Source organism: Staurois parvus, unplaced genomic scaffold, assembly GCF_062004578.1.
Source record: "Staurois parvus isolate SC_StPar_1 unplaced genomic scaffold, SC_StPar_1.0 ptg000634l, whole genome shotgun sequence".
NCBI classification, from domain to species: domain Eukaryota; kingdom Metazoa; phylum Chordata; class Amphibia; order Anura; family Ranidae; genus Staurois; species Staurois parvus.
The window spans coordinates 9,519,090-9,976,487 of NW_028318430.1; the positions used below are offsets into that span (position 1 = coordinate 9,519,090).

The window sequence follows — 457,398 nt, forward strand, 5'->3', positions numbered from 1 at the left end:
CAAATGGTCAGTCCGCCCCTGGTCAGGATCGATCCAGAGCCTGGACTACTGAGAAACAAACTGCACTCTTGTGATCCATAAGAAAAGTAGGGTCAAAAGAGCTTTGGCTCGCTTTTTTTAAAGTAAAACTGTGCATTGCTTATTCAGGGCAAATAAATAGGTTCACTATAATCCCCCCCATCCACCGGCAGCAAATATTTACCTTCTTTGTGATCCCCATCACTCCAATCAGTCCTCTGTAAGTTCAAGTCAGAATTCCAGTTGACGTTTGTTGGAAAGCTACAGCAGATATGATTCTTATCAGTCAAGATGTTGCTGGACACATGGCTGAGACTTCTTATTTTATTGACAGGAAATTACATTATACCCATGAAGTTCCAAGAGAGAGAAGTATTAAACCAATAGTGTTTATTAGAGGAGGAGGAGGGAGGAGCAGGCAAGTGCTTTGGCATCCTAGGCCATGTATTTCTACTGATGAGTACAGTGTAGAGAGACATAACTCTAGCTCCTGCATGCAAGAGTGACTCCACAGAACACTGCAAGAGGAAGGAGACACTCTGAAACAGGAAACTTAGGGCAGCGGTCATGGCTCTGGCTTAAACTGGTTTGAACTGGAATAAGCAAGGATTAAAACATGAAGATGCTGCATAATCAGTGATTGTTTAAACCGGCAACGGAAAGTGCTTAAAAAAATGAGGATTTAATATCACTTTAAACTATTTTAGTGGACAGTACCACCTAGTGGCTGATCTAATGATGAACAGTATAGTATGTGAGAATATTTGTTGCACCTATGTCCATATAAACAGCATGGTAACATAGTGTACACAGAGCTGATTGCCTCCCTGTCCACATGTGACATGTAACAAGGGATGAGTCACATGCATCTTCATACTCAGAAGTAATAGGTATTTCCATCTTTCCTCATGGCTGAATGAAGTGGTGGGAGGAGCAAAGGGAAGGAGCTTATAAATATATAGACCAAATTTAGCTGCAGCAAACAGCATTGGTTAACCTGACAACAACTCCATGGCTAATTTAACTACGAAAATATTGTTATAATATTTTGTAAGTGCATATAATACTTTAGTTTGATACATGGTTTTAAAAAATACTCTGCTCAAAAATTTTTATTAAAGGCTGATAATGGATGAAAATGTAACTGAAAGTATATTTTTTAGTTTTTTTAAATTACTTTTTATAAAAATGAGGTGTACGTTGTATCTTTTTAACACGTTACTGCCCTAACACAGCTGTAATCCAGAGAACCCAGTTGTCATAGTGCATTCCTTTGTGGGAGGCAAACAAACCCATGTGATTATGGAATGACTCTGTTCTGTGTGTAGATTGGTGCCCAATCATTAGAGGAGACTCACAACTGTCATTTACGTGCACATTCATAGTTCTTACCTGGAATGGTTCTCACTTCATGGGGTATCATTCTATAAACATAGCCAAATTGTAGATGCCATCTGGTCAAATTCTCAAAATTCATTATGCTATTTCTTATGAAACTGACTTCATAAGCTGCAGCTTCAAAATTGTTATGTTGCTGCTAGTTGTGAACTGCATTTTATGTGTGTGAAGCCACTGGTAAAGGAATATTTTAGGATGAGTGCCAGCATCTCCTCTTTCCTAGTTTGGTTGGAAACCAAGTTTCCCAGACATGTTCTAAAGTACTTGTGTCAAATACAAGGTCCGCGGGCAGAATTTGCCCCCCCCAGGTCATTTCATGTGGCCCTCGCACCTCTTCTGCAGCTGTGGCAACCCCCTCATCTCCGCCTCCACCTTGCCTCAGCAGTCAGCATCAGACAGTCAAAGAGGAGGATAGAACTCCTCAGGGATATCCTGTACTTCTCCATGCAGCCACAGAGAGGCTCTCGTCTGCCCTCCCCCCTCCATCTCAGCAGTTGGCAGCAAAGAGGAGGACACAACTCCTTCTACAAATCCTGCACCTCTCTGTGCAGCCTCAGCACCCCCTCATCTCAGCCTCCCCTGGTCTCAGCATTCAGCAGACTGTTGAAGCTGATTCCAGCCTTCCTCTGATCTTCCTCCAGACCCCCCACTTTCTGCTTCCCAGCTCCATCCCCAACTTCTTCCTTGCAGCAGCACAAGGCAAGGGGGTGCATTGTGATGTAAAAGGGGGTGGGGGTCTCTTGACATCTGATTTAAGGATGGCGGGGTGCTCTGGACATCTAGTTTTACACATACAAATGGCAGTTTGAGGACAACCATCTTGCTGATGTGGCCTGCGATGAACTTGAGTTTGACACACCTGTTCTTAAGCCTTTGCTAAGGTACAACAAGTACTGCTGATAAAAAAGCAATACACCGATGTCAGCACAACCAAAGGCACTACATCAAGATTACTTAAAACATCTACAACATTTATACAGGTATTCGGACTAATGTTTGCATAGGATCACAGTGTCAATACGGTATAGTAATTATTTTCAGCGAATAAAAATAGTAAAAATAATACATGCTGTAATAGATGGGTAGCTAGGTAGTAGTAAAAATCCAAAATGGCCACCGGCTGTCCACAGGGGCCGTGTAGTGTGACGTCACAGGGTATATAGGGCACCTCTCTAACGCGTTTCGTGCGCTTGCACGTTGTCAAAGGGATTTTTACTACTACCTAGCTACCTACCTACTACAGCATGTGAGTAGCATATCTGATGTTGTATCTATTATATCTTGGTGGATAATAAAAATACCACACTATCAGTATTTTTTGTTGTTCTGGCTCGTTACTCCTGAGCCCCCCCTCCAAGGCATATTTGGGATGATCTGGTGGCCACACAGTGATCGAGGAATCTCCCACTGCTGGTGAGACGAGTAGATATCCCCTGGTACCTGGAGACCTAGAGGTTGTGATTTCTGCCCAGCTGTTGCAGGCCAGATGACCTTTCCCAGTGATCCAGTTTCAATAGGCAGATGACCAGGAGTTGGTTAACACTCAAATGCGCATTACCATTGTGCTTTCTTGTTAGTGCAATCTACACTCATCTCTGTGGGAACAAACAAGGTCACAAAAGTCACCAATTTCTTCACTATTGTTTCACTGAGATTTGACACGATGCACTGCAAGGACACTCTTGTTGAAGATTCATAGTCACCATTCTCATAATTTTTGGACGGTTTAGATATTACCATAATCACCTTATGATTAAGTGGTGTTCACAATACCATTTTTTGTCTAGACACTCTATATAATTATATCATGGAATTATAGTAGCGCTGCATGTTCTTGTTTGATATATTGGACCAAACATGGCCATTACAGTACATTTTCAAAAACAAGTACTGTTTTTTTCTGAACTGCAGTTGTTTAACCTACTTATCTGGCTTTGTAAAGGTGTCCTTACCTTAGTTGATCCAATATGTACGAACAGTCTGTGAACTCTACATGTGAGGCAATACTCCTGTCATGGTATTTGCACTATTCTATGTTATTTAGTATTCCAAAGTCTATTTTGACCTAGAGACTTGATCTGGCTGGCTTGGTGGGATTAGAAATATTTTTTCCCTCCTATTTGGTAAAATGTTTAGCAGTTCTAGGGGTGTTGTTGTTGCCTTCTTCTGGACCAGAACTTCTGGAGTTTGTGAGAGCTGTAACCCAATGCTTTTAAACCTATTTAAAGTGTAATTCAAGGTTACAACTTCTGCTATGTTTTTATTTTCTTTATCCCCCCAGTGAAGAGATTTCCCCTTTCTTCCTGGTGTAACTGTTATTAGGACATCTCTGAGGACACAGGCAGAAATAAAAACAGAAACCCTTTCCCATAATATCTTCACTGTCAATGTGGTAGATATTTCTCTTCATGTTTTGCCTTGGTGACCACTGTCTCAGGTGGAAAACGTTAGTAGAAATTTTCCAAATGTGAAACTCCTATCCTAAATGATGTTTAAAAAATGTTGCTGTACCATTTTAACTATGAACAAAAGTTGTATGTACAAAAACAAGCCATTTGAAAAGGTTTCTCAATAAGAAGTACATTTTTCTTGCTTCCATATGCGTTGAAAGATAAAACTGGGACAATTCATCCCTTGATGGCCAGTTCTGTGGCAAACATCATTTTTTGATTGGTTCTCTTACCTGCCTTTCAGCCATGAGTAAACAATAAAGAAGGGAAGAATTCCCATAGCTGTACCATGGAGAAGACTGTCAAAGAATGTCTTACATCTATGTGCAGAAATAACTACTACTGCTTTTCATTTTTCTACTGTGATGATAGGAATGTTGGACAGAGTCAATTAAAACATAATACCCAAACTCTCTAAATTAAAAATTAGGACACATAAGGAACCACCTACAGTATATTTGCCCAAACTACTTTAACCTTTCACCAAGCCCAGTACTCTAGGAACCCAGTGAATTGTGACATTCCTGCTGCAACTGGAATAGTTTGGGATGTATATAAATGTTGAAAATCTCCCTTTACTGTCATTTATGATGCAATAGAGTTAGTTATCTAGAGTATTCAGTTCAGTATAGCTGTAGTTGCAGATATACAAGATTTTGTTTTAATATCAGTAATTTAATATACTAGTTTGCAAACAAAGCACACACATTTTCTACTATATACTATATGTATCAATCCACATTTTTGAAAACTGTCCCTTTATTGAAACACTTAATTTACATAAGTGCAAGATGTTATATTTTTCGTGAAAGCACTATTTTTTTTATTAAATATGTATATGAATGTATTACATAAGAATGTTGGCTTAAAAAATAGGTAAACCGGTAGTAACCAACTACAAATATGCATACAAGTATGAGCAAACATATAAAATGATACATGTTTTGCAACTTGTATTAAAATATTCCAAAGTAGTTTAGCAGCCAGCAGTTCCTGAACATAGGCATTCTTTATCTGTTACTTGTCGGTTGATATAATTTCAGCAGGTTAGCGTCAGTGAATTATTGTCTTATTCAAACATATCATTACAGTATATAATAATCCATAAAATGAACATGTGCAGTCACAGATGTTTTGCATGCTTACTATTAAAATGTAACTCCAGACAAGACTTTTTTTTTTATTAGAGTTTTGGATATCATTGGTAACATTTAGAACTTCCACTAGGTTGTCATTGTTTTCTGGGCCCCCATTTGTTGGAGCTCCCACACTTCTTGCTGCAGTGTTATTATTTGTTCTGCTGGGCATATGCAGTTTACTTTAATTTACATTCAGCCTGCAATTCCTACCAGACTGAAATACTTCTGTGCTCATTCATAGGTGCAAAGGTCTCACAGAGGTTCTATCCCTTCTCCACTCTTTTTTTTATTATGTTTGTATCTCAACTCTAAATAGGCTTCTAAATAGCTAATACTCTAGTTCATTGTTACGTCTCTGTGTTTTTTAGTGTTGGTGTTTATTGTAAAAGGAGTGGACGTTAGATGGTCACTAAGCTGAAACACAGTTTTTGTATATACACTTAATTGATTTATTGCTCTTTCAGAAATTCATGTAAATAATACAGGAGGTTATTAGAATTTATAGCCCCAATGAAGGACATAAAAGTCAACTTTTTTCACTGAAATATTTGCTTCTCCAGGGCTTAACTTCATGGGGTACAGTAGGGGCCATGGGTCCATGAGGCTATACGTAATACACAAGCATAACTCCTACCTTATTTATGTTATTGCATTACATTCAATTCACAATAAAGCCACATTTATTTGTCCTTCATATCCCATACCCATTCTTTTATCTTCTGTTTTTTTTAAATTATTATTATTACTACAGTAACATACAGAAGCCAATCAGAATGCACTCTATGCAGTCAAATCATGGCAGGATTGATTCTGATTGGTTGCTGTGGTTTAGTACTCTTAAGAATAATAACTCTTTATGCCTATGCCATTCTGTAAAATTGTTAACAAAAGGTCTGCACCAGCCTTTCTCAACCTTTTCAACACAGAGGAACCCTTGAAATAACTTTCCAGTTTCAGGGAACCCATTGCTAAAAATTACTATATCTATTCATGATACATTAGTGAGATGGCCAGTGGGAGCAATGCTCCATACACTTGTAGTCATTGGGAAGAATTACTCCCTTACAAATAGCTACAATGATCAGAGGTGTCAGTGAAAACTTATATGAGGGACAGATATTGCTCATTGCTCAAGGAATCCCTAGCAACCTTTGGAGAAACCCTGGTGTACACAGTGGTTTATAAAAGATAAGAGAAGCAAAAAACGTAGCACCAAAGCCCAGAGGAATTTCATTAGTCCATGCTGATAACATAAGATAGTATGATGGAATAAACAGCAAAAGTTGGATCATCTTCGATTATGTGCAGTTCTAACAAGGTTTAAGAACCTGTATGTGCATTTATGTGTATGTTAATGAATGACTTTTTACATAAATCAGTTTTTCTTTTATGACCTTTTGATGGAACAACAGACTTTGACTTACACTACTGGTGCCTTTTCATTACCCCTTTAAGCCATTTATGTAATCTGGATACTTTGGTGTAAACACCATACTTGCCTTGCTGTGCACAGCCCTCTCCCCAGCTAACGATCCCAGTCACAAAGTACGTGTCTTTGTATGGGGTGACGTGTGGGCCCCCACTGTCTCCCTGGCAAGCATCTTTTACCTCCTTGTCGTAGCCAGCACAGAACATGTTTTCTGTGATTTTAAACTTACTAGACTCTTTGCAAGTCTGTCTGTCAACGTAGGGAACATTAAGCATCTGAAGCTTTGTAGCTTGAACCCCTCGCTCAAAAAGACGTCCAAATCCGCTCACCATGGCCTGTCTCTCATTCATCAGTACTTCATCTGCAAAGTCAGGATCAGGAAGGCAAGCCGGAATAACATTATCAGTGTAGTTAATGGCTTCTTTTAGCTTCACTACAGCAATATCAAAATCATAGGTGGCTCTGACGAACTTCGGATGAACAATTATTTTCTCAACCTTGTGTGTAGATTCAGTGCCGTCATTCTTTACTGTGTTTACCTCTCCTGCAAAATTACACAAAGTAGAATTCTTAAGAAATGGGGGGAAAGAATGTTATTCTAATGGAATTACAAAAATTAAGGAATGACACATTATTATATAAATAAACTTTTTACGAACATCTCCATCCAAATCCCATATATAACTGTATTGGCACTGATGGATTTACCCATTAAAGCAGAATGCCAGGCAGGAAAATAAATACACAGATAAAATACATATAAGACGGCTGCCAAATTATTTCTGTTTATTCCTGAGAATTAATATACACTCTTCAAAAATGAAAAAAAAATATGAAAGGAACACTTTGAAAACACATCAGATTTCAATGGGGAAAAATATCATGCTGGATATCTATACTGAACTGGGTAATGTGTTAGGAATGTAAGGATGCTCCATTGTTTGATGGAAATGAAAATTATCAACCTACAGAGGACTGAATTCAAAGATTTCTAAAAATCAAAGTGAAAAAATGATGTAGAAGGCTAGTCCATTTTGCTGAAATTTCATTGCAGCAACTCAAAATGGTACTCAGTAGTTTGTATGGCCCTCACGTGTGTGTATGCATGCCTGATAATGTCGGGGCATGTTCCTAATGAAAGGACAGATGGTATCCTGGGGTATTTCCTTTCAGATCTGCACCAGGGCATCACTGAGCTCCTGGACATTCTGAGGTGCAACCTGGCAGTGTTGGATGGAGAGAAACATGATATGCCAGAGGTGTTCTGTTGGATTTGGGTCAGGCAAGCATGGGGGCCATTCAATGGTATCAATTCCTTCATCCTCCAAGAACTGTCTGCATACTCTCGCCACATAAGGCTGGGCATTGTCGTGCACCAGGAGGAACCCAGGAAACCCCTGCACCTGCGTAGGGTGGGACAATGGGTCCAAGGATTTCATCCAGATACCTAATGGCAGTCAGGGTGCCATTATTTAGCCTGTAGAGGTTTGTGTGTCCCTGCATGGATATTCCTCCCTAGACCATCACTGACCCACCAGCAAAATGGTCATGCTGAACGATGTTACACATAGCATTACATTCCCCACAGCTTCTCCAGACCCTTTCACGTCTGTCACATGTGCTCAGGGTGAACCTGTTTTGATTTGTGAAAAACACGGGGTGCCAGTGCTGGACCTGCCAATTCTGGTGTTCAATGGCAAATGCCAATCAAGCTCTGTTGTGCTGGGCAGTGAGCACAGGGCCCCACTAGAGGATGTCTGGCCCTCAGGGCACCCTCATGAAGTCTGTTTCTGCTTGTTTGGTCAGAGACATTCACACCAGTGGCCTGTTGGAGGTCATAATGTAGGGTTCTACCAGTGCTCATCCTGGCCGGCTCTACTAGAGTAACTGCATGTCTCCTGGAATCTCCTCCATGCTCTTGAGACTGTGCTGGGAGACACAGCAAACCTTCTAGCAATGGCGCATATTGATGTGGCATCCTGGAGTAGTTAGACTGCCTGTGCAACCTCTGTAGGGGCAATGAATCGCCTCATACTACCAGCAGTAACTTTCACCCCAGCCAAATGCAAAACTAGTGAAAAACAGTAAGAAAAGATGTGTAGGGAAAAAAAAAATTTCAGTGGCCTCCACCTGTAAAACCATTCCTGTTTGTTGCCCATCTAGTGCACCTGTTGTTAATTTTATTAACATCAAAGCAGCTGAAACTGATTAACAACCCCTCTGCTACTTAACTGACCAGCTCAAAATCCCAGGAGTTTAATTGACCTGATGCTATACTCTGATTAAGAAGCGTTCCTTTAATTTTTTTGAGCAGTGTATGTATGGGGGGGGGGGTATTACTCCTGGGTTATACCATTGGAGGGTGTAATCCCCATCAAGGACATTGCAAAAAAAAAAAAGATAGTGGGACTTTAAATAGCCCTCCAATGGTCAAATATACACGACACAAATGTTAAAAGATATTTTACATGTCGTTATTACACTGATTTTAAAAAAAGCATTTGTTTAATTAAAAACACATTTAAAACTGGATGTTCGTTTTACCACTTGGCTTCCACATAGATTGATGGAAGAACTGTAGCCTAGAAGTCCTCAGAGATCTTTGAATGTAGGACAACACATTTTGCGGGATTATTTCAGAAGTATAGGTACAGTAATCACTTCCACAGTCAGAATTCAATTTCACTTATAAATAAGCATTTTGTTGGTGAGTCAGTGGGGAACTCTGTCCTGGCATGTCTTACTGGCCAATGGGAAGACTACCACTAGGGAGATGTGATCAACTTAATCAAGAATGAGTTACTAATTGCATAATGATGGTGCTGATCCTCTACATCATCAACTGTCATTCCCTATAAGGGGCCATGGAAATAATATCAATCCCATATAGATGCTTGTTTGTTGGTACCATGCGGTGTGTTTCACTCATCTTCCTGCCCATATGAGATTGATATTTCTTTCCATGGCCCCTTATTGGGAATGACAGTTGATGATGAATAGGATCAGCACCATCCTTATGCAATTAGTAAATCATTCTTTTTTTAAGTTGATCACATCTCCCTAGTGGTGGTCCTCCCATGGGCCAGCAAGGTATGACAGGACAGAGTTTCCCACTGACTCACCAACAAAACACTTATTTATAAGTGAAATTGAATTCTGACTGTGGAAGTGATTACTGTACCTATACTTCTGAGTTCTAGATCAATGGTCATATCACGAAACACGGACGGACCTACATTCAAAGATTATTCTTAAATCAGTGTAATAAAGACATGTAAAATTTATTTTAACATTGTGTCATGTGTATATTTGAAAATTGGAGAAGAGGAATAGTGACTAGATTGTGTGGATTGCAGCTGCTGTTAGAGAATACGGGTGCCGGGCATGTTGATCAAAGGACAAAGATGGTGGCCCAGGATTTAGGGAAATGTCTCCAGATGTTAGGAGAAGCAGAAGGGTGAAAGAGGTAATACAGAGTAGACCAAGTGTTAAAAGTGGACCCGGTGCACTATGGCAATACTATGATGAAAAAATGAACAAATGAGCAAGCAGGGTATGTTACCATTCACTTCTCTGGGTTAAACATGGTCTTCTCTAATACTTACCAACAACAACTTTGAAGAATTTGGTCTGATTCATGCAGTGAGCTGCAGTGAGGATAAACTGATTGGACAGGATCGTTCCACCACAAAAAGGCTCATTTTCATCACTTATCAAGAGAGCCTGTGAAGATGCACAGAGACAACTTTAGAAAGAATATTTTACTTTTTTTATACTGTTTAAGTTTCATTGGCACAGACTAATGTCTTTAACAAAACTCTGTCCAGAACTATGAACTATTTAGATGGGGCCCTCTGACAGAGCTAACTTTGTAGAGCTAATTTATACATGAAATGTCTTTTTTACAGTTTTGTGCATTTTTTTATTAAAAACTATTAAAAATTTAAAAATTCTATCAAACAAGCCAAAAGAAAAAAAAAACTTTAAATAATAAAAATTAGAACTTACACAAATATCAGAAAAACATTAGCTAAGAGGAGTAATGAAGGAAGAAATAACTAGGACTGATTAGGATTAAAGAGAAATTAGGTATGAATACATTTTGTTTAAATTGTTTTTTACTTGTTTGTTTGCATTTGCCCTCTTGAGGATTTACCCCCCTTCCTGACCAGGCCATTTTTTGCATTACGACATTGTGTTATTTTAACTGACAATTGCGCGGTCATGGAACGCTGCACCCAAATGAAATTTACGTCCTTTTTTCCCACAAATAGAGCTTTCTTTAGTTTTTTTTAATTTCCTCTGCGGTTTTAATTTTTTGTGCTATAAAAAAGAGACCGACAATATTGAGAAAGAAAAACAATATTTTTGACTTTTTGCTATTAAACATACCCAGTAAAAAAAACAAACAAATTTCATCACAAATATAGGCCAAAATGTATTCTACTACACGTCTTTGCTAAAAAAAAATCCCAGTACATGTAAATTAATTGGTTTACGTGAAAGTTATAGCATTTACAAATGGCAGAATATACTGGAATTATCTCTTCTTTATTTTTACTAGTAATGGCAGTGATCAGCGACTTATAGCGGGACTACGGAGGGTATTCTGACATGGGGGGAACTGACTTGGTGTCACTGATATCCCCAGAGACACCAATACAGTGATCAGTGGTAAACAAAAGCACTGACACTGTACTAATGGCACTGGGCAGGAAGGGGTTATTATGAGGGGCGATCAAAGGGTTAACTGTGTGCTGTTTTACTATGTGCTGTGTGTTGGTGTTTCACTTTGGATGGCTGTGTTGTGCACAGCCATTCAAAGCAGTGTGCACGAGCTGACAGGGAGAACTGTATTGTTTACATGCAGTTCTCCTCCCCGTCGGAGATCCTTGTCAATCACCAGCTGGGACCCGGTGATTGACAGCCGCGGCCGCAAATAGTGGCATGGGTAGCATGTGTGCATACCTTGCGTGCACCTCCTACACAGCAATGAAAAATCATGTATATATACATGATTGTGCACATCTGTGCTGCCCTGTAGCAGTACATCTGCTATAAGGCAGTCAGGAAGCGGTTAAAGGATAAGTTCAACTTTGCACAAAAATAATAAATGCACATTTTTTGCAGGTAAAAAATGTGCATTTATTATTTTTGGCTACAGGAGTCTGTAAAGCATTGCAGATCTGTCAGTATATCTGCTTGCTCATACGGGATGTACAAGCAAACAGATATACTGACATGGGGATTCAATGAACTACCACGAAACTACCACGGCTCTCCAAAGCACTGTGGTAGTTTATTGAGAACCGCTAAGATGCTAGGCTGTCGGGACTTGTAGTGCATTCAATCACAGGACTCTGTAAATTAATGACATGGCCATGTGACAGATAGTATGGGGAACTTCTCCCTGTACTTCTGGTAGATTGAGGAGGGAGCAGCGGGCGGCAGCTGCAGCATTGGGAACATGTTACAAACAGGGTTACAAACGTGTTCTTAAAGGTAAATTTATCCGTTAAAGTAGAACTATAGGCAAAACTTTTTTTTTTCATTTTGGATAGAATAAGGGAGAGTTATAATGCCTATAAGGTTTATTTTTGCCCTCTATGTCCCATCAGGGAAATTTACAGTTGTGTTCAAAATAATAGTGTGTTGAAAAAAGTGAATAAAGCTCAAAATCCTTCTAAAAGCTTTTATTTCAATACACACAAATGCATTGGGAACACTACACATTCTATTCCAAATCAAAACTTGAAGAAAAATATATCAAATTTGTGTTGTTCCTCTAAAAAATTTTAAGAAAAGTAAATATTAGACTAAATATTAGAAAAATAGCAGTGTTTGTATTCTTCTTTACAAACTCAAACATTCACTATATAAACTGAAAAATGTTTGAAGAGAACTGCTGTACATCTGTGTTGCATGGAGTCAACCAACTCCTGGCACCTGTGAACAGGTATTCCAGCCCAGGATGATTGGACTACATTCCACAGTTCTTCTCTATTTCTTGGTTTTGCCTCAGAAACTGTTGCACATTTACTGGTGTGTTTGGAGTCGTTGTCTTGTTGGAACACCCATTTCAGGGGCATTTCCTCTTCAGCATAAGGCAGCATGACCTCTTCAAGTATCCTGATGTATTCAAACTCATCCATGATCCGTGGTATGCAATAAATAGGCCCAACACCGTAGTATGAGAAACATCCCCATATCATGATGCTTGCACAACCATGCTTCACTGTCTTCACAGTGTACTGTGGCTTGAATTCAGTGTTTGGGGGTCGTCTGACAAACTGTCTCCGGCCACTAGACCCAAAAAGAACAATCGTACTTTTATCAGTCCACAAAATGTTGCACCATTTCTCCTTAGGCCAGTCAATGTGCTCTTTAGCAAATTGTAACCTCTTCAGCACGTCTTTTTTTCAACAGTGGGACTTTGCGGGGGCTTCTTGCAGATAGCTTGGCTTCACATAGGCGTCTTCTAATTGTAACAGTACTCACAGGTAACGTTAGACCTTCTTTGATCTTCCTGGAGCTGATTGTTGGCTGAGTCCTTGCCATTTTGGCTATTCTTCTATCCATTCGAATGGTAGTTTTTTGCTTTCTTCCATGTCTTTCAGGTTTTGGTTGCCATTTTAAAGCATTTGCGATCATTTTAGCTGAGCAGCCTATCATTTTCTGCACTTCTTTATGTGTTTTCCCCTCTCCAATCAACTTTTTAATCAAGGTACGCTGTCTGGAACGACCCATTTTCCTCAGAATTTCAGAGAGAAATGCACTGTAACCAGCATGTACAACATTTGCTGCCCTCCTTCCTTAAATAAGGGCAATAATTGCCACCTGCTTTTCAAAGAATGAATGACCTCACTAATAGAACTCCACACTGCTATTATTTTGAACATGCCCCTTTCAATTAGTGATTCAATTACACAGAATCAGCAGCATGCATGTCATGGCTGTTGGGTCTGTTGGATTTCTATTACTCTACTACACCTGCTAGTAAATTATTTGCCATGTAGAAATATAATTTCTACCAAAAACAGTGATTGATCAGGTTAGTGATGTCTGACTGCTATTATTTTGAACACAACTGTACCTTCATTTCCTGTCTCATGGCCAAACAAGAAGTGAGAGGAGATCCCTGCAAATTAAGGTAATTTCTTGGGGGCCCCCATGTCACCAGAACTAGTATCCCCATATAACGATTTCCCCTCTATTACTTTTCTGGGAACAACCCAAAATTTGGGATTTTCTTTTTCTTTCACATTCAATGATAATGGTAAACATGACAAACAGAGACAAATTCTCCCTAATGGGGGCACAGGCAACAATAAAAACTGACAAGTGTTTTAATCCCTCTCCGCTCTAACCAAAACTAAAAAAATGTTTTGCCTTTATTAATACTTTAACTGATGACATATGAAGATCAAAAGTAAACCTATTGTTCTAAATATGAGTGAAACTGAATAAATACAATGTAACAATACATTGCTACATCATATTCTTTGATGATCTATTACAAGTGTCATTTTACACAAACAGCTGGGATTTGCTCATAACAGCAACGGGAGCCATGGCAAGGAACACAAGGCATAGGAGATTTGCTCTAGGAACTGTTGTTTTAGGGTCTATCACCTACATCTAACATCCTGAAGTGGTTAATAGCCACTCAAATGTTTATTGTCTGTATTAATATTTGAGAGATTTTTCCTAATTTTTTGTCAATTTGATGGGCATCAGACAAAACTGGAATGAAATCAAATTACCCAAGAGTGACACAGTCAGCAATAAAAACATATTCTAGTAGAGTGACACCCAGGCTGCATTTCAAACTTACCAGAGTTGCTAAACTGCCATCTCCATTTAAAACAAAAATATTTCCTAGAGTTGGGAATTCTATGATAATACACACTGCTCAAATAAATTAAAGGAACACTTTGAAAACACATCAGATCTCGATGGGGAAAAATATCATGCTGGATATCTATACTGATATGGACTGGGTAATGTGTTAGGAATGTAAGGATGCCCCATCATTTCATGGAAATGAAAATTATCAACCTACAGAGGACTGAATTCAATGACACCCCGAAAATCAAAGTGAAAAAATTATGCAGCAGGCTAGTCCATTTTGCTGAAATTTCTTTGCAGCAATTCAAAATGGTACTCAGTAGTTTGTATGGCCCCCACATGCTTGCTTGCATGCATGCCTGATAATGTCGGGGCATGCTCATAGTAAGATGACAGATGGTGTCCTGGGGTTTTTCCTCCCAGATCTGGACCAGGACATTCTGAGGTACAACCTGGCAGCATCATATGGACCGAAACATAATATCCCAGAGGTGTTCTATTGGATTTAGGTCAGGCGAGTGTGGGGGCCATTCAATGGTATCAATTCCTTCATCCTTAAGGAACTGCCTGCATACTCTCGCCACATGTGGCCGGGCATTGTCATGCACCAGGAGGAACCCGGGACCCAGAGTAGGGTATGACAATGGGTCCAAGGATTTCATCCCAATACCTAATGGCAGTCACGGTGCCATTGTCTAGCCTGTAGAGGTCTGTGCGTCCCTCCAACGGTCATGCTAAACGATGTTACAGACAGCATAATGTTCTCCATGGCTTCTCCAGACCCTTTCATGTCTGTCACATGTGCTCAGGGTGAGCCTGCTCTCATTTGTGAAAGGCAAAGGGAGCCAATTCTGGTGTTAGATGGCAAATGCCAATCGAGCCCTGTGGTGCCGGGCGGTGAGCACAAGGCCCACTAGAGGACAACGGGCCCTCAGGCCACCCTCATACAGTCTGTTCCTGATTGTTTGGTCAGAGAAATTTACACCAGTGCCCTGCTGGAGGTCATTTTGTGGGGCTCTGGTAGTGCTCTTCCTGTTCCTCCTTGCACAAAGGAGCAGATGCTGGTCCTGCTGATGGGTTAATGACCTTCTACTGCCCTGTCCAGCTCTCCTAGAGGAACTGCATGTCTCCTGGAATCTCGTCCATGCTCTTGAGACTGTGTTGGGAGACGCAGCACACCTTCTGGCAATGGCACGTATTGATGTGCCATCCTGGAGGAGTTTACCTGCCTGTGCAACCTCTGACACTGACCTTATCCAAATGCAAAACTAGTGAAAAACTGTCAGAAAAGACAAGTAGGGGAAAAAAATGGCACTGGCCTCCACCTGTAAAACCATTCCTGTATTGGGGGTCGTCTCTTTGTTGCCCATCTAGTGCACCTGTTGTTAATTTCATTAACACCAAAGCAGCTGAAACTGATTAACAACCCCCTCTGTTACTTAACTGACCAGATCAATATCCCAGGACTTGAGGCTACTAAAGGCTAAAGTTTTTTTTTTGCATTCTTGCAGCCATTGAGAAATACTGTGAGAGCTGTGATTAATCACAAGCCTTGTACCATGTGACTTCTGTGATCATTCACAGATTTCACTAGTAGTAAGCAATGATGTCAGAAGTGACATCTTGCTTACTACTATTCATGTGATCACTGATTGACCAATCAGTGATCACATGATCGGGACCTCCAGACACAGCGGGCACCGGATCGCAGTGCTGCACGCTCCCAGGGAGCGTGCACAGGCTGTAAATGCGGGCGCTGTTTATGAATGGCAACATACTTCTGCACTGCTCCCGTCCGGTTGTTTATGTACATGGGCCGGACGGGAATATAACTAAAAGCTAAAGGTTTTTTTTCAGTTTTGGATGGAGTAAAGTGAGATTAAAATACTTGTCAGTTTTTTATTGCTGTTTGTGTCCCCATTAGGGAGATTCACCATCTCCTAGAGGTAGTAAAATTTAGAACTCTTTCAAATGACAGTAAAAGTAAAAAAAAAAATAATAGAGACAATGATATTGATAGTATAAATGATATGTTTTGCATATACAGTATTCTGATAATTTACATAAAGATTTAATATGCTGAACATTTTACCTGCCATGGACATTCACCAAGTTTACAATCTCTTCCACCCACAATTCTTCCTGATGTATCGAAGTCTAGATTATAATCTGGAGAGGCTGTTGATACAACTTCTTTTTGGTCACTGCTGCTTGGTGTTGCAGAGTCAGCAGGACTCATGCTATTGTTTGCCTTATGTGAGGCATCCTTTTCCACTTCCTCAGAGACTGACCTTTTGGATCTTGACATTGCTGCTCTTTTTCCACAGGGATAGCTCTCTAAATCACACAAACAAAGTCTATAATCGCTATGAAATGTAAATTAAGAAAAGAGGAAATAGCCACCCAAAATAATCATAATAAAAACCTGTACATTGTCTTCCTTATCTTTTTTGTCATTGCTGCTTAAAGTGGTTCTAAAGGCTAAAGGTTTTTTACCTTCATGCATTCTGTGCATGAAGGTAAATAACCTTCTGTGTGCAGCGCCCCCCCTAGCCCCCTCCAATCCTTACCTGAGTCCCCTCCGGTCCAGCGATGTTCTCGGCAGCCTCGGCTGAGAAAGCAGCGGGGGGACCATTGGCTTCCGCTGCTGTCAATCATAGCCAGTAGGCCAATGAGGAGAGAGCAGGGGGTAGGGCCAAGCTGTGGCTCTGTGTGTTTTATGGACGCAGTGGCTCAGGGATGAACATGTTCTGTAAACACAGAACATGGAAATGCAATTATTTTAGTAAATATAAACTACTAAATACCTTTTCTCATCCTCAGTTAGAGCAGTCTTGTGACTTCTATCAGTGTCCAGCCCTTGGTAATCTTGTAGGAGGAGTTTTCATTCTCCTCTGACCTTCCTATGAGGCTGTATAACTCCTGAACCTCTGTGTGGACAGCGCTGAGTGGACTTGTGCCAATCACATACACCCTCCCAAAAAGAAAAATAAAATCCTCTAGCAATACACACCAAAGAGAGCATGTGCAGACTTGCCACTACTGCTCTAACTATGGCAGATGGATTGGGGACAGAGAAAGTAGGGGAGGATCAGAGAAGACAAGATCAAGCATCCTTTTTACACAATGCAGAGGATTAACCCCTCAGGTTCCACAGTGAGTATAACAAGCATGCTTTCCTGCATATACAGTCTGATTTTACTGTTGTGGGTTTAGTAACACTTTAACAGCCAACTCAGTTCCTCCTGCCACCAATCATAGGTGACAACTGTAAGCCATTGGTCCACAGGGTCATGGCTATGACCTATCTCTTGGTGGAGGTTTGGTTGAGGGTTGCTACTCAGGGGTCTGGGACTGGGTCAATTTCAGGCTGTAAATGGCTTGGAAAGCTTTATATTAAAGTGTTACTAGACCCATGACCCTGCATTCGCTATATCTGGTCTTCCACAGTACACAGAACATGGAACTGCTAAATACCTTTTCCCATCAGCAGTTAGAGAAGTCTTGTGACTTCTATCAGTGTCCAGCAGAGTACTAGTTAAAGCTTGCATTAGTTTTCATTCTCCCCTGATTGTCCTATGAGGCTGCAGGACCCTGACACTCTGTCTGGACAGTGCTGATTGGCCTTGTGCTGATCACATGCACTCTCCCAGAAAAAAAAGAAGGAAGAAGGGGATGATCGGAGAAGAGAGGATCAAGCATCCTTTTTAAACAATACAGAGCATTTATCCCTTAGGTTCAATAGTGAGTATAACAGGCACGCTTTACTACATATACAGACTGATTTTACTGTTGTGGGCTTAGTAACACTTTAACAGCCAACTCAGCTCCTCCTGCCACTAGTCATAGATGACATTGGTCTACAGGGTCATGGCTATGACCTATCTCTGATGGGCCATAGCTACTTTTATAAAATATTGACAGTCATATGACATAGTCATAGCCAGTACACACATATTGTTCCTGTCTGATATTCATCCAAAACTCATCATTAGCAAACCACAACCAAAACATATTTTTGATTGGGAGGGGAAAGATTAGAATCTCTGTCAGGTCTTAATAGATTTGTATTGCTGTTGGTAGCTCCATTGAGGAGCAAGCCCCTCACTACTTTTACTAATAACAATGTTGCCACTAGGACAAGAACTGAAGGAAAATTCCTCCAACAGAGATTGAAAAAAAACCCCACTTTATAGTAGAATGGGAGGAAGGTTAGAATCCCCTTGTTATTGATACTGTATATGTGTCCATGTATAAGATGTCCCCTTACTTCATGTTCCTGTGACAAAGAATCAAACCTATGGATACATAAAAAGTCTTGACTGGACTTGCACTTGAATTCCAAAAGGGACTTTTGGTCTATATACAGTAAGACATTGTAGGAAGCAATAAGAATGTGCTGAGTGCTCTGACCTAGGGCATCCAGATAAGATTTCAGTTCATTGAATTCAGAAAATCTAAGACAGCCTTTCTGAACCAGGGTTTCATTAAGCCTCAGGTATGTTCCACAGGTTGCTAGGGATTCCATGAGCAATGAACAATTTGAGACTCTCAGATAAGTAACTGCTGACATCAATGATCTTTTCATTATTTGTAAGGAAAGCATTCTTCCCAATGACTGCAAGTGAAAGGAGAATTGTTCCCAGTGACCATCACATAAATATTAGCAGGGGTTTCCTGAGACCGGAAAGTTATTTCCGGGGTTCCTCCATATTAAAAAGGTTGAGAAAGGCTGACCTAAGAGAGTTATGCTAATAGTTTGACATGCACCACAACATTACTTCACCCATCATTTCACTGTCTACATTTTTTATTGAGCAAAAAAATAAATAAATAATAATTTAAAGTGATATTAAACCTTTTGTTTTTTTAAATAACAAACATGTTATACTTACCTGCTCTGTGCAATGGTTTTGCACAGAGCAGTTCTGATCCTCCTTTTCTGGGGTTCCCCGCTGGAGCTCCTGTTTTCTCCACCCTTCTAAATACTCTCCCAGCAAGCCACTTGCTATGGGGGGGGGTACTTGTTCAGGTTCGCTTCCAAGCCCATTGACACAGACACTGGGGCTTTGCCTTGCCCCGCTCCTTCCTCAAAGGATTTGATTGGCAGCAGCAGGAGCCAATGGCTCTCTCTGCAATCAATCTGCACTGTGAGGAGGAAGAGAGCAGAAAGCTACTGCTCTTATGCTTACAGTATCAATGGATCGAGATCAGGGTCAAGTAAATGTAAGGGGGGAAACCTGCAACACAGAAGGTTTTCTACCTTAATGCAGAGAATCTATTAAAGTAAAACCTTAAACCTTGAGGCTTTAGAACCACTTTAATTATACTCTGTGTTTAAATCTGAATGTGGTAATGGGCTTGGTTGAGTGGCAACAGTAACAGCAATTCCAGGTAAATGTGACTAATTACTGCTAGCTGTATATGAATTCAATTATGGGGTAGTTTGTTAAACAACATTGGACACTGCCCTGGGGGACATGTACTAAAGCAAAAGAAGTTTGGAAGGGAGCAGGAATTTCATTAATGCTTGAAGTGAAACATAAAAATGCAAAATTTCTTAAAACAACATTGCCAGTGGATTCCCAATGGTATGGGGACCTCCGTAATTACCAGCCCTAGCAGGAAGCTGTTGCATTTAGCAATACTAGTAATAGGGTTACCATCCCTACTTCTAGTTTTACCATCACCTGGATAAATGAGAACGTTCACATACATGCTGGATGGCGTGAAATCACCATCCAGGAAATTTATGTGCTGGAGCTATAGAACACTGTGATATGTCTGTGTTGGGAAGGCTCTGGCTACAAAACGAGCACACAAGTATATGAATTGACATGTTGTAACCCATCATTTTTAACAATTTGTAATGAAGCTTTCTTACCACTTGAAACACAGGATTTGCCATCATCTGCCAGGGTATAGCCAGCGGTACATGAACAGACTACCTCTCTGCCCTCCACTTTGCAATACTGTTCACAGCCACCATTGTTTAGGCTGCACATTTTTAGGATAACTGAAACATAAAGCACCATACACATTAGTGTGGACTTTAGTAACATCTGCAGTAGAATTCAAATACAGGCCTGGTCTGGGGGGTGGGGGGGATTTAACAAAATGCTTTGACTATGGTCTGCCCACTTAGTAGTGCCCACTACATGGTTTATAGGCGTGATATTGCAGTAGATGAGAAATGGGGGAATGTTAGTGCTGGACTGTTCTAGCTCACAGGGATTTGTGCACACAGTGACCATAGACATGCGCTTTTGCTCTACAAGGGCTGTCAGGTCAATTCAAAGCCATGGGATTCATAGTTAATACATTTTAACCCTTTGAGGACCAAGGGACGTATTTGTCCCATGTTTTTAATTGCGTGTATCATCTGATTAAGAACTTAAAACTCTTTTTTTTTTTTGATTTGAGTCAAAATATTAGTTCTTATCAACAAACAACAAATGGATGTAGCTTTTTGCCAATTATTTCATGAAATGGCTTAGTTACAGCAACTGAAGTGTACAAACTTTAAAAACAAAAAAATGTATTCTTTTGGTGTTCCAAAACCTTACGGTCCTCAAAGGGCTAAAACATGAATGGGCATTATAAATAAGGAATGGGGGGGGGGGTTACAGGCCAGCTTTAAGTATTATAAACATGGCCGACCATTCTGTTTATAGTATTATAAGTAGGAGCTGCTTTCAGCTAGTTGAATGGAGTTCATCAGCTAACTGAATGCAGTCCTTACTGGGACAACCATAAATCACACAGGTGTATCGTTTCTTCCAGAGAGCAGTGTATATAACACAATTTAACCACAGATTGGAAAATGTCATTAGATACCACTAAGGTTTCTGCATGGCCAACACAGGTTGTAGCCTAGGGCAGCAAGGCTTCTGGAGGCAGTACACACTCGTCAAGGCATCCTGTTCATGACGAGGTCCATTTAGAAGCAATTTGCTAACAGAACAGTAAAATATATCCAAAGCATAAACAAGTAGATGGGACTTTGAAGGTGTAATTCTGATTATATATATATATACAAAAAATAAAGCAAATCTTTGTGATAAGTCATTACATACATTACCAGATACAGATGTCCTTATATCACCATTGTTCCCTTGCATTGTCATTCAAACTCTCTTATAATATTATAGTAAATATACTATTCTATCCATCAGCCATATTTTACAATGGGAAAAGGAACAATTGCTTGATGCATTATGCAAAATTATGCTTCCTCAGGTAATATGGACTGAACACGAGAAGTAATAGTCTAGATGTTTGAAAGAAAAAAATGCTGTAGTCACCAAGAAGGAAGAAATCATTGTGAGATCATAGGGAATATGTAATCATGGCAATCCAGGAACACCTATTAACTGTCATATGCAAAAGCATAATTCTTCCTTCATTGATCAATAGAATTTTTGGATCCTCATACTAAGAGAAAAATGGTGTCCTGGATGCCAGACTAGGAGGGGACAAACTTCTGCATTAAAGCAAGCCGTGTGTTGCTACAATATGAAAGTCAACTGGGTTTTGAACAGGGAGGGGGTTGGTTAGAGCAAAACAGTTGGACTTTGAGGGACGGAAAATATATAACTAGATCTGGACACCAGAGATGTATTTCAGTAAACATTAACAACCGTAAACGCATATGGTAGTTACCAGTTGCTTTTTTGCTAAGGACTTAATAAGGACTTACCAGCTTCACATTTTTTGCCCTCAAAGCCTGCATTACAGAGACAAGTAAATCCACCAATGCCATCTTTGCATGATCCACCATAAAAACAAGGATTAGGATTACACTGGTCTCCATCTAGAGTATACAAATAGAAATGAGTTCTGAAACCCAGCCAGACAGGTAAAGAGACAGTTGAAATCCATACATGTGAACTTATTTTCCTGACAAAATGGGGTTGATTTACTAAAACTGGAGAGTGCAACATCTGGTGCAGCTCTGCATAGAAACCAATCCGCTTCCAGAATTTTTGTTAATTGAACAAGCTAAAGTTAGAAGCTGATTGGCTACCATGCACAGCTGCACAAGATTATGCACTCTCCAGTTTTAGTAAATCAATCCCAAAGTGTTTATTCACTTTTGTGATTTGCAGACATACATGCCTGTGTTCAACCAGTGGAGTGACCTTACCTTTTTTTTTACTGTAGATTAATTGTGACCTCCCTAAACAAAGCCACACCCATTCTATTGGTCACAACCACTTTATTTCCCCCTGTCCCCAATACACTCGACACGCTTTACACGCCACCATTTTGTTTTTTGCTTTATAGATGTCCCTTCTAATTTTCCAATATTGGCAACTATGCTAATATGTTTTAATACAGAAAAACCCTATAGGTTGTATAGTATATCTAATCAATATAACCATATGCCATCATTGGATTGCATCCAGCCAACAATTCTAGATATGAAGGACTATCAGGGTGTCAAAATTTATTTATATCAGTCAGAAAAAACTGGCAAAAAGTATAGAATCACCACTCTTGGAAAATGTTCATTCAATTGTCTAAGTTTGTGGGGAAAAAAAAAACAATCACAGACATGCCTCAAAACTATTTTCATTTAACATTCCAACCTTCTGACTAAGAAACACTTAAAAAAAATAAAAAAGAAAGAAAACTCTAGTCATTTGCAACTGTTTTTGTAGATCAAAAAAAGGAAAAAAATATGGAATCAATCAATTCTGAGGAAAATATTATGAAAAAAAACCACTACAGTATACCACACTAGTACTTTGATGCACCACCTCTGGCTTTTTTTAACAGCTTGAATTGTCTGAGGCATGGATTTAACTATTGACAAACTGTATTCTTCATCAATCCGGCTCCAACTTTCTCTTATTGCAGTTGCAAGATCAGCTTTGCAGGTTGGAGCCTTGTAATGGACCATTCTCTTTAATTTCCACCATAGATTTTTAATTGTATTGCGGTTCGGATTTGGCACAGGAAAGGAGATGGCGGAACATGGGATTGTGCTGAACCAATCCTAACTGTGGCAGGAAAGTTGTGGGGGTACTTGGCAGAGGTTTGGTTGAGGTTTGCTACTCAGAGATCTGGGACTGGGTCAATTCCAAGTTGTAAATGGCTTGGAAGGTTTTATATTAAAGTGTTACTAACACCAGGACCCTGCATTCACTATATCTGGTCTTTCACAGTACACAGAACATGGAAATGCAATTATTTTAGTAAATATAAACTGCTAAATACTTTTTCTCATCAACAGCATATAGCAGTCTTGTGACTTCTATCAGTGTCCAGCAGAGCACTGGTTAAAGTTTGTAGGAGGAGTTTTCATTCTCCTCTCACTGCTCTATGAGGGTGCATGATCCCGACCCTCTGTCTGGATAGCTCCGATTCTCCTTGTGCTGATCACATGCATGCTCCCAAGAAAAAAAAAACTCTCTAGCAATACAAACCAAACTGAGCACGTGCAGCTTGCCCCAAGGCTCTGTTCAATCAGCAGATGGATTGGGGACTGTGGAAGAAGGAGAGGATCACAGAAGACAGGATCAAACATCCTTTTTACACAATGCAGAGGATTAACCCCTTAGGTTCAATAGTGTGTATAATAAGCATGCTTTACTGCATATACAGACTGACTTTACTGTTGTGGGTTTAGTAACACTTCAATAGTAGGTGATAGGGTGAAAACCAATGTGTGAAAAAAAAAACTGCTTGTGAGGAAAACATACTAAAAATAATTGGAGGATTAATGCTAAAAAGTAAATAGGGTACTGACTGAGTGAGACAATACTATTTTACCCACTTATTTCATATTCCGTTGACTGACAAAATATAATACATTACAGAGATTTCTGTTGTGGAGCAATATATACACACACCCCAGCTGTCTCAGATTAAAATCCGGCATCTCGTAAATCCAGGCTGTGGCACGGTTGTAGACAGACTGGGGCAGGGGCGGACTGACAACTCATGGGGCCCCCGGGCAATAGGGGATCACGGGGCCCCTGTGTCCCTGCCCAAACTCAAAAAGCCTATGAAAAAGGTACCAGGGGCACCTCATGGGGCCCCCTACTGACCCCGGGCCCTCGGGCAGAGCCCGAGTTTCCAAATGGTCAGTCCGCCCCTGGACTGGGGGGTATGTGTACAGTGTGTAATGCAAGTGGGTTCAGATTTTACTTAACCACAGCCTTTTAAGCCATGCACAGCAGTGAACACAACTCAAGCACATCCACTATTCTCTGCATTTTTTCTCTACACCCAAGTGTCCCTCTTTCCTAAAATGTAAAGTTGGGAGGTATGTATAATGTGCTGACTTTGGAAGCAGTGAATCTGTTGTGGCAGTTTGTTAAGTTCTTACTGACTAATAGAATTGTCAATATGGCATGGTATGCTTGCTGGGTAATATAACTGTTGTTGCAGCTTGATATAATTTGCTATGATGACCTTTTTGTACAACATGTAATAGTATCATAATATAATGTACGATGGTGGCACCATATAATATGAAGGCCTGTTACCCTCATACTATGTCCCTACTTCACACCCACTCACAATATTCTACACCCAATATTCACAGCTGAGTCACCACTATAAAGTTGTCCCATATTGTCATTTCCTTCCTCTAGTAGGCCCCAGGTATCCCAATCCAACACTGTTGATCTGGTTCTCTAGAGGTTCCTCCAGTAGATATAATAACAAACTAGCCGACACTGAATGCAGACCTAGAGACCTTGATCCAATGACCATTCTTTTAGGACGATCTTTGTTTTCAGTTACTTCCCCAAACTTTCAATAATGGTCTTACCAAGATATATGTTCCAGAATTCTTGCTGTTAAGGAAAAATGAAACACATGTAATGTTAATAAAACAAATCGAAAAAGATTTTAATCAAGCCAATTTATTCACTAGAAAAACATTTAAAAATTCATGGGTTCATTAATGAAAACTGGAGAAATCAAATCGAAGGAAGAAAAAAAGAAATCGTAATAGCAATTCAAATGTACAAAGGCGAAAAAGAAAATACGTAAAAAGACAAAAAAACTTGACAATTCAAACTGAGAGCAAAAATGCATTAGCAGCAATTTTACCTCCTGTGAAAAACAAATGTCAAATGGTCAATAAATTGAGAGATGGGAACAGCTTAAAATGTTAGGAAAGTCTGTAAAAGTTGACCTTGGACCTGCCCACTTGACCACCCAAGTCTTTCTATTGGCCATTGATAAAGGATAAGAGGTTTTATGGGTATAGGTCACGCAACTTTTAAAGCAGTATTAAACCCAAAACATAAATTAAATACATTGCAGCTTACCAATATTTAAATGTGGTAGCTGCATTAGTTTTCTTCTTTAGGCTTCTGTTTTCACCTAGTGATCTAGGCTATAACACACCTGTATTAGAGTGTCCTCACTCTGGATGAAAGAGCACAGGGGAACCTTTGGACAGCAGCATTGTCAGTCTGAGGGGCGTGGAGTGTTAGTGTATTTAAATCTGCTAGTACATCTAACCATTGAAGCCAAACTCCAGCTCACACTGTAGTTACACAAGCAGTCACAGCAGTTTTTTCTTTTTGGATAAGGGTTTTACATGAATAAATAAAAGCTGATCATTGCAAGCACCCTTGTCAATGGTAAATGGTTTGTCTCAATGCTCTAACTGCTACATTTGCAGTAGAGCTTGTTCTGTTGAAAAACATCAGACGAACTGGCAGGATCACCTGGTGAAAATAAAATAAAAAAAATAATATAGCCTCCACATCTAAGAATTGGTAAGCTGCAATATAATATAGGTTTGCTTTTGGGTTCAATAATGCTTTAAAGCCCGCCACACGTTACAGTCTTTCTGAACAATCTACCAACATATACTCTATGTAGTGCAAGGGTCTACTTGACTGAATATGGATTAATTTAATTGCTTTAGACAAAATGTTGCCCCTGTGGGGCAGCACAGTGGCTAAATGGTTAGCACTTCCGCCTGGCCGTACTAGGGTCGTTGGTTTGAATCCCAGCCACGGCACCACCTGCCTGGAGTTTGCATGTTCTCCCTGTGACTGCATGGGTTTACTCCGGGTACTCCGCTTTCCTCCCACACTCCACGCTCCTGTCTAAATTGTCCCTAGTATGTGTATGTATGAATGTAAGTTAGGGACTTTAGATTGTACACCCCTTGAGGGTTAGGGACTGATGTGAATGTACAATATATATGTAAAGCGCTGCGTAAATTGACGGCGCTATATAAGTAACTGAAATAAATATCAGATTTTTTTGTCCATTCTAGTGAAATGGCAGTCCATTCATTTGAATGGGCTTCCTTAACACAAAGCATGCTAACACTTGTGCATTAACACAATGCTTCGGAACAGGCAGATGTAAGAGCATTCCAGTCAAGTCCACCTGTCATCTTCTCAGGTGATCTGATGGGAAACTCTATGCAGCCCTATGGACTGGCAGATGTAAACAGACTTGTGTCCATTTTGACTTCTTTCACATAGAAAGATCGATCGTTTTTTCAGGCAGACCCGATCAGACCATCCATAGTTCTCTATGAAGTGGCAGATGTCAGCGAACCTGTGTACACTGACACCCACCCGCATCCAATCCAATCCCGTCCGCTAAAAACAGACGGATAGGGATCGATTCCCCACCTCTCCGGCAGATTGGATCAGACGATAGTCGGATGAAAACGGACAGGCGGTCCATTTCCATATGACTGCCCTAAAGAGAACAGCGGGCTGTGTCCGTGTCTGCTTTGCATAGTGGAGCGGACACAGATCTGTCATCTGCCTTCTCAGCAGGGATCAGCGGAGAGATCCTCCGCTGAGCAGGAGGATCTGCTTGATAGAGTCTGCCCCATCTGAAAGGGGCCTTACACCTGTCTACCTCTGAGTCCATCCAGGCATGGAAAGAAATGGAAAAAGACTGTTGTTTTTTCGAGACCTAAACGTGAAAGATCGAAGGTAGCCTGATGTAAACAATCAGCGCAATCCATTTACATCCAGCTGCCCATAAAGTTGTCATGGGTCTGACTGTGTCCGCCAGGCATAAACTGAATGGACACAAATGTAAAAAAAATGACATCCATCCTGTTCAGCAGAGGTTCTGCTCACAGGTCTCCTGCTGATCAGACCAGACTTCACTCTGTGTGAAAAGAGTGTGATAAAAAAAAAAGAACTTGTTGGCATATTACTACAGCTCCAGGTTTACATTAAGACAGACGAGTTGCCAATTTGCAGAGGAAAGGCAGACAGGATAGGAAGATTTGAGAACAATAGTGACATGGGACCAGGGGCGGACTGGCAACTCATGGGGCCCCCGGGCAATAGGGGATCATGGGGCCCCTGTGTCTTTGCCCACACTCAAACCACACCCAAAACAGCCTATGGGAGGTACCAGGGGCATCTCATGGGGCCCCCTATTGACCCCGGGACCTCGGGCAGTGGCCCATTGCCGCAATGGTCAGTCCGCCCCTGCATGAGACTCAGAAACTAATGGAGATCACTGTAGTAGAAGACCAGCCAGATACAGTATATACATAGTTCCATCGGTCCAAGCTGGGCCAATGTAACTGAAAATATATCCATACCTGGAATTCAAGTGCATTATTGGCACAGCGTGCACCTTGTATTTTTACCTCTTGGCAAAGAGGGATAAAGCAGAATTGGGCCCTAGGCCGGATGGTAGGTTTGATTCCTAAATGCCACCCTATTTGCATTGTCTGTATTGCCATGGTCTTCAGGAGCATGAATGTTGTAGCTGGCCCCCCTGGACATTCACCGGGCCATAGGCTCCTGTCTAGGTTGCCCTGTGAGTGATCGGGTTCTACCTCTTTGCATAACATGCCTGGAAAAGTGGAAATACACAAGGAAATCTGCAGAAATTATCAGACTGTAAGAAGATTCTTTTATCCATGAAAAGTAACTGTTTTGTGCAAACAGGACAACCTGTTAACAAAGTGTAACACATTTACAAGAGTATATCAACTGAATCTTCAACAAAAAATAATGGGGTTTTTTGGACAAAACAATTTCCACTGGACTTTCTAGAGATGCTCCAGAATCTTTAAGGAAGGGCTTTAACAAAATATCAGACATGCAAGCAATCCTTACAGTTTTCACATCATCCTCAAATATCTCCCGAGCTTCCTCGTAGCTGCAGGTTTCCTCACGACACTCTCTTTCCAGATTTCCCTTCTTAAATTCTTCAAAAGCTGAATTTGCACGCTTGAACCTCCCCAAAATGCTGTGTGCCATGTCATGATTCACAAAAACTGCAATTCAAGAATGACTGTTACATCCAGAGTCATGTCAATTAACAGAGCTTTACTCGAACAGATTCAAGCATACTTTTGGCAGACATTGAACTATCCTGTAAGGTCTGTAGAGAGGACCGTATACAAAAACCACACTGTTCTACAGTTCAAGCGAGGTGGTGCCACTGAACAAATCTTCATCTTAATGTAAGACATCCTCTACTAAAAAAAAGAAATATGAAGGCTAAAATTCCTGACCTCTGCTTCTCTGCTAAAAATACTAATTACTTGGCTGTCATACTGATCCAGGGGCTTCAGTACTTCCTAATAGAGATGACCTTGGGTGTGTTCAGATCCTAGTCCAAATCCACATGAACTGAGCTGCCAAGAAGCTGTCACCTCTACTGTGCCAATCATAAGAGGCCAAGGCAGTCCCCAGCCACCACAAGGGGCATGTATACGTGCATCTGCAGGGTGGGGAATGCCTCGGCTGCTTACCCCTGGCACAGTAGAGATGACATCTTCCTAACATGCTCACTCACATGGGTTCAAACTAGGATCCGCACATGCCCAAGCTCATCCCCAATTCCAAAATCTCCAACCTGGAATAAACTCAGGTGTTCTGTCTTCACTTTTTTTCTCTAAGGACCAGTGCCATTTTCGGGCTTGCATCAATGGTATCTATTTGAAGTCAGTTTGAGATGCTTTGGCGATCCTTCAGAAGTCATTGACAGGTGCATTTGACCTGCAGATTACATATTTCTGACCTGTGTTTTGACTCGTTTCAGGTGGGTTTTGCTTTCCTATACAAAAGCCAAGCAACACAGGCCCTAATCTGTATGCTTCTTCCAGGTCAGAGGCTCAGAAAGCACTAAAGACAAAGAAAGCCAGGCAGCCTTTATTTTAAGAAGAAGTCCAGTAAAAACATACTCTGAATGTCCCTTAAGACAAATTACAGTCAGGTCCATAAATATTGGGACATCCACACAATTCGAACATTTTTGGCTTTATACAGCACCGCAATGGATTTGAAATGAAACAAACAAGATGTGCTTTAATTTGAGGGTATTTACATCCAAATCAGGTGAACGGTGTAGGAATTACAACAGTTTGCATATGTGCCTCCCACTTGTTAAGGGACCAAAAGTAATGGGACAGAATAATAATCATAAATCAAACTTTCACTTTTTAATACTTGGTTGCAAATCCTTTGCAGTCAATTACAGCCTGAAGTCTGGAACTCATAGACATCACCAGACGCTGGGTTTCATCCCTGGTGATGCTCTGCCAGGCCTCTACTGCAACTGTCTTCAGTTCCTGCTTGTTCTTGGGGCATTTTCCCTTCAGTTTTCTCTTCAGCAAGTGAAATGCATGCTCAATCGGATTCAGGTCAGGTGATTGACTTGGCCATTGCATAACATTCCACTTCTTTCCCTAAAAAAACTCTTTGGTTGCTTTTGCAGTATGCTTTGGGTCATTGTCCATCTGCACTGTGAAGCGGCGTCCAATGAGTTCTGAAGCATTTGGCTGAATATGAGCAGATAATATTGCCCGAAACACTTCAGAATTCATCCTGCTGCTTTTGTCAGCAGTCACATCATCAATAAATACAAGAGAACCAGTTCCATTGGCAGCCATACATGCCCACGCCATGACACTACCACCACCATGCTTCACGGATGAGGTGGTATGCTTAGGATCATGAGCAGTTCCTTTCCTTCTCCATACTCTTCTCTTCCCATCACTCTGGTACAAGTTGATCTTGGTCTCATCTGTCCATAGGATGTTGTTCCAGAACTGTGAAGGCTTTTTTAGATGTCGTATGGCAAACTCTAATCTGGCCTTCCTGTTTTTGAGGCTCACCAATGGTTTACATCTTGTGGTGAACCCTCTGTATTCACTCTGGTGAAGTCTTCTCTTGATTGTTGACTTTGACACACATACACCTACCTCCTGGAGAGTGTTCTTGATCTGGCCAACTGTTGTGAAGGGTGTTTTCTTCACCAGGGAAAGAATTCTTTGGTCATCCACCACAGTTGTTTTCCGTGGTCTTCCGGGTCTTTTTGTGTTGCTGAGCTCACCGGTGCGTTCCTTCTTTTTAAGAATGTTCCAAACAGTTGTTTTGGCCACGCCTAATGTTTTTGCTATCTCTCTGATGGGTTTGTTTTGTTTTTTCAGCCTAATGATGGCTTGCTTCACTGATAGTGACAGCTCTTTGGATCTCATCTTGAGAGTTGACAGCAACAGATTCCAAATGCAAATAGCACACTTGAAATGAACTCTGGACCTTTTATCTGCTCATTGTAATTGGGATAATGAGGGAATAACACACACCTGACCATGGAACAGCTGAGAAGCCAATTGTCCCATTACTTTTGGTCCCTTAACAAGCGGGTGGCACATATGCAAACTGTTGTAATTCCTACACTGTTCACCTGATTTGGATGTAAACACCCTCAAATTAAAGCTGACAGTCTGCAGTTAAAGCACATCTTGTTCATTTCATTTCAAATCCATTGTGGTGGTGTATAGAGCCAAAAATGTTAGAATTGTGTGGATGTCCCAATATTTATGGACCTGACTGTATATGTATAAAACTGTGTAAAATAGGGTATGGTTTGCATGCGTCTGTGCTTTCAGACATACCATTAATTGGAAATTGTACTCTGAATCTAATGTAACACAGTGATTGTAAACCCTGCATATACCAAGTGAAGTGAGTGGCTTCTGGTGATACGCACAGATAAAACAAATCCTCCCACATAAGTTGTACCTGTTTATCTGCAGTATTCTCTTCTCTACATCCGTTCAAAGTACTGAGCTTACAAAGCTTGTCTGACAGTTCAGTAAAAAGGGGCGGAGAGCTGAAGTTACACTCTGCAGAGCTCTGTTAGGGGAGCTCTGAGAGTTGATTGGAGGGAAGAGACACCCCCCCCCCTTCACACAGCTCACAGGAACAGAGCTGAGGTTGTCAATCTGTTGAAGGTCCATTCCCTGTCACCATTTTTCTCTTGGTGTCAGGAAAACTTGTTAAAAGTGACTCATGCTGATAGCAGAGGAATGAAGCAGCAGAGATAAATGACACTTAGTGCGTGATTGAGACAAGTACACACTATAGAAGGATATGCTTTGTTCGTAATTCGTGTCGGAGGTTTACAACTACAAGATACTTTGGATGGAAGTTAAACTCTGTTTAAAAAAAAAACATCTTCTTAAGGGCATGCTGAACTTCAAACCTCTGATGTCTTTTGTCCATTTCGATGATCCCTAAAGGAAACTAGTGAGGACAAAATATGGTAGCTGTCATTGCTGCCTTGTTTTCAAGGGTGCTGAGTCTACAGATGTCATTCTGACCCTGCTTCACTGAGTCACTGTCCAGAAACAAGCATGCAGGACAGGAGTTCAGGATTTTCAGATTTTGCTGTGTTTATTCTTCTCCCAGGCCCACTTGGTTAATGAAGTCATAATGATGATGACAGCTCTGGAACCTGCACATTTACAAATAAGCAAACAATGGCACATCCCATATTTCCATCCTCACAGGTTAACATTAACTGACATACATGTAATGACGTCATAATGCATGCCAGTGATAACATACTCTTCCATTCACACTGGTCCAAAACTCCAACCTCCTGAATTTCTTAACAATAGGAGGAGTTCATGGATCAGGGATAAAAGCAAATATTATGTGGACTTGGAGATGCAATTTTTTTTACTACCCAATACATTTTCACCTTCTGAGAGGCTGGAAAAGGTTCTATGAGAAAATATATTTCTGTGCATATCTCTTCATTTATAAAAGATACACTTAAGTGGAGCAATTAAAGTGTTAATAAACCCACAAAAGTACAATCAGTCTGTAAATTCAGTAAAGCATGCTTGGTATACTCACTGTGGAACTTAAGTGGTTAATCCCCTGCATTATGCAAAAAGGATGTTTGATCCTCTCTTCGCTGATCCTCCCCTTCTTCTACTGTCCCTAATCTAACTGCTGATAGAACAGAACCTTGGGGGCAAGCTGCATATGCTCAGTTTGGTGTGTATTGCTAGAGAGCTTTAATTTCTTTGTAGAGTGCATGTGATCAGCACAGGGCCAGTCAGCACTGTACAGACAGAGGGTTAGGGGTCCTGCAGCCTCATAGGACAATCAGGGGAGAATGAAAACTCCTCCTACAAGCTTTAACCAGTGTTCTGCTGGAAACTGATAGAAGTCACAAGACTGCTCTAACTGCTGATGAAAAAAGGTATTTAGCAGTTTAAAGTTACTAAAATAATTGCATTTCCATATTCTATGTACTGTGGGAGACCAGACAGAGTGAATGCAGGGTCCTGGGTTTATTAACAGTTTAATTACAATTTAAAGTAGCATTAAATCCTCAGCGTTTTATTGCTGAACACAGTAAAATAAACATTTCCCAGTAAACCATGTGTTAGCATACTTACCCCAGTACTTGCAGTTTACAATTTTAAGTGCTACTAGCTCTTGATCTCACAGTGCTGCTTCCCTGAACTTCCAGCCTTCACAGGAAAGACTTGACAGTGGACAGTGCACTCTCCAGCCAGTCTGTTAGCTTAGAAAAAGGAGGAGGAGGAATAGGGGGAGCAGATAGTGCCCCATGGCTATGTTCTTCTATTGATGTACAAAGGGTAGGAAGACACAACTCTAGTCTCTGCATGCAAGGATGGCTCCATAGGATGCAGCAAATTAAAGGAGCAACCCTGAAACAGGAAATCTGGGGCAGTGCTCATGGTAGCAGCTTAAACTGGTATATAAGCAAAGATTAAAAGATAAACAAGATACATGCTTAGTAAATTAATAAATCAGGTGCTAAAATTGCTAGAGAGTTTAATATTAGGCTGAGTTTGTACTTGTACAAGTATCTTGGAACTAGTTTAGCAAAAGTAAACCTATCGAGACAAATCTATTCTAAATGGAAAGGATTTTCAATTTTAGAACTAATTATCAGGCATTGCACATGGCCTTGTCCAATTACAGAAAACATACTGTATTACAGCAAATTTCAAATATCTGTAAGGTCCCTTATCTATTGAAATATGTACTGAAGCCTTTATTATATTTTAATATTGACATTATTGGTAATTTATGTATATGTCAAGCATTAGAATTACACATGAATTTTAATATATTTTGCTGACGCACTGCAGAAATAGCATTGGATAATTAAACATATTCCTATGCTATTCAAACATTAAATATACATAACAGTACTATAACATGATAGAGAATTCTCTTCTGACTTACGTTCTCTGATTTGTGGAAGTAGAACACTATGCGGCTGTGACCAGACCCTCAGACAATTATTTATTCATCTGACATTCATGAATATGCAATGGTTGGTGCTGCTGCGCAGTAGGCTGCAATCCTATCGTTATTTAATCAGGCGCAAGTCCATTTTCAAATATCTTAATGGCTCTGCTGCAATTGTGTGTATATACAGTATATATATATATATATATCACAGATTGGAAAATCATTTAGATTATGCGAACATTTACGCATACCATTACCTCTTATATAGCTAATATACGTATACTAGTGGTCTCCAAACTACGGCCCAGGGGCCGGATGTGGCTCTTTGCTTGCCCTTATCTGGCCCTTGGGGCCCCACTGATACAAGATACTATTCCTCTCACTGACAACAACAAGGGGGCATAATTCCTGCTATTGACATCAGCAACAGGCACTATTCCTCCCATTGACACCTACGATGGGACACTATTCCTCCCATTTACACCAACAATTTGGCACTATTCCTCTCACTGAAACAAACCATGAGGCACTATTCCCACTGTCACTAGCAACAAGGCACCATACTTCCCACTGACACCAACAAAGGGGCATTATTTTTCCAACTTTCACCAAGAATAGGGCACTATTCCTCCCATTGACACCTACGATGGGGCACTATTCCTCCCATTTACACAAACAACTGGGCACTATTCCTCTCTGAAACAAATCATGAGGCACTATTGCTCCCACTGTCACTAACAACGGACACCATACTTCCCACTGACACCAACATTGGGGCACTATTTCTCCAACTTCCACCAAGAGTAGGGCACTATTCCTCCCCTAATGCCAAAGATGCACTGTTTACTCCCAATGACATAGGACAATTTCTACTCCCAATGGCCACAGTCTGGCCCCCCTAAAATCTGAAAGCCAGTAAACTGGCCCTTTGTTTAGAAAGTTTGGAGATCCCTGATGTATACCATCAGAAGACTTTCCACACAATAAAGTGTCACCCAAGGCACCCAACACATTTAAATAAGAGATATTCTTACCATTTTGTGGCTGTTCCAGGAGAACGACAGGTAGAAATGTTAGAATGATCAGGTATGTCTTTCCAGCCATGCTGTGATCTTATTTAAGGAAATCTCTCAATTCCCTTTGTGTAGCTGATGTGACAATGAGAGTCACGAGTTCAAGCTGCAGCTTGCTAAGGGAAATTAGGAAATTCCTGCCCCGAAAACAAAATACTGAAAAGAAAGCGGACAGTCCTCTCTGTTAAAGCCACATCTCATTAGAAGCCATTGACAACCTAAATGTTATGTTTAGAATATACCCAATGCAATGGAAAGAAAGGGACTACATAGAGACGGCAATTTCTGAAAATATGTTTGTTTGTATTATATTATGCAACTTGTCCCTCTGCATTCAGATACCTTGTATTTGTTCAGTTCACATATTCAAAGGGCAAAGAACAGACTGAGCACTGACATATCGAATGGCTCATAACCAGATTACATTCAAAGTCCTGCATGGGGATCAGACCTAACCGGGTTGGAAAATCTTTGTTAAGTGAACATTCAATGCAGTGATGATATATAAACAATGATTGCATTCATTGAATTCACCACCTTTACTTACATTATATAACACACACAAATCCACGATTGATAAACAAATCTGTATGACTGAAGAGTTCTGGAAAATACTGCATGCAAAAGATCAGCACTATAGGAAAATAAAACATGGTGATGCTTTGAAGGGATGATCCACCTAATAGGAATATGTTCATTATAGGTGGAGCCTGGTGGGCTCAGTCAGTTCCTGGCCTCTTGGATACTCTGACAGTGAGATTCCAGTGTCATTAATCCTGACTCCTGTCCTCCAGAGTGTTATGGGGATTTTCTCACCCTTTGTGTGTTTCAGCTCCTCCTATTGCATTCTCTGCAGGGGCGGACTAACAACTCATGGGGCCCCCGGGCAATAGGGGATCATGGGGCCCCTGTGTCCTCGCCCACACTCAAACCACACCAAAAAAAAGCCTCTGAAAGGTACCAGGGGCATCTCATGGGGCCCCCTACTGACCTTGGGCCCTCGGGCAGTGCCCGAGTGCTCAAATGGTCAGTCTGCCCCTGATTCTCTATAATAGAAAATAAACAAAATTCCAACAAGAAGAGCAGGAACCCCTAATGATGGTCACAGATACTTCATTCATGTCTACCAATACCAGCCTGGTGCCTTGTGCTGCAGTGCAGCGACGTGTGCGGTCATCCAGTGTGCCAAGAAAAATGTGGACATGCTGCATTTTTCTGTGCTGCACTGTGCCACACATTATACCAGTGGTGTGGTGTAAATTGGACACATATATGGGGGTTAGAAAAAAAAGAAGGAAACACTACATGATTTGAAGGTTTGAAAGTGACATGTTTCTTGATGAAAGCAAAAGTGATGTAACATTATTTTGCTTCCGCTGTGTGATGAGACACCTAGCTAACAGGTGGGAAGCCTCACTTATGTCATTCATAATGTGTGCTGCTAGTAACATGGAGCTTACTGAGCTCCACAGTGGGCAAACTGTTGGTGTCCGCTTAGCTGGCCCGGAATAAGAAAATATGTGCTGCAAAAGTGACTGCATTCTTATGCTTCCGCTGTGTGATGAGACACCTAGCTAACAGGTCGGAAGCCTCACTTTCGTCATTCACTGCGTGTGCTGCTAGTAACATGGAGCTTACTGAGCTCCACAGTGGGCAAACTGTTGGTGTCCGCTTAGCTGGCCCGGAATAAGAAAATATGTGCTGCAAAAGTGACTGCATTCTTATGCTTCCGCTGTGTGATGAGACACCTAGCTAACAGGTCGGAAGCCTCACTTTCGTCATTCACTGCATGTGCTGCTAGTTACATGGAGCTTACTGAGCTCCACAGTGGGCAAATTTTCGGTGTCCGCTTAGCATGCCTGGAATAAGAAAATATGTGCTGCAAAAGTGACTGCATTCTTTTGCTTCCGCTGTGTGATGAGACACCTAGCTAACAGGTGGGAAGCCTCACTTTCGTCATTCACTGTATGCACTGCTAGTAACATGGAGCTTACTGAGCTCCACAGTGGGCAAATTGTCAGTGTCCGCTTAGCTGGCCCAGAATAAGAACATACAGTGAAGTATTTGAACACCCGTGGATTTTTCAAGTTCTCCCACTTAGAAATCATGGAGGGGTCTGAAATTCACATTGTAGGTGCATTCCCACTCTGAGAGACAGAATTAAAAAAAAAATTCAGGAAATCACATTGTATGATTTTTAAAGAATTTATTTGTCTTGCACTGCTGAACATAAGTATTTGAACACCTGAGAAAATCAGTGTTAATATTTGGTACAAAAGCCTTTATTTGCAATTACAGAGGTCAAACATTTCCTGTAGTTCTTGACCAGGTTTGCACACACTGCAACAGGGATTTTGGCCCACTCCTCCACACAGATCTCCTCTAGATCTGTCAGGTTTCGGGGCTGTCGCTGAGCAACACGGAGTTTCAGCTCCCTCCAAAGATGTTCTATTGGATTTAGGTCTGGAGACTGGCTAGGCCACTCCAGAACCTTGATATGCTTCTTACGGAGCCACTCCCTGGTTATCCTGGCTGTGTGCTTCGGGTCGTTGTCATGTTGGAAGACCCAGCCACGACCCATCTTCAATGCTCTGACTGAGGGAAGGATGTTGTTGCTCAAAATCTCACAATAAATGCCCCATTCATTCTCTCCTTAATACAGTACAGTCGTCCTGTCCCCTTTGCAGAAAAGCACCCCCAAAGCATAATGTTACCACCCCCATGCTTCACAGTTGGGATGGTGTTCTTGGGATGCAACTCATCCTTCTTTTTCCGCCAAACATGACGAGTGAAGTTTAGACCAAAAAGTTCTACTTTGGTCTCATCTGACCACATGACTTTCTCCCATGCCTCCTCTGGATCATCCAGATGGTCATTGACAAACTTCAGACAGGCCTGGACATGTGATGACTTGAGGAGGGGAACCTTCCGTGCAATGGATGATTTGAAACCATGACGGCGTAGTGTTCTACCGACAGTGACCTTTGAAACTGTGGTCCCAGCTCTCTTCATGTCATTGACCAGCTCCTCCCTTGTAGTTCTGGACTGATTCCTCACCTTTCTTATCATCAGTGATACCCCACGAGGTGAAATCTTGCATGGAACCCCAGTCCGAGGGAGACTGACGGTCATCTTTAGCCTCTTCCATTTTCTAACAATTGCTCCAACAGTTGATCTATTTTCACCAAGCTGCTTGGCAATTGCCCCGTAGCCCTTTCTAGCCTTGTGGAGGTCCACAATTTTGTCTCTGGTGTCTTTTGACAGCTCTCTGGTCTTGCCCATGGTAGTAGTTGGTGTCTGACTGACTGTGGGGTGGACAGGTGTCTTTAAAGAGCTCAGACAGTTGCTACTAAGTTAGATTAATGAGCGGAGTAGAGGTGGACTTTTTAAAGGCACAGTAACAGGTCTTTGAGAGCCAGAATTCTTGCTGTTTCTTAGGTGTTCAAATATTTATGTTCAGCAGTGCAAGACAAATAAATTCTTTAAAAATCATACAATGTGATTTCCTGAATTTTTTTCTTTAATTCTGTCTCTCAGAGTGGGAATGCACCTACAATGTGAATTTCAGACCCCTCCATGATTTCTAAGTGGGAGAACTTGCAAAATCGCAGGGTGTTCAAATACTTCTGTTCCTCACTATATGTGCTGCAAAAGTGACTGCATTCTTATACTTCCGCTGTGTGACGAGACACCTAGCTAACAGGTCGGAAGCCTCACTTTCATCATTCACTGTGTGCACTGCTAGTAACAGGGAGCTTACTGAGATCCACAGTGGGCAAATTGTTGGTGCCCGCTTAGCTGGCCTGGAATAAGAAAACGTGCTGCAAAAGTGACTGCATTCTTTTGCTTATGCTGTGCGATGAGACACCTAGCTAACAAGTGAAAAGCCTCACTTTTGTCATTCACAGCGTATGCACTGTGTACACTAGTAACATGGAGCTTACTGAGCTCCACAGTGGGCAAATTGTTGGTGCCCACTTAGCTAGCCCGGAATAAGAAAACGTGCTGCAAAAGTGACTGCAGAGCTTAAAGTGTTACTAAACCCACAACAGTAAAAATCAGTCTGTATATGCAGTAAAGCATGCTTGATATACTCACTGTGGAACCTAAGGGGTTAATCCTCTGCATTGTGTAAAAATGCTGTTTGATCCCAACTTCTCTGATCCTCCTCTTCTATCGGTGTCCCCCTCTTATCTCCTGATAAGGCATATTGTGTGGAGACACTCTACACATGCTCAATTTGGTGTGTATTGCTAGAGAGGTTTTTTTCTCCTTTCTTGGGAGAGTGCATGTGATCAGCACAGGGCCAATCAGCACTGTCCAGACAGAGGTCAGAGGTTCTGAATCCTTCTAGAGCAAAAAGAAAACTCCTCCTACAAGCTTTAACCAGTGCTCTGCTGAAGCCACAAGACTGCTCTACTGATGAGAAAAGGTATTTAGCAGTTTATATTTACTAAAATAACTGCATTTCCATGTTGTGTGTACTGTGGGAGACCAGATATAGTGAATGCAGGGTCCTGGGTTTAGTATCACTTTAATCTCAGCCCCATGAAGACGGAGATTGAGCTCTGCAGTCACTTTTGCAGCAGATGTTTTCTTATACCGGGTCACAATCCTGCGCAATGTCCTTTTGTCTCTTTTGATCAGTTGACCATGCTGACTGCGCTTATGCTCATCAGATAACGTTTTCCCAAAAACTGTGTACGCCGTCATAACCTTTGATACTGTACCTTGCGACACGGCAAATAAATTGCCAACTTCAGTCACAGAGGTACCATCTAAGCGGCACTATTTTCCCTCTCTGAAACTCAGTAAGCTCCATGTTACTCTATGTTACTAGTAGTAACATGGTACTCTGTGTTAGTACTTCACGTTACTAGCAGCGCACACAGTGAATGATGAAAGTAAGGCTTCCCAACTGAGAGCTAGGTGTCTCATCACACAGTGGATGCAAAATAATGTTATATCACTTCTGTTTTCAATGCAAAATATGTTGTCACTTTCACACCTGCAAGAAATGTAGTGTTTATATATTTTTGTACAGTAGCGTTACAAACTTTTGTTAGGTTAGTGGACGCCCTGAAATGTATCCCCATTTTAAAAGCCTTACTGACTTACTGTAAATTGATCATACTGTGTGCTGTAAAATAGTGATGATAATTCATTGTTTATATACTGTGCCCTTATTATTTTTATGATGGGAACATACACTTCTGTTCACCATTCTCAGAATTGCATGGCCATAACGTCCAGGAAAAAGAAGTGTGTGCAGGGAAATGAGATAAGCCTGAGCTGACATTTCCTGAGAACCCATGTTATTCCGTATGCTCTTACAGAACAGCAAGGCTACAGCCAGGCAGTATGAAACAGTTTCTGTATTTCATCTGAGGACCTGTCCTAAGAGTCCACTGCTATTCTACAGGTATAATAGGAACTTCTCTGTATAACTTGTGAACACACTGTTTGTTTAAAGAATACTGAAACCCCTGATGTGTCCTGAAATATTTCATTTTTCTCCTGTAGATGTAGACACCATTAGAATGGTGAGAGGCTGAAAATGTGCCGTACATAAAATTCAAGATTCCCTTACCTGGGGTGCCGCAGCTGCCCTGTACAACCTGAATGGGAAACCGGTCAGAATTTTATGCCTGGCATAATGTCAGCCGATCACCGCCGTGTGTCTTACACAAAATATCAGCTTTAATAATTATTTCACAGGATTATTATTATAAAGGATTTCTATAGTTTCAACAGTTTACGCAGCGCTTTACAATATATATATATATTGTACTCTAAAGGAGTGATAATTGCATTTTAGTACAGCCTTCTCTCAAGCGGGCCACTTCCGAATAGCAACTTTGTAGTAGCTAAAAACTTCTTTGTCTGGTGTCTTGGGTCATTTGTAATCAGCTAGAGTTGCTACCGTAACTGACTACAATGCTTATCTATGTAGCTACAAATCACTGGTATGTCATGGTCAGCTGAATTGAATATATTTCTTTACACCTTCCCGCCTATAGCAGATTGATGGGCAGGTGGGACACTCCCCGTTGTGACTGGGCGTCATATGACATCCTGTCAAAACGAGACGCTCATGTGGCTGCGCAGCGGCGCGATCTGTGTCCACAGAACACAACCGATGACCTATCACTGCACCGGCCCAGTGTCATGTGACCGCTGTGACCAATCACATGTCAATTGTATACAATGAATGGCTTCCTGTCATGCCATCTATTGTATACAATTATGTTGTTAGCCCTGATTGATCAAAGCAGTCACATGATACAGACAGGGCCAATCACAGCCCATCTGTATCATGTGATGAGCTTTGCCCAATCACAGCTAATCACAACAAAAAGTTTCATTCAGTAACAAAGATTGCAAATATCAATGAAATACATGGGTATTAGCAATCATAATGTATAAAAAAAAATGCTGATTATTTGCCCAGAGTAGTTCAATGTTACTATGTTAACATTGTATTGCTTTGGTCACAGTGTGCTGAAAAATAAAATAGTGAAAAAATGTAATAAAAAATAATAGAAACGTTTGAAAAAAAATACAAATTCAATTATTATTATTATTATTTTCACCAAATAAATGCAGCACAATGCATGTTGACCTAAATTTATGAAGAAATGTTATTTATTTGCAAAATTTTATAATAGAAACGAAGAGCAAAGCTTTTTGTTTTATTTAGCAAACAATAAAAAACTCAGTGGTAATTAAATACCACCATAAGAAAGCTCTATTTGTGTGGAAAAAATGATAAAAATTTCATATGGGTACAGTGTTGCATGACTGCGCAACTGTCATTCAAAGTGCAAAAGTGCTGAAAGCTGAAAATTGGCCTGGGCAGGAAGGGGGTAAAAGGGGTATTGAAGTGGTTAAATAGCAATGTGGTGCCGTGCTCCACTATCAATTAATAAACAACTTAAATCATCCAACAAATGAACTATTGTATAAGTGTCCATGCAAAATCCGTGGTTATCTTGCACCCACTGTCATGTAGAAATGGAATGCTCCTCAGGTCACCTTGTGTAATATATCCAAAAACAATATGTGTACACCTCCACTGGTTGTGCTCTCACCTTCTGCATATGACCAAACCGCTAAGTCAGGTCATATATAGCATGTGTCCCTTATTTGGACTGTGGTGAGATGGTAGTGCTGTCCAGTGGGTCTGGGTTTCCTTCACTGTCCTAGTAATCCTCCTCCATCAGATCAAATGCCAAAAAAGATAACCAAAACATAGTGCTTTATCCTGTGTCCTGTCCGTACAGTGCTGCTGTATTAAACCTCCTCTCAGCAAAGTGTTGCTGAGAGGAGGTTTCATACAGCAGCACTGTATGGACAAAGCAATGTGCTTACAGTGTAAAGCACACATAGTAAAACAGCACACAGTTAACCCTAACCCTTTGATGGCCCCAGATGTTAACCCCTTCCTGCCCAGTGTCACTAGAACAGTGTCAGTGTCACTGATCACTGTATTGCTGTCACTTGGGATGTCAGTGAAAGTCAGTTCCCCACCAGTGGCAGAATGCCGCAGTCCCGCTATAAGTCGCTGATCGCCGCCATTACTAGTAACAAAATAAAAATAAAAAAATCCTGTATCTATATATATATACTTGTAGAGATGTGCTGGTTGCTTTAAATCTTAAAGAGCAGTTGCAAAGGGTTTTTTTTTCTTTTCTCTCTTTGTGAGTGACAGACAGGAAAAGCAGGACTGTGCTCTAATTGGTTGGTGCTACAGCTGAGAAGGATCCACCAATAGCAGCACTGTTGGAGCTGAACTTATGATGGGCTGTGGGGGAAAGGAGAGAGGAAAAAAGGAAGAAGAAGCACATGTGGGGAAGCAGACATTTTCAGGGGACCGCATGGAGCAAGGGCTCCTGGTGTAAAGTCTCACTCTCTGTGCTGCTAGAGCCCCTGGGGTGGGAGTGTGTAGCAGAGGAATTGTTGCAGGAGGACAGTGTGGAAATCAAGGATTGTCCTGCCTGACACTCAGGATTACAGCCACTCAAGCGCATGTCTCTCTCAAAGTCTGGAGCTGCTGAAAGAGACATTATTTCTACTACTGTCTAATACTATCTAGAGGACAATCCAGAAACAGTGAGTACTCTGTGATAAAAGGGGATTTTGATATTGCTGCACTTTCTGTTCATCTCTGGAGAATGGTCATGAGAAAGCCTGCTCTCTAATTCTCAGAGTGACACAGATCTTGGAAAGCCCAAGCTGCTCAGAATTAGCTATTCCTGCTGCTGATTGATGAGAGAACTATGTCTCTGTATATTACTGGTTTTCTCCTCAAGACTTGTGCTGTGGCTGAAGAGTGTGTTTAGTTTCAAGTCCGCACAGAAGCTTGGTGTTCTGAATATACTGAGCAAGTGTCAGTATATCAGGATTTCACCTGTATGGTAAAGATTTGTTGAAGTGTTGTTTTTCTTCTATTGCAATGTTCACTGGAAGATTCTGCTTAAAGGAGACTGTGCTATCCTGCTACCCCTGGATTACAAATACTCTCCCATGCAGAGAGTGAGCGCTCTTCCATTGATTAAAGGGCCCCAACGTTGAGAGACTTTAAGTTTCATCCCACTGGCCAGTGGTTAGGTAGGACATTTCTGCTCTAGATAGTATTGCTCTAGCAAGTGTCAATAAACTGCTAAATCTCAGTAACAGTTATTGTTTCATGTGTCAATGTCACTCTCATATGTCACCCTAGTCAGTGTGATACTAGTCAGTTTTTGGAGAATTTGGCGAGTGAGTTGTGACTTCTTATTAACTGTGTTATGCAAAGTGGTATCTGTGTTTTAAGTACATTACCTGTGTTAAATCAGCTAGTTCTTTTTCAGGGTTTGTCTTCTTCAATAAAATCCATCAAAAATATTCTCAGAGTGTCGAAGTGTTCTGGGTATAATCGGAGGTGTCACCAGATTCAGGTGGGAGCTGAACCTATATATCTAGCCAAGCATCACCCAAGGGTGTGCTACATACTGCCATTTGTAAATGGTATAACTTTATACGTATACTAATTAATTTACATGTATTTACATGTATTGGGGATTTTTTTTTAGCAGAGACATGTAGCGGAATACATTTTGGCCTAAATTTATGACAAAATTAGATTTAAAAAAAAAATTTTTTACTGGACATGTTTAATAGCAAAGTGTCAAAAATATTAGGTTTTTTTTCCAAATGTTTTCTTTATAGTACAAAAAATAAAAAATGCAGAGGCAATCAAATACCACCAAAAGAAAGCTCTATTTGGGAAAAAAAGGATGTAAATTTAATTTGGGTGCAGCATTGCATGACAGCGCAATTGTCCGGTAAAATAGCACAGCACCGTATTGCAAAAAATGGCCTGGTGTGGAAGGGGGGCAAAGGGGTTAAAGGAACATTTTGAAAATCAGATCTCAATGGGGAAAAATATCACGAAGGATATCTATACTGATATGGATTGCGTAATGTGTTAGGAACATAACGATGCCCCATCGTTTGTTGGAAATGAAAATTACCAATATACAGAGGACTGAATTCAAAGACACCCTGAAATTCAAAGTGAAAAAATGATGCAGCAGGCTAGTCCATTTTGCAGAAATTTCATTACAGCAACTCAAAATGGTACTCAGTAGTTTGTATGGCCCCCCTGGACCAGGGCATCACTGAGCTCATGGACAGTCTAAGGTGCAACCTGGTGGCATCTGATGGACCGAAACATGATATCCCAGAGGTGTTCTATTGGATTTAGGTCAGGCAAGCATAGGGTCCATTCAATGGTATCAATTCCTTCATCCTCCAGGAACTGCCTGCATACTCTCGCCACATGAGGACGGCATTGTCGTGCACCAGGAGGAACCCAGGATCCACAGCACCAGCGTAGGGTCTGACAATGGGTCTAAGGAATTCATCCCAATACCTAATGGCAGTCAGGGTGCCATTGTCTAGCCTGTAGAGGTCTGTGCGTCCCTCCATGGAAATGCCTTCCCAGACCATCACTGACCCACCACCAAAACGGTCATGCTGAACGATGTTACAGGCAGCATAATGTTCTCCACGGCTTCTCCAATCGAGCTCTATGGTGTCGGGCCATGAGCACTAGAGGATGTCGGGCTCTCAGGCCACCCTCAAAGTCTGTTTCTGATTGTTTGGTCAGAGACATTCACAAGTACCAGTGTCCTGAGGGGGTAATTTTGTGGGGCTCTGCCAGTGCTCATCCTGTTTCTCCTTGCACAAAGGAGCAGATACCGGTCCTGCTGATGGGTTAAGGACCTTCTACAGCCCTGTCCACTCTCCTCGTGCATTACCGTGGCAGCTCTGAGGAAGGGAGCTCGACTCCTGAAATGCGTTAGCACTTTCCACTATAGTATCCCCACTGTCTGGGACCTGCATCTGTAAGCAGCTCTGAGGAAGGGAGCTTGACTCCCGAAACGTGTTAGACTTTCCACTATAGGATCCCCGCTGTCTGGGACCTTCATCTGTGGCTCTTTCTCTATTCTTATCACTTATTGGTTTGTGAGTATCCATTTGTTTTATTACAATAAATTTCCTTTTATCACAGTTTTTTGTTAGCATCAAGATTCCCTAATCTTTAGAGAGCTGCACCTCAGCGAGTGACAAATTCCATGATCCTATGCAGCATGAAGATCTGAGCGCTGGTTTTTGGATTATATTGGAGATCTCTCCTACAGTAACTGCCTGTCTCCTGGAATCTCCTATATGCTCTTGAGACTGTGCTAGGAGACACAGCAGTCTTCTGGCAATGGCACGTATTGATGTGCCATCCTGGAGGAGTTGTTCTGCCTGTGCAACCTCTGTAGGATCTAGGTATTGCCTCATGCTCAGTGGTGTATTTGGGTTTTGTGCTGTCCTAGGCAACATAAGATGGCTCAGGAGTGGCAGCTGCAGAGAAGAGGATTTTGTCAGGACATCGCTGGATAGGTTGCATGTACTGATGTGAATGTACAACATATAAAGTGCTGCATAAATTGTCAGCACTGCATAAATATGTAAATTTATTGCATCTATTTAGAGTCAGTCACACTGCAACATTTGGTGCCTGATCAAGGATCACTGAAGCATGTCAGGATCATGGATCAAGGATCAGGATCAGGGATCACTGAAGCACGGCCAGCATGATTTGACACTGTATGCAAGCCGCAGACTCTGTTATTCTATATACATACATATGATGATTGCAAATGTGTGCACACATGAAAAAAGGGAGTATACAATAAATCACATTTAGCTGTATGCTGTGTTTATTAAGACATTCATTTATTGCTCTGCTTTGTGTAGGTTATAGGTTAGCCTTAAATGACAGTATGAGGACGTACTCATTTTATGTAACAAAGATCAACAGACACTTTATTTCGAATATTTAAATAGATGTAGATTATGCCAGGTAACAAGCACATTCAAGTAGTAGTATGATTCATGTGCTTGTTTATCCACGTTGTATATCGGGACACTCTTGTATAAACACCATACTTGTCTACTTTAGCACAGCCCAGGCCCCAGCTGACAATACCAGTGAGGTAATATGTTCCTTTATACTTTGTGATATATGGGCCACCACTGTCACCTTTACATGCATCTTTGGAGCCATCGGTGTAGCCAGCACAAAACATATTTTCTGTAATATTCAACCCTGTTTGTTCTCTACACTGCTGACTCTTAACTCGAGGCAGTTTTACCCTCATCAAGATGTCAGGAGTTGCCCCACCTTCCAACAGGCGACCCCAGCCGCTGACTGTGGATGAGCTGCTGAGGTGCAAGAGAACTCTTACAGAAAACTGTGTCTCCGGCAGGCACATGGGAACCACATAGTCTGTGTAATTGACGGAAGCATTCAATCTAAGAAGCGCAATGTCATGGTCATAGTTTGCTGTAACCTTACGATAATTTTCATGAATAATTATTTGAACTACTCTGCGCTCTTGTTCTGTTCCTTCAAGGACGCTGATTTTATGGTCACCTGCAAAGGAAGAAGATAATTTAATAATAGGAGTAATAATAATAATAATCGCACTGCAGTGATGATAAATATTGATATTAGAATAGAACTATGCCCCCATATCTTAACTTACAGTGTTCTCTTAGTCCCCATGCAAGGTCTCAAGGATATCTGTTAAATCTACCAGTAAATTTCACCTAATTTCATTATTTAGAGATTTGGATGTATCTGAATTCTGAATTACAATAGGAGCAAATTTAAATGAATCCAAAATTACGTTTGAAATAGCAAATTACACTGTTCAACAAATTTTTATTTTTTGCCAGTTTTGGAAACAAAAGGATCCATTTCTTAATGAATTTCACATTCTGAGTTCAAATTTAACAATGAAATTTGTCAATTGGCTCTAGTTTTTCTGTAAACGGAAAGTTTTCTACTATAGGCGTAATGACTACATAATGCACAATAATTATATAGATAGATGTCTTTCCACAAATATAAAGCAAGTGATATTGACTACATAACAAAGCCTAAATGGCATAATATATTGCATAGGATTACCAAGAAAAATTATAGCCATAAGCTAAGTTGAATTATTTTAATACTTAGGATTCTCACTAGTTTTGTCTTCAGTTTGTGGCGGTTTTGCTTCTTTTGGCTTTTCTCTTGCATTCGAGGAAAGGGCTATCTCTTACAACTGCACGTGACTACACGCTTCAGGTTCTTCCTCACTTGACTCAACCACGAAGGATTCTGGTGCTTTAGGAATTGGTAGCCCCTCTCCATGAGGAACTGGACGTATTGCCGATGGAATATTTGGATAGTGCACAGATATAACTTTTTCTTCTTATTTAGCCCTTTTACAATTACTAACATGATCTGTTGGCTCTCTCCAAATCATTGGCACAGCGAAAGGCATAGATGCCTTTTTTCCATTCAACCATTGCTCCAGTGCCGTCCCACAAGAATTGCAGCATATATGTGGTGCCCAGCTCTTGTCCTGGTCTCCTATCTTGCAGCCAAAATACAAGTTGTAGGCTTTCTTAATAATTCCTGTTATCCTCCTTTTTTGTGAGCTAAAAGTTATTTCACCGCAGATATAGCAGAAATTATCTGCTTTATTCACACAAGTTCGAGGCATTACTGAGTAGCCTATATAAGCATAAAACAAAATGTAAAGACGCTGTCGAACTACAATCAGCTACAGATACTGCAGATTTTATGCAGTGAAGTGATGCAATTAAAGGCTAATATTGCATCATCTCAGTATACATGCAATTTTCTATTGGTCACCAGTATCAATTGCGCAATATGCAGCTGAAGTTGCATCATAATTTTGAATGGCTTACGTCATTAGATGGGTGAATATATCATGGAAACTAGAGCCAATCAACATTTTTTAGGGTCATTTTCGTTTTCAGCACCCCAAAATTATGTAAGATTAGCTAATTTTATGCCCAAAACTTTTTACCTGTTGAACAGTGTTATCCAAACTTGAATCGAATTCGAAAATGAATACGAAATGTAAACATATTGCTGATTTCCTTCAAAGACTGTGCTTATTAGTGTACCTTAGCAACTTGTCCTCCGGAAGATTTACTGACCAGGCCCTGTTTTGCTATTCGGCATTGCACAATTTCAACTGGTAATTGCGCAGCCATGTAACGCTGTACCCAAACAAAATGTATGTCCTTTTTCCACACTTAGAGCTTTCTTTTGGTGGTATTTGGTCACCACTGGGTTTTTTATTTTTTGTGATATAAATGAAAAAAAGACTGAAAATTTTGAAAATAAAAAGTTTTCTACTTTCGGTTATAAAAAATATCCAGTAAACTCAAAGTTAGTAAAAAATTTAAGCAAAAATGTATTCTGCTACATGTCTTTGGTAACAAAAAAAAGTTATAGCGTCTACAAACTATGTTATATACTGTATATTGAAATTTACGCAGCTTTCTGACTGCCTAACACATTTCTAAAGTGCTAAAATGCCAGTACAAAACCCCCCTAAATTACCCATTTTTGGAAGGTAGACACCCAAAGGAATTTGCTGAGAGGTATTTTGAGTCCATGCAAGAATTTATTTTTTGTCACAAATTTTTGGAAAATGACAACAGAGCTTAAATGACATATTGCTCATGCATGCCATGGGCATATGTGTAATAACACCCCAAAACTCGTTCTGCTACTTCTCCCAAGTATGGGAATACCACTAGTGAGTGACGTTTTGGCAGTCTAGTTACATACAGGCCCCAAAAATCCAATGACCACCTTCAGGCTTTCAAAGGGTATACAGTATTTCCTCGTGTCAATTCCTCACTACCTATCACAATTTTGGAGGCCCTAAAATGCCAGGATAGTACAAACACCCCCCTCCCCCCCAATGACCCTTTTTTGGACCGCAGGCAACTCAAGGAATTTGATAAGAGTCATGGTGAGTATTTTACAGATATCATTTTTTATCACAGGGTTTTGAAAAAGAAAAAAAGAAAATAAAAAATACATTATTTTCATGTCCTTTCTTCGTTTTCCAAACAAATGAGATTTGAAAAATACTCACCATGCCCCTTAGCAAATACCTTGGAGTGTCTACTTTCCAAAAAGGGGTCATTTGGGGGGGGGGGGGGGGGGGGAGTGCTTCTACTATCCTGGCATTTCAAGGCCAACATTAGAAGCTTATGCCACACATCACCAACTCTTCTAACCACTTGAAGAACAAGCCTTTTCTGACACTTGAAAAACATGAAAAAAATGTTTTTTTTTGCTAGAAAATTACTTTGAATCCCCAAACATTATATGTTTTTTAAAGCAGAGGCCCTAGAGAATAAAACAGTGGGTGTTGAAATTTTTTACGTCACAGTATTTGCGCAGCGATTTTTCAAATGCAATTTTTTTTCGAAAAAAATGCACTTTTTAGAATTTTAAAGCACAAAAACACAATATATTGCCCAATTGTTTGATAAACTATAAAAGATGTTACGCCACTTGAATGGATACAAAACATGACATGCTTTAAAATTGTGCACGCCTATGCAACGGCAACAAACTACATACATTTTTAATATCCATAGGCGATGCTTTAAAAGCCTTTACAGATTACCACTTTAGATTTACACAGGAGGTCTAGTGCTAGAATTACTGCCCTCAATTTGACGTTTGTGGTGATATTTCACATGCATGGTGCAATCTCTGTTTACATGCCGACACGGGAACTCCGCTTGCGTTTGCTTTTGCGCGTGAGCACGGAGGGGATGTTTTTTTTTAAATTATTTAATTATTTGTTTTGCTTATTTTTTACACTATCCCTTTCACTTTTATTGTTATCACAGGGAATGCAAATATCTCCTGTGAAAGCAATAGGCAGTGACAGGTACTCTTTTCTAAGAAATCTGGGGTCTATTAGACTCCAGATCTCTCCTCCGCCCTTAAAGCATATGATCACAGCAAGATCAGTTTTGACAGATGCTTTCCCAATTTTAATATGGCGCTGCTTATATCTGGTGAAACCGAAATGATGAAATGCTCGTAGCTTTCGGTCACTTAGATCAGTGACCCGGGGGCCAGATCTGACCCTTTGCTTGCTTTTATTCAGCCCTTAGTGCAATATTACTCCCACTTATATATGGAACTATTCCTCCCACTGACACCAGCAATTGGCCATAACTACTACCACTGACACCAATGATGGACCATTCACTATTCCATCCTCTGACACCAGCGATGTGGTACTATTCTTCCTACTGACACCAACAATTGGGCACTATTCCTCCCACTGACATCAATGATTGTGCGCTATTTCCCCCACTTATCCAAGGCACCATTTTCCAACTGACACCAACAATTGGACATAATTGCTGCCACTGACACCAACAATACAAGGAACTATTCCTCCCACTGACACCAAATGATGGGGCATTATTCCATTCACTATTCCATACACTAACACTAACGATTGGGGTACTATTCCTCCCATTGACACCAACAATGAGGCATAATTCCTGCCACTGACACCAAGGATGGGGCACTATTCCTTACACCATGGGTTGCAGGAAAGAAATATCGCTAGATTCCCCCATGAACAGCTAGTATTGATGGGGGAATCCCTCCTGTGGAGCTCTTGTGTTCTCTTGATGGGGGGTGGATGTGGGGGGCTCAGTGTCTCTGCTGGGAGAACAACCTGTCACTATTGCTAGTGGCTATAGCTGCTGACAATAATTGAATGGAAAATCCGACATGTTGGTTGTACCCAAGTAGATCGATCCCCTCCAACCCTATTCTTGTGCCAGTGGATGGTGTGCATAAGTGAAGGCATAACATGCTTTTAATGACTATATTCGACATAATTGTTATGCATGTAAGGTATACAAACAGATAGTAGCTTTGATCATGTGAGTTTTATGTTAGTTCATTTAATTAATTTTGTATACATCACATAACATTTCCACCATAATTTCCTATAGAAACATTTAGTGGTATTTCATGCATAGCATCAAGGTATTTGGGGTCCAGCACATATTGATACTCCTGTAGTCCCACAATTTGTATATGTGATAATGATGATAACTTACCTATAATTTTATGTAACATATTCTGTGGGGCCCATAATGGAGGCTTTTATGTTGTGAAAATTGGTATTATCTGATAAAATCACATATATGTAAACAGTATATGAACAAGCAATACCTAACTAAATTTTGATATTCAGTATTTCCGATTTGATTCTAATACTTTTGAAAATTCTAATCCATTCAAAAAACTAAACAGATTACAAAAACAAATTATTTTAATTTATCAAATGCAGCAAAATGAAACTGTTAACGGATCCAACAAATGTTTTCATTCTGTTCATGTCCCTATGACATATAGGGGCTTTTAAAGCCCCTGAAACATCAACAACAATTGATGATTGACAGATTGTCATTATTTATTTTTTGTTTGTCTCATTTATACTTACCAAGCACAGCGGATAATTTGTTTACAAAATTTGGCTTTACACAGTGTGCAGCAGTGATAACCCAGTTTGGTGCAATTAAGGTCCCTCCACAAATAGTTTCAGGTCTTTTGTCCAAGACCAGCCTAGCCTGCAAACATACAAAATGGTTATATTCTGCCTTGTAACAATGCTTCATATACATTGCAAAACAAAAGCAATACTTGAGAAATATCTAACACAGTTGATGAGCAGTGTGGGTATTGTTATTGCAGCGCCAGTATCTTGGGTCCAGTTCTCACTAGTCTAGAACACTATCCGAAGGAAGTTTGTACTTCCTTCCTGTGTAATTGTTTTTTTTGTTTTTTTTTTACTAACCTTAGACAATTATGTACGTACAGTTTGTATGCTCTCTGTAAAATGCAATATACTAGGATAGAGCTATAATAATAAGGCAATAAATACATTTAGTTGTGTGTTTAAATAATCATACTAGTAATACTACAGTAGATAGACAACCAATATGATAATTTTTGATGTGCAAATCATAGACATGGATTATGGCCTGTGCAGCCAATGCAGGAAAACAATGGCCTTTGAGGTCCTGTAGCCCATTACAGGTAGGGAATGCTCTTGTTTCTAAGGAGCATCAGGCTCTCAAAGGCTGGAGAACAGCCAAGGTACATGAATGATAGTACTTCAGCTGGGTGAATGTATGGATTGATTTTCACCTTATGGTACCTGCATAGTTCCCGTGACATCAGTAAGAAAAGCCAGCAGTGTAGATCCAATGGGGATTCAGGTACTTCAGGTATTTATTTTATTTATTTATTTCACGTACTTATATAGCGCCGTCAATTTACACAGCGCTTTACACATATATATTGTACATACACATCAGTCCCTAACCCTCAAGGGGCATTCAATCTAAGGTCCCTAACTTACATTCATACATACACATACTAGGGCCAATTTTTACAGGATCCAATTAACCTAACAGCATGTCTATGGAGTGTGGAAGGAAACCGGAGTATCCAGAGGAAACCCACGCAGGCACAGAGAGAACATGAAAACTCCAGGCAGGTGATGCTGTGGCTGGGATTTGAGCCAACGACCCTAGTACTGCAAGGCGGAAGTGCTAACCATTTAGCCACTGTGCTGCCCCATAGGTAAGTAATCAATGTGCACAAAAAGAGGGCCTTTTTCCCACTGACACCAAGAATAGTGGGCTCTTCACCCACTGACACCATTGATAGGGGCATTACAGTGATCAATATACTATGACCTTTCTCCGAAATTAAGCGTAAGGGGGGCAATTAAACTGACCAACAATATAGCAGGGGAATTTACACCATTATATTAGGGTCACTGGTCACTGATGTTAATGCTCTACTCCCATTACACTGGTGCTTAGGGCAAATGACCCTGTTAGATTGGTGCTCAATGCTCATATCAGCATTATATTGGTGGACAGCGTAAATGCCTCCCTTACATTGGTGCTTAGTGTAAACACCTGCATTACTTTGATGGTCAGTGTGAATACCCCATTACATTGGTGCTCTGTGTGAATGACCCTATTACATAGGCAGTCAGTATGAATGCCCCAGTTACATTGGTGTTCAGTGTAATTGGAGAGGGTCCCCTTTACATTGGTGGCCAGAGGGAGCAGGGACCCCTAAAATTCATAGACATTGGGAGAAGGGCCTCGTTTACATTGATGGTCAGTGTAGTGACCCATTACTTTAATAGTCAGTAGGAAGAATTCTGCATATATTGGTCATCAGAAGAAAGAAGAGAGGATAGGCTCTATTAGACTCATGCGGCTGGCACCGGAAAGTGACATTAATGCTGGAATTCAGCGGGAATCATTAGGGGGGAGATCAAAATGCTATTGCTACTAGGATATGTAGGCTCACCTGCCAGGGACACTCCCCCTTTGGACACTGTTCACCGCCAACAATCCGAAGAAGTGCTTTCTTTTTCTTCAACACAGGTATTTGTCCACATGGATAGGTTACTGAAAAATATTGAGGCTAGTTATAGCGTAGTACCCTCCTCTAGGCTAAATTTAGTTTGTGGCTTCACTGCACTCAGTGAAGCAGTACTCTTGTTTTTAGCTGGTCAGGGTTTCCTAAACTGGGTGTTTGACTTTTCTCACCTGCTTCTGGGAAAGGTTCCAGACTATAGAGCAGGGAGAGTGAAATGTCCAGTATAAATATTTATTATTCCCCAGCCAATCCCTGGAAGGAGGCATCCACAAGTTGGCTGGGGATGTAATAAATATTTGAGAGGATTCTAGAGTTTCCTTTCCTCTCCAGGGACGGTTTCTGTTCTCCTGGAGATGCTGCACCTGGGAGATAGCTACTGAGAAAGGAAACAGCAGTCCAGGCCTCAGCAGGTGCTTGGCTGATGGCCTGGAGATGATTGTTAAATGATTATTTGCTGGAGGCCACTGTCCTAAAGTGTTGGTGAAGGATCTTTTATCTCTCTCATTGAGGATCTACCTATGGATTCTGGGTAGCAGACTGCTCCTGGAACATTATGAGTAAGACTTGACTTGGGACTGCAGTGTGTGCCTGCTCCTGTGAAGATCTACTAAGAAGTCTGTCCTCCCATTTATTGCTATTTTTGTTTTGGAGTATCCTGCTCCCTGAACCTATCTCCTGTTCAAGTTATTCAGCAATAAATTCTAAAAAAGACATCCCCTAGACTGAGCCTGTATTGTCAGTGTGTATGGAACTGTGCTTGTGACTGGCTGCCTCTGTGCTAATGAGGGTGACCTTGGTTATTCTCAGTGGCCCTTCCAGGGGTGAGTGCTGCAATAGCATAGAACACAAACATGCTGCAATGAACAGGCAACATGTTTAGAGGGAAACTATAATAGTTTGGGGTACATTTTTATAAGTTTAAAAGATTTTATTCAATAGTGTTTACATATAAAATTAGCACACATGACGAAGGATATCCAGAGCACTATGGGTTAGCTACAGAGATGGGACAGCAAAAGTAGCTATCTCTGTCACTGAAGCATCCACTGAGTGCCAAGAAAAGGAATGAGGTAATCCTCTGACTCATCCACTCATATACTGTATGTAAACATCACCCTGAGCTAATTACCTCTGCAAACAGCAGACTTTTTAAAACACAAGTAAGGAGTAGCAATAAACTGAAGTTTTAGTCTGTACACTAGTTCAAACCGAATCTTGGCTGTTCAGGCTTTTAGATGAATGCCTGAACATTTACCCATTCAGCAGGAGCTGAACATCATGTACAAGAGCGGTATTACTTCCGCTATTATACATGAGATTTTCCTGCAGTCAGTAGATTTAAAGTGGAGATCCAGTGAAAAGGTGAAAAAATATGATTCAGTTGCTACAAAAACTGCAGCTGCTGACTTTTAAAAAACAGCCACTCATCTGTCCCACGATCCCGCGGTGTCCTCCCCAAAGCCCATTTCACCAGCCCTCCTGTGTTCACGGCACTGGCATCTTTAGTGCGGCTTCACAGTCAGGTACCCATTGAACATGTGCGAGTAGTGCGGCACTTTCTGAACGGTCCCATAGTTTTCTGGGATCTGTCACATGTCCCAGAAGACTACGGGGAAGGGAGGGACAACAACTACTCCAGCTTCCTATCACCTAGGCGATTGCAGCAGAAGCGGGAGAGGGTACCTGTCAATTTTGGGTACCTGCTCCCCAAAGGCACCAATCCTTAATAGGGAGCAAGGGACCAGTCCTTAAAGTGGAACTTCCCCTTTTGGGTGGAGCTCCGCTTTAAGTATGCAAACACCCTGAGTCTCTAACAGCCAGTGACACCACTGGCCCATTCTTTTCCATGTCCGGGAAAACCTGGCCATGTAAGCAAAGGGATGGGACAGTTAAAAATAAAAATAGCTTTGGGTTCCCCCAAAATTGATAGCAGACCCTTAAGGCTCTCAGCCAAAAGGAATTCTTTAAAAAACATTTTTGCTTTCATACATGTCCCCCAGGGCAGTGCTCAGCCCCCATGTCATTAGTTTGACCATCCCTTGCCTATTATGCTAGAAAATTGCCATAACTGATATTTAACATTCATCTGCTATTAAGTTCAGTGGGGTTTGATTATCTACACTCACTCCTCAATTGTATGTATCGAGGCAGCTATAGTTGTCACCAGGCTGGAATACAAAAAATGTTTGCATTTGTTTATCATCAGCACATGAGGGGTGGGGAGATTAGCCGCTTCCTGCCTGCCCTATAGCAGAAATACTGCTACAGGGTGGCACTGGTTCACAAAATCACGTATATATACATGATTTTGCATTTCTGGGTAGGGGGGCGTGCGCCAGGCACGCACGATCCCCTACCCGTTCACAGCACAGCCATCCAGAGCAGTGTACTTACAGTGAAGCACACAGACACCGACCCATAGTAAAACACACACAGCACACAGTTAACCCTTTGATCACCCCTCATGTTAACCCCTTCCTGCCCAGTGTCATTAGTACAGTGTTCGTGCTTTTTTTTTTTTAGCACTGATCACTGTATTGGGGTCACTGGGGATGTCAGGGACACCAAGGCAGCTCCCCCCAGTATCAGAATGTCTGCTGCAGTCCCACTATAAGTCGCTATTTGCCGCCATTATTAGTTAAAAAAAAACAAAAAATCCCAGTATATACAGTATATCTCCATTTGTAAACGCTAGAACTTTCACATAAACCAATTAATTTACACGTACTGGGATTTTTTTTTAGCAAAGACATGTAGCAGAATACATTTTGGCCTAAATTTATGATGAAATTTGATTTTTTTAAGTTTTTTTACTAGACGTGTTTAATAGCAAAAAGTCAATAATATAGTTTTTTTTCCTCAAAATTTTCCGACTTTTTTTTTTATAGTGCAAAAAATAAAAAACATACAATTGAAAAAATACCACTGAAAGATGGCTAAATTCATGGGAAAATAAGGGCGTAAATTTCATTTAGGTGCAGTGTTGCATGACCGCAAAATTGTCAAAGTAAAGCAGCGCCGTAACACAAAAAATGGCCTGGTCAGGAAGGGGGTTAAATCCTCAGGAGGGCAAGTGGTTAGTAGTTGACAAAAAAGTATATCTTTGTGTTTTTTCTCAGTCTGATTGTATCCTAGAGCATGTCAGGATCTATCTGGTGTATTTTCACTCTGGCTCCCTCTATATCAGTGGTTCTCAACCTTCCTAATGCCGCGACCCTTTAATACAGTTCCTCATGTTGTGGTGACCCCCAACCATAAAATTATTTACCCAGTAATTATAATTCATGAGTGTCCTTTTACCTCCAATACTGCTGCTTTCAACACAGTAGCTGCTTTTAACAGAGTAGCTGCTTTCAACACAGCAGCTGCTCTTTACACATCGGAAATATGTGTTTTCTGATGGTCTTAGGGGACCCCTGTGAAACGGTCGTTCGACCCCCAAAGGGGTCGCGACCCACAGGTTGAGAACCACTGCTCTATATGTAGGTGAGAATTTGAATGTTTCCTAGAGATTCTTTAAAAATGGCTGTGCTATATCACTCACCTGTAGGAATGCATGATATTCCATCTTCACCCAGAGCATAGCCTTCCATACACACACACTGTCGGCGCTCTTCCACAGAGCTATGACAGAACTGATCACATTGTCCATTATCATTTTCACACGTCATTAACTCCTCCACATCTGAGGAAATAAACATATTATCATACTTTGTTTATTGCTTTAAAGTTTCAATGACTCAAACATCCTATGCCAGGGACTGCTAGCAGAAGATACCAATTATTAGACATTAAACCCAAAAATGAATCTATCAGGTCAGTACTTACCTTACATGGCTAACACTTTGGAATGAGTTTCCACTTTGCTACAAAATATGTTGTGACCCTTAGAAGTACATGTTATCATGTCCCAATTCTTTATTTGGACCTTAAAGTGACACTAAATTTTAAATGTTAATGCATTTTCTGAAAGTAGGACCACATTTTTTCATCTTATTCTGCGCAATAATTTCCCATCAATTCTACAAATTCTTAAGGCATATTTTCACTTTTGCAGTTACGTTTGAGAAACCACTATACAAGGTGACAAATTAATTCCTGGAATGCTCACGGCATAGCACTATGGTGGTGAGTCACACAGCCATTCACATGCAAGTATGTTCTGACATGTTCTAACTTGCACTCACCTGGGTATCAGACCACTTGACTCAGTCTTTATGGAGTAGTAAAAGAAATAACACATATATGCGTTGCATTGTTGGAGGAAAATGAGTGGCAGGAATCTGGAGCAGCAGATAAACATCAAATTTTGTGTGAAAATTGCACAAAAGTGTGAGAGAAACTTTAGCTCTGTTACAACAGGTTTATGGTAAACATTCTATAAAGAAATCAAATGTTTTTGAAAGGCATAGGCAGTTTAAGGAGGGGTTGGAAGATGTCCACAATGACACAGTGGGTAGCCAAAACCACAAAGGATGGATGCAAAAGTAGACAGAGTGCAAACCCACGTACACTCAGATCGAAGATTGAATGTGCGAATGATGGCAGAAGAACTGAACATGAACTGGGAAACAGTGCGGCAGATTTTAAGGAAGGATTAGGGAATGAGAAAGATTTCCACAAATATGGAGCCTTGAATCTGGACAGAGGATTAGAAAGAATGTTGTCTTCAAATTTCATCTTATCTTTTTAAAAATGCATAGATGTTTTATATGGTTATTACTGGTCCATTCCAAGAATTAAATAGTCCCATCTCGTACAGTATGTTTGTTATGTGTTTCCCCATTTACACTGCATGCTTAAAAATAATAATAATATCAAAAAAGCCTTACCTTTCTAGGTGTTTTTTTGAGCAGACATGGGGGCAGACTGTAAGTTACTCTGAACAATTTGAAAGTGAAAGTAGAGGGCACATACAACACAGAACCCAAGCCCTGAGATCTTCAAAGCTTTATTTGGACAGATCATGTTCCAATATAGTGTGATGGACATGGTAAAATGCCTATTTGGTTTCTTGTTGAATATATACATATTTCTATACATTTTATACATATCTACTTTTATATTTTTATATTTCTAAATGTTTTGTATGAATATACAGTATATATGTGTTGTGTGTATATTTTTTTTTTATTGCTGGGCTTTTTGGTACTTTAAGAAATCCTTGCTCAAGAAATGTCTGCTCAGCAACCCCTCCCATCGAGTGAACTTGAGAACAATGGAATATTTCTTTTCAGAGATAAGAAGTAGAAGATTACTCCTATATTCTGAAAGGAGATTGTTTTCGTGTAAAGTGACCACTCAAAGACTAATATAAAACTTATGCGGCTCTCACGTGATGTTTGCATCATCTTGCATATATAAGCTCACTTTCTCATTATAATAAACTAGAAGTGTTCATAGACTGAACTTATGTGTGTCAGCGTGAGTCTCTTCCAGTGTGCACACATTCCAAAGCTAGCAAGATTAATTAGGACAGGAGCAGATAATCACCGGACTCTTAGTCCACACTAAATCAATAGTTTACAATTAATAATGAGATCTGCCAGCAAATTACAGACAGAATTACTAGTGGCAAATATTAAAGTGGTTGTAAATTCTCCACAGTAAACACCCATGATAGGTTCACTTATGGGGCAATAGTAATGGCAGCAATAATCTCTAAATACCTTTACCCAGCAGTGCTTCTGTGCAGTCACATGGTTTTCTCTGATCTTACTCAAAAGCAGAGGGACTCCAGTGGGAGGGGCTTACATTCCTCTGCTGGTTTAGTTTCAGTTTCAGAAGGGGAGGCGCAGGGATAGGAGGGGTTTCACACAGACCACGGAAATGACAGGAAGGGAGGGGGAAAGAGGGAGATACAGATGGTGCAGTGAGAGCAGGAAGACAGCAAGTCCTTTCCTGCGTGCCTTATGCCTGGGCGGCATCCGTACCTTCGTGCCTGATGCCTGGGCGGCATCCTTTCCTGCGTGTTTGATGCCTGGGTGGCATCCATTCCAATGTGCCTGATGCCTGGGCGGCATCCGTTCCTGCGTGCCTGATGCCTGGGCGGCATCCGTACCTGCATGCCTGATGCCTGGGTCACATCCATGCATGCGTGCTTGATGCGTGGGCCACATCCGTACATGCGTGCCTGTTGCCTGGGCCGCATTTGTACATGCATACTGAAATGCATACTAACATAAACTGCATACCTACGCTTGCATAAACTGCATAAATTGTGTACTTACATGCATACTTGTGTGAACTGGGTAATGGTATAATTTGCATACTTACGCCTGTGTACCTGCATAGCTGCATGCTTGCTTGCCTATGTGATCACATAACTGTAGACTAAGATGGCTATGGGTATTCAGTTGTGTTCAAAATAACAGCAGTCAGACATCACTAACCTGATCAATCACTGTTTTTGGTAGAAATGATATATCTACATGGCAAATAATTTACAAGCAGGTGTAGTAGAGTAATAGAAATCCAACAGACCCAACAGTCATGACATGCATGCTGCTGATTCTGTGTAATTGAATCACTAATTGAAAGGGGCATGTTCAAAATAATAGCAGTGTGGAGTTCTATTAGTGAGGTCATTCATTCTTTGAAAAACAGGTTGCAATTATTGCCCTTATTTAAGGAAGGAAGGCAGAAAATGTTGTACATGCTGGTTACAGTGCATTTCTCTCTGAAATTTTGAGGAAAATGGGTCATTCCAGACATTGTTCAGAAGAACAGCGTACCTTGATTAAAAAGTTGATTGGAGAGGGGAAAACATATAAAGAAGTACAGAAAATGATAGGCTGCTCAGCTAAAATGATCGCAAATGCTTTAAAATGGCAACCAAAACCTGAAAAACGTGGAAGAAAGCGAACAAATACCATTCGAATGGATAGAAGAATAGCCAAAATGGCAAGGACTCAGCCAACAATCAGCTCCAGGAAGATCAAACAAGGTGTAAAGTTACCTGTGAGTACTGTTACAATTAGAAGATGCCTATGTGAAGCCAAGCTATCTGCAAGAAGCCCCTGCAAAGTCCCACTGTTGAAAAAAAGACATGTGCTGAAGAGGTTACAATTTGCCAAAGAGCACATTGACTGGCCTAAAGAGAAATGGTGCAACATTTTGTGGACTGATGAAAGTAAGATTGTTCTTTTTGGGTCTAGTGGCCGGAGACAGTTTGTCAGACGACCCCCAAACACTGAATTCAAGCCACAGTACACTGTGAAGACAGTGAAGCATGGTGGTGCAAGCATCATGATATGGGGATGTTTCTCATACTACGGTGTTGGGCCTATTTATCGCATACCAGGGATCATGGATGAGTTTGAATACATCAGAATACTTGAAGAGGTCATGCTGCCTTATGCTGAAGAGGAAATGCCATTGAAATGGGTGTTCCAACAAGACAACGACCCCAAACACACCAGTAAACGTTCAACATCTTGGTTCCAGACCAACAAGACTGACGTTATGGAGTGGCCAGCCCAATCCCCGGATCTTAATCCAATAGAAAACTTGTGGGGTGACATCAAAAATGCAGTTTCTGAGGAAAAACCAAGAAATAGAGAAGAATTGTGGAATGTAGTCCAATCATCCTGGGCTGGAATACCTGTTCACAGGTGCCAGAAGTTGGTTGACTCCATGCAACACAGATGTACAGCAGTTCTCAGAAACTTATAAAACTAAATACTAATTAAGTGATTCAAAGGAAAGCAAAATCTTCAAACATTTTTCAGTTTATATAGTGAATGTTTGAGTTTGTAAAGAAGAATACAAACACTGCTATTTTTTTGAACAGTCTAATATTCACTTTTCTTCAATTGTTTTAGAAGAACAACACAAATTTGATATATTTTCCTTCATGTTTTGATTTGGAATAGAATGTGTAGTATTCCCAATGCATTTGTGTGTATGGAAATAAAAGCTGTTAGAAGGATTTTGAGCTTTATTCACTTTTTTCAACACACTATTATTTTGAACACAACTGTATATCCATGCGGGACTGCATAGGTAGGTGACAATATAGTTGCTGTCCTTTTTTACTTAAAGGGTCCCCAAAGAGGTAGCCAGCAGAGAGGCAGGTACACTGCCCTCAGGTCCATTGGACTCAAGGGGAGGGGGTAATCTGGCGGTGTTTGCATTTCACAATAAACCAGTGAGATTTTTGTGGGGTACAGATTAGAATTTTGGGTCTTCCCCCTTCCCTGGTTTCTAAAATCAAATGTACCGATGAATCCAGAGAAGAGAAGAACTTTGTTACAGGCAGCCGATTGCCTATTGTCTCAGGGGGCGATCGCAAAGGTTCCAGTGGACAAAAGGTGTTCAGGGGTTTTATTCAAACCTGTTCACAGTCCCAAAGCCAAATGGGGATGGAAGACCCATTTTGGACATTAAGGGGCTGAATAAGTTTCTAAATGTCAATTCTTTTCGTATGCAATTGGTTTGTTCCTCTTTACAGGAAGATTTTTTTTAGCGTCTATAGACATCAAAGACGCATACCTACATGTGCTGATATTCATTCCAGTCCATAGCACTACCATGTGGGCTGGCCATGGCTCCCAGGAGTTTACACAAAAATTCTTGCGCGGACATAGTGAGAGGGCAGTAGACGAGCTGTGGCCCCTGCCGTGTTGGGCAGGCGGTCTCAAGGTCCTATATTGCACCTATCTTTACGGTCGCTAAATTTGATTGCATTGCTATTGAAACCCAGATCTTAAAAGATAGGGGAGTATCAAATTCTGTCATCCCTATCATGTTGGGGGCTAGAAAGGTAGTCTCTAGGAACATTTATTACAGAACTTGGAAGGCTTACATTTCCTGGTCTGAGGTCCGGAAATGGCACCCACGAAAGTATGGTAGGATTCTGTTGTTTCTTCAAACAGGACTGGAGAAGAAATTGGCTGTTGGTAACATTAAGGGCCAGCTTTCAGCATTAGCCATTTTTTCCAAAGGTCCATTGCGTCTCACTCTTCGGTTTGCACTTTTTTACAGGGAGTAATGCATATTGCTCCTCCTCTAAGGTTAACTTTGTGTCCTTGGGACCTGAACTTGGTTTTGGAGGTTTTGCAAAAACCACCATTTGAACCTATTAGAGAGATTCCATTGGTCCTGTGGACTTATAAGGTTTTATTTCTAGTGGCAATCACTTCTGCAAGAAGAGTGTGAAAACTGGCAGATTTTTCTTGCAAAGAACCATTGCTGGTTTTGCATCATAAGGTGGTGTTGCAACCTCAACCGACTTTTTTTTTACCAAAGCTGGTTTTTAGTTTTCATCACAATCAGGACATCGTTCTGCCTTCATTCTTTCATTCTTCATTTCTTTCAGTCAGCAAGAGAAAGATCTGTGCATACCTTGGATGTGGTACTGTAAGGGTCTTCTTGAAGGGGTCGGCACAGGTCAGGAGGTCAGATGCTCTGTTTGGGCTGCCAGAGGGGCCTAGGAAGGGGCAGGTAGCATCCAAGGCAACTATTTCACATTGGATCAGCCAATTGATCATTCAAGCCTAGGGTTTGAAAGGTAAGGTCCCACCCTTTTGGGTGAAGGCACACTTTACCAGGAGTGTGGGGGCATCTTGGGCAATCCGCCATCAGGTATCAGTGGCTCAGGTTTGCAAGACTACTACATGGTCTTCGGTTCACACATTCTGAGACGGTCTTGAGGGATTATTGATGGTGGTTATCATGGTTTCATCCTTCACTCAAATTTCTTTATTGCTTTGGGACTTCCCACATAGTAATGGATAGCCTGTTCAGTGTCCTGTGATGTACAATATAGAAAACTGGATTTTTTCTACATACTTACTTGTAAAATCCATTTCTTGGAGTACATTACAGGATACGAGGTCCCTCCCCTCTTTCTGGAATTTCATTGCTTGCTACAAAAACTGAAGTACTTCCTGTGTAGGAGGGGTTATATAAGGGAGGACTTCCTCTCTGATTGGTTGGCCAGTGTCCACTCACCTATAGGTGGCATATAGCCTGCTCTGCGTCCCGTGATGTACTCCAAGAAATGTATTTTACACTTAAGTATGTAGAAAAAATCCAGTTTTCGTTTATAATGCAAAAAATAAAAACCCAGTGGTGATTAAATACCACCAAAAGAAAGTTATATTTGTGTGAAATAAAAATGATAAAAATTTCATATGGGCACAGTATTGCATGACCGCTCAATTCTCATTCAAAGTGCAACAGCACTGAAAGCTGAAAATTGGCCTGGGCAGGAAGTGGGCAAACGTGCCCAGTAGGCAAGTGTTTAACAAAGAGGAGCAGGGATGTAAAAGTGACCATGCTATAATGCATCAGCAGTCATGATAAACGTGGTCAGTGTAAATAGGAGGAGGAACACAGGAACAGGCAGAATCAACTAGGTATTGTACAACATAGAAAGAGACAATTGACATGGCAAAAGCACTGTGCTATACCTTGTGTCTTAAGGGATAGGAACAGTAATTTTTTTTTTGTAGGGTTACAACCACTACCCTGACCCTCCATAACACGATATAGCAGGGGAAAACTGTTATGTTATCTCAATTAGGCTGCAAAAGTGAAAATACACTTTAAGCATTCAGTGTGTGGTTACACTTGTTGTGTAAATATATAATGATTGCCCAACGGATCAAATTCAAAATGCTTACACTGATGTACAAAGCTGTCCATAATACTGCCCCAAACTACATCACCGACCTAATATCCAAATACCACCCAAAACGCACTCTCCGCTACTCACAAGACCTCCTTCTCTCTAGTTCCCTGGTCTCCTCCTCCCATGCCCGCCTCCAGGACTTCTCCAGGGCATCACTCATCCTCTGGAACTCCCTACCCCAATCCATCAGACTATCACCTACTCTCCTCTCCTCTCCTTTAGGCACACCCTGAAAACCCACCTCTTCAGGGAAGCCTACCCCGCCCCCTGCTAATTGCCGATCTCCTTCACTCTTCCTACCACTCCATCCCCCACAGCTTTTCCTCCTGTACCACTATCCCCCCCCTCCTAGATTGTAAGCTCCAAGGAGCAGGGTCCTTGAACCCCTCGTGTATTGCATTGTATTGTTATTGTACTGTCTCATGTATTGTCTCTCATTGTAATGTACAGCGCTGAGCGAACTATTTGCGCTTTATAAATACTGTATAATAATGATACAATGCATAGTCATGGTTAATGTTCATATTACTGTGAATTGAGAATTTCTATAGTTAATTTACTTAAGCCATTGTTTATTAGTTTTCAGTATAGTTGGTTTAGATACTGCCATGCTGTGGTCATTTTGGTTATTGCACCATGTTTTTCTGTCTTCCATCCTGTGTCACTTGTGATGTATTTTCTTTTCACTCTGTCTTTAACCACTTGCCATCCTGAGGATTTACTATTTCAACTGATAATTGTGAGGTCATGCAATGCTGTACCCAAACAAAACTTACATCCTTTTTTCACACAAATAGAGCTTTCTTTCTGTGGTATTTGATCACCTGTGCGCTTTTTATTTTTCACGCTATAAACAAAAAAAGACCAAATATTTTGAAGAAAAACAATATTTTTTACTTTTGGCTATAAAAAATATATAGTAAACTCAAAGTTAGTCATACATTTAGGCCAAAATAAAAAATAAATTAACAATAATTAAAAACGTGTGCGAACGTTGACCCTGTGTCGGTATGCAAACAGCAGTTGCACCATGCATGTGAGGTATCACCTCACCACAAACGTCAGATCAAGGGCAGTGATTCTAGCACTAGACCTCTGTAAATCTAAAATGGTAGCTTGTAAAGGCTTTTAAAGTGTTGCCTATGGATATTAAAAATGTATGCAGATTGTCGCCATTGCACAGGGCATGCGCAGTTTTAAAGCATGTCATGTTTGTTATCTATTTACTCGGCATACCATCATCTTTTATATCTTACCAAATAATTGGCCAATATATTGTGTTTTTGTGCATTAAAAGTAAAAAAAGTGTATTTTTTAAAATTTGCATTTCAAAAATCGCTGTGCGAGTACTCTGTGACATAAAAAGTTGTAGCACCCACCATTTTATTCACTAGGGCGTCTGCTTTAAAAAATATATATAATGTTTGGGGGTTCAAAGTAATTTCCTAGCAAAAATACTGATTTTTTTTTTATTTTTTTGAGTGATGCGTGGCATAAACTTCTGATGCTGGGCATAAAATGCCCCCACCCCCCAAAACGACCCCTTTTTTGAAAGTAGTCACCCCAAACTATTTTCTGAGAGGCATATTGAATCAGATGCTCTGTTTTTTTTACTACAAGTTTTTGGAAAATGACAAAAAAAAAGAAATTTTTTTTTTGTTACACAAAATTGTCACTTAAATGATTTAATGCTCACACATGCCATGGGTATATGTGGAATTACTCCCCAAAATACATTCCGCTACTTCTCCCGAGTATGGGGGTACCACATGTGAGAGACTTTTTGGCAGTATAGCCAAGTACAGGACCCCAAAATCCAATAAGCACCTTCAGGTTTTTAAAGGGCTTTATTCCTCATTACACTTCCTGACTACTTATCACAGCTTCGGAGGCCCTGAAATGCCAGGATAGCACCAACCCCCACCAAATGACCTATTTTTGGAAAGTAGACACCCCAAGGAATTTGATAAGAAGCATTGTTAGTATTTTGCAGATCTCGTTTGTTGCCACAAGTTATTGGAAAATAAAGAAAGGAAACAAAAACATATATTTTTTTCTTTTTTTATATTTCAAAACCTTGTGAGAAAAAATGAGATCTGCAAAATACTCACCATGCCTCTTTTTAAATTCCTTGGGGTGTCTACTTTCCAAAAAGGGGTCATGGGGGGGGGGGGGGGTTGGTGCTATCCTGGCATTTCAGGGCCTCCGAAGCTGAGAGAGGAAGTGAGGAAGTGAAATGAGGAAGTTACGCACCTTCAGGCTTTCAAAGTAGTCATTGGATTTCAGGCTCCTGTTTGTGGCTAGGCTCCCAAAAAGTCTCACACATGTGATATCCCCATACTCGGTAAACATAGCAGAATGTATTTTGGGGTGTAAATCCACTTATACCCATGGCGTGTGTGAGAAATATATCATTTAAATGACAACTTTGTGTAAAAAAAATATGTTTTTGTCATTTTCAAAAAACTTGTGGAAAAAAAATAAATCTTCAATGGACTCGATATGCCTCTCAGCAGATAGCTTAGGGTGTCTACTTTTCGAAAAGGGGTCATTTGGGGGTGTTTGTACTGTCCTGGTATTTTAGCACCTCAAGAAATGGGCAATCAGAAAGTAAAAGCTGTGTAAATTCTATTATCTATACCAGGGGTGGGCAACTGTGGCCCTCCAGCTGTTGTAGAACTATCCCATGAGGCATTGCAAAACTGACAGTTACAAGCATGACTCCCAAAGGCAGAGGCATGATGGGACTTGTAGTTCACCAACAGCTGGAGGGCCACAGTTGCCCACCCCTGATCTATACCATAGTTTGTAGATGCTATAACTTTCACACAAAGCAATCAATGTACACTTAATAAATCAAATTTTAATTGATTACTGTTGGTTTGTTACCTTGCCTTTTGTGCTAGTGGCTACCATATTATCTGTGCTCGCTTCATTTGTAATATATACTTATTGGGATTTTTTTAACCAAAGACATGTAGCAGAATACATTTTTGCCTAAATTTATGATGAAATTTGAGGTTTTTTATACTTTTTATGACAGAAATGAGAAAATATCGGGTTTTTAAAATTTTGTTTTCAAAAAATTTTGTTTATAGCACCAAAAATAAAAAGTGCACAGGTGATCAAATACCACTGAAAGAAAGCTCTATTTGTGTGAAAAAAAGGATGTAAATGTGATTTATTTACCATATTGCATGACCGTGCAATTGTCAGTTAAACTAGTGCAGCTCTGTATAGCAAAAAATGGAGTAAATTGCAGTATCTATACCATAGCTTGTAGACGATATAACTTTCACACAAAGCAAACAATATACATTTATTGGGATTTTTTTTACTAAAAACATGCAGCAGAATACATTTTGGCCTAAATGTATGACTAAATTTGAGTTTCCTATATAATTTTTATAGCCAAAAGTAAAAAATATAGTTTTTCTTCAAACTTTTGGTCTTTTTTTTGTTTATAGCAAGAAAACTAAAAAGAGCACAGGTGATCAAATACCACTGAAAGAAAGCTCTACTTGTGTGAAAAAAACCCCATAAATTTCGTTTGGGTACAGCATTGCATGACTGCGCAATTTCAGTTGAAAAAGTGCAGCGTCGAATAGCAAAAAGAGGCCTGGTCATTAAGGGGGGTAAATCCTCTGGAGGGCAAGTGGTTAATGTAACTTGTGCTTTGCCATCTTGTGGTCATTTTGGTTATTGCACCATCTTTTCTGTTTTCCATCCCGTGTTCCTCCTACTTGGGATGTATTTCCTTTTCACTCTGTCTTTATTGGACTGAATGTGGCTGCTAGTGTCTAAGCCACATATAATCTGCTCACATGTGTGAACACATTACCATGTTTTGAGTTGCAAATACTGTCTTTTCAATCATCTGCCACATCTTGTTGTCTGCTGTAACTTCTGCATGCAATAAAAATTTCCTTAGATGAGAAAAGGGTGTTGGTGAGTTCAGCTATACGATAAAGACTGTCTGCAGTGATTGTATCTGCTTATACAGGCCAGGCATAGAGGTCTCAGTATGGGATAAATCACTAATACAACAGTACACCAGTCAGAATATTCAGCATTAGCTATGGCCAGCATGTATAAAGAAAAGCTTACTTGTTTCACAGTTTCTACCCTCATAACCTTCTGGACAGGTGCAGACATATAACTGAAAATGGTCACTGCAGATACCTCCATTCAAGCAGGGGTTGGAGAGGCAGTCATCGGCATCTGTAAACAAACAATATATAATATTTGTCTATAATGACCCCTCCCCAACTTCCTATTAGAATGCTTTGTTTTAGCATACCTGTGTATGTCCTCCAAAATTCTCTCTAGCAGAAGAAAAAATAGTAACAAAATGTAACAATTATTTACTGGTCTAAACATATGAACAATTATTATAATTCAATTGAGCCCCACATTTATATCAACTAAATATATTCCAGTGGTATCAAAACATATACAGTGCACTATTCTTCCCACTAGTACCAATGATGGGACACTATTCTTCCAACTGACACCAACAACAGGACATCATTTTTCCCACTGGCACCAAAGATGGGGCACTATTGCTCTGACCAATAATGATGGACCACTATTCCTCCCACTGACACCAACAACAGGGCATCATTTTTCCCACTGGCACCAAAGATGGGGCACTATTTCTCCCATCAATACCAACTATTCCTACCACTGACACCAACAATGGTGCACTATCCTTCACACCAATTCAAATGATTGGGCACTATTCCTCCCACTGATACCAATGATGGGACTATTTTCTTCTTGCTAACATGAATGACGGGGCACTATTCCTCCTACTGGCACCAACAATAAGGCATTATTTGTCATACCAATACCAAGGATGGGGAACTATTCCTCCCACCAATACAAACTGGAAGGATTTGCACATCTTTTGTTTCAACACACCTGGAATGTATTTGGCTCAAAGCACACTAGGAGCAGACAAAAACACCAGAAAAACACTGGATAAAAAGCAATCATATGAGAGTTTTTTTTCCAGTATTTTTCCATTTTTCGGCTGACAATTTGCTGACATTTAGCAATGTATATCTGATTGTTAAGGAGCAGGTGACAAGCTGGTCAGCCGCATCCTTAACAACCAATTACTAATCAAGAATTGCCTGTGATTAAAATTTAAATACAAAAACAGTCTGGGGTTCCCCCCCCCCCCCAATCCATACCAAGCCCTTCAAGTCTTGCATGGATTTTAAGGGGAACCACACACCAAAATTTAAAAAAAAAAACTCATGGGATCCCTCCACAAGTAAGGGTCTGGTATGGGATTTGAGAGAACCCCCACACCAACATTTAAAAAAATGGCATGGGGGTCCCCCTCAAAATCCATACCAGACCCTTATCTGAGCATGCAGCCTGGCAGCCATTGTTCCCCTCCTGAACCATTCCAGGCCACATGCCCTCAAAATGGGGGGTGCTTTGGGGTAGGGCCCCCCAAAGCACCTTGTCCCCATGTTGATGGGGACAAGGGCCTCTATCCCACATCCCTGGGTAGTGGTTATGGGGGTTTGCAGGCAGGGGGCTTATGGGTATCTGGAAGACCCCTATAACAAGGGGGCCCACAGATCCCACCCTCCCCCATCTGAATGATTCATTCACCAAAAAAAGTGTCAAAAATAAATAAAAACACAGAGACAGTTTTGAGAAGTTGTTTATTGAAAAAAAAAACAATGTCCCCTGAAGTAGATCCAACATCAATCACGATAAACTCCACCACCGCCGACCTGGAAAAAAAAAAGCTCTGCACTTGTCGCTGGCTCCCACCGTCTGACAGCTCTTCTGCCTCCTGCCACAATAAAAAAAAAACTAAGGGGCAGGATCACCCATCAACATCACCTGGTGACCCTGCCTCCCTGTGGTGTGATTGACTGGGGCATGCTGGACCCCCACAACCATCGCCTAGGATTGTGGGGAAGAGGCCCTTGTCTTCACCAGTCCTCCATGTTGAGGGCACATGGCTGGGTATAATTCAGGAAGGGGGGGCTCACTTGTCCCCCCCTTTCCTGGCCTGCCAGGCTGCATGCTCGGATGTGGGTCTGGTAAGGATTGAGGGGGGGACCCCACACTTTTTTTTTTTTATTTTAGCCAGGGGTTTTACTTAAAATCCATACTAGACCCGGTGGATCTAGTATGGATTGGAGGGGAACTCCTGTGCCATTTTTTTAAATCAAATTTTAATTGCCAGCAATTCTTTTGTTTACATTTAGGTGTCAGCAGGGAAGCCTGCTGACAGCTGATGAGTCAACCATTGTTAAGGACATAGCGGATGGCTTGCCGGCCCAGTCCTTAGAAAAAGAAACACGCTGGAAACTGGCTCTTAGCAGAAATTAGCAACATTTAGGAGCATTCTGCATTTTTTCTGCCAGCAAATCGCTCCCAAAAATGCAAAAAAAGATTTTTTTCCGCTCCTAGAAGCTGAAGCTTCAAAAATGCTTCTGAACTGAAATACTGTAGTGTGCATGGGTACATAGGATAACACTATTTGCTTGCAGAAAAAAAAGTTAAAGTGTTACTAAACACACAACAGTAAAATCAGTCTGTATATGCAGTAAAGTGTTATACTCACTGTGGAACCTAAGGGGGTTAATTTTCTGCAAAAAGGATGTTTGATCCTGTAATGCCTATGAAATATGATGACCTTGGAACTTTTGTTTCTTGGGTAATTTTTACAATACAGCATCGTTTCCCAGATGCCAGGAGCATGAGAAATGACTGATGTCATTTCTCTAGGTCCAAGGAACAGAGTCACAACATATTACACTGCTTAAAGCAGATAAGAACTTGTTTGTGGGATTAAACATGTTCATGACATCTAGAAATGTTACATTAGATAAGAAAGTTTAGGGTAGATAAGAAGCTGCTTTGAAGCAAAAGAGTGATATTCTTAGATAACGCAGTGTAGTGGCTGGGCGTGACTCTGTTGTCTTCACGGAACCTTTCTGCTAGCTCCTCCTAGAGTGGGTGTGGTGCCTGCCTGCCTACTTTGGGGAAGCTGCCAGAAAAAGGGTTTAAAAACGTGGAGTTTAAGTGTAATCAATGGGAGCCTTCCTATGCAGACAAGGACGCTCTGATGCTGGGACTCTTGCCAAGGCTATATGGGCTCATCGTTTGGTCGCGTTTACGGCTTCCCCGTGACCCCCTGTGTATTATGGTTCCGAAGGGGTCTGTTGCTTCCCGTCTTCCCATAGCTTTGATAATGTATTAATTCTAATGCTGTCAAAAGATGCATCTATTTCATTCTGTAATGCTCACATTATTATTGGTGTTATTATGCAGATTGTAATGACTATAAGATATATCCTCCTGTGTGTCATGTGATATTAAAAGTGAAGGTTTTGACAGTGCAAGAATATTGCAGTTGGATGCTGTTATTTCTTGGAGTGCTGAGTGAATGTTATGATGTGCCAGGGCAGGTTTCATTTGGTAGAGGGTCTTTCATGTGATTAGAATAATTAATGGTGTAAATACTGGTTAAATGTACCTGTGTGTATATGACTTGCTTTTAGTTATTGCATCCAGCATTGCATTACAGATCCTGACTGCTCTGATCCTCCCCTTCTACTGTCCCCAATAAATCTCTCGATAGAACAGAGGCTTGGAGACAAACTGCACTTGCTTATTTTGGTGTGTATTGCTAGAGAATTTTTCTTTTCTTGGGAGAGTGCATGTGATCAGCACAGGGCCAATCAATGCTGTCCAGACAGAAGTCAGGGGTTCTGCATCCTCCTACAGCAGAATGAAAAACCTCCTACAAGCTTTAGCAAGTTCTCTGCCAGACACTGATATAAGTCACAAGACTGCTCTAACTGCTGATGAGAAAAGGTATTTAGCAGTTTATATTTACTAAAATAATTGCATTTCCATGTTCTGTGTACTGCAGGAGAACAGATATATTGAATGTAGGGTCCTGGGTTTAGTAACACTTTAAAATTAAGCCAGTGTGCATGGAGCCTTACACAGATTTAGAACCAGTTCACACTATTTAAATGCAGTCCAGATGCGTTCCGGATGCGTTTTTGCATTTGCGTTCTTGGTGCATTTTTGATGCATTTTTGACACATTCCAGTGCGTTTTGTATGCATTTGAGTTCATTTTTCCCCTTTTTTCTTCAATCTAAATAGAGGCGTGTGCTTTCCAGTGCGTTTTTAGTGCGTTCCGGTGCAGTTTTGATGCATTTTCCTGCGTTCCAGTACAGTTCTGTGCAGAAAATATGCAGCATGTTCTACTTTTGTTTCTGCAACTGGAACGCACTGGAACTACAAGCACTGATGTGAACTATGACGTTGACAACCATATAACCTACTTTCTGTGCGTTTTGGATACAGAAAAAAAGCAACTGAAGCACATGTAGTGTGAACTGGCTCTTAAACTGATAGTTCAATTGGGCTTTAAACAGACATCTCATTGTATAAAATTCTAATAAAAATAAATATAGCATTTCTTCTCTGTGGGCAGACCACAACCACCAATTCTTACAGCCTCCCATTTTTTTTGTTAATGGTACTTGTGTAATGTCATGAAATCTATGACCTAACATTATGGTCTCTTATTAGAGAAATGTATGTGATTACCAAACGTCGCTCATCCTTGAAAATTTCCCTGGCCTCTTCATATGAGCAGGTTTCTTCAATGCATTCCCGCTCCAAAGAGGGTGCCTTCCACTCCTCAAAAAAGGAGTTGGCTCTCCTCGTCCTACTCTTCAACACACTGGCCGCCTCTTTATTGTTTAGAAAAACTGCAAAGCAAATCGCATAAAACAACCAAAGAGATGGGTAAATATATATTGGTTCGAATACACTATAAGTGTTGCAAAAACAAGCATTTGCAAAACGCATCACTTTATACATTCAGAAATAATGCATTTGTTACGGGAATAATTAAAGGAAAACTAAAGGCAAAACTTTTTTCCATTAAAGTAAGTGAGGGAGGGTTTAACCTCTGTGTCCCAATGGGGAGGTTTCCCTTCACTTCCTGTCACATATCCAGAACAGGAAGTGAGCACAAATCCATGGTTGATACCAGAACTAGTGTCCCCATTGGAAGATTTCTACTCAATTCCTGTTCTGGTGACAACCCAAAATTTGTGATTTTCTTGTAAATTTCACTCTCAGTAATAACAGTAAACAGGACAGATAGAGAAGATGAATCTCTCTAATGGGGGCATAGACAGCAATAACAATCTGACAGGTGTTCACATCTGGAGGTGCTCTCCAATCTGTGAAAAACAAAAATTGTGCATTTAAATGTACTTTAAAGCTTGATTTTAGTCCCATCCCCAACCACCCACTGAGCTTTCCTATTGGTCATTTAATGTGATGGATAGCTTATTTGTCCAATAGAATGATTGGGAAGCAGAAGGTGCAGGACCAGACTTGGTATATTGTCACAACAGACTGATGGACAGACATTGATGAATTCATAGATAAGATTAGGCACTGTAGGTGATACAATCAATCTTAGCCACTCATGTATGAGCTCAGTATAGAAAAGGTAGCTTTATTGGTCTCCTTTGGCACTGATATGGATTAATTCAAGGCAAAAGTCACATGGCGAACCCTATGGTTAGCTCTGATGAAGAAGGGTCTCCCTTCAAAATGCGTCAACCTCACTTTGAGAGTCTACCCTCGTGGCATGACTCACACTGGCTCTACATTCCCTAGTTCCTTTGAGGATCTCTACTGCTTGTTTTACATCCTTGTTTGGGAGTATATACAGTTGCAAGAAAAAGTATGTGAACCCCTTGGGATTACGTGGAGTTTTGCATGAATTGGGCATAAAATGTGCTCTGAACGTCATCTAAGTCACAACAATAGAAGAACACAGTCTGCTGAACATAATGCTACACAAACATTAGATGTTGCCATGGTTTAATTGCACATAACATGTAAACATTCACAGTGCAGGGAGGAAAAAGTATGTGAACCTTTGGACTTAATAACTGGTTGACCCTCCTTTGGCAGCAATAACCTCAACCAAACGGTTCCCGTAGTTGCAGATCAGACCTGCACAACGATCTGGAGTAATTTTGGACCACTCCTCTTCACAAAACTGTTTCAGTGTAGCAATATTCTTGGGATGTCTGGTGTGAATCGCTCTCTTAAGGTCATGCCACAGCATTTCAATCGGGTTGAGGTCAGGACTCTGACTGGGCCACTCCAGAAGGCGTATTCTGTGCTGTTGCAGCCATTGTTTTGTTTAATTACTTGTATGCTTTGGGTCATTGTCCTGTTGCATCACCCATCCTCTGCGGAGCTTCAGTTGGCGGACAGATGGTCTTACGTTTTCCTGCAAAATGTCTTGATAAACTCTGGAATTCATTTTCCCATCAATGACAACAATCCGTCCAGGCCCTGAGGCAACAAAGCAGCCCCAAACCATGATGCTCCCTCCGCCATGTTTCACAGTGGGGATGAGGTTTTGATGTTGGTGTGCTGTGCCTTTTTTTCTCCACACATAGTGTTGTGTGTTCTTCCCAAACAACTCAATCTTGGTTTCATCTGTCCACAGTATATTTTGCCAGTAGTGCTGTGGAACATCCAGGTGCTCTTTTGCAAACTTCAAACGTGCTGCAATATTCTTTTTGGACGGGAATGGCTTCCTCCGTGGTGTCCTCCCATGTACTCCATTCTTGTTTAATGTTTTCTTTATTGTAGATGTGTCAACAAAAATGTTAGCATGTGCCAGAGATTTCTGTAGGTCTTTAGCTGACACTCTGGGATTCTTCTTTGCCTCATGCAGCATTCTGCGCTGTGCTCTTGCAGTCATTTTTACAGGATGATCACGCCTAGGGAGAGTAGCAACAGTGCTAAACTTTCTCCATTTGTAGACAGTCTGTCTTACCGTGGACACATGAACATCAAGGCTTTTGGAGATACTTTTGTAACCCTTTCCAGCTTCATGCAAGTCAACAATTCTTAATGGTAGGTCTTCTGAGAGCTCTTTTCTGCGAGGCATGGTTCACATCAGACAGTGCTTCTTGAAACCAGTAAACCCAAAACAGGTGTGTGTTTTTTAAGGGCAGGACAGCTGTCAGCAACACATCCAATATCATCACACTGATTGGAGTCAAGGTTGGCTCACTCCTGGCTCCAATTAGCTCTGGGAGAAGTCATTAAGCTAGGGCCTCACATACTTTTTCCTCCCTGCACTGTGAATGTTTACATGTTATGTGCAATTAAACCATGGCAACATCTAATGTTTGTGTAGTATTATGTTCAGCAGACTGTGTTCTTCTATTGTTGTGACTTTGATGACGTTCAGAGCACATTTTATGCCCAATTCATGCAAAACGCCACGTAATCCCAAGGGGTTCACATACTTTTTCTTGCAACTGTATATTTTGTTTATTAAAATCACAGAATTACTGAGATAATGTGCAAGGTTGGTGTGCTCTTTTTGCTTCACTTCACAGTATAGAAAAGAATCACCCCTTTTTATAATAATCACATTTTGTTCCTTTGCAGCCTGGAATGAAGACAGACACAGTTTTTGTTTTATCCAGTTATATTTACTGCAACATATAACATCCAAGTGAAAGATATAACACCAACATGTCAGAAAAAAAAATCAAAAACATCACTGAGTTGGAAAAAAGGATCACTTGTAAACTCAATCAAGTGTAACGTAGCTAATCACCTTCTCAATGGCAAACAAAGCCACCTGATTTTCAGCTGTGATCATTTTGATTAGCTCAGTATAAAAGAGCTTTCCTGGAGCATTTCAGTCCCTGATACTGCAACTGAAGCAAACAATCAACTATGGGTGGCAAGATCACTGGGATAAAGTTTTGGACAGGCACGAGTCAGGAGATGGATACAAAAACATTTCAAAGGCTTTATAAATGCCTAGAAGCACAGTGAAGTCTATTACTAAGAAGTGGAAGGTATTTGATACAACACAGACCCTCCCTGGATCAGGACATTGCTCCAAACTGGATGAAAGAGCCAGGAGGAAACTGGCTACTGAGACGCCTACAGCAACTCTTAAGCAGTTGCAGGAATGTATGACAAAGAGTGATTATTGTATTCATGTGGCAAAAATATCACAAATTCTCCACAAATGTGGCTTGTATGGGAGGGTTGCAAGAAAAATGCCAAATGCAGTCACCACTGAGCTTTGCCAAAACACACCATGAAGATTCTGAGGCCACAGGGAAAAAAGGTGTTATGGTCTGATGAGACTAAAATGGAATTATTTGGCCTCAACACTAAACGATATGTCTGGCAGAAATCCAATACAGCTCATCATCCAAATAACAGCATTTCTGCAGTAAAGCATGGAGGTGCTAATATCCTGTTATTGGAGTGTTTCCCTGCAGCTGGGACTGAGCACTTGTCAGGATAGAAGGAAAAATGGATGGGGCAAAATAGCGTCAATTACTTGAGGAAAATCTGCTGCCCTCAGAAAGTTAGCAATGTGAAGAATGTTTACCTTCCAACATGACAATGACCCAAAGCACAGTAGAAATGACCACACAGTGGTTGAAGGACGAAAAGGTAAATATCCTTGCATGGCCTAGTCAGAGCCCAGACTTAAACCTCATTGAAAATCTGTGGAATGGCTTGAAGACTGCAGTCCACAAATGGTCAAGTTTAACTGACCCTGAGTAGTTCAGTAAAGAAGAGTGGGCAAATATTGCAAAGTCTAGATGTGCAAAGTTAGTAGAGACATATCCCAAACAGACTAAAGGCTGGAATTAACTGCTTTCCCTGCACCCTATAGCAGATATACTGCTACAGAGCAGCTGGGGTGCGCAAAATCACATATACAGTATAGATGTGATTTTGCATTCTGGGTAGGGGGCGCCGTGAGCCGCGCACACGCCCTACCCCGCCATCATTGGCCGCCTCACCTGTCGATCACCGGGTGATTCCCCACAGGCACCCGGCAATCACCATGTGTCACAGACAGGGGAGAGACCTGTATGTAAACAATACAGATCTCTCCCTTGTCAGCTCCAGCACACTGCTTTGTATGGCTCTGCATAGCAGACAAAGCAGTGTACTTAAGTGTCAAGCACGCACACAGTTAACCCTTTGATTGCCCCAGATGTTATCCCCATCCTGCCCAGTATCATTGGTACAGTGTCAGTGCTTTTTATTAGCACTGATCATGTCTGGGGATGTCAGTGACAGTCAGTTCCCCCCAGTGTCAGAATGCCAACCACAGTCCCTCTATAAGTTGCTGATCGCCGCCATTACTAGTAAACAAAAAAAAAAATTCCAGTATCTATACTGCCATTTGTAGATGCTATAACTTTCACGTAAACCAATTAATTTACACGTATTGGGATTTTTGTTTTTAGCAAAGACATGTAGCAGAATACATTTTGGACTAAATTTATGACAAAATGTGCTTTTTTTAAATTTTTTTTACTGAACATGTTTAATAGCAAAAAGTCAAAAATATTGTTTTTATTTCAAAATTGGCATTTTTTATTTTATAGCGCAAAAAATGAAAAGCACACAGGCGATCAAATATCACAGAAAGAAAGCTCTATTTGTGGGGAAAAAAAAGAACATAAATTTAATTTGGGTGCAGTGTTGCATGACCGCGCAATTGTCCGTTAAAATAACGCAGTGCTGTATTGCAAAAAATGGCCTGGTCAGGAAGGGGGGTAAATCCAAGCGGTTAAAGCAAAAGGTGGTTCAACAAAATACTGACACAAGGGGGTGATCCTTTTTCCAACTCGGTGATTCTGTTTTTGAATTTGTTTACATTCTTTTTCTGACATGTTAGTGTTATATCTTTCACTTGGATGTCATAAGTTATAAATACAGCGGGATAAAACAAAAACTATGAGTCTTCATTTCAGGCTGTAAAGCAACAAAATGTGATTTAAGGGGGGGGGGGGGATTTGTTTCTGTACCCACTGTATTCGAGAAGCGGCAGTGACTCATGAAGCTTTTCACTGAATACCACCGAAATTCATAGTTTTCTTTAATCGAGTGACTGTTCACAGGTAAACAATGATGGGCAATGGAAGATTTGTATCCTGTTAGATGCAGCACTCATTCTTTTGTCTCCTTGAATTTCAGGGACCTAGTTACTGAAACACAGGGCTATAGGACAAAATGGTTGAAAAAGAGTTGCACAGACCTTCACCAACATCTTCCAAGGCTGCAAGTTAGGTGAACAAATATATTACATTGTTAGATGGCACAGTAGTGTCATGTCACAAAGTGGGGCAGAATCTGCAGCTGTTCATGTTTTAAAAGCCTTGATTGTGAACATAGTTTGACATTATACTGCATATGTTTGTGGGGAATCCTACTTTTTACACACAGTATGCATTCTTTGCTTTCAGTTTTGTAGTTCTGCACAATGGTTGTGCCCAACTGACCCTTTCACCTTAGTATTATTCTTAGATTAAAAAACCAAAGTGACTTATCGCGTAAAAGGTAGTTTGCACTGTCTAACAAAGGTAGCCAAAGAAGGCAGGAACCTGCATAGTTGTGTATTAAGTACTATCAAGAAAATATACTTCACCAAGCAATACAATAGTAGCTCAAAATATGTAGTAAACAGATTTCTTGGAAAATCTAGCTTTCCCATAAGTTGTGTTTCTGCTAAAAAAAAAAACACCATTTTTAAATTAGAAAGGTTGCAACACTCTTGCCATCTTTAAAGGTCCTCGGTCAGGGACAATAGCTGAAACTGAATGACTTGACTATCAGATGAGATACTATAAATATTTTTACATTTAAACTGTACATATATTTCATTTATAAAGAACTGTTTTGATGCTGGAGGTCAGGTTTGACTTTTTCAATTGGTTTTATTTCTCTGAAATTATTTGTACTGTAATAAATAGGTTTTTTTTCCCCCAACTACATATGCCACCATATACCACTATGTAGAATACTATATTAAATGTAGCAACTTTTTTTTTTTTATCAAATACAATACTAACATTCCTGTATTTAATTGACTAAATATCATTTACCACATTTTATTGCTTACCTGCAAATGTTAGAAGAGGAGTAAAGATGAAAATAAAGCAGAACAACAGGGTTTCCCTCTGCCCTAGCCCCATGATGGGGAAGGTTTTCCTCTCCTGGAGCTCTGTTTTCAGGAGAACATTGCTAGTACAAAGTCCATTGTTCAAAATTAGGAAATAGATGGAGGAGGGGATAGAATAACAAGGACAGCTGTTGGTATGTTCTGCCCTGCAGGTCCTGACTTGCTACACTGCTTTGATCTTTCCAATTGCACCACATTGGTTTGTGGTGGACTATCCTATCTCTAGTTTTTGTGCCTGTATTCTCCTTGGAATCTAGTGGATTTTGTGTAGATAGATAGAATACAACCATTGCACAGAAATTTCCACTTTATATTTGTCCAAGCATTTCTGTATTTTGTCAGCTGGATATACTATGTCAAGAGGGCCCATTTACACAGCATTTTTGACCAAGAAAAAATGTATACAGTTATAGTTACTTTTTAAAAATAATTTTGTCCCTTTTCACAGTTCCTGAGTTTGTGGTTTCTATTTGGCACCATCCAGTTTTTTCAGATTATACTTTCCAGTTCGATGCCATATGGGTCTGTGTTAGCAGTGTCCAAACTGCAGCTCACAGGCCGAAACATAGCCCTTTGTTTGACCCTATCCAGAATTTGGGGCACCATTCCTCCCAATGACACCAACGACGGGGCATTATTTCTCCCAATGACACCAACAATGGGGCACAATTTCTCCCAGTGACACCAACCATAAGGCACTATTCCTCCAATACCAATGATGGGACACTATTCTCACTCCTGCTCACTAGAGGTGCTATGTCTTTTTTTTTTTTTTTTTTACTCTCATTGATCACATAGTCAGAGGCATTGTCTATTACCAGGGGCCCACAGTCCACCTCCTAATATCTGAAGTACAATAAACTGTCCCTTTGTTTAGAAGGTTTGGACCAGGGGCGGACTGACCATTTGGAAACTCGGGCACTGCCCGAGGGCCCAGGGTCAGTAGGGGGGCCCATGAGATGCCCCTGGTACCTTTATCATAAGCTTTTTTGAGTTTAGGCAAGGACACAGGGGCCCCATGATCCCCTATTGCCCGGGGGCCCCATGAGTTGTCAGTCCACCCCTGGTTTGGACTCCCCTGGTCTATTTAAACAGACAAAATGATTGCTGGAATCACCATGTATGTAAGCCATATTTGCCAGTAGCATACTGGAATGCAGGTCACATAACCTCTAGGAAGCAGTGCATCTAAGTGGTAAGCCTACAAATATGTAACAGAAATTATCAAATGTATTGGTAGAGTAGACCTGAGCAAACAGTGGCCCCAGGGCCACATCTGGCCTTTAGGCTGTCACTCTCTGGCCCTTGATGCTCCCACTGTCAGCATGCTTCTCTGAGCCTGTCAACTTCCTCTTCCCCAATATCCATGTGGAGAGGAACTGATCAGTACAGCAGGGAGGCTGAGTTCTGGTGGGAGAACGATTCCTAAGAGACGTCGCGACTTCCTTCTGCCACCTGGCTAAGTTCTTCCTACGTAAGCACCTGCCCACTGCAAACTCCAGGAGACGTGCACCTGTTCTTCACTCCAGATCAGAATCTGCAGAAATACCCACTTTACTGATCTCAGGCTCTCTCCTTCTAGTCACAGGACTGTTCAGAGAGCATTGGACAAGCAGTGAGGAGGCATTACATTGCCTTGATTTCATCCTACACTACTGTGCTACATTTAAATGCATCGAATGTGGCAATGCCCCATTGAACTCAATAGGCTTGTCAAACTCCACTCCAATGCTGTGGCCGCAGCATGTGAACAGTCCCATCCAGCTGTTATTTTATAGTTCAGGTAGGTGTCCAAGGGGGGGGTAAAACCACATCTTAGTTGCCTGTCTTTACTACATTCTCGAGCACCTGTCTGAAAGGGACTTATTTCATCTATTTTGTACCTATTATGCCTAGCACCAGATATATGTTCTCTATATGTGTACACACTTACAACCCTTCCCGGGTCCAAGATTAATATTGAGCAGAAGTTCGGACCTTCACACCAGTCCCAGTTTCTCATGTGTCCCCTTGGAAAAATGAATTGTTTACCTTGGTGCTAGAGGAAGCCATTTCCACAGAGCCCAATGTAATAAAAATGAAATGGGACAGTAGACAGCCAGAGGTGAACAATACAAAGAAAAAGGAGGCTTCTACTCTGTTGCAGGTTCATGCATTCAGCTAAGAAGGCTCAATGCTGGCCCACCTCATTTAACAGACGCAGCCATTTCATACCTACCCATACAACTGGAGGAGAATAGAGGCAGTTCTTATTTCACCTCAAAAAGATTATATAAACCAAGAATGTGTAGTGCGCTAACTCCTCATCCAGACATATAAATTAAAGAATCCTCCAGTAATCCCACGCAAGATAAATCCACACTCCAATGAAAGTCCAACTCCCTAATCACAGAATGTCCAAATTAGTGCATTTAATAATCACTTTCCAGAAGACGTACTTGTGCTCAAGATACTCTCCCTGCTCACCTTTAAGTCTGACCTACAAATTATCATGTGGTGATGATTCCAACATTTCTTTAATCATGATTCCAAAAACATAGGTCATAAGCATGTTTGGTTTTTGTATACATATGACATATGGGTCAAGGAAGAAGGTGAGTGCGTGGCACACTCATTGGTGATGGGAAGCACTTTTGTATGTGTTGAAGGGAACACTTTACAACACAGTGTGTTTTGCTCTAATGTGAGCGTATAGGTTTTGTGCACTCAACCATTAGTTTTAATGTACCGTATTTTTCGCTGTATAAGACGCACCTGACCATAAGACGCACCTAGGTTTTAGAAGCAGAAAACAGGAAAAAAAAATTCTGAACTAATGGACTGCAGACACAGTACAGGAGATGACCAGAGACTGCGGACAGCACAGGGATGACCAGAGACTGCGGACAGCACAGGGATGACCAGAGACTGCGGACAGCACAGGGATGACCAGAGACTGTGGACAGTACAGAGGACTGCTGACCTTTGGGGAGGTGGGGAGCGGGTACCTGAATTTGACAGGTACCCGCTCTTACTTCCGCAGAGTTTTTGTTTGATCTTACCTGTTCCTCGATCCAGCCGCGCACTGTCTTCCCGGCTTCTGTAATGGCGCTCAGCATGACAGCCGGGTGCCCAGTGCGCATGAGCGAGAAGCACTTGCGCTTTGTGATTGGTCCGGTGGCTTCTGGGATCTATCATGTGTACCAGGTACCGCCTTACCATTCACAAAAAGCACCGCTTCTTGCACATGCGCACTTGGCACCCGGCTGTCATGCCCAGTGCCCACACTACAGAAGATGGGAAGACAGCACACCACTGGATAGAGGAACAGGTAAGGTCCCGCTGCAGAGCTGAGCGGCCGGCCCAGTATTCTGACACGGCTGCGATGGAAATACCGGACCAGCCGCTCCATATTCGCCCCATAAGACGCACTGACATTTCCCCCCCAGTTTTGGGGAAGAAAAAGTGTGTCTTATACGGCGAAAAATACGGTAAATGGTGTTGCACTACAATATAGATATATATATGTATCTTGAGCAGAAGCACGTCTTCTGGAAAGTGATTATAAAACGCTCTGATTTGGACATTCTGTGATTTGGGAGTTGGACTTTTATTGAAGTGTGGATTTATTTTGCATGGGATTACTGGAGGATTTTTTTAAATTTCATTTATGTCTGGCTGAGGAGTTAGCGCACTACACATTGGTTTATATAAATTTTAAGTGGGATTACACTTAGCCCCGGTTCACATATATGCGGCCGTGTGGGCCGCGTTTTGCATGGGCACGAGAGCCCATTCATTTGAATGGACTCCCTTGCCCGTGACACGCAGGGAAGAAGTCCCTGCACTTCTTTGGAAAATGCAGCCCACATGGGAACCTCGGTTCCCAGTACGGTTGCGTTTTCCAGTGCAGGCAGCATGCAATTAGAACTAATGGTACCTGCCCGTGGGTCTGCATTTCTCTGTGCAGGTCGTGCGGCTGCACGGAGTTCCGTGCGGATCCACAGCAGCACCACCTGCACAGATGTGAACCTAGCCTTAGTGAGTGGATGCAGCAATCTTCCTTTGTTTATTTTTATTCAGGGTGTAGCAGCGCACGAGTGTGAGTCTTTTCACATTTTGACCATCTCAAAATGATTACTATTAGATAGGAAACTCTAGCAAAAACATGTGTTTCTAATTTTGTGTGAAATGGGGGAAGTGAAAGACCCAATGGTCATTTACTGCTCTCTGTATTCTGGTTGGCAATATTGCATGAAGCATAATGGCATATGTGGTCTAGCTCCTAGGGCAGTTGGGTTAGAGGGGTATCAGCAAACCTCAAAAGTCACAAAAAAAAAATGTTCCCCATCTTTTCTCCATCATCTCTGCTCTTTTGTAGTGAAATCCAGCAACAGAACTGTAAGGGGTGCAGCAGGTGATGAAAGAAGTCAAAAGACCCATGCACACCGGGTGTATAGTCTGAGGTCATGGGACTTTGGTGTTTAGCTGTGGCCGGAGGGCACAGGAGCACCATCCAGCCCGACTGCGGTCAGCCCAGGGGCGGACTGACCAATTGGGAACTCTGGCACTGCCCAAGGGCCCGGGGTCAGTAGGGGCCCCATGAGATGCCCCTGGTACCTTTAATAGGCTTTTTTGGGTGTGGTTTGAGTGTGGGCAAGGACACAGGCCCCATTATCCCTTATTGGGTGGGGGCCCCATGAGTTGCTAGTCCACCCTTGTGTCAGCCTATCAGACTCTATAGAGTTGATTTACTAAAGGCAACTTGGCTGCTCATTTTGCAAAGCAAGTTGCACCTTGCAAGGGCATTTGCCCTGGAGCTTAGTGAATGTGGTGGGTTTACTTTGCAAAGAAAACGCAATCACGTGCAAGGAAAATGAAAAAATAGCATTTTTGTATGCACATGATTTGATGATCATAGTCCAGCAGTATTTTACTTTCTAAGGTAGTAGCGTCCATGCACACAGTACCTGCAGATTTAAAGGGTATAACCCCTAATGAAAGCAGATGGTGCCACCAGAGTGGATCCCAAAATTGTGTAAATTAACCATACTGCTTCCTGAAATCTAGACTAATTCAAATGTTTATACTGCTTAGATTTTAATTATCAGCAATTTTTAATAAATACATTTTATATCGGTTTCAGGTTTCAATTTTAACCATTTGCCCTCCAAGGGATTTACCCACCTTCCTGGCCAGGCCATTTTTTTGCATTACGACCCTGCGCTACTTTGACAATTGCACAGTCATGCAATGCTGCACCCAAATTAAATTTATGTCCTTATTTTCCCCCAAAAAATTGAGCTTCCGGTGGTATTTGATCACCTGTGCGGTTTTTATTTTTTGCACAGTAAAAAAAAAAAACAAAATCAAATGCCATCAGAAATTTAGGGTAAAATGTATTTGCTAAAAAAAAAAAAAAAAAAATCCCAATACGTATAAATTAATTGGTTTACATAAAAGTTATAGCATCTACAAATGGCGGTTTAGATACTAGAATTTTTTTTATTTTATTTATTTTTACTAGTAATGGTGATCAGCGACTGATAGCGGGTCTGTGGGACTGCCATGGGCATTCTGACACTGGGGGGAACTGTCTTGGTGTCACTGACATCTCTAGGGACACCAATACAGTGATCAGTGCTAAAAAAAATAAAATAAAAAAGCACTGATACTGTACTAATGGCACTGAGCTGGAAAAGGTTAACATGAGGGGTAATCAAAGGGTTAACTGTGCGCTGTTTCATAGTAAGCGCTGTGTGTGTGGTTCGCTGTAATCTCACTGGTTTGGATGGATGTGCCATTTACATACAGTTCTCCTCCCTATCGGAGATCCTTGGCAATCACTGGGCACCAGCGAGTAATCGCCAGCCGGGATCTGGTGGGACAGCCATGCCAGTGAATGGCGGCACGGGTAGGGCACATGCTCCCTACCCAGAAATGCAAAGTCACGTATATATACACATGTGATTTTGCACACCCGTGCTGCCCTGTAGCACTAGTGTAGCCAGAAGTTAGAAAAATATTAAGGCTATGGCTGAAAATACTAGGCGGTAGCTGTCACTGACAAAGTCACTGGAGTCAGAGAGAACTTAGAACTCCTGATCTATGTGGTGTACAATTATTGAAACAGCTGGATCAGAATGACACCCAAGCAAGCAGCATATTTGGACAGCTATTGCAGCCTGTATATTCCTCTTAGGTTTTCTCTATGCTGGCTATATCACACATTGTCAATCATGCATCTAGAGCAGCAGAAGGAATATTATAGCTAAGCACACGCATGGGATAGATTAGACATTTTAAAAATGTACAGTACCTAGTAGTATTAACAGTCCCATCCAACAGTTCTGGATGTAAGATTGCAAGATACAGAAACTAATTATTCCCTTTGTTTCATAATTCTTGCAATCTGCTCATCTAAATTCATTTTGCTTGAAACATCATGTGTATACAGAAAAATGGTAATTGCTTTTACCATCCTCTGTGACTGCAATTAAAGTACAAGGCTGTGATTTTCCCCATCTTAAGACATACTATGGAGGAAGGGTTGGAGGTCACATCCTGTCTCTATGACAATCCATTTAAGAAAGGGAGAGAAAATCTTCAAGGACACAGACAGTAATAAAAAGCTAAAAGGGATTCTAGCTTTCCCCTATTCCCTTCACTGGAAACTTTGCCTCCGAAACAGGAAGTGAAGGGGAATTTCCCCAATTAAGCTTCCCTATTCTATTGGCTGAAGACTCGATTTACAGTAGAATTCCAAGTTTCACGTCACTTTAAAGATTAACTCCACTTTTGCTGAGAAAAAAAAAACTATTCCCCTCTGTTAAAATCCTTGCAATGTGCATTGCTCACCCAAACTTTGTTGTAGAGTCCTACCTTTTGTTATTCTAAAGAAATGGCTGTTTGTCTGTGTCCATGTGCACAGTGAATCTCTATGGGAGCAATTTCATAACTATCGATCAGCTGCTGCACCTGCAGGGCTTTAGATTAGTTTTTTTTTTGGAAATATCTCAAAGGATATTTTTGTTGCAGGGGATGCCAAAAATCTGATTTGTATCTTTGTGCAGACTTCTGGGAGAAACTGTGAGCCAATCACTCAAACAGGAAATAGCCTTTCTGGGGGGTGTTCTGTACACCATCTGTGCACAGAACACCTCCAGGTAGCCATATTGAACTACATTTTACAGAAAATGAGAGTGCTGCAGAGCGAAAGGGAAAGTAATTTTTAATAACATTCAATTACCATATGACTTGTGTTTCAATTGTGTATACTTTTTTTTAATTTTCTATTTTTTTCCCACAAAAGTGGAGTTACTTTTTAAATAGTTTGTTAGGACCAAGCTTCCATTCCAGAACAATGTGGTCGCTGTGTGTGGTATAATGTACTGTAGCAGCATTCGCTACATGCAGTAAGTGGGGTGGTGTGCCAGCAGCAATATGGGCCAATTTACCATCTTCTGCCAGAATTAAAAATAGTTGGCCTGTGTGCTTTTCCACCATTCAGGAGAAGCCTTGTATTTTTATAAAATACAAAGGTTATTCTGATTGGCCAAAGTGGAAATCTTGACACCATCTGTCCACCTCTTCACCCTAACCAATCACAGGAAGACATGTTTCAGTGCTAACAATACAAGGCTTCTCCCGAATGACACGAAACACTTAGGCTGACTCTTTTATTCCAGTAACAGACTGAAAATCGGCCGTACTGCTACTGGAACACAGCACCACTTAGTGTAGCTAAGGCCGGCCATACATGGGTCGATTTCCAAACTATTTTTCATTTGAAAAACGGACCTAAGAATAATCGGCTGATTGTTAGTCAGGCAATGGCACTGACCGACTTTCAGGGTTCCTCCCCATTTCGTTTATCGGGCATGCTGGAAAATGTGTGAGAAATGACTAATTTTCGAAATCGTTGGTGGCACCATCGGATTTACAGAATGAACAATGTTTTCGATTTGTGATCAAAAAAATTGTTCGGAATTCGACCCATGTATGGCCTGAATAACACTACTACAGTACATTATAGCACACACAGCAGCTGCATCGTCTAGTAATGGAAATGGTTTGTTTGAGCCAGCTTGGCTCAAACTATTTCAAGTGACACGAAATCTGGAATTTGACTTTAAAGCAACTCAGTCATTAGGTATCAAAATTGAAAATGGTCATACTATTCAAAATAGTCAATAGAAAAAAAGCAAGTGAACACTAACCTTTCCGTTGCCACCAGAAAGCCACTATATTCCCGAGAAATCCTTGACTAAAGTCTAAAATGAAATGAACAATTTTGAGTGTGCCGGTCTTCATAGATCCCCTGCCATGTTTATTGGTTTGCTATTTATGACCTGGAAGTCAGTGAATAATGAGGGGGACACAAGGATCATCAGCAGTCCTGGAAGTGTTGGTTTCCCTATGGACTTCAGCCAGAGATAGCTTGCAAATGGAGCAGTGGTTCTGGGGTCACCGGAATAGCAGGTGTTTAATTTTCAATTTTGCTACTTAATGTCTTGCCACCCACATAACGCATATGTGCAGAGGCAAAAAGGGTCGGCTGTAATGACCACTTGCCACACATCTATGGGCAGCAGGGGCGGACTGGCCATTTGGAAACTCGGGCACTGCCGAGGGCCTGGGGTCAGTAGGGGGCCCCATGAGATGCCCCTGGTACCTTTTTCATAGGCTTTTTTGAGTTTGAGCAAGGACACAGGGGCCCCATGATCCCCTATTGCCCGGGGTCCCCATGAGCTGTCAGTCCACCCTGAAGGGCAGCATAGATTTCTGTGCTGAAAGCGCGTTCACTGTGTGCTCCCAGCACAGAGACTGAGCTGTCAAAGACAGCTGTTGGTCTGTACCAATGATTGGAAACAGACAGGAACCCCCCTTCTAATCTTATGACCACTGTAACAGCCAATCATAGTGATCACATGATTAGGAAGTCCTTCCTGCCCCCTGGGCATAATGGCCTGGTAAAAGGGATGCTGGGGCAGATGGGATGGGTTAAAGTATAAAGACAAAACATTTTTTTAATGAAGGTTTGGATAGTGTAGATATGGATTAGAACACCTATTAGATTTTTATTGCTGTTTGTGACCCTGTTAGGGAGACTCACGCCCTCTACTTAGTGATAATGGTAAAAAGAACGAGCGCAAAAGTGAAAAAAAATTCCAAATAATGGGTTGTCACTAGAACAGGAATAGAGGGTAAATCTTCTAATAGAGACACTAGGGCCGGTGACAACCGGGGATTCCCCTGCAAAAGAGAATTTCCTCTCACAGGAAGTGAAAGAAAATCTCCCCAATGGAACACAGATAGTAAAAAAAAACAAAACAAAACAAAAAACTGACAGTGGCTATAAACCTCCCTTATTCTATCCAAACTGAAAAATTAGAGCAGAGTATTGTGCACACCTTTATGAACTGAGAATACACGGGTGTTTGGAATGAAACTCCTGTAGAAAAAAAAACATATTTCTATCCATCAGCTGTCTTTGCAATTTTTTTCTTAAGAGACCACAAAACACAATTTAAAATTAGTATTTTTTTTATAAAGACATACAGTAGGGAAATACAATAAGTGTTGCTGAAATGTTTCCAGGAAATCTTCATACATACAGTATTTCACATTCTGTACTAAAATTTACATCAATGGCTGAAAAATAAAGACATGAGATGTTTCCTGTAAAGTGCAGTGACAAGTACTTATAAATCACAGGCAAATATCGACAAAGTCCCATGAAAAAAATAAGGTTTACCACAAATGTCTACACATTATTCTTCAATAACAGTCAAATATTGTACAAAGTATTTACAAATAACTTACAATATAGTAGAGAAGCCCACGTCTGTGCAAATTGCTGTATCACCATTGAATATACATCTCTATACAACACAGTCACCCTAGTAATGGTGTTTTGTGTCTGAGGGGTAACAGATTGTCACTTGATCCGGATTCCCTTTTGTATGTATCATGCTTTAGCATTTATTACCAATGAAACAGCATACTAACTGAAACAGTGAAAGGCTTCAACTTCAAGAGAATATATTTTGCAACACAGAAAAAAAAAAAAAAAAGCGTGGTCCTTTAAGAGATTACATTTGAATCTATCTTTGCTGAATTACGCACATTTTCTTTCGAACAAAGAACTTTTAAAAAAAATTTGATCCAGGATAATAAGGCTAATGGGGAAAATGTACAAACTTTGTCCTTAACGCAGAACACATTTTAAAAGTCATTGTGCCAAGTGACCTTTTCATGAAATGGGGACGTAGCTGCACAGTTTGAGATATCTTCCATCTTCCTGCTTAGGCTAAGCATGTTTAGCCAAAAAGACTAGAATAACATCACGCCAGCCAAAATAAGCATTAGCCCACAACTGTATGTCCAGCATAATTAGAAAAAAAAAAGCTAATGAGCTGCTATACAATGGAAGGACATTGCTCTCCAACTATGCAGCTGGGACACAATGGCGGTATGCATGCAGTGATCGCTGTACAGCAAGCTTATTCCTAATGTTCGCACTATCACAAGGCAATTTTTTTTTATTTAAATAAAATATATACAGAAATATTGCAAATTCTTCATTTGGAAAAGTTTGAGCTAACTAGTTTGGTACTAGCTAACACATCTATTGGCATAGAGGCAGGCTTGAAAAAAATTCAGAAATGGCAGCCTGCTCTTAATATTTAACAAGTGTCACAAACTGTAGCACCTATGAGTTCTTGGATTGCTCCAATCTAAAAAAAAAATTGGTCCCAATAAAAAATGTTTTTGATATATCAAAGAGAAAAACTTTTTGGTGCAACTTTTGACTGGTAAGAATTATTAATTCTGGGGGAATATAATGAAGTGCATGCATTTTTAGGGTCCATGCACATTGGGCTTCAAAAAAAAAAAGCTAATTTAGACAGGTGTTTAGTGTTTTATTTTACCAGAAAACTGCTCTCAAAAACGCAAGACAGAAGGATTTTCTTTTTCTGCCTCTAAAGTTTTAAACACTAAACAGGTTAGGTTTTGTGCTGCCCTAGGCAACACAAAAAAAACAAAATCTAAGTACACCACTGCACATAGGATAACATTGAGCTGCTTCTACAGGCAAAACGTTAAACTCCTCCCAGGAGCGGACTGACAACTCATGGGGCCCCCGGGCAATAGGGGATCATGGGGCCCCTATGTCCTTGCCCAAACTCAAGCCTATGGGGGAAAAAAAAAAAAAAAAAAAAAAGGTACCAGGGGCATCTCATGGTGCCCCCTACTGACCCCGGGCAGTGCCCGAGTTTCCAAATGGTCAGTCCGACCCTGAGTCTCCTCTAGAAGCAGCGGTTTGTTTAAGCCTGTGTGCATGGACCCTTAGGGCTTGTTCATACTCGACTTCTTCGCAAACGCCCCTATAGTGCTAGACAGGCGTTTTACAAGCATTAAAACCACACCACAAACACCTTATGCATGGTTTTGAGGCGTTTTACAAGAATTAAAAGTGCACCACAAATGCCTATAATGAACTTAATGGTATTAACACCCTGCAAACACCTGCCAGGCGTTTGAGGAGCGTCACCATAGACTTGAATGGGAGGCATTGAAAGGCTTAAACTTCTCCTGACTCCACGAGGCGTCAATTTTGATGCAACGCTAATGCTTCAGTGTGAACAGCACTGTGTGCTGCCATGTGCATCATTTTCATAGGCGTTTGAGCAGCATTAAAAACATCCCTCAAATGCCTACTTTCAATGCTATTGTGAACTGAGCCTTAATGTTGTCTTTTATTTAATGTGCAACCCTGTGTTATGTGAAGGGTTTTTGAACATATATTTATTCATGTCTGCATTGATTCAATCAATCACTTAACAGATCCATCAACTCTTTTTATGGATTCGGTGCATTCTTTTATAGAAAAACTGTCATCATGCATGCTCTTCCATACTTTTTATAAAAATAGAATTCACAATTACAAATAAAATTGGGCTGATTTAGTATAGGAGTTGTGGATGTTCAAACAATAAATTGTGTGAATTTTCGCTTCACTCATTCGCAGATTTATTCCATACATAAATTAGCTTTTTGCATGATTGGATAACTGAAGTGAATGTTCATAGTTTATTGTGTGAAGATTCTCAATTCTTTTAGTAATCCAGCCTCAATATTTTCTGCTTTTAGAATATAAGCATATACATCTATGTCGGTAAATTCAGCAATTCATTTTCTCTAGTATTTGGTCAAACCTATTTGGAATATATTTTTGTCAGTGAAAAGTCTTCAGAATGAAAGGCATATATAATGGCTGGCTTCTCTGCTGGATACCCCGCTAAATTTCACAGACTGTTGCTATTTAGTAAACCTCCTTACCTTGTAGTTTTATACAAGAAAATGAAATGTTTAGATTCAAGGTCCACAGATTACTGAAGTGCATTTAAAAATAAATTATGCTCAAATGGGAGGGGACAAACATTGAAATACTAAATGTATACACAGTACCCGAAGCATGTACCCAGTTACATGGAATTGTTGGAAAATGCTCTAGAACTTAACTTGAGGAAACCTAAAAGCTTTCATAGGCAACATATGGCAGTAAAACTTCACAAACAATCTGATCACTGAAAAAAAAAACGTTTTTTTCCTCAAATCAACAGAGATCTGCGACCCTATTTCCTGTAAGTGCATGGGCCTCTCTATACAAACATCATATTGTTCCCACCTCTGTCCAAAGTTCCGTGCTGGCCAGTGGCCTAGTCACCCAAGATCAGTTTTTAACGTGTTAATGCCTAGATCTGCAACACTGCAAAAACATCTCAATAATTAGTTGATCCTTCTATCATTAAGGGGACCTAAAGGAATACTAAAGGCTCAGCTTTTTTTAAAAACATGTCATACTTACCTGCTCTGTGCAATGGTTTTGCACAGAGCAGCCCTGATTCTCTTCTTCTTGGTTCCTCCCACTCTTCCCCCCTGCTAAGTGCCCCCAGAGCAAGCTGCTTACTCTGGGGCCACTTGTGCATGCTCATTAATGAGCCTGCTCTGTGTGTCCATAAGACACACAGAGCGCGGTACGGCCCCACCTCTGCTCCCTCTCTACTGGCTGTGATTAACAGCAATGGGAGCCAATGAGGAGGGAGAGAACCAGATGAGCCTCAGCTCTTGTGCACAACTCTGGATCGGGATTGGGCTTAGGTAAGTATTAGGGGGGCTGAGGGGGGAGCTTCATAATGAAGGTTTTTTACCTTCATACAAAGAATGCAACAATCAATTCAGCCTTTATAATCGCGTTACTGATATACACAAGCTTACATTTAATAGAAACTTGTTCAACCCATTTTTTAAAATGTTTTATATCACAATGTTCCAAGAAACCTAATATAGAGAATATTTTACATAAAACCACTGTTATAATCTAAATACCAAAAAGAAAATAGTATTAAAGGCTGAGATTGGGCAGTATTGTTACAGAGCTGCTCATGTGAGGTCAGTTGCTTTCTTTTAACATCAATTTCCTTTTAGCATCCCAAACATTGATATTTTGAAAGAGTTACTAAACCTATAACCCTGAATTCACTCTACCCATAACCCTGCATTAACTATCTGGTCTCCCACAGTACACAGAACATGGAAGTGCAATTATTTTAGTAAATATAAACTGCTAAATACCTTTTCTCATCAGCAGTTACAGCAGTCTTGTGACTTCTATCAGTGTCCAGCAGAGCACTGATTAAAGCTTGTAGGATGAGTTTTTTCTGCTCTAGAATGCAGACCCCATGACCTCTGTCTGGACAGTGCGGATTGACCCTGTGCTGATCACACTCTTGGACGAAAAACAAAAACCTCCCTAATAGTAATACACACTAAACTGAGCATATGCAGAGTGACTCCACATTGTCTTATGTCTTATCAGGAGATAAGAGGGATACACTGGAAGAAAAGGAGTCTCAGAGAAGTCAGGATCAAAGGATTAACCCCTTAGGGTCCACAGTGAGTATAACCAGCATGCTTTACTGCATATACAGACTGATTTTACGGTTGTGGGTTTAGTAACACTTTAAGGGTACATCGCAGTTGATGTCTCTAAATGGAAACCCTCCCCAAAATCAACACATCATGAATAGGCTTTTCAGTAATAAAAAAAAAATATATAAGTATTCAGTCTACTCTGGGAAATTAGTTCTGTGCATCAGGTCTAGCGCAAAATTATTCTACACAGCAGCGCTGGAATTATTATAACCACTAATGTTATCAGAAATTAGATGATTGTAGAAGCAAAAGTAATAGTCACATCATGACTGCTTTTTCCTGGCAGTTACTTTAAGACCACATCATCAATTTACCCTTTCAATATCAAACTATTTCCTATTTGGTACTCTTGCTTACTGCACAATCATTGGCAACTTATGTTTAAGCTGGCCAAAACTGCCACTTTAATGCAATTGCTTGTGAACAACTTTAACAAGACCATGAAAGCATCTTTGCACAGTATTTCAGGTTAAGTAGAGCTGACCATAGAAGTTCGTGAGTAGTCTATCCCACAATGTTTTCTGGGCCATTTTCCCTTTAAAGCAAGATTCTCATTATTCAAAAAAAGTTAATACTTACCTTGTCTTGCTGTCCATGCCACAGGTCTTCACTATGTTGCTGAGCTATAGTGGCTGAAGAATATTTAGAATCCAGCACACTTTAACACTAAACTCAATAATTCCAAAAGATCAAGGATACCATGGTTCTGATTTTTTTTTGTTTAAAAGTCTCTTACCATTGTTTTCAGGCTTCTTTTTTGTCATGTGTTTACTGCCTATTCTCCACTGATGCATCTCACCGCTACTACTGTAGAGTGAGTAGTGCCATTATTTCTGGTCCCATGCACCACTCTGTGTACTACAACTCCAATACAGCTTAATGTGTCTGCAGGTTGATGTGTGGTCCATCTTGAGGCCAAGCAGGGAAGGGTGGTTACATTCACATACACAAGGAGAACAAATGTAGCCACCTTTGAACAGGAAGTCTAAGAAGAGTAGTAAAAAGCTTGCATTTGAGAGATGAAACAAAAGGAAAATAGAGATAGGAGGTACATTCTACTTAAATTTAGAAATATTCCATTTATTTCATTATAAAAAAGATGTAAATTTAGTGTGTTGGAAACATTGTCCCTCTCAGAAACCTGTGGTTCCTTTCCTCCGCCCCCTACCTCATTACCATGTCTTGTAGTGACAGAAAAATCCGTAGAATGAGCAGTGGGATAGGCAATTCATTAACTCTCTTTTTAAGGGGAAAGTCCTTTTATTAACTTTTTATTTGCTGACCGAGCACTCTAGCGCTCCTATTTAGGATGAAGCTGGGAAGAAGCACTGTATGCTCAGAGTTTTTGAAAGTGATCAGGGCTGGAAGGAGAGAAACGTGGGAAGACACCTTTCAGGCCATAATTTTAACAGGGAAACCAGCAATTTAATATGTCTTGTCAAAATGATCCAGATTTAATCATCCATTGCTATGACCAAATAACATTTTGCCTCTATGAGAAAGAATGCATATAACCAAGGCCAGATAAGCAAAACAGTGATCTGAAAATAATGAAAAAAGAAACACTTATAAACCATCTATTTCAATTCTAAAAACCAGCCCAGCTGGCAATAAGAGATTAGGAGCTACATGTATGCTCAATGAAACAAGGAGTTAAGTATTAAGTAATGATACCCATACATGAAGTTTTTGACCCTCCACAAGAAATGTATAGGGATGATTCCGCTTTTACTCATGGTAAACACACAGCGAACATATGACAACCTCCCTTGGAAGTTCCACACACAGTACCAGCATAAAATCATTAAAAAAGCTTTCCAACCAATGTACAAGGTGTTGATCAATATCATGATCAACACCCTGACAATTTGAGATGAAATGGTTTAGCTTTCATGGCAAGTTTACTCCATGTACAGGTACCTTACAGCAAGAAATATAATATGGGTAGTACAGTGTTGAAGAAAACATCTGCTGAGCCCAGAACGTTATTCTCCCTCATATTCCTTCTGATAATAAAGATAAAAGTGCTCTATAGAATTTTATTTTTACTAGTGTGTTTAAAATGCTGGTTCACACTGGTGTGATTTCTGATGCGACCAAAATCTCACGTTTGATGGTGCCCGTTCTCATCAATGCAACTCGGCACGGAGCGATTTTGGAAAGGATTCTTGTACTACTTTGGTGTGATTTATAATTTCCCATAAAATATGCAAAACGGCAACCAAGTCACATCAAAGTCACTACATAATCACACTAAAAAGTGTGACAAATTGTCATGGCAGTAGTGTGAACCAAGCCTTCGTGTATGCTATGGTTTATGTTTTCCCAAAGGCATCCTGGAAATGCCTAATCAAATCAGTGTTTTGGATTAACTATTTTCCACAAATGACAATGCAAGTTAAACTGAAACTTCACTCTAGAGTGTTCTATACGGTTACAAAGGCTTGCTTCTGAAGTATGGAAAAAAATAATCTTGTATCAAATTCTTGCGCCATGTAAAACTGACAGTGTTTTCTTTCTTTTAAAAATTGAGTCACAAAACATTGAGCTGGTCTAAACAACACAGTGTAAAAAAAAAAAAAAAAAAAAAAAAAAAAGGTACAAAGTATAATAGTCTTTATAGATTCATTTTGCACCTGCATGTGAAGAACTGGATGCACTTGCAGAAGGTGCACGGTCTTGGAATGTGGAGCTACAGCACCATCCATATTTGATGTCGTGCTGAGACACGTAGTCCTGCAGTGGTGATGGTATTCACCACTGGAAGGTGAAATGTAGATGGTGTAAACACTGGTTTTAGTTGTGTAAACTGAACTTCAAATATAGAAAGTGCAGAGTTCAAATATGGTTCACTCTGGCACATGGCATCATTCCTCCTTGAATACCCTAGTCATTGGCTTAGATTGCTAGCATGCAACTGATCAGGGTAGGGAGAGCTTTAAAGGCACTTTGTGCCTATTTGGTGGAACAGGTATTCATCTTCATTCTTGGACCTCTACCAGCCATTTTTCTTCCCTGTTCTTCCCATTCATTTTTCAGTCTTGACTTAGCCAACCGGGTCATTCCTGCATTCATACTTTGTTGAAGTTCAGCCCTTGATATCTGAAAAGCTGGTGCTGCTGGCATTACAGCTTTCACTGCAACTTGACGAGGTGCTTAAAGTGCTGGAAGCTGTTCCTGATTCTGTACAATGATTAAAACAGAGATGTATTACCATCACCAGTGAAAAAAAAAATCCAAAGTCCAGCTATACAGGAGCTCACCTGAACTGCTTAGAGAATGCACTGACTTGGAAGTCCCAACGAGAGTCATTAGGTTGCTGGCAGGCACTATTCCTTCTTTGTTGGTACTTAGATTCTTCACAAACCTGTAGCATTTTTAGTAACAGAAAAAGCACCTTTATTCACTGCACACACAAATCATACATAAAATGTTCTTCTATACTGGAATCATTCCTGATGGCATAACTCATCTGAAAACTATACAAGCTTTCCCTTAATGTCCTGCTAGGTGCCAAAAGCTATGGATGGCACCATCAAATGTTAAGCATGCAATAAATCTTATAAATAAATAAAAACAATCTTTACCAGCACCTAATCATAACAAATTGGGGTCTTGTATTAAAACCACAAAACAGGTAATTATCAAACAATAACATGCAGGATTCCTTTGCTAGGCAGTCACTTTGGGCTGGAAACAATGGTTTGCCATGATTACCTTTTTTGATATTTGAATGAAAGATCTAATTTTCACATGAAAATAATTACATGAGTACAGTCCCTGATAAAACTGCAAATTCAAACTGAACTCTCTGCTGTGACCAATTCTACATACATTGTGCAACTTGCCCGAACAGCAAGGTATAGGGCTATTCAACACTAGGCACTCACATCCTAACCACAGCTGTTATAAAATAAATGTGTGAGATACTTCGTATACAACAAATATCAACTAGGGGGGAGTAAAGGTGACATTCCGTTTAAATAGCAGTGGCTAACCCTCTTTTGATCATACAAGTATTCCAAGAATAGATATGTAGCACCCTCCTAGATAGATGCTAGGATTAGTTAGGTTTAGTGCTGGCTCACTGTGTTTAGTGGAGCGTTGTGTATTTTTGTCAGGTAAATTTAGCTTGCCTTGCTGTAATTAGTGTGGCTGCAACTCATTAGTTAAGTCTGTTCAGTGTTCTCCGTTGCTGTCAGTCTGATAACTCCCTCTGCTTTCCAGAAATCAGTAGAACCTTCTGGATTATAGATGTGGGGCTAGGCAGATAGCAACCCTGAATATTTATACAGCCCTGGCCAATCCTGGGTAAATGTATATATTCTCTGAGCACACTGAGCTCTGGGCCTTTTCCAGTAGGAGAGGAGCACATCCTAAGGGGGTGCGGTTTGCACCCCTGGGCTATCCTGCCATATGCTTGCTGTTCAAGAGGCCTCAGGTGGGTGACCTGAGGGCCTGGATGCTGAAGTTACTGAGAGCTGACTGAGGGGCTGACTGTTGAAGATCTAGTCTGGAGAAAAGTGTTGCTTGGAAGTTGGAAGGAGGCAACCCGCTGTCCCTGGACCATTCGTGAGTACAGACAGCTGAGAGATCTTAGAGACTTTTCGAGCTGCTGCCACCCCACTCCTTGTGGGGTAAAGAGTCAGCTGTGTGTGTTTGTTTGCTACAGGAGACGTCGGCTAATATCCCGAAGAGCTTAGTCTCTCCCTAGTTCTCTGTACAGAATCTGGCTTCTTTCTTTAGAGCAAACAAAAGCAGTGTGCTTTACTGATCTTGTTGCTCTAAAGAAGGAAGCCTGAGTGCTTTTACTGTTCTACTACAAGCCAAGTCCACAGTTTGCTATATGCAAGGTCCGCATCAGCCTTACAGAAATATATGTACATAGTTTCTGTTTTTGGAGTATCCCACTCAATTCCCTCATCCCTATCCAAGTTCTCCAAAAATAAAACCACCACCCCTAGATTTGTTATTGAGGAAGCGAGTGACTGTGTACCTAAGCTAATTTCCAGTGGCTCCTATGGGTGTAGCACTACAGATACATCTGGAGATTTTTTTGTTCATGCATATTCCACACATTAAAAAGCATACATATTTTTATATTTGATCTTTCTCTGACTCAGTAGTCACTATAGAGTTATGCCGAAAATTGGTCACTATAGCAAATGTTGAAATTGGATTAAATTATAGAATATGACATAAAGTACTAGGTCTTATCAGCATTCACAGTATATACTGTATTGTGAAATCAACAAGACACTATGCACTCCTTACCACATTCCCTCCTCCTCTTCACGTATAAGCTGAACTGTATCTCCACTTTTCACTAGAAGTTCCTCTGAACCACTCTTTCCATAATCCGCCATTACTGTATATTTCCCAGGGCACTGAAAAAACAAAAAGGACATTACACTTACAAGTAGCTCATAATTTCATTACACAAAAGCTTGAGATACAATAGTGTGCATTTCTTCCTAGGGAAGTCAATTGTATCTGTACTGGTGAGAATCACATGGGATTTCCATACTCTCAAGAATTGCTTGAAGACATTTTTCACTATCAATAGATAGGAGTTGTTTAAGGTAGATTTAGAAACAGTTGTTTACTATTACTGCATAGTATAAATTTGCTTTTCCGCAATTTTCATAGAGGGAATATGCAGTAAATTTAGGTAGGCCATATATTATGAAAAAAACCTGACAGGTTGGCTGTACTGCAGCTGATTGTGGACTTAAGTACAACTAGCCTGCCCAGAGGTGGATTGAAATTCAGTCTGTTCCTGACGAGTTTCGATCTATCTATGGCTGACTTTAATATTGGGCTATCCTAATCAAGTCTTTGTTGGTTATTGGAATATACTTTCATGATGTGACTTTATAGGTTTACCTACATTACTTTCTAATGTCTGCTATTATTGCATTTTACATTGTGACCTCGGCAGACAACCACTAACTGGCTACATTCAGTGGGCAGAAAAACTGATAATTTGGTATGAATTTTCCCAAACAATTGCTAGGGTCTTCCTTTGAGTTCAGCCAAAAAGATTGTGCATGGTTATGGAAAAAGCTGTAGCTGCAAAATACTTCAGCAGTGGGATCTTCCAATAGCCATCTCATGTCTATAACTTGCTTTGGGTATATCCTAGAGCGAATGCCAGTAAATTTGAACAATTTTGGATTGATTGGTTGATAATTGCTAACACTATGGAAACCATACCTCAGCTATTACTTTACATAAATTCATACTACTAGATGGAGAATACTAGATCATACTGGATGAGCTCAATTCTAATGCAATGTATAATTTCCTAAAGTCATAATATTGAATAAAAATAAAAAATAGTACATAAAACACTATTAAAGTGTTTGTTAAGTTTATGCAGAACATTTATGGTACTTGATAAACATGAATATCAAATTCATAATTTGGCACTTATATTATATTGATGGCAAGCTTGCAAAATATTTGGTTTTTATGATTAATCATAATTAATAATACAATGTGTGAATGGCCTTGAACCAGTGTTCGTGTTAATTTCTTCAGTTATAGCTGAGCCAGAAGTTAGCAGCGTTATCCATTTGAGAGCTGAGTATTCTATAAAAAGGCATGGCTGGTTAAAAGGACTTTAGTGTAGAATGTCATGAGAGTCACTAAAATAGAATTAGTATGCAATAATATATTCTAATAGTATCTGAGTGTATTTAGCCTGTTTTAGAAGTTGGTAATATTGTTATATACGTAGATTTTTGTTTATACAACATTGTTGAGATACATTCTTCGTTTATATTATCATTTAAATATGAGCAGGCTGATGCAACATCATCCGCTTATGGTCATTACATATGGGCCTGTCAATCAAAAGACCATATATGTAGTGTCCCCTCCCTTCAATGAAATTGCTCTGCTAAGCAGTATTGTTTGTCATACAAGGTTCTAAGATCACAAATTATGATGCTTACAAGCATCATAAAAAGGCATCCTAGAAGATGCGGGAGGTCACTCACACGACGCGTGCGCACACACAAACACGTCTGTCCATTGAAACAGACACGCACAAGCAAAGCATGGAGACACTGTCGTTCTTCACATTCTGAGAAGCTGGAACAGGTGCATTCTCCAAGACAAGAACTCGTCACTTCCGTCGTGCTAAAAGCTCAGAAGGACAAGCACAAGACAAGAGCACATGAAGGACAATCGGCCATGAAAACAATGGTGACACATCTTTATAACTTCAATTTTGACATTTCTGTTTTACCTACATGGAACTGTTCAGGATACACTTTACATTGTTATTTTAAGCCATTTTGTGATAAAATAAAATCACTTCATTTTTTACTTCACTGGCTCTTTAATTATTCACAAAATCGCCTATAGACACTAAAGAAGTATTATATGTGGCTCAGAAAATTCTACAGTACTTACCAACTTTTTATCCCCTGTTTCTCCACCTTCTTCCTCCGCATCAGAAGAATTAATTGGATCTTCCCCACTGGACCATCCATCATTATTTTCTTCCGAGACATCCAGTGACTGGGATGTTCTGTTCCAACCTAATAATGATATATGCATATGAGTGTGATATCGTTATCGGTGATAAGACTAATTGCTACGTTGCCCATTTTAGGTTTTTCCTCAGTAGACTCTCTCTCCAAATCCCATCCCAGTCCTTCAAGACTTTGCCAAACGCACTCAAAACAAAATTAGTTGTCTTTCAAAACATAACATGCCTCTGTCATCCTCTAAATGCCTGTTTTTATTTGTTTTAGATCAGTCAGCCTCCAAACCAACACTTGGATTACTGTACTCCATATATAGATGTGCTGTCAGGCAAATAATCATAAGCAATCAGTTGTGCTCCTTCTTCCTCAAAACATAATTGTCCTCAAATGGAGAGGACAACTGTCGTTAAAAAGGAAAGGACAACTTTAAAGTACAGTTATTATGTCTGCTCTCCCTAAAAAGAATTCCTCTTAAAATTTCTGCTCAGTTGATCCCCTCACGTCATCTTCACTGGGAAACCTCCCCATCGAAGTCTTTGGATATTGACTGGGTTCATAATGTTTTGTGTTTCTGGATATTAAAGGCTGCCTAAGTACTTTCCAGACTGTTAATAAATTAAAATGTAAAAAAATAGGTAGCCTCGGCCTTGTTCAAGTAAAAACAATTCTTATTGCAATACTCTTCCCCTCTTTGGCGCTGTCACCTGAAGTCTCACTGTTCTGAAAATCAAAACTGGTCCTTTTCTGGTTTGAATGACATCATTCCATCCACTTCCTGTGTGCCCCTGGGTATCAAAGATATGCTCCTTAGGGGTAAGCCACTAAGGCAGCCTGAGCTCAAAGGCAAATTCCACCTATTCTTGTCAGACTAAGTGGTGAAAAAGGAGCTGGATATTAAAGCAATACTAAAAGTTTTTCTTTTTTTATTGAAGGTACATGTTACAAATTTTTCTGTCAATCAGCAGCTGCAGTCTCTGAGCAGTGAATGCAAAATATGTCTTGGGTGGAGGTAGTCCTCTGTTCATTACGCTTTTGTGAATAGAGGAATCTGCTGGTTAATTTTCTTTCAGCCTTCTTCCTGAGCCAAAAAACTAAACAAAAATCTGTATAACAAAACAGTGTATGGCTTTAATCTGATATTTATGCCTGTTTGCTTGGATGAGGATTGATGGAAATTTGGAGGAAAACTGAGGTTTAAGATGAGTACAGATGTAGGTCTGTGGGATAATGAAGGATGACAACTGATGAACCCATGTGTGCAAGCCCAGAAAGAAGTTGTCACCTATACGGACCAATTATCTGTGGTAGGGGCAATCCCTGTGCCACAGATATACAAGTGGCATGTGTAAGTGAGTCTGTAAGGTGGGGAATGCCTCTGCCATTGATGGTTGGCATGTACAGGTGTCAGCTTCATGGTAGGCTCGCACATGTGGGTTTGAATTCAAGTCTTAACACACTGAAGCTTATCACTGGTGAGGAGTATGTAAAGGATTATCTTTAAATGGGCACCATATATAGCATCAAGGATGTAAAAAAAACAAAAATAAAAAACTTCTCATAAGTGTATGCTTCTGGTTAACAAGAGCTTTTTTTTTTCTTACATCCCTGGTGCTATACAGCTCATACAGGTATAGATGATATCCCTGGAAGCACAGAGTTACTTTGTTTACATGCAGTTATTGAGGATATTTATGGGCTATTTCTACCACAATGCAACATACAAACACAATGGTTAATATACTACTTTACAATCAGACCCAGAAACATAGATAAACTCTTTTAGCCCCAATTCAAAAAGGAACAGCCCCATGATATCCAACAAGGTCACCTACCATACACACAATGGCCTCAAACAAAATAAGGCATTTAAGAATTTGAAAGCCTTCTAAAGCCATTGAAGATGTGGTGAAAATAATGCTTCAACTGGTATAGTTTGGAGGAGAGAGACAAGTATTTTTGATTCAGGGTCACAGATGAGTCCCCCAAGGCAATAGGCCCTTTGCAGGTTCTACATTGTGCTCCCATGCCACTTGTTAAATCTATGTGTTTTGTTTCTTAGCTAAAAATTAGCACCTTCAGAATGTATCTATCTAAATACGTATATTAGGAAAATAGTATGTATTAAAAAATCATACAAGTCTTTTTCGTGAATTTTAACCACATTATGTGCACCGCAAACAAAGCCAAATGCATGCCAGAACAAGAAGCTCTCTTTATGCACTTCAAAAACAAGCACGCATTTTTTTGCCCAGTACCTATTCGACGTCTGTCTGCTGAGGTCAGGTGAGATGTACTAAGCCATTTGGACTTCGTCAGTGTGAGAACGGAACATTTATCTGTGAAAGAGCTGATTGTAAGTTCTATCATTCTAATATTTCTTATATGGATGGGAGATTGATAAATACTGATTGTAACAAAGCAATATCACTGCAAATGAAAACATAGTTCCAACTCAAGTGCACCAGTTGCTTTTGGGTTCATAAGTTCTAAAGATACCCGGTAATATGTAGGAGAAATTCAGAAATGGATGTTCTTGAAATGACAGAGTAACATGAGTTGTGTACAGATTCCGGATACTTGCACATACAAACACAGAATGTTTTATTTAGGGCTCATTTACACTACTGTACTTTAAAGCACAATATTCTCAGGCATTCTGTATATTTTGTGTGGTTCCAGATATGTGCATTTTTGGAAAACCCCTCCCTCTAGTCTAAACAAAATCACCCCGTAGCATACCATGGTGTTCACCCCACTTCTCTTAAAGTGTTACCAGGGGCGGACTGACAACTCCTGGGGCCCCGGGAAACAAGGGAACATGGGGCCCGTGTCCTTACCCAAACTCAAAAAAGCCTATTAAAAAGGTACCAGGGGCATCTCATGGGGCCTCCTACTGACCCCGGGCCCTCGGGCAGTGCCCAGGTTTCCAAATGGTCAGTCCGCCCCAGAGTGTTACTAATCCCAGGACCCTGCATTCACTTTATCTGTTCTACCACAGTACACCGAACATGGAAATGCAATTATTTTAGTAAATATAAACTGCTAAATACCTTTTCTCCTCAGCAGTTAGAACAGTATTGTGACCTCTAACAAGGTCCAGCAGAGCACTGGTTAAAGCTTGTAGGATGTGTTTTCATTCTCCACGGGTTGTCCTATGGGGCTGTATGACCCCTAACCCTCTGTGCTGATCACATGCACTCTCCCAAGAAAAAAAAAAACCCGTCTAGCAATGCACACCAAACTAAGCATGTGCAGCTTGCCCCCAAGGCTCTGTTCTATCAGCAGATGGATTGGGGACAATAGAAGAAGGGGAAGATCAGAGAAGAAAGGATCAAACATCCTTTTTACACAGTGCGAAGGATTAACACCTTAGGTTCCACAGTGAGTATAACAAGCATGCATTACTGCATACACAGACTAATTTTAATATTGTGGGTTTAGTAACACTTTAAATCTTGAGCACGCAGCCCAGGCATGCACTAAGGTGACAGCAAACTACCATAAGTGGCTGTCCACACCTGCAACTTTACACAAGTGATAGCGGTCTATTCTGATTTTCTAAGGTTGTCATTATTTCCAAACATGTGACTGGCTGTGAGCATCTGGGGGGGCTTAGGAGATGTGCACTTATTTTTTAAAATGCATTTCAAACATGGTTCAATTCATCCCTCTCTCAAAATGTGTTTTCAGGAAACTGCACCAAAAATTAGTAATCACACAACCCACTAAGGAAGCCCATTTATCATTTCCTCATACACACACACTCGATGTGGATAGGGGAATCCCTCCTATTGTGTTATTGTATTCTGATAGCAGGGAAAGCTTTCCCACAGGTTGATTGATAGATCAACTTGTGCACAACCAGCATGCCCATACATGGAATGGAATTCAGCCAATCTCTGCTCAATCGACCATGTTTGGATCCATATATAGCGGACTTTAAAAATAAAGATCAGAACTGTGTCACTGAAAATAAAAAGGCTAAAACTCTTTAAGCACTTTATGTAAAAATTAAGGTAAGTGCACCTTAAGCACAAAGGTGTGAATAAGCCCTCTTTTAAATCAGTTACGGTACCTTTAAAGTGAATCTAAAGCCAAAAATTTAAGATGAGGTAGAAAATGATTAACACACTTTTTTTTGCTATCTGTGTGCCATTTGGGAGATTTTCCTATTTACCTCCTGCCTTGCAAACAGGAAGGTAATCTCTCTAAAGTGAGAGGAAAATACCATTTGACAGACATCACCAGATGTCCCCATTAAAAAAATTTCCATCTATTCCTGTTCTGGAAGAGAAAAAAATAGACAGAATCTCCCAAGTGGAGACAGAGAACAGTATAAACTCGATTTAACTTTAGATACACTATAAAACATTCATCTAGGAACAAATCACAAAGCTGAACATGTCCAATTTCAATATTAAGGTTCAAGTTTGACTGATCCATTTGTAGCATTAAAATTCATCTATGTACTTTATAAGTGATCAATTGTAAAAATAACATATGCTCGGATATAAACAGTAATGGTTTGTATTACACATACACAATCACATTTTCAAACACTGAATTAATCATTATTTCTTCTACTCGTGATTTCATGTGCTGCATTCATGCAATGTGCAGTAATAATCTGAAGGATGAAACAATTGAATCACTCTACCTCTTAAACCAAATGGAGTTGGGTCACTCTTTACTTCATGGCGTTTAGTTTTTTTGTCAGGGCTGGTAGGGGAAGCTGCAGGAGGATGAAGAGGAAAAAAACAGAGAAATACAGGTATTGAAGGTCTGGAGAGGATAGGGTGATCAATGTCAAAAGTTACCTTTGAGTTTATTGTGGGATGATGGATGGGCTCCAGTTTAAAATTTGAGTAGAATTTGAGCAGAGTGGTCTTCCACAGTACAGTCTCTATTTGCTCTATAATATTTCTCTATTATATGGCAGAAACAATTGAGTAATGTCCGTAATACTCTAATTTGCACTAACATACAATTTTTCAGGACAAGCTTTTGGGGTGTACCCCCTTCAAGGTCCAAGCACTACTGCTCGGACCTTGAAGAAGGGGGTACCCCCCCCCCCCCCCGAAAGCTTGTCTTGAAAAACTGTATGTTAGTGCAAATAAAAAAGGTATCACAGACCGTACTCAGTTGTTTCTGTCACAAGTGCACTAATATGGCTACAATCATCTCAACCTATTATATGGGAAACTCTGAAAAGCACACATTAGAATGGCATGTAAAGAAAATTAGCAGGCAAAGGCCATCAAACATTTTATCTAATGATCTGTGGAACTAGACAGCTAGGATTCTTAGAACTTGCTCAAAATTGTATTTAGATCATTAACTTTTAGGATATAAGAAATGTCATCTTAAAAGTGTTTGTATCCTAAGGACGAACACCAAATTACCAAATCAGATCACAACCTATTGCATTGGTCTGCTATTGCAGTAATTTTGATGCAGCTATCAAATATGGTGGTAAATGCAGATCACGGTGCATGTATGGTACTGGTCTGTGTGTCTGTCAGTGATTATCCCGCTTCTTTTCAAATTAATTGTTATCCAGGTTAGTACAGATCTATGGGATCTCAGCCACTCATTTGGAAATCATCACTAAACATCCAGTAAGTGAGTATTTGTGTAAAGTGGCACATCCAGCTAATATAAGGCATGGTTTAAATAGCTGAGCAAAGGTCAACATGTTGAACCCTGCAAAGGGTTATTTTTTTCTAAACTGAAGTTTCACATTATGTACAGTACTGTGGAGTTTTGGGATAAAAGTTACATTTGTTTTAGCAGATGTATTATACACAATGTCACACTATTTTAATGTATGGAAATAGAACATGCTATGGTAAATACTTAGTAGCAAACTTGACCATTCCACATTTTGTGTTTATATTATATGTTATTATGTTTATATTATTTTGTGTTTGACTTAATGTAATGGCGAAGTGATTAAAAAAGTGCAAATGTTGCACAAGCAGTTCAGATAATGAATGTATATTTGTTGATACATTGTAACCTAGTCTACCCTCAACCCTCCTACTTCATAAAAGCGCAGAATTGAGAGGCTTAATGAAAAGAAGTTATTTAGAGCAGTGATTGTTGCTACAATACTGATACGGCCTAGACTTTTATTGACAATGAGTAAAAGCACAAGCAGGAAACTGGTCAAACACTAAAATCTTTACTGGATTTCAGTAACCTATTATAACTGAATGATTCTGATGGGGACTGAAAACTGGTGTTCTTATTGCTTTCTGCTAAAATCAACACAGCAGAATATCATTCCAAAAAAAACTCAAAGGCAGCAAGTTAGAACACAATTTTTAATGGTGAAGTTGTTAGCGGAAGAAACATAATTCATATTAGTGGATTACTGATACAGTTACAAAGAATGGTTAGAAGACAGACATTTTTCCACAGAATCAGTATTAGTAGAAACAGAAGTAACTGGTCTTTCTCCAGAAGTAACTGGTCTTTCTCCATTTCCATACTATGAACCTATATGCATGCTTGCTGTGGTCAGACAATATGGACCGACTGTTGACATAAAATATGTCAGTGTTGTACATAGCAACAAACCAGGTATACTTCCAACGCATTTTAATAAATTAAAACTGGCTTGCTATATACTGCACTGACTGTTCACTTCTTTGCCTTTAATCCACAATAGAATGACCTAGGAGGTGAATAAACCTGACTTATGGACTTAAATTTTGTAAAAAGTGGAGTCACAATGGAAAACTCCAGCACGTTGTCCATCACACACTAGATAACTGGCCAAACATTACATGGCCTATTCACAGTTTGTTTTGCCCAAAGCAAATAAGTTTCCTCTTTCCACGCTGGAATTGGATTTTTTGCTTTGGGCAACTATTGTTTACTTCATATAACAGTGTTCTGTATGTGCAAACTGTACATTGAGTGACAAGTAACAAAGACTGAAATATCATAACAGGGTTATTGCTTTGGTATCAATTGCAAGGGTGGTTGTCATAGCAAACCTGACTATTCATGTAGGAGCATTACTGGAGATAGTTCCCTATCATGTTGAAAAATCTCTGATTACAGTATATTATCTTTCCCTGTCTTCCAAAGAAAAGGGAATTGCTTTTTATTTCAATATCTATAGGTCACCCGAATCTGGTAAAAAAAGATTATGAGAGTCCAGCAAAAAGCACAGGATAAGATCAGAGAAGTTATATCTCTCAACTCTTCTCCACCGGTCTATGGCCACCCATATTTTCACCATAGCTGAAAACACACTTATGCATACTCCATGAAGTGCTATATACACTTTTGGCCAATCTTGTGTATGCTATGTATTGATGTCTGAAGTTAAAGAAAACGCAGAGGAGAGAAAGTGGAAGAGAGTACGGTTAGTGCAAAGTATCTGGCAGGTGTTAGGTTACCTTTCTGAGTTTTGAGGTTAGGAAAACCCTGCAAAGTGAAGCGCTTTTTTGAAACTGCAGAAGATTCTGAGGTAGGGCTAGTAACTGTGCCATCTAGAAACAAGAAAGACACAGAAGACAAAAGAAATAGACCTGTGTGGAACACATACATGCATACAGCAAAGAAGGAAGAATACAAGAAGCACCAGCACAGCTAGGAAGATAGCAGGTCCATTTGTATATGCAGTGACATACTGGCACTTTCCACCTAAAAACTGTCACTTCCCTACTTTTCCTAAATGGTAGGATCCTCAAAGCACAGATTATAAAATATTCAACTTACCTTTACTTTTCTCAAGGTACTTTGGTAATGTCACTAGAGTAGATTCAGGACTTAATAAGGGTTCAGTTTTTCTTTCTTCCAGCTTTTTAGCCTTTCCCGATTTACTTCTCAGAGGACTGAAATCAAAGATTAGTGAGAAAAACTTGCCTCAGACCTCATGTCAAAATATAATCTGTAAAACACATACCAACAAATAATTATATAGATGATTGACACAATATGCTCAGTTACCATACCAATAGGCAACATAGGAGGAGGCCACATAGCTGTAAACATTTTTTTTCCCCTGATACCTTTTTATGCAGAAGCATGTCTACCATAAGGGATAAGCTCTACTTTTGTCACAGTAATGAGTTGGTGCGATATGATGCCATGTATTTTAAATGGCACCCAGTGGCATATCATCCAGTGTGCAGGTGTAGGGAAGGACTCACTGTGCTCTGTCACACACTGCATATTGATCCCCCAAAAGCACGGCCGATAACCCCATTAATCCTCTGTAACTCCCCTGCATCTGCTGTCTTTTCCTCCTCTTTCTGCTAGCTTCAGGTGCTGAAGGGGAGCCACAGGGGCATTTAACTCTGCAAATAGTTCCTCCCAACACGCCGACCCCCCATGCAATGACCCCGTTCCTCACCGATCCTCTGGGTCCCCTTCATGCAGAGCTGCTGGCTGTTAGCAGCTGATGCTGAGGCAGGAGATCTGTGCAGTGTTCAGGATAGAGGGGAGGTCCCCTTCATGCAGAGCTGCTGGCTGTTAGCAGCTGATGCTGAGGCAAGAGATCTGTGCAGTGTTCAGGATAGAGGGGAGGTGGGGCTGGTAAACCTGTCACATTTACCGGTCCATTTCTGAATGAACACAGTGAGTGATCGGTACTGGTACCTCATGTGTTAATTCATCTCTGAAACCAAGTAAATATGCTTCAGTTTGAGGATAAATGAGACCTCTGTGCAAAGACTTCTATTCATTCATCTGCAGTGAAAGGGAATTAGGATTCTATGCAAGGCCGTATTTACCTACAAGGCACTGTACATCATCGTGCACGCAATCCCACTGAAGTCAATAGGGAAGCAGCATCTGCATGGACACAGATGCTGCTCTCAATTTGACATCTGTGTGGGTACGGGCGCATGTCCCTGAACTCATACCAGCTGCATTTGGGGCTGTGTACCCACACCCATATGAATGTCAGATTGGGAGCAGCAACTGTGTCCATGCAACTGCTGAGTCTCAATTGATATTAATGGGACTGCCTGCACAGGGATGTATGTAACACCTGTGCACCCGTGTGCATAAGCATGGCCTTCACACGAGTGTACACTTTAGTATGCCTGATGTGAACTAGGCCTTAGTAGGCATTTAAAAGGAATTTGTAGGTTATGTTGTGTTTATGTGTGCTAATAAAGATTTTATTGTATTTTTAGTAAAAGAGTGATTTGATAAACATTTGCACAACCATTGCAAAGCTGAAAAGTCAACTATTGTAGGGATTGTACTGGGGGTCAACCTGCCCTCCAGTATATTCCACCTAGGTCACTCTGACTCACTTGGGGGGATTGTACTGGGGGACAGACTTAATCATGTCCCTAGGCCCCTCCCACTGTTAAATGAAATTTAGCCACACCCACTGCATTATTCTTCTACTTGGTATGCCCAAAGTTGACCCAGGTGTTTAACAATTCTAGCAAAACTCCTGGCACAATGATTACCATACCCACTCTTCACTGAGGAGCACTAAGCACACTGCATTGTTCAATCAATGGAGCCCAACTTATGATCTTGCACACAGACCCATTGTTTTAATAAAATGCCCCTGATGGCACCCCAATGCACCTGTGTCATTGCACTCTACAATGCAGGGCAACGCATAGGATATGGTCTTGTGTTGCATTACAAAAAAGGGACATGTCTGATTCTGTATGGACACACTGGAGTGTGTTGGCGTCCATTTAAAATGAATAGAATTAATGCAAAAAGAATGTGTGTGTTTTAATGCACTGCCAAATTGGGCCCTTAAATAGTCATGCCTGTTCCAAATTAGCTATATTTTAACTTGCTTTACTTTTGCTACAATTTACCAAAGATGCTGTCAAATGAGGGAGTTGGGAGATTACATTCAGCATAAGTTGATGTAGCATCATGCCAAACTAAATAGAATTCAAAGGTGTTGTCTTATCATACACATAAAAGGTACACATACCTTCTTGAAAGGTGCACTGGGAAACTTAAGCATTGATTTTTTCAGTTGTCACATGCTTAATAGTATTCATCTAACATTAGCATTTTTTTGATTCCCAGGCATCTATTTAGCTTGAAAAGATGCAAAATATTTAGCAGTATAAATACCTAATCGCCTCCAAAAGGCTCAACAAATTGGAATGAAGTGCCCTAGCTGTGGTAAAAGGAGTATGGACATTGTTGATGATGTGTTCCTTGCTCACCTGGTGCTAGACTGAGTTGGTAGTGGAGAACTCTTGGTCTGCTCAACTGATTTGTGCTGGCTGGCTTCTGAAAACACACCAAACACACCTTTATATCAACCAAGTAAAATATGCTTTATGTAATAAAAGCTAGACTAAAGTAAATGCAATTAACATTAGATTGGAGATCTTAATAAAATATATCTGAGCTATATGAAGCAAACAAGTTGGAAAAGGCAAGCAGAAAAAAAAGGAGGAATTTACCTATGCATGCTTGTAGCTGGCTGGTCAACACCTTTCTAATTTCATTTACCCAGGTAGCTTTAATTTCAGGTGTTTGAGCCTGTCGGAGATATTGACATATGGTAGAATTAGAAGACAGACTCACTTAAATGCACCTTCCAAAGAGCGTTCTCTAAAGTCTTGCACATGGCATATGGTAACTTATTAAACCTAGACTAAATATACTGTATACATAAAGTTATATAACAATCCTTGGTACACAAACTCCTGCCCAATAACATTAGCACTTATTGCATACTTCCATACTAAATGCAATATGGTCTCAAACTTAAAGCAAGTTGAGGAAAGTGGAAAGATAGCTCTGGACCCACTGGGTTATCTTACTGGAATTGTTAACTTAAAGTATTTATGTTGGTGTAAATGATCGGGTTTCTGGGCAGGCACCCCAGAGTCTCTTTGGCTTGTAGTGTAATGTAACGATAATTGAAACTGAAGTGCCACATGACTGCTAAGAGGTCCAGATACAACAATGTTCCATTAAAAGTCAGGGGTACAGTCCAAAATGTACCCCTGACCTTCAATAGAATTAATTTGCATCTGGACCTCTTAGTGGTGTGGCGCCTCAATTTTAATTCTCAAAAATTAAGAGGGCTACAGTCTTTGTCAAATTGTTATTGCCATCTCTCTATAAAGAATTCCATCATCACCTGTTAGGACAGAAAGTGATGAGAAAGTTCTCCAACCGTGACAAAGACATAAATAAAAATATAGTTTTAATTTGCATGGGTAAGGATTCAAACTTTCAAAAATTGTTTTTATTGCTGTCTGTTCTTTCCTATCCAGGTGATTATTTTATACACAACAGTTTATAAAACAACATATTTTTTCTACACAGTAATTCTAAACAGTATAACTGTGTATCTCTTTAACCAGTGCAATTTGCAGGCATATGTTTGTAAACAATATGCTAGCGATCACCATGATTGGCTGTCATGGTGGTCCACATGTTTGAGAAGCATGCTGATTGATTCCATATCTTTAGCCTGAGAACTGTGCCTGTCATTGACAGCTTAGTATCAGGACTAGGAGCATGCACAGGTGCACACCACTTATTCACAGCTGTACTATAGTGTCATTTCCCAACAGTGTGGGGAGCTGTGCCTGAGAACACTCATTTACAGATTGCAGATGTAAAGCAGTTAAAAGCACAATGATTTTAGGAATCTACTAAATCAATATTTAGTGCTGAAGCAGCTCATATAGTCTACATTATCTTCCTTAACACAACAGGTTGAACAAATCATCACGTTTTTCACCAGCATCAAATTCAATACTTAAAAAGTACTTTTTACTTATTTATTTCAGGTACTTCTATAGAGCCATTCATTTATGCAGTGCTTTACAAACATATTGTACATTCACATCAGTCCCTAACCCTCAAGGGGCGTACAATCTAAGGTCTCTAATTCACATTCATACATACATATTCTAGGGCCAATTTAGACAGGAGCCAATTAACCTACCAGCATGTCTTTGGAGTGGGGAAGGAACCCGGAGTACCCGGAGGAAACCCATGCAGGCACAGGGAGAACATGCAAACTCCAGGCAGGGGGTGCTATGGCTGGGATTTGAACCACCGACGCTACTACTGCCAGGCGGAAGTGCTAACCATTTAGCCACTGTGCTTAAGCTACCTATATGGTAGAAATTGAATCAGTACTCCATATTCCAATCACTTTACATTAGCCTCTCTCTCCTGGTTGTTGTATATTTACATTTGCATAGATACCAAAGATTCCCCAGTGAATTTTATGGGTCTGATATAGAGACAAAGAACTACAAATTTATTGTATGGAACGTCATACTTCTGGATCATGATCACTGAGTGCAGTTCATCTTTAATGTTCATAATGAGGCATTAGCAGCAGAAAGCAAAATAACCTTACCTGAACAATGTAAACTTCTTCTCTTAAATTGTAAGAGATTTCAAATTTTTTGCTGTCCCCTTTTACATACTCAGTTATTCCAACATTTGCCATCTAGCAAACAAGAAAAAAAATGTTTTAGTAACTAGACAGATAGATGCAGAGATTTGTTATGGTTTCCAAAAAAATTATTAAAGAAGATCTTTGGCATTATAAAGAACAATAAACCTCAATTTAGTATTTATTTGACTTGTTTGCCATTTAAACAATGTCTTTTTGGCAAACGTGAACAAGATTTTTGTTAAGAATCTTTTGCAATTCAGTGTGTTTAAACATATTCATCCTTTAAAGTTCATAGCTAAATCCAGACTACAATAAAGAACTAAAGCTACACTGATAGGCTACAGTCTAAGCGTTAGCACTCTTTCAATCGCCCATGACCAGACCAAGTTCTGTCCAATTAAAAAGTTGTGGATGCTCGCTTGCAGTCAACCTGGTAACAAATTTTCAATTTACTTTAATTGCCTTTAAACATTCACTACCTGTATTACTGATCTCCTAGAGAAATATTTTCCACACTGTTCCTTATGTTCCCCTCTGACCTACTTAGGGGGTTGATTTACTAAAGGCAAATAGACTGCGCTTTGCAAGTGCAGTTGCACTCTGCAAGAGCATTTGCTCCAGAGCTTAGTAAATGAGGTGCAGCTTCACTTTGCAAATATCCAGTCACATGTAAGGAAAATAATACAGCATTTTTGCCGACACAGGATTGGATGATGGAAGTCAGCAGAGCTTTTCCTCATTTACTAAGCTCTGGAGCCAAAGCCCTAGCACAGTGCACAGTCTATTTCCTTTAGTAAATCAACCCTTTAATGTATTTATTGCTTGTAATCTCATGCATGACTAAGATTTCTCTAGAGCATCCGCCATGTTCTAGAACAGCCTCTCTCAACCAGGGTGCCCCGGCACCCTGGGGTGCCTCCAGGCCTTTTTAGGAGTGCCTTGGTAATATGCTTAAAAACTGCCCATTAATTGTATACAAGACAGCAGGTGGATCAAGCCTACCTTTTAGTTACACAAAGCCATAGGTTTTCATTGCGCACTTTTACAACCTGCCGGTATCCTAACAACCAAGTACAACATTAGTTGATAAGGAGGACATCATGGTCACATGGTCACGTGGGGTCACATTAGCTGAGTGAGGGAGAGAAACTAAAGGAGAAAAACACTGGTATACTAGTCAGTACCAGTTTGCCAAGGAAAATTTGCTTTGGAAGAATAAATCACCTCTTTGGGTGTCCTATGCATATGGATGTTGCTGCATTATGTAAAACTATTAGAATAGTTTTTTTACATTTTAGAATGGGGTGCCTTGAGATTGTGCAGAATGTTAAAGGGTGCCTTGAGATTGTTCATAATTTTAAAGGGTGCCTTGAGTGAAAAAAGATTGAGAAACACTGCTCTAGAATTCTATTGTTGGCCCTATTAGATTATCATCCTACTCTATACACCAACTGCTCTTCACCTGTTAACTAATCTGCTTCCCCTAAGCCACAGCCATTTCCTTGCCTGTGGTGTCTAATGTTTCTGTACATTTTCTCCTGTGTCTTCTCTCCTGGGTCAGTAAGTCACATCTTTATTTAGATCACTATGTCACTATTATGTTAGCACTTTGAAAAGAATAAGAATATTGCTACTCTAAAAATCTGGGTGCACCCCTTAGAAGAACAATTTTTCAGGCTACTTAATTAAATATTTGCCAATGACATACAAGCATTTATTAATACTTATATTTTAAAACAGTTCTATACTAAGATAGCCTGGTACTCTTTTTAATCACCACTATTAACATGCTCATCTGAAGTGTTGTAGCTTTACAGGGTCATAATGGTGTGGTGAAAACATACTTACATTTAAGGAATGTTTGAAGCTGTAAGAGGGGGCCTTCTCATAGCCCTCCCCATTCTCTTCCCTCTTCTTGCAGAACAGCACGGCCTTCTCATGGAGAAACAAGTGTCTCTGCATTGGTTTAAACCTTGCTAGGTCCTTTACCTTGGAATGACCTTTTTTATGCTCAGTCCACACATTGAAAGAACCTTGCATCAATAGTTTCCCAAGATCATTCAAGTTACCCTGGAATAAACATTGAGTATTGATGATTATTTACCAAGGAAAGCATACATGTGTAACCTTTTAAATTAATACGATTGTAAATTAACAAAATTGACTAAAATGAAGATTGAAAGAAGAGACTCAATCCTGCCCCACATGTGACTATTTTCTATGACAGATGACAAAAACATGTAAATCAAACACAACTTAACATTTTTCCAAAAACCTTAAATTGCCAAGTATCATTCACTACTGAGCTTTTCTCTTTCTCCCCAGCATCAACCCCAAATCCTAAGGATTAGCTGCAGAAGTATTGCTGCTCTCCGTGCAGGAGCAGCTGTGTCCATAAATTAATCCAACATGACAGCACTACCATGCACCAATCAGAAAGGCTTGCTCTCCCTTGAAAGTGTTGCTGATTGGTGCACTGTTGTGCTGACATGTTGGATTGTTATACAAATAAATCAATTTTCTTTTACAGAAAAATAATAAACACAAATATATTTGCAGAAAAAGAATGTGCATTTATTATTATTCCGAACCTGCAAAGCATTGCAACTGATCTCCGGTACAATCCCAGGCTCATGCAGCCTATTCCTCCAGCTCTATGTCCCTACTTAGGTATAGGCTTTCAGTTAAGCTGACCATAGATGGATCAAATCTTGGCTGGTTCAGCAGGGACTGGCTGAGATTCAATCCATCTATGGGTAGGCTGGTTGTACTGAAATCGATGCATCGATCAACTTCGGTACAACCAGCCTGTCAGATATTGTGCATGCAATTACTGCACTGCCATAGTCGACAACATTAATCATTGTGTTCTGCCAGTAGAGAAAGCTCCCCACCAGCAGAACACAATAGCACTGTAGGAGGAATTCCCTCATCAACACGGATTTTGTTGATGAGGGAATTGAATGATTTTCTTTTCTGCAACCTGTGGTTGCAGGAAAGAAAATTGAATCATATATATGTTGTTTTAGAGACCTGGCAGAAGTGTCAATGGACTCTGAATGGGGTGATCAATGCATCTGTGTTCCATTGAGAACTACAAGTCCGTCTTCTATGGTGGCAGACAGGACTCTTAACAAATGGCAAGGCTGTCTGGGCAGAGCCATGCACAGCTGTTCCAATTTAAAATCTGACAGCTGTTTGGTGCCATGGTACATCCTAAATGATGATGTAACAGTCTTAAAGGTTGAGTTGGCCATCAAATCTCCTTGCAGCTGAGAGTTTAATCTGATTGTTGACAGCTATCTCATTGGATTCAGATAAACCTCAGTATTCTGCACATGTAGAGACTTCCAACAAGTAGTTAAAACTCTCCATAGCACAGAGATTTAATTAGCTGTGTACACCTAGCCTAAAGTTGGCCATATAAGTTGCAATTTGGTGGAGTAATCAAACTTATAATTCCATTTTTTTTCTTTTGAAACTGCAAAGAAACAAAAATGTTAGTTTAGATTTCCCTAATCTAATTTAGCAAAAAAATTCTGGTCACTTTTGAAGACTTTTTTCCAGTTTTGGATTAGTCTTTTAATAAACTGTATTAAAGCTCCCAATTTACTGTCCTGTTAATCCTGACTGAATTCTGGTGGTATATCATACTTGTGCATGGTAAATTGCTTAGCGTCTGATGATTATATTTGCAATACCGATTTGATGAAAATGGTGAATTGCCAGCTTTACGTCCATGGCCAGTGCTCTTACTACAACACGTATACTGATCAGGTGGTAATGAAGACAGACCATCCCATTCTCACTCACAGAAATGATATGATGATGATCAGGCAGAAATCTGCAATAAAGTTTGCTGAAATCCTCACAATGTATATAGGTTACCAGGTGGGAATTGCTTCACTTTACCTATGCCTAAATTACAGAAGGCTGCAGTGAAACGTTAAAGGCTACGTTCACCTTTTATAACATGCTACATCTGTATTCAGGGTTACTGCTGAAGCCAAACACCCCCCCCCCCCCCCCCCCCAAGTCCAAGCTACATAGTTACATAGCCTGGCTGAAAAAAAAAGACAAAAGTCCATTCAGTTCAGCCATTTAAAAAAAAAATTGTTGTAATCCTATGCTCACAGTTGATCCAGAGGAAGGCAGAAGAAACCCAGCAAAGCATGGTCCAATTTGCTCCTGCTTGAAAAAAACTTCCTTCCTGATCCCGGAAAGGCAATCGGATATTCCCTGGATCAACTTTACCTATAAATGTTAGTATCCAGTTATATTCTGTGTATCTAATAAAGAATCCAGACCTTTTTTGAAGAAATCCACTGAGCTGGCCAGAACCAGCTCTTGAGGGAGTCTATTCCACATTTTCACAGCTCTTACTGTGAAGAAACCTTTCTGTATCTGGAGATTAAATTTCTTTTCCTCCAGACGTAAAGAGTGCACCTTGTCCTCTGTGATGACCTCAGGGTGAATAACTCTACACAGAGTTCACTATATGAACCACTGATGTATTTATACATGTTGATCATGTCTCCCCTTAATCTCCTCTTCTCAAGAGAGAATAAATTCAGTTCCTCTAATCTCTCCTCATAGTTGAGCTCCTATATGTCTCTTATCAGTTTGGTTGCCCTTCTCTGTACTTTCGCCAGTTCCCCAGTGTTCTTTTTGTGAATTGGTGCCCAAAATGGAACTGCATATTCCAGATGAGGTATTACTAATGATTTGTACAGGGGTAAAATGAGATCTCTCTCTCTGGAAGAGAGGATTTTGTTCACTTTAGAAACCACAGCTTGGCATTGCATGCCATTATTAAGCTTGTGATCTACCAGAACTCCCAGATCCTTCTCCACCATTGCTTCCCCCAGTTGTACCCCCCTAGTATGTATGATGTATGCATATTCTTAGCCCCCAAGTGCATAACCTTACATTTATCAACATTAAACCTCATTTCCCCCATAGTTGCCCAATTACACAGTGCATTGAGGTCAGCTTGAAGACATCCTGTAAGAATGTTATTCTACTGCACAGCTGTGACATTGTGACATCAAGAAGGGATTTTCACCCCACACCTGCTGTCACAATTTAGAAAAAAAAAAAAAAAAAAAAAAAAAAAAAAAAGGACTCCTTGTGGGGCTCAGACTAACCAGATGCTTCATTTATTCGCAGAGTTCTGTGAATAGGAAACTACTGTTGGCTTTTGCGTCTGACAGCTTGTAGTTATTAATAAACTTCTAGAGCGCTGCTGAGCGCTCTAGGTAGTTTACGGATGCTTCCAGTCAGTGTGTAAATGCCTGCCTGTACAAGATATGAGCAGACAGATTACGCAACAGCCCTGCATTGTATCCATGATCTGCTGATCACTAGTGCAATGCTTCACAGGCTCCCAATAAAAAAAAAAAAATTAAAAAAAAAATGCACATTTTATCTGCAAAAAGATGTGCATTCAATTAATTTTTTTTCAAAAGGTGAACTTATCCTTTAACGTTATAAAGTTTATGTACCAAATGAGTAATAAGTAATCACTTGCCTCATAACCAGTGATGGCTATCTGGTGCATTGAGTCATTGACAGCCTTGAGTATACCAAGAATAGAAGCCAAAGCTTCCTGCAGATCTTCAGCCCCTTCACAGTTCTTACTGTACTTCAGCATCTCCTGAATAAGAAAAAAAGGTTTATATTGAGAATATATATCACATCATAGAAAATTATTTTAGTGCAAATCTCTCATCTCATCAGGTTGGCATTTTTGCTGTAATATAGTGCTTGGTGCACTTCTGCACCTTCATTCCTGTCCTTGTAAACAAGTCACCCAATTTGCAAGACGGTATAAGACAGAATATTTTCTAACAAACCTCTTGTGCTGGACTTTTTGCTTAGAAGAATGAGCATGCAATCTGTTTTTGAAATACACTTTAAAAATGGTTGTTAACCTTTCATTTCAGAAACATGTTACAATTTAATACTTAAAGTAGAACTTCACTCTCTCAATCAACATGAACTATTTCTAATACTTAAGCTGCTAGTATTATTAAATAGATAGGAAAGTATATCATATATGCTTGTTTTAACTTTTTTTTTTTTGGCATTCCTTCATTCACTGCCTGGTTTCCATGGCTAGGCAAATTATGTCATACATCCCAGGAGTCTTCAGGAGGGGAGGGTTCTCAGCTCAGCCAATGTCTGAGCTGAGGACAGATGGATTCCAGGAAGTAGCTGCTACATAAATTAACTGCCCTTACTCAAGATGGCCACTGCCAGAAATGCCAGGAGATATTTTTCAAAATGATTTCTCAGCAAAATAAAGCACAGAGACATGGATGGATGGAAAAGTTTGTTTTAAATATTAGAAATTAATTCTATTGCATTTTTGGCTTGTGGTACTCAGATGCAGTAGAGTTCCACTTTAAAGTGTTATTAACCCACAACAGTAAAATCAGTCTGTATATGCAGTAAAGCATGCTTGTTATACTCACTGTGGAACCTAAGGGGTTAATCCTAGACATTGTTTAAAAAGGCTGTTTGATCCTGTCTTCTCTGATCCTCCCCTTTCACTGTCCCTAATCCATCTGCTGATCGTACAGAGCTCTAGGAGTCACTCTGCACATGCACAGTTTAGCATGTATGGCTAGAGTGTTTTGTTTTCTTTGGGAAGGTGCATGTGATCAGCACAGGGCCAATCAGCACTGTCCAGACAGAGGGTCAGGGGTCAGCCTTATAGGACAGTCAGAGGAGAATGAAAACTCCTCTTAAAAGATTAACCAGTGCTCAGGTGGACACTGATAGAGCTCACAAGACTGCTGTATACTGCTGATGAGAAAAGGTATTTAGTAGTTTATATTTATTAAATTTCCATGTTCTGTGTACCATGGGAGACCAGATATAGTGACTGCAGGGTCCTGGATTTAGTATCACTTTTAAACTAAAAAAGTAATAAATTGTTACATATTGTTTCTTACAAATATGACAGACAAATTGTTACTGCAGGTCGCTCCCCACCAGGGGTGGACTGACAACTCATGGCGCCCCCGGGCAATAGGAAATCATGGGGCCCTTGTGTCCTCGCCAACATTCAAACCACACCCAAAAAAGCCTATGAAAAGGTATCAGGGGCATCTCATGGGGCCCCCTACTGACCCCGGGCCGTGCCCAAGTGCTGGAATGGTCAGTCTGTCCCTGCCCCCCACGCATAATACATAACACTTAGGTGTTTTCATCAGTAATATCTACCTTCAGTAAAAGCTGGTACTTCGTTATCCTCTGTACAGGCTTTAGTAAATAAGAGTCCAGACTAAGCTTATGATCAAGCTTCCTCTGACATTCCTGCAACCACAAAAATTAATGTTAGGTTTTGCCATCAGTTTAAATATGATTTAAAAGGCTAATGTACTTAATGGTAACCTGGAAAAAAGCTGCATCTGAGCACTGGCGCCACAGACTCTCTGACCTGGGCTTGTTCTGGCAGTACTTCTCATATATCTGGAAATCTTCCATCTGCATTGGGGAAAACAGTGTATTATTGGTAAAATTAAATATTTTAGTAGTTTACACAATTCCATACTTCTATTCACTGTGTAACCTCTGTATAATGTCACCTGTTGGTTTTCATCACACTAGAAATGTTCTTTAAATGATGCCTCTCTGTGTTCAAGTAAAACTGAAGCATATGGTATTTTACCTGTAATGTTATGTAGTATTTACACCATGTTATCAATGGTGCTAATTTAGACTGATTTTACATAAAAACCATAGACTCCATGCTCTGCTGCTGTGACAGAAACAGGGCATTCACATCAAATAATTATAGCCACTATAGTGCCTCAAAGATATATTCATTTTCTCTCTCTCACACACATACATACACACAGACATACACATATATATATCAAGCTCTTTGGCATCAACTCAACTTGCTGTCTTTGGAGGAGGAGGAATTCTGCCTATGACCCCAAGAACACCATCCCAACTGTCAAACATGGTGGTGGAAACATTCTGCTTTGGGGGTGTTTAATGCAGTGCAGTTGTCCTGTCCCCTTAGCAGAAAAAGGGACGATGGACAGGGCAATGTACCATCAAATCTTGGGTGAGAACCTTCTTCCCTCAGCCAGGGCATTGAAAACGGGTCGTGGATGGGTGTCCCAGCATGACAATGACCCAAAACACACGGCCAAGGCAACAAAGGAGTGGCTCAAGAAGAAGCACATTAAGGTCCTGGAATGGCCTAGCCCAGGGGTGGGCAAACTTTTTGACTTGAGGGCCGCAATGGGTTCATATATTGGACCCGGGGGCCGGACCAAGAGTAGATGAATGATGTGTATGTGTCATCCATAGTAAGTATAGTAATATTCCCCCATAGTAAGCATAGTAATTCATCCCCCATATAGTAATTCATCCCCATATAGTCATTCATCCCCCATATAGTCATTCAACCCCCATAGTAATTCATCCCCCATATAGTAATTCATCCCCCCTATAGTAATTCATCCCCCATATTAAGTCCCCAAGTCCCCCCTGTGTCAATTCACTTACCTTTGCTCCACGCGTTCCTCTCGCCGTGTTCTAGCGCCGTTCCGGTGTAGCATGAAAATCTGTCTCCTATGAGGATCTGTCCCCCTCGACGTATCTGCGCATGTGCCAGTTTCAGGCATTAGCAGCCGATCGGCAATCTCCGGCACATGCGCAGATACGTCGAGGGGGAAAGATCCTCATAGGAGACAGATTTTCATGCTACACCGGTCTTCAGGGCGGACTGCGAGAGGAGCCTAGAGGGAGCCTAGCTCCGCGGGCCGGATTAAAAGGTCCACCGGGCCGTATACGGCCCGCGGGCCGTAGTTTGCCCATTGCTGGCCTAGCCAGTCTCCAGACCTTAATCAGATTGAAAATCTGTGGAGGGAGCTGAAAGTTTGAGTTGCCAAACATCATCCACCAAACCTTAAAGACTTGGAGAGGATCTGCCAAGAGGAGCGGGCCAAAATCCCTCCTGAGATGTGTGCAAACCTGGTGGCCAACTACAGGAAACGTCTGACCTCTGATTGCCAACAAGGGATTTGCCACCAAGTACTAAGTCATGTTTTGTGAAGGGGATCAAATACTTATTTCCCTCATGAACATGCAAATCAGTGCATCATTTGTTAGACATGCATTTCTTTTGAATTTTTTGTTGCTATTCTGTCTCTCAGTGTTACAATACACCTCCCATTCAAATTTTAGACTGATCATTTCTTTGTGAGTGGGCAAACATTCAAAATCAGCAAGGGATCAAATACTTATTTCCTTCACTATATATATATATATATTTTCTCTGTCTCCATGTTCCATGTCCTAAAGATGCTGCAAAAGTTAAACGAGTTGACATTGCTATATTAGGGCTGTTTAGCCATGTAGTGGTTTTAAAATACACTTTTATGGCTTGCCTAATAGAATTTGTATTTTTATGAAGGTGAGTCTGTCCTATACTATACCAGTAAAGTCCCATAGTATTTTTGGGGTTTTTCTACACCTCCAGAGCTGGCTCATCTTGGGAAAAGCAGTAACATATAGAAAACCGTATATTAGCCCATCCAATTGTTATTTCCCCAGACACCTCCATTTATGGGTATACTAAATGGAAACACTTATGAGAGAATAATGGAGGCTGCCATTGCTAACCTTTGTTTTTGAGAATGCTTTTTCTTCATTGGCTGCCTTGCTAAAGTTTTGGTATCAGTGCTGTCCGAGTTTGTAACCTGTTCTGGCAGTTTTCGTCATTTACAGCATACTACATCTGGGTATGCGACTGAAAAGTACTGACGTTAGACACAGCTAGTCATCTATTATTTTTTGAATGAGGCTAATAATGGCAGGCCCCATACAGCTTTCATTACAGTCATTTTAAAACACACAACCTCATTTCTTTAATTTTTCCTGCAGTAAATTAAATTTTTCACTTTGTCCTCAATGTAGATTTATTCCCTATTAATTTGTGATTAAATCGTGATTTGCAAGTGCCCATATTAAAGTTGCAAGTCTATCTGCTTACCCTTTCCAGAAAACATCTTCCTACTAGCTCCGGATAGTCAGTGTAATTTTCCAGTTCTCTCAAAAATATCCTAACCAGAAAAAGCAAAGTCAATACTGGATTAACAAACGGTTCATACATCCCTCTTTTGCTAAGAAATAGATAATGCTCAAAATAATCATGGTTAAAATCTGGTATTTATTTAGGGAAAAAATGTAATACATTTCTAGACAAATGAAAATCAGAAATGGTAAAATGCAATATTTTTTGAAACAAAGTGGAAAACATACATAATTCACATGTATTTGCAGTAGGGTTGCCGCCTCATCACTTTAAAACCAAACACATTAATTACACAGGTTCTGAGGCTAATTTAATGCAGATAAGGCACTAAGTGAGTTTAATTAACCACAGAAGCCACTGGACCTGTGTAATAATGTGTGGTCAGCTTAAAAGGGATGAGGTGGCAACCCTAATTTGCAATGCCAAAAATTACTCAAATTCTGGGTTCATATTTATGTTTAAAATAATTCCTATTGGTAGCATTTCACATTCTTATATGCTTCCACTTCCTTACTTATGGTATTGTGATAAATATAGAGATTTGTACTCTAGCAACCTTCAGGAGCTCACAGTGGCTCAGTGCATCTATTTTGTCTGTAAACTGTTGAAATATCCGCCACATAGGGAGTGTATTGTTTTAAAATGAGGTGGCCAGTTCAGTGATTTACATTTTGAGGAGGCTCAACAAACCACAAAGCAGGAAGCATATGTAACCAGCAAATATGGCTCCTCCTTTGTACATTCAGCACATAAATCCTAAATTATACATGTAGCACCCTCCTAGTCTGGTGCTAAGATGTGTATAGTTGGGTAAATCCAGTGTGGTATTCTGCGTAACAGAGTGCTGTGATTGGTCAGTTAGGTCTACTCATGCTGCTCTGGTGCTGTTGGAGATTGTCCGGGTTCTACCTGCCTTCAGGAAGCTAAGAGCCTTCCAGAACATGGGTAGGGGCTAAGCAAATGCACAGCATGAATATGGATACAGCCCAGGCCAACTGCAGGGGAGGGTGGCCCCACTGAATGCTGGGAATGGCATTTATATTCTGAGAGCACATAGGTTCAGTGTCTTTCCCAGGGGTGGATTGCACCAAGCCAGGCTGGAGGCAGGCTGCCTCACCTGGCACTTGCTGCCATGTGATCTCAGGTGGGTTGACCTGAGGGCCTGAAGTTAGAGAGACCCTGGTTCTTCAGTGAGGAGCGCTGTCTGCCAAAGATCTGTTTGGTATCACTGGAGAGCTACTACTTCAAAAAAAGACTTTGAGCACTCCCCTTTTACTTTGTATCAACAAGTAGTTTAGAAGTCTGCTATCTGCTTCAGCTAAGACTTCAAAAGTGTTCAACTAAGATCAGCTAGATGTCCTCAGTATGAATAGTTCTGATTTTGGAGTATCCTACTACAATTGCCCATCTCTATCCCTAGTTCTTCAATAAACTCCAAAAATAAAGCATCCCCTAGACTGGTCATTGAAGACAACAAGCATAAATATGTGTGAGTGTATTTGGCTGCAGAAATACACTCTGCCTGGCTGCAACTCGAAGCAAGGGGAGCCCGTGGAAAACATACAAGCGGCTCCTTCGGGGGTAGTGCTACATACATATAAAAACAGTTTTTCAAACATTACCACATCTACCACATAAGATTATTAACGAGAGCTGACGTATTTTATTTATTAAACCTCTGAAGACACTATAACCCTGGTGCAGCTGTGCGTGATAGCCAATTAGATTCTTACTTCAGCTTGTTCAATTAAGCTTTGACATAAAGAAAAAAAAAAACCACTGGAAGCTGATTGGTTTCTATGCAAAACTGCACTTTCTAGTTTTAGTAAATCAACCCTATACTTTTTCTTCAACAAGATGTAGAGTGTGTAAAACACACTTGTGACGGATTTCTGTTTGTTACTTACAATGCACTAGCTATAGTTACATAGTCTGGCTGAAAAAAAGACAAAAGTCCATCCAGTTCAACCATTAAAAAAAACAAAAGTTATAATCCTATGCTCACAGTTGATCCAGAGGAAGGCAAAAAACCCCCCAGCAAAGCATGATCCAAATTGTTCCTACAGGGAAAAAAAATTACTTCCTGATCCCCTGAGAGGCAATCAGACATTCTCTGGATCAACTTTACCTATAAATGTTAGTATCCAGTTATATTCTGTGTATCTAAGAAATAATCCAGGCCTTTTTTAAAGCAATCCACTGAGCTGGCCAGAACAAATTCTTGAGGGAGTCTATTCCAAATTTTCACAGCTCTCACTGTGAAGAAACCTTTCCATGTTTGGAGATTAAATTGCTTTTCCTCCAGACGTAAAGAGTGCCCCCTTGTCCCCTGTGATGACCTCAGGGTGAATAGCTCTATACCGAGTTCACTATATGAACCACTGATGTATTTATACATGTTGATCATATCCCCCCTTAATCTCCTCTTCTCAAGAGAGAATACATTCAGTTCCTCTAATCTTTCCTCATAGCTGAGCTCCTCCATGCCTCTTATCAGTTTGGTTGCCCTTCTCTGTACTTTCTCCAGTTCCCCAATGTTCTTTTTGTGAATTGGTGCCCAAAACTGAACTGCATATTCCAGATAAGGTGTATCACAATACAAGGTCAGGGTAATGTCAAGAAAGTGTAGTAAAAGGCTGACCTGTTATGAAAGTGGTAGATCTCTTCCATATTGCCAAACAAGACATCCTTCTTATTGTGAAGCATTGGAGAAAGCAGGTGCATTACTAAGGGACTCTCCATTTCAGCAGCATAACCCTTAAGAAAAAAAAAAACCACAAATGATCCCTGTGATACATAGTTATTTTATGTGATGGTCTAAAATGGACAAAGTAAACCTTCACAGCAAATAAGAGAAGACCATGATTCCCAAACGTGTAGAAGTCAGATAAAAGGATAGTAGAATGTAACAGCAATGGATCTTTCCTGTTTTAAAGTAATTTACATAAAAAAAGGTAGTCTTGTAGTAGCGTCTATTTGCCAGGTCCCCCCTCTTTAATGTACTTACTAATGTGGACAATGATTGGGTTCTTTGGTATTTGTGGTTGCTATGTCTACCTCTTGTTTATAGCTAATGGTTTGCAACCCCCTGTTGCATGATTTATATGATGTTTTGGTATGCACTTTATTTGCTGGACTTTAACCACTTGCCCTCCAGAAGATTCACCGCCCTTCCTGACCAGGCCATTTTTTTGCGTTACGTCACTGCGTTACTTTGACTGACAATTGTGCGGTCATGCAACACTGCAACCGAATGAAATTTATGTCCTTTTTTTGCCATGAATGGAGCTTTCTTTCGGTGGTATTTGATCGCCTGTGTGTTTTTTATTTTTTGCGCTATAAAAAAAAACAAACAATATTTTTGACTTTTTGCTATTAAAGATATCCAGTAAAACTACTTTTTACAAAAATCTAAATTTCAGCATAAAATTTAAGCCAAAATGTATTCTGCGACATGTCTTTGCTTTAAAAAAATCCCAATATGTGTAAATTAACTGGTTTACATGAAAGTTATAGCGTTTACAAATGGCGGTATATATACTGGGATTTTTATTTTTACTAGTAATGGTGGCGATCAGCGACTTATAGCCGGACCGCGGCAGGCATTTTGACACTGGGGAGAACTGACTTGGTGTCACTGACACCAATACAGTGATCAGTGCTAAAAAAAAAAAAAAAAAAAGCACTGACACTGTACTAATGGCAATGTGCAGGAAGGGGTTAACATGAGGGATGATCAAAGGGTTAACTGTGCGCTGTTTTACTATGTGTTGTGTGTTTGTGCTTCACTGTAAGTACACTGCTTTGCATGGCTGTGCACAGCCATCCTAAGCAGTGTGCACGAGATGGCAGGGAGGAGAACTGTTTTGTTTACAAACAGTTCACCTCCCCATCGGAGATACTCGGCAATCACCAGACACAGGCGAGTAATCACCGGTCGGGACCCGGTGATTGACAGCTGCAGCCGCGAATGGCGGTGTGGATGGCGATGCGCACCTCGCATGCACCCCCCTACCCGGAGATTTCTGCTATAGGGTGGTTGGGAAGCGGTTCACACTACATTGCTAATGTTCTGTTTGTTATTGGTATTTTCTTTGTTAATAAAGAGATTTATGAACAAAAAAAAAAATGTAATATTTGCTTTAAAGGCAGCCTGTATGTGCATGCAGCAAGATATCACAGAAGATGGGAGGGATCCAGCAGGGCTTGCACGTCATTTCCCTAAGACATGCAATCTTCTGCAAAATCTTCATATCCCGTTTGCCAAGCTTCTATTAGAACGTATTTGAGGTTGAAGCTAGGTGTGGCTGTCCAAAGACAGTATGATGGCACAAAAACAGCAGTGACAAATCTGTTAGCCACACAACTCTTGCATCCTCATATACTGCTGCAACGGCTGCGGAGTTGACAATACTAATGTAAATTTCAATAGGAAAGACAAAATGTTGTTACACTCTCCAAGGAAGTGGCTATTCAGCAGATCTCCCAATATAATCAACAAGTGTTTGCAGCATGTTATCAGGAAATTTAAAAAGGGTAGATTTATAGATATTGGCAGCCTACATCAAATTTGCTTTTTTTGAACATACTTCTACATTATTTCTAAAACTGTGATATTGTTGGATTAACAAGTTTAGCTTTATTAATGTTAAAAAGCAAACTCTGTACCTCAAGAACAGACAGAAGTTCTTCAACGTATACTCTTTCTGTCTCAATTAGTTCATTCATGACATGCCTGGAAACAAAATACGCAGATCAGCATCTAGACCAAGGATGATCACAAAGCATCATTATGATACATGCCTTCCAGGAAAAAAGCTTTCAATCTATGTGTAAAATATGAGAATTCTACCCTTACACTTTCATCATTAAAGTGGAACACCAAGCATTTATACAAAATATCCGGCAAAAATATGGATTCATACATATTCACCTCAATGCGCTTTCTAATATTTACTTCCTCTAATCTCCAACATGGCTGAGACTGGGCGTGCCAGTGCAATGCCCCTATCCTAGCATTTGTCAGGTGCTGATTGTTGAAGAGGAGGTAGAGCACAGGTACGTGTTCACCAGTGTGGCGATGCTCATTTATAGACCAATTAGCAAGCTGCGGGTGAGATAAGAAGCTACAGATTTGCAGAATTTCAATAGTGATGTCCCCCTTCTATCTTTATAGGGTGAGAGTGGTTTGTGACTCAGAAGAATAAATATATCACATTACAAAGACTTTTGTAGCGTTTTCTCCATTCTGTCTCAGTAAATGCCCAATTGCGTGCATCATTCATTAACACTGTCAAGTGTCTGTGCTTACCAAAGGCAACCTATAGATGATTCTACTTTCTTTACTTCCACTACATGCAGAAGGAAAGAATCGCTCAATTTCCCCATTAACAGTCATTGTTGATGAGGGAATGCCTACTGCAGTGTTCTGCTGGAGGGGGACACAGGGAACCTTCCCAGCCGGTGGAACACAATTATTACTGCTAGTAGCTATAGCTACTGACATTGATTGCATGTAGAAAAATCTGACAGGTTGTTTGTGTTTTCCCCCTTCTTCCTTTGCAATATAATATAAAATATACATTTGTAATTGGACTAAAGTTCTATTCTCTATGTGGTGTAGAAATAATCAGGGAACAAATAAATGATACACATAAGCAGCAGCTTTTAACATGAGGCTTATTTTTTAGTTGCAGATGGAGAAACTAATATGTAGAAATCAATATTCTCAAATGCTTGAATGCATTATCACAACAGTTACTATCAGAATAATATGGCTATGCCAGAGCTCTAACAATCCAATGAAAACTCAAAAAAGCTGTAGCCTCGATCAGGGGCGGACTGACCATTCGAGCACTCGGGCACTGCCCGAGGGCCTGGGGTCAATAGGGGGCCCCATGAAATGCTCCTGGTACCTTATTTATAGGCTTTTTTGGGTGTGCTTTGAGTGTGGGCAAGGACACAGGGGCCCCCTATTTCCCAGGGGCCCCATGAGTTGTCAGTCCGCCCCTGGCCTCGATGAGTAATTGCCATCAATCCATATTATTTTCATCATACTAGAACACTCAGTATAATGTACCTTCTTAGTACAGCCAGATTTTCTTCATCTTCCATCACTGAACAACTCCTGACTGGACCATCCACCTCACTCTACAAATAAAATGAAACATTGACATGCTGAAAATGTGAATTTAGCTACTTGCAGTGTGTGTTCATACACTGTCAACACAAAATGTTTCAATATAAAAGGGGTATAAAGTATAAAATATTGCTTACCTTTGTTCTCCGGTAGTTCATCCTTCTTTGAAGAACATTTTCAGGACTACCTCTGAGCTCTGCGGCCCTTTGGAGAACTAGATGTTGATACAAAACACTGTTGTTAAGAAAATATTTACATTGCTTATTGCTGGTATTGACATATTACTAGTAAAGTTTGGTGTATTAAATCTTACAAAAGTGTGCCGGTGCTTAATGGGAAAGGTTGAGGATATAAAAACAAAAAGGTAAAGCACTCAGTATGTGCAGAAGAGAAGTGTGGAGGGTAAGACGGAGGGTGGTTAGTGCAGGGGAGGAGGGTGAGCGGTATGATGGCAGGCATTGTGGAGTGCTTGACTTATAACTCCATATACATAGGAACTTGAAGGCTGTTGAATCCATGTGTACATATATCATCGTGGAACAGCCTTAACAGTAGGCCCTCTAGCTCCCATCTTTTCTCTGGTCTTAGAAATGATGGGTGTTGGGGACACACTGACACAGCTGAAATTTGTGTGTCCACAGTACCAAAAATGACCCCAGATATATCAATAAGTATACTGAAATGTTTAATGAGATTGGTGTTTTATTACCTGGAGAGGAATTGGGGGATTTGGCAAAGGCTTCTGGTCTAGGTGCTACAGGCTGCACAGGCCGGGTCTGTTTAGCGGCTAGTTTTCTAAGGCTTCCTTTCCGCTTCTCAAACATTTCTTGCGTACTTTGCTGTTTTTGGAACACTTTATTGACATGCTCCTGTGGTGCAAAATTCAATTATTGATCCTAAATTTTAGGAGCAAACAACAGAATCTGCTAAAATCCATAATTTTTTGCCATCTACCTGTAACTCTGCTGTGAGAATTGCTTCATACTGTGCCAAAACTATAGGCAAGTCCTTTATGATGTTTTCAGTACCACTTTCAAGGAACCTTTCTATCTCTTGCAGTGCTGATTCTGCCCCATCCTGAGTCTGGAACTTATCCACTGGTTGAGAAGCCAGTAGATAAATGCCTTCATCACACCATTCCATTGTCTGAAAGAAAGAAAGGCTGGTGGTTAGAAATAACACAGGATATTCTGTTATACCTTCCCAAGTACAGCAAGACACCACTTAATAATACAGCAAGAAATTTGTAGTAGCTACAGTGGGGATCGAAAGTTTGGGCACCCCAGCTAAAAATTTGTATTAATGTGCATAAAGAAGCCAAGGAAAGATGGAAAAATCTCCAAAAGGCATCAAATTACAGATTAGACGTTCTTATAATATGTCAACAAAAGTTAGATTTTATTTCCATCATTTACACTTTCAAAATAACAGAAAACAAAAAAATGGCGTCTGCAAAAGTTTGAGCACCCTGCAGAGTTAATATCTTGTACTGCTCCCTTTGGCAAGTATCACAGCTTGTAAACGCTTTTTGTAGCCAGCCAAGAGTCTTTCAATTCTTGTCTGAGGTATCTTTGCCCATTCTTCCTTACAAAAGTCTTCCAGTTCTTTGAGATTTCTGGGCTGTCTGTCACGCACTGCTCTTTTAAGGTCTATCCATAGATTTTCAATTATGTTGAGGTCAGGAGATTGTGAAGGCCATGGCAAAACCTTCAGTTTACGCCTCTTGATGTAATCCCCCGTGGATTTCGAGGTGTGTTTAGGATCATTATCCATTTGTAGAAGCCATCCTCTTTAACTTCAGCTTTTTCACAGATGGCATCAAGTTACCATCCAAAATTTGCTGAAATTTTATTGAATCCATTTTTCCTTCTACTCGTGAGATGTTCCCTGTGCCACTGGCTGCAACACAACCCCAAAGCATGATTGATCCAACCCCATGCTTAACAGTTGGACAGAGGTTCTTTTCATTCAATTCTGTGCCCCTTCTTCTCCAAACGTACCTTTGCTCATTCCGGCCAAAAAGTTCAATTTTAACCTCATCGGTCCACAGAACTTGTTTCCAAAATGCAACAGGCTTGTCTATATGTTCATTTGCAAAGTTCAAACGATGATTTTTGGGGTGAGGACGTAGAAGAGGTTTTCTTCTGATGACTCTTCCATGAAGACCATATTTGTACAAGTATCTCTTTATAGTGGAATAGTGTACCACAACTCCAGTGTCTGCCAGATCTTTCTGGAGGGATCGTGCAGTCAAACGTGGGTTTTGAATTGTTTTTCTCACAATCCTGCGAGCTGTTCTGTCTGATATTTTTTTTGGTCTTCCAGATCTTGCTTTAACTTCCACTGTTCCTGATGACTGCCATTTCTTAATTACATTCCGAACAGAGGATATGGACATCTGAAAACGCTTTGCTATCTTCTTATAGCCTTCTCCAGCTTTGTGAGCGTCAACTATTTTCAGTTTCAGTTTTCTAGACAACTGCTTAGAAGAAGCCATGGTGCTGATTGTTGGGGCAAGGTCAGATGAGTCTGGGCATTTAAAACCTTTGAGAATGACATCACCTGGTCTTCCCAGACGATGATTGAGAACAATCCATGACACTGGCAGGTCTCAGCTTTGCAAAGGGGGCAGTGCATGCTATAAATTCTGCAGGGTGCCCAAACTTTTGCAGACGCCATGTTTTTGTTTTCTATTATTTTGAAAGTGTAAATGATGGAAATAAAATCTAACTTTTGTTGACATATTATAAGAATGTCTAATCTGTAATTTGATGCCTTGGAGATTTTTCCATCTTTCCTTGGCTTCTTTATGCACATTAATACACATTTTTAGCTGGGGTGCCCAAACTTTCGATCCACACTGTATAAATTATATAACTATTATGCATCTGCAGTCAATGGCAAAAACACACTGGTGAGCAAACTGCTATCCTATTTGTGTAGAGAACAACAAACTGAAAAGGTTTCATGAGCACAGTGCATATGTTCTGTTCAAATAAATGGATAACAAGCATTCTTAAATCTGAACTCCAGCCCTACATTACCCTGATTTCACTACACACTCTGAGCTTCTCACAGTGTGCATTAGAAGCTGCAGCAAGTCAGAAAGAGTTAATTTCCTGGCTGGGTGATGTCCAATGTTATGCCTTTTCCTCTGTAGCCTGACTGTTTCTGGCCCACCCTTGATTTATTGAAATGTACTTCTTTCAGTCATGGAGGTAATGCCCCGTACACATAAGAATATCGGACGAATGATCATCCGGTTTTTTTTTTTTTTTTGCATGCCAGTCTCCTTATTGGAAATTAAAAGGGTACTAAACTTCTGAAATTTTTCTTCTTTCGTATGAGAATTTTCATAAGTAATGTATTGCACTGTATTTGTATTAGTCGGACGACTACTGTACTGATTAAATTAAAAAACGATCTGGTATCGTACGAGAAACATTGTCGCTCTTGTTCCTTCGGATATTGTTGCATTAATTGTCATGATCGGTCCTCATATGAAAAAATTTTCATACGATTTTCTTATTTGTATGCGTCATTACGATCACACGTGGGTGCTACCTATGCCCACACTTCTTCAGACTGACATTTACCCTTCAAGGCATTTTGATATTCATAATGTCCCCATGAACTGGCCTACTACTTGCATCAGGACTGAGGGCTCTTGATAGGAGTACTGAGACAGGGTGTAGTAATGTTTTCTGGAAGCCATGTACAGCACCCTTCTGGCCTCTTCCACCAGCCATGATCTGCCTGCACTGCTTAGTGAAGCACAAAGACCCAGTGATGATATCAGTGGGTCTAAAATAAGGATAACATAAAAGGTGGTATTTAAAATAAATTAATTTGCAACATTTTTATCTACATGCAAATATATTTGTGGACCTTATGTATGCTCTAGCTGCACAAACTTGCAAAACAATAACTTAATATTTTATGTAACAAAGTTTTTAAAAGAGAACAGATATGCACAAGAGACGGCCATTCACACGAACATGCACTTCTAGTATGAGAATATTTTTTTTACAGTAACAAATGATCACTGACCTTCTCTAGGCGTCGATGTAGCTCTAAAGACTTGTAAAGATATTCCCTTCTCTGCTGGATGTGACTGCTGATGCTCCCACACAAGTGATGAAGCTCATTACATTTTGGAAGGATAGAGTCAACTGCATAGTGATTGCTTAGAATAAGATGGTCACCTTCTCTTGCTAACGCTTGTGCAGTCTGTATCTCTTCCTAGGAAAAAGCACACTGGTTTTCAGAAGGACATAAATTATTAAATGCTTAGTGGTCAAAAATAGCTCAATGTAAAGTGGCTTGTTTCAGATGATTGCACAGCTCAAATTGTTTTTTTTTTCAGTGGATAGAATGAAACAAATTACTTATGAAACATGTAGAACTAAAAAAGTTCAGCAGGTCCAAAACAAAATGAAAGACCATTCTTACCTGGGACTTTTCCTCAAAACTGCAAAGATCCTTCAGGATGTGTTCTACATGTGAGCAGCTGTTCCCCACATCTCTGTATGTTGTTGCCCTCTCAGAGATACTGTCCAGAGCAGCCTTAATCTAAATTGAAATGTAAATGACATAGCATGTATGTTTGAAACTCATATTTTTCCAGATTAGTTAATCTGTGGTTAAAAAAAAACAAACAAAATTCATAAAGCCACCAATACTTAACATGTCCTTTTTCAGATTAAATTGGATTTAATGGCTAGCCTAATAAAGGTAACATTTTGTAAAGTATAAACCATTTGTATTACCAAAAATAAAATTGCAGGCGAGTACTTGTAAAGTGTGAACTACATTTATTTTAGTGGCAGACCCCCTATATTAATTAATTATCTTAGTTGCATAACAAATAGGCACAAATGTTGTGATCCCAGTTACTTCTGGGCAAAAAAATTAATATTTGGCCTGATTGACCTCTTACATTGGTTTATTTCGTAAAGTAAAGAGTGAGTGAATGTGTGTGGATAAGTTAACAAACAGTTTTTCAAATTGAACACAGGCCAGTAACTGTTAGAGTAATTAACCAAATATTATGGGGGGGTTATGGCATACTTTAACTTTCAAGCTTTGTTTTAGAAATAACAGAATTAATTTTGAATAAGAAAACTGGAACACCTCTTGTTATTTGCAAAGATAGGCCCTTACCACAGGATTTTGGAATTAAGATAGCAAATTCAAAGTCTCAATTATTCTTTTCAGTATAAGTCCTCATGTACACTGGGTGTTTTTACAGTGGCTGTTTTTGGCTTTTGACTTTTTTTTCTACAACCAGTAAACTCCCCAGCATGTTATCCTATGTGTCCATGCACACAGACTGAAATCAGCTTTTTTTGGTAGGGACGTTTTTTGGCTGGAAAAAAAAACCCCAGGACTAGTGGGTTTCTAGAAGAGTTTTTTCAGCTGTAAAATGCTCTAATGCTGAAAAACGCAGTAAAACACCGCAAACAGATGTTTTTGGACTTTTTTTTTTTTTTGACCCCAAAAAAATTTTGGGGGGTGAAAAACTACAAAAAAAAAAACGAACAACAAAAAACCCCACAAAACATGGAAAAATGGCGCTAAACACTAATGCAAAAGCGCTAAAACAAAGCTGAAAATTTCACGTTTTTAACGTGACTTTACACAGCTAACGTTACCAGAGTTATCAAAACGTCCAGTGTGCATGGAGCCTAAAGGCGTTAAAAAATAATATTAAAACTCACCTCTCGAAATTTCAGCTCAAAGTGCCGAAGTTGCAGGCACTGTTCAAGCTTTAGTTGGTGTTTAGACCAAAATTCATCAAAAGCGGTTTCTGTTTCATTAAGCTGTACAATAAGCCTGCATGAAAATAAAAAAGGATTAATTTTCTACATGTAGCACTACCCCCTTAGGAATCGCTAGAGATTTAGGTCCCCCTATAGTCCTGCACAGCCAGGCAACACGCATCTTCACACAGCTTGCATCAAGAATCAGAGATCAGTCCTTGAGCATTGGTTTTGTATTTTTTTTTTTAGGGGATCTGAACTGGATAGGGTTAGGGCTGTACATGATGTCTAAGGGAAACGGATGAACTGAGGACAAGTTCCTGCAACGATCTACAAGCCTTCACTGCAGCACAGTCTTTGTTGGAGAGCTAGCCAGCATCTCCTTAATGTACCACCCCAGACCCTAGATGAACTCCTCTTCTTCACCCAGTAATTTGGAGGTATCTGTGAACAGGTGACCTGGTGCCTGTTACTTTAAAAGTGGACAATCCCAAATACAGCAGGTAGCAAATCACAGGGGTGCAGGGGTATGCACTCAGATTCTCTCCTGTACCACTATTAGCTTGCTGGCTACTACCAGACTTTTTAGCTGGGTCGTTACTTCCCTGCCATACAGGTGGTCCTTGCTCAGGGGGCCAGTGCAGTTCTAAACTTTCTTCCTTTCCAGCTCCAGGCCTGCAGGTAGGCTCCATCCCATTGGGTCTCCTGGCAGCCTCCTGCCTTCAGCCTCACATCTTCCTCACTGTCTTCCACCTGAACTCTCCTGTAATTGAGCAGGCTTCAACACTTAAGGGTGCCCCAGCCCTTTGCCAAGCCTTCTGTTGGAGATTGGCTAGGATCCCTCAAGAGTGCAAGCCAACCACTCCTCAGATCCACCCACTGCCTCCTGGCTTTCCTCCAAAGCCCTAGAGCAGGGAGAAATTCCAGAGGGGCTACAGAGCCTCTCAGCTCCTGACCACAATTTTACCTTCTGCCTATTATACCTAGGCTGCTACTCAGCCCTCCTCTCTATCAATCAGGGCTCTAGCTCCCCCTAGATAACAAGGAGGGCACTACATACACATTACAGATGCACAGGCAGAGGGTTTTCAATACTTTTAACATAAGGAAAATGAGAACTGCTTTGCCTCTCTGGAGCCATGTCTCTATCCATATCTGAAATCTGTTGCCTTCTCACAATCTGCTTTTGAAAAGCCACGAACCTGCAGCATTCGTACATGCAACACTACAAAATGCATTTCTAAGGCCATGAAACAGCTGCAACATTACAGAAGAACCTAGAGCCCTGGAGTCCAATCTGCGGCCCTTTCATATGTAGCACCTTCCTAGATGGTTGCTAGGATTAGTTAGATTTAGTACTAGATCACTGTGCTCAGTGGAGATGTCCGTGTTTTGTTAGGTAAATTTAGCTCACTGTAACCAGTGTGGCTGCAATTAGTGTGTTAGGCAAATCTAGGTGTGCTCACTGTAGATGATTAATCAGGTCAGTTCAGTGTTCTCAGCTGCTGCTAGTCTGATAGCTCTCTCTGCTTTTCAGACAAATGTAGAATTCTCTGGCACACAGATGTGGAGCTATGCAGATGGCAGTATGAATATTTATGCAGTCCCGACCAATCCCAGGGAGCAAGGCCCTGAAATCTTCTGGGTAACTGCATAAATACTCTGAAAGACTGGGCTTCTGGGTTTTTTCCTGCAGATGATCAGTCCATCTTGGAGGGCTACTGCCCTCCAGGGCAACACTGGCATGTACTTGCTGTTTGTGAGGCCTAAGGTGGGGGACCTGAGGGCCTGGATGCTGAAGCTAGAGAGCTGACTGAGGGTCTGTCTGCTAAAGATCTAGTCTGGCATCACTGGAGAAAAGGTGTCACTTGGAAGTTGGAAGGAAGCAACCAACTGCCCCTGTATAATCTGAGTACAGATGGATGTGAGAGATCTTAGAGAGTTTTTTGGACTTTTGACACTCCTCTTGTGCTAGAGAGTCAGCAGTGTGTTTTCTAAAGGGAAAAGTTCCAAAGAGCTCAGTCTATCTACATCTCTGTAAAGGGACACTGCTCTTCTTGCTCTGAAAGATGCTGCTTGTGTATTTTTACTACTTTTATTACAAAGCCAAGTTCACAGTTTGCTGTATGCAAGGACTTCTGCTTCAGCTGCATAGAAAGGAGATTACGGTCTACAACTTGTACATAGTTTCTGTTTTTGGAGTATCCCACTGAATTCCCTCAACCCATCCAAGTTCTCCAAAAATAAAGGCAAAAAGAACACCCCTAGACTGCTTGAGGACTGTGCGTGCTCATGTACCTGGCTAGGGAAAAACTTGGGAAATTTATAGCAGCTCCTACGTGAGTAAACGCTACACATAAATGATGTGCAGCTCTTGGACCTCAGCGTCTGTAGTGGGAACATTGATTAGTGTAAATGCATTGATGTCTACTAGCCTCACGTAACATGTTCTCAGTTTCCCATGGTCTTCCAGAGCATATCACTAGCCAAAAATGTAGCATGTTCACACTTTCAGACCTTCATTTCCTCTACTAGGAGTGCAGTTTCTGACAATTCTCTCAAGTACTACATATACTGAACATTACATGCAGCTCCGCGTTTGTGGCCCCTTTAGCTCATAAGTTGACATCTAAGGATGCTATATGGTAAGAGAGCGCACCATGCTACAGAAAGCTGCAAGATATAACTGATTGTCATAAAGCAGACTGCTAAGCTTATGAACGACTTGTTGGTAAGAGATATGCTTAAAAGAAACTGATGATAGAGATTTAAAGTTCTAATAGTAGATATTACAAACACAAATGCCTCACACTGCACAAAATAGGGGAAAAAAAATGCACTAACATGTTTAAAAAGAGTAATGTACTTTTACGTACACTTGCCAGATCTTGCTCCTATCCCCCACACATGGCAGCAAATTGAATTATGTAATATTCTCTGCTGCTCAGAATGCTTTTCTGTGATCTGTACAGTTACTGGGAAGTATCAAAGTGTATTATAGCAGCCATGAGCCCATATGGTTTTGGACACTAGAGGTTTGCACGGTGCCTTCCAACCCCCTGCAAAGATTGTGAAGCACTGCCCAGAGAGAGACAGAGGCAGAGGTGCAAATATAAGGAATCAGACAAACTACAAAGTTCTTAAAACAGCTAATTCTTTATAAAATACAGGGGGGAAAACAACATGGTTTCTCATTTGTGCTTTTCATTAAAAAAAAAAAAAAAAAAGTAACTCTTAGAAAAAGTAGTGGAAGACTAATATTACAGAAAAAGAACAAATTTCACAAACATATTTACATCTATGAAGCTCACACGTATAAAACATTTGTTAAAGTTCCAAAAAGTAAACCATTATATTGGTTTCTCTTGTTATATAGTCTCTTATAAAAGCCCAACCTCATGTACACTAGGCATAATTCTAGATACAGTATACTGATCCTGGAATATCTTTTACAAGAGGCAGCAACAATAAATCATTAAATCTTGAGTTCACATTTTCCCTTTTTGAAAGGATTTCTCTTACCTCTTACCACCTGCTTTACTCAACTGTTCTCACCTCTCCACAGTTGTCTGGTTGTCCATTTGGTCTTGATTCATCTTGTATTCTGGGGTTTCTTTCACAGGTTGCTTAATTTGCTCCAAGATGTCACTACCCTGCTTCAAAGCCAGCTTCAGGTCATCCTGCAATACCAATGAAAGACATATATAAAAAGGAATTGCCATGAACTATAGCATCAAGGTTATACATATGTGGTTTGAATAACGGTCCCTTTGCTATTAGAGTGGATAGTGCTATAAATAATGTTAATCTCTCTTCAGTGAATGGTACACTGAACATGTAGTAGTGAAGCAGATCCAGTGTACAGAATACTGCAAAGTTTTTTCCTCCACTATCCAAGCCATTCTTATGGCAATTTTAAACATTTGCAATTACAGAAAGAATTAAGACAACCTACTAACAGTTTCTATGGAATCTATGATGCAATTAAAACTGTTGCTGGTAAGCTGACAGAACAAGATCGGTTTTGCCAAGAATGGACATGGTGGTAGAGACAAGCAGATATAATTGCAGCAAGAGGTATTTTTTTTTTTTTTTTTTTTTTTTTAGGGGGATATATACTTATGCAACAATCAAATGTCTGTTTTCATGATTATATATATATATATAAACTTCTATGTAAAAACAATTGCAGCAGAGCCATTAAGATATTTGAAAATGGACTTGCGCCTGATTAAACGGCAGGATTGCAGCCTACTGCGCAGCAGCACCGTCCATTGCATATTCAATGAATGTCAGATGAATAAATAATTGTCGGAGGGTCTGGTCACAGCCGCATAGGTTCTGCTTTCAATTTACTACTGTGTAAATCTGCCTCTTTCTGGTCCTACCTGAATAAGATCTCATGACCAAAGCACACAAATTGTTCTTTCCCCTGTATCCCTCCCCCATCACACTCTCCAGGTTTCTCCTGCAGGCACTGCTCAGTCTGCAGACACATTCTCCTAAGGGTCCTTTTACACGGGCATTCCGTTTTTCTTTCTATCAGTTCAGTCACGTTTTTTCAAAGAAAAAAAACGGGTGAGTTTACATCAGTTTTTCTTCTGTATACTCATTCGTTTTTAGTCATCAGCTGTCAGCAGGGTTCCCCACTGACAGCTGAATGTAGTTAAAAAAAAAAAAAAAGCCAGCAATTTAAAAAAATGGCTTGGGGTCCCCCCCTCCATCCATACCAGACCCTTATCCGAGCATGCAGCCCGGCGGGTCAGGAAAGGGGGGGACGAGCAAGCGCCCCCTCCTGAACCATACCAGGCCACATGCCCTCAAAATGGGGGGTGCTTTGGGGTAGGACCCCCCCAAAGCACCTTGTCCCCATGTTGATGGGGACAAGGGCCTCTTCCCCACAACCCTAAGTTGTGGGGGTCTTCAGGCAGGGGGCTTCTTGGAATCTAGAAGCCCCTTTAGCAAAGGGGCCCCCAGATCCTGGCCCCTCCCCCATGTGAATGAGTATGGGGTACATGGTACAACGCTACTAATTCACAGAAAAAAAAAAAAAAGTGTAGTGTGAGAAAAGACAGGAGACAGTCTTTGACAAGTCCTTTATTAAAAGAAGGAAAATAAAAGAATGTACTCCGAAGTAGATCCAATGTCAATTATGATGCCTGCCGCCGTCCCCAAGAAAAAAAAAAAAAAAAAGGCTCCGCCCCAAAGCACCACCCCATGTTGAGGGCATGTGGCCTGGTATGGTTCAGGAAGGGGGGGGGGCGCTCGTTCCCCCCCCCCTCTTTCTGACCTTCTGGGCTGCATACGATCCGTTGACATACGTTTTTCGTCCGTTCTGGGTTTTTTTGCAGAAGAAAAATAGGGTTTTCTTCCATTCAAAAAAAAAAAAAAAAACACAGATGTTAACGGATGTGGACATTAACGGATGTAAAAAGATGTTCATCTGTTTCCACCCACAAGTCCATAGAAATACGTGGGGGTCAGTTTTTCATTTGTAAACTGACAGATGAAAAACGGACATACGGAACACCCGTGTGAAAGGGGCCTCACGCACAAATTGCATGTTGTGCACTTTCTATATCCACTCTACCAAACGTACCTAGCAGGGCCTTCAAAGAACTGCTAATGAGGCTTTGTTATAAATTGCACGGTCATAAAAAAATCTGGAAAGCAGCAATACACATCTAGGAGTCAAACTGAATTTTTATACAGCGGGTAAAATAAGTATTGAACATGTCGCCATTTTTAATTTATGTGTAATAAAATGGAATGACACAGGGAAAAACTATTGACCACATGAAGAAAGGGAAATGCAAAAAGATATGGAAAGCCAAGACACCAGCTGAAATCTATCAGTAATTAGAAAGCAGTCCTGCCACTTGTCAGTGCAAATTAATATCACCTGGTTTAGTCTCAACTGATGGCCTGAAAAAAGGTGTCTCATTACCAAGGTGTCACACAAAAAACATCTCATGATGGGTAAAAGCAAAGAGCTCTCTCAAGACCTTCGCATCCTTATTGTTGCATAACATACTAATGACATTGGTTACAGAAGGATTTCTAAACTTCTGAAATGTTCCAGTGAGCACTCATTGGGCCATAATCCAGAAGTAAAAAGAATATAATTTCACCATAAACTGTACACAACCAGGTGTCCTTAGCAAGATTTCTGAGAGAGGAGTGAAAAGAATTATCAGACGCATTGTCCAAGTGCCAAGGACCACTTCTGGAGAGCTTCACAAAGACCTGGAATTAACAGGTACAATTCTTTTAAAGAAAACATTAAGTAATGCACTCAAGAGCCATGGCCTGTATGCACGCTCACCACGCAAGACCCCATTGCTGAAGAAAAAATGATGAAGCTCGTTTAAAGTTTGCTGCAGAACATTTAGAAAAGTCTGTGAAATACTTGGAGAATATAGTCTGGTCATATGAGACCAAAATACACACCATGTTTGGAGGCCAATTGGCACTGCACATCACCCCAAAAACACCATACCAATTGAAGTTTGGAGGTGGGAACATCATGGTGTGGGGTGTTTTTTTTAGCATACAGTACTGGCAAACTTCATGTCATTGAAGGAAGGGTGAATGGAAAAATGTACCAAGACATTTTTGATAAAAATCAGGATGATTAAGATGAAATGAGGGTGGACATTTCAGCAAGACAATGAACCCAAACACAAAGCCAAGGAAGCTCTCAATTGGTTTCAAGGAAATAAAAAAAATAAAGCTGCTAGAATGGCCCAGACAATCAACTGACTTGAATCCAGTAGGAAATCTATGAAAAGAACTAAAAAGGTCAGAGTTCATAGAAGAGGCCAAAAGAACCTTCTAAATTTGAAGACTGTGTGGAAGAATGGGCCACCTGAGCAATGCATGCAACCAGTTTCTCCATACTGGAGCCATCTTAAAGTGGTCATTACCAACAAAATATTTTGTACGAAGTATTAAATAAATTTCAGTTAGCGTGTTAAAAACTTTTTTCCTGTGTCTTTCCATTTTATTACACATAAACATGTTTTGGTTTCTTTGCATGTATGGATTGCATGGGTTGTTACCGACATGTGGTGAACATTTCATGTCAGTAGCAAATATATTTACTGAGAAAAACAACAATGTATTCAATACTTATTTTACCCACTGTACATATCAAACTCTCAGTTCTAATTCATATTCCATGATTTCTAAAGGTAATATATCTTTATAAAAAAAAACTAGACTTATGTATAAGATACCAATAGTTTAAACACAAAACACAAACATTGGACCTCCTAAAAGAAATAAGAGAGCTATATAATATTTGGTATATAACAAATCTCAATTACATTCTGCAATATAAAATGCTGGCCTTTAGATTGTGAAACTTTGTCATATGGGAATAAATATGTAGCCAGGATTGGTAGCAAGGGTGTGCCGATTGTAGCATAAGACATTCCAACCCCCTATCCAACAGACCCTCCACACCTTTTTGATTGGGTGGAAGTTAACCCAGAGACACCCTTTAGAGGATCAATAAAAGGTTGGGCCCTTTTTTGACATCAATACAACCGAGGATAACGAGAGTCACGTTATAAAAAAAACAAATTCTATTTAGTCCTTCAACAGTCTTGCATATGTGTCTCTTTCCTTATGCGAGAGAAATAACTGTTCTGAAAGTCCTGCACACTGTGAACACACTCCGTCAGAAATTGTTTAGATCTCCACTTCACCATACACAATGCAATCCAGCCACCTTCATTCAGATGCTCTCACCTGATCACTAGACCTAACAAAATTTGTTCTCATATGTCTTCCTCTTTAAGTAGGGTGACCATTGCCATGACTGGTCTTCCCTTCCAAGGATACCCAGAACATCTCAATCCATTTCTATTTAGGCTAATCCATTGGCTAATCCATTGGCATATCCATTGGCATATTTACAATAGAAGCTTCAAATGGGAGGCCAGTTGGAAGCTATGTTCAAGCTAATAAGGCCATGTTTTCATTTTATCCTATAAATGTCTCTGAGCCTACCATGTCTACACACAGAAGGTGGGTGAGCGCTCTCCTAACACACCGCAATGAGATGTTAGTCCTCTCCCAGTGTTCTCTGCAGGTATTCAGTATCATATACAGCAAGTGAGAATGTCACCAGCACACCAATGATCACCAATATAGGTCCAAAACTTTTAATAAACAATTATAATTACAGCAAGGCAACGTTTTGGAGTCTTGCAGGACCCCTTCATCAGGCATTTGACACATTTCACATGCCTGATGAAGGGGTCCTGCGAGACTCCAAAATGTTGCTTTGCTGTAACTATGCGATCATTCATTAAAACTTTTGGACCCTTATTGGTGACCCTTGGTGTGCTGGTGACATTCTCCCTTGCTGATTCTGTTCCGTTCCAGCCGACGGTAGCTGCAGCACCCAATTATACACACAGCCATTTTTAAATGCAGGAATGTGTGCATTTGGATTAACTACTTGCAGTATCACTATACGTCTTAGTCCCCTAACATCAATGGAGCTTAGCAACCCTTCTCTCCGGTGCTCTCCGATCAGCAGCCAGTGAATTCCAGCTTCACAGGGCATTGGTCAGATATGGTATATACATAGTTACATTGGTCCAAGCTGGTCCAAAACCTGGAATTTCTTTAAGTATGCTAGGTAAATTTCATGGTAAAAATTTCAATTAAATAAGTTTTAATTTCAGGTTGTAACACTACAAAATGTGAAAGACAAAAGGGTGTGTGTGAATATGTATGCAAAGCGCTGTAATAATGTGTGGGAAAAATTGATAAAATGTGTTATTTTAAATCAACCTTTACACATCAACAGCAATCCTCCATCACTGTTTATAAGTACTATTCCAAGGCAGTACTAGTAAGAGGGCCTTTGGCCAACCCTGTAGACACAAGTTTAGATGGTTGTGTATTATTCACCTTCATCTTGTCTTTCTTCTCAGTGTGCACAGCTAGAAGAGCACTGGTTGTAGACACATCATTGGGGAGCTCTGTCTCGGCCAACTCTGTTCCAAAAACTTGCAGTGTCTGTGCAGTCTGCTTCACCATTAGAGCAAAACTTTCTATAGCCTAGGAAAACAAAATGTCACAGTAATAGGTTTATAACATATTGATGAGCAACTTTCTATATTTCTATAGCCTAGGAAAACAAAATGTCACAGTAATAGGTTTATAACATATTGATGAGCAACTTTCTATATTTCTATAGCCTAGGAAAACAAAGCGTCACAGTAAAAAGTTTATAACGTATTCAATTTTAGCAGAAATGTATGTTACAATTACAAGTTCAAGCACAAAAGACAAGCTCATAGTGCTGTCTACTGGGGCAATAGTAAGTATCTGAAATGTGCTCGTGGTACTAATAATTCTTAAATTATTGCATCATCTACAACCAATATCATAATAACTGCTATTCCCTTTCTGGTCGTAGGCTCTCACCTCACTTTCCTAATCACTCTAACAAAATTAAGTAAGCGAAGAGTTAAAAAGTGGTCATGCCAGAAGTGCTGCAGCAAGTTAGGAAAGTAGCCAGTTGACCACCAATGCTATAGAATAATCTATACTATAGTATAAAAAGGGAAGGCACAAGACGGAAGGAAAAACAAACCAGTGGAACACAATGTAACTGCTGTTTATACAGTCTATTTTTTTAAATAAAAATTGTACATTTACGTGAAGTTTTTCTTAAAGGGTCAGTCAATTTAGAACTAGCACTCCATTTCGATAGATGCAAAAGTGCTAAACCACCTGACAGATTCTTCTATTCCTCAAGGACTCTGTTAAGATATCTGCAGTTTAGTTCTGGCCTGCGCACATACTGTGGCCATTATGAGGGGCTACAAAATGATCCCTTTAGATTTTTTATTTACCATGGAGAATGCAAAAGGAGAAGCTGGAACATAAAAGGGTAAAATGGGAAAACCCCAAACTATTTTTTTTAGGAGTCAAAGATTTCACTGTCAAAGTAGCAAAAAAATTAGGAAGCCAGGGACTGACTCAGCTCATATGTCCCTAGCTATAATTAAAAGATCATATTTGAGTGAATATAGTGGAAAAACCCTCTTAGCAATGGGACTTTTAAAGCACAAATGAAACCAAAAATGTTATAAGGAATAATAGTTTAAAAAAAATATTTATACAGTATTGTAAAAGGCATAAAGTTACAAAATATGGCGGTATCACCGAATGTGATGCAGCCATGGTGTCTAATCAGACCTGGCTTATAACACCATAAGGTTTTCCGTTTTTGGGATTTGGATGCCAAGTCATCACTTACCCATATTAAGTGTCTCCTGCCACTTATGCACCCTTATACTACCTAGACCAATACTGGGGATTAGGTATCCCACTTGGTCGCCCCTTGGTGGCTTTAGAGGGGCCCCTCCAGGAGACGAATAGAGCGACGGTTGTCCTTTTCTTTCTTCACTCCCACTATGAGAGGATTGTGGAGTCACCGGCTACACTCACCTGACTAATGATTTTAATCTTGGCAGTTTTCTCACATCTTCTGCCCCCACCTGAGGCTGTGTGTCATGCTTTTGGAGCACTTCTGAAGAAGAGATTATGATTGGTCTCGAAACGTGTCATGTGCAAATACATATACAAAAGAAATGCAGCGCTCTAAAATTAATATTGGAATTAGTAGACACAGTCCAGTAAAACAGCAGTGCTCCTTGTTTCCAAGTGTAAATGGTAGAATTTTGCACTAACCAGAACGCGCATGGGTAATGCGCATATATGTGTAAATCCTGAAGATCCTTTTCTCCACTTAAGGCTGGTCAGGTATATGGCTTGGAAGAATGGAGATCCTACGCCCTCATGTGGTGGGAAATAATCCAGCAGGTCAAAGCTATGACGATCCAGATGAACCTCCACAGGAACTGGCACAGGAATCCCAAGGGCTACAAGGATGGAAAAGCTCCTCACAGGAGACACAGGGGAGCACTCATAGTGTAGTAATTTAAAACTTTATTTGAAAGCAGCACAGGTGCAGAATACAGGAGAATAGCCAAGTATGGGCAAACACACTGACCCTATTAGATGTCAAAATGGCCGCCGGGCCTCCTCGTGGCACCGGCGGCTTAATGTCAACGGCGTCCTAGGGTCCCACCTGACGCGTTTCGTGCGCACGCACTTCCTCAGAGGTGGAACATAGGGCTGCCGTGACCGTTCGATCGTACTTAAATACCGTAATGCCGTATTCCGCGCATGCGCACTGATGCGGCGCCATCTTGCCGAAGTCCGTGCGTCCGCGATACTCAAGTGCGCATGCGCGGGTGCCATTTCACCGTGGGCCAGGAGAGAACGGGAATCACTGAAGAGCGGCTCCATATAAGCGGAGCTCGGCTGTCCGAGATAGGCTCACAGCGCATGCGCGAATGCCAACATCCCGTGTATACACAGTGCAGTCCCCCTGGCGCAGAGAAAAATGAGTCTCTGATGGTAAATGGCAGCAGAACACAGAGCAATAATAAATGTGTTCTTCCACTGACAGTTACATGAAACCAATGTCAGTTTGAGAAGGCCCTTTATCAGGGGCATCCCATACAGAATGATGCATATAAAAGAAGAATAATATAAAAACCAGATCAAAATAAACAGAGAGCTGGTAACAGTGCTGCTATAATAAAAGGCCATTAACTCCATATGCCCCAAACAAATGAAGCGGGGTTAATGGTAAATATAAAACCGATTGTAAATCAATCATAATGTCATGCCCCCACCGTAGGGAGAATTACCTATGGATAAAATTAGGGACACCACGGTGGAATGGCAAAATAGTAGTAGAATAACGCATGGGAATTGGTCAACAGAGATTCGATCAAGACCCATACATGGCATCATAACATATATAAAACGTGCAAGGTAAAATTCCAAAATTATGGAATAAAGATAAATAAAAAATAGAAAGAATTAAATAAAAAACAAAATGCAGTTGGCACCAGCACAATAGAAAGAACTGGTAAGGGTCAGAATGCAAATTGTACAAGCGCATGTAAAAGATGACAGAATTAATGAATGATCCTATATCAATACGCAATAAGGGCCTAAAACATGGTATAAACTGGTCCACTTAATTGACCTGAATATGTGAGTTGGTAATGGAAAATGGATAGTAATATGTCTAATACCAAAGGTGATGGACAAATCCACAAACTGTTGGTCAAGCACCGTAAAATTAACTGTTGTCAATGAAACAATTGACATCCAGTTCGATATTCAAACCTGCAGGATACAAAGTATCTAATTCAAAGATGTGTTTAGTCTCTAATTGTGAGACGGCCCTAGTTTTACAAGTACCTCTCCAATGTGGAGTCACAATGTCAATGCCCACAAATCTCAAGCTGGTAGGGTCTCTGTGGTGATGTTTCCTATAGTGGAGGGACAATGAGTGTTCCTTAAATCCCTTCTTGATGTTGTTAACATGTTCTCGGAGGCGGTCCCTAAGGCGCCTAGTAGTCCTGCCAATGTATTGCTTGAGACAGGGGCATTCCAGTAAATACACCACAAATCTGCTATTACAGCAGATAAATTTATCGATGTTATACGATCTCTTGGTTTGGTTGGAGGTATAGGTGTTTATCTTTCTTTTCCTCATACCATTACATTTACAGGCGATGCAATTGTTGCATGGGTGGAAACCCGTATAGTTAAACAGAATGGGAGGTGATTTAGGCATGGTAACAACATTAGGGGCTATTTTATCCCGCAAAGTGGACGATTTACGAAAGATAACCTCGGGTTTCTCCGGAAGTATCTTAGCAAGGGTGGTATCAGCCCTCAAAATCCCCCAGTTCTTAGTAACTATATGTTTAATGGATCTATATTGGGCAGAGAATGTTGTAATAAATGGGCATACCAAATTTTTCGGTGGTTTCGTCTGGGTATTTAGTAAATCATGCCTATCCATGTTGGTTATTGATTCCATAGTATCATTCAAAACCTTCCCGTCATATCCTTTCTCGAGGAATCGTTCTTTAAGGATATTGGCTTGCATATGGTAAGTGTCGATGTTAGTGCAGTTTCTTCTCAACCTAAGGAATTGTCCCTTTGGTATACCCGCCAACCAACTGGGGTGATGACAACTCCCTAGTGGGATGAAACTATTTCGATCGGTGGTTTTGAAAAAAGATTGGGTAGTGATGTGTCCACCTGTATTGATTAGAGTGAGATCTAGGAAATCAATTTCAGTGTTGCTAAACTTGTATGATAATTTAATATTCACAGAATTATTATTGAGGGTAGTGAAAAAATTTTTAAGTGATTGTTCCGTGCCATTCCAAAACAGGAGCACGTCATCAATATACCGCTTATAATACAGCAATTCAGGCCAGTCCATAGCATAGATGTTATCCTCCTCCCAATAGGACATGAACAAATTTGCCAGGCTGGGGGCAAACTTTGCCCCCATGGCAACCCCCTTGACTTGCAGATAGTAATTACTGTCAAACCACATGTAGTTCTTTGACATTGCAAAATTCAGAAGCTCCAGTATGAAATCGATATGTGGAGGGAGTAATGAGCTCTCATGTGTGAGGTAATACTTAGCGACTGTCATCCCATCTTTATGGTCAATATTGCTGTACAACGCCTCAACATCCGCTGTTACCAAAAAAGAGGATGGAGGAATAGAAATGTCTTTGATGGAATTCAGGACATGTTTCGTGTCCCTAAGATAGGAAGGGGTATGTAGTACTAGCGGTTGAAGATGGTGATCAATATAGGCCCCTATCCTAGAGCAGAGTGAATCGATCCCGCTCACTATTGGTCTGCCCGGGGGTTTTAGTGGATTTTTATGTACTTTGGGCAGTATGTACAAGACCGGTAAGCGAGGGGCCTTGGGACACAGAAATGCCTTCTCTTTTTTGTTAACAATAGATTTATCGTAGCCATTTTTAATAATAGTTTTGAGAGTGCGTTTATACTCTGATAAGGGGTCTTTATGAAGTGGTTGGTATGTAGACGTATCTCCAAGGATATTATATACCTCTGCTATGTAATCACTCTTATTTAAAATGACTACCCCTCCCCCCTTATCCGCAGGTCTTACTACGAGATCTTTCTGCTCTAGAAGGGATTTGATTGCTGTGTCTATTTTGGGATCTTTGTATATTTTCTTAATGGGAAGATTTTTTAGATCTTTCAATACTTGATCTCTAAATAGACTAACAGCTGAATTACTTTGTGGTGGGGGATTGAAAGTAGAAGCATTAGAAAGAGAAGTATATTGGCATGAGGGATGTTTAGTGATAGGGTTATTCATGAAGTATCTTTTGATCGATAACCTTCTTGCAAATTTCTGAATATCAATAAAGGCCTGGAACTTATTCATGGGCCTAGTTGGGGCAAATTTTAACCCTTTATCCAATAGACTTAATTCGTTATCAGAAAGCGAGGATGCACTAAGGTTGAAGATACCCTTCCCAATCATGTTCTCCTTCGCTTTGTTGGATCTATTGATTCTCCTCCCTCCCCTCTTGCCTCTATATTGTCGCTTCTTTTTCGTACCCTGCCCCTCTCTAAAAAATGATGACTATTATTAGAACGAATATCAGGGGTTCTAGGAGTAGGGGGTGCATAATAATCATCATATGGTGGTCTCCAATATTGATTTTGATAATCATTTGAATATTGATCCCTATAGTACCCCTGTTGTGGAGGGTAATGATGGTAATAATCTCTCGGATTATGAGAAGGATGTCTTTGGGTATGTATGGGGCCCGAGTTGTTGTTATTATGATGAGCCTTACGTTTATTTGGCTTTTTTTTGGAATGAGTGTTATGCGAATTGGGGTTTCCAGGTTTAGGATGGACATTTGGGTGCCATCTGTTATCCCTAGAGCCGATATTACTATCCGTTAATTCCGATAATGGATGGAATTGGTTATGAGTGGTGATGTTATATCTGGTTTGATTGGAGGTAGAAGGCCTAGCTCTACCCTGGGAGTTCATGGGAAGTTGCTGACCCATTTTATGGGCTGGGGTAGAAGGTGGAAAAGGTCCATTGCTACCTGCTACATTGTTGGTGTCCAAAGCTTGCCATTTGAATACCTGTTGTGTTTGATAATCAGTAAGATCCCTCATATATTTTTTCCGTTTTTTGTTTTTTTGCTCTAAATCAACATTTTCCAAATGTTTTTTTAGCTTATTAGATTCCATGATATAATCTTCATTAGTTTTATAAGGGGTGAGTTTCTCTTTCACCGAGTTGATCTCTTTATCTAAATACGTGAGTTTTTTCTTTTTCCTGGCAATTATAAATTTGATCATATCAATGCCAACTGTATTGAAATAGTGATACCATTCCAATAATGATGAAGTGTCATCAGTGTCAGGAGAAATGTCCCATCTCAGCGATCTAGGAACCATTTGTTCTTTAACATATTTCTCCAAAAAGGAAATATCCCAGATGGTTTTAATTTCAGAAGTGGTGAGATTGTGCAAATGAATGAACAATCCCCTAACATCTTCCATTTCATTAATTTGTGTAAATACATCATCTGGTATTAGAGACCTTGAAGCTCTAATGTCAAAGATGTCTCCCATGATGAGAGAAATGTTATAGAGCTGCTATACTAATAAATATGGTTAAGCAGAAATGGGAATGATAGTAATAAATAGTAAGCGCTCATAAATAGTGCAAGCAGCTGAACATATAGGAAAACACATAAAAAGTCCCAAAATACATATACAAAAGAAATGCAGCGCTCTAAAATTAATATTGGAATTAGTAGACACAGTCCAGTAAAACAGCAGTGCTCCTTGTTTCCAAGTGTAAATGGTAGAATTTTGCACTAACCAGAACGCGCATGGGTAATGCGCATATATGTGTAAATCCTGAAGATCCTTTTCTCCACTTAAGGCTGGTCAGGTATATGGCTTGGAAGAATGGAGATCCTACGCCCTCATGTGGTGGGAAATAATCCAGCAGGTCAAAGCTATGACGATCCAGATGAACCTCCACAGGAACTGGCACAGGAATCCCAAGGGCTACAAGGATGGAAAAGCTCCTCACAGGAGACACAGGGGAGCACTCATAGTGTAGTAATTTAAAACTTTATTTGAAAGCAGCACAGGTGCAGAATACAGGAGAATAGCCAAGTATGGGCAAACACACTGACCCTATTAGATGTCAAAATGGCCGCCGGGCCTCCTCGTGGCACCGGCGGCTTAATGTCAACGGCGTCCTAGGGTCCCACCTGACGCGTTTCGTGCGCACGCACTTCCTCAGAGGTGGAACATAGGGCTGCCGTGACCGTTCGATCGTACTTAAATACCGTAATGCCGTATTCCGCGCATGCGCACTGATGCGGCGCCATCTTGCCGAAGTCCGTGCGTCCGCGATACTCAAGTGCGCATGCGCGGGTGCCATTTCACCGTGGGCCAGGAGAGAACGGGAATCACTGAAGAGCGGCTCCATATAAGCGGAGCTCGGCTGTCCGAGATAGGCTCACAGCGCATGCGCGAATGCCAACATCCCGTGTATACACAGTGCAGTCCCCCTGGCGCAGAGAAAAATGAGTCTCTGATGGTAAATGGCAGCAGAACACAGAGCAATAATAAATGTGTTCTTCCACTGACAGTTACATGAAACCAATGTCAGTTTGAGAAGGCCCTTTATCAGGGGCATCCCATACAGAATGATGCATATAAAAGAAGAATAATATAAAAACCAGATCAAAATAAACAGAGAGCTGGTAACAGTGCTGCTATAATAAAAGGCCATTAACTCCATATGCCCCAAACAAATGAAGCGGGGTTAATGGTAAATATAAAACCGATTGTAAATCAATCATAATGTCATGCCCCCACCGTAGGGAGAATTACCTATGGATAAAATTAGGGACACCACGGTGGAATGGCAAAATAGTAGTAGAATAACGCATGGGAATTGGTCAACAGAGATTCGATCAAGACCCATACATGGCATCATAACATATATAAAACGTGCAAGGTAAAATTCCAAAATTATGGAATAAAGATAAATAAAAAATAGAAAGAATTAAATAAAAAACAAAATGCAGTTGGCACCAGCACAATAGAAAGAACTGGTAAGGGTCAGAATGCAAATTGTACAAGCGCATGTAAAAGATGACAGAATTAATGAATGATCCTATATCAATACGCAATAAGGGCCTAAAACATGGTATAAACTGGTCCACTTAATTGACCTGAATATGTGAGTTGGTAATGGAAAATGGATAGTAATATGTCTAATACCAAAGGTGATGGACAAATCCACAAACTGTTGGTCAAGCACCGTAAAATTAACTGTTGTCAATGAAACAATTGACATCCAGTTCGATATTCAAACCTGCAGGATACAAAGTATCTAATTCAAAGATGTGTTTAGTCTCTAATTGTGAGACGGCCCTAGTTTTACAAGTACCTCTCCAATGTGGAGTCACAATGTCAATGCCCACAAATCTCAAGCTGGTAGGGTCTCTGTGGTGATGTTTCCTATAGTGGAGGGACAATGAGTGTTCCTTAAATCCCTTCTTGATGTTGTTAACATGTTCTCGGAGGCGGTCCCTAAGGCGCCTAGTAGTCCTGCCAATGTATTGCTTGAGACAGGGGCATTCCAGTAAATACACCACAAATCTGCTATTACAGCAGATAAATTTATCGATGTTATACGATCTCTTGGTTTGGTTGGAGGTATAGGTGTTTATCTTTCTTTTCCTCATACCATTACATTTACAGGCGATGCAATTGTTGCATGGGTGGAAACCCGTATAGTTAAACAGAATGGGAGGTGATTTAGGCATGGTAACAACATTAGGGGCTATTTTATCCCGCAAAGTGGACGATTTACGAAAGATAACCTCGGGTTTCTCCGGAAGTATCTTAGCAAGGGTGGTATCAGCCCTCAAAATCCCCCAGTTCTTAGTAACTATATGTTTAATGGATCTATATTGGGCAGAGAATGTTGTAATAAATGGGCATACCAAATTTTTCGGTGGTTTCGTCTGGGTATTTAGTAAATCATGCCTATCCATGTTGGTTATTGATTCCATAGTATCATTCAAAACCTTCCCGTCATATCCTTTCTCGAGGAATCGTTCTTTAAGGATATTGGCTTGCATATGGTAAGTGTCGATGTTAGTGCAGTTTCTTCTCAACCTAAGGAATTGTCCCTTTGGTATACCCGCCAACCAACTGGGGTGATGACAACTCCCTAGTGGGATGAAACTATTTCGATCGGTGGTTTTGAAAAAAGATTGGGTAGTGATGTGTCCACCTGTATTGATTAGAGTGAGATCTAGGAAATCAATTTCAGTGTTGCTAAACTTGTATGATAATTTAATATTCACAGAATTATTATTGAGGGTAGTGAAAAAATTTTTAAGTGATTGTTCCGTGCCATTCCAAAACAGGAGCACGTCATCAATATACCGCTTATAATACAGCAATTCAGGCCAGTCCATAGCATAGATGTTATCCTCCTCCCAATAGGACATGAACAAATTTGCCAGGCTGGGGGCAAACTTTGCCCCCATGGCAACCCCCTTGACTTGCAGATAGTAATTACTGTCAAACCACATGTAGTTCTTTGACATTGCAAAATTCAGAAGCTCCAGTATGAAATCGATATGTGGAGGGAGTAATGAGCTCTCATGTGTGAGGTAATACTTAGCGACTGTCATCCCATCTTTATGGTCAATATTGCTGTACAACGCCTCAACATCCGCTGTTACCAAAAAAGAGGATGGAGGAATAGAAATGTCTTTGATGGAATTCAGGACATGTTTCGTGTCCCTAAGATAGGAAGGGGTATGTAGTACTAGCGGTTGAAGATGGTGATCAATATAGGCCCCTATCCTAGAGCAGAGTGAATCGATCCCGCTCACTATTGGTCTGCCCGGGGGTTTTAGTGGATTTTTATGTACTTTGGGCAGTATGTACAAGACCGGTAAGCGAGGGGCCTTGGGACACAGAAATGCCTTCTCTTTTTTGTTAACAATAGATTTATCGTAGCCATTTTTAATAATAGTTTTGAGAGTGCGTTTATACTCTGATAAGGGGTCTTTATGAAGTGGTTGGTATGTAGACGTATCTCCAAGGATATTATATACCTCTGCTATGTAATCACTCTTATTTAAAATGACTACCCCTCCCCCCTTATCCGCAGGTCTTACTACGAGATCTTTCTGCTCTAGAAGGGATTTGATTGCTGTGTCTATTTTGGGATCTTTGTATATTTTCTTAATGGGAAGATTTTTTAGATCTTTCATCACCCCAGTTGGTTGGCGGGTATACCAAAGGGACAATTCCTTAGGTTGAGAAGAAACTGCACTAACATCGACACTTACCATATGCAAGCCAATATCCTTAAAGAACGATTCCTCGAGAAAGGATATGACGGGAAGGTTTTGAATGATACTATGGAATCAATAACCAACATGGATAGGCATGATTTACTAAATACCCAGACGAAACCACCGAAAAATTTGGTATGCCCATTTATTACAACATTCTCTGCCCAATATAGATCCATTAAACATATAGTTACTAAGAACTGGGGGATTTTGAGGGCTGATACCACCCTTGCTAAGATACTTCCGGAGAAACCCGAGGTTATCTTTCGTAAATCGTCCACTTTGCGGGATAAAATAGCCCCTAATGTTGTTACCATGCCTAAATCACCTCCCATTCTGTTTAACTATACGGGTTTCCACCCATGCAACAATTGCATCGCCTGTAAATGTAATGGTATGAGGAAAAGAAAGATAAACACCTATACCTCCAACCAAACCAAGAGATCGTATAACATCGATAAATTTATCTGCTGTAATAGCAGATTTGTGGTGTATTTACTGGAATGCCCCTGTCTCAAGCAATACATTGGCAGGACTACTAGGCGCCTTAGGGACCGCCTCCGAGAACATGTTAACAACATCAAGAAGGGATTTAAGGAACACTCATTGTCCCTCCACTATAGGAAACATCACCACAGAGACCCTACCAGCTTGAGATTTGTGGGCATTGACATTGTGACTCCACATTGGAGAGGTACTTGTAAAACTAGGGCCGTCTCACAATTAGAGACTAAACACATCTTTGAATTAGATACTTTGTATCCTGCAGGTTTGAATATCGAACTGGATGTCAATTGTTTCATTGACAACAGTTAATTTTACGGTGCTTGACCAACAGTTTGTGGATTTGTCCATCACCTTTGGTATTAGACATATTACTATCCATTTTCCATTACCAACTCACATATTCAGGTCAATTAAGTGGACCAGTTTATACCATGTTTTAGGCCCTTATTGCGTATTGATATAGGATCATTCATTAATTCTGTCATCTTTTACATGCGCTTGTACAATTTGCATTCTGACCCTTACCAGTTCTTTCTATTGTGCTGGTGCCAACTGCATTTTGTTTTTTATTTAATTCTTTCTATTTTTTATTTATCTTTATTCCATAATTTTGGAATTTTACCTTGCACGTTTTATATATGTTATGATGCCATGTATGGGTCTTGATCGAATCTCTGTTGACCAATTCCCATGCGTTATTCTACTACTATTTTGCCATTCCACCGTGGTGTCCCTAATTTTATCCATAGGTAATTCTCCCTACGGTGGGGGCATGACATTATGATTGATTTACAATCGGTTTTATATTTACCATTAACCCCGCTTCATTTGTTTGGGGCATATGGAGTTAATGGCCTTTTATTATAGCAGCACTGTTACCAGCTCTCTGTTTATTTTGATCTGGTTTTTATATTATTCTTCTTTTATATGCATCATTCTGTATGGGATGCCCCTGATAAAGGGCCTTCTCAAACTGACATTGGTTTCATGTAACTGTCAGTGGAAGAACACATTTATTATTGCTCTGTGTTCTGCTGCCATTTACCATCAGAGACTCATTTTTCTCTGCGCCAGGGGGACTGCACTGTGTATACACGGGATGTTGGCATTCGCGCATGCGCTGTGAGCCTATCTCGGACAGCCGAGCTCCGCTTATATGGAGCCGCTCTTCAGTGATTCCCGTTCTCTCCTGGCCCACGGTGAAATGGCACCCGCGCATGCGCACTTGAGTATCGCGGACGCACGGACTTCGGCAAGATGGCGCCGCATCAGTGCGCATGCGCGGAATACGGCATTACGGTATTTAAGTACGATCGAACGGTCACGGCAGCCCTATGTTCCACCTCTGAGGAAGTGCGTGCGCACGAAACGCGTCAGGTGGGACCCTAGGACGCCGTTGACATTAAGCCGCCGGTGCCACGAGGAGGCCCGGCGGCCATTTTGACATCTAATAGGGTCAGTGTGTTTGCCCATACTTGGCTATTCTCCTGTATTCTGCACCTGTGCTGCTTTCAAATAAAGTTTTAAATTACTACACTATGAGTGCTCCCCTGTGTCTCCTGTGAGGAGCTTTTCCATCCTTGTAGCCCTTGGGATTCCTGTGCCAGTTCCTGTGGAGGTTCATCTGGATCGTCATAGCTTTGACCTGCTGGATTATTTCCCACCACATGAGGGCGTAGGATCTCCATTCTTCCAAGCCATATACCTGACCAGCCTTAAGTGGAGAAAAGGATCTTCAGGATTTACACATATATGCGCATTACCCATGCGCGTTCTGGTTAGTGCAAAATTCTACCATTTACACTTGGAAACAAGGAGCACTGCTGTTTTACTGGACTGTGTCTACTAATTCCAATATTAATTTTAGAGCGCTGCATTTCTTTTGTATATGTATTTTGGGACTTTTTATGTGTTTTCCTATATGTTCAGCTGCTTGCACTATTTATGAGCGCTTACTATTTATTACTATCATTCCCATTTCTGCTTAACCATATTTATTAGTATAGCAGCTCTATAACATTTCTCTCATCATGGGAGACATCTTTGACATTAGAGCTTCAAGGTCTCTAATACCAGATGATGTATTTACACAAATTAATGAAATGGAAGATGTTAGGGGATTGTTCATTCATTTGCACAATCTCACCACTTCTGAAATTAAAACCATCTGGGATATTTCCTTTTTGGAGAAATATGTTAAAGAACAAATGGTTCCTAGATCGCTGAGATGGGACATTTCTCCTGACACTGATGACACTTCATCATTATTGGAATGGTATCACTATTTCAATACAGTTGGCATTGATATGATCAAATTTATAATTGCCAGGAAAAAGAAAAAACTCACGTATTTAGATAAAGAGATCAACTCGGTGAAAGAGAAACTCACCCCTTATAAAACTAATGAAGATTATATCATGGAATCTAATAAGCTAAAAAAACATTTGGAAAATGTTGATTTAGAGCAAAAAAACAAAAAACGGAAAAAATATATGAGGGATCTTACTGATTATCAAACACAACAGGTATTCAAATGGCAAGCTTTGGACACCAACAATGTAGCAGGTAGCAATGGACCTTTTCCACCTTCTACCCCAGCCCATAAAATGGGTCAGCAACTTCCCATGAACTCCCAGGGTAGAGCTAGGCCTTCTACCTCCAATCAAACCAGATATAACATCACCACTCATAACCAATTCCATCCATTATCGGAATTAACGGATAGTAATATCGGCTCTAGGGATAACAGATGGCACCCAAATGTCCATCCTAAACCTGGAAACCCCAATTCGCATAACACTCATTCCAAAAAAAAGCCAAATAAACGTAAGGCTCATCATAATAACAACAACTCGGGCCCCATACATACCCAAAGACATCCTTCTCATAATCCGAGAGATTATTACCATCATTACCCTCCACAACAGGGGTACTATAGGGATCAATATTCAAATGATTATCAAAATCAATATTGGAGACCACCATATGATGATTATTATGCACCCCCTACTCCTAGAACCCCTGATATTCGTTCTAATAATAGTCATCATTTTTTAGAGAGGGGCAGGGTACGAAAAAGAAGCGACAATATAGAGGCAAGAGGGGAGGGAGGAGAATCAATAGATCCAACAAAGCGAAGGAGAACATGATTGGGAAGGGTATCTTCAACCTTAGTGCATCCTCGCTTTCTGATAACGAATTAAGTCTATTGGATAAAGGGTTAAAATTTGCCCCAACTAGGCCCATGAATAAGTTCCAGGCCTTTATTGATATTCAGAAATTTGCAAGAAGGTTATCGATCAAAAGATACTTCATGAATAACCCTATCACTAAACATCCCTCATGCCAATATACTTCTCTTTCTAATGCTTCTACTTTCAATCCCCCACCACAAAGTAATTCAGCTGTTAGTCTATTTAGAGATCAAGTATTGAAAGATCTAAAAAATCTTCCCATTAAGAAAATATACAAAGATCCCAAAATAGACACAGCAATCAAATCCCTTCTAGAGCAGAAAGATCTCGTAGTAAGACCTGCGGATAAGGGGGGAGGGGTAGTCATTTTAAATAAGAGTGATTACATAGCAGAGGTATATAATATCCTTGGAGATACGTCTACATACCAACCACTTCATAAAGACCCCTTATCAGAGTATAAACGCACTCTCAAAACTATTATTAAAAATGGCTACGATAAATCTATTGTTAACAAAAAAGAGAAGGCATTTCTGTGTCCCAAGGCCCCTCGCTTACCGGTCTTGTACATACTGCCCAAAGTACATAAAAATCCACTAAAACCCCCGGGCAGACCAATAGTGAGCGGGATCGATTCACTCTGCTCTAGGATAGGGGCCTATATTGATCACCATCTTCAACCGCTAGTACTACATACCCCTTCCTATCTTAGGGACACGAAACATGTCCTGAATTCCATCAAAGACATTTCTATTCCTCCATCCTCTTTTTTGGTAACAGCGGATGTTGAGGCGTTGTACAGCAATATTGACCATAAAGATGGGATGACAGTCGCTAAGTATTACCTCACACATGAGAGCTCATTACTCCCTCCACATATCGATTTCATACTGGAGCTTCTGAATTTTGCAATGTCAAAGAACTACATGTGGTTTGACAGTAATTACTATCTGCAAGTCAAGGGGGTTGCCATGGGGGCAAAGTTTGCCCCCAGCCTGGCAAATTTGTTCATGTCCTATTGGGAGGAGGATAACATCTATGCTATGGACTGGCCTGAATTGCTGTATTATAAGCGGTATATTGATGACGTGCTCCTGTTTTGGAATGGCACGGAACAATCACTTAAAAATTTTTTCACTACCCTCAATAATAATTCTGTGAATATTAAATTATCATACAAGTTTAGCAACACTGAAATTGATTTCCTAGATCTCACTCTAATCAATACAGGTGGACACATCACTACCCAATCTTTTTTCAAAACCACCGATCGAAATAGTTTCATCCCACTAGGGAGTTGTCATCACCCCAGTTGGTTGGCGGGTATACCAAAGGGACAATTCCTTAGGTTGAGAAGAAACTGCACTAACATCGACACTTACCATATGCAAGCCAATATCCTTAAAGAACGATTCCTCGAGAAAGGATATGACGGGAAGGTTTTGAATGATACTATGGAATCAATAACCAACATGGATAGGCATGATTTACTAAATACCCAGACGAAACCACCGAAAAATTTGGTATGCCCATTTATTACAACATTCTCTGCCCAATATAGATCCATTAAACATATAGTTACTAAGAACTGGGGGATTTTGAGGGCTGATACCACCCTTGCTAAGATACTTCCGGAGAAACCCGAGGTTATCTTTCGTAAATCGTCCACTTTGCGGGATAAAATAGCCCCTAATGTTGTTACCATGCCTAAATCACCTCCCATTCTGTTTAACTATACGGGTTTCCACCCATGCAACAATTGCATCGCCTGTAAATGTAATGGTATGAGGAAAAGAAAGATAAACACCTATACCTCCAACCAAACCAAGAGATCGTATAACATCGATAAATTTATCTGCTGTAATAGCAGATTTGTGGTGTATTTACTGGAATGCCCCTGTCTCAAGCAATACATTGGCAGGACTACTAGGCGCCTTAGGGACCGCCTCCGAGAACATGTTAACAACATCAAGAAGGGATTTAAGGAACACTCATTGTCCCTCCACTATAGGAAACATCACCACAGAGACCCTACCAGCTTGAGATTTGTGGGCATTGACATTGTGACTCCACATTGGAGAGGTACTTGTAAAACTAGGGCCGTCTCACAATTAGAGACTAAACACATCTTTGAATTAGATACTTTGTATCCTGCAGGTTTGAATATCGAACTGGATGTCAATTGTTTCATTGACAACAGTTAATTTTACGGTGCTTGACCAACAGTTTGTGGATTTGTCCATCACCTTTGGTATTAGACATATTACTATCCATTTTCCATTACCAACTCACATATTCAGGTCAATTAAGTGGACCAGTTTATACCATGTTTTAGGCCCTTATTGCGTATTGATATAGGATCATTCATTAATTCTGTCATCTTTTACATGCGCTTGTACAATTTGCATTCTGACCCTTACCAGTTCTTTCTATTGTGCTGGTGCCAACTGCATTTTGTTTTTTATTTAATTCTTTCTATTTTTTATTTATCTTTATTCCATAATTTTGGAATTTTACCTTGCACGTTTTATATATGTTATGATGCCATGTATGGGTCTTGATCGAATCTCTGTTGACCAATTCCCATGCGTTATTCTACTACTATTTTGCCATTCCACCGTGGTGTCCCTAATTTTATCCATAGGTAATTCTCCCTACGGTGGGGGCATGACATTATGATTGATTTACAATCGGTTTTATATTTACCATTAACCCCGCTTCATTTGTTTGGGGCATATGGAGTTAATGGCCTTTTATTATAGCAGCACTGTTACCAGCTCTCTGTTTATTTTGATCTGGTTTTTATATTATTCTTCTTTTATATGCATCATTCTGTATGGGATGCCCCTGATAAAGGGCCTTCTCAAACTGACATTGGTTTCATGTAACTGTCAGTGGAAGAACACATTTATTATTGCTCTGTGTTCTGCTGCCATTTACCATCAGAGACTCATTTTTCTCTGCGCCAGGGGGACTGCACTGTGTATACACGGGATGTTGGCATTCGCGCATGCGCTGTGAGCCTATCTCGGACAGCCGAGCTCCGCTTATATGGAGCCGCTCTTCAGTGATTCCCGTTCTCTCCTGGCCCACGGTGAAATGGCACCCGCGCATGCGCACTTGAGTATCGCGGACGCACGGACTTCGGCAAGATGGCGCCGCATCAGTGCGCATGCGCGGAATACGGCATTACGGTATTTAAGTACGATCGAACGGTCACGGCAGCCCTATGTTCCACCTCTGAGGAAGTGCGCGCGCACGAAACGCGTCAGGTGGGACCCTAGGACGCCGTTGACATTAAGCCGCCGGTGCCACGAGGAGGCCCGGCGGCCATTTTGACATCTAATAGGGTCAGTGTGTTTGCCCATACTTGGCTATTCTCCTGTATTCTGCACCTGTGCTGCTTTCAAATAAAGTTTTAAATTACTACACTATGAGTGCTCCCCTGTGTCTCCTGTGAGGAGCTTTTCCATCCTTGTAGCCCTTGGGATTCCTGTGCCAGTTCCTGTGGAGGTTCATCTGGATCGTCATAGCTTTGACCTGCTGGATTATTTCCCACCACATGAGGGCGTAGGATCTCCATTCTTCCAAGCCATATACCTGACCAGCCTTAAGTGGAGAAAAGGATCTTCAGGATTTACACATATATGCGCATTACCCATGCGCGTTCTGGTTAGTGCAAAATTCTACCATTTACACTTGGAAACAAGGAGCACTGCTGTTTTACTGGACTGTGTCTACTAATTCCAATATTAATTTTAGAGCGCTGCATTTCTTTTGTATATGTATTTTGGGACTTTTTATGTGTTTTCCTATATGTTCAGCTGCTTGCACTATTTATGAGCGCTTACTATTTATTACTATCATTCCCATGTGCAAATACATGCATGACTCATTTTCCATCATCTACTGTAAAACCACGTTTGTTGATACCACCATATTTTGTAACTTTATGCCATTTACAATACTGTATGAATAAAACATTTTTTTAAACTATTCTTTATAATATTTTTGGTTTAATTTGTGCCTTAAAAGTCCCATTGCCAAGAGGGTTTTCCACTGTATTCTTATAGGGATGATGGCATTTCTTGTATCACGCCCATTTCTCTTTTCACTATTTGGGTGAAGTGACCCTTTAACACTAATGGGCCCAAAGTGACTAATCACAGCATTTGTAGAATGCATAACAATCACAAAGACAGCTCTCAATCTGATACAGGCTGTTCACATGCCAAATATCAGTCCAAACCCCATGATAAAATACAAAAAGGTCTTACCGTCCGATTTAAAAGCCAGTTTTTATGGCAATAATCCAGTGTGCCACCTAGGTCTCTTGTGAGCTGTGTCTTCTCAATGTAGTTTTGTAATTCTGCGGCTGAATTCAGCATTATGATCTGTGCAATAGGCAATGGTAAAAAGCATGAACTATCTGTATATCAGTTGTGAAATTTCTTCTATGCATAACATAGCTACAAGCTAGAATTATTGCCCTGAAATAAGGAAACCCTGGGCTCAGCTAAAACCAGGAGAACCATCTACATCAGAGTTTTTATTTTCTCCTAATGCTTGTGTGGGGTTCATAATTCTTGCCACATTCTCATTCCACAATCAAAAAATCAAGTTAATTGGCTTCTGCTTCTTTTACCTTAACAGGCATAGTAATGTGTAACCTTAATTGCAGCGAGTACTAAAGTCACAGGTAGAACATGTAATGTATGATATATATTAATAAAGGAAAACAAATTATAGATAATGTAAACAAAATAATAATAATAAAAACAGATCCACTTTGTTCCACTTCAACATAAGCTGTAATAAAAAACTAAAATAAATTAGAGAAATTAGTTGGCTAATGTACAGTAAAAGAGCAGCAGTAAAAGAGCAGTAATGCAAAAATGCTGTGCCAAGGACAATGTGCAAACCCTCATACACTGCCAAGTTATGTAGAAATTAGAGCCTTTATTACAGTGCACAGTTTCAAAGTGGGAAATCGGTACACATGGTACTATAGAAAACCATAATATGAATTATTAAAATAAAGCAACAACTTTGAAGTGGTTTAAAAGCCTAAACATTTTTTACCTTAATGCAGTCTTTGCATTAAAGTAAAAAAGGATTAGGTTAACATGTCGCCCCCTAGCCTCCCCCTAATACTTGAGTTCTCACACAGTCCAGTACACTGCCCATCTTCAGTGGATCTCTCTTGTCTCCGCTCTTGCAGGATTTGCTGAGATCAACATGAGCCATTGATTCCTCTGCTGTCAATCAAATCCTGTGACGGGGGAGCGGAGGGGGGGGGGGGGGCTAGTGCTGAGCCCTAGTCCTGTGTCAGTGGACAGAGGCAGCGTGGCTAGGGATTGATCACCCAGGTGTGCCACAATAGGAAGTAGCTTCCTATGGGGGCACACCCAGAAGAGGAGGAACATAGAGTACTGGCTAGGGACCCCGGAAGAGGAGGACTGGGGCTGCTCTGTACATTACCATTACAGAGCAGGAAAGTATAAGCCGGTTATTTTAAAAAATACAATTTAAGACTTTACAATCACTTTAACAACTCTTCTAAAAAAAAGTAACTGTTTAAAATGGATTGTGATCACTCTATCCAAAATTACATGACTATTGAAACTCATACTATATAGTGTGTTTTTAACTTGAATTTACACATTAAAATCAAATGTAGCCAACTTATTCAAAAAGGACCATGCACTTGAATAGCAAAGTCCTCTGATTTATTGTGGTCCTCTAATTTTTTTTTGCAGTTTATTGGAGCATTTTAGTTAAAATATTTAAAAAAAAAAAAAAAAGCGTGGGGGGGGGAAATATTTTAGAATATTATACTTATGTTGCCCCTGGAGCCCAGTCAAGAATGATGTCATGATCGCTTCAGTGAGATCCTCAGAAATATTGCAAACTGCAAATCTCACAAGAAGAGGATTCTGCACTTTGCTGCAATGTCATCTCATGAGATCTGGAGTTGTCAGTATACCCAGGATCTTGTCGCACAAATGGTGATGTCACCCCTGTACTCTGAGCAGCAGGGAATGGAGTATATTATTTTACTTTTTTGCCCGCATAGGTTTTTTTTCAAAGTTAAATGCATTGTTTTGGCAAGGGTCTGGGTGGTGGTGGGGGAGGGGTTGCATGCTAAACAAGTGGACCTTGCTTGGAGTGCAAGGTCGGCTTTAAATTAAATCTATAGGATAAGTTCATCTTTTCAAAAAAATTATAAATGAACATCTTTTTGCAGGTATAAATGTGCATTTATTATTTTTTTATTGGAAGCTGAATACAGATGAAACATGTTAGAAAAGATGAACTTATCCTTTAAGCTTATCAAATTTTCAAAATGAAATCCAGGAACATTTTACTAACCATGCCCACTTTTAACCACACCCACAAAAATATCAAACCTCCATTTTTAACCCCACTCACAAATTCATCCCTATTTTTAACAATCCCTCAAAACAAATGTCACAGACTTTTGAACAAGAGTTAGACATTTAAGGTATAAAAGACAAATGAAACAGATTTCAAATAAGAGCCAATAAGATATGCATGCATACTTAAGAGGGACACCTTGAAGGTGTGAGGTATACAAATGTGGCAGGCTACCTACCTAGGGGCAACAAAGCAAACAGGTGCTTTTAGTAAAAAAAATGATATCAAATATTCCAGATAGCTGAAAAATGTTAAAGATCTGCCCAAAGAAAGTATCTTACCTAGCAGAAACAGTCTGCCCTTTTAGCACCCTATTTATGCTCCTGCTAACTTTTTTTGGCCTCCTTCTATGCCTATTTTCTCTTCCAAGCAGAGTTTGCCCCATCCCTTCTTCAGTGGATACTGCTGCTGGTCCACTTCAGGCTGATGTGAAATCTGGAATTTGCTAGGCTTGTGCTGCTGTTTGTTGTCCCTTGTGGCACTGCCTCTTCTATTCTGTAGCAGCAGCAACAGCTAATCTGGACTGTCCCTTCTTGGTTTTCACAGCTGTCCTCAGTGTGGCTGCCCATGGCTGAGCTCAGAGAGACTGCTGCTTTAGTCCTGAGTCAGCAGAATAGAAGATGTCCCTGTCTGATGCCAGTCTCCATGCTGCATAGGCAGTGACATATCTAAGGGCTGCATTGCATTTGAGGTTATGCTTCTCTGAACTTCCCGTGTTGTAAGCTCCATCTGGACATGCCCCCTCCCTGACAGGTGTGGGGTATTCCGCACGTTGCAGTTATACGGGGGCTACCTGTGGATTGGAGGAGGGAAGACTCTGTTCTGCCCATCTATGTATGCCATTCCCTTGGGGATCACAATATTGAATAAGGGTGTTTGCTCAATTTGTGTAAATTCACAAAACAAACCCAATGGAACCATAACAAGAAAATATTTGTTATAGTCCAAAATGTGTATAACCCAATACTACAGGTTAAACTGAAAGTCCATTAGAAGAAAGCCAGTGAATGCCAAACTCCCAGGGATTCCTCTTCCCCACTAGTGCTTACTGTATATGCGAGTTGTACACTCACCAGAAAATGCTGACCCCCTTTTAAGGATGGTCAAACAGAGCTGTATCCCCCAGACATGATGGTCTCCAGGCTTTCCTCCATTCCAATATGTGCTTCAAATGAGCAGGAAATTGAGACCCCCTGTTAAAGATGGTCAAGCAGCACTATTTTCCCCAGACATGGTTGTTCTCCAGACTCTCCTGCATTCTAATACATTCCTCATATAAGTTGTATATACTCCATGTCTTCACTGGAGACAGGTTTTCTCCTGTACTTCTGAGGAAATGATTTCAATAAGTTATTAGTGTCTGGGGATGTCACTACTCAGTGAACAGATGCAGAATTAGAAATTCCTGGAGGATTTTCACTCATAGCTAGTTGTGCTGTGACCAAGGGGGTAGTGAATGGATAAATCAGACTTCAAAGTTTCATGCACATTAGGTTTTGGACTGTTCTTTCTGTCTAGGAATCAAATTGCTGGAACATGTGGCTTAATGACACCTGAATGAGCCAATTCCCTTGGGGATGCCTGTTTCCCGGGGACAGACCCCTCAAAAGAGGGAAAGTCCCCAGGAAACAGGTGAATGGTAACCATACTATATACATACATGCATGGATATTTAGAGAATACAGACACAATTTATGCAGTAAAGATTTTCAACCCTGTTATCCCAGCTTTGGCAGAGGTCAAGGATTGCTTATTAATGTTAAACTCTATGCCTTTTTTATTTATACTCAGATAATTATTCAAGTAGATTTGAAAAGTTCCAGATCGAGTCCAATTTAATATTATTATTACACTTTTTCATTGACTTCCCACACCTTATCTAAGGATTTTTGCAGCAACAAAGTTTATCCCAACACCATATCTTTCCATTAACTTAAACAACAAACTTGCTACAGGTGACTTACCGGTACCTTCATTTTAAAGTCATCTTTGTTGAATCTCAAGGCAATATCTGCCAGGGCGCGATGGAAGATTCCTGAAGGACGCAAAACAATGACAAGCTGCAGGTTCCCTGGGAATGATGCCTATAAGTGAAACCATAGACAAAGCATACATATGTATTACTCACAGTGTTGAGCAAGTTTTGAAAAGATTTTCACTGCTGTAAATTATGCGGTTTCCGTTGAGCTTTACATTACTGGCGCTTTAGATTTGGAGAATTCTACAGCACAAAACCAAAATAGTTTTTTCAAGTCAAGGTCAATTCTTATATTCCAGAAGACACAGCAGTCATAGGTGAAATTAAATACAGCTCTAGTTCTGGTTTGCCGATTTGAATACAACAGGTTAAAATGTTACTAAACCCAGGACCCTGCATTCGCTATATCTGCTCTCCCATAGTACACACAACATGGAAATGAAATTATTTTAGTAAATATAAACTGCTAAATATGTCCTCATTAGCAGTATATAGCAGTCTTGTGGCTTCTATCATTGTCCAGCTAAGCACTGGTTAAAGCTTGTAGGAGGAGTTTTTATTCTGCTTTGACTGTCCTTTGAGGCTGCATAACCCCAAATCCTGTCTGGACAGTGCTGATTGGCCCTGTGCTGATCACATGCACCCTCCCAATGAAAAAAAAACCCTCTAGCAATGGATTCCAAAATCAGTATAATTAATTGCACCAAATAACTAATAAATATAAGAAAAAAGGAAAGTATAGTCTGATCAACATTCACAGTGGAACGATGTAAGGTCACCAAGGGCACTATGTCACTTCAAGAAAGGGATCCTCGTGACCCCAAAACATCAGCTTACTTTACTGATGTGACATTGCACTAATACAAAGTGTACATGAATGCCACGGAGTGCTGGTGACGTCTCATCCTTTTCACGGTGTTTCTTGCAGCGCCATCTGCTAATGTCACTACGATCAGCCATCCGTCAACAAGGTCAACACTATAAGAAGTGCAGTCCTTGTCCTGAAATTTATGATCACCAGTCACAACCAGGGGCGGACTGATAACTCATGGATCCCCCGGGCAATAGGGGATCATGGGGCCCTTGTGTCCTTGCCCAAACTCAAAAAATCCTATGAAAAAGGTACATCTCATGGGGCCCCCTACTGATGTCAGGCCCTCGGGCAGTGCCCGAGTTTCCAAATGGCCAGTCCGCCCCTGGTCACAACACATAGTCCAACCAGCTGGAATTGAAATGGTAAACAGAAAACCAGTGGGGTTCAGGATAAGATCAGAAAAAAAAAAAGAAGATGCATATAAAGTCAGATTATTTTAATGCCATTTTTGCTTTATGTTCCTTGACTCTCACTTGACAGGCATATTGAAGAACAACAATGGTACAAAGCCACACTGATTATCACATTGACTGTTTAGTAAATTAACCCCTATGTATTTTCCAGCTCTCTTTACTGAAGGAGTTGAAGTTATTCATTTTGAAAAGCTAATCTTTTGTTACTTGTGTTCACTTTGAATACCCAGCCATAAGCAAGAGCCCACTGATATCTGTGCAGGGCGGTAAGGTGTGTTATGTCATGCGTAAACTTAGCTAAATTACAGTAGACCTCACCCTCAAATCACCAGCATTTAATAACAGGCACATCTGGAAAAAAAAAAAAAAAGGCACTTACGTTTACACTCCTCCTCCCCTGCTCTCCTAGTCTGTCCTACCCATGCTCCAAGGCCAGTGTCACTACTCAAAAAAACAAAACAAAAAAAAAACAAAAAAAAAACAAAAAAAAAAAACACATCCTCCACTTTTGTTTTCCTTGTGCCACCCCACTAATGAGGTCTGCACCAGATTCCGCACATGTGCACTGCTGATGTAGCCTTCCCAGGGAGCATCTGGAAGGCACTGGCTACATCACCAGTGTCTCAGAAAAACCCGGATGTTGAAAAAACATTTTTGTTTTTAATTCTTTTAACATAGGGTGCAAAGGTGTTTTCTTTGCAGCACACAGAGCAATATGCACATTTTTTTTGTAAAGGGGAGGGGAGGTCCACTCTTGGACAGCAAGTGTGTTTGTAAACCCCTATTCAATCAGTGCAACACAGCCTAAAATAATATGATAGTGCTCTAAATAGTTGCTGCTAAAACACGGTTAGTGACTTCACAACACCTGTGCCAAAATAATTAACAATATAATAAACTAATATCTCATATAAAAATAAATATTAAACAATAATTAAAGTTCCATGAAAAAGTCTCTTATAAACACTACTCTGCAATGTGTAAAAGATAAATCTTTTCTCTTCTTCAGTGCCAACCGTGCCACCACCATTAGGTGAAAAACCTGCTCACCTCACTTTTTTTAAATTATTGTTCAATATTTATTTTTATATGAGAGATTAGTCTGTTGCGCTTCCCTTTATTGTTATTCATTCCAGCAGGTGTGTTTGGATTCCATTCGGCATGAACGGCACCACAACACTCCAGCACACAAAGTGCATTACTGCACAATGCGGTAGTGCGCAATACAATAGTGTGGAAGTCTAAAAAAATAAAAACAACAGATGTTTCCTATGATCTTCATCTTACCTATGAAGTTTAGTGAATATACACTTTTCTATGTGAACAGCCTCTACTCCTTTAGTAAATCTACCCCAATGTATAAGTGGTTTAAGACCGACTTTTTCGGTTGCTGTACTGGCTATATGCAAGTTGTAGCTGATCTAATTAGTAAATCCTTACAATGATCTAAATACAAAGCAATGACTTAGACCTCTAGCAATAATATTGCAGATATCATGACAGAGAAATACACAGAAAGTCACTAGTTGCGGGGTTATACATTAGATTCACAGATCACATTACCACAACTGTTGCAGACAGCCAAGAAGTGGTACTCTACCTACTCTATTGGAGGGAAGAGAAGAGCAGCCCATAGCTTTTCTTGATATCAGACATCAATTTTTGGTTTTGGTCCCTCTTTTATAGGAAAGAAACTCACCTGGCCAGTGGAGCCATTGCTAAGACTGTGAAAAACCTGGGGGCAACCCAGGGCACAAACAGTGGAGTTTATTTATGAAAGCTGGTTCATGCAGAACCTCGTGCACTTGTGCATGGTAGCCAATCAGCTTCTAACCTCAGCTTGTTCAATTAAGCTTTAGCAATACAATCTGGAATCTCATTGGTTTCCATGCAGAAGTACACGAGATACTGATGGAACCAGCTTTAGTAAACAAACCCTAGTATGCAAGGGCACACAGTGGGAATGGTCAAGTCACAACTTACAGTGGGAGTGACTTAAAATGGCACTGAATAATATTCTTATTCTTTGGAAGAGGATTTGGAGAAGGATGAGAGCAATAGAAGGAACCTTGAGTTAAGAATGCATACTTAAATTGAAAATTTTAAACCTATATTTAGGCTCGGTTCATACTGTCGCAACCTGGGATCCGACTTGTGAGACCCCAAGTCGCACGACATGTGAAATCCCATGTTAGTCAATGAGGGGCAATTTCTGTTACCAAGTAATTGAACAGGTGTACCTAATAAAGTGACATGTGTTGTGTGTGTATATATACACACACACAGAATTTGACTTAATCAGACCAGGTCACCTTTTTCCATTGCTCTATGGTCCAGTTCTAATGCTCACATGCCCATTGCAAGTGCCTTTGGCTGTGGACACAGGTCAGCATGGCCACCCTGACCAGTCCGTGGCTATGCAGAACCATATATAACAGACTGCGATGCACTGTGTGTTCTGACAAATTGTCAGAACCAACATTAACTTTTTTATCAACTTGAGCTACAGTAGCTCTTCTATTGGAATGGACTACATGGGCCTTGTCTGCCCATGGCCCTGTTGCTGGTTCACTAGTTTTTCCCCTTCTGTGGACCACTTTTGGTAGGACCTGACCACTGCAGGCTGGGAACTACCTACATGACCTGAAGTCTTGGAGATGCTCTCTGTGACAAACCCAACTGGGACAGGGGCTTTTGGAGGGGACTAGGGGTTAGCCATCTACCCACTGATTATGGCCCATGGAGAGAGCCGAATATTCTCTAATGATGGACAACGTGATGACTGCTGAGAGTGAGGCTTGGTTTAATTTGTTTAATACAGCTTCCTTTCTGGGGTGGATAGAAAGGTGTAATCTTCATCTTGTACAGGTTAATGGTCAGAGGAAATATGGGATCCTCCTGCATACTGGGTTGGAGAAGCTCCTCCACTTGGGCCAGAAATATTTATCACCAATCTCCCTTAAGAAGTCTGTGAATTCCACTTTTTCAGACTGTTGGAATATTGTATGAGTTTTGTCTTATGGTGGGCATATTATACAAGTGAAAGCAAACATCTGAAAGACAGCATGTGTAATGTACTGTCAGGGAGCAAGGAGCCAGACACACAAGGAGGTGCAATAAAAGGTAGGTTTATTGTACAAAAACAAGAGACAGAGTCTATGCAAGTACAACAGCGGATGACTGGGTAGGACAGTAGCCAGGAAAGATGGTCGCCAGAGCCGGGGTCAGAAGCCAGGAAGGATGGTCGCCAGAGCCGGGGTCAGAAGCCAGGAAGGATGGTCGCCAGAGCCGGGGTCAGAAGCCAGGAAGGATGGAGCCAGAGCCGGGGTCAGAAGCCAGGAAGGATGGAGCCAGAGCCGGGGTCAGAAGCCAGGAAGGAGTCTTGCCAAAACCGAGTCGATATCCAGGAGACCACTGAGACACTAACAGGAGCTTGTTGCAATTCAACAGACAGGACACAAATGCAAAGAGCAGCTGAAGACAGCAGGCTTAAATGTGATAAGCCACACCCTCCAGGAGGAGGAGCCGCAGAGGCTTGAAAGCAGAAGGAACCCACAATGCTTTGCAGAAACCTAAGATGGTTGGGGACGGATGGATGCCAGCACATGGAGCAGCACAAGCTCTGAGGAAAGGTAGAACCTTGACATGTACTTTGTGTATTCAGGGGTGGGCTTGTTGCCAAGTTGTCTGCAGTGGACTCCCTGATTAATAAAATCAATATCTGCGTGCTTGGCTGTTGATTAGCTTACTGTTAATTATATCACGGTTAACGGTTGGCTGTACTGTTTACCATTTGCACCATTTACGATAATGCTATTCCCTTTGCCTGTAAGTTTTCATAAAGTTATGGCTGATCAGTTATGGCCTCCTCTGAGGCCTGCGGAGGTGCTGCTGGAGAGAGCTCCATGTAAGGCCCAGAAGCCTGTCTGGGCCTACCTGCTTTGAAGTGGTTCTGAGGCTGTCCTGCCTGAGGTGGAGGAAGCTGAGCCAAGGTGAGAAGATCCAGGGGAGGCCCCTTACTGGAGAGAGCCAGGGTAAAGGCCGGTCTCCCAGAAGGACCTGGTGACTTGCTTGGAGGACACACTAGACTGTGAAAATGTGCTTGCAGTGTTGCTGGGTCGGCTTAAAAGGTTCTGTCACTATGAAGCTGGATTTTGTTCTGGACCCATGGAGTCTAAGTGATCTGTGTGGCATCTGAAACCCCTAACACTCTTCTTCCACTTTCTTTCAAGTTCAGCCTTAAAGCTTTGAAAAAGACAAAGCGGCTGGCGCCCAGTTTATGCTCTAATCTTCGTTTTCTAGCCATGGTAAATGGTAGACCTTTGGAGGTACTATCCAGTCTTCAGGAGAGTCAGGGGGGTGCTACAAGAATAATTGCAGAGAGAACACTGTGTACGAGACTTCCTTCTCATAGAACTTTCTTTAAAATAGTTGGAGACAATTTAGCAACTGACAACTTTCTAGACAGTTATTTTGGCTAGCACTCTAATGCACAACCCAAGGCACAGAGTGCAGGGTTCAGAAGAACGTAACGTACAGAGAAAAGGAGTCATGTATTTGTAACTTTAGGCCACTATTTTACTGGACGAGCCAGTAAAAATGTAACTTGTTGCCAATGTTAATTGAAAAAAAGCCCATAAGGCTGGTATTTTTCCAAGAAGAGGTGGCAACCATAAAGGGGTCTAAAGCCTGGACATTTTTTCACCTTAATGCATTTCATGGATTAAGGTAAAAAATACTGCAGTGTTTGTATCGCTCCTCTACCCACTTTAAAAAAAAAAAAAACTTACCTGAGCCTCATCTTCATCTTGCGATGTGCCCATCTGCAATAGCTGGAGCCATTGGTTCCTGCTGCTGTCAATAAAATCACATGGGGGGGGCGCCGAGCCACACTGTGTGTCTATACATGGACACAACCTAACTCGGGAGCGGACTTGAAGGTGCGTCTCCATAGAATGGTGGTGCATGGATAAGAGGAGGAGCATAGCGCACTAGCAGAGAACCCCAGAAGAGATGGTTCAGAGCCATTCTGTGCAATATCATTACAAGCATGTTTGTTTTTTGGAAAAAAAAAATGTTAAGATTTACAACAGCTTTAAAAACACACAGAGTGCAGGGGTTAGGTATATACACTATATTGCCAAAAGTATTGGGCTAGTGCCCCAAATCATTGGATTCAGGCATTACAATTACCTCCATGGTGTATAAAATTAAGCACCTATGTATGCAGACTGCTACTACAAATTTGTGAAAGAATGGGTCGCTCTCAGGAGCTTAGTGAATTCAGGCATGGTACTGTGATAGGTTGCCACCTGTGCATCCAAGTCCATTTGTGAAATTTCCTTGCTACTAAATATTCCACGGTCAACTGTTAGTGGTATAACAAAGTGGAAGCATCTGGGAACAACAGCAACTCCCAACGGCCACGTAAAAGGACAGAGCGGGGTCAGAGCATGCTGAAGTGCACAGTACGTAGAAGTCCCCAACTGTCTGCAGAGTCCATAGCTAAAGACCTCCAAACTTTGTATGGCCTTCACATTAGCACAACAGTGAGTAGAGAGCTTCATGGAATGGGTTTCCATGGCCGAGCAGCTGCATCCAAGCCTTACATCACCAAGTGCAGGGAAAAGCGTTTGATGCAGTGGTGTAAAGCACGCCACCACTGGACTCTAGAGCAGTGGAGATATGTTCTCTGAAGTGACAAATCACACTTCTCTGTCTGGCAATCCAATGGACGTGTCTGGGTTTGGCAGTTGCCAGGAGGATGATACATGCCTGACTGCATTGTGCCAAGTGTAAAGTTTAGTGGAGGAGGGGATTATGGTGTGGGGTTGTATTTCAGGAGTTGGGCTTGGCCCCTTAGTTCCAGTGAGGGGAACTCTTATGCCGTCAGCATACTAAGACATTTGAGACAATTTCATGCTCCCAACTTTGTGGGAACAGTTTGGGGATGGCCAACTCAATCTTAAATCCTATTGACTAAGACTGGGATGCCATTAAAGTTCATGTGCGTGCAAATGCAGGCGTCCCAATACTTTTGGCAATATAGTGTATAAGTAACCGTTTACCCACTGTAGAAACCGTAAACATATACTACTGGGTCAGGCATGTGCAACATACAGAGAGCAGGTGTCAGATGTAATATATATTATATATATACACACACAAAATCATGGCTGACTGGCCCTCTAGCCTTTTCAAATCCCCATGTCCATGCTACAGCTGGCAGCAAAGTGTGGTGGTGGTGGGAAGCAGCAGCATGATGTGCTGTGTCCTGTTTTATGCCACCCTCCTCCCATTTGTTTACAACAAATGTGGCTGCCCTGTAGAAACATATTAGGCAGCCACAGGAAGCAGAGAACAGACTGGATGGCAGCCTAGAGCATCAGGCAAGAGATGTGGGGCATGTGGTCTGGGTGTCTGGTGCTAGTGACTCCCATGCAGGCTGGACCTATGGCCTGGGCTTCCCCATAAGGAGGGTTGTAATCATATGGGCCTAATGCCATTGTAGTACTACCCCCTTAGGGGCCACTGGATTTTAATTTGGTCCTCCTTAGCTATGCAAGGCTAGGCAACACGCATTTTTCCACATTTGCACTCTGGAGTAGTAAACAGTCTTTGAACTTGGTTTTATGGTTTTTATTAGGGGTTAAGAACTTGGATGGGGTCTAGGGGTATATGGGATGCCCAAAGAACTGCTGAACGTGAGGACTACTTTATGTACAAAAATGTGAGTTAGCCACAGTCTCTATTGAGGAGCACCTACGCCCCTTCAGTGTACCTCCTCAGACCCTGTATAATTCCTCCTCTTCACCCAGCTGCACTGAGGGTATCCCTGGGCAAGGGGGCCCAAGAGCTGCCAAAAGAACAGTCCCGGATGAGAAACTAGTTGGGTCTTGCACCAGACCACCCTTCTCCCCTTATCCGGCCGAGGGGGTGTAAGAGTACACACACTGTCCTCTCCTGTTAACCTAGTAGGTTGGTGGCTGCCTTCAGGCCTTATGCTGGGCTGGCTCCTTCCCTACTACACAGGTTGTCCTCCCCAGGAGACACTGAGGCAGTAGAGATTCTCTTCTCCAACATCCTGCCTGTACGTAGGATCCCCTCCCTGGCTCCACACTCCAGCCTTCCTCAATCTATCTACCACCCGACTCTGCACACTTCTCCCCACTTCTTCCACACTTCTGCCCAGCCACCTGCCAGAGGATTGGCCAAGGTCCCTCAAACATGCAGATCTGGGTCTCATCCCCTCTTCCAGAAAATTTTCTGAGTTTCTGGAAGGACTCCAGATTCTCTGACCTGTAGAACCTCCCTAGCTTGTCCTGAAGTGAACTCCAGTGAAAGAAAAAACAAAAAAAACCCAAACAGCCCATCTAGCTAACCTGGAGGGTGTTACACCATGTTGATAACAGCATGTATACCCTTTAGTGGGTGCTTGAACATGAGAGCATCAAAACAGAAAAATAGGAAATTGCACATTCATGCTGCTCTTGAAAATGGTGGCCATTATGCCTATCATTGTCCACTGGTATTTTTAGGGTAAAGCACTTGTGTTTTTAATTTGGAAAAATAAAAGTCAAGGAAAAAAAAAATAATTTGGCTGTGAATAAACCCCAACCTGCTGCACTGCTTGAACTCTCCTAACAAGACAAATAACTTTGCACAAGAAGATCTACATAGTTCCGTAGTCCTGCTTCATAAGAGACAGATTTGCAGTAATTAACACCTTTATCCTCTATTTTGCTGCATTGCCGGCTCATCCTGTACCAGCAGCCTCTATGTCTAAAGTAGACCATTGACATTTGGAGCAGGAAGATTACTATTACACTGTGGGGTTGATTTACTAGCTTGTTCAATTAAGCTTTGACAAAAAAAAACAAAAAACAAAAAAAAAACCTGTAAGCGGATTGGTTTCTATGAGATACACATACATACGTGCACACGCACACACTCTTCAAAATCAACCTACCAACAGTCTCAAAGTAATATATAAAAAGTATCCCAACTGAAAAAGTAGCGAACTAGGAGTAGATGACTTAAGGAGTCCTGCTCTTGGACTCACAGTACCCTACTGGACTCATTCTGTATGCAGAAAATCCAGCATATTAAATAGGTTATTAAAGAGACCTGAACATCCAGTTACACAAAAATGTCCCAAAATTGTCTAGAACGGTGGTCACAACAAGTAGATTGCGATCTACCAGTAGATCGGGATCTAGGCTTACTGACCTTCCACCCCAGAGCATCAGAGTGCAATGCAGGGGGACTACTTGTAAAGCTGGAGCTGTAGTAGGAAGCAAGAGCCACATAGTTCCATGCCTCCACTGTAGTGCTCACTCTAGAGTTAGCCAACTGCACTCCACCTCTTATCCCGGCTAGCAGTCTCCAGAGTGGTGCCAGCAGCAGGAAAGAAATCTTCAGGTCAGTGTGAAGCAATACATTGGGCATAATAGAATAGGGCTACTATCACACTGATGCGCTTCGGTTTGCCCATACCACGGGTCCAGTACAGTGTACCTGCAGCTTTCCGATGGGTTTGCTGTGCTTAGCCATATACTTCTATTATATCCTGCGGGTTTGGTGCACTTTCTGAAAGCGCACCAAAACTCCTAAAGGCAGGAAATTTGGTGTACTTTCAGAAAGTGCACCAAACCCGCAGGATATAATAGAAACCTATGGCAAAGCGCACCTAACCCAGGAAAGTCACAGATGCACTGCGCTGCACCCACAGTGCAGGTAAACCACACATCAGCGTGAAAGCAGCCTTATAGGGGCTCAGAACAGCAAGACGTAATTTACATTTGTAGTTTGGGGGGTGGTAAAACCCCATAGTTAAGATGGTTTTTTACCACCAGTTACACCAAAACCCCATAGTCAAGACGTGTTTTTAACCACCCTTGCCCCAACCGCACACCCTTTAGCTGCAGTGGCCAGGGTTGTACATGTAGCAGCCGCTGCAGGAGTTGTACACCTTGTCATGGTCGGTAGGTGTAGCACCTGCCAAGCATGACCCATTCAAGTGAAAGAGGCTGTTCTGCAAGTGCCCTGCAACCCCAGAAGGGGTTATAGCAGGCAGAGTTGTGTTGCTTTCTCACCACCTGCTTTAACTCCCTGGACCCTGCAGAAGCATGCAGTTGCGGGGCGCTTGCAAAGTGGCCCCATTTACTTGAATGGGCTGCTACTGGCAGGCAGTAGCAGCCACCAAAAGCAACAGGCGGTCTAATTCCTGCTGTGACACGTGTACACTTTTGGCTGATGCCTCAGCACCTAAAGGGGGTAGGGATTGAGGGTGGTAAATGTGACTGGTTTTTAACCCCCCCAACTGTACATGTGAACAAGCCCGAAAAAGTGTCACTGAGCAGACACAACTGCTCCTCTGAAAAAAGATCGGAGTGTGGTATGTTGCCTACCCACCACCTGATTTAAACCCATGATTGCCCTACAATGCATAGAATTGCAACATGGTCGTAGGGCAATTAGAGGTTTAAATCAGGTGTGAGTTGTTGACACTGTGCCTGGTGATCTTTGACTTCTCCTATGTTGTTCAGGTAGATCTCCACCTCTTTAGGGTTGGCTACTCCTGGTCTAGAATAACCGTGACAATGCTTAGCATACTTATATAGGGATAATGAATAAAATGCTTTACCTACAAAGTAGCTTATCTGCATTACAACAGAATTAGATCAGCAGCTGTAGTGAGATCCCTACAAGTGCTATGAAGGTAAAACGAATAGCAGCAAGCAGGCCTGAATATTTTACACGTCAGCATGGCATAGTGATGTCAATGACCAAAGTCACTGGCAAAGCCGCAGATACAAATACACAGAACTACACTTATTTATCTGAACAACGGTATTCGAATTCCAAATGATGCCATGACCTTGAAAAACTATTTTCCAGATATTAGATTTGCATACCAAGGTTTGACCAGGTATGCACTCTGATTTTCGAATAATAGATTTAAAAGGCTGCGTACAATTCAGTTTTAGGATGATGGAAAACGTGTATGACTGATGCTATGTCTGTGTAGATGACTGACTGTTGCAGAATAATGGTGAATAATGTATATGAAAACATGGCTTTTTTTACTTTATAAATGGCCAAACATACACATCAAGGGCCCTGTTAATAAAACTGTTGATTTAGCATGACCGAAAGGAAAGGACTTACCGCAATCCTTAGTATCGAGGCTTTCACAGATGTCCATTTGTCCAGTCTTCGGTCAATGACTAAGATAAATCCAATTCCCGCATCTTGTAAACTAGACGTAGAATTAGAAAGAAGGAGAGAGAGAGGCTGCAGTTATTATTCCACGTGTGGATGCTGCTTCCTCACTATGGTGCAGCTTTTTTAACTCTCTCCCTACTGAGCAAACCTAAGTACAGAAGCTGAAATAAAATTACAAGGCTTTACACAGGCTCAATGCCACCTTTCCGTGTGGGGTCCATGGAGCTGGTTTTACATGACCCGTGCAATGTCATTTATTCCATTTTTGTTCAATCTGCAGCAGCCTGCATCCCCTTGATTTTCCTCCCCATCACCACCATTCTTGCAAATGGTCTTCCCATACAGAATTGTCTCATCCTCAAAAGCAAATGATGCATGTCCACACAGATGCATTAATTACACAGCTGTTACGACCCAGTATTTAGCCTTCATCTTCCACCTTGTTACAGCATCCGTTGATGCTGCACCAGCACCATCAGTCTATTTGTACTAAGGGTTGTGGATCCACCTTAATCACAGCAACATTATATGGCTGGTTACGGAGAAGGAGGTACGAGCCAGATGCAAAGCTGCCTTCACTGCTGACTGAAGAAATGACCTTTGTTTTTTCTCCTTTCTGCTCTGTTTAGCTGCATATGCTGTAGACATGGTGCATGACTAGCCCTATATCAGCTTCTAGTCGAAGAAGCAGGGAAATAGTGCAGTGCCAGCATCTGACTGGGGGTGGGGGCCAATCACAGCAGCCTGGAAGAAGGAAAACGCTGAAAGGCTGACAAGAATAGCGAATAGTAAATACATTGCGGGAGATAAAGATTGGAGCATAGGAAAGGCTTCTCCGACTAAAATAAGCAACAGTGCTGAGAAGAGCCATTGCTGATGACTGTTGCTGAAAGATTAGGATAACTCAATACAACCTATTTTATTTCAATACGTAATAAAAATACGGCAAGGAAGGAAAATGGTAAAATAGAACTGCCATGCAGTTTATGACTAGAATTCAGATATCCATCTGTGCATAAAAAAAAAACACCAAAAAACAAAAACTACTAAACAAAATATATACTATAAAACCAAAACTGCTCTTAGGCTCCATTCACACTAGGGCGCTTCAAATCATGTGCAGAACAAGCGAGATTCTACCCGCGATTTGAAACATGCTGTGAAAACGTGCATTCATGTGTTCAGGTGCCATTCATTTCAATGGCACCTGAAAACGCAGAGTGTTTTTTTGCCACGATCACGGCGCAATTTTCCATGCGACAAATGTGGTGCAATCGTGCAAACAAAATCGCAGGACGCACAACACCGAAAAAAGGTTCTGGTACCGTTTTTGGGCATAGTGTGTTCCACGGTTTAGTTTCAGTTGTAGTATCAGGGAAGGAAATGCTCCAGAGTAGCTCTTTTCAAGCTGAGCTAATCAAAATGAATACAGCTGAAAGTCAAACAGCTTTTTGTGCCATTGAGAAGGTACAACTACAACTGACGGAGTTTACAAGCCATTGCTGGTGGGGGGGGTTGATCCTTTTTACAACTCAGTGATTGCATTTATTAATTTTTTAAAAAGTTTTCTGATATGTTGGTGTTCTATCTTTTAAATGCAGCTGGATAAAACGAAGACTGTGCCTATTCTCATTGCAGGCTGCAAAGCAAAACAATTTGAGTTTTTAGTTATTCTAAAAGATTGTACAATCAGAAAGCAACAAAGTTTGCCTATAGCTGAACTAAAGCCGGCCATAGATGAGTAAAAAACCGAACAAAATTTATGTTGATCATCGAATTGTTCGCTTTTTTGCATTGTTAGCGTGCTAGTTGTGACACGATTTTTGTGCTGCAATTGAAACTGCCCAAAACCAACATGCTGGATTTTTTTTTTTTTTTTTAGAGAAAGAATCTGGTGCAGCTGTACATAGTAATCAATCAGCTTCCAGGTTTTATTGCCAAAGCTTAAGGGTGGCCATAGACTAATCGAAAACCAAATGTTCGGTCAATCAAAAAATTAAAATGGCTCATATGGTTGCGCCATCATTTAATTTTTCTAAAAAACAAAAAAAAAAAAAAACTAGTATGTTGGATCAGGCACTTTCGATCGTGGCTCACATCTCTGCTGTTCTTGCAATGTAAAGTAACTACTGGGATAACTGAAAGGATTTATACTGTATATGTCAATCACCTGGGTTTCTGTAAAAAGTTAAAAGGCTTTCATTGTGTGGACTCTTTCCCCTAACCTCAAGATGGGGTTGTCTTCTGGAATAGAACAGGTGCTTGGCAAGGCTGCTACTGGGGTTGACTGTCACAAGGTCTGAGAAACGTATGGAAAGGATAGGGCTACTGGGTGGTGCTGGTTAGGCCAGGCTGGGGCTATCCTTTTTTGTATTGGTGCTCAGGTGAGAACCCTGTGCCCATAGCACCGCAGAGAGTCTAAGGCACAGGTGTCATAGTTTGGCAACAGCTGGAGGGCCGTCAGTTTAAGTCCCATGAGGCATTGCAAGATTGACAGTTACAAGCATGACTCCCAAAGGTAGAGGTATGATGGGACCTGTAGTTTCGCAACAGCTGGAATGTCGCCAGTTTGACATCCCTGGTCTAAGTGGACAAACCTCTGTTGGGCACAGTCAAAGAGAACATGTCTTTCCCACCACATGGCAGTACATGTGGAGGACATGCAGACCAGCATGTGGCTAGGCTGCAACACAACAGTCACAGGGGATACACCATGCCATTTACTTGAACAGAAAACCTATTCATATATGAAATGCTTTTATTCTCACTGCCAAAAAAATTAAAACTGCGTTCAAAGTGGCATAATAAAGCCATTATCAAAAACACAGCTGGACCATATCATGCACTCCGAGGTGAGAATATTCATACAGGAGCCATCAGCCGATGTTGGGGAAATGGTGAAACCCAATGAAAGATTTTTCAGCCAGCTTCTATTCTCACCAGTGTTGCACCAGTACTGGTATAAAAATGCACACCACATTTGATACCTTTAACCAGCTTCAGTATTCCAAAGGAAACGGTCAATAAAGCTACAAACACTTGTACGGTGCTTATGGCTCGTTCTTTGTTTGTTTTCAAAATGCGTGTATGTTAGCCCCGGAAAATACTGTACAATCAGGAACCAGCATAAGGAAAAATCTAAGCTCTGCCAACACAGACATTGCACAGTATGGTGTCATAGCATCAAAATGTAAAGACATTATTGTCAGACTTATTAAAACCAGCAATGCTCAGCACACAAGCCAAGGCCAGCACACACGCACCAGCCTGTGCTTTGGAAGGAAATTCAGCTGGGGGTGATTTATGAAAAAAAGGATTAAAAAGTGAACTTTTGTTATACACTGATCTCCATGAAAATGAAACATCAGTTCTGCTTTACTTTTGTATCAACTGACCCTTGTTCTTCCACCGAAGAGCTTCAACTTCAGTTTCTGGCAACCCACAGCTCCAGTGTTCATCAACAGTTCTATGAAGCTGGCAGCACTGTTAATCAAAGGCTTTCACTGTGTATAAGTATATACACTGAAGGCAAAACCAAGATGTATTATGAAACATATAGAGCATTTTTACATTACTCCAACAAAACTGGCTCTGTTGTCATAGGGTCCTGCAAAAAGCCCAGGACAAAACCGCTGCTGTCTGGTCCCTTCAGGCTAATGTTTCTATTAAAGGCTTGCCTCTAGGAAAAACTGGGGATATTCTCTATCTGCGCACGAGCTGTCACATACAATCTCTGCAAAAGCAAAACTGGAACGCCTGCAGTGCACTTTCACAGTGACATACTTATATGTTTCGACACTCTGCAGTACCCTGAAACACAGCTCGTTTTTGTGCTTTGCATTTTAATTTTATATTTTGCACAACTGTGTCTAATTCAATATAGAATCTATTTTAAAATGTATATCTCAGTTACATGTAATCAACACAATGTACACAAAATTCAACTATATAGAATTGGTAGGTTGGAGTTAGTTGTACAAAGATTGCGACAAGGATTGCCCTAATATAGGAAACGTATGCCATGCAAATTAGTCCATGTTATATAACAGGCTCCTGCAAGCTCTTAGGACACCTTTTACATGCATGGCTTGAATTTTTACATGTGCATTTAAGAACTATGGCCACTCATTAAAAATTATGTTCTACAGCAGCACTTAAGTGCATTTTCCCTTACAATTTTCTCTTAGTCCCCCTATGAAGCCCCACAAATGTATGTTGAACTTACCAGTGAAGTCCACCTGATGCAGCTTCCTGTGATTGGGTGGAAAGCATGCTTCACTGATATTTAGTTCAGAGCAGAGTTGCCTTTCTTATGTAGGCTGTGCCTACTTGCACTACAGTGGGAAGAAAACGGTTGCAAGGGGTATAACTATTAGTGCTGTCACTGCTGATTCATAGTAGCTGGTCAATCAGGTCCTGGTCACACTTAGTCCTTCCCACTGCTTCCTGGATTGACAATACTGCCCCTGTTGTTGAAACCTTCCCACTGTAAGGTGCAATGTCTGAGAGGATATGAGACACAATGGAGGATTCAACTTAATCAGGGAAGGTTAAAGCCAGCCATGGATGGATCAAATCTCGTCCAGCTGAGCAGAGACTGGCTGAAAGTCAATCCTTCTATGGGCAGGCTGGTCATACCCAAGTCAATCCACCAATCGTCTTGGGTACACAGCCGGTTGGATTTTTTACGTGCAATTACTGCTGGCGGCTATAGCAGTAATTGTGTTCTGCTGGCTAGGAAGGTTCCCTGCTGGCAGAACACAATAGCGCTGCGGGAGGGATTCTCCCATCAACACTGACTGTGTTGATTGGGGAAACAAGCGATCCTTCCTTTCTTCCATCTGTGGTGGAAGGAAAGAAAATCAAATCATCTTTGGCTTACCTAAGGAAGTATTTATTTGTTTACTTTTTGAGTATTGTGCATCATAAACTAGATTTGGTACCTGTATAGACCTGTCATGCTGGAGCTTTTAGGCTGGCCATACATTATACAATTTTCTTGTTCAATTTCCTTAGATTTACCTTCAACTATGTAGTGCAAGGACCTGGCTGATTGCATATAAATGGAAAGTGTTTAGGTTTGACCTCATATTATATGTTTTTGGTAAATCTAAAGGAAAATTGTACAAGAAAACTGTATAATGTATGGCCAACATTAGTTGTACTTTAACCCCCCACACCCCTACGAAAAAACAGTTTACATTTGATGTCCTTGTCTGTTCATAATCTACTGATTGTGATGTAGTTACAGTCTGTTGTATATGTTCTAAGCACCCAAGCTTTACATAGAAATTATAACTATTCAAATTTCGGAGTGGCTGTGGTATTCTGTTGGAATCATTTGGAATACCTGTCCTGAGGACACATATTTGTGGTTTGTTTTCATCATTAAAACATCACCTACTGTCAGTGCAACCGTTTAAGAAATTATCAGCTGAAGAATCTTCCAAAACTGACATTTCCAGGATGGTCGATCTCCCGGTTTCCTGCTGCACTCAGTGGTTCCTCCCTCTGACCAATACATCACAAAAACACAGTAGTGACATAGTGGATCCACGGGATGAACCAAAAGGACACATTAGGAGACCAGAAATCCTATATTTGCTAAAGTTTGGGTTAGGGTTTGAGTTTCTGGGTTTTCTGTTTGGCAGGCTTCTTAGGTCGGACTCACTGAACCTGGGGTTATAAAAAGGGACAGTATTCCAGGGCCTAAGGCTCTTGCCGTGAATCCTTGGCCTGAAAGAGAATGGCGTTACATCTTTCTTCCATCTTGGGATCTGCAGTAATGTAGGAAGCTACTGAAGTCTGGGGTTCTCCCCGAAGACATCAGCTGCTGCACTGTGCCGATGCCAATGGACTGACCACTGATGGACTTTACCTTTTGCAGGTATTCTGGGGTAGCACAAAAGCCTGAGTTAGGCTTTAGGGATGTAGGGAAGAGCTGTTCTTGTGCATGGGGACTTTTTTGCACTTTCTAAATAAAGCATTGAAAACATGGTTTTCTGCCTGGCCAGACGTGTAATGCAAGTAACTGGCACAATTTACACTTTGCTCACAGCTTTGGGTCACTAGGCACATTGGGGTATGAAAACAGTACTTAAAGAGTTATCCTGGTGTAGCACAGCAAGTGATTACCAAGGGTAACATAAGTTAACAGTCAGTCAAGCACCCTGTCGTTGGTGTGTGCCTGTTGCAGGTGGGATGGCCTGCAGCAGCGAAGAATACAGTTGCAAAAAAAAGTATGTGAACCCCTTGGGATTACGTGGAGTTTTGCATGAATTGGGCATAAAATGTGCTCTGAACGTCATCTATGTCACAATAGAAGAACATAATATACACAAACATTAGATGTTGCCATGGTTTAATTGCACATACCATGTTAACATTCACAGTGCAGGGAGGAAAAAGTATGTGAACCTTTGGACTTAATAACTGGTTGACCCTCCTTTGGCAGCAATAACCTCAACCAAACGTTTCCTGTAGTTGCAGATCAGACCTGCACAACGATCTGGAGTAATTTTGGACGTATAGTGTAGCGCTCATAACAAATAATAAATACTAAATCTCTTGATACTAAATCGCCTGATCTCCCTTATCCACAACTTGCAGAATCACCGAACGCCTTCTCTGCTTCTAACGGTAGATGGGGATTCATGTGTGAAGTCTTACAAAAATGGGTATTGTGGGATGGCTACAAACAGCCATTATGACATTATACTCATCCCCATCAGCTAGAGTACTCACAGAAGGTATACTATCAAGACCATTCGACATCACGAATGGTATCCGACAAGGCTGTCCACTATGGACTTGTAAATCACTAATCTCATTTTGGAACAACATATTCAAAGTAATATCCAAAATAATAGGCAATACAATTAAACCTGACCCAGCACTAGCCTTATTTCACATTGGTCTAGACAAGTACCCCCCAGAGGTACGCACAATTATCATACACTTACTATATGCAGAAAAAAACATTACCAAACTATGGAAATCAACAGTGATACCATCCTTATCCAAAGTAATCAAAGATCTGAACACTCAATGCAAGATGGAGAAGAGATTTTCATTAAATCACTTCTCCATCTCCATATTCTGAAAGTCTTGGGCTTCATGGTCAAACAACCCCAGATGTAAAAGAACAATTCTGACAAATGTATTACCTCTTGTAAAATTTGAGGTACGTTGACTGGCTTAACTTGTTCATCTTATCCTTCTTGTCACCTCCCCCCCTCCCCCAATTTCCCTAGGCTCCCAGTGTACAAAACTGAATAACCCTACCTCCTCTAAGTACAGGTCCAGCTACCAGACTATTATTGCATAATCACAACAAATATACTGCTTCATAAGACTGTACAATTATGAAACTGTTTGTTCCTCCTTGTTATAACCTGTAAAATCTAATAAAAACAAATTTAATATAAAATGTAAAAAAAAAAAAAAAAAATGTAGGCGTTATCCCAATATGGCTGCAAAAGGAGCAAATATAAGTAAAGCAATTTTTAGTTTTAATATCTGTAAATGGACTGTTCTGATACAGATAATGAAAATTGTATGACCTATCTTTACTTACATGATTAAATAGGATTTATCTTTAAATTATTTTTTGTCTCAGTACTACAATTAATTTCCCAAGTTTCCTATGTAGGAATCTATCCATATGCAATCTAGTTGAAATCTTTCTATGGCAATTATTTTCCCCAGTATGATTGTATTTAGAAGATTAAACTAATAATTAAATTGACATTGGAGGAAGCAGCTGTATCTTTGCATGTAGGGAGACGTGCTGCCCCTACATCATTGATTGTATGGCCCAGGGAAAGTACATATAAAGCACATTCACTGCTGGTCTGTGCTGAGCTTAGCCTATTATAGTCTGACCAGAGCCACCTGTCTACCTCCCTAAAGGTGTACAGTATTCTATTCAACTGATTTCATCTGTCACAATACACCAAGGATGCAGCAGTCTTACTCTAATAGCGTGGGGAAAATAATTTTTTGATCCCGTGTAGATTTTGTAAGTTGCCCACTTACAAAGAAATGAAGGGTCTATAATTTTTATCATAGGTGTATTTTAAATGGTAGAGACAGACTATCAACCAAAATTTTAGAAAAAACACGATACAAATGTTATAAATGGAGTTGCAGTTCAGTGAGTAAATAAGTATTTGATCCCCTACCAACCAACAGTAATTCTGGCTCCCACAGACTGGCCATCAGCAAGAAGCTTGGTGAGAAGGAGATAACAGAGAGCGATTATTCGCAAATGGAAGAAATGCAAAATAACCAATAACAACCCTTGGTCTGGAGCTCCATGCAAAAATTTGCCTTGGGGGGTAAGAATGATCATGAGAAAAGAGAGGGGTGAGCCCAGAAGCAAATGGGAGGAGATTGTGAATGATCGCAAGGCAGTTGGAACTACATTCACCAAACAAACCATTGGTAACAAAATATGCTGCCAAGGATTGAAATCCTTCAGCGCCCGCATGGTCCCCCTCCTCAAGAAGGCACATGTACAGGCCCGTCTGAAGTTTGTCAATGAAGATCTAAATGATTCGGAAACAAACTAGAGGGAAAACCCTCAAAGAAAATGGGACTTTAAAGGCACTGTACTCGTACAGGTCATAGTAGAAAAAACAATAACATTGGTTCACATAAAAATGGTAGGAAATTCCATATCCATTGTATACAAAACTTTCTTAAAAGCATAAAAGAGCTTAAAAAATGATAGTGTCCCACAGGTAATTTCCGATGTGTTTAGCAGTTTACATCTGCTTCATCATCAGGGACCTTTCGGGACTGTTCAAGAGAATTGTTTTCAAAGTTATTACATGACCATAAAATCATTCAAGTAAATAAACATTACATTTCTAATTTACAAAAGCTTACCACCACATCTATTTGAATCACAGTTATCACTACTTCCTGAGAGGCCCTATATCTGTAGTTGGAACGTAATGTAACGTTGGATGTAAATGTAGTGATGTGATAATTTCTTTGCCCATTTTCCAGTGTATACTTCTATTATGCAGTGTTTGTTTTGCCCTTTTCCAATATGGCTGCTATGTTCTCTGGGCACAGAGGATGAGGTCATCAGAGAGCGCACTTGTGAAAAAAGAAGGAAGTGTGGATTTCCTGAGAGAGAGCTCAGACTAAGTGTTGCAGCCTCCCCTCACTGAGAAGCGCAGAAAAGACTGTTAATGCTTTAATGTTCCTGTTTGGAAGATACTTTATGTTGGATGGTTCACTGAATGTTATTTCTTCAATACATGGACTTTCATATACAATGCTGTGTGGATTACGGTCTATGTGGATTATGCATTTCTCAGTTGGGATTTCATTTGTTATCTACAAGCCCCAATTGAGTGGAGGCACTAGCACTTGTTAGAGATCTTGTCCTGATCACACAGATTATAAGGGCTCTGCTCCTAAATACTGTACAGGTGACGCATTTATACCCCAGTAGCCGCAAAGAGTGTACAAATAGTGCTACATAATAAATCTAACAGAAGGAATAAAAAAAAAAAAAAAAAAAAGTTTGGCCGACTATGACCTTAAGAACACCATCCCTACAGTCAAGCACAGGAGGTGAAAACCTTATGCTTTGGGGCTGTTTCTTTGCTAAAAAGGTACAGGCTAACTTTGCCACATTGAGGGGTCAATGGACGGGCCATGTATTCTAAAATCTTGGATGAAAACCTTCCCTCAGCCAGAACACTGAAGATGGGTCTTCCAGCATGACAATGACCCAAAACATTCCAAGGCAACAAACGAGTGATTCAAGAAGAACATTAAGGTCATGGAGTGGCCTAGCCAGTCTTCAGACCTTAACCCTATAGAAAATTTATAGAGGGAGTCAAAACTTCGAGTTGCCAAGTGACAGCCAAGAGACCTTAAGGATTTAGAGAAGATCTGTAAAGAAGAGTGAACCAAATTCCCACCTGAGATGTGTGCAAAGCTGGTAACCAACTACAAGAAAGGTCTTACCTCTGTGCTTGCCAGCAAGGGTTTCTCCACCAAGTACGAAGTCATGTGTTGCTTGGGGATCAAATACTTACATTTTACTCACTGAACTGCAACTCAACATATAACATTTGTATCATGTGTTTTGTCTGGATTTTTGGCTGATATTCTGTCTCTATCATTTAAAATACACATATGATAAAAACTATAGTATATTACACTAAGCACTATACTTCCCACATCACACCACCGCAGTGCCATAGATTTCCTACCAAGCAACACTGAGTGCCCATTGCATAGTCCCTAATGAAAAATTACACTAAATGTACTTCAACTGGGTATCATTTAGTGACTATAGACATCAAGGCCCCATCCACACCATTAAAAAAGCACATGCTGTAAAGCAGAATAGAACTGTGTTCTATGAAGTAATGTTGTGCAACCAGGCAGTTTAGATCTCTACAGTGCTTTGCGCATCGGTGTGACAAACAAGCCATGTCTGTTTTTCTGTGAGTTTATTTGCTGTGATTCCCAATAAGAAAAATGAAATACTAGTAAATGCACTACAACACACAAAAAAAAAAAAAAAAAAAAAAAATGGACAAAAGTGGACATGGATAGTTGTGAATCTGGCCAAATTAAGACATCAGATGGACAGTTGAGTCGCAAGACTTTGCACGGCCTTCGGGACCTGGCAAAGCCCTGTGGTGCATGTGCGTATGCACCAAGGTTCACATGCATGCACAGAAAATAGGAGGTCCTTGACCTCGTCTGTACAGTCCCTGCATGCATTTGCAGGGAAACCCACACAAGCGCAACAGTACTGAAGCCCAGTTGAACCCTTCAGCACATATGCGTATTTGTGTGCAACGTCATTCTCGCTTAGACTATAGAGAAAGTGCTGCCTCGCAGCACAAAAAAAAATTAATAATAAAGCAGTCAAAAAATCCAGCTGAAGAGAGGAAAGGGGCTGAAGCCAGGTGCACACACTGTCTTTTGAAGGTCCGTTTTAATTAAATTAACAATGTCGTGGGATTGTTTTCGGGGGATTTAAAGTGCAACCACCAATGATTGGGAAGGGGGGGGGGGGTGCTGAAAGATTACTTTGGAGGGTTTGAAATACCACTGACCACTAATGTTGTGGGACTGATAGGATGGGGGGTTAAAGTGCTGCTGACCACCAATGATGGGGGTGGGGTCATAAAATGCCACTGGCCATCAATAAATGTAGGAATGTTTTGGGGGATTTTTATTCATGATCTAGGTTTTACTAAGTGATCAGTGTGAAAGCCAACCACAACCTTTCACAGTGATCATGCGATCAAGAGTCATTCTTCCATCTCCCAGTCATAAGTACAAGACCAGGAGTGGTCAGTGACAGTTTGATATCCATTCTGGAAGTGTTATGGAGCATGCACAAATGCCAGTGCACATATAAAATGGTACCTCCGAATAAGGCCTACCTTTGTGACGCGCAAATATGCGTTATACCAGCGTAAATGGGTTAGAGGCCAAGTGCACCTTTTTTTTTTTTAACCACTTCAATACCAGTATGACTCCTCGTTTCCAATAAATTGTGGCAAAAATTAGATCTTGGGATGTCCACTTTCCAAAAAGGGGTAATTTGGGGAGTGCTTGTACTGTCTTGACATTTTTATTTGATATGTTTTATACTGGATAGTAAAGGGAAACCTTTTTTTTCCCCAGAAATGTCTCTTTTTTTTTTTCATTTGTAGATCAAAGGAAAAAAAACAGTTGTTAATAAATACCACCAAAAGAAGGTTCGATAGGTCTTAAAAAATATATTAAATATATTAATTTTATTTGGGTACAGTGTTGCATGACTGGGTAGTTGTCAGTGTAACTATGACCACACTGAAAACTGAAAAATGGCCTGAACAGGAAGGGGATGAAACAATCCAGTCCTTAAAATGTCTAACATGCTTACAAGTGGGACTTGCTTAGTAAAATGTGCCTTTGGATCACTATATCTAACAACTAGATTCAATACCATTTTAATGGAACTACATTAACCTCTTTTTACCTGTTGGGTGGTAGAAAAGCCAAATTTAATTGGTGCACAGAGGGTTGTGGGCATTTCTTGGACAGGGTCAAGCCATTTACTATGAATATGCATTAACCAACTCTGTTCCAAATTCTTCAGAAAAAAGAAACCTACAGTATGTCTAAATGAGCAACAAGCTAAACATTTCTGTACACGATGCCTTACCTACATATCGCTGTAGTAGTCCATGTACTTTATGACTTATCTATATTATTGCTGTAGTAGTTCCTGTACTTTATGACATCTATATATTGTTATAGTAACTCGTGTAAATAATTTTTTATCCATAAACTTTTACTATGATCAACAGGTTTTACTGACTACCAGTTTTTTATATATATGGTACAGGAAAGTAAAACCGGTTAGCTACCCTACTCACAAGTTCCAGGTATTTCTCCAATGGTGAGCATCTTTTCTAGCATGTACTGTAAAAACCAAATTAGAGATTCTGTCCTATTCAATCGAATTTTAAAAATGTGTGAATCGTGAATGTAAGTAGTTTGAGTCTTGAGGGAAATAATTTATAAATAGACAGTTCAGATGCCATGCATTTTTTGGAACAGAACTATATGTAGATATTATAAAATTACATGCAATATTAGTGATGTGTGAAGTTAAAGGGCATGTCCACATTATATTAAAAGCTGCAATAAAAAGAAACTCCAGGTGTAACAGCAGACAATGCCTAGATAATGTAAAATTCACAAAGAAAAAAAAAGAAGAGGTAATGACAGAAGACATTATTTGACCTGTATTTATGCCAGCTATTGTAAGTGAATTGAAGGTGTACGTTTTGTTTTTGTTTTTTTTTTGCTTATATGAAATGCTGATATGAGCTGAGAGCTTAGCTAACGTTAGCTGCTGTTTTTGGCTTTTGGGTTTTTTTTCTCTACAGTCATTAAACTCCCCAGCATGTTATCCTATGTGTCCATGTACACATAGACTAATCAGTGTTTTTTTGGCAGGGGCATTTTCTGGCTGGAAAAAAAAACCCAAATGTAGTGGGTTTCTAGAGGAGTTTTTTAGCTGTAAAAATGCTCGAACGCTGAAAAACGCGGCAAAACGCCACAAACTGTTTTTGGACTTTTTTTGGTAAAAGAATAAATGCTAAAAAAACAAAACAAAATAAAACAAAACAAAAAAAAACAAAAAAAAAAACAAAAAAAAACGCCAAAACAACGTTAACCGCTAATGCAAAAACTCTGAAAAACTCAGGGTTTTTTTAACGTGGCTTTACACAGCTACGTTACCAGCGTTATTAAAACGCCCAGTGTGCATGGAGCCTTGTAGGTGACTTTCTCCCATTGTTGGAAACACAGATTTAGATGTCAAATCTCAAATTAATGAAATCCATGGCTTCTTCACATTCAGCCCTGGTTCACACTGATGCAGTGCGGAATTTGCAGCGTTTTCAGTGCGAATTCCACACTGCATCAGAATCATACCCCGTTCATGCGAACCGCTGCGGGTGTGTACGTCAACACCTCGAAAGTGGTCCGCAAAAAGCAGCGCGATTTGCAGAATCGGATCGCATAGGTGTTATTACCTATGCAATCCAATTCTAGTGCGGACCCAAAAAAAGGTCCTGCACATTTTTGGTGCGGGTACAGTGCGAATACAGCCATACAAAATGTATGGCTCCAATCGCACCGCACACAATTCACATGTGATTTGCACAGGAATGCGGTACGGTTCCTGTGCAAATCACATGCAATATACTGCACCACACATATGTGAACCCAGGCTCAGCTCTAATTTTTGGACAAAACCCTCCCCCCCTAAAAAAAACAAAAACTAGGTTATAAATAAATGCATTGTCAAAAATCTTGATTTAGAGCTGGTTCACAGCAGATGATGTCCTCCAGAGTAATTTTTTCTGCATCAAAAATGCATGCACATGTTTTCCAATAAACCTAGTTTCTGGTGCACAAATAAAAAAAATAAAAAAAAGTAGAATATACTGCATTTTTTCTGCACGGAACTGTACACAGCAAAATGCATCAAAGAGGCACAGGAACGGAATGTGGTGTGAACTGTAAACAAAAATGAAATCCGGAACACATCCGGAGTGCATTTTTGTGGCATGAAATGGCCCCGAGCCTATAAAGCAGTTTAAAATGTAAAGGAAATTGCAAAATAACTCAGTAAAAATACCCTCCTTGCCTATCTTGCCACTATGAGGTGTATAAAAGTACAAATGAGTGTTTGTAAGCTTTAGGCTTGGCTTCTGGCAGCATCTTTCACTTTATAGTAGGAAATGGGTTTCATAGTTATGTGGACACACCAGTAGCAGCCATCAGAAGAACAAACCTCCTATAGTTCCACCGACCCAGTCCATTATACTCTATGGCAACAAGCAGGACATGCACATTACTCCATGACTCTCGGTCTACTACATAATGAAATATGCTGATGGTACTCTGCACAGAGGTGTCTGATATGCAATTGTGCATATCAAGGTTGTAAGGAGAGAAAGGGGGAATATTTCAAGCTACTCATTTTACAGTTCCACTATGGTAAACCCATCATAACAGAAAGATGGGAGATGGCATGACCTTCGGATTATGCTAGTTGCCTGGCTAGAATGTGGTCTCTCTGGCTAAGCTCTTTTAGGCTCCGTTCACAACAAAACTTTTTTAGTGCTTTTTGCAGAAACGCACTATAGTCCATTTAACATGGTTTCCTATGGCACATGCTCACATCTATGCTTTTGTTGAGGTGCTGCATTTTTGGAAAGGGTCAGGGATTTTTTTAAAAGCAAAAAGCAGAGTTTTTGCTACAATGGAGTTCAATGGAGAATCTGCTGAAATGCATGGTAGTGTGTTTTTGCCACGATTTTGCCGCGTTTTGCATTTTTATTCTACCCAGAAAAAAAAAAAATTACACTTTACAAAAAAAGCTGCATAAAATGCAAATCGTGGCAAACATCGCGTGTAGAAAAAAATGCAAAGTGCGAAAAGCACTGCAAAATGGACATAAAGCAAACTGCATAGGTGTGAACCTGTGAGCCTTAAAGTAAAGCTGGTCATAGATTCATGCACTTCAGCTGGGACTGGCTGCATTTTGTACAGTGTGTGGCTGTCGTTTGATGGACTTCTGTTGAAGGGACATGTTGGAAAATGTGTTTTCAATCAGCTGCAGCAGCTGATCAGCGTATTCTACCAGCTGTGGGTGCCACTGTCAGAATACAATGTCCTGGCAGGGGCATTTCTCAATCTACCCACTGAAAGTTTATGCCCATCTTAAAGCTGTAGCAAAGTCTGCTTTTCCAACTTTTACCTACAGGTATGCTTATAATAAAGCTTGTCTGTAGGTAAAATGAAGATCCCTGAAACGTGCACCATGTAGGAGATATTCCAGTGAGCAGTAGCTGGTGATGTCACCGGCGCATGCGCTCTGCAGAGACAGCACACTTCTGCCGTCCCTTCAGAGCTCCCAGCGGAGGCCGTGATTCCATGCATATGTGCGGGAAGGACGTCATCACGGCTGAGCCAAACAAATGGCTGGAGCAGACGAACTTGGAAGGAAGACCAGGTGAAGATGAAATCAGTATCTGTTCTATAGATAAGTCTGACACAATGTGCTAGTATGCGATGCATATTATAGCTTAAACCTGCAGGCGGACCCTTTATTTTTGTGTGTATGCTCGTGTTAAGATTACTACCGCTTTATGGATGAATTCCAGGTATAGATATTTTTACATAGTTACATTGACCCAGCTTGGACCAATGTAGTGATGTATATACCACACCTGGCCAATACCCCTGGAAGTTGGAAATCACTGTAGTACACACCACTACTCCAGCGATCTCTGTTTTCGGGTCTTGTCCTGATCAACTGGTATGCTGCATTGTGAGAAGGTTGATCGCTGAATGAATGCAAAGCGTTCTTTTGACGAGGTGGAGAGTGTGAAATCACTACCCCGCCTCTCCACCTCATCCAATCAATCAGAGAATGCTTTGCATTCATTCAGAAAAGGTAAAAGCATTTGCTGAATGGCACCAATGCTGAGTGGCCAAACTCCTGTATTCACAATGCATTAGGTCAGCCGCTCAGAGTGGTACCCAGAAGCAAGTGGAGATCACTGGAGTAGTGGTGTCTACTTCACCAATTTCCATTTTTCAGGAGCATTGGCCAAGTATGGTACTGTATATACATAGTTACAATGGTCCAAGCTGGATCAATGTAACTATGTAAAAATATACCATACCTAGAATTCTTTATTTTTTTATGAAAAAATGTCAGGTTTCTGTGATGTAAAAATATGAGACAAAGATAAATCATTTCAGAACTTTTTCCACCTTTAATGTAACTTATAAACTGTACAGCTCAGTTGAACAACAAATTGAAATCTTTTAGGCGGAGGGAAGTAAAAATAAAAAACTAAAATATGGCTGCATAAGTGTGCACCCCCTTAAACTAATACTTTGAGTGCTGTAATTAAATCAAAAGGTGTTTCAACAGTCTTTTTGGGTATGAGTCTATCAGCATGGCACATCTTGGCTTTGCAATATTTGACAGATTTGGAGTGTTTTTGCAAGGAAGAATAGGCAGATTGTGAGGGCATCTCCTTTGCACAGCCCTCTTCAGATCACCCCACAGATTTTCGATCAGATTCAGGTCTGGGCCATTCCCAAAAAAAAAAAAAAAAAAAAAAAACACAAACAACTTTCATCATCTGCTGGTGAAGTTATTCCTTTGTCGATTTGGATGTAGGCTTTGGGTTGTTGTCATGCTGAAAGATGAAGTTACTCTTCCTGTTCCGCTTTCTAGCAGAAGCCTGAAGGTTTTGTGCCAATATTGACTGGTACTTGGAACTGTTCATAATTCCCTCTACCTTGACTCAGGTCCCAGTTCCAGCTGAAGAAAAACAGCCCCAAAGCATGATGCTGCCACCACCATGCTTCACTGTGGGTATGGTGTTCTTTTGGTGATGTACAGTGTTCTTGCACCAAACATATCTTTTGGACTTATGGCCAAAAAGTTCAACCTTGGTTTTATCAGACCAGAACACATTTTCCTACATGGGAGACTTCAGATGTGTTTTTGCAAAATTTAGCCGGGCTTGGATGTTTTTCTTTGTAAGAAAAGGCTTCTGTCTTGCCAGTCTACCCCATAGCCGAGACATATGAAGAATATGGGAGATTGTTGTCACATGTACCACACACAGTACTTGCCAGATATTCCTGAAGCTCCTTTAATGTTGCTGTAGGCCTCTTGGCAGCCTCCCAGACCAGTTTTCTTCTCATCCTTTCATCAATTTCGGAGGGACATCCACTTCTTGGTAATGTCACTGTTGCACCATATTTTCTCCACTTGATAATGACTGTGCTCCATGGTACATCTAATGCCTTGGAAATTCTTTTGTACCCTTCTCCTGACTGATAACTTTTAACAATGAGATCCCTCTGATGCTTTGGAAGCTCTCTGCGGACCATGGCTTTTGCTGTAGGATGGGACTACGAAAATGTCAGAAAAGACCTACTAGAACAGCTGAACTGTATTTGGGATTAATCAGAGGCACTTTAAATGATGGCAGGTGTGTACTGACTGCTATTTAACATGATTTTGAATGTGATTGCTTAATTCTAAACACAGCTACATCCCCATTTATAAAAGAGGGTGTGCACACTTATGCAACTACATTATATTAGTTTTTATGTTTACTTCCCCCTCCCCCCCTAAAAGATTTCAGTTTGTTGCTCAACTGAGTTGTACAGTTTATAGGTCACATTGAAGGTGGAAAAAGTTCTGAAATAATTTATCTTTGTCTAATTTTTTTACATCACAGAAACCTGACATTTTAACAGGGGTGTGTAGACTTTTTCTATCCACTGTAATCCAGAGCAAGTGTGTAGATCAGGAAAGTTAGGAAAAGGTAATAAGGCAATATCTGCATACTGGTTTGGGGTTAGTGATAAAACTGCTGAAACTGGATTCTGACTATGAAAGCCATGCAATGTGGCCAGCAACAGCAGTCTCCATGCTCCCCTCCTGACAGCTTACTGTAAATAAAAAACTGATTGGAGACCCCCTCTTTGTAGAAAGCTACCCATGAGCAGAATATCTACAGAGCTGGTTTATTTTAGACTTGCTCTGCCAATATTTAACAGCTTATGATTGTTCTCTTCAATATAGATTTTCGTGGAATACAAATGTGGCATTGTACAAGGGCCAGTGTCGCTTAAGGGTATAGATCTAAACAAATCTACCTTGACAACTACATTAAAACAGATTTAGCCAACACCAGTACTGTACAGAACTTATGCAGGCTCTGTCACTCAATATTCAGGAGGGATGGGTGCCCATACAGTGTTAAATTGTTAAATAATTATACTATCAAAATGAGTGTGTGCTGCAAGTTGCCTCCAACATTGTTCTTGTTGCTTTTTGCTGGAGGCAGCTATTTTACTGAAGCCCAAAGCCCCGGAGCAGCAGTAAATCCTTAAGCTGTCAACAGATCAGCCTCTACGCTTTTTGCACATTGCCTAAAAATAGAGAGCAACTGAACATGTGCAGAGCAGGGTGAGGCAGTGTATTACTGGCTTTTAAACAGTATGGACATGCATTTAACGTTTTACATCGTTATACCTGTAAAAGGGGCCAGCATGAAGTGATCTAGCAGGACATAATTTTCTGATTAAAGTTCCACTTTAAGGCAGAACTCTAGACAAGCAGCTATCCACAAGTGGAAAGTACACCTACTGTACATATATAGTAACTGAGCTGAAGGTAAACAGCTAAATATACTGTTTAAAGTGTTATTCCACTTTTCAGCCAGACTGGGATAACACCAACTTAATATTTGTTACATGTACCCATTCACATAGCACAACTCTTCTCTGGAAACTTGAGCTAGAAAAATCCTACTTAGTCCTTTTTGTTTATGATGGGGCCAAGGAGCTGTGTTTGCTATAATTATTCCTGTTTGTACTGTGCTGGCAGATCTCATCAGTTGTAATTTGATTTGAACACTATCTTTTCTAAGAAGGTGTTAAAGTGGTTGTAAAGGCTCAAGGTTTTTTTTATGTTCATGCATTCATGTGGTCCTAAAATGGCCAATCCTTACGCTTCTAGGATTAACAGAAACGTATATCATATTTACTTGTTTTAAACATTTTTCAGATTTCTTCAGTTACTTCTTGGTTTCCAGATCTAGACAAATTATGTCATAAATCCCAGGTATTTTTAGGAGGGGTTTTCTCTGCCAAGCACACCCTCCTGCCTGCATGCCTGAGCTAAGGACAGATGAATTATAGGAAGTAAATGCTACATAATCTGCCCTTACGCAAGATGGTCATGATCAGTAATACTAGGGGGGTGTTTTTCAAAGTGATTTCTTAGCAAAATTAAGCATGGGGACATAAGTGGATGAACGAGCTTGCTTTGAATATTATAAGCAAATTAAATATTTTGGGTTTGTGGTGCTCAGATACAGTGTGTAGTTTGTCTAGTTGTAGGCTTATGGCTTTTAAAGCACAGAATTTTTGCTAAATCAGGGTCAGAGATGGTGTCAGTATTTTAACAAACTTTAAAAATAAATGACTGTATACATATTATTCATGTGTTACTGGCAAGAACACCAGGTGAAAAAGTTGAAAAAAAAAAACCTGAAAAAGAAAAAACTAATACAGCTTCCAAAGGAATGGTAATCTGCAATATATTGCATTTTGTTCTGGCGTTAAAGCGGAGCTCCACACAAAACGGGGAAGCTCCGCTTGTCTGCCTCCTTCCCCCCTCCATTGCTACATTTGCCTTTTGGGAGGTGGTTTTGAAAGTGAGGAACTAAGCTGGAAGCCAGGCCCCTCCTCCTTCACCCAGAAGCCTTCTGGGACACGCCACAGGTCCCATAAGACTACAGGACCAATCTCAAGGCGCAGCGTGACTCACGCACAGTATTTGTAGCTGCTGACTATTAATTTTGGGGGGGAACCTGGACCTCCTCTTTGAGTTATGCTTTTTGTGCATCTCCAAATAAATATGATGAAAAAAAAAAAACAGAATATCAAATACAGTGCTTGTGTGCCATCAAAAATTCAACAGGCCATAGAAACAATACTTAAATAAGGAAGACAGCAATGTTGGATATCTAGATGTTTTGTTACTAGTATTGTATTGTCCAACAGTAAGGACTATAGGGGTTAAATCCCCAAACGGCACTCTAGAGTGTAGTGGGGGGTACGGTATACCAGAAATACAAGTCGGAGCAGATCAAGGGTTCATCATATTCAAACGCTACAAGCCATGGTAATGTGCATCCAAGTTTTTAATTATGGAAGAATAAGTAAAAAAAGGGGGGGGGGGGGGGGGGGAGACATTAGTGGAGGTAGAGGGGACGGATACTTAAGGTAGGTGGGGGAGGAATAAGCAGTAGCGTGTGTACGTGGCTCCGCCCTAAGCTGGTGGTGCCCCTGATGACGTTACCTGTGACGAAACGCTCAGGGTGGAGCCCGTACATGCCTACTGCACATGCGCGACCAGACGGTGGCCATTTTGGAAACTGGAAAATTGGATTTTTTTTCCCATCAATGCCTAAGGTTGGTAGCTTTCATGTGAGTGCAACCGTACTTTAAATAAATGTTGATTTAATGGTTATACACTATGTGGATCACGCTTTTACATGTTTCCTACTACGACTTTTGAATCTTATTCTGAGTGGTTCAGCTACCCTAAGTAAGATCCATTGTTTGGAAGATCCTTATCTGCTCTTTTGGTGATCTGGAGGAGGATTCGAGTGACCGGCTTTCTGGGTTGTTAAAGCGTGATTGACCACTCTTAACAGGGGGTCATGCCTTTCTGGTAAGCCTTTTTGAATGGTTGGTGACACAACTGTCCTTGGATTTCCTTTGTTTCATCATAGCCTCTGGGACTTTCTTCATTTTGGATGGACTATTTTTTGACACATTTATTTTTTTTTTACAAACTATATCTGTCACTTTAAGCGCTGCACTTTTATGCAATGATTGGTGGACTGCACGATTATTATTGCATATCACAGCACTAGAAGTGTCAAAGTCACAGACTTAATAAGGACATGTTTGCAGCAATAATATAATTGCAGTGATATTGATATATATTCTTTTGATGCTGGACTATTAATTTATTTCATATTTATTTATTCACAATTTTATTATTACAATTGGTAGTGAAGCGCAACACCATTTCTGATTGTATTCTCTATGACACAATGGTATGAATATGTGTAGAGCAGGGGCGGACTGACCATTTGGAAACTCGGGCACTGCCCGAGGGCCCGGGGTCAGTAGGGGGCCCCATGAGATGCCCCTGGTACCTTTTTCATAGGCTTTTTTGAGTTTGGGCAAGGACACAGGGGCCCCATGATCCCCTATTGCCCGGGGGTCCCATGAGTGGTCAGTCCGCCCCTGGTGTAGAGTGTAAGCAAACCACTTTTTTTTTCCACAGTTTTTACACATAATTTTATTTTCATTTTCACTATTGTATTGGTTTTACAGCAATTTTAGTATCATTTATAATATTTAATTTAATTCTTTATTAGCACTCTGTATACACCATAGTAGCTCACAAGACCCCACACTTTAGGCTAAAACCTGGTTGTTTTAGGGACAATGGTTCCCTTTTCCTTGTAAATGAGCTGTGCCTGTCCAATTAAAAAAAGAAAAAAAAAAAAAACGTCCTCTAACACTGGTGAATTCTGGTACATTTTAACAAAACAAATCCTTGTCCTAGATCAGTATGGAAGAATGCATGTACAGTGATAATTAACCAGAAGAGCAACAGGATGAGACATCCCTGTGGAGGACAGGGCCAGGTTACAATCACTCCTGAAAAAGGTGAAGGGTGTAGTGTTACAGGACTCTGATCACAGCAGGACTATTGTATTTACTATAGCCTGTCTCTTAATCAAATGTCAACAGTTTGCTTATTGTCTGGCTTGGAGGCCCTGCCCAAAAAAATCACATTGCTTCCAGGATAAAAACATGTCTAGTATGCCTCCTATATTCAACTGTATTGTAACTGTACTGTTCACCCTCACGCTATAAAGTGCTACGCAAACTGTTGGCAATATATAAATCCTGTATAATAATAATAGTATGCCTGTGCTCATAACAAAAAACAATGTAGGATGTGCCCGGGGTGCATAGTACTCTCATTCTCAGTTTATGTTTCACATCAGCTGCATTAAACACAATCCTACCTGGGAACACTTGTTAGATATGTCAGTACATTCTGAAACTCCGTCTCCGGGATCTCGCTGAATTCGGGGTATTCTGGGAAAGTGATGACAGGACACCCATTATCTCCCCTTCCACCTAGAACAACAACACATTTCATTTTAGAATTAAAAACGCTGCTTTCTTCTACAAAGGATACAGAGACCTTGTCGCCATATCATTAATTTCAACAACAGTCTTCCCATAGGATTATATGTGAATTTAGTCCTATGGGAAGGGTAGCACCCAGATATGGCAGAGTTCCCCTTTAAATACTTCTAGCAGCCTGTGTTTGTAAAAGCAAAGTTTTCACTCTCCCACTCCCTTATTTCCTGTGAGTGATTTGTACCAGCTTGTAGCTGGGATTCCTATCTGCAGCTGCTGTCCAAGGTTATTCTGCAGAGTTTAGAAAGCCTGTTGAAAGTAATAGAACGTGAAAGAAGAAATGTATGCCTTGTGACGTAATCAATATATACGCTTGTAAGAAGTTTTCTATAACTCACTTAGTAGATGAGAGCATGAGCCATCTGTTGAGTCAAAACAGCGCTATTTTTAATAAATCATTTGTTTTCCTTTAGTCCGTGTCCGGAGTTCTCTGGTTTGCCAAAATTGCTACTACAGTATGCGTGTTTACCTGTAAAAACCTCCCTTTTATAGACATCCAAAAGGCCTGAGACTGCTGCTGGGTGCTGCCATCTTGGATGTAATGTCAGCAGCCCCAGAAACGTCACTCAAGTGATCCTCTATAGAAGGCTTTCTCAACCCTTTGCTACCCAGGGGAACCCTTAAAATAATTTTCAGGTCTCAGGGAACCCATAGGCCTTGTTCACACCATACTTGCAACAAAAATTGATGGAAACAGATGTGCAGATTTCACTTGCAGACACATCTGTTTACACCAGTTTTCACATCCGCTTCAAAAAATCTGCATGTGACACTAGTGTTGTGGTGTGAACAGGACACAGAGAACAATTGATTTTGTTGTGCCCTTGCAGAACACGTAAAGAAAAACTGATGTCTCTGCACTATGGTATGAATAAGCTTATAAAGTATAACTAAAAGGCAAAGCTTTTTTTTAGTTTTGGATAGAGTGGAGATGGATTAGAACCCGTCAGTTTTTCCTGCTGTCTGTGCCCCTGTAAAGGAGAGTCACCCTCTCTATGTATTCTGTTTACTATTATCATTGAAAGTAAAGGAAAATCCCACATTTTGGGTTGTCCCCAGAAAAGTAATAGGGGGGGGAATCTTCCAATGGTTACACTAGTTCTGGTGACTTGGGGGTCCCAAGGAACTCCTTTAAAGTGCAGGTGCTTCCTCTCACTTCCTGTTTTGGGTATGGGACAGGGATTGAAGGGAAATCTCCAAAATAAGAAACAGATGGTGACAAAAAATAATTTTTTCAAAATTTTTTACACGATGCGGAATATTAACTCTTTAGGCTCCCAGGTGAGTATAACAAGCATGTTTTACTGCATAGACAGACTGATTTTACTCTTGTGCAAGCGTCACTAAATGGCGGACCGCGGTCCGAATATGGACCGAGTCACAGTCCTGTTTGGACCACAGCCACACAACTTAGCAGCTTGAGTGGACTCCTCTCATCCCGCCAATGCAGCTGTTAGAAATCGTGAGGAATGGCAGGGTGAACTCTTGTTCTGTATATAGTCGCCTGCCACCGCCATAGTCGCTACTGCTGTTGAAGTCATAGCAGGGAAGAGGGCAGGAGGAATAGAAGGAAGGACTCCACCACCACCTCTGAACTTAGAACTGGGAAGAGGGTGAGAGACATTGCAGGTCTACATGTGGAGTGGGTAGAGGGGAACCAACCTTTCATATTTACAAGCCACTCACTTTTCAACAAGAAGAGTTGGACAGCTCCCATCCACTGAGTTCAGCGGCAGCAAGCTGGTACATTCAGAAGGAGTCCTTCCGTCCATTCCTCCCACCCTCTTCCCTGCTGTGACTTCAACAGCATCAGTGGCAGGCAAGTACATGCAGGAGTCCACAATGCCATTCCTCCTGCCCTCCACAATGCGGAGTTAAGGTAGGGGGAATCTGTGATATGGAGGGGGCTGTGATGTGGGGGGGCTGTGAAATAGGGGTGCGTGAGAGGAGAGCTGTGATATGGGGGACTGTTAAGTGAGAGGGTGGGAGCTGTGAAATGGGGAGCGGGAGCTGCAATATGGGGGGCTATGAAATGAGGGGGGAGCTGCGAAATATAGGGGGATGTGAAGTGAGAGCGGGTGGAGCTGTGAAATGGGGGCTGTGATGGGGGGGTTGTGATGTGAGAGGGGGGAGCTGTAATACTGGGAGGCTGTAATGTGCGGAGAGCTGTGGAGTTGTGATATGGGTGGACTGTGATGTTAGAGGGGGAGCTATGATATGAAGGGTCTGTGATGTCAGGAGGGGGAGAGCTGTGATTGCAAGGGGAACTGTAATGTAAGCGGGGCTATAATGTTGGGGGGGGTTCTGATGTGAAAGGGAGTTGTGATGTACGGGGGGCTGTGGTGGGAAAGGGTGGGCTGAGGATATTAATTAGGGGCTGTGATGTGAAAGACCTGAGTAATTAGAAGAAAAATGAGATTTGGAACTCTGCAGAAAGAAAATGTTACTAAACCCACAACAGCAGGGGTACTGAATTAAAATTCACAGAGGTCCAGTTGGTAACACTTTAATGTAGGGATCCACCCAGATGCCTGACTGGCAGCTGGCTCAGTCTCTCAGCATGCCACTGGGCCAGCCTCTCAAGTGAGCATTGGAGGGGCAGAGCAAAGTCACCACCCTGGGCTTAGTGTGTACCTAGAACTGGACAATCAGCAATCTCTGTTCTCAGGGCAGAGGCGGTGGAGGACAGTGATTCAATGCTGCATCCTCCTAGGTGACTTTGAAAGGTTTTTATTTTTTAAATCCCAGCACTTCTCTTTTAATTTACGTTTGTCATTAACTGTCCTCTTTTCCCTAAAAAAAAAGGAGCAGACACCTCAGTGGCAGTTAGCAAAAAACAAATGTCATAAATCAAGGACAAAAAGCTAGAGAACTCCAGAGCAGATCAATGGAAAGATGCTGAAATATTAGAGCCAGATACATTACAAATGCACATAGACTGCAACAATTGATTTTTTTTTACATTTTATATAAATATCAGCAAATACTTTGATGCACATTTATTCTTTCTACAACTGAAAAGACAACAAAACTGCATTGCTGATAAGGGCTCAAGAAATAAAACATGCTATTCTTACTAACAGACACTAGAGGGAGCTAAAAGACTCAAAGTGAAATGCCTAAATAAAGGTTTCAGTTGATGTCTACAGAGTGTATGTATGTATGTATGTATGTATGTATGTATGTATGTATGTATGTATGTATGTATGTATGTATGTATGTATGTATGTACACATCTATACATACACACACTTCTATATAGTAAGTAGGAGCTTTCATTTCTGAATTGTACACAGAGGTACAGGGTGAGGGGCTATTGACCTAATTCTGGCTTCACTATTAGGGGATTTGCGGACCAAGAACAAGCATTACTAGTCAGCAGGGGCGGACTGACCATTTGGAAACTCGGGCACTGCCCGAGGGCCCGGGGTCAGTAGGGGGCCCCATGAGATGCCCCTGGTACCTTTTTCATAGGCTTTTTTGAGTTTGGGCAAGGACACAGGGGCCCCATGATCCCCTATTGCCCAGGGGCCCCATGAGTTGTCAGTCCGTCCCTGCTAGTCAGGTCCTAAAAGCATGATATCCTAGTCTGTTTGTTTCTTCTAAGTTAGAGACTCACTAGATGGTGATGACAGCACTGAAGACTGCACCTTAAAAATCAGTGACAGCACCCATATTTCTCTCCCCAAAGATTCCACGTTACTTTTTTTGTAAAAGTAATTAAGACATTAAAATAATTACACCACAGGGAAGTCATAATAAGTAATTCTATTTCTATCCAGCACCTACATTAGAGAAGCTGTCTGCCCACTATTTTGCAGACCCGACTGGCAGCAGTAGGGTCATCGGTTCGAATCCCAACCACGGCACCACCTGCCTTGAGTATGCATGTTCTCCCTGTGGCTGCATGGGTTTCCTCCCACACTCCAAAGACTTGCTGGTAAGTTAACTGGCTCACATCTAAAATCTTGATCTTGTCAGTGGTAGGTGAAATGGATCCTGTCTAAATTGGCCCTAGTGTGTGTATGTATGAATGGGAGTTAGGGACCTTAGATTGCAAGCTCCTTGAGGGTTATCCACATCGTCTTGAAAGGTCAGCCAATATGACAGCTATCCGACTACAATATGTTCTATAACACTGACTAATGTAGAAGCAATCAGAATGCAACAGAACAATCTACAATTAGGGCTATTAATCATGGTACTATATCACATTGGATGATTTTGTACAGTTAAGTAGCTCTAGAGCTGATTTATAAAATGCATGTTGTAGAAATCAAATTCCTCCACTCCAGAAATGACAGTTCATCTGTACTCTATGCAAAGAGTGCTGCTAGAAGCTATCAACTCTTATTTCTAGTTAGTCTGGCTGAAAAAAAAAAAAAAAAAAAAAAAAAAAAAAAAAAAAAAACTCCATCCAGTTCAAACATAGAAAAAAAAAAAAAAAAGTTATAATTCTATACCCACAGTTGATCCAGAGGAAGGCAAAAAAAAAAAACCAGCAAAGCATACTCCAATTTGCTTCTGCTGGGAAAAAATTTCCTTCCTGATCCCCCGAGATGCAATCAGATATTCCCTGGATCAACTTTACCTATAAATGTTAGTATCCAGTTATATTCTGTGTATGTAAGAAAGAATCCAGGCCTTTTTTGAAGCAATCCACTGAGCTGGCCAGAACAAACTCTTGAGGGAGTCTATTTCACATTTTCACAGCTCTTACTGTGAAGAAACCTTTCCGTGTTTGGAGATTAAATTTCTTTTCCTCCAGAAGTAAAGAATAAAATCACACACAAAATTTATTAAAACTATACATAGTACGGTGGACCCTGTGAACCAACACAAAAAGAACCACTTTTTTTCCTAATTTGACTGTGCTTAGTTTATTTGGTAATAATTATATTCTATTTATAAAGGTACCGGTATAATACACTGCTCTGCCCAGTGATTGGGCAGACATTCCAATACAAGGACCACATACAGCCCTGGTGCCCAACCTGAAGCCCTTTGGTATATGATGTGCGGCCCTTGGACCTCATCTGTCTGTAGCGGGAACATGAATTAGGGTAATAGCAATGATCTCTATTAGCCTCCTCTAATGTGTTCCCAGTTTTGTTTGGTCTTCTGCAGCATATCCCCAGCCACATTTGTAGCATGCCCACACTCTCTGACCTTCATTTCGCCTATTAGGTCTGCAGTTTCTGACAGTCATCTCAAACATAGGCCTTGGGTGATGTCAGGGGCCACATTTGTGACCCCCTTTAGCTCATAAGTTGACAATCACTGACATACAGTATAGGGGAAATACAGAGAAAGAAATAACTAACTTGTTTTTCCTTTTTAACTCTTTTTAGGAATCACTTTCAAAATGTCTTCACATTTCAGACTATGCATTAATAGCGTATTCAATAGACTGACAAAAACACATGGCTCAGTGATCTTTCGCTGGAAAGAATACGACTACAAAAAGGTTAAGGTGTGTACACTTCGTTACACAATGACAAATATCCTGCATGCTAAACGTCACCTTTAGTGTTAAGTGCACAGCCACGTATTCATAAACCAATAGATTTTACCACACCTTAACAATATCCTAGATGTTGGTATAGCTGATCTAGAAATTGTCACCAGTGTCTAAAATGCTAAACAAAATGAAAATCTACATTTCTCTAGAAAGTATTATGATGCCTAAAGGGAATCAGTCACTAGCGATGGAGCACTTTGACAGGGAGCAGGTCACTATTAGACAAAGGAACATGCTTGTGTCAAATTTGGCAGTGCACTGACTAATGTTACTGTGAATTTGCCAAACTCTCTCTGGGAACGGTCATTTCTTGGCACAAAGCACCACCAAAGTTTGACTATGCAGCTTTTTTCTACAGACTCACTGAATGCCTTTCTAATCATCCATACAGGTTAGCATGAGCTAGCAGAAAGGCAGTGGTGTGTGCCCATCCTCTAACTTCAATTATTCCACCCGTGGATTGGCCCTGGCCACCGGGGAGATTGTATCCCATTCAATTCACTATGGAGCTTTTTGTTGGGGATCTGGCTGGGGGACCTGAAGAGTAGAGAGAGTCCACAGTTGAATGCCTGAACATTGAGAGGAGAACCTTATTGTGACAATGTGAACTGTATGTGACATTATAGGGATGTTTTAGAAAGTCACTTTTTTCCCCAGATAAAGCAGATACTGCTCCACAAAACACCTGCAATGCCAGTACCATTACAATAATCACGAATTATAGCACATGGTAATGTTGTAACAATAAATAATGATGTTGTAGCAAGAATGAACTATAATGTAAAAGAGTAGTATGAGCATGCTCACAATATGTTTTTAAAAAGTTGATATACTGTATATTTTAACCACTTGACCTCGAAGATTTAACCCCCTTCATGACCAGGTCATTTTCTACTTTTTGGCACTGCGTTGTTTTAACTGACAATTGTGCGGTCATGCAACGATGTACGCAAATAAGATTTATACAATTTTTTTCACATAAATGGAGCTTTTTTTTGGTGGTATTTGATCCCAACTGGTTTTTTTATTGTTTGCGCCATAAATTAACAAAAAAAAAAATTAAAAAAAAAATTAAAAAAACAAAAAAAAAAAAAACAAAAAAAAAAAAAAACAATATTTTGTACTTTCTGCTGAAAAAAAAATTCCCAGTAAAAAAAAAAATTTAAAAATCTACTTTCTTCATAAAATTTAGGCCAATATGTATTCTGCTACATATTTTAGGCAAATATATCCCAATAAGTGTAATATTGATTGGTTTGCGCAAAAGTTATAGCGTCTACAAACTATGCTATATATACTTTTTTATTTTTAATACTAGTAATGGCAACGATCAGTGATTTATAGCGAGGCTGTGATACTAAGCTGACACTTTTTGGGAACCAGTGACACTAATACAGTGATTATAAACTGTCACTGTACCAAGGACACTGGCTGGGAAGGGGTTAAACATCTAGGGCGATCAAAGGGTTAAATGTGTGCCTAACCAGTGTTTGTGTATGTACTGAGGTGCTTTCACTAAGGTGCTGTTTTGCAGGGAAACAAAAACCAGCACATCCCCACTGACAGGAAAGAGCTCTGTATTGTATACATTGACACAGCTCTGCCCTGTCTTCCTCCTCAATGATCAGTGGTGCTAGCAGTCAATAGGCCAGAACCCACTGATCAGCTTGTAATGTGAAACCACAGCACAGCCAGCATGCTAGCCACACGCACGCCCACTACCCAGAAGTGCTGGATCATGTACTAGATATGTGATCTGTCACAGTGGAGCCTCTCTGCCTCCATACTCCTACAAGAGCCAGTCGGCAAGCGGTTAAACAAATACATTTTTGAATTTTTTTTACATGGTCGGCTGAATAGTCTGCCTCACTTTTTGGTTCTCAAATACTGATTGCGTCTCTGAAAACACAGTTGTGGTTGTGTCAGTACAGTACAGATTGTACCTCCACAGACATATTTCTGGTTGTCAGTACAGTATTGATTATGTCTCTACAGACATGTTTCTGGTTGTGTCAGTACAATACCCATCATGTCTCTACCGAAATAACCAGAAACAAGTCTGTAAAGTACGGATTGTGTTTCTATGGAGATTTCTAATTGTATCAGTATAGATCTTATATTGTTTGAGGATATGTTACTGATTGTGATTAAATGTGTTATTTTTTTAACTCCACTTCTGTTTAAATGATCATGATCTTGCCATTGTTATATTATTGAATGGTAAATTAGTTTAGGCACCGTTTACAGTTTGTTTGAGAGAAAGGAAGATGTAAGGTAGCTGGTCTATAAAGAAAGCCGTATAAATCTGGCCTTGCTTCCTGCAGGTTTATAATTATTATTTAGCCCTAGCAAGTGGTCCATAATACAGGCATAATTCTGTTTAGTTAGGGCCATTACTCAAACATGAACGCCAGAGTGTTTTGGTCTAGAAGAAAAAAAAAAAAAAAAAAAAAAAAAAAAAAGGAAGGATTGATGTAGATCCTCTGCCCCTGCCCACAGCTCCTTCTCCATCACACTCTAGCAGTCAAGAGACCAGATGTCAAGGCCAAAGCAGGGTCCATAGCCCTACATTGGACATGATGATGCCAAGGGACAGTCCACCATTGATACTGGAAGGAGGGGTATTGGTTTGAGCTCTATCTGGTGAGGGAGTGGAGGATCAGGTAAGTAAAAGGATTTCTATTCTCATCTAGGCAAAATGAGATATTAACCCTTGCAGTTTAAGCTCAGACCGACTGCAAAGGATAATTTGCAGTGGGTCTACTTTCTACTTTACTACATTCTACTTTACTAAGCCAAGAGAGCCAAGTATACAAAGTACAGTAATCTCAGCAACCAATCAAAAATCACTTATTTTTCTGGTTGCATTAAACATATGCAGATTGAAGTCTGCTTGGCTGCTATGGGCAACTACACTTAAGTGCTTTTCTGGCGGTCCTGTTTAAAAATTGATGTCTTTCAGCTGAGTCTATAAAATATTTAGTAAAGGCAACTTATACTTGAGGGTGTTTTTATTAAGAAACGTTAATGTCACTAACTTAACTTTTTCTAAATATTTGGTAATTAAAAGTATATTTCCATTTTCCTGTATTTAGACAACGTACCTGACAAGTAGGCAAACTGCTTCTTCAGCTGATCCTCAATATCTGCAGCACACATTGGGAAGGTGTCCTGATGCATGATGTCATCTGAAAAACAGAAAACAGTTATTTATTTCACAGTGACAAAAATATTTGTTTGGTTTAGAGGCTGATTAGGTAAATCAATATTGGTGAACAGCATCAATCTCTGTAAAATATCCCCATACATTGACGTGACTTTGGGATTTTTATCATTGCATTGCTGTGTAGCTAATAGCATCCTTTAATGTTAGCAGCTCTCTTACGCAGGCCAAAGGAAAAGATTCACTGTAACGGCAGCCCCACCAGCTGCTTAGATTTACCTTCCTTAGATTTGTTTTGTTACACCAAACAGCCTCCAGTACACCCTCCCTGATACCATGTGACAGCACAGACCCAAGTAGAAAGTACAAGTGCCATCAAGTGGAAATATAGAAAGGGAGTCCCATGACCCCCTGACTCAATCCAGGGATTTTTTTTTTTTTGCATTCCTGGCGGCCAAATGGAGCAGCAGGTGAGTGAAGGGAAACACAAGATGAAGGACACCATTAAAAAGATAACTTGTTAGCTTTTCCCCAATTGGAAGAGGCTAAATGCAGTGCTTTTTCAATGGCAATCATGGTGAACCTTTTTTACGGAGATAAGCTCTGGTGTGGTTTACATAACGAACAACCAGGGCAGTAAAAAAAAAAAAAAAAAAAGAAAAAAGGGAGGGGATTCCAGTGGGGAGAGTTCTGGCAGTCCAGATATACAAGAAACTAATGTCTAATTTAACCCTTCCACTCAACACTGTAGCATCAGTAACAGCAGTGTCATTATAATAAACACATCAACTTTATGCAGTGTATACACTGTGTGTTAGGACAAATGTGTAATTAGTTAGTAGTTTGTCACTGCATCTAATAGAATGTATCTGTAATGAAGCTGCATCCATTACCAGTCTTCTAATGGCAATGGATCTTACAGAAGGCTTTCTAATGGCCTTCTATATAACAGAGCAGTACATCCAAGAGCAGTCCTTCTATTGGCAATGCGACTAACATCACAGCATATCCAACAGCAGTCTTTTCAATGCAACGAGTTTAACATAGTAGTGCACCGTTGAGAAGATCCCCCAATGTAGCAGTACATCTAACAGCAGTCACTTTAATGGGGGCAGTGGATCATTACAGTATGTACACCGATACTGCCAACTGCCATGAAGAGAGAGATTGTTCCATCAAAATTTTGCCAATGGGTCCCTGTGATTTGTAGGTTTACCTTTGTGTAAAAGTTTTAGGTTGTAATACATAGTAAATAAATAGGCTATTTCTTCTTTATGTTTTATGAACACCCACATATTTTGTTAACTCATGTATAGCAGTTACCTCCTAACTATGAGGGTAGTCTGAAAAGTGCATGGCCTGACATGGAAGGGGTGACCACACAGACATGAAACTTTATCACTGCACCAAGCCACTCTTCCAAATGTTCAGCATGGAAAATGGTACATTCATGCTATAAGGTTTTCATGCACTCTTTGCAAACAGTTGGAAATCCCCCCCATAGTCAAGTTGAACATGGAGAAAGTGGAAGAAGGCGGCTCAAAGTATTTCAGCAGCAGACAAAAGTGATGGCAACAATATTCTGCACTGCTGCTGCATGCCTTTGAAATCCCAGAAGACTACCGCCATCACTTTCACTACTGCAATGAGCGAATTAAAATCGTACAAAGCTCCATCGTACAATGCACCACTTTCAGCGCTGAACATCTAGAAGAGTGGCTTGGTGCAGGGATGAAGTTTCAGGTCACTCCTCCCATTTCAGGCCATGAACTTTTCAGACTACCCTCGTAACTTGTGATCTAAATGACATGTAGTACAAAGTGTACTTGTGTACCATATCTGCCTTATTATTCCCCTGTCCCGTCTAGGAGGGAGAACTGTAAAACATAGTAAGCCGTTGTGTGGCCAAGTCTCAGATGCATGTACACAGTGAGGTATTATAGACCCCATGTGGGCCATAAAAAGACCTCACGCTTCTATACTGTATAGTGGATGTGCCCTGTGTGTGTTCCATGTTGATACCCTGTAAATTTCATACAAAAATACATACTACTCAAGAAAAATCTAATTTGCAGGTTAAAATATGAAGAATTGCTTGCTTTAGGCAAAACAAACTTTTGTTTCAGACTTGCTATGGGAGTCCAACTGTCTCTTCTTCTATGTCTAGAATGGATGTTAAAGAGGGAATAAGGCCTGCTTCACACCTATGTGTTTTTCAGTGCGTTTTCAGTTTTGCCTAAATGCACTACAGTTCATTTAACAGATTCCTATATGTCACGTTCACATCATTGCCTTTTCTATTGGAGAGTTTTTTGGAAAGGTTCAGAGACTCTTTCCCGTAGTAGATTGTGTTTTTGTTTCATAGACTTCAATGGAAATGCAGTGGAAACGCATCAAAAATACAGTGCTTGCATTTTTTGTGTTTCTGCTGTGTGTTTGCGGGTTTCTCCCACATGACAATAGATACCTCCTAAAAATGTAAAACTAATCAAAAACACATAAAAAAATGTCAAAAAACACGTGTGAGAAAAACACATCAACTGCAACCCGCATAGGCGAGAACCAGTCTCTAATATTTGAGCCAAACAAAGATTCAAATACAAAATGCACATGCAGTTTTTGTGTTGCTACAAAGCCACTTCTGTTTTAATTGCTGCATAAGAAGGTAATGTCAGCACACACCACAAAAATCCCAGAGAACTGTGCTGGCTTGGTGCTTACATTATAGGTTATGTAACATGACCCGGAGCCACCACAGCTGCCTATCTTTAGAAATAAGCTGCAGGAAATAAAGCGTCCGATGAAAAATGTGAGAAGACAAACATTAGCGTCATCATTAGTGCTGAAAATAAATATTAACTGCCTTTCAATATGTGAACAACATCTTCCTCATCCGCTTCAGTAAGTGGGTACATCATTTTGCTTGTTTGTTATAATTTTACAGTTAACGGTTTTATTCTGGTCTTATTCAGCAAGGTGATGTGTAAAATGCAGTAAACCCAAATATATTCACTGGTACCTGGACATATCCATTAAACTTTGCTCTGACTTAAAGCTGATTTGAACTTTCAGTTTAAATAATTCAGAGGTATTAAAAGTACACCAAAAACAAAAAAAAGGCATCCAAAGTCTTATGGCTAATTTTCTTTAGAAAACAGCCACAGCATGTATTTCTGGTGACCATGCACCTCGCTCGGATGATTGATTGATGTTCGGAGAGCGGACCGCGGCTCCTTCTTCACCCCGATGCTGCAGAGAGCCTTCACCCGCAGAACCTGCTTCCTAAAGGGACCTTCCAACGTGTTACGCATCTGAGTGCCATTCCTGAGACGTGACCAGAAAGCGCAGAGGATCCTTACCCTTGAACGTTTACTGATGACCCCGTGTACACCTGGTGAGACAGGCATATCTCAAAGGCGTAATATTTATGCACTTCTGGTGAGTGCGCAATTCATTAATTCACTCTACTTGTTTCTACCACTATGAATCAAGTCACCCACGGATTTATATGATCACATTTGACCCTCACGTGGGTTTTTACGTATTTTGTGACTATTATATATCCAACTAGTCACATTTAGTGACAGGAATTTCATAGTATATTTAATTCATATACACTACATTTGTTTCACCCAGTTTGTCACTTTGTTTTTAGCGCTGCACTTCTTGTCTTATATGTTATATTTAAGGTGTCGTTTGGTTACCTTTTGTGTCCTAGCCGCTACATTCAATTTCTGATAGCGCTCATATTTCCGCTTTTGACATGAGTAGAAAAGCCTGCCCTTTGTCAGCGTGATGCGGAGAAGGCCCTTGCTCTCTGTGTGAAAGCAGTCATCTCTGCAGAGGTCCAACATGAGCTCAGTTGAGAGCGTAAGTTTTGTGGACTTCAGAGCTATAGGCCTAAATGAGCAGGAAGGGGAGTTAGACCTTTGTGGAGAGAGCAGGAGTCCTTCTATATGGCATGCTGCAGGAACCATGCTTTTATATACCGGCTGTGGTTGCTTTCTAGTAAAAAACAAACTGCAAGACTTTAAATATATTCCAGGTACATCAAAACAAAAATTGTTTAGTTAATTTAACTAGTTCTGCATTCTGGACGTATCTGACTGAACAACAGCAATGAGCTTGTTTCAACCTGCTCACATTTTGGACCAAAGGTTTGAGAATGACACGAATATTAAAATTTACCTGCAAGGGAACACATGCAGTCATCATTGCTTTATACCAGTGGTCTCCAAACTGTGGCCCGAGGGTCGGCTGTGGCCCTTTGCTTGCCTTTATGCGGCCCTTGGGCACTATTCCTCTCATTGATACAAGGTATTATTTTCTCCTACTGACATCATTGATGAGGCATCATACTTTCCACAAACACCAACAGTGGGGCATAATTCCTCTCACTGACATCAACAGTGGGGCCATATTGCTTCCACTGGCACCAGTGATGGGCCATACTTCCTTCCACATCTGAACATTATTCCTCACACTGACATCAAAGATGGAGCACTATTACACCCACTAATACCAACAATGTTGCATTATTCCTCCTACTGACACCAAGGATAGGACACTATTCCTGCCACTGACACAAAAGATGGGGTTCTATTCTTTCCACTGATACCAACAATGGGCCACTATTCCTCCTCCTGACCACAGGCACCATGTAATTTTTTTGCTCCCACTGACCAACAAGCCCGAGGCATTTTCTACACTCACTGGCCATAGTGGGCTACTGGCCCTCCTAAAGTCTGAAGGAGAGTACACTGGTCTTTTGTTTAAAAAGTTTGGAGACCCCTGCTTTATACAAAAAGGGATTCACAGGCAAAGATATTTCTGCTACTAAGATTGCAACCAAATGACCCTTTTATCGGAAGAAGAGAGGTTCAATTGTTGTGAAGAAGGCTTCCGGGTGTCCAAGAAAGTCCAGCAAGCGCAAGGACCATCTCCTAAAGTTGATTCAGCTGTGGGATCGGGGTACCAACAGTGCAGAGCTTTCTCAGGAATGGCAGCAGGCAGGTGTGAGGGCATGTGCTCGCAAAGACGTTTGGAGGATGGCCTGGTGTCAAGAAAGGCAGCAAAGAAGCCACTTATTTCCAGGAAAAACATCAGGGTCAGTCTGATATTCTGCAAAAGGTACAGGGATTGGACTGCTGAGGACTGAGGTAAAGTATTTTTTTCTGATGAATCCCTTTTCCAATTGCTTGGGGCATCCGGAAAAAACCTTTTCCGGAGAAGAAAAGGTGAACACTACCATCAGTCCTGTGTCATGCCAACAGTAAAGCATCCAGAGACCATTCATATGAGGGGTTGTTTTTAGGCAAAATTGTGAGTGAGCCCACTCCCTTTTCTGAAAAACATAGCTATGAACAAAGAATGGTACAAAAACATCCTCAGAGAGAAACTTCTTCCAACCATCTAAGAACAGTTTGGTGACGAACAATGTATTTTCCAGCATTATGGAGCACCTTGCCATAAGGCAAAAGTGATAACCAAGTGGCTTGGGGAACAAAGCATCAAAATTTTGGGTCCATCGCCAGGAAACTCCTCAGACCTTAATCCCACTGAGAGGGAGTGGTCAATTCTCAAGAGGCGGGTGAACAAAAAAATAATCCACAAATTCTGACAAACGCCAAGCATTGATTATATAAGAATGGGCTGCCATCAGTCAGGATGTGGCCCAGAATTTGATTGACAGTATGCCATGGCAAATTGCAGAGGTCTTAAAAAAAAAAAAAAAAAAAAAAAAAAAGAAAGAAGGGTCAACACTGCAAATATTGACTCTTTGTATAAACGTAATGTAATTGTCAATAAAAGCCTTTGGCACTTATGAAATGCGTGTAATTATACTTCAGTATACCATAGGAACATCTGACAAAGATCTAAAAACACTGAAGCAGTAGACTTTGTGAAAATTTATATTTGGGTCATTCTCAAAACGTTTGGCCAGGGCTGTAGAAGTGATCTGGCTATACCAGCAATGGGCAAACTACGGCGCGCGGGCCGTATACGGCCCGGCAGATCTTTTAATCCGGCCCGCGGAGCTAGGCTCCCGCTAGGCTCCTCTCACAGTCCGCCCTGAAGACCGGTGTAGCGTGAAAATCTGTCTCCTATGAGGATCTGTCCCCCTCGACGTATCTGCGCATGTGCCGGAGATCGCCGATCGGACACAGATTTTCATGCTACACCGGAAGGGCGCGGGAACACGGCGAAAGGAACGCACGGAGCAAAGGTAAGTGAATTGACACAGGGGGGACTTGGAGACTTAATATAATGCCAGATCAAGAAAAATAATTAAAATGTCTTTCATTTATAGTTAACTCTAAACTGTTGTGCTGAGCCATGTGCATTATGGGTTCACTTACCTTACTAGGTTATAGCATTATGTTCTGACCCATTTGCCTATAATCTTAGGTATTTTGTACCCACGTCTTTAGACATTGGTCACATTTTAGAGACTGTTAGACATCATAAATCTTGGAAATATGAAGATTTTATTTTCACTCCACTGTACAATGTCTACAGGTTCTGTACGTCTTTGCACTATTGACATCATGGTTGTTTTTTCTCTTTCCTTTTTACTTTATTTTTTCCTAACTTTGGCAAACATTTGAAAATTGCAATAAACAAAGATTATACATAAAATATTGGGCAGAAAAAGCATTTAAAAGCATCACCTGATTGATTGTTTTATGTACTATCATTTCCCTCCATTTCATTGGCATGTTCCGTTTTGAGGCTTGACATATTTGGTATCTGTTTACTCGACACTACCCTATCTTCAATTTTGCACAAAAAATGGGGAATAATAATGTGTTTGTATGCAATAAAATTAATTTGAGTGTTTTTTTTTTCCCCTGAAAATATAAACAGTTACGCAATTATCACGTAACAAGCAACATAAAAAATTGCAATTACTTTTTTTTTTTTTTACAAGCCCTCTGCATTTACAAAATATATATTGTTTTGGGTGTTAAAATTAAAAAATGCTGATTTTTAAAAAAAAACTTCTTGTGGGAAAGTGGCTAAACTAAAAGTTCAAACACGGCTTTAAGTCACAGCAAAGAGTAGTGATTATGTACTGTAGCCACAGTAGGAGGATATTTCTGATTGGTTGCAGTGAGTTACGGCATTTTACACATCATCCTAGGGCCCATTCACACTTAAACAATTAGTTCCAGTTTGTTAACATGTGGTACAGCATGCCTTAATGTGTGTTGCATTAAAGCAACCCATTCATTATGAAAGGCCTGCCAAAGTACCAGAACAGATAAAAGAGCACGACACTTTTTAGCAACAGCGCACCACAACGCACATTGTGGTGCACTGCAGGGTGTTGTGCATTGCACTCTACTGTACATGACAATGAATGGCCCTGCAACCTACCGTAGATAGAGCAGGTGTGTTGCCATTTATTGCGCTAACAGGCAGGTAGTGTGAATGGGCCCTCACTAAATACGACCAGCTATTGAGTTATAAAACAGTTAACTTTGAAATGCTAGCATAGAAGAAAAATGATATGCCCATTTACTGAGGCAGATGAGGAAGAAGAACACGCTTTGTCACAAATACACAAAGACAGCTGTCCCCTATAATTACACAAGTGTCTGCAACAGTGAAGGTGCTGCAAAGATGCCGGATTTTCTCATTCTGCAGCTCCATCCTTACTAATTTATGAATTTTTATTGCATCACTGTCTTATCATACTTTTTCTGTATGATGTCTAATGTATCAACAAATGACTCTTCATATCCGATATCCAAATCATTTACAGATTTCATTGCAAAAAAGCCAAACTCATGAGTCCAATGTTACAGTCACTGAAAAATATTCAGTGACAGCCAGGGCATGTCAAGGTACATTTATGTTACTTTAGCAAAGTCAGACTCCTGTCCACAAATAGTGGTTTGTTATCAATTACAAAAGATAAAATCTGTAACTTTTTGGTCTTCAAATTAGTGGCAGGCACATTCAGTGAGAGTGACTTCACATGCTGACCTTTCTGAGTAATAGTTTTCCAACATCATTCCTGAACGAAAGAAAAAACAAACTTCCCAGGACACTAGAAGATGTCTGCAACTGTCATTAAAGAATGGCGCTCACGCTATATCATGAAAGAGTAAATGTATTTTATTGGGATTTTCTGTAATAGACAAACACAAAGTGGCACATAATTGTGAAGTGGAAGGAAAATGATAAAATGGTTTTCAAATTTTTTTTTTTTTTTTTTACACAAATATCTGAAAAGTGTGGCGTGCATTTGTATTCAGCCCCCTTTAGTCTGATACCCCTACCTAAAATCTTCTGCTTTCAGAAGTCACCTAATTAGTAAATAGAGTCCATTTGTGTGTAATTTAATCTCAGTATAAATACAGCTGGTCTGTGAAGCCCTCAGGAGGTTTGCTAGAGAGCATTAGTGAATAACCAACATCATGAAGCTCAAGGAACACACCAGCAAGGTCAGGGATAAAGTTGTGGAGAGGTTTAAAGCAGGGTTAGGATATAAAAAAATATCCCAAGCTTTAAACATCTCACGTCTCACGAGCACTGTTCAAGCCATCATCCGAAAATGGAAAGAGTATTGCACAACTGCAAACTTACCAATACATGTACGTCGACTTAAACTGACAGGCCAGGCAAGGAGAGCATTAATCAAAGAAGCAGCCAGGAGGCCCATGGTAACTGTGGAGGAGAATCTGTCCACAGGACAACTATTAGTTGTGCACTCTACAAATCTGGCCTTTATGAAAGGGTAGCAAGAAGAAAGCCATTGTTGAAAGAAAGCCATGAGATGTCCCATTTGCAGCTTGCGAGAAGCCATGTGGGGGACACAGCAATCATGTGGAAGAAGGTGCTCTGGTCAGATGAGACCAAAATGGAACTTTCTGCAATAAAAAGCAAAATGCTATGTGTGGCAAAAAACGAACAAACCCTGAACACGCCTTCCCCACTGTGAAACATGGTGGTGGCAGCATCATGTTGTGGGGATGCTTTTCTTCAGCAGGGACAGGGAATCTGGTCAGAGTTGGTGGGAAGATGGATGGAGCCTAATACAGGGCAATCTTAGAAGAAAACCTGTTAGAGTCTGCAAAAGATCTGAGAATGGGGTGGAGGTTCACCTTCCAGCAGGATAACGACCCTAAACATACAGCCAGAGTTACAATGATACAATGGATCAAATCATATTCATGTGTTAGAATGGCTCAGTAAAAGTCCAGACCTAAATCCAATGGAGAATCTGTGGCAAGACTTTAAAAATTGCTGTTCACAGACGCTCTCCATCCAATCTGACAGAGCTTGAGCTATTTTGCAAAGAAGAATGGGACAAAAATATATCACTCTAGATGTGCAAAGCTGGTAGAGACTTCCCCCAAAGAGACTTGCAGCTGTAATTGCAGTGAAAGGTGGTTCTACAAAGTACTGACTCCGGGGGGCTGAATACAAATGCACGCCACACTTCACATATTTGTAAAACATTTTGAAAACCATTTATCATTTTCCTTCCACTTCACAATTATGTGCCACTTTGTGTTGGTCTATCACAGAAAATCCCAATAAAATACATTTACGTTTTTGGTTGTAACATGACAAAATGTGGAAAATTTAAAGAGGTATGAATACTTTTTCAAGGCACTGTAGTAAAGAAATTAAAAAATAAAAAGAAATGTGCCAACATCCCACACCAATACACTCTTTCCTGTGCCAAAACTTCTTCTTAAAAAGTGCTTCACCACTTGTGCCACTTCAATGCACTCACCTAAAATCCATATCAAACCTTAATTAAAAGAAAGGTCACAGAACACTTGGTATCCCAGAAATTCTGATGCAGCTCACTGCTCTGCTTTCTTCAATGTATCAACTCTTCACAAAGCCCAGCCACTCTTAATGTGAAACCATGGATTATGAAAAATATGTGTTTCTCATGGATACCAGAGGAATATAATCATCACGTTTTGGAGATGGGACTGGTTTGTCTTTTTATTCACATGAACTATCTTTCCATATATGTTAATATATATGTTTATTATATATATATATATATATATATATATATATATACACACATACACACACACACACACACACACACACATACATACATACATACACACTGCACATATTGACTGGATATTTGATTTTATAATTCACTTTCAGGGGATAATATCTGGTTTTGCAACTTGTTACATGATCTGTTTTGTGTACAACACAGAGTGTACAGAGATATTATTTGGTTTTGTAAGGTTATATCTGGCTTTGCAATTAAATACACAATTTATTTTGGGCACAATACTCACTGCATAGGAGTATTAAGTGATATAAATAGCACTCTACCTTGGAAGGGTATTATTTTGATTACATAGTTACATAACAAAAAGGACAACCCAGGGATTCCTTTCATTTCCTGTTTTGGCTATGAGAGAGTAAGGGCTCGTTCACACTTGGCTGTTTTACCGTTTGCCAAACGCCCCTTTAGCATTTGGCAAGCGTTGGTCTGGCGTTTGCGAAGCGTTTAACGCTTGGCAAACGCTCCGCAAACGTCGCATGCGCGGTTTAGTGGCGGTTGCCGAGCATTAAAAATGCCCCACAAACGCCTATAATGCAGTTTGAATGGTGTTACCGCTCCGCAAACGCTGGCCGGGCGTTTGCGGAGTGGCACCATAGACTAGAATAGGAGGCTTCCACGCCTCCTGACTCTACCAGAGGCGTCCGTTTTGCCGCAAAGCAAACGCTTCCGTTAGAACAGCACCATGTGCTGTAATGTGCAGATTTGGCAGAGGCGTTTGGGAAGCGGTAAAAACGCTTCCCAAACGCCTCTCTGCCGCCTGCACACAACGCTAGTGTGAACGTAGCCTAAGTGAAGGGAGATCTCCCCAATGGGACTTAAATGGGAAAAAACAGTTATAACCCTTCCTCACTCTATTCAAAACAAATTCAAATGTTTATGCCACTCTCTTCCCCCCCCTTCTTCAGTGTGTTGACGACTAATTTTGGGAAGCGGGTTGTGCTAAACTGGGACAGAGCAGCTGGTTTGTGATTGTAGAACTGCTGGCTGCAGGCCTACCTTCTAACTCTGCTGCTGCACATAGTTTAGAGTCAATGTGTGTGGTCTCCTCCTCCAATCCCCCCACCCCTGCCAGATATTTTCTGTAATAGAGAACTTGTGGATATAGCCAGAAAGGATCTTGGGACATGTGGCTAAAAACTGCCACACCCAGATGTTCATGGGTATGGAGAAGGATGAGAGGGGAAGGTTCCTGGGCTTTTAGAGGGAGAGAGGTCTTGGACTGGCTGCTGAGGATATACAGCCCTGTCTCTGGGTGCTGATAGACTCCAAGGACAGACTGAGGACTGGACATGCTAGGGGTCTTGCCAGAGAGACCTGGGTGCTGATGTGCAAGGACCAGGGAGCGTAGACCTGCTGTGTGTGATGTCTGTCTAGCATCAGTGTAGACAGAGCCTGTACAGAGACTGAGGTGCCAGAGAGAGACGGTGAGAGTAACACTGAGATAGAGCCTTGCAAGGACAAGATCTTGAGGACAGAAATTGCTGGAACAACTGACTGAGCTAGTGGAACTACCAAGCTGAATCCCTTGCTGCACACAGTTAAACGCAATAAAGACTGCTCCTTACTTAGCATCCCATCACCCATCCATTACAAACTCTCAGAGACAGCTTAACATGCACCACCTTGCAGAAGGGCCCCAACATTAAACCAGATAATACTGACAATTAGGCACTAGGTACTTTATAGCCACCTTCAGGGGTACCCCTTTGTCAGGAATGTATACACCCACCTGCTTTATACATAGTGTGCATACGGGAACCTTTATCGCAGGTCAATTGCTGATACTTTTAACCCTGTATGCACCAGTTGTAATTTGGTATAACATCACTACAATTCAGTTAAATGCCATCTTATAGGTTTGTGTTCATATTACCTTGTACTGCACCTTTAAACATGTTAAACGCCTGCTTATGGATTCATGCCTTGTTTTACTGCCTTACCACAAAACACTTAAAGTGTCATTAAACCCATATCATTAAAAACTATCAGTAAATGCTGTATTACATGGTGTTTATACTCAGTCACTATGGGATTACTTTTCTGTATTCTGCAAAAAAAAAAAAAAAACCTGGTTGATCTTGCTGTTCTCCCCCCCCCCCCCCCCCTCCTGTTTATATCCCAAATACAGTTATGGATTTTGCAGATAAGTGTAGTGTAGACAGCTAGTGCACATGCTCAGTTTTCAGTATATTTCTACCCTAAGCATTTCTCTCCATCACATCTGAGCAGCCCATGTGACTAAAGAGTCAAAATTGTGGGCGTATACATAGTGGTAAATGACAGCCCGCTACCTACCTTCCCCCTCAAGAGAACCCCTCATATCCAGTGGCTCCTGTGGGGATAAGCTCTACCCAAGTGAAAGTGTTGTGGAACTGGCCTACAATACAAGCCAGTAAGCCAGAAGGTGGCAATACTACATATAAACAAATTGTTTGATGCATTATCTTATTTACAGCAAGCCCAGGGCTGACTAGATATCTTGATGCCCTAAACACACCTGAATAATTATGCTCAGTAGAACAACGTCTGCCCCTTGTGTCCTGCGATTATTTTACTAAACATTACTATTTGATTTTGCTATTGAAAGCAACGTACATCTGTTTAAACATATAGCACTAGCATTCAACTATTCAGAGCATGAACAAAAGTGAAGAAATGTATTATTTCCCTAAACTATAAAAAGAGTCGACTCCTCTAACCATTTTCTACCTTCACTCTACAGTTTTCTTGTTAAATATAGCTCCACTTGTCCAGAAGATGGGAAAAAAAGGAAAGCCTTCCACATGACCTCTATAGCGAGTTGAAAGATGACATGGTGTACATGCTTCAGAGTGAATTCTTGTGATTTATGAACGACAGAATTAGGGAACGGAATTAAAAAATACAAAATATATTAATCAGGGGATTTGTGCAATCAATTGGATTATAAACCATTATCCTAATGACATTAAAAAAAACACAGTAATCAGGGAAAGTGTTAAATTGTATTATCCTAGTCTATTAAATTAGGGTTTGGATATAGTCAGCTAGACCAAGTATATTGTATTATGAAAATGCAAACCGAAAAGGTTTAAAGCAACATTAAACCCAAAAATGTATTATGTTGCAGTTTACCAATCCTAACCGCATTAGTTTTTGTCTTTTAATCTTTACCTCCTTTATTTTCACCTGGTGATCCAGCCAACAATTCTGTTAGTTTGTCTCAACCCTCTACCACTTGAAATGGACAACTTCGGTTGTTAAAGTTGAAAAAGATTACAATGATCAGCTTTTATACATTTATGTAAAACCGTTAGCCAAGTCCATCTAAATCTGCATCTAAACACTACCCTGTCCCCACACGGACAATGCTGCTGTTCAAAGGTGTTGCTCCTTACTTCAAAAGTGGAAACATCCTAAGACAGGAAGGGTGTTACTGGCCATATCACCGGGTGAAATATAGTAAAAAAGCCTTAAAAAAAGAAAATTGAATGCAGCCGCCATAGTTAGGAATTGATGAGTTACGTTACAATTTTGTTTTTGGATTTACAGTGCATCCAGAAAATATTCACAGCGCTCAACTTTGCCACATTTTGTTATGTTACAGCCTTATTCCAAAATGGATTAAATTAAATTTTTTTCTACAAACAATACCCCATAATGACAACGTGAAAGAAGTTCATTTTGAAATCTTTGCAATTTATTAAAAATAAAAAAACGAAAATAACCACATGTACATAAGTATTCACAGCCTATGACACTCAAAATTAAACTCTGGTGCACCCTGTTCCCACTGATCATCCTTGAGCTGTTTCCACAACTTGATTGGAGTCCACCTGTGGGAAATCCAGTTGATTGGACATGATTAGTAAAGGCATAAACCAGTCTATATAAGGTCCCACAGTTAACAGTGCATGTCAGAGCACAAACCAAGCCATGAAGTCCACGGAATTGTCCGTAGACCTTCAAGACAGGATTGTATCAAGGCACAGATCTGGGGAAGGGTACAGAAACATTTCTGCAGCATTGAAGGTCCCAATGAGCACAGTGGCCCCCATCATCCTGTAAATAGACGTTTGGAACCACCAGGAATTTTCCTAGAGCGGGCCACCTGGCCAAAATGAGTGATCGAGAGAGAAGGGCCTTAGCCAGGGAGGTAACCAAGCACCCAATGGTCACTCTGACAGACCTTCAGCATTTCTCTGTGGAGAGAGGAGAACCTTTCAGAAGAAGAACAACCATCTCTGCAGTACTCCACCAATCAGGGCTGTATGGTACAGTGGCCAGACGGAAGCCACTCCTCAGTAAAAGGTAGCCTGCCTGGAGTTTGCCAAAAGGCACCTGAGGGACTCTCAGACCATGAGAAACAAAACTCTTTGGTCTGATGAAACAAAGATTGAACTCTTTGGCCTGAATCCCAAGCGTCAAGTTTGGAGGAAACCAGGCACCGCTCACCACCTGGCAAATACCATCCCTACAGTGAAGCATAGTAGTGGCAGCATCATGCTGTGGGGATGTTTTTCAGCAGCAGGATCGAAGGAAAGATGAATGCAGCAATGTACAGAGACATCCTTGATGAAAACCTGTTCCAGAGTACTCTGGACCTTAGACTGGGATGATGGTTCATCTTTCAACAGGACAATGACCCTAAGCACACAGCGTACATAACAAAGGAGTGGCTACGGGCCAACTCTGTGAATGTCCTGGAGTGACCTAGCCAGAGCCCAGACTTGAACCCGATTGAACATCTCTGGAGAGATCTTAAAATGGCTGTGCACCGGGGCTCCCCATCCAACCTGATGGAGCTTGAGAGGTACTGCAAAGAAGAATGGGAAAAATTGCCCAAACATAGGTGTGCCAAGCTTGTAGCATCATACTCAAAACGACTTGAGGCTGTAATTGGTGCTAAAGGGGCTTTTATTTTTAATAAATTCCAAAGATTTCAAAACGAACTTCTTTCACGTTGTCATTATGGGGTATTGTTTGTAGAATGTTGAGGAAAAAAATTAATTAAATCAATTTTGGAATAAGGCTGTAACATAACAAAATGTGGCAAAAGTTAAGCGCTGTGAATACTTTCTGGATGCACTGTAAATATTACTCTAGATATTCAGCTGCCTTGCATTTGTAAGATTTAAAACGTGTGTAAAAACCGGAACGATGAACTTCTCTTAGCTCTTGCAGTGCTCAATTACTTTTATCTGTTCTAGGTTCTGCTGATGCCGGCTCAGCTACTTCCCCATATATTTCCAGCCAGTGCTGGGGAAAGTGAGCAGTAGGGTGCTGAGAGGTATATAAATGGTCTGGGGCCTAGAGCAACAGGGTTTACTCCTTTGGGAGAAAACCCAGCCTGAAGGCTGAGGACCTCTGGACCGTTAGCTATAGAACAGAAGAAATCCTTTTTGGATCCTAGGTCCAGATAGAGCCCAGGGACCCATGTTCCGAGGCCCCTGAAGCAGTGCAGGAAAATTTTGCAGAGGATCCAAGCTGGAGGCATCCAGTACAAAGGTTGATTGGTACTACAAGCATGACAGTTCCCAGGGCACAGTGAAGACTAGCCTTAAGGATCCGAGAGATTGTCCTTACCACTTTGGGAGAGCTCATTACAGTTCTGACTCGGGTTATACCTCTGCCAAGGGGTCTCCTGTGTTGTAGTTCTATGAATTCGAGTGGTTGCACCCTGAAGAGACAGAATAGTTGTGGATGTCCTCCTTTGCGTTTCTGCTAGCTTTGGAGTATCCAAAAGCTCACTCCACCCTACCCTAGTTAAACCAGCATATAAACTGCAAAAATACATGTACGGCTGTTTTTCTGACTTGCGTGACTGAACTACTGTGTGCCTGGTTAAGAACACAATAAGTTGGTGATTTCCTAAGAAGAGCATCTGATTAATATTACTATATACAGGCGTACCTCGGTTTACGAACGCCTCGGTTAACTTCATTTTCTGTTTACGAATGAAAATAATGCCTTGGTTTACAAATTTTTTTTCGCAATACAAAGCAAGTTTCCCCAGGATGCACTGCACCTGGGAGGTTTATAGCGCCGGCCCCGTGCATCTAAAGTGCATTTCATAAAGAGTTTGGAACAGATAAGACTGACTTTTTTCTGACCTCAGGAACGGATTAATTCGTTTTCAATGCATTTACCAATACATTTTTAATCATGTCCCTGTACAGTATGTATGCCTTTAAAGTGCACTTTATAAAGAGTTTTGAACAGATAAAAACACTTTTTTTACGTTTTTCGGACCTCCGGAACACATTAATTGGTTTTCAGTGCATTGCTATAGGAAACCGCATTTCGGTTTACAAATTTTTCACAATACAAAATGTCCCAGAGAACGCATTAAACTTGTAAACTCAGGTACGCCTGAATATTTTTTTAAGACATTGGTGCACAGTGTGTGCTTGGATTGATGGACTTCTCACAGTAATAAGCATATGTTTCATTATTTTTAGGCACCTATTGATTATCATGGACCACACTCCATACGTTGGACTTTTTTTTGTAATTAGGTGTGTACAATTATTAAGTAATTCATATTTTGTGTATAAATTATCCACTTGGGAGTATTTGTGTACATGGTGGAACACTGCACTGTTTAATGTTTTTGATAAATGTATTGCTGCAAACAGATTCAGTCTTCGTACTTTTCACTGAATACATTGAATAAACTGTATCAAATTACATCAAAGTGTGACAGTTTAACATAGGTGCAACAAATGAATATTTTACATTTGTTCAATATCCACACTTATCTTTATAGATGTGATAATATAATGACCCCCTGTATAATGCATTTCCCTTTAATCAGATTGGCAGTGACAATCACACACCAGATTGAACACATTTCCATATTGGGACTGGCAGCTCTAGGACAAGAACAGCCATCTGGTAAAACAGTGCACAGACTGCAGCTTCCGTCAGTAATTTCTCCTAATATGTGCCTTCCACTGACACTGCACAGTATGCCCTCAGTTTCCTGTATGTATGTAAATACTAAATACAATACATAGCTATAGCAGATGCAAATACCAGGCAAGCATCAAAGCACACATCTACCATTTAACCCTGCTAAATACCTTTGTTTTCCTAAAAAGGCTAGGTAAAACAGACACACACTGGTTCCTTACACAACAGCTGAGAAGAATTAAAGCAAAAATGATATGCTAAACTTCACTGAGACCTAGAATTAAAAGGGTATGTACAGGGGCGGACTGACAACTCATGGGGCCCCCGGGCAATAGGGGATCATGGGACCCCTGTATCCTCGCTCACACTCAAACCACACCCAAATAAGCCTATGAAAAGGTGCCAGGGGCATCTCATGGGGCTCCCTACTGACCCCGGGCCCTCGGGCGGTGCCCGAGTTCCCAAATGATCAGTCCGCCCCTGGGTATGTATTAATACTTAAAGTATATCCGCATGCATAAAATGCAAAGGCCACATTACAGGACAAGGATATATTGAACCCTATGTATTGGCCCAGCTTCATTAAATTACTTCTCAATGCACAGGACATCACCCAGAAATTATGCAGACGACAGCAGGAACTGTCCTTCTTAAGAGTGACAGCTAACATTTTATTTTATTTATATATTACAGGTACTTTTATAGCGCTGTCAATTTACTCAACACTTTACATATGTATTTTGTATATTCACATCAGTCTCTAACCTTCAAAAGGAGCATACAATCTAAGGTCCCCAACTCACGTTCATACATAAACAATGGCAAATTTAGACAGGATTCAATTAACCTACCAGCATGTCTGTGGAGTGTGGGAGGAAACCAGAGTACCTGGAGTAAACCCATTCAGGCAGAACATGCAAACTCCAGGCAGGTGGTGCCGTGGCTGGGATTTGAACCAAAGACCCTAGTGCTGCCAGGCGGAAGTGCTAACCATTTAGCCACTGTACTGCCCACAGGAAAAGGAACAAACTTTTAAAAGCATGGATGACCAACATTCTGTTATAAAGTGCATATGATGCTAGTGCAGCATTTCCATTAGAAAGCATTACTAAATTGAACATCTAATGAACTCGCAATTTAAAAAAGTTAAAAACAATGAATTACTTCAATTAATCATGAGCATCAGGTTCACTTTAATGTTGGTCCCTTAAAGTGTTACTAAACCCACAACAGTAAAATCAGTCTGTATATGTAATAAAGCATGCTCATTATACTCATTGTGGAACCTAAGGGGTTAATCCTCTGCATTACGTAAAGACCATTTGATCCTGTCTTTTCTGCTTCTCCTCTTGTTCAAATGTCCACGTCTTATCTCCTGTTAAGACAGACTGAACCCGTAGCCATTCTGCACATGCTCAGTTTAATGTGCATTGCTAGAGAGTTTTTTTTTTTGTCTTGGGAGAGTGCATGTAATCAGCATAGGGCCAATCAGCACTGTCCAGACAGAGGTCAGGGGTTTTGCATCCTCCTAGAGCAGAAAGAAAACTCCTCTTACAAGCTTTAACATGTGCTCTGCTGGACACTGATAGTAACAAGACTGCTCTAACTGCTGATGAGAAAAGGTATTTAGCAGTTTATATTTACTAAAACAATTGCATTTCCACATTCTGTGTACTGTGGGAGACCAGATAGAGTGAATGCAGGGTCCTGGGTTTAGTGACACTTTAAGGGGCTCATACTGATCTTCATGTTGCTATTAGGATTGAAGAAAATACCTGGTACTTCCATGGTATAAGGGACCATATGACTTCCTTCCTTCCATGTGACTGTGGTAGTGCTTGGCAATTGAGTAACTCTGTGTAAGCTCCAACTGGGATCAACTTGAAAGCTACACAAAGCTTCTCCTACTTGCTGCAAGTAACGACTAGACCAGCAGGGGATATATATATTCATATTAAAAAGAAGGGAAGGAGACCCATATAAATTGTGGTCTCTACCTTGTCACTGGACAACGTTAAGCAAACTTCACCACACAGCTTGCGAAAGAACAAGCCCAATTTGAAAAGTCCCTCAGGGGGACACACCAACCTCAGTCTGTTTTTTGATAGCAAGTTTCTACCATGTACTGCATAAAGAAACAAGCAACACTTAAAGATTTTGTGGATTTTTAAGTTGGATTGGTTGTCAAGGACATTCCTAACCAAAGATCAGAGAGCCCTTCTACTGGAAGACATAGTAGGCATCCAAGGATGTGTGAATGGCTCTGATTTGTTGAACTTGTTGTCCTGGAATGCACCCACCACCCACTATCAAACTAGAGCTTCTGTATTATTGGTCAAATAAATTAACCAGATAGAAGAACCTGATTTGTTTGCTTGCCCTCAGAGTTTTCTATGTCTTCCTGGAATAGACCATCTAGTTGTCAGGCAGAAGAATTTTTAGTAACCACCCTGACTTTAGAAACCATAGGCATCAAATGTCAAGGCCAATGACAGGAGCACACTGAAGGGTGCCATTTTGTCATTTGACAAAAGGTTTTCTAGTTCTACAAATCTTTTCTAAAACTATATTTTGGTGTGGGAAACCTGTATGGCGGGTTTCTCTACCAAGGTTTCATGGAACTCTAGGATTCCTACAGAGGTTGTCAGGGGTTCCTGGAGCAATTTCTCCTCTCAGATAAGTCCCCACTGACACCATTGATCTTTTGCCTATCTGTAAGGGGGTAATTCTTCCCAATGACCCCAAGAGTAATGTGCATTCTTCCCAATGACCATCACACCAATGTATCAAGAGTTGTAGATATACTTATTTTTAGCAGGGGTTCCCCGAGACAGGAAAAATATTTCAAGGGTTTCTCTGTGTTGAAAAGGTTGAGAAAGGCGACTAAGGCTCCGTTCACACTTGTGGGATGCTGGCACTCAAGTCGCATCAAAGTTGCAGCACCCTTTTCTAAGTAAAACAAAACAATGTGCAGCAACTTTTCATGCAAAGTTATGTTTTCAAAGTTGCATGACAAGTCGCCCAAGTGTGAACAGTGCCTAAGGCATGGGTAAATAAAGAGAACAATAGATTAAAGTAAAACATAAATATACTTATGAAACAGAAGCTATACAAATATGAGTGAATTCATGAACTGTAAAGATGTACATTGCTATTTTCCATTTTCATATCTCCTGCTTTAAAGTCCTTAGGATTTAGGCAGCAGAATCAAGTTACCCTGGGAAATGAATCATAGCCCAGTAGATGTCAAAAACATAGTGGGTTAAATTATCTTTTTTTGTGCCTTATGAGAACATTTTCCTTTACAGTCAACATCTCAGCACAGTCACAGGCGCCAACCATACATCTGTTCCTATGAATCACACCTTTCAGACAATAAACCAGCAGGCAAATCCCATCACTTTTTTTTTTTATGCTCAACAAAACAAGCTACCAAAAAGGTACAGTGCAGAGTTTCTTTTAAAATGCTTATGATAATGTCAATTCCTCCACCCACACAAAGTAACAATAATTTAATACAATGTGTACAAAGCTGGTATAAGCCATCTGTTGAACTCAAGATACGATTGGCTCCTATTGTGGTTTATTGCTTGGGCAAATAGGATGTTAGAATTAGGATCTGCCTTTTATAAATTAACACCACATTGGCATATTTAATGACCTACAAGACTCTAGGAACATGGAGCCTTACTCATTTCACAATTTGACAAGCAGTCATGGGTGTAACTAAAATGAGACCATGCAACTGCTATGGGGCTTAGAGCCATCTGGCTACACATTGAAAAAGGCATGAAGTAAAAGCATTTGGCAAATAAACTTGGATGAAATGCATGTATATGAAGTTTAGGAACCTATTATGAAAACAATTAATATTTTTTATCAGAGTTTTCAAGATGGAGCTTAGAGAGACAGAGGGTCCCTAATAGTTTTGAATGATTTCCCATACATAGCTATGGCCCGCAATATCCTCTTTTCAGTTTGTTTGCATCAGCCCCCACAGAAAAATGAAACACTAAAGTAACAAGGAAAGTCTGATAAAAACACGCACACAAAAAAAAAAAAAATCACAAGACAACTCATAATGTGGTTCTTCAGAACAGTGAAGACATAATCTGAAATGACAGAACCCAACACAGCACAGCATGTGCATAGTGGTCCACTGCAATGTGGGTGCTTTGACTTATATTGTTACTGTGCTTTGGGATGGCAAGCAAAACGAGAGCAATATGGTAACATGACTTAAAACAAATGTTTTGCCAACCGTTACTGCAATGCATAAATGTGAATGGGCCCTAATTTATTGATTACTAATGCACAGCAAAACTAGCTAGAGATGGTTATCTATTTAACAACAGTATTATGTACACCTTCTGGAATTTACCCATATTTACTGCATGTAACTGTACATCACTGACCGTTGGCTGAATTTGAAAAATCAAGTATGAATGGCAAAAAATATGCATATTTTTTGGCATACACATTGCGTTTCTCAGCCTATTCATTTTCAATGGGCCCCCCAACACATGCTGTTAGCCCCAAAAACAGGCAAGAAATTATATATTTGAGCATGCTTTACAGTGTTCTGGGAAGCAGGTACATTTGGCCATATATAAGCAGTCTTTTTTTTTTTTTTTTTACACGCTGTTCGTGTATATTTTAAATGCATGCATTGTGGTGTGCTGGGAGGCAGGAGGTTTGTTTTGGCCGTGTAAACCTTCATAAGATGCCTGGTAAAAGGCAAATTTACAAGCTGATACTGGCTTGTAAAACAGTTGGACAAACTGATTTCAGTTTGATTGGCTGCTTTGGAGGCCAGAGGAGAGATCTGTTGTCTCTCCATAAAGAGGAGCCCATTCTATGACAATCTATATTGTTCATCCCTTGTGATAGCAATAAAGTTGATAAAAAAAGTTACAATGTAAAAAATATACATTTAAAAAAATTTAAAGCTACCCCTTCCTCGCACATAAATGCAAAGGTGCACATTGGTCCTGCACATAGAGTTGCACAAACCGCATATTCGCTGCCAAACACAAGAGTGAGAGCAATAATTCTAGCACCTCCTGTGTAACTCTAAAGTGGTAACCTGTAAAGGTTTTTAAAGCTTTGCCTACGAATAAGTTAATGTACTGTTGCTTATCATTCCATGGGCATGCCCAATTTTAAAGCATGACATGTTTGGTACTAAATTTACTCTGCGTAACACCTTTTATATTTTACCAAAAATTGGGTATCATATTTGTGTTCACCAAAATTAAAGTTTTTTTTCCCCTAAAAATTTGCACTTGATAAACTGCTGCACAAAATAGGACTTAAAAAAATTAAAATCTCATATATATATCCATATCCCCCCGGCTTCTCAGTAATTTTCTAGCAAAAAAAAAAAAAATTAAGAATTTTACACGTATGTGAGACATGTCAGAATTGGCCTGGGGTTCAAGTGGTTGAAGGATGGAAGACGGGGTGTGAATGAGGGGTAGGGAAGCCTTCCAATAGTGTTTTAGCTCATTAGTAGGGAAATACGTGCATTTAACTGGGCAGGAAGTTCTAACAAGGGTTTTCTCGAACATTTCCTTTTCAAACACAAGTTCAAATACCTTCACAGCTTTACTGTAATTTCCCTCTAGCCAGACATGCTCTAGGGCTGCATATTTACTGCCTGTATCTATAGTGACAGCAATATTTTTGGTATGGTTTCCTGTAAAGTAATCAAGTGAAATGTCAGACTTCATAATGGTGCCACACCCCTACGGTATCAGTCTTTCAAAATACACAAGGCGTTGGAGACACCCATAATCATGAGCAATATGTGTTATTTAAACAATTCCTGCCCTGTGCTAATTTAATCAGTGTAATGGCTTTCTTGAAATACTTTAAATTGTTCAATGGCGGAGGGAAAATACAGTATAAAAAACAGCCAAAATGTTAGGGCTAGTGCTCAGCGCAGTCCCAATGCAAGAACAAGGCAATTTGTTGTATGCCATATGGCTTCAGTTCACACCAACGGGTTGCAAAAAAAAAAAAAAAAAAAACAGGCATGTTGTGTTTTTGCAATGCACAGTAATGCAATGCAACATTCTGCAGTGCATAGAATTACATAGGAGCTTAAAGAAAAGGAAGAAAAAGAGCACACACTGCAATGTGTTTTAACACCGCATTGCAGCACATATTTACCACACACTTTATGCACAATAATATACTCTGTGTTGTGCAAGTCTTTAGGAAATATGAACATTTTAAGGCACACCTGTCTAGATTTGAACAGAGTGTGGAGGGTTTACAAGCTTTTTCAACTGTTGATCATTGTCTGCACCCCTAACTTTATGACCTGCCCTGCCAGTGTCTCTGGAATGTAAAATTAGGATAAATCTTCCCAGTGAAGTCACATACAGCAATAAATATATGCCAGAGGTCATAACCATTCTTTGCTCTACTAAAAAAATGGTTTATAGCGGCGTCACTTGGCAAATAGTGACTGGCTGAAAGAACGTAACATGCCCAACTGCTTTGTAGGTTGACCAGGAATACCTTCTGTGCTCTACCAGCCAGTAGGAGCAGGTGACAAATCTTTTTACGACCATGTCTAACTTAAAGGGAAAGTTCACCTTTTCATGAAAAGCTAAACTTCAAATATCATGGCCACCCCTCTGAACTGATCCTGGCCTGGCCAGAAATACTAGCACCCCTGCATTTCTGTCAGATAATGCACCACTTTGGCCAGAAAATTGTTGCAATTATAAATGTGCTCTCTCATGTTTATGTCTTTGTGTTTGATTGTACTGGTTTGGCACAAAAACGTGAATAAACAAAAAATTCTAAATCTGACACATTCCACGCAAAACCCCAAAATAGGACTGGACACATTTATTGACACCTTCTCAAAATTTGTAAGAAATTATTGCATTCCAAGTCTGCGATGCTCCTGTAATTAAACTCGCCTGTAATCAATTAACAGGTGTTGACAATATAGAAATCATACCGGCATCCAGTTAAAATGGTGAAAAATGTACTCAAACTATTTGTTGTGTGTCTCTGTGTGCCACATGGAGCATGGAGAAGAGAAAGAGCAGAAAAGAATTGTCTGAGGATTTGAGAACAAAAATTGAGGAAACGCATGGACAATGACATGGTCACAAGTCCATCTCCAGAGATCTTAATGTTCCTGTGTCCACTGTGTGCAACATTGTGGAGAAGTTTACAGCCCATGGCACTGTAGCTAACCTCCCTGGACATGGACAAAAGTGAAAAAGATTGCAATGAAGGGTGTACTACCAAATATTAAATGGAGGGTGCCAATAATTTTGTCCAGTCCATTTTTGGAGTTTTGCGTAGAATGTGTCAGATTTGGCTTTTTGTTTCTCCACTTTTTTGTGTCATACCAATACAAACAAAAGAAATAAACATGAGAATGCCTAAACATTTGTAATTGCTAAAATTTTCTGGGCGAAGTGGTGCATTATCTGACAGAAATTCAGGGGTGCGAATATTTTCAGCTATGACTGTATGATGCCCCATGCTGTGGGTGTAGCAGAATGTACACTGCAATTCACAACCCTGGATTTAGAATCCATGATAATGCTCGCAATAAGTGCTCACTGGTCAGTGTGACCACATGACCGTGGTGACCAATGAGAATCATTTCTTTCGTCTGGATCAGTGGCTCTTCTCATTGGTCAGCATGGGCACCTTGGTGCATGGATTAAGGAGCGCTTCCCATTGCCAGAATTATGGTGGATACTAAATCGTCTACATCGGCAGCATAGGGCATCATGGCTGCTATGGATCCAGATGGGTGGCCAGAATATCTGGAGTTAGTTTAACTTTTAAATTTTTAATGAAAACGTGAACCTACCATTTAAAATGTATGTAAAACCCAACAATGAACTTGGTCTGTTGCGTACACCATTGCAAACATGTTACTATATCTGCTCCACTAGTGCAGTAAATATCTGTTGATTCTGATTGAAACTTAGGAAGTGGATAACCTCCTGTGCACTATGCCTCTGCTGCACTGTTATTAGTTCTCTCTGAACTACAACCCCCCCCCCACCCCCCCCCGTCATGGAGATGGAAGGAGTTCTGCAATTACAGTGTTGCAGTATAACAATTTCCTCGTCCAGTGTAACAGCTCTGCTCCTCCATAGGTACAGTGAGTGGATAGGAAGTGTGTTACTGGCAGGATCATCAGGGAAAAAATATAGGATAAGAAGCCCAAACAAAGAAAACCAGTCACAGTTAGGGACTGATAAGCTGTAACATAGGCTTTGTCAGGTTTTGTGCTCAGTGGGAGTGAGAAAATTACCGGTACATCATTTGTGTCTGTGGGAGGAATAGTGCCCCATGATTGGTGTCAGTGGGAGGAATAGCACCCCATTGTTTGCATCAGTGAGGAATTGTGCCCCTACATTGGTGTCAGTGGGAGGAATAGTGCCCCATGATTGGTTTCAGTGGGAATAGTGCCCCATTGTTTGCATCAGTGAGAGAAATAGTGCCCCTTCACTGGTGTCAGTGGGAGGAAAAGTGCCCCTTCACTGGTGTCAGTGGGAGGAAAAGTGCCCCTTCACTGGTGTCAGTGGGAGGAATAGTACCCTAAGGTGCCAGTGGGAGGAATAGTGCTTTGTCTTTGGTATCAGTGGAAGCAATTATGCTTCAGTCAGTGAAAGGAATAGTTAAAGTTCCGAGGACCAAATAAAGGCAAGCAAAAAGGGCCACATCCAGCCCACAGTCTGCAGTTTGGAGACCTGTGATTTAGAGGAAGAATACAAAATTTTTTTAAAGAATAGTTTGTAATCAACCCATAGTAAAACTAACCTGTGACCTAGATTTCAAAAGTATGCCAATTTATGAGCAACATGTACTGCTGTCATATCCTGTCTCAATGATGCATTCTTGCTAAATACGGCAGACCAGTTTCACGAGTTTACATGGATAGCTTCTTGACATGCCATAGTATAGCGATAGTATTATAAATGAATCCTCACAAAATGGTAATTCAAGGCCAGCCATGTGACTGATCACCCGCTTCTTCCAAATTGTGCAGCTCAAATCTAGGAACAGTCTGTTGCATGCAGGAAAAAGCATTGCTTCAATCTCCATTGCCCTGACAATTTGCCGGCATCTTCATCCCAAAGTACGGTACTATTACCTACCCCTACAAATGGATTGACTAAGGAAGCAACCTTTTAGGTTACAGAAAATTCCAACCAGTGCAGTCATAAGGCCCTGTTCATACCTGGGTGTGGCAGAGACGCAGGCAGAAACAGCATTTCTTCCGGTGTTTCTGCCAACGTGCAAAAAAAACTCTCGATGTAGTTGTGGTGCCATTATTTCTTAAGGTCACTACAACACAGGTAGCAATCGCACATTTTGCTGTGCATTTTCTACACAAAATGGCACAATGCAAAACACGTTTGACTTCTGTCCAAAATTTGGTACATGACCTTCTTAACGTGTTTTTGGAGTGGAGGCAGACCCATTCAAATGAATGTTGCTGCTCCCAAAACACTCTATAAAAAAACGAGCAAAAAAGGAGCTAAAAACACAAGGCAGTTGTGTCGTTCAAATGTGAACAGAGCGCCACCCAAAAGGGGACGTTCCGATTTAAGTACCGGTCCCCTGCTTCCCATGGAGAATTGGCACCTTTGGCGAGCCAGGGGAGGAGCACGTGTCAGACTTTGACATGTACCCACTCCCACTGCGATCGCTTAGGCAATCGAAAGAAGGAGTTGTCCTACCCTCTCCCTCCCCATAGTCTTCTGGGACACGTGACAGGTCCCAGAAGTCTACTGGACCATTCACAAGGCACAGCGCTACTTGCGCATGTTCAGTGGGCACCCGGCTGTGAAGCCGCAAGCTGTCAGAGTCAGGTGCCCACTCTTAGGATTCCGATGCCAGGCAGTAAAGACAGCCAGATAAACTGGCTGGGGTGACTACACCTCTGGATTGTGGGACAGTTAAGTGGCTGTTATTTTAAAACTCAGCAACTACAGATTTTATAGCTGCTGACTTTAAATTTTTATCTTTTGACTGGAGCTGAGGTATAGTGGGTAAAATAAGTATTGAACACGTCACCATTTTTCTTGGTAAAGATATTTCTCAAACGTGCTATTGACATGAAAATTTCACCACAAGTCTTTAGCAATTCATGCAATTCATACATACAAAGAGACCAAAACAAAAAAATTCAGAAATTAAGTTATGTGTAATAAAATGGAATGACACAGGGGAAAAAAAGTATTGAACACGCTAACTGAAATTTATTTAAATAAATACTTAGTACAAAATCCTTTGTTGGTAATGACAGCTTCAAGACACCTCCATTATGGAGAAACTAGTCGCATGCATTCCTCAGGTGTAATTTTAGCCCATTCTTCCACACAACCAGTCTTCAAATCTTGAAGGTTCCATGGGCCTCTTCTAGGAACTCTGATCTTCAGTTCTTTTCATAGGTTTCCTATTGGACTCAAGTCAGGTGATTGGCTGGGCCATTCTAGAAGCTTTATTTTCTTTGAAACCAATTGAGTTTCCTTGGCTTTTTGTTTGGGATCACCGTCTAGCTCAAAATGTCCCCCCTCGTTTCATCTTTATCATCCTGGTGTATGGCAGCAGATTTTTATCAAGAATGTCTTGGTACATGTTTCCATTCATCCTTCCTTCTAGGAAATGAAGTTTGCCAGTACTTTATGCTGAAAAACAGCTCTACAGCATGATGTTCCCACCTCCAAACTTCACGGTTGGTATGGTGTTTTTGGGGTGATGTGCAGTGCCATTTGACCTCCAAACATGGTGTGTATTATGGCATCCAAAGAGGTAAATTTTGGTCTCATCTGACCAGACAATATTCTCCCAGTATTTCACAGGCCTGTCTAAATGTTGTGCAGCAAACTTTAAACAAGCTTCAATATGCTTGTTCTTCAGCAATGGAGTCTTGCGTTGTGAGCGTGTGTACAGGCCATGGCAGTTGAGTACATTCCTTATTGTTTTCTTTGAAACAATTGTACCTGCTAATTCCAAGTCTTTCTGAAGCTCTCCACAAGTGGTCTTTGGCTCTTGGGCAACTCTTCTGATAATTCTTTTTGCCCCAACAGTGCTCATTGGAACATTAAGAGGTTAGAAATTCTTCTGTAACTAATGCCATCAGTATGTTTTGCAACAATAAGGTTGCAAAGGTCTTGAGAGAGCACTTTGCTTTTACCTATCATGAGATATTTCTTGTGTGACACCTTGGTAATGAAACACTTTTTTATAGGCCATCAGTTGAGACTGAACCAGCTGATATTTATTTGCACCGACAAAGGGCAAGATTGCTTTCTAATTACTGATAGATTTCAGCTTGTTTCCTGGCTTTCCATGCCTTTTTGCACCTCCCTTTCTTCATGTGTTCAATACTTCTTCCCTGTGTCATTCCACTTTTTTACACATAACTTAATTTGGATGTATGGATTGCATGGGTTGTTTCGGACATGTGGTGAAAATTTCATGTCAATAGCACCTTTAGAAATATATTCACCTAGACAAATGGTGACATGTTCAATAATTATTTTACCTGCTGTATGTACTGTATATCCGAGAGATAAATAAAGTATACATTTTAAGCAAACACAAATATAAAAAGATAAAGAGAATATGGAACAGGTACCAAGCATCTGAGTGTCACATGACATTTATCACTAAGATTTTCTTTACATAGTTACATAGATGGTCTGGCTGAAAAAAGACAAAAAAGTCCATCCAGTTCAACCATTAAAAAAAGTTACAATCCTATACACACAGTTGATTCAGAGAAAGGCAAAAAAAAAAAAACCCAGCAAAGCATGATCCAATTTGCTCCTGCTGGGAAAAAAAATTCCTTCCTGATCCCCCAAGAGGCAAACTGATATTACCTGGAACAAATTTACCTATAAAATGTTAGTAACCAGTTATATTCTTTGTATCCAAGAAAGAATCCAGGCCTTTTTAAAGCAATCCACTGAGTTGGCCAGAACCAACTCTTGAGGGAGTCTATTCCACATTTTCACAGCTCTTACTGTGAAGAAACCTTTCCATGTTTGGAGATTAAATTTATTTTCCTCCAGACATAAAGAGTGCCCCCTTGTCCTCTGTGATGACCTCAGGGTGAATAGCTCTACACCGAGTTCACTATATGAACCATTGATGTATTTATACATGTTTATCATATCCCCCCTTAATCTCTTCTTGAAAGAGAACTCAGTTCCTCTAATCTTTCCTCATAGCTGATCTCCTCCATGCCTCTTATCAGTTTGGTTGCCCCTCTCTGTACTTTCTCCAGTTCCCCAGTGTTCTTTTTGTTAATTGGTGCCCAAAACTGAACTGCATATTCCAGATGAGGCATGACTAATGATTTGTACAGGGGTAACATGATATCTCTCTCTGGAGCCTATTCCTCTTTTAAAACAAGAGAGGATTTTGCTCACTTTAGAAACTGCAGCTTGGCATTGCATGCCATTATTAAGCTTGTGACCTACCAGAACCCCCAGATCCTTCACCATTTGTGAGCAGATTTTCTTTAAGAGCAGTAGATCAGCAGTTTTTAAAATTCTCAGACCAACCCATCTGGCACCAACCACCATGCAACATTCAAAGTCACTTAACTGCCCTTTCTCCATTCTATTGCTCAGTTTGAACTTCAGCAAGTCGTCTTCGCCACATCTAAATTCCTAAACTCATGGAGTTGCTGCCATGTGATTGGCTGATTAGCAATTTGTGTTACCAGGCAATTAAACAGGTATACCGAATAAAAGTGACCAGTGAGTATATATCAGCACTATTTTAAAGGCAACTAAAAGATAATCAAAATAACGTTCATCCTTCATGAGTCATTTATGATAATAAACAGAGGAGAAAAGGCGTATGCTATCAACACGATCAGTACAGGGGGGGCTGACCATTTGGAAACTCGGGCACTGCCCGGAGGGCCTGGGGTCAGTAGGGGGCCCCATGAGATGCCCCTGGTACCTTTTTCATAGGATTGAGTTTGGGCAAGGACACAGGCCCCATGATCCCCTATTGCCCGGGGGCCCCCATGAGTTGTCAGTCCGCCCCTGGATCAGTATGTGATGTCAAAATCTGCAAGTGACCACTTTCAGTGTTATTACAGGTGTGAAGGATGTATAAAAATAGATATCCCTCAAAAACAAAAGTTTATGTTCTAGAGTTTTTATGATATGTGCAGCAGCAGCCACCAAGGAACCGATATCCTGCTCTGAAAAGGGGACACAATTCCTAGAACACTGCCTAAACAGTAGGGGGAAAGGAAAAAACAGTGTTCATTTCTGGAGATCCTAATCCCTATAAAAAAAGAACAAAATTTATTGCCGTATTATTCTATGTTAGTCCCCCATAAACTCTATAGTTAGCTTTGACTTTTTGAAATCCTCCCATTTGTTCCATCTTATATGGTGACTCTCCATCTTATCTTCATTCATATGATAAAGTTCCTCCAATTTACATATTTGATCCACCCTATCAACCCAATCTTTTATTTTTGGCACCTCCTGTCTCCTCCAGAACTTGGGTACCAGTCCCTTTGCTGCATTCAAAAAGAATAATAAACCAGATTCTTTATATTTTTTTAACTGAAAGCTTAGTACTATGAAAAAGGCAAACCTATAGGTCTACTAAAATATCAACCTCTGTAATTTTCTGAATCAAGCTTACTATTTTCCCCCAATACTCTTGTATTTTAGGACACTCCCACCATATGTGATACATTGTGCCTCTACTTCCACGCCAACATAAAGGTGAATTATCTCCACTCAATCTATGTGCCACACTCGGTGTGATATACCATCTTGCCAAACATTTATAGTTAATTTCTACCTCCTGCATATTTATATTTATGTGGATTATTCTATACATTTTCCTCTGTTTTTTTCGCATCTATTGTTACTCCTATATCTCTTTCCCATTTTTCTATATATGGAGGACTTATATCTGTTTATTTCAGTGAGAATCTTATATATTTTAGAAGTTCTGTGTTTCCCATCTCCCCATGTACCTAATAAGTGCTCAAAAAAGGGTTCCAATCCTCTCTTCTTCTTAAAGGTTTTGGAAGCTTCCCTATAAAGTGTTTCAATTGAAAATAACGCCACTCATCCATTCTCATGAAAACTTCTCCCTTTTTTTACAATTCCTTAAGCGATCCTATTTCCTCCCCCACCATTATATCCCTTAATTGTGCATCTTCCTTCTTAATCCACTTCCCTGTGATACCTTCTTTACCCAGGGGGAAAAAACTGTGGACCATAAGGGCATTAACAATTAATGAAATTCCCATCCCATCTGTTTGTGTAAAACATCCTAAACTCTTAAAACATTGAATGTTAACAAACTTATGCTATTTGCTGATCCTCGGTATTGTGGAGGTAACCATACAATTCCACTTAATTTAGTATTACTCAGTATATTTTCTATTTTAACCCAGATTTTCCCCTTTGCATTATATGTCCAGTCAAAAATTCTTGCCATCATTACCGAGTTATATCTTTTTAAATCTTGTACTCCCAATCCGCCTCTTTATTTCTACATAAAAATTTCCTGGCTTATTCTTGGTTTTTTATTCCACCAAATAAATTTTAACTTTTTTAAAATTGCTCTAATGTATACTTCTGGTAGTTTAAATTGGTATAATTTGAAATGTATTTAATATTTTTGGAACAATCATTTTTATCAAATTTATACAGCTTATCCATGACGGGGTTCCTCCTCCTAATTTCCTTAGTTCATCCCTGATCTCATTTAACAATGGGATATAATTCAATTTATATAAGTTCTTGGAGGATACAGTTAATTTTATTCCTAGATATTTTAATTCTTTTTCTCTCCAAACAAAGGGAAATTCCTCCTGTAGCCTCTCTATTTGGAAGGTTTCTATTTAAAATTTGTTTTTGTTGGGTTGATTTTAAATTTGATATCTCCCATACTCTTTTAGTGATCTCATTAAGTTTGGAATTGTTATCCTAGGGTTTCCCACATAAAACAGAGTATCGTCTGCATAAGCTACCACCTTATGCTCTGTGTCTCCTATCCATATGCCCTTTATATCTATATTGTTCCTTATTGTAGCCAATAGAGATTCAAAGACACAAAACATATAGAAGTGGAGACAGAGGGCATCCTTGTCTTGTTCCATTTAGCATCCCAAAATACTCTGATAATTCCCTGTTAACCATGATTGCTGCAGAGGGTTGACTATATAGTTTCCTTATCCATTCTCTCATTCTATGTCCAATCCCCAATACTTCCAATGTGTCCTTCATATATCCCCAATCTACTCTATCAAATGCCTTTTCAGCATCAATCGAGTGTACCACCGTGGGGGTTTTCTCTTACCTGCTTTTTTGTATGAGAAATAGAGATCTCAGTCCATTATCTCTACCCTCTCTTCCTGGAATGTAACCCACTTGATCTAGGTGTATCTATTCCGGCATTAGATCTTGCGCAGTCATGCAACACTGTACCCATTTTAAAATTTTATAATTTTGTTTGAGACAGATACAGCTTTCTTTTGGTGGTATTTAATCACCTCTGGGTTTTTTATTTTTTTCTAAACAAACCAAAAATGACAGAAAATTTTGAAAAAAAAAAAAAAGTTTTAGCTTTTGTTATAAAATTTTGTAAATAAGTGATTTTTCTCCTTCACTGATGTGCTCTAATGAGGCTGCAGTGATGGGCACTGATGAGGAGGCACTAGTAGGTGGAACTGATGGGCATTGACATGCATCACTGATGGTCACTGTTAGGCAGCACTGACAGGCAGCACTGACAGGCAGCTCAGATGGGCACTGATGTGCAACGGTAGGCACTGATATGTGGCATTGATGGGCAGCAATGACAGCTAGTATTGATGGGCACTGACAGATGGCACTGCTGGGGCTACACTGATCATCAGGGCACACTGATCATCAGTGCCCTGATGATCAGTGTAGATGTCCCCTCCGAGGAATGCCGATTACGCCTCTCCTCTCGAGATGCCAGCGTGACACCTCATGAGGAGAGAAATGCCGATAACATTTCCCTATTTACATGCGATCAGCTGCGATTGGACACAGCTGATCACATGACCGAGCCGACATCTTCGGCTCTTTCCGTTGATCGGTGAACAGTTGTGTCCGAGGGACACACGCTGTGCGCTCTCTGAGCCACGCATGCGCGGTTAGAGTGGGAGGACGTCAAATGACGTCCTCACAGAACGAGAGAACTGCCTTGCGCCCATCATTTCCTTATATGGCGGGCAGGAGGCAGTTAAACACCTCAATTCCACCCGCCCCTATCGCACTGTGTAATTTATTCATCATAAGTGCAACACAGGCACTTATATAGCACTGTCAATTTAAAACAGAGCTTTACACACACTATATTGCCAAAAGTATTGGTACACTCCTCCAAATCATTGGATTCAGGTATCTCAATCACCTCCATGGTCACAGGTGTATAAAATCAAGCACCTAGGCATGCAGACTGCTTCTACAAACATTTGTCAAACATTTTTTAAAGAATGGGTCGCTCTCAGGAATTCAAGCATGGTACCGCGATAGGTTGCCACTTGTGCAATGAGTCCATCCATGAAATTTCCTTGCTACTAAATATTCCCCAGACAATGGTTAGTGATATAACAAAGTGGAAGCAACTTGGAACAGCAGCAACTCAGCCGTGAAGTGGAAGACCACGTTAAATGACAGAGCGGGGTCAGCGTGTGCTGAAGCACACAGTGCGCAGAAGTCGCCCACTGTCTGCAGAGTCAATAGCTAAAGATCTCCAAACTTCATGTGGTCTTCAGATTCGCACAACAGTGCATAGAGAGCTTCATGGAATGGGTTTCCACAGCCGAGCAGCTGCATCTAAGCCTTGCATCACAAAGTACGATGCAAAGTGTCTAATGCAGTGGTGTAAAGCATGCTGCCACTGGACTCTAGAGCAGTGGAGACGTGTTCTCTGGAGTGATGAAGCATGCTTTTCTGTCTGGCAATCCAATGGACATGTCTGGGTTTGGTGGTTGCCAGGAGAATGGTACTTGCCCGATTGCATTGTGCCAAGTGTAAAGTTTGGTGGACGGGGAATTATGGTGTGGGGTCATTTTTCAGGGGTCGGGCTTGTTAGTTCCAGTGAAGGGAACTCTTAAGGCATCAGCATACCAAGACATTTTGGACAATTTCATGCTCCCAACTTTGTGGGAACAGTTTGAAGATGGCCCCTTCCTGTTCCAACATGACTGCGCACCAGTGCACAAAGCAAGGTCCATAAAAACATATATGAGCGAGTCTGGAGTGCAGGAACCTAACTGGCCCGCACAGAGTCGTGACCTCAACATAATGGAACACCTTCGGGATTAATTAAAACAGATTGCGAGGCAGACCTTCTCGTCTGACATCAGTGCTTGACCTCACATACGTGCTTCTGGAAGAATGGTCAAAAATTCCCAAGGAGCATTCAATCTAAGGTCTCTCACATTCATACATACACATACTGGGGCCAATTTAGACTGGATCCAATTAACCTACCTGCATGTCTTTGGAGTGTGGGAGGAATCGGAGTACTCAGGAGGAAACCCACACAAGCTCAGGGGGAACATGCAAACTCTTGACAGGTGGTGCCATGGTTGGGATTGGAACCAATGCTCCCAAGCAGACGTGCTAACCATTTAGCCACTGTGTTTCCCAGTATATTATAAAAAATGTCTGAGTTTGCTGCTGCATCTGATTTGTACCTGGAAAACCTACAGTGAACTTTACTCTGCTAAGAAACTTGGATACACATTTACACAGTATATACTGTAACTGCATAACAAAAACAGATTGTGAGTTTTGAATGTATTTTAAAGTATAAAGTATATTGCAGCAGTAAAGTATTTTGGTTTCCTTGCATAGAGAAAAAAAAAAATGACTGAGCTGCAGCCTTGTTATGCATGTTTATACTTTTTTGCCCACCAAAAAGATGTGGTCTATGCTGTAGGGAATTTCCTGAAAGTTGGAAATACCTAAACCAGTAAGTCCATTGATAGTAAGAAGAGGTAAGGTATAGCCTGTTAAACTATCACCAATAAAGGCAAGGGTCACACAGTGCTAAAAAAAATACTCAAAATAAATATTCTAAATAATTGCGCAAGTAAATAAACTGTATCTGTCCTAAAATATAAAGTGATCAATGCGAAAGTCGTTCGTTCCAATGTCCTTCTCTGTAATCCACCACAGGAAGTTAGTTAAAACACCAAATGTATCATTACACATATAGCCAGTGTAGATCAATTTGAAAGGGCAAAAATCACCAAACACAAAATGACCCCCAACTGGAAATAGTCATTGAGTGCTTTCCTCATCTGTCAGGAGAGATATGTTCCCAGAATACCTTCTTCTACTTCTCCAGTACTCCCAACCAGAATCCAAATCGAAGCCATACAATAGAGAAGGGTCCGTTTGGGATTTGAACTGAGGACCCTAGTTGCTGATAAATGGTAATAAACCAACCACGACACTACCTGCCTGGAGTTTGCATATTTTCCATGTGCCTGCATGGGTTTCATATGGGTACTCTGGTTCCTCCCACACTCCAAAGACATGCTGGTAGGTTATAGTGATTGTAAACCTCAGACATGAAATATGAACACTGCATATCCCTCTATACTATAGTGTGTACTTCTATCCAGAACACTAAGCATCTTTTCTGTCTGCTACCTTGTTCCTCTGCTATCAGCATGAGTCAACTCCAGGGGAGATCTGGCTGACAAAACAACCAGCACAGAATCATTGACCTCATTATTTTCACCAACTCCTTTGCAACCTGACACTTCCACCCCATTCTCTAATTTACTGCTGCTCACACCATTATGTGTTCCCACATATGAGATGTACAATATTAAAAGAAAATGCAGTGCAGCGCAGTATGTTTATACACACACACAGAAAAAAAAAAAAAAGTACACAGTGCCTCAACTGTGTTCAAAATATGAAAAGCATATGTAAACCCAACATTTCATATTCTTGATATGCGCCTGCTGTACCATGTACTTATATGAAAAAGTCTCCTGTTCTCTTTGTATTGCTTCCTTTGTGTGAAATCCCTGGTGTTCCTGCCAGTCTGTCTGCTTTACTATTAAAAACTAAGCAGGAGGGAACAGCGTGGTCAGTTCTCTAGCTGTGCTGGGAACTCAGTGTGCTCTCTTCCAATGATTAGACTTGTCCTGACACAAAATTTCAGTGTGCTGTGAAAGTTATTTTGCTCCTGACGATCATAGCGATACCATATATGTATTAGTTGTTGTTTGTACCCGTAGTAGAACCAGTGGTGTATTTAGGTTTTATGCTGCCCTCTCTCCTTCTCCCTCTCCCCCCCCCCCCCCACTCCTCCTAGCAAACACCACCACCACCAACCCCCCCCCCTCCCCAAATCCACATTACACTTCTTAGAAAAGGTGGAGAGGTAAGAGCCAGGAGGAGGTGAGCTGTGTTGTGTTCTCTGGGCTCTCCCTCCTGTTGTCCTTGCAGCACATGAGACAGGGCCATTGATAGATCTTTTGGGAACACACACACACACACACTAAAACCCCCTACCTCCTCTATGGCCTGCTTCTCTCCGGTCAGCAGGAAATGGGAAATGTGGGTAGGGGGTGCTAATCATAGTGTGTATATAGTGCCATGCGATCTATCAATGATCCTGTCTCATGTGCTGCATGGATGACAGGAGGGAGAACCCAGAGAACACAACACAGATCACCTCCTCTCGGCTCTTTCCTCTCTGCCACTTCTCTCCCTGCTCCCCTGGTCACAGCGCTGAGTGCGGGTGGGGGAAGGAGCTCAGCGGCCACTCAGGAACACCAGGGCACTCCCTTGATCCGGCCAGGTCAGTCTCTCCCTCCAGCAGCAGAAAGCCGGTGGGAGGGAGAGGGGGAGAAACCATCTTTTCAGCTACTGGTGGGAGAGATACACAGGGCATCTCTCTGTAACTGCCCTCCCCCACCACACCGATCCTCCTGCTGTCTGGGCCACCTGCAGGAGTACCGGTGGTACCCCTCAGATGGTGTTCCTGCATGGCTCAGTCCATCACTGCTCACCAGAACCCTTCTCCCAGGAGGCCATGATGCCACCCTAAAAATTGCCACCCTAGGCAAATGCCTTGTTTTGCCTTGCGGAAAATACACCGCTGAGTAGAACCCAATGTGCATTTTGCTTTTTTTAGCCTACCTAGAATACGCCGACACTAAGGGGTTTATTTACTAAAGCTGATGAGTGCAAAATCAGGCTCATGTCTGCATAGAAACCAGTTTCTAACCTCAACTTGTTAAGTTAAGCTTTGCCAATAAAACCCGGAAGCCGATTTCTATGCAGAAGTGATTTTGTACTCTCCATCCTTACTAAATAAACCCCCTGATACCAATTTAAACAATGTTTTTGTTTTTTAAATCCTACCCAAAATATACCCACCCTTACCTTGAACCGAACACTAATTGTGTGACTGACCTAGACCAAATCTTGATCTAGCTATTTTTCTTTATTTTTTATAATATTTTTATTTTTTTGTACACACTTGTTTACATCATCTTCTGCAAGGAGAAAAAGATAATGTATACAATGTAGATTTCTCTCAATTCAGAAGCGAAAGTAAACACATGAGTGGGCTACACAGTGACTGAGCACTGTGATAGCCAGAACTATCACAGAGATCAGGTGACCCGGAACCAGGAGTCCTGATCATTAGTGTGAGTTAGCCAATTATTCACCACCAGGTCCACACTTTAGCGGCTGTGTCCCTGCTCCTGCAGCTTTATGGGATATGTGATGGGGATATCCAGGCAGCAGCAGGAGCGGGCACAGTTCATTCTCTGAACCTTTCAGATACAATCGTATTTATACAGCAAATGTTTGAAACCCTTTGGGCTCCAAATATGCTGCCAGAAGTTGACAAAAAAGCTTTACATTTATGTGCATATTGTGTGTAGCACTATCCTCGTAAGGGCCGCTGGATTTGAATTGGGTTCCCCTACGCTCTGCAACACACATTTCCCATACTTTGCACACTGGAGTCAAAACAGTCCTTGAGCTTGGTTTTGTGATTTTATTACAGGGCTGAGAACTTGCATGGGGTCTAGGGGTATATGGGATGCCTGAGAAACTTCAGAACTTGAGGACAAACTCCTTAGCAGCTATGTACAAAGATGTAGATAGCAACAGTTTTTCCTTGAAGAGCACCAATGGTTCTTTGGTGTACCTCTTCAGACCGAAAAGAATTCCTCCTCTTGGGCCTACCCTCAGGCAGCTAGGTTAAATGCTGTTAATTTAGAACAGTCCCAGATAAGAAGCTCGTTAGGTCTTGCACCCGACTGCCCTCTCCCCTTATTCAGCCCAGGGGGTGCAAGAGTGCTTGCACTGTCCTCTCCTGTTAACTTGGTGGGTTGGTGGCTGCCTTTAGGCCTTATGCTCGGCTGGCTCCTCCCATGCTACACAGGCGGTCCTCTTGAGGCACTGAGGAAGTGGAGATCCTCTTTTGCAGCGAACTGCCTGTAGGTGGGCTCCCCTCCCTGGGGCCTCCTCCCAGGCTCCACACTCCAGCCTCTCCCAATCCATCTTCCACCCAACACTGCACACCTCCACCCAAGCTCTGCCACATTTGAGGGTTGCCCTGGTCACTATGCCCAGCCTCCTGCCAGGGAAATGGCCAGGGTCCCTCAAACACGCAGATCTGGGCCTTCTCCACTCCTGCACCCTCTTCCAGAAAGCACTCATGTTTCTGGAAAGGTGGAAGGTTTCCAGAAGCCCTGACCTGATAGAGCCTCCCAGCCTGTCCTAAGGTAACCTCACTACCTTATTCCCAGACTGACTCATCCCCAGGCTGCTAATCAGCCTCTGACTAACAAAAAAAAGCTGCCTAACTAACCTGGAGGGTGTTGCATGAGTTTAGATGCGTAGGAGTATAAATTAGTCTAAAATATGAATTTACCTTGGATAAAATCTGCTACCGTAGTACAGTATTCCCAGGTTTTTGATTCTGGTATGTATCATGTTTAAAGCAGTAACCCTCAAATGGCCTGGCTGCTAAGAGTAATTGACTTAATAATAGAGAACCATGATCCCAAAGCATGCACTTGGATGGATTTACTGGCTCCTCTAAACATCTTAAAAAAAACACAAATTGCTCTTGCAATTAGGAGATTAGCATAAAGTTTTAGGAATCTGGCAGAATCTCATTTTCCAGAGTAATGGCTAAACTGCATAGGCAAATTTAATTGCATGATTTTCAGAGATAATCTCATTAACCAAATCTCTTGTTTTGTTCAAAAAAATGCTTTCCTATGTGACCTGGCACACAAGAGATTTGTAATCACCTAATAGCACCATGATCTCATACAGTAAGTTTAAAGTCAATTTAATCACATCACAAAAACTTCTGAGGATTAACCCTCTGAACAGTTTATGAGGTCAGTGGTGTCAGTGTGCATCCTGCATGCTCAATGACAGGATTTTTCGCTCAGAGGTGTACTGCCTAAGGGCTTTTTATTTTTTTTTCACAAGCAGTAAGCAGATCCATCTGGCTGTAGTACAGAGTTGAAAGCTGGTCCTGCAAGATGCTGAATAAGGATTAATTCCCACCAGAAATCATGAGTTAACACGCATTAAAATTGTTTTTTGAATGAATTAATTTGCATAGAAAACTACAAGTCAATGCATCCAGATGGAGCATGCAGGGCTTCCTCCCAACACACTACGACACAATGTATAGTTACATAGTTAGACTGGTTGGGAAAAAAAAAACACCACGACAAGTCCATCCAGTTCAACCAATGCATTGGTGGAAGCAGAGTCTTTTGAAGACCACAGACCATGGAGTTTCTAACATCGATGCCCTTGCTTTGACCGTAAACTGCTGTAAAATGCATGATGCATCTTCTGTAAAACCCTGTGTCCTAAAATATATCTAAAGACAAAACTATTTTCTGCTTTGGACAAATGTAGGAAGGGTTATACCCCTGTCAGGTTGTCTTTTTATGATGTCTGTGTCACATTGGGGAGATTTTTCCTTCACTTCTTGTCCTGATATACAACAGGAATTCGAGAATTTCCTTTTTGTTTTGCTGTGATATTCTCCTAACAAAATTGTCATTGAAGCTAGAGTCCCTTCATTGGAAGTATTCCTGTTCCAGTGACAGCGCAAAGTTTTGCATTTTCCCTCACTGTCAGTCATGGTGGCAATGGTCACCAGATCAAAAAGGAGGGATGAATCCCCCAGTAGGGACTCGTCAGTAAAAATCTTACAGGGGTCCCTCCGAATGCCAGTACTCCTGGCAGAAGAAAAGCTTAAAAATGCACCTAAATACTGTGTATTGTGCATGCATTTTGGCACATCAAGTGTTTGACGCATTTGTTCTGGTCACTGGAATCCATTAACACTCGAACACAAGGTCCGCAAGATGATTCCAGCCCACCATGCCATTTCATGTGGTCCTTGCACCTCTTCTGCAGCTGTGGCACCCCCTCATCTCCATCCCCACCTTGTCTCAGCAGCAGAGGACAGAACTCCTCCTACAGATCCTTTGCTTCTCCATGCAGCCATGGAGAGGTTTGTTTCTGACCTCCCCCCTCTCAGCAGTTGGCAGCAGACAGGAAGACATACCTCCTCCCACAGACCCTGTGCCTCTCTGTGCAGCAACAGCACCCCCTTGTCTCCGCCTCCCCTGGTCTCAGCATTCAGCAGACTCCGGCAACTGGACTATAGCCCTCTTCTGATCCTCCTCCAGACCCTGTACTTTTAGCTTCCCATCTCTACTCACAGCTCCTTCCCAGCAGCAGCACAAGGTAAGGGGGATGCACACTGATGTAAGGAAGGGTGGGGGACTCTTGACTTCCTATGGTGGTGGGCTCCTAACATATGATGTAAAGGTGGGTGGGGTAATTGGGACATCTGCTTACAATAATAATTAGAAAGACAATTTTATGCCAGTTGAAAATAAACTTTGTTGGAGACAGTTTAGACAGAACCCCATGGCAGAACCATGTCTGAAAAGTCTCCAATAAACTTTCTTGTGGACGATACCAGTGGTATACGACCCTCCTTTTCAGACTTGCATCATCTGCTACAGGAGTGTGAGTGGGCTCCGTGCCGGTCTGTACCTGCCCTTTAAGTCTTAAGTTTAAGTCTTAGGTTATTACTAAAACTAATAATCGAATACAGAGGCAATTATTTAATATGATAAAAACTAGATGATACATTTATATAGTCTTACAGATACAACCGGTCCTTTGAGGGTAACCATAGTGCTGACGTGGCCCGCTTGAGTCTATTTTGGCCATTGGAAAGCATTAACGCTCAAAAGCGCATTTAGACACCATTATCTTTTCTTTATGCTCTTGAGCTCCTTTCCTGAATGCGTCTTTGGTGGGTTTTTTTCTCAGCCTGTGACAACTCTTCTCATACAGTAGTAAATTTCTATGTGTGCATGAATACATAGATTTACATATAGTTGCAGGTTGGAAAAATATACCAAGTGCCTGGAAAATCTGCATTTATTTTTGTGCATGAGGCCTTAATGTTATGACCTATATGCAAAACTGTAAATAGGGAAGCTATAGCATTACTAATCATTGCGAAGTAATACAATACTTCAAAAAGTGTTGTATGCAAGCACTGACAATTAGATTTAATGGGAATTATCAGATTTAACATAGTTATGCCGACTTTAAATGTATACAAATGTCTGTTCTTTGCAAATGAAAGCGGACCACCAGGAATTAGTCGCGTGGATGGAGGAAGCTTACCAGAGTAAAGAGTAAGCCAAGTATTACACCCTGTCCCTGCTCCCCTAGACTCAAGAATTCAATCCTTGCAGTGGGGGTGGCCCCATTTGCAGGGTGAGACTTTAATTCCCACAGTACTCATTTTAAACAAGGTTTTTCCACTGTCACATCTAAATTATCATAAAAACCACTAAGAGCTTGTTCACACTATGTGCTTTTCTGCACCCCACTGCAAGTGTATTGCGCAAACAGGAAACATAGAAAACAATTGATTTACTGTATATGTGCCCTGTCCACACCATACATGTACTACGGTGTGCAGATAACACACTTGGTGTTAATAAGCCCTATGGGGTGGTCATACATGGCCTGATGATTAAAAGTAAAAGCAGAGCAACGGATGCAAAAAGTGAGGGAACACAAATGATGTAAACATTAGATAGGGATAAAAACACAAGTAATATTATGGAAAATCTCTGTGCAAGTCCACACCAACTATTTCATAACAATAAAAAAAATGTTCATTTTAAAGTGTTACTAAACCCACAACAGTAAAATCAGTCTGTATATGCAGTAAAGCATGCCTGTTATACTCACTGTGGAATCTAACGGGTTAATCCTCTGCATTGTGTAAAAAGGCTGTTTGATCCGCTCTTCTCTGCCCCTCCTCTTGTTGAAATGACCACCTGATACAGACTGAATCTGTAGTCACTCGGCACATGCTCAGTTTGGTGTGTATTGCTAGAGAGGCTTTTTTTTTTCTTGGGAGAGTGCATGTGATCATCAAAAGAGCCAATCATCACTGTCCAGACAGAGGGTCAGAGGTTTCACATCCTAGAGCAGAAAGAAAATTCCTCCTACAAGCTTTACCCAGCACTCTGCTGAAGTCACAAGACTGCTCTAACTGCTGATGAGAAAAGGTATTCAGCAGTTTATATTTACTAAAATAACTGCATTTCCATGTTGTGTGTACTGTGGGACACCAGATAGAGTAAATGCAGGGTCCTGGGTTTAGTAACACTTTAATGCACCACATCTTTCCATTGTCAGGATGAACATTGCATTTTTGCCCTCCTCTGATGTGAAAGATGGCAATGACTGCTGTTAGAAGGACATCTATCCAGTTTAAAAATACCCATTTCCAAAATGTCATGACATGAAATGTGTAATTGGCCTGAGGAAAAGCCCATTGAAGTGGCATAAGGATGATCATGTTCAAAGGACATGTGGCTATTTCTTTTTCAAAAGGTGGCCAACCAAAAAAAAAAGTTTGTCCCTGTTCACATAGATTATAATTTGTAATGTTGCTTATTAGTTTATGGAATGATAAAGGTGGATGTGACCTCTGCTCAATGACAACTTTCTAGTTCCATTTTTAACGTCAGTCACTGCCAACAACTTTCATGGGACCAGAAGGAAAAGAAAGCACAGTGAGACTTAGGGACTTACTCAGGGACATAAGAATAATGCCAAAAGTAAGCTTTGTCCTGAGGTTCACAGTGTGATTAAAAAAAAAAAAAAATCCTCTCACGTTTTAGTATCAGTGGAACTACCAGTGACACCAATGAAACTAGGAGCATTGCACAACTCCGACATGACACAAATTTTAGAATAATGTGACAACATTGTCCCTCTCTTGCTCTATATTAGAATCAAGAAAGAAAAAAACACCCATAACAAAAAAGTTATTTTACATAATGACATATTACTAGGTTATTGTTGCAGCCACTGCTGTTTTTTTTTTGTTTTTTTACAGACTACTGAACCATGATACTTAATACTTGCTTGCTCTGGTGGTAGAAGGAAAATAGGGCTTAGCCTTCCATCAAGGCCCTGAGATCTTATACCCCTTAAAAAGTTCAGTTGATGTAAAAATAGATGAGCTACTGAAGACAAAAGTAACTATTTGGAAATGTAATAATAAAAAAAGTGAATTCCCTGAACTGAAACCCACCCTTTTTCCTGGCAACCTATAGCTATCTAGGTTGACAGCTCTCCTACTACCCTGTCCTTGATTAGGTACCACATAGCAGTTACCAGGTGGGGCATATGAAATGTTATGGGGCATTTTGATTTGCAGAGATGCCCCTGACCAAAGTGCACTCTATGCGATCACCATTGCGATTTTTTAATGCACTTGCCTTTTATAAAAGATACATAATTGTGTACTATACGCAGTTTTTACTCAGACCTCATGCACTCGGATGTAATTAGGCATAAAATAGGCCATGGGGCATACAGCCAATCACTTCTATGGCCAGTTGTATGCTCCACTTGTATGCGTGTAAACTATGATGCTTCTCAAGAGCTCACAAGAGCATACAATGTATTTTACAGAGCATGGAACTGTTGCATTCAGGTAATTACATCCTATTCATAGAAGCATTGGCGTGAGCACAGATTTGTACAGCCAATCATTTCTATGGCTGGCTATATGTTTCCTGACAGTGGGAAGACTGTGGGGCCAATTTACTAAAGGTGACTAGCCTATGTACTTTGCAAGTGCAGTTACTTCAGAGCTTAGTAAAGTAAAGCTTCACTTAGCAAGAATATCCAATCACATGGAAGAAAAAAAAATTAAAATGCATTTTTGCTTGCACATGATTGGATGATGGAAGTCAGGAGAACTTCCCCCTAATTTACTAAGCTTTGGAGCAACTTCCCTTGCAAAGTGCACAATCTATTTGCCTTTAGTAAATCAACCCCAATGTGTTTTTTTACGCCAATCATATTTTAGGCCTAAATTATATTTGATGAATCTATAAAGGCCCACTCACTGTCCATAGCATTGAACCTGCACTTTACATCCCCTGCCATGTAGATATCAGCCTGCACACCCTGCAGAACTGGAGTGGAGGGGGTTCCCAAAAAAGGGGAGAAGGCTGCTACCTCTTCCTTGGGGAACTGCTGAAGGGGTGCTTTTTTTTTCTTCTAACTATTCAGTAGGGCTTGCAAGTATGAGTGAAAAATATGCACCAGTGCAAAAATGTTTTGCTATTCCTAATTAAAGTAACATGAAACGCTAGTTAAAAAAAAAAAAAAAAAAAAAATCTATTCACGTATGTATTCTTAAAATCAATCTATCCATCCATCTATATGAGCAGCTGTAAATATGTAAAACATTTGAAGTGGTTTCCAATTTGCCAAACCCATTCCCTTCTAAAGAGTATTACATTATTTTACAGAGTAAACTATCATATTTTCAGACCTCAAGCACAAGCCCTTTAGCATCTAAAAGTCCCATTGTTCACATCCCCTAAGGTTATTTTACCTTTCAACAAAAATGTCACTTAGTGTACAGGGCAAAGTAGTAACATGTCTATTTCTGAGTGCCAGAGGCATCTGTCTAGATTACAGAGAGGAAGAGAAGGACTTCCACCTGTGTTATAACAGTCAGTGTGATCACATCTGGTACAATCCTCACATTACTAGAAATTGCTCCACAAAAACACTCTGCAAGCTGAAAGTTCAATGAACTCCTTTAGGATAGGTACGGTACATTTTATTTTGTACTGAATATTGCTTCACATGTAAAAAAACTGTACAGTTGTGAATTAAGAAAAAAAAAATAGATAAAAAGTACCAAACAGATCAGGTAAAAATTACATTCAAATAGACTTCTGGCACGAGGTGTGACAATTTAAATTCCCTGAACAGACTGCAAAAAAAACAAAACAAAAAACAGTAATGCATTTTTATAGATGACTGTGCCACTGCCAGAAACATTCCTGGAATTCATGTTCTGGAAGACTGTACAGTATCCTTGTCGTGGCGCGCTGGATGTCCAATGTCATCATATGTGTCCTTTTATGGCAATTTATTTTAGAAACAACCAAAAGTCAAAGGGTGCCAAGTCAGGACAAAAAGGTGGTTGGTCAACTTTCCGAATGGTTTTCTAGGCCAGGAACGCATGAACATTTAAAAGGTGGTATGTGCAGGAGCATTGTCATGGTGGAGAATCTAGTAACAATGTTGGTTGACTGTTGCGTTATCAATTGCATCTTTACACCTCTCCTTAAACCACCTATGCCATTCAAAAAACACTTTCTTCATGGAATGCTCACCGCAAGCCTGTTGTAACAGAACTAAAAGTTTCACTTGCATATTTGCCAATTTCCACCCAAAATTTGATGTTAAATCTGCTGCTCCACATTCCGGTCACTCATTTTCTTCCTACAGAGCAACACACACAGGTTACTACTACTCCGTAAAGAGTCAATTGGTCTGCAAACCAGGCGAGTGCAAATTATATGTCAAAACACACTCGATTGCAATTGGCTGTGTCTCACCACCATAGTGCCATACTGTGAGCATTCTGGGAATTAAATTGTCACACCTCGAAATATTAGGGCAGCATATGTAATCACCAGGCACAGATAGATTGTCTGCAGCTCTAGCAATGCATTCTTCATCTGTAATATAGAACTCCAGCCTAAATTAACACAGTTTTATGGTTTTTAATGGAAGAGCAAGACATAAGCAACGGTATCTACATTTCTAAAGCGAAGAAGGCTTCATAAAAGATTAGATAACTGACTTTTTTAAGCAGACTGACTGCAAATATAAATTTGCCCAAAAAAAGAACACTTGCCAGTTTTTTGGCATACTTTGAGTAAAGAAGGGTTAGAACCTCTGTCAGGTTTTCTTGCTGTCTGTAACCTACAAAGGAGACTTTCCACCCATTTCCATTCTTGGTGACAGAACAGGAAGGAAAAAGGAAATCTCCCCATCAAGGATATAGGAAACAAAAGAAACCTTCCCTTATTATTTTGTTGTGTGCCTCTTGGAGAGATTTACCTACCACTCTGCTATTATGATACAGCAGAAAGTGAAGGCAGCATGGACATAGCACTAAAAACCTAACAGGGGTTCTACTTTTTCCATTTTCAAAAGAAAAGGCTTTGATGGACGTTATACTGTACATATAGCACAATATAAAGCCCCTAACACTTTATGAAAGCAATTTTGTTATGGGATTAAGAAATACTCAGCTATGCCAGGTTTATAAGGAAAAAAACAAACTATAGATCCTATTTGTTTTTAATTCCTCCACATACAGTATGTATGACGTTTAGAGCCCTGGAAACAGCAAAAAATTATTTTCCCTTGAAATTGCACTGGTCACGTGACCAGTTTAGATACACAGTGCTTAACAAAGTTCATTTCCAACATGACAATGCTCAGCGATGTATTTCCATAGTGCTGATTTGCACACATTCCCTTGGGGTGCCATTGTGTTGGTTGTAGAGTGTCAAAATCAATTCAAATGTAACCGGAGAGCTTCATCACTGAGTGACACTTCTTAAAATCTACTTGGTAACAACCTACCCTAAGGACAAGCATGAGTGTCAGTGCTATGCTTTTAATATACAGGTTCAAAAGTACAATACACTAAAACAATGAACAATGACTACATGTGTTAGAATTAAAAAAAAAAATACAGAAACCACAATCCATTCTTATTTATAATGTACATCACAGATATACATGGATCAACGAGATGTAATCCACTGAAGTGACACAGCAGAATAAATTTAATCAGTGAGCATGCAAAACCGTGTTTCTACACTGGCCAGTACTAATGTAGTGATTAGAATACAAAGCGGATTTTTTTTGTGTAGACAAGTGTAGAATACAGAGTCCGGAGGATAGTAACCCCTGCAATTGGCTTTTTGAGATTTCTTTATATAGTGTTTATATTTTGTGTAAAGCACCAAATTATAGGTTTATGGTCATCAAATCAGTGCTGGCCATACACTAATAGACTGTTTGAAAATATTCATTTTCAGAACATTAGATTTTCTAAATAGTTTTCTAATGGGCAACAAAAAAAACGCATTAAAATGAAGGTAAATGCATGAATAGGGAAACGCAATAAGTGTAAACCTAGCCTTACCTTCCACAGCATGGGGGAGGAGTTGTGCTTATGAACAGAGCCATATTTAAATACTGATTGGACCTTGGGAAAACATTCCCTTGCGCCCCCCAATTAAATTTCACTCTCCACCTGCTCTGAGACATACAATTAAATAGCAGCTAGACTCAAAATCAGTTTACTGCAACAGAGGTTAGAGCACACATTACGGCTCACTAATTAGTTGCTAGAGGTTACTGCACATCATTACTGCTCACTGATTGGTTGCTATTGGTTACTGTTCCTTACCACTTACTTATTGGTTACTAGATGTTACATGGCAATATTTCTATGGAGGGGCCCCTGGTCTGAATGTGGCAGTCTTCCTATGGATGGGCCCCTGGAATGAAGGTTGCAACCTCTCTACGAAGGGGTCCGTGGACTGGAGGTAGTAGTCTCTCTATGGAGGCCCTCCATAAAAGACATTTCTACCACCAATCCAGGGGTCCCTTCATAGAGGGACTGCTACCTCCAGTCTAGAGGCCCTCCTATCATAGGGTGACATTAGAATGGAAAGCCCCTGGGATAGTAAATCAGTGCAGAGTACAGTGACAGTAGTGCAGGAACCCTGTGCTTCCCTCCCTGTAGTGTATGGATTAAGGTGCCTACCCTGGTGTGTGCCCTGTATGTGGGTGTCAGCCAAGTTGGACCCAGTGCGGCTCTCACCTCCTCCTCCACAGCAGGCAGATGCCAGTCAGGCGTGTCAGTGTGGGCACAAGGCAGCAGGGGCGCTTTCCCTGTGCTAAAAGGAATGGACCTGTCACACTGGGGCTTTGGGGGGGGGGGGGTGCGGGGAAGCAGACAGCCCCAGACTCCCAGTGTGCAGCTGCACAGCAGTGGCAGCACCCCTCAGTGGAAGTAAAGCTGTGTGGGGAGAGGCAGAGGACAAATCACTCTGCTGTTGACAGGGCTGCGGCTGGGACTAGAGGAGCAGTATAGGCAAATGCAACTGACTGTTCCTTCCGCAGTGTCTGCTCAACGCTGCCAGTGTCTTTTGGTGGAAGTGCTGCCGATGCCAAATATACTGTTGGCAACCCTGGACAGTGTGGGCTCAAGGGGCAGCTGCTTTGGACCCACAACAATGATTGGGCCTGAAGCAGCTGCCCCTTTTGCCCCACCCCTGAAGACCGCCCTGCTAACAAAAAACATTTTGCTTATAGTAACCCATCAGACAGGTATACGAGCATAGTTTCTTTGTTCAGCCGGCGGGCTGGGATGATACAAGTGTGTGCTTGCAGCTTTAAAGAATAAGGCAAGGCCATATACTGCATGGGACATAAAATTGAGATACTGACATAATTAGAGGCATACACCTACATTAAGACAGATATATCTAATGAGCTATACCTGGATACTTTTATCTATGAAAATAAGTATACCACCTTACTAACTGCTATGCTGTTTGCAGAAGGCCAAAACAAAAACTAAGCTAGTGTAATGTATTCATCCCTTTACTATGGGTACACATCATTTAAGTAGAACTCTATATATAAAAAAAAAACCATAATGAAGTACTGCATACTGCCACGTGAACAGGGCCACACCACAACCATCCTGGTGCAGTGTTGCAGGCTTTTAGGTATTGGAACAGGCAGTGAGGAAGTGGCATAACTCCTCACCACCAGTGACATGCCCTTTAAAAAAGTGATCCAATGCAAATCACTCTTGAGAGCACCAGCACAAGTATAAACAAACCCTAAGGGGCTCTCCATAAAGCTAGCTATACATTAGTACAGCCTCTCAACTTTTTCAACACATTAGAACCCTTAAAATAAACTTTCCAGTCTCAGAGAACCCCTGCTATAAAATTGCTATATCTACAACTTATGTGTGATGGTCAGTGGGAAGAATGCCCTTTACATTCGTAGTCCTTGGAAAGAATAACCCCCTTACAGATAGCTAAAACCATCAATGGTGTCAGTGGGGACTCATTTGAGAGGCAGAAATTGCTCATTGCACAAGGAACTCCTAGCAACCTCTGGAGGAACTCTAGCTGAGAAACCCTGCACTAGTAGAATTTCGAATGAAATCGTATAGGGAAATTCTCAGAACGTTCGAATGTTGTGCAAAAGTAGTTCAAGATTTTGTTTGCTTTGAAATATTTGATTTTGGAATAAATGGAATTAAAACAAAAAAACAAAAAAAAGAAAAGCATGCACTGTTAGAAATTTGTACATTCGAGAAACATTTTCCACCCTGCTCCTTTGAGATTTCTTGTCACTGCCATCGAAATTGAACATCGATTTGACCCCACTAATGATTAGAAAAATGGATGAACGTTCTTACAAGAAAAAATGTCAGACTAATTTAGACAGTCTCTACACAGGCTTAGTGTTGACATATACTGTATATTTGACTGGGTTTTTGTGGAAGTTATTTACACAGTACATAATCTACATGTTCACGGATGCATTACTGTAGGGCTGTGTATGTAAAACCCACCCCACAAAATATTGTGAGGTCAGTTGAAATGTGGGAGTTCTGGCACAGAAAATTGTTAAACCTAGATAGTGAATAGTCACTTTCTGAGCCTGGGAGTGGATCTCTTTACATGGCTGAATAAATTCCTCAAAAGCCCAATATACATCACTAATACACGTAAAAGAAAAAAAACCCTGGACACCTTACACTGAGCTTCTAGCAGAATACATTCGTTCTGAACATTCGTCTCTGAACGCATAGGACCCCAAAGAAGAGTACCACTCAGTGCAGCATTCAGACCTATCTAGCTGCAATGTATTTCAGCCTACCATAGACTGACAGGCTGCATGCAGTGGACCTGGACACTGCATGTCAGGGATCTCCTCGATCCCCGCCGCGATGGGCTCGGCGCAGGCGCACTGCTCCACCCAGCGCACGGGCACTAGGTCCGGGCCGGCCGCGGCGTTCGAGTTCGCGCATGCGCAGTAGAAGCCGCGGCCGCCCGCTGGGCACCAATGGCAGCGCAGGGCGGGATATTTAAAGGTCCCTGAGCTGTCATTTCGTTGCCTTCTGGTCTTACCTGCTTCCTGTGTTCCTGTACCTGTGCCTAGTAAGTTATTGACCCGGATTGCCTTTGACCTTGCTGATTTCTCCTGCCCAGACCCTTGCTTGCCTGACCTCTCTCCCTGGATGCCCTTTATTAGATCTGACCTCCTGCTGCTGACCTGGCGTGTGACCCGACGATTCTCTGCCTGCTCCCTTGTACCTTACCGTCCTCTACAATACCGACTCGGCCTGTCTGACTACGCACTTGCTCAGCCATCCATCCATCCCATCGGGGTCACCCGACCTCCTCACATCTGGCTCTCCCTGGTTGGAGCCCCTGGCGAACACCACTACCACTGACAGGTGTGCTCAGCAGAGGCGACCTGGTCTCGGGGTACTACAAGTCCATCCCCACCATCAGGGGCCCTGGTGAACAAGTACCCTGGGGCTTAGACTCCGCGCTCTGGGCACGCCTGACCAGTGGAGTGCTAGTGGTGCCGCTCGGCGGTCCCTCACACTGCATCTGTATCTTCAAGGTGCACCAAAATGCTGGGATTGCGTGCTAAGGGGCTAGATGTCCACTGTGCAAGCAGCCTAAAAAGTAGTCTTTTAGTTCCATGCAAGTGACTTTGCCTAGACTGAAATATGTCCTCAGTCTGCTACAGGAAGCAAGAAGCATTTCCGCAGTATCCTCTCTCTCGGAGATTAAACTCTTGGTGCCCCACAAGTGGCCCGCAGGCCACATGCGGTCAGCCAGCACCCAACTTGCAGCATGTTGTGCTCCTAACCTACTGTATAAATAGCTCTGGAACATGGTGGGCTGCATGCTGAGTGGCATTGGCTCTGGCAAGCTTTAGTGCTGCAATAGTTGGCAGCCATGGTCCAGCACTAAGCCAAGGAGCTGAACCATGCTTGAAACCCTCTATCCACCCAATTGCCCACTGCTGTATTTGAGTGTAAATTTATTCAAGGTGCAAGTCTGCATCAGGGTTTGATCTGTGTCAGACATCATACAAAACACCAGTGAATGAATAGATGAACTGCACTTTGTTCTTTTACAGTTTCATACAGCCCCATACTGCATGACTAGTAGGGCAAAGCTATCACTGACTATGGCGTATACTTATATATATATATATATATATATATATATACATATACACACACACACACACACACACACACACATATATACATAGATTTTGTAAACCTCAAACAAGAAATATGAACAAAACACATCCTTCTATATTGTGTACTTGCTTCTATCCAGAGCACCGACTAGAATTTCGCTCTGCTGCCTCATTGTTATCAGCAGGAATCATTTGAGAAGTTTTCCTGACAGTAAGATAAAGGTGATGGGGAGGAAGCTCCAGCACACAGCCTGTGATTCACAAACACAGCTCTACATCTCTCCTGTGTACTGTGAGGAGGGGTGTGGGTCTCTTTCCTCCAATCAGGGCTCAGAGCTGTGACAGCTCTAAGAGTGAGACTTCCCACACCCCGCTTTTCAGAGCTTAGAGATACTGTGTAAATTCTGCACATTGAACTGAGGTAGAGGATAAACAGGTACGCATTTTGTAGGAGGATTGCTTTCATCTCTGTGTATGATCTGTTGCTAGGCACGTCACTGGGTATATGAGAGGATTCAACCACGTTATGTCACTTCCTGTCCTAGGGTGACAACTGTACTGAGCAGTGCTGTCACCTTAAAGTGGAACTGCACTGCATCGGAGCACCACAAGGTAAAAAAATGCTATTTAATTCATTTTTAATATTCAAAGCAAACTCATCTATCCATCCATGCTCAGCTCAGGCATAGGGTGAGCTGAGAACCCTCCCTCCCCTCCTGAAGACTCCTGGGATGTATGACATCATTTGCATAGGTATAGAAACCAGTAAGTGAAAAAATGTAAAAAAAAAAAAAAAAAGTTTAACACAAGCAAATATGATATATTTTCCTCTCTATTTACAAATGCTATCAGCATAAGAATTAAAGAAAGTCCATGTTGATTGAGTGAAGTTTCGCTTTAAGATAAGAAATGTGTTAGGACTACATTAAATTTCTCTCTCTTCTCCATAAAATGGGGAGGTGTATTGTAGTCCTCTGAGCTTGCAGGGAACAATGCTCACTGATAAAGAGTCCAATGACAGAGAATACAGGAAGATATCCACTTACAGGAGTTTTCCCTGGATGAATAGCAATTTTATTTTGCACTTGTGGAAGAAAAATCTGTTCAAAACTTAATTATTCTTAACTCAAAAAGTAACGTCTATTGCTCTAAGCCTCCTTCAAATTCCTTCTTTTTTTTTCAGTTGTGCTGCAACTTTCTTTAGAGGGTGGCTACGTTCATTCTCTAGGAGATGTACTAGGGACTGTGGGATTTGTAATGTGCATAGAGCAGTACACATGCACAGCTCATTCCAGACAAACAAAAATGAGTGGGAAAGGGAGAGGCTCAGGAGCTTACAAGAAATCAGAAAAGCACTGTAAGAAACAATTTTATAAAAAAAAAATTACAGGGCCATTAAGTAGTAGATGTATAAGGGTTATTTTTTCCTTGAAAATAAAGAAATCACACAGTGTCAGCTTCATAGCTTCAGAGTTTGATCAGCGTATCTTACATACACACAATATTTTATAATATATATATATATATATATATATATATATATATATATATATATATATATATATATACACATACATACATACACACACACACACACATATATACATATATATACACATATATATACACACATACATATACACACACATACATATATATACACATACACACATACATACACACACACACCCCCATTACACCACCACCAGCCTGAACCATTGATACAAGGCAGGATGGATCCACGATTTCATGTTTACGCTACATGCTGACCCTTCCCATCTGAATGTCACAGCAACCAGACTGCCCATTCTCCTCTGACATCAACAAGGCATTTTTGTCCACACAGCTGCCACTCACTGGATATTTTATCTTTTTCGGACCATTCTCTGTAAACCCTAGAGATTATTGTGCATGAAAATCAGCAGTTTTTGAACTACTCAGACCAGCCAGTCTGGCACCAACAACCATGCCACATTCAAAGTCACCTAAATCCCCTTTCTTCCCCATTCTGATGCTTGGTTCGAACTTCAGTAAGTGGTCTTCACTACGTCTAAAAGCCTAAGTGCATTGAGTTGCTGCCATGTGATTGGCTGATGAGCAATTTGTGTTACCAAACAATTGAACAGGGTTACCTAATAAAGTGGATGGTGAGTGTACATACTGGAGGAGGTAACACTACTAGATTATTCTCTTCGTATGTATATTCTGAAAACAGATCAGCTTTCAAACCTCTACAAATAGCTGACAATGGAGGCTCAGGTGTTGGGATGACAACATTTATTATTGCAGGACTGTGGAAAGTCTGATGACATGAACTCCATGCACTGGTACAATACATAAAATCAGCTATATCTGGAACCAGACTAGTGTTCTGAATAAGACAACACTCCTAAACACTTAGGAACAAATGCTATGAAAGTTTAAATATAAAGTATTGCTGCAACATCGTTTCCAGTGACATCACACCCTGCGCTGTCAAAGACAACAGCAGATAAGACACAAAAAGTCAGTGGGAAAGTTTGACAAACAGAAAAGTAACACACCTGTCCTCTTCTTCAGAAGAAGCCATAGCTGGGAGATGTCCTTACACAGCAGAGAGATGAGGTTTAATGTCATTCTGTTTCCTCCAAAGTGACCTATTTCTCTGCAAGTTGGTTTGTAAAGTACAAAGAGCGCACCAAACTCTGCCTTTCAGTGGGAGCCAAGCAGTGAGGGATACAATACCTTTCTTCAAATTACACACTCAGCTAGTATGCCTTTCAGCTGGGCTGCCGTGACAGTCTGACAAGGTGAAACACCTTCCGATTTGCTGACAAAGAATCTACATTTAATATCCAAAGTAGGACACTCCTTGTGCATCGCCTCCGAACACTTGTCTTAGTGATGTACTTGATGCGGACTGTCGTGTTTCCATCACGGATTACAACCCAAATAACATGTTCTATAAAAAGGCTCCTGCATATGGCCAGTCCAAAGCCTCCCTAGAGGTGCCCTTCATTTACTAAATATTGACCTCACAAGTCAAACCATTCCTCTGCCCTAAGGAAATATTCCACAAAACAGACAGCTGTCCTACTCAATAAATTCCAGCATCAGATACTTTGATCAGGGATACTAAGACATTTAACAAGGGCTTTAGGGTTTATTAAGATGTTTAAACAAAGAAGAAAAAAAAAAAAAGGCTGGCCTAACATGTTTGTGCTCTTAGTAAAGGATAGGACAAAGGCACAGCAAATTATTGACAAGTAAGCTTAATAAATGCTGCTAGTGCTGACCAGCCCCTCCCGTCATGTGTTCACTCAATGGCAGAATAGTTAATAAGCAAACAGTACAGTGGTGGATAAACTGCCTACAGCAAACTGAATTCTTTTTATGTTGATTTAATAGGTTAAATTATATACGCACCCCACAGATACCTCCATTCTGTCAGCTATTCTGCTTGCAGTAATACAGGACAGTACCAATTACTGTACGCATATGAAATTTAAAAATTCTTCTACATTCCACCCCTCTACTATGCCAGAGTCGTTAAAATAATAAGTTAGAACAACAGAGATAAAAAGGTGACCTTCAACTTGAAAATACAAGAGGGATGCAAGTAGTCATCAGCATGCTAGGGAGACAAGTAACTAGTGGTCATCAGCATGGCAAGGAGACAAGTCACAAGTGGTCATCACCATGGCAGGGAGATAAGTTACTAGTGGCCATCAGTATGGAAGGAAGGAAGGTCAAAAGTGGTCATCAGCAGGATAGGGAGACAAGTCACTAGTTATCAGTAAGGTAGAGAGACAAGTCACTAGTTGCCATCACCAAGGTAGGGAGACAAGTCACTAGCGCAGGGTAGGAAGATAGGCCACAAGAGGTCAACAGCACAATAAGGAGACAGGTCAAAAGTGGTCATTAGCACAATACGGACACAGACCACAAGTGGTATTCAGTAAAATATGGAGACAAGTCACAAGTGGTTACCAGGACAGTAGGGAGATTAGTCACAAGTGTTCATCAGTACAGTAAAAAGACAAGTCACAATTGCTTATCAGCATGGTAGGAAGACAGGTCACAATTGGTCATCAGCATGATACTGAAACAAGTTACAAGTGGTCACCAGGACAGTAGGAAGATAAGTCACAAGTGGTCACCAGGACAGGAGGGAGACAGGTCACAAGTGGTCATCAGTACAGGAGGGAGACAGGTCACAAGTGGTCATCAGTACAGGAGGGAGACAGGTCACAAGTGGTCATCAGTACAGGAGGGAGACAGGTCACAAGTGGTCATCAGTACAGGAGGGAGACAGGTCACAAGTGGTCATCAGTACAGGAGGGAGACAGGTCACAAGTGGTCATCAGTACAGGAGGGAGACAGGTCACAAGTGGTCATCAGTACAGGAGGGAGACAGGTCACAAGTGGTCATCAGTACAGGAGGGAGACAGGTCACAAGTGGTCATCAGCATGGTAGGCAGACAGGTAACAAATGGTCATCAGCACAGAAGGTAGGGAAGTCACTAGTAGTCATCCGCATGTTAGGAAGACAGGTCACTAGCAGTCATCAGCATGGTAGGGGGCAATTTACTAGTGGTCAACAGCATGGTAAGGAGCCAGTTCACAAGTGGAACCCTCTGTGAGACTTATGATGGGGCTACAGGTTGAGAGGAGGGTAGAGACTGGTCTATGTGCAATTTGATATGTGTTGTATTAGGTTTGCTGAGCTTGCTGGACAGCTTTCCAACAAAGAGAAAAAGGTAAGAAATTATGCAGTGTTCTGGTTATGGTTATGGTTGTAGCGCTTTGGCTATTGTTTGACACTGGTGCCACCGGAGCCCCCAACCGCTACAGCCTGGAGCTCAGCCGCAGCGTCCAGCCAGGCGGGGCCTCCCGCGCGGCCTACAACACGGCACTCCGCCGGGCGGCAACCACTGGGATCCCCCTGACCCTCCGCGCTCCTGGAGGGGGAGTGGTGCCGCCGTAGCCCCCACTGTGCAGCCCGGAGCTCTGTCACCACAGCCACCACCACACAGCAGAAGAGAAGAGGCCACACTAGGCCCCATAATCCTCCCTGTGCCTCCCACAGCTCGCCATAAGGGACCGCCGGCCTACACTACTCTAGCACGCAGCCTATAGCACACAATCCGGCCGCCCACCAGTCTCCCACCGCCCCAAACGACAGAGGAACCAGAAGTGAGCCCACTTCCACGCCGCCGAACCCTGCAGATGACCCCAGCCTGGTGAGGCCTACCATTGCCCTCCACGTCGCAACCCTGCCCAGACCTACTGATCCCAACGGACGATCTCGACCTGGTGAGGCCTACCATCGCCTACCCGGAACAACCCTGACCCGACCCGTAGCCCACCCGATGACCCCCGGAAACACCTTCACTGCTGACGCTCACCCAGCATGTCTTCAAGCCCAACGGACGATCTCGACCTGGTGAGGCCCACCATCGCCTACCCCGGCACAACTCAGCCCTGACCCTCAGCCCATCTGACATCCACCCCGCATCTCCTCAAGCCCAACAGTTGATCTCGACCTGGCGAGGCCTACCATCGCCTACCCCAGCACAACCCCGCCCTGACCCAAAGCCCATCCGATCTCAACTGGCTGAACTGAGCTCTGCCCATCCTGATCCCAACCACGAGAACTCTTACCACAGAAAGGTTCAACTACGAGTTACGTCACCACACGCACCCACCTACTTCCACGAACTGCCGCAACCCCCTCAACCTAATACCGGTCCCCCTGCTCCCCAAAACCACCCCTACATTTTCGTGTGCACTCCTGAACGCCCGTTCGGTTTGCAACAAACTTACCGCCATCCACAACCTCTTTCTCTCCCGCTCCCTCAACCTCATGGCGATCACCGAATCCTGGATCCAAACCACCGACTCTACCTCCCCTGCAGCACTCTCCTACGGAGGTCTCACCTGGACTCACTCACCCAGACCCAACGGTTGGAAGGGTGGTGGGGTCCTGTCACCGCAGAGCACCTTCCAAGTCCTCCCTAACCCTCCCTCCCTATCCTTCTCCTCCTTTGAGGCCCACTGCATCCGACTATTCTCTTCAAGCCCCCCGAGGATCGCAGTCATCTATCGGCCCCCTGGACCCATATCCCACTTCCTCGATGACTTCTCCGCCTGGTTACCGTTCTCCCTCTCCTCCGAACTGCCCACCCTCATCCTTGGCGACTTCAACATCCCTACCAACATCAATAGCCTGGCCACATCCCAACTCCTCCACCTAACCTCTTCCTTTGCACTCGCACAGTGCATACAGTCCTCCACCCACTCCGACGGGAACACCCTGGACCTTGTTTTCTCCCATCTCTGCACCCCCCACAACCTCACAAACACCTCTTTTCCTCTCTCAGACCACAACCTCATTACCTTTTCCGTCTCCTCATCCTCATACATCTACCCCTCCAAAACGTCAAACCATCACCAACCGAAACCTCCGCAACATGAACCCTGCCCCCTTCTACTCTGCAGCTGACCAACTTTATGACAGTATCCTTCCCCTGTACTACCCTGACCTGGCCACTACTGTCTATAACAACTCAGTCAGCCGCCCTTGACTCCTTAGCACCCCTAACCACACGAAACATTCGACCCCGGCTGCTTCAACCCTGGCAGAATGACTATACAAAAAAATCTCAAACGACGCAGTCGCACGCTAGAGCCACTATGGCGCAAAACCAGATCCCAACAAGCATTCTCCCGATATAAATCCGCCTTCCTCACCTACACTTCCTCCATCCACGCTGCCAAGCAAGCCTACTTTGTAATCCTCATCAATACCCTCTCCTCCAACCCTCGCTGGCTCTTCTCCACCTTCAAATCTCTGCTCTCTCCGCCCCCTCCTCCACCCAGTACCTCACTCACCGCCCATGAGATTGCTTACCACTTCCAAAGTAAGATTGACGCAATTCGCAGGGACACACCACTGCTCAGACTTCGGACCCACCTAGCATCACTCACACAAAAACCCCCTCAACACTCTTCTCCCTTGACCTCGCCACCGTCCAGACCTCTATCCCGCCCAACACTTCCCACACTCAAACCCCCTCAACACTCCACTCCTTCAACCCTGCTACCACTGACGAGGTCACTAAGGTCTTCTTTAAAACTCGCCCTACCACCTGCCCCCTTGACCCTGTCCCCACACAACTCCTACAATCACCCTCCTCCCCCATCCTACGCTCCCTCACTCACATCTTCAATCTCTCCCTCGCTACTGGCACATTCCCCTCCCCTCTGAAGCATGCGCACATCACTCCCATACTTAAAAGACCCTCCCTGGATCCCACCGACTTAAAGAACCTTAGACCCATCTCCCTGCTGCCATTTAAATCCAAACTCCTTGAGCGCTTAGCCTATAAATCGCCTAAGCTCCCACCTCACCAACAACCTCCTTGATCCCCTACAATCTGGCTTCCGTCCCCTACACTCCACCGAAACCGCCCTACTCAAACTCACCAACGACCTGCTAGCCGCCAAAGCCAAAGGCCACTGCTCAGTGCTATTACTCCTCGATCTCTCTGCAGCTTTCGACACGGTCCACCACCCCCTCCTCAAAAAAAAAAAACTATACTCTTTTGGCCTCAAAGACTCCGCTCTCTCTTGGCTCTCTTCCTATCTATCAACGCTCCTTCAGTGTTACCTATAACACTGCCACCTCCCCCTCACTATTGGGGTCCCCCAAGATTCTGTCCTCAGGCCCCTTCTCTTCTCAATCTACACCTCCTCCCTTGGTCAACTCCCACGGCTTCAACTACCATCTCTATGCCGATGACACTCAAACCCATCTCTCCACCCCTCACCTCACCCCTTCAGTCTCCGCCCGAATCACTAGCCTTCTGAATGACATATCAGACTGGATGTCACTCCACTTCCTCAAACTAAACCTTGCTAAAACCGAGCTCCTAGTTTTCCCCCAGCCCGCGCCCCCCCGACCTCTCCATCACGACCAACAATGCCACCATCAGCCCCACCCCGCAAGCCAAAGTACTAGGTGTCATTCTAAACTCCAATCTGTCTTTCCAGCCCCAGATCCAATCGCTGACAAATTCATGCAGACTCCACCTCCGCAACATCTCCAAAATACGCACGTTCTTAACTCCAGAAACAACAAAGCAACTCATCCACTCCCTTATATCACGACTTGACTACTGCAACTCCCTCCTTGCTGGTCTACCCCAAACACAGGCTATCCCAGCTTCAGTCTATCCTGAATTCTGCGGCCAGACCACCCAACACGCACTCTCCACTCCTCACAAGACCTTCTGCTCTCTAGTTCCCTGGTCTCCTCCTCCCATGCCCGTATCCAGGACTTCTCCAGGGCTTCCCCCATCCTCTGCAACTCGCTATCCCAATCCATCAGACTGTCACCTACCCTCCTCACTTTTAGGCGCACCCTGAAAACACATCTTTTCAGAGAAGCCTACCCAGCCCTCACCTAATTGCTAGAACGTAAGCTCCAAGGAGCAGGGCCCTCGAACCCCTCATGTATTGCATTGTATTGTTACTGTACTGTCTCCCACTATAATGTACAGCGCTGCGCAAACTATTAGCGCTATATAAATACTGTATAATAATCATAAGGAATCACATTGTTTATGGCAGGGCCACGAAAAGTGGGTGGCAGAATGGGTACATCCCCTGTTATATGTGAGGAGTGAATACTGGGAGCTTGCAACTGCTCCATTCTCCATTTGCCTCACTAACAGAAGTGATAGAGCAATGTAACTCCTGTCAGAGAAGAGCGCTGTTCCTCCAAGTCAAACCATGACCAAGAGCAGGGGCTTTGATAGCAAACCGTACAGTGGTGGAATAGCAGCCTACTAGGGGCAGAAGAGAGGAGAGGATCCAGAGAACTCATCTCTTCTTCTGTATGGGCACCTCACTTGCTGATGCAGATGTTCTGCCTCCCACACGCCTACACATTCTTACCACACTAACACAACCAGCCTGATTTTTTTTTTCAGTGGTCCATCCCTGGCAAATAATTTGAACCTGGCTAGGAGAGAAATCTACTGTCCCTCCAGGTTAGACAGACAGCCAGCTAGATAAGTGCTCTCTCCCAGCAGTCATCAGCATTAACCCCACTCTGCTGAAGGCTCTCCAGGCTTAGGGCTAGACCAGCAGACATGGATAATAAAGAGTGACTGTCTAGGAATAGGCTTGTTTAGTTAAGTGCACCTACAGAGCCCCCAACCTCCCATCTCCTACCAAAACAAAATTAGTCTTGAAACTGACACCAGCAGCATTTTTGCTTACAGTGACACCAATGCAGGAGCATTTTTTCCTTTGCCACTGTTAACAGCATATTTTACAGTATACCAGATTATGCATTGCTTTTAAAAACTCTTCACTTCACAATGGTGTGCCATGACTATTGGCACCACTGTAGAGTATGCTGTAACCATTACATATGTTTTGGCTCAGTACAGTGAGCACCTTCATTATCCCTGCCCCCTACTGTGCCTGGGGAAGGCATTTGGCATCTTCACCTTTAGCACTGGATGACCACGTCCTGGCACTGTTTTTCTGGACCTGTTCACACCTATGCAATGTGCTTCTATGCAACTTGGAAAAAGGTGAAGGCATTTCTTTTGTTGTAACATTTTTAGCCCCTGGGACGGACCACCTGGCACCCCACCTGGATGTCTCCACCAAACAATGCCCCCTGCCCTCCAAACCCTTCCAGCAGACCGATCGCCAACACCAGCCCTTTACTCCAAGTATCATACATAGACAAGATGAGGTAAAACCCAAAGAAAATAACTACTGAACAGAAATACAGGTTTTTATATGCTTCAAAAATAGGGCCAGTCCCCGCATGGTTTGGGCTGTTGATTCTATAACCAAACAATACATACAGGCCCCAAATCTGTATCTGGATCCTCCATTTCTCAGTCTGTGCGTTTCAGGGAGGCATGGACTTGAATCTGAAGTAGAACTACTCCAAAAGGTCCCCCAGGCATATACCTTCCAAAGAATAGAGCCCCCTCAAATGCCAGGGCCCATAGTCAGTAGGCAAGAGGCTAGCCTGCAGTCCCTTTCAAAAGTCCCCATCCCAGCCCCATAGGAGTGCATGAAAAATGCAAGCCCATGCTTTTTTGGAGCACTGTTATGCATAACAATAAAAGCTTCTCCTCCTAGCAACATCCAGTCTAAACAAGCTTCATGGGAAGATAGTGGGAGGAAATCGCACAATGCTTGATACTGAAAAGCTAATATGGCAGGTAAGAGCCAATGAAGGCCATAGACAGGTCATTTATCAGCCGAATTTTCGTCCAACCGAAAAATCAGCCGATATTCACACTATTAGTGGGGCAATGTCGTCAGCCGATTTTCACGGTTCTTCTCGTTTCTTTTTATCGGTCATGCTGGAAAATCTACGAAAAACTGCTGTTTTTCATAAGTATTGGTGGCAGCAACGACCGTTTTGTTTATCGGCTGACAATTCAGCTGATAAATGTCCCATCTATGGCCTGCATAGGACATTTGTTTCTGATCCCAGTGACAACAATTATGATTGCTGCAGGTGCCAGATCCCCAGCTTCACTTAAAAACACTGGATGGATAAAGTAGCTTCACTTCTCTGCCTCTTCTACCAACAGTGCAGCAGTAACTGTGGCCATTACCAAAAAACAAATGAATAGTGAATATGACTTCTCAGATAGCATGTCTACACACAACAACACAGCACAAGCATAAAGCAGATACAAAGAAGGCATCACAATAGATATTGCTTGTCATTGGTCAAAACAAAAAAAAAAAAAAACAACAAATTATAAACACATCAAAAACATGCATAAAACGAAGTACAAAAATGCACTAAAAATGCAGCAAACTACAGAATCTCAAGTGTGAACAGAAGTTTTTACCATCCACTCCATACAGAATTTGTTAGTCTACAACTGTTATACACAGGTAGGCTAGACAGTGACAATTTAGTCTACCAAGTGCTGCCTGCCGCTGGGTTCACATGTAAAAGCCAACAGTCCTCAGCAAGGGACCAAGTCTCTCACCGGACTCTCAGAGAAAGGAGTAAGCTAGCAGAAAGTATGTTCATGCAAAGCATGATCTTATACATGCATAGCACAGCCAATTGAGGTTAGAACAGCTGCTGGCAGGCAATGTAACCATGCTCAGATCCTTGACATAGATCACAGTTTAGGCTGTTCTGTATTATTACTTTCATCTTACCTGCACTGCAGAAAGGTCTCCCAGAGCTGCATTATCAGGGGTTTAGGCACATTGCTGGAGAGCTTGCAATCCTAACAACGTTTAAAGGTAGCTGACTGGTCATTTATTGCACTTATCACCACGCATTATTAACATTAAACTGCTAAGGTTTTAATATGCTTTGTGGCCAGATCATTAAGCTCAGTGCCCAAAGGCAGCAGAGGAGACATTTACCAGCAAATTAGGAAGCCTTCTTGGGCTGAGTGCTTATGTACCGAGGTCTGGTGAATGTCACAAGCTTGGAAACCAGAGTATGCAGCTTACGGTTCATCACATGATTCAGGATCATACTGCAGAACAGTGCATTCAAAAATCACAGCACTTCAATTTAACAAATTAACCATCATGTCTACTTACGGAGCATTTTATAAACCTAAAGCTCAGTTTCAACACTGATTAACGTGATGCAGTCAAGCTGCATATACAGCAATAAATATTCTTTTTAAGTGCATCAGTGAGGCTAGGTTCACATTAATGCAGTGCGGTACATTGCACGTGATTCGCACAGGAACCGTACCGCATTCCTGTGCAAATCGCATGCGATTTGTGTGCGGTGCGATTGGAGCCATACATTTTGTATGGCTCCAATCGCACCGGACCCACACCAAAAAGGTGCAGGACCCTTTTTTGGGTCCGCACTAGAATCGGATCGCATAGGTATTCACACCTATGCACATTGTACTGCGTTTTGCGGACTGATTTTGTGGGGGTTGTTACCATACACACCCGCATCGGTTCGCATGAACGTGGTGAGATTCTGATGCGGTGCGAAATTCGCACAGAAACCGCTGCAGATTCTGCACCGTATCAGTGTGAACCCAGCCTGAAGGCTAAAATGCCCTGTGTTGGCACCACACTGGAGAGTCAGACCGCTATTCTCACGCACAAGAAGCAACAGTAGTCGCCAGTGATCCGACACTCCCCCTACCTGGTGCTCCAATCATCAGCACTGCACAGTAGGGTTGCACCGATATGGTTTTTTTCCCGGAGAGTACCGATACCAAGTACCAAAACCTTTGCAGCGCGATTTGAGCCCATTCATTTTTTAGGGGCTCAGATCGCAATGCAAAGAACTGCATACAATTTGAACAAGAACGCGGTGTGATTGCTGTCCAAATGCAGTTTCCTGCACAGCTGTGTAAACCAAGGCTTGTTATAGTGACTTTGAGCCTAATTTCACACAGGAGCGGTGCAGGAAACCTCCCTGTGTGATGGGTTCCACCAGCATCCCCTGCTCCCACTAGTGCCTGCGGATTGGGCTCCTCCTGCCTCTCCCAGGGCTTTGTTCCCCCCAGCCTCCAGCGGTTTGAGCCATCCACTGGACCCCCTCACCCCCCCCCCCCCCTCCGTTCCCGCTGTATCAGATTGCGGATTACTGTCAGTACTGCTAGGAGAGGAGAGGAAGACGCAGGGATTTCAAATCCCCAGACTGGTGAAGTGGCTTTTCGGTATCTGACAGTGGGACGAGGAGGGAGGGGTCCAATGGATGGCAGAATGGAGAGGCAGAAGGAGCCCAAGCCACAGCCACTGATGGCCCTGGAGCTGCTGGTAGAACCCGTCATGCAGGGAGGTTTCCCGCACTGCTCCTGTGTGAACTCAGGCTCAAAGTCACTATGACAAGCCTGGGTTCACGCAGCAGCTGTGCAGAAAACCGCATGTGATTTGGACAGGAATCACACCGCATTAATGTTCAAATCGCATGCAATTTTTTGTAGTGCGATTTGAGCCCATTCATTTTGTAAAAGGTCAAATATCACCACAAAAGGTATCGGTTTCAGTATCAGGAGCATTTAGGTACCTGGTATTGATGCAACCATACTGCAAAGGAAGGGTGAGAGCTCCTAATTGGAGCACTGTGCAAAGGTGACCTCAACCTGTGTGTGTGAAAGCAACAGTCCCAACATCACAACTTGCTGCCAGCACAGGGTATATCAACCTCTGCTACAGCACTCAGGGCTCATTTCCACGTTTGGCTGGAGGTGGTGAAAAGAGCTGCATTTTTACCACTGCCCCACAACCCTCTTCAGCTGCAAAGGCAGCCAGATGGATGGATAGGAAAATTTAGTTTTTGGTTGGGAAAGTGGTCAGTCCAGTTTCGATTTCTATAGTTGTGCACTTACATCATGACCCAACTGAACTTGGGGAGACACCCTCACTGTCGCCAGTAGGTGTCACAGGCTATAGTATGAGGTTTCCCTGCCATACTAAGTTATGAATATTCATATTTCCTTTAGCCATACTAGTAGGAGGTTCAGACCACTGGGGCATAAACATTTGGGGAGGCCATTTGCTAGCTTTCGTCTTAGGCTGAAGTTGCTGCTAGAAAGTATATACTGCTAGACCCAGAAAATGGTTAGGGACCTAGCATGTGCTTGTATACACCCCTACACATTTGGCCTAGGAAATTCACCAGCTGGGAAGCTGCCATCTCTGAAGGCCTTGATGCTGCTCTACATTGATTCTCATCAGGGTCCCGGCTGTAGCAGAGCCAGGAGGGCCCATGCCTGCAACTATAAAGACACCTCTGAGACATCACCCTTGAGGATCCAGTCTATTAACAATTCACTAGACGGCAACAGGAAGCAAAGTCTGGGCACCTATTTGGTAGCCTTGTGAGTAAAGGACTATTTGCTGATCTGGGTGACGTTGGTGCTGAAAGGTTATAAAGGCCAGTGTAACTATACAGGGTACAGCCAGTACTGGGACAGGGTTGTCCAGCGCCCAGGGCAAGGATCCAGAATTGTGCCCCCCCCCATTCCACCACTGTCAATTCATGTACCACCCTGCATCTATTTGTCCTCTTGCTTCTCTGCGCCCAGCGCAGCTGCCCCTCCTTCCCACCCCTTGTCCCGACCCTGGGTACAGCCTTTAAATTTGGCCATTCCTTCCAGTCTCAGTGGTCAAGAAATGCTATTTGCAGGACAGTGAAGCTAGTGTTCTTATCTTTGGAGCTTGTGCTCATCGGAGTATCCCGTGTCCTCTACCCCTCCCCAGTTACAAATTTCATCATTATTATACAGGATTTATATAGTGCCAACAGTTTATGCAGCGCTTTACAATATATAGGGGGACAGTACATTTGCAATACAGAAGGAATAGGAGGGCCCTGCTCATGAAGCTTACAATCTAAAAAGGAGTTTCATCAATATTCATCAATTTTAAAACCTCAAAAGACATCCCCTAGACTGGTTACTGGGTCAATGTGCATGGAATTGCTAATGTGTGTCTGCCGGCAGCCTCTGTACAATCAGGGAAAGAGGCTTGGTCATCATCATTTGTATTGCCATTATCAGGAGCGGTGCAGTGACTATGCTTTCATTACTTTTAATCATCAATCAGCGGCCCTTTCTAGGGCACTGCTATATACTACTATATACTTTATATTACTTTTAAAGGTTAAATTACTTCTATAGAATAGACAATCATGCTTATGATTTGTAGTATTCATATACTGTACCACAAGAACACACTTTCGTCCTATGCCAGATACGTATATACATCCAGCCTCTTCTTCGTTTAACTGCAGTGAACATGCACACATAATCTGCAGAAATATGATCAATTCTTTACTGAAAACATTACTTAGGATGTTTTTAAAAACAAAAGAATGGGCTTTACCAGACTTGACAAAACAAATATCTGCACTTTAAATCTAATTTTGTAATATAACAAATTAATATAGTGTAACACCATCCTAGGTACACTAGGGGGAATTAGAATCCCTAATGCACAGGTGTCAAACTGGCGGCCCTCCAACTGTTGCCAAACTGCAAGTCCCATGAGGCATTGCAAGATTGACAAGTTACAAGCATGACTCCCAAAGGCAGAGGCATGATGGGACTTGTAGTTTTGCAACAGCTGGAGGGCCGCCAGTTTGACACCCCTGCTCTAATGCTTAGTCAGGTGTAATAGCCAGAGGAGTTAAATTTGAGTCAGGGCTGAAAGACTCTGCAGGTCAGCCTCTCTGGAATTTCCCCCTGCTCTAAGGTTCTCAGGGAGGGCCTTGGAGGCAGTGGGTGGACCTGAAGAGTAGCTGGCTGCACCTCTTTAGGGACTTCAGCCAATCCCCAACAAGAGGCTTGGCAAGGGGGCTGAACTCCTTACACGACGCTAGAATCTGCTCAGTAGCAGGTAGTGTGGGGGAGGAGAGTGGAGAGAACGTGTTGGAGAGTAGAGGAGGGTTGCCAGGAGGTCTGCAGGGATTGGGCCTACCTGTAAGCCTGGTTCTGGAGAGCAGGAAAACTCAGGGCTCTCTGGTCCCCTGGGAGAGGATCCCCTGTGTAGCAGGAAGGAGTATCCAGCTATCAAGCCTGGTAACTGCAGCCAACCACAAGCTGTACAGGAGAGCACCCAGAGTGAGTACACCTACACCCCCTGGGCAGATAGGGCTCACTAGCACTCCAACAGTGACTGTGTGGCTTAAAGGAGGAGGATTTGTTGGTAATGAGGATGGTCGGGTGGAAGAGTGCAGAGTGCTGTGAGGCAGCCAGGAGGTCCACTGGGATAGGGCCTGTCTGCAAGCCTGGTGCCGATAAAGGAGAAAGCTTGAGACTCTACTAAAAAGGAACACCTGTCGAGCAGGAAGGAGCCATCCAGCTCACAAGCCTGGCAACTGCCATTCTCCACAAGCTGTATAGGAGAGCACCCTGAGTGAGTACACCTGCAACTCCTGGGTGGATTGGAGAAGGAGAACTCTGGTGGGAAACCAGATTGGCCCCCTTGCTAGTGACTGTCCACCTTACACAAGGGAACAGGATCCAGGTCCCCTGCTCAGGATTAGAAAGACTGTCTTTTGGAGGTGCTGGCTAGCATTCCTACCATGTTGTTGAAGCCTTAAGAGGAGAAGCTGTATATATAGTCAGTAAGTTGTCCTCGAAGTTCAGTCCATTTTTGGCATCCTATACAAGTTCAAATTCCCTAAATAAAAAAAACAAAACCAATGCTCAAGGCTTAATTTCTTGTCTGTGGATGAATACTGCATGGAGAACGCTTATTGACTGACTGTGCAGGGCTATAGGGGGACCCAAATTCAACAGCAACCCCCAAAGGGGTAGTGCTACAATAGCTGGAGGCAGATTCCACACAATAAAACTACAGCTTAAGCAGCTAAATCTTGCTTTGCTTTGAAAGCAACCCGCCATCATGCAGGTTCTAGTCTACATCTGTCAAATCTGCAACTTGGGGATTTGTACAGCTCCCAATGTACTTTTGGGCCGCTTGGATCCAAGCACTGCAGCAGATCTCACAGACCCTAGTTCTTAAGTTGTGTCTCCACCTCATGGCCATTCATAAAATTAAACCTGGGACTTTGTGTTTTTGTGGATGGCCTAGAAGACATGACCGCAGTGCTGGGGTCTGTGAGGCTTGCAATGTCCACATTTGAGCGGCCTGGAAGTACTGTGGAAACTGTACTAATACGCACATCACAACACACAGATTTACTGGTTGTAGAATAAAGCCTTTATTAACATCTACATTCCAAAGCACATCAATGTATTCTCAAAGATCCAATGTAATTTGAACTAACAAATGGCCAATTCCATAATGAATTTTCTTTTACATATTTTCAAGAAATACTTTTTTCAAAATTAGTCATCTTTGCCCGAAAACACTTTCTCTGAAATTACATTGCCCCAGGCTCTGCAAACATATTTCCGTGTGTAAGCTTTGGGATTTAATTATTCGTAGCTTTAGATACACTGGTTAAGAGTATGGCTTAGTGGATTACAATATCAAGACACTCTGGGGTTCCAGATTTTAAATAAATCAGAAAAAAACACAAAAAACTAACATATGGGGGTGTATGTGTATATATATATATATATATATATATATATATATATATATATATATATATAATAAAAATAATTTTAATAGCCAAGAATCCTAATTATTAATCAGTGTAAAAAGTGAAAGCATCTGCCATAACAAATAAGAAGCCATCTTTGCCCACCGTGACAACTGTAAAGTCAAATTTGGTTGCCAGTGGTTCTCTCACTTTTACAGCTTTATATTATCAGTTCATATATCTGACATTAAAAATTGTTACATGCTCCAAAAACACAATTTCCTAGCTACGCCACTCTTGAAGAGTGCATGTGAGAATAGTGAATCACTGCATTAGACAATCAAACAAGAAATATACTGTATTTATGTAAATTACCAATTAAGCTGCCCTTCTAAGGAAAAATGTAAAACTATTTGTGTATCCATAAGTTTTCCTGTCTACACATTCCAACAGGTAGGTTTGCTTTGCGCTGTTTTTCTGCATAGCCCAAGGGTTTAATAATTTACTTTCAGTGTAAACTATACTCTGTTGGATAGAGGTTATGCTATACAGGGAATCCTTCATACAAAGATTACAATGTGGATATTTTACGGTTTAGAAATACAGTACATACGTGTACAAGCTATGGTGCCCACACCCTTCCACTCTTTACATTACTCAAGTCCATCTAATTGGAACCTCAAGTCCATCTAATTGTATCTCTAGCCAACCATGCTCTCTGTAAGAGACCCTACATTAGGCTAGGTTCACACCTATGCAGTTTGCGTTTGATCTGTTTCTGCTGTGCATTTTTTCACATGCATTTTTTCCCCCAGATTAAACCGCAAAACGCATCAAAAATGCACTCCACGCATTTCTGCAGCGTCTCCATTGAAGTCTATTGAACCAAAAATGCTACCTTTTGCGTTAAAGTCCCTGACCCTTTCCAAAAAAGCTCAGCAGGTGAAAACGTGGAGATGTGAACCTGTCCCATGGCAAATCATGTTAAATGGACTGCTGTGCATTTCTGCACAATGCAAAAGGTGTGAACCTAGACTTAAAGTGGTTCTAAAGCTGAAGGTTCTTTTACCTTCATGCATTCTGTGTGCAGCTCCCCCTCAATCCCCCTATTACTTACCTGAGCCCGATCTCGATCCTGTGCTGTGCATGGGAGCCACAGCTCTCCTGGTTCTCTCCCTAATTGGCTACCACTGCTGTTATTTACAGCCAGTGAGAAGGGAGCACGGGGCTGGGCCACGCACTTGAAGGTGACTTAGGAGTGAGTGCCCCCAGAGCAAACAGCTAAAAACATTAGGCATGTCTAGCATTTGAGAATTAAAGCAGTGCACAGGCCAGGATAAATTAATATACTGGCCAATGGAACGCATTACTTTTAAGACGCAATGTGCAGCTTTTACAGCATTTTTTAAGCAGCTTTTCCTGCGAGGTGCTCTAGCGTTCAGAGGGGCTTAATAGATGCTCTGTGTGCATGAGTCCTGGGACTGGCAACCTCTAACCAGGAAAATAGGGTGCTGTACTGTTGGGAAAGATTGTCACTCCTAATGTTCTTGTGCAGAGGAGGTCCAGGTAGTACCAGCAAATTTCAAAAAATGTATTTAAAATGTAAAAAATTAGTGGTCAAAGTGTATTTGACCAAACAGCCAAAATGTCTTTAATTCATTGGCGTTAAAAACTTTAAAGCTGAACACCAAAAATTCCAACTTAAATTTGTCTGAATGGTCACTGGTGATGATGTAGTCCACACTACACACACTGATAACTGTCATCTTTCAGGTCCTGCTTGAGCAATTTCTCCTCTACACACTGACCACAGGAGATCCTTTCATGTACTTGGCACTGCTGTGATTCAGAGAGACTTTTTCCAGTGAGAACAAGGCGTTTTCTGATTGGTAATTGTACCACATAAGCCACTCCCTGTGGTCACTGTTCAGAGGAGAAGCTGCATGAGCAGGAACCAGAAGATAGCAGCTATCAATGTATGTAGAGCTGGGTAATACAGTGGTTTAGGACATCCTCAGAGGCCCTCCAGATGTACCATAACTAAATGGTGCCAAGCTGGGCCAAAGTAAGTTGACAACAAAGCACAATGGCTAAGTGGTTAGCACGTCAGCTAACACTGGGGTCATCGGTTCAAAATCCGACCACAGCACTACCTGCATTGAGTTTGCATATTCTGCCTGTGCGGGTTTCCTCCTGGTTCTCAGATTTCCACCCACACTCCAAAACACATGCTGGTAGGTTAGTTGGCTCCTGTCTAAATTGCCCTAGTGGTATATTTAGGTTTTGTGCTGCCCTAGGCAACACAAAAATCAACCGGCAGAACCCCCCTCCCCCCCAGCCTGACACCGACCAAATCCACATCACCCCACCCTGCTCCCACACATACCCCCAAGTCCCCCAGTGGAGAGAGCCTGACAAATGAACAAAGACCAACCAATACCTCCCCCTGAGCGAGAGAGCCTTCCACTGCCCCCATACATCCGCAACCATGAAACCCCCACCAGCACCCCACCCAGCGAGAGAAACACACTCACCTTCACAGCCCCAGATATCCCCGGGAACAAGAGTCGGGGTCTACATACACAGTCAAGCAGCCTCTCACAGATCCCACCTGGTCCCCATGCCACACCACCCAAAAAAATGCTGCCCTAGGCAAATGCCTTGTGGCGAGTACACCCGTGTGTATGTATGTAAGTCAGGGACCTTAGATTGTTAGCTCCTTAAGGGCAAGGACTGATGTGAATGTACAATATGTATGTAAAAACTCTGCATAAAATTGTTGGCAGTATACAAGTACCTGTAATAAATAATAAGGATAATTTCTGGAGTTCTGCTTTAAACATAGAATGCAGTAAGGTAAAAAAACCTTCCTTTAGTGGTCACTTTATAAGAAAAAAAAAAACAAAAAAAACAAACAAACAGCAAAACAAAAATTGATACATAGTTTAACTGCCTCATATGACATCCTCCCACCCTAGCTGTGCATGCGCGCCCCCAGGGGTACGCAGCGATCTGTGGTGTGCTGTGTCCCTGGGACACAGCAAATCACCAATCACAGTAAAGAGTTGATGACACAGGCTCTATCATGTGATCAGCTGTGTCCAATCACAGCTGATCGCATGTAAATAGGAAATGCTGGTTATCGGCAGTCCTCTCCTCACACTGGCAGGAGAGGAGAGCCAGGAAGCACCATTCCTCAGAGGGGACATGTAAGCTGATCATCAGGGCACAGATCATCAGTGCAGCCCCATCAATGCCACATGGTGCCCATCAGAGCTGCCAAACAGTGCTGCCTTTCAGGAGGAGGAAAGAAAGAAGAGGAAAGAAAGAAGAGGAAAGAAAGAAGAGGAAAGAAAGAAGAGGAAAGAAAGAAGAGGAAAGAAAGAAGAGGAAAGAAAGAAGAGGAAAGAAAGAAGAGGAAAGAAAGAAGAGGAAAGAAAGAAGAGGAAAGAAAGAAGAGGAAAGAAAGAAGAGGAAAGAAAGAAGAGGAAAGAAAGAAGAGGAAAGAAAGAAGAGGAAAGAAAGAAGAGGAAAGAAAGAAGAGGAAAGAAAGAAGAGGAAAGAAAGAAGAGGAAAGAAAGAAGAGGAAAGAAAGAAGAGGAAAGAAAGAAGGAGGAAAGAAAGAAGGAGGAAAGAAAGAAGGAGGAAAGAAAGAAGAAGGAAAGAAAGAAGGAGGAAAGAAAGAAGAGGAAAGAAAGAAGGAGGAAAGAAAGAAGGAGGAAAGAAAGAAGGAGGAAAGAAAGAAGGAGGAAAGAAAGAAGGAGGAAAGAAAGAAGGAGGAAAGAAAGAAGGAGGAAAGAAAGAAGGAGGAAAGAAAGAAGGAGGAAAGAAAGAAGGAGGAAAGAAAGAAGGAGGAAAGAAAGAAGGAGGAAAGAAGGAGGAAAGAAAGAAGGAGGAAAGAAGGAGGAAAGAAGGAGGAAAGAAGGAGGAAAGAAGGAGGAAAGAAGGAGGAAAGAAGGAGGAAAGAAGGAGGAAAGAAGGAGGAAAGAAGGAGGAAAGAAGGAGGAAAGAAGAGGAAAGAAGAGGAAAGAAGAGGAAAGAAAGAAAGAAGAGGAAAGAAAGAAAGAAGAGGAAAGAAAGAAAGAAGAGGAAAGAAAGAAAGAAGAGGAAAGAAAGAAAGAAGAGGAAAGACGGGGAAAGAAAGACGGGGAAAGAAAGACGGAAGAAAGACGGGGAAAGAAAGACGGAAGAAAGACGGGGAAAGAAAGACGGAAGAAGAGGAAAAGACGGAAGAAGAGGAAAAGACGGAAGAAGAGGAAAAGACGGAAGAAGAGGAAAAGACGGAAGAAGAGGAAAAGACGGAAGAAGAGGAAAAGACGGAAGAAGAGGAAAAGACGGAAGAAGAGGAAAAGACGGAAGAAGAGGAAAAGACGGAAGAAGAGGAAAAGACGGAAGAAGAGGAAAAGACGGAAGAAGAGGAAAAGACGGAAGAAGAGGAAAAGACGGAAGAAGAGGAAAGACGGAAGAAGAGGAAAGACGGAAGAAGAGGAAAGACGGAAGAGAAAAGAAAGAAGAGGAAAGAAAGAAGAGGAAAGAAAGAAGAGGAAAGAAAGAAGAGGAAAGAAAGAAGAGGAAAGAAAGAAGAGGAAAGAAAGAAGAGGAAAGAAAGAAGAGGAAAGAAAGAAGAGGAAAGAAAGAAGAGGAAAGAAAGAAGAGGAAAGAAAGAAGAGGAAAGAAAGAAGAGGAAAGAAGAAGAGGAAAGAAGAAGAGGAAAGAAGAAGAGGAAAGAAGAAGAGGAAAGAAGAATAATTCCAGTCCGGCAAAAAGTGTCCCTGCAGAGAGCTCCGCTATTTCTTTGACAGTTCCTTGACATTTATAGCCGTTGCAACAATGTATCTGTTTCCGAATAAAAACATCTGCATCCTAAATGGATACAAATAAATACATTGTTGCAACGGCTATAAATGTCAAGGAACTGTCAAAGAAATAGCGGAGCTCTCTGCAGGGACACTTTTTGCTGGCTGTAGACGTGATGAAAATCGGGCCGATTTTTTTTACTGTTCCTGGTAACGTCAGCCGCTTGAACGACCGATTTTTCGTTTTTTTAAAGCAAAATCAGCCGTTTTTTTCCCCCATCTATGGCCTGCATAAATGTGTTCAGCTTTCACTGCTTTCCCACCGCCCTATAGCAGAAATACTTATACAGAGTGGCAGGGCTGCGCAAAGTCCCGTATATATACACATGACTTTGCATTTCCGAGTAGGGGGCGTGTCACTGGGTCCCGGCTGTTGATTACTCACCAGCAGCCGGTGATCGCAGAGTATTCCTGACAGGGGAGAGAACTGTATGTAAACAATACAGTTCTCTCCCGTCAGCTCCAGCACACTGCTTTGTATGGCTCTGCATAGCAGAGCCATACAAAGCAGTGTGCTTACAGTTGAAAGCACACACACAGCTTACTGTGAAACAGCACACAGTTAACGCATTTGATCGCCCCTCATGTTAACCCATTCCTGCCCAGTGCCATTAGTACAGCGTCAGCGCTTTTTTTTTTTATAAATGATCACTGTATTGGTGTCACTGAGGATGTCAGTGTCACCAAGTCAGTTCCTCCCAGTGTCAGAATATCTGCCACAGTCTTGCTATAAGTCGCTGATCGCCGCCATTACTAGTAAAGAAAAAAAAATCCCAGTATATACACCCCCATTTGTAAATGCTATAAAACTCTCAAGTAAACCAATTCATTTACACGTACTGGGATTCTTTTTTTTTTCTAGCAAAGACTTAGCAGAAAACATTTTGGCCTAAATTTATGACAAAATTTGATTTTTTTCTAATTTTTTTACTGGACGTGTTTAATAGCCAAAAGTAAAAAATACTGTTTTTTCTCAAAATAGTTTTTTATAGTGCAAAAAATAAAAACCGCACAAATTTCATTTGGTTGCAGCGTTGCATGACCGCGCAATGTCAGTTAAAGTAACGCAGGGCCGTATCGCAAAAAAATGGCCTGGTCGGGAAAGGGGGTAAATCTTCTTGGAGGACAAGTGGTTGAAAGGGATTCTCTGCCCTCCTTTTGTTCAAATGTCCACCTGATAAGACAGACTGTACCTGTGGTCACATGTACACTCTGTTTAGTGCACATTGCTAGAGGTTTTTTTTTCTTGGGAGAGTGCATGTGATCAGCACAGGGCCAATCAGCACTGTCCAGACAGGTCAGGGGTTTTGTATCCTCCTACAAGCTTTACCATGTGCTCTGCTGGACAATGATAGAAGTCACAAGACGGCTCTAACTGCTGATGAGAAAAGGTATTTAGCAGTTTATATTTGCTAAAATAATTGCACTTCCATGTTCTGTGTACTGTGGGAGGCCAGATGTAGTGAATGCAGGGTCCTGGGTTTAGTAACACTAAGTGTCGGTTCACACAGCACATCGCATGTGATTCGCACAAGAATCACATCGCATTTCTATGCAAATCATGTGCGATTTCTGTGCGGTGCAATTTGAGCCATACATTTTGTATAGCTCAAACTGCACTGAATTTGCACCAAATCGTGCGGGACCCCTTTTCATCAGCACCAGATTTCACACTCATGCGATCCGATTTTGCAAATCGCACCACATTTTGCAAACCAATTTCTGGGTGTCGTTAATACACACCTGCAGCAGTTCACATGAACAGGGTGCGATTTTGATGAGGTGTGGGAAGCGCACAGAAACCTGTGCAAATTCCACACCGTATCAGTGTGAACCAGCACTAAGTGAGAAATAGATGTACAGAAACCATAGATCAAGGATCTGATAAATACTGAAAGGTGATTAGGACAGGTGCATCTCTGACACCTTATGCAAAGTATACAGTCTATACTAAAAGCTGAACACCTATGATCTCCCTCAGGCAATATCGCTGTAAATGTCAACAGCCAGGAAATGTTCTTACAGCAGATTCCCCTTGTGAATTTTGCTTTCATTTAATATGTCATGCACTCTTATTACACACTGTGAAAAGGTGCTTATTGGAGGGAAGCTGAATTTCTTGGTATGCGGTTAATCCACATCAATATTTTCATCTTCAGCTCTGAAGAACTTTCATTTTCCCCATCCCATCTAATGCCTCCTGCTGAAACTAATTACCACACTGAAGATCACAGTGGCTTTCTATCTGCATGAAGCATACAGGAGCAGAGGATGGCCACTGTTCCCAGTGCTGTACACAATGGCGGCCATCAAAGCATCCCGTTTACAATAAAAGACCGATAAGTTTGAAAAAAATATATATATTTTTTTACTTTTTGCTATAAAGCATATCCAGTACATTTTTTTTTCAAAAAAATCAAATTTTGTCATGAAATGTAGGCCAAAATGTATTCTGCTACATGTCTTTACTAAAAAAAAAAAAAAATCCCAATACATGTAAATTATTTGTTTTACACGAACGTTATAGCATTTACAAATGGCAGAATTTTTATTTTATACTACTAATGGCAGCGATCAGCGACTTATAGCGGAACTGTGGTGGACATTCTGACACTGGTGGGGGGGGTTGACTAATTACCACTGACATCCCAAAGACATGAATACAGTGATCAGTGCTAATATAAAAGCAATGACACTGAACTAATGACACTGGGTAGGAAGGGGTTAGCATCTGGGGCGATCAAAGGGTTAAATGTGCAGTTTTCCTCTATGTGCGTTTTACTGGGGAAACATACTGCTGTGTATTTCTCTGGAGAGAGACCTGTGTTTACATACAGGTCTCTCCCCTATTAGTGATACTCGGTGATCGCTGGGTGCCGGCGGGGGAATCTCCGTCCGGGACCCGGTGATCGAAATCTGTAGCCGCCAATGGCTGCACGGGTAAGGCGGCGCACGTGTCCCCTACCCGGAAATACGAAATCACATATATATATACACACACACAGACACACACACACACACGTGATTTTGCGCAGCCCTGCAGCAGTAGTTCTGTTAATTAGCAGAGATAAAAAATAGACTTATGCCCCGTACACACAATAAGAATGTCAGATGAATGATCATCCCTTTTTTGCATGCTAGTCTCCATATTGAAATGAAAAGGGTACTAAATTTACGAAAATTTAAAAAAATGTGAAATTGATGTATTGTATTTTCGGATGGCCACTGTACTGCTTAAACGGAAATCGTACAAGAAACATTTTTTGCGCTTGTCCCTTCGGATATTGTCACATGAATTGTTGTGATCGGCTCTTGAAAGCGGATTAGATTATCGGACGATTGGTCCTCATACAAAAATTTTCATACAAATTTTCTTATCGTGTGTACAGGCTGTTGGATTCGATTAGGGCACTTTGTATACTGTATTACAACTGCTTTATTGAATAATTGGGTATATACCGATTTACATACATAGGTGTAAAAAATGTACTATTGTGGCTCTGCGAGCCGCATTTGCACGGTAGCCCATTTATTTGAATGGGCTGCTATGCCTGTGTTTCATGCAGGAAAAATGTTGCTGCACCATTTTTAAAATGAAGTGGCAGGGAAATCGCATTGTGCTTTTGGACCATGCAGGTTCCCGCACCTGCAAAATGCTCTGCATTTATAGATGCATGGGGGTGCCATTAAGAATGAAGAGTGTTTTGCTTGCGGGTGAGGGAACAGGTGCAATTCCCGCACCCGCATCTCCCTGTCTAAGGGTGAACCTAGCCTTAGCTCCATTAGGGGAAACACAGAACATGTATACATCCATTTAGTCTCATACTGCACCAAAAACAGGCCTTAAGGCTCGTTTCACATCTGTGCGGGTGGTGCCACTGCAGAACCTACCCAAATACCACCATTTTCACCCACCCACACTGTGCAATGTGGGACCCACAGGCAGGGGCCATTAATTCCAAATGCACGCCGCTCGCACTGGAAATCGCAACCATACTGGGAACCTCAGTTCCCATGCGGGCAGCAATTTAAAAAAAAAAAAAAGAAAAAAAAAAAAGTGCAGGGACTTTTCCTGCGTGTTCCGGGGCACAGCATTCCATTTAAATGAATAAGCTCTCATGTCCGTGCAAAATCGCAGCCCGCACAGGTGTGAACCTAGCTTTAAAGCCAGCCATGGATCAAACTTGGTCAATTCAGCAGGTCCATCTATGGGTAAGCTGGTCCATTGATCAACTTCAGTACAACTGGCCTGTCAGGTTTTTGCCATGTGATTATTGCTGCTGGTTATAGCCACCAGCAGTGATCATTGTATTCTGATGGCAGGAAAACCTCCCACTGTCAGAATACAATAGCACAGCGGAAGGGATTCCCCTATCAACACTGACTGTGTTGATGGGGAATCAAGCAATTTTCTTTCCTTCAATCAATGGTTGAAAGAAAGAAAATTGCTTAATATATAGCCAGTCTAAAGCTGAAACCAATAAATCCCTCTTGCAGTGGAGCTGTGTTGGCACTGAAAGTTAACTGCTCATTTCTGGGGATCTGCACAAACATTTTTATTTACGAGACGACTGCTTCTGCAGGCTCCTCTGCGTTGCTAGAACAGTCCAGAACAGTCCCTGCAGCCTCATCTGCACCATGTTTCAGCAGTCTAAGGTCTTCTGATGTCATCAGGACTGATGCAGGGTCTGCAGCCCGGCACTGGACAGGAGGATGCTAAGGAACATGGGGGAGTGGGGGATCAGGTACAGCAAAGTGCTTTTACTGTCCCCCTGAACTAAAACTGTTAACCCTTGCAGTGTGGGCACAGCCCCACTGCAAGGGAGAATTTTCCGGTTTCCTAGAATTAGGCTACACAAATCACATGTTGCTTTAATATTTTCTGGCAAACAGGACATCCTGCTTATAAGCATCAAAGTAATGTCACCTAGTGATGTAATGTGTATCCCTAGTCTTTAAAGCAGCTGAGCATAGCGGTGCATACTCGCATATTATGGTACATTTACCTCTTGGCAGCCCTCCTTTCACTCAGCTCTATTCTTTAGCATACCAAACAAGGAGCTGGAATGTCTACATGCTGTCCCTTCAGAGATCTGTTCTGGCAGTGACTCCTGTGCATGGGAGTGGACATCATTGCCGCTCAGCCAAACAGTTGGAGCCCGCAAACCCAGAAGGGCTTTTCCTTCTTTTTTTTTTGTTACAGTAGAATTTACAACCACTTTTGGCTGTATTCATCATGGGGGAAGGGGGATCAGTGACTGCCCATTTTTCAATCGCCCACCGCTCTTTATCCCGTCATCCAAAGGATCATTGGAGGAAGGGTTGGGGGGCGAGGGCCTTAATCATTTCTACTGAAAAAAAAAAAAAAAAAAAAGACGAAGGATAGAAGGCTAATAAAGTATATTTATAGGCAATCCTATTTTTTAGTTTTGACTAGAGTAGAGAGGGATTATAACCCCTGTCGTGTTTTATTCCTGTCTGTACCCAGTTAGGGAGATTCACCCTATTTGTCCCATTTACGGTTATTGCCCAAAGTGAAAGAAAACCAAAACTTTTTGGTTGTCCCCAGAAAAGGAATAGAGGGACAAATCTTCCAATAGGGACCCTAGTTCTGGTGACAACCTGGGATTCTCTCATTTTGGAGGGATTTGCTCTTACTTCCTATATTGGCAATGGGCCAGGAAGTGAAGGAAAATCGTGTTATAACCCTCCCTTACTCTATCCAAAAAAAAAAAAAAAAAAAAAAAAAAAAACAGGTTTTGCCTTTAGTTCCACTTTTGATTTTAAAACAAGCTGAACAGGCGCTATTGCAGCTGAATTTTTTACACAGTCTTTTACTGCCCTGTAATAATAATAATAATAATAATAATAAGTATGGTAGTGGCACTAAAAGAATTAAATTATTTTTAGGGCTGTCTTGTCCATATGATATGTGCACAAGTGATGTAGACTATATGGCAATAATTAAGGTTTAGGACTAGGAAGGTAGGTTGTCACCTGTGCAATAAGTACATCTGAAATTTTCTTGCTACTAAATATTCCACGGTCAACTGTTAGTGGTATTATAACAAAGTGGAAGCAACTGGGAACAATAGCAACTCAGCCACAAAGTGGTAGGCCACGTAAAATGACAGAGCTGGGTCAGCGTATACTGAAGCGCACAGAAGTCGCCAAATGTCTGCAAACTTCAGGTGGCCTTTAGATTAGCACAACAGTGCATAGAGAGCTTCGTGGAATGGGTTTCCATGGCGAGCAACTGCATACAAGCCTTACATCACCAAGTGCAATGCAAAGCATCGGATGCAGTGGTGTAAAGCATGCCACCACTGGACTCTAGAGCAGTGGGGGCGTGTTTGCTGGAGTGACGAATCATGCTTCTCTGTCTGGCAATCTGATGGACGTGTCTGGGTTAGGCGGTTGCCAGGAGATCAGCATTTGCCTGACTGCATTATGCCAAGTGTAAAGTTGGGTGGAGGGGGAATTATGGTGTAGGGTCATTTTTCAGGGGCTAGGCCCCTTAGTTCCAGTGACGTGAACTCCGCATACCAAGACATTTTGGACAATTTCATGCTCCCAACTTTGTGGGAATAATTTGGGGATGGCCCCTTCCTGTTCTAACATGACTGCACACCAATGCACAAAGCAAGGTCCACAAAGACATGGATGAGCGAGTTTGGGGTGGAGGAACTTGACTGGCCTGCACAGAGTCCTGACCTCAACCCGATAGAACACCTGTGGGATGAATTAGAGCGGAGACTGTGAGCCAGGCCTTCTTGTTCAACATCAGTGCCTGACCTCACAAATGTGCTTCTGGAAGAATGGTCAAACATTCCCATAGACACACTCCTAAACCTTGTGGACAGCCTTCCCAGAAGAGTTGAAGCTGCTATAGCTGCAAAGGATGGGCCAACTCAATATTAACGTTCATGTGTGTGTAAAGGCAGGCTTCCCAATACTTTTGAAAATATGGTGTATATGTGAATGGTTTTACTTGCCAAAAGATTTGTAACTCTGTTCAGTCAATGCTGTAATCAAGGTACACCTGCCAGAGGCACATTCAGGTCCTGTACCTCTTTGCAAACTACATGCCTGTCAGGTAATAAAGTCTGGTTTGGGAAGCCCTCTTATTGAACAATAAAAAAGAAGGAGCAGCAGAACGCTGATTAAGTCATCAGGGGCGGACTGACAACTCATGGAGCCCCCAGGCAATAGGGGATCATGGGGCCCCTGTGTCCTTGCCCACACTCAAAGCACACCCAAAAAAGCCTAAAAAAAAAAAAAAAAAAGCGCATTTCATGGGGCCCCCTACTGACCCCGGGCCATTGGGCAGTGCCCAAGTGCTCGAATGGTCAGTCCACCCCTGGTCATCATCATCACTAATATCCCCGTGTGTAAGTGTGGTCATTGTGAGATAAGATGGGCTCCCTTCCTTTCTGCTGTACAGGAGATTATAGGTAGCTGGTATCTAGACAAATGTGTGTGGATTCATGTATTCATGTGGGAAGTGAGCTATGGGACAATAAATGTGTCTTCTGATATGCAGCACGATTCATATATTGAAATGATACAAATTCATTTTGTTGTTTGTAACATGCAGTGAACGAGGTATACTACTGGATTAGGCAGCATGGAAAAACAACTAAATCAAGCTATGTGCTACAGATCTTTTATACAATAAAAAGCTGGCAGATAAACAACCATTGAAGCTGTCAGTTCTGTAGTTCGCTTCAAATGCAAATTGCTCAGCGACTCAGCTACAAATTGTTGGAATCGCTGTGACAAAAATCTATCATTGACGGCATTACATTTTTCCTCGCAAAAATGAGTGCAATCCTGCAGGTGCTACAAAATGTGGCTACACATCCTGAGACATGGGCCTTAGAATCACCAAGACAGCAGTTTTCTGATGGCGCTACTTACAAAATCAGTAATAAGGAGGACGCTGACATTTCCATAGATGGAACTGCCAACACTTTCATATGCAAAATCACATATAAAATTGTTATGGCTTTTTTCTGGTACATCTACATAGTTTCCTTGCAGCATGCAGTCACATATCAACAAAAGCTTTATGTACTTATTTTCAGTCCATACACAGTAGTAACCCAGAAAGGTTTAGCAGTTCAATAAATAGCAGCCAACTCATTATACCATGAATATATTAAGATAAAAACAGACTCATAAAAGGAATCAGGTGCAGAACAAGAATTCCCAGCTGACTTGTTTCACACTGGCTTCAGCTTGTATAGGAGCAGTATGAACAGCAAGCTTTAAAGTGTTACTAAACCCATAACAAGGTTTAGTCACAAATTCAGTCTGTATATGCAACAAAGCATGCTTGTTATACTCACTGTGGAACCTAAGGGGTTAATCCTCCGCATTGTGTAAAAGATGTTTTAACCTGTCTTATCTGATTCTCCTCTTCTACTGTACCCAATACATCTGCTGATAAAACAGAGCCTTGGGGGAAAAGCTCAGTTTGGTGTGCATTGCTAGAGAGGATTTTTTTCCTTTTTCTTTGGAAAGTACATGTGATCAGCACAGGACCAATGAGCGCTGTCCAGACAGAGGGTCAGGGACCGTGCAGTCTCATAGGACAATAAGGGGAGAATGAAAATTCCTCCTGCAACCTTTAACCAGTGCTTGACACTGATAGAAGTCACAAGACTGCTGTAACTGCTGATGAGAAAAAGTATTTCGCAGTTTATATTTATGAAAGTAATTACATTTCCATGTTCTGTGTACTGTGGGAGACCAGATCTAGTGAACACGGGGTCCTGGGTTTAGTAACACTTCAGAAAAGCATTTGCAGAGCTCTCAGCAAGCTTTGCTGAAGATTTTTAAGTACCGTTCAATTTCAGCTTGTAAATATTGAACACTCCTAATGGGAGGGCTCATTGCCACTTTAAGCAAGCTGCTAGCAGGCTTCAGCACTTCTTGAAAGCCTGTTAAAGTCTGCAGTAGCCATCAACATCTCATTAGGATTGGTGTTCAACATTTACAAACTGCAGCTGAAGAGTACTTTTAAAGGCTTCAACAAAGCTTGCTAAAAGCTCTGTAAATGTTTTGTCAAAGCTTGCTGTTCACACTTCTTATACAAGCTGAAGCCTATGTGAAACAAGCCTTATCATTTCATGTAGAATTAGATCAACTAAGAACACATGCAAAAAACAAAACTATCTAATCAAATAACATTAGACAGAAAAATTGGTTAACAGTTTGGGAGCGAACATCCCCATCACAGAGCTCAAACTGAACAAACAGCAAAGATGCCAGCACTCTCATACTGTTTAGACTTCTATCAATAGCATACAAATTTATATGGACGTTAAGGGCTTTGTTACACTAGATGCATTTAGGTGCTTTTTAAAAAAAATTCATCATGAACGCATGCACATGGACTGCATTCAGTTCCAAAAAAACAAAAAAAAAACAAAAAACAAAAACAAAAAACAACAAGCATGCATTTTTGTTGGTATACCATAGCATGTAAATGTGCAAAACAAAACAAAACAAAAAAAAACAAAAACAAAAAACTGCACTGGAACACCATTTCAAAAACATGTTACAAACATACATGTGGAAATGCACAATGAACACAGGAACTGTGAAAAGAACTATCCCCTGTAGTGTGTGCTGAGGCTGACGTGAGAAAGGATCTTTGCCGATCCCTGGCACCAAACTTTCAGCCCTTTGGTATATATCTGTAGCACTTGGACCTCAGAATTAGGAACACACCGATTAGGGTAATAGCATTGATCTGTACTATTATTATTACAGGTACTTATATAGTGCTGTCAATTTACACAGTGCCTTACATATATATTGGATATTCACATCAGCCCTAACCCTCAAGGGGTGTACAATCTAAAGTCCCTAACTCACATTCATACATACACATACTAGGGACAATTTAGACAGGAGCCATTTAACCTACCAGCATGTCTTTGGAGTGTGGAAGGGAAGCAGAGTACCCAGAAGAAACCCACGCAGGCACAGGGAGAACATGCAAACTCCAAGCAGGTGGTGCCGCTGTTGGGATTCGAACCAACAACTCTAGTACTGCCAGGCAGAAGTGCTAACCATTTAGCCACCGTGCTGTCTCATGTAATAGGTTCCCACTTTCATATTAGCTTCTACAGCATATCTTCAGCCAAAAATGCAGCATGTCAACACTCTCTGACCCTCATTCCCTCTATTAGGTCTACAGTCTCTGACAGTCCTTCTCAAGCATTACATATACTGAACATTATATGTGGCCCTATGGTGATGTTGGGGGCCGCATTTGAGGCCCATTTTAGCACATAGGTTGACAACCACTGTTGCAGATGAAAAATGGAAAAAATGATGAATTCATAGAGTTAAGCACACCTTAAGGGCCAGTTCGCACTATAGATACGCAGTCCAGAAGTGTTTTTTATGCATTCCAGTTCATTTTTTCTTCTCCGTTTCTTCAATTTAAATAGGGACGTGCATTTTTGGTGAGTTTTGGTGCGTTCTGCGTTCCAGTACAGTTCTGTGCAGGAAAAATGCAGCCTGTTCTGTTTTTATTCTGCAATCAGAATGCACTGGGGCTGCAAGCGCTGATGTGAACTATGACATTGCCAACCATATAACCTACTTTCTTTGCATTTTGGATGCAGAAAAAACGCATGTAGTGTGAACTGGCCCATAAGCATACCACACACCTTAAAGGGCCAGTTCACACTACATGCATTTAAGTGTGCTTTTGTTCTGCATCCAAAACACACAGAAAGTAGGTTATATGGTTGTCAATGTCATAGTTCACATCAGTGCTTGCAGTTCCAGCAAAAAAAAAAAAAAAAAAAAAAAAAAAAGTAGAACAGACTATTTTTCCTGCACAGAACTGCACTGGAACGTGGTAAAACACAAACTGCACTGGAATGCACCAAAAACGCACTGGAACACACATCGCTATTTAAAATTGAAGAAAAAGACAAAAAAAAAAAAACTGGAACGCATCAAAAACGCATAAAAATGCACCAGAACATGCCAAATACACGCGTGCGGAAATGCATCCAGAAAGTGTCTGGACTGCGTTTCTATGGTGTGAACTGCCCCTCAACCCAGAAACAAAAATGTTATGTACTGCAGCTCAGCAGTCCTTCAATATGGTGGCTGCATTAGTTTTCTTTTTCAGGCTTCTTTCACACAGTTTTCACCTAGTGACCCTGCCAGTAACACACTTGCTGTTCTAGGCTCTCAACGCTCACTCACTGTACTGTATCTTTAGCGGAGCAGTGTGTCACACTACATTGTCCCGTTCCCCCTCCATCACTTCCTCTCTGGGATTTTTTACAGTCTGAGGAAGACTATATTAGACATACAGGGTTCATTATAGTGTTGGCCATGACAGCCAAAAGCTCTAACAACATTAAGGGGTTGATTTACTTAAACTGGAGATTGCAAATTCTGGTGCAGATGTGCATAGAAACCAATCAGCTTCTAGGTTTAAGTGCCTGGTCATACCGGGTGTGACTTGCAATACGATTTGCCATGTCATGCGCGTTTCAAATCGCATGGAAAGTCGCACTCTCTTGTCTGCAATTAAAGTGCTCATATCAATGTGATTCCAACTTGGTCGGAGCCACACCGATTTCTAGAAGTACTGCATGCACTACTTCAGGTGTGGCTTGCAAGCCACAGATGTTATTGCAAATTGCAAGACATCTGACCAGGAGCGAACTGACCATTCGGGTGCTTGGGCACTGCCCGAGGGCCCAGGGTCAGTAGGGGGCCCCATGAGATGCCCCTGGTACCTTTCATAGGCTTTTTTGGGTGTGGACAAGGACACAGGGGCCCCATGATCCCCTATTACCCGGGGGCCCCATGAGTTGTCAGTCCACCCCTGCATCCGACTTTGAAATCGTGCAACTTCACTGGAGGTCGCAGAAATTCAAAGTTGGATTGGTGTGACCGGGGACTTCTTGTCAACGCTTAACTGAACAAGCAAGTTAAAAACTGACTGGCTACCAGAACTGCACCAGATTCTGCAGTTTTAGTAAATCCACCCCTACATGTTGTATACAGTATGTGTACTACTAAGACAGCTAAACTAACAGCACAGCCTGAAAGGGGGATGCCTGCCTAGCAGCAATAATTCTGACATTTCCTCCTTTGCATTTGAGGTCAGCTTAACTTGATTGAAAATGTTACAGGTGTGTAGGATCAGTGTCCAGAGAAAAGCAAATTCTGCAATCCTTAATGACAGTAGGGGTATTGTGTCATCTTCACGTGCGCACAGATTTCCTATTTTTAAATTGCTTCAACAGCTTCCCAATAGGGCCCCCTTCCACCCCAGGCCCCATAGCATGGGTTGCACTTTGGTCAATAAATATGTACTGTTCATGGGGTCCTCTCTGAAGCCAGTCCATACAAAATAGCCAACTGCACAGAAAATGGTGTGAACATTCAGAAACATTTTACATGATCACGCTAGTAGACAATACACCAGCATCTAATTTCTACATCCAAAACATTTCCATAGAATTAACAGTAGACAGCCAGAAACTGAAAGTCCATATGATATGTCAGCCTCCCCACATTTCGCATTTTGTACTTACGCTGCACAGCATACTCCATAGACAAGCACATCTCAGACAGCCAATGATATTTTTCCATTTCTTCAGTTGAAATCTTTACATGATCCATGATCTCCCTGTTGTGGCATACTCACAAAGAGAAAACTCTGCATTTTGTGCCTAGCCAGCCTGACAAATCTTATTCTACCAATAAGACACACATTGCCGCTGTCATGTGAACTTTGTACTTCAAACAAGAACAGGTAGAAACCATCTGTCTTCTGAAATGCACTTCTTGCTCCAGCAACTTTGCATCTTACTGTAATTATCCTGTAAAGAGTCTTTCCCACCCTTCTATTATTTACCTACCGTAGGTGTGGGCTGAGAAAGGCTACTGAAGCAGCCGGACTGTAGCGTGGCAGAGACTGAAGGATCACAAAGTTACCTGCTTGTCAGCCATGCAGCACGAGTACACATAAAAAACCTGCTTGACAAGCCTCTAAACCAGCCTTGGTCAGCTGTCAAATCCACAACTGATATTATTTTATCACATCATTTCCCATCTAGAATTACCCGAAACACATCCAGAAACAGACAAGGGAGCCAGCATGTTTGGTGTGCCTGGGCTCCTATTAGTATTCCCAGAATACTCCACGTCAAGGTCATGAACACCACTGATAAGAGGACAGGAGTACAAGTAATCCACCAGTCTAACCAATTCATATACTCATTACAAAAAGAGCGATGTGAAAAAAAAAAAAAAATTACCATGAGGTTTATTAAAGTCTGAAAAAATATTTTCCATTCTCACCTCATTCGCAAAACCTTCCATATTGGGAACCAACTGAGCACTTTGCATCCATTCAGTCACATGACAAACATGTATCGCAGAACTTACCTTTGGAAAGAGAAGCTAGCCATACACTGTGCAAACTTTGGCCAGTTCCTGATCAACCAGCTGAAATTCATTATGTGTTGGCCCCATCCCACTAAACACCCTTTGAATGAAAAATCAGATGCAGCTATTTTGACATTTGCTGGTGCTGGCTATAAGAATCAAATGGCACAGCAATATATGTCTATCTGCACTGTATAGTGTGGATGGAAGAATCTATTGGACTTTTTTTGTTCTGCCCCCCTGATGAAAAAAAAAAAAAAAAAAAAAAAAAAAAAAAAAAAAAGAATATAACCCCTTATGGCCAGCATAAAGTAACTGAAGGCAAATTATTTTTTTCCATTTGGGATTAAAAAAAAAAGGGAGGGTTATTATAACCCATGTCAAAAAGTGAAATGTCCCCATCTGTGTCCCACTGGGGAGATTTCCCTTAACTTCCTGTTCCATAGCGAAACAGGAGGTGAGAGGAAATTCCTCCAAAGTGAGGGAATCCCAGAGTGTCACCACAGAACTTCCCCTCTGTTCTGGTGTCAACCCAAAATTTTAGATTTTCTTTCACGGTCAGTTTTTATGATAACGGTAAACAGGACAAATAGGGTGAATCTCCCTAATGGGGGCACAGACAGCAATAAAAATTGGCAAGTGTTCTAATTAGGGTTGCCCCCTCATCCCTTTAAAACCGAACACATTAATTACACGGGTTCTGTGGCGGACTAAGGCTGTAATTAAACTCACCTAGTGCCTCATCTGAATTAACCACTTCAAGTCCGGACAATTTTACCCCCTTCCTGCCCAGGCCAATTTTCAGCTTTCAGTACTATCACACTTTAAATGACAATTGCGCAGTCATGCAATACTGTACCCATATAAATTTTTGAGACAGATAACTATTTTGGTGGCATTTATTCACCACTGGGATTTATTTTTTTGCTATATAAATGAAAATCCCAAAATTTTGAAAAAAAAAAAAAAAAAAAGTGTTTTTCTTATATAATTTTGCAAATAAATAATCTTTCTTCATGAATCTTGGCCAAAATGTATTCATCTATCTTTTTAGTAAAAACAAAAAAAATAACCCAAATTAGTATAACCAAAAATTCAAATTTTTCAAAATTTTTTACATTTTTATTTTACTTTTTTAGATTATGTTTTTTGTTTTTTAACATAGGGTCACCCTAGCAGTACAGTGTCATGCTCTGTCGGTTCCTCCTAAGGCCTTTCGTGCCCAAGCACATCATCAGAGGGGATACCAACCAAGGTTGGTATCCCCTCTGATTATGTGCTTGGGCATGAAAGGCCTTAGGAGGAACCGACAGAGCATGACGTCATCTCCCGCCCGGAGCCACGAGATAGCCCGGCGGCCATTTTAACTTAGGGTCAGTACCATTGCTGCGTACTCTGCTGTAATATATTCATTGTACACAGCTTACTACCCTGTATTTTACATTTCATTTTTATCTATTAAACTGGTTGGAAATACTACACTATGGGCACCTGTTTTTTGGTTCCTAAATCAATTTGCAGGATTCCTGTAGTGTGCGCTTACTACCACCGGAGGGACGGAGCTTTGGATCCTGGCTGATTACCATACCATCCTTAAGGGGGATCTCCGGACTTCTCTCATACATCTCCAGGCTGAATGATTCACAGAGTTGGAGCTTACTCTCTTCATTTTCCATAAGGATTCCAGGGGATATTCATTATATGCGCATTTTCCATGCGCGTCCGGATTCCTGTAGTGTGCGCTTACTACCACCGGAGGGACGGAGCTTTGGATCCTGGCTGATTACCATACCATCCTTAAGGGGGATCTCCGGACTTCTCTCATACATCTCCAGGCTAAATGATTCACAGAGTTGGAGCTTACTCTCTTCATTTTCCATAAGGATTCCAGGGGATATTCATTATATGCGCATTTTCCATGCGCGTCCAGTGAGTGCGCACTCTTTCCATTGTCTCCTGGCCTTTATCAGCTATTCCTTGGGACTCGCTAATATATACATCCATTCTATTGTTACGGACTATTTCCTTTTGCATTTATTTTTCAGCGCTGTACTCTGTTTTTATCTGTTATTTGTGGGTATACTGTGATTACCTTTAGTGCCATAGCTGCTTAGTCAGGAGCGCTCACTTTATACCATTTACATTAGTACAGTGTCACCATAGTGACACTGTATTACTTGTGGGGGGTGACTAAGATTTTTTTTCTTTTTTTTACACTGATTGCTTTTACACTCAGATGTAAAAGCAATAATTTCTCCTTCTGTCTGGCTGCATTCCTGCAGCCATTGAGAAATACTGTGAGAGCTCTAATTGGTCACAGTTTGTCACATGGTACAAGGCTGTTGCGAATAGCCTCGTACCATGTGACTTCTGTGATCATTCACTGATTTCAGAAGTAGTAAGCAATGTCAGGAAGTGACATCTTGTTTACTACTATTCAAGTGATCACTGATTGGCCAATCAGTGATCACATGAATCGGGACCTCACACAGAGGTCTCGTACAGCAATCTGTGTCTGAAGGACACAGCGAGCACTGATCGCGGTAAAGCGTGCTCCTAGGTTGCGTGCACAGGCAATGGATGCGGGGGGGGGGGGGGGGCATTTAGAAACGTCCATTCGCATTACCCACTTCCCGTCCGGCCCATGTAGATAAACGGCTGGAAGGGAAGTGGTTAAATTAGCCTCAGAACCTGTGTAATTAATGTGTGTTCAAGATTAATGGGATGAGGTGGCAACCCTAGTTCTAATCCCTCTCCATTCTATCCAAACAAAAAAAAAGGTATTCTCTTAGCTATACTTTGAGAAAATCTAAAACATGACCATGAATTGCCCTGAGAAACAGTTTGTGAAATTCCTATCCTGTAAATAGGGTTAACGTCATAATGATTTCTAAGCAATCTGAAAAATATCAAAAATGTAGGTCTGACCTAGAAAACCAATTACAGCATGGTTCCTGCAGTACTAACGACACTAGAAACTACTAAATAAGAAAATTTATGCAGTAGAGAAGAGGAACAGGAATATAGCAAATAGAAATCAACAAAAAAACTTTAAAGTGGTATATTTAGTATCTTAAATTGGAACTTTAGTCAGAAAATTAAGTCCTGATAGATCACTTCAGACTGGCCCCTTTCAGATATAGCTACTGTATGTAAAACATTAAAGTGTTAGTGAACCTTGTTAAAATAAAAAAACAAAAAAACAAACTGGTCCCCCTGCAGATTCTTGCCATCACAGACTTGCTTAAAAAACGGATCTCTCTGGTGTTGCTCTGTCACCCACCTTCCTTCTGGGTTTGCGGGCTCTGTCCATTTGAATGGCCAAGCTGCGATGACATCACTCCTATATATGCGTGGGGGAGTCAGGACAGAAGCACTTTTCTCAGTGGCGGTCACTGGCTGCTATACAGCGGTGCATGTTTAGTAAATATTCGCTGTATCTACAGGTAAGCCTTATTCTAGTGTAGCACTACCCCCTTAGGAGTTGCAAAAGATTTCGGGTCCCCCTATAGTCCTGCACAGCCAGACAATATGCATCTTCACACAGGCTTGCTTCCAGAGTCAGATCAGTCCTTGAGCTTTGTTTTGTAATTTTTATTAGGGGATTTGCACTGAGATAATGTTAGGAGTGTACAGGATGCCCAAGGGAACTGATTAACTGAGCACAACTTCTGGGAACTATTTACAAGCCTCCACACGTAGCACCATTCTCTGTTGGAGAGCTAGCCAGCATCTCCTAATATACCACCCCAGACCCTAGATTAAATCCTCTTCCTTCACCCAGCAATCTGGAGGTATCTCTAAGCAGGGGATCTGGTGCATGTTGCCTGCCTTCAGTCTCACATCTTCTATCTTCCACCCAAACTTTCCTGCAGCTAAGCAGGCAAACTTACTTTGCAAGGGTTGTCTTAGCCCCTTGCCAAGCCTCTTGTTGGGGATTGGCTAGGATCCCTCAAGAGTACAAGTCAGCATCTCCTCAGATCCATCCACTGCCTCTATGCCTTTCTCTAAAGCTCTAGAGCAGGGGGAAATTCCAGAGGAGCTGACTTGCAGAGCCTCTCAGCTTCTGACCCAAATTTGACCTTCTGACTATTGCACCCAGGCTGCTACTCAGCCTTCCTCTCTAACAATTTGATTCTAGCTCGTCCTAGTTAACTAGGAGGGAGCTACACTAGGCTTACCTGTTATTTTTAAAGTGGCAGTAAATTCTGCATGAGTGTGGACACTACTCCAACCACTCGTGGAATTCTAAGGAAAGACCGCCTCAGCAGTAAATCTGGCCACTCCCCTGATGCGTTTCACCCTGCCCACCAGGGGCTTGATCACAGAGGGCGTGGCCAGTTACGACTGAGGCCATCTTGCGCTAGGATTCCATGAGCAGTTGAAGCAGTATCCACACTCGTGTAGGATTTTGAAGACTGGGCTTATTCATGCCAGGGAGGTGACATCTCTATGTTCCCACATGGCGCGGCGCCAGCACACCATGTATACAGGCAGTATACTCTGCTTTTTATCTTGTAACTAAGTTCCCACTGTGTTACCCTGCTCTGCACATGATCCATTGCTCTCTATTCTCGGCACTGTGCCTAAAATCAGAGCCACTAGAGGCTGAGAGCTTTAGCAACTACTATTGGGGGGTAGAAAGCAACAGGAATAACACAAACTGTGCTGAGGGAATGCAGATAAGGGAGAAAGAGGAAAAGCAGGAGAGGTGACAGGACAAACTCTGCTGCCAGGGAGACACCAAAGAGTCAAATTTACAAAGAGTGTCTTTTCTCACCTCCCTGATACTCTCCTCTTTCTCCCTCATCAGTAGCCTGTATACTTCAGAAAAGTTTTTCTTGATATAATCAAGGCTGGAAATGTACACATTATAAATTACAGATATAGTTTTGAAACCAAGGAGATTGGGAGAGTTTTCAATAAGTGACTGCTCTTGCTGTAACAAAATGGCACCCTCCAGCAAAAAAAAAAAAAAAACAGAAGCAATGCTGGAGGCAATTGACAGCACACATTAGTTTTGGTAGCATGATTATTAGTGTGGAATGTATGCGCTTTTGTTAAAGAACATTAATGATTATCAAACGGTTATGGGTAAAGTTTTAATGAGTCTGCATAAATTAAATTCCCGAAAGGGGGCAATATACAACAATATAATTTGTTAATCGATAGCAAATCTGTTTTATCATTGGTCCTAAAATCCAGAAAAATAACTTTGCATAGGCGGAGATGATGCCATCAGTCTGCAGGCAGGAGGAAGCATTTCTTCAGTCTCCTGAACTCACTGATCAGACTTCAAAGTTGTAGCTTTGCAGCAAGTCACAAAGTGAAAGGCTGCATCAGAGGGCTCTTTTATACACGGCCTCATCTATACTAGGCCTTATACACATGGACCTTTACTTGCTCCATAGTCTTGAAGTGTAAAAAATGACTAGTGCTTCCCTACGCCAATGGCTTCTGCATCAGTGTAGAACACATTTCTCTAAACTAAAAAAAGAGGCATTTTCAAGGAAATGTGTCACCCAAGCATGTGTGGGTAAATGGTAATGTAGAAGCTATTGGCATTTACAAATAGGCCACATAAAGCCACTCATTTGTGTAGGTGACTGCACATGGCACTGCAGCTCCCCGGACGTATGAAAATGCCAGACATTTTACACCCATGTGCATTACACATTTGTGAACACATCCAAGATCTCTATAGGCACCTGGATTTACATGAGTGTGTCAGTTATGAGCCATCATCTCAATGCAGGAAGTAGATGCTGACTATGGACACAGTACTTTAACAAAGATGGCGCTGTCGTCCTGGAGAGAAAAGCAGATGACAGTATTATCAGGTAGGGTACTGTGATCTCTTTGAATGGTCATAAATGCTTTGAACGTGTTTGTAAAGGTTCAAGGATTTTTATCTTCATGCATTCTATAGACAAAGCTAAAAAAAACCCCTCTGTGCAGCAGCCCCCCGCCTCCCTAATACTCACCTAAGCCCAGCGATGTGCACTGGAGTCTTGGCTATCCCGGGCCACCGTCTCCTTATTGGCTGTGATTGACAGCAGTGTGAGCCAATGGCTCCCACTGCTGTCTCAGCCAGTGAGCCAATGAGAAGAGAGGGGTGGGACCAAGCTGCAGCTCCATGTGTGAATGAACACAGAGCAGCGGGTGCCCCCATAGCAAGCTGCTTCCTCTGGGGACACCCAACAGGAGGGAGGGGCCAGGAAAAAAATGTAAGCCTTTAGTATTGCTTTAAGTGACACATAGAAGTGCTGCCTTCCAACATGACAATGACCCAAAGCACAAAGCAAAAATATGGTCGAAGGAGAAAAAGGCGAATGTCCATGCATGGCTTAGGCAGAGCCCAGACTTAAACCCTATTGAAAATCTGTGGAATTACTTGAGGACTGCAGTCCACAAACGGTCACCAAATTTAACTGAAGTTGAGCAGTTCTGCAAAGAAAAGTGGACAAATATTGCCCAAGTAAGTAGCAATTGGGAACTTTCCGTTAGCCATCAGTAATTGTACCAGGTGTGCACTCTCGGCACAGCTGTGTTTACATCATGGTATGGATATATGTGGCCTCTCCATGTTGAGGCCCACCAGTTGAGAGGCTGCTTTTATACCTACTGTCGGCAGTAAAGGAGGAGTTAAGGCAAGTGATGAAAACAGAATGGTTTAATTAATTTTATTTGCAAAATATTGAGAGGGGAAAGGAGGCACCAGGGAAGGCAAAAATATAATCAGATAAAACTTTTGTTTTCAAGTGTATCTACTTTTTTTTTTTAGTTTTGGATGGAAGGGTTAAAACTCCTGTCAGTTTCATTTGTGTGGATTGTGCAATATTGGGGAGATTTCCCTTCATTTCCTGTCCCAGAGATGTAACAGGAAATTAAAGGAGATCTACTGTGAGGAAGATTTCACTCTTAGACAGTTGTCCCCTTAGGAAGATTTGCCCTTACCTTCTTTACCAGAGGCAACTCTAACATTTTGTATTTCCCCTCATTTTCTCTTTCTTGGTAACAATGGTCATCAGTGAAAAAAAAAAAAAAAAAAAAAAAAAAAAAAAGGTGAATTTCTCAATGAAAGGTTCTAAATCTTCCCACTATACCCAAAACCAAAAAAAAGGTTTTGCCTAGAGATAGACAAAAAGTTCTGATGTTAGGTTAATTCTACTGACCTTAACCCCTTCACGCCTAAGGGTAAACCAAATCTAAATGCCTAAGCACTATTTTGCAATGTTGACATGTGTTAGTAAAACCGTACATATCATCACAACTACTTTGTACATCCAGGTTTATTATACCACGTTTTTTTCAGGACAAATTCGGCTTTCATTTGGTGGTAAATGGTAATGGACATCTCATGATTTTTTTTTTAGCATCAAAAAGGAAAACTGGCCCAAAATAGTAAAAAAAAAAATTTTTTTTTTATTTAGCTGTGTGTTTCTTGTTACTACCATAACCTACCACCAAATAACAACCCAAAATAAATTCTCCAGCTCTTGACGATCGCAGTGATACCATATATGTGTATGTTATTTGTACCCGTAGTACAGCCCAGAAACAATAGTGTGCATTTTGGTTTTGTCTTTTTTTTTACCTAAAAACACACTGACATTGACACCAATTTTTTTTTAATCCTGACCTTTTGACCCTGACCCAAACAATAACCCTAGCACTGAACTAGATCAAACCTTGATCTAGGTATTTTTTCTTTATTTTAATATCTTTTTTTTTTTTTTTTTTAACTAAAAAAGATAACTGAATAAAAATTTGGCCAAGATTTATGAATAAAGATTGATATGTAAAATTTTATAAGAAAAACACTTTTCAAAATTTTTGGACTTTCATTTATATAGCAAAAAAAATAAAAATCCCAGTGGCAAATAAATACCACCACAATAAAGCTTTATCGGTCTCAAACAAAATGCTAAAAAATTCATATGGGTACAGTGTTGCATGACTGCGCAATTGTCATTCAAAGTGTGACAGCACTGAAAGCTGAAAATTGGCCAGGACAGGAAGGGGGTAAAAGTGTCCGGACATGAAGTGGTTAATAAGAAGTACAAATCTATGATATATATCATTCTTTTGAAGAGTATGTAAATCCAGTATTCCTGATATGTGCCTGCTGCACCATGTACTTGTATGAAAATATTTTATCCTGTCCTCTTTTGTATTGCTTCCTTTGTTTGAAATCCCTGTGTTTTTGACAGTCCTTCAGCTTTCCTATTAAAAACTGACCATACTAGGCACGAGAAAAGGTTTTTTTTTTTAATATCTATACACAAATGTTTTGCTTTTCATTTCTATTTTAAAATAAATGTTGTTTTACAAGGTGAGTGTTTACATATACTTTAAGTTGAAAATGTGACCTGCACCAAGATGCTCTTAAGGTGAAAAAATTAGCAGACTTAAAGTGTTACTAAACCCACAACAGTAAAATCAGTCTGTATATGCAGTAAAGCATGCTTGTTATACTCACTGTGGAGCCTAAAGGGTTAATCTTCCACATTGTGTAAAAATAATGTTTGATCCTGTCTCCTCTGATCCTCCCCATCTTATACTGTCTCCAATCCATCTGCTGATAAAACAGAGCTTTGGGAGCAAGCTGCACATGCTCAGTTTGGTATTTATTGCTAGACAATTTTTTTTTCTTGGGAGAGTATGATCAGCACAGGGTCAATCAGTGCTGTCCAGACAGAGGGTCAGGGATTATGCATCCTCATTAGGACAATCAGGGGAGAATGAAAACTCCTCCTACAAGCTTTAACATGTGCTCGGCTGGACACTGACAGAAGTCACAAGACTTCTCTAACTGCTGATGAGAAAAGGTAATTAGCAATTTATATTTTACTAAAATAATTGTACTTCCATGTTCTGTGGGAGACCAGATTTAGTGAATGCAGGGTGCTGGGTTTAGTGACACTTTTAGCTGGCCATACATGCATCCAAATTCATCCAGTTCAGCAGAGATCAGCTGAATTTTGATCCATGGGTGGCCACTGTGGTTGAACCAATGAACTTCAACTGCTCTGTTGGATAAAAACTGCTCAATCAAGGCTGCAGGCAATAGGTAATTCTGACAGTGGGGGAGTCACCTCAAATGTGTGGATGGGGGAATCGGGTCAGTTTTTTCATACAGCCTGCTGGATGAACGAAAAAACTGACACAGCTTTACAGGTGGCTTCATGCCAAAAATGATGTGCCCTTTTCACATTGGGCTGCTGTCTGGTGTGATCATCCATGGTGCCTTCCAGCCCTCTGTTTTTACCTTCTTTGTCCTATTAACATGAGGGTTGTGGGTCACAACCTCCCCATCACATTTATAGGCAGCAACACATGCTTTAACTGCCTGTCTGCACACATGAATACAAAGATCACTGAGCTACATAGAGATTTCTCATTTGTATAAATTGCTCCTTCTTTATGTACATTTACTTCCTCTTTATATACATAAATCATCATTCTCAAACATTGTAATGCTGCCTGAGCCTTTAAAATATGTCAAGATTTCTTGTTACTTTTCTTCCGCATATGTCAGCATATTAGCAATGTTGCTCTCAGCATTTTTAAACCATTTTTGATGCACAGACAATGACAGCAGCATTTGCTATACCTTTTTAATTGGCAGTGCCATCACAATTTTCATGGCTTCTCACTAGCAAATCTGCCTGGATTCAGTTCAAGTTGGGTTCATAGAATCCTGCTTAATGCCTGCGAACCCTGAACTTAGCAATGATTCTCACTGACTTCTATAGGAGGCAAATCTTGGCATTTTATCTGGCCATTTTCAAAACGAATAGTCAAGCTATTTTTAGAATAAATTGTATGGGGAGTCAGGCACAGGAACAAGTATTGCAAAAAAGGTTTTCTTTTCAAAGTGACAAATAGGAACTCTAAAAACACAAAATACCTTAAATCTGCATGTGACATTACAGAACAGTACAATTTTCACTGATGCCTTACATCTGCACGTTTCATTACAAAACCATATGATTTTCACAGACAGACTATGGCATTGTATTTTTACAATTAGCTTTGCATACAGTGGGAAAAATAATTTTTTGAGCTGCAGATTTTGTAAGTTTGTCCACTTACAAAAAAATTAGGGGTCTATAGTTTTAATCATAGTGTATTTTAAATGTTAGAGACAGAATATCAACCAAAAATCTAGAAAAAAAAAACCACGATACAAAAAAGGTTATAAAATTGAGTTGCAGTTCAGTAAGTAAAACAAGCATTTGAACCCCAAGCAAAACATGACTTAGTTCTTGGTGGAGAAACCCTTATTGGCAAGCAGAAAGGTAAAACGTTTCTTGTAGTTGATTACTAGGTTTGCACAGATCTCAAGAGGGATTTTGGTCCACTCTTTTACAGATCTTCTCTAAATTGTTTTTCTATAGGATGGCTAGGCCACTCCAGGACCTTAATGAGATTCTTCTTGAGCAACTCCTTTGTTGCCTTGGTGGTATTTTTTGGGTCATTGTCATGCTTGAAGACCAATCCACAACCCATCTTCAGTGTTCTGGCTGAGGGAAGAAGGTTCTCACCCAAGATTTTACAATACATGGCCCGGTCCATTGGTCCCTCAATGTGGTAAAATCGGCCTGTACCTTTAGCAGAGAAAAAGCCCCAAAGCATAATGTTTCCACCTCCATGCTTGACTGTAGGGATGGTGTTCTTAGGGTCACAGTCAGCATTTTTCTTCCTCCAAACACGGCGAGTCGAGTTAATGCCAAAGAGCTCAATTTTGGTCTCATCTCACCACAGCACTTTCTCCCAATCCTTCTCTGAATCATTTAGATGTGCATGGGCAAACTTCAGATGGGCCTGTACATGTGCCTTCTTGAGGAAGGGGACCTTGCATTTGTTTGAAGTGTTCTGGTGCAGATCTGGTGGCATGTACTTAGGCGCCTAAGGATTTCAATCCGTGGCGGCGTATTACGTTACCAGTGGTTTGTTTGGCAACTGTGGTCCCAACTGCCTTGAGATAATTCACAGGCTCCTCCCATGTAGTTCTTTTTTCATGATTATCCTTACCCCATGAGGAAAAATCTTGCATGAAGCTCCAGACCGAGGGCGATTGATGGTTATTTTGTATTTCGTCCATTTGCGAACAATTGCTCCAACAGTTGTCTCCTTCTCATCAAGCTTCTTGCTGATGGTCTTGTAGCCCATTCCAACCTTGTGCAGGTCTACAACTTTGTTCCTTATGTCCTTTGACAGCTCTTTGGTCATTTGCCCATGGTGGCAAGGTTTGAATGGAAGAAAGAAATTCTGTGGACAGCTCTCTTTTATCCACAAGTTGTTAGGAGCACCTTCTTAAAATTGACATAACTAATCTGTGTACCACATGAGCACATAGCCAGTCTGTGGGAGCCAGAATTATTGTTGGTTGGTAGAGGATCAAATACTTATTTTACTCACTGAACTGCAACTCAATTTATAACATTTGTATCATGTGTTTTTTCTGGATTTTTGGTTGATATTCTGTCTCCATTTATAATACATCTATGATAAAAATTTTAGACCCTTGATTTCTTTGTAAGTGGGCAAACCTACAAAATCTGCAAGGGATAAAATAATAATTTTCCCCACTGTACATATGTAAGCAACCCAGTCTGATTCATTGCAGACTGCATGGTGAAAAAAAAAAAAGATACAATTAATGTGTGGTTCTTCTTAAAATTCCATCAGACCCTTATGCAGGCATTCGAGTCAGAGTGTATGCCCACCTGTGGCAGACCAAGCCACATGCCTTTCTAGATTGGTGAGGGCACCTTGTAAGCGGATAGGGGCACCCACCTTCTGCAAATCACCTTTGTTCCAGTGTTTGAGGGACAAGGATCCCTTCCAACTCTGATGCCACAAGGTGGAGATGGAAAAATTATGAGGGAATCCGGGACCCCTTAATAAGGAGGCACCCAGATATCTGCCCACTCCTAGGGAAATGGATACATTATTACCCCTTACCTTTTACAATCTTTGATTTTCAATATACAAAACAAAATTCACAATTGATTTAGTCAATGCTTTTCCAATCCTCAAGTTGTTTTTCGAAGGTCATCCAAGGTGATGACACAGTGACAAAAACCCGCTAGTATCGTGTGGTAATAGATTTACCATATGACTTTAAAGTCTCCAAGGAAACAATGATATTCTCTCTTTTTTTTTCAAGTACATTACTAAACACTTCAAAATATTATGGAAATCATTCTTAGAAAGGACTGGACAATAACCAACAACAATTCCGCATATTTTCAGATCTGTTACTAAGTGTTCCACCAGATAAATGCTGCCTGTACAGTTTAGACCCCTGATGCCCAACATGGACTGTCACTGCGTGTTGGCCAGTTTGAAAAGTGGTAGCAGGCAGGATGCCAAGTACTGGAACGCTCTCTGCATTCCTGCATCCAGTGCTGAAATAAAGCCAGTACTGTCAGACAGAGTGAACATGGACATTTGATTAAGAGGAGTACAGAAGTCAGGATCAAACGACCTTTTTACACAATGCAGAGGATTAACCCCTTAGGTTCCAGTGTATATGCAGTAAAGCATGCTTGCTATACTCAGACTGATTTTAATGTTGTGGGTTTAGTAAACACTTTAACTCCCACCCTTTTCATTGGTGGTCAGTGGCAGTGCTCTTACCTCTCCCCCCTGCATTGGTGGCTGTGGTCAGTGCTGACCACCAATGCAGTGAGGGGTTAAGGGGGAAGGGAAGGTGTTAACAGTATTGCCATGCCATGGTTTGGAACAGCACTGCCAATACTACAAATGAGGGAAGTTATTACTGTGGTCACTGACACCTGATAATGTTGAGTCAGGACTATACTGGTGGAACTCTTAGTAGTGGATCTGAAAATATGTGGGATTGTAGCCGACTATTGTCCAGTACTTTCTAAGAATGACTTCTATAACATTTGGAAGTGTTTAGTAATGTACTTGAAAAACAAAACTAAGACTATCACTGTGTCCTTGTAGACTTTAGGAGTCATTAGGTAAAATGTATTATTAGACAATTCTAGTGATTTTTGTCACTATTTTATTGCCCTGAATGACCTTAAAAAACAACTTGAGGATTAGAAGAGAATTGATTAAATGAATTTGAGATCTTAAGTCTGTACTGTCACATGAGGGCAATAGTGCAGTAAGTCTGGATTACATCGACCCCTCTACCTTGGAGATACTTCAAAATCATTTTCAGGTCTCAGGAATGCATGAAAAAAAACTATTACTTCTACAATTCCCGGTATGGGGTTATTACTGCAGTGACTAAGGCCAAGGCTGAGTGTTACTATTACTGCTCTTCTTGAGAAGAGGCAATTAAGGGGGAATAGGATCACCATGTATAAACACATAGGTGCTCCATATAGTGAACTTGGTGTAGAGCTATTCACTTTCAGATCATTACAAAAAGGACAAGGGGGCGCTTATTACGTCTGGAGGAAAAGGGATTAACCTCCATTTATGGAAAAGCTTCTTCACAGTAAGAGCTATGAAAACGTGGAATAGATTCCCTCAAGAACTACTTCCTGCCAGATCAGTGGATTACTTATAAAAAACAGCAGGCTGCATTTCGAAACATAACTAGATACTGGTAATAACACCAGGGGTAGTTGATCCAGGGAATACCTGATTGCCTCCTGGAAAATCAGAAACAGTTTTTGCCCACTGGAGCAAACTGGATCATGCTTTGCTTGTTTTATTTTTGCCTTCCATTGAATCAGCTATGGGTAGAACATAGAGTATATAGAGGTTATCTATCTTTCTTTTTTTCTCGATTAGTTGAATTTTATGTCTTTTTCAACCTAGCTAACTATGCTACCAATGTTGGTGCTTATTTTAGCTCACTTTCTCTTCAGAGTGTATAGAAAATATTGCAGGACCAAAATTATGGTGTGTTGGGGTGTGTGACAGTTCATTCATTTTAAAAGAGTTGCCGAACTTGATGCAATTTAATTCAACGCATGAGAACGAGCTACTATTGTAGGTAGGGTCTGGGACCTGCACATAAAGCGCTCTATAATTTTCAAGTTAACTACCACCACTGGTTTACACCGTTCTTCTGTTTATATTATCAACCCAAATTATATGAAATTCTATCATGTGATATGGTTCATGTAACAAAAAGTTATAAGTGATGTGTGGTAGGCTGAATCAGAACCAGACTTTGTATATGTCTTAGAAAATCAGTGAGATCTCCCTACCATAATGTCTGCTACTGTTCCTTTCTACCTTTGCATTTTACAGATACTCCTGTTGTATTCCTTATAATATGAAAAAATAAAAATACAGAGAAAAGTAGGAATCATCTGATAATGGCCACAACAGATGTGCAGACCCAGAGCATAAATGTTTTACCAATAAAGTTCTCAAGATACAGTATATAGGAAACTAACAGGTGGTTCAACCCTCCAGGATCTACCTGAAGGTATAGGTTATGTCACTGATCTCCAATGCTGCATCTTGGGCCCTCAAAGTCCCAGGAGAATGCAGTCCTGTAATTAGCTGGGGCACCTATTCATGGATTTTGGGTTCCCAGCTATCCTAAGAGGTGGCTGTGAGGATCAACAACCTCTCCTATTCCTCCCAAAAGCATCAGATGTAAGGACCGAGGTATATCTTACCTCTTATTTGTGAAATCCTTATTTTCAAAAATATTTTCGGCAGCTCATTTTGTTTGGTGAGTGGGGGTGACTTGGAGAGGCAGGAAGCTTACCCTCCATTATTATTAAAGGTCTACTATTCCCTTCAGCTAAGAGGACACTTAGAAGATGTTGAACTCAGAGTGCATAAAAAAGGGTCATGTTGTTGCATAACCCATTCACACATTTTTTTCAGCCTAAAAATGTGCATTTATAATTTTAGTACACTAGGGATGACTTACTGTATAATTGGAGATTTTTTTTTATGAGTATAATAATACCCAATTAGTATATCCTTAAACTAGGCAACCTCTTAAAGGAGTCAATGAATATAGATTTAACTGCAGACTTAAAAAAATCTCCTGTTAGTCTAACAATACACTCTTGCACTGAATCTGTGTCCTCATTGCAAAAAAATAATCCCTTATTGTTTACATTCTTCATACAAGTGAGTGGGAAGGTAGTTCAAGCACAATGAGAGAAAAACTTTATCATCAAGGAGTTACATCACCCTGTTGGCAGATTGTAACTGATGAAGGGGGTTCTTAGGTCCCGGATAGGTCGGACCTCCCTCCATTCTATTCAACAGGGTGTCAAATTAAAATTTTTATATTTTTGCAAGATCTTCGTTTTGGGTACACTGTAGAATCTTTGCATTATATGTATATGCAAATGTAGAGTATAAATCTTCTATTGATTATTGTCCAATATTGTAGATGTAATTATTATTATAAGCTCCAATAGACTTGTCATACATGTATGCAAGTAGAATGAAATTGTAAATCACATCATCTGTATATTCTTTAAATATATTGAAATTAATTTCATTTAACATGTTATTTTCAAAACAGCAGAATATATAGTTCGGGTGAAAGCAACCCTTTTTAGAGGTTTATTGGTTAGCACACTCCTAGGTAGGTGCTAGGGTTAGAAAGACATAATTAGTTGTGTTTTTGATCTGTGTGCTCAGCTGTTGATAGTATGCCTAGCTTCCTCTGTATGCAGGAAACTTTAAAAGTTTCTGGATGAAAGGTGTGGAATAATGTAGATGGCAGCATGAATATTGATACGGACTCAGCCTACCCCAGAGAAAGGGGCTCTAAGGCATGCTGGGTAACTGTATATATTCAATGGACACACAGGGCTCTGGGTTCTTCCCTGTCCAAGATTGATCCAGCCTGGGAGTTGCCCTCCCAGCAGCTACTGCCATGTGGCCTCAGGTAGATGACCTAAGGGCATGAATGCTGAGACCCGGGTTCTACTATGATGACTGAGGGGCTGTCTACTGAAGATATGGTCTGGTATCACAAGGGAAAGGATCCAGCTGCTCTTGGGCCCTATGAATACAGAGATCCCTAAAGGATCTTAGAGGCTGTGCTGTTTAACCCCCTTTGGTGCTAGGAAGTCAGCTGAGGGTCTAGTAAAGGGAACATTGACCAGTGTTCCGAATAGCTTTGTCCACCTGGCCTACTTATAAAAGGAACACTGCTCTGGGACGCTAAATAAGTTACTGCTACTCTTCTTTTTACTATGGCTTTAAAGCTGAAGTCCACTGTTTGATTCAAGCACAGACTCTGACAGCTCTGAAGATTAGATAAAGACCTCAAGTGTACATAGTTCCTATTTTTCTAGTATCCCACATATCTCCCTCATAACTCTCCAAGTTCTCCAAAAGTAAAAACAAAAACAAGACCCCTGGGCTGATTATTGGAGAAATGTGTTAATGAGCCTATGTGCCTGACTGAGGGGAAAGTAACTTAGGAGTCGCAGGATTACTGTCCATGTGCTCCAATGAGAGTAGAGCTACAATTGTAAAAAAAACAAAACATTTCTACTATAACAGTTTACAAAACAGACTGCCCAAATAACCAGTTGTGCGGAGATGGATTAGCACCCGGGAAAAGGTCAACCAGAGTTGTCTACTCAATTTTATAAACACCATTGTCTAAGCAATTTACCTAGAAATCATTCCCTCAAATAGCAATTATTGAATCTGTATAGATCTACAGTCTTGCATCTACTCTCTGCATTTCTGAAAAAATACTCAAGTTTGACTTAAATCATCATTGTGCTTTCAGTTACAAACGCTCTTTGCGAGTTTCCTTTTGAGTTAAGAGTTTTTTTGTTTTTTCTTTAAAATTTAAATGGCCATAAAGGACCTGATAATAGCAAGAATGCAACCAACTGTGAACATAAGTGGCCATTTCTGATCTTTTGAGGAACTGATCAACAGTACTCATCGTACGGAAAATCAGCCAGTTAACTTGAATATATTCCAGCAAGTGGGTCTGAGCTTTCCATTTAGAACAATAAAGTAGGAAAATACTGGGTGTGATCTGCTCTCACCATTGGGCAACAATGGAGGCTGATTCTGGTGCAGTGACAACTTGCTTGTAGACATAACAGAAAATAGTCAGATAAAACTATTGGCACCCTATATTTCCTACTGCATATAATAGGGCTTATTCATTATTTATCAAACAATATACCATTGTAAAGTATCAAAAAACACAATATTTCAGGAATTTGCAACATAGATTTTAAATTCAATTATGTAGTACATAGCCAAGAATAAATTAGGTAAATGAATAAGCAGTTAAACAGCAAGCCAAAAAACGTATGCTAGAAACAGTTGCCATAAACATTTAACAGAAGAGTTACCATACCAGAACATGCTTGATGAGGGCCTTTCCTCCAGCCCCTCCTGGGCAGTGAGCGGCGCAGAGAAGCCAACACATTGTGAAGGACTTGAGTGACTCTGGGTGATGATCTACTACCATGACCCTCTTGCCTCTCTCTTAATCTGTGCAACGACATAAGTGTTCCTGGGATTACACTGTCATGCTAGTATAAACTGCTTTTGGAAGAATCTATGCTCTCTGAACTCCACGATGCAAACAATAGAAATGACCAGTTCCAATGAAATATTGAAAGTCAATATATCCAGCTCTGGAAAAGCTCAGAAGTGTAAACCATGTGGATACTGCAACATTCCAACTGAATGAATCGAGGTAATGTGTTTTTTTTCCAACAGCAAAAATGAAAAAAACGAACTAAAAAAAAACAAAAAAAGAAAAAATCTTGTGTTAGTGCTGAACTTCCAATACTGGCATTACAATTCCATTTTCCATTTAAGTTCATAGGCTGAACATTTCTTCCTTCTTTGTGCACTTAACATACTCTTCGGGTACAAGGTGACCCTCTTTGGTTTCCAAATCAGCAATATCTTACAGAGGGCTGGCACCCACTGTGGATACAGGAAAATCATTCAGAGAGTAACCTAATATCGCACAGACCTTCCACAATTGCACAAGCTACTGTTCACCTCCTATCACTAGAGGTCATGGACTGAGCATCTGACGCCAAATCACAAAATCAGATCAATAACCTGGCCAAACATTACGACACGGCATGTTCTTTCCCGAGACAGCCAGATGGTCCTGTTTAAGTCTCTGAAGAGTGCAATGCTGCTGTAAAGTTAAAGCCCAAGATGTTTTTGCAAGACACTGTGCATGGTCTGGAGGAGGGAGAATAGTGTAAAAGAAATTCCCAAGGAACTTCAAGAACACAGTTATGCCTGGAAGGAAGGGAGGGAAATGATTCTCTGCCTTTTAAGAGATCACAGGGAAGGCTGAAGCTATAGCTGCCTTAGTTTGTGTAAAAAAAAAAAAAAAAAAAGGGGAAAATTAATGTTTCTAACTTATTTGGCAAAGACTACAGTGTCCATTGTTATGCTAAAGTATGCCTAGCACAGTGAGGGGTTTGATTGTAATCACCAATTTCTACACTTACAGCAAGAATATAAAGTAACTAGGTGACCTAACTAGTTAACAGGTCTTTACTGAGGACACCTGCGTAATCCCAATAGATCTCATTGCAAATGGCACTCATTTCCTAGGTGACAGGGTTACAGAAATAGAACTGTTTATCACATTAGCAGTGCAGAGGAAAAAAAAAAGTGCTTTCCATATGCCAGTGTCATCTAAAGTTTTGTTGAATGGACACAGAAAACAAATTTATTCCACTTCGGATAAGAATAAAAAAAAAAAAAAAAAAAAAAGAGAAGGGTTTATTCAAAGTGACAAAAACAACATGCAGGACCCCAACAGAAGCCAATCAAATTTCATTTCAGGCAGTTCAGTTAAGAACAGATATCTGACTGGTAGATATGGGTTAATGCACTTTGAACTGCTTTACTGCAAAAACCCAAATGCACATGAACACTGTTAACAGAATGCACCTTTCAGAAGTTAAATGTGATAGGGCCAATACAAGAGGGGTGCATATTGGTAACCTTAGATCTTAAAAATATCCTTTTGATACACAAGAGCAGGGCCCCCAATAATGAGATAAACAGTCCCCCTGAACGGGGCCAGGGCACCATCAGTTGAACAGGGGAGTCCCTAGTAGGTGACAAGCAAAAGGAAGAGGAACCTGGACAGGAGGGGCAGCTTTGACTGAACCCATTCCCTAACTGACCAAATTGAACTGATTCCCTGCAGTTGATCCCTGCAGCAGCTGAAAGATGGCTTTTCTGTCTTTCCCTCCCACTGCCTTCAGGTTCTGCAGGGGGCGGGCGGGGTAACTACAGAGAATACTGTAGGTTCCAGTCAGTGCCACCCCCACCAACCCTCTTGTCCTCTTCCCCTTCATTTTGCTGCCTGGGACTGTGTGCTCCCATAATCCTCTCACCCCCCTCCCCCCACAGCACTGCCATCTTTCCCTCCTCTCCCTCCTACTGGCTGCTGTGGGGGATCTTTTCAGGATGAAGAGGGAGGGAAGGGGAAGGTAAATATGTCAATTAACCAGCCCAGGGGCGGACTGACCATTTGGAAACTTGGGCAGTGCCCGAGGGCCCGGGGTCAGTAGGGGGCCCCATGAGATGCCCCTGGTACCTTTTTCATAGGCTTCGAGTTTGGGCAAGGACACAGGGGCCCCATGATCCCCTATTGTCCGGGGGCCCCATGAGTTGTCAGTCCGCCCCTGAACCAGCCCCTTCCTTTTCTGATGGAACATAGTGAGTGATTGGTTATTAACACTCACTGTGTTTATTCATAACTGAAGCATAATAAACTGTTTACTATACCTCAGTTTGTGAATGAGCATGGAGATTGTGCAGAAATCCTCCCATTCATTCCATGTAGCAGAGGCTGCATAGATACAGATTGAGGACTGTGTTCTCAATCACGTTCTCTGTCATAAAACAGGGCTGGAGCTGCCTATTGCTCTATGGATATACATCAACTATACAAACACAACTGCAGGTCCTAATTATGACAGGTGTGTAGGTGTGGGCGAGTGGCTCTAAATGCACACTGTCTGTTTGGGGTCATACACTTGCACCCACATGCCTTTCAAATTAGGACACTTCGTTGTGTTCGTACAGCTGCTGCATCCCCATAGAATAACATAGGCTGCCTGCACACTGCAAAATCTACATAAAGAAAAAGTTGATTCACACTGTACAGGCCACAGTGTCCATGTGAATGTGCACCCAGACTTAATTCACACACAGATTTATTAATTCAATACAGTTTTATCCTTTAGATTTAGCAGGAAATGTGTAAGATATATTGTTTTTGTCTAGTATGAAGATTTTAATGTATTTTTAGCGAAAATATTGTTTTTAGAATTTCAGGGGGCTGTCAGGAAGGCTGTACGGGGCCCCATGCTTTCTAACAGTGGCCCTGCATAAGAGGTCCCAGTTTTTATTCTATGTGTGTACTTTAAATAATTTATCACATATGGATGTACATATCACATATGCATATGCACAATGAAACAGACCAGCTGCCAAGAGAAGGGGCTAAATTCCGAAAAACTCAGCTAAACCTAAATACTTTTATTCTGTTGTCTGAGGTGACCCAGAATGCCCTTGACAGACAGACATTCCACAGTACTGATGTCAGAAATACGTTTATACTTTGTTTTATAGATTTAGACACAAAATGTTTTACTTTAATGCAATCCAGAATACTAAAACCGTGAAAGCATTTTCTGGGGAAGAGTATATACACATAGGTTTTACTCAAGGGTACTGAATAAACCCCTGCAATATAACATTCGTTCTCGAAGAAATGTGGTTCACATAAACAAATAAATTATGGCATCAACTTAAAATTATATTACACTAGCAGCTTACTGCAAATATATGCTCTACAGTATATGTTCACTATGTGATCTTGTTGGATATACTATTCCAAATGCATGGGCATTATAAATTTGCACCCCAGACCCTCTTCTGCAGCTAAAAAAAAGCCTCCAGTCTTCTGGGGAGGTTTTCCACAAGTTTTAGGGGTGTGTGTGTATGAGAACTTCTGTCCATTCAGCTAAACAAGCAATCTGAGTTCCAGTTCACTGTACAGGTGTTCAGTAGGGTTCAAGTCAGGGCTCTGTGCAAGTAACTCAAGTTGCTCAATATCACATATATCAAACCATCTACAGTGCTGTGGAAACATATTTTGCACCCTTCCTGATTTATTTATGCATATTTGTCACATTTAAATGATTCAGATCAAACAAATTTTAAAGTGTTACACAAAGATAACCTGATTAAATACAAAATGCAGTTTTTAACTTTTAATAAATATTATCAGGGAAAAAAAAGCTGTCCAAACCTGCCTGGCTGTGTAAAAATGCAACTGCCCCCCCGCCCTTGCTAAATCACGAATGAACTGTAATTGACTACATTATTCAGAAAGCTGAGTTACTAGGCCTGGTTACCACCAAACCTTTTTAATCAAGAGATCACTTAAACAGAAGCTGTATGAAAGCATGCTAAAAGATCTCAAAAAGCAGCACATCATGCCGCAGTCTAAAGAAATTCAAGAACAGATGAGAAACAAAGTAATTGACATGTATCAGTTTGGAAAGGGTTACAAAACCATTTCTAAGGCATTGGGACTCCAGCGAACCACAGTGAGAGCCACTATCCACAAATGGAGAAAACTTGGAACAGTGGTGAACCTTCCCAGGAGTGGCCGGCCTACCAAAATTACTCTAAGAGCACAACGACTCATCCAGGAGGTCATAAAAGAACCCAGAACAGCAGCTAAAAACTGCAGGTCTCACTTGCCTCAGTTGAGGTCACTGTTCATGATTCAACAATAAGAAAGACTGGGCAAAAATGGCATCCATGGGAAAGTCCCAAGTCAAGTCACTGCTGACCTAAAATAACATAAAGGCTCGTTTCACATTTGCCAAAAACATCTTGATTATCCCCAACACTTTTGGGCAAATATTCTGTGGATTGATGAGACAAAAGTTGAACTTTTCTGAAAGGTGTGCGCCCAGTTAGATCTGGCGTAAAGCTAATACAGAATTTAATAAAAAGAACATCATACCAACAGTCAAACATGGTGGTGGTAGTGTGATGGTCTGGAGCTGCTTTGCAGCTTCAGGAACTGGACGACTTGCCATAATTGATGGAACCATGAATTCATCTTTCTACCAGAAAATCTGGCCATCAGTTCGCAACCTCAAGGGCTCTTGGATTATGCAGCAGGACAATGATCTGAAACACACCAGCAAGTCCACCTCCTAAAAAAAAAAAAAAAAAAAAAAACTAAAAAAACTAAAAAAGGTTTTGGAGTGGCCTAGTCAAAGTCCGGATTTAAATCCGATTGAGATGCTGAGGCATAAACTGGCCGTTCATGCTCAAAAACCTTCCAGTGTGACTGAATTAAAACAATTCTGCAAAGAAGACTGTCCAAAATTCCTCCACAGTGTTGTGAAAGACTCATTGCCATTTATCACAAATGCTTGACTGCAGCTGTTGCCGGAAAGGGCGGCACATTGTTTAGGGGGCAATTACTTTTTCACATAGGACCAGGCAGGTTTGGACAGCTTTTTTGCCTTAATAAATTAAATCATCATTTAAAAACCCCGTTTTTTATTTACTCGGGTTATTGTGCAAGTTTAAAAATTTGATTGATGATTTGATTCATTTAAGTGTTACAAATATGCAAAAAAAAAAAAAAAAAAAAAAATCAGGAACAGGCAAATACTTTTCACAGCACTGTACAGGACCATCTCAATAAATTAGGATATCAAAGTTAATTTCAGAAATTAAATTCAAAAAGTGAAACTCAGATTCATGACACAGAGAGTGATATACTGTATTTCAAGCATTTCTCTCTTTTAATTTTGATGATTATGGCTTACAGCTAGTGAAAACCCACAATTCAGGATCTCATAAAATTAGAATATTGTGAAAAAGTTAAATATCGTAGACTCATGGGGGTTTATTTACTAAAGCTGGAGAGTCCAAAATCATACTCCCTTCTGCATAGAAACCAATCAGCTTCCAGGTTTCATTGCCAAAGCTTCATTGAACAAGCTGAGGTTAGAAGCTGATTGGTTTCTATGCAGAAGGGAGTCTGATTATGGACTCTCCAGCTTTAGTAAATAAACCCCATGGTATCACACTAATCAGCTAATTAACTCAAAACACCTGTAAACATTTCCTGAGCCTTCAAATGGTCGTTCAGTAGGTTACACAATCATGGGGAAGACTGCCAACTTGCCAGTTGTCCAGAAGACAGTCATTGACACCCTCCACAAGGAGGGTAAGTCACAAAAGGTCCTTGCTAAAGAAGCTGGCTGTTCACAGAGGGCTGTATCCAATCATATTAATGAAAAGTTGAGTGGAACGATAAAATGTGACAGAAAAAGATGCACAAGCAACAGGGATAACTGCAGCCCTGAGAGGATTGTGAAGCAAAGGCCAGTCAAGAATTTGGGGAATTCACAAGGAGTGGACTACGGCTGGTGTCAGTGCTTCAAGAGCCACCATACACAGATGTATCCAGGACATGGGCTACAACGATCACATTCTTTGTATCAAGTGACTCCTGAACCAGAGACAATGTCAGAAGCATCTTAGATTGTAAGCTCGAAAGAGCAAGGCCCTTGAACCCCTCATGTATTGTTTTGTTAATGTATTGTCTCATGTTCTGTCCCCCACTATAATGTACAGCGCTGAGCAAACCTTTCTGGCGCTATATAAATACTGTATAATAATTTTACCTGGACGCAAAGGAGAAAAAGGACTAGACTGTTGTCAGTGGTCCAAAGTCCTCTTTTGGGATGAAAGTAAATTTTGCATTTCATTTGGAAATCAAGGTCCCAGAGTCTGGAGGAGGCACAGAATCCAAGCTGCATGAGATCCAGTGTGAAGTTTCCACAGTCAGCGACGATTTGGGGAGCCGTGTTATCTGCTGGTGTTGGTCCACTGTGTTTTATCGAGTCCAAAGTCAGTGCAGCCCTCTACCAGGAAAATTCTAGAGCACTTCAAGCTTCCCTTTGCTGACCATCTTTATGGAGATGCTGATTTAATTTTCCAGCAGTACATGGCACCTGCCCACTCTGCCAAAAGTACCAATACCTATTTTTTTTCTTAATTTTAACTCAGAAACAAGGTTTATTGAACACAAATCAAAGGCATTAATGATGACAGTAGAATGGGTAAGAAATCTCCAACTTCAAAATCAAAACCATTACTACAAATCAAAACTATTACTCCAGCATTACCACATATACAAGTCAGGTATAGAAAACACACCATGACACCACAACCTCAGTCAATGAGTGGCAACAAAATAAATAGTACATACATATCCCCAAGTGTCCATTATCATTACAGCATGGTGGCACAGCAATCCCACCTGATACAGTTCTACATAGCGGGTCGAGCACTCCAATAGCAGCAGTCAATTTTACATTAACAGCCTGTCCAAAATAAGATCATTTGAGGTACGTCCAGAAACAGCTAACCAGTCTCTCCATAAGTGCTCAGACATCCTCTATTCTGAAATATAAAAAACTTTTTCCAACCTGAGGGTGTCCCCCATAAAATTGATCCATTCTCCATCGGTTGGGGCTTGGTCAGACTTACAATATTTTAGAAGTCTCCTAGCCTGAAAAAGCACTCTATTAATAGCCACCGTCAGTCAGGGCAAGCTCTTCCAAGATTCCCAGTACATAGTAGATGGGTTCAAGTGGAATTGTGGTTTGAAAAACCTTAGCAAATGGTGTCTACTATTGCTTCCCAGAACCAATTAAGCCTGGGGCAGCACCACATCAAGTGTATGAGATCACCCTGTAACGCCCTACACCTAGCACACAAGGGAGATTGCAAAATTCCAAACTTGCAAAGCTTAAGAGGGGTATGATGGGCCCACAGCACACTGTATAATTGTGAAAGTTTGGGTTGTGTTTAGAGAGCAAGATGATAGCTTCCAAGGCACTGTTCCTCCTCCAAATTACCAACATCGGCCTCCCATTTACTCTTGGCCCTACATGGGTATCCCTCTAAGTATGGTAAAAGTAACATCCCGTAGCAGCAGGAAATGAATCCTTTTGTCTCCTGCATAGATTGTAGGTAGTTAAAAATGGGAGTCAGGGAAAGTGTCCAGTCAGTTGACAGACCCGGAGCACAAATAGCATGCCTGAGCTGGAGGTAGTATAAATGCATGGACTGAGGGAGATGGAAGGTGTGCCTCAGTTCATCAAGTGAAAGTAATGAACCGTTGTGGAATATCGGTCATAGATGAGTAATGCCACCTCTTCTCCATGCCCCTACACTATTTACCTTTGCCAGTGCGGGGTAGTTACGGGTATGCCATATAAGACTATAGCTAGTGAACCCAGTAATTCCCTGAAGGTTTTTCACCTTTGACCAGACCTTTTGGGCCAGACAATATGTGGGACTGAATTTAATGGAGGAGTTGAAACCAAGGGAAACCAGACTAGCAGGAATATCCCGTGACCTGACGTGGTGACATAACAGAGGAGCCTGTCAGCTCCCCTCTGTCATTAGAAAAGCCCCAATCAAGTGGATTGGGGAGGGCTACCCCCCCACGATCCTTGGGATGCTGCAGCTGTTCAAGTTTAAAGTCTCAGAATTTTGTCTTTCCACAATAGAGACCGAAATATAGAATTAACCACCTATGCAGAGAGATGACTAACCAATACCTGTTTTAATGATCATAGTATCACTGTGCTTGATTTGACCAACAAACTCGCCTGACCCAAACCCCATAGAGAATCTGTGGGGTATTGTCAAGAGGAAGATGAGAGAGAACAGACCCAACAATGCAGACAAGCTGAAGGCTGCTATCAAAGCAACCTAAGCTTCCATAACATCTCAGCAGTGCCACAGGTTGATCACCTCCATGCCACACCTCATTGATGCAGTAATTCATCCAAAAAAGGAGCCCAAACCAAGTATTCAGTGCATACTATACTGTACATGGACATACTTTTCAGTAAGCCAACATTTCTGTATTTAAAATACTTTTTTTTTCATTGGTCTTTTGTAATATTCTAATTTTCTGAGTTACTGAATTTTGTGTTTTCGCTATCTGTAAGCCATAATCAAAATTAAAAGAAATTCTTGAAATATAATCACTGTTTGTAATGAATCTGTATAAAATATATGAATTGCACTTTTTGAATTGAATTACTAAAATAAACTTTTTGATTAGGTTTTAATTTATTGAGATGCACCTGTAGATGTGGACTTTTTTTCTGCACAGGGGCACAGTCATGCTGGAACAGAAGAGGGTCTTCTGTTGCCACAAAGTTGGAAGCACCAGTAGTCCAAGATGTTTTGTGTGCTGCTGCCTTGACTCTCAAGAGCCTGCCTACATACAGAATGATGTATGGAAACGACTCTTGGGAGATGCCTATGTCAACAGGAACTGACTGCCCAGCAGCTGCCCCACAAAAATATATAAAAGCCTAGTGATGTTGTCACAAGAAGTAATACAAGAACGTCCGCACTACAGAAACACGGTAAAAAAAAAAAAAAATTCTAGAAAAATGTGTTAGAGGGGGAAAGGGAGGCTTGGGTTTCAAAAGTGAGTAATGTTGAGACATCATCCTTAGGGAAAAACTATTATTCAGCTCCAGCATCACCATTTTGTAAGCCAAACAAATATTACTTAACCCTTGCAGTGCAAATGTATTTGCCTCTGAAGCTGCTGCCACTTTTGAAATTGGTGGCAAATTGACTTAGTAGCTCTCAGCCCCAGTTCACTCTGATGCAAAGCAGGGAAATGCACAGGAATCGCCGAGTTTCTCGCATCACACTGAATTGCATAGCAATTGTATGAGATCTGCTGCAGGTGTCAATTAAAAGTTAACGACACCCCAAAATCAGGTCGCAGAATGCAGTGTGTTTGCCGGAATCTGGTCCCATGGGTATGAACTAAATGCGCTCCGGGACCCAGGCCAGTGGTGAGTAGATCAAATACCAACAAAACAACCACCGGGGCATACAAGGTCGTGCAGCTCCAAACCAAGGCTGGGGAAGCCCGAACAGAACTGTGAAGTAAAAAGAAGAAGCGCACCAACCTTGCGCATTACCTCAGTAACCAAATTTATTTAGTAAAAGAATGGTACTCACTGAGTGTCCACCCCCATGATGGGATTAGCGCTGGCCTCTTGCCTTTGAAGTCCCTGGGAGGACTTACATGCCTATTTTTATTCGCTGTTTGTGAGTACCATTCTTTTACTAAATAAATTTGGTTACGGAGGTAATGCGCAAGGTTGGTGCGCTTCTTGTTTTACTTCACCCATGGGTATGAACACCAGTGCCTGCTCCTTTTTATTGCGGATGCAGTGCGATTTGAGCCATACAAAATCACGTAATGACTGCACAGAAATCGCATGTGATTAGCACAGAAATGCAGTGTGGTGATTACTGCTTCATACAGAGTTCTAACTGAAAGCTGTACTCACCAGCATAGACAAAGAGCTGGAGGAAGAATCTACAGGAGCCTGGCATTGCACACACAATCCACTGACTGCATGTGCAATGCTTTGCAGGCTCCTATGCCAAAAAATAACAAATGCACATTTTTTCCTGCCTAAATATGTGAATTATTTTTAAAAAGGTAGACTAAACCTTTAAAGAAGAAATCTCATTAGGAATAATACTTTACCCACCGGTCTATACATTCATTCCTAAATTATTTCTATGTGGTTGTGAATAGAAACGCTGGAGATTCGATATAATGATTACATATTTTATGAAATTATTATTATATCTCCCATAGTTTCATCTGAGCTTCCCACCTGTTTGAGCTTCAAAATAGAAAAGCCCATCATTCGAGTTTCACTCATAGTTGAGCTTACACCTTCCCTTCAGTAATGGCAGTACAAATGGGCATGTCTTTTGGGCACACTGATATCAGCACTCGTCTAGCAGACTATACAGGAAAGCTACCCAAAGGACTGTGCACAGTGTCAGTCTTTATGTTATCCAAAGTGAGCCTAGCTGAAGCACCTGATGGGTGTGTGGTTAACATTAGCACTGGCATAACAAAGTTGACCACAGAACACTGTACATTGCATTGTAGATTAAAGTGGTTCTAAAGGCATAGCATTTTCTACCTTAATGCATTCACTGCACTAAGGCAAAACATTTCCCAGTAGTAGTATCACCCCCTCACCCCCCTATATACTTAAGTCCCATATCCCTGTGGAGCCCCAAACTCCCATATGTCCCCCAACCACCTGTAGGGCCCCCAACCATCCACAGTGACCCACAGTGCCCCTGCACCTCCCATAGCACCTTAGCCCTTAAAATGCCCTTCAACTCCTAAAGTGCCACCCAACCACTCAGAGCTCCCATACAGCCTCTCACAGTGCCACCCATCTCCCATAGTTTTCCTACCCCCAAAGTGGCCTGCAATGCCCCTAAAAACTCCCAACGTGCCCCCAACCTCCCACAGCAAGTCTGACATGAGTGGGGAAAGGGAGGTGAACACATAATTAATTTCAACCTCCCACAGTGGCCCACAGTGCCTCTCAACTCCCCTCGAAGTTTCCTTGAGTGCTAGAAGCTAGTGCCACTGTCAAACCTTACAGAGTGATAACCAGCAACCGACAGTGCCCCCCAACCAGCTATAGAGCCTCCAACCCCAGCCCCCTTCAGTTGCTCCAAAGCTCCTCCAGAACCCTCATCTTCCACTGGGCCTCCAAGTCTGCAGCAGGAGTACCCTGACTCCCATCAGAACCCCCTTCCCCCTACAGTGACACCCAGTCCCATCCAGAACCTTTCAGAATTTCATATTATGTATTTCCATACTTTTATTGTGTGAGTATAAACTTTTTTGTACTGTTGGGGAATTTAAGGATTTCCCTTGGTCTCATCTAGGTTGAGAACCAGCTTTGTGCATGATAATTGATGTGTTGGTCAGCCACGTTAAGCAGCAGTGGTTAGCTTAGATCTGCAGTTACAGATAGAATAACCAGACTACTTTGCTACTTTGGGTGGCATGGTGCCTTTTCGAAAAAAGTAGCTGTTGCAGCCACAGAGGCTGTTGTACAGAGGTAACTGTTGTGAATTTGGCTGTTCCCTCTTCCTCTGCCTCAGCAATAAAACTACAACATCTACTAAAGTGACTGGTGTACATCTTGTGTTTGACCCACTACATGCCAAGGATCCAGCCCCCGGAGTACCTAGGCACTACACTGAAGTATGTGAACTGGGATATTCAGAGTGTACACCAACCAGGTCATTCTGGGGTTATCTAACTTGGCCCTGGGGATACTCACGTTATATGTGCTTATGACATGGGGTTGTAAGAAGGAAGGAGACCGCTCCAGAGCCAGCTTATCAAGGGGGAAGCAATGGATTAAACAAAGTATCAACACCTGTCAATGGATTTCACCCCACCCCCATAGAAAGGAAAGCCAGAAAGACGGACTTCAAATCTGCTAGGCTTAAGAAGCCCATAGACATTGTTTGAGTATCAAGCTACAATCGGATAAACAGAAGTATTACAGCACGCACCTTCTCCAGATACCTACTTAGTTGTAATACAGTAAATACTTTTGTGAGAAAGTATCAACAGAGCAATATAAAACTGTATTACAGTGCACACCTCACTCTGTAAGTCCAACAATCTGTTATATAAACTAATAGGTTCTTTGGTACTTTTCCCAATATAGTAATACCAATTCTGCTATGCATTCACAGCGATCATACACTGTCCACTTGATCTGGCCATTTGTAGCCAGGCTGGGTGATCTAAAGTCAATATTGGCAGGCACTTATATATTTTGACTGATCAGCAAAAGCTTTCAAGGGAGCACATAAACAGTTAGAAAATCTATCCAGACTGCTATTGCTGTCCATTGAAATAAGCAGCACCATATTTAAAGAGACCCTGTTACTAATTTCAAATATTCAGGTAAAAAGGAAGAAATAGATTTTGTATTCACTTGAATTGTACCTCCCTGCTTGCACGTCATAGCCTACTTTTCTTCTGATAGTGTTTAATTACTCTTTGGGCTAGCTCAGCTCCTCTGTCCCTCCCTTTACCTTACTACATATCTTTATGTAGCTACTAGGGGGCAGTCAAATGGAATACTATAGAGCAGCCTCTCTCAGTTTTTACCCCCAGAGGAACCCTTGAAACAATTTTCAGGTCTCAGGGATCCCCTGCTAAAACCAGTGGGAAAATTACCCCTTACAGTGGTTTTCAGAATGCCACCCTTAGGTTTACCATACACCCTACAATCTGTAAAATCTCCTCTAGATTTTCCAACAAGTATATTGTGCAAGGGTCTTCCTGGTTGAACACAGAATGATTGGATAGAATAGGTAGGCCCTCTTATTTAAATGGTAAATCTAAAGTTGATTGTACAGAGATTGTATGTTCAGATAGTAACCTGCATGGTGAGCCTTACAGACAGCTAAAAAGATAGTTTGTGTCATGTCATCTTATGCTTTCAAATATCCTTAGTTCCAGAGTTGTGCAGATATCAAATGGGAGGTTGGTTATCCACAAATCAAGAAACTCCTACAACTCCTGGGGGAACCCTAGGGTTCCACAGAACCCTGATAGAGAATGACTTCTCACTTGAGTAGCACCTCTGAGTTGGCTGGGGCTGCTTACATCATATTCAACATGGCGGTGCCCAACTGCAGTCTCAAGGTTTTTTGAAGCCTATACAAGGGAGTGTTTTACATAAAATGCATAAAATATTTAAATGCACATATAAACTAGTGTGAAGATATATGCTGAAATGAATGACCTGGTGCCAGTGTCTCTATAGGTGCAGTAAGATTGTGCCTGAATGGCTAACAAACCTCTGATGCCTGTCTAGTGTCAATCCGGTCTTTTAAGGCTGTGTTTGCCATGATTTAATGCCAGGTCATTGTTTGACCCCGAACTATGGCCCAAAACTATGGGCAGTAATGTAAATAACGGATCTAATAAGCTGACTGAAAGCCGTGCTTGGTGTTTATACTGTATGGTCAGAGTACATTGTCCACAGATCTAGGCAGTGCATACAGCCATTATACTCTGTAGCGGATTAAGATGATGCTAAAGACCACTGCCACAGGTGTGATCAAAAACCACATAATGTATTTAAAAAAGGTCAGTCTATAGAAAACTGATCATTTAGTTTTATTATATGATGGTGGGCTAAACTACGGACCATCAAACTCTCTTTCACAGACTACTCAAGGTGAGATTGAAACACCAGCTACTACAATAATCTCATTCTCCCTTCTAAGTTTGTTTTAAATTATTAAAACCTAACTGCTTATCCTTCAGCTCCCCCCCACCTCTCTTTTTTGTCCCCATCTTTCCCCATTTCGATTTCTTACTTAGGTCGTTAAGCATCATTTCTAAAATTCTGCAAACCATGTGATGGGTGTGCTCTCTGTTCACCCCATAGGGTAACTGTGTTAGCTTGTCATTGCACATTGCAGAGCTTTCAATTACAGGTAGATTTTCGAGGTTTAGTGGAAAGTGGACCATTGGTTGATTATCCATGTTTGCATTGGTGAAGGAGACCAGTGTGAATTTACCCAATCGCACCTCTGAACAACATAATATTGGGAGAACAACTAGACATACTAGGTCCGATATATTTTTTTTGCAGGATGAGTAGTCATAGCTAAAGGCTATATCTTAAATATAATTAAGGAGGCTGTTTTTGAGTGCTCTTTTTCTTCCTCAAAAGCTCCCACCTAGGGGGAAGTGTCTGTTCTACCATGCAAATGCAACATCCAAGTCTTGTTGGGTTACATTATCACTTTTGATTTTATGCACATAGTGCCTAGTCCTTTTGAAAAAGCAGATAGAGAAATCTGTTGAGAATACAGCCTCCTACTATGCACAACAGCAATATATAAAACTTTATATTATGTGTACATGAATATTGTAAGCAAGTATACCCACATTTAGAAGTGTTTGTGAGAAGCTAGATGGGATATTTTCCCAAAATGTGTGGTCACTGACAGATTAAAGTTTGCTGTAAATTGCATAGAATGGTTTTAAATGGTTTCTAAAAATAGTTTGTGTTTATAATAAAAATACAGATTTTAAGACTCAGAATCATATTTGGCACGTTTAAAGTCCCAACCCAGCTGAGGGTTTATATTTTTGGATACTACTTACCATAAAACCAAGTAAAGCACTTCTAAATTTTGAAACTGAAGGTGATTTCCAAGCATCAATTTGCTCTTATGATCTACCGTATGTTCGATGACCACAATTATACAATTTTTTTGAGAATATTGTTTTAGATTTACCAAAAACTATATGAGGTCAAACCTAAACAACACTTTCAATTGTATCCAATTAGGCAGGCCCTACATAGTTGAAGGTAAATCTAAAGGAAATTGGGCAGAAAAAAAAATAAAAAAAATATTGTATAGTGTATGGCCAGCCTAAGTTTAAAGTCAGGGTACACAGGACATTATCTAAATAAAATTCTGGCTAAACTACAGGGCAATAGGGTAAATTCACTAAAGGTTAAATCACACGAGTTAAGCCAGTCACATGAACACATATCGCATGCGATATTGAAAATGTCAATTCACGATTGCTACTATGCGGTATTTACCGAAAATAGCACATGAAAAGACCTTAAAGTCAATTCACAAAAAATAAATAATTTAATGTATGCCGTAATTAAGTAGTGGTCCAAGCATGCGGTATGTACAGTATCTGTCAGTACTGTCAAGAGTTGTTAAGGAGTGGTGCCAGTAATTAAAAATACATACAAAGCCCTTAAGATCTGGTATGGGTTTTGAGGGGAACCCCCACACTAATTTTTTTTTTTTTTTTTTTTAAATGGCATGGGGGCTCTTCCCCACAACCCTGGTTGTGGGGGTCTGCAGGTGGGGGGCTTATCGGAATCTGGAAGCCCCCTTTAACAAGGGGGTCCCCAGATCCTGGCCCCCACCTATGTGAATGAGTATGGGGTACTCATTCAAAAGAACAAAAATTGTAGTGTTAAAAAAAAAAAAAAAAAAAAAAAAAAAAAAACACGCTGGCTCCCACCATGTGAGCTGCTCTGGTCTAACAGTTCTTAAATAATCTAAGTGGCGGGACCACTGGGTAACATCACCTGTGTGACCCCACCACCTTGTGACGTCATCGACGAGGCATGCTGGCTGATGCATCACCAGGTGGCCTCGCCCCTTAGATACTTAAGAACTGTCAGGCCAGTGGAGCTGTCAGATGGCAGGAGCCAGCATCGAAAACGGAGCCTTTTTTTTGGTTTTGTTTTCAGATCGGTGGCGGCTGGCATCCACAGTGGTCCCACAGGTTTAGCATATGCATTGCATTTGTTTTGTAATGTTGAAAAACCTTTGTAGATGAGTGGCTGCAGCCACTGATCAGTGTATTCTGACAGAGGAGAGTCAGAATACAATGTCTCAGCAGGAGAGATTCCTTCATCCACCTTGCTTGTGTGAATGCACTGACTGAACAAAACACAAAACAAAAAAAAAAACCAAAAAAAAACCACAACAGAAGACCAATATATAGCCAGCTTAGAGTATCTGACAAGTTTTTAAAGCTGAACTGGAGAGATTTCTTCTTACCTTCAGGCAGAAGAGGAAGTGTTGAAAGATCTCTCCAATGGGGATAAATTCAAATACAGCAAGGCATTTTTTGTATAGAGGGGAAGGGTAAGAACTTCCTACAATATTTTTATACAAGGACAACATAGTTGCGTTTCTTGAAAAGGCATTATAGATAGTGTCATACCGGGAGGCGGGGGTGCAGAATTATTTCAGCAACTTTCCGAGTGTGCTGGGAGCCTCCTCCAGACTGAAGTGTTGCAGCTATCCCGGACATTTCCCTGCTGCGGTCTATTGCCTCCCCCTACACCTCCAGTGAGGCATATCCCAGGTATTCATCCACAACAGTCTATTCCCCCCACAACCTGTCCTGTCCCACCCTGAGACCCCTCCAGTCCAGCCTATTTCAATACTGGCCTGTCCCCCTGGCCTGTGTGTAGGAATGGCGACAGAGGAGGGGCCGTGTTTGGTGCAGATTATGTGGAGAGGTACGTCAGGTATCGGTGGTCTTCCTGGTGGGGTTTTGAGACCCCAAAACAGTACTGTCTGGTTCTGGGGAGAGCCGTGATAGAGGTGAAGAGGATCCACCGCTCTTCATTGTACTGTGTGTAGTGGAGAGTGAAAGTAGTGTAGGACTGGAGACCACTTCCCAGCAGATGTACTGGAATTTCCAGCCATAGTAGTAGGAATCAGGTAGGTCAGTATAGTAGTCAGGTAGGTCAGTGTGGTGCTCATGTAGATTACTGTAGGAGTCTGGTAGGGCAGTATAGGAATCAGGCGTGGCAGTTTAGGAATCAAGTAGAACAGTGCATTTTGATCTGGCTTTGCTTTAATAAAAAAGAAACTTGTCTAATGAGATGATAAAGGCACCATAAGGTGCAGGTAGGTACCCCTGTCTTACATGAAGAAGCTCCTCTTTACTATGCAGCGTAAAGTGTTGCCACCGCTCCAAGTCTTGGCTTAGACACACCCCCATGATACAGCTGGCTCTCAATAGCTGAAACCGATATTGTAGGATGTAGGGTACACAAGCTCTGTCATTTCTATAGTGTACACACCCCAGATTTGGGGCCTCCAAGGGTACCTGCAGTGCACAGTGTCCTGTATGATCTGTGTATGGAAGTTCATCATGTATGGTGATATCAGTATCAGGCTATATATAAACATTAGGGAATGTAGAAGTGGTTCCTTATCTCATAAGTTGCAAATAAAAGGAAGGAATGGTCTCTCTCTTGCAGCATGTCCTTACAAGGCCTACTACTGGAAGGGACTCAGGAAGTGTTAAAAGTCCACGGGTTAGGTGGCGCAAATTAATTGCCTTGCCCCAGGCGCTGACAACCAACATTACGCTACTGATCATAGGGGCAGGAAATGAAGGAAAATCTCTTCAAATGGGTTATGCACTGAACCCCCCCCCCCCCCAAAAAAAAAAAAAACAAAACAAAAAAAAAAACATACAACCTTAGCGAATGTTTTACTCTTCCCTACTTTATCCACAACTAAAAACATTTGACTAAAGTTGGGCTTTAATAGCTGGTTGGTAAGAGTTAGCATTATTTGAGATCTTAATATTTTTTGATGTTAGCGGTTATTCAAAAAAAATAACAGTTTTCTGTCCCCTCCAAAATCAGCATTAAAATGGAAGAAAACTTTGTAAGACCAATTGTTTCTAAAATGTTCCCTACCCCTTCCTTCTACCTATCCTGCATGCCCTTCCTTTTTACAGTGTAAAAAAAGGTGTGTATACTTACCGATTTTTAATCAGCTCTGGTCTTGTCACGTGATCCTGCCGCTCCAGCTCCCCTGTGGCAGTAAGCCGCTGCTGCAGGGGAGAGGAGGGAACGGTGAGCTCATGGTGATAATATAGCTCCCAGAATTCAATCCTTTACACAGGGGAGTCAGAGCTGTAGGATCATTTGACCAGAGCAGCCTGGATTAAAAAACGTAAGCAGTATACAGATCTTTTGTATACAGGGCATGAAGGATAGGTAGGAAGGGGAAGGGAATGTTAAGAATAGTTAGTGTTGGGCTTTTCTTCCACTTTAAAAAGATCCTATTGGGTCCCTGCAACAGAAGACAGCCTATACAAGACTCTTAAGCATTTAACACTTCCGAATGTATCAGATGCCTGTGTCCCCTGCCATTCACCATCGTTCCTTCCTCCAACCCTTAGGTCACTGATGTGTCCCTTGGTTAAGTCAGAGGGGCCAGCATGCAGCGGGGAATATAGCCATCCAACACTCCCAGAAGTGTCAAATGCTGACAAGTCTTATACATGCTGCAGCTTTAGAATGGAGGGGAAAGTAGGAGAAAGGATCTGAGGAGAGGCGACTACACGGCATCCTCTGCTCCGGGACCTGGCAATTGTAAAGATCTGAGAGATTTCCTTAAAACTGAGAATTGGAGAAAGATAAGAAAACATTGCCACGTAAAATAATGACAAGAAACATACATTTTAAAGAATACATGTTGTCCATATTCTGCTACAAACTGTTGGTAGGAACATTGAATATTTAGCAAAGCTACTTGTCCAGGATGTCAACAATCTATTTGCAGCCCAGAATAATGAAACAAGTACGCACTTCCTCACCAATGGATACAGAGGAACTTCCTGTAGCTTATTCTGCAATCTCCCGATCAGGAAACGAGTTGCGCTAGGTAGTCTGTTTGATGGTTACCTTTCCATGTCCCAGGAAACACAAGAACAGAACAGTTTACATTTCTTTTATTTCCTCTGATTGTGGAAATAATTCTTGGTTAACATTCAATGTGCACATACTGCAGGTATAAAATGCTACAGATTTAGCTAGTTGTGTTGTATTGCTGACATAAGTGAGAAGAAGCTAGAATACAGTCAGAGTCTCTACATTATGAACATGCTGTATATACCAATCAAGTATAAATTGAGCCTATAGAAATGTGCGACATTGATTTTGTGTACACTGAATCACCACCAGCATACATAAATTCTATACAGGTGTAGCCAGATGTTTGCTGTATCATTATGCCATCTAAGGACACTTACAGATGGGACTACAATTATTCCCTGTTCCCCCTAGTGCCCAGTACTGGGATGGCTACATTACTTCCTGTTATAGTGGATACAGCTCTTGCACAGTTGAGGATCCTGGGATCCGTAGTTCTTTACCCATTACATGCTTTGTTCTGTGTGCCAACTGGACTAAAACTACCAGAGACGTTAAGAAAAATTATATATTCTACAGCTGGTGTATTGAATTAAAATTCAAGAAGGTCCGGTCACTAAAATTTTCTTCTGGCCGAGGTCAGAATAGGGTGTGCCCATAAGTGTGCCCCCTTACATTAGGTGTCGCCATCAGAATGCAACTTTACATCATGTATTCCCATCACATCAGGTGTGCCCATCAGAGTGCCCCTTTACATCAGGTATCCCCATCACATTGCCACCTTACATCAGGCATTCCCGTCAGAGTGCCTCCTTACAGTCAAAGTTCCCCTATCATATTCCCCATCAGAGTGCCCCTTTCCACAGTATGTGCCCATCAGAGTGCCCCTTTCCACAGTATGTGCCCATCAGAGTGCCCCTTAACATAAAATAAGGGGCACTCTGATGGGCACATTTTATGTTAAGGGACACTCTGATGGGCACATTCTATGTTGTGCCCATCAGAGTGCCCCTTAACATTCAATGTGCCCTTGTAAGACTACACCCTAGCTTGAGGGCAGACAAGAGCTGTCAGGATCCTTGTGTACAGGCAGGGAGCGGGAGCCAGAGAGACAGTGGGCGGGCGCACACGTGATGTCATGTTGCTTCTCAGCGGCGGATCTGTCATTGCGGGCCGGTTGTCTGAAAGACAGCACTGCTGGGGCCGTTTGTGGACCGCGGTCTGTCATTTAGTGACCGCTGTTCTACAGCAAGGAACTGCCTAGTTCTCTTGGCCCAGGATTCAGAGTTGAACTCAGGGGGACTGCTGTTCTCCTCCAGAGACAGATTTTGTTGGCTACTACGGCAGGACTCCGCATAAACGTTCAGCACAGCGGCCGTGCTACCCATGGGATTGGTGAGTGGGCGGATGCCCACCTCCTTTCTGACAACATTCTAGAGACACCTGTACATCTCAGTATCAGGAGATCTTTGCTTTGAGCACAGCTTGTTCTCCTACATTACCATTACACACTATTGTATATGGGCTCTACCATTGCTAGCAGAAGACGATGGCTACTATTGCAGGACTCGAGTTGCTATGTCTAGTTAAAAAAGGGACCTCTCTCATTTAAGCCATTTTAATTCAAATTGTTATTTGAATTATTTACATAATTCTTTGCATTCCCTATTTTGAGGCCGGTGGCCAGAAGGAGCTGGTCAGTCAGCAAGCCTTCTCTTCCCCCTCCTGATGCTGGTGTTGCAGTTACAATGTACCATTTGTAACCGTATCACATGTAAACCGTTGCCATTTGGTTATATTCATTTTACCAGTGTTTTGCTTTTATGCATTAACTGGGGATGCATCTCCTAAACCTTCATTCTGTGGTCTACTCTATTGAACGAGCCTATTATAGAGGTGTTACTAAAGAATTGGGGCTCTTGATTTATTATTTCATACTGTTGAAATATGTCTGAACCCAGAGTGTCAGGAGGCTTGCAAGGTCAGGGCAACCACTGGGGACAAGCATTATCAAGTGGCCCCTGCGGGGATAGTGCTACACGGGCTTGCATGCCATGCCCATTTTTTATATGCTTTTCAGACACTGTCTTGCGTTTATGAAGCAACCCATCAAAATGCAACAGACCAACAATTCACTATGCAATATTTTCTACTGCACCGCTATCTAGTATATTAGTTTAAATATTCCATAGTTAAATACTGGAATTTTCTCAATATTTATGCATGTTGCTTGTGCCATAGAATGCAAAAGTGCATCATAATGTTTTTGGTGTAAACAAGCCCTATCGGCATTAAAAGACATTCCCTGATGGTGACTCCTACTCCTGTCATTGGCCACGTGACAGGCCCAGGAAGCCTTACGTTTGTTTTTGTGACACTGCATAGTTTGTTTAAATGGACTAAACCCAACAATTTGAGAGGTGCTCCTCTTTCTGTGGAAAAAGAATTCCTGCCCATGCCACGTTTGTTATTATAAAACGAACCAGCCAGTTAAAAAAACAACAACACAAAAACAAAACAAACAATTTCTTTATTAATTAACATATTCAAATGCATACAAATCCTCATAAAAAAATGAACCACCAACTCATGTAAAATGGACTAGCATACACTCACTCCAGTCAATAACTGCTGTAAACAGAACCTGGGCCATTGTGTACATTTAGATTCCACTAGCATACAGCTAATGTAAAAATATACAGATAATGAACCTTTATCATATTGATGGAACTGTAGAACTGCCATGCTACTTGACATATCTGCTCAGTAATGCTGGCAATGCACAAGGATTAATATCACAATATCATTGTATGTACTATAGTTATTAAACAGTATAGGCACCCACAGACATTACAAGATCAATGCCTAATAATGAAAGGAAATTATTGCAATCTGTGTTATAATATTTGTGGACAGCCCATTCTTTTCACTTTTCAGTAATGTCAACTGATCAAACCAAATGTTCCATGGCCATAACAGTAATGATCTCCAAGAAAAGGCTCACTTCAGTGATGTCCACTCACAGTGCGCAGACACAAACCTGTCCAAATACAGGTACTGATGGATAATGAATACAAAACCAACTTCACCTTCTAGGATACAGCCAAGGTCAACCTTACAGTGCAATTCAGAAACCTAACATATCTATGCAGCCATATAACTGTACAGCCATGCTATGAAAACATTCAGCTTAGGAAAGCCACCCACTGCTTGGACACTTGTAGTTGATAGACCACTGGAACCAAGGACTACCCTCCACTAGACACAAGGTTAGCGATTATCACTTTAGGAGTGACTACCTCTACATAGGAAAGCCACTCACTGCTTGGACACTGGTAGTGGATAGACCACTGGGACCAAGAACTACCCTCCACTAGACACAAGGTTACCGATTATCACTTTAGGAGTGACTACCTCTACATCTTGGGAGAATGATTAATAATAATATTATTATTAACAACTACAACAGCATGGTAGAAATTACCACTAAAAGACTCAAGACTGGCCACCAATGAAAACAAAGATGGGCAATCACTACAATCAGAGACCAAAATGACAAATTTACCAGATAGATAGCAGAATGGGTCCCCAAGTTCCAGAAAGCAGATTGTCTGCTCATGATAGGATTACAAAAATGAGAGCCTACTCTGGGCCTCCAGTATGGTACATCGTGGGCAGCATTAGCATGTCCGGGAATTGGCATAGCAGACCGAGAGGAAATCTTGCCATGTTTACTGCATTCCCTTTTCTAATATTCTCCTTTCTCCAGAGTACCATGTTTTTACTCCAAACACAATTACACAGTTCATAATGTGTTGTGCCTACACTGCTCTTCATCCTTGTACAAGTGAATCTGTTGAATTCTGCCATCACTCTTACTTTGCAGCCTGTGTAGTGTGAAATAGCATAAGCCAATGGTGTGACTCATGAACATGAATAAGTGTCAACTTAGTATTATGTCTGGGGATTTTTTTTTTCTTGCACAGCAGGACCTGAGTGGTATCTTGCAATGGATGCTGAGAACCAGTATGCAATGTCAGTTCAGAAACAATATCAATAAATTAGGTGAGTTTTGGGTTCCAGCACAGATTGTGCCATTTTAATTTTTTAAATCATTTCAGGTTTATAGCATAATATGTTGGTAACCGTATTTAAGTGAAAACCTCCCTGCCATTGCTTGCAATCAGGCAATGCTCATTCTCTACTTTGTGTGTCACTGACCTGGAGCAAACATACAGGTCAGGTGTCCTATTGTCATCTGTCCCATACTTTTTTGTTTTTATAATTAACAAAATACTCAATATGAAGCCAGAGGATCAGCATGACAACTAGGAAGAGGAGGTCAGTAATGGCAGACCACCTATTTCCTTCCAGAGTAGCTTTCTTTAAAGTGGTTGTAAACCCTTACATATACCCAGTGAAGGGACCGATACACAGAAATGAAATACATTATCCTACATAAGTTGTATCCATTTATGTATAGCAGTCTTTACTACATCCAAACTGCAGGATTTACACAGGATCTCTTAGCTCTGAAAAGCAGAGGTGGGGATCTCAAGTTACATCAGTGAGAACTCAGAGCTGATTGGATGGAAGGGACACACCCCATTCACACATCACAGAGGAACATTGCTGAGCCTGTTAATCACAGGCTGTGCTCTCCCTGTCACCAGTTTTCTCTTGGTGTCAGGAAAACTCATCAGAAGTGTCTAATGCTAATAGCACAGGAATGGGACAACAGACAGAAATGACACTTAGTACTCTGAATTGAGACAGGTACACACATAGAAATATATGCTTAGTTCATATTTCATGTCTGAGGTTTACAACCACTTTAACGGTTTTGTCACTAATACATAAGACCAAGCCATCAAATCAAGGGCGTAACTAAAGTCACAGCAGACCATGCGACGCATGAGCACAGGAGGCCTAGTACATTCTGGCAGCATAATGATATCATAAGGCAGCCATAACAAAAAGGGTTAAAACTTTAAGATAAAATTATTTTTTATATAGTTCAGACACTTATAACTAAAATTCCTTGAGATTTTCTCAGCATACTGCAGTCATGGCTTTGTTGTAACCTACACAGGTCTCAAATGGTAAAAATGCTTTTAGAATTGGGGTGGGATACCCTTCTACGGATTTCTCGACCTGTCCCCATCATATACATTTGCTTCCACTTCAGCTCTACGGCATACTTCCCTCATTTCACACACCAGGCTGCAGCTTCAAACCACAGTCTGCTCAGGCATTTACACGTCTGATAAATGGCACAAGCATGAAACAGATTTCATTACCATTGCTGCTGTTGTATAATGCAAGCCGGTCTATATAACCCAGTAAAAAGATGTCGCAACCCCGTAGACATTAAATGGCTTCTTTAATACCGATGAGCTAATATAATTACAGACACTGAAAATCACACATGCCAAATGCATCCACTGAACTCATGCTCTCATAACTTACAGCATCGCAGTCCTTTAGCTCTTCATATACACTCTTGCAGCACTGACATGAGAAGCACCATGTGCTTGCATTTGTGCCTAGAAAGCTATAGAATCCATTCATGACATTGAGCATCCCTAAGCACCTTCACCTGGAAAATACAGATAAAATTAAGAACATGAACAAGATGCAGCTTCTCCTACCAGTATTTTGAAACACGGCATTTAATCTCTGCATCAGCTCTTCTAGGGCCATTTCATCAAATGTCGATGCCTCACTTATAGCACAAGAAAGGATCCACAGAAAGCATTTTCTTCCCTCTGCGAAAGAAGCGAATAGGCTACAGCAGAGCTCCCCAGCACTGCATTTCAATTAGCTCCAGGTCCTTGCTTGACACAAAAGGAGGTGGTAAGTGAGCACACTCTCTCCACTGCAATACACAGGCGAGACGTTTGCGATTGGAGGCACAGCTATGATTCTCCATCACGTCAGGGTCACTTTAAAAGTTCGCACTGACAGTATTCTGCGGCAACGTGCTGCATCCTTCCACTGCAATTTTATATCCTTACAGCAATTTATATCCTTCAACATCTATTCAATGATTGTGTAAAAGGATAGCGATTTTCAGTAGCAGCAAAAAGACCTTAAAATGATTCTATTATAATACCGTAATAAAGAATTATTACTGAAGAAATGGTTATATATAAAAATTCTACCTTTAAAAACTAATCACACAGCCACTGGCATGTAAGAACAAGAGACACCACATTTTAGCTAGGGTATTGATTAAAAGGTAATATCTTAGAAATGCTTTATTTTTATAGAAATGTATAATAAATCACATAACAATAACCATAGCAGCAGGCAAGCCAGTAACGAGGGAAAGATCAGCTGCAGGGAGATCACAGGCAACATTGGTGCCTAGTCCTTTTCCCTCTGCCTGTCTTTTTTTGGACACAGCTTCAAGAGTTCAGTTCCTCACAGTTTGCTTACAAAAAAGTCAGCAGCAGCTACACAGTTTATGCGTTCAACTATTTACCAATTATCTGTGTTATTTAGTGAATAGATTTCTCAGTTTTACAGCTTTATCACTGATAAGCCTCCCATGTTAAATATTTGGATGTACTTAGAAGCAAGCTTCACACGCACATAGCAAGATAAACTTTCTAGATCCTCACTTTGTCTAAAAAAGCACATTTCCCAGCAGTTACACAGTTTATGCGATTACACTTATTTACCAAATATCTGAGTCATTTAGTGAATGTTTTTTTCAGTTTTATTTACCACTGGCAAGCTTCCCATGTACAATATTTGGATATACTTAGAAGCAAGCTTCACATGCACATAATAGGACAACTTTCCACATCCTCACTTTGTCTTGCTTCTGCTGTTGTAATGGAATACATAGTTCTTGATCCCATCTTCTTTTCCATTTATACCACACCTGTCATTGCTTAGCTTGTCATTTATTTCAGCATGATCTGTGCAAGTACCATCAAACAGCATAAGGCTACGTTCACACTAGCCTTGTTTTCAAGTGGCAGAAAGGCATTTGGGAAGCGTTTTTACCACTTCCCAAACGCCTCTGACAATTCTGCCCATTGCAGCACATGGTGCTGTTCTAATGGGTGCGGTAGCGTCGCAGCGAAACGGATGCCTCTGGTCGAGTCAAGAGCCATTGAAGCCTCCTATTCTAGCCTATGGTGCCGCTCCGCAAACGCCCGGCCGCCGTTTGCGGTGAGGATGCGACACGGTTGCGGGGCGTTTGCGGAGCGGTAACACCATTCAAACATTAAAGGCGTTTGTGGGGCATTTTTAACGCTCAGCAAACGCCTAGCAACCGCCGCTGAACCGCGCATGCGTTTGCAGAGCGTTTGCCGAGCGTTAAAAAAAAACGCTTCGCAAACGCCGGACCAACGCTTGCCAAATGCTATAGGGGCGTTTGGCAAGAGTTGGTAAGACAGTCAAGTGTGAACAAGCGCTTACTGGGAAAAATACAGGAAGAACAATTGCAAGCAAACCCTCATACAAAGCTCTCCACAAAGACATTGGCTTCTGAAAGGAACTGCTAAGGCCTAGGGTAGACCCTTAATGGTCCAAAGTTGATCCAGACCAGACTGGAGAATCTGCAAGACATCAGATTACTCCTTGATGGTTAACGTAAACAACTGCCGTGGCATTGTTCGACTAAATCCAGGTCAGGTGACCATGCAGACAAGAGGTCTAGCATTGAAGGAATAACTAAATCACCCTCACTTCTAGTGTATTGATTGGGAGGAGAGTTTTATCCGATAACCAACTCCTTTGGACCAAGAGGATACTTAGAACATCTACACAGCCTGATAATCAAGAGCACCAACCAAAGCATTCAGTTCCAACTCCCCGGGCATGTCTGGTCCTTCCAGATAGATGGTGACAATCCAAAGAATGCACCCCTCATGTCCCACACGGTCAGAATGGCGAGTCACAATGGTCTGGGATGAAGATGAGGATATAGGACTGCATTGAAGAGGACAATGCAAATGCATCTTTGTTCGTGGACTGTAGAGTCTGAACATAGGAGCTAACAACCCAGTGCTTGTCCAGAAGAAGTAAAATAAACCTTGAATAAGGCCAAAACTAGGCTCAGACTTACGGTATATACTCCAAGCAATGAGTTCTTGGGTTTTAGCATACTCCTGGATCTCACCAAGATCTGTGCAGTCTGTTGGATGCTGTCTAACCAAGCCTGCCTCAGCCACATTTTTAGAAGAGGGTCATTTATTGTCTTACTGCAGAAGCAGGGCAAGAAAAGAGACTAGCACCTTGGTAAGACCTTCGCTGTAGTTGACAGGCCCAAAGAATGGCAGAATTTAGAAAAAGGCTGAGAGACGCAAGCAAAAAAGATGCAGAAGTTGTAAAACTACTGTGAAAATGGTCATGCAGTAGGCATTCCAGAAGTTTTACAAAGGTCAATTTTGTATCCAAAGAAAAGAGTATGGGGCGGATGCCCTCTTGGCAATAATCCCAGGGGAGAGAAGCTGCATCAGAGCAGCATGAAGGTCTGCCAAAGCAAAGGTGAGAAATGTCCAAAAGCCAGGAGATCAATCTTAGGATGAAGCCCCTAAGGACTCGGGTAGGTCTAGAACAGTTGACTCATAACTCCAGACCACTGGTTACGCACAAAGTCTAAACCTTCCCGCACACCAACTCATCTGAAAGAATAGGGTACACCTCTATATTCACCACAGTGAAACAGAAGCTGTAGGAAAAAAACAGAGAAGGACTCAGGACGACTGGAGTCAGACAACATGGCAAAATGAAGCTCTGATGAAGGTTCGTCTTTCGAAACGAGTCAGCTGTTCCCCGAGTGTCCATTCCTCTGATGGGACTCGCGCAGGCTGCTTTTATCCTTTGTCCCTTTGAGGACTTACATGCATGATATACTTCAGTGTTTGTGAGTATTATTCTGTAATTAATAAAAATTTTGGCTTACTAAGGTAATCCGCAAGGTTGGTGCGCTCTTTGTTTTCGCTTCACAATATTGGTCAGGCTTCCCCAGCCTTGTTTGGAGCTGCACAACCCCATATGCACTGGTGGTAGAAACTTCCAAGTCCTGACTCCATCTACCTACCCCGTGTTGGGTCATAGAGCGCAAGAGAGTTCGTTTTCTATGGCAAGATGCCCCACAGAATGATAGTCAATAGTATACATATGCACACACTGCACCAACAAGGTGGATTCAAGACTCAGCTACAGAGCAGGAAGGATAGATGACTGAAGGCCCTAATTCAAGGGGGGATGATGACTGTCCGTGACCAGGGCAGCAGAGGTGGTCTCACAACAGCCTGCATGAGAGTCCTCAACATCTAAAAGGTGAATCATGGACCAACCGCAGAGGGGTCAATTTTCATTGTAGGTAGGCATACAAACCACATGCATTTAAATAGTTTAAACAAGTGATACTGACATACCATCTGTAGAACAGGAGGGGTTAACAGAAGATTGTGACTAGATCACCTTGGACTGCCACACAATAATAAGGAAGGGTCACAGAACCTGCAAGAGTAGTGTACCAAATGCCAAATGGTTAAAGGAGGTTTGTGGCTGCGGCACAATAGGCTGTCATACAACAGTAAGTGAAAACCTACCCACAAGGGGTATAGATGTAGTGCTTTTGAGCTACTATGGTGTATTTAAAAATATATTTACAGCAAACAAAAAAAATTAAATAATAAAATTAAAATTTAAAATGCGTGGGTCGCTTACACCATACACATACCCATAATATTGTGTAACTAAAGTCAAATATTGTGAAATTATGTCGCGCTCCACCAATAACCAATTAAAATGATTTAATTATATTAATATGTGTTATCAATGTTTCACGGTTATGTAGAAATTAGCACTTTTTTTTGGAGGATCACGTTATGATATATATGGTTATTATTTAAGAGATTTGGTCACACAGGATAATAAACACATTAATATAATAACTAAATAATAATTATAAATTGATTGGAGCGCAACACAATTTCTACCCACAAGGGGTACTCATGGGTTTGATGCAAAGCAGTTGGGGCAATGGCCATTGTATCTAGGTCACCGTCAGTGTGCAAGTGAGGTACCAACAAGGGATACGCTCAGGCCAACTGCCAACTGTAGGGGTCAAAGAACTTGCGTAAATAGTTCACCATAAGCCACTGTACAAATAGTATACAAAAGGAGACAGAACCAACCATTGCAGAGTGGTAGGGTTAATGACCATGCATGACCAGAGCACCATACACCACTGTGCAAACGGTATACAGAGATACATTGATGAGGGTCACTTTACAAACCACTGCAGAGCAGGCAGGGGTTATTGGCCATGCATGCCTAGGTCACTGTAGGCAGTTGTATAGACATATAAATCCAAGTGCAGCGCTAATAAATATATTATTGGTAATAATGTCCGTATAAGCGTCCAAATAAATGTATAAAGAGGATATAATGAATAAATGAATAAAGTGACAATCCGTGCTTAAAGTGTCAACTGCAGCGATGCTTCAGTGCTTGAAAGTGGGGTAAAAATACGCACTCACCAGATGCGTATTGGAAATACACATGTATATAAAACACTCAGAGGTCCTCTTTAAGGGAGCAAATTAGGCCGGGCAAAGGATTATCCTCCCTCTGGGTAGCGTGTGGTGCAACAGGTGCTCCTGGGTAGTATGAGGATCCAATTAGCCAGAGGTCCCCTTTAAGGGATGGATGATGTAGCAGCCTGTGTTACAGGAACTCCCTCCTCTGGATACTGGGGTGGATCACGACTCTGGGGTGGGCTCTAGAAATCAATAGCTCCACAAGGGAGCCACACAAAAGGTGCCCATAGTGTAGTTGGTAAAAATATATTTTATTCCAAAAGGTAAAATCAGTGTATGGTGGGATAAAATGAATCCACGATATCTGCAGTATAAAGGACTAACCGTCCATAAGAAAGATGGCCGCCGGACCTTTATGAGGCTCCGGCGGCGTGACGTCACGGCGTATTGGCTGCTTCTTACACGTTTCGTGCCACGCACGTCTTCAGAGGGGATTTATATTTATGATTGAGGTTTCATCTGGTTACCTTTAGTGCAACAGCTACTTTTATTGAGAGCGCTCACTGATTTATCCATTTATAAGTTGTACAGACAGTATGCAGGGAGACATTACTCCCAAACTACTGTAGAGCAAGGGTTAATGGCTTTGTGTGACTAGGTCACCATAGGCAACTGAACAGACAGCAAGATATTACCAACAAGGTTTAATCACAGACCCACTGCAAAGCAGTAGGGGTTAATGGCCGTGCATGATTAAGTCACCATAGGCAGCTATAGAAACAGTATACAGTGAGATATTACCACCAGTGGGTATTCACAAACAACTGCAGAGCAGTAATGTCAATGGCTGTGCAGAACAAGGTTACCATAGTCAGCCATAACAATAGTATCCTGTTAAGACATTACCAATAAGGGTTACTCATGGACTCAATGTTGAGGAGTAGGGGTTAGAGACCGTACATGAATAGGTCACTATACAACAGGAGACAATGGGGTTGATTTACTAAAACTGGACAGCTGTGCGTGGTAACCAATCAGCTTCTAACTTAAGCTTTTTTTTTTTTTTATCAAAGCTTAATTGAACAAGCTGAAGGTTGACTGGTTTCTGTGCAGAGTTGCCCCATTTTTGCACTCTTCAGATTTAGTAAATCAACCCCAGTGAAACATAACCAAGAAGGGTTACTCACAAACAACTTTATAGCAGGAAGTATTAATGGCCGTGCATGACTAGGTCACCATATGTCACTATACAAAACAGTGTATAGGGAGGCATTACCAACAAGGGTTACTCACAGGCCACTGGTCAACACAGGCTGATGTACAATGGTTCATACTGAGATGTTACTAATAAGGTTACACGCAGAATACTGCATAGCAGGAGCAGTTAATGACTGAGTATGACTAGGTCCTTGTAGGCTGCTGTACAAACAGTATACAAGGAGAAATTACCCCCCAAGAGTTTACAAGCCACTGCAGAACAAGAAGGGTTAATGATCATGAGTGACTAGGTCATCATAGGCCACTGAGCAAACAGTAGACAATGAGATAATACCAGTATGCTTTACACACATCTACTGCAAAGCAGTAGGGATTGATGGCTGTGCATGACTAGGTCCCCATAGTCAGCTGTACAAACAGTATACAGGGAGACAATACCCACAAGGGGTATTCACAGACTACTGCAGAGCAGGAAGGTTAATGGCCATGCATGACAAGGTTACCATGAGCAGCTGTACCAATGGTATCCAATTAAACATTACTAATAAGGGTTACTCACGGACCGGACCAACTGCATAGCAGAAGGGGTTAATTGCCATACATGACAAAACCACCATAGGCCACTGTATAACAAATCATAGAGGGACATAACCAACAAGGGTTACTCAAACAACGCTTGAAAGCCGGTAAGGTTAATGGCCCTCCTTAAACAGGGCATGATAGGCCATGTAGAATAGTACATAGTAAGACATTTACCACAGTAGTTAAATAGTTAGCACTTCGGCTGGTCAGCACTAGGGTCGTTGGTTCAAATCCAAACCACAGCACTGCCTGCATGAAGTTTGTATGTTCTCCCTGTGCCTGTGTGGGTTTCTTCCAGTTACTCTGGTTTCCTCCCACACTTCAAAGACATGCTGCAGCACAGGTGAGGTGTGCATAAAAGAATGGATGGCCACTGATGGTGGTCTGGGTGTGCAACAGAAGCCTCTGTGGGGTCATCCTAGACAGTCTTCCTACCCCCAGTGGGCGGTCCTCAGCAAAATGGACCATGGATCTGGACCGGTTTAGCTAACTCAACATGATGCACCAGTGCCAAGGGGAGCTCCCATGCAGGGTCTAGTATCTGAAGAAACTGTTATAGGCCAGCCCTGCATCTTTTTCCAGGCAGGGTCTGGGTATAATCCCCCAAGGCTCAACGAAGAAGTCAACCAAACCAAAAAAGCTGTAGGAGGAAGCTGCATTGGCTATGGAGCAGCTAGAGCTTGATAGAAGAACCTTGAAGAAAAATGTAATTTAAATTAAAAAAAAAAAAAGTTACGTTTCTCTCAGTAGATAGATGTCCATCACTTAAGGACACTAGCAAAAAATGGAGGCTTGCTGGGAGTGGGAGAGTTTATATATGGTATGTCCCTGCAGCGTTTTTGCCACCGTTCAGTCACCTGAAGGTAGCTACATATAACCCATGGTTAAGACCAAGTTCCTGTGTCCTGTACAAATAAATAAAACTTTTTATAGGCAGGGTAATCATTAGGGTTTCATGCACTTGTATCTGATACAATGTCACTCTTTCAGCTCTTGTATGGCTTTGGTTTTTACAGACCATCAGCAGATGTTGACGCTATATAAATGCATAATAACTGAGTGACAGCATAGTTCTGAGAGACTGAAGAATTGTCATAGATGTGACAAGGTAAAAATGATTTACATTTCATAATACAGTATGGTTAATGTTGATTAAAATTAATATATATTCACAGGTTTGAGATTTCAACATCGGATTACCAAAGGTCATTAAAAAATGTATATTAAGGATGAACAATAATAAAACTAATGCCTAATGTAGAGAAACCTTTTCCTCAACTTAAAAAACGTATTACACCTCATCTGCGCTCCTTTCAGTTACCCAGTATGAATACAACAGAGCTTTCAGCTCATGTTGAAAATGGAGACTTTCCAAGCCCTAGCTCTTTAGATTTGATTGCTCATAAGAAAAGTAGATAGGTGAGGGGCAATGTATGAATGCTATGTATCAATGTATTATAATAGGGCATTCTTCTGGGACCATGACCATCACTATTTAATTTATTAAGAAGTTTAAAGATACACAGAACTCAGTATCCATGAATGTCACAATGATAATACAAGAAGCACAGAAGAAGTCACTCACGGCAACTGATGTAAAATCTCCACCCACAGATTGCATAGTGTCTTACTTATCTATTTACAGCTGCGTTTTTTGTCACCTGTGTTCCATTGGCAAGATTTCCCTTCACTTACTGTCCCATAGCCAAACACAGGAAGCGGAAGGAAATCCCTCCTGTGAAAAAGAATCCCATGTTGTAAGCAGGAACACCAGAACTAGTGTCCCCATTGGGAGGTTTCTCCTTTATTACTGTTCAAGGGACAACCCAAAATTTGGGATTTTTTCACTTTAACTTTCACTGATAGCAGTAAACAGGACAATGGAGAGGGTGAATCTCCCTAACAGGGGCACAGACAGCAATAAAAACCTGATTGTTTTGTGATTGTTGTAATCTCTCACCACTCTATCCAAAACTAAAAAAAAATTCCTTTAGTTATACTTTAAAGTAATCCTGCTAAATGCAGGATCTGTTACAATTAAAGCAGGGGTCCTCAAACTACAGCCCGCGGGCCAGATATGGCCCGCCAAAGACGTTTATTTGGCCCGCCGGGCAAACCGGAAAAAAAAAAAATCGAATGGCACCGGCCGGCAAATAGCTAGGCTGCACACTGGGTCCTCGGCCATGAGGACCCAGCGAGTGGCAGCCTGGAAGCCCCGGACTTCACTTGCTGCAGCCAGAGGAGCAACAGGAGAGGAGGAGAGCACACCAGGTACAGTGCATTGGGGTGTCCAGTGTGTTGCAGAGTACAGTGCATTGCGGTGTACAGTGCATGACGGTGCCAAGTGCATGACAGAGTACAGTGCATTGGGGTGTCCAGTGCGTTACAGAGTACAGTGCATTTTAAATATTGTATTGTTTTTTCCTGTTTTTTTGCACTACTAATAAGATGTGTCCACTGCGAATAGGAATTTGTTAATATTCTCTTGTTAAACTGACAAGCATGTGAGCAAAGCATTAACTTCACATACTCTTACATACAAAACAAAAGATTATGATTATGCTTTCCAGTGGGGTCAGCTACATCCTGTTTCCCTTAAAAGTGAGTATTTACTAAGAAAACATACTATGTGATTCTTGTTTAAACCATACAAAGTAGGTGAAGCACAGAAAGTACAAACACTGCGTAGAAATGTGTATTGCTATGGTCCATTTAAGTTCCACCTTGGCTCCTGTGTCTCTCACGAGTATCTAAGATTAATACTGTATATAAGTTTTAATCTACCACTATATATTAAAAGCGTATGTAGCACCCTCCTATGTAGGGGGAGCTAGAGTTCTAATTCTCAGGTAGAAGGGCTGAGTAGCAGCCCAGGTGTAATAGTCAGGGGGCCAAATTTCATCCAGGTGCTGAGAGGCTCTGCAGACCAACTCTATGGGATTTCCCCCTGCTCTAGAGTTGTGGAGAAAATTCTAGAAGCAGTGAGAGGAGGTGAGGAGTGGCTGGTCTGCACTCTCAAGGGATCCTGACCAATCCCCAAGAGGAGGCTTGGCATGGGGCCAGGACAGCCTTTAAGAATGTTTGAGCCTGCTCAGCAAGAGGGAGACTTTAGGTGGAAGATGGAGAAGTGAGGCTAGAGAGCAGGAGCCTAGGAAGGGGCACAGATGGAGAAAGGCTTACCTACAGGCAAATGATCTTGGAAGGAGAAAAGCTGAGGACTTCAGCAGCCCCCAGAGCGAGTACTACCTATACAGCCGGGAAGGAGAAGCCCAGCAGAAGGCCTGAGAGCAGCCACCCAGCTCCTAGGAGAAGGGCTGAGTGAGTAGACTTGTACTCCCTGGGCCAGCATGGGGAAGGAGCACACTGGTGGGAAACTGGATTAGCTACTACAGTGAAGGAAATGAGTATTTGATCCCCTGCTGATTTTGAATGTTTGCCCACTCACAAAGAAATAATAAGTCTAAAAATCAAATGGTAGGTGTATTGTAACACCGAGAGACAGAACAGCAACAAAAAATTCAAAAGAAATGCATGTCTAACAAACAGGTGTCCCTAGGGTTGGTTTCACCCGGTGCGATAACACTTGGTGACACCCCCTCCGACGATCCCCGCAGAATGGATCGGATCTTCGGATTGAGCATAATGGATTGGAGTCCGATCAATTATCCTCCCCAATCCGCAGATCTTCTCTATCCTGCGGGGATCGTTGGCATGCAACCTATATGGGTCCGGTGTCACCGCACACACCTGCCTAGGGACGCCACTGCTAACAAATTATGCACTGATTTGCATGTTCATGAGGGAAATAAGTGTTTGATCCCCTATCATTCAGCAGGATTTCTGGCTACGAGGTGTCTTTCATAAAGGTAACAAGCTGAGATTAGAAGCAGTCTCTTAAGGGAGTGCTGCTAATCTCATTTTTGTTACCTGTATAAAAGACGCCTCTCCACAGGAGGAATCAGATTCCAAACTCTCCACCATGGAGAAGACCAAAGAGCTGTCCAAGGATGTCAAGGACAAGATTGTACACCTACACAAGGCTGGACTGGGCTACAAAACTATCGCCAAGCAGCTTGGTGAAAAGGTGACAACAGTTGGTGCAATCATTTGCAAATGGAAGAAACACAAAACTACTGTCAGTCTCCCTAGGTCTGGAGCACCATGCAAGATCTCACCTCATGGAGTGTCAATGATCATGAGAACAGTGAGGAATCATCCCAGAACTACACGTAAGGACCTTGTCAATGATCACCGACAAGGATTGAGATCCTGCTGTACCCACAACATCCCCCTGCTCAAGAAAGCACATGTCCAGGCCCGTCTGAAGCTTGCCACTGAACATCTGAGTGATGCAGAGGACTGGTTGAAAGTGTTGTGGTCAGATGAGACCAAAATCGAGCTCTTTGGCATCAACTCAACTCGCCGTGTTTGGAGGAGGAGGAGGAATGCTGCCTATGACCCCAAGAACACCATCCCAACTGTCAAACATGGTGGTGGAAACATTCTGCTTCGGGGGTGTTTTTCTGCTAAAGGGACAGGACAACTGCACCACATCAAAAGGGACGATGGATGGGGCAATGTACCGTCAAATCTTGGGTGAGAACCTTCTTCCCTCAGTCAGGGCATTGAAAATGGGTCGTGGATGGGTGTTCCAGCATAACAATGACCCAAAACACATGAACAAGGCAACAAAGGAGTGGCTCAAGAAAAAGCACATTAAAAAGGTCCTGGAGTGGCCTAGCCAGTCTCCAGACCTTAATCAGACTGAAAATCTGTGGAGGGAGCTGAAAGTTCGAGTTGCCAAACATCAGCCACCAAACCTTAATGACTTGGAGAGGATCTGCCAAGAGGAGTGGGCCAAAATCCCTCCTGAGATGCAAACCTGGTGGCTAACTACAGGAAACGTCTGACCTTTGTGATTGCCAACAAGGGATTTGCCACCAAGTACTAAGTCATGTTTTTTGAATGGGATCAAATACTTTTCCTCATGAACATGCAAATCCGTGCATAATTTGTTAGACATGCATTTCTTTTGAATTTTTTGTTGCTACTGTCTCTCAGTGTTACAATACACCTTATTTCCTTCACTGTACCCAGGACTGTCTTCTCTTAAAGTTACAGGCACTGTAACTCCCCATCCCAGAGATTCACACAGAACAGCTGGATAAGGAGTATCTGGGGTGGTACTTCAGGAGATGCTCGCTAGCTCTCCAAGAAGAAAGATTTGTTCTTTTGCTGTTAAAAGAGACTTGTACATAGTTCAGGAAGATTGTCCTCTTGCCATACCCTTGGGCATCCCATATACCCCTACCCTATCCAAGTTCAAATTCCCCTAATAAAAGCCAAAAAACAAGCTCAAGGACTTGTTACTCTGGATGCAAGTCTGTGTGGAAAAATGCGTGTTGCGTGGCTCTGCAGGACTGTAGGGGGCCCAAAACTCAGCAACACCTATGGGGCTAGTGATACACGTAATAATTAAAGTTTCCTACCAATAGGCTCAAGCATTAGGCCTAGTCATTATTTTACATCAACGATCTACAAAATTAGCAAAATAAAGCAGGAAAAAAAAAACACCTCTGAGAAGGTACAAACATAAGACTAAGGCTCCATTCACACTTGTGCAACTTGTCATGCAACTTTGGACACAAAGTTGCAAGACAAAGTCGCAGGCCATTGTTTTCAAAGACACCCGTTTGGATCTATGAAACTTAAAGTCACAGCGACTTTGAAAAGGTGCCTGCACTACTTTGATGAGACTTAATGCCAGAGAGTGTGAAGTCAGATCAAAGTCACATCAAAGTCGTACTTGAAATCATGTGACTTTGGAGTCACACAAGCTTGCATGGATCCTAGATTGTAAGCTCCAAGGACCAGGGCCCTCCTATCCCTCTTGTATTGAACTGTATTGTTGCTGTATTGTCTCCCGTTTTATTGTAAAGCACTGAGCAAACTGTTGGCGCTATATATATCCTCTATAATAATGGAGCCTAAGTGATGGCCTTGCAAACCTGCAATACAGATGCCTGATGCTGAAAAGCCCAAGAACCACTGACAGATCTGGTGGAAAAACTCTGTTAAAGAAATAGGGGAATAACAAGAATAACTCCCTGTACAAAAGGTCTTGACAAGAGAGTTTAAAGCCTAAGGTTTCTGGAATAGAATGGATAAAGCAGAAACCTGTCCCTTTAGAGTACCAAGAGCCAGCTGCTGGTTGAGGTCAGACAAGAGAAAGGCTAGGATTAGGAAAATAGAAAATTCCCTATTGTTATGATGTCAGCTAAGTTAAGATGTGGCTAAGATGTCTTGCACCAGCCAAAGTATGCCCTCCAGGTGCAATGGTAGATCCTAGGAGAAGTAGCTTTTGTCACCTGGAGTTAAGCAGGGATGACAGAGTCAAAAATGTCCCTTTCTTTTGGAACCTGGGTTTCCACAGCCATTCCATTAAGGTTAAAGACTGAAGCAGAATGAACAGAGGGCCTTGTGACAGGAGGTCTGGCCTGTTTGGAAGGGGCCATGGATCATCCAGCACATTGTAATGAGATATGAAACCTGTTTTGACTGTAATACAGGAACAGTTAGTATTCTAAAAGAGTTTGGGATTTTAAGCTTGAAAGTGAAAAGCCCTGATGTGCAGGGCCAAATAGTATGTGTCATCCTTCATGGACTTCTGCCAAATTGCTCTACACATCACACTTTGGAGCCACCCAAGCTTTCTTAGCTGGGAAAAGCTGAGAAGCTCCAAATATTTTGGTGCCGACTTAGAAACATATTACACCAACCCCCTTCACTTTCCCACATCACACCAGCCTCTCTCAACCTTTTCACCGCAGAGGAACCCTTGACCTAACTTTCCAGTTTTAGGGAACCCCCGCTAAAAATTACTTTAGCTACAATTCATGATACATTAGCATGATACTCAGAGGTAAGAATGTGCCTTACACTTGTGGTGATTTGGAAGAATTACCCCCTTACAGATAGCTAAAAAGATCAATGGTGTCAGTGGGAACTTACTTGAGAGGAAAAAAGTGCTCAAGGAACCCCTGGAGGAACCCTGGTCTGTACCCACATACCATCCTGTTTGGTAATTACACCCAATGGCCACATTATTAGGTGCACGTACTCAAAACACATGGCCAAACAGCAAATCTTTGGATTTGTCCTTTCTTGTATTAATGGTTCAGGCTGATGGTCCTTAACACAAACTGGATATTGGTTGAAAGTTAAAAGGTAATTGAGAATTGTCAATGACCATGTGCACAGGCACTAGATAGCAGGCAGTCTATTACGTACATCTAAGCACTATAAAGAGTAAATTAACTTTTGTTAAAAAAAACAAAATCACCTCTGGGCAATCAATGTACATTTCAGGGAACTTAGAAAACTTAACAAATTCCTACCTTTTGTTGTTCTCTTGCTATGGAGCTAATGCAAGTATTGCAGACTTTAATTCCTCTTAAAAAATAAAACTAATGCAGTCACCACATCTAAAGACTGATAAGCTGCAATATATTACATTGTCGTTATGGGTTTATATACGCTTTAAAAGTGACCATTAATTCTTCATGAAAAAGTATATTAGCTGTACACACTGAGACATAAAAAAACGTCTGAACATTGTTGAGCAAAAGTTCATCTGTGTGTTTGTGATCCTCTTCTATGGAACACACTGGGGTTAATTAACTAAAACTGGAGAGTGTAAAATCTGGAGCAGCTGTGCATGGTAGCCAATCAGCTACTAACTTCAGCTTCTTCAATTAAACTTTGACAGAAAAAAAAGGAAGCTGATTGGTTTCTATGCAGAGCTGCACCAGATTTTGCACTCTCCAGTTTTAGTAACCGATGGACATTCACGGCTAATACATATTTTTTTTATCAAAGTCAATACTACACTGCACAGTTACTGTGCACTCTGCCTTCTGTCTCTCTTACGTTTTTGACAAACGCATGACAGCGAGGGATGTAGAAAATTATAAATGCTTCCAGACAAGTTGTTAATTGGCTAAGACTGAATCATGAAAGCATCATTCAAGAGGAAAGCCTTGGACTGACACATTTTGTGAAATCAGCTGAACAGGTAAGAGCTGTTGAATGCTTGAGCAACCAAGCATCTACAAAAGCCTCTGCCATCGCCTTTTGTAACTCACAGTATGCCTCCACAGGCTACTGCAACAGAAACAAAACCAAAGATCCTTAATATTGGAGATTTTTTCCCTTATTCTGTTTGGGATTGGGAAAATTGATGTCAGTGCAGTCTATGAAAATATACCGGTACTCTGGAAGATGTACCATGAGTCATGGATATGTTGTGCACTAGTTCCTTTATGTGCTCCTGTGGCTTTTTTGTTTGTTTTTAGATAGTATTTGTTGAAACCATTTAACTAAAGTATTTGGTTTCCTGATTGTAACATTATACAGCATACCAAAGCTTTATATGTCCCAGACTACATTCAAACACTATAATGTCAATTATTAATGAGGATATGAATTTCACTTTCAAAATAAAAGGGTTTGACCAGTTTATCTTGATAGCCTTGTGCTTTTTGTTTTCCTGAGAATGCATATAGAAGGACCTAGATGTTGTTGTTTACATTATTTACCTTACTTACAAGTGAGCCATAACTACGCATATTTTTGTGAAGCATTATGTCTGGCATAGGGAGGTTCAAGGCTCTCTACAAGCAAATGTCTATTTGAAGGAAGCACAAGTGGATCACAAGCGTGAATAATTTATTTATGAAGAAACAGATTTCTGCATAACTAGAATAGGTGTGCATGTCCCCAATTTATGATCTTGTATATTTGGATATATACTGTACTCAGGATTCCAGATGGGTGCAGCTAGAAACTTGGGACATAGGACCTCCTACTCTACAGGTGAAACTCGAACAATTAGAATATCGTGCAAAAGTTCATTTATTTCAGTAATGCAATTTAAAAGGTGAAACTAATATATGAGACTCATTACATGCAAAGCATGATGGGTCAAGCCGTGATTTGTCATAATTGTGATGATTATGGCTTACAGCTCATGAAAACCCCAAATCCACAGTCTCCGAAAATTAGAATATTGTGAAATGGTGCAATATTCTAGGCTCAAAGTGTCCCACTCTAATCAGCTAATTAAGCCATAACACCTGCAAAGGGATCCTGAGCCTTTAAATGGTCTCTTTCTGGTTCAGTAGGAATCAATCATGGGAAAGACTGCTGACCTGACAGTTGTGCAGAAAACCATCATTGGCACCCTCCATAAGGAGGCAAAGCCTCAAAAGGTAATTGCAAAAGAAGTTGGATGTTCCCAAAGTGCTGTATCAAAGCACATTAATAGAAAGTTATGTGGAAGGGAAAAGTGTGGAAGAAAAAGGTGCACAAGCAGCAGGGATGACCGCAGCCTGGAGAGGTTTGTCAGGAAAAGGCCATTCAAAAGTGTTGCGGACTTTCACAAGGAGTGGACTGAGGCTGGAGTCAGTGCATCAAGAGCCACCACACACAGATGGATCCTGGACATGGGCTCCTGAACAACAAACAACGTCATAAGCGTCTTACCTGGGCTAAAGAAAAACAGACCTGGTCTGTTGCTCAGTGGTCCAAAGTCCTCTTTTCTGATGAGAGCAACTTTTGCATCTCATTTGGAAACCAAGGACCCAGAGTATGGAGGAAGAATGGAGAGGCACTGCAAGATGCTTGAAGTCCAGTGTGAAGTTTCACAGTTTGTGTTGATTTTGGGAGCCATGTCATCTGCTGGTGTTGGTCCTTCTGCATTGGTCGGTCTCATGTCTGTCATCTTTCTCTTGGCAATGCCCCATAAATTCTCTATGGGGTTCAGGTCAGGCGAGTTTGCTGGCCAATCAAGCACAGTAATCCCAGGTTTTGGTGCTTTTGGCAGTGTGGGCAGGTGCCAAGTGAAGGCCGCTCTTGAAGCATCCTGGTCTTCCATAACACCCCAGCAGTGCCACAGGCTGATAGCTTCCATGCCATGCCACATTGAGGCAGTAATTGCTGCAAAAGGGGCCCAAACCAAGTACTGAGTACATATGCATGCTTATACTTTTCAGAGGTCCGATACTGTTCTATGTACAATCCTTGTTTTATTGATTGCATGTAATATTCTAATTTTCTGAGATTTTGGATTTGGGGTTTTCATGAGCTGTAAGCCATAATCACAATTATGACAAATCACAGCTTGAACTATCTTGCTTTGCATGTAATAAGTCTCTCATATATTAGTTTGACCTTTTAAGTTGCATTACTGAAATAAATGAACTTTTGCACAATATTCTAATTTTTCAAGTTTCACCTGTATATAACTGCAGACTAATATAAAAAGAACCAATTCCCACATCCACCTGGAAACACTCCCACCTTCTCTACCAGTCTTACATTATTTGCTCTCCTACTATGATCTTCCAGCTATTTCACATCCAGTTTTCATAACAGGTGCCAACCATCATCCTCTGATCACTAGGCTTCTGTTATATACTGTACACCTCCAACCCTTCCTGCACTAAGCTCCTATTAAAATCCCCCTCTGACAACCTACTACTCACCCTCTTCTCCAAACATTCTTTTACAGAAGTTCTCATGGTTCTGCATGTCCCAAGATAAGACCTTTTGTTATCAGTCCTTCATTTCATCATCAGCACCCCCATCAGCTCTTACGACATGGTATCAAAAAGTTTCTAGACTAGTTTTGTAACATGCCAACAGATGGCAACACAAGGCTGCATGCACAGTCAAAGGGAGCACCAACCTTCATAAGTCTGTGTGACAAAAGACATTCTGTGTACATTTTGACCACGTGCGTTGCCACGTCTGCTATTTCATCATGGATGGGAAGTTAGAACAAAGAGCAAATGTGAAATTCTGCAGGAAACTGGTCAAATCTACCACAGAGACAATCGAAAATGAGTCGTTTTGAGTGGCACACATGCTTCAAAAGCAGTCTAACATCACTGGAAGACGACAAGAGATCACAAAGACCTTCAACGAGCTCAACTGCCATAAAATGTTGCAATCATTCGGCAACTTGTGCATGATGATTGTTGGAGAACAGTCCACAACATTGCTGCCATTGTCTGTGTGTCATACAGAACATTCCAGACAATTGTCATGTGATTTATACATGCGCCGTGTTGCTGTCAAGTTCGTCCCCAGGCTGCTGACCCAGGAGCAGAAGGAACACTGCGTCGAAGTCTACTAAGAACTCTGTCTGTGTGCCGTGGATGACCCGTCCTTCGTGTTGAAGATCATTACCAGTGACAAAACTTGGGTGTATGAGATTCATGCTGAATTTCACATTTGCTCTTTGTTCTAACTTGCTGTCCATAATGAAATAGCAGATGTGGGCACACACGTGGTTAGAATAGCACCAGTTGCACAGCTCCCAATATACACAGGACAATGGCTTTTGGCACACTGACTTATGAAGGTCGGTGCTCCCTGTGACTGTGCGTGCAGCCTTGTGCTGACATCTGCTGGCGTGTTACAAAACTAGTCTTGAAACATTTTGATACCACCCCATATCTCCCACCAACATTACCATTAGCTCCAGTACCTTCCTTATTCAATGTCTATGCCTCAACATCTTATCCTCTACTATTCCTCCTTCCTCGTCGCCATCATTTTCATGGCTCCTGTGCACTTCTTCTAGCAGCTACCATTCCCTACCCTACAATCAACTTCAATTCACCTCCCTTTACAACATCTGCATCCATCTATCCACCATCAACTTCTGTATGCCTCCATGACTGGGGTTGAGATTCGGGTTCAGATCAGACCTGTGTTCAAATCAATCCCAGCCAGTTTTCTATTTGCAGACCTGCTGTACTATTATCATTTGTCACAAACACCATGATTAGCCATGAACTTACATTGCTGGATGACGTGACTGAGGATGGATTTACATCAGGGGCATTAGTAACATTAAACAAATGTACTTTTGTACTGTAATTAAGTGAATTGTTCCCAACTGTTGGTTTGGAATGAGTTAACAGGGATACTAACACACCCTTGTACTTCTCTGGTAGGGGTAAATGTCTGGGAGCCCCCTTAATATAAAGGGGGCTTCTAGATTCCTCTAACCACTGTACACACTATAAGAATAAAGCACTATTTTTGTGAAACTGCACAAGGATTCTAATTTGTATGAAACCAAGACAAACCAGCAAAAATATGAACCAAATCAGAAAAAATATTCCAAAACAATAAGAAAATCTATTTAAAAAATGGTGTGTAGAAGTAACAAGCTTATGCTATTCATTATATTACATGAAATACTTAATGCAAAGTACAATAGCACAAAGTACAATAGCACACACAACACCTAAACATGGAAGACAGATGAATAGGAGTATGCCCAGCCCACACAACTAAGAATACATGCTCAATAATAACTGCTACACTGCCATCTAGTGACAGCTAATAGTTCTCTGCAATACACCTACACATTGTACTCCCATTTCAATTCTTAGACAATCTAATCTGCATTTCTAAAAAGTTCAAAAAAAACACAAAGCAAATGTTTTCACATTAAGAGAAGCATGCTGTATTAATGGTTTATACAGCCATCCAATACCGAGCATAAAAGAGGTGGATTTCCTTCATTCCAGTATTAGAACAGGCATCAGCATTTGTACTCCGGTCTGAGTCCGATTTTAATGTGACACCAATGCATTGCTCTAGTTCTTTCACAGCGCCTGAAAAATGTAACAAACTAGTACATAAACTGCAGTTTACAACATTTCAAAGCAGCTTACAGAGGCACCTATGTTGATACAGTGTACGTAAGCTATTTAATTAAATTGCCACCTGCACCTGTAAGAAGCATTTTTGCCAATAACCACCAATGTACAGGGAGGGGGGGTCCTTCTTCCACTAACCATGTATAGGGGTTTGTTCACCCACCGACTACCAATGTATAAGGATCATTCTCCCATTGGTCACCAATGTGCATAGACCATTTCCACCTGTCCGACAATGTAAAGGAGGCCCTTCTCTCACTAACCATCAATATATGGAGGGTCCTTCTACCACTGACTAACAATGTACAGGGGGTTGTTAACCCACCGACTACCAATGTATAGGGATCAATCTCCTATTGGTCACCAATGTACATATGCCATTCTCAGCTGTCCAATGTAAAGGGGGTCCTTCTCTCACTAACCATCAATATATGGAGGGTCCTTCTACAACTGACTAACCATGTATAGGGGTTTGTTCACCCACTGACTACCAATGTATAAGGATCATTCTCCCATTAGTTACCAATGTACATAGACCATTTTCACCAGTCCGACAATGTAAAGGAGGCCCTTCTCTCACTAACCATCAATATATGGAGGGTCCTTCTACCACTGACTAACAATGTACTGGGGGCTCTTCAGCCACTGAGTACCAATGTGTAGAGATCATTCTCCCATTGGTCACCAATGTACATAGGCCATTCTCAGCTGTCCACCGATTTAAAGGGGGCTTTCTCTCACTACCCATCAATATATGGAGGGTCCTTCTACTACTGACTAACAATATATAAGGGGGCTGTTCACCCTCCAACTACCAATGTATAGGGACCATTCTCCCATTGTTCACCAATGTACACAGGCCATTCAGAGCTCTACAAAAATGTAAAGGGGGCCCTTCTCTCACTGATCATCAATACATAGCTGGTTCTTCGTCACTTACAAAGTGACAGGCCATTCCTGTGCTGACCACCAGTGTGTGTGTGCGCATTCTGCCACTGATCGCCAATGTAGTAGGGCTTTTCTCAGCTGACCATCCATGCATTGGGGTCCCTTTACCCACTGACCACTAATGTATAGGTTCCATTCTCCCACTGACCATCAATACACTGCAGTTTCTACTTCCTGTGACAACCAATGTATGTTGGAAATTCTCTCATTGATCACAAATGTATGGTGGGCTATTCTCCCACTGACCACCAATGTATGGGGGGTGAACATTATTCCACTGATCACCAATGTAGAGGGGTTTTTGTCAGCTGACCATCAATGTAACGGGATCCCCTTGCCCACTGACCACCAATATATAGGTGCCATTCTCCCATTGACCACCAATGCACAGCTAGTTCTACTCCCTCTGACCACCAATGTATGTTGGACATTCTCCCATTGAGCACAAATGTATGGCGGGCCAGTCTCCCATTGACCACCACTGTACAGAAGGAGAACATTTTTCCACTGATCACCAATACATGCCTAGACAGTCTTGCTGACCATTTAATGTTAGGGGGCCCTTCTCCCACTGCCCCCTGATGTACACAGGTACTACACTGACCACTAATAAAAAAAAGAGCACTGCTGTTTGCATTTTTTTTCTAGCCATTATTATTATGCATGTGGTAGCTTCCATTCACTTTAGTGGAAACCCGATCAACATTCTTAGAGCCGGAATTCCGTTGAATGGAGGCCACTGCCTGGAAGTGTGGTTACCATTTGGAAGACTCTTGAATAATAAAAAAACGTGGCTGTGCAGGACTGAACTAGCTGTACAGTGAGGATATTGTAACAAAGTTAAATAAAAATATTGAAATTGCTATCTGAAAAACATTAAAATCAGAACTAACCCACCAATTTTACCAGGTTCCCCCAAACAGTTAAAGTCAACACATGCCTACAGAGCAAAAGAAAAGAGCTTAAAATATAAAGATAATAGGAAGTGGATTAACAACCTGAAAAACTGGGGATTTTCTGTAAAATTATTCGTTTCCTAAAAGGAGAAAAGCATTTCAACAGACATTTGTCCATTTCCAATGGATAATTCACAGCTATGTCAAGATCGTTTACAAACTTAAGTTTTAATGATTCTGATGTACAGCATGTATTTTTCCAATGTGCCAGTTAGAGCTGCCACAGCTTAGGCCTAAAGAAAGAACAATTGGCATTTGTTTGTTCATTGTATCTGTCTGGGAAAACACTGTGCTAACACAAGAAACAACACAGGACTAGCAATTCTATAGAAATGACAACCGTTCTATATGAGTATGTGTGTATATATATGCCACAACATCAGAAGACAGAAAATAATTATTAAAAACATTAATACAAATCTAAGGGCCCTACTAACCCTCTTGTCTGCAACTGTGTTTACGGTCTACCTTTATTTTGTAAAGCATTGTGCAAATTGTTGGTCCTAAATCCTATACAGACTATTATTAATAATAAAAATAATAATAAAAGCCCAGCAAACAATGACCAATGGTCCCACATTAGAATTTCAGGCAAAATACAAAAAAGACAGGGATTTTTTTTAAACCATTTCTGCATTTTGTCTTTGCTTTCATGGTATGGAATGAAACAAAGCCTGTCTTTAACATCATGTTTCATCCGTGAGCTGTGGACAACCAAAATAGTAATTACACACAATGCAGTTCCTTTCAGAAGTAAATTTCACTGGAAAATCTGATGTGTAAACTGCAGTATCCTGTGAGAGGCAATTCTGTAACTCAGTTACAATGAGAAACACAGAAAATGCTTATAACTGGTTTGATACCATGTACTATATTGATATAATAGAACTGGTTTGGTACCATGTACTATATTGATATAATATAATTGGTTTGGTACCCTGTACCATATTGATATAATAGAACTGGTTTGGTACCCTGTACTATATTGATATAGTAGAACTGGTTTGGTACCTTGTACCATATTGATATAATAGAACTGGTTTGGTACCCTGTACTATATTGATATAATAGAACTGGTTTGGTACCCTGTACCATATGGATATAATATAATTGGTTTGGTACCCTGTACCATATTGATATAATAGAACCGGTTTGGTACCCTGTACTAGATTGATGTAATAGAACCGGTTTGGTACCATGTACTATATTGATATAATAGAACCGGTTTGGTACCCTGTACTATATTGATATAATAGAACCGGTTTGGTACCCTGTACTATATTGATATAATGGAACCGGTTTGGTACCCTGTACTAGATTGATGTAATAGAACCGGTTTGGTACCATGTACTATATTGATATAATAGAACCGGTTTGGTACCATGTACTAGATTGATATAATAGAACTGGTTTGGTACCCTGTACTATATTGATATAATAGAACCGGTTTGGTACCTTGTACTATATTGATATAATAGAACCGGTTTGGTACTCTGTACTATATTGATATAATAGAACCGGTTTGGTACCCTGTACTATATTGATATAATAGAACTGGTTTGGTACCATGTACTAGATTGATACAATGTAGTTGGGTTAATACTACGTATGTTTAACACTATGTACCCTAACTGTAGTTTTAAAAAGTTTCTATAATTGAGGTCCTGTAAGCTACTTGAGTACAGCAAAGCTGGAGGAAGCCCCATGCTGAAAAGCCTCTCATTAGCACTCCTTTAAGCCTCAATGCAAGAATGCAGTGTTCCTCGAAAGTCTGGAAAACAAACTTACCTCCTTCTCTTTTCACTTCATTTTCAAACCGTGCTCTTCTATACGGCTAAATAATTTTCTCCAGGATTTTCCTGTTGGTTGTACATTTGAGTTTTTTAGGTCAAGAATGTTTTCCCCTTGCCAGAAAGAACTAAAAAAGCCTTATGTTACTGAAGCACTAGATATGCTGCGCGTGATCTAAAGCCTGCTTCTTTTCACAGTCCAGTCCAGCACTTCGCTTTCAATGCGTTCATTGCCATGGCAACCAATCGCTGCAGAGCATGTCACAGGGAGTTTACATGATGGGACAAAAGTACGGAGAAAAAAAAAAAGCTTCTATTCAGATGGGCTCTTAAGAAAAAAACATAAATATAACATTTCTTCTGTTTACATGTATGTTCTCACATATTTTACAGTTATCTGGATCTCCATCAAGTACTATTTTCATCTAAATCCTCACAGTGCATAATTTCAGTACAGCTACCGAAAACCAATACCTTTTCTGCAAAAAAAAAAAGAAAATGCTGTTGTTATTCCTTTGCGTTTGCACAAATATATAGCAACGCGTCCTCAGCATGTCACCAGTGAATGTTTTGCTCCTATGAGCAGTGGATGCGCTGGGTTGCGTGATTTTATAAAAAGTCAGTTATAAAAAATGGACGAAAGGTATAATAATTTTTTGCAGCATCTACTTAGGTTGCCTCATTCATTAACAAAGTGACTAAAATATAAAACCCGCATTGGGATGGGGGAAGTGCGTCAGCATGGCGCTCTATGGCCTCATGGGCTAGGAGCTCCCGCACCCGCCGAGTAATGGTGCTTACCCGATTCCTCAGTCTGCCTGTCCTGCCACAGAGAAGCCTTGGTGCGATCCAGGGGACAAAGAGACTTGCGGCAGTGGCAGAACGAGAGGCGACTGTCTGTCACTAGGCTGAGAAGGATCGGGCAGAGGACTGGGAGGACGCACTTGACTGGTCAGGTGACTGGACAGAGAAGCCTGGGAGCCAAGGGTCGGAGATAGGAGGACGGAGTCTTTCCACTCCTTCTCTAATGGGCCCCCAGCTTGTCCCCCTCTACAGTGTGGCGGATTCCATGTGGAGATGCAGAGTGAGGAGAGGTGACAGCGGCAGTATGCGGCACAAGAGGATTGCATTGCAGAGCTGGTCACGAGACCAGAAGCGGAGACCAGTGGCAGAGACCACCAGGCCTGGGAGCCCCAAACACCAAAGGAGAGGCTGTGAGACCCAAGAAGAAAACAAAGAACCAATGGCCAACCAGAGTAAACAGCACAAAGGAGTGGGTGCGTGGCCGCGTTGACACTATGCTACTGTGGAGGCTGGGAGACACGAGTATATAATATCAGTGTTTTGGGGGTCTCAGAGGTGGATGGGACAGTATATTCAGGACTTTATTTGAAAAGTAAATCTGTATCTAGCACCATAATCTTCTGCACACCTTGAGAAATATGAAGAGTAGATCTGTCAAAGGAGGGGGAGCGAAAACTTAAACACAAGTACAATAAAAAAAAAGTACATGAGAAAAGCTCAGAGGAACTAACCTCAGAAAGTCATGAAGAGGAAAAAATTGTATCGGAGGTCAAGTGAGATTATCATTTGAAGTATCGGATAGAAATCAGTTGAAAGAAATATCAAAGCTGGAGAGTGAAAGGGGAAAAAGAAATATGGAGGAGCAAGTAGCAAAGTTACTAATGCCCACAAAAGCGGAAATCGCCGCTCTGTTTGCAAAATTAGAAGATTCCATAAAAAGTGAAATGGCGGTTTTACACCGCGAAATGGGACAAGTCCTGTCACGAGTAGAAGAAACAGAAGGGAAATTGGAGAAACAAGCATAAGTAATTAAACTAAAAGAGCAAATTGAGGAAATGAAAAGAGAATAGAGATTGTTATCCTATAAATTAGAAGATCAGGAAAACAGAGACGGAAGGAATAATTTAAGGATCAGAGGTTTACCAGAAATGTCTTAAGGAGAAGATCTAAGGGACACTATGAGAAGATTGTTTAAACCAATAATGGGAAGGAGAGAGACAGAGCAATTGAAAATACAGTTCATAGGATAAGAAGTTCCCAAAAAAGTTACATCAGATACTCCAAGGGATAGTAAGGTTCCACCACTATGAAGCTAGAGAACATCTGGAAGAAGTTTTGCGGGATGCAAGATAAAAGTATGGAGAGACGAAGGTGCAAAGTTTTGCAGACATAGCACTGTAGACACTTGCTAGAAGATCTTTGAAACCATTGTTAGATCAGATTAGGAATAAAAAATATCTGCTATAATTGGGGATTCAAGGACCAAAAATAGGTCATTGGGGTCTTCAAGAGAAGGGGAAGGGGAAGAGGAAGGGATGGGGAGGGGAAGTTGGGAAAGAGGGGGAGGGGGGGGGAAGGGAAAAAAATGGAAAGTCTTGTTCCAAAACTTTGTTTACTTCTACCCCCACAAAAGATACATGGAGAAAAACAGAAAAATTGGGAGGAAGGAATATATCCAACGTTGACATATAACGTAAATGGATTAAATACTCCAACAAAAAGACATAAGGTTTAAGGGAAATATACCTGCGATCTATTGAAGTGGTGTTTCTCCAGGAGACTTCTTTATCCCAGGATTCAAATATTAAGCTATATTCTAAATATCTACCAACCTGGTATTATGCGGACTCACCAATAAGACGAGATAGGTTTTTGGAAAAAATTTTACATTTACTTTGGATCAAAAGCTGGTAGACCCAGCAAGCCACCATTTATTTCTAAGAGGAAACCTGCAGGGAAGAGAGTGTACATTAGCAAATCTTTATTGCCCTAATAAAAACCCGATGGTATATTTGAAAGGAATATTAGCAAAACGTACAGACTTTAAAAGGGGTAGTATGATTGATTGTGGCAGGCGATTTAAAATTTGCATGGACCGAGAGATGGATACCTCATCATGCATCCAGAGAGAGGGAGTTAGGAGTCTAAAGAATATTAAAAAAAAGCTACATCAATGTCAGCTGATAAATGCATGGATGGTTGAACACCCAAGGGAAAGAGACTATACCTTCTCTGTGGCGCATAGGATGTATTTAAGACTGGATTATATGTTGATTGAACATAACTTCTTGAGTCTCTGACTGAAAACGAATATAGATGTAATATCAATATCGGACTATGCCCCTGTCACAATGAGACTACGATTTGGAAGGGAACAGAATAAAATAAATATGTGGCGATTAAATGAGACCATTTTACAAAATCCAGAAGTGGAAACAAGAGTAAAGCAGGAAATAAATCAATATTTTAAGTTAAATGAATCAGAGGAGGTTTCTATCACCACGGTATGGGAAGCACATAAAGCCTATATTAGGGGTATACGGATTGCAATAGGGGAGGAGATAAAGAAATAACAGTGAAAAAGAATCAGGGTATTAATGGAAGAACTACATCAGCTAGAACAATTAGATAAAAAGAAAATAAATATAGAGCTACAACAAAAGATGATATTAAAAAGAGAGGAGTTAAAGGATTATATGGAACAAGAAACAAGGAAGATATCTAATGGGGTTTCGAAAGAGATATCGGTGGGGGTAATAATCCAGGGAAATACCTAATGAAGAAGTTGAAGGAAAAGAAATCAAGGAACTTTATAGATGAAATTAAAAACGAAAAAGTTGAAATGGGTTACTCAACCACCATTGCCAAACTGTGTATTTATATGAATGCACTGGCAGAGGAGACAGAGATGAGGGAGGAATTGCTGCAGGCATATATCACAGTGATACCCAAGGAGGGTAAAGATTGGTTTCAGTGTGTAAGCTATAGACCTATATCTTTGTTGAATGCTGATACAAAGCTGTATACGAAGGTACTAGCAACAAGGATAAAAGTTGATGTCTGCCTGGATACACTTAGACCAAGTGGGATTTATCCCAGATAAAGAGGGAAAGGACAATGGCCTAAACACATTACTTATCCTGCAAACGAATGAAAGAGGAGGGGCACTGGGAATCATTTTATCAGTTGACACTGAAAAGGCCTTCGATAGAGTAGATTGGGGATTTATGATTGACACGCTGAGAACATTAGGAATTGGGCCTAGAATGATGCGGTGGATAAGAGTTTTATATAGGGATCCCTCAGTCGCAGTGAAGGTAAACGGATCACCAACACATTTTTTTTTTGGATGTATAATGGAACCAGAAAAGCATGTCCCCTATCCCCATTGCGGTTTGTGATTTTCTTTGGAACTGCTATTAGCAACTGTTAGAATTGTTGAGTTATTTTGAGGGGACAGCAAATTTACACTGTTGTACACTCACTACTTTGCATTGTAGCAAAGTGTCATTTCTTCAGTGTTACATGAAAATATATAATAAAATATTTACAAAAATGTGAGTGGTGGACTCACTTCTGTGAGATACTGTATATCAGGCAAATTATATTCCATTAATAAATGAGATAAAGGATGAATTGAGGAAGGCTGTCTTGGATAGGGCAGATAAATATTATGATTATAGTACCAAATGTTTTATGCAAATTTAATATGCTTCCAGTATCTCTACCATGGTCTTTTTTTAGGTTTCTCAAAAAAATTATACTCAGATTTGTGCAGGATAACAAAAAAAACCAAGAGTTAAATATGAAGTTATATGTAGTAACAAAAAAAGGGGAATTAAATAGACCATATTTTAAGAGATATTATAATTTGGTGGTACTATCACGAATTGTAGACTGCATATATAATGCACAGGGGAGAAGTTGGGTAAAAATGGAGAGTTCACTTAGTAAGGCACCATTAGATAAGTTTATTTGGATACCACAGGAATTCCGCACTTGGAATGAGGACACAAGCACTTTGACACAGAATGTATTTAGGATTTGGGATGAAATGCACAAGCAGAAGGATTGGAAGTTTAATGCATTGTCAATCCCGTTGGTGGGAACTAAGTATTTTTTTCCCACCCGGGAATGATAATATTTCAGGGAAATGGATAATTGATAGAAATGCACGTTTAAAAGATATTGTGGATAAGGGGGTTTTATGTTCTTTACACGCATTTGAAAAATAAAAAATAAATATTTTCCACATTGGATGAATGGTGGTATTGTCAAATAAGACATTTTGTTGCAAAGCTCCCACAACCACTAAGGACCAAAGAAGGAATGTATCATTTACAGCAATTGTGTAGTAAAAATAGAATACAAAAACACATTACCTCTAGGATTGATAAAATCCTTACTGAAATAAAAGGGACCGGTATCCCAAACGTTTTTGGAGAAGTGGGAAACAGAGCTTGAAACAAAACTGAACGAGCAACAAAAAAATGAAATGTTTAGTTTTAATACTTGGGGTGGTGAATATGAATATAGTTGAAATGAATTAAAAATGTCTAGTAAGATGGTATATTACACCTAATGTGAAGGCCAGAGGTCTCACCCCAGTGTTGGAGGAGATACAGGAGTAAGGGTACAATGGCACATATCTGGTGGGATTGTCCAAAAATACAGGAGTTTTGGAGGGCGATAATGCAATATATACAAGAGATTCAGAAGATTAGTGTACCGCCAGACCCATGGGTTTGCCTATTTTATAAATCAGAGCTTTCGGTGAAGCAATATAAACATGATACTGTTCCATCTTTTAAATGCGGCCAAAAACCTTATTCTTAAATATTGGCAAACAGAGTCCCCAAAAAGGAAAAAGATAAGAAGGTAACAAATTAAGACAGAACAACAAATGAAGAAGAAGTAAATGGTAAGACCTAGAAGATAAGGGGAGAGGGGTAAGGTGTGGGACAGGGAGGTTTGGTGTAAATATGGGGATGGGGGATGTAATTCAGTATGGATTTTTGTACTGCATGATGTTGCTTTAAAGTGGATTTGTATTATGAAAATTAAAAAAGATAAAACCCCCCCCAAAAAAACATAAAACCCGATTGTGAAATTAAGCGGGTACTTAACTCTAACCTACATATCTTTAGGTTCCATGCACACTAGCTTATTGTTAAGGTCCTAGCAGGTAGTTATGAGCATTTTTTTGCTTTAACAAGGCCCTCCCCCCATGTGGATGAGAATGGGGTACCCCTACTCATTCCCCCCAAAAAATCTAAAGCAAAGACAGTTTTTGACAAGTCTGTCATATAATAAATTATATATATATAACAGAAACATGTCCCCCGATGTAAATATAGCTTCAATCAAGATCAATGGCAACCGGCATGAAAAAAAAAACCCTGACACCCACCGAACACAACCAGTCCTGTCGAGAAACAATCACTGAATGACAAACTCTTGCCTGTAAGTAAACATGGGAGTAGGGTGATCCCAGTGACATCACTGGGTGACCATACCCCTATAACATCATGGACTGGGATCTCCAAGTACCGTCATGGGGACATGGTCACCCAGTGATGTTGCCTCTAAGTTTACTCACTGGCAAGTAGCAAACATACTTACCAGCTGTCATTCGGTGTCTTCCGTGTTCCATGCATGCAAAGAGTACTCATCCACTAATTACCTCACTGGCTTAAACCCATGTCAGTATTTACTAAATGGTGCATGTTCAAGCCCTTTCAAACATAGCAGTGTGATTTTACTACTACGTTAGAGCTGAATTCTGGGAAGATATAAAATACACAAATCAATGCAGCTACTGTACAGTGGGGATCAAAAGTTTGGGCACCCCAGCTAAAAATTTGTATTAATGTGCATAAAGAAGCCAAGGAAAGATGGAAAAATCTCCAAAAGGCATCAAATTACAGATTAGACATTCTTATAATATGTCAACAAAAGTTAGATTTTATTTCCATCATTTACACTTTCAAAATAACAGAAAACAAAAAAATGGCATCTGCAAAAGTTTGGGCACCCTGCAGAATTTATAGCATGCACTGCCCCCTTTGCAAAGCTGAGATCTGCCAGTGTCATGGATTGTTCTCAATCATCATCTAGGAAGACCAGGTGATGATTGTTCTCAATCATCATCTGGGAAGACCAGGTGATGTCAATCTCAAAGGTTTTAAATGCCCAGACTCATCTGACCTTAGTAAAAAAATAGTTGACACTCACAAAGCTGGAGAAGGCTATAAGAAGATAGCAAAGCGTTTTCAGATGTCAAAATCTTCTGTTCGGAATGTAATTAAGAAATGGCAGTCATCAGGAACAGTGGAAGTTAAAGAAAGATCTGGAAGACCAAGAAAAATATCAGACAGAACAGCTCGCAGGATTGTGAGAAAAACAATTCAAAACCCACGTTTGACTGCATGATCCCTCCAGAAAGATCTGGCAGACACTGGAGTTGTGGTACACTATTCCACTATAAAGAGATACTTGTACAAATATGGTCTTCATGGAAGAGTCATCAGAAGAAAACCTCTTCTACGTCCTCACCACAAAAATCATCATTTGAACTTTGCAAATGAACATATAGACAAGCCTGATGCATTTTGGAAACAAGTTCTGTGGACCGATGAGGTTAAAATTGAACTTTTTGGCCGGAATGAGCAAAGGTACGTTTGGAGAAGAAAAGGCACAGAATTGAATGAAAAGAACCTCTGTCCAACTGTTAAGCATGGGGTTGGCTCAATCATGCTTTGGGGTTGTGTTGCAGCCAGTGGCACAGGGAACATTTCACGAGTAGAAGGAAAAATGAATTCAATAAAATTTCAGCAAATTTTGGATGGTAACTTGATGCCATCTGTGAAAAAGCTGAAGTTAAAGAGAGGATGGATTCTACAAATGGATAATGATCCTAAACACACCTCGAAATCCACGGGGGATTACATCAAGAGGCGTAAACTGAAGGTTTTGCCATGGCCTTCACAATCTCTTGACCTCAACATAATTGAAAATCTATGGATAGACCTTAAAAGAGCAGTGCGTGACAGACAGCCCAGAAATCTCAAAGAACTGGAAGACTTTTGTAAGGAAGAATGGGCAAAGATACCTCAAACAAGAATTGAAAGACTCTTGGCTGGCTACAAAAAGCGTTTACAAGCTGTGATACTTGGCAAAGGGGGCAGTACAAGATATTAACTCTGCAGGGTGCCCAAACTTTTGCAGACGCCATTTTTTTGTTTTCTGTTATTTTGAAAGTGTAAATGATGGAAATAAAATCTAACTTTTGTTGACATATTATAAGAATGTCTAATCTGTAATTTGATGCCTTTTGGAGATTTTTCCATCTTTCCTTGGCTTCTTTATGCACATTAATACAAATTTTTAGCTGGGGTGCCAAAACTTTCGATCCCCACTGTATGTAATCATTAAAGTGGTTATAGAAGCAATACGTTTTTTACCTTAATGCATCCTCTGCATTAAGGTAAATAAAAACCTTTCAAAAAGTTGCCCCCTTCAGCCCTCCCTTAAACACTTACCTGAGCCTGATCTCAATCCAGTGCTGTGCCTGTCTGCAGCATCTCCTCTCCCCTCTTCTTGTAATAACAGGAGGCTCTGATGGCAGTGGGAGCCATTGGCTCCTGCTGCTGTCAGTCGAATCCTGTGAGGAGGAAGTAGGGGACGGGGCCGAGATGCACAGTGTGGGTCTATAGATGCACACAGCATGGCTCTGGATCAAGCCCACACGAGTGCCCCTATAGCAAGCGTCTTGCTATGGGAGCACTCAGAGAAAAGTAGGAGCCAAGATTGCCAGCGGGGGACCCTAAAAGAGAAGGCTTAGAGCTGCTCATTAGAAAACCATTGCGCACAGAAGGTAAGTATGACATGTTTGTCATTTTGAGAATATAAAGCTTCTTTTATATCACTTTAATACATGATTCCATGTATCTGTTTAAATGTTAGAAGTATCAACTTCTTGCAGACTCTATACAGCAGTGTTCAGTCTGGGGGGGGAGGAAGAAGCAGTACAGGGAGCCAATCAGTTATGCTGCACTGCAAAGAGCATGCTTATTGGAGGAGAGAGCCAAGTGACAGGGAGATGAGCTCACCAACCTGTTTCTCCTTTTACTATCCAGTCACATGCTGGCAGGAAGACAAGCCCTGTAAAAACTTACAGCTGCAGCAGAAACATCAAGCCTCCCGCACTAACATATTGTGATGTGCTGGCAGTGTAAAGCAAGCCATACATGGGTCGAAATCCGAACAATTTTGCGATCAAAAACATAATTTGTTCTGTAATTTGATGGTGCCACCAATGATTTCGAAAATTGGTTGTTTTTCACAAATTTTCCAGCATGCCCAATCAATGAAATGGGGAGGAACCACAAAAATCAGCCGGTTCCATTGCCCCACTAACAGAGCGAAAATCAGCCGATTATTCTTGGGTCCAATTATTGAACAAGAAATCGTTCAGAAATATACCTATGTATGGCCGGCCTTAGGCAGACAGGGCATCTAGCCCCGTGCGTCCAATACTGGCATTTTTAGTGTGCCTGGAAGACAAAGGTGCAGTGTCCAGCCCTGCTGCCTGCATCCTGCCTATGACGTCCATGCATTCAGAGATGTATGCCTGGAACACAGAATAGCTGCGTTTCAGGAATATGTAGCTGAAAGTGTAGGGACCTAAATGCGAGTACCACTTAGTGCACCTTTCAGCCCCACCAAGCCGCAGCATATTTGAGCCTGCCATATACTTTGACAGGCTGTGGACAGCAGATCTGGATGCTACGCTTTTGCCTCCCCAAAATTTCAGGATTGGATGCACAGGGGCAAGACACCCTGTATGTAAGGGTCCCATATTTCAAGACTGGATGGACAGGAATACAAACACTTTGTCAGGTAAAATAACTCCTTTTATATGCATTTCATTTGCGTACGTAGCTTTTTTGCCTTGAATTCGGCTTTAAAACATACAAATGAGTGACTTGTTATCACCAGTATAGGCCATGCACTGTTCTGGTCAATTGATCTAATCATCAGATGAATATAGAAAATGATTGTACTGGAAGTAATTGTGAAAAGCAGTCCGGCTAAGCAGACTGTCAAGATTTTGTCTGTGGCAACCCAACAGCTGAAGGTAACAGCTGGGAAATCCAACACCTGATATAGACTTTCCTGTCACATGCTGCTTTGGCATGTCCACAGCTCCTCTCCCACAGTGAAGCAGATACATCCAGGCAGGCTATAAAGGAAGTGAGATTAGATTTTATCACAGTACCAAATGAGCTACACAGCCCAACCACAACTGACTGCCAGGAAGGAATTCTGCATCTCTCTACAGATTCATTTGTGAATCCAAATACATTTCTCTGTAGGCTTTCAGCTTTGGGAGGAACACGGAGCTTTACCTTTCTTCTGATGTCTATAAAAAGAACCTTTCTGGAAGTTTCATATTGCTTTATGTCAGTATACAAGCCTACAATACAACACATAATGTGTCTGAAGACTACCTGAGTGGTTACAGTAATAAAGACCCATATATTTTATTTTCAAGAGGCGGTCCAAATAAAAATTAAATGATGGTTCTCCATCTTTAAAACTGCCTGATGTTTTCTTTTGCAGCGAGTTCCCAAACCACTAGCCCCCCCCCCCCCCCCATCTGTTACCAGGTGTCTCCTTAGCTGGCCAGCTGCTAAAGAGACATCTGTGTGCACGTTCTCCCAATTGGTGCTGTGTGCGTCTTTAGACACACACAGTGCTGGGCATGTCATGCCCGTGCTTCCTCCTCCTCTCAGCACTTTGCTCCACTGCCCTCAGTACCAGGCCCCCAGGACATTGAGGGAAGCAGTATAAAATAGCAGAGACCAGCAGTGGTAACAATAGACAGGGTGCACAGAAAAACACAGACCAGAGAGCATTTTGTATATTCAGGAAAACTCCGGTGAAGATAAAACCTGCTAGCAAATATATATATAATCACAAGATAAGAGTACTCGCTAAATTAAAATTCTTGGCAGAAGCAAGGTCACAATCAGAATATGCAATTAATACATCTAAAGTATATGTAAACCCTCACCTTGTAAAACAACCCATTCCATTTAAAATAGAAACGAAAGGCAAAACATTTGTGTATAGATATAAAATAAAAATAATAACTAAATTTTTCCCCCTTTTTATAAGTGATCACACACCCTCTGTTCTCTGCTGCATAAGGAGCTTAGAGAGGAGAAACAGCAGTACACTGATCTTCCCAGCAAATGGCTGTGTGTGTTGGGGGGGGGGGGTGTTAGGACAGGTCTGACCCAGGGGCGGACTGACAACTCATGGGTTCCCAGGCAATAGGGGATCATGGGGCCCTTGTGTCCTTGCCCAAACTCAAAAAAGCCTATGAAAAAGGTACCAGGGGCATCTCATGGGACCCCCTACTGACCTCGGGTGGTGCCAGAGTTTCCAAATGGTCAGTCCGCCCCTGGTCTGACCATTGGAGGAGAGCACATTAGAGATCTGACCATGCTCTGTTCCCATGCCTAATGTGGTTAGTTTTTAATAGGAAAGTAGAGGAACTGGTAGAAACACCAGGGGTTGCACAAAGGAAACAATACGAAGAGAGGAGACTTTTTCATACAACTACATGGTATAGCAGGCACATATCAGGAATATGAAATGTTGGGTTTACATATTCTTTATTGATGACAGCATACACTTTTCTATGCACATTTCTGTTTTTATTACTTCATATACTTCATATTTTTTTTTTTACCTTTTGTAAAGGGTTAGCTTGCCTTTGAAAAAAAACTATTGTCCAATAGTATAAAAAATTGTCTTAATTTTAAAAAGATGGAACTTGTTGCATGACATACATAAAGGCCAATCTCTGCTTCACCAAATTCTGGTCAAATAAACTACTATCCTGACCAATCCACCCTAACCTGGCATAGTAGCTGGGACGCATTGACCATTGAGGGTGTCCTCAGTATAACAAGAGGAACAAGTGCTATTTGTTTATACACAGTGCATGCATAGTGTGATCCCTTCCCCTGTCCCAGTAGCAACTGAGTTTGGCACTACTGCCACACTGTGCATATGCCAGTTTATGAAGGGAGTGAGCTTGTTTCTGTTATCCTGGTGGCACACTCCCTTTCCCCAGAGTGCCAAGATGAAATTCAAAATTGTCAACTGCTTTGGACAACGTAGGGAAAACAAATTTAATTTTGCCCTACCCCGAACATCAAAATGTAGCACTCTTCCTCTTGGCACAACCCAGAATGACCTCCTAAGTAGTGTGCCAGACTAACATTTCCATCTCAGGGTCTGGTTCTTAGTGTATGGTGGGGAGAAACATATGTTGGGCACTGGTCACATTAGTCTTTTTACCTTTTATTTCTGAAATCAAATTTAGGAGAGAAGATTTAGGGGTGCGGTACACCCAAGAATAGGACTGGTCTCTAGGTAACTGCTGGCCCTCTGACAGCAGCCAAGTAGATCTGTGAGTCTAAAGGAGCAGTCACAGTTTTTAAGATGCAGTGGATCTTTCTCTAATCAATATGGCCGTTGACCCTTTGATAACAGCCACAGGTACCTTGATTATCTGACAGGGAATCCTTCTCGCAATGTCCAGTAGAAAAACTTTCACACAGCCCTCCTGAGCCACTTCTTAACACAGAAGATTCTTCAATAATGTTCTACCCAGGCACCCAACAGAAGCTCCTGGCTGGGACAAAGCCCAAGAGAAAACATTCTGAAAAGGAGCCCCAAACATTTATAATCTTCCAAAACCTTAACTCTGAACACTCTCCTCAAGGATTGGTCGGGTCAGATAAGTATTGATAATTCAGTGACTGGAAACACAAAAAGAACAAGAAAAAGACTTTATGGTACAAGACAGTCATAAGTCCCAGCGCATTTTGCCATACAGTTGCTTCTTCAGGGGACCCTGTGATTCCAATGGGTAAGTTACAATTAGTGTCAGATGATAATTATATGAACAAAAAAGAACACATAATATCAGTAAAATAATTATCTGACACCAATTGTAACTTACCCTTTGGAATCACAGGGTCCCCTGAAAAAGCAAATGTATGGTGAAACACGTCGGGTCCTATGACTGTTGTCCTGCAGTATCCTCCTAAGTTTATTGCATACTGAAATATTTATGTGTATAATATTTTAGAATATATGTATATGCACTGAAGGACCCAGCAGGTCTAATATTTAGTGGGGTACTAACACGCAGTAGTCTACTTGTTATGATTTTACACAATTTTATTCATGTTTCTGAATAAAAAATATTTAAATTTTATATGGTTTTGCATATACCTTCTGTGAGTTTAGGTCCAGCCCCATAAAGTCCTTTTTCTTGTCTGTTCTTTTTGTGCTTCCTATAGTGATAGGATGTGGTGCCATACAGAGTTGACTGTCTCTTATGCGGATTACGATAACTCACAGACGGTCTTTCCTATTCCATTTATTAGAACCTCTTTCACAGCAAGATGCCCAGAAAATGGTAAACAGCTCAGGCTAGACACAGCCTAGCAACAACACCCTAAATTTAATCAGGGACACAACAGCATAAGGCAGGACCCCTACATAATAAACCCTTATGGTAACTATAAATAAATGCCCTTGCAAAGGAGGAACAATCATTTGATAATCACAGTAAGGACAGAGAATTTTGAAGGCATATTAAACTGTTCGCAAAAAAATAAATGCACTCATGTTAAAGAAAAAAAAGTGGTTCTCAATTTTGAAGAGGACAGGAACCTGCAGAAAAAAGAACTTCGTATTTATAAATGAAGGAAAAAGGGGAGGTGTAGGGGTGGGGGCTGTAGAGTGACTGTTACACCCACATAAAACATAGAATGGTGAACTTAACCAATGTAGTGCCCTCTTAGTGCAGATAGGGGGAGCCAGACAATGGTTAGTCAGGAGCTGGTTAGCAGCTCAGGTGTGATAGTCAGAGGGGTCAAATTGTGGTCAGGGCTGAGAAACTCTGCAGGCCAGCCCCTCTGGAATTTCCCCCTGCTCTGGGGTTCGTGGAGGAGGGCCTTGGAGGCAGTGGGTGGATCTGAGGAGTGGCTGTCTGTACTCTTGAGGTACCTCAGCCAATCCCCAACAGGAGGCTTGGCAAGGGGCTTGGATGTGTAGAAGCCTACTCCGCAGCAAGAGGGGAAAGTGTGGAGAGTCGGGTGGAAGGAGTAGGAAGATGTGAGGCTGGAGGAGAAAGGCTGCCTGTGACCTTGGAGCTGGAAAGGAGGAAAACTTGTGACTCACTGGCCCCCTGAGGGAGGACCATGTGTATGGAAAAGATGGAGCGGCCCAGCTGATAGGACTGGTAGCAACAGCCAACCCACAAGCGGAGAGAATTTGAGTGAGTACACCTGCACCCCCTGGGCAGATAGGGGAAGGAGCACTCTGGTGGGAAACCAGATTGACGCCTACTAGTGACTGTGCACCTCATTTAAAAGAACAGGAGCTAGATCCCCTGGCCAGGAAGGAAGTCTCCAGATTGCTGGGTGAAAAGGAGTTCATCTAGGGTCTGGGGTGGTACAACTAGGAGATGCTAACTAGCACTCCAACAGAGACTGTGCTGCAGAAGGGGAAGCTTGTGAATAGTTCAGGAAGTTGTCCTCAGTTACTGGTTCTCTTGGGCATCCTATAACCCCCTTACCCTAGCCAAGTTCTAATCTCCTCAATAAAATAACAAAACCAGCACTCAAGGACTGATTGCTGTCTCCATATTAAATCTTGTGTGGAAAATACTCAATGACTGGCTGTGCAGGACAATAGGGGGACCCAATTCATCAGCAATCCCTAAGGGGGTAGCACTACACCTCCAATACCCATACAGTAAATAACTGCCACAAAATGCTAGTACAGATTATGTAATTCCCTGCACAGTATAACATATACCATGATAGCACTTTGAGGTACTGAAGGCAAGGTTGCTTACACAATACTGTCAGTTTAACACTGAACATACTTACAGGTTAGAAAGGAACACAAGGCTGAAGAACAAGATAGACATTTATATGGCATTTGGTCAGATGTTTTTGTTACAATATTTTGTTCCAATTACAGAATCAGATTTGCTTACACTTCTAATAAGGTCCAACGACCAAGGCTTTGGAGCCCTCTGAATACTAAGGCTATACTCGCACCTCTAGATCTTATGATGTGTTAACAGAAATCAGACTTGCAGCATATTTTGCAGTTTCCAGAAAAACACACCTTCTGCATGATAAATGGTAATGCATATACAATGTTTAAATCATACCTCCCTTTTTTCCTGCCTCTACCTCCATGAACAAGCCCTTCAATGGAAACAGCATGGCACAGTATGCAGGGTGAGTAGTGGCCATATAGTAGATATTGCTTTGAAAAGACCTGACTGGACAATATATAAAGGATTATTAACATTTTTCCAGTCATAAAAGGGTTAGTTAAAACAGAAGAAAAAAAATCTTAATTTAGACAGATGGTAATAAAACATAAAACTGTTAGTACTATAGTGGATGAAATATTAGCATCCCCACAGCTCCAGTCAATGACTATTACAAAATCAAATATTGCCACCTGGTGGGCTTCTATGGAAGTAACACTTGTCTGAAGCATTTGCCATGATATGTGCATTTCTGTGCAGCCGTTCCTGGTTTTCACACACCCTTCCCAAACTGTGCATCAACCACTATTCACCACTTTGGCTCTGGAGCTTCTTGTCTCTTTGCACTGCCTCTAATGTGTCTACTGGTCTATGCAGGAGCATCACACCCATAAAGTTCCCTCTGTATTCTCAACAATACCCCATCTTGTCTCCACCACCTGAACACTAACTACACTGAGTAACAAAAAGCATAAAAAAAAATATCCTTTATAAAATAAAGCAGTAGCATATGCAATGGCAATTCTGTAATATAAATACAGAATTACAAACTCCTGAGAAAAACAAGTATAACATATGGCACAGTAGAAGAGGGACCTGCCAACAAAGCTTATAATCTAGGAGGTGGGGAAACACTACATATGACTGGTAAAGGAGGTGGTAGTAGCTAGATATAATAGATGAGAGAAAAGTCAATCCAGAAAAGTTAGGAAAATTTGAAAAATGTGAATAAAATTAGACGGTGGCAGCTTCAGAGAAATCATGGCATTGCCCATGGGTTAAGGTGGAGTTCAGAAGACCTAAGCAGGTCAATGAAAGAATGGAGAGGACATACTGCCTTGAAACTGCTTAGATTAAATGGAAGCCTGAGAAAGGACTGGGTTAGAAGGACAGTAGAGCATAAGAGGGTACAGGGATAGATACAGCTTGTAGCACCATTTATAATACACTGCAGAGCAGCCTCTCAACCTTTAACATGGAGGAACCCTTGAAATAACATTTATGGTTTCAGGGAACCCCTGCTAAAAATGACTGTCTACAACTCATTATACATTAGTGTGATGATTAATGGGAAGAACGCTCCTTACATTTGTGATCATTAGGAAGAAATACCCTCTTACAGATATCGGTTACTTATCTGTGAGGCAGAAATTGCTCTAGGAACCTCTGGGTGAATCCTAAGGTTCCATGGAACCCTGGCTGAGAAACCCTGCTGTAGGGGTCCTGTTGGATACCATACAGAGGAAGATTTCAATCCAGGCAAGGAAAATAAGATGGACTAAAATTTTAATGTTCTCTTCAGTTAGGAAGGGACAGTGTTTGAAAATGCTTCACATGTGGAAATGGCCTAGATGAGGGAAGAAGGCTTGTGCTGAGTCAAAGGTGCCCCTGAGGCAATGAACATTCATGGTAGGGAGAAAGCCAGTAGAGTGTACAGTTAGAGGGAAAGTATTGAAAGGTGAAGGAATGAAGATGTAAGTTTTATATTAGTTCAGTTATCCAAACTGTACTAACCTTTCAGACTTCCATGAGTAAATAGCTGTGTAAATTGTTTTTTGGACACAGCGAGAAGGGCCAATAGAGGATAGGTAAATTGGTAATCCATAACTAATGCATTTAAATGTCTGCCATTGTAAATGAAATGCACTTCGTAGATTTGGAAATAATGTTTTGCAAAAATACCTAAAATTCTGCTAAGTGCTGAAAATATAAAATGAAATGTGCATGTGTATGTTAAGTGATGAAAACAAGATGTAAATGACATATTCAATACCCCTGCAATTAAGACAAACAGCAGTTTTTTTTCATATTTTCCCTCAATAATTCTCTGAATTATAAACATTTCAATTGGGTGCTTTTAAATTTAAATATGCTACCAAAACAATATATCAGAAATGATACCCTGAAAAAACAGTGCATTTGTGGTGTTCTTACAACAAACCGCTATACAGTGAAGGAAATAAGTATTTTGAATGTTTGCCCCCTCACAGAGAAATGATAGTCTAAAAATCAAAAAGGTAGGTGTAATGTAACATGGAGAGACAGAATAGCAACAAAAAATTCAAAAGAAATGCATGTCTAACAAATTATGTACTGATTTGTATGTGCATGAGGGAAATCGGTATTTGATCCCTTATCATTCAGCAGGATTTCTAGCTTCCAGGCATCTTTCATACAGGTAACAAGATGAGATTAGAAACAGTCTCTTAAAGGGAGTGCTGCTAATCTAATTTTGTTACCTGTATAAAAGACACCTGTCCACAGGAACAATCAGATTCCAAACTCTCCACCATAGCAAAGACCAAAGAGCTGTCCAAGGATGTCAGCAGGGGATCAAATACTTATTTCCTTCACTGTAGCAGCTTAATGACAAAATCCACTGTAGGCAATAAGTTATAAAATAGCTATAGCTAAAAGGCTCCATGCACACTGGAGGTTTTAATAACGCTGGTAGCATTAGCGGTGTAAAGTCACATTAAAAACGTGAGTTTTTCAGCATTTTTTGCATTAGTGTTTTTCAGCGTTGGAAAGTTTTTACAGTTAAAAAAACTCCTCTAGAAACCCACTAGTTCTCGTTTTTTTTCCCAACCAAAAAACACCCCTGCAAAAAACGCAGATTACAGCCGATGTGTGCATGGACACATAGGATAACATGCTGGGGCGTTTACTGGCTGTAGAAAAAACACCAAAAGCCAAAAACAGCAGCTGTAAAAAAGTCCAGTGTGCATGAGGACCAACGAGGTAGATGAATTCAGGAGTCCGATATTTGTTTGTACTATGCATTTACAGTATTAGGCTTGTTATTCTAATGTTTTTTTGGCTTTGCAAAGATACTGATTTATAGTTAACACCCAGAATGGTTTTACAGTACAGTTTGCACTATAGAGAGTATGGGTAGGGATAATAGGTCAGTTTGTACACTCTTGTGACTCCTGACTTCTTGTACTAGAAATAATCATTTTATCATGTGAAAATACTATTTAAAACATGACTTATTTCACAATTACAAAACCAAAGACATTAAAACATATGATTGATCCCATGTATACAATATGACTACTGGCTGTATTTTCCTGAAGAAGCTAGGCACCAATTATAGTTAGACAGAAAAGGGTAAAAAAGGATATTTTATTATGATTATTTCCCTGCAATGACTCTACAGATACATGACTTGGAATCTTGGTTTTATATTATCTACATATGACTGATCACTTCCACCACAACTCTTGCAAACAGGAAGCCCGAAGGTCAAAATAACAGGAGGTAAATCCTACGATAGTGCAAGATTATACGACTCGACAAATCAAATATCAGTGTCAGGCCGGAAATGTGTAAAAACATGCTTTATAAGTATTCTTACTAGGTAAAGTAGCAATACCATTTCAAATGGGAGTTGTAGCAATTATGGTTTTGCTTTTCTCCTAATAGTTTACCTGCCACCTATACAATAAAGTGCTAGTTAATTTGTTGTTTAACATTACTTTTTAGCACTCATCCCTTGCAGTATTTAGGCCTGGGGTTCAGTTCCCATTATCTATAGTCAGTATGTTTTTCGCAGGTTTACAAAGGTTTTTTTCAATTCCACTCTCATGCACAACAAAAGTACATTTTTAAGACAAAATAAAAGTTCAAATAAAAGGAAATTCAATTCTGGGAGCTATTACAAAACTGACAACAACTGTCATACAGGTAACATTTGTTGGGGTCTGCTGCCCTCTACTGTCTGTAAGTGGCTCTGCTGCCTAATGTTCAGAAAAATTATTTATGTACATTACTTCCTGTCTCTGGGGTCTAGGTCAGAAACCCCAGAACGGGGAAATGAAGAAATCAAAAATTGAGCCACATGATCTTATACATACTGGGACTGCTACTGCTGCTGCTGCTGCTGTACTTTCACCTAGACCAGAAGCATAGACTATTAGGCAAGTACTCCTATGTTCTAAAAGTTTAACTTTGGCTGCCCATAGTTTGAGTGTGTATCTAAATACTTGTGAGAGACTAATTTCTGTCCTGTTTTTATTATCCCACATGCACAGTGCCAGGTAGCAAGGTCTGTGCTATTATATGTGTGTATACCTTCCAGTATATATACAGTCAGGTTCATAAATATTAGGACATCGACACAATTCTAACGAACAAGATGTGCTTTAACTGCAGACTGTCAGCTTTAATTTGAGGGTATTTACATCCAAATCAGGTGAACGGTGTAGGAATTACAACAGTTTGCATATGTGCCTCCCACTTGTTAAGAGACCAAAAGTAATGGGACAATTGGCTTCTCAGCTGTTCCATGGCCAGGTGTGTGTTATTCCCTCATTATCCCAATTACAATGAGCAGATAAAAGGTCCAGAGTTCATTTCAAGTGTGCTATTTGCATTTGGAATCTGTTGCTGTCAACTCTCAAGATGAGATCCAAAAAGCTGTCACTATCAGTGAAGCAAGCCATCATTAGGCTGAAAAAAAACAAAACAAACCCATCAGAGAGATAGCAAAGACATTAGGCGTGGCCAAAACTGTCTGGAACATTCTTAAAAAGAAGGAACGCACCGGTGAGCTCAGCAACACCAAAAGACCCAGAAGACCACGGAAAACAACTGTGGTGGATGACCGAAGAATTCTTTCCCTGAAGAAAACACCCTTCACAACAGTTGGCCAGATCAAGAACACTCCAGGAGGTAGGTGTATGTGTGTCAAAGTCAACAATCAAGAGAAGACTTCACCAGAGTGAATACAGAGGGTTCACCACAAGATGTAAACCATTGGTGAGCCTCAAAAACAGGAAGGCCAGATTAGAGTTTGCCAAATGACATCTAAAAAGCCTTCACAGTTCTGAAACAACATCCTATGGACAGATGAGACCAAGATCAACTTGTACCAGAGTGATGGGAAGAGAAGAGTATGGAGAAGGAGCTCTGGTGGTGCTCTGGTGAGTGTACCCATTTCATTCGGTGGTGGATTTTTTTTGCACGGTGTTTGATTTATACAAGATTTCAGAACTGTTTAATTACTTTGTTATGGTGTGATGGACTTTTATATAAAAATTTTTCTATCTCTATCTATAAGTGAGAGAGGTTGGGAGCATTGCTGAGGAAAAGTGACAAAGGTTTGCAAGATGACTGAAGACAAATGACAGAGGCTTGGAGGATGACTGAGGGCAAGAGACAGAGGCTTTCAGGATGAATGAGGACAAGTGACAGAGGTTGGAAGGATGGCTGAGGACAAGAGATAGAGGTTTGGAGGATGATAACAGACAAGTGATAGAGGTTGAGAGGATGTCTAAGGAAAAGTGACACAGGTTTGAAGGATGGCTGAGGACAAGTGGCAGAGGTTGGGAGGATGGCTGAGGACAGGTGACATGGGTTTGGAGGATGGCTGAAGACAAGCGGCAGAGGTTGGGAGGATGGCTGAGGACAAGTGATATGGGTTTTGAGGATGGCTGAGGACAAGTGACAGGGGTTTGGAGGATGGTTGAGTACAAGTGACATGGGTTTGGGGGATGACTGAGGACAAGTGACAGAAGTTGGGAGGATGACTGAGGAGTACTACTGACAGGCCTTTTCTGTTTGGAAGAAGAGCAAGCTAGGCATGTAAGGATAACAGATGAAAAACAAGGCCCTTTACACCAGGTTCACACTAATGGGGTGCTGGATACTGCATGTAATTCGCACAGGAATTGCACCGTATTCCTGTGCGAATTACATGCGATGTCTCTGTGTGGAGGCCAGGACCATGTGTTCGAGGAAGAATGGCCAGTGGATGAGTGGGGCCGTACAAAGGGAGGTAAGTGGTGACCGCGGTCTAGACAGGGTTAACACAGACCACGGCCGCCACTCGCCTCCTGCTATGTGGCCATGCCTACAGCAGGGCCGGTTGCAGCAAACTACGGGGTGCAGAAGAAGACCTGCTAGCAGTTGACACACCTCCTAGGCCAGCCCCTAGAAATACACTGTACTGACCATGGCGGAATCTCACCCAACCATGACGGCAGCACAGGGGAGGAAGGTGAGTGCAGTACAGCCACACATTCCACTCTGTAGCAGCGGGGTGTGTGTGTGTGTGTGTGTGTGTGTGTGTGTGTGTGTGTGTGTGTGTGTGTGTGTGTGTGTGTGTGTGTGTGTGTGGTGGATTGGGCTGTGTCTTTGCTATATGGAGCCGTCTCTTTGCTGGACTGGGCTGTCTCTTTGCTGGACTGGGCTGTCTCCTTGCTGTCTTTGCTGGTTGAACTGTCTCCTTGCTGGAGGGGCTGGGCAGGCTGTCTCTTTGCTGGTTGAGCTGTCTCTTTGTGGTTAGGCTGTCTCCTTGCTGGACGGACGGTCTCCTTGATGTCTTTGCTGGTTGAGCTGTCTACTTGCTGGAGGGGCTGTCTCTTTGCTGGTTGAGCTGTCTCTTTGCTGGGACTGTCTCCTTGCTGGAAGAGCTGCCTCCTTGCTGGATGGGCTGTTTCTTTTCCTGGATTGGCTGCCTCCTTGCTGGTTGAGCCGTCTTTGCTGGACTGGGATGTCTATTTACTGGGCAGGCTGCCTCTTTGCTGGACGGGCTGTGTTTGCGCAGTTGGGTCCAGCAAAGAGACATCCCAATCCAGCAAAGAGACAGCCCAGTCCAAGAAAGGACATCCCCATTCAGCAAAGAGACATCCCTGTCCAGTAAAGAGACATCCCTTCTCTTTGCTGGACTGGGGATGTCTCTGTGCTGGATTGGGCCATCTCTTTGAATATATAGGCACTGTTATTACAGTGTGGAGGACCAACTCCATGAGTATTCCGTCACCAACTGCCCCCGTGAATGCCCTTTCCCCCCCCCCCCCCCCCCCCCCCCGGAAATTAAATGCCCAGGCCCATTTTTTGTCCCAGTACGGGCCTGGATTTGAGCCATACATTTTTGTATGGCTAAAATCGCATTGCATCTTCACCAAAACAATGCAGGACCCTTTTCTTTACCCGCACTGGAATCGCATTGCATGGGTGCACTCACCCATGTGATGTGCTTTCTGGCAATTGTGTTTTGCGATCTGTTTTGGGAGTCATTAACTTAATACTGACACCTGCACCAGATCACATGAACACCATGCGATGTGGGAAACGCACAGGAATTGCAGCGTTTCCTGCACCGCATCAGTGTGAACCCGGTCTTAAAGCAGGACCACCACTGTTCAGAGGAGAACGGAAGGGATTTAAGAGAAGAAGCAGTGAGGAGAAAAATGAATGACACGTGAAGCTTTAAGGAGAAGTGAGGATGACAGCTGATGAGTTCCAAGTTTTTGGAAAGAAATTTAAAAAAAGTTAGGGAAAAGATTGGCATTGGCTTTGGTGGAGTGAGATTTGGAAGAGAAGTGGGCAACATACTGGGGTATATCCTAAAATGCAGACCATAAGCCAAAATGATTCTCATAAATTGATCCTATCCCTTGAAGACATTACATAAAGACTGCTGGGCATAGTGAACTAAATATTACACTAAAGTCAGGTCACCAGAACTAGTGTCCCCATTGGAAGGTTTCCCCTCTATCACTTTTCTGGGGACAACCCAAAATTTAGGATTTTCGTTTACTTTCACTTTCAATGATAATGGTAAACAGAACAAACGGAGAGTGTGAATCTTCCTAATGGGAGCACAGACAGTTTTCTAATCCCTCTCCACTCTATCCAAAAAAAAGTTTTGCCTTCAGTTACAATTTAAATACATTGATTATATACTTCTATAGGAGCTGTTTTACCTGGCAAATTATTTACCAGTAATGTATCCCCTGAACTTGGAGGCTAAGTCCAACACAGCATTTTCTAGTTTACAGATGCCCAGGATGTATACACTGTAATGATGTCACCAATAAAAGACTATTTTTATTTTTTAATTGAATTCACCTGTAATTACTTTAAAGTTGAACTTTAGTCAGAAAATTAAGTGCTCCTAGATCATTTCAGGCTGGCCCCTTTTGCAGGTATAGCTATCTAAAACATTACAAAATAAGTGCCTATGCTGTTTAAAATCCAGTGCACTGTTGCACACATGCTCAGTTGCTTTCTATTTTTCAGCATTATGCCAAAAATATAGAAGACGATCTTCTGACAGCCTAAAGATTTACTGCTGCTCAGGGGCTCTGGGCTTCAGCAAAATGGCAGCCTCCAGCAAGAAGAAACAGGAACAATGTTGGAGGCAATCACTAATTTTGGTAGCATAATTATTCATGTGGAATGTAGGCTCCATAAGAACATTATTTTTTGTCAAGTTTTTATGGGTAACATTCTACTTTAAAGAAATGAATTTATTTGAACATTTTGAAAAAAAAATCTTCAGGAAATGTATTTTGCAATCGGTATTTCACTACTACAATTACAGTAAGTCTATCATTGGAAATGTTATCCATGTAGCGTGTGTTATTTTGGGCACCAGTAATCTAACTGGCTGCCAATTTCATGCTCAGGTTATTGCAAATAACCTCATTGGATGTCCTGCTGTCTCTATGGTGACATGACAGTTTCCTCCAAGGTCATATGATTTTCAAAGGTCATTTCAGTTTCCCATTAGAAAGTCTCTTGTGGACAGATCGGTCCCCAGAAGAAAAGATCTTAAATAGTTAATCATTTGAGATTAGTAGTGTCTGCATATACAAAATCTCTATGTAAATCAGCAATTTAAACATATTAATCAAAGGATGTTTTCTTGAAATATCTTTACATTTTTAACAATTCAGTTAAGGATTAGCCTGAAGCTAAACTCCAGGAACCCCGATGAAAGCATTTTAGGAAATCTTTGACCAAAATAATAAGGGTCAAAATAAAACAAAAGTCACTGAAAACTCTATCATTTAGACAGCCCTTAGATGAATCAGTTTCTTTTTTTTTTTTCTTGCAACCAGTGGGTGAACAAAAAAAAAAGTTCCTGCTCCTTTGACAAGCTTTGCGTGATGCGGCTTGCCGTGATTTATCTTGAGACAATCGCGGTAGAACCGCACTGCATTTTGGTGCCATTAAAAATGAATGGCACCTGAACAGGTGTGCAATTTGTCATTTGTGCAGAATGTTTTGGGATTGTGGGCAGAATCTTGGTGATTCTGGTGAAGGTCACAAATGCTCAAGTGTGAACAGGGTCTTAAGCAACCTGTGCTGACAAAGATACTTGATGACCTCCTTCTAAAACTCGTACTTGCTTGGCTGTCTCTAGCTTAAATACTGACCTATAAGACCCATTCACATCAGCGTGGTCACATTTTTATGTGCATTTTACACATGTTTTTTGGTGTGCTGCCATTAAACTGTTAGAATGTGCATTTTCATGAAAGTGCACCTTTGATGCACTTTCAGAAAACGCGCGTTCTAACGGCGTTTAATGGCAGTGCACCTAAAAACGTGTAAAGTGTGCATTAAAAGACCGCGTGGAAAAACCGCATCGTACTAATGTGAATCCATGCATTTGAAATCAGAGTCAAGGTGGATCTTTTGATTTGCATGCAAAGGTCTGGAACTCAAAAAGTGTTAGTCATTGGATCAGCATGACAGTCGGCCAACCTGGATCATCAAAAGGAAAGGCCAGTAGTGGTAGCCAACACATTTCTCCTATAATTCAATAAAAAATCAACCTAATCATTTCTATTTTACAAGACTTGGTTGTGGGTACACACTGCTCAGTCATATTTGCAGTAGTGATGCAGTAGATATATATATATCACCACCGAAATCTATTGGCTATTGACGTTTTGCCGATAGAAAAAAAAGGTGCTAATAATGTCATTGAATCCAATGCAAAATCGCCCCCTATTGGCCTCAATGCAAAATCGTGTGCTACTGACCTCAATGCAAAATCGTGTGCTATTGACCTCACGGCGAAATCGTGTCCCATTGACTCCAAACAGGCGCTATTCACTTCAATGCAAAGTTGCGCCCTACTGACTCCAATGCAAAATTGCACCCCATTGACTCCAATGTAAAAACACCCCTTATTGACTGCAATGCAAAATCAAGTCCTACTGACTCCAATGCAAAATGGTGTTCCATTGACTTCAATGGAAAAATGCCCCTAATGACTTCAAGGCAAACTTGCATCCCACTGACTCCAATTCAAAATCGCATCCCTTTGACTCCAATGCAAAAACTCCTCTATTAAGGTTTTATAATTTTATACATATATTTCATTTTATTTTCTGTCCAATTTTTTTTGGGTTACTTTCAGTAAAAGTTGTTTTACCTTACTGAATTGTGTTTTGTAAATTCATGTTCATATAAATATTACTTAAAAAAGTCAAATATAATACAATTATATATAACATTTTTTTTTTCTAGAATTTGTCCATTTCGGTTTCAGTTTTGGGCCAAGTGCATCCTGAATTTTTGGTTTCAGTCCAGAATTTTTCATTTTGGTGCACTAATAATTTGCAGTCATATGACATCAGGAGGTCATATGACATCAGGAGGAATGGCAAAGAACACTGAACTGTCAGCATAGAAGGGTGAACACAGTGGTACGTCTGCCATAATATTCAAGTATAATGTGGTTACTTGCACATTATGGCAAGAATGCCCCCCTGCAGATGGTTTTATTTGCGATTTAAAGCTTAAATTCAGGCACACAATAAAACTGACAGGAAACAAAGTGTGCTTATGCTGGATAAAAACATATAGCTGGCTATGTGGAGTAACTAAAATCACTCTGTGAACAGTCACCATTGGGAAATCTACCAATTGGAACACTAGTTCTGGTGACAACCAGAGATTCTCTCATTTTAGATGGATTTCCTTCCACTTCCCGTTGTGGCTATGGGACAAAAAGTTAAGGGAAATCTCCCCAATGGGACAGAAATGGCAAAAAAAAAAAAAAAAGACGGGTTTAACCCTTCCTTACTCTATCCAAAATAAAAACAAAAACGTCTTGCCTTTAGTTCTACTTTAATGTTACTAAGGCAGATATAGTTAAATATAAGAAACCCACAGAAATGCCATCCTAAAGAAGGCAATACCAAAAACATACTTTGGCTGAAGAGGAGGGAGGAGGATGCAAACAAGCGGGCCTTTTAGGTGAAGTTCTGCTTTAAGTAGAGAAATCAGAAAACCACAGCTACTTAAAGCATCTAAATCCATTAATTAAAAAAAACTGTTTTGTATTTGCATGAATATAATTTATTACAGTAGAAACTCTTTATGAAATATGATGTAGAATTTATGGGAGGTTCCCGGCACATCCCTTTAAATACCATTTAGAGTGCCCTGGGAGTCCTGAAACCTGTAATTAAGCAGTAGAAATGTGGTTTCAAAGTCAGAACTCTGGCCAGACCCTCCTGCCCACCATTATTGATCGGCAAGGCCACACATGGACTGTTGGCTGTTACCATCCTTGTCAGCAGTTTACTTCTGTTTTAAGGGTGTTCCGTTTTTTTTCATCAGTTCAGTCGTGTTTTTTCAAAGAAAAAACGGATCAGTTTAGATCTGAATTTCATCCGTTTACATCCAGTTTTTCATCTGTTTTATAGCAGTTTTTTCATCAGTTTACATCCATTTACGGTTTTCGTCTGTTCCGGTTTTTAATGTTAAAAAAAAAAAATGGATGTTAACGGAGACAGACATTAACGGATGTAAACGGATGATCATCTGTTAACATCCGCTAGTCCATAGAAATACATGGGTGCGTGGTTTTCATCCGTAAATGGACAGATTGAAAACGGAAATACGAAACACCCGTGTTAAAGAGGCCTGAGTCTGCAAAGGTTGAGGGAAAGGACGAGATCATTTGAACTCTGATCACCCCCCATTTAGTCACAGCTCACCCCCCATTTAGTAACCTTTGAGTACAGTTTAATTTGTATAGTTCTTTGGCCTAATATTGGACAGAACACTAGGCAATCAAAATACCAGTTAATTTGTTTTATTAAACTGTCACTCCAATGTGAATTGCTAGATCACGCACCATGCTTCTGAGTACCTGGAATGTTTTATTAAACTTCATTTTATGCTCCAATGGACTTATAATGGACTTATAATGGAAGAAAGCGAAACAAGCAAGTGAAGGAAAATTCCTCAAAGTGATTCTCACATCCTTTATATAAGTAAAAGGAAAACTGAAATGTGTCTTTACCTGCACAATAGATCAGTCAGTAAAATAAAACCAAATCTTCCAATTAACAGAATAACTATAACATCTGGTCAATCTTAATAACTAGTTTTTTTTTCTTTAATTTTTCTTTTTCAGATTTGCTTAAAGGTTCACTTCACTTTTGTCGGGAAAAAATTAACATTGCATATACAATTGCTGCACAAGTCACATAGAAATGTAATATTAAGATTAACTTTCCTTTTCAGTCTGCAGCATTGTCATTTTCTGTTAAATTCAATGCAATATGGCAACCTGAAGGTGTTCTGTACCACCCTCAGAAATGTCATTTCCTGTTTGTGTGATTGGCTCTCTGGTTTTCCCAGAAGTCTGCACTAAGATACAAGTCAGATTTTAGGCATCCTCTGCAACAAACATTTAGTTTTTGGTGTGATACTCCCAAAGGGTTCATCGCTTCTAAAGTCATGCAGACTCTGCATTTTCCTCATGCAAGTGCATCTGGTCATTAACCCCTTGATGCCGAACATACACAAATATTCGGCCTCTCGGCGGCTGGGCCTTGATGCCAAACGGCCGCATATTTGCGTACCATTTGAAATCACATATGTGCTGAGAGCACACACCCTGAGCACTCCCAGCACATATGTTGGTGTCTCACGGAAAGATCCCAGTCTCCCCTTGGGACCTTTTACGATCATGTGACTGCCGTGACAGCGAATCATGGCGGTCACATGACCCTAAAACCTTGCCTCCTGGTGTCTGAAACCCCTTTAAAGGTCCGGGAGGCACTGGTGTGAAAGGGTTAATCATGAAACTCACTCCTATTCAGATGCACTCTACATTCAGCAAACAGCTTTTTCTTCAAAGCAAAAACAGGTAGGAATCTGCAACAATGTTTGTAAAAATCCTTGCAATGTACGTTGATCACACAGAGGAGATTGTTTCTTTCTCCACAAAAGTGGAGTTACTCTTTAACCACCTGCATACAGGACAATTTTTTAAAGTCATTATAAAAGCTAATGTTTTTTTTCACCTTAATGCATTCTCTGCATTAAGGTAAAAAACCTTTTAGGTGCAGCTGCCTCTCCAAATACTTACCTGAGCGTGATCTCTGGCCAAAGCTGTGCCCAAGTGGCACTGCTCTCTCCTCACAGGACTCAGTGAAAGCAGCTGCTGCTGTCAATCAAATCCAGTGATGAACGAGCGGAGCGTGGACTGACCCACACTGTGTGTGTCAATAGATGCACACAATGCAGCTAGGGATTGAGCCTGTGTGAGTGCATCCCTGACAAGTGGCTTGCTAGGGGGGCATGTGGAAGGCAGGAGGAGCCAGAAGCACCAGCAGGGGACTCCAGAAGAGGATGATTGCACAGAGCAGGTAAGTATAACATGTTTAGAAAAAAAAAAACAAATTCTTTAAAATCACTAATTTTTCACATTGTTAAAACCTGCATTTTTTCCTAGAAATGTGCTTAGAATCCTCAACCATTGTATATTTTCTGAATGTAGAAGCCCTGGAGAATAAAATGGTGCCTGTTGCAATTTCTTATGTCAAATGATAGCCATTTATCAAATGCAAATTTTCAGGAAAAAACACACTAGAATTTTAGTTCTCTCACACAATTTAATATCACATTTTTGGCAAAATATAAAATATGATTATGTGTTGAGTAAATAGATACCAAACATGTCAAGATATAAAATTTCACTTACCTGTAAAATGGTGACAATCACGGTGATACCTCACATGTGTGGTGCAACTGCCACGGAGGAGGATTTCACCTAACAAAAGAGCTGCAAGGATTGTATCTTACTGACTGGAAATTATGTCCCTTATGTTGATTTTTGTGTTTTTTCTTGTGGCTGATCTTGGACTTTAAAATTAATTATTTAGTCCTCAAAGAATGCCAATAGGCTGATACCTTTACTGACTTTTATATTTCCTGGAATCCCACGACTTACACTTCCTTCCCAAATCTCCTGGCTCTGCATCCCAACACCATCGCAATTACAAGGTCATGCAAAAAAGGTATCAAGGTGGCCACTGACATGAGATGATCATCACTAAATCAAGATCATAACTATGGCCACCTGAAAACCATCCCAGTCATGAGATCTTGGGGGGGAAATAGTGATCAAGTTCACCCTTGTCCAAGTGCAATTGTTTTCCAAAGAAAAGCTAGTTCTCATTCTCTCTGCTATTCAGCTAAATGGGAATGCTCTGGCACACTGTGTGACTATGGTTACACCTATTTCAATTACTGCATTATGTATCAACTAATACAAATTAAGCCATTGGGAATGCAGCAAGAAGGCCATGGTGATAATGTGACCAGATAGCTCAATGATAGAAATCACTTGTCAAGGCTGTATACCTTTCAGAAGTGCAACACACTGACTTTATTACAATATAAAAGAGAATGATGCCACAATGGATAGATAGCATTTAGAAGAAAGGATGGAGTGGTTAATGCTGGGTACACATCAGTAGTATTTTTTCATTCAACCCAGTGGCTGAAGGAAAAAAAACCTAAAGAGCTCAGGAGGAGCTCGCTGTACTCTGCGATGTTAGTACAGCAATCTCCCCACTGAGCTATTGTGTTTTGACAGGTAGACTGCCCCCCACCAGAGTGCATCGGTCAGTGCTGGCAGCCATCGGATACCAATCAGATGCTGGTTTCCAGCATGCCTGTTCAGCTGGCTCCTGTTGGACAGGCCGAATGTCGACCGATATCTATTCAAAGGGCCCAATACTGACCCATATTCGTCCCATGTGCACAGGGCTTAAGAGAATCTGTAATGTGGTGTAAGGCCTGATGGGCTGCTTACTCCCACTGACCAGCTTAAAAACCTTTTTCAAACATGTGGTAGTATGCTGCCATGGATTGGTGCCAGGAAAGGATAATTACATAAGTACTTGATACAATTTTGCTTGCACAAACATGGCAGCATACTACCACATGTATGCTGCCATGGATTGGCATCAGGAAAGAATAATTACGTAAGCATTTGATACATATCTCCATTTTCCTGGCACAAACATGGCAGCATACTACCACATGTATGCTGCCATGGACTGGCACCAGGAAAGGAATATTACAGTAAGTATTTGATACAATTTTCCGTTTTTTCTGTTTTGTTCTTGATAGTGCTGTTCAGATGGTCCCAAGATTTGCCAGTTAGCTATGGTGATCTAAAACAAACAAAAGTATCCATTCTACATGTAATTACTCCCCAACAAACATTGTTCTATTTGAGTCCTGAAAATGTGAAATACTTTTATTGACTAAAGAAATGGATGAAGAAATCATTTCATTTTTATTGACGGCAACATTTTCATAATTACCTTGATTTTACGAAAAACTATTACTACTGGCAAACTGTAAATCTGGCAAATCTGTAAACAATGTAATATATTAATTAATAAGCAGTAAAAAAATAAATATATATATATATTTATTAGTAATAGGCATGCTTGGATAATAGTTTGATTGTTTCAGAAACATACACAGTACAATAAATAGGTTACGGTAAAACTGGAAAATGACAAAACAGGGAAGTATCAAACAGCTGTTTGATTTTTAGAACATAAAAGGCAACCTTTGTGAATGTTAATTCTATAGCTCCAGAGGGATATCTTGTCACTGGTACAGACTTGCTTCTTTGTACAGCAGAGCACCCTAGAGGCTCTTCACTCAGGCTGCCTAGCAAGGCAACCAATAAATCCTCAGGGAGATGAGCTCCTCCTAGGAGATAACTCTCTTATCAACCTCTGGCAGAAACAACTTGTCACCTAGCACTGTTCACCATATGAAAGTGACCTCTTTTACAACTCTTCAAAGCAAGAGGAAGATTCTGGTTGGAAACAAATGCTATATTTCTAAGGAACATTAATTACACAAATATGACAAAAGGTACTAGGACACACACACAAAACACATACATACAGTCAGAGGACACTTTATAGCAAGTACTAGAGTGTAGCAATGTATATATAACTACTGCCAGGGCCAGTGCTAGACTACTTTGCACCCTAGGCAAGAACAGCTACTTGCACCGCCCCCCCCCCCCCCAAAAAAAAAACTTCAATGCAGGTTTGCAAATGTTCATGTGCATTTACAGCATGGAAATGCAGTGTTGGAATATGTTTTTCTGGCATACAGTTGTGTTCAAAATAATAGCAGTCCAACATCACTAACCTGATCAATCACTGTTTTTGGTAGAAATTATATTTCTACATGGCAAATAATTTACTAGCAGGTGTAGTAGAGTAATAGAAATCCAACAGACCCAACAGTCATGACATGCATGCTGCTAATTCTGTGTAATTGAATCACTAATTGAAAGGGGCATGTTCAAAATAATAGCAGTGTGGAGTTCTATTAATGAGGTCATTCAGTCTGTGAAAAAACAGGTGTCATACAGGTGGTCCTTATTTAAGGACAAAGGCAGCAAATGTACATGCTGGGTATAGTGCATTTCTCTCTGAAAATCTGCGCAAGGCTAGGTTCACACTAGCGTTGTGCGCAGGCGGCAGAGAGGCGTTTGGGAAGCATTTTTACTGCATCCCAAACACCTGACAATTCTGCACATTACAGCACATGGTGCTGTTCTAATGGGAGCGTTAGCGTCGCGGGAAAACGGACGCCTCTGGTCAAGTCAGGAGGCGTTGAAACCTCCTGTTCTAGTCTATGGTGCTGCTCCGCAAACGCCCGGCCGGCGTTTGCACAGCGGTAACATCATTTAAACTTCATTATAGGCATTTGCAACGCTCAGCAATCGCCTAGCAACTGCCGTTAAACCGCGCATGCGGCGTTTGCGGAGCATTTACCGAGCATTAAAAAATGCTCCGCAAACGCCGGACCAACGCTTGCCAAACGCTATAGGGGCGTTTGGCAAGCGTTGGTAAAACAGTCAAGTGTGAACGAGCCCAAAGATGTTTAGTCCCAGACATTGTTCAGAAGAATACCACTTGCCCTCCAGAAGATTTACCCCACTTCCTGACCAGGCCATTTTTTTGCGATACGGCGCTGTTTTACTTTAACTGACAATTGTGTGGTCATGCTACGCTGTACATAAATTACATTTATATCCTTTTTTCCCCACAAATAGAGCTTTCTTTCTGTGGTATTTGATCACCCCTGCATGTATTTGTTGTGCTATAAACAAAAAAGACCGTCAATTTTGAAGAAAAATTTTTTTTTTTTTTTTTTACTATAAAACATATCCAGTAAAACAATTTTAAAAATCAAATGTCTTCATAAATTTAGGCCAAATGTATTCTGCTACATGTCTTTGCTGAAAAGAAAATCCCAATACATGTACATTAATTGGTTTACATGAAAGTTATAGCGTCTACAAATGGCGGTATATATACTGGAATTTTTTTTTTATACTAGTAATGGCGGTGATCAGCTACTTATATGGACTGCGGGACTGTGGTGGACATTCTGACACTGGAGGGAACTAACTGCCACTGACATCCCAATGACACTAATACAGTGATCAGTGCTAATAAAAAAGCACTGACACTGAACTATTGACACTGGGCAGGAAGGGGTTAACATCTGGTGTGATCAAAGGGTTATATGTGCGGTTTTCCTCTATGTGCTGTGTGTGTTTTACTGGGGAAACATACTGCTGTGTATTTCTCTGCTATGCAAAAATATGGCACAGTTGTTAATTCAGAGAGATTTACAAAATTTGTTAGATCAAGCATGTAAAAATGTGAGTACTGATCAAAAATTAATATAGTGTAAACACTGCAATAACAACTCATTAGGAGCTACTAAAATACACTATTATTTCCATCTACTGAAGCAAACTGCAATCAAGTGTTGTTTATGTCTCTACATGGGGGGGGTAAGATGGTTGCTGCTCATTTTAAAAATGCACAGCATCTTTATCTTATAATATTAACAAGTCTCTAGTCTACAATACAGTGACAAAACAATACAGCGAACAGTGGCATATTTCATTTAGCATGTTTTATTTTCCCATTAACAAATTACTAAAGGACATAAGCGCCTTTCACACGGGCATTCCGTATGTCCGTTTTTTCATCTGTCCGTTTCTGGATGAAAAACAGACACTCTTGTATTCCTATGGACCAGCGGATGTAAAAGGATGATCATGTGTTTACATCCGTTAAAGTCCACATCCATTAACATCCGTTTTTATTGAATGGAAAAAAAACCTATTTTTCTTCCGTAAAAAAAAACCAGATGAAAAACAGATGTAAATGGCCAAAAAGGATGTAAATGAACAAACGGATTTAAACGGACAACAGATGTAAATGGACAAAAACTGGATGTACACGGATTAAAAATGGATTTAAATGGATGAAAATGGATGAAAAACAGATGAAAAACTGGTGCAAACTGATGAAAAACTGATGTGAACTGATCTATTTTTTCGCTCCTGGCCCTTCCCTCCTGCTGCGTTTTTCCAGAGCAAGCAGCTTGCCATGTGGGTACTCAAGCAGGCTTGCTCCCAAGCCACTGCTCTGTATATCCATTCACACACACACAGCTGTGGCTTGTCCTCACCTCTGCTCTGCCCTCATTGGCTCACTGGCTGTGATTGAGAGCAGCAGGAGTCAATAGCTCCCGCTGCTGTCTAAGCCAATGAAGAGGGGGAATCTCCGGAGAGCTGAGGCTCTTGTGCACAGATGTGGATGATGATGGGGCTCAGGTAATGGGGAAGGGGGAGGTGTTGGGGAGGCTACTGCACATAGGTTTTTCCATGCATTCTCTGAAGGTAAAAACCTGAGTCTTTACAACTACTTTAAGCCTTAAAGAGGAGTGTCACCCAAAAGGGGAATTTGTGCTTTTTCCACCTCCTCCTCCCTTACCCTACCACTTTTGGACACTGTTTTTGGGGGGTGCTGGATTTTACAGGTGCACGCTCCTACTTCGACTTGGATCACCTAGGTGATCTGTGTGGAAGTGTAAGCTGTGGGGGACCACATTGATCAATATTCTGACTTCAGCAAAAGATTTCTCCAGATCCTAGCAGAGTTTTGCATCATGGGCCACAGGAAAACAGTTTATGTAAACTTTTTTTTTTTTCACAGGAATGCCTTGGTTAACCAATGCTGTAAATTGACGCCGGTGCTTCCCAGCCCTTTAAGGGATTTGTGACGCTGATAGGCAGGCGGGATTTAGGGTCATGAGGCGCAAACAGGATAATAATCCCCTGTAGAGAACATTCATGCATTATCATCTAAGTGTGAGTTTCCTGCCAATCTGCAGAAACATTTGCCACATTGCATATAAGATTTTAGGCTAAAGTCTTCACTTCCATACAGCAATGTGGTGGAGAACAGGGGTAGGATGAGGACATTTGAAAACATGCCTTAATTTCCTTATTATAAGTGTCCTTTTTGATAGGGAATGAGACCCTGACATAGCAGCAGTATATCTTTTTAGCTCCCCTGTAGAGTAACACTGGGTGACAGGACTCAGAATCCAGTGCACCCCAACACTGTATTCTGAGGCTGCTGAGCTGCAGATCTCCCTGCTGCCTTCTAGGCCAAGCATGAGCACACTGATGTGACTACCACATGTCTTTGGTGTATGGCTGTGTGTATCAGGTGCATGGTGCAGTGTGTATTGGGGTACATGGGGGAGTTGTTGAGTGCATGATGAATTGTAGCATCTATTGTTTAACCATAAGCCTAGTTCACATGGATGGTAAAAGGTGTGCCATTTGTTTTTCATTTGTGCACCCTGTAAAGAGTTCTTTGATTTTCCCTGTTCTATAGCCACCCCTGGAAACATACAAGCAGCATCAATATCCATTTAGAAAGAAAAAAAGGCATAAAAAAACCCTAAAATTATTTGGTTACCATTTTAATTTATTGAGTGTGCTTATCTATATAAATTTTCACTCCACAAGACCAAAGTTGTGAGATGCTAATATCCCAACAGTGCCAAAAACAGTCAATAATGGCTAGGTTTTACCAATAACCTTTCCCCTCCTATTTAGCTGTTTTGACTTTCCCCATCTGACTGAATATTTGCAGATGTTCCCTCAATTCCTGCCTGGGGAAACCATTGTAAGTGGAGAGGTGATGGTAAAATTCCAACAAGAGTTTTAGTCCTCCCCCATGTTATCCAGAACTAGAAAAACGGTGTTGGCTTGATATACACTTTAAAGCCCAATTCCAGGAATGCGAAAAATGCCTAGGGGTGTGAAAATAAGGAGTAAATACTTGTCTTATCCGGAAATCCAGCAGGATCCCTCTAGCGCTGCAAATTGTGCCCTATAGCCACCTCTGTAAGGCACAATCAGCCATGGCCTTACTCTAGCCTCCCCCAAGTACAAGTTAAAGTCCCAGTATTGTATGTGATGTTACCAAGGTTGCAGCCACAAACCAGGGCTATGGGCAGAAGATGAAAGCACCGGAGCCATATGGAGCAGAAAGCCAGGTAAGTAACATAGCCTGCATTGTATCCCCTAGACATAACAAATATTTAACCCTTACAGTTCGGTGGGGTCTCACTGCAAGGTTGGGGGGGTTGCTTATATTACTGGAGCTGGGCTTTAAGCAACTATAGACATAACCCTAAAATACAGCAGGTTTGTGCAGTAAATAAGTGTATGATACCTTCAAGTTATATATTTGATTTAATGTGAAAATGATAAATGGCTATAAAGAATGCTTAAAGCAAACAAACATTTAGACTTTTTTATTGAAACTCCAAGTGACAGTGTAAGATCTTCTAAAAATTCCATATGTTAGTTCACCATTGTTTTGGGAACTTAGACATACACTATATTGCCAAATGTAATCGGAAACCTGCCACACACACACATGAAATTTAAAATGTTACTAAACCCAGGACCCTGCATTCACTATATCTGGTCTCCCACAGTACACAGAACATGGAAATGCAACTATTTTAGTAAATATAAACTGCTAAATACTTTTTCTCATCAGCAGTTAGAGCAGTCTTGTGGCTTCTATCAGTGCCAAGCATTGGTTCAAGCTTGTAGGAAGAGTTTTCGTTCTGCTCTAGGAGGATGCAAAACCCCTGACCCTCTGTCTGGGCAGTGTTGATTGGCTCTGTGCTTATCACATGCACTCTCCCAAGGAAAAAAAAACTCTAGCAATACACACTAAACTGAGCATGTGCATATGTGGATATAGGTTCAGTCTGTCTTATCAGGAGATAAGACATGGACAGTAGAACAAGAGGAGGGGCAGAGGATTAACCCCTTAGGTTCCATAGTCAGTAAAACAAGCATGCTTTATTGCATATACAGACTGATTTTACTTTTGGGGGTTTAGTAACACTTTAATGCATCCCAGTCTTAGTCCATACAGTTCAATATTGAGTTGGCCCATCCTTTGCAGCTATAACAGCTTCAACTCTTCTGGGAAGGCTGTCCACAATGTTTAGGAGTGTCTATGGGAATGTTTGACAATTCTTCCAGAAGCACATTTGTGAGGTCAGGCACTGATGTCGGATGAGAAGGCTCGCAGTCTCCACTCTAATTCATCCCAAAGGTGTTCTATCAGGTTGATGAGGACAGTCAAGTTCCTCCACCCCAAACTCACTCATCCATGTCTTTATGGACCTTGCTTTCGGCACTGGTGTGCAATCATGTTAGAACAGAAAGAGGCCATCTGTTCAAACTGTTCCCACAAATTTGGGACCGTGACATTGTACAAATTGTCTTGGTATGCTGACGTCTTAAAAGTTCCCTTCACTGGAACCAAGGGGCCAAGCCCAACCCCTACAAAACACCACCACACCATAATCCCCCCTCCATCAAACTTTACACTTGGCACAATGCAGTCAGGCAAGTACCGTTCTCCTGGCAACCGCCAAACCCAGACACCTCCATTGGATTGCCAGATAGAGAAGCGTGATTTGTCACTTCAGAGAATACATCTCCACTGCTCTAGAGTCCAGTGGTGGCGTGCTTTACACCACTGCATCCAACACTTTGCATTGCACTTGGTTATATAAGGCTTGGATGCAGCTGCTCGGCCATGGAAACTCATTCCATGAAGCTCTCTATGCACTGTTGTGATAATCTGAGGGCCACATGAAGTTTGGAGGTCTTTAGCTATTGACTCTGCAGACAGTCAGCAATTTCTGCACACTGTGCCCTTCAGCATGCGCTGACCCTGCTCTGTCATTTTACGTGGCCTACCACTTGGTGGCTGAGTTGCTGTTTCCAGTTGCTTCCACTTTGTTATAATATCACTAACAGTTGACTGTGGAATATTTAGTAGCAAGGACATTTCATGGATGGATTCATTGTATAAAACGCTAACACTCCTAAATCCTCCTAAACGCTTAGAAATGCTACTAAAACGCTGCTAAAAAACACAATTACCAGCGTTTTTTTACCCAGAGTCTTTTTAGCTTAAAAAAATGCTAGTGTGCATGGAGCCTTAAGGTAGTCCTCAGAAAATGATGTCCTATTGGAAAAATCAACTCATTTGACGTTTTACCAACCATTTGTAAACATTGTTTATACAAACAAAAACAGCTATAGGTTCTCAAATCTTCATTAGACTGGATAAACAAAATTGTCCTGTCTAAGGCCAGCCTTACAACAGTCATTCAGCTGACAATGTGAAAAGATCCTGTAGACAAAGAGAACCTCTGCACCTAGTAGTTGTGATGTAGACTTCAGGTATTATTTAGATTTAATATATGAATACACATTGGTTGAAAATTATACTTCAAAAATAATTATGACTTGAAACTGCATTTTCTTTTATTAAATCCCACTGGTACTAGTTTTGTTTTCATCATCATTACAAATTATCTGGTGTTTAAATCTATGGCATGATAAACACAAATAAGCAAGGAGATAACATAATTATAACCAATTTATGGTTAAATGAACTGCAGAAGGAAATAATGGTTTTCTCAAGATGAAAGCCGATATTAAGCAGGCATATGAATGACCTTCTTGATCCAAATAACCATGTTATCTTCACTGCCATCTTTCAGATTTAATCACACAAGCAATCTGCAAAACGTCACAGGACACAGAAGGACCCTTGTTTACACATACTTCATCTTTGTAGTCACAAGGCAGGATTCTGCTAGAGTGCCATGACAATGGAAGATTAAAGTGGTACCCCTTAGAGCCACAAATATACTCTGTTAATATATTGTGTAAATTATTTAATTACTTATTTTTTATGATTTATTACATTTATGCAGCTCGTCAAGCCAAACATACGAGGTGTTATTTCCCCGAATGCTAGTGGTGTAGCGCTATGGTGGAAAGTCACACAGCCATTCACTCAAGCGTGTTCTGACATGTTCTGATTTGCACTCACCTGCTCGGAGGAAAAGACAGGACTGGACTTTAGCCTGGCAGGTGGACTCCCCAACATGACAATGCTCCTGCACATGATGTGTTACGTGTTCGTGAATTCCTAGCCAAGAAATCCATTCCGTAACTTGACCAACCACCTTATTCCCCTGACTTAACACCCTGCAGCTTTTGACTGTTTCCAAAACAAAAAAAATGCCTTTAAAAGGACACAGATTTGATGACATTCCGGACATCCAGAGTACTGCGACAAAGATCCTTTGCGGGGTTCCAGAAAACAAATTCCAGGAATGTTAACAGCAGTGGCACATATGTCAAGGGGACTACTTTAAAGGTGACAACAGCTGCTAGTGTATAGGCAAGCAAACATTTTTTTTTTTGCAGTCTATTCTGGGGAAAAAAAAAAAAAAAAAAAAAAAATCACACCTCATACATTATAGGGACTTATAACTCTTTTTACACTATATATAAAAACATGTTTGATAAGTATCTTCCCTCCTAGATTGTGAACTCCAAGGAGCAGGGCCCGCGAACCCCTCGTGTATCGCATTGTATCGTTATTGTACTGTCTCATGTATTGTCTCCCATTGTAATGTACAGCGCTGAGCGAACTGTTGGCGCTTTACAAATACTGTATAATATAATAATAATAATATCTTCACTAGCGGTATTTGTCATTTCCCCACTTCTTCAGTTCACCATTTACCTACTGTTTTTCAACCAATTTTAGCCATCTTTGTCAAATTGTATTTATTGCACTTGATTTTAATTTTAAAAAAGGAAAATAGACTTAGAAAAGTCTGGGTCACAGGAGAACAAAACTAAATGTACTCCTGTGACCCAAGAGAAATATGCTAAAACTTTTTTTTACTTCTCTTTTAAGCCAAAAGACAGACATTTTAGGTTTTGATTTCAGTAGGATTCTATCGTGTAAATGTAGCACCCTCCTACATAGGTGCTAGGTTTTATATAGTTAGGATAAGTATAGCTGTGTATCTCTGCTCAGAGGGACTGTTATGTAAATTCAGTTTAGAAATCTGCTTAACAGAATGCTGCAATTGATTAGTCAGGTCTGCTATTGATGCTCTGGTGCTGTCTGTTTGTCTTGAGCTCTACCTGCCTTCAGGAAACCAGTAGAGCCTTCCAGAACATAGGCAGGGGCTATTCAAATAAACAGCATGAATATGGATACAGCCCTTAACAATTACAGGGGAGGGTGGCCGCATTACATGCTGGGAGCAGTATTTATGTTATGTGAGCACAAGGGCTCAGGGTCTTTCCTGGAGAGGATTGCATCAAGCCAGGCTGGAGGCGAGCTTGACTCACCTGGCACTGCTGCCAATGCGGCCTTAGGTGAGTGACCTGAGGGCCTAACGTAAGAGAGAGTGACCCTGGTTCTTCAGTAAGCTGACTGAGGGGAGCTGTCTAGTATTACTGGAGGGTGTCGCTTGGAAGATTGGAAGGAGGCTACCATTCTGTCCTTGAGCTGTGTGAATACAGACACAGAGATCTTGGGGACTCTGGTGCTTGATAGTCTGGGTCTAAGAAAAGGGAACGCTGGCTGGTGTTCTGAAGAGCTTGTCCAACTGTTGCTACTACATAGGACTTTGCTCAGTTTCTCTTACTTTTGGACTACTGCAGTCTGCCGTAACTGCTCTGCTCTGTTACTACTAATACTTCTAAAGGGACTTTGCTCACTCCTAAACTACTTGCTGCTATTACCAAAGAGAAGTCTGCTATCTGCTTCTAGCCAGGACTTCAACAGTGCTCAACAAACAGATCAGTTAGATGTTCTCAACTGTAACTAGTTCTATTTCTGGAGTATCCTACTAAATTCATCATCCCTATCCCCACTTCTACAATAAAATACAAAAACAACATCCCCTGGACCAGAGTTTCTAAACCCTTTTTCAATCAAGGCACCCTTTAAAAATCTGCATCAACTTCAGGCACCCCATTCTAAAATGTAAAAAGCTAAACTAATAGTTTTACAGAATGCAGCAACATGCACTGCTGTAGTATACCCATGCTTGAACACAGGTACAGTCTAGTATTCTAATGTTTCTCTACTCCCTCAATTTCTCTCCCTCACTCAGCTAATGTGACCCTGATGGAGAGAAGCAGGGAAGGGGCAAAAAAGGATGCTGTGCAGGTGCATGACATCCTTATCAACCAATGATGTCATTGGTTGGTACGGCATTGGTGACTAGAGGGTTGTAATCGTGCATAATAAAAACCCATGGCTTTGTATAACTAAACTGCAATTTTTGGCCAATTTTCAGGCATTTTGTCAAGGCATCCCTGAAGAAATCTAAAGGCACCCCAGTGGAAAAAGACTGCCCTAGACTGACTATTGAAGACAACGAGCGAAAGTGTGTACACATCTAGCTGTAGGAAATATCTTGTGCCTGGCTGGTGAAAATATTAGAGACCCGGGCAAAAATACAATCGGCTCCTACGAGGGTAGTGCTACATAAACAGAAATTAAAATGTAAGTAATTTTGGAGAGATTTACCCCCTCTATTTGTCCTGGTGGCCACCGTTACAGAAATAGAAAGTGGAAATTCCTCCAATAGAGAGATATGATAGCTCTCTAGGATGGAAAATGTGTTTGGTGCGATTTCCTTGCATTTCCTGTTGCGTCTGTAGTGCAGAACGTGAAGGGGAATATTCCTGGTGGAACACAGGTACCAAACCAAAAATGTGTTTTAACCCTTCCAACTTTATAGAAAACTTAAAAAAAAAAAAGGATTTTAGATCTTCAACAAATTTACCAATACCACCTAGCTTATCTGACTGTGTGTAGACAGCTGATTACAGGACCTTAGAAGACACCAAAAGAAAAGCTGATAAGCAGATCTGGGCAAAGATGTGTGCTAGCTAGATGTAAAATTAAATTGTGAAATGGATTCATAAAATATGAATAGTCACTGTTGGGATAGGGGAGATAGATTCTGAAATACAATACAGCACAATGCAGAAATTGGCTTTAGATGTGGCAGAGAGGACAGCCAAATGTTGAGAGAACATGATAGGTGGGGAGGAGATTTTTTCATTTTATATTTACAGATACTGAAATCACACTCATCTCATTAGGGAGTCTGTCATCCTATCTAGCAAACCATCTGCCTGTTAAAATGAATTACATAAAGGCTCATCCTCCCCTGTAAAAGGCAATCACTTCCTACAGACACAATGGAGGACTGAAATTCCTGAACCAGATTTAAAAATACATCAACTTGAACAGCCGCAATTTACTTGTTTAGGATAATAATACACAAGACGGGTATTGAAGGAGAAGAAAACAGATATGAATAAAAGGTTTCACCATACCTCCCAACTTTCTGAGATGGGAACGAGGGACACCTATTAGCAAAAGTATGTAGGCATAGGACACACACACCCTGCCTCTACCCCTTAAAGGAGAACTATGCAAAAAAAGATTAGTTAAACCCACAAGTGCTTTTTTTTTACCACTACTATTCCTTTATGGTGGATTTTGAAATTTACGAAAGCAACAATTTAGAATTTGGCTGAAAGGGTTAGCACTGGGAAACACTTTTTGAAAGAAAAGTAGTGCATTTTATATACAACTATATAGATATACATAGATATACATGGAGTGGGAGATGGAGACAAAAATTATTTCTCCATGTCCTTGTGAACAAGGTTTTACTGGTACCACCCCCTTAACTGGAAATGTAGTAATTGAGACCCTAACCAGAAAAACGAATGGGGCTTTATTGGTACGAAACCATATAAATCAACATAAATTGTACAAAAAAATATATGAACAAATCATATAAAATTGAACACCTTTTATTGGGTTAAAAAAACCACCAGCAGGTAGAACATGACCATCAAACGTATAAGCAGAAATTCATAAAATACAAATGAATGGAACTACTATCCTACAAACTACAATCAGTGGCCCAGCTACAATAGTTGCTACTGATGTCCAAGACGTAGGAAAGGCATCATGGGTATCAGTTACAGATCATTAATAGCTACAGCCTAAAGACATGAAGACTAGATAATGAGTAGTTGCTGACACCTAAGACATAGGTGTTGCATCATAGCATATCTTAGCAGTTAACATATTGGTGAATAACTTCAGCCTAAATCCATGAAGTAGTACATTGTTGATAATTTACAACACGTTTCACGGGAAAGTGCCCGCTTCTTCAGGGAAAACAAAAAACAGATTCCTACAATAAAGCAAAAATAGAACCCAATATAATCAATATATAGCCAAAAAATCAGAAAGGACAATGAAAATAAAAAATAAAAAAGCTTAACAGTAATTACCAATTGACGATACTGATGACCTAGATAAATATATCGAAGATAAATAGATCCATTAGAGATGAATTGGTACATAGCCACTTCACTAGATCGGGTAAATCAAATCCATGTCGTTATAAAGGTACTTTTGTATGTGGTAACTGTGCATACTGCCAGTTCATTTCTCAGGGATGTAACCATACTCTGCCTAATGCAGATAACCACAGGGCACGGCACTATGCCAATTGCCAAATGACAGGTGTGGAATACATTATTATTATACAGGATTTATATAGCGCCAACAGTTTGCTCAGTGCTTTACAATATAACGGGAGACAATACAGCAACAATACTTTCAGTTCAGAAAGAATGTGAGGGCCCTGCTCGTGGAGCTTACAATCTAAAGGAAAGGGGAGGTGATACAAAAGGTGATAGCTTTGTGATGCTTACATGATGCTTTGTGAATGTGGAAATTTGTACATAGGCAAAACCAAACGTCGGTTTTGGAAAAGGATCTATGACCATGTCTCAGCTATACAGATGGGAGACGTTTCATCCCCCATAGGGAGACATGGTACTCGTTACCATGCCAAAAATGCACAATGTGTCATGTTTTTTGCTCTGGAAAGAGTCCATTTGGACACTAGAGGTGGTGACTGGGACCGTCTTATTCTTCAAAAAGAAGCATGATGGATACACAACTTGGCGGCTACTCAACCTCCAGGTTTAAATGATTCCTTGAGCTTCAAACCTTCTCTAATGGATCTATTTATCTTGGATATATTTATCTAGGTCATCAGTATTGTCAATTGGTAATTGCTGTCAAGCCTTTTTATTTTTTATTTTCATTATCTTTTCTAATTGATCATATGTTCCTAGTTCTATTTTTACTTTATTGTAGGAATCTGTTTTGTTTTCCCTGAAGAAGCAGGCACTGTCCTGTGAAACGCATTAGAAATTATCAACAAAGTACTAATTCATGGTTTTAGGCTGAAGTTATTCACCAATATGTTAACTGCTATCTATGATGCGACACCTATGTCTTAGGTGTCAGCAACTACTCATAATCTAGTCTTCATGTCTTTAGGCTGTAGCTATTAATGATCTGTAACTGATACCCATGCACCTTTCCTATGTCTTGGACATCAGTAGCAACTATTGTAGCTGGGCTACTGATTGTAGTTCCTTTCATTTGTATTTCATGAATTTCTGTTTATGTGTTTGATGGTCATGTTCCACCAGCTAGTGTTTTTTTAACCCAATAAAAGGTGTTCAATTCTTTATGATTTGTTCATATATTTTTTTGTACAATTGATGTTGATTTATATGGTTTGGTACATTAAAAGTCACATTATTTTTTCTCGTTAGGGTCTCAAATACAGCTATATAGATCTGACCAAAATGAGGGAGAAATGAGGAGGACAGAGGGACTTTGTTCCAAATCTGGAACAGTCCCTCGAAATCAGGGACAGTTGGTTTCACTGGCTTTCACTGCCAGGCCCATTTTGTTGTATGGATCTGACAGTGGGGTTTTTGCACACACTTCTGGTGGCTGCAAATGGCTGTAAATCTGACAAGCTGACTTCCAGATGTCAGATTAAAGCAGTCTGGCACTTTCATCCCGGCATTTCATACCCCTGTTAATGGACACCCCCCCCCCCCCCCCCCCCGTGCGTGCATGCTTGCTCCCACCATGTATCCTGGGCTCCGCTTGTCGATCTGCAGGCCCAGAATAGGTATCCCACTGGATAGAGGGGAGGGAGCAGAGTGGACACACTTTTGCTCTCCTCCCTTTCTTGTTGCAGACCTGGAAGTGACGTGAAAAACATCACTTCCGAGTCCCCATGTCAATTTCCACTGGAAAGAATGTATTGCAATTCTATCTGCATTGCATTACACTCATTGGTGCACAGGGGTGACATCCAGGATCTTTTTGATCTTGGATGTCTTGTTAAAGAGAACCTGTCACCAAAAAATCATCACATAGGGAACTTTTTCTCCCCTATGTGATGAAAAAAAGTGACAAAGTAAAAAAAAAAAAGTTTTTAATTGTAAAAAATTTAAGTTACACTCTTACACTTAAGCATATAAAATCCTCCCAAAAGAATTTATGAGACTCACCCCCACCCCCACATATATGCATGTATGAACATAAATGCAAGCAAATGTTGATTGCAATACACATGCTACATATCATCACACATGCCGCACTGACAGCAATATTTCTAGCACCAGACCTTCTGCGTAACGCTAAACTGATGACCTATAGGGGGCTTTTAATATGATCTCTATAGAAAACATAGGGTACTGAAGTTTACAGCCATTTCACGGGTGCCTGCAAATTTAAGTTTTCACATGTTGGGTATCTATTTACAGCAGCCTCATCTTTTATATTTTATCAAAATTGGGTAATTTATTGTGTTTGTGTTCCCTAAAATTAGCTTTAGTTAATTTTTACAGAAATGGTGCTTTTCCAAGACCTTTGCGGTACTATCATTTTATTCTCTAGGGTGACTGCTTTCAGAAAATATAGAATGTTTATTCAATCTTCCGGCCTAAAATGATTTTTTTAAACATGAATGCAAAAATGGGCTCTGGCAGAAAAAGGGTTAAAAAGGAGGGTTTTTTTGTCACTTTTAACACACTGTGTACATGAGAAACAGACAAAGCCATATTATCTGTTTAATACAACAGTTCAACAGGTCTCCTTTACTCATACAAACAAGTAATCAAACAAAAAAAACTGCTTGCTGTAGCGGCACTTGGCAGGATGGAGGTGCCAGGAGCGCCGGCGGGGGACCTGAGAAGGGAGGGATCAGGGCTGCTCTGTGCATAACCGCTGCACAGAGCAGGTAAGTATGACATGTTATTTTATTATCTGCCTTTACAAGCATTTTATAAAGTCCTCTTCCACCAAAGGTAACACCAATATGCTTCCAGTGATCACCACTTCTTTCCCCAATCCAGTAAAAACTCCCCAGCTCAAGCTGTCATATTTCAGATTGCTAGGCTCCAATTTGTCTCATACGGTAGGTATACCATGTTGTGTACAGAAAAAAACGCTCCAATAATGCAATAAAACCAATGATACAAACTTTTTTACAAAAAGAAAAAGGCTCACCATCAGACAAGTGCAAAACAAAAAAAAAAAAAAAAAAAAAAAAAAAAAAAAATCGAACAAATTTTGTGTAGTTGGATTTGGTAAATTTGTTCAATTTGTTTCGGTAATTCGTATTTGAATTCAGTTCGAAAACATTTTGACCAAATTCGAAAAGTCGTTCGTATTTGAAATTGGTTCAACTGAATTAGAAATTGACTCAAGAAAATTGGAAGTCGTTCGATATCGAAAAGGTTTCAACCAATTTTGTAAAATAACAGGGTGCGGGGGACCAGTCATTCCCCTATTGGGTGGGGCTCCGCTTTAAATTTGTTTACAAATGTTTGTTCGCTTTTGTTTTCGCATTTGCTTTCGAAGTTGAATTTGTTTTCTAATCGAATTTTGGTCAAATTCTGTTATGTTATCTTGGATTCATTTAAATTCATTATTTTTGTAATTTGTTATTCAGATACAGTCGAATAATGAAAACATTTGTCTGAAATGCGATTCGGAACGAAACGAACTGCATATGTCTACTCACCAAACCTATTCTTGCAGTAAAACACATCATTCATGACAACATTTATTGCAGATACTTTATACGGCAACAGAGGTACATTCGTTAACATTTACTATGGGAGATGTGGGATCCATTTATACGATAATAGATTATGTAGATGCAATTGATGCTGCTAAATGGGCCCTGGATAACGATTGTATTTTGTGTAAAAAGCAGGAAATTGTATTTCTGGTACAAAGATAGGTTTTATAAACAAGCAGGTGAGTGGCGATGGGTGCAAAATTTGCACCAAGCATCGCCAATCTTTTTATGGCTAAATGGGAGGAGGAGAGAATATATAAACAGCAACCACAGGATTTAGTACATTTTAGATTCATAGATGACATTATAGTTATTTGGAAGGGCTATGCACAGCATCTCACTAATTTTACATCAGGATTAAATATTAATACGAAAAATATAGTTTTCACATGGGAAATCAATACAGAAACCATTCATTTTCTAGATTTGGAAATTTTAAGGATTTAAGAGGAAATCACACTCGAACGTATTTTAAATCAACGGACAGGAATAGTTATATTCCAACAGATAGTTGCCTTCATAATACATGGCTAATGAATATCCCCAAAGAACAATTACTTAGGATCAAAAGGAATTGTACTCAACAAAAAGATTATGACCTTCAAGCTAAACGCATAGGTAAAATGTTTATAGATAAAGGCTACAAAGATTTAAAAATATATGAACAGATAGAAACAATAGGTGAACAGGACAGGCAGAGTCTACTTGCAGACAAGGTTTCTCAAAACAGCAATATTACATTACCAATGTTATTGGATAATAACAAACAAAGTAGTAGAACAAATTTTTATTAACCACTTGCCCTCCAGAGGATTTACCCTCCTTCCTGACCAGGCCATTTTTTGTGTTATGGCACTGTGTTACTTTAACTGTCAATTGCTCGGTCATGCAACGTTGCACCCAAATTAGATGTACATCCTTTTTTTCCCACAAATTGAGCTTTCTTTTGGTGGTATCTGATTGCCTGTGCAGTTTTTATTTTTTGCGCTATAAAAAAAAAAAAAAACTGACAATTTTGAGAAAAAAAATGATATTTTTGACTTTTTGCCAAATAAATGTGTCTAGTAAAACAATTTTAAAAATCAAATGTAATCATAAATTTAGGCCAAAATGTATTCTGCTACATGTCTTTGCTAAAAAAAAAATTCCAACATGTGTAAATTAACAGGTTTTCGTGAAAGTTATAGCGTTTACAAATGGCGGTATATATACTGGGATCTTTTTTTCCATTTTTACTAGTAATGGCGGTGATCAGCGACTTATTGTGGGACTGCGGTGACATTATGACACTGGGGGGAACTAACTTGGTGTCACTGACATCCCCAGTGACACCAATACAGTGATCAGTGCTAAAAAAAAAAAAACACCGACACTAATGGCACTTGGTAGGAAGGGGTTAACATGAGTGGCGATCAAAGGGTTAACTGTGCTATGAGTGTTTTACTATGGGGCGGGATGTGTGTGATTCACTGTAATCACACTGCTGTGGATGGCTGTGCTTTGCAAAGCACAGCCATCCACAGCAGTGTGCCCGAGCTGACAGGGAGGAGGACTGTTAGTAAACAAAACAGTTCTCCTCCCCATCAGAGATACTCAGAAATCACCGAGCACCGGCGAGTACTTACCAGCTGGGGCCTAGTGATTGACAGCCAGAGCCGCGAATGACAGCGCAGGTAGTGCGCACGCTCGGCATGTGTATATATACACACGTGATTTTGTTCACTGTTCCCGCCCTGTAGCAGTATATCTGCTATAGGACAGTCGGCAAGTGGTTAAAAACTGGCAAATCCTCAGGTGAGAAACATTTATAACTGTGTTTATAGAACCTAAGTTTATATATCGGAAAGCCCCCACGCTCAGGAATAGGTTAGTAAAAAATGTCATTGATCCACCAAAAAAAGAACACAATAGCCTTCTTTGATATGAAAGGATTTTATGCATGTGGCAGATGTTATGCCTGCAATGGATCCATGTGCAATAAGAAAAGGAGAAAGTTGTTCTCATCATTTGTTACAGGTAAAGAGTTTGAGAGAGAAAGGATTGCATTACATGCCAAACAGAGGGGGGGGGGGGGTGTATGCTATATAATGTCCATGTGGATTATTACAGTATATTGGTAGGACAAAAAGGACTTTAGCAAAAAGAATAAAAGAACATGCTTACAATGTATCAAGGAGTTTCCCCAAGCATTATCATCACAATAGTGACCCATCTCAAATGCAATTTTGGGGTATAGAAAAATATGAAAGAAATTGGAGAGGGAGTAACAAGGTAAAAACTCTAATAAAAGCAAAGTCTAAGTGGATTTTCATACTTAAAGCTTTGGTACCTAAAGGCTTGAATGTGGAATTTTGATGTTAACTAATATGACTAATATGTAAATGAATGTGGTACTCAGTGCATATTCTGTATATGAGTGGATCATGCAATATCATACAATATTCCCTAGTGGATTGGGATTTATACAATGGAAGATTTTTATTATTATACAGGATTTAAATAGCGCCAACAGTTTGCTCAGCGCTTTACAATATAACGGGAAACAATACAGCAACAATACAGTTCAATACAAGAGGGAAAGGAGGGCCCTGCTCCATGGAGCTTGCAATCTAGGAGGGAGGGGCTAGTGGTACAAAAAGGTAGTAACTGTGGGGGATGGACTGGTTGAAGAGTAGAAGATTTCATTATTAGCTGAGAACAGGATAGGCTTCCCTGAAGAGATAGGTTTTCAGAGATCGCCTAAAAGTAAGCAGAGTAGACGATAGTCTGATAAATTGGGGTAGAGAGTTCCAGAGGATGGGGGAAGCTCTGGAAAAGTCCTGGAGATGAGCATGGGAGGAGGAGACAAGAGAGTTTTATAAATGGCTTTATACATTATTGTTAATGTTTTGAATTTTATCCGTTGGGCAATGGGAATCCAGTGGAGGGATTGGCAGAGAGGAGTGGCTGATACAGAACGGTTAGTAAGGTGGATGAGTCTGGCAGCAGCATTCATGATAGACTGAAGATGGGATAGCCTGCGATTTGGTAGGCCAATGAGGAGGGAGTTACTATAGTCAAGGTGAGATAACAAGGGAGTGAATAAGTTGCTTAGTGGTTTCCGAGGTTAAGAACGGGCGTATCTTGGAGATGTTGTGGAGGTGAAGTCTACAAAATTTGGACAGGGATTGGATTTGGCGGTGAAAGGACAGATGGAAGTCTAGGATTACACATAGTACCCTGGCATGAGGGGAGGGACGGATGATTGTGTTATTGATCTTGATGGAGAAGTCAGGGGAGGGGGCACAGGCTGGGGGGAATACTAAGAGCTCAGTTTTGGAAAGATTGAGTTTGAGGAAGTGGAGTGACAGCCATGCCGATATGTCACTTAGTAGGTTAGTAATGCGAGAGTAGACTGAAGGGGAGAGGTGAGGGGTAGAAAGATAGATTTGTGTGTCATCAGCATAGAGATGGTACTTAAATCCATGAGAGTTTATCAAGTGACCAAGGGAGGAGGTGTAGATGGAAAAGAAGGGGTCCAAGGACAGAAAATTGAGGGACCCCTACAGAAAGAGGGAGTGAAGAGGAGGAGGCAGCGTTATAGGTAATGCTGAAGGAGCGCTGCGATAGATAGGAGGAGAACCAGGAGAGAGCAGAGTCTCGGAGGACAAGAGAGTGAAGTTTTTTGAGGAGAAGGGGATGGTCAACCGTATCAAAAGTTGCAGAGAGGTCAAGTAGTAAGAGTACCGAGTAGTGGCCATTGGTTTTAGCTGTTAGTAGATCATTAGTGAGTTTTAGTAGGGCAGTTTCAGTGGAGTGGAGTGAGCGAAAGCCAGACTGTAAAGGGTCAAGAAGGTTGTTGTCGGTGAGTTGGGAGCTCAGGCGATTTGAGTCGGGAGCTCAGGCGATTGTAGACTAAGTGTTCTAGGAGTTTAGAGGTAAATGGCAGCAGGGAGATGGGTCTCAAGTCAGGAGATTGTCATGTATTCATTTAGTATTACCCATTAAGGCAATGCTCCGGTACTGTTTTATGGCGACAGCGAGTTGCCATGGTAACTATCAATCAACACAGTTACAAATATGGGATTATGTCACAAATGTACGTACCCTCTGATGAAGCCACGTTGGCGTAACAGATATGGGTGAGGAGAGAGTGACACTAGGAACAGCTGACTGAGCCCACCGGGTTGTACGAAACAGGAGGTAACCTAGGAAGGAGAGCGCAGAAGGGAGGATACAGACCACTTATAAAGTCCCCACTGAGTTCTACATTCATATGGAGGAATTGATTCTACTATTGCTTTTATCTGTGGTGCACCAGCACAGTGTACTTCGTTTATGAGTCTGTGCATTTTATAGAATTTTACAATAGGTTGGATGATATTGGTACACACTATGTTAGCATTTTTTCTTACATATACTTCGAGGATTCATCTGCACCAGAGACACTGAGCATCCCAAGATGAAGATAATCCCTGTAAATCAGGGTTAATAGGGATAAAAACACAACCAGACCAAAACTTAGTAGGTCATATTTCAGGTGAGAAGCTGATGGTGACAGTATCTCACAGCAGTGATATAATTTGTTACAGCTTCTTGCACATGGATGGGATGGATTAAGGCTGTATGGAAGTTTAAAAAGGACTTTCATGTGTGAGGACTTTATTACTGAGGATGCAGAGGTATCCTGAAGTTACAGTATTCATCTAAGTTCTATATGAGTATTTTAGCATTAATATATACTGTATGTAGCGCTGTCCCCATCGTTATATTGTATATATGTAGTGTAATCATATGGGGACTTATTGTAAGTGATTGCGCAAAGGTTTTATTTATTCATGACTTGTAAACCATGACCTGAAGCTACAAACACCAGAATCTCACCACAACACTCGGCTGCCCATCAGGCGTCACTTCTGGTCACGGTATTAACGCCTATATCATGTCCAGTTCACACCATAACAGAATGCCTGAAGGTTAAAAACCTTCAGCCTTCATAACCACTTTATGGAACATGGAGGAGCCCCGCCATCTTCTATCTGATGACTGAATAATGAAAGAGCAACTGCACAGTATCCATTCCCTCCACTCAGGTTTCAGGTTACACAGAGCTGGCTTCTCTATACTGTGCAGTGTGTGATGTCAGATCCCTACCCCCTGCCTGCTGGACATGAAAAATAGCCTTTGATCAGTGTGCTTTAGAAGGCTGTAAAGAAGAGAGTAATGCAGATAAACAGGTACAACTTATGTAGGAGGATGTGTTTCATCTGTATGTATCACCTGCCCTAGCCACATCACTGGCTATATGTAAGGGTTTACAACTACTAAATCTAATAAAGAAAATATATTTAAAGTGTATGTACACAAAACTTTTTTGGATAGAGTTGTGAAAAGCTAAAACTCCTATGCACTTTAGTGATTTAATATTGAACACAGAGCTGCATCCGTGTGTGTATTTTATCCACCGTAAGTTCAGCTTTAAAACATATGTGAACCCTTACCTTGTAAAACAACCTATTCAGTTTCAAATAGAAACGAATGGCAAAACATATGTGTGTGTATATATATATATATATATATATATATATATATATATATATATATATATATATATATATATACATACACACACATACACACTGTCTATCTATATACTGTATGTGTGTGTGTACACACACACACGTGGTTTTTTTTAGAAGTGATCACATGATCTCTGTTCTGAGCTTTATATGAGACTTTGAGAGCTAGGGGTGGAGAAGCAGCAGTACACTGATTTTACAAATGAATGGATGTACAGGACAAGTACGACCACTGGAGGACAGGCAGACTGTTCTCCCAGCACAGCCACAACACTGACCATGCTGAAATGGACATGCTTCTATGCCCTGGCATGGTCAGTTTTAAATAGGAAAGCAGAGGGACTGACAGTAACTCCAGGGATTTCACACAAAGGGAGTATAAAGAGAACAGAACACTTTTTAACACAAGTACATGGTCCAGCAGACACATATCAGGAATATGAAATGTTGATTGGTCACAGCACGTCACATGGTACAGGCAACGGGTCGGTACACAGATCTGTCATTGGCCGTATCCGAGGTACACAGCCGGTGACAGATCTCGCCACAGCGCGGTCCAGGAAGGACGTCATATGACTGGTTAAAAGATCCCAAGTCTGGAATCTCAAAAATACAATTATGTATCCGTTTTAGAGATATAGAAAGCACACTTTCCCCATGATTGAATGTTTCGAGTGTTTTTTTTTGTTACCAACTGATCATATTATGTAATAGTGTAGCAACATTATCCAAATAAATGATTCCATGCTGAATGCAAGGCGTTACTCCATTGTATCACATTCTTATCCTAAGGCATGTCATTCTGTCTAGGGATTCACAGGGTGGGAAAGTATTACAGCATGAGATTTAACCTCACATAACGCACGGCTGCAGGCTTTTGTTCAACTCTCATAAAACAGATACTTTTAATGACGGGATCATTTACACCCTGATCTTGTCATTTCCGGTGTTTCTTCACCCTAGCTTAAAGTCCTGTTTTACCATAATGACAATGTTTTGAGTTTAAAGTGACACTAAACTCTAGTTAATTTTTTTTTTTTAATTTATGTATTGTTAAAGCCCAATTTCCATAAATATGTATTCATTCTTCATTGTCCCTCTCTTGCCTGCTTCCTAGGGACTATGGCAGGGGTAGGCAACCTGCGGCTCACTAGCTGTTGTGGAACTACATTTCCCATGAGGCATTGCAGAGATTACAAAACTGACAGTCACAGCTATGACTTGCAGAGGCATGATGGAACTTGTAGTCCTGCAACAGCTGGAGAGCCGCAGGTTGCCTACCCCTGGACTATGGGATTTGTAGTGTGCATAGACCACATGACTGCAACTAACATGCCCTGCTTGTCCCAAACAACTGGAAGTGATGGGGAAAAAGGCTTGGGAGCCCATGGAGGGCATTATCAGGCCTCTTGCACACGGTACTGATGTTTGAGCATCTGCTTTTTTTTTTTTTTTTTTAGGCGTAATTTCAGGTTTTTGTTTTGCACATATTTGCAAGTATTCATGTGCATATTTGCGCACACAATATTTTCTTAGGGAAAATCCCTAATATTTATGCTCATATGTACGTATTTACACGCATTTGCGTGCAGGCGGCTTAAATTACTGACCAAAAAAGCCGATTTTTTTTTTATTTCTACTGAGGAATACGTGCCACACGTGTGCAAAGGCACATTGTAAATAATAGGCTTTTTTACCTCACTAAAAACAAACTATGTACTAAGCTTTTTCAAGCTGCAGTGCGCAAAAGGTGTAGGGAGGCAGAAAAATAATATTTTTGGAAAATACGGATATAATTTTGTGTCACCTTAAAGGAAAAGTACTGCCAAAGCTCATTTGGCTGTACTTCCCCTGTGGATCACAGTAGTGCAGTTTTTTCTGCACTCCTGTGACCCATTTTCAGCTGACAGTGGGCTGAAGTCTGCTGTCGGCTGTTGTCACTGATGAGCCTATCGGGATCCACCCCAGAGTCTGGAGTGGCAGCTGGCTCAGCCTCTCCGCTGAGAACCTGAGCCAGCTGCTCCTTCCCCCTCCACAGCCCAGCACTCCAGTGAGAATGGGGGGGGGCAGGTGACAGCAGTGACTTACAGTCACTGCTCTCAGCTCAGAGCAGAGAACTCACCGATCAGAGGTCATGTGATCACTGAGTTCTCACCCATAGAGCTGGCAGGAGACAGGAGCCTTTGTTGGTACTGAAGGTTTTGGGGGTTATTTGGGGTCGGCCGTGGGCATCGTGATTGGTGATGGATCTACACCAGGGGACATTTTTTTTTTTTAAATAAAGGAATTGTCAAATACTTGTGTTCTTTATTTACTTTTTTGGTTAATGAGTAGGTAGGTGTACATACATACTCATTCACATGGGGGGCAGGATCTGGTGCTTCCAGATTCCAATAAGCCCCCCACCTGCAAACCCCCCACAACCCTGGCCGGAGACCCTTGTCCTCTTCAACGAGGTGCTTTGGGGGTGACCCTCCTGCCCCAGGGAACCCCACCCCAGGTTGAGGGCATGTGGCCTGGTATGGTTGAGGAGGGGGGGTGCTCACTTGTCCCCCCACCCTTTCTTGACCTGCCAGGCTGCATGCTCAGATAAGGGTCTGTTATGCATTTTGGGGGGGGGGGGCGCACGCCATTCTTTTCACATGTTTTATTTATTGCTTGCACTGTTTTTTTTACATTCAGCTGTCAGTGGGGAACCCCACTGACATACGATGACTCATCCATTGTTAAGGACGGGGAGGCCCTCTCCTTAACAATGGCCCTGCTTCTAAATGCTGAAGCTACTAAAAGTAGCTTACACGCTAGCTTAAACATTGCTAAATGGAGTTTCTATAGCAGTTTTTAGCTTCTAATATGCATGAGACCTTATACTCACCTAGATGGCTGCAGCACTGATCAGAGCTGCAACAGTCCCCTGCCAGCTCTACACCAAGAACTGAGCGATCAATGACTACTGACTACTCAGTTCTCGGGTCTGCTCTGAGCACAGAGCAGTCACTGTCAGTCCCCGGCTCTCTGATCTGCCCCTCCAGCGCTCACTGGAGCGCTGACCTGTGGTGGGGGAGGGAGCAGCTTGGTGAGAGGATGAGGCAGCTGTTGGTCAGGAATCTTGGTGGATCCTAACAATTGTCTGGATCCCTGCAGAGCCTGGACCAGCTCTGTGATGTCAGCCGAGAGCAGACTTTAGCCTGCTGTCAGCTAAATCTTGGTCATAGGAGTACAGAACAAAGTGACCCACAGGAAAAATATGGCTAAAAGATCATATTGATCATATTTCTCCTTTAATACAGTGATTTCCAATAACTATCAGATCCATCTAATGGACATAATTCGTTTTTTTTCTGTTTGAGGTTTTATTGTTATTATACAGGATTTATATAGCGCCAATGTTTTGCTCAGCGCTTTACATTATAGTGGGAAACAATACAGTAACAATACAGTTCAATACAAGAGGGATTTGAGGGCCCTGCTCCTTGGAGCTTACAATCTAGGAGGGGGGGTGAATGGTACAGTAGGTAGTCACTGTGTTGGATGTAGTGGTTGGAAGAGTAGAGGATTCCAGAATTAGCAGAGGGCGGGATAGGCTTTCCTGAAGAGAAAGGTTTTCAGTGATCGCTGAAAGGCAAGTAGAGTAGGCGATAGTCTGATAGATTGGGGTAGGGATTACCAGAGGATGGGTGACGCCTCGGAGAAGTCTTGGAGACGAGCATGGGAGGAGGAGATAAGGGAGATAGAGAGTAAGAGGTCTTGCAAGGAGCGGAGTGTACGGTTTGGGTGATATTTAGAGATAAGATCAGTTATGTAAATTGGGGCAGTGTTGGACGGCTTTATATGTCATTGTTAGAGTTTTGAATTTTATCCGTTGGGCAACTGGGAGCCAGTGGAGGGATTGGCAGAGAGGGATGGCAGATACAGAACGGTTAGTGAGGTGGATGAGTCTGGCAGCAGCGTTCATGATAGACTGGAGGGGGGATAGCCTGCGATTAGGTAGGCCAATGAGGAGGGAGTTACAATAGTCAAGGCATGATATGACAAGGGAGTGAATAGGTTGCTTAGTGGTTTCCGGGGTTAGGAACGGGCGTATCTTGGAGATGTTGCTGAGGTGAAGTCTACATGATTTTGTCAGCGATTGGATCTGGGGCTGGAAGGACAGATGGGAGTCTAGGATTACACCCAGTACCCTGGCGTGAGGGGATGGACTGAGGTATTACTAAAAAATATCACATATGCATACATACAAAAAAAATACAATATAAACGAGCATACTATCACTGTTAAGTCTTTGCTACAAAAAAGCTTGTTCATTACATAAATATTTTATATAAAGCATAGCAACCCATAGCAGCCAATCAGCAATGATCTTTCATTTGAGGAAAGGGGTATATTAGATTGAAAGCTCTTATGAGGAGGGACCTCCTAACCCTCTTGTGTTTTTATTGTATTGTAACTGTACTTTCTCCCATTGGGTCCTTAGGCGGGTGTGGGGAGTGCGCGCCGCATGGGGTGACACCTATCGCATAGGGTGACACCGGACCCTCTCCACGAGCTCCACGAAAAGGAAAGCTTTAAAGCAAGCCGACGATCCCCGCAAGATGGATCAGATCTGCGGATTGAGCATAATGGATAGGAGTCCGATCCATTATGCTCCCCAATCCGCAGATCCAATCCATCTTGCGGGGATTGTCGGCTTGCAACCTATACAGGGTTAACTTATCTAGGTAAGGCTGTGCAAGATCCGCGACTTGTCTAACCGTGATAGCAGGAACCTCCTCCATCTGACATCACTTCTCGAGCATGTGCAGACCGGACCAGTGTTGAAAGACCAGTGAACCCCGTATAGGTTGCAAGCTGACGATACCCCATGAGATGGATCGGATCTGTGGATTGGGGAGCATAATGGATCAGAGTCCGATCCATTATGCTCAATCTGCAGATCCAATCCATCCTGCGGGGGATCGTTGGAGGGGTGACACCAAGCGTTACGCACTAGGTGACACCAACCCTAGGGACGCCCCTGCTTTCTCCTTTTATATTGTAAAATGCTGCACAAACTGTTGGAGCTATATAGATCCTGTATACTACTACTAATACACTACTAATAATAATAATAATAATTATGGTTGCTTTCTGATAAAATGCTGCACAAACTGTTGGAGCTATATAGATCCTGTATACTACTACTAATACACTACTAATAATAATAATTATGGTTGCTTTCTGATAAAATGCTGCACAAACTGTTGGAGCTATATAGATCCTGTATACTACTACTAATACACTACTACTTCTACTAATAATAATAATAATAATTATGGTTGCTTTCTGATAAAATGCTGCACAAACTGTTGGAGCTATATAGATCCTGTATACTACTACTAGTACACTACTACTACTAATAATAATAATAATAATAATGGTTGCTTCCTGATAAAATGCTGTACAAATACGAAGTGAAAAGCTGATAATGAATAAGAGCCGGCTCCTTTGTGTACCTGTTTGTATCTCCAGCTCCGGCTGATCATCGGGGACAAGTTGGATGACATCAGACACCACCACCTGGTGATAGTTCTCTTCTGTCTCGTCATCACTGGAGGATCTCTGTGTAGCTAAACAGATGCTACTTCCGAGTTCCCGGCAGAGGAAGATGCTCCAGCAGTCAGTCATGAAAACGTGGTCTGCACCTGAGTGACATATGAAGATTTACAAGAATGACTGCAAAGTCTGATGACATGCAGCACCTGACATTTAAAACAGCATTTACCAAGGTTTTATCTGAAAGACGTTTTTGTTCTTTTTAGACATTGCATATGACCAATAGTTAAACAAAGTACAGTACCTCACTACTGCCTGTATGATATTCTTAAAATCTGTCCACATTCTTACATTATAGTCTGATGTGTTATTATTGAACGCATTCTAAAATGCATGGATGAAAGTTTTGGTACCCTAACATAGTGTAAATGCTTACAGCCCAATTCACAAAGCCATGATATCAGTTTCCATTTATATAAAAATCCTTTTTTTTTCAGTTGAACAATTAGACAAGCTTTCCCAGCAGAATTTTCCTGGATGCACGCCTCCCCCTTTCCTTTCTTTAGTATTGTGTGCTTAGTTTCTGAAGGTCGTGGAGCATGCAAAATTCTGTGGAGTGTAAAGCAAACTTGCAGGCAAAAGTAAAGCAAAACTAGTAGCCTTAACCGACCTTTTGTTCTATTATCTGTTCATGCAGCACCGTCCAGAATGATCCTACAGTGCCTATGCCAATGCTTACTTTAGAGCTGGAATTTAGGTATGGCAAGTTTAACATGGTTACACTGCTCCAGCTTGGACCAATGTAAGGCTAGCTATACATTGATCTTTTTTTTTTTTATAAGCCAGCAGGCTGATTGAAAAAAAACGGAACAGATCCCCCCATACACACACCTGAGGTGGATGGCAAAATCCTCCCTGCTGCACTATTCTATTCTGACAGCAGGACTCCACTGTCAGAATACAATGATCCAGGTACATACAATATCATCAACACCAAAGAACCCCAATCTGTAAATTAAGAATTGATGGTGTCCTTTATTAAATGCCTTACTGAAATCTAGATACAATACTTCCACATGCCTTCTTCTGTCCAGATTACAATTTTTGGTAGTCCCTTTTTGGTAAAAAGGTTAGTCTGGCAAGAACGGCCTTTCATACTGGTCCGCTGTCTTTTTTAAGCTGTTAGTTGCCTGGCTGTCTCTGGCTTTAATACATTTAGGCACTGTCCTGGAACAAGCATGCTGGAAATGAAGTCAACACTCCCGCATGCCAAACATACTAGGCCAATTCCTTAAACTGGATCAGCATAACAGCCAGGCAATTAAGAGTTCTGCAAGGTCAGCCCCAAAAGTTCTCACTGCACAGGTTGACAAGTGTACCTATAAACAAAAGAAAAGGTTAACTAAGCCAACTGTTTGTATGTCTGAATGAACCCTCTCATCCACCCCAAACCTTCCTGGTGCAGGAATGGGTCATTCCTCTGAATCACTCAGCAGTCTATGCATACCAAAGCTTTCAATAAGCAGCTCTGTACAAAGCTTATAGGACTTCATGCACACTAGAGCTTTTGTAAATGCGTTTCTCCTGGCAGGGGAAAGCTGCTTTAAAAACTGTCAAGGTCCTACCTTTTTCCAGAGGTTGTGCTGCTCCATGTGCTGGCATCCATCTTAGGTTTCTGCAAAGAGCATGGTGGGAGTCTTTTATGCCTTCAGGCCTCTGAGGTCCATCCCCCAGAGGGGTGTGGTTGATTACATATAAGTCTGTTGTCCGCACATGCCATTTGCATTCGTGTCTTCTGTGTTAGTGTTGCAACAGCTCTGTGTATACTCTTGTGACTCTCCTGGAATCTGACTTGGCTTGTGACTAGACCATTCTCTGTGGTTTCCTTTGATCTGACCTCCTGTTGCTGAACCCGCCCTGTGACCTGTGATTCTTGTCTACTGTTCTGTACCGTTTGTCACGTTGTTGTTGACCCAGCCTACTTCACTATGCTATTGTCTGATCTGATTCCTACCAGCTACACGCCATTGGTGGTGGCCATTACCACAGCTGGGGTGTCTTGGGGGCTGCGACCTGGTTCCTGGCTGTGTCAAGTCCATCCCCACCATCAGGGGCCCTGGTGAAAGGCAGCCTGGGACTTAGACTCCGCGCCCTGAGGGACTCCGGTCTGTGGGTGGTGGTTGTCATCAGTCAGTGCGTGACCCTGCCTCTAGGCCTGCCTGTCCTTTCCTCAGCTCCTGCCCTTACATTACACGAATGCCATGAATCCTGTCGGTGTAGGTACACTTTTGCTTCCCATGTTAGTTGCCAGACTTGATCAACAGGATCTCCTGTTGGATCAGTTCGCTCAGGCGTTGCAGACTCTGCACGCACCGCGCACCTTACTCCTGGTACTATTAGGCCGGTTGTCACTCCAGTGGTCGCTCCTACTGTTGCAGCACCCGTGGCACCCAGAGATATGACTGGTTCAGCCCCTCTTCCACAGCACTTTGGGGGTGAGCCGAGTCAGTGTCGTGGGTTCCTCAACCAGGTGGGCGTTTATTTGAATTTTGGGATATCCCTGGCTCCAGAGGCACAATCCAACATTTAATTGGCGAACGGCCGAGATTCTCTCGTGGTCTCCACAGTGTGGGGCCGGGTGCATCCGTGGGCCGGTTAAGGTGTTGTGTGCCTCCTCGGACTCTGCGTTGCCCACCGTCTATGGGGGGTACCTGGACGTGTTTGATAAGGTATGTGCTGGTGCCTTACCTCCCCATCGTCCTTACGACTGCGCCATATCCTTGCAACCCGGTGCCACTCCTCCGCGTGGCAGGGTGTATCCTCTCTCGGTTGCGGAGAATAAGGCCGTGGAGGAGTACGTTGCGGATGCGCTTTCCCGGGGGCACATTCGTAAGTCTACTTCCCCAGCAGGAGCGGGCTTCTTCTTCGTAAAGAAGAAGGGTGGTGAATTGAGGCCTTGCATCGATTATAGGGGTCTCAATCGAATCACCATTAAGAATGCCTACCCTATTCCATTGATTACTGAGTTGTTCGACCGCCTTAAGGGAGCAACAATCTTTACCAAACTCGACCTTAGGGCGGCGTACAACCTTGTACGGATCAAACAGGGGGATGAGTGGAAGACCGCGTTTAACACCAGAACCGGTCACCGGTCATGAATACCTGGTTATGCCCTTCGGGTTGTGTAATGCGCCCGCGGTCTTTCAGGAATTCATAAATGATGTCCATCGTGACTTGTTGCAGCAGTGCGTGGTGGTTTACTTGGATGACATCCTGGTTTACTCTGCCTCCATGGAGTCCCATATCCAGGATGTTAAGCGGGTGCTGCAACGATTACGTAAGAACAAACTTTTTTGTAAGCTCGAGGTGTGAATTCCATCGATCCCAAGTTGCCTTTTTGGGCTACATCATTTCTGCGGAGGGATTCTCCATGGACCCTCAGAAGGTTGCGGCGGTTCTGCAGTGGCCTCGTCCCAATGGTCTTTGGCCCTTTCAACGCTTTTTGGGTTTCGCCAACTATTATCGGAAGTTCATTAGGAACTTCTCCATGCTGGCAAAGCCTCTCTCGGACCTAACCAAGAAGGACAGTAATCCTCACAAGTGGCCATCCGAGGCCATCGTAGCTTTCAAGGCTCTGAAATCCGCCTTTGCTTCGGCTCGATACTGTCTCATCCCAATCCTGGGTTGCCCTTCGTCCTCGAGGTTGATGCATCCGAGATGGGAGTAGGCGCTCCCCTGTCTCAGCGTCGGTCACCCGATGGACCCCTGCTTCCCTGTGGGTTCTACTCCATAAAGCTTTCCTCTGCAGAGTGCAACTACCAGATTGGAGATAGGGAGTTGTTGGCCATCATTCTGGCTCTCAAGGAGTGGAGGCACCTGCTTGAGGGCTCCGCGGTTCCGGTCTTCATTCTTACCGATCACAAGAACCTGACGTATCTTTCGGAGGCCAAGAGATTGACACCCCGTCAGGCCAGATGGGCCTTGTTCTTGTCGCGGTTCAACTATGTGGTTTCCTATTTGCCTGGTTCCAAGAATGTCAGGGCTGATGCATTGTTGCGGCAATACTCTGAGTTGTCCAGGGAGGACTCTGAGCCAACCTCGGTCATACCTCTGGATCAGATCCTGGCTGCCATTCGCACCAGTGTGGCTTCTCCCCTTGGGGAGCAGATTCTGGCGGCTCAAACTGACGCTCCTCCCAAGAGACCGGAGGGTAGATGTTTCGTACCTGAGGGATTGCGCACCCGCCTGCTGCGTACCTACCATAACTCAAAAACTGCTGGGCATACGGGAAGGAACAGTTGTCCTGGGTAGTCTCTCGTTTATTCTGGTGGCCAACTCTCTGTGCCGACATCGCCTCTTATGTAGCCGCATGTTTGGTCTGTGGCCAGAATAAATCTCCACGGCATCTCCCATTGGGCCTTCTGCAACCCATTCCCAATGGGGAGCGTCCTTGGTCACACCTGGGCATGGACTTTATTGTAGACCTCCCGGTGTCTCGGGGTCATACGGTCATCGATCGTTTTTCCAAAATGTGCCATTGTGTTCCGCTCAAGAGATTACCAACGGCGCAAGACCTGGCCATGGTTTTTTCCAGGGAGATTTTTCGCCTGCATGGGTTACCCAGGGTGATTCTCGGACCGTGGGAGTCAGTTCGTGTCCAGGTTCTGGCGCGCCTTCTGCTCCCAGTTGAGTATCAGGCTCTCCTTCTCTTCGGCCTACCACCCGCAGTCCAATGGGGCTGCGGAGCGTTCCAACCAGGCCTTGGAACAATTCCTTCGTTGCTATATCTCGGACCATCAGGACGATTGAGCCGATCTCCTGCCTTGGGCAGAGTTTGCCAGGAACTCGGCTGTCAACTCCTCCTCCAGGATGTCTCCCTTCATGGCCAACTATGGGTTCCAACCTGCGGTATTACCTGAGAGGTTGTCACCACAGGACATTCCGACTGTGGAGAACCATCTTGCTGCCCTGAGTTCTTCATGGGGGCAGATCCAGAAGTCCTTGAGGGACTCAGCACAGCGCCAGAAGTTCCAGGCTGATCGCAGATGGCTGCCCGCTCCTTCATACCAGGTCGGCGATCGGGTGTGGTTGTCTACTCGCAACCTCAATCTTCGGGTGCCCGCACCCAAACTGGCTCCCCATTTTTGGTCCTTTTCGCATCCTCCGCAAGGTGAATCCGGTGGCCTATGCCCTTGCCCTTCCTCCTGGGATGCAGATCTCCATTGTCTTCCATGTATCCCTGTTGAAGCCTTTGGTCTGCAATCGCTTCACTACCCCTCTGCCTCAGCCCTGTCCCATCCGGGCTGACGGTCATGAGGAGTATGAGGTGAGCCGGATCCTGGACTCTCGATTGGTGCACGGTCGGGTGCAGTTCCTGGTTCATTGACGCGGTTATGGTCCCGAGGAGCGTTCCCGGGTTCCTTACGCGGATGTTCATGCTCCTGCCCTCCTTCGCGCTTTTCATGCCCGCTTTCCTCAGAAGCCTTTTGTTGAGCCGCGGAGGGGGAGGGGCCCTTGAGGAGGCGGTACTGTCAAGGTCCTACCTTTTCCCGGAGGTTGTGCTGCTCTATGTGCTGGCATCCATCTTGGGTTTCTGCAAAGAGCATGGTGGGGGTCTTTTATGCCTTCAGATCTCTGAGGTCCATCCCCTAGAGGGGTGTGGTTGATTACATATAAGTCTGTTGTCCGCACATGCCCTTTGCATTTGTGTCTTGTGTGTTAGTGTTGCAACAGCTCTGTGTATACTCTCGTGACTCTCCTGGAATCTGACTCGGCTTGTGACTAGACCATTCTCTGCATTTTCCTTTGTAATGGACCACCTGACAGCACCTCTATCAGTCCCCTGATAGTCTCCCCAGAGTGCGGAGTCTAAGTACCGGAGCACTTGTTCACCAGGGCCCCTGATGGTGGGGATGGACTTGGAGCGCTCCGGGACCAGGTCGCAGCTACCGGGTATCTCTACCAGAGGTAGAGGAGTCTGCCAGAGGCTCCTGTGGGTTAAGAGTCTGATGTGAGGGAGCCCGGGGATCCCTGAGGGATGGATGAGCAAGATCAAACAGGCTGTGTCGGTAACTAGCGGGTCGGTGCGGTACAAGACGATAGGCAAAGGATAGTCGGGTCACATGCAGGGTCAATACCAGAAGATCAGATCTATAAGGGAGCATCCAGGAGCAGAGTCAGGCAAGCCAAGGGGTCAGGACAGGAGAAGGCAACAAGGTCAGACAATCCAGATCAGAGTACTCACAACACAGGCAACAGGATACGCAAAGACCATTCGGCAACAAGTGTCTGTTCAGGGCTGGTTTAAGTAGCCCGCCCTGCACCTGGCAGGGGCAGCCTAGGTCCTAGGGCCTGCCTAGTACTGTCATAGACGACGGGTGCACCTGGGTCCTAGTGCCCTGCTGCCTGCATGTCTTGACAGACACCTACGCATGTGTAGACCCATGCGTCGCGATGGTCCCTGACATTGCCCCCCCTATGGGCATCCTCCGGGTGCCCAACTGATCTCTCCTCCGTGGGTGGCTACGATGGAACTCCCGGATGAGTCTAGGGGCATGGACATTTTGGGCTGGTTCCCAAGAGTTCTCCTCTGGACCATAGCCTTTCCACTTAATCAAGAACTGGGTCTGGCCTCCCCTCCTTCGACAGTTTAGAATTGCTTCCACTTCAAATTCCTCTTGGTCCTCAACAGTAATGGCTTCAGGGGGTCTGGATTCCCGGTCCGGAAATGGATCTGAGACCACCGGTTTCAGCAATGAAACATGGAACATCGGGTGAATTTTAAAGGTTTCTGGAAGGACAAGCTCATAAGCCACTTTGTTAACCATGCGTTTGACCTGAAAGGGTCCTAAAAATGTTGGTCCTTTCCTCTGGGACAGAACTGATCCCACCGCGTTTTCGGATGCATCCACTTCTAGCACATGTGGTAGTGCTGCGTCCGGGTGGCCCAGAATGGGAGCTGTGGTAAACAATCATTTCAAAGTTTCAAATGCTTCCTGAGCTTCTGATGTCCATTTAAAGCGGACCCCTGACTTAGTCAGCTGCGTGATAGGGGAGACCAGACCTGAAAAATTCCTAATGAACTTCCTGTAGAAGTTGGCGAACCCAATGAATCGTTGGACGCCTTTTTTATCAGTTGGGATTGGCCATTCAAGAATTGCCGCGACTTTTTGGGAATCCATTGCGACCCCCGCAGTGGAGATGATCAGACCCAGGAAAGAAATGCTCTGCTTTTCAAAACAACACTTATCGGCCTTGGCATATAAGCCGTGTAGGCGCAAACGCTCCAGAACCTTAATCACATGAACTCTATGGGTGTCTAAGGATGGTGAGAATATCAGGATGTCATCTAGGTACACAATGACAAAAATGTCCAGGAAATCCCTGAAGACATCGTTAACAAAATGCTGGAAGGTGGCCGGAGCGTTGCAGAGTCAAAAAGGCATAACCAGATACTCGAAGTGGCCGAAACGAGTGCGGAAAGCTGTCTTCCACTCGTCCCCTTCCCGGATGCGTACCAAATTGTATGCCCCACGCAGGTCCAACTTGGTAAAGCAAACCGCCGCTCTCAGGGTTTGGAAGAGCTCTGGGACTAGCGGTAAAGGGTAGCGGTTCTTAATCGTAATTCGATTTAATTCCCGATAATCTACACAAGGCCTCAAGGTTTTATCTTTCTTTTCCACAAAGAAAATACCCGCACCTGCCGGTGAAGTGGAAGGATGGATAAATTTCTTCCGGAGGTTCTCCTCTATATATTCCTTCAACACCCCCAATTCCACCTCAGATAACGGAAAAATGCGTCCAAAGGGAATCTCGGATCCTGGTAATAAATCAATAGGACAGTCATATGGGCGATGTGGGGGCAAGGTGTCAGCCCCACGTTTGCTAAAAACGTCAAGGTAGTCATGATATACTACTGGAACAACCTGTCTCAGACTGGAATTCTCCTCAGCACACAGTAGAAATTGGGGGGCCCCGGGCCCTGAGGCATGGCAATTTTGCCGACAATATGCCGAAGGAAAACTGAGGGAACCTGTCTCCCAGTTGATCTGGGGGTTGTGGGCTTGTAGCCACGGAAGCCCCAGGATCACTGGGAAAAGGGGTGACGCGATGGCGTCAAAACGTAACAACTCCCGGTGAAAACCCATTATGGTGGTAAGCATAGGGGGAGTCTCTTGATCTACTAATCCCGATTTAATCTGGGAACCGTCAGCTAAAAATAAGTTAAGCCCCCATTTCCTGGCCTGTAAAGGAATTTCCTGCTGACGTGCAAAGTCCAGGTCCACAAAACAACTGCAGGCCCCCGAGTCAATGATTGCTGTGGTTTCCACGATCCTTCCTGGAAGCTGAAAAAAGAGGGGCACCGCTAAATAACTGGATTGGCTTATATTTCCCATGGAATAAGAAGGAACTGAAGTTCTCGACTTACGTGCTTTCACCGGGCAAGTCCGCACGACATGTCCAGCTTCTCCACAGTAAAAACAGAGGTTCCTGGTGCGTCTTCGCTGGCGTTCCTCTGGGGTGAGGGTCTGCCGAGCCAACCCCAGCTGCATGGGTTCAGAAGTATCCACGGGAACGGATGGTAGATTATCGGTGGAGGTTGCTTGACCTGTGCCCCTTGGAGGTGCCCATGTGTCTCCTTGACCCTGGCCTGACCTCTCAGACTGGCGTTCCCGCAACCTGCGATCGATTTGGATCGCCAGGGTGATCAGATCTTCCAAGGACTCTGGGAGGCCAACTCGGGCTAGCTCATCCTTTAGCGCCTCCGAGAGTCCAACCCGGAATTGGTGACGCAGGGCAGCGTCATTCCAACGCGTGTCCCCCATCTATCGCCTGAACTCAGAGGCATATTCCTCTGCTACTCGGCGACCCTGTCGGAGTGAGTAAAGGGTGGATTCGGCCGAAGCCACCCGTTGGGGGTCGTCGTAAAGGATGGCCATAGCTTCAAAAAATGCGTCTACAGACTGTAGCTGGGAAGCCTGACTTTCCCTTAATCTATGGGCCCAGTCCTGGGGTTCATCTTGTATTAGGGACATAATGAATCCTACTTTGACTGACTCAGTGGTGAATGTACGGGGTTGCAGGTCAAAATATAGCAGACATGCGTTTTTAAAAGACCTGAATCGTGCACGATCTCCCCGAAAACGTTCAGGCATGGGAACACGAGGTTCGGCTGGTAAAGGTGCAGCCGCAGCCCCTGTGGGAGATCCAGAGGTTCCCCCAGAGCCAACGGCCGAAGCCTGGCTCTGGGAAGGAGTCACAGACACAGTCATGGTATCAAAACGATTTTCCAAACGTGAACATTTATCCTGAAGTGCAGTTACTGCCTGAGTCAGGGCGGATAAATGTCGGCAAATGTCCTCTAGCGGAGAGGGCCTCCCTCCAGACTCAGTCATGGCCGAATGGTACTGTAATGGACCACCTGACAGCACCTCTATCAGTCCCCTGATAGAGCCTCCCCAGAGTGCGGAGTCTAAGTACCGGAGCACTTGTTCACCAGGGCCCCTGATGGTGGGGATGGACTTGGAGTGCTCCGGGACCAGGTCGCAGCTACCGGGTATCTCTACCAGAGGTAGAGGAGTCTGCCAGAGGCTCCTGTGGGTTAAGAGTCTGATGTGAGGGAGCCCGGGGATCCCTGAGGGATGGATGGATGAGCAAGATCAAACAGGCCGTGTCGGTAACTAGCGGGTCGGTGTGGTACAAGACGATAGGCAAAGGATAGTCGGGTCACATGCAGGGTCAATACCAGAAGATCAGATCTATAAGGGAGCATCCAGGAGCAGAGTCAGGCAAGCCAAGGGGTCAGGTCAGGAGAAGGCAACAAGGTCAGACAATCCAGATCAGAGTACTCACAACACAGGCAACAGGATACGCAAAGACCATTCGGCAACAAGTGTCTGTTCAGGGCTGGTTTAAGTAGCCCACCCTGCACCTGGCAGGGGCAGCCTAGGTCCTAGTGCCTGCCCAGTACTGTCATAGACGGGTGCACCTGGGTCCTAGTGCCCTGCTGCCTGCATGTCTTGACAGACACCTACGCATGTGTAGACCCATGCGTCGCGATGGTCCCTGACACCTTTGATCTGACCTCCCATTGCTGAACCCAGCCTGTGACCTCTGATTCTTGTCTACTGTTCTGTACCGTTTGTCCCGTTGTCGACCCGGCCTGCCCGACTACGCTATTGTCTGATCTGATTCCTACCAGCTACACGCCATTGGCGGCGGCCATTACCGCAGCTGGGGTGTCTCGGGGGCCGCGACCTGGTTCCTGGCTGCGTCAAGTCCATCTCCACCATCAGGGGCCCTGGTGAAAGGCAGCCTGAGACTCCGCGCCCTGAGGGACTCCAGTCTGTGGGTGGTGGTTGTCGTCAGTCAGTGCGTGACCCTGCCTCCAGGCCTGCCTGTCCGTTCCTCAGCTCCTGCCCTGACAAAAACACATTGCATTTTTGTAGGCATGCTTAGACAAGTCAAGCGCTGCTTGGGTGTTTATTTATTTAATTGTCCAGAATATTAGAAAACCATCAAATAATTCTTCAAAGTATGCAGAAAGAATGAATTATTTGATGGGTTTATACTTTGTCTTTAACCAGTTCCCACGCGGCCAATAACAAAATGACCGCCGAGTGAAATTTTTGACAATCTGAGTGGAAGTCATGTGACGTCCTCCCAGATTGCCCCCTCACATGTGCCTGTGGGGCTGCACTGCAGTGGGATCCATCACTGGCTGTGTCCATCGGACCGATTTGTGTTCTGGCCTGTTGCCAGTACCATTTGACAACTGTGACGAATCACAGCAGGTTACATAACAATTGTAAACAATGGATGGCTTCCTTTCATGCTATCCACTGTATACAATTGTGTTGCTAGCTGTGATTGGTCACAGAAATCACATGGTACAGGTTGGACAAATCACAGCCCATCTGTTTCATGTGATTAGCTGTGGCCAATCACAGCTAATCACAACAAAAAACACTGCATGAATCAATTTCATTCATTTAAATGCATGCCCACAGCAGTGAAATATGGGGGATAGCTGTACTGTCCTGACATTTGTGGACCTCAAGAAATGAGATGAGGCTGTCAGTACAACAGGAATTATCAATTTTCAGATATATACTGTATATACCACAGTTTGTGGACTCTATAACTTTCCTACAGACTAAGAATTATACACTAATTAACAAATTGACATTTTTTGGGCCTCAAAAAATTAGACTGGCTGTCAGTACTTCAGGATTGAAAAGTTTTCAGATATATCCCATAGTTTGTGAACTCTATAACTTTCCTACAGTCAGGGGCAGACTGACAACTCATGGGGCCCCTGGGCAATAGGGGATCATGGGGCCCCTGGGTCCTTGCCCAAACTCAAAAAAGGCCTATGAAAAAGGTACCAGGGGCATCTCTTGGGGCCCCCTACTGATTCCGGGCCCTCGGGCAGTGCTCGAGTTTCCAAATGGTCAGTCCACCCCTGCCTACAGTCTTAATAATAAATACTGATTTGGGTTATTTTCACCAAAGAAATGTAGCAGTGTACATTTTGACCTAAATTTATGAAGAACAATTATTTATTTGCAAAATTTTATAACAGAAACAAAGAGACTTGTTTCTTCAAAATTTTCAGTCTTTTTTCGTTTATTTAACAAAAAATAAAAAACCCAGTGGTGATTAAATACCACCAAAAGAAAGTTCTAGTTGTGTGAACAAAATTACATAAATTTAGTTTGGGTACAGTGTTGCATGACCGCGCAATTGTCATTAAAACTGTGACAGCGCTGAAAGCTAAAAATTGGCCTGGGCAGGAAGGGGGTAAAAGTGCCCGGCATTGAAGTGGTAAAAGTTGCATCTACTCATGTAAATTATTAAGTTAGGAATTTCTGCGGCACAGAGGAAGAATTGTTGGGCATAGGATAGTAGTGCACAATAATGTATTTGGAAATTTATGTCCTGAATATTAATCTATTCTGCTGGCCACTGAAATGGATACACGTTCAAGCGCTCAATGTGCTTTACACATATTTAGGCATGTAAGGTGTATCTTTCTGCCCAAACATTCCTCTCCTGAATGAGACCTTGGTGCATTCACATTTCTGCCCCTAAACTCCTCTATATGCCTAGGTGTACTTGGACACATAAGCTAACAAAGAGGGAAATTTAGGGGCACAAAAAAGTCCAACCCCTGTAAAATGGGTGTTTGACAGCTGCAATGTGCATGAGACCTTAAACATAATTAAAATGTAACATTTTGTATTTTTTGACCTAACAGTTTAAAAATAAAGATTTTATTGTAGTCCTTAATTTAAAAATATGTACACAACAGTGTACATTACCTTTACAATCTGTCATACAATCTTCGATTTATTGCACAGTTGGTGATTGGGTTGTTAGCAAACAGGCACATGGAATTGTTCCTGCAATCTGCTGTTAAAGACACACGGTAGTGTAACCCTGCCTTTCATGATACACCCTCAGGGGTAGTAATAAATAGATAATTTCATATTCTGAATGCTGGATAAGCATATTGGATATAAAATAGGTGTACAAAAATGTAGTTTACTGAACGCAAATAATTCTCTCATTTAACAACCATACTATCAACTGAAGTTTAAACTTCAGAGCGTTCCAACTTGTAGGCTTTGTGTAACCCTGACCTGTAGATATGTCTGGCACATAAGATAACACTTTCCAACAGGTGTGAGTATTGCTCATTTTTACTCCGCACCTTCCAGTTTGGAATTTGTGATATAACTAACTACAAAAAGATAAAGTTCAGATCACAAAACTAAAAACAAGTGTACAAACAGAAATAAATGTGCACAGACTAAGCTAGACTGACAATAATGTGATAATTAAGTATCAGCTAAGATTCTTACATTTGGTTCTGACACTTGGCACTTAATTGTTATACTCACACAATAAAAGGATGGGAATATAAAAAATGTATTGAAATGCTGAAAGGCTCTGAATGGGGCTGGGTGTCACTTTGTGGGATGGGGGTTCTGACAGAGGTTGGATTTTTTGCAGGAGACTTGGAGGCCTTGTATGGAACGAGGTTTCTGGAGGGAGCTGGACCTTGTGGGGGCTGGAGTCACTGGAGAGGGTTGGTGGTCTCTCCAGGAGGCTAGGAGGGTTTGCAAGGGTTTGGGTGCATTTTAGTAGGTTGTGGGGTAGGTTTTGAAGGTTGGGGGTATTATGAAGGGCTGGAGGCTGTGCAGCAAGGGGCATTGCTGAGGTTGGGTGGCACTGTGGGAGGTTAGGGGATCTGCAGCTGGCTGGGGGCCTAGGAGGAAAAAGGCTGCAGCCTGGAAGCAGGCCAAAGATCTGGTGGTTGAGAACCACAGTACTAGGAGACATCATTACACTGGGGACATCTACCCTGGGCTCTCTCTCCCTCCTGAAACTTCATCAAAGACTGGTAATACACTTTGAGATTTTTCTCATTCAGACATGTTATGAAAGAGAGGAATCTATTGATTTCCCCATCCACACTAAACAGTGTGGATGGGGGAATCTCCCCTGCCATCTATTGTATTTTGCAATCTTCTTAGTTGCAGCCATTGCTCGTCTGACAATTGTGTGCCTGGCTCCTTCAAAATTCCGATCAAAGAATGCTGGGATGGAGTTGCAGATACACCACAGCTTGGAATCTGCCTTGTGCAGGACCAACTTTAGTATCAACCTTTACTTTCCAACCGCATACAAAACAGACACTGCCAATACATGACCAATTTCAAGTTTCAGCTGTTACGCAACAACTTCAGATAGAATAATGATTTCATAACATCCAAAGGACATTTGCACTATAGAATCTTTCCATACATTTTCCTGGAGATTTTTTTTCCTGGATAAGTGCTCCCAGACAATACATAAATATTCAAGTACTCTAAAGCTGATTTTTCCCATCTCACAGTGCCTGCAGGCAGAGCTGCATTAGGCAATGGTGGGTTATCTCCGGGGAAGTAAGCAAGGTGATTTAGTCTGATCACTTTATCCCTCAAAAATACTGTAGTCATGTAGGACTGTCTGAGTGTGCTCTACAGATTGAAAGATCCTTGACAAATCTATTTGAAAAGACTCAGATCAGTAAACTATCATCTACAAATTGTATATATTATCCTGCAGTTTGTCCCACTTATCGCATCAAAACAATTTCATTTTTGTTACAATGCACGTTTAAGGTCTTTAGAAAAGGTTTAGGTTTTTTTCTTCAAATAATGCAACAAAACAAACATGGTGAAATGAATGGAAATGAATAAAATATCCAATACCAACAGTAAAAAATTGGCAAAAAAAAACCAAGAGGGAAGGGTGGGGGGGAGAGAAATAGGGGGTTAATTGGGGCTAATCCAAGTTCAAACCATCTGTACTATCAATAAAACCTTCTTACAACTTTCTGTGGTTTTCTTTAAAGTGGTTCTAAAGGCATTTTACCTTCATGCATTCTCTGTATGAAGGTAAAAACCTTCAGTGCGCAGCTTCCCCCTCAGCCCTCCCTAATACTCACCTGGGCGCAATTCCGATCCAGTGCTGTACAGGTGAGCTGCAGCTCTCCTGGGTCTCTCCCTCCTCATTGGCTGAGAGACAGCAGTCAATCACAGCCAGTGAAGTGGGGGGTGGGGTTGAGTCATGCTCTGTTTTTCTCATAGACACACAGAGCAAGGCTTGGGAGCGAGCATGCACAAGTGCCCCCATAGCAAGCAGCTTGCTATGGGGGCACTCATCAGGAGGGAGGATCCGAGCTGCTCTGTGCAAAACTATTGCACAGAGCAGGTAAGTATAACATGTTTTTTATTTTCACAAAGACTTTAATTGCTATCTTTATCCCCTCTCTATTGGTCCTGGTGACCATTATCATTGAGAGTGAAAGGAAATCCCAAATTTTGAGTGGCCATAAAAATAGAGAGGAAATCTTGCAGTGAGATCACTAGTTCTAGAGACAACCATGGATTCCATCACTTTGAAGGGATTTCCTCTTATGACTATAGAACAGGAAGTAAATCTCCCCAGTGTGACACAAATGACAAAAAAAAAAAACTTACCCTCTATTTTGAAAACAAAAAAAAATGCCTTCAGTTCTAATATAACAATACAGCAGAAAACTAGCAATGTGCATCTGTGTACGTTCTTAGTTTTCAGATCTCACTGTCAAATTGACATATCAGCCAGTCTGGTCTGGAATCTTGCAGTGTTAACACATGTTACAATATATTGCCGAAAGTATTTGAACACCCCTCCAAATCATTGGATTCAGGTCTTCCAATCACCTCCATGGCCACAGGTGTATGAAGTCAAGCACCTAGGCATACAGACTGCTTCTACAAACATTTGTGAAAGAATGGGTCGCTCTCAGGAGCTCAGTGAAACCAACTGTAGTACCGTGATAGGTTGCCACCTGTGCAATAAGTCCATCCATGAAATTTTCTTGCTATTAAATATTCCACGGTCAACTGTTAGTGGGATTATAACAAAGTGGAAGCAACTGGCAACAACAGCCATGAAGTGGTAGAAAAATGACAGAGCGGAGTCAGCGCATGCTAAAGTGCACAGTGCACAGAAGCCAACTGTCTGCAGAGTCAATAGCTAAAGACCTTCAAACTTCATGTGGCCTTCAGATTAGCACAACAGCAGTGCATAGAGAGCTTCATGGAACGGGTTTCCATGGCCGAGCAGCTGCATCCAAGTCTTACATCACCAAGTACAATGCAAAGCATCGGATGCAGTGGTCTAAAGCATGCCACCACTGGACTCTAGAGCTGTGGAGATGTGTTCTCTGGAGTGACAAATCATGCTTCTCTGTCTGGCAATCCAATGGATGTATCTGGGTTTGGCGGTTTCCAGGAGAATGGTACTTGCCTGACTGCATTGTGCCAAGTGTAAAGTTCGTGGTGGAGGAACTTGACTGACCTGCACGGAGTCCTGACCTCAACTTGATAAAACACCCCTGAGATGAATTAAAGCAGAGACTGCGAGCCAGGCCTTCTAGTCCGACTGCAAACGGTGGGTGAACTCAATATTGAAATCTACGGACTAAGACTGGGATGCTATTAAAGTTCATGTGTGTGTAAAGGCAGGCATCCCAATACTTTTGACAATATAGTGTATGTTAAGGCAACCCATTCAAAAAATCAGAGCGCTCGTGGTGAAAGCCAGAATAATTATGAAATGATGTACACAGCCAGCAGTCAATATGTCTGATTCAAATGTTTAATAGACCAATAAAACCATAATCATCATATTCCAAAAAATCCATGTGGTAGTATGGCACAAAAGGACTGGAACAAGTCACATACTGAAAGGAATGATGGATGCGGCTTACTTGAATGTAGACATGGCTATGGGAAGCCTAGATGGTAAACTGCACAGATGGCAAGGTTGTAAAATGGCAGCAATTGGTGGGGAATGTGTCCACAAACCAATGGTCTAATAAGATGCTACTCGAGAGATCAGAAAGCCTCCTCGGTGTCACTGAGAAACGCGCACTGGAAGTGATGTCACGGTGCACCGTGACCTCAGTGGAGTGCAGGAAAGCCAACAGCAGCCATCATGAGCCCACAGCAGGAAGATGACTGGCCAAAATAAATCCTGGCTACCATGATGGTACGTTTCCCATGAATAAGTGCTTTGTCACACACAGGATTTTTCTACTGACCCCTGATGAATTGCTTTTATCAGGTGTTCTGAGAGCTGAAATTTATTTCAAGGGTTGCTCTAGGGTAAAAATGGCAGGTCTAAATTCTCAATCAGATGAATAAACAACTATCTGTATCTTCAAATGACTATAGCTATGGCCAACAACCTAAAATGACAGTAAATCTGGAACACAGAGCAGAGTAATGGATCTAGGATCATTGTGAACACAAATAAGTGCTTTGTATATAATAGTAAATGTATAAATGAAATAATACAAGCAACAACTATATAGGTCAACGTAACATTCATTTATGTCACTTAAAAAAGTGATCCCCCCCAAAAAAAATATATATATATATTTAATTGTACCAATCCTCAGATGTGGTGGCTGCATTATTTGTTTTCTTTTGGGCTATTTATTCTTTTTTTTACAGCAACACCCATCATTGCTGGAATACACTGACCATTGGCTGCAACTTCTGACTGATGGGATATTTTCCAGCATTCCCCTTTGACAAATGTTGAAAAAACAATTGACTTCATTTAAGCAGTGAAGCCCACACACTGCTTGAAACTCACCTGATACAGCAGTGTATCAGTGTATGGCCAACTTTAGTGTGTCTCCACTTTGGATGGAGGAACAAGCGGAGACACCTTTGGACAGCAGCATTGTCAGTCTGAGGAGAGGGTTGTGTTAGATATAATCTCCTAGATTGTAAACTCCAAGGAGCAGGGCCCTCCTATTCCTCTTGTATTGAACTGTATCATTGCTGTATTGTCTCCCGTTATATTGTAAAGCACTGAGCAAACTGTTAGCACTATATAAATCCTGTATAATAATAATAATGTAATAGCAGATTAAGGCTAGCTTCACACTGAAGCAATGCAAATCCCTTCAGTTTTCAAGTGTGATTCAGCTGCATTTCAGCTTGGATTGCAATGTGTTTTTCCTGAGACTTTCATATAGTTGTGATTTTGGATTAAATCTCCCTCTCCAGAAAGCAGCTCAGGAACACACCAGATTTGGAAAAAAACCGCTGGAACCTCATGTGATATGAACAAATAAGCATTTCATATGCGATTTACATACAACTCTATGGATCTCAAATTTGGATCACACCACAACCAGTTTTCAAAATGCACTGTGTGTGGACTGCATAGATGTGAGTGACCTCCATAGGAATTCATTTTATTTTCCATGTCATGCAAATCACTGCAGCCTAAGACAGACATCCGAGTGACACCGGGACTAAGATGGACTTGACTAACAAATTAAAGCTGAACTCCAGCTATTACTTTTTTTACAACCTTTTATTCACATAGGAACCCTTAAAATAATGTTTCAGTCTCAGGGAACTTGTGCTAATAATTACTATATCTACAGTGCATAGCACCTTGTACATTAGTGTATTGATCGGTGGGAAGAGTGTTCTTTACACTCCAGTAGTTAGAATCCCCCTTTACAGATAGCGAAACAGATAACTGGTGTCAGAGGGAGCTCATTTAAGAAGCAGACATTGTTTGCTGCTCATGTAACCTCTAGAATGTTCAGGAGGAACCCTGGTTGAGAAAGGCTAAGTTATAGCAACAGTTTGGTTTTACATAAATAGACTAAAGGGTTACTAAACCCAGGACCCTGCATTCACTATATCCAGTCTCCCATAGTACACAGAACATGGAAGTGCAATTATTTTAGTAGATATAAACTGTAAGTCCCTTTTCTCATCAGCAGTATATAGCAGTCTTGTGACTTATATCAGTGTCCAGCTGAGCACTGGTAAAGCTTATAGGATGAGTTTTCATTCTACCTCAACTGTCCTATGAGGCTGCATAATCCCTGAGCCTCTGTCTGGACAGTGCTGAATGGCCTGTGCTGATCACATGCACCCTCCCAAAGAAAACCAAAACTCTCTAGCCATTCACACTAAACAAAGCATGTACAGATTACCCCCAGAGCGCTGCATTAACAGCAGATGGATTGGGGACAGTAGAAGAAGGGGAGAATCAGAGAAGACAGGATCAAACATCCTTTTTTGCACAATGCAAAGGATTAACACCTTAGGTTCCACAGTGAGTATAACAAGCATGCAATACTGCATATACAGACTGACTTTACTGTTGTGGGTTTAGTAACACTTTAAAGCTGATCATTGCAATCACCCCATGGTAATTGGTTTGTCTCAACCCCCTAACTGCTTCATTTGCTGGACAGCTTGGTCTGTTAAAGGAAGTTGAAAAATAACAGACTTACTGGCAGGATCACTCAGTGAAAAAGGAAAGAAGACTACAAAAGAAAAGGAGCCACTACATCTAAGAACTTGTAAGCTGCAATATATTACTTTTTTTAATAATAATGTTGCTTTAACTAAAAATGTAATAACAAACAGCAATCTGTAACACGTGACTATGTCCCTGTCCAATAACCTATAATGACAGTAAACCTCCTAGAAGAAAGAGCAGAGTACTGCATCCAGGAACATAGTGAAGACAAATAATGTGTATGTAATAGTAAATGTATACATGTAATAATAAAAGCACCAACTAAATAGGGCAACTCAACATGTAATTAATTCACCTAACTAATGTATGTACTTCAGATGACTATGTCCCTGTATAATAACCCAAGAATGGCAACAGAGAGCAGAGTAGTGGATCCAGGAACACAGTGAAGACAAATAATTTGCACGTAGTAAATGTAAACATGTAATAATAAAAGCAACAGCTAAATATGGCAACTCAACATGAACTGAATCCACTTAACTAATGTATGTACTTCAGATGATTATGTCCCTGTCCAATAACCTAAGAATGGCAGTAGATCTTCTAAAACAGAGAGCAGAGTATTGCATCCAGGAACATAGTGAAGGCAAAAAATTTGTATGTAGTAGTAAATGTATACATGTAATAATAAAAGCACCAGCTAGGTCACCTTAATGTGAAATGAATTCAAATAACTAATGTATGTACTTCAGATGACTATGTCCCTATCCAATAACCTATAATAACAGTAGATGTAGAAGAGAGAGCAGAATAATAGATCCAGGATTACTGTGAAGTCAAATAATTTGTACATAATAATAAAAGCACCAACTAAATAGGTCAACTCAACCTGAAATTAATTCACTTAATAATGTATATACTTCAGATCAGGGGCGGACTGACAACTCATGGGGCCCCCGGGCAATAGGGGATCATGGGGCCCCTGTGTCCTTGCCCAAACTCAAAAAATCCTATGAAAAAGGTACCGGGGCATCTCCTGGGGCCCCCTACTGACCCCGGGCCCTCGGGCAGTGCCCAAGTTTCCAAAACGGTCAGTCCGCCCCTGCTTTAGATGACAATGTCCCTGTCCAATAATCCAAGAATGGCAATAGATCTAGAAGAGAGCAGAGTAGTGGATCCAAGAACACAGTGAAGACACATAATGTGTATGTAATAGTAAATGTATACTGTACATGTAATAATAACAATGCCAACTAGGTCAACTCAACCTGAAATTAATTCCCTTAATAATGTATATACTCCAGATGACTATGTCCTTGCCCAATGACCCAAGAATAGCAGTAGATCTCCTAGAAGAGAGCAGAGTAGTGGCTCCAGGAACATAGTGAAGACACATAATGTATATGTAATAGTAAATGTACACATGTAATAATAAAAGCACCAACTAAATAGGGCAACTCAACCTGAAATGAATTCACTTAATAATGTATATACTTCAGATGACTATGTCCCTGTCCAATAATCCAAGAATGGCAATAGATCTAGAAGAGAGCAGAGTAGTGGATCCAAGAACACAGTGAAGACACATAATGTGTATGTAATAGTAAAGATACATGTAATAATAAAAGTGCCAACTAGGTCAACTCAACCTGAAATGAATTCCCTAATGTATATACTTCAGATGACTATGTCCTTGCCCAGTGACCCAAGAATGGCAGTAGAACTCCTAGAAGGGAGCAGAGTAGTGGCTCCAGGAACATAGTGAAGACACATAATGTGTATGTAATAGTAAATGTATACATGTAATAATAAAAGCACCAACTAAATAGGGCAACTCAACCTGAAATGAATTCCCTTAATAATGTATATACTTCAGATGACTATGTCCCTGCCCAATGACCCAAGAATGGCAGTAGATCTCCTAGAAGGGAGCAGAGTAGTGGCTCCAGGAACATGGTGAAGACAAATGTTTAGTCTGCTCAGTTCTGCAAACATAAAAAGACAATAGGCTCCACGTATACACTGCCTGCAGATGCTGATCCATCAATGAGACTTGGAGGAATGTCATGAATACAGACACCTCTGTTGGAACACAAAGTGGAAGGAGACTTGTGAGTTGCAGATGAAGTGGTGATCGGTGTGCCTGCCTTCCCCAGTGCAGTGATGTGCTGATCAGGCAGGCTGGGTGTCACTGCTGTATTGTCATGTGTGAGCTGTCAGTGGCTGCATGCAGACACACGTGCAGTACACTACTCAGTGTCAGTACTCACCTAGCTGTCACTTGGAAGACTTGCACAGTGCTGCCTCCTCCTGTCCCTGACAGATGATGATGAAGGAGATGGAGGTGCTGCTGTGCTCTGCTCCTGGCTGAACAAGCCGGCTCTGCGCACCGACACTCCGTCCATACAGATGCTGGAGGTGTGGGCAGTGCAGGGGAGAGGAGCTGGAAGGATGCAAGGCAGGACAGCAGGCAGACTGGAGAGAGACCGCAATGACTCGAGGGGGACACCTAGCGACAGAGCGCCGGCTCTACAGTACACCTGGAATGGCAATCTGAGGCCAGCACACAATGCATGTCCAGCCCTGTACTGTATGTGCAACGATCTATGTGATTCTTCATTTATTACAGGTACTTATATAGCATCAACAACTTTACATATGCTTTACATACTGTATATATCGTACATTCACATCAGTCCCTGACCCTCAAGGGGCGTACAATCTAAGGTCCCTAACAGGGGCGGACTGACAACTCATGGGGCCCCCGGCAATAGGGGATCATGGGGCCCCTGTGTCTTTGCCCAAACTCAAAAAAGCCTATGAAAAAGGTACCAGGGGCATCTCATGGGGCCCCCCACTGACCCCAGGTCCTCGTGCAGAGCCCGAGTTTCCAAATGGTCAGTCCGCTCCTGATCCCTAACTCACATTCATACATACATGCACATACTAGGGCCAATTTAGACAGGATCCAATTAACCACTTGCCCTCCAGAGTATTTACCTTCCTTCCTGACCAGACCATTTTTTTTGCATCACAGCGCTGCGTTGCTTTAACTGACAATTGCGCAGTCATGCAACGGTGCACCCAAATTCAATTTACTTCCTTTTTTCCCATAAATAGAGCTTTCTTTCGGTAGTATTTGATAGCCTGTGCGCTTTTTATTTTTTTGCGCTATAAGAAAAAAAATACTATTTTGAGAAAAAAAACAATATTTTTGACTTTTTGCTATTAAAAATGTTCAGTAAAAAAATAAAAAAAATCAAATTTTGTCATACAATTAGGCCAAAATGTATTCTGCTGCATGTCTTTGCTAAAACAAAATCCCAATACGTGTAAAATAATTGGTTTACGTGAAAGTTTTAGCGGTTACAAATGGCAGCATATACACTGGATTTTTTTTTCTACTAGTAATGGCGGTGATCAACAACTTATAGCAGGACTGTGGCGGGAATTCTGACACTGGGGGGGAACTATCAATCAATAAACTCCTTAATTGCACCCCTACCACAAAACACTACTTTCTCCCTAGAAAGTATACAATCTAATAAATTATTTTTGTGATACCCACCTAAACCCTAAATACCTCCAAATATGATATATTCAAATAAAACCACACATAATCACAAGTAAATAAAATAAATATATATATCTTAAAAAATATATTAATAGATTCCAAAGTGTCCAAGTCCCAAAAATTAATTTCAAAGTATTTTCTTTTAAATCCAGTGAAGCAAAACCGATGCAAAATACTCCATGATAACCTCAAAGAAAAAGGAAAAGAAAAAAATTCATAGTGTATTACCCTTAAAATATGATATATGAACTTATATACTTCACTCTGTGCACAACACAAAACACATCAAAATTGTGCAAATTAAAAAGTTAAATATCAATCCAAATAAATAATAAGTAAAATTAATAAAATAAAAATAAAATAAAATCAAACCAAAAAACCGTGAAAAAATCGTGATCACTCCAACCACAAGTGTATAGTGATACTAGGTAATAGTACCCTTAAACTCCAGCCAAAAGTGATACCAAGTACCATTACCCTCTTCCAATATTTTCAGGCATAAGCTGACATAAAAAAACGGTATTCCTCCATCCTTCTTTTTCAGGGGTATTCCTCATACAAGTAAAGAAAGGCTCTTTAGGCAGGATCCATAAAAAGGAACAGATTTTAATCAAAACTTACATATAAAATAAGGATATCCAGCTTCCAGTATTGATCTTTAAATCCTAGGTTGAAAACCATATGTTTCCAACCAACAAAATGGCCACGGCGACACTTCAGGTTAGCGTGCGTGCGTGATGACGTCATTCTCTAACGCGTTTCGTCACTTCCGGACTTCATCTGAAGGGTTTTTTGGTTTGATTTTATTTTATTTTTATTTGATTAATTTTACTTATTATTTATTTGGATTGATATTTAATTATTTTAATTTGCACAATTTTGATGTGTTTTGTGTTGTGCACAGAGTGAAGTATATAAGTTCATATATCATATTTTAAGGGTAATACACTATGAATTTTTTTCTTTTCCTTTTTCTTTGAGGTTATCACAGAGTATTTTGCATCGGTTTTGCTTCACTGGATTTAAAAGAAAATACTTTGAAATTAATTTTTGGGACTTGGACACTTTGGAATCTATTAATATATTTTTTAAGATATATATATTTATTTTATTTACTTGTGATTATGTGTGGTTTTATTTGAATATATCATATTTGGAGGTATTTGGGGTTTAGGTGGGTATCACAAAAATAATTTATTAGACTGGGGGGGAACTGACTAACTGCTACCAACATCCCCAGTGACACCAATACAATGATCACTGCTAATAAAAAGCACTGACACTGTACTAATGGCACTGGGCAGAAAGGGGTTAACGCTTGGGGTGATCAAAGGGTTAATGGTGTGCTGTTCACTGTGTGATGTGTGTGTGTTCTCCACTGTAAATAGAACTTGCGCTTGGAATTTAAATCTTCAAAATAATAAAGCAGCTTGCACATTAAACAGGCCAAGATGTAAATAATAACAAACCAATTGCAGCACTAACTATACATGTATCCTAATGGTATAGCAAAAAAGGTTATTAATAAATGCACAAAAGTGGGGCGTGATGACGCCTTTTGATGACGAAACGCGTAGGTTGGAATCATGCGTGTGACATCATCGTGCTTCGGAAGGAAAGTGGCCATATTGTTGGTTTGAAACACACCGTTCTGCCATGCTGTTTTTCATGATGCTTATGCAAGTGCAATGTTAGTAAATCTCCTGATTGAATTTACTTACTACACTATGAGCTGGCATTTTTTTCTTTATTTGGTGTTGTGTCACCCAATGGGAAGTTTGCTACTCAGAATCTCTATAATTTGGAGAAATATTTGTGATTATACCGGGAGCAGTCTGCATTGAAGACCTGTTGCTGTATCAGTTGAATATACTATACTGCTTTCTTTTGCCAATCCTTTGGGCGGTCAAACCTTCTGGTAAGAGGCCAATTCTTTTGGGTGGAAGGTGATGGTCTTCTCTCTGGATCAGGCTTTTTCTTTTATGCACCAACCTCTACCTGCATATGTGAATCCTATATGGACTTTGCTGCCACTTATGTGCGTTTATTATTAACCTTTTTTGCTATACCATTAAGATACATGTATAGTTAGCGCTGGAATTGGTTTGTTATTATTTAAGTCTTATTCTGCTTTGTATGGCTCTGCTTGTGCTAAACAAAATAGTTGATTTTATGTTACTAAACCCACAACAGTAAAATCAGTCTGTATACTGTATGCAGTAAAGCATGCTTGTTATACTCACTGTGAAACCTAAGGGGTTAATCCTCTGCATTGTGTAAAAAGGCCATTTGATCCTGTTTTCTCTGTCCCTCCTCTTGTTCAGATGTCCACCTGATAAGACAGACTGAACTTATAGCCACATGCACATGCTCAGTTTAGTGTACATTGCTAAAGAGGTTTTGTTTTTTTTTCTTGGGAGAGTGCATGTGATCAGCACAGGGCCAATCAGCACTGTCCAGACAGAGGTCACTGGTTTTTCATCCTCCTGAAGCAGAAAGCAAACTCCACATACAAGCTTTAACCAGTGCTGGACACTGATAGAAGCCACAAGACTGCTCTAACTGCTGATGAGAAAAGGTATTTAGCAGTTTATATTTACTAAAATAATTGCAGTTCATGTTCTGTGTGCTGTAGGAGACCAGATATAGTGAATGCAGATTCCTGGGTTTAGTAACACTTTATCTTTTGGTAGTGGTGTGCAGCTACAAAAATTAGCAGAATTGTATGTGGGAGGAACAGACCCAGTGGACCTGTGAGCTGAAGCTTGCAAAGATCTTCAGAAAATCTTTTGTGAGTAATATTTTCTAAAGTGGGACATCGATCCAATAACAATGTACATATAGTATGCCTTGGAGATCTACTTACCTTTTAGAAAAAAAACTGTAAAAAACTCAGCAGCATTCACTTTGTTTCCTCTTCACCCCTCAGGCAGGCTATAGCTGATGCAATTTTCTTTTCTGCAACCACAGGTTATTGTTTTCTCCTGACGAGGAGACATGGGGAGTTATCCTTGCCGTCAGAACGCAGTGTTTTTTGCTAGTGGCTATAGCCGATGGTATTATTCGCATGTAAAACTCTGACATGCTGTTTGCTCCCAGATTGATCAATGGAACGACTTGGGTACAATCAGCCTGCCCAGAGATGGTTCAAATCTTGGCTCATCCCTACTGAACTGGCCGAGATTCAAACCATCTATGGATGACTTTACTGCTGTGTATTCTGTATACTTTCATAATATCTTCAGGCTTTACCAATAGATATATGTCTTACTATGAATTATCACAGCAGATGGTAACCTATGCACTGCTGTGCATGCGCCAACTCATTGTTATAGTAAAGGGCAACACACCTGCACTGCAATGCACCACAATGTAGACACTGTACTCTAAAAAAAGTCATCTCAAATTTTTATTGCCTTAAAGTTTATCTATGGTAAAAATTTAAAAATAGATATTTATCTCCACTTTCTTTTTCAGTTATTTCTAGCCTACGCATATTAACCACTTGCCCTCCAGAGGATTTACCCCCACTTCCTGACCAGGCCATTTTTTGCGTTACGGTATTGCGTTACTTTAGTGGACAATTGCGCAGTCATGCAGCACTGCACCCAAATGAAATTTACGTCCTTTTTTTCCCCCATAAATAGAGCTTTCTTTTGGTGGTATTTGATTGCCTGTGCATTTTTATTTTTTGTGCTATAAACACAAAGAGACCGACAATTTTGAGAAAAAAAAACAAATTTTTTTTTCACTTTTTGCATTAAACATGTCCAGTTAAAAAATTTTGAAAATCAAATTTTGTCATAAATTTAGGCCAAAATATATTCTGCTGTATGTCTTTGCTAAAAACAATCCCAATATGTGTAAATTAATTGGTTTATGTGAAAGTTATTATTATTATAAATTATTATACAGGATTTACTGTATATAGCACCAACAGTTTGCTCAGCGCTTACAATATAACAGGAGACAATACCGTAACACAAGAGGGTTAGGAAGGCCCTGCTCCTTGGAGCTTACAATCTAAGAGGGAAGTTATAGCGTTTACATATGGCAGTATATATACTGGAATTTTTTTTTTCACTAGTAAGGGCAGCAATCAGCGACTTATAGCGGGACTGCAGCAGGCATTCTGACACTGGGGGGGGCAACTGACTTGGTGTCATTGACATCCCTAGTGACACCAATACAGTGATCAGTGCTAATAAAAAGCACTGACATTGTACTAATGGAACTGGGCAATAAGGGGTTAACACAGTCTTTCTCAACCGTTTTTCAGTCAAGGCACACTTTAACATTTTGGACAGTCCCGAGGCACCCCTTAAAATTATGGACAGTCCCGAGGCACCCTTTAAAATTATGGACAGTCTTGAGGCACCATTCTAAAATGTAAAAAACTATTCTAATAGTTTTGTAGGACACCAAACATTAGAGATGATTTATTCTTCCAAAGCAAATACACTTTTGCATACTGGTACGGACTAGTATTCCAGTGTTTCTCTTCTCCCTCAGTTTTTCTCCATCACTGAGCTAATGTGACCCCAGCACTGACAGAGAAAGGGAGGGGAGGGTCAAACTAGGATGCTGTGCAGGTAACTGACATCCTGCTTATCAATTGATGATGTCATTGGTTGTCTGGACACTGGCTGCTAGAAGGTCATAATGGTGCATAATGAAAACCTGTGACTATGTGTAACTAAAAGGCAGGCTTGTTGCACCCACTGGCTTGTATACAAGTTATGGGCAATTTTTTGATATTTTGCCAAGGCATCCCTGAAGAAACCTCAAGGCACCCCAGGGTGCCTGGGCACCCTGGTTGAGAAAGGCTGGGTTAACATCTGAGGCGATCAAAGGGTTAACTGTGTGCTGTTTCACAGTATGCTCTGTGTGTTCTTACCACTATAAGCACACTAATTTGTGTGGCTCTACTATGCAGAGCCATACAAAGCAGTGTGCAGTAGCTGACAGGGGAGAGAACTGTATTGTTTACATACAGTTCTCTCCCCCTGTCTGTAATACTCGGCAATCACCGGGTGTTGGAAAGTAATCACCGCCCAGGACCCGGGGACTGACAGTCGAGGCTGCGAATGGTGGCAGGGGTAGGGCTCACGTGCGCCCCCTACCCAGAACTGCAAAATCACGTATATGTGATTTTGCGCACCCCTGCCACCCTGTAGCAGTATTTCTGGGGAAGGGCAAGCGATTAATCTAGATGGCGTAGATGTTGTTGATATTTGTAAACTTACTTTTCGGAGATCCCCACACTGTTACTTCCTTGAACTTGTATTGGCACATATTCACTCTGCCCTGATAATAATAAGCAGCCACTGCTGTGTCACACATTTCACACAATCTGCCTTGTAAACTACAGAGGTGCTGAGAGGAGTTTCAGGAGTCAGTTAAAAAAAAAAACATATCTGGAATTCAGCTATAAAGCACAGGTATTGCCAAAGAAGCCCCCGGTTGCATATGAATGTCCCCTATTGTGTATTATTTTTCAGTGTGGCTAGGCTATGTTCATCAGAATGACATCAAGAATGTTTTCAAAGTTGTGTACTTTGCACCTATTTTGTGTTTTCATGACATGAAAATTGTTCATTGCTTTCACATAAGAAGCATATTTATAAAGCAGTGAATCTGACATTAAAATGATTCTAAAGGCTTACATTAAAAAAACCACACACGTCTATATTTACTTGCTGTGTGCAGTGATTTTGCACAGAACAGTCCAGATCCTCTTCTCGGGTCCCCCCACCAGCGCTTCTGGCCGCTCCCTCCTATGGGGGCACCCAAGCATGTGCACTCACGGAGCCGTGGCTCAGCCCCACCTCCTCTCTCTTCTCATTGGCTCACTGGCTATCTCACAATAGAATGCATGAAGGTAAAAAAAACCTTGAGCCTTTACAAGCACTTTAACTAATTGCATTTTAAATGACAGTGGTTTATTCACTAGCGGTGAATGTTTGGTGAATATTGAATATGTGAAAATCACACAAGCAGAAAGTTACATTTCTCAGGATGTTCTGTAAACCCTCAGTGTACATAACATGTACAAAACACTTCCAGGTTTCCATGTTGCTTCAAGTTTACAGATAACTACAGCGGCTGCATATTGTAAAAGAAACATTAGGCTACTGGGCATGTTACATTTGGCCAGAATAGTTCTTTAACCACTTGCCTACCGGGCACTTTTACCCCCTTCCTGCCCAGGCCAATTTTCAGCTTTCAGTGCTGTCGCACTTTGGGTACAGTCTTAAATGACCGCGCAATTGTCAAACTAAATTTTTAAATTTGTTTTGAGATAGAGCTTTTTTTTTGGTGGTATTTAATCACCACTGGGGTTTTTATTTTTTGCTAAGCAAACTAAAAAAGACAGAAAATCTTGGGAAAAATTTTTTTCTTAGTTTCTGTTATAAAATGTTGTAAATAAGTAATTTTTCTCCTTCACTGGTGTGCACTAATGAGGCTGCAGTAATGGGCACTGATAGGCATTGACAGGCATCACTGATGGGCACTGAAAGGCAGCACTCACATATGGCACTGATCAGGGGCGGACTGACCATTTGGAAACTCAGGCACTGCTCGAGGGCCCGGGGTCAGTAGGGGGCCCCATGAGATGTCCCTAGTACCTTTTTCATAGGCTTTTTTGAGTTTGGGCAAGGACACAGGGGCCCCATGATCCCCTATTGCCCGGGGGTCCCATGAGTTGTCAGTCCGCCCCTGGCACTGATAGGCCGGTGGACCGGTTAGGCAGCACTAACACTAAAAGGCGGCACTGACAAACACTGAAAGGTGGCACTCACATAGGGCACTGATAGGCCGTTGGACCAGATAGGCAGCACTGACAAACACTGATAGGCTGCACTGACATGTGGCATTAATGTGCACTGGTATGTGGTATTGATGGGCACTGACAGGTGGCAATTATGGGCAATGACAGGTGGCACTGATCATCAGGGCACTGATGATCAGTGCCCTGATGATCAGTGGACATGTGTAACCGGCTTTTCTCATTTACATGCGATCAGCCTACGTCATCGGCTCTTTACTGTGATCGGTGAACATGTTCTCTCTGAGGAATGCTGATTATCAGCTCTCCTCTCCTCATGCGCTGTCAGTGTGAGAAGAGGACTGCCAATAACCGGCATTTCCCGTTTACATACGATCAGCTATGATAGGGTCTACGTCATCTGCTCTTTACTGCAATCGGTGATCCGCTGTGTCCTGGGGACACAGTACACCACTGATCGCCACGTGCCCCCCGGGGGCGTGCATGAGCAGCTAGAGTAGGAGGATGTCACATGACGTCCTTCCAGAATGAGAGAACTGCCACCCATCCGTCATTTCCTGATATGGCAGACGGGAGGTGGTTAAAGTACACAGGGGCGGGGGGAGATTTACTAAAACCGGTGCACTCAGACCAGGGGCGGACTGACAACTCATGGGGCCCCCGGGCAATAGGGGATTATGGGGCCCCTGTGTCCTTGCCCAAACTCAAAAAAGCCTATGAAAAAGGTACCAGGGGCATCTCATGGGGCCCCCTACTGACCCCGGGCCCTCGGGCAGTGCCCGAGTTTCCAAATGGTCAGTCCACCCCTGACTCAGACTCTGGTGCAGTTGTGCATAGTATCCAATCAGCTTCTAACTTCAACTTGTTCAGTTAAGCTTTGGCAATAAAACCTGGAAGCTGGTTGGTTTCTATGCAGAGCTGCACCAGATCTTGAAGCATGCAGCTGTAGTAAATAATAAAGTGTGTGAATAAAGCCCAGTCTTTCTCCCCTTCTGCCACATTACAGTAGTTTTAGCAGCTACTGTAAAAAGAAAAGAGTTTATCAAGTGAAATAGGGATATACAAAGTAACTTTCTGTATCTACTGTTTCATAGGGGTGAGCTTCAATCTGCAGATGCTATCAGTTAAAGCAACCTGGCATTTTTTTTATTTTTTTAATAATAAAATGTTGTGCCCATTTAATTAATTCTAATTAAACCTTTAGTTTACCCTAATCAGCCCTAATTAACTTTTTCCCCCCCGTCAAGTGTAATTTTCCTGCTGATTTCTTCACTTTCGATATGAGACTAGCATACAAAAAAATGGACGATCATCTAATATTTTCATCACGTGTATGGGGCTTTAGTTTAAAATAAGTAACACTATTGTAGATAAGAAGCATATATTATATTATTGTTCTCATTTATATTAACGCTGTTATTTTCAAAAATAAAAATATTTTTACCTACATTTTAAATGCAAACAAAATGAATAAAACCAAAAAAAGTTAAAATAATAGTAAAAATGGAAATAAAAAAAATTATCCAAAAAAAAAAAATCATAGCTAAGGGGATTTTATTTATTTTTTTATTTCAGGTATCAATTTACGCTGTCAATTTACATATAAATATTGTACATTCACATCAGTCCCTAACCCTCAAGGGGTGTACAATCTAAGGTCCCTAACTCACATTCATACATATACTAGGGCCAATTTGGACAGGAATCAATTCACCTACCAGCATGTCTTTGGAAGGAAACTCGTGTACCTGAAGGAAACCCACGCAAGCACAGAGAGAACATGCAAACTCCATGCAGGAGGTGCAATGGTTGGGAATCGAACCCATGACCCATTTACTGCAAGGCAGACGTGCTAACCACTAAGCCACTCTGCCGCCCACAGTGGATAAATTAGTTTGTTAGGGCTGACTGTAGTTATGTAGGATTAATAGAGGTTAAATAGGAATACAATTTATTTAAAAAATAAAAAACGTTTTACCCCAATTGCAAAGATGATTTAACTGATGTCATATGCAGAACAATGGTAACCCCTAGATCTACATATGAATTAAATAGTAAATACATTGTAAAACTGTTACATTAAAAATACTTATGACACTTGGGGGGCTATTTACTAAAATTGCATGGTGCGAAATCTGGTGCAGCTCTGTATACAAACCAATCGGCTTCCAGTCTTTTTTTTTTTTTTTTTATTCAAAGCTTAATTGAAGAAGCTGAAGTTAGAATCTGTTTGGATACCATGCACAGCTGCACCAGATTCTGAGTGCACCAATTTTAGTAAATCTCCATCTTGGAGACTATCTGCAATTGTTAGTATACACAAGAGTGGCTGCATTCTATGTGATACATTGCCAGTAATTTTGGCAGGGCTAGGAGATACGCTTTAGAAACTTTGATGTTTTTAGGGGTTATTCTCTAACCTCCAAGGTCCTCAAGTGGTTAAAGCAGGCACAGGCACTTCTCAGTGCATTCAGCATGTATGACATTTAAGCTAGGTTCACACAGAAGAGTTGCAAGTCTCTTTAGATTTCAAATGAGATTTGAGGAGTACCCGTGGTGTGATTCAGCTTGTACAGCAATGTGTTTTTCACGCGATTATCATACATTTGCAATTATAGAGTAATCTCTCCTTCTCGGCTACTGCATATACATATAGCATATAGTGTAAAAGATGATTAATGTTTCTGCATTTAGAAACTGAAACCTTACAGGTGCTGGTTTCCACACTGGGCCTTACTTATAAAAGTCATGGAATATGTGGCTCATAGAAACCAGGTTGTGCTTGTGTATATAAAGTTTTTCATTTTGATGTTACACATGCTTAAAGGTGAACTTCGGGCACAAAAACTAATTTCAATTTATTTCTCGCTCACCAACAAGGGTGTAAATGCACTCTGTGAGTGCCAAATGCCTTTGCAAACCCAGCTATTGCAGTGTAAATGTGCTGTACATAGCCTGTGCAGAGGAGAAGGGCTGTGAGAGGGACCCAGCGTCTCCTCTCCTTACAGGCTGCCTGCAGGAGGAGCAGAGATATGACCATGTAATAAATGAGACCCTAACCAAGAACAACTAATGGGGTTTTAAAGGTACCAAATCATAAGAATCAACATTGGTTATACAAAATAATACAAAGACAATTCGTAAACATTGAACACCTTTAATTAGGTTAAAAAACCACCAACAGGTGGAACATGACCATCAAACACATACATAGAAGATCATAAAATTCAATTGATGAAAAGGACAGAACTACAAACAGTAGCCCAGCCACAGTATTTCCTGCTGATGTCCAAGACGCATGGAGGGTGTCATGGGCATCAGCTACAAATCACCGGTAGCTACAACTTCAAAACATGAAGGCTTAATTGTGAGTAGTTGCTGACGCCTAAACCAATGATGCCACATCATAGGAAGCAATAGACAAAATGATACATATCTTCAGCCTAGAATCATGAGTTGGTACTCAGTTGATATTGCAACAACTAGAAGGATGGTGTTGCATCGTAGGTATCAATAAACATATTGTACATAGCTTCAGCCTAGAACCATGAATAAGTACTTTGTTGATATTTCCAACGCATTTCACGAGACAATGCCCACTTCTTCAGGGGAAACAATACAAAAATTCCTACAATAAAGCAAAAATAGCAGCAAAAGCATATAATCAATATATAACCATACAAAGAATTAAACAAAAACACAAAAATAAAAGGCTTAACAGCAATTACCAGATGATAACACTGACACCCTCCCAGATGGACCTACAGGATATATAGGACATGTCAATCGTATCTGGATGGAAAGAGGGCCTCCAACAACTAATGAGGAGTAATCATCGGTCAAGAGGAGATATAAATCCACTTGTAAACAGCAGAAATGTCATTCTAGGAAATGACAAAGTACATTAGTCAAAAAAGAAAATGAACCCCCAAGACTCCCAACTGCACCCCTACTCCCCATATTGGTCACAGATACAAGCCCTTCAAAGAGGGGGGGGGGGATTTTATACAATGAATATTAACTAAATCCCCATATCAAAATCAGCTTAAGTAGACAAACAACATGGTACAAAGATATCTCTAAGTGTACATGCCCATGATCCATCCAGATACATACCACAATAATATTAGTAGTTGACCAATAGGTGCTCCATGATCGGGGTACCACAAGAGGCTAGAATTGTTTCCCATCAATAGGGAAGGGGAGAGATATACCTATTCCCTCTGTGTAGTCCGGAAACAAATTAAACCTACTGGGCTTAAATAGCTGTCAATTGGCACCAAAATGGCGGTGTTGGGACTGTACTGCGCATGTGCAGTGACATTACTGATGCATAGTGATGACGTCCGATGTCATTGCATCACATGACGTGACGTAAAATGTCACAGAAATCACCGCCATTTTAAGAAAGCCCATAATACAGGACATATAAACTATCAACAAGGAATCAACAGGGAGAAACAGCGATTACAGAATATGTCCAAAAAGAACCCCATTAGAAGCCAACGACTTATTCAAATACAAAAAGACCACCAATGGGGTAATGGCAACAATAGAAGCATATACTATTAAGTCTATAATGCATCAGGGGGGTTAGTATCGTCAACTGGTATTACACAATGCTGTTGCAATATAATAACTACAAAAAGAGAACAAAAAACTCAGCAAATCCAAATAATACCAAATTAAAAAGTTTATGCATACAACTATGTACATATGGAATTGTTCACATTATCCAAAAGTATGTTAAAAAAGGAAAAAGGAAAAAAGGAGAAAATAAATAAATAAATAGGGGACTGTACGATGGCAAAACCAGATAAGTTCATGATAGAAAGGGTTTGAAGCTTAAGGAATCATTTAAACCTGGAGGCCAAGTTGTGTATCCATCGTGCTTCTTTTTGAAGAATACAGTGGTCCCAATCACTGCGTCTAGGGTCCAAGTGAACTCTTTCCAGAGCAAAAAACTTGACACATTGTGCATTTTTAGCATGGTACCAAGTACCATGTCTCCCTATAGGGGACAAAATATCTCCCGACTGGATTACGGAGACATGGTCATAGATCCTTTTCCAAAATCAAACTTTGGTTTTGCCACCCCTGCTGTTTGGCAATTGGTATATTGTCGTGTCCTGTCAATATCCCCATTCGGTAGAGTGTGGTTACAACCCTGGGAGATGAACTGGCAATATGCACATTTGCCACATACAAAGGTACTTTATAACAACATGGATCTGATTTACCCAATCTGGTGAAGTGGTGATTTGTAGCTGATGCTGTTAAATTTTTACTAATTGTCTTTATATTATTTTGTATAACCAATGTTGATTCATATGGTTTGGTACCTTTAAAGCCCCATTAGTTGTTCTTGGTTAGGGTCTCATTTATTACATTTCCAATTAGGGGTGTGGTACCAGTAAAACCCTGTTCACAAGGACATGAAGAGTAATTTTGTCTCCATCTCCCCCTCTTTGTATGTCTAATGCACATTTTCAGGTGGAAAACACCATTTGTGAGATGACCCTTGTGGTAAATTTATGAGGTTATTACACATACAGTGCGATTTTGATTTGTGAACCCCTTTATTTTATTTTTTTGAGCTGTATGATATCAGGGCAAAATATGGAACACAATGATGACCAAATTACAGATATGAAATGTCAAACATGAAAAACGTGATATTGATATTAATGCTTTTTTGTACTGTCTTAAAAGATTGCTGGAGCAAAAATCTAGTAAGTATTGGCATATGAAGTACCTGGAAAAATATTTGGAAGAAAATCTAAGTCCAATGGGCTTAAGGGTACAACTGTTCCCACATCTGAAGGAGATATCAGATAACTTTAGAACAAAATGGGAAGAGGTCTTGTCTAGATGCTCACAAGGTATGATGAGCTTGCTAGTGGAACAATACAATAATGAGTTAGTCATGATTGATGAGGAAATAGGAACCCTTTTTGCCCAAGGGAATGATTTTTTTTATCTCATGTACAGTTTAAGGATATGGAACTGAAGGCCCATTTGAAAAAATGTAACACTAATTTGATTGAAGATAAAGGAAATCAAAATCTTGAAAGATAGAATGGCTTTTAGAAACAAGAAAGCATATAGATAGCAAGGAACTAAAGAACATATTAAAAGAACAATAAAGGCTCAAGCAATTGGCACAGATGATGAGGCTGTATCAGACTCATCTTCACACCTCTATGTCTCTTCACAACACCAATCTTGGGGATCCAAAAAACACTTGACAAAATTTCACAAGAAACGTAAAAACAGAGGAGGATTTAATCCACATAATGGAGGTACTTTCAAACAATTTAAAATGAATGCACATAATAATTCTCTCCAACCTTATGCACATGATCAGACTAATGCACCACTAAATTTTCCTTTAGTCACTGAATTCACAATTTTCCACGAACAGTCTCACGATTCTATACTTGAAATCAACACTATAGCCCCACAAGGTAACAACCACACTACCATTAATACCACTTGGTGTGGTCCTTTGAATATACTGTGTGAGAATCCATTGGACCATATCAATACCCTTAGACCTCAACGCCCTTCTTTTTTAGTGAATCCCCTAGGGGAAGCAAAAATAATACAAACCAATCTGGATCAATTTGTGACATGAGATCAGATAGACAGGATGCCCTAGAGGTGATTAATTTATCATATATCACCCTTTCACCTGAGGAAATAGAGGTACTATCTATGGGTCTTGGTTTTTGCCCTGAAAGATTTTGACTGCTTTGAGGCAGTCAAGGATATCCATCTTTTTGCAAGACAATTATTACTAAGAGTGATACATGACAAAAACACAGCCTGAAAAAACTTTCTAATTTAGTTTTTTCTAAACTATAAAAAATGGGATTTTAAAGCCCTGTAGGAATTGATTGAGCTGCTAGAGGAAAGTGACAATACGGTCTATATTGATGAAATTGACAAATGGGATCTGGATGAGCTGCTGGCTATGGACAACTCTCCATGAGCGGCCCATTTTCCCCTTCAAGATAGCTTTAAGAACAAGTCAAATACCTTTCCATCTTTATCTCTTAATGGCAATATTTTTGCCTTTGTACAGCAAACTACCAAAGAAATTGACACTGTGTCCTCTTCGACCTCTATAGGTACTAATTTCAAAAAATCTCATCAACTGGCATTAACCAGGCTTAAGAACAGAAAGGAATTAGTCATTAAACGCTCTGATAAGGGTGCCAACATTGTGGTGATGTCATGTGACCAATATAGACACGTGTCAACAGATCTTACAAAATACTAAATGGTAAAAAAAAAAAGTTTCTTACCATCAATTGGAGAAGGCCAAAATGACTTACTATCCAATTATCAATAATGTCTTACAGATGAATATTATCCCCAAAAATTCCTTAATAATAAATGGCCGCGACTTCCGACTTGCTATGCCTTACCCAAGGTACATAAGAACATCCAGAAACCCCCAGGTAGATCAGTAATTTTGGGCTGTGATGGTCTTACAGAAAATGCTACTACTCTAGTAGATATTCGTCTTAGACCACATGTCACAAGTTTACCATCATATATAAAAGACACTATCCACTATCCATCTATTACAAATTATTGAAGATCTACAGGTTCCAGCCAATATACTTTTAGTGGCCTTGGATGTGGAAGCTCTCTATACTAGTATCCCCCACAAGAAAGGTTTAGAAATTGTGAGTATGTTCTTACAAGAATGCAGTAGGGATCAATTTGAATTGAATGCCTTTGTCCTATAAACTTTGGATTATATCCTGAACAACAACTACTTTTTTTTGATGGTTCCCATATTCTACAGGTGCAGGGTGTGGCTATGGGGACTTGCTGTGCCCCTTCCTATGCCAATTTGTACCTGGGGGGATGGGAACGTCAGCTTTTCGGGGATGAGTCTCTCTCAATGTACCTATGTCACATTCTTTCATGGCACAGGTACATTGATGACATTCTCATACTCTGGGATGGCACTACGGAATTTCCTAATGCCTTTCTAATACGTTTGGGAGTTAATGACTTTGTCTTTTACGATGACATGTGATAATAAACAAATCTCCTTTTTGGATGTGGAAATTTTCATTAAAGAGGACCACATACTTGAGTCCACTTTATATCATAAAACCACATCCGGAAACACAATACTTCGAGATAATATTGGCCATCCGCATAGCCTGTTCAGGTCTATACCATATAACCAATACCTACATCTAAAAACGTAATTGTTCCAATCAGGAAGACTATAAACAGGAAGCTGATGCTCTTAGATTGAGACTTTTAGCACGTGGATATTCCAAAAATATGTTGAAAAAAGCTTACTCTTGGGCAAATGAACATCTACATACAGATCTTGTCTTTCAGGTACCGAACCGCAATATAGGGACTACTACTACAACTAGATTAGTCATGAGATATAATAAACAACAACAACAAATACGTCACATTGTCAAAAATATTGGAATTTGTTACAGGCGGATCTAAATGTAGCCACTTTTGTGAAGGCGCAACCTGAAATTACATATCGTAGATCTATTATAGATGAATTGGTACATAGCCACTTCACCAGATTGGGTAAATCAGATCCATGTCATTATAAAGGTACCTTTGTATGTGGCAACTGCATATTACCAGTTCATCTCCCAGGAATGTAACCACAGTCTGCCGAATGGGAATATCCACAGGACACGACAATATACCAATTGCCAAACGGCAGGGGTGGTATATATGATGCTGTGTGAATGTGGAAGCTTCTACATAGACAAAACCAAACTTCGATTTTGGAAAAGGATCTATGACCATGTCTCCGCTATCCAGTCGGGAGATATTTCATCCCCTATAGGGAGGCATTGTACTTGGTACCATGCTAAAAATGCACAATGTGTCAAGTGTTTTGCTCTGGAAAGAGTCCACTTGGACCCTAGAGGTGGTGACTGGGACCGCCGTATTCTTCAAAAAGAAGCACGATGGATACACAACTTGGTGGCTACACAGCCTCCAGGTTTAAATGATTCTTTAAGCTTCAAACCCTTTCTTGACATTATCTTGTTTTGCCATCATACAGCCCCCTGTTTATTTATGTATTTTTTCCTTTTTTTTTTTAATTATACTTTTGGATAATATGAACAATTCCGTATATACATAGTTATATCCATAAACTTTTTGATTTGGTATTATTTGGATTTGCTGAGTTTTTTGTTCTCTTTTTGTAGTTATTATATTGCAACAGCATTGTGTAATACCAGTTGACAATACTAACCCCCCCTGATGCATTATAGACTTAATAGTATATACTTCTATTGTTGCCATTACCCCATTGGTGGTCTTTTTGTATTTGAATAAGTTGTTGTCTTCTAATGGGGTTCTTTTTGGCCATATTCTATAATCACTGTTCCTCCCTGTTGATT

General features: G+C 41.3%; 3 protein-coding genes across 6 annotated transcripts; all 3 read right to left on the reverse strand.

The window, feature by feature from the left end:
• Positions 1-4,607: 4,607 nt before the first annotated feature.
• On the reverse strand, positions 4,608-35,090 carry F10 (coagulation factor X). The gene is made up of 8 exons (XM_089693561.1): positions 34,816-35,090; positions 28,364-28,524; positions 25,066-25,090; positions 21,982-22,095; positions 20,167-20,298; positions 16,375-16,619; positions 10,040-10,157; positions 4,608-6,978 (listed from the first exon to the last, which is right to left on the reverse strand). Exons 1-8 carry the CDS (start codon positions 34,883-34,885, stop codon positions 6,431-6,433), a joined length of 1,413 nt encoding a protein of 470 aa, XP_089549687.1. The 5' UTR covers positions 34,886-35,090; the 3' UTR covers positions 4,608-6,430.
• A 10,999-nt stretch (positions 35,091-46,089) lies between these two features.
• On the reverse strand, positions 46,090-79,506 carry F7 (coagulation factor VII). Its single transcript, XM_089693562.1, has 8 exons — positions 79,353-79,506; positions 72,962-73,125; positions 68,659-68,683; positions 68,466-68,579; positions 57,267-57,407; positions 53,651-53,751; positions 51,759-51,885; positions 46,090-46,828 (listed from the first exon to the last, which is right to left on the reverse strand). Exons 1-8 carry the CDS (start codon positions 79,423-79,425, stop codon positions 46,269-46,271), a joined length of 1,305 nt encoding a protein of 434 aa, XP_089549688.1. The 5' UTR covers positions 79,426-79,506; the 3' UTR covers positions 46,090-46,268.
• A 9,413-nt stretch (positions 79,507-88,919) lies between these two features.
• Positions 88,920-338,255, reverse strand: MCF2L (MCF.2 cell line derived transforming sequence like). Of its 4 annotated transcripts, none has more exons than XM_089693563.1 (32): positions 338,082-338,255; positions 209,211-209,294; positions 200,405-200,519; positions 178,140-178,230; positions 166,669-166,788; positions 162,544-162,660; positions 144,166-144,315; positions 138,793-138,917; positions 135,196-135,310; positions 133,928-134,047; positions 133,526-133,717; positions 130,430-130,621; positions 130,185-130,344; positions 129,613-129,689; positions 129,416-129,486; positions 128,005-128,071; positions 125,978-126,093; positions 123,295-123,364; positions 120,678-120,770; positions 120,507-120,599; positions 118,807-118,932; positions 115,125-115,346; positions 113,235-113,327; positions 111,310-111,388; positions 111,067-111,133; positions 108,626-108,741; positions 108,304-108,396; positions 105,549-105,623; positions 100,815-100,942; positions 98,667-98,779; positions 96,656-96,759; positions 88,920-96,575 (listed from the first exon to the last, which is right to left on the reverse strand). In XM_089693563.1, exons 1-32 carry the CDS (start codon positions 338,131-338,133, stop codon positions 96,481-96,483), a joined length of 3,531 nt encoding a protein of 1,176 aa, XP_089549689.1. In that variant the 5' UTR covers positions 338,134-338,255; the 3' UTR covers positions 88,920-96,480. The 4 variants fall into 4 exon arrangements, with proteins under 4 accessions (XP_089549689.1, XP_089549692.1, XP_089549690.1 ...); XM_089693566.1 differs by lacking the exon at positions 338,082-338,255 and adding an exon at positions 103,147-103,227; XM_089693564.1 differs by lacking the exon at positions 108,304-108,396.
• Between the last annotated feature and the right edge of the window lie 119,143 nt (positions 338,256-457,398).

Excerpts from the sequence above, each read along its gene's own strand:
- F7 (XM_089693562.1), bottom strand. The coding sequence starts at position 79,425 with ATGGGGCTAGGGCAGAGGGAAACCCTGTTGTTCTGCTTTATTTTCATC. Across the intron at positions 51,886-53,650 it reads AGGGGGAGTGTCCCTGGCAG|GCTAGGCTGGTCTTGGACAA; the intron begins GTGAGCCTACAT and ends GTATGTTTGCAG. Across the intron at positions 46,829-51,758 it reads CAAATTATCCGCTGTGCTTG|GTGACCATAAAATCAGCGTC; the intron begins GTAAGTATAAAT and ends CTTCCTTTGCAG.
- F10 (XM_089693561.1), bottom strand. The coding sequence starts at position 34,885 with ATGGCTGGAAAGACATACCTGATCATTCTAACATTTCTACCTGTCGTT. Across the intron at positions 22,096-25,065 it reads ATTCTGGAACATATATCTTG|ATGGAGACCAGTGTAATCCT; the intron begins GTAAGACCATTA and ends TGTATACTCTAG. Across the intron at positions 20,299-21,981 it reads GGGCAAAAAATGTGAAGCTG|TTATCCTAAAAATGTGCAGC; the intron begins GTAAGTCCTTAT and ends TTTATGTTTCAG.
- MCF2L (XM_089693566.1), bottom strand. The coding sequence starts at position 209,286 with ATGCATCAGGACACCTTCCCAATGTGTGCTGCAGATATTGAGGATCAG. Across the intron at positions 128,072-129,415 it reads AATCTGGCTGTACTAAGAAG|GCATGTCATGAATGAACTAA; the intron begins GTACATTATACT and ends TTTTGTTTCCAG. Across the intron at positions 105,624-108,303 it reads TAACCTCAAAACTCAGAAAG|CTTCCCCTACCAGCCCTGAC; the intron begins GTAACCTAACAC and ends ATCCTCCTGCAG.